We start from the raw sequence: 569,311 nt of genomic DNA, 5'->3' as shown, positions 1-569,311 counted from the left end.
CACACACACACACACACACACACACACACACACACACACACACACTATTCAGCTTGAATTTCCCCTCCATCAATGAAAAAAAAAAACAATCAACTAAGCAATAGCCCTCAATCTCCTTCTCGGAATAAAATGCACACAGGACTCCTCTTCTGCCATCACACAGACCGAGCTGGGCAGTCCTCGTATATCACAGTGCAAGCACAGAACCAACGAGTAGCGCACCCTTCGGAACTTTTGCTTGTATTGTCTGGAAAATGCACTAAAACACCTAATTTAGATAAAATACAGAACAAACAATATTGAATCATTTCGAAGAAAGACATGACATACAGAGTCATACAAGGATTATATATATATATATATATATATATATGTATATATGTATGTGTGTGTGTGTGTGTGTGTGTGTGTGTGTACAGTCATGGTCAGAATTGATATAATATGTTCAAAACTGGCTGTAAAAAATGAAATGAAATTAGGACATTATGAAATAAATGTTTTTCTCCAAAACCTTTTGGCCACAATTATTGGCACCCCCAGAATATTTTACGGGTAAAATATCTCTGAAGTATATTCCCATTAATATTCATTCCTTTTCATATTCATTACTTTATTTAGGACACCAGGGTGACTAGGAACATGACAGTGTCCAGCCATGACTTCTTGATTCACAGGAGTTTAAATATGAAGAAGCACAAAGGCCAAATCCCCTTCATCATCCACAACAATGAGTAAAACCAAAGAATATAGTTCTGATGTGCAGCAAAAGATTGTTGAGCTTCACAAAATAGAAAGTCGATGTAAGAAAATAGCTAAAGAGCTGAAAATGCCCATTTTGACCATCAAGGCAATAATTAAGAAGTTATTATTATAAGAAGTTATAATCAACTAAAGATGTTAGGAATCTGCCAGGAAGAGGATGTGTGTCTATATTATCTTAATGGACGGTGAGGGTGAAAGTTTGAGTGGCCAAACTTTTCAAGGATCACAGATGGAGAATTGCAGAGATTAGTTGAGTCTTGGGGTCAGAAAGCAAAAAGTAAAAAATAAATAAATAAATAAATAAATAAAAACTTACATCACCACATGTTGTTTGGGAGGGTTTCAAGAAAAATCCTCCTCACTCATCCAAGAACAAACTTAGCAAACTTAGTTAGTTAAACAAACTCAGATACATGGCATCGTGGATTCTATCAAATATCAACAGATAAAAAATCAAAACCTGACGGCTTCTGCTAGAAATCGTATAATGGGACGTGGTTGGATCTTCCATCAGGACAACAATCCAAAACATACATCAAAATTAACACAAAAATTAGTTACTGAGCACAAAATGAAGCTTCTGCCATGACCGTCCCAGTATCCTGACCTGATGAGTGGAGTGAACAGAAGAGATGAAGCACAAACATGGATCTGGAGAGAGTCTGTATGGAGGTATGGTCTCTGATCTTAGGTCAGGTGTTCTCCAAACTCATCAGGCATTATAGGAGAAGACTCTGGTATATTGGCAAAAGGAGATTGCAAAAAGCATTTAATAAACAGGTGCCAATAACTGTGGCCAAAGTGTTTTGGAGAAAAACATTTATTTCATAATGTGATTTACCCCCACTTTCAATTCTTTTACGTCAATGAAAGGTATGTATATCTATATAAGTTTGAAATATGTCTTCAAATAGAGCAGAAAGACGCAAATTAATGAAGTAATGAAGTTGATTGTTACATCCATTGCAAAAGAAATGTTGTTATATCAACATTAATATCAGATTATACTGTAAAAGTTACATTCATGAATGTAGGTATATGTTATTTTAGTCAACTATAACCTTAGTTGTTTTTATCATTTAGACAGCATAACTTTTTTAAAAATTAGTTTATGTTGTTCATAAATAAAGAAAAGTCTCTTTACAGACAAAGCCAATAACTTTGTTATTGGCTTTGTCTGTAAAGAGACTTTATTTATTATACAAAGTTATTGGCTTTGTATGTGAGACTTTTCTTTATTTATGAACAACATAAATAATTAAAAAAAAGTTATGCTGTCTAAATGATAAAAACAACTAAGGTTATAGTTGACTAAAATAACGTATAGTATTCACTACATTCATGAATGTAACTTTTACAGAACGATCTGATATTAAGGAACATTTCTTTTGCAATGGATGTAGCAATCAACTACATTATCAATTTACGTCTTTCTGCTTTATTTGAAGACATATTTCAAGACTTAATTTGTTTAATGGCGAACTAAGACATATCACTTTAAGACAATTCAAAGCCATTAACTCAAAAGAACAATTGTTAAAGCATAAATAATGCATATTGACTTACTGGCATCGAATCCATCGCCTGAAGTGATTGTTATGAACTGCGTGCGCGTGCGCAAATGCCTGTTATTTGCGCGTGCGCACATGCTTGGTAACACAAACGTGACGTACAGACGTGACGTACATACGTGACGTGAATACGCGACGTCACCGCGCTACAGTCTGCAGCGAGGGGTATCTCAAGGCGGGAGTGAGAATGGGCTGAGGGGTAGGATTATACGCGATCCTAGGGCGTCATCTATCTGACGCTAAAGGGCGCCTAAAGCGTCAGATATTGAAGCATGGTCGAAATACTTCCCAAGGCGTCAATTAGGTGACGCCTTGGGGGTGAGAATGGGCTGTCCATATATATATACCTTGCTACTTGTGCTAGGATAATTTTGACTATAGTCACATGGCACTTGCACTATTGTTGTTCTAATGTTGATTTTATTCACTTCTATTGCTCTCCTCATTTGTAAGTCAATTTGGATAAAAGCAGCTGCTAAATGATTAAATGTAAATATTAATGTATATAAAATGTATAAACTGTAACACTTTATAATAATGTTCTATTAATTAAAAGTTGGGTACTCGCTTTTTTGTTCAAAATTTAAATAATGAGACAATGCATCATCAATCCTTCTTCCCAAATGTATATGTCTGAGCTGAACTGTTTTCACGAGATGCGTACATTTGTTACTTTATTAACCATTAATAAACATACAACAGTTTATTTTTCTCATTATATATATATATTAACAAATACAACGTTTGGTTTTAATCCTATATTAGTATGTTGAAAATAAATTTGACTAAGGTTACTGTAAGCAATGCTCTATAATGATTTTCATTGTTAGTTCATGTTAACAAACTAATGTTAACAAATGGAACCTTATTTTAAAGTGTTACCATAGAAGACTTATATTTTGTCCTCTAATTTCGTCTTTATTTTTCCTAGCTTTTTCATTCATTGAACTTCCTAGATGACTTTTATACATTCTATAATTTTCTCAAGACATTTGTTAATTATGCTTTACAAGGCAACACTTAAGGAAGGGTCTGCGAGCTATGGAATTAGCTTCAGTCTTAGACCCACATTTCTCCATACTCCATTTACACCAATTATTTCCTTTTTCATCCTTATTAACTCTGATGCTGAATTAATTCTGTAGAAAATCCTGTATAATTTGAAAATATGAGCGTGCGTGCTGATGTGGCTGGACAGTGTTTATAGATTAAAGATTGAAATGTGCTCCATAATGTCCTCTACCACAAAGAGTGTTCAGTATTTCTGCAATACACTCGTTATTTAATCAACATGTATTGCAATTAATTTAATTAAATGAAATCAGGCAGATCTATAAACAACAAATGATGCAAATGCAATTGGAAAGCAAAATCTCTGTTAGATTTGCTGATAATTGTAAATGCAAACAGCACATTGTTGTAGGCTACGTTAAGTGTGTGTTGTTTCTAATAGGCTACGTATATGCGGCAGTTTTACAGTTAAGCAATGTTTCTTTAAATGCATAGTGCCTAAAATAGTCAGCGATCTTAGTTGCTGGAAATAGCGCACGTGGATGTTCTCCATGGGAGTTTCACCCGTTCCACATTAGAGCAGCCCTTTACTATTCCTGTCTTTTGTTCATTTGTCATTCAGCAAACTTTCTAAGCAAGTCCAAGCTTATTCTTTATTTATTCATCTATATAAACCTATTAGTTACAGAAAAATAGTTTTGCTCATTTTTTGTACTTGCTGTAAATTTTAGCAATATTATATACTTTTTCCCCCAATACACTACATGCATGATATTTATAAAATGTTAATCTGAAATATTGAATAATATCCACTGTAAATAGACTATAAGCAGGATAGATGTTTACACACCATTGACATGTATTTAATATGCAACCGGTTTCTGTATTATGCAATGGTCGTAGAAACATGTACAGAAAATACTGTGCAAAACAATTCAAGTAACATAGACATTGTAATGTGAAGTATTAACACCTTTTCTATACATGACTGATAATATCTAACCAGTATCCAACCAAACACATAAGAAAGTTTCCACTTTTAATTAAGCATTAAGCATAAATTTCTTTCACTTTGCTTCAGGGATAGCCTTATGAAATCAGGAGACAGAATTTATCATAGTAAATAACTTGAAAATGAGCGGAAATGTAATTAATATAGTATTCTGTTCTAAGTTCAAATTGCCCAAAGTACACAAAATACTTAACAGCAGTATTTTACTGTATTTTTGTTGAGTCTGTCCTGAAGCAACTTTCAAACTTACTTTTAAACTGTATGTGAGACAGCTTGGATGGGCCCTCACCGGTCTAAGTACTAAAGCGGAAGGACAGGGAGGTGAAACAGAGGGAGGAAACACTAAAAACAGATGCTCCCGAGACTCTAACCCGTCTCCTCTCATCAGTGCATTGAACGATCAGTGCACTTACTCCAGTGCTGCTGTAGGCACCGCACCATCATTTGAAGCCTATATCCTTGAATGAGTGACATCCCTAAATGGATTCAAATTACACTTTAACCTCCATCTCACCCCTGCCTCTGTGTTCATGCACTTCATTCATTTACTGTTCCTGCTTTTATACAAGTGAGCAGCACAGCTTTGACTCGATCTGCCAGTCATAGCATTATATTTAATTTATTATACAAGTTATTTACAGACGTAACACTATTCAGAACATGTATTTTTTGTGTAACTTTACCAAAATACAGTAACCTTTTTATTATACTGTACAACAGTTAGGTTTAGTCTCTAATCTGATTGGTCGAGCATTCCAGGAGTACATGCAGCATGGCTATGCTTTCTATGTAGTGTGTCTTTTTCTTTGTATCACTCGCTTGTCTGTTTGTTCCAGAAGTCTCTGCTTTAAAGGTTCTATATAGAACCTTAAAAGGTTCTAAAGCGCTACATTTTTGGAACTCCTAAAATGGAATACATGTGAATGATCTCAAAATTCAAGATATTAGGTGGTTAAAAAATGTAATTGATCAATATCAGACGAAGAGTGCCATTTCAGTTTTTATCCTCCAAAAATCAGCATGATTAAAATGTGATATTAAGTTACTACAACAGTTTAATAAACAATAATTTAATAATGTATATGAATGTATGATGAATAATAGCCTTTAAATAACCTTTGTGGCAAAAGTGTTCTTTCTTGTCATTATTGAACCTTTTTTTTAGCATAAAATGTCCTTTGGAGTTGAGTAAAGAACCCTATGCTACATATATAGGACCCTTTTTTCTAAGAGTGAGGTTTTTTTAGTGACAGTCAGAGTCTCAATAGGTTGGTGGTGTGAAAAAAAACCCTCCAATGTTTCCAACTGCTTACACAAAAATAAACCAAAAGATGAATAAATGTGTGCAAGTGTACCCATTAATCCTGTAGCTTAAAGTTAACGTGTCAAAAAAGTGGAAAGCCCATTTTGGTGAACAAAAAGCCAGTGTTTGAGCAGACATCAATGCATCATCCATGGGAACTTTTGGCTGTTGGTGCTTGTCTCAGCCAAGCATAACATTTCCACAGCTGCTGTGGCAGCTCAGGATCCAGCTATCATTCTTTCCCCTGTTGAGTTGAGGGAGGCCGTGTTCAGCCACTGGCACACTACAGACCTGCGTTTCACAGGATGGAAGAGGCCAACTTATTAACCCACTTTAGTCCAAGTGTTACATCACTTATTGATGAATCCACCCATGTAATTTAACTAAGCAAAGCTTTCTGTAATGCTGCCAATAAGAGGAAGAAATCCACTGGACTCTTCCCCTCACCCTTTTTATTTGTTTGTAAAAGAGAGAGGTTTCATTCACTCATGTCGTCGTCCAAGTCATACGTTCCAATGAAGCATCCAACATTCCACATGATTTGGTTAATTAAGTGTATAATGGTATTTAAAGTGCATTTGTTCCTTTTGGAATCTTTAGTGTGAACCATAGACTGTAAAAAATATGGACAAAGCGTCTGTGAAGTCACCCATAGACTTTCTGAAGAACAGTTTTGAGGCTGTTTATGGGTGACGCCATATTAGAAAATCTTGAGAAATACAAAATACAAATGTTCAGAAAAGATTCAGAGGTGGTATGATGTGTTGTGTCAGATCATGGCCGAGACCTTAAATTCCACTCTGTGCAGCCCGTTATCAGCTGTCAATCAAAGTTAACCGGCCTCATACGTTTTTTTTATCTAAATACGATCTAAACTAATGAATTAGAAAAAAAATCACCCCCCTCACAGTTGTCAGGCACTCGGAACCTATCGAAAAATACAATAAAAGTCCATGGGACCAGCCTGTAAAAGCATGAATTTATGCTGTGAAAACGGACATTTTAACATGGGATCTATGGATATTTGCTCCCTTTTGGGACCTCCCTCTAGCGGATTTTAGATGTATTGCAGTTTTCCGCACTTCCGGGTAGGCTTCATTTTTCAGATTAGAATGTCGCCGCTTGGTGTGAACACATGAATTGTACTATTTATACCACAAATTGGCATTGTATAATGCATAGGTACGCCATTTTGGGGTCTTATGCAAAATATGGCAACAAACAAATGTCATTAACACAAAATTCTCAGATTTGCATTAAAAACAAAACAAAACATAATAAAATTGTCAAACTTTACAAGCTCATTCCAGTTCCAAGTAAAAGGTGAGAACATTCAGAGTATATATATATATATATATATATATATATATATATATATATATATATATATATATATATATATTGTTAGGCCGATTGTTTTGTACATTTGACTTATTGTCATCGGAAGCTTATAGACAATATAATATTTTCTGTTCACATAAACTAAAATGATCTTATACCTTACACAATAACCACTAAACTATGATTGATGTCCTTGGTAACAGTTTTCCTACTTCTTAAATTTCTAAATCAATATTTTAGCACAACTGTAGATTTTAATTACACCTTAAAATCAGCTTATAATATGCAAAGAAAGTCTAGGTTCCATCTGGGCCTCAATAAGAGTAACGTAAACACTCTAATAGGAAAGACCTCTGTGTTAGACACCTCTTATTATGTACTGTAATAATATTGTATTGAATTGTATTGTAAAGATGTAATATTATGGCAATAAACACTCACCCATCTCCTATTTCTCTACAGCACACAGCATGCCACCACTGTATACCGTTCTAAATCCATCTACAGAAAAGAAATGACGATAACAACGTTTGAAATGGCTTGAGTTTTCCCTGTGGCGAGTTCAAAATGTCACCACAGTCACGCAAACAGTAGAAAGTGTGTGTTTACACCCAGTTAACGGCTGTCGTTGCCTGTATGTCTTTGCATTTGTTTGGAGGGTGCTAGCTCAATGTTATCATGGTTAATGCTGACACCTGCTCTAAGAACAACACAAGCAGGAAAAGTGTGTGTGTGATTTGTGCAGTGGCAGTGTTATGTGAGATGCAGATAGATTGTGCCTCATTCTTTGATAAGGTTCAGTTTTATCTCTGTCTGCCCCATGGATTTCAATAACATCAGAGACGACTCTTTGTGCCCCACTTCCTCAATTTAGATCCTATCACCTTCACTGTAGACGAATATAAACTAGCCTTCCCACTGCGCCATATCTTTATCTCCCCTTTATATGCTTCCTCATTATGTCCTCCAAAATTTCTGTGATTACTAAGAAACCTTTCTTTTAGCATCTTAAGAAAGACAATGAAAGCGTTTTGCCACTGTCTAACAGTAGAAGTCCAGTATTTCAGGTATACTCAGGTATTTCCTCAACAGCTTTGAGGTGTTTTTACAATTGAAGATAATCAATGTTCTGTTTTGAGATAATATGATACAACAGAAGCTGATGATGAAGAAACTGTACTCTAAAAAAGGCTGGGTTGTTTTAACCCAATTTTGGGTAAAATATGGACAAACCCAGCCATTGGGTTACATTTTAAATGATCTTCTTAACCCAATGGCTGGGTTTGTCCATATTCTACCCAAAATTGGGTTAACAACCCAGCATTTGTTTAGAGTGTAATGGTCCAATCCCACAGAGAAGATTGCTATATGACATAAAAAGTATATAGGAGTTTATGATGTTTTGCATTTGGTATTTCAAATATCTACACTCTAAAAAATGCTGGGTTGTTTTAACCCAATTTTGGGTCAAATACAGACAAACCCAAATGTTTATACATTTAACCCAGCTGTGTTTGTCCAGATTTGACCCAAAATTGGGTTAAAACAAAGCCAACATTTTTTAGAGTGTATGGGGACACACATCCTTGCACATTTTTACCATCTTTAAATCTGTACTTGCAGATTTTCCCTTAAAATCAGTGCAGAAAAAGTGTGTGTGTGGCCGTTTCATACTGTGAGCTGCGGCTCTTGGTTTTCACCACCCTCAGGACAGCAGTGAGCACTTATGTAATGGTGACAAATACACAGCACACACATGTGCACACACAAAAAACATGCCCATGTAGATCCACTATGCCACATCCTGCACAAACACACAGATCCAGGATGCTGTGGTGCACACCATTGACAGTAACAGAGCATTGTGCGTACAGCTTTGGCACCCAAACAATGCCGGATTCAGCTGCTTAACACTGCACTCATTCCTCGTCTACAACTCAAAGTACTGAAACAAAGTGTAAACGGAGCCTTGGTGTCTGAAATTCTCTCACTGCTGATCTGAGGCTCCACTTGTTTCTCTTTGGTTGTCTGCAGTGGCATAATCAAGTAGTTCACCATACCATGAAAAGGGCCAGATACTCTCAACTATACGCACAAAGCTCCTCTGTAAGCAAAGACACTTTTGTGGTGCTACTCAGTGGGTCAGTTGGGGCTTGGGTGAGGGTAACAGACTGGTTCTTTGAATTGAGAGAGTGCTTAATTTAGCCACACAATGGCTTTGCTTCACAATGAGCGACTCTGAACTAGTCTGCTTTGACTAAAACTGCTCACTGTCAAGTTGCTCTGCAGTGCCCGAGAGAAGCAAACCCTACTGGGAAAACATCCATTTAAATAAAAGTATAATCCTGTTTTGTGGTCATGTACAATCACAGGAATTACAAGAATGCAGACTATTGGAAAGAGTTTTCCAGAGGAGCTGAAGTAATTAAAGTCCGGCTCAGACTCTAGTGTTATTCTGCACTCATTATGTTTGGGTTTTCTTTGAAGTCGCTTCATAGAGTAATTATGATCCTGCTCGGATATTGTACGGTATGCTGACCAGTACCCTTGGTGCTTGCACTCTTCTCACGTATATTAATTTAGCTTTATTCTCCATAATTAAATCTTTGACTGTGTCTCTTGTGCCTCAATCTGCAAAGCATTACTGAGATTTTCCATCTGGAAAATCTGTTATAAATTATCAATTAGAACAAGCATGATTCTGTTTATTCCTGCTACGAAAGTCATGATGGTGTTTTTTTTGTTCTGGTTCATTATTTGAGCATTTGTGAAATGGCCATAAAATATGGTAGGCGTTATAAAATGTGGCAATGCTTTTCATCCACAGGAACCCTAAGGGGTTTCTGTAAGCTCTCTCCAACAAAATGACTAAAGATCCTGTCTTTATCAATCAGATCTGATTGCAATCATCATTGCATGCCATTGATTATGCTGGCCACTTTGTTTACATCTCTGTTTTTTTGGTTTCTGCTCTTTCATTTAAGGGTGGAGAGATGTTTCTTAGAAAATGACTGGCTTAAAAAGTGATAAACAAATTTAGTGTTCAAGCCAAAAATCCAAAAGAAGTGTGTTTTTAATTGTTATCCACATCATCATCCATCCATGTATCATGAGCAACTGACAAGTAAAAGATACATTATATTTTACATGAACATGATAACATCCTAGCATGTGAGAAACACATAAACACTGGACCAAATGTTGTATTATAATAGCCAATCGGTCTAGAATTTGATCAAGATATGGAAAATGATTTGTCCTTTAAAATGTAATTTGCCATTCTATCAATGCTAGTTTTTAGTATTCTGTTCTAGTAAAATTAATTTCTTTGACCGATTACAAGTTACATCACATCGGCAAAATCTGTCCATATTTATGCATCAAACTCTGAACCTGAAAGACTTTGAAAAGTTAAAATGAAGCCAAGAAACAAGGTAAACAGCTCATTATCTCTTACTCTCCTTCTTTCTCTCTATCCATCTTTGTCTTCAATATTGTAATGATTGAGAAATTGGCTGGAGAAATGAGATGCCCCCTGCTGTCGTCGGTTTCTATTTGAAACGGGTCCACAATTTACATTTTTTTTTTCTTTTTTCTTTCTAAGACTAAAGATGAATTGCAGAAGAGTTTCTCAAAGTTTCTGTGATGGAAAATTAGACTATTAATGGCTCTCACAATATGTTAGGAGAAATGTTTAATGTGTGAAATAACTGACTTTGTTGCATTTTTAGCAAGCAAGTCTTAAATAATAAAAGGACAACACAACAATTAACAGCTTCAAACAAGCCGAGGGGAAAATAGACTGTTATTGGCCTAGTTTTGTCTTTGTATATACTCTACACTGTTATGGGGAAGCTTGTGGACAAAGAGAGGTCGTACAGTATAAAGAGTGTACATGTGAGAATGTTTATGCTGCAGTGCGCTCCGCTGATTTAACAGGTTTTGAATTATGCAAATGTATCCCTGCAGGCTTGCTAGTTTGTTCTGAAACTGAATGTCTAATTGAGCCCCATGACATTTTAGTTTAATGAACTCATATGATCTAAGAGCCTTTATATTTGTTTATGGCCATCATGGCTCAAAACCAGGACTGCAGTTGCATTTTATTAAACTGCAAATGGTAAATAACTTTTCATATTTGAGTCAGAGTCAATCATGATATATTGTGCATTACTTAAATGTGGCTGCTTTTAAATAAATGCATATGAGAATCCATAGAAGCATGAAAACATTGAAACACACGAGGGGCTGTCATAAATGTTCATTGGACTCATCTGTTCTCATGTTCCCATTTACAGTGCATCATTACACCTCTTAAAGGGTTAGTTCACCCAAAAATGAAAATTAAGTCATTAATTACTCACCCCCATGCTGTACCAACCCCGTAAGACCTTCGTTCGTCTTCGGAACACAAATGAAGATATTTTTAATTAAATTTGAGAGCTGTATAACTACCACATTGGCTCCTAAGGGACTGCCTCTTGACGGCCCAAAAAGTCAATGACGAAAATGTTTAAATATCCCAAGTGACTACCGTGGCTCAATTATATGTTTATCAAGCGACGCGAATACTTTTTGTGCGAAAAAACAAACAAAAATAACGAGTTTATTCGACTATTTCTTTTCTTCCTTGTAGGCCAGAACGAGACTTCCTTAGATTTCCACGACGCATGCGCGAGAATTGCGATCTGAAGTAGTGTAACCTGGTGTAAGCAGATCGCAATTCTCGCGTATGCGTCGTGGAAATCTAAGGAAGTCTCGTTCTGGCCTACAAGGAAGAAAAGAAATAGTCGAATAAACTCGTTATTTTTGTTTGTTTTTTCGCACAAAAAGTATTCGCGTCACTTGATAAACATATAGTTGAGTCACGGTAGTCACTTGGGATATTTAAACATTTTCTTCATTGACTTTCTGGCCGTCAAGAGGCAGTCCCTTAGGAGCCAATGTGGTAGTTATACAGCTCTCAAATTTAATCAAAAATATCTTCATTTGTGTTCCGAAGACGAACGAAGGTCTTACGGGGTTGGTACAGCATGGGGGTGAGTAATTAATGACTTAATTTTCATTTTTGGGTGAACTAACCCTTTAACAATATGATCAGATGGAATTAGGGACAACAAAGAAAACATCTATAGTGACTGAAAAATTTGAGTCTTGTAAACTCAGATAATAAAGTGTTGGTAGTCTAAATGAATATGAACTTGATTTATATATTTTCTAGAACCTTTGAATACTTTTGTGGAATTTGTGTGCACTGATGTTCAATTTATGATCTTTGTAAAACAAAGTTGATCTACAGTAACAGTGTTGTTGCTGAAATAAATTTTTAAGTTCATATACAGATACTTATTCACATGCCATTGATGCCTCTTTCAATTTTGGTTTTGTTTATGATTACTGCATAAGTCAAGGTTTCTTTAGAAATGTTACTGGCCTTGAAGTCAGGTTATAAACAATGAATGATGACACATTTGTTGTCCTGCTGAGAACCCCGGTGAGCCCCCTACAGCCTTTCATTTACTACTGTATATATACTGTATATTTACAACATATTTAGACATTATATTTAAAGTCTATTCGCGATAAACAGAATAGTTGAGATGTGCGTGCTGCACAAGTCTTTATTTGATGATGTTCGGTCAGATATAGCCTAACATTTTGTTGACAGATCAGACAATTAATGTAGAGTTATAATAATCAATGTTTTGCCCTGAGCAGAGTGACAAGAACCTTGAACCTTGATGTGATAAAACAAATACCACTCCTTTGCTCTTTGTGTCTCACCCTCTGTGCTTATTTAGTCCTATACCTCAAACAATAATGAATCATATTTCAAAGACCTTTCCTGGCCAGGGGACTTAGAATAGACTGTTTCAGAAATGACTATGGAAAATGATTGTAGACTTTGTAGTCCAGTAAATATTTTTCAGGGTGGATATGTTTTTGAAAATCAAGACACAAGCACAATTCTTGATTATAAAAAAAAGAAAGATATTAAACAGTTCATGAGTTCCTTTGCCCATAATCTTTAAGCTATAAGGTTAAGTTTATTTGGCTTGCTGAGTGTCCACAGTGAAGGGGCTCGAAGAAGCAACTTCAACTCAAGCTTAGATATATACCCCCCAGTGGGACTAGTAATGCTTGGATTATGAAGATGTCCTGAATTATATTGGTGGAGTTGTTGGGGAGGTGGAGGGATGCCAAAACAGCTGATGCTGATGTGAGGGGCTGCTAATCCAGCAGTTAATTGAAAGATTAGATGGGTTTACACTTATTATTGCGGTGCATTCTGTCACATACTATATCCTATGTTGTCATGGTGGAACACTGTAATAAAATTATTGTTGGTTTAACTTTAAAAGTTGGGGTGTCCCCTCTTTCAAGATGGCGGCTCTGTGACTTCTAGTGTATAAGTCTATGGAAAATATCAAACAATTGATTTGGTTAACAGATATTGTAACTGGTTGGACATAGCTATTGTACTTAGGCTAAAACTTGCTTTATGTGAACTTAATTTGACCTTGCCAAAATATTAGTTATTTAGAGATACAAAAAAGAGGGGCCTGTCCCTCTACATGTTCAGTTCATCATGATGACACATTTTTTATATAGCCTCAACACATTTTAGCGTCAGTATTAAATGTAGCCTATCTATTCAGCACTCAGCAGTGCCTGTTTACGGCTGGTTCTCCATTCACCATAAATTACAAGCCAGTTCAAATTGCTTCGTGAACTTGAACGTGTCGTCCGTCTCGAGCCCCCCGCACTTGGCCACTCTCCCATAGCCTCAGCTTGTGTCGCTCCAGATCAGCGGTCGGGACCGAATGTGAGGCTCACTCTCGCGCTTCTGCCAGCGGCGGGTCAGTGCGGACTCGGAGCGAGGGGGGCAGGGACAGGGAAAGGGAGCAGCGGGATTCAATGCAGTTTGCAGCAGTCACTTCCAGCGGGATGGACGCTGAGATATGCAGTGTCTCCGTGTATTAACTGTTAACAGCTACGGGACTTTGTCCTACTTTTGAGAAGAGAAACGGCGGCTCAGATCTGCGTGAACTTCACCAGCTTTAGTTTGGAGGCATTGATAACAGCAATACGCTGTTTCTTCAGAAGCTTCTTTATGGACGGTACTGCTCAAGGGCTCTTCACGTAGTCAACGGTGAGTGACTTGAATCTGTTTTAAAAAGTTTGAGCTCACAGCGTTACAGATGCGTTCTGTCTTGAGGCTACGTTTTGTTTTAACATGCATTGCTTATAACTAATTAACCATACTATGTGTATCTCACTGTAGGATAGTAGCCTAGGCTACTTTTAGTTACTACTGACGACCGTGTTTTTAACTTAACAATTCACTAGATAGGCAAGTATACAAGTAGCCTACTTATTCAGTAGTCGGCAGGCAGGCTAACGTAACTTACTGATTCTTTAACATTAAGTGACATTGCCTAACTATTCACTATCCACTAGTAGCCTAGCATAGCCTTCTTTAAGATTTACTAATTAAGGCTACTTTTTTGTTTTGCGACAAGTGACACTTGCATTATTGTTTTTGTTTGTTTGTTTGTTTTTTTGTAAAAAAAAAAAACGGTATTGAAATTCTATTCTAATCTGTTGTTTAGATATCACCTATTAATTTAAACTAACGTTACTATTTTGTAGCTTGTTCTTATTGCAGATTTAACAACATACTAGCCTTCTTATTTATGAGATACACAGTTTTTAATAATACTTTAGTAGTAACAACTGATGCTAAGAGCATATAAAGCATCTCACTAAAAATGAAGTAAGATTAAAATTTAAAATTCATTATTGACCTTTTCAGTTCTCTTCAAAGTGTAAAATGTTACATTACAGCAGCGTTTGTAGATTTACCCTCATACTGATTTCTAGAATATAAAGTTATTCTCAGTTCATCTTCATTTTTTTTGCTTAAGCATGTTGTTTTTGCTGTTTGTTTGGCTGTGAGAGTGAGTACTTTATCATACAAAGGTCGTAATTATGTTAAATTCAGACAGACACCAATTTATCCCTGCAAAAGTAATTATGGCATCCCAGTGTGTTTTTTAATTACAGCATATGGAGCGTCCCTCCTGGAGACACATTGTCTGAATAGCCCTGAGTTTTGTATTTAACACGATCCCTGTAGTTTATTAGGTTCAGATCTCACCTTTGACTATAGTGTTATATAGGCAACTGTATGATAATTGTACCTTGTTAATTACCCTTAATGTTATCCGAGAATGAATTCAGTGTGTGTTTTTCACAAAACAGTTTGCTTTCAAAGGTTTTAAGGGTCCTTATCTGTAACATTTTCCAATTATTCTCAATAAGATTCTTTTTGATTGTCAGTCATATTCTAGTAAGTATTGTGACATTCACCAACTTTCTAAATTACTTCTGTATGTTAGTTAGTTAGTAGGAGCTTCTCACAGCCAGCTGTTGCTGTTTAAAACAGCCTTTGTTTTATGTGCAGCACTGTATGACAAGAGTAATGGGACATGTTGTGTTAATTGTAAAGCAATTTTTTTATTCTTAGTCAAATTGTAAATCAGTAAAACATTCTATTTTGCAAATCATTGGAACAACTAAGACAAAGACATAAAATACCCAATGATTTAATGTAACGATCCAAAACGCTGAAGTGCCTAAACACACTACAAGAACATCAGTCATATTATCCCTCTTAAAAGAATCAGTCTTAACTCTAAATCAGTCTTAACTCTTTTGCTAACTAAAAACACAAAGTCCCTTAATGTAAGACTCTAGGAACCTACAGTATCTGTGCCCCTGAGATTGATACGATTCTGCTGTAATAAAGACGATTCTTCACATTGTCAACAAAGCCTCTCTCTGGACTTTCAGTCTTATTGTGAAACATATTTATCAATTTATCTTTATTTTTGAGGGCTTTAACCCAAAGTCTATGTGAAACAGGATATGCTGCTTTCATGCAGCATTGGTTGTAGCCATCTTTGTGATTTGGAGGGTCTTTGCTCCACTGGCAATGCCTACATACTGAAACTGTGAATCCTGGGACTTCACATGGTCTGTTCCGTACCCAGCTGCTTTCTGGCATCCCACTGGAAATATTTAGGATAGAAGTGGGTGGGTGAATAAGTTATATTTCACAACCATTACACCCACCCAGTTCCATCCTAAATATTTCACATACATTTGACAACCTGAACCTATCCTGGCAGCTGGAATTAATTTTAGCCCTTGAAGTTAGCTACAGGGGTCAATTTAAACGTTATTTTTGACTAATATAAACTCTTTCGACAGAGAAAGATGGATTGTCAGTATTTGAAAGTTCCAAAATCTCCCTGCCAAAATAGTTTTCTTTCCAAGAGAAAACAGTTTTAAATGCTGGACATTTCTGTAGTTGTATTGCATGTAGGTTTATAATTTAAGGCAGGCAGTTTAATATCAACAGACTGCTTTTATGAGTCAAGCGGAGGGGAATCACTCACATGAGCTGTCAGAGTGTTATAAGTGTGAAGAGGGGTAAGTCAATGTGCTGGAAGACTGGTTACAGCATGAATGTCCAGCTGTTGCTGACTGTGTGGGAATCACTGATCACTGTCAGATGATATACATTACATGTAGATCATAGAACTTTGAACCAACTGCATTCAGCCTCACTGAATTAGTTTTCGTATTAACTCCCAGTATGGTGTTCAATTTGACAAATATAGAGATCTAAAATGAACAAAGCACCTGTTTTAATGAATTTGGCTTCACACAATATCAATGGAGATAGAGTTTGTGATTTCAGGATGGCTTTTGGCAGGCATCTTTCTATAACCTTGCCTGTCGTGTTTGTCTTGATTGGAAGTGCACATCGATTCTCCAACATGCTAGCAGCACCAAATTTATGAGGTTATCTCTAATATGTTCAATGTGGGAAAAATTCAGTGCTGGCTCAGAGAGTACCATAAATCTTTGATTTAGTTGCTCTTACATAGCCATTTATTAAATTCACCAAGACTTTGCTGTCTATGTTTTCAATGAAGAATTGTATTTTTACGTAATTGGAGTCCTGACAGTAGATCAAGTGTTCTTAAGGCTGCCCGCTTGCAGGCTCATTTGCTGAGATCTGCATAAGTGTATGTGTCTATTTATGGGTCTGTGTGTGTGTATGGATTATGGGAGCAGTTGATCTGTATCATGCTGGGGGGGTGGAGCCAACCATTAATATTCCTGAGAGTAAATCAATGCATGCAGCTCTGTTTTCTTGGTGTTGTCTTTCAATTTCTACTAAAATGTCACATGGGTAAAGTTACAAATAGAAACAGTATTATCTGCATTGCTCTGGTCAATAGGCCTCTCTTTGGCTGTTGATTGGATTCCTCATTTTTAATCCATCACCGAGCACTGACCAATTTTAATTTAGGCAGAAACGCTGTTCCTATACAGATTCGTTTACAAAGAATAAATGAATCAAATGCAGTGATTGAATGGGTTGTGGATAATGAGAGCTGTGAGGAGCCATTATTCTACTAAATCCATAGTCAAGATGTCGGTGTAGTGCTGGCCGCTGTGATGTTGAGCACAAAGTTAGCACAATGACAGTCTGTGGTGGTACCCGTGGTGGTCTGTGGAGCAGCATGATGTGATTCCCAGTGATGTGTCCATTATCATGTAGGGTACTTTGGCCATTTGTATGATGAGAGAAGTATGCAAGTTTATGTACAGTTGAACTATCTTGAAGAGGTTGACACCTGAAGCCTCGCACATTCAAGTTACAAATGGTCGCACTCACTCTTACATTAAAAATAAGGTGAATAGGACAAGAAATCCAATGATATAAAGAATAATGTTTTGGCCACCGATATATGGTGCACCAAGGGCTCACTGAACTAGACTAGTGCAGCATCTTGTGCTTTAGCCTGCTTTCCATTAGTCAGGAATCTGCCCCGTCAAAGGGCTCTGCAAATCTGTACACCCCCACACTGAGAGAGAAATATTATGAAAACACTGTCCTTTTTGTACGTCCCCTGATTTATGATCTTTGGCCTTCCAGAGATGTAAAGCATGCAGCACTTTCTCTCCATCTAAGTCTCCAAGCTGATGCGACGCAGGGGTCCTCAGCTCACAACTGTTTTCACTGCACAGTGCGTCCCATAGTGATGTGAGTTATTATAGAAGACAAGCCGCTCTGACTCTCACCTCTTTCTGCTGTGCTGCTGGCTTGTCCAGTGCAACTCCCACTGACTACAAACAAGCAAACTGTGTGGCATGCCAGAGTTTCCTGCTTTACAACCGTTAACCTTGCCTGCATTTTAACCTCTGATCTGTAATTAGGTGTGTAAACATTAGTTCAAGAGCGGAATAGGGTAGAGGAATGCCAAGTTTGCGATTTGTTTTAGCATGGAAGCAAGGCTGAGATTTGTGTTTGGAGGCAAAGAAGCTGTTTAACCATGTATGTCATCACCATTTATACAGACCGACCCTCTAATCCTCTCTTGCATGTGTGTGTGTGGTCAACACCCCTCACAAGACCAATCCAACAGGGAGGGGATGAGGCTAAGTGAACGTAATGGTTCACATTTTAGTTAGCATTCAACAATAATAATATTTGTTGCCATTTTTTTTAGTATAATCCTATGTTGGACATGTTTTTAATTCCTACACTGACATTTGTCATATTTTTGAGTAAAATTTACCAATCCTAAGGTCTTAAAGTGTAATTTAGATGATTTTCAACCTGCTTTGTATTGAAAGTTGATAGTTGGTGAGTGTGGCCTTGGATGGCAACATCCCCACTGCATTATGGGTGTTGAAGTTTTCCTATCTATTAGGCAACAGCCTTTTTTTTTTAGATTGCAAATCAATAATAGAGATGAAGAAATCCTATATTGATGTCGTCTTTGAAGGTTCTTACCAGCTATGTAAGATAATCCTGAAATCAATCTTTAGTGGAATTTGTCACTTGTGTTATTGATGGATGTATCCGAACCTCAGGTTAATAAATTGCAGATAGAATATTGCGTCTCTGTCTTTGGCACAGGATGCTACGTAAACCAGAGGGCTTATGCTCAGTCCAGTCATGCTGAACCATGACGGCAGTCTCTCAGGCATCTCCAAAGAGCCATGTAGGCTTAGATTGCCCCGTTTTGTGAGGGGATTATGTCCACACAGCATAGCAATGCAACTTAAACAGCCCTCATTTTGTGTCCTTAACCACCCCCATCTCACATGGTGGGCAGGCAGACTTATTAGCGTCTGCGATATAGAGACACTTAATCTGCAAAAGCCCTGAGTAACTGTAGCAATGTTGTTGACCTCTCTCAATGGCCGTTTTCCTCTCTGCTGATCCCATGTTGAGAGGCTTCTCAACATGGGATCAGCGTGAAGGTAATGAGATGAGGTTAGAGTGTCAGGAGATGATCCACAATACTGTCTCAGTGCTGTCCATTATGACCACTTCATCCAGACGGGACATGTTGAGCCAGAAGCATCCATAACAAACAAGTATTCAGCTTGGAATGTGTTGACCGATGAAGTAAGCATTTGGCAGGATTGCAGTGTTTAAGAGTATCTAGCAGATCTGATTGTTGAGGTCCCATTAAATTAAGCACATTTCTGACATTCCATTGTCTTGCACTGATGCGTTGTGTGTAAATAGACTTATCTGGGAAGTCCTATATTGGGACGCAATTAAAGTTTGAAACCTTGGTATTGGTATTGGACTACTATATTGGTATTGGACAATTCATTTTCACACAGTAACTTTTAGTTCAGTGTGACATTCTTCGCAGCACACAAAATTAGTTACCAAGCATTGTTTTTGTTCTTACCTTTGCAATAGCAATAATGAGTCCCAAAACCTAGAAACGAGTTAGAAATTTGGAATTGTTGAGTAATTTGTAAAGAACGTCTTGATGAACAAAACATGCAAGAATCATAAACTTGGTCACAGAGCCTATTTTATACAATTATCCAAAAGCCAATGTAAAAATCTTGGTGGGTTTTTGTCGACAGAACCAGGGTGATGGACATTTCTGGATTGGTCACAAAATGATGTCATCCCTGTTGCACTCTATACACTACTCTCCATACTCTTCTGAGGCCCCGTCCACACTACTGTGTTTTTGTTTAAAAACGGAGACCTTTTACTACGTTTGCACCTCCCGTCCAGACTAAAACGGAAAAAACGAAGACCTAAAACAGAGAAGTTTAGAAACGCTGCAGCTCCGTTTCACGTTTTGTATCTCCGGAGGGCGTTTTTGGCCCTGTTTACACGAGAACGCTCGCAGGTGAAAACGTAAAAAATATTTTATTAGATGTGCCTTTCGTTTACACGGCGACGACGGTTTTGGGGGCTTAAAAACGCTAAAAAGTGAAACCACCCTCCAGAGTGGAAATCTTAAAAACGCAGTGTTCTCGTGTAAAGGGTAAAAACACAAAACTCTACTTGACAGTGAAAGTTGTACACAGGCGCGCGGACTTGGTGTTGTTGTGTGGCAGTGCTTCACATCGCCACCTAGCCGCCTGGAGTGCACACTACATTGAATTTCACACACTTTTTGCGTCACCATATGCACGCAGATTTCCCACCCAAAACGCTCGTCTAAACGCAGAATTAAAAGTGATAACGCAACGCCACTTTTGCGTTTTCTCTTCAGAATCGTTTCCGTGTAAACATCGCCTTAGTGAAGACGGAACAAAACAGAGGAGTTTAGAAACGACGATGCAGAGGCTGACGCTCGGCTCTATGATTGGGTGTCATCAGTCATGACGTGTCCTTCCCTGATTCGTCAGCCACCGTTTACACCTGTACGCGCATGCTCAGTGTTGGTGAATGGTCACGTGATCCGCGTTTTCAGTCGTTTTAATGTGGACGGAGATCAATTCTGAATACGCAGATAAAACGCTGGTGTGGACTGAGATTGTATTCGTTTTAAAACGCAGTAGTGTGGACGGGGCCTAAAGCTCTAGTCCTAAAAAGCAGCAAATCCAAGACCTTGTGGTTAATAGGATTCATTTCTCAAAGGTAAAGTTCCTCAACCCATAAAATTAAATGAACTTTAACAGCATCGCCATATAAAGAGTGTGTGTGTGTGTGTGTGTGCAAGTGTGGGAAATTTTGCACTTAGTGTAATTGTGGGAAGTTGAGTTACTGTGAGCTCCATGTGGATGAAGTTTAGTGAATGAGTCTGCCAGATTGCCTGTGGTGCTGTTCCCTCTTTAGCCCCCTCCATCAGCTGATTTTCATCCACCCTCTCTCTCTCTCTCTCTCTCTCTCTCTCTCTCTCTCTCTCTCTCTCTCGTTTTCACATTCCACAATGAAAAGAAAGTAGGGGTGTACCATAAATTGTCTCTATGAATATTGCCGGCATTCGCATATTACCATAAGTGGAGACAGTTGAAAAAAGAAGAGAAATAGTTGTTTTTCCTCTCTCTGTGGTGTGGCGTCCACCCTCTGGCTGTGTCTTCATACCCCTTCATTGGAGTCAGGGAGATGAGGAATGGTCTGTTTGGCTCCTGATGTTTTCGCAGCTCCGCCTGTGAGCTCTGGGGTTCAGTTCAAGCCCCACAGTAATTTTATTACCCCTCTCCTCAACAACACAAACACTAAACCTCTCCTCCCACTCCATAACTCTGATTTATGTCACTACAACCACCTTGTCCAAAACTTCCCTGACATTTCCAGGAGACTTTCTGAATCACAGCATTCATGGCTGAAGTGAGCTGTCATATAAAGCTGTGATGGGGGCAGGCAGCTTTCCACTCATACTCTTTATTTTTCATTCATGGTAAGGTTGATTTATATATTTTTTCCTTGTGTTGTTTGGGCGGTTATATTATTTTTAGGGACAGATCTGATGCTGCTGCTCTGTTAATAGAGGAATCAGTAATGTGTAGTTGTGTAAACAGTCTCACGTTTAGTACTCTAATCCACATGGAAACATAGCAGTTGTAATATATCATTCATTGACCAATAATGATAAAAAGTGGGGTTTCATATTTAAAAAAAAAAAAGTTTTTAAAAAGTCTATCATGTGCTCCAGAGCTACATTTATTTGATCAAAATACAGTAAAAAAACTAAATATTGTGAAATATTGTTGCAACTTTTTTTCATATATTTTAAAATGTAATTTATTCCTGTGATGGAAAGACGGAATTTTTTAATTTTTAATTTTAACTTATTTTTTTGTGGTAACGGTATTTTCAAGAATCGTTCAACAGCATCAATACTTTACTTACTTTCTTTACTTACTTTACTTTCTTTCTTTTTCTTTTTTTCTCCACTTATGGGAAGATTTGTGGCCTGGGTGTAACCTGCTCAAACTGACATGAGCACCCCCATTTAAAGACATGAGGGTCAGGAAATGTATATATTTTTTGGGTGAATTATCCCTTTATATAGCTGTTTTGATGATAATTGTATTTTGCATTCAACCGTTATCAGCATTGATTGAAAAATTATTATCAGAACCTAATGATAGTCAAAGCGATGCATTGGTTGACCTTTGAGTATGACCTCCTCTTCATGCAAGTCCAATGCCTAAAGCCCTGAATGTGTGAACTTTTACCTGTCTGAGGCTCTCTGTGGGGAATTGTAAGAAAGTGAGTCAGGTTTAATTGAGCATCACATCTCTTTGTCATTGAGGCAGCAGCATGGAGAGATGAACAAAACCAGGACAGCACAGCTGGGAGAGCAGCCAGTGAGAATGTGTGTGATGTTTACCAGCCACTACAGGCCACGTTGTGAATTGCTGCCAGAGTAATGCAGAATACTGAAGCTGTGTGTCAGTATTGATTTGAGAGGACTTCGGTTTATTTGGTGGCTCAGCATTTCCCTTCTGAACCAAAGTACAAAAAGAATATAGATCCCAATATCACAGTACAGAGATCAGCTCATTTGCTTGACATTTTAGTCTTATGTAAGGTGTATTTCTGATTCTTTCTGATTTATGTGGTAAATAAGAATGTATCCGTCAAAACATCATATTGTATATTTGTCAGAGCTATGAAAGATTGTTTCCGCCAGAGAATAAAAAAATAAAAAAGGAATTTGCGAGTTTATATTTTACAATTCTGACTTTTTTCCTCAGAATTGACTCTTCGCAGGGAGTTTGATTGGACATAGCGACAGTAACTAAAGGGGGCGGGTCTTTGCGAATGGTCAGTTGTGTTTATATCTTACAATTCGGACTTTTTTCCACGCAATTGTTAGTTTATATCATAATTCTGTGAAAAACAGGGTAATGATGTCAGAATTGCGAGACATAAACTCGTAACTACAAGTAAAAAAGTCAAAATTGTACAAAAATAGGAAAAAAAAAGTCAGATTTGTGAGATATAAATTAGAAGCTTTTGATATAGAAGCTGTCCAGACTCTTTTAATGGTGAAGCCGCTTCTTCTGTTTTTGTGCCACACAGCCAAAGGATTTGAGTCAGTTATGTAACTCCCTCCAGAGCCTCTCCTCCTCACGCATGGCCGTCTGGAACAGAATCTCTAAATAATGATTTTGAGGTTTATTTGTGCTTAATTTGCACAATCCTCTGCTTATGAATGCATCTGCCTTCTTTTCATGTTTGATGAGCTAAATGAGAGTGGAGAGAAGAGGGAGTTGTGGGGTATTTATAGAGTGTCCTGCTGTGGGGCTGGCCGGTCTGTCTCACTGAAGCATTGCGTCCTGTCAGACCCCATCAGATCTCCATATGGACTCGAGCTCACAAACACACAGAGTACTACACAACTACTCACTCCCAATAAGACATTCAGCATTTTTACAAGCAAAAAATGTTGAGCATTATTTTGTTTGGATGTATAATGCACAGTATTGTTGTTGTTTTTCCGAAGAATAAATTCGCGGACGGTCAGGTCAAAACGAGTAAAGGATCTATTTGCATCACTTTTATTTTAAACAAAAAAATATTAGATTTAAAAGATCACTGCAAAAGCATGTGGCAGAATAAACAACACAAGACAAAGAACGCCATACAGACGCCAAAGTTGTCAACACGATCTGCAAAATGACTAAAAACGCTGTATTATGCTGCCAGGCCAGTAGTTGGCGATGTCACTTTGTAAAGAAATGCTATACGCCTGTAAACTAAAAGCATCAGTGCATCTCTACCGAATAAGAAAATGTTTTGATAGGTTTATCTCCACTGTATGTATACAAAACAAATAAAAAAGCTTGGTTTAAATGTCTAATTAAAAGTTAAATCATTTTGAAAAATTCTTGAAAATATTTAATAAATATAAATATTGTTTTCTGCATAGTTCATCCTACTTAAATAAATAAATATGATTTGATATTTAATGCGATATGACATTCACAATATTTACACATTGTATAATTGCACACTTTTATGGCTTGAAACAAAACTCCCCAAGAGCATCAGGTAATAAACATCTCAAAAAATGTAAATGCAAACAAATTATGTTGCCTGAGGTACACACACGCATACAAACACTTCCTTATTTAATACATTAAGCTTCCTTGTGTTGTGAATGTGGATGATTACATGAAACAAAAGCTCTTTATCACTAACTGATCCTTCCATAAATGACACAAGGCACACATGTGTAATCCATCTATCTTGTCTGAGTTAACAAATCCTTATCATGCAACCTTGCACATCCTGACCCGATCCAGTGTCCCAAAAGGGATTAGATAGCAATATATGCTCTTTGGCAAATCTATTTCTTCAGGTCTTCCCTTTCTCACAACATTTAAAGTTTTCAGAAGAGATTTACCTCAGTAAAAGAACAAAGACTTGCTCAAAAGAGTGATATTTTGTTGTGTGCTTCACTTCTGTTGTAATATGCGGTTCAGTCAAGAAGCCCTTACATTCGAGTCTGTGACCATTTCGGATGGCTGCATGTTTATACACATGTCAAATCCTGTGTTTGACAGCAGTAACATAGCAATGTCATCATAGCTTTGATCTCGCACAGCTCCCATCTGTTACAGAGATTATGCTCTGAGGGAGATTGCGCTCTCTCTGAAGTTTCATCAATGGTGCTCCTAAATTATAGTTGAGACGCACAGACTCTCGTGCTCTAATGCTTACTAGAGCAGTCTTTTTTAACCTTTGGCCCTTGTGTGGCTCACTCGCTCAAAACACACACAGAGAACCATGCATGTTTTCCTGCTGCCCTGCTCTGTCAGGGAAACTGTAGGCCTCCCTTAGGGCACTGACTTGGGCTGATGACTTCATTGGCCTTGTTTGTTTTCTGCCCTTGGGGCTGGAGCGGAGAGAGCGCGCGCTCATCCTGACACTCCAGCACAGGAAACAGTCTAGTCCGGGCTGGAAACAGACACTGAAAGAGCCCTTGGAAGCGGCATTCCTCTGCCCTTCCAAACATCTGGTTTTATGTAGGTACTGTAAACGTACTGTCACCCTCTGTGCCACTGCACACTGTGAGTTTAAAAAAAAGGTTCTCAAAAACATAGCAAATAACTAAGGCCCCTTCACACCGCAAACAAAACAAAAAAGGGAAACGAAATGCCTTTAGTGCAAGATAGCTCCACATTTATCTGCAATGTCTGGGTAGATTAGATCAGTGGTTCCCAACTAGAGCCCGACTGATAAAGGATTTTAAAGACCGATACCGATACAAATATTTTTGGGTTTTAAAGTCCGATATCCCGATATATCGGCCGATATTTTATTTATTTATTTTAAACTGGACATGATCGTCACAAATTTTGTCATGCTTTTTTGAGTTAAGTGAACTGATGGGGATGTTCTTTTACTTGTTATTCAAGCAATGTATGTCTTGACCAACTCAACAAGTGTTGCCAACAGGAAACAGTAGAGTGCCCTCTGGTGGACAAACTATACAACTCCAACACTCATGACATGGTTCAAGTGTGTTTCGTCCGTTTTTATTTTATTTTTGATATATTCATTTATCGGCCATTATAACTGCCGACACCGATAGTTTGGAAAATTCCTAACATCGGCCGATAATATCGGTCTGCCGATATATCGGTCTGGCTCTATTCCCAACCCTTTTTTGTCTGAGACCCCCTTTTTTCCAAGAAAATATTTATGATATTTACATTTAATGATATTATCGCTCTTAAGCTTGCAGCAAGGATGACAAAATATGTTGTTTTCAAATAAATAATACCAGATATGTTTATGCACATATAATAGCCTATAATATTAAACATACAATAAAGAAAACATCAGTAGGCCCTATGTAATTTGAAAGCACAAGCGTTTTTATTATTTATTTATCTATTTTTTTCAGAATATATTCAGAGGAATGCATTGTTTTGAATATTCACAGCACATTTTTGGCAATAAACTTCCAAAATCTATTTTAATGAAAGCTAATGCCATGGATTTGATTTTAAGTTGTTTTTTTTTTTTGTTTTTTTGTTTGTTTACCTCAAATATGTTGAGTGTTAATAAAATGCAGTTTGTGTCTGTGTTTTATGGACTGAATGTTTGGATTCCAGTGTGTTTTTTACATTGTCTGCATCACAGTGTGTTGCATCATAGTCCAATGGAAGTCATTTTTCTGGAGTTTGTCCACAGAGACTTGGTTACGCGTTATTGCTTTACAGTTATTTGAAAAAGCTTTTATTTCCCACCCCTTTGAAGTTGTGGGATAAAACCTCTGTAATGTTCTGCAATTGTTTCAGTTTTGGCTGCTGTGTGGTTCCGCTTTAGGAGGATGTGATGCTTATTTGGCTCTTAGAGGTACTTGGATCTAGAATGTGTTATTTAAATGAACACTAAGGTCACTAAGCGAGAGGTCTGACAGACTGCATTTCCAATAAAATGCCCAGTTATAAGACACTTGGCTGTGAAAGCTGCCAAATTGTGGTCACTCCAATCAAATGTCCATTAACACCGTGGACTGCCAGTTGGGCGGTTATGAAGTCTTGGAAGATTCATTGAAGTGAAAGTTGGTTATACAAGGCTATGATTGTTCAGTTTTGGAAGGCAAAGCTAGAATAACAAACCCAGTACTGCACAAAGACCAAACAACCGAGAGCCCAGTTAAATTCATCCGTCCTGTCCTGTCTGTTCTTCCTCTTTGTGCCTAGACAAATCCTTCTCAGATTATCCAGAATTGTGCCGCTCTAATGGAAACCAAGAGTGATCCAGAAAGAGAATATGAATATTATGCTAAAAAGTGTGGCCAATTATGACTTCTGGTTCAGGCGTCACATGTGGCAATATGTATGTATGTAACTCATACCTTCACTCAATGACGATTAAACTTAGCAATTAATCCACCAATTACATGCGTTCGGAACCGATCGATCAACTACGATCCCCGCACATCCTGCGATGTGACTATCCTGGATGCACACATCACGATATTGATGCTAAAACATCTGTCCCCATTTGTTTCTGTGTGACTCAACACATTTTATTCCAGATTTCAGTTCCAGCAAACTATTAAACGGCTGCACAAATATCAAATAAGAGATGTGTATCTGTGATGGGTTTGGGCCTGTTTGCTCACTCCCTCTGATTTTCAGCTAAATGAGTTGAGAGAAAGAAGGAATTTGAGAGTGCTGGATGGGGAGAGTAAGAATGGAGAGGCAAGATGGAATTTGTGAGAAATTTATCCTAGGGTTATCCGACAGGCAGAGAAGCTCCTCTCTTTTGAAGTTTTTTTTAAAGCGTTTTTGAGTCGTTCTGCCTCATCAAGAAGGATGTTGAAGCCTTACTGAGGAATTTCTGGAGTTGCATAGAGAGAAAAATCCTTCTAGACACTTCACAGTTTTTTCTCACAATTGTTGTTTCGACACAACTTTATTCGCTCTCATGTCCATCCTTAAAAGCTGTCAATAGAAACCTACTTCCAATGGAGTTGTTTAGCCCTGTGTCACATAATGGCATGATGCAGCAAGTTATTATTATTATCAATTAAACTTTGAAAGCAGTCTCCCTACAGTTATTGTCTCTCATTCCCAGTTGTGCTCCTTCTGGTGGTCTGAGACTGAACTGCTTTTATTTCAGAATTAGAATCCGTTGGAAGATTTAGAGGTAATAATTAATTATATTAATTATCTGAATAATTATATCTTACTTTGTTTCAGCCAGTGTTATTATATTTAACTAAAACTATAAAACATTTTCGTTATGTGAAATAAAATAAACTGAACTAAAATAAAATATATATTTTTTTAACTTGATGTACTAAAATAGCCAAAACTAAAATTTAAATTAAAATAATAAAAACTATATAGACATAATAAGAAAACTAATAAAAATGACAAAAAAACTAAATTAGTAAAACTTTAACAAATGGAAATGAAAAATGTATTAAATTTTAATTCAAACTATAATTTTATAGCAATGATACTCAAATAGTACTGGCTAAATGCTTTGATTTGTAACTTTTTACTCTATGGTATGATGAATTTTTTATTGTCAACACTTTTTATAATCAATAATATTAATGTTTTCTGTTCTTGTGTCCTGTTGTCTTGTGCGGGTATTTGCCTTTTTGCTGCTTGTGAAAATAAGCACTTCAGAAATGCATAAAACATAATCACTTAGTGTTTTTTTTTCTAGCTGTTACATATTTGATCTGTACCGTCCTTTTACAGTCTCTTAAAACTCCTTCTTCCCTCACAGGGTGAACGCTGAACTGTTTCCCCTCTGGGGTTGTTCTAGCTTGTGTGTTGTCTGCAACCAAATCGAACTGAAAAAGTCATAAACCGACGCAGCAAATCATCTTTTATGCATGTGTGCTTGCACAGTGAACATCGTGGAAACTAGGACAGTCAGCATTACGACAACAAAGCTGCTTTTACTTTCCTGGAAAACAATGCTGACAGAAAATGAAGAGATTTACTGCTTTCACTTATCAAACAGGATATAGGGTTAGAATTGCATTACGAATTACTGCGATATTTTTATTCTAGTTGTTTTGAGACCACAATTAGTCCTGAGTGAGCAGGACCGAGATGAGAAATCTCTCGCTTGGTGTTATGTAAATCTCTCTCTCTCAGGCAGCTGCGTCCTTCATGCTTAAATCGCAGTTGTCTTGTGAGGTGTCTCTGCTGCAGTGATGATGTTGAATATGAAAGGACCGAGAGAGCTATGCTGGTCTCCATGGTCCCAATCCTATATCCAGTCTATAAGGAACTGAAGTATAACAGCAGATGCACAGCAGTGAGAAAACCCGTGTTTAGTGGGCAGGATCCTGACATTGAGAGTCATATTGGAGGTTTGTAAGCGTTTTGAACACGGAAGCGGCGGATGAGCATCACTCACATCAGAGCTGAGCTCTCGTGTCCTTGAGTCGTCTCTGAGATGATTGAAGACGCTCTGTGACTTTGACATCACTGCACTGCTGTTAGACCCATTACATCCGTCTAATGACAGTCATGAAGATTAACAACATTCATCAACTGCAGAGGGGCGTTTGGTTACTGACACACAGCTCTAAAGCTTGCTGCGGTCATAATACAGTTTCAGATAAGAAATGCAGCTGATTCACTAATGAAATGTAACCCCCCCCCCCCCCAAACGACTTTAGAATAGAATAATTAATAAAATAATACAACATACAGTCAAAATTCTTGACAAATTTCATTCTCAATTAGTTGGGCCTTGTGCTCTTATAGTGTAACATTTATAATACTGGCCATTTTTGTTTCTTTAAGTCTTAAAGGAGTAGTTCACTTTTCAAAAACTTTTGCTGATGATTTACTCACCCTGTCATCCAAGATGTCCATGTCATTCTTTGTTCAGTCGAAAAGAAATTCAGTTTTTTGATAAACATTCCAGCATTTTTCTCCTTATTATAATGCACTTCAGTGGGAACCAAACGGTACAAGGTCCAAAAGACAGTTTCAGTGCAAACTGCAAACTGTTCAAAGGGCTTTAAATGATTCCAGACGATGAATAAGGGTCTTATCAAGCGAAACGATCATTTAAAAAATAGTTTACGTTTTATAAGCTCAAATGCTCGCCTTGCTCTGTTCTGTGTGTCAAAATGAACGAATCTTTTCCCAAGTCAATTCGTTCATTTCGTTCGTTGAATGAACCAAGTGACACGAAAAAAGATTCGTTCATTTTGATGTACGAGTTTGAACAGGAGAGTCATGAACGCGCATCACAGAACAGAGCAATGCAACCATTTTTAAGCATTTGTTTCTAAATTTGTTTTAATGAGCGATCATTTCGCTTGACTAAGACCCTTATTCATGGTCTGGAATCGTTTAAAGCCCTTTGAAGCTGCACTGAAACTCTCATTTGGACCTTTACAGATTTGTCAGATGCTTTTATGGAAAAGTGAATCAAACCCATGACTTTGGATCATGAGACTGACACACTGAACCTAACCTGACTGACCTGTGTTGGGATCAGAAGAGGGTTCTTATGAAAGGGCTTTGAGATGAGATCTTGTTCAGAGAATATAGGACGACACAGACCGGGAGCAAAGCAGGTGAATTTTGAGTTCAGGCTCTTTTAAGCCCATGGGAGTATCCTGTCTCTGAACCAAATCACAAGGCTGCAGTCAGAAGGTCAGCAAATGTGGCTCAGTTTTTGTAAAATTAAAACACTAATGCCATTCCAAAGCTCAGAAGCAGGACGAGCTCGACAGTAATCCGATTCTCCATGACTGAAATAAATAACAGCACAAATCCACAGTGCAGTTTTTACTAATACCTGAAACAGGTTCTACTTTTGCACATTTCTTATAGTATCACATATACAATTGCGTTTTTTCTAAAGGTTTCGTGTAAGGTTTTTCTAAAAACCTTAGTAAAAATGCTTGTTTTACATTCTTTTTGAATGAGTGCAAAATGATTCATTATAACGTTGTATAATAAGCACAACAGTGCGGAGCTTGATCAATAAAATGCTACAGTGAAAAACTGTTAACTGAACCTTTCCTTACTATATACAGTAAATAACTGTGATAGATCTAATGGTAAATTTCATGTAATTAAAATACCATTAAATTTACACTTTTGAAAGTGAAAATGAACAACTCATTGTATAATTTACAGTGAAAAAAACGTAAATTGACATTCCCACAATTCCCCACATGACACTTCGTATTTTATGTATTTTTGTTGAAATAACTGATTAGAAAAAGACTAAGCAAACTATGAAGAAACAAGTTATGTCCATTAGGGTTTTATGTGACATTTAATGTTGTTAAATTAATGTTTATTAATTAAAAAATTAATTATTAATTAAAAAAACTAATTGAAGTTTAAAACCGTCAGGTCACATTAATTAAGGCCAGTCTGTGACCCCAGGCCGCTCTGCTCCATGTGTGGGTGCGTCATAACTCCCAGTCATGTATTACAAGTTCAGAGGGAGTCATCAGCGTCTGTGTTGTGGTGCGCGGCTGGCGTTGTATTGTCCTGCTGTGTATCCATACGCATGGTTCTCAGGGATGGGAAAATGATGAGAGACATTGAGCTGCGTTCTCCGTCTGGAAGAAGGGATGATGGGGTCAGAGAGGAGGTGGAGGAGAGAAGTGGATTGATCGAGTCCCTGACGCTTGGTCCTCGCCATCTGTCACCCTGCAGGCTCTCTCTTTTTCTCACTGAGCTCAGAATGGGTCAGATACACATTTACCTCAGCGGGAGCAGGTGCTGAACAGTCAGACGGTGTAAGGTTAATAGTAAATGTCTTTACTGGATAGTTTGCCTACAAATAAAAATTGTCATCATTTACTAAACCTCATAGTGAAACACATTTTTTTTATTAGCATAGAACTTAAAAGTTCCAAAAAGGTCAAATGCCCTTTGTACCATCTGCACTAGCTAGCACTCCTGCTGCTTTTACTATTCGTTAACAGTATTTGCATAAAGCAGGAAGTAGAACACTTAATATTCAGGATGCAGGAAAATGGAGATCTGCAAGAAGAACTAATGCAGAAGGCAAGATTTTCATAGATTATATTTTTATATGTAATTTAATAATGAATTCATTGCCGAATATACTGACAAGCATTTATGAACTGATGTACTGATGAATTTCCACTTTTGGTACATTTTAAAATATTAATTTTAAATGTAATAATAACACACTACAGTTAATATAACAGTACTTTAAAGAACTTCAGTAATTTAGTGGTCAGCACGTAAAATATTTTTACTTAACTGTGCTAAAGGAACAGTCCTTAAACTATACTTTAAGTACACTTAAAAGAGTAGTTTACTTTAAAAAAAAAAAACTTTTGCTGATAATTTACTCACCCCCATGTCATCCAAGATATCCATGTCATTCTTTCTTCGGTCGAAAAGAAATTAAGGTTTTTGATGAAAACATTCCAGGATTTTTCTCCATATAATGGACTTCAATGGGAACCAAACGGTTCAAGGTCCAAAAGACAGTTTCAGTGCAAACTGCAATCTGTTCAAAGGGGCTTTAAACGATTTTAGACGATCAATAAGGGTCTTATCAAGTGATTGATAAGATAAAAAAAGTTTAAGTTTTATAAGCTCAAATGTTCGCCTTGGTCTGTTCTGTGGTGCGCGTTCGTGACTCTCCTGTTCGAACTCATTTATCAAGATGAACAAATCTTTTTTCGTGTCACTTGGTTCATTCAACGAACGAAATGAACGAGTTGACTCTGGAAAAGTTTTGTTCATTTTGATAAACGAGTTTGAACAGGAGAGTCACAAATGCTTATCACAGAACAGAGCAAGGCAACAATTTGAGCTTATAAAACCTAAACTTTGCTGTTATTTTTTTTTAATGAGTGATCGTTTCGCTTGATAAGACCCTTATTCATCGACTGGAATCGTTTAAAGCCCTTTGAACAGTTTGCACTGAAACTGTCTTTTGGACCTTGAACCGTTTGGTTCCCATTGAAATACATTATATGGAGAAATATCCTGGAATGTTTTCATCAAAAACCTTAATTTATTTTTGGACTGAAGAAAGAATGACATGGACATCTTGCATGACATGGGGGTTAGTAAATTATCAGCAAAAGGTTTTTTTAAAAGTGAACTACTCCTTTAAGTGGCCTTTTATTTTATTAATGTATTATCTACAAGTACAGTTTTTTTTTAATATTTGAAGTACACTAAAAGTGCACATTCACTATAATCACTAACACTTTTTCACAAGGGATGAACATCATGACACATTGTGACAGTGGCAGCACAGCTCTGATGAGTCTGACCTCCAGTCAGGCAGATGTTCTGCCGTCTGATCCTCTGTATCTTGTATCAAATGTAATTGAGTTCTTCTGAAAGTAATCAGCGCTTTTATTGTCAAGAACTAGAGCCTGTTTTTTCAGACGGAAATGAAAGCTATATCAGCTTGAATGTTAGTACAGCAACTTGAAACCAAAGAGCTGTGCCAATTAACAGGCTTAGGTTTATCTCAGACGAGCCAGTTGAGGTCATGGCAAAATCAATGGGCCATATTGTATCAGTTTGCAGACAGTGGCTCAGTGATTAATTACTGCACAACATTTTTATGTTTCTGTGTGGCCGATAAGGGAGAGGAGGAGCAAATTAGCTAGGGTAAAACTTATAAGTAATCCATTGTACATAGAAGTGTATTAAATTTTCAGTAGCATGACAGTAGTTTTGAAAAGTCTCATTGTGTTGCACACACAAATAATCATGCAGACTCTCCTGAACTGTCTCTCACAGAAGGGGTTTGCGTTGGTCTTCTTTTTTATAGAAAATATGTAGTTATAGTTTGCTATTCATTAATGGTTTTAAGATAATTATAAAAAGTATAGGTATACACTAAACCGTTCTAAAGTTTGGTGTGTGTTTTTTTTTTCTTCTTCTTTGGACTTTCAAAGAATCCTGAAAAAAATGCATCACTTTTCCCACAGAAATAGGAACTGTTTTCAACATTACTAATAATAAATGATGTTCCTTGAGCAGCAAATCAGCATGTAATGATTTCTGAAGGAATAATGATGCTGAAAATTCAGTTTTGCATCAGAAGAATAAATTACATTTTAAAGTATAAGAAGTTATTTTTAATTCTAATTCTAATTTCACGGTTTAATGCTTTTTGAGGCTGCATTTAATATATAGTTAGAGACATCAGAACGGTAGTGTTTATTTAATTTTTTTTAGTGACATGGAAGTCCACAGTTGTTTTTATGTACTTCTTAGAAGATATTTTCCTCTTTTATAACTTCATTTTGCTACAACCTTTATTAGTAACTTGTAGTAAAAAAGATTTTCCAGAACACTTGTGTTGTGTGTGTGTGTGTGTGTGTGTGTGAGTTATGCTTAACTGTCGTAGACCTCCATTCACCCCCTTTATTTTCCCAGTCGCTCCCCCTTTCTGTGAAGCAGACGGGATCAGGCACGTGTGAACCTCCGTTTCCCCTCTCCTCTCCACGTGTTTGTGTGTGTAGATGTGACCCAATTTAGAAGTGGTAGCACACACTAGATGAGTGATAACCGAAGAGAAGATATAACAACAGACACATTCCTCTTGAATCTCCTCTTCATTCTTCACTGGTTTTATTAAACACAGATTAAATAGTAACTAGCATTCCTGACTGAGTGTATAAGGGTATGGAGAGAGGAAAGTCCCATCAGATTTTGGACACTTTACAAAGGTTACATTAAACTTTGTGTTTCATACATGCACTTCTGAACATGGCAGAGTGGAAACATAAGAATATATACATTCACATATGATACACGCAGACACTGAAACGAATTTATTAATTTACTTCCAAATTCAGGAGAAGTCAAAATGGCTCTTAAGTTTTTAGTTGTTTTTAATGGTTTCTCACACAGAGGTAATGTTGGTTGGTATCCAGTGGGGGGCGGTGTGCTCCTCCAATCGTCTCAGAAATAACATGTGCTGAGTAGATATTTTATTTTGAGGAACTCAAAACTTTCACAGATTTTAATGTACCTGCCAAAATATGATCTCTCCTGGCTCTATGTCCATCGAGACCCATGTGAACCCCCTGATGGGTCAAAGAGAAAGAAAGCCATGATCATGCTTTCATGGTAACATAATAACAGGCTTTTCACCTTTACACCCTGCAACTTATACTCCATAGCAGGTGTGTGCCGTACAGTATGCATACTTGAACTCTTTCGTCTTGACTGTAGAGATGGTAGAGGCTCTCTGGGCATTCTCTACTTTCTTATTGTTTTAAATAGGCATTTGGAACTTTTTTAATAGTAATTGTGAAATTTTCCTCTGCTTCCACTGTTTCTGAATTCCACCTAACCCCAGTATGTGTGCTATCCCTGCAGGTGTGTGTGTGTGTGAGAGGAGGTTGACGCTGCGGTGGGACTCCGGGCATGTGTAAAGTCTCCATCAGTTCTGGATCTCTGCATCTTTTAGGAGCCCCTCTCTGGGCCTCTGTGCAAGGTAAGACATGATGAGTCCCTGTACGTCGTCTCTCTATCCTCCTTGTCAGAACTGGAGAAAAAGACATGACACATGGAATTGATTTCCATCCTTCATTTAGCCTAGGCATTCAGAACAAGCAGGCTTTAATGGACTCTGCCATTAATATCATAACTTTTACTCCTCGCTGTGTTAGTTTTAATTAGGCTCAGTTAATTAAAGACACTAAAAGCTAATGATCTGTGAAGCATGATGAAAATGCAGTCAGGTTTTCTAAAATCAAGGTTGAAGGATCTGAAAAGGGAAAGGAATGCATTGTAAATCTGACCCGCCTTGCTCATGAATATTAATTAGATGACAGTATTCATAATAGGTAGCCCTGCCCACACAGAAATCTCCTTGGAATGGAGTACCTGTCCTCATGTATATCAACTACTACTTGTGTTGATTCGTTTCTTAGATGTTCCTTTTGATTAAATTTGTGGCCATGTTAAAACAAGGGGATAAATGTGTACAATGTAGCCTACAATGTGTTCCCTAGTTTTAAAGTTGTGGCCAAGATTTAAGTAAATTAAAATGGAGGAACAAATTAGTACAATCTGATGAATTTGTCGCCTACAGTTTGTTTCCTCATTTTAAGTAGTAGTTCACTTAAAAAAAAAAAAAAATGTTGCTGATAATTTACTCACCCCCATGTCATCCAAGATGTCCATGTCATTCTTTCTTCAGTCGAAAAGAAATTAAGGTTTTTGATGAAAACATTCCAGGATTTTTCTCCATATAATGTACTTCAATGGGAACCAAACGGTTCAAGGTTCAAAAGACAGTTTCAGTGCAAACTGTTCAAAGGGCTTTAAACGATTCCAGACGATGAATAAGGGTCTTATCGAGCGAAACGATCACTCATTAAAAAAAAACAAAAAAAAACAACAAAGTTTAAGTTTTATAAGCTCAAATCCTCGCCTTGCTCTGTTTTAAGATGCACTTTTGTGACTCTCCTGTTCAAACTTGTTCAAAAGGAACAAATATTTTTTAACCAAATGACTCAAAAAAGATTTGTTCATTTTAAATGAACGAGTTCGAACAGGAGAGTCCCGAACGTGCATCACACAGAACAGAGCAAGGTGAGGATTTGAGCTTATAAAACTTAAACTTTGTTTTTAATTTTTTAAATGAGCGACACATTCTTTGAAAACAATAGCAAGTGTTGTTCGTTAATTCATTAGATATTTAGGAATATATACACTGTAAAAAAATATTGTTGGTTTAACTTAAAAAAATAAGCAACCTAGTTGCCTTAATTTTAAGTTCATTGAAATGGAAAAATTGAGTTAATACAATGAAGGAGATTGATTTAATCACCAGAAACTCAAAATATTATGTTATCAGAACTACATAAATTATCTAAATTGATTTGACTAAATTTAAAATATTGATTACAAATCATGATTTTTTTTACAGTGTAGAAAGTGCATGTAAGGAAGCCTTGTTTGCTGAAATCATGTGACTTTGTCAGTTCGATTCACTGATTTGAAACAAGTGAGTTGTAAAGGTGTCAAAGCTTTGTGTTCGAACAAGCTCTATTGTTTTGTGACGGATGGATCTTGTCGCACAGCTTTTCAGTGTGTCTATAGAAAATTACTGTTGGAATCTTGTCAGGTTGACCCCTGGTTAGGAAACAGCAAATCTGCAGGAAGAAAAAAAATGTGTTTCTGCTTTAAATCTGGTGAAAGCATCTAAGATAAACATTCTAAAAACTTGCAAAAAATATTGTTTGTGAAAATTTTGCAAGCATCAGCAGAGTTTGTACTCAGTTGGAACAAGCATTTCCTCGCTGTCACAGCTGATTATCACATCTGCAGGAGTCAGGACATTGATTAATGGTGGGAATATGTGTCTGGCGGAGGTTTTCACCCCACAGGGAAATTTCAATAAAGGTTCATCCAGCACTTTGAAGTGTATTTTGTAAGAGGGTCAGGTTCTTGATGGATGACCAATGCGGAGTGTGACAGTGGAATGGATAGTGGCCGACCGGAGTCTAGATGAGGAGGGGCTGTAGGGGTCAGAGGGCAGGGAATTATTAGGATGGGATATATTGTTTTTATGAAGGAAAAACTGATTACCGAGGTATTGAACAGAACAAAAATGCCATGTTTTTTTAAAACATGGTAATACCATGTTTTTGTCATGGTATCATGGTAGTGGTGGTTAAAATTAATCAAATCTAATTACCCCTTACTTACTAGACAACATTTTTGGTTCCTTTGCAAGTATTTTACAGGAGCATGCTGTTCTTTTGATTGCAGATTTAGCCCCTTTGGCCTGACTCATCTGGTTAGTTTGCAGTTTGAGCTAGAGCACATGACTGGCGGTTCTTCAAGACTTTGTTTCGTGTGTGTGTGTGTGTGTGGTCTAGCAGCTGCTCTGACCCTGCAGCTCTCAATTCATGCTCACACTCATCTTAGCAGCTGTCTGTTTCCTTCAGGAGATCGACCCCTGCTCCATCTCTTCCTCTCTGTGGTGGAAATGGCATCTGAGGCCTATTTACTGAACAGACTTTTGTAAGGATAATATCCAGAGATGAGGGGTTTTTGATTAGCATTGAGGTGATAGATTCTAACAATAAAAAAATTAAGACATTATTTGTCAGTTATGTCAGTAATATATTTAAATGTGTTTGAAAATACAGTAAAAATAGTAATATTGTGAAATATTACCACAGTTTATAATAACTCATAAACTGTAACTGTTTTCTATTTTACTATATTTTATGTCAGTTATGTCAGTAATATATTTAAATGTGTTTGAAAATACAGTAAAAATAGTAATATTGTGAAATATTACCACAGTTTATAATAACTCATAAACTGTAACTGTTTTCTATTTTACTATATTTCCAAATGTAATTTATTCCTTTGATTGGAAATCTGAATATTCATCAGACATCACTCCAGTCTTCAGTGTCTCATGACCCATCAGAAATCATTATAAATCTAACAAGAAACCTTTAATATCAATGTTGAACACAGTTGCGCTGCTTAATATTTCAGTTTAAACGGTGATATCATGTAAAACACGAATATAAATATTATATAAATAAAATATAAATAAATATAGTTATATATAATTATATATATATATATATTATTTATAAATGAATATAAATAAAATATAAACATTTTCCAGTAATGAGAATTTGCAGAGGAAAGTCCTTCACTGTCTGTCAATATGGTCCATATCTTTAAGTTATTTAACTTAATTTTGGGGTGAAATGTTGTTACATGGACATTGATCTTCTCAGACAGGCTGTTATTTGTGTTTGAGTCTCATCAAACCGTGTCGTTCTAATGGCCCTCTCTTCATGCCAGTGGAACAGAAACGCGAGCATGCTGTGAGTGAATGAGAAGACAGGCTGAGTAAAGCGTCTCTGACACATTGCCTGCTCCCACCTCTCTCCTGCTAAGATTTACTGTGGAAGAGTATAGGCCAGCCCTGAGATTTGTGTGTTCACAGTTTAACAGATGCCACACGTTACCCCTTTTCCTCTGTCCTATTAAACCACAGCAGTGATTGTGTGCCTCTGTGATTTGTAACCTTTTTCTCTTGAATGACACAAATAATTCTTCAGATATTCTACTGCCCTCTGAACCCCCCACCCCTCCTCTCTCTCTCTCTCTCTCTCTCTCTCTCTCTCTCTTTCTCTCTCTCTCTTTCTCTCTTTCTCTCTTTCTCTCTCTTTCCATATAGACTGATGAATCACTTTTGTATGTTATGGGAAATAACTGTCTGTGTGAAACATCTTTCAATGCTTATGTTAGCAATTCTCCCAAAATGACTAGCATTGCAGTATACAGTCTGTAGCTGTTAACTTCTTTTGTAGAAATCTATTATTCTTTCCATTCTCTGTTAAAGTGTGCTGAGGCATGTCTAACCCCGTGGACTCGCATCACTGATCATCAGATCAAAGCTTATGTAAAAATATGCTATAATTTAATTATCTTCGTTGTCCATGTGATCTTTGCTAATTGTGCTGTTATATTTGGTGTTTCCACCTGTGTTCACGTTGTGAGACCACAACCCCCTGTACTATTTTAAAACACTGGTCTTTCGACATTTAACCTCACTTGACCCTTGACGCTCATAAAACACCATTAATAGTGTTTCAGTGCTGGTGTTAGGAACAGGTGTGTTTCAGATATCTCTCTCTTAATTTTTTCTCATTATTTTATTTTTTTAAGCAACTCTAAGGTTGCTCTTTCATAGCTAAGGAGTTCTCAGACTCAGTGATGTGTCATTTACAACTCTGAGTAATTAAAAAGTAATGAAAATAATAAAGATGATAATAATTCTTAAATTCTTTACAAAATAAAAATATATATTTGTATTATTATTAACAACAACAACATTTATTATTTTTGTTATTATTTTTTGATCTTCCAGAAGATACATATTTGAGTTCATGTTGAAATCGCTGAATTTTTACTTGGGGATAAAATAATAATGATGATGATGATAATAATGATGATAATAATATTTTTTTTATAATTATTAATTATAGAGTTGAAATAAAATTAAAATATATATACATTTAAATAATAATTGTATAATGATAGATAGATAACATACTCCAGATATTTTAGACATTATCCAAATACATTTAATAATCTGGAGGTATGGCTGTTCATTAATGGGGGAATTCCAGGAATGGAAACTCTGTGAAAACTAAGAAAATTTTTTGAATTTTTCTTGAAAATTTGAAAATTTGAATTTTTTTAAAATTAAATTAAAATTAGGGGAATTAAACATTATATTAGGTCAGGGTTTCCTGAACTGGGGTTTGCAAAGGACCTGCAAGGGGTTTGATGAAAAGGTAATAATTATTAAAAACATCAAAATTTGAAATTTTAAAATAAAAACAATCAGCACAGAGAGATGAAATATTTTATTTGTTATGCTTCGTGGCCTCTGACCTTTTGTAATGCCACAAAACTAAAAGACTTTCTGTACATATATAACCAATAGGCTGTTTTAGAATGGACCATTCATAAAAATTAAAAATAGTAAGAATAAATAAATAATGAATAATTTACTGCCATTTTGTGAACATTAAGTAATCATGTAATCAAAACTGTAACTAGTCTGATATGAGTATTTTAAAAAACGTAATGTAATCTAATTACATGTAATTTGTGGAATCTGATAACGTAATCCAGATTTCATATAATCAGGAACCATCTCACTGATGGTGTGTACCGTACATGTTATGGAGAGTGTATGGGATGTGTTTGTAATGCTTTGTGATGGAGCTTTGTGATCGGGGGTCCGAGCTCAGGGCTAGGTCTATATACACAATCCCAGATTTGATATACTTCTCTGAACCCATGATGTTCTTATGTAATCTGCCTCCAGCTGCAGGTTAGTCACAGATTAGTGTGCATTGATTCCACACTGCGATCTTTGATCATTTAGATGGTAAAACACATTTTCCCTCAGCTTGAAAGAGTTGATGGTGTCAACATGCTCCTCTCATGCCATCAGAGTCTTAGACCTCATCAGGGATTCAATGGACACCATGCACTGGATCAACATGCACTTTGTAATTTGTTCCGCATTAGGAGGCAATCAGTTAAAATACATTTTTAGGCTGATATTAAAAAAATCTGTAGGATTATGAACATGAAACTGCATTTGAAACCCAGTTTGCTTCCAAAAGTAACACATATTATTTGAAACAAACAAAATACAGTTTAAAAGTTTGGGGTCGGCAAGATTTTTTTTTTTTTTTTTTTTTTTAAAGAAATCTCTTATGCTCACAAAGGCTGCATTTATTTGATGAAAAACTACAGTAAAACAGTATGATTGTTTCAAATTTTGATGTTTTTTTTTTTAATCAAACTTGCCACTTTCATGTGTTGATAATAAAAGGATGCTGGAAGCTAGAATATTTTAAAATGGAAAGAGTTAAAGCTAGGCCTATATTTTAAGTATAAACTTTAAAACATTTCAAGTATAAACATGTTATACCTTTAAGTTTTGCTTTTTAAGTATACTGGTAGTGTACTTGAAGTACTGTATAATATGTAAGTAGTAAACAATAAGTATGATGTTATGTTCACTTAAAGAAAGCTTACAAGTATACTTGCAGTATAAAACTACGAAAGTACTTGTTTACTGAGAGTATAGTGAGTAAGTGTATAAGTCTTAATAGTAAACTAGTAGTAGTTAATAGTAGTGCAGATGTAGTACAAATGAGAAACATAGTTGTGAACTAGTTGTGCACTTAAAGTTTACTACTGTTACACTTAAACGTATACTTTTATATACTAAAAAGTGGGCCAATTTAGTTCCAAGTTTACTACCAGTACATTGATTTTGATATACTTACTACATAAAGTATACTTGAAAATATACTTAAGTACTTAATATGAACTACAGTATACTTATTTTTCATAAGGGTAATTATAAACAAACTTGCTGTGAGTCTTTGACAGTACTCTGGAAATTTGATTGGGTTGTGAAACATGGTTTAAATGTGACAAGTGGGTGGAGTGGTCGGGTTCAAAAACTGATGGAAACTATGGTTTAGAGGCAAAGAATGTTATTACATCATGATCAAAGATTACAAAGAAAGACTTTTTTAGGAGTAAAGTGCACTAACTGATGAATCATGCCCAGTAAATGCATTTAGAAAGGTTCAGGCTGACTTCAGGCTGAAAAACAGCAGTATTATTCCAACTGAAAACAATTAAAATGTCACATTTTCTGAGTGAAGGTACCTGAATCTGCAGAAATCAGTGGAGATCTACTCATTTAGCAATGAAACTGACAGAGCCCCCACCACAACCCCATGTCTGCCACTCAACAGTTGTTTTGTGTTTTTGTCCTTTCTTTTCTCTAGGTCTCTCCTTCTCTTAGTAGAGGGTCAAGTGTTTTGTTGGAGGCTTTGAGGACCTCTCATTTTGTGTCCATCTGCATGTGTGTGTGCATGCTTGATCAAATCAATGTGTGTGTGTGTATGGGGGATGGAAGGGGGATTAGGTTCATGTTCAGTCTTTTGTCCTTCACTATCATTAATTTTCTCTCCCTTTCCTAACCAACTCCATTCCGTTCCAGTTCTTCCCCTCTGAATTGAAAAGAGACAGCGGGACTGGGAAGTTTGGGGGGATTGAGAATTCCCCTTGCCCCCATTCATACTTAATCAAGGCTGTTCATTATCCTGCTAACAATAGCTTTAACCAGTACAGTACTGGAAGAAACAAAGTTTACTCCCTAGTTCATGTCCAGGCTGTTTTGTAAGCAGTGCTGGGTAGATTACTTACAAATTATAGCCAAAACATGATACAAATTTTAGTTCGTAAGAGTAATCTTTAACATTACACATTTCAGCTAATATACTGTAATCGGTCTACTTTTAGATTACGTTAGGATAATCTTGTCCAATGTTGATGTACAAAAAGAATTTCATTCATTGTTATCAATGACGTGAAGTAAATTAAACAATACTTGCAGGGTTTCCAAACTGGTGGTTTGTAAAGGAAATGCAGAGGTTTCGTAAATTAGTGAAAAGTTAATAAAAATGTTCAATTAAAAGGAATAAATAATTAGAAAAAAAAATAAATAAAACGCTTATAAAGCTCTGTGGCCTCTCATCTTATATAATTATTTATTTATTTATTTTTTTTAGAAAGGAATTTGTAAAAGTTAGAAAAGAAGAAAGTTAGAAAAGAAGAATTAGTGAGAGCCAATGAATTATGAATAATTTACTACCTTTTTTATATTAAGTAATTAATTTAAGTTGTAGTCTGATTATGAGAATTGAAAAAACAAAACAAAATTTAATTTTTGGAATCTGATTACATAATCCAGATTACATAGTCACTGTAGGGTGAAAAAACACTACTTTTCAGGAAATGGGGATTTTTTAAAAAATAATTAAACACTGTGTTGTCAAAGTTTATATTGTGGTTTTATCTATGGTCTTGATGTGTCATTATTAACATTTTCACTAAATCAAGCAAAAATGGAGTTACAAGGGTTTTGACCAGCGTATCCCAGTTTTTCCGTCATTAGAACGACCCAACTGAGGCAGGTACATTTTACACAATTTGCAGGTTATAAAGTTTATTGTAGCTATATGGGCACTCCGTTTTCTTCTGTAAATTAGCCAAAATCTCATGTTATGCAAGATGAAGTGCAATGGAGGTCCAATGGAGTTACAAGGTTTAGTTATAAGCTGTTTTTAATACTTTTCATTGGTTAAAGCAAAACCCACCGACAGATGTAAAGGGTGGCCAAAGGAAAATATGGAGATACAAGGTTTCCGCCTGACAAAGACGAAGTAATCCGTTACTTCCAAGTAAGGTCTGTAAGCATTTGTGCATGTGCTGTCGCTCCAGTATGGAGAATACTCAACCAGATTTGCTTTGAGATATGTGTGTGCACTGTAGTTGGGAGTATCAAGTTAAGCCTCCCCAGTGAGTATATGTGGAGTGTAAGTTCATATGATAACTCCCCTGGAGGGCAAGTGTCCATTAATCACTCAGATGCTCATCTGTTCCTAACGCTTCATTAGCTCTCCTTCCTCCCTGCCTCTCTCTGCCTCCTTTTCTCCTTTTCACTTCACTTGAGAGTCCCACACTACTCTGTGTCTGTGTATTTACTGTTCTCTGCACATGCAGGTTTAGGAGTAACACGTCATGCTTCCTTGCTTTTGTTTGGGAATGGCCTGTAAATGAGGGAGTGAAGTGGTAAACGATTTAAAAAGGAAGAACCAGTGAATAGGTTTCATTGAAAGGCAACCCTTCAGATAAATGGCTGATTCTTCAAATACAGCATTTCTGTGTCCCAGGGATTGATTTGCATTAGAATGTTTGTACTTTTTGGTTACATTGAAACAATTTTTTCTACTTTTCAGATGTCTTTTGTATACAGTATATGTACAGAACATACAGTAAAAGTTTGGGGTCGTGCACATTTTTAAAATGCTTTTATAAGAAGTACTTAATGCTCTCCAAGGCTAAAAAAAATGCAGTAAAACCATAATATTGTGAAATAGTATTACAGTTTACTGTTTTCTATTTTAATATATTTAAAAAAGAAAAAAGAAAAGGTAATTTATTCCTGAATGGATTGGAAAACTAAACCATCAAAGTGACAACAAAAACGGACAACCAAGAACTGAAACACACTCACAGGGCTAAAATAAAAACCTAAAATAACCAAGGTAACAAATGAACAGGGAGTAAACAAGCATGATGTTTCCATCATCATCATTTTCATCACATTTGTTGGTTCATAAAAAATTTTAATAAAAGTTCCTAAAAATGTTTAAAAGGCTGCATTGTCTTGTGAAGCATGGTTGACCACTGATGGACATTGTTAATAGACAAATTAAACTAGTAAAAATGTGAAAAGTACATTTATATAAAAGTACACAGAGCCAAATACACTCACCTAAAGGATTATTATGAACACCACACTAATACTGTGTTTGACCCCCTTTCGCCTTCAGAATGGCCATAATTCTACGTGACATTGATTCAACAAGGTGCTGAAAGCATTCTTTAGAAATGTTGGCCCATATTGATAGGATAGCATCTTGCAGTTGATGGAGATTTGTGGGATGCACATCCAGGACACGAAGCTCCCGTTCCACCACATCCCAAAGATGCTCTATTGGGTTGAGATCTGGTGACTGTGGAGGCCATTTTAGTACAGTGAACTCATTGTCATCTTCAAGAAACCAATTTACACCATTACACCACCACCACCACCACCAGCCTGCACAGTGGTAACAAGACATGATGGATCCATGTTCTCATTCTGTTTACGCCAAATTCTGACTCTACCATCTGAATGTCTCAACAGAAATCGAGACTCATCAGACCAGGCAACATTTTTCCAAGTCTTCAGTTGTCCAATTTTGGTGTGCCCTTGCAAATTGTAGCCTCTTTTTCCTATTTGTAGTGGAGATGAGTGGTACCCAGTGGGGTCTTCTGCTGTTGTAGCCCATCCGCCTCAAGGTTGTGTATGTTGTGGCTTCACAAATGCTTTGCTGCATACCTTAGTTATAATGAGAGGTTATTTCAGTCAAAGTTGTTCTTCTATCAGCTTGAATCAGTCGGCCCATTCTCCTCTGACCTCTAGCATCAACAAGGCATTTTCGCTCACAGGACTGCCGCATACTGGAAGTTTTTCCCTTTTCACAGTCACACCGTTCTTTGTAAACCCTAGAAATGGTTGTCCAGGATAATCCCAGTATTTCAGATATATCCTGCATTATGGGGTCAAAATGTCCCCACAAAGATGCTCATAGTATGGTATAGGAGAATATGTAGCTCATATTTGAGAAGAGAAAAACACATTAGTTTTGTTCAAAACAACATGCAATTTGGTGCTGTTGCTAATATGTTTGGTCAAAATGTAAGATAGGATTCAACTTCTGTATAATGATCTGTATAACTGTATAACAAACTACTTGAGTGACACAGTTCACTATTATGATAACAAAAAAAGTTCCTCAAAAACCTTCTTTACCAATGCATTTTAACATGATTCTTCTAAAAAAATATGTAATTAAAATAAACCTCAATGGTTTCAGTCCAGGAAGTGTTCACCTTGAAATATTACTAACAATATGTTATATTAACAATTCTATATACTATATTCTATGAACTAACAAAAGCAAAAAAAGGCATGACTTACGACCTTAATTTTGAGAATTACTAAAATGCTTTTTACCTACTAAGTATGAAGTATCAATCAGACACCAGAAGGCATGCCAGATATTGTGTGCAGCTGTTTTTTTCCAGCAAAGTTTTGGTCATGTTGATAATTTAGAGACGTTAGAAATTGGATTAAAGCTGCTGTTGAGGGTCAGATTTGAAAACAGGATGACAGTCCTTCCATTTTCCACAGAAAATAGTTGACAGAGATGAAGAAAAGGAAAAGGTAGAGGAAAGACGAGGAAAAAGAGAGGGAGTGAGCACGAGGAGGGATTAAATGTGTGTGAGGATGGGGGTAGTGGAGGAGGAAAGGGCCACAGACAAAGTGAGAGAGGGAGGAGGGTTGCAGGAGAAGGGGGCGGTGCTGTGGCGGCAAACAGCAGGGAAAGAGAGGACAGGACAGAGGAGAAGGGGGTTTCTACTAGAGAAAAGAGAGGAAACTTTGGCATGAGGTGGAGGAGCAGAGAGAAAGAAAGATAGAGAAAGAGAAGAAGCAGACTGGGATTGTACCTCCAGGACAGACCGGGGGAAGACGCGAGGAGGCAAGCCATGCAGACCACTATGGGTATGTCAGCAACACGACTGTATTTATTACGCTCTAAAAGCACGAGAGTTCAGATTACCACTGCAGCTCAAGAGCTTTAAAATGATGTGAAATGAATGATTAACTTTCTTAAAGCTGATCACACTGGGGTGAGAAGAAGCTCTTTGAAGTGCTTTCTTCTGAAGAGAGATCTGTGCGAGAACGACTGCATGGCACAAAGTTAATCATAATGTGTTGTTTTGAGGGTAGAGCAAGTTGGCTCTGCTACTCGAAGGGTTTTTTATTGTTCTCTGAGAGCATAATAGAGATCTCAGTTATGTTTCTTTGAAGTATCAGCTGTTTCTCCTGATATACAGTAAGAATAAAGAGCTATAAGATGTGAATGTGGACAACAAAATCTTACATCATTGATACTGGAAGAATTTGAGAAAGTTTATATTGAGATTTATTATTGCAGACTTTGGTATCTTGTCAAATCTGATTTTTTTTATCTTGTTTTTTGAGGTCTTGTTTATCAAGATCTGGATCTCAGTTCCCATGTGAGATTTCTGGGGGCTTTTTCTTGCAGGAGAAACATCTAAGTCTTAAAATATCTAAGGCTTAAACAAAAGTCTCCATTTGCTCTCATTTTAATGTCATTCTTGTCTAGGAGACAAGTGAGATATCTTTTGTGTTTTGTTGTTCTCTAGAGGTATTTATATCTGTTGTAAAAACAGTTCGTTGAGCTGTTTGTGTGTGTGTGAGAGAGAGAGAGAGAGAAAGAGAGAGAGCAGGGCCTTGTGAATTGATTGATTTACACAACTTGGTTAAGCTGTTTTATCTTTGTTTTGTGGACTTTTACGTTGTTGAAAAGCAGTGATTCGGAAGTTCAACCTTAAACATAAAGGTTCTTCATTAGCGTATAAGAACCATCAATGGAACCTTTTCGTTACACAAAAGTGTCTTTAGTGGAAAAAGTGCAAATGGTTCTTTTAAGAACCGTGCACTGAAAGGTTATTTGGGGAACCCAAAATGGTTCTTCAGAAATAATGGAGAAAACTCCCTTTTGGAGTTTTTTGTTTGGTTTATTGTGAATGTGAAGTAAAAAAAGTTGATGTATGAACAACTGGCCTAGATTGGAACGTTCAACATACACACACGCACACACAAACACACACCCACTCCAATCACTCCTTGCCGAGTGCTTATACAAAGCTTCTTCAAACTAGTCAAACACTGCTAAGCTTCTTGCACAGCAAGCAGCCTGATCTATTGACATTTCGTTTTTCGAATGGGCTGAAGTTTAGATTGAAGCGCCCCCAAGTATATTGAGATTCCCGTTCGTGTTTAAAGTGGTTGTGACTCAGCTCGTGGCACATTCTTGCTGCAAAAATCCTGAAATAGAGCGGCCCGTTACTGCGTGTCAGCAGCGTCCAGACTCCACTCCAGATGAGATCACCTGGGGGGTGGAAAGGTGCTTGCGTCAGTGAGTTGGAAAATAATAGATGAGTTAAATCACTCTCATATGTTACAGGGCTCTGAAATACAGCCGTCAGCTCACTGTCTCCATAAGGACAGAATGTGCCCCACTGTCTAGCTGTGCCTCACAGGTTTACGTTCTCCAAAACACCTACCATCTCCTCTCATCTCTTTACTGTTTTCATTTATGAGATGCCTTTATGTGCCAAGTATTTATATAAGGCTGTAGCTTCCTGTAGACGTATATACAAAGGGGGAGCTCATTACCGTCGAGTCAGTCTCAGCTGACTTCACTGAATCGCAACTTTCCATGCCACTCTTTTCCTCTCCGTCTGAGCTCGGCTGGAATCTGTTGGGACAGTGTGTGTATGTCCACATCCTCTTGCGTGTTGCCAAGGTTGTCTTTTTTTTCTGTTTGCGGCTCCTGCGTGGTTCACCATCTCTGCACTTTTGAGATGAATTACATATTCATGCTGGCATAGTTTGTCTGAGGCCACGCTGGTTATGTAAGCGCTGGTGTGGAATTAATTTACTGTTTTGTGCGCTGTGCCACTTTTCCCTCCGACTGCATTGCATATCTGCTCTGGGATTTCAGTTTGATCATGAGACTGATGATTATGGTTTGTCAGAAACACCGCAGGATTATTTATTTGTCTCTTTCTGCTGATGTTTGGTTCAGAAAGCTTTGTGAGAAGGCAGAGAAGCCATTTTGAGGAAATCAATAACCACAGCCAGTAAAGAAATTCTTTTGACTTCAAGAACTCGAGTACGTATCTATTGTCTATTTAAAAACCAAAGAACCCATTATTCCCTCAAGAAACAGAGGCAAAACAAAGCTTTCTATAACTAAATGAATTTTTATTTATTTTCCTTCAATGTAAAAAAAATATCTTTAGAAATGTACGGTAAAGTGGCAGCTGTGGTTGCCAGAAACTCACCATAAAATATACAGTGATAGCATTTCTTGTATTACAGGATGGAATATCGGTGCCTATATATTTTGTTATAACTGAAATGGTAATCAAGTAATGTAATGCTAATTTTAAAATACTTTTTACCTGAAAATGTACTGATAACCATTAGAGTTATCGAAGTTATATGGTAAAAATGACAGTAAAATTTAAAGTACATTTAATGTGATGTTAACCCATTTACAATTTTTTTTTTTTTTGCATGGTGAAGTATTTTACAGTTAGGCTATTTAATATGATTTTTACTGTATAGCATTTTACTGTATTTTCCTATAAAATCATGTAATTTGACAGTGTATCGAATAGCGTCAAAAATACCATATTTTCATCAATTTTTGGACACTGATTTCTCAATCGGGCTGCATTATACAGTATACTGTGATTATACAACTAATCTGGATAAGTATTTGAGATCATTTTTTAATGTTTCAAAACCTTTTAAATTTGAATAAACATTAGCTTACAGTCATTTCTGCTGGGCAGTAGCTAGTCCTTATGTTCTTTTCTATTAAAAAAACTTTCTGTCCTCTTCCCTGTTTATAGCGGAAGGTCTGGATTTCACTCTGATGGATCAGTATCTTCAGACTGTACTCGGTACATATATATTAAAAAAAACTCCATCACTTTATTACCATCCTATCTGTGGCATCTCCTTAAAATGGCCACTCTCAAAGTAATAACAATGAGGTAGAGCCACAGCTCCTCTCCGTTCTGCTGTTATTCCAAGTGTCTGTTTCTGACCACTGGATTGAACTGAATAATCATTAGTGGTTGGAAATTCCTACCGTGGCATAGAGCAGCTGACTCAGAAACAACTGGCTCCTGGATGTTACATGGCCGTTCCCACGCTGGATGCTTTTCTACTGCTTGCAAATGCCCAGAATCGCAATGGGTCAGATTGACCAAGTATTGTTGACCACAGTGTCTCGCGTAGCCAGACTCTCAGCATAAGGCCTGCATTTTGCTGCAAAAACCAGCTTAGAAAAATTTGGCTCAGTAGTGTTAGACGGTACAGAAAAATAGTGCAAAATGTATGTACATCAGAATCTTTTCAAACCCTAAAAAGTACCATAAGTAGGCTACTTATTATCTCACAGCCATAACTCAAAGTAGAATATACAATTTTGCATGTGGTTGTCTAGTTTACCTTCTGCAAACTGCCTCAATTCTGAGAAAAATCTGTCACTAATATGGCAAGTCCAGTGATTTAGTTCTTATTTAAAAACTCTTTAGTTTTTGTATGCATCTCAACTAGGGTTGGATATCGTTTTTTTTGTTCGCTTTCGCTTTCGTTTTTTTTTTTTTTTTTTTTACGATACCGGTGCCAAATTGATACTTTTACCCTAATCACAACCCAGTAACTTGCAGTCATAGCCTGAATTAGTTTGCTTTACTCGTAAAATTGCCTTAGAGTGCCCCATTATGCTATTTTAAACATTCCTAATTTTGTCTTGGAGGTCTCCTACAATGGGTTTACATGCATCCAAGGTCAGAAAACACTTTAATTATTTCATTATATACATTACAGTATCATCTTGTTTCTCACAGTGCCTAAAACGGTTCGATAAAGGATTTTGTTTCTCTAAATCCCTCCTTTTCGAGAGCCTGATTGGTCTCCTCATCCTTTGGAAGTGCATGCAAAGTGGATTTACTTTCACAGCGTCTTTGAAACTGTGCAGACCTTACGTTCACACAAACCTATATTACTGAATTAAATTGAACTGAATTATATATACTATATTTTATACTGTTACTATACTATACCTTAATTTGACAAATTGGACTCAGAACCATAAACAACTGTTTCATAACTTGAAATACTTTCATGTTTACCTCTAAATTGCATATTTTGTGTGAACATAGTGTAATAATGAAGGTGATTTTTTTTAATTTATTTAAAAAAAACAACTTTTTTATAGATTACTGTGATGCTTGCACTCAATCTACTTTATACCAGTCAGACCATGGGAGGTTGTTCCTGCTGGCAGATGCTTTGTAATGGGCTCTAGGGTTGGCGTCTGGGCCTGTGCCAGTGAGTCTAGCACTGCTCACTGGGTAAAACAAAATGTCCACTGTTGATTGGCAGGTAGTGTCAGTCCAGATGGCAGCAGCTCCTGTGTAGTATTGTGCAAATACCGTCGCCTGCTGCATCTCATTCTGGAGTTCGAGGCAGCCGGCTCTTTTCTGAAAGGCTCTCGCTGGATGAGATGCCTCGGACAGTGAGAGGTTGTCTTCGGGAGGTTTGTGAGGCTGTTCGGGGCCCCTGTTCAGGGGGGCCTTTAATAGAGCCCATATGCTTTGAGATGCTAAAGAGCCGACCAGCCCCTTGTCTTCTCAAACTTTGAGTTTCCCTCTCTCACTCATCCTTTTATGGATTCCTTTACTTCACTCAAGCCTTCCCCTCCCTCCGACTTATTTATGCATGTTCAAGAACACTCCACCTGCTCAGGTTTTAATTTGTCTTTCTTTTATGGTCTATCTATCATTCATTGTCCCTCTCTTTCCTCTCTTCTCTGTGAAGTTCTCGCTCTGTTTTTGTTACAAACTCCGGCTCCCTCCCCCTCTCGCCCTCTCTCACCCCAGGCAGTGCACATGTAGGCCTCAAGTGTCATGGCAACAGCCCCAAACAGAGCCAAAAGCCAAAAGCCTGTAACAGCAACAGGTTGGCAGTGAAACAAGCAGGACCAATAACGCTTGTTCTACAGGCAGTGTTTCCCTTCCGCTTTTAATGCGATCCAGCATTTCAACAAAGAAATATACAGTTAATTGAGTTGAGAAGGAGAGCTACAGGGATTTACTGTGAAAAATGAGTAGCTTTACACAGAATTTAACAGCAGCCATGTGGTCTCTGGGAATCGGTGTTGTAGTGCCATTGTAGAAGAGATTTCGATTTTGAGTGAATTCACTAGTGAATAAAATTTCTAATAAGTTTGAAAATCTTAAGGCCTGTTCACACCAGACCAGCTCACTCGAGTCCGAGTTGAGACCGAGACCAAAGACAGTCGAGACCAAGACCAGAGAGGTTAGATAACCTAAGGTTGGGTCTCAAACCAGACTAAAAGATATCTTCAAGAATATGTAAAATATTTGAAGGTAACAATAAAATTGTTCCACCATACTGAAAACAGTAAACCAAATATACCATGGAATCATATACACTGTAATGGTAAAAAGGCCACATAGTGGTGTAGGGAATTTTATAATGATTATTACTTACAATTGTTACAATCAGTAAGTGCTCTTTCACAGAACATTACTGCACACGATTTCTGTGTGGCTCTTATATGCAAACTGAATTATGGATGATAAGGCAGACATTTTCAATACATAGTTGAGCTAGAGACGTCACATCTGACCTGGGTCCTGCTGCATTTGCGTGCCGCGAACATTATAGTCTCAAGTCATGCGCAGTTGCGCACAAGAAAGTCAGCAATCATTGGACGTTTCAATCAAACAACAATTTAAAGAAATATTAACATACAGTAGTAATCATGACATATTTTGAATGGGACTCGAGTGGACTCGGGAATAAGTCCGAGTCCCAACTCCCAATATGTTCGAGGATGAGTCAATTCCGAGTCAAAATGCACACGAGTCCATGTTAAGACCGAGTCCATTAAAATATGGTCTCGAGACCGAGTCTCGACTGCACAACACTGCCGATAACTGCCATGATAACTATATTAGTGTTACAATATTGTTCTGTTTATTAAGCGCGCGCTGCAGTTTTGTTGTCGTCTGCGTGAAATGCTCTTGCTCTTTAAAGGATCAGGATCAGGAAGGATTCTGATTGGCTGTCGGTGTTCTTATCGTTCATCAGCTGGAAAAAATCATTCTGGAGCAGTTATCGTTATAGTTGTGGTGTGGACTATGCTATTTTTTATATTTAGAGCGATTTTTTTTTTTTTTTTTTTTTTTAGAGTTAGAGTTAGAGTTAGAGTTAGAGTTATCGTCGGTTATGTGAACGGGCCTTTAATATGTTGTTTTGTTTCATCATTCAAGTCCCAATAATAAAAGTCATAAATAGATAGATTTACTGTTCCTTCTGTAAAACAAATTTTATGCTTCAGTAGTTTATCAAGATTTTAGTACAAAATTGATGAGAATGAATAACAGAAATTTAAATTCGCATATTGCACGGGACTTGAAGATCGTATTTATATACGTTTTGTGGGGAACATTTTATGTGGCCAAGAGTAAATGGAACAGTTTTCACAAACCGGAGAGCTATCCGACCAGGTGTATTTTTATTTTTATTACCATGAGAACCTGACACATCCAAACAAGTATTGTAAAGACATCATAAAGAAGTTAAGAAGACTCTCGTCTTCCTTATCAATAAATCATACACACACTCCCTGTTCCCATTCTGCTTTGTTTTCTTGACACAAGAGAATTTTACACACATAATTAATGACAACACACTCAGTGCTTTTGTACATGTGCCAGAAAGAATAATCCTTATTCTCAGACCGCAAAGCTGTGAAAGTGTGATCGGTGACTCATTGTCATCCTTCAGTATAATACTCCTGACTGAGAAATAAAGGGATGAAAGAAGATACTAATTCAGTCCGTTAGATCACTTCAGTACACAATCTGAGGAGGATATTTGGGTCCACTGATGGTAATGACTCCCTCTCTCTTGCGCCATTGACTCTATTATTGCAAATGCGTCATTCATGACTAAACTCTGTTCCTCCAGACTTGGGCGCCAGACTGGCCAACAGCGAAATTCAATTTATCAAGTCTTTAGCTAATTTATTTGAGCCCGTCGTCTTGCGCATTAGCTGATAAGGACAGTGGAGGATATATGTAAAAAGTGACTGACATCCACATTCCTGAAGCTGTATCCTATATTGTATATTTCTACTGTGCACTAAACGTTTGTTATTGTGTAGACAAGCATGTACAATTGAGTATTCATTTTAGTTCTGTCATAGTAGATTAAAAGAATACTATCAATCTCACTTTTTTCTATAATTAATCTCGTTCACTTCTTGCTAATATAGCCATGCTCTATATAGGAATTTGAGAATGAGTGAACAAGTCAGCGATTTCGGACAAAGCAACAGAGCCAACAACGAAGGTTGTTTCCTGAGCTGGAGTCAATCCAAACTCGACAGGGCTAAGCAAAGTTGAGGAATCCACTCTTCTAGTGTAGACTCCCTATCACTAGCGAACACAGAGAGCCACTTCATACTGAATTGAATTCTCTTTTGCATCTGAAGGCAATGGCACACTAAGCCGACGTCAGAGAACTAGCGGTGGTGAAAGCAGACTGTGTCGTCACATCACATTGGCTATGTCTGGGCCAAAACTCTGCACCTAAACACCGCAAAGACACACTACTGCATTTTCGTTTAAAAACGGAGACCTTTTGCTACGTTTGCACCTCCCGTCCAGACTAAAACGGAAAAACGAAGACTTAAAAGGGAGAAGTTTAGAAACGCTGCAGCTACTTTTTGCGTTTTGAATCTCCAGAGGGCGTTTCAGTGAAGACGGGACAAAACGGAGGACTTTAGAAACGATGACGCTGAGGCTGACGCTCGGCTCTATGATTGTCATCAGTCATGACGTGTCCTTCACTGATTCGTCAGCCACAAACGGCACACGCATGCCCAGTGTTGGTGAATGGTCTCGTGATCCACGTTTTAAGTCGGTTTAATGTGGACGGAGATCAATTCTAACATGCAGATAAAACGCTGGTGTGGACGGAGATCATATTCGCTTTAATTCTCCGTTTTTAAACGAAAACACAGTAGTGTGGACTGGCCTAAAGGTGACTGCCAGCCAGAGATGTATAGTAACGAAGTAGAACTACTTAAGTACTGTACTTAAGTACTAAAATGCTGTATCTGTACTCTACGAGAGTATTGTTTTTTTCTCATACTTCTACTTTTATTTCAGTAGATATTTTCAATGAAATTAATACTTTTACTTCAATAGTTTTTTTTTAATGTTCTGCTAGTTACTCGTTACAATTATAAAAAATTTACGAATCATTCGTTGCAAGTTGGCTTTCATGCTGCCTAAATCACACGCCAGTTTTATAGGGTAATGGTATTTGACACACACATTGACTAATGCAGGTGTTGTCCTGCAATGAAATTTTTTTTGGCGGCCGCCAAAGCAAATTTGTATCCCGCCAAAGCGCCTTATTTGATTGCTAGTTCAAACTTTTGACTGCTTTCTTTGATAATTACATGACACAATACTTGTACTTTTACTTTTAGTACTTAAGTAGTGAATTTTAAAATAGGCTACTTGCAATACTTAAGTACAAAGAATGTTGAATAATTTAGTACTTCTACTTAAGTGTGGTGCTTAAAGAGCACTTCAACTTCTACTCAAGTCACTTTTTTGATGGATCACTTGTACTTTTACTCAAGTCCGGGTTTCTAGTACTTTATACATCTCTGCTGCCAACTAGCATGAGTGTAAGGAAATAACGGTCTATATCAGCAGGTGTCAGTAGTCTGTTTTCATCATTCAAAGGGACACCAAACCGAGGATTGCAGATTACAGTCCTAAAACATAGCAGGAAGGATTGGTGTGTTTACGGCCCTTGTCACAGTTAAAACACTTAAATGAATAAGAGTATAGGCATGTACTGTGTCTCTAGCCAAAGGATGCCAGAAAAAAACATTAAAGTGTTAGTTTCTTTACAATTTGGAGTACCCTAATCCTAATCCAGAAAACTGTATAAAACAAACACAGTAGTATATGCAAATTGAGATTTAGCATTAGTAAGCACCATACTAGCAGCATAAAGGGCAATGATTATGATTTATAATCTTCTGAATGTAGATCATTCCTATAATCATTAGCACAATTGATAAAAACAAAACACTATATTACCTTTTATATTTTTAGGTCTCATTAGTTGTAATTGTGGCATTCTTTTTTGTGGTAAACTAAAGAGCAGTCTAATTAATTGCGTTGTTTGGCTTTTTGTACTAACTGTAAATTGCTAATTTCCCTCTTCCTAAATAACAAATACTATGTTAATTAAGTTTAATTACTGCTACAATTACTCTCCATGGCATTTATGAATAATTCATGAGCACACACACACCTTGTAATTGCAGCAACCTAATTAGAGCTGTTTTCAAAGTAGGTCCTTCAGATCACTAACAGTATGTTTAGTTTTCTGTTGCGGTCATGTGACCATGATCTTTTTTCGGTGTGTTTGTAAATGTAATCGTGAGTGTTTTTGTATCATTGTGTACGTTATCTGATGGAGGGGACAATACGAGTGCAGCTGGCAGGAAGCAGAGGAGCAGAGCGGCCGTTTGGAGATCTCTCTGGGGGGTTTGGACGTGTGACTGAAACAGGACACTGATTCATATCTAGAAATGATAGAGATGTACATTAGTGCTAGATGATGGGCCGTGTAAAAGGAAAATATTTTTTTTATTTTATTAAAAAAAAGTATATTTTTAGAGCAGAGAAGTTGTCTTTTTTGTCGTCAGACTAGTTTTGTGGGCAAACAGCGAATTATTCATCACATATTCATTTTTATTGCTGACTTTCTGTCAAATTTCAGTCATTGAAATAAAAAATAAATATTGGAAGAAAAAACTTGAAAAATCTTGCCTTGGCAAATAACTAATATAAATGTAAGTTGAAGTTCTAAAATTACTAAAACTAAATAAAAAATTTATAAAAAATATATTCTAAACTAATACAAAGGTAAAACTGAAAGTATAAAGCCATTTAAAAAATAATAAATAATAATTGTAAATTAATAAAATGTAGCAAATGACTTTTGTTTAGATGGTTTCTGGCTCTATCTGCTTATTTTTTTTGTACATCATCAACATAAGCAGACAACAAGAGGGAAACAAGTTTTTTTTTTCTGTTTATTCAAGATAACAGTCTGTCAAACTGCTTGCAGCTCCATGCAAACAATGAGGACACGTTACCGTCCTGTCTTAGCATCCCTGCAGAGACATTGTGCAAGTGACCACGTTTACATGCAACATTATGCAACAAATGCTGTAGATAAGTTGCAATTTACCCTGGGACATTCTGTTAAGGAATAAAAATGAGTGACTCAAAGGAGAGCAGGAAGGAAGAAGAATGATTAAAAGAAACTAAAGGAATGGATAGAGTGACTAATGAGAAAGACTAGAAGGTCATCAGGGCATAGAGATCCCTTAAGAATGTAAATACACACAACTGACCGCTTCAGTCCTCACATGTTCCTGCTTCAAAAGCTTCATAATCGTTAAACACATTATCACAAGTTTCACTGATTACTTTATCATTTTCACTTGAGCACACTGAGACTATGCAGTTCGTGCTTTTCCCTATTTAATGCACAAGGAGTCATTCTTGTGGATTAATTGTCTGCTTTCCATGGGCCACATTTATCCAAGTATGTACTTTTGTCCGCTCTATTTTTGTTGAACAAGCACACTGTGTTAATGAGGATGTGTGGTTACTTGCAGATGAGGTAGTAGATGAGGTCAGCATTTCCTTCGTGCTGTTTCCTGTTTCTGTGGATGTGAGGGTTGTGTGATGTAACGTTTATGAAAACGGTCTTGTTTTGACCTAAAACCTTAAATCAGTTGATTCTATAATGATGTATGCACAGTTAAGGGAAAAAGCTTGCCTTTATCAAAATAAAAGCTTTGTTGTTGGACGCCATAATGTCATGTCTAACTTCTCAATGGAAAGAGGCTTTGATCGGGATCATCACACACATCAAATATCCTGCACTTGAACCAAACAGAGAGACTAAATGTGATTAAGGGTTTAGGGATTTCTGCCCGGAGATTTGGAGCTCTGCTGGGTTCCAGGCTCCTGGCATTCCGTCCCATTCTGCTCCAGACTCCACAGAGAAACTCCGTGATTCCCAGGGGATTCACACCTCGCCGCTAATCCTTTCCGGTGGCGCTATTAAGACTTATCATAACGAGATTTCAGCCACAGCCACCTCGCTGTGGAATTTGATTAGAAACACCTGCAGAAGAGAGATGCACTATTCTCTCACTGTCAAGATCAAAGACTGAGAGTGAGAGAGATGCGATTGTTTTAACCATCAGTTACAGCAGGACAGAACAGCCTGACATATGTCAAATGTGTAATACAGGGACTTTCAAACTGGGAATGCTCTGTGGAAAGCTTTACAACTAATAGGGGAAATATAAAAAAGTGTATTTGTATATAAATAATGCTCAAATAATGCTGTCTGCATGGTGTCTGGTTTAACAAATACCCAGAAAACAAATTTAGGTTCTAGGAACGTTCTGGAAACGTTAGTTTTTGGTTCCCAGAACGTTCCCTTAAAGGTTAAGGGAACGTTCCCGGAACATTCTTCTTGCGTTATAAAAATAGAACCTAAAAATAACCTACATGGAACGTTTATAACGTTCTTGTTTGGTTCCCAAAAAAATAACCTCATGGGACCATTCGGGAACGTTAGGGGAACGTTCTGTGTTTGCTACACAATAAATAATATAATCATTTTTTTAAAATTATTTACAGAATTTCACAGTGTCATGGTACTTTCTAAAATTCCATAATTCTATTGACAGCTATTTTAATGTTTGTAACAGTTACAGTTCCAAATATTTTTTCATATAATATTCTACACATTGTTTTTATCACAGTATACATTTTGTATAGCTGCCTGTGCCTATATATATTTTAGAAAGGGGTTAGATTTGTCATTGAAATATCAAACAAACAGCACTAGTGTACTCTGTAATTAAATTGTTTCACAAAAAAAGATGTTTCAAATGATTAAATATGATATAATAGGGCATTTGTACACAACATGTAAGGGTATTAGGACCTATTCACCTCTAAAGCACAGCAAACCTAAGTGACTACTTTTGTGATCTCAGACTGCGATGAGGAGTGAGATCTGGAGGTCGAGTCTCTCCGGCAGGTTTTGAAGTTTGCAGGGTTGTGCGGGGCCGATCCTAAGGGGATGTTCTCATTATTTTATCACAGTCTGTGGGAGAATGTTCAGGGTTATGATAATTGGGTTAGTTTGCTTGTATGAGGTCGAGTACTGAGGCTCTGTGAGTGGTGTGGAGGCCATGCAGATCATTTTAGGGTAACAGTTGGAATCTGGGAATGAAGTAGGTTGGGTTTAACAAAGGTTGAGGAGGGGGTGGAATTAGTTGAAGCGAGTTCAGAAAGAGTGAAGTGATCCATGATGATCTCAGCACGATTAGACATTGTCTTTTTGTGGTCTTGGACTTTCTCAAGAATCTGATTTGGGCCCAAATCCCCTCACATGTGATATATTTATATGTATGAACAGCTAAAATCACAGACTGAATTCAGAATACATCTGACATTTTCAAATTTAAAAATGGAAATGGATCTGTATCTTGATTTATTATTATTTTATTTGTTTATTTTTGGCAATGTGCCTTTAGTGTGACGAATCAGTTTGCACCTTGTCTTAGATAAACCCTTTTGTAAGTTTTATTAAATGTTGTTGTTATTATTATTTTGTCGTAGTTGATGTTTATTTGCATTTAAGGATGGATTGTTGTGCACTGCAGCAGAGCCACAGAGCAGTCGTCTGGATTGGCATCGGGAACATACTTCATAAGAAGCGCTGAGGCAGAAATACCTGATAGCCACGTTAGTGGAACCATGTGCGTAAGCACTCGCAGAGAACCGCCCTGGAAACTGTTACTCTCAGCGAGTCACGCTATCCTTCTTTCTCCCCTCTCTCAAACTTTCTGTTTCATCTCCTTCACAGCACTGTTTTATCCAAGTATTCTGCTATTAATATCCACATTCTCGGCTGCGACAGAAAGATTCCTTTTGCCATGTCAATATGCACCTGGATTTATTTAGAGGAAACACAGAGGAATAGAACAAAATCTCCCCTCCGACCCAAACTATAATTGACAATAGGTGTTTAATCATCTAGAGCCATGATTATCCCTAAAGGTTTACTCCAATGAGTTCCATGTTACTGTATGTAACCGAGAATCATTTTCATCATCGTCTGAAGAATCATCATCTGTTAGCACATTTTTTCTTCATAACTTAAAGGGATACTCGACTTTTTTTGGAAATAGGCTCATTTTACCACTCCCCCAGAGTTAAACAGTTGGGTTTTACAGTTTTCGAATCAATTCAGCCGATTTTCTGATATTTAGAAGAATATCAGTAACCAGACAGTTTCTGGTCTCATTGACTTCCATAGTATATTTTTTTCCTACTATGGAAGTCAATGAGACCAGAAACGGTCTGATTACTCATATTCTTCTATATATCAGAAAATCGTCTGAATGGATTCAAAAACGGTAAAACCCAACTGTTCAACTCTGGGGGAGTTTTAAAATGAGCCTATTTCCAAAATAAGTGGAGTATCCCTTTAATGACTAAATGGTTGGTTGGGAATTTGATAGCACTACTTGTATTGATGTCTGCCTTGGATTATTTGTATTTGCTTGTATTGTTCCCAATCCCATTAATAAATCACGCTGATTAAGAACATATAAAAGAATTGGGCACACTTGGCTGAATTTATTAAATTTATTATTTACAAATCTAACATTTATATATTATATTTTACTATATTATATTATTAAACTTTTTTTTAGTTCGGTCAAAGAAAAAGCAGCCAACAAGTGACCAGCAAACAAGTAACCTCCTTCAATAATTTAAAAAGCATCCCAGGCTGCACCTCATGAAGCTGGTTGAGTGAATGTCTAAAATGAGGAATATTTGAAACCTAATCTAAGGGTGGTAATTTTTGAAGACGCTCAAATATAAGATACACTAAGGCCGTCCTTAGGGTGGTGCGACGGAATGAGGGGACCCCCCAAAGGACAAACGCACTTCTTCTAACTTACTAGGCCCCTAATTTACTAGGTTGTTTCTAATTACTTGGCCCTGAACAATTCTTGGGACTGCCCTAAGATATCCATACTTCAATTGTGTTGCTGCTACACTGTTTTTGACAGTTTGACTATACTAATGTTCTAAAATGTGAAAAATATTTCACTTGTAGTTAATATAAGAGGTTGATAATGAATTGACCATTAGGTATTCACCCAAAAATTAAATCTTCCTCACAGAGCGAAACTTGTCTATGCCCAAAAAGAACATTGTGACAGATGGGATGTTTGAAACAACAGTAACGCTGTCCTCCTGTGCTGAAGTCTGCTACTTTGACTTCATCAGAATTCAAACCTCAGCTAAAATGGCATGTGGGGGGCTGCATGTGGATGAGTGAGCAGAACTGGGAATGTCTTATGAGAAGTTTGAGTCAGAATGGCGCTGGCTTTCTCATAGCCTGTCTGTCCCTGTGGTAGTAGAGAGGTCATTGGGATGCCAGTACAGTCAGGGCGGTCTGTTCTCTCCTGGCGACTCAGACTGTGTGTTTATCCTACATGTCGCTCTTTGAAGTGCATTGGTAGTGTTTTCTGAAGTGCACTGGGGGTGTGTGTAATTGATTGGACTGGCAGGCTTTTTGCAGATTATTCCACATGGTGAGACTGCTCTTAGCACACAGCAGCAGGCTATATATATACACTCAATGCCCATCCGCAAATTAAACCCTGACACACTGATTCACACACACATAACCAATAACTGCTAATGCTCGCTTATCTCTATTTAATTGACCACCACCATTGCGCTCATTTGTTTTCCCATTATGACGATTATAAAAAAATGTTTTATCACATATTCATTTTTAAATACCGCACATAAAATGAAGATGGATATCTTATCTTAAGATGCAGATCGCTCTATCTTAAGATGAGCACGAGCGTTATACATTGTAACCCAACTTATTTTATATGTGGGGTCAAAAAAAATTGCTAGCATTTTTGATAATGTTGTGATATTTTCATATTGTGTTGTATGAATATCTGAACATGCAATATATCTAAAGCAGGAACATATTGTATTTTTACTTCATGCATTCCTTTTTTATCATTACTTAACAAAAAAAAGCAACATTTTGAACAAAAAGCTGAGAAAATTTTTTTTTAGTTTTTTTTTTTGTCAAAGACTACATCCAGATTGGGTTCTACTAAATGCATCCTTTATTGGTAAATAATGTACAAATGAATACCTTTTGAAAAGGTACCACCCCAATGACAGCTTTTATACCTTTTTTTCTTTTTTTTATACCACTTTTATTTGTGTGGCGACGTCTAAAAATGTTGTTATAAACTTTATTTTACAGGTTACATGACAATCAGCCTGTTTATGCGATGATATTTTTCCTCATCTTCCTGCCTTTTCTCTCTACAGAGTGTGTATCCTGGCCGTGTGTTCGCCATGGCTCTAGTTCAGGCACTGCCTGTGCCCACTGATCACCCAAAGCCCAGCGCTGACATCCAGCAGTGCTGCTCAGTGTCTCACTCCCCCCCCATAGCTGTGGCAGGCACCATGGGTTCTGTCAGCAGCCTGATCTCTGGACGTACCTACCAGGAGCGGCACTGCCGAGCCGCCAGCGACTTTGGAGCCAAGTATCGCAAACCCACACCTGCCATAAGCTGTTTCCGACAGCAAGAGGGCACACTGCGCAGCGCCAGCTCACAGGAGCAGCTTCTCACCAGCCAGCCTCCTTTACCTGCTAAGAACAAATCCTCTGCCCTCATCTCTGCTGGCAATGGCAACTATGGCTATTTGTGTGACGAGACAGTGGGCGACTGGAATGATAACCATGTGACCACGTGCAGCCCATCCAGTGATACTGAAGAGCCTCCTGATAACAGAGGCATGAATGGTAATATTGGTGGTCCTCCACCCAAACTCGTCCCAGTGTCAGGCAGACTGGAAAAGGTGAGTCTGGTGGTGCTTGGGAGGTAAACATAAAAAAATACAACACACATTTTTAAATTAGTGACACAACATCTTTAAAATACACACAAAATAAACACGGTTTTAAAATACCTTGACCGAAGTCCAGATATTACTCAAACGTCTTTCTCAATGTGAAATATTAGCATGATGCCGATGCAAATGCTTCAAAGGATTCTGTGAATTGTAGTGCTGTTGCCTTTTCGTGGCGTCATATTTACAGAGAACAGCTTCCTGTACAATGCACATCATCTATATGCAAAGACTACCTACCAATGAGAAACATTCTCCTCAAGTCATGCTTGCAGAGTTGGTTCCTATCTATCGGCTTGATTATCCGCATTTTCAGAATCTGACTCGGGCTCGAACTGAAAAAACATTTAAACCTTAGGCATTATTAACTGTTTACAATTGCTTAAAGACTTATTGGAAGCTTAAGCTCGCAATTATTGTAAGGTGCGTTACTTTTCTGACACAGATGTCCATTGAAAGTGCATTAATGATAATACAACAATCTTTGAACCATTTCTTTAAATAAAATGCTGTCCATCATATCATTGTCGAGGTCTCATTCATTTGTTGTAGAAGAAATGGAAGAAGGTTTTGCTGATGCTCATTTCACACAGTGGGTAGTACATCTAATTGGCTATTATTTTTAATTGATCGAGCAGAGCCTTTAATCACTGCAATACATCAATATGCCATCACTGTGATGAGTCACTGTCATCATACACATTTAACATCTCATTTACATTCAGATATGTTGGTGGCTTCACTCTTTAGCTATTTATTGTGCTTTCAAAAGTTTGGGGTCAGTAGGTTCATTCATTGATGGGGTCATTCATTTTTGATTATATGTTTAATTATTAAACCAACAACACATTAAATTGATCAAAAGTGACAGTAAAGGCATTTCTAATGTTACAAAAGAATTTAGAAAATATTAATTTATCACTGTTTCCACAAAAACATTAAGCAGCACAATTGTTTTCAACATTGATTATAATAATGTTTCTTGAGAACCAAATCCGCATATTAGAATCATTTCTGAAAGATCATGTGACACCTAAGAAGAGAAAGTTCAGCATTGCTATCACAGGAATAAAATAAAATTGAAATATTTGTATAAGAAAACACTGTTTTACATTAACCATTTACTTTGGATTGCAGAGTATGGAGAAGATACTTATCCGTCCCACTGCCTTTAAGCCTGTCGTGCCCAAAAATCGCAACTCCGTGCAGTACCTGTCTCCACGGTCAGGGGGCAGTCTGTCTGAAAGCCAGGGCAGCCTCAACCTCTTACTTCCTGGCAATGGAGCGGGGTTGGGTTGTCAGGAAAAGCGCAACTCTTACAGTGGGGGACGCAACGCACGGAGTAGCCAGTCCGTCACCATGTCCGACTCAGGCCGCAACTCCCTTTCTAGCCTACCCACTTACAGCAGCACAGGGTACAGCCTGGCACAGAGTGAAGTACCCACTGGGCACATGGAAACCGCACGCTCCGGTGGTGGCCACGGACACTCTAACTCCGACAGCGGTCGGTCATCATCCAGTAAGAGTACAGGGTCTTTAAGTGGGCGTGGCCAGCCCCTCTCAGACAGCGGATCCTGTGGCCGCTCCCCGGCTCCAGGAGAAGGTTACGAAGGCGTCATTCGGGATCTTGAGGAGAAGCTGAGGGAAAGAGACCTGGAGCTGCAGCAACTTAGGGATAACCTGGATGAGAATGAGGCAGCCATCTGTCAGGTGACAATCACTGTTTTCTACCAGTTATTAGTGTCATTTTTACAGGGAATTGTCAGATACAGTGTGTACAACCTAAGTCAAATCATGTGTCTTCTCCATGCAGGTGTATGAGGAGAAACAGAAGCGCTGCGAGCAAGAGTTGGAGGACCTTCGGCAGAGCTGTGCCTCGAAGATGAAGCAGGTGCAGCTGAAGGCACAACGGGCGCAACAGGTTCTACAGTTGCAGGTGTTTCAGCTGCAACAGGAGAAGAAGAAATTACAGGAGGACTTCTCTCAACTGCTTCAAGAACGGGAGGCATTGGAGAAGAGATGTGCCTCTTTTGAGAGGGAGCAGACTCAACTAGGCCCTCGTCTAGAGGAGACAAAGTGGGAGGTGAGACCCTTTTAGCCATGTGGTTCTATCAATGAGTAATTACTAGATTCAACGAAATTGAATGTTTCTGTCTCACAGGTGTGTCAGAAGTCAGGTGAGATTTCTCTGCTGAAGCAGCAGCTGAAGGACTTACAGGCAGATCTTGGTCAGAAGGCCAGCGAGATTGTTGCTTTGAAGGCCCAGTTGAGAGAGGCTCGTTCTGAGCTTCAAGCCAGCCAGACTCGCTCACAGGAAGCCCACGCCACAGCCCGCACTCGCACACTCGAACTCGAGGTTTGCGAGAATGAGTTACAGCGCCGCAAGAGCGAAGCGGAGCTCCTGCGGGAGAAGATGGGCCGTTTGGAGGAAGAGTCCACCCGTCTTAAAGAGGCTCTGGCGGTGCCCACATCCCAAGCTCTACCTTCTAAAGGCCAATGCATGAGCTTGCCCCTGCCCCAAAGCCGTGGGGTGATCACTCACGGGATCAGTCCCGCTTTCCGGGACAACAACAGCGAAGAGCAGATTCTAGCATATGAGAGTGATGAAGCGAAGGTGCAGCGCCAAAGCATGGACATGCTTCACGGTCTCCGTCAGCAGGTGGACCGACTGCGGGCAGAGCTGATGTACGAGAGGAGGCGGAGCGAGGACCAACTGGAGGGCTTTGACGAGGAACGCAGGGTGTGGCAAGAGGAGAAAGACAAGGTGATCCGTTACCAGAAGCAGCTGCAGCAGAACTACATCCAGATGTACCGCAGAAACCGTGACCTGGAGCGTGTGATGAGGGAACTTAGTCTGGAATTGGAGAACAGGGACATGGAGGAGTTTGACATGCGTGGCAATGAGATCCATTTTGAGGAGATCACTGCCACTGAAATCTAACCCACATCTTACTCTACCCCCTCCAAAAAAATACATCTCCACTGTGCTTGTGTGAGGAGCACCAGTCCATCTGCCGTGTCATTTGGCATGCTTCTCTACACTATTTCAGACTTGTGTTCAAGGCAAGTTATTGTTGTGATGTCCACAGAGGCCAATAAAACAGGGAATGTTTGTATTTAGACATCTTTATTATCACTTCCTGCCTCAGAAACCTGTGAGGGACTACAGATGAATGTAAAATGACTGTGAACTGCAGTTAAATGATGCCATTGATGAAGGGAAGGATGTCCTAAGAAAATGGTGCTTTGTTGCTGACAAAACCCTATAGTACAACTAGGGCTGTAATTAAGTTCAAGAAATCGGATTGGAAGTTCACAAAAGACGTGTTTTTTGTTGGAAAAACTACACATTTGAACAGAATACAGAGCTCTCGATGTTTTTTACCCCTCAAAGTTTATTTTACTACTTTGAACTACACGATATTGAAATGAGTAGCAAGATGAGACGTAATGGCCAAAGATGTTTGTAGTGTAGAGAGAACACTAGAATGCGTCCTTTGTGAACTACCTTGGACAGATTGACAAACCCAACTGTAGACCAAGGATTGGCTTATATTCAATCATATTAAGAAAAAAAATATATGAAACGGTCTATTCAATTCTTCACTCGCCTGCTACACTTTAATTTGGAAATTCTTCTTAGCAAATGTTCTTTGCGATTCATTTGATTACATAATTAAAATTGATTGGCACTTGGCAGCCTTTATTACAATCTTTTCATTAGTTCAACTTACACACAATCAGAAAAGACTGTCTCCGCACAGAAATATACTGAAATGGCTATGAGATTGAAGAACTGGAAGAAATACAGCATGTAGGGTAAGGGTTTCATGGAGTTTATCATGTCCTATAATGGAAAGAGCACAATACTCGCCTCGCCCTTTGTACCAGCATTTACACTGATGGGAAAAGATTTGGGATACGTTCTCAGACTGCAGGTAAATGTGGCCCCAAATCCGCACATGACGGTGTGAAGTCGTGATCTTTTATGTGGAATCTTCCATATGTGGTCCTAAATCTGATACAGGACAGGTCAGATGTTTAACAGTACGACCACAGTCTGAACAGTCATATTGGAATTAATGCAGCTTTTACGTCACTCTAGATCGACATTAGTCACAATTCTGAGCTCATGGGAGTCACATACTCGAAGTTATCAAGACCGTTGCTAAAAGTAGCCAGTGAAGAACAAACAGTGATGTGTCAGAGCTCATAAGTATTATATAACAGCTCTATATACAAGCAATATTGCCTGCGCATAAATCCACTGGCTGGCTTCCACGGCAAGTCACACTATGAATAAACGGATTATCACTTACTTTAATATTCTCCATGTTTACTTCCATATGACAGCATGCTGTGTGACAATCGTTTTATCTTTTTTTTTTTGCGCGTATGGTTCAGTTCAGGATCACGATCTGTTCACACGGGAATCTGATATTGGACTCATTTAAAACAACAATGTGAACACCTATCCAAAATCGGATCTGAGCAATAAATCGGAATTGAGCGCTAAGACTTGCAGTGTGACTTGCAGTGTGAACGTAGCCAAGGCACTCATTGAGCATATCATATTAGGCCACTGAAGCTGCAGTTTTGTTGCATTCATTCTTGGTGTTCTAGCTGTGCTGGTGTTGAGTCCTCCTCAGTAACATTGTGTCATTTCTTAGCCATTTACGGCACTATGCAGCAAGAACTGTCACCTCTCATCTCACAGCCCGCTGCTTACACTACATTTGATACTAATTACTGATGTAGAAGTGTTATTTTTATAATTAGATGATATATTAGCAGACATAACTAGCAAATATAGAGGCAAATATATGTTTTCATTTTTTTTTTTTTTTTGAGTTTTGCCTTGCACACTGTAAAGAGTAAATAGCATGTGTGCATGACACCGTAGCATTTCTGTGGCCAGACAGTCTGGCGTCGAGTCACGTTATGGCTTCACACAGGTCAGTGGGTTGGTTTTTCCAACCAATTCTGCGAAGTAATGACATAGTTGATGAATGCATAGATAGATATAATAGATTTACATTCAATCTGAGAAATACTAATCAAATGTTTGTGGTTATTTTGTTAAAGGGATATATACAATATAAACATTGTTTTTACTGAACAGATCCTTTAAAACAAAGTAGATATGAAAAATTAAATATATATGTGATGTATATTTTTATATATAGCACATCAAGCTATTTTGTGGTAACACAGGTAACTTTGTGGGTTTAATAAATTTGAATTGCATATTTCACACACTGTTGATCATTTGCCATCAGCTCTGATAGTATTTCATACAGTAGTTGGTGCTTTTATATTCTCTTGGAGTCTACCGCACATGTATTTATCATGTCCTTCTCTGTTAATAATATACAGCATTATCACATAAGGATTTTTGTGCATGTTGTAGAAGATTGTCAAGAACATTGCCCGACAACGAGGCAATGTTTGGGATACTAACTATTTTTTTTTTTACATCAGGGAAGACCGATAAAAAAAATTGAAATGAGGAACTCTTGACTGCAAAATCACATTTTAGCCATCTCAACCAAAGATAATATGTTACATATTTTCCAGATTCTTTTAAACAGCATATAGTTAATGCATTTACACTTTACTCAGTGCTTCCTTTTTTTTAATATAAAACAATGTGATATACTCTTCATGGTTCTACAGTAAAACAGACACTTTATTTATGCGATAATCAATTTAGTATTTTTTTTCATTCAAGGCCAAATTGTTAATATCAGTATTGGTCAGAAAGGATTACTGTTTGTGATTTAGTCTGGTCTTGTATCACTTCTGCTAATTTTAGAGAATCAAAAATATGAATTTGGCAATTTTTCTTACCTTAGATTATCATCCCTCTTGTTGTCATCATCTCTGTAGCACAGATATGTTATATGAGCGTAAGAAAACTCGTTTCACCCCTGGACATTGTCCTGTGCATCCCTCCCCCTGACATGTCAATAACAGCCCTGATGAAAACATGTAAATATTTCCTCATATTGTAATATTATTTACATATTCAATAATTTTGTTTTTACACACGCAAAAATATCAATTTTGAAGTTGTAACCACTGTGAATAGACCAAAGCAAATTAACGTTTAACCTTTTTTCCCTAGTGTATGTGCTTGTGTGTGTTTCCTTTGTCAATCTGTAGTAGCCTATTTTTAGTTATGTATGTATATTTTCATGTTGTATATTTCTTGTAAAAATGTGTTTTTAATTAAAGTCACCTCATGCCTAAGTATGGTGTTGTTTCAAATTTGGGTTTTACTGACAAGGTGAACAATTTTATTTAAAAAAAAAAAGAAAAGATTTTTTGAAAAACATTCACCATGGCTTTATTAAACATGGTAACTAAACCCTAAACCAACTTTTTTTAGTTAATGATCTTTAAGAATGGGGCTTTATTAGTGCTGATCATTGATTCGAGTAACTTTTTTGAGTTTGGGTATAAAGTATTTTAGATTTTAATTCTACAATATACGTAAAAACGTCTGAGTGCTGCCCTCTTCAATTTGAACGGTGGCTACTTGCAGTTGAATTTTCCTAATGGATGTTTGCGATTCTTCGTGACCGAAGCGGGGAGAGCTGATTATTTTAATATCCTGATTTTCGTTGGAAACTCCATGCTTCTGTTCTGTCATTCTGTGCGTGTTTGCATCATATCCATAAATAAAGGAAAGCAGGACACGATAGTTTTTTCGACTTGAACGGGCACTGCACAGACTGATCGGTGAATAACGTCAACATACCGCGAGAGCGATTAGAGATCCCGTATGCTTTTCCATCGCTCGCATACTTTGATGTCATAAGCTGATCGTTCCGTGCAGCGCGTGTTCAAGTCTAACAAGTTCAAGTTCTCGCGCATGAGTTCTGGAAATTTCTTCGACTCTCGTCTCAAGGGCCCACAAGGAAGTAATGGAATAGTCGAATAAAGTCGTTATGGGTTTTTTTTTCCCCGCACAAAACGTATTCCCGTCTCTTTATAAACTTATAGTTGAGCCACCGTAGGCACATGGAATATTTAAACATTTTCTTTAATGACTTTCTTGGCCGTCAAGTTTCAATCCTTTAGGAGCCTATAGCAGTGATCCACGTCTCAGATTTAATCAAAAATATCTTCATTTGTGTTCCGAAGACAAACGAAGGTCGTTCATTTGATACAGCATGGGTGAGTAGTGACTTCATTTTCATTTTTGGTGAACTAACCCTTTAATTCAATGGTTAGAATTGCGTTTGTAATGTTATTTTAAATATTGTTTTTAACAAGTCAGTTAGCCTAACACGTTACCTGTATGTAATACTTTAAATACTTACCTGTTTATTAGACATTTTTCGTATCCGTCTTTCGTTATTTCAATTCACTTAAATCACCGAAACAATCCATGTGGTTTTTGCTGTTCACACACTGTCATGTCAATACTGTCATGTGAAATAAAATAAAAAGTGTGGCCCACATTTACCTGCAGTTTAAATGTAGCCAAGTAGCTTTAGTAATTTGTGCATTATCAGTAGAGGTCAGAATCAGAGTAAAAAGAGCTTACATGGTGAAAACAGGCAATATTTCACTTTTTTATTTATATTCACACAATGCCTTTTGTATTAAAACGAATTGCAAAAAATGCAGACCAGATGCTTTTTATGTGCTTACAGAGTAAAACGTTCAGTATATAACACTGATCCTACAATCATCAAAACGTTTATATTTCAATTGCACAGTCCATATGTGCAGCATTAAGGCACAAATATAAAAAATGCAAGTGTACACATGAATTGCCAAAAATAGACTTGAACTTGCACAGGATGTAAAATGAGACCGGGGTCTTCATTTGTAATAATCCCCCAGACATTCACTAAACCAAACCAGCAATTTAAAAGAAAAAAAGACCTAATCTCAATCTCAATCCATGCTGCGATCGTGTGTAATCTCTTTCAGGCATGACTGTAGTAGAGACTGTAGCCCGGATGGATAGTGATATGATTTATGATTACCAGCATGTCATGCCAGTGTGCTCAGGCTTAAACCGCAACCAAAAATAGAAACCCACAATATCCCATGTTTATACAGGGTTTCGGATCCTTTAAATGTGAAAGTGTTGTGACTGATTTATTAGAATTCCTGAAAACAGAATAGATCCGAATTAGAAAAGGGACAGGAAATAGGGATAGGAAGGGAAAATGTCAGCATTGTGAATGGCCAATAGCACTCTGTGGAAGCCCATTGTTGAATTTTTTCTCAGGGGTCTGCCTCAAACCCCACTGCACATGATGCCACGATTTCTCGTCCAAACCGAAACCATGCATGCACCTTCTGTTTATACCCAGCAGCATGAAGGCCCCAATATACTTCGAGCAAAATCAAAGACTGGTGGACTGGTGTGACGTAATTTCAAACAAAATCAGGCCGAAAACTAAGTTTGTTTAGATTTTGTTTCTGGATTTTGAAACTGCTTGCCAAAGTGAACTTAGCTTTGGCTGGTAAACGCCTTCCAACTACCATTGGTCCATGGCGATTAAGTAATAGGTAGGTGTGGCTCTGTGGCTCCACCTTCTTTGACATGGAAGTCTGGTCCAGTTCTTCTGTTCACTGACAGTTCGACCGTCAAGTGACTTTATAGTAGAAATTGAAGTTGTAATTCTAACTGAAAGCAACACCTTCCGTGTTTAATACTGTAAAGCAATCTACTGTATAAAGTGCTATAAATAAATTTGACTAAACTGGAGTGCCGAATTGCAGAGCTGAATCAAACGTATTAAGAGGGAAGCGTGCAGCTTATTCATCAAACTTCGCAACATATTTATCTAAAAGCTGTTTCCAGCAGCCGCTACAAAGGGCAATTCTTTTTCCCACCGAGTGAAGAATGAAAAAGACCTTGCCGTGAGTATATCAGGGCCTTTAGCGCAAACTCATTTGGTATCAGGCTGCTTTCAGTCCGTCTCTTGGGTTCTTGGGAACTTTGACGATGAACTCCATGGGGTCTTTGGCCTTGTTACTGAAAGCCCTCCGAATGGCGTCCACCGCGTGCTGATGTGTGACACCTTTGAGGGACTCTCCATCTACTGACATCAGCTCGAATCCAGCCTGCAGAGAGAGAGCGAAAAGTTCAGATGTCCGAGTTGATCATTAATGCAGATGTCTGTTTTTCTGACACATCCCTGAGTATTCCTGGCAGAGTGCAGACAGAACGTCTGAATGGCAGGAAAAAGCAGATGCTGCAGGCACAGGATGCCTCTCATTTCCTTTGTTCTCCTTCGTTAATACCTGTGAATGATCTCATCTGGTCTGCTTCAGATAATGCGCGTACAGTATGTGTGTGTGTCAAAGCCCTGCCAGTGAATGACATCAGCTTATTATACTTCAGAAATGGATGTTTTTCTCTCTGATTGTAACCACTGGCAGACCTGAAGGCTGAAGCACAGATGTTTGGGTCTCACCGGTCAAAAACACACGACATATCCATCAGCTCTTTTCTAAACTCATTCTCTTATCTCTGACACCGCTGGCAGTATAAACAAAGGGAACAGTCAACTTAGAGTGAGCAGGACCAAATTATATACACCATTCTCTAGGTGTCCATAACCCAAAAGTTAAACACTCTCACAGACGCAGGAGTGTGTCTTTGGAATGATGTCTTTCCTGCCAGGAAAAAAGTACAAAGTGCAGCTGAGCTCACAAACGCAAGTTTAGTTCGTAGGCATATTTCCTCAGTCACAATCTCTTACCAGGATGCACCTGTTTACTGAACTCTCTCTACAGCCATCCTTAAAGGTTAGGGTCTGTTTTCATGCTCTCCATCAGTCAGATCAAACACTATTGTCTCCCATTTTCTTCTCTGTGCATTCAAGCAAAAATAAAAATGGAAAACATTTCTTATTTGGGCTAAACTGATAAAGCTTTCAGTTAAGAGTGTACCCAGTGTTTACATATATTCCACAGATTTTCCATTAAAAATTCAATTTGGGATGTCCCACCACAAGGACAGAATATTGTAGTTTGTGTTGAAATAAACGTTGTTCTTAAAGGGATAGTTTGCGCAAAAATAAATAAAGGAATAGTTCATCAAAAAATTCAATTCTCACCCTCATGTTGCTCTAAATCTGTATGACTTTCTTCTGTGAACAATGTATGGATAAAACAAATATCTTAAAATATCTTTTTTTGTGATTCACAGAAGTCGGTTTGGAATGACATGAAGGTGAAAAAATTATGACAGAATTTTTATCATTTTTATTTTCATTCAGAATTTTAATTAAAAAAATCATTGCATTTGGTCTTGCTTTGTTCTAATATGTAATGCGCATTAATGCATCATGTTATAAAAGGATGTAAAATGGGCTGATGCACACTAAAATTAAAGTTACTTACACAAGTATTCTTACAATATAGCACACAATTGTACACAAAGATTATTCCAGTTATGGTAAGTGAACCCAAATGAAGAAGAGAACTACTTAAGAAGCATTATATAGTATTTCAAAACATTACACTTGTTTTTGCCCCTTAATGGCTGTTAAAAGGCCAAAGATTTGTTTAAGCTGACATTCCCCTTCAAATAGCACTTAAATTAAGGAGACCGCAGGGACATCATCAGTCTTTTCTTTATGCCATCTGCCTTTTTGACTAAAAACAAATCACCAAAGCATTCTATGGTTGTAGAGGACAAGCGGAGTCATTTATCAGTGGATAGCAGTGTACTTCACTGTATGTGTGAAGAGAAAGATGATGACTCAGGAAGAAGTAGAAATCAATGAGTCTCATTCACTAAGCATGTAGGCCTATGCATGAATTTGTGCATGAAATCTGTATGTACATAAGCGTAATGTTCAGCTGGCTAATCAGAGGTCTGTAATGTCTGTATTAAAGGAGTTAATTGAGTTTTTAACTTGTTTTGAGAATGGCACTGTCGGCACTGCTCGAGGGTCTTGCTGAGCATGTTTCGAGAAGGCATCTTGAGTGTCATGTTTCCGTGGCGAAAGAAAAATGTGTGCAAAATGCCCTTAATATGGACATGGTTTGCGTGTGTTTTATGTAAATGACTTACCTCGGCACTCGCTCATTTTGAATACTCTGAATTCATCAACATTTGAACGAGGTTAAGAACAAATTTATGAAAAGTTCACGTGTTTTCGTGAGAAGTTCAAATGTGCATATAAATACGAACAGTTTTTATCACAGTACAGTACAATTATTTAGTGAGTGAGAGCCATTGCGTTTAGAAAACCCACAGCTGAATAGAAACAGATTTTCAGATTTAGCTTATAGCTTTTGAAAATGGTAGCTTGGTTAAAGTAATGAAACCGTCTTTTGGCTGTTGATCTTTAAATTCAAATTGGCCATTTTGAATTTTGATGCAAAATACTGTAACATTATGGTGCATGCTCACTTTATTAACTTTTTAAAAGCAATCACTTTATGAGCCAAGCTTAAACCATATGGACAGTACGGACGACAACGTTGTCAAAAGATACCTGTTCACATGGGTCCACGAAAATGCTATGCTGCCAGGCCAGTAGTTGGCGATGTCACTTTGTAAAAAAGCACTACCCGTCTATAGACTGAACTGAACACAGTCACAGTTTAATTGAAAACTGTGTCATGTAAACGGCCCTAGAAGCAGCCTTAACAAGCACGATGCCTCCTAAACTGTAATAACTCTTTGGTCAGAACAGCGGATAACAAACACATGAGACTCAGTCATTTACCGTACACACATGGAACGATAATTTAGGGGACTCACTCCTGCATTTAAATGCGATTGTCAATAATGAAACTTTAGAGTGTGTACATGGCCTTAGTCTTAGCAACCACAGAGCATCACCCTAGCAACAGCACAGAATCCTCTAGCAACCATAGAGTAATGTGATAAACAACAACACTTAGAACATCTTAGCAACCAACAAGCATTATCCTAGCAACACTCTAGCCTAGCCATGCCTTAGAAAATACTGGGAAGGTTGTCAAGCTACCTCACGGTGGCAAGTTTTGCATAGGCAAAATGTTGAAATGTAGTAATTAAACTGTCCTCTGTATTTATAAGCTGAAGAATGACTGCTAAGATGAAGACAACAGCCTATAATCAAGATGAAAAAGTGCTGGACTAATTACACATGAGCTGAATGAGCAGACTCTGTGGAGCCCCAACACATACACAATACCTGACCTCCGCCTGCCATGCGTGTCAACAACGTTTGATAAGAGGAACGTGACTGCAGACGATGTGTGATAGAAACCTGACCTCCATGCCACTGGAGCATACTTGCTCCTGCTCAGATATTTCAGTTATCAGTTAGACAACAGGAACAGGAAGTATGTCAACAGGGCGCTCCACACTTTCCTCTGCAGGCCTGATAATCTGGAGAGCTCATTAAAGATAGTCGCTCAGAAGAGCCTCTCGCGGCTTCAGGGTGTGACAACAAGTGAATTGAGTGGAATGTGAATTAGCCAGTCTTTGGAATGAATGGGAATACCCACTAGTCTTTCACACCAAGCCCAGATGGAGGCCAGAGATGAGTGGATGTTCTTGGCAACTGAAAGGTTTTGAGCCTGACACCAGATCTCCTGAGTGTGGCAACACAAGCCTCTCAGAGCAGGCCAGGGAAGTGCTGTCACCTGATAGACTGTGATCTACAAAGATACGTCTTCCTTTGACAAATACACAAACACACACACACACACACACACATGGGATTCCAGGGTTTTAACCTTGCCTGCGAGGTCACAGAGGTGCCAGTGGTATTGTGCCCTCGCCTACTTTGACCTTTATCCCTTATTCTGCCTCACTTAGTACAGATGCAATGCAACCTGGATGTTGTTTAGTAGGGATGTGGGAAAGCCTAATTCCAAATTCGGTAAGGCACGGAAGATGAATAACGCATTTAGTACCTAAAGGGACATGGTTAGGCTTGATGGGGTAGTCGGTTACATTACAGCACATCAGATTTCACTTATCACATGAAGATGGTAATGAGAGATGACTGACAGGAGGATGTTGGAGGTACAGATCCTGATTGTGTCATTAAGCGAAGCACAAAATACAAGACTGAAGATTGTTTAGAGTAGACCATGCTGTATTCGAGACCAGCTCACTCAAGTCTGAGTCAAGACCAGTGGAAAGAAGAAGGTTGTGTCCAAATCAAGACAGAGTCCATGTGCTCCCGAGTCTGAGTCAAAGATCTTATTTTCATGGTTTTGGTTTTGTAGTGGACTTGGAAACATGTGAACTTGACCCTCTTCTGGTATTGGCGTTAAGTTAGCCTCAACCCTTTCCTTGTCTAAATCTCAAATAAGCTGGTCTCGACTACAACACTGAGGCTATATGAGGTGGAGTTACCTTCAGAACATCACTGGTAGAGGCCGCTCCTCCTGGAAAGATCTTCTCTATCTTCACCATTGGCTGTACCTTTGACTCAATGCCACCTGAGATGCTTATTCCTGCACAAAAAAAAAGAATAGAAATCATCTAGCTATACAAATTAAGAACATTTTTAACTAAACGTTGTATTACCAATCCATCTACATATTAGATGTTCTTGTATTGTTTATACTGTTCACTTTGATGCATGTAAAAAATAACTGATCTTATGATTGTTCCATTAGAGTAACAAATTCTGATTCCAGTTCAAACTAAACAGATGCCTGCCAGCTAAACAACTGTCATTGAGATTAATGGAAATTATAATGTTTAGTTTTCTCCAAAATTATAATATACTGTACTGTCTTAAAAAGGGAGCGCACTGTATGCTTACTGTTTGCAGTGGGCAATTCACTGCCATCTTCTGGCGAGGAGAGAAGAGGAACTGAGGGAGAATCTCTTCTTTAATACTAATTTATGAGTGATTATAAAAACTTCTTTATTTCCACAAAGAATATTTAATTCTGTCTGAGTACACTAAGGCATTGTGTGTCAAGAATGAATCACATGCTTAGCAAATCTACTGTATTAATAGGCTTTAGTCATGTTATTACTCAGAATTAGAGATCTCAACAAACCACTAACCCTAAGTATTTATCACTTATACATAACTCATCCAGCACCGTTTATGTTACCGACATAAATTACATCTAAAATTGGCTTTCTGGGAAGGGATTCATTTTCTAAGTGATCAAACTTATAATTTATGCCTGCTGAATGATAAAAGTGTCATGACTCACATTAAAGGAAGGACTCTCAAACTATCTCTATAGATCAGAATATAACAGAGACTTGAGTGGAAGTTGAGCCAGTAAGAAACCACCTAGCAACCACACAGAACACCATATAAACCGCATAACAATAACAAAACATAACAAAAAACCAAACTTGGCATCCACCAAATCATCAAACATATGCATGGACAAACTGCATTAACATTTTCCAACAAATATTAGTTAATTTGAGAAACATTTCCATACGATGCAGTGCATCCAAGTAACTCACCCAGGGACTGCTTGGTCTTAGAGATGGAAACCTTGGTTAGTTCATACTCCTGCTCTGGTTGGCTTTCTGAGTGCCCATTGACTGGTTCTTTCCAGTCCTGATCTGTGCTGGGCGTAAACACCTGGGTCAATGGTGTCCTGCTTCGGTGACGTGCACTCATTACGGTATATTTGACCTCTTTACCATTCTGAGATTTGTCTGTTTTCGTTCTATGTCCGTTCCTGTAAGGGGATCTCCCTCGCTCTGGGACAGAATCACCCCTGCTGGATAAAGAGTCATGGTGTGATGTCTGGGGAAAACTATTGTCTCTTCTCTGGGGGGAGCGTCCATGGAGTTCTGTGCTGTGAGGGGACTCTGACTGCAGCCATCCGGATCGAGCAGGACTCAAGGAGCGATTACGAAGCGAGTCTGTGATGTAGGTGTCCACCGGTACATCCAAGAGAGGTGTGAAAGCCCGAGGAGGAGGAAGTCGTCCAGTCGGTAATCCAGCCAAACGCAGTCGTTCCATATCTTCAATGAGCTGCCGTTCTCTCTCCAGATCCTGCACTGGCTGAAGGTGGAATCCACCCCTGTAATCTATGAGAAGAAACAAGAGGTAAAAACATTTCCCATACTCTCTTACACAAGTTACAAATACTGTACACTGTAAAAAAAATATTGTTGGTTTAACTTAAAAAAAGTAAGTAACCTGGTTGCCTTAATTTTAAGTTCATTAAACTGGAAAAAGTGAGTTAATACAATGAAGGAGATTAATTTAATCATCAGAAACTCAAAATGATATGTTATCTGAACTAAATAAATTATATAAGTTGATTTGACAAAAGAAAAAATGTTGTGATTACTACACTGTAAAAAATATTGTTGGTTTAACTTAAAAAAGTAAGTAACCTGGGTTGCCTTAAAATTTTTTAGTTGATTGAACTGGAAAAAGTGAGTTAATACAATGAAGGAGATTAATTTAATCATCAGAAACTCAAAATAATAAGTTATCTAACTAAATAATTTATTAACTAAATAAATTATTATAAAGTTGATTTGACAAAAGAAAATATGTTGTGATAACAAATCTTGAAAATATTTTTTTACAGTGTAATGGCATCAGATGGCAAAAGTAAAACCTTGGTATCTGTCAGCCCCAAAACATATTTGGATATTTTATGGTAGCACCACAGACACAGGCAAATTTATAGATATATACATACAATCGGGAATTCAGAATCAAGGAATTCATCACGTTCACACACAAGATCCTCCTCCCACAAACATTGTGTACAAGTGGTTCAGCAGCATTCAAATTCATTTACATCTACTTAAATCAGTGCAGATGTTACAAAACCTCAAATACACCCTTTCCCTTTCATCCAGAAATGTGAGCGACGATCACACATTCATATCCATTGAGTAAGCAGTGGTGTGGCGTTGCGTACATGCACATCTCGCTCAGATTTCAGGGGCCTCTAGCGCAGAGAGGTTTGAATTACTCCTCTGTGGACGGTACAAAGGGGCTGCATTAAGCTTCAGACCTGCGTGGGTGGACGCTTGAAGGTTAAACAATGCAAGGCGCCTTTCTTGCATTTCAGAAACGACTTCCATTCAAAAGTCAGAGGCACATGCAGTCCGACACTGCGCACAATCACAGCCGGTACTGTGCGCTCCTGGGTTAGAGGTCAGGAGGTCATGCAGTGTCAGCAGCAGCAGAAAGAAACAGGCAGGCTATAGAAATAAGACACAACTAATCTTCTTTTGGCATCGATGCATGTTGATGACACAAATGATGCATTCGTGTCCCAAATGGCAGCTTACAATGATCAAAACTTCACATTCATTATCAAAAAAAGTGATAGTAGGTTACAGTAACAAGGGCTGAGAGGGATTGTGTGTGTTTTTGGGTGCGGATTAAATATCAGCAACAGGAAATTTGTAGTATGAGAATGATTTTCAGGATATGAAATGGCTGGTGCAGAGGAGAGTTTGTGTCTTCTGGTTAAGTCATTTCCTATGGGGATCAATCTAAACATGACTCAGCACTGGAAACAGTGAAAACAAGCGTGAGAAGAAAGAATTTGACCTTTTAGTTCACAAAAGCAGGGATGTTACCTGGGATGGGCGTTATTAAATGGCGACGGGGTGTTCCACCATGACGAGGAGATCTCAGGACAGGAGACCTCACTGAAAAAAAACAAGATATATATTATATGATATGTTAATATACAGTAAAACTTTAAATGCTTGACACATATACAGTTGTATATGGAAAACATCAATAATACAGTATAAGTAGGTATCTAAACTTTGACTGCAAGTGTATATGTACTAAAATGTGGCAGCTAAAATGTACAAAGCTAAAGTTTCAAGTGAAAGGTTTTCTTACCAGAGCGGCTTTTTAGTATGTCATAGGCTTCAAGCTCAAATGGCAAAACCATACTGTCAAAACGGCCCTGATCTGTAGGAGGGATGATCATTCTGCACAAAAGAAAGTTATATTAGATGCAAACATTGCTCACAAAGCAAGAGATGTGGTGTAAACACATGTGGCAGGAGTTATGCGAGTGAAGTATTAAATAGGCTGACATGTAACACTCCTCACCTGATCTCCCTCAGCAGCAGAAGCTTCTCAGGCTTGTCCAAGATGGCCAGCAGGGGGCGCACCAGATCCTCAACCACACGCTCAACTAGAAACTAAAGAACAGGTAGAGGAGATGCCCTAGTTACATTGTGAACTATTGGAGTCAAGCGATTTAGATAATGTTTACCAATCACAAGCACTGGGATCAGACAGTCTCACTAAATATGTCTTATTGGGGCTAATTTAGGGCTCACACGCTATCAATAAAATACTACACAGCATTTTTAATGTTGGAGTGACCAAGTGTGGCACTGTTAAGTTAATAGAGCTTGGATGATCTAAATCATAAATGACGAGGCAAATTCCCATTTCATAAGCATGACCAGCAGCCACATTGATTTGCCAGAAACATTTGTAATATGGATAAAGTATCTGTATTAAGTTATAAATGAGACGTTTTCCAACTCAGCAGAATTTTAGCTGACTCACCCTTTTACAGTGTCTCATGACAGCGGCCACCTCATCCTCATTGAGAAGCTTGCGAGCCATGTCCTCCAACATGGCCATGGTCTCCGGGCTGAGGAAGGCGCTGTGCTCCCTCATCCCAGCACGAGTCTCTCTGGGAGAACTCAACAGGTTAATTATAGGTCGACCTCGCTCTTTACCTGAGGACACAAGTGCTAGAGTCAGCCCGCAAGCTCGGACCGCGAGTAAAGGTCTTATTTGCATAATAAAAAATAATTCTGTCTGATCTTATTAGCTGCCTTCATAAACATAACAGTAGTTAAAAAAGCCATTTTATGTAACCAACTGCAAATATTTAAGTGTTACGTTAACACTTGGTTATGGTATAAGGTATGTTAACAAGTGCTATGCTTTGTTACTATGTGCTTTGAATGGGCTATATGCACGCATAAGTTCCGCATTTGACGTAAGGATGCTCGTCCATTTCCAGTTGTGTAGATTAAAGCGGAGGAAAACCGGAGAAAACGGGATTATGGCAGAGTCTTCAATATTTACTGTCCTCCCGTCTTTGAAACAAAACGTACATACGTTTAGATGTAATTTTATATATAGTTATGTTTATTTAATATAATTTTAAAAAGAAGCATAAACACAACGAGGGGTGTCTGTTTTATCTGTTTTTGTGACTAACGTTTCATTAGTATAACCATGGAGTATAAAATTCAATATAAATTCTCGGTATTGCATCGGACTCTATGATCGGCGGAAGTTATCGAGCATCCTTAATCCTTCACCGGAAATAACGCCGTGCATAGAGCCCATTGACAAATCTGAGTGTCTGGAGTTTTCTATGCGTTTCTAAGTCATTCTGTGTGTGTTGTGAAGTAGTCAGACACTGTATAGAGGACAGCAATGCAATCCATCATTAGCTGAGCAAAACCACAGGAGTCAACTCAAGACCAGTCCAAGGAAATTAATGCAGATCCGTGTACAGTAATGCAGCCTCTTTAAAAACGTATTATACTGCTTTCTGGCTTTTCGATTGCAAATATCCATCTCTGCCCTCGGCCTCAGCTATTCCTCGGCTATGGTATCCACAGAACGTGGTCCTCATCAAAGTCTGTTAAACCATATGTGGACTCACCCGGTTCGTTATCTAAATGTTTCGGAGATTTGGATCTTCCTCTGTGTCCGTCCCCTGTGCCGGTGTCCTTCCTGTCTCTAGAAGACGACCTTTCCCTCCTGCGTCCACTCTTAAAGAGCAAGCTGACAAAGGTTTTGGAGCGCTGCAGGGTGCTTCCCTCCTTGTCAACCTTGTCCTTCTGATGTTTCCTTTTCTTCTGCTTGTCCTCTGATTCACATTCAAACAGAAACGTGTAAAAAAAATACTTCTAGGCAAAGTTATGAATTTTTAACCGTATGAAATAAATAAACAAATGGAAAGCACCAAAGTGATAAAATACATGTATTATAGGTTGCAAAATTTGCAACTCAAAGTTCAAAGCAAAGGGAGATATTTGCTTTTAAAGAAATCGTTTTTTAAGGACTACTAGGAACTACACGAGCTTCTTCCATGGTGACATCACCAACCATAAAATTTGCATAAACCCCGCCCCTGCAGTCCATATTGAGAAGAGGAAGAGCAGTTGTAGTCAAGCAGCACAAAATGTAGCATCCGTCTTTTCACATGCAATAGAAAGTCACTGTCTGCATCTCACAACAGTTCCTATACAAGCAATTTATCAATTACTCTGACAGAATATGCTAATTGAAGATAGTTAACTCCACATCAGCAACTAACCATTCAGAGACGTCCTGTTGTATTCTACATGTTAGTCTCTCCATCTTTGTCTGACTCCGGTTCAAACATAAAAGGCAGAACAGTTTCTGACATTTTAGCACTTGTCTGCATGAGGTAATCGGAGCTGCTAACACACACACTCTTGAAGGGTGGAGTATCCCTTTAATAAGTTGTAAGAACAAATTTTTAATTTATTGCCACGTTATATTTTTTCTCGCATGTAATACCGAAATGTGCCATGCAAGTCATGCAAAAAAAGTTAATGGTGCTAAAATAGGCTTTAGTTCTTATTTTCTTATTGAAATACGGCCTGGACATGTTTCAGTGAGAATTTCCCAAGAAGGTCCTGTTATGTGAATTTTACGATTGAATCTATTTGTTAAAGGCCACAAACCCTCCAGTCATTTATCTCAGTGTGAGGTATTAAGCCTGGCAAATAAAACAGGATGACATACACTTTGCTGTGTGGATTTTGAGCGTACATTTCTCATGGCATCAGATTCTTCAGTCTGAACCGTTAATCTTTCACGGGGAGATCCCATGCAGTAATGCTGATGTATTATGCATTCCACCAAGTTCATTTAAATTCAGAGATACAATGGCAGCACACTGCTATATATTTGACAAACAGACGCAGCAGTGTGGCTCTAAAGGTCAATTGCTGGTTTTCGACAATGCGTTTTCTATTCTGAGCAGTGCTTCCACAGCATGGTGTGTGTATCAAATAACCCAAGATCCTCATCACTGATCTGGTTGTGACCTTGGGCCCGGGCTCTACAACTGAGATATAAGTTACATCAGTGACACAAACGGAGGACGGCCTTGTGTGGCTCACCTCATTTTGATTCACAGCCTCTTTTGTTATCTCTTCAAAACAGCCTTACTATACCTGACACAGTGATGTGACTCTGGGATCTGCGGATGGGTTTCCGAGGCTTGCTGAGAGCCATCAGGACTGCTGTTTTAGGGGATTCCAGAGTCTCTTTGTCCCCAGCAGAGAAGGTCCTTGTCCCACTCCGAATCGCGGTGTCTTTCAACAAGACGGTTTCGCCTACTGTTCGGCTGGTTTCTGTGGTTATGACCCTACTAGATCTTGATGTCGTGTCAAACTCCTGTGGGTCAGTCTGCATGGCAGTCTCTATCCGTTCAGAGCTAGGCCTGCGCGAGCGGTCCTCAGTGGAGATACAGACATCCACCATCTCTGAGCCGAATACAGGAGGGAACATGACTTGCGAGAGGCCGCTGAGAGAGCTGACCGGCGTTCCGGAAGAGAGAGAGGAAGTGGATGAGTAGGAGTCTGAACCCTGGGAGGAAGAGGGCTGCCCTCCATTAGACACTAAGAGGGAAAAGAGAGAGACTTTCATGGGATATTTGTAGAGACTGGAACATTACACTTGAGAACATAGATGTACATTACTGTACAACACCAGTCATGCCCATTCAGCACACTCAGATTTTGAAACAGCTTCCATATATCTTCAATGCAAACACAATTATTTGTATCTTTGATAATTGAGTTACACAGTCATTTATGGGGAAAAAGGGCCTGTATTAGCCAGGGAAAACCCAGACAACTTACAGGAAATTTAGATTTGCTCTGAAAGTTAGTCTGGCAAAGAGCTCATTCAAGCCCATTTCCAATCCGTCAAAAACGTTGGGGCGGGCTTTACACGATGACAACTTCGCTGGGACTTTGAAGTAGATTTTGTAGCCTACATTACAAAGATGGATGCCGCCGTCGAACATCGCTCGTTCGAATCAGCTATCGCGTCTTTAAGAGATTTAAACATTTTCTTTTTGTTAAAAACCGAGCAAAGAACAACAAAGAACCGCTCAGCATACCATACGTCATCTCCTTCATCGCTCTGATTGGTTTTAGGTATACCCGCGACGTCTGTTGGTGACGCCCATCTAAAAATGATTTGTCTATGACGCTTTGCCAGACCATAACTCCGTTACAACTGAGAACGGTCTGGTTTTAACCAGGCTAGGCCTGTATAAAAAGCTGTGAAAATCATCAAAATGACCATCTGACATATATAACAATGAACCACTAAGTTTTTCTTTTTCTTTTATCTATCTCACCCTAAACCGAAAAAAGGTAACATACTGTGCATATTCAATTATTTAACATCATTCCACAACAACATAATTTAACATCAATCCACCTAAATACATTGATTTATAACAACAAAACACATTTTATGTGTTAAATCAGGCAGAAAGAGTTCTTTAAGGTAACAATCGCAACCACTTTTTAGATTGCGCTGGGCACCGAATGATTGGTACCCCTTATAATAAAAATACATAAATAAATAAAAGCATAACAAAATAAGCAACAGACACGAAGTCTAAAAGCCTCATAAATATTAAAGAATGTCCTAATGCACTTTTGCATAAGAATGAACACTATATCAATGTCACTAGTGTTAAATATGGAGCAGAATGACATGAGCATCTGTCTGTCCTGCAGCCTAAATACCCCTGAATCACCCTGACGCTACAAACAAGCACAATCCCAGCTGACTTATCCAAATGTGAACATTACGGTCTAATCCGTGGCTATTTTCATACACCGCTCATATTAAATGAAAAACGGAGATGAAAAATCTGGCTTGACGTGGCCGCTTGGTGTTCAGCTTTAATCTGGATCAGTTTAATTAAAAGTACAAATGAGTGGGTCACACAAATCATGCAACCTGTCCTGTAACATACAGTAATTAATTAGATATAAAATAGTAAGGTTTGGGGGGGGAAGTTTACATACATTTATTAAGCCAACTGTACTCCGCCACCATCTCCTTGTAAGCAGGATATCGGCCAGCCTCCTAAGACAGGATATTACACAAGACATAATCACAGTCAGAAAGGGATGTACAACCTTAATTACATGCATACAAGTTCAAATGTCATGTGTTAGATATAATTCATTGTGCAAATTACATGCAAAGTATAAACAGCCTAAAAAAAATACTTAAAACAGCATTTTCCACTAGGAGGATATGACCTCATTTTTGATGCCCAAGGTGTACGCTGACCTCACTATGGGTCACAATAAGTTTGCTCCTCTACAAACATAAACAAACTTGAACGCCATTAAGATGATGGTAGGTGGCAGCCTCATCTGCCTTGTAGCAAAATAAGTCACTGTGTGGACAGAAATCATACAGGAGCTGGATTCACAAAGTTTAAAACTCATCCCTTTTTCCCTTTGTGTTGATCCTTGTCAGACATTTTCACACATCGTCACTTAATTTACCACCAGAAGAGCTCACGCTTACCACCACGAAGTGACATTAATAGCTAACAAAGCAGGCATTTAGCAGCCCTATGTTCTTATAGCGCCGCTGCAGGTTTAATAGAGCCTTGCCATTGGGGCAATGAGAAAAGGCCATAAAACAAGGCTTTTTGCTGATTATAACTTGATCCCTAAGGCCTGGTGAATAATGCACACCTGCTGGCTGTTTTTCACAGGTGGAACCCGAGCTCTGCCTGAGTAAAGCGAGCAACCAGGAATGTGACGGCTAAATGCCAGCTGTCTGCTTTGCTATGCTTTCTCACTCCCAGACGCAATAAGAGGCTGTGTTGTTTAACATGCTGTGGAGGCAATTAATATGCCAAAGCACTTTGGAAATCATTTGTCTTGATGAATCTATTTATACATACAAATTTTTTAAATACATTCAAAACAATGTTTTTGCTCACTATATAATGTGAAATGTTATTACAATTTAAAATAATGGTAACAGCATTTATTCATGTGATGACCAAGGTGAAGTTTCAGCGGTCTTCAGTGTCACATGATCCTTTAGAAATAATTTTACTATGCTGATTTGCTGCTTAAGTAACATTTATTATTAATTATTATTGTTAATGTTGGAAACAGTTGTGCTGCTTAATATATTGTAGAATGTTCAGGATTCATGAAATAATAATATAAAAGTCTTTACTGTCACTTTTTATCAATTCAATGCATTATCAATTAAAGTATTCTAAAAAAATTAAAAAATCTGCCCAAACTTTTGAACGCTAGTAGACACAGAGACACACACATATATATATAAAGAAATATTCTCACCTTGATGGTCAGCATCACGTGAGTGTGACTCTTTAGCACTTCTACTGCATTGCTGTGTGTGATGTCCTCAAAACTCACTCCATTGGCTGCCAGAATCTGATCGCCCATTTTAATTCCGTTTTGCTCAGCCAGGCCACCAGGGTCCAGCCTTATCACAAAATCAAACAAATCAGTCATAACATCTAGGCAACCATTTTCATAAATGCCTGGTCATTATGTCTTACTTTGAGACATAGATGCCCAGACCAAACTCTTTGCCACCACGGATGTTGAAGCCCAGGCAGTAGTCATCTGAGGTTGTGTAAAGGTGCACTATTCTGCGCAGGGCTCCATCTGAACTGGCCTCCGAAGGTGTACGACCACTTTCCTCCACTACCATCCTTCGGTGGATAAGATCTACCCTGGATACATATATATTAAATAAACAAATGTTACTCAATAATCTCAGTCATACAACAAAATAATACACATTCAAAGATTTGGGGTCAGTAAGAATTTCTTTTTTCTTTCAAATTGATCAAAAGTTTATTTGAATGTGACAGAGCCACATTTTGAGGAAATCAACCTACAAATGGTTTACTTATAGTTGTTTCTGGATATTAAGTTAGGATAGAAAAAAAGAAAGTACACTACCACACACACATACACATTCAGGTGGACACATACTTCTGTAATAAAACTTGCTTGCTCTACTTTTAGTTAATGAAATGGCTGAGAAGACCACTGAGGTAACTCTACCACCGCTGTATGCTGAAATAGAAGCTCAAGGAAAAGATAACATGGAAAGACCAAGAGTCACAGGGGTTTCCGCCCCGTTAGTCAAGGCAGGGGGGCGGCGGCCCATCACCACACTCTCCTTATCTTCTCAGTTCAGTCATTCTTTTTAAACCCCATAATTCAGCACAACTTCAACAAATAAATAAGGTACCAGTATTTCAAACAGGCCACCTAAAGAACCTCTAAATATTCAAGGACAAAACACACTCTTCTTTAATGAGTTAGTCAAAGGGACAAAGTTAAGAGTACTTGAAAACCTCTAGGAGGCTTGTGGAAGACAGGTCAAGCTGCTATACAACAAACATATACTTTTCTTGCTGACTACTAAAGGTCACGTTGGTACATCTTATTAATTATTTTTATAGCAATGAAAATAGGAAGATTTTTTTTCTCAGTAAGCATCAAAGGGGGTCCCACAGGATGACTTAAAATTATTGAATACTATTAATTATACATTAACATGTTCTATCTATCTATCTATCTATCTATCTATCTATCTATCTATCTATCTATCTATCTATCTATCTATCTATCTATCTATCTATCTATCTATCTATCTATCTATCTATCTATCTATCTATCTATCTATCTATCTATCTATCTCTCTATATATACTGTGTGTGTGTGTGTGTATATATATATATATATATATGAAGAGTTCAGATGCAAAAGCCTCTAAGTGCCATTTGAAATTTTCTTCTAGAATGATCATTTTTATCAAGCTTGTATATTTAAGTTCAGTGATTTCACTTAAATGGCAATGATAATTACCTATTAATTGTTATTTAAGTGAAACTACTGAACTTAAATATACAAGTTTGATAAAAATCATCATTAAAGAGGAAAATTTCAAATGGCATTTAGAGGCTTTTGCATCTGAACTCTTCATATATATATATATATATATATATATATATATATATATATACATTTATTCATTTAGCTGACGCTTTTATTCAAAGCGGCTTACAATTGCTATATATGTCACACACCTCTGGAGCAACTAGGGGTTAAGTGTCTTACTCGGGGACACATTGGTGTCTCACAGTGGATTTGAACCCGGGTCTCAATGTTAACATACAGAATTAGACTCTGTAATATTCTAGGATCGCATAGCCAATTAATTTTTATTTAATAATTATGGCTAATTAAAATAAAGATACACTATGTAACTTTTTTTGGTAAAAAACTTAACTAAATTTTAATACTGTAAATGAGTCAATAAATCGCCAATACTTCTTTCAAAACATATTTTTGTCAACCCCGTTTTTGCTCCGGCTACTTTAACGGGTGGATGGTGTGGGATTGACACACCGAGTGGGGTTACACTGAGTGAGAAAGGTTGACATTAAATCTCAAACCTCGGGGAATCACCCATTTTTTTTTTTTTTAAATGTTGAACAGAGGAGAGTCTTCTGGAAAAAAGAGAAACTGATAGAGTTCGTAATAAAACGAGAACCAACATTGGCTTGTCTTTTCAGAGATGGAGAACTGAGGGATTTGAGCTGTTGTAAAAGCAACACTTTTAGAATAGAGTTTCTATTACTCAACAGGTGAGTAAGGTCTTTTATTGAACGAAGAAAATGACATATGCATCTAATATGACAAGGGCTTGCCGCCATTACTTTTGTACTTTTGTTTTGTATTTATTTATTTTGGGTTATTAAAGTGTGTGATACTTTATGGGAAGAAGGAGGCCGGGAATTGCCTCCTTCTTCCCATAAAGTATCACACACTTTAATATACATAACAACAAACCGAGTTACAAGCAATAATATCAGAGGAAATATCTTTGTCTTTGAATAAATGTGTTCTACAATGTGAGGCCTTGAAGAAGTAAAAATCAAGTTCAAATGATGACATAATATTTTTAACCACTTACCATGTAGTCTTCTCTTTTGAATAGCGGATACCAGGAACCTTCCCCACGCGTCTTACCACCATGCGGAGACGATTGTTCCCCGTCAGGACTTTAACAGCACTGCTCATGGTGATGCTCTCCAGACTTATGGCATTCACCTCGACCAGCTTATCCCCAACACACAAGCCTGCCAACTCTGCAGTGAGGAATGACGACACAAAAAGATGGATATGAAACTCATCGATAGCTTATACATGTAAACTTTGTTGTCAGATGTTAGAAAAATTTTGGATGGAGATCTCAGCCTTGTGTCATCATGCATTATTCTGCTCTCAGGTGTACCTGCAGTGCTGTCATCCTCCACCTTGCTAACAAAGATCCCAAGGCCGTGTTCAGAGCCTCCCCGCACACTGAAGCCCAGCCTGCCATCCTCACTTTTGTCCACAGTAATTGTGTGAATGTCTTCACAGTCATCCCCACCTACAGTGCATGACATCAAACACAAATAGAAGGAGCAACCTCTGGGAACAAATTCTTAATTTAAAGCACAGGTTCTTTAATTACAAATTCTTAATTCAAAACACAAGTTTTTACTCCTTCGTAAAAAGGTTTTTATTATATAATATAATATAATATAAAGTCTAGAACTACAATAATCATCATGTTTCACAGCGCACACAACGCCTCTGCCTCTTACGATTTCCCTCAAAATGGGTACAGAAGAGATATCAGTCAATAAATGGAAAAAGTAACTAAAAGTAAATTTAAAAGTAATGTGTTACTTTGCTAGAAAAGTAATCTGATTACATACGTAATAGTGTTAGCTCTGTGGCCGATAAAAAATAAATGGCAAATGTTCAAATTGTATTCTAGGCTATATAGCTTTTTCTTTTTTTTAATTTATTCTAAAAATAAATAAATTAATTAAAAAACACTAAAAACTGAAATAAGCCACTTTTAAATATCCAATATTGACTGATACCAATTACCGGTAATAAAAAACCCCCCATAATATTAGCAGATACCCGATATGATACTAGTATGTAACTTTTTAATCCTTAAATGGAATAAATAAACCAGTTCACATGAGAAAGTTGACGATTTCATTTGAATTTGTATGATTTAATTTGTACAAAAACATGATTTTTAGATCAAAACTAAGCCTTCATGGCGAACAAAATCATATAAATGACATCATATGAAAAAATTTGCTACTGAATCGCCAAAACTGAGATTTATGAATTGCCAGTGTGTTGGTTAGCTGCATCATCATATGAAGGTGCAAATGTTTGTTGGAGACTCACCATCGACAGGAGCGTTGATGATGATGACCCTGCCCATAGGCGAGGAAGATCTCACTCCTCTCTGGCGCTGCTGCTTCTTGTGCAGGTAGCGTGGTAGAGTAGAGGTGCCCGAGGGCCCTGGCTGGGCACTGGGATGAGCCCCATTCGTCATGTCTTTGCGTGCCGTGTCAGACGAATGAGCCATGGCAAAGTGCCGACCTCCCCTCTGACCCTCATCCAGGGTCTGAGCTCCTAAAAGGAACACGAGAGGAGCGGGAAAACTAGAGGTCCGGTGGGTCAATCAGGAGAATTACAGTCCGCAGGATTAGTTCCACAAAAGGGCAATCTGCTGCAATCATGCAGGAAGAAACTGCGAGGGATCCAGCATTGTTCACTTTAGATTACAAGCCATATTGAGATGACTGATTTGATCCTGAAGGACTCCAACATAATTATAATCATGTCATAAAGCAGCTGATAAACAAAATGATATTATCCAGGCAGTGGTAACGCAAAGTGTATCCGTATGTGCATTTGTTCTGAAGAGAGCTTCACAAAATCAGAGGATGTATAGTGGTGGCTCAGGTCTTTTTGTTGAGTTGAAAGTCTGCTGGTTAGACTGGGGCATCGGGCTGGAGTCCCTCCTCACGGCCAGTGGAGCTTTGCTTGGCAGGAGTCATTCATCTGGTCCTCTCACCTTTACCTGCCAGTGATCCAAGACGACAGAGAAAGATCTGTGAGAACCCAGCCGGGCAATGAGTAATTTCCCATGGGAGGTAAAGTGATATCAGCAATAATTGCATTCTGGAAAGCTAAGGGTTGCACTGTTTCCACAGCAAGAGATACTGAGCTTATGTGGGACACTAATATGGTAGGACCTGTTTTTTGTTTTGTTTTTAGCCCAAGAATAGGGTGTTGCATTAGCAATTTCTGGTAATTGGTTATATATAGTAATATTATATACAGTATATATATGTATACACTTAATTGATTCATCATGAAAATTAAATTAAATTTGGCTTATTATTATTATATTATTATTTAATGTTTTCTTCATATTTTGTTTTGGAAAATAAAAGACACTTCTATGTGTTTACATCACATAAGTGTCTATCATACATTATTCCAGTCAAAAGTTTAGACCACACACACCTGACTGAATTAATGTTTTTCATCATGATTAAAAAAAACTTGCAATTGAAAGTTTTTTGTACTGAGCCTGTACTAAACAGTGAAAGAAAAGCAGCCAACAAGCATATGGGCATATTTTTGATAAGCATCCCAAGTAACACTTCATAAAGTTGATTGAAAGAATGTGAAAGAGTGTAGGGAAAAAAAGATTCTTATTATCAAGACAATGGTTGGTTGAGTTTAGAAATTCTAATTATTTTTTAGGATTATAAAAAGTATAAAAACACCAATAATAAAGAGTCAGTGGGTGTGTCCAGGTGACCAGTGTGAAATATCTTCCCTCAGAACAGAAGAACGCAGTGTATCTCCCCAAAATGACAGTGCAGACTTTTTGGGTGAGATGTGCTGCTTCTCTCTGGGGGGAACGAAAAGTGTATCAAATTCCTAAATTAATCCATTACCCTTGTAGTAACGATAAAAAAGGATTTATTAATTTTCCTTATAAACTGTATCCAAAATGCGTCACATTGACCCACCTAAACGTTAAGCCAACATGCATTCTGATATTGTCATGTTGTATCTCTTAACAGAAGTGACAGTGTCATCATCAGCACCTAGGACAGCGACAACCAACAGGTTGCTTAAAGCGTGAACGATAGAAGACAACATTCACAGAGATAAAGTGTTGACTTGCTCGAGAGTCAATATCCTAGTCTAAATGATTCTGGGTGAGAATATCTCACAAATGTACAAAGGTCACTCTGTTAAATCCTTAAGCAACATGCAGTCAACAGGTTAGCAGGAAATTATTTGCATTAACAGTAAGATTCATGCGGAATAAAAGTGATTTACTTTACTTATTCTGTTGATAATGTTATGCCTTAATGCAACAAAAACAAAGTTCGATGAAATAAAACGCCGTTACCTGTCTCCATGTTGTGCCGCATGACCTCACCTGAGACAAAGACAATATTAGCCTCCTCTAAGCCCGCCTCTCGGGGCAGGTGATTGGATTATGGAGCAGCTCAGAAGGACACTGCAGTGCACAAACTCATTTGGACCAGTGGTTGACAATCGTCACTCATAGCATTAGAGTATTATATGAACAGTGGTCTTGTGGAACAAGATCCAATTAAGTTTCACGTTGGTCTGCAGTTTAGCGCGCGTTGCCATCAGTCATACACTGAAGCACATTTCAACAAGTTGTATGCTTCTCCTCTTTGTGATTACATTATTTATCTTGATTAAATGTTTGCAATTGACTGTTTGATCTTCTACCAGAGAACTGTTTTTGATCAAATTGTGAATAATTGATCCCCTTCAAGGAAATTGGAGCATCTTTCATGACACTATACTGCCATGTAGTGGTCATTTAACAACATTGCTTTACAGGGAAATTGAAGATTCTGCCATTAACTACTCAAAACTTCACAAAACTACTAAACTTCATCTTCGGAACACAAGTGAAGATATTTTTGATGAAATCTTAGAGTTTTCTGTCCCTCCATTGACAGCTACACAACTACCACATAGACCAATCTAAAAGTTCATTAAGAGAACGTAAAACTAATTCATATAGTAGTTTTTCTGAAGAGACATGAACATTTTATATGATCAAAATATTGATTTTATTCATCATAGCAGCCTATATTCATCATATTAAGTGATTCAGTTTCTTCAGAAAATTTGTTCTAAACCGCTCGATTAATATGGATTAGGCCTAGTTTTAGGATCTCATTATGAACTTTTTGAAGCGTCAAAGTGTTAGTTGTGTAGCTAAGTCAACAAAGGGACAGAAAGATTTTAGATTTCATCAAAAAGATCTTCATTTGTGTTCCGAAGATGTTTGGAACGTCATGAGGGTGAGTAAATAATGACATATTTTTCTTTTATTATTTATTTATTTATTTGGGTGAATAGTCCCTAATTCGTTGCTCTGAATTTGAAAGGGGGTGTATAAAGTATGAATACCAGCAGATTTTATTGCAGAGCAAGCTTAATTCACCACATATCTAGAATTTATTTTCTAGTGGTATCCATTGTGTACATTAAAGTCAAGATTTCTGAATTTTTCACCAAAAATATAACGTTACCCACACAGCTATTTAATCAAAATGCAAACAAGGACAACGTTAGGATAAATTAGGATACGTGTGGTCTAAGGAATAAATCCGTCTTTTCAGGTGGTAAATGTGGCGGAAGTTTGCAAAAGGGCTAAAGTAACACTTTTTTCACAAAGCTAAAAAATCCCCATAAGAGCAACTTTGCTCTGTGTGCAGGTTAGCGCTCCCAATGAATGGCCTATCTCAGGAAATCACGAAGCAGATAACCAATCATAACGCAGCTCCTATCCACGCCCCGTTTTAGAACCATCAGCCAATCATAACGCTGTTCTTATCCACGCCCAAGTATCTTGAGCCAACTGCAGATCTCTCTGGCCCAAACACCGCCTTTTCACACAAAAAACGCACGTTCATCATTTCAACCTTCTCGCGCAGACTTTCAGACGCAGACCGGAAGTGCGGGCAGTGTATACTGTCATTACGCAGAGGAAAGCAGTCAGCACTGAGGTCATCTGCTTCAAGGTGTACCTGAACGTTACCTGTGGTCTTTTAGCAAGGTCTGTGTCACATATTTTATTGAATGACCCTTTGAACAAAAATGCACGTTTGTCTGTGTCGATTTGGTTGTTGTGTCCATGTAAGTGTGAGATTATAGCTAGCTAACGTTATCTTAGCAGGTTGAAGGGGTTATGGGTGCTTAATTACAGTGCTTATTTTTTAACAGCGGGACAGTTCAAAGTTTCAATCAAAATAAATGAGTCTTATGTCATAGGAAAAGTCTTTATTTGAAATTTTCTTGTTCGTTTACATTCCCCCAGCATAGCAGCTAGCATTAGCTACAAAAGCTGTTATCTATGCGGTTTATGTCGCTCGCTTTTCCATGGTAAATAAACGGTGAAATTTTCTATAGTTGTAAAGCAGTTTAGTTATGTCTTTCTCAAATTAAAATCTTTGTAAATTCAACAGCCGGTCTAGTCCTTGCTCTTTTATGCATTTCTAATCTCACATGGTAACTTGTCAGACATTATTGTTTATGGGCGTGCACGACGTTAAGCGTGTTAAGTATCAATAAAACTGTCTGTTAGTAAACAGGGTTCAGTCATAAAATGTCTTAGTTTTACTTTTACCTTGCTTTCATTTTTCACACTAACTTTAATTTTTTTTTTCTTAATTGTGAACATGGCCTTATTCACCCAAATCAGGCTTGACAGCAAATTTTGTTTCTCAGGCTTGAGAGCATATTTTGTTTATCAGTGATTGAGTTTCTCAGATTATCTGTGATCTTCACAGAAGGCGAATAGGATGTCTGGAGATTTGCCACTGAATATCAACATTAAAGAACCACGATGGGACCAGGGCACATTTATGGGTCGGGCTCAGCACTTCTTCATGGTGACGGACCCCAGAAACGTGCTGCTGTCCAGTGAGGTTTTGGAGGATGCCAGAGTTACTGTGGAGGACTACAGGTCAGTAGTCTATGAACTTTTGGGGTGAAATCCTGTCCTTTATGATAATGTACAAACTGTTGCCGTACCAATTATTGGAAATGTTGTATGTGTACTGTATGTATGTATATATATATATATATATATATATATATATATATAGAATTTCCCTTTCTGAACAGAACCATAAAACATTTCAGCTGATTAAAAGTGCTTATCCTACCTCACATCTTTGTGACCAGGGTTGCTATATCTGTGGTTTTACCACTGAATTGGGCTACTTTTAAATTGTTGCTGTGTGTTGATTTTTTTATTTTTTTTATTGCTGAGGTTTTGTTTTTGATTGTATTTGACACAAATATTTGTATTGTAATATTTTACTAATTTTATTATTTATGAATGATAAAACTGCTAGGTAATAATGATGTGAGGGGAATAGCATTTATAAAAATCACTATATATTAGTATATCATAAAAACCATAATGTATTAAAATGACACTGAATATAAAATGCGTTTTAAATACTTTTATTCAGCAAGAACGCATTGAATTGATCAAAAGTGACAGTAAAACATTTATGAAATGTAACAAGATTTCTATTTCAAGTAGCCTAAATGATGGGTTTCTTATTTCCATTTTGTTTTCGTCAAAGAATCCTTAAATATAGTATCACTGTTTTCAAAAAAAATATTAAGCTGCACAATTTTTTTCAACATTGATAATACTAAGAAATGTTTCTTAAGCACCAAATCAGCATATTAGAATGTTTTATGAAGGATCATGTGCCACTAAAGACTGATGCTGAAGATTTGCAGCTTTGTCGTCACAAGAATAAATCCAATTTTAAAATATATAAAATTTTAAGTTACTTTAAATTCTAATCATATTTTATAATATAATACTTTTTACTGTATTTTTGACTAAATAAATGCAGTCTTGGTGAGCATAAGAGATTTCTTTCAAAAACATTATAAATAACTTTTATTTACTAGCTCTGATGCCCTGTTAAGTCTTATTATTGGCTGTTTTCAAACACTCCACCCTCTCCCATTGGTCAGACAAACAGATCCCAGTCCCACCCCAAATGCCATTGGCCATTGTTGCTGGTTGATATGCTCAAACAAAAATAGCAATGTTTTGAAAACGCCACAGAACTTTTCGTAGGAATCAACCTATGATTGGCTTAAACACACTTTACCTTAAATATTGTTTCAGCTCTCTATGCTGTTATCAGTTTAGTCTGTTACATTATTGTTTTGATGTGTTACTGTACATGTCTTGAATAAAATGTCTTTCTGCTGTGCCCTCTTTCACAGGTCGGGAGTTGTGAAGCCTGGGCTAACAGAAGATCAACTATGGAGGGCCAAATACATCTACGACTCTGCTTTCCACCCAGACACAGGAGAGAAAATGCTGATAGTTGGACGCATGTCTGCACAAGTGCCCATGAACATGACCATTACGGGTTGCATGCTCACCTTTTACAGGTAAGAAGAGCACTCACTCTTGATCATTCGTCGTTCTGAACACCATATGGACGGGAAGTGTATTTAGACCTGAAAATGTTATACATTTGTGCTATAAAAGGAAAGGGAGTAAATCTTTCCATGGAATATTTCCTAAATGAGTCATCATGGAAAACACAGCAGTCCTACTGAATGGCTAAGTTTAGTGGTTTAATTCAGGGTTAGAAGGTTGACTGCGTTTTATGGCAGTATTTTGTGCTCTTAAAATGTAGAGAGTAAAAGAATACTTTGAATAAGATTGAAAAAAAAGTGCAAAAAGTATTTTTTCACATAATTACTTGGATCAGTGAGTCATCTGCTAATGAGTCATTTTGAGCAAGATCAACACATGACTCAAATTACAGGCTTATGTGGGAGATTCTTATGACTGCAGCGTTGCCCAAGAAGTCTCATAATAAATGTCTTTTAGTTTTAAAAAAATACACATACACATTACATTTTCATTAAATTCAAGTTTCTCTCTATGTTTTCAGGACAACCCCAGCAGTGGTGTTTTGGCAGTGGGTTAACCAGTCCTTCAACGCCATTGTCAACTACACTAACCGCAGTGGAGACGCGCCACTCACCATGAAGTATGAAGGCTAAGAGCACTACTAGATACACTCTAGCTGCAGGTTTCTATAGTAGGCCTCATGACAACTCACCTTTTGTTGGTGTGATGATGTGTTTCGCCCACAACTTATTGGTATATAAGCCGGGCTTACACGCTATGATTTTTGATGTTGTGAAATCGTTGATGCTCGTATGGTTATGGCTTGCATTGTGTGAGAGAAATTACTAGCCAAATCGAATAAGTTACAAAGCACCTCCCGATTATTTTTAAACGTTTTAAAAATTAGGGGAGTCTAAGCTATTTTGACCAGTGCCCATAGCATGTCCCTTATTGCCAAATCAACCATGTCTCATTGGCTAGATCTATAAATATTATTTATTATAGTCCATGTGGCTGCAACCACAGCTTGCACATACACTGACACACACACACACACACACACACACAAATAAACTCTCTAGTTGTTTTTGTTAAAAGGAATGATTGTGCTTTTCTCTGCTTTTTACTAAATCATTTACACTCGTCTTTTTTTTTCTATCCAAAGTCATAGCAGCAATTTTGAAAGCTCCAGTCTCTGTGTTTAGCGCGAAAGCTCAGGTGATTGGCACCAGCTTGCCGTGCAGTACAGTCATGCTGTCTACGCCTGCCTTTAGTGTCCTGAAAGCTGTTGCATGAGCCATATGACACAAATGTTGGAGTCTATTCCACCTGCAATTCATGAACTTCCCATGGAGCAGAGATGTCTTTATTTATTAGTTTATTTGATCAGGACCATGCATATTCATGAGATTTTTATATGATATTGCACCATGTAAATATGCCAGAATTAGTAAAAAGATACTACTTTTCATCTTCTGTCAATGTTTCATGATCACTACACATGCTGAATACTTGCAGATTTAAGTAGCTTGCTCATTTATTTATGTTTCCATTCTGATCATGTGTTTATTAGCAGTTTATCATCTAATAATATAAATGCCTGTTGCATCCTTTCACCAAGAATCAGTTGTTGGAGTTAGGAGTTACGTAACAAGGCTTATAATGTTTTAAAATTGTTTGTACACATGATTTAGGTGTACAAACAACATGCTACACATGCTTTAGGGATGAAATCACTACTCAACAACATTGCTCTTTCTGAACTATAGTCTTCGTGAAGGAGAAATTCTGATATGTCAGTGTGGCAATTATGAGCTTCATGAGAAATATTTATGTAGTGATCTGCTCAGTAACGCATAACAATACATAATTCTTAAATGCAAATTATTTTTGCCTCTACAGTCAGCTTGGTGCGGCCTACGTCAGTGCGACCACTGGAGCTGTAATAACAGCCCTTGGCCTGAAGTCTCTAACCAAGGTCTGTCCTTTCCTTCAAATTGTCTCAATATTTAGTTTAATACAGAGTGTATTTTTTTTAACAATTCTTTAAATTCTTTAACATTTTTGAAGATATTGGTTTACTTCTCAATATTGTTAGTTTCCATTTATATGTTTGTCGATTACTCTATGCTTACAAGACTGCATTTATTTGATCAAAATTGTAGTAAAAAATTAAAGTGACATATATTATTAGAATTTAAAATGACTTTTCTATTTGAATGTATTTTTTTCTTGTGATGGCATGTGAAAGTCTTTTTTTCTGAATTCTTTGACAAATTCTAAATTTATAATGTTAAATTTAAAAAATATATATATATTTTTTTTTTCTAACATAAATTTATTTACGGTCACTTTATCAATTTAATGTGTCCTTGCTGAGTAAAAGTATGCATTTCTTTAAATTTATACTGTATATATTAATAAATCTTACAGAACCCAAACTTTTGAATGATATATGTGTGTATATATATATTCCCCCCTGTATTCAGACACATAAACAAACCTGTCATACAGCAAAATGTATTTATTTACTGCTTTCTTGGCTTAATTGTTGATCTTGTGTGTCAGTACCTTTTTGAATGACTGTTAAATGCTGGTTTATTATTTGTGGACAATTTTGTGCAATAGTCACTCAATGTCTTATCTCTCTCCAGCACTTGCCTGCTATTATGGGACGTTTTGTTCCATTTGCTGCAGTGGCAGCAGCAAACTGTATCAACATACCCTTCATGAGACAAAGGTGAGTGAAAAAAAAACACTGCTTTCCAGAATTTGAATTACTTAATTTTTTTTTTTTTAATTTATAATTGAAAATGGATCATAGAGCACCACAACACACCTGTAGCCAATCAGCAGTAGGGGGTGTGTCCACTCATGATGGGGAAGGAGAGAAATTTAACAAGAGGGAGATTTTGAAGAAAGACTCTAGAAAGAGAGATGGCTGAAAGACATTACAAAGAGAAGGTCAGAGAAATATCAGAATATATAATAATAATAATATTAGAGGTAATGTTTGAACCGCTTTCCTGTGCTGGAGACACGAGAACAGGAAGGCCTGAAAACAAATGCCAAGGTTATGTTGATTCTGCTCCATACGTGAGGAACATTGGTTTTGCTATGTTTCACAGAACCAAAATATGCTATTGTTGTAATGTTAGCTAGCTATAGGAACAGGGCAGTTTTGAGTGCTATTGGAGTGCTTCTGCCGACTAACAACCAACTCTTGATTGTATGTACTCCTGCGTACTGTGTGACATTTTTGTAGTTCCTTGTTGTTGGTCATCTTTGCTTCGCTCCAGCTATGATACAGAAACATCCACTCTTGCACTGCGTTCATGCATTTTAGGGGCAGAGCACAGAAGGGAAGGGTGTGTTTGTTAATTTGTTTTTCGAAGTGCTTACTGCACTTTAATTGGCTTTAAAAATGTTGGATTGGCCATTGAATGAGTTCTCTTTTCTTAATACTTCTACAGAGAGCTGAAGTGTGGTATTCCTGTTACTGATGCTGAGGGTAAACGAGTCGGAGAATCAACTAAAGCTGCTCAGCAAGCCATAGTGCAGGTGGTGGTGTCTCGTATTGGCATGGCAGTGCCAGCCATGGGTAAGCTTTTGTGTTATTATTATTTTTTAATGTTAATGATAATGGAGTTTCTCTATATTTCTGATGTTTTTTATTGATTAATTTTAATAACCTCTTATTCACATCCAAAAAAAAAAGATAAGGTAAAATATGAACTTAGGAGTGGTCCCCTTGTGTTTAACTTTTTTTGCATTGGTTTTCTCAAACAGCTATTCCTCCAGTTATTATGAATGCCTTAGAGAAGAAAGCTTTCATGAAGGTAAAGAATCACAGACTAATTTCAAGCATTTCTCTGAATCTGTAAGCGAAATGGATGTTTTTAACGTGCATCGCAAAATTTCTGTCCGTTTCTCAGCGGTTCCCGGTTCTCAATGCCCCTGTACAAGTTGGGCTTGTAGGATTCTGGTGAGTTTTTTTTTTTGTGTGTGTGTTTATTTGCTATACACAGCAATCCTGGTATAAAACAATGAATGAATGATTTATTTAAAATATCCATCCCCACAGCCTGGTGTTTGCCACTCCGTTGTGCTGTGCCCTGTTCCCACAGAAAAGGTGAGTGCTTTTAATATAATCTATTTTCCCCTAGTTTGTTGGATGTGCTGAATTGGGATGTCTTTCTGTCTGTGTGAAGTTCTATGAAGGTGAGCAGCCTGGAGCCGGAACTTCAAGAGAGTTTACGACAAAGCAATCCTCACATCACCACTGTTTATTTCAACAAGGGTCTGTAGAGCAGTCTAGGTTGCAGCCCATTCTGATGTCTTCCATTGCACTGGAGGTTAGTGGGCACAACTTGAAAGGTAGATAGAAAGGTAGTTTTTTTTTTTTTGTTGCTGTTTTGAGTTATATATTTTTGTCAATTTTACCCATGCTATTGCACAATCCTTAGTGACTATGTACAATGAAGGGCAGAACTTGCTGCTGGATTTGGTTTAGAAGCTTGAATGTTAACTGCTGCATTGATGTTTTAAACCCCATCACACACATGTTGACTTATTTACCTATACATTCATCACATTGATTTATTCTCGATTATTACCATATCCGTATTGTAAGATTTTTTTTGTTTCGTTAGTGCTTCTTTAGTTAAGTTTTCCAGGTTTGTGGCTCAAAGGTTTATCTCACATGCACGTTCTTACTGAAGACAATTCCAGAAATTGGGTTTTCAACAGGAATATTTCCACATTACATGCTCCATTATGTGCCCATTAAGTGCACTTATGCAGCAAATGCAGTGTGCTTCACTCTCTGTACTGCAAAAGAATCCCTAAGATGTGAGAACATCAACTCGATCTTGAGAACATCAAAATGCTAATTATTAGGTGACTATCTTTGATGTACATCTTTACTTCCTGCAGGCCATACTTCATTATTTTTGTTTAAGCCTTACAGGCCTGTGTGGTTTTAAGTCTCTGAGATATCTGGTTGTGTGGATTGTAGTTTGTGTGTTGAAATAGAAGAATTGTGAAGAGGTCAAAATAATATCTATTATTGTGATTGTAAAAATAATTCCCCCTAATGGGACAGAATGTGTCTGGGCTTAAAGACAGAAGCACTACATCTCTCAGACAGCAAGAGCAATTTATACGAACAGAGTTCACTCATGCTTGATAGAAGAAATATGCTAATTCAGAGAATGAAGAAAGAGTTGCTTCATATGCCCTGCTTTGATCATCTATCATCTCAAACATTAACAGTTATTGGAACAACAATCAGATTTATTTATTGTTGTCATGGGGGAATCTATGAGATGATGTATCAATAATATACATATATATGGTGTCTGTAGTCAGTGTATGATATAACCTTACCTTTTGTAAGTTAACAGCTCCTATAATCTGAGCGAATAAGATCAAACTAGTTTTCCCTGACATATTGTGGTAATGTTACAGTGTGTAGTTTTTGTCTCTTGGTTCTGGTTCCTATTCTTTTTGTGAATGAAGTTACCAAACCTTTACGGTGTTCCTTTGCCATCGGACTCTCTGAACTCTGTGCTTTTTTGGGATGAAAAAGGCTCATTGAAGTGATGTTATTCCCATCATGTCCTCTGAGAGGCAACAGAGATCTGTTTGTTTTTGACTTGAGCACTCCATGTTGGCAAATATTGTTTAGCCTAATATATATGTTGCATAAGTATGCAGTTGGAAAAAAACTAGTGCTGTGGAAAACAGTCAGGAATTAATGCACAATTTCCCTGTTACTATGACTGATAGAGAGAGCTGTCAGATATGTTATGCAAATAAGACTATGTGATTGTGATTTATACAAAAATGTCTAAATTTCCTTGGAATGTCCTGTTACACCAAATCTCACAGAAAACTATAACCCTATGCTGTCAAGATTTATTCTTCCTATAATAATGCAATGTACCAGCAGAAGTTCAGTCGGTCGTGTAATGCACCAACGTTATATTATAATGATTTACAGTGATGCTCAACATAAAAGACACGTTTCCAAACATAAACAAGGGTGTTACGGTCTTTCTCAACAGGCATTAAGGTGTCATCCTCTTTAATCACAAAACTGTTTGTTACTTAGTAAGTTCTTTCAGATGTTTTATGATTGTAAATTGCACTAGACCACTGACAATGTTTATTGGAGATCTCATGAAAAAATGTTTTATTGTGTACAAATGTAATAATTTAGTGAATCTAATGAAACGAAAACCATCATGTTATAACTTTACACACACAATTGTTAATGAACACACAATGGTCATTGTGTTATTTTCTATTGACAGTTATAACATTATGGTTGTCCATCAATATGTGGATAATAATTAAATTAAAAATTAAGATTGTCACACCAAATGCATTTGGCATGTTTCAAAAATGAGACCTTACCAAGGAAAACAATTGTTACTGCACATATTCTTGATGCTTAGAGCACATATTTTTTGATAGGTCTCCCATAGCATGGGAAGTGCAAGCACAATAAATGGTGTGGTGTCATGCATATAAATGTCACTCCAGGAAGACCCACTTTAGCACAATTATTATAGTTAGTATTGGTGCTCGTTGTGTTTTATTTTTCCAGCATTTTATATTGTTTTGTTAATCCTTGTGTGTATTTTATCTGGAACAATGTAATAAAGAAGATATTAAACTGACTGTCTGAGACTATATTTTGTCAGCGCTTGCTATAGAGGTGCCTTGGCTCGTACTTAATCTAAATATTTGGCCTATAACAGTTGATCAGACGTTTTTCTAAACGGTTGGCTTACCCAGATGAAACCCATGTTTAAACAGTAAGCTAAATTTTGTATGAGAGCAGTTTCAAAGTCCCTATTTTTAAATTTCAAGCATAAAAGTAGGTGGGCTGAAAAAAGAACAGTTACATATGTATGGAAGTAAAATAATGTCAAATGTTTTTGAAACAAAAAGTATGTTGAATTACACCAATTGGAAAAAAAATGAATTGCGTTAACCATTCTTGCATTTTAATCCATTGTCTTCTAAGGCTTGCATTTTTCTGGGCTGAAATTAGGCATGGTTGGATATTTAAGCTTTGAATATTTCATTTAATAACATTTCAAACACATTTTCATGATTAAAAATTCAATAATCCATATTCACCTTTCATAAGAGCCACAAAACGCGCTCTATTACGGGACAAACGAGCTAATTAAATATAAGATAAGATGGCAAAACGGTACATAAGCGCAGGATTGCATTGTCTTTGTGTTTTTGTGCATCAATCAGAGTGTCTGGTAGATTAAAACGGTGAGAGATTGTGGCTGGCTCGAGGCTTAAGAGCTGTGAGACGCGCTCCAATGCGGGCAAAGGAGCGAATAAAATATATGATAAGATGAAAAAAGGGTAAATAAGAAATGGATTGCACTTTATGTGCTCTCATCGGAGGGTCAGGGTCTTGAGATCTTGTGGCAGGCACGACGCCATAGGTGACGTGACGCGCGCTCCAAATGGGCAAAAAGAGCGAATCTAGAGCAAATGGTCATAGAGCAATGGGTCTAGAGCCTCCATTTTTGCACTAAGGTCAAAGTCTCACAGCCCTCTATCAGAATCCAGAGTTTTGAGAAGATTGGAGAAACTTAATTTTTCGCCCGAAAATGAAAAAAAACGAAAGGGGTAACACTGTCGTTTTTTTTTCAGGTCGAAATTTTGAGTTTCGATATCTCAGCTCTGGAAGGGTCTAGAGCCTCCATTTTTGCACTCAGGTCAAAGTCTCTTGGCCCTCTATCAGGATCCAGAGTTTTGAGAAGATTGGAGAAACTTAATTTTTCGCCCGAAAATGAAAAAAAACGAAAGGGGTAACACTGTCGTTTTTTTTTTCAGGTCGAAATTTTGATTTTTGATATCTCAGCTCTGGAAGGGTCTAGAGCATCCATTTTTGCACTCAGGTCAAAGTCTCACAGCCCTCTATCATAATCCACAGTTTTGAGAAGATTGGAGAAACTTAATTTTTCGCCCGAAAACGAAAAAAACGAAAGGGGTAACACTGTCGGTTTTTTTTCGGGTCGAAATTTTGAATTTCGATATCTCAGCTCTGGAAGTGTCTAGAGCCTCCATTTTTGCACTCAGGTCAAAGTATCGTGGCCCTCTATCAGAATCCAGAGTTTTGAGAAGATTGGAGAAACTTAATTTTTCGCCCGAAAACTAAAAAAAAACGAAAGGGGTAAGGGCCGGTTCACATATCGCGTCTTTTGCGCGCTCAAGTTCGTTATTTCAAATGTAGGCGCGCGGTATGCGCGCTCATAATGGAAGCGGTGCGGTCGCGGTGCGACGCGCTCCTTTTTTCCATGCGCGTCCGCGCCGCGTCGAGATAAAAACATCTCAACTTTTCAGAATACCGCAAGCGCACCGTACGCACACAATAGGTCATGTGACAAGAACCAACTGAAGCGCAACCGCCCTGGCGCTTTGCAAAATAGAGAATGCGGCGCGCCCAGCGTTTTCTACGCGTTTTTAGGCGCTATATGTGAATCCGGCCTAACACTGTCGTTTTTTTTTCGGGTCAAAATTTTGAATTTTGATATCTCAGCTCTGGAAGGGTCTACAGCCTCCATTTTTGCACTCAGGTCAAAGTCTCTTGGCCCTCTATCAGGATCCAGAGTTTTGAGAAGATTGGAGAAACTTAATTTTTCGCCCGAAAATGAAAAAAAACGAAAGGGGTAACACTGTCGTTTTTTTTTTCAGGTCGAAATTTTGATTTTTGATATCTCAGCTCTGGAAGGGTCTAGAGCATCCATTTTTGCACTCAGGTCAAAGTCTCACAGCCCTCTATCATAATCCACAGTTTTGAGAAGATTGGAGAAACTTAATTTTTCGCCCGAAAACGAAAAAAACGAAAGGGGTAACACTGTCGGTTTTTTTTCGGGTCGAAATTTTGAATTTCGATATCTCAGCTCTGGAAGTGTCTAGAGCCTCCATTTTTGCACTCAGGTCAAAGTATCGTGGCCCTCTATCAGAATCCAGAGTTTTGAGAAGATTGGAGAAACTTAATTTTTCGCCCGAAAACTAAAAAAAAACGTAAGGGGTAACACTGTCGTTTTTTTTTCGGGTCAAAATTTTGAATTTTGATATCTCAGCTCTGGAAGGGTCTACAGCCTCCATTTTTGCACTCAGGTGAAAGTCTCATGGCCCTCTATCAGAATCCAGAGTTTTGAGAAGATTGGAGAAACTTAATTTTTCGCCCGAAAACTAAAAAAAAACGAAAGGGGCAACACTGTCGTTTTTTTTTTCGGGTCGAAATTTTGAATTTTGATATCTCAGCTCTGGAAGGGTCTACAGCCTCCATTTTTGCACTCAGGTCAAAGTCTCACAGCCCTCTATCAGAATCCAGAGTTTTGAGAAGATTGGAGAAACTTAATTTTTCGCCCGAAAACGAAAAAAAACGAAAGGGGTAACACTGTGGTTTTTTTTTTTCAGGTCGAAATTTTGAATTTCGATATCTCAGCTCTGGAAGGGTCTAGAGCCTCCATTTTTGCACTCAGGTCAAAGTCTCGTGGCCCTCTATCAGAATCCAGAGTTTTGAGAAGATTGGAGAAACTTAATTTTTCGCCGATAACGAAAAAAAAACGAAAGGGGTAACACTGTCGTTTTTTTTTTTCGGGTCGAAATTTTGAATTTTGATATCTCAGCTCTGGAAGGGTCTAGAGCCTCCATTTTTGCACTCAGTTGAAAGTCTCATGGCCCTCTATCAGAATCCAGAGTTTTGAGAAGATTGGAGAAACTTAATTTTTTGCCCAAAAATGAAAAAAAAAAAAAGGGGTAACTGTCGTTTTTTTTTTTTCAGGTCGAAATTTTGAATTTTGATATCTCAGCTCTGGAAGGCTCTAGATCATCCATTTTTGCACTCAGGTCAAAGTCTCACAGCCCTCTATCATAATCCAGAGTTTTGAGAAGATTGGAGAAACTTAATTTTTCGCCCGAAAATGAAAAAAAACGTAAGGGGTAACACTGTCGTTTTTTTTTTCGGGTCGAAATTTTGAATTTTGATATCTCAGCTCTGGAAGGGTCTAGAGCCTCCATTTTTGCACTCAGGTCAAAGTCTCACAGCCCTCTATCATAATCCAGAGTTTTGAGAAGATTGGAGAAACTTAATTTTTCGCCCGAAAATGAAAAAAAAACGTAAGGGGTAACACTGTCGTTTTTTTTCGCGTCGAAATTTTGAGTTTCGATATCTCAGCTCTGGAAGGGTCTAGAGCCTCCATTATTGCACTCAGGTCAAAGTCTCACAGCCCTCTATCATAATCCAGAGTTTTGAGAAGATTGGAGAAACTTAATTTTTCGCCCGAAAATGAAAAAAAACGTAAGGGGTAACACTGTCGTTTTTTTTTCGGGTCGAAATTTTGAATTTTGATATTTAAGCTCTGGAAGGGTCTAGAGCCTCCATTTTTGCACTCAGGTCAAAGTCTCACAGCCCTCTATCATAATCCAGAGTTTTGAGAAGATTGGAGAAACTTAATTTTTCGCCCAAAAATGAAAAAAAACGTAAGGGGTAACACTGTCATTTTTTTTTTCGGGTCGAAATTTTGAATTTTGATATCTCAGCTCTGGCAGGGTCTAGAGCCTCCATTTTTGCACTCAGGTCAAAGTCTCACAGCCCTCTATCATAATCCAGAGTTTTGAGAAGATTGGAGAAACTTAATTTTTCGCCCGAAAATGAAAAAAAACGTAAGGGGTAACACTGTCGTTTTTTTTTCGGGTCGAAATTTTGAATTTTGATATCTCAGCTCTGGAAGGGTCTAGAGCCTCCATTTTTGCACTCAGGTCAAAGTCTCACAGCCCTCTATCATAATCCAGAGTTTTGAGAAGATTGGAGAAACTTAATTTTTCGCCCGAAAATGAAAAAAAACGTAAGGGGTAACACTGTCGTTTTTTTTTTTCGGGTCGAAATTTTGAATTTTGATATCTCAGCTCTGGAAGGGTCTAGAGCCTCCATTTTTGCACTCAGGTCAAAGTCTCACAGCCCTCTATCATAATCCAGAGTTTTGAGAAGATTGGAGAAACTTAATTTTTCGCCTGAAAATGAAAAAAAACGTAAGGGGTAACACTGTCGTTTTTTCTTCGGGTCGAAATTTTGAGTTTCGATATCTCAGCTCTGGAAGGGTCTAGAGCCTCCATTTTTGCACTCAGGTCAAAGTCTCACAGCCCTCTATCATAATCCAGAGTTTTGAGAAGATTGGAGAATCTTAATTTTTTGCCCGAAAATGAAAAAAAACGAAAGGGGTAACACTGTCGTTTTTTTTTCAGGTCGAAATTTTGAGTTTCGATATCTCAGCTCTGGAAGGGTCTAGAGCCTCCATTTTTGCACTCAGGTCAAAGTCTCACAGCCCTCTATCATAATCCAGAGTTTTGAGAAGATTGGAGAAACTTAATTTTTCGCCCGAAAATGAAAAAAAACGTAAGGGGTAACACTGTCGTTTTTTTTTTCGGGTCGAAATTTTGAATTTTGATACTTCAGCTCTGGAAGGGTCTAGAGCCTCCATTTTTGCACTCAGGTCAAAGTCTCACAGCCCTCTATCATAATCCAGAGTTTTGAGAAGATTGGAGAAACTTAATTTTTCGCCCGAAAATGAAAAAAAACGTAAGGGGTAACACTGTCGTTTTTTTTTTTCGGGTCGAAATTTTGAATTTTGATATCTCAGCTCTGGAAGGGTCTAGAGCCTCCATTTTTGCACTCAGGTCAAAGTCTCACAGCCCTCTATCATAATCCAGAGTTTTGAGAAGATTGGAGAAACTTAATTTTTCGCCCAAAAATGAAAAAAAACGTAAGGGGTAACACTGTCGTTTTTTTTTTCGGGTCGAAATTTTGAATTTTGATATCTCAGCTCTGGAAGGGTCTAGAGCCTCCATTTTTGCACTCAGGTCAAAGTCTCACAGCCCTCTATCATAATCCAGAGTTTTGAGAAGATTGGAGAAACTTAATTTTTCGCCTGAAAATGAAAAAAAAACGTAAGGGGTAACACTGTCGTTTTTTCTTCGGGTCGAAATTTTGAGTTTCGATATCTCAGCTCTGGAAGGGTCTAGAGCCTCCATTTTTGCACTCAGGTCAAAGTCTCACAGCCCTCTATCATAATCCAGAGTTTTGAGAAGATTGGAGAATCTTAATTTTTTGCCCGAAAATGAAAAAAAACGTAAGGGGTAACACTGTCGTTTTTTTTTCAGGTCGAAATTTTGAGTTTCGATATCTCAGCTCTGGAAGGGTCTAGAGCCTCCATTTTTGCACTCAGGTCAAAGTCTCACAGCCCTCTATCATAATCCAGAGTTTTGAAAAGATTGGAGAAACTTAATTTTTCGCCCGAAAATGAAAAAAAACGTAAGGGGTAACACTGTCGTTTTTTTTTCGGGTCGAAATTTTGAATTTTGATATCTCAGCTCTGGAAGGGTCTAGAGCCTCCATTTTTGCACTCAGGTCAAAGTCTCACAGCCCTCTATCATAATCCAGAGTTTTGAGAAGATTGGAGAAACTTAATTTTTCGCCCGAAAATGAAAAAAAACGTAAGGGGTAACACTGTCGTTTTTTTTTTTCGGGTCGAAATTTTGAATTTTGATATCTCAGCTCTGGAAGGGTCTAGAGCCTCCATTTTTGCACTCAGGTCAAAGTCTCACAGCCCTCTATCATAATCCAGAGTTTTGAGAAGATTGGAGAAACTTAATTTTTCGCCTGAAAATGAAAAAAAAACGTAAGGGGTAACACTGTCGTTTTTTCTTCGGGTCGAAATTTTGAGTTTCGATATCTCAGCTCTGGAAGGGTCTAGAGCCTCCATTTTTGCACTCAGGTCAAAGTCTCACAGCCCTCTATCATAATCCAGAGTTTTGAGAAGATTGGAGAATCTTAATTTTTTGCCCGAAAATGAAAAAAAACGAAAGGGGTAACACTGTCGTTTTTTTTTCAGGTCGAAATTTTGAGTTTCGATATCTCAGCTCTGGAAGGGTCTAGAGCCTCCATTTTTGCACTCAGGTCAAAGTCTCACAGCCCTCTATCATAATCCAGAGTTTTGAGAAGATTGGAGAAACTTAATTTTTCGCCCGAAAATGAAAAAAAACGTAAGGGGTAACACTGTCGTTTTTTTTTCGGGTCGAAATTTTGAATTTTGATATCTCAGCTCTGGAAGGGTCTAGAGCCTCCATTTTTGCACTCAGGTCAAAGTCTCACAGCCCTCTATCATAATCCAGAGTTTTGAGAAGATTGGAGAAACTTAATTTTTCGCCCGAAAATGAAAAAAAACGTAAGGGGTAACACTGTCGTTTTTTTTTTTCGGGTCGAAATTTTGAATTTTGATATCTCAGCTCTGGAAGGGTCTAGAGCCTCCATTTTTGCACTCAGGTCAAAGTCTCACAGCCCTCTATCATAATCCAGAGTTTTGAGAAGATTGGAGAAACTTAATTTTTCGCCCGAAAATGAAAAAAAACGTAAGGGGTAACACTGTCGTTTTTTTTTTTCGGGTCGAAATTTTGAATTTTGATATCTCAGCTCTGGAAGGGTCTAGAGCCTCCATTTTTGCACTCAGGTCAAAGTCTCACAGCCCTCTATCATAATCCAGAGTTTTGAGAAGATTGGAGAAACTTAATTTTTCGACTGAAAATGAAAAAAAACGTAAGGGGTAACACTGTCGTTTTTTCTTCGGGTCGAACTTTTGAGTTTCGATATCTCAGCTCTGGAAGGGTCTAGAGCCTCCATTTTTGCACTCAGGTCAAAGTCTCACAGCCCTCTATCATAATCCAGAGTTTTGAGAAGATTGGAGAATCTTAATTTTTTGCCCGAAAATGAAAAAAAACGAAAGGGGTAACACTGTCGTTTTTTTTTCAGGTCGAAATTTTGAGTTTCGATATCTCAGCTCTGGAAGGGTCTAGAGCCTCCATTTTTGCACTCAGGTCAAAGTCTCACAGCCCTCTATCATAATCCAGAGTTTTGAGAAGATTGGAGAAACTTAATTTTTCGCCCGAAAATGAAAAAAAACGTAAGGGGTAACACTGTCGTTTTTTTTTTCGGGTCGAAATTTTGAATTTTGATATCTCAGCTCTGGAAGGGTCTAGAGCCTCCATTTTTGCACTCAGGTCAAAGTCTCACAGCCCTCTATCATAATCCAGAGTTTTGAGAAGATTGGAGAAACTTAATTTTTCGACTGAAAATGAAAAAAAACGTAAGGGGTAACACTGTCGTTTTTTCTTCGGGTCGAACTTTTGAGTTTCGATATCTCAGCTCTGGAAGGGTCTAGAGCCTCCATTTTTGCACTCAGGTCAAAGTCTCACAGCCCTCTATCATAATCCAGAGTTTTGAGAAGATTGGAGAATCTTAATTTTTTGCCCGAAAATGAAAAAAAACGAAAGGGGTAACACTGTCGTTTTTTTTTCAGGTCGAAATTTTGAGTTTCGATATCTCAGCTCTGGAAGGGTCTAGAGCCTCCATTTTTGCACTCAGGTCAAAGTCTCACAGCCCTCTATCATAATCCAGAGTTTTGAGAAGATTGGAGAAACTTAATTTTTCGCCCGAAAATGAAAAAAAACGTAAGGGGTAACACTGTCGTTTTTTTTTTCGGGTCGAAATTTTGAATTTTGATATCTCAGCTCTGGAAGGGTCTAGAGCCTCCATTTTTGCACTCAGGTCAAAGTCTCACAGCCCTCTATCATAATCCAGAGTTTTGAGAAGATTGGAGAAACTTAATTTTTCGCCCGAAAATGAAAAAAAACGTAAGGGGTAACACTGTCGTTTTTTTTCGCGTCGAAATTTTGAGTTTCGATATCTCAGCTCTGGAAGGGTCTAGAGCCTCCATTATTGCACTCAGGTCAAAGTCTCACAGCCCTCTATCATAATCCAGAGTTTTGAGAAGATTGGAGAAACTTAATTTTTCGCCCGAAAATGAAAAAAAACGTAAGGGGTAACACTGTCGTTTTTTTTTCGGGTCGAAATTTTGAATTTTGATATTTAAGCTCTGGAAGGGTCTAGAGCCTCCATTTTTGCACTCAGGTCAAAGTCTCACAGCCCTCTATCATAATCCAGAGTTTTGAGAAGATTGGAGAAACTTAATTTTTCGCCCAAAAATGAAAAAAAACGTAAGGGGTAACACTGTCGTTTTTTTTTCGGGTCGAAATTTTGAATTTTGATATCTCAGCTCTGGAAGGGTCTAGAGCCTCCATTTTTGCACTCAGGTCAAAGTCTCACAGCCCTCTATCATAATCCAGAGTTTTGAGAAGATTGGAGAAACTTAATTTTTCGCCTGAAAATGAAAAAAAACGTAAGGGGTAACACTGTCGTTTTTTCTTCGGGTCGAAATTTTGAGTTTCGATATCTCAGCTCTGGAAGGGTCTAGAGCCTCCATTTTTGCACTCAGGTCAAAGTCTCACAGCCCTCTATCATAATCCAGAGTTTTGAGAAGATTGGAGAATCTTAATTTTTTGCCCGAAAATGAAAAAAAACGAAAGGGGTAACACTGTCGTTTTTTTTTCAGGTCGAAATTTTGAGTTTCGATATCTCAGCTCTGGAAGGGTCTAGAGCCTCCATTTTTGCACTCAGGTCAAAGTCTCACAGCCCTCTATCATAATCCAGAGTTTTGAGAAGATTGGAGAAACTTAATTTTTCGCCTGAAAATGAAAAAAAACGTAAGGGGTAACACTGTCGTTTTTTCTTCGGGTCGAAATTTTGAGTTTCGATATCTCAGCTCTGGAAGGGTCTAGAGCCTCCATTTTTGCACTCAGGTCAAAGTCTCACAGCCCTCTATCATAATCCAGAGTTTTGAGAAGATTGGAGAATCTTAATTTTTTGCCCGAAAATGAAAAAAAACGAAAGGGGTAACACTGTCGTTTTTTTTTCAGGTCGAAATTTTGAGTTTCGATATCTCAGCTCTGGAAGGGTCTAGAGCCTCCATTTTTGCACTCAGGTCAAAGTCTCACAGCCCTCTATCATAATCCAGAGTTTTGAGAAGATTGGAGAAACTTAATTTTTCGCCCGAAAATGAAAAAAAACGTAAGGGGTAACACTGTCGTTTTTTTTTTCGGGTCGAAATTTTGAATTTTGATACTTCAGCTCTGGAAGGGTCTAGAGCCTCCATTTTTGCACTCAGGTCAAAGTCTCACAGCCCTCTATCATAATCCAGAGTTTTGAGAAGATTGGAGAAACTTAATTTTTCGCCCGAAAATGAAAAAAAACGTAAGGGGTAACACTGTCGTTTTTTTTTTTCGGGTCGAAATTTTGAATTTTGATATCTCAGCTCTGGAAGGGTCTAGAGCCTCCATTTTTGCACTCAGGTCAAAGTCTCACAGCCCTCTATCATAATCCAGAGTTTTGAGAAGATTGGAGAAACTTAATTTTTCGCCCAAAAATGAAAAAAAACGTAAGGGGTAACACTGTCGTTTTTTTTTTCGGGTCGAAATTTTGAATTTTGATATCTCAGCTCTGGAAGGGTCTAGAGCCTCCATTTTTGCACTCAGGTCAAAGTCTCACAGCCCTCTATCATAATCCAGAGTTTTGAGAAGATTGGAGAAACTTAATTTTTCGCCCGAAAATGAAAAAAAACGTAAGGGGTAACACTGTCGTTTTTTTTTTTCGGGTCGAAATTTTGAATTTTGATATCTCAGCTCTGGAAGGGTCTAGAGCCTCCATTTTTGCACTCAGGTCAAAGTCTCACAGCCCTCTATCATAATCCAGAGTTTTGAGAAGATTGGAGAAACTTAATTTTTCGCCCGAAAATGAAAAAAAACGTAAGGGGTAACACTGTCGTTTTTTTTTTTCGGGTCGAAATTTTGAATTTTGATATCTCAGCTCTGGAAGGGTCTAGAGCCTCCATTTTTGCACTCAGGTCAAAGTCTCACAGCCCTCTATCATAATCCAGAGTTTTGAGAAGATTGGAGAAACTTAATTTTTCGCCTGAAAATGAAAAAAAAACGTAAGGGGTAACACTGTCGTTTTTTCTTCGGGTCGAAATTTTGAGTTTCGATATCTCAGCTCTGGAAGGGTCTAGAGCCTCCATTTTTGCACTCAGGTCAAAGTCTCACAGCCCTCTATCATAATCCAGAGTTTTGAGAAGATTGGAGAATCTTAATTTTTTGCCCGAAAATGAAAAAAAACGAAAGGGGTAACACTGTCGTTTTTTTTTCAGGTCGAAATTTTGAGTTTCGATATCTCAGCTCTGGAAGGGTCTAGAGCCTCCATTTTTGCACTCAGGTCAAAGTCTCACAGCCCTCTATCATAATCCAGAGTTTTGAGAAGATTGGAGAAACTTAATTTTTCGCCCGAAAATGAAAAAAACGTAAGGGGTAACACTGTCGTTTTTTTTTCGGGTCGAAATTTTGAATTTTGATATCTCAGCTCTGGAAGGGTCTAGAGCCTCCATTTTTGCACTCAGGTCAAAGTCTCACAGCCCTCTATCATAATCCAGAGTTTTGAGAAGATTGGAGAAACTTAATTTTTCGCCCGAAAATGAAAAAAAACGTAAGGGGTAACACTGTCGTTTTTTTTTTCGGGTCGAAATTTTGAATTTTGATATCTCAGCTCTGGAAGGGTCTAGAGCCTCCATTTTTGCACTCAGGTCAAAGTCTCACAGCCCTCTATCATAATCCAGAGTTTTGAGAAGATTGGAGAATCTTAATTTTTTGCCCGAAAATGAAAAAAAACGAAAGGGGTAACACTGTCGTTTTTTTTTCAGGTCGAAATTTTGAGTTTCGATATCTCAGCTCTGGAAGGGTCTAGAGCCTCCATTTTTGCACTCAGGTCAAAGTCTCACAGCCCTCTATCATAATCCAGAGTTTTGAGAAGATTGGAGAAACTTAATTTTTCGCCCGAAAATGAAAAAAAACGTAAGGGGTAACACTGTCGTTTTTTTTTCGGGTCGAAATTTTGAATTTTGATATCTCAGCTCTGGAAGGGTCTAGAGCCTCCATTTTTGCACTCAGGTCAAAGTCTCACAGCCCTCTATCATAATCCAGAGTTTTGAGAAGATTGGAGAAACTTAATTTTTCGCCCGAAAATGAAAAAAAACGTAAGGGGTAACACTGTCGTTTTTTTTTTTCGGGTCGAAATTTTGAATTTTGATATCTCAGCTCTGGAAGGGTCTAGAGCCTCCATTTTTGCACTCAGGTCAAAGTCTCACAGCCCTCTATCATAATCCAGAGTTTTGAGAAGATTGGAGAAACTTAATTTTTCGCCCGAAAATGAAAAAAAACGTAAGGGGTAACACTGTCGTTTTTTTTTTTCGGGTCGAAATTTTGAATTTTGATATCTCAGCTCTGGAAGGGTCTAGAGCCTCCATTTTTGCACTCAGGTCAAAGTCTCACAGCCCTCTATCATAATCCAGAGTTTTGAGAAGATTGGAGAAACTTAATTTTTCGACTGAAAATGAAAAAAAACGTAAGGGGTAACACTGTCGTTTTTTCTTCGGGTCGAACTTTTGAGTTTCGATATCTCAGCTCTGGAAGGGTCTAGAGCCTCCATTTTTGCACTCAGGTCAAAGTCTCACAGCCCTCTATCATAATCCAGAGTTTTGAGAAGATTGGAGAATCTTAATTTTTTGCCCGAAAATGAAAAAAAACGAAAGGGGTAACACTGTCGTTTTTTTTTCAGGTCGAAATTTTGAGTTTCGATATCTCAGCTCTGGAAGGGTCTAGAGCCTCCATTTTTGCACTCAGGTCAAAGTCTCACAGCCCTCTATCATAATCCAGAGTTTTGAGAAGATTGGAGAAACTTAATTTTTCGCCCGAAAATGAAAAAAAACGTAAGGGGTAACACTGTCGTTTTTTTTTTCGGGTCGAAATTTTGAATTTTGATATCTCAGCTCTGGAAGGGTCTAGAGCCTCCATTTTTGCACTCAGGTCAAAGTCTCACAGCCCTCTATCATAATCCAGAGTTTTGAGAAGATTGGAGAAACTTAATTTTTCGCCCGAAAATGAAAAAAAACGTAAGGGGTAACACTGTCGTTTTTTTTCGCGTCGAAATTTTGAGTTTCGATATCTCAGCTCTGGAAGGGTCTAGAGCCTCCATTATTGCACTCAGGTCAAAGTCTCACAGCCCTCTATCATAATCCAGAGTTTTGAGAAGATTGGAGAAACTTAATTTTTCGCCCGAAAATGAAAAAAAACGTAAGGGGTAACACTGTCGTTTTTTTTTCGGGTCGAAATTTTGAATTTTGATATTTAAGCTCTGGAAGGGTCTAGAGCCTCCATTTTTGCACTCAGGTCAAAGTCTCACAGCCCTCTATCATAATCCAGAGTTTTGAGAAGATTGGAGAAACTTAATTTTTCGCCCAAAAATGAAAAAAAACGTAAGGGGTAACACTGTCGTTTTTTTTTTTTCGGGTCGAAATTTTGAATTTTGATATCTCAGCTCTGGCAGGGTCCAGAGCCTCCATTTTTGCACTCAGGTCAAAGTCTCACAGCCCTCTATCATAATCCAGAGTTTTGAGAAGATTGGAGAAACTTAATTTTTCGCCCGAAAATGAAAAAAAACGTAAGGGGTAACACTGTCGTTTTTTTTTCGGGTCGAAATTTTGAATTTTGATATCTCAGCTCTGGAAGGGTCTAGAGCCTCCATTTTTGCACTCAGGTCAAAGTCTCACAGCCCTCTATCATAATCCAGAGTTTTGAGAAGATTGGAGAAACTTAATTTTTCGCCCGAAAATGAAAAAAAACGTAAGGGGTAACACTGTCGTTTTTTTTTTTCGGGTCGAAATTTTGAATTTTGATATCTCAGCTCTGGAAGGGTCTAGAGCCTCCATTTTTGCACTCAGGTCAAAGTCTCACAGCCCTCTATCATAATCCAGAGTTTTGAGAAGATTGGAGAAACTTAATTTTTCGCCTGAAAATGAAAAAAAACGTAAGGGGTAACACTGTCGTTTTTTCTTCGGGTCGAAATTTTGAGTTTCGATATCTCAGCTCTGGAAGGGTCTAGAGCCTCCATTTTTGCACTCAGGTCAAAGTCTCACAGCCCTCTATCATAATCCAGAGTTTTGAGAAGATTGGAGAATCTTAATTTTTTGCCCGAAAATGAAAAAAAACGAAAGGGGTAACACTGTCGTTTTTTTTTCAGGTCGAAATTTTGAGTTTCGATATCTCAGCTCTGGAAGGGTCTAGAGCCTCCATTTTTGCACTCAGGTCAAAGTCTCACAGCCCTCTATCATAATCCAGAGTTTTGAGAAGATTGGAGAAACTTAATTTTTCGCCTGAAAATGAAAAAAAACGTAAGGGGTAACACTGTCGTTTTTTCTTCGGGTCGAAATTTTGAGTTTCGATATCTCAGCTCTGGAAGGGTCTAGAGCCTCCATTTTTGCACTCAGGTCAAAGTCTCACAGCCCTCTATCATAATCCAGAGTTTTGAGAAGATTGGAGAATCTTAATTTTTTGCCCGAAAATGAAAAAAAACGAAAGGGGTAACACTGTCGTTTTTTTTTCAGGTCGAAATTTTGAGTTTCGATATCTCAGCTCTGGAAGGGTCTAGAGCCTCCATTTTTGCACTCAGGTCAAAGTCTCACAGCCCTCTATCATAATCCAGAGTTTTGAGAAGATTGGAGAAACTTAATTTTTCGCCCGAAAATGAAAAAAAACGTAAGGGGTAACACTGTCGTTTTTTTTTTCGGGTCGAAATTTTGAATTTTGATACTTCAGCTCTGGAAGGGTCTAGAGCCTCCATTTTTGCACTCAGGTCAAAGTCTCACAGCCCTCTATCATAATCCAGAGTTTTGAGAAGATTGGAGAAACTTAATTTTTCGCCCGAAAATGAAAAAAAACGTAAGGGGTAACACTGTCGTTTTTTCTTCGGGTCGAAATTTTGAGTTTCGATATCTCAGCTCTGGAAGGGTCTAGAGCCTCCATTTTTGCACTCAGGTCAAAGTCTCACAGCCCTCTATCATAATCCAGAGTTTTGAGAAGATTGGAGAATCTTAATTTTTCGCCCGAAAATGAAAAAAAACGAAAGGGGTAACACTGTCGTTTTTTTTTTTCAGGTCGAAATTTTGAGTTTCGATATCTCAGCTCTGGAAGGGTCTAGAGCCTCCATTTTTGCACTCAGGTCAAAGTCTCACAGCCCTCTATCATAATCCAGAGTTTTGAGAAGATTGGAGAAACTTAATTTTTCGCCCGAAAATGAAAAAAAACGTAAGGGGTAACACTGTCGTTTTTTTTTCGGGTCGAAATTTTGAATTTTGATATCTCAGCTCTGGAAGGGTCTAGAGCCTCCATTTTTGCACTCAGGTCAAAGTCTCACAGCCCTCTATCATAATCCAGAGTTTTGAGAAGATTGGAGAAACTTAATTTTTCGCCCGAAAATGAAAAAAAACGTAAGGGGTAACACTGTCGTTTTTTTTTTTCGGGTCGAAATTTTGAATTTTGATATCTCAGCTCTGGAAGGGTCTAGAGCCTCCATTTTTGCACTCAGGTCAAAGTCTCACAGCCCTCTATCATAATCCAGAGTTTTGAGAAGATTGGAGAAACTTAATTTTTCGACTGAAAATGAAAAAAAAACGTAAGGGGTAACACTGTCGTTTTTTCTTCGGGTCGAACTTTTGAGTTTCGATATCTCAGCTCTGGAAGGGTCTAGAGCCTCAATTTTTGCACTCAGGTCAAAGTCTCACAGCCCTCTATCATAATCCAGAGTTTTGAGAAGATTGGAGAATCTTAATTTTTTGCCCGAAAATGAAAAAAAACGAAAGGGGTAACACTGTCGTTTTTTTTTCAGGTCGAAATTTTGAGTTTCGATATCTCAGCTCTGGAAGGGTCTAGAGCCTCCATTTTTGCACTCAGGTCAAAGTCTCACAGCCCTCTATCATAATCCAGAGTTTTGAGAAGATTGGAGAAACTTAATTTTTCGCCCGAAAATGAAAAAAAAACGTAAGGGGTAACACTGTCGTTTTTTTTTTCGGGTCGAAATTTTGAATTTTGATATCTCAGCTCTGGAAGGGTCTAGAGCCTCCATTTTTGCACTCAGGTCAAAGTCTCACAGCCCTCTATCATAATCCAGAGTTTTGAGAAGATTGGAGAAACTTAATTTTTCGCCCGAAAATGAAAAAAAACGTAAGGGGTAACACTGTCGTTTTTTTTCGCGTCGAAATTTTGAGTTTCGATATCTCAGCTCTGGAAGGGTCTAGAGCCTCCATTATTGCACTCAGGTCAAAGTCTCACAGCCCTCTATCATAATCCAGAGTTTTGAGAAGATTGGAGAAACTTAATTTTTCGCCCGAAAATGAAAAAAAACGTAAGGGGTAACACTGTCGGTTTTTTTTCGGGTCGAAATTTTGAATTTTGATATTTAAGCTCTGGAAGGGTCTAGAGCCTCCATTTTTGCACTCAGGTCAAAGTCTCACAGCCCTCTATCATAATCCAGAGTTTTGAGAAGATTGGAGAAACTTAATTTTTCGCCCAAAAATGAAAAAAAAACGTAAGGGGTAACACTGTCGTTTTTTTTTTTCGGGTCGAAATTTTGAATTTTGATATCTCAGCTCTGGCAGGGTCTAGAGCCTCCATTTTTGCACTCAGGTCAAAGTCTCACAGCCCTCTATCATAATCCAGAGTTTTGAGAAGATTGGAGAAACTTAATTTTTCGCCCGAAAATGAAAAAAAACGTAAGGGGTAACACTGTCGTTTTTTTTTCGGGTCGAAATTTTGAATTTTGATATCTCAGCTCTGGAAGGGTCTAGAGCCTCCATTTTTGCACTCAGGTCAAAGTCTCACAGCCCTCTATCATAATCCAGAGTTTTGAGAAGATTGGAGAAACTTAATTTTTCGCCCGAAAATGAAAAAAAACGTAAGGGGTAACACTGTCGTTTTTTTTTTTCGGGTCGAAATTTTGAATTTTGATATCTCAGCTCTGGAAGGGTCTAGAGCCTCCATTTTTGCACTCAGGTCAAAGTCTCACAGCCCTCTATCATAATCCAGAGTTTTGAGAAGATTGGAGAAACTTAATTTTTCGCCCGAAAATGAAAAAAAACGTAAGGGGTAACACTGTCGTTTTTTTTTCGGGTCGAAATTTTGAATTTTGATATCTCAGCTCTGGAAGGGTCTAGAGCCTCCATTTTTGCACTCAGGTCAAAGTCTCACAGCCCTCTATCATAATCCAGAGTTTTGAGAAGATTGGAGAAACTTAATTTTTCGCCCGAAAATGAAAAAAAACGTAAGGGGTAACACTGTCGTTTTTTTTTTTCGGGTCGAAATTTTGAATTTTGATATCTCAGCTCTGGAAGGGTCTAGAGCCTCCATTTTTGCACTCAGGTCAAAGTCTCACAGCCCTCTATCATAATCCAGAGTTTTGAGAAGATTGGAGAAACTTAATTTTTCGCCCGAAAATGAAAAAAAACGTAAGGGGTAACACTGTCGTTTTTTTTTTTCGGGTCGAAATTTTGAATTTTGATATCTCAGCTCTGGAAGGGTCTAGAGCCTCCATTTTTGCACTCAGGTCAAAGTCTCACAGCCCTCTATCATAATCCAGAGTTTTGAGAAGATTGGAGAAACTTAATTTTTCGCCTGAAAATGAAAAAAAACGTAAGGGGTAACACTGTCGTTTTTTCTTCGGGTCGAAATTTTGAGTTTCGATATCTCAGCTCTGGAAGGGTCTAGAGCCTCCATTTTTGCACTCAGGTCAAAGTCTCACAGCCCTCTATCATAATCCAGAGTTTTGAGAAGATTGGAGAATCTTAATTTTTTGCCCGAAAATGAAAAAAAACGAAAGGGGTAACACTGTCGTTTTTTTTTCAGGTCGAAATTTTGAGTTTCGATATCTCAGCTCTGGAAGGGTCTAGAGCCTCCATTTTTGCACTCAGGTCAAAGTCTCACAGCCCTCTATCATAATCCAGAGTTTTGAGAAGATTGGAGAAACTTAATTTTTCGCCCGAAAATGAAAAAAAACGTAAGGGGTAACACTGTCGTTTTTTTTTTCGGGTCGAAATTTTGAATTTTGATATCTCAGCTCTGGAAGGGTCTAGAGCCTCCATTTTTGCACTCAGGTCAAAGTCTCACAGCCCTCTATCATAATCCAGAGTTTTGAGAAGATTGGAGAAACTTAATTTTTCGCCCGAAAATGAAAAAAAACGTAAGGGGTAACACTGTCGTTTTTTTTTCAGGTCGAAATTTTGAGTTTCGATATCTCAGCTCTGGAAGGGTCTAGAGCCTCCATTTTTGCACTCAGGTCAAAGTCTCACAGCCCTCTATCATAATCCAGAGTTTTGAGAAGATTGGAGAAACTTAATTTTTCGCCCGAAAATGAAAAAAAACGTAAGGGGTAACACTGTCGTTTTTTTTTCGGGTCGAAATTTTGAATTTTGATATCTCAGCTCTGGAAGGGTCTAGAGCCTCCATTTTTGCACTCAGGTCAAAGTCTCACAGCCCTCTATCATAATCCAGAGTTTTGAGAAGATTGGAGAAACTTAATTTTTCGCCCGAAAATGAAAAAAAACGTAAGGGGTAACACTGTCGTTTTTTTTTTTTCGGGTCGAAATTTTGAATTTTGATATCTCAGCTCTGGAAGGGTCTAGAGCCTCCATTTTTGCACTCAGGTCAAAGTCTCACAGCCCTCTATCATAATCCAGAGTTTTGAGAAGATTGGAGAAACTTAATTTTTCGCCCGAAAATGAAAAAAAACGTAAGGGGTAACACTGTCGTTTTTTTTTTTCGGGTCGAAATTTTGAATTTTGATATCTCAGCTCTGGAAGGGTCTAGAGCCTCCATTTTTGCACTCAGGTCAAAGTCTCACAGCCCTCTATCATAATCCAGAGTTTTGAGAAGATTGGAGAAACTTAATTTTTCGCCCGAAAATGAAAAAAAACGTAAGGGGTAACACTGTCGTTTTTTTTTCGGGTCGAAATTTTGAATTTTGATATCTCAGCTCTGGAAGGGTCTAGAGCCTCCATTTTTGCACTCAGGTCAAAGTCTCACAGCCCTCTATCATAATCCAGAGTTTTGAGAAGATTGGAGAAACTTAATTTTTCGCCCGAAAATGAAAAAAAACGTAAGGGGTAACACTGTCGTTTTTTTTTCGGGTCGAAATTTTGAATTTTGATATCTCAGCTCTGGAAGGGTCTAGAGCCTCCATTTTTGCACTCAGGTCAAAGTCTCACAGCCCTCTATCATAATACAGAGTTTTGAGAAGATTGGAGAAACTTAATTTTTCGCCTGAAAATGAAAAAAAACGTAAGGAGTAACACTGTCGTTTTTTCTTCGGGTCGAAATTTTGAGTTTCGATATCTCAGCTCTGGAAGGGTCTAGAGCCTTCATTTTTGCACTCAGGTCAAAGTCTCACAGCCCTCTATCATAATCCAGAGTTTTGAGAAGATTGGAGAAACTTAATTTTTCGCCCGAAAATGAAAAAAAAACGTAAGGGGTAACACTGTCGTTTTTTTTTTCGGGTCGAAATTTTGAATTTTGATATCTCAGCTCTGGAAGGGTCTAGAGCCTCCATTTTTGCACTCAGGTCAAAGTCTCACAGCCCTCTATCATAATCCAGAGTTTTGAGAAGATTGGAGAAACTTAATTTTTCGCCCGAAAATGAAAAAAAAACGTAAGGGGTAACACTGTCGTTTTTTTTTCGGGTCGAAATTTTGAATTTTGATATCTCAGCTCTGGAAGGGTCTAGAGCCTCCATTTTTGCACTCAGGTCAAAGTCTCACAGCCCTCTATCATAATCCAGAGTTTTGAGAAGATTGGAGAAACTTAATTTTTCGCCCGAAAATGAAAAAAAACGTAAGGGGTAACACTGTCGTTTTTTTTCGCGTCGAAATTTTGAGTTTCGATATCTCAGCTCTGGAAGGGTCTAGAGCCTCCATTATTGCACTCAGGTCAAAGTCTCACAGCCCTCTATCATAATCCAGAGTTTTGAGAAGATTGGAGAAACTTAATTTTTCGCCCGAAAATGAAAAAAAAAACGTAAGGGGTAACACTGTCGTTTTTTTTTTCGGGTCGAAATTTTGAATTTTGATATTTAAGCTCTGGAAGGGTCTAGAGCCTCCATTTTTGCACTCAGGTCAAAGTCTCACAGCCCTCTATCATAATCCAGAGTTTTGAGAAGATTGGAGAAACTTAATTTTTCGCCCGAAAATGAAAAAAAACGTAAGGGGTAACACTGTCGTTTTTTTTTTCGGGTCGAAATTTTGAATTTTGATATCTCAGCTCTGGAAGGGTCTAGAGCCTCCATTTTTGCACTCAGGTCAAAGTCTCACAGCCCTCTATCATAATCCAGAGTTTTGAGAAGATTGGAGAAACTTAATTTTTCGCCCGAAAATGAAAAAAAACGTAAGGGGTAACACTGTCGTTTTTTTTCGCGTCGAAATTTTGAGTTTCGATATCTCAGCTCTGGAAGGGTCTAGAGCCTCCATTATTGCACTCAGGTCAAAGTCTCACAGCCCTCTATCATAATCCAGAGTTTTGAGAAGATTGGAGAAACTTAATTTTTCGCCCGAAAATGAAAAAAAACGTAAGGGGTAACACTGTCGTTTTTTTTTCGGGTCGAAATTTTGAATTTTGATATTTAAGCTCTGGAAGGGTCTAGAGCCTCCATTTTTGCACTCAGGTCAAAGTCTCACAGCCCTCTATCATAATCCAGAGTTTTGAGAAGATTGGAGAAACTTAATTTTTCGCCCAAAAATGAAAAAAAACGTAAGGGGTAACACTGTCGTTTTTTTTTTTTCGGGTCGAAATTTTGAATTTTGATATCTCAGCTCTGGCAGGGTCCAGAGCCTCCATTTTTGCACTCAGGTCAAAGTCTCACAGCCCTCTATCATAATCCAGAGTTTTGAGAAGATTGGAGAAACTTAATTTTTCGCCCGAAAATGAAAAAAAACGTAAGGGGTAACACTGTCGTTTTTTTTTCGGGTCGAAATTTTGAATTTTGATATCTCAGCTCTGGAAGGGTCTAGAGCCTCCATTTTTGCACTCAGGTCAAAGTCTCACAGCCCTCTATCATAATCCAGAGTTTTGAGAAGATTGGAGAAACTTAATTTTTCGCCCGAAAATGAAAAAAAACGTAAGGGGTAACACTGTCGTTTTTTTTTTTCGGGTCGAAATTTTGAATTTTGATATCTCAGCTCTGGAAGGGTCTAGAGCCTCCATTTTTGCACTCAGGTCAAAGTCTCACAGCCCTCTATCATAATCCAGAGTTTTGAGAAGATTGGAGAAACTTAATTTTTCGCCCGAAAATGAAAAAAAACGTAAGGGGTAACACTGTCGTTTTTTTTTTTCGGGTCGAAATTTTGAATTTTGATATCTCAGCTCTGGAAGGGTCTAGAGCCTCCATTTTTGCACTCAGGTCAAAGTCTCACAGCCCTCTATCATAATCCAGAGTTTTGAGAAGATTGGAGAAACTTAATTTTTCGCCCGAAAATGAAAAAAAACGTAAGGGGTAACACTGTCGTTTTTTTTTCGGGTCGAAATTTTGAATTTTGATATCTCAGCTCTGGAAGGGTCTAGAGCCTCCATTTTTGCACTCAGGTCAAAGTCTCACAGCCCTCTATCATAATCCAGAGTTTTGAGAAGATTGGAGAAACTTAATTTTTCGCCCGAAAATGAAAAAAAACGTAAGGGGTAACACTGTCGTTTTTTTTTCGGGTCGAAATTTTGAATTTTGATATCTCAGCTCTGGAAGGGTCTAGAGCCTCCATTTTTGCACTCAGGTCAAAGTCTCACAGCCCTCTATCATAATCCAGAGTTTTGAGAAGATTGGAGAAACTTAATTTTTCGCCTGAAAATGAAAAAAAACGTAAGGAGTAACACTGTCGTTTTTTCTTCGGGTCGAAATTTTGAGTTTCGATATCTCAGCTCTGGAAGGGTCTAGAGCCTTCATTTTTGCACTCAGGTCAAAGTCTCACAGCCCTCTATCATAATCCAGAGTTTTGAGAAGATTGGAGAAACTTAATTTTTCGCCCGAAAATGAAAAAAAAACGTAAGGGGTAACACTGTCGTTTTTTTTTTCGGGTCGAAATTTTGAATTTTGATATCTCAGCTCTGGAAGGGTCTAGAGCCTCCATTTTTGCACTCAGGTCAAAGTCTCACAGCCCTCTATCATAATCCAGAGTTTTGAGAAGATTGGAGAAACTTAATTTTTCGCCCGAAAATGAAAAAAAAACGTAAGGGGTAACACTGTCGTTTTTTTTTCGGGTCGAAATTTTGAATTTTGATATCTCAGCTCTGGAAGGGTCTAGAGCCTCCATTTTTGCACTCAGGTCAAAGTCTCACAGCCCTCTATCATAATCCAGAGTTTTGAGAAGATTGGAGAAACTTAATTTTTCGCCCGAAAATGAAAAAAAACGTAAGGGGTAACACTGTCGTTTTTTTTCGCGTCGAAATTTTGAGTTTCGATATCTCAGCTCTGGAAGGGTCTAGAGCCTCCATTATTGCACTCAGGTCAAAGTCTCACAGCCCTCTATCATAATCCAGAGTTTTGAGAAGATTGGAGAAACTTAATTTTTCGCCCGAAAATGAAAAAAAAAACGTAAGGGGTAACACTGTCGTTTTTTTTTTCGGGTCGAAATTTTGAATTTTGATATTTAAGCTCTGGAAGGGTCTAGAGCCTCCATTTTTGCACTCAGGTCAAAGTCTCACAGCCCTCTATCATAATCCAGAGTTTTGAGAAGATTGGAGAAACTTAATTTTTCGCCCAAAAATGAAAAAAAACGTAAGGGGTAACACTGTCGTTTTTTTTTTCGGGTCGAAATTTTGAATTTTGATATCTCAGCTCTGGAAGGGTCTAGAGCCTCCATTTTTGCACTCAGGTCAAAGTCTCACAGCCCTCTATCATAATCCAGAGTTTTGAGAAGATTGGAGAAACTTAATTTTTCGCCCGAAAATGAAAAAAAACGTAAGGGGTAACACTGTCGTTTTTTTTTTTTCGGGTCGAAATTTTGAATTTTGATATCTCAGCTCTGGAAGGGTCTAGAGCCTCCATTTTTGCACTCAGGTCAAAGTCTCACAGCCCTCTATCATAATCCAGAGTTTTGAGAAGATTGGAGAAACTTAATTTTTCGCCCGAAAATGAAAAAAAACGTAAGGGGTAACACTGTCGTTTTTTTTTTCGGGTCGAAATTTTGAATTTTGATATCTCAGCTCTGGAAGGGTCTAGAGCCTCCATTTTTGCACTCAGGTCAAAGTCTCACAGCCCTCTATCATAATCCAGAGTTTTGAGAAGATTGGAGAAACTTAATTTTTCGCCTGAAAATGAAAAAAAACGTAAGGGGTAACACTGTCGTTTTTTCTTCGGGTCGAAATTTTGAGTTTCGATATCTCAGCTCTGGAAGGGTCTAGAGCCTCCATTTTTGCACTCAGGTCAAAGTCTCACAGCCCTCTATCATAATCCAGAGTTTTGAGAAGATTGGAGAATCTTAATTTTTTGCCCGAAAATGAAAAAAAACGAAAGGGGTAACACTGTCGTTTTTTTTTCAGGTCGAAATTTTGAGTTTCGATATCTCAGCTCTGGAAGGGTCTAGAGCCTCCATTTTTGCACTCAGGTCAAAGTCTCACAGCCCTCTATCATAATCCAGAGTTTTGAGAAGATTGGAGAAACTTAATTTTTCGCCCGAAAATGAAAAAAAACGTAAGGGGTAACACTGTCGTTTTTTTTTTCGGGTCGAAATTTTGAATTTTGATATCTCAGCTCTGGAAGGGTCTAGAGCCTCCATTTTTGCACTCAGGTCAAAGTCTCACAGCCCTCTATCATAATCCAGAGTTTTGAGAAGATTGGAGAATCTTAATTTTTTGCCCGAAAATGAAAAAAAACGAAAGGGGTAACACTGTCGTTTTTTTTTCAGGTCGAAATTTTGAGTTTCGATATCTCAGCTCTGGAAGGGTCTAGAGCCTCCATTTTTGCACTCAGGTCAAAGTCTCACAGCCCTCTATCATAATCCAGAGTTTTGAGAAGATTGGAGAAACTTAATTTTTCGCCCGAAAATGAAAAAAAACGTAAGGGGTAACACTGTCGTTTTTTTTTTCGGGTCGAAATTTTGAATTTTGATATCTCAGCTCTGGAAGGGTCTAGAGCCTCCATTTTTGCACTCAGGTCAAAGTCTCACAGCCCTCTATCATAATCCAGAGTTTTGAGAAGATTGGAGAAACTTAATTTTTCGCCCGAAAATGAAAAAAAACGTAAGGGGTAACACTGTCGTTTTTTTTTCGGGTCGAAATTTTGAATTTTGATATCTCAGCTCTGGAAGGGTCTAGAGCCTCCATTTTTGCACTCAGGTCAAAGTCTCACAGCCCTCTATCATAATCCAGAGTTTTGAGAAGATTGGAGAAACTTAATTTTTCGCCCGAAAATGAAAAAAAACGTAAGGGGTAACACTGTCGTTTTTTTTTTTCGGGTCGAAATTTTGAATTTTGATATCTCAGCTCTGGAAGGGTCTAGAGCCTCCATTTTTGCACTCAGGTCAAAGTCTCACAGCCCTCTATCATAATCCAGAGTTTTGAGAAGATTGGAGAAACTTAATTTTTCGCCTGAAAATGAAAAAAAACGTAAGGGGTAACACTGTCGTTTTTTCTTCGGGTCGAAATTTTGAGTTTCGATATCTCAGCTCTGGAAGGGTCTAGAGCCTCCATTTTTGCACTCAGGTCAAAGTCTCACAGCCCTCTATCATAATCCAGAGTTTTGAGAAGATTGGAGAATCTTAATTTTTTGCCCGAAAATGAAAAAAAACGAAAGGGGTAACACTGTCGTTTTTTTTTCAGGTCGAAATTTTGAGTTTCGATATCTCAGCTCTGGAAGGGTCTAGAGCCTCCATTTTTGCACTCAGGTCAAAGTCTCACAGCCCTCTATCATAATCCAGAGTTTTGAGAAGATTGGAGAAACTTAATTTTTCGCCCGAAAATGAAAAAAAACGTAAGGGGTAACACTGTCGTTTTTTTTTCAGGTCGAAATTTTGAGTTTCGATATCTCAGCTCTGGAAGGGTCTAGAGCCTCCATTTTTGCACTCAGGTCAAAGTCTCACAGCCCTCTATCATAATCCAGAGTTTTGAGAAGATTGGAGAAACTTAATTTTTCGCCCGAAAATGAAAAAAAACGTAAGGGGTAACACTGTCGTTTTTTTTTCGGGTCGAAATTTTGAATTTTGATATCTCAGCTCTGGAAGGGTCTAGAGCCTCCATTTTTGCACTCAGGTCAAAGTCTCACAGCCCTCTATCATAATCCAGAGTTTTGAGAAGATTGGAGAAACTTAATTTTTCGCCCGAAAATGAAAAAAAACGTAAGGGGTAACACTGTCGTTTTTTTTTTTCGGGTCGAAATTTTGAATTTTGATATCTCAGCTCTGGAAGGGTCTAGAGCCTCCATTTTTGCACTCAGGTCAAAGTCTCACAGCCCTCTATCATAATCCAGAGTTTTGAGAAGATTGGAGAAACTTAATTTTTCGCCCGAAAATGAAAAAAAACGTAAGGGGTAACACTGTCGTTTTTTTTTCGGGTCGAAATTTTGAATTTTGATATCTCAGCTCTGGAAGGGTCTAGAGCCTCCATTTTTGCACTCAGGTCAAAGTCTCACAGCCCTCTATCATAATCCAGAGTTTTGAGAAGATTGGAGAAACTTAATTTTTCGCCCGAAAATGAAAAAAAACGTAAGGGGTAACACTGTCGTTTTTTTTTCGGGTCGAAATTTTGAATTTTGATATCTCAGCTCTGGAAGGGTCTAGAGCCTCCATTTTTGCACTCAGGTCAAAGTCTCACAGCCCTCTATCATAATCCAGAGTTTTGAGAAGATTGGAGAAACTTAATTTTTCGCCTGAAAATGAAAAAAAACGTAAGGGGTAACACTGTCGTTTTTTCTTCGGGTCGAAATTTTGAGTTTCGATATCTCAGCTCTGGAAGGGTCTAGAGCCTCCATTTTTGCACTCAGGTCAAAGTCTCACAGCCCTCTATCATAATCCAGAGTTTTGAGAAGATTGGAGAAACTTAATTTTTCGCCCGAAAATGAAAAAAAAACGTAAGGGGTAACACTGTCGTTTTTTTTTCGGGTCGAAATTTTGAATTTTGATATCTCAGCTCTGGAAGGGTCTAGAGCCTCCATTTTTGCACTCAGGTCAAAGTCTCACAGCCCTCTATCATAATCCAGAGTTTTGAGAAGATTGGAGAAACTTAATTTTTCGCCCGAAAATGAAAAAAAAAACGTAAGGGGTAACACTGTCGTTTTTTTTTCGGGTCGAAATTTTGAATTTTGATATCTCAGCTCTGGAAGGGTCTAGAGCCTCCATTTTTGCACTCAGGTCAAAGTCTCACAGCCCTCTATCATAATCCAGAGTTTTGAGAAGATTGGAGAAACTTAATTTTTCGCCCGAAAATGAAAAAAAACGTAAGGGGTAACACTGTCGTTTTTTTTCGCGTCGAAATTTTGAGTTTCGATATCTCAGCTCTGGAAGGGTCTAGAGCCTCCATTATTGCACTCAGGTCAAAGTCTCACAGCCCTCTATCATAATCCAGAGTTTTGAGAAGATTGGAGAAACTTAATTTTTCGCCCGAAAATGAAAAAAAAAACGTAAGGGGTAACACTGTCGTTTTTTTTTCGGGTCGAAATTTTGAATTTTGATATCTAAGCTCTGGAAGGGTCTAGAGCCTCCATTTTTGCACTCAGGTCAAAGTCTCACAGCCCTCTATCATAATCCAGAGTTTTGAGAAGATTGGAGAAACTTAATTTTTCGCCCAAAAATGAAAAAAAACGTAAGGGGTAACACTGTCGTTTTTTTTTTCGGGTCGAAATTTTGAATTTTGATATCTCAGCTCTGGAAGGGTCTAGAGCCTCCATTTTTGCACTCAGGTCAAAGTCTCACAGCCCTCTATCATAATCCAGAGTTTTGAGAAGATTGGAGAAACTTAATTTTTCGCCCGAAAATGAAAAAAAACGTAAGGGGTAACACTGTCGTTTTTTTTTTTCGGGTCGAAATTTTGAATTTTGATATCTCAGCTCTGGAAGGGTCTAGAGCCTCCATTTTTGCACTCAGGTCAAAGTCTCACAGCCCTCTATCATAATCCAGAGTTTTGAGAAGATTGGAGAAACTTAATTTTTCGCCCGAAAATGAAAAAAAACGTAAGGGGTAACACTGTCGTTTTTTTTTTCGGGTCGAAATTTTGAATTTTGATATCTCAGCTCTGGAAGGGTCTAGAGCCTCCATTTTTGCACTCAGGTCAAAGTCTCACAGCCCTCTATCATAATCCAGAGTTTTGAGAAGATTGGAGAAACTTAATTTTTCGCCTGAAAATGAAAAAAAACGTAAGGGGTAACACTGTCGTTTTTTCTTCGGGTCGAAATTTTGAGTTTCGATATCTCAGCTCTGGAAGGGTCTAGAGCCTCCATTTTTGCACTCAGGTCAAAGTCTCACAGCCCTCTATCATAATCCAGAGTTTTGAGAAGATTGGAGAATCTTAATTTTTTGCCCGAAAATGAAAAAAAACGAAAGGGGTAACACTGTCGTTTTTTTTTCAGGTCGAAATTTTGAGTTTCGATATCTCAGCTCTGGAAGGGTCTAGAGCCTCCATTTTTGCACTCAGGTCAAAGTCTCACAGCCCTCTATCATAATCCAGAGTTTTGAGAAGATTGGAGAAACTTAATTTTTCGCCCGAAAATGAAAAAAAACGTAAGGGGTAACACTGTCGTTTTTTTTTCGGGTCGAAATTTTGAATTTTGATATCTCAGCTCTGGAAGGGTCTAGAGCCTCCATTTTTGCACTCAGGTCAAAGTCTCACAGCCCTCTATCATAATCCAGAGTTTTGAGAAGATTGGAGAAACTTAATTTTTCGCCTGAAAATGAAAAAAAACGAAAGGGGTAACACTGTCGTTTTTTTTTTTCGGGTCGAAATTTTGAATTTTGATATCTCAGCTCTGGAAGGGTCTAGAGCCTCCATTTTTGCACTCAGGTCAAAGTCTCACAGCCCTCTATCATAATCCAGAGTTTTGAGAAGATTGGAGAAACTTAATTTTTCGCCTGAAAATGAAAAAAAACGTAAGGGGTAACACTGTCGTTTTTTCTTCGGGTCGAAATTTTGAGTTTCGATATCTCAGCTCTGGAAGGGTCTAGAGCCTCCATTTTTGCACTCAGGTCAAAGTCTCACAGCCCTCTATCATAATCCAGAGTTTTGAGAAGATTGGAGAATCTTAATTTTTTGCCCGAAAATGAAAAAAAACGAAAGGGGTAACACTGTCGTTTTTTTTTCAGGTCGAAATTTTGAGTTTCGATATCTCAGCTCTGGAAGGGTCTAGAGCCTCCATTTTTGCACTCAGGTCAAAGTCTCACAGCCCTCTATCATAATCCAGAGTTTTGAGAAGATTGGAGAAACTTAATTTTTCGCCCGAAAATGAAAAAAAACGTAAGGGGTAACACTGTCGTTTTTTTTTCGGGTCGAAATTTTGAATTTTGATATCTCAGCTCTGGAAGGGTCTAGAGCCTCCATTTTTGCACTCAGGTCAAAGTCTCACAGCCCTCTATCATAATCCAGAGTTTTGAGAAGATTGGAGAAACTTAATTTTTCGCCCGAAAATGAAAAAAAAACGTAAGGGGTAACACTGTCGTTTTTTTTTCGGGTCGAAATTTTGAATTTTGATATCTCAGCTCTGGAAGGGTCTAGAGCCTCCATTTTTGCACTCAGGTCAAAGTCTCACAGCCCTCTATCATAATCCAGAGTTTTGAGAAGATTGGAGAAACTTAATTTTTCGCCCGAAAATGAAAAAAAACGTAAGGGGTAACACTGTCGTTTTTTTTCGCGTCGAAATTTTGAGTTTCGATATCTCAGCTCTGGAAGGGTCTAGAGCCTCCATTATTGCACTCAGGTCAAAGTCTCACAGCCCTCTATCATAATCCAGAGTTTTGAGAAGATTGGAGAAACTTAATTTTTCGCCCGAAAATGAAAAAAAAAACGTAAGGGGTAACACTGTCGTTTTTTTTTTCGGGTCGAAATTTTGAATTTTGATATTTAAGCTCTGGAAGGGTCTAGAGCCTCCATTTTTGCACTCAGGTCAAAGTCTCACAGCCCTCTATCATAATCCAGAGTTTTGAGAAGATTGGAGAAACTTAATTTTTCGCCCAAAAATGAAAAAAAACGTAAGGGGTAACACTGTCGTTTTTTTTTTCGGGTCGAAATTTTGAATTTTGATATCTCAGCTCTGGAAGGGTCTAGAGCCTCCATTTTTGCACTCAGGTCAAAGTCTCACAGCCCTCTATCATAATCCAGAGTTTTGAGAAGATTGGAGAAACTTAATTTTTCGCCCGAAAATGAAAAAAAACGTAAGGGGTAACACTGTCGTTTTTTTTTTTCGGGTCGAAATTTTGAATTTTGATATCTCAGCTCTGGAAGGGTCTAGAGCCTCCATTTTTGCACTCAGGTCAAAGTCTCACAGCCCTCTATCATAATCCAGAGTTTTGAGAAGATTGGAGAAACTTAATTTTTCGCCCGAAAATGAAAAAAAACGTAAGGGGTAACACTGTCGTTTTTTTTTTCGGGTCGAAATTTTGAATTTTGATATCTCAGCTCTGGAAGGGTCTAGAGCCTCCATTTTTGCACTCAGGTCAAAGTCTCACAGCCCTCTATCATAATCCAGAGTTTTGAGAAGATTGGAGAAACTTAATTTTTCGCCTGAAAATGAAAAAAAACGTAAGGGGTAACACTGTCGTTTTTTCTTCGGGTCGAAATTTTGAGTTTCGATATCTCAGCTCTGGAAGGGTCTAGAGCCTCCATTTTTGCACTCAGGTCAAAGTCTCACAGCCCTCTATCATAATCCAGAGTTTTGAGAAGATTGGAGAATCTTAATTTTTTGCCCGAAAATGAAAAAAAACGAAAGGGGTAACACTGTCGTTTTTTTTTCAGGTCGAAATTTTGAGTTTCGATATCTCAGCTCTGGAAGGGTCTAGAGCCTCCATTTTTGCACTCAGGTCAAAGTCTCACAGCCCTCTATCATAATCCAGAGTTTTGAGAAGATTGGAGAAACTTAATTTTTCGCCCGAAAATGAAAAAAAACGTAAGGGGTAACACTGTCGTTTTTTTTTTCGGGTCGAAATTTTGAATTTTGATATCTCAGCTCTGGAAGGGTCTAGAGCCTCCATTTTTGCACTCAGGTCAAAGTCTCACAGCCCTCTATCATAATCCAGAGTTTTGAGAAGATTGGAGAATCTTAATTTTTTGCCCGAAAATGAAAAAAAACGAAAGGGGTAACACTGTCGTTTTTTTTTCAGGTCGAAATTTTGAGTTTCGATATCTCAGCTCTGGAAGGGTCTAGAGCCTCCATTTTTGCACTCAGGTCAAAGTCTCACAGCCCTCTATCATAATCCAGAGTTTTGAGAAGATTGGAGAAACTTAATTTTTCGCCCGAAAATGAAAAAAAACGTAAGGGGTAACACTGTCGTTTTTTTTTTCGGGTCGAAATTTTGAATTTTGATATCTCAGCTCTGGAAGGGTCTAGAGCCTCCATTTTTGCACTCAGGTCAAAGTCTCACAGCCCTCTATCATAATCCAGAGTTTTGAGAAGATTGGAGAAACTTAATTTTTCGCCCGAAAATGAAAAAAAACGTAAGGGGTAACACTGTCGTTTTTTTTTCGGGTCGAAATTTTGAATTTTGATATCTCAGCTCTGGAAGGGTCTAGAGCCTCCATTTTTGCACTCAGGTCAAAGTCTCACAGCCCTCTATCATAATCCAGAGTTTTGAGAAGATTGGAGAAACTTAATTTTTCGCCCGAAAATGAAAAAAAACGTAAGGGGTAACACTGTCGTTTTTTTTTTTCGGGTCGAAATTTTGAATTTTGATATCTCAGCTCTGGAAGGGTCTAGAGCCTCCATTTTTGCACTCAGGTCAAAGTCTCACAGCCCTCTATCATAATCCAGAGTTTTGAGAAGATTGGAGAAACTTAATTTTTCGCCTGAAAATGAAAAAAAACGTAAGGGGTAACACTGTCGTTTTTTCTTCGGGTCGAAATTTTGAGTTTCGATATCTCAGCTCTGGAAGGGTCTAGAGCCTCCATTTTTGCACTCAGGTCAAAGTCTCACAGCCCTCTATCATAATCCAGAGTTTTGAGAAGATTGGAGAATCTTAATTTTTTGCCCGAAAATGAAAAAAAACGAAAGGGGTAACACTGTCGTTTTTTTTTCAGGTCGAAATTTTGAGTTTCGATATCTCAGCTCTGGAAGGGTCTAGAGCCTCCATTTTTGCACTCAGGTCAAAGTCTCACAGCCCTCTATCATAATCCAGAGTTTTGAGAAGATTGGAGAAACTTAATTTTTCGCCCGAAAATGAAAAAAAACGTAAGGGGTAACACTGTCGTTTTTTTTTCAGGTCGAAATTTTGAGTTTCGATATCTCAGCTCTGGAAGGGTCTAGAGCCTCCATTTTTGCACTCAGGTCAAAGTCTCACAGCCCTCTATCATAATCCAGAGTTTTGAGAAGATTGGAGAAACTTAATTTTTCGCCCGAAAATGAAAAAAAACGTAAGGGGTAACACTGTCGTTTTTTTTTCGGGTCGAAATTTTGAATTTTGATATCTCAGCTCTGGAAGGGTCTAGAGCCTCCATTTTTGCACTCAGGTCAAAGTCTCACAGCCCTCTATCATAATCCAGAGTTTTGAGAAGATTGGAGAAACTTAATTTTTCGCCCGAAAATGAAAAAAAACGTAAGGGGTAACACTGTCGTTTTTTTTTTTCGGGTCGAAATTTTGAATTTTGATATCTCAGCTCTGGAAGGGTCTAGAGCCTCCATTTTTGCACTCAGGTCAAAGTCTCACAGCCCTCTATCATAATCCAGAGTTTTGAGAAGATTGGAGAAACTTAATTTTTCGCCCGAAAATGAAAAAAAACGTAAGGGGTAACACTGTCGTTTTTTTTTCGGGTCGAAATTTTGAATTTTGATATCTCAGCTCTGGAAGGGTCTAGAGCCTCCATTTTTGCACTCAGGTCAAAGTCTCACAGCCCTCTATCATAATCCAGAGTTTTGAGAAGATTGGAGAAACTTAATTTTTCGCCCGAAAATGAAAAAAAACGTAAGGGGTAACACTGTCGTTTTTTTTTCGGGTCGAAATTTTGAATTTTGATATCTCAGCTCTGGAAGGGTCTAGAGCCTCCATTTTTGCACTCAGGTCAAAGTCTCACAGCCCTCTATCATAATCCAGAGTTTTGAGAAGATTGGAGAAACTTAATTTTTCGCCTGAAAATGAAAAAAAACGTAAGGGGTAACACTGTCGTTTTTTCTTCGGGTCGAAATTTTGAGTTTCGATATCTCAGCTCTGGAAGGGTCTAGAGCCTCCATTTTTGCACTCAGGTCAAAGTCTCACAGCCCTCTATCATAATCCAGAGTTTTGAGAAGATTGGAGAAACTTAATTTTTCGCCCGAAAATGAAAAAAAAACGTAAGGGGTAACACTGTCGTTTTTTTTTCGGGTCGAAATTTTGAATTTTGATATCTCAGCTCTGGAAGGGTCTAGAGCCTCCATTTTTGCACTCAGGTCAAAGTCTCACAGCCCTCTATCATAATCCAGAGTTTTGAGAAGATTGGAGAAACTTAATTTTTCGCCCGAAAATGAAAAAAAAAACGTAAGGGGTAACACTGTCGTTTTTTTTTCGGGTCGAAATTTTGAATTTTGATATCTCAGCTCTGGAAGGGTCTAGAGCCTCCATTTTTGCACTCAGGTCAAAGTCTCACAGCCCTCTATCATAATCCAGAGTTTTGAGAAGATTGGAGAAACTTAATTTTTCGCCCGAAAATGAAAAAAAACGTAAGGGGTAACACTGTCGTTTTTTTTCGCGTCGAAATTTTGAGTTTCGATATCTCAGCTCTGGAAGGGTCTAGAGCCTCCATTATTGCACTCAGGTCAAAGTCTCACAGCCCTCTATCATAATCCAGAGTTTTGAGAAGATTGGAGAAACTTAATTTTTCGCCCGAAAATGAAAAAAAAAACGTAAGGGGTAACACTGTCGTTTTTTTTTCGGGTCGAAATTTTGAATTTTGATATCTAAGCTCTGGAAGGGTCTAGAGCCTCCATTTTTGCACTCAGGTCAAAGTCTCACAGCCCTCTATCATAATCCAGAGTTTTGAGAAGATTGGAGAAACTTAATTTTTCGCCCAAAAATGAAAAAAAACGTAAGGGGTAACACTGTCGTTTTTTTTTTCGGGTCGAAATTTTGAATTTTGATATCTCAGCTCTGGAAGGGTCTAGAGCCTCCATTTTTGCACTCAGGTCAAAGTCTCACAGCCCTCTATCATAATCCAGAGTTTTGAGAAGATTGGAGAAACTTAATTTTTCGCCCGAAAATGAAAAAAAACGTAAGGGGTAACACTGTCGTTTTTTTTTTTCGGGTCGAAATTTTGAATTTTGATATCTCAGCTCTGGAAGGGTCTAGAGCCTCCATTTTTGCACTCAGGTCAAAGTCTCACAGCCCTCTATCATAATCCAGAGTTTTGAGAAGATTGGAGAAACTTAATTTTTCGCCCGAAAATGAAAAAAAACGTAAGGGGTAACACTGTCGTTTTTTTTTTCGGGTCGAAATTTTGAATTTTGATATCTCAGCTCTGGAAGGGTCTAGAGCCTCCATTTTTGCACTCAGGTCAAAGTCTCACAGCCCTCTATCATAATCCAGAGTTTTGAGAAGATTGGAGAAACTTAATTTTTCGCCTGAAAATGAAAAAAAACGTAAGGGGTAACACTGTCGTTTTTTCTTCGGGTCGAAATTTTGAGTTTCGATATCTCAGCTCTGGAAGGGTCTAGAGCCTCCATTTTTGCACTCAGGTCAAAGTCTCACAGCCCTCTATCATAATCCAGAGTTTTGAGAAGATTGGAGAATCTTAATTTTTTGCCCGAAAATGAAAAAAAACGAAAGGGGTAACACTGTCGTTTTTTTTTCAGGTCGAAATTTTGAGTTTCGATATCTCAGCTCTGGAAGGGTCTAGAGCCTCCATTTTTGCACTCAGGTCAAAGTCTCACAGCCCTCTATCATAATCCAGAGTTTTGAGAAGATTGGAGAAACTTAATTTTTCGCCCGAAAATGAAAAAAAACGTAAGGGGTAACACTGTCGTTTTTTTTTCGGGTCGAAATTTTGAATTTTGATATCTCAGCTCTGGAAGGGTCTAGAGCCTCCATTTTTGCACTCAGGTCAAAGTCTCACAGCCCTCTATCATAATCCAGAGTTTTGAGAAGATTGGAGAAACTTAATTTTTCGCCTGAAAATGAAAAAAAACGAAAGGGGTAACACTGTCGTTTTTTTTTTTCGGGTCGAAATTTTGAATTTTGATATCTCAGCTCTGGAAGGGTCTAGAGCCTCCATTTTTGCACTCAGGTCAAAGTCTCACAGCCCTCTATCATAATCCAGAGTTTTGAGAAGATTGGAGAAACTTAATTTTTCGCCTGAAAATGAAAAAAAACGTAAGGGGTAACACTGTCGTTTTTTCTTCGGGTCGAAATTTTGAGTTTCGATATCTCAGCTCTGGAAGGGTCTAGAGCCTCCATTTTTGCACTCAGGTCAAAGTCTCACAGCCCTCTATCATAATCCAGAGTTTTGAGAAGATTGGAGAATCTTAATTTTTTGCCCGAAAATGAAAAAAAACGAAAGGGGTAACACTGTCGTTTTTTTTTTCAGGTCGAAATTTTGAGTTTCGATATCTCAGCTCTGGAAGGGTCTAGAGCCTCCATTTTTGCACTCAGGTCAAAGTCTCACAGCCCTCTATCATAATCCAGAGTTTTGAGAAGATTGGAGAAACTTAATTTTTCGCCCGAAAATGAAAAAAAACGTAAGGGGTAACACTGTCGTTTTTTTTTCGGGTCGAAATTTTGAATTTTGATATCTCAGCTCTGGAAGGGTCTAGAGCCTCCATTTTTGCACTCAGGTCAAAGTCTCACAGCCCTCTATCATAATCCAGAGTTTTGAGAAGATTGGAGAAACTTAATTTTTCGCCTGAAAATGAAAAAAAACGTAAGGGGTAACACTGTCGTTTTTTCTTCGGGTCGAAATTTTGAGTTTCGATATCTCAGCTCTGGAAGGGTCTAGAGCCTCCATTTTTGCACTCAGGTCAAAGTCTCACAGCCCTCTATCATAATCCAGAGTTTTGAGAAGATTGGAGAAACTTAATTTTTCGCCCGAAAATGAAAAAAAAACGTAAGGGGTAACACTGTCGTTTTTTTTTCGGGTCGAAATTTTGAATTTTGATATCTCAGCTCTGGAAGGGTCTAGAGCCTCCATTTTTGCACTCAGGTCAAAGTCTCACAGCCCTCTATCATAATCCAGAGTTTTGAGAAGATTGGAGAAACTTAATTTTTCGCCCGAAAATGAAAAAAAAACGTAAGGGGTAACACTGTCGTTTTTTTTTCGGGTCGAAATTTTGAATTTTGATATCTCAGCTCTGGAAGGGTCTAGAGCCTCCATTTTTGCACTCAGGTCAAAGTCTCACAGCCCTCTATCATAATCCAGAGTTTTGAGAAGATTGGAGAAACTTAATTTTTCGCCCGAAAATGAAAAAAAACGTAAGGGGTAACACTGTCGTTTTTTTTCGCGTCGAAATTTTGAGTTTCGATATCTCAGCTCTGGAAGGGTCTAGAGCCTCCATTATTGCACTCAGGTCAAAGTCTCACAGCCCTCTATCATAATCCAGAGTTTTGAGAAGATTGGAGAAACTTAATTTTTCGCCCGAAAATGAAAAAAAACGTAAGGGGTAACACTGTCGTTTTTTTTTCGGGTCGAAATTTTGAATTTTGATATTTAAGCTCTGGAAGGGTCTAGAGCCTCCATTTTTGCACTCAGGTCAAAGTCTCACAGCCCTCTATCATAATCCAGAGTTTTGAGAAGATTGGAGAAACTTAATTTTTCGCCCGAAAATGAAAAAAAACGTAAGGGGTAACACTGTCGTTTTTTTTTTTCGGGTCGAAATTTAGAATTTTGATATCTCAGCTCTGGAAGGGTCTAGAGCCTCCATTTTTGCACTCAGGTCAAAGTCTCACAGCCCTCTATCATAATCCAGAGTTTTGAGAAGATTGGAGAAACTTAATTTTTCGCCCGAAAATGAAAAAAAACGTAAGGGGTAACACTGTCGTTTTTTTTTTTCGGGTCGAAATTTTGAATTTTGATATCTCAGCTCTGGAAGGGTCTAGAGCCTCCATTTTTGCACTCAGGTCAAAGTCTCACAGCCCTCTATCATAATCCAGAGTTTTGAGAAGATTGGAGAAACTTAATTTTTCGCCCGAAAATGAAAAAAAACGTAAGGGGTAACACTGTCGTTTTTTTTTCGCGCCGAATTTTTGAGTTTCGATATCTCAGCTCTGGAAGGGTCTAGAGCCTCCATTTTTGCACTAAGGTCAAAGTCTCACAGCCCTCTATCATAATCCAGAGTTTTGAGAAGATTGGAGAAACTTAATTTTTCGCCCGAAAATGAAAAAAAACGTAAGGGGTAACACTGTCGTTTTTTTTTTCGGGTCGAAATTTTGAATTTTGATATCTCAGCTCTGGAAGGGTCTAGATCCTCCATTTTTGCACTCAGGTCAAAGTCTCACAGCCCTCTATCATAATCCAGAGTTTTGAGAAGATTGGAGAAACTTAATTTTTCGCCCGAAAATGAAAAAAAACGTAAGGGGTAACACTGTCGTTTTTTTTTTTCGGGTCGAAATTTTGAATTTTGATATCTCAGCTCTGGAAGGGTCTAGAGCCTCCATTTTTGCACTCAGGTCAAAGTCTCACAGCCCTCTATCATAATCCAGAGTTTTGAGAAGATTGGAGAAACTTAATTTTTCGCCCGAAAATGAAAAAAAACGTAAGGGGTAACACTGTCGTTTTTTTTTTTCGGGTCGAAATTTTGAATTTTGATATCTCAGCTCTGGAAGGGTCTAGAGCCTCCATTTTTGCACTCAGGTCAAAGTCTCACAGCCCTCTATCATAATCCAGAGTTTTGAGAAGATTGGAGAAACTTAATTTTTCGCCTGAAAATGAAAAAAAACGTAAGGGGTAACACTGTCGTTTTTTCTTCGGGTCGAAATTTTGAGTTTCGATATCTCAGCTCTGGAAGGGTCTAGAGCCTCCATTTTTGCACTCAGGTCAAAGTCTCACAGCCCTCTATCATAATCCAGAGTTTTGAGAAGATTGGAGAATCTTAATTTTTTGCCCGAAAATGAAAAAAAAACGAAAGGAGTAACACTGTCGTTTTTTTTTCAGGTCGAAATTTTGAGTTTCGATATCTCAGCTCTGGAAGGGTCTAGAGCCTCCATTTTTGCACTCAGGTCAAAGTCTCACAGCCCTCTATCATAATCCAGAGTTTTGAGAAGATTGGAGAAACTTAATTTTTCGCCCGAAAATGAAAAAAAACGTAAGGGGTAACACTGTCGTTTTTTTTTCGGGTCGAAATTTTGAATTTTGATATCTCAGCTCTGGAAGGGTCTAGAGCCTCCATTTTTGCACTCAGGTCAAAGTCTCACAGCCCTCTATCATAATCCAGAGTTTTGAGAAGATTGGAGAAACTTAATTTTTCGCCCGAAAATGAAAAAAAACGTAAGGGGTAACACTGTCGTTTTTTTTTTCGGGTCGAAATTTTGAATTTTGATATCTCAGCTCTGGAAGGGTCTAGAGCCTCCATTTTTGCACTCAGGTCAAAGTCTCACAGCCCTCTATCATAATCCAGAGTTTTGAGAAGATTGGAGAAACTTAATTTTTCGCCCGAAAATGAAAAAAAACGTAAGGGGTAACACTGTCGTTTTTTTTTTTCGGGTCGAAATTTTGAATTTTGATATCTCAGCTCTGGAAGGGTCTAGAGCCTCCATTTTTGCACTCAGGTCAAAGTCTCACAGCCCTCTATCATAATCCAGAGTTTTGAGAAGATTGGAGAAACTTAATTTTTCGCCTGAAAATGAAAAAAAACGTAAGGGGTAACACTGTCGTTTTTTCTTCGGGTCGAAATTTTGAGTTTCGATATCTCAGCTCTGGAAGGGTCTAGAGCCTCCATTTTTGCACTCAGGTCAAAGTCTCACAGCCCTCTATCATAATCCAGAGTTTTGAGAAGATTGGAGAATCTTAATTTTTTGCCCGAAAATGAAAAAAAACGAAAGGGGTAACACTGTCGTTTTTTTTTCAGGTCGAAATTTTGAGTTTCGATATCTCAGCTCTGGAAGGGTCTAGAGCCTCCATTTTTGCACTCAGGTCAAAGTCTCACAGCCCTCTATCATAATCCAGAGTTTTGAGAAGATTGGAGAAACTTAATTTTTCGCCCGAAAATGAAAAAAAACGTAAGGGGTAACACTGTCGTTTTTTTTTCGGGTCGAAATTTTGAATTTTGATATCTCAGCTCTGGAAGGGTCTAGAGCCTCCATTTTTGCACTCAGGTCAAAGTCTCACAGCCCTCTATCATAATCCAGAGTTTTGAGAAGATTGGAGAAACTTAATTTTTCGCCCGAAAATGAAAAAAAACGTAAGGGGTAACACTGTCGTTTTTTTTCGCGTCGAAATTTTGAGTTTCGATATCTCAGCTCTGGAAGGGTCTAGAGCCTCCATTATTGCACTCAGGTCAAAGTCTCACAGCCCTCTATCATAATCCAGAGTTTTGAGAAGATTGGAGAAACTTAATTTTTCGCCCGAAAATGAAAAAAAACGTAAGGGGTAACACTGTCGTTTTTTTTTCGGGTCGAAATTTTGAATTTTGATATTTAAGCTCTGGAAGGGTCTAGAGCCTCCATTTTTGCACTCAGGTCAAAGTCTCACAGCCCTCTATCATAATCCAGAGTTTTGAGAAGATTGGAGAAACTTAATTTTTCGCCCAAAAATGAAAAAAAACGTAAGGGGTAACACTGTCGTTTTTTTTTTTCGGGTCGAAATTTTGAATTTTGATATCTCAGCTCTGGAAGGGTCTAGAGCCTCCATTTTTGCACTCAGGTCAAAGTCTCACAGCCCTCTATCATAATCCAGAGTTTTGAGAAGATTGGAGAAACTTAATTTTTCGCCCGAAAATGAAAAAAAACGTAAGGGGTAACACTGTCGTTTTTTTTTCGGGTCGAAATTTTGAGTTTCGATATCTCAGCTCTGGAAGGGTCTAGAGCCTCCATTATTGCACTCAGGTCAAAGTCTCACAGCCCTCTGTCATAATCCAGAGTTTTGAGAAGATTGGAGAAACTTAATTTTTCGCCCGAAAATGAAAAAAAACGAAAGGGGTAACACTGTCGTTTTTTTTTTCGGGTCGAAATTTTAAATTTTGATATCTCAGCTCTGGAAGGGTCTAGAGCCTCCATTTTTGCACTCAGGTCAAAGTCTCACAGCCCTCTATCATAATCCAGAGTTTTGAGAAGATTGGAGAAACTTAATTTTTCGCCCGAAAATGAAAAAAAAACGAAAGGGGTAACACTGTAGTTTTTTTTTTTTCGAGTCGAAATTTAGAATTTTGATATCTCAGCTCTGGAAGGGTCTAGAGCCTCCATTTTTGCACTCAGGTCAAAGTCTCACAGCCCTCTATCATAATCCAGAGTTTTGAGAAGATTGGAGAAACTTAATTTTTCGCCCGAAAATGAAAAAAAACGAAAGGGGTAACACTGTCGTTTTTTTTTTTTCGGGTCGAAATTTTGAATTTTGATATCTCAGCTCTGGAAGGGTCTAGAGCCTCCATTTTTGCACTCAGGTCAAAGTCTCACAGCCCTCTATCATAATCCAGAGTTTTGAGAAGATTGGAGAAACTTAATTTTTCGCCCGAAAATGAAAAAAAAACGTAAGGGGTAACACTGTCGTTTTTTTTTCGCGCCGAATTTTTGAGTTTCGATATCTCAGCTCTGGAAGGGTCTAGAGCCTCCATTTTTGCACTCAGGTCAAAGTCTCACAGCCCTCTATCATAATCCAGAGTTTTGAGAAGATTGGAGAAACTTAATTTTTCGCCCGAAAATGAAAAAAAACGTAAGGGGTAACACTGTCGTTTTTTTTTTTCGGGTCGAAATTTTGAATTTTGATATCTCAGCTCTGGAAGGGTCTAGATCCTCCATTTTTGCACTCAGGTCAAAGTCTCACAGCCCTCTATCATAATCCAGAGTTTTGAGAAGATTGGAGAAACTTAATTTTTCGCCCGAAAATGAAAAAAAACGTAAGGGGTAACACTGTCGTTTTTTTTTTTCGGGTCGAAATTTTGAATTTTGATATCTCAGCTCTGGAAGGGTCTAGAGCCTCCATTTTTGCACTCAGGTCAAAGTCTCACAGCCCTCTATCATAATCCAGAGTTTTGAGAAGATTGGAGAAACTTAATTTTTCGCCCGAAAATGAAAAAAAACGTAAGGGGTAACACTGTCGTTTTTTTTTTTCGGGTCGAAATTTTGAATTTTGATATCTCAGCTCTGGAAGGGTCTAGAGCCTCCATTTTTGCACTCAGGTCAAAGTCTCACAGCCCTCTATCATAATCCAGAGTTTTGAGAAGATTGGAGAAACTTAATTTTTCGCCTGAAAATGAAAAAAAACGTAAGGGGTAACACTGTCGTTTTTTCTTCGGGTCGAAATTTTGAGTTTCGATATCTCAGCTCTGGAAGGGTCTAGAGCCTCCATTTTTGCACTCAGGTCAAAGTCTCACAGCCCTCTATCATAATCCAGAGTTTTGAGAAGATTGGAGAATCTTAATTTTTTGCCCGAAAATGAAAAAAAACGAAAGGGGTAACACTGTCGTTTTTTTTTCAGGTCGAAATTTTGAGTTTCGATATCTCAGCTTTGGAAGGGTCTAGATCATCCATTTTTGCACTCAGTTGAAAGTCTCACAGCCCTCTATCAGAATCCAGAGTTTTGAGAAGATTGGAGAAACTTAATTTTTCGCCCGAAAATGAAAAAAACGAAAGGGGTAACACTGTCGGGTTTTTTTTCTGGTCGAAATTTTCATTTTTGATATCTCAGCTCTGGAAGGATCTAGAGCCTCCATTTTTGCACTCAGGTGAAAGTCTCATGGCCCTCTATCAGAATCCAGAGTTTTGAGAAGATTGGAGATACTAAATTTTTCGCCCGAAAACGACAGTGTTACCCCTTTCGTTTTTTTCGTTTTCAGGCAAATTAAGTTTCTCCAATCTTCTCAAAACTCTGGATTCTGATAGAGGGCCACGAGACTTTGACCTAAGTGCAAAAATGGAGGCTCTAGACCCTTCCAGAGCTGAGATATCAAAAATGAAAATTTCGACCCGAAAAAAAAAAATGACAGTGTTAACCCTTTCGTTTTTTTTTTTTTTCGTTTTTGGGCGAAAAATTACGTTTCTCCAATCTTCTCAAAACTCTGGATTCTGATAGAGGGCCATGAGACTTAACCCTGAGTGTAAAAATGGAGGATCTAGCCCCTTCCAGAGCTGAGATATCGAAACTCAAAAATTCGTCCCGAAATAAAAAACGACAGTGGTACCCCTTATGTTTTTTTTGGGGGGGCGAAAAATTAAGTTTCTCCAATCTTCCCAAAACTCTGGATTCTGATAGAGGGCCATGAGACTTAGACCTGAGTGCAAAAATGGAGGCTCTAGCCCCTTTCAGAGCTGAGATATCGAAACTCAAAAATTCGGCCCGAAAAAAAAAAACGACAGTGGTACCCCTTACGTTTGTTTTTTTTTTGGGCGAAAACTTAAGTTTCTCCAATCTTCCCAAAACTCTGGATTCTGATAGAGGGCCATGAGACTTAGACCTGAGTGCAAAAATGGAGGCTCTAACCCCTTCCAGATCTGAGATATCGAAACTCAAAAATTCGGCCCGAAAAAAAAACGACAGTGGTACCCCTTACGTTTTTTTTTGGGGGGGCGAAAAATTCAGTTTCTCCAATCTTCCCAAAACTCTGGATTCTGATAGAGGGCCATGAGACTTAGACCTGAGTGCAAAAATGGAGGCTCTAGCCCCTTCCAGAGCTGAGATATCGAAACTCAAAAATTCGGCCCAAAAAAAAAACGACAGTGGTACCCCTTACGTTTTTTTTTTTTGGGCGAAAAATTAAGTTTCTCCAATCTTCCCAAAACTCTGGATTCTGATAGAGGGCCATGAGACTTGTACCTGAGTGCAAAAATGGAGGCTCTAGCCCCTTCCAGAGCTGAGATATCGAAACTCAAAAATTCGGCCCGAAAAAAAACCCACAGTGGTACCCCTTACGTTTTTTTTTTTGGGCGAAAAATTAAGGTTCTCCAATCTTCCCAAAACTCTGGATTCTGATAGAGGGCCATGAGACTTAGACCTGAGTGCAAAAATGGAGGCTCTAGCCCCTTCCAGAGCTGAGATATCGAAACTCAAAAATTCGGCCCGAAAAAAAAACGACAGTGGTACCCCTTACGTTTTTTTTTGGGGGGGCGAAAAATTCAGTTTCTCCAATCTTCCCAAAACTCTGGATTCTGATAGAGGGCCATGAGACTTAGACCTGAGTGCAAAAATGGAGGCTCTAGCCCCTTCCAGAGCTGAGATATCGAAACTCAAAAATTCGGCCCGAAAAAAAAACGACAGTGGTACCCCTTACGTTTTTTTTTTTTGGGCGAAAAATTAAGTTTCTCCAATCTTCCCAAAACTCTGGATTCTGATAGAGGGCCATGAGACTTGTACCTGAGTGCAAAAATGGAGGCTCTAGCCCCTTCCAGAGCTGAGATATCGAAACTCAAAAATTCGGCCCGAAAAAAAACCCACAGTGGTACCCCTTACGTTTTTTTTTTTGGGCGAAAAATTAAGGTTCTCCAATCTTCCCAAAACTCTGGATTCTGATAGAGGGCCATGAGACTTAGACCTGAGTGCAAAAATGGAGGCTCTAGCCCCTTCCAGAGCTGAGATATCGAAACTCAAAAATTCGGCCCGAAAAAAAAACGACAGTGGTACCCCTTACGTTTTTTTTTGGGGGGGCGAAAAATTCAGTTTCTCCAATCTTCCCAAAACTCTGGATTCTGATAGAGGGCCATGAGACTTAGACCTGAGTGCAAAAATGGAGGCTCTAGCCCCTTCCAGAGCTGAGATATCGAAACTCAAAAATTCGGCCCGAAAAAAAAACGACAGTGGTACCCCTTACGTTTTTTTTTTTTTGGGCGAAAACTTAAGTTTCTCCAATCTTCCCAAAACTCTGGATTCTGATAGAGGGCCATGAGACTTAGACCTGAGTGCAAAAATGGAGGCTCTAGCCCCTTCCAGAGCTGAGATAAAGAAACTCAAAAATTCGGCCCGAAAAAAAAACGACAGTGGTACCCCTTACGTTTTTTTTTTTTTTTTTGGGCGAAAAATTAAGTTTCTCCAATCTTCCCAAAACTCTGGATTCTGATAGAGGGCCATGAGACTTAGACCTGAGTGCAAAAATGGAGGCTCTAGCCCCTTCCAGAGCTGAGATATCGAAACTCAAAAATTCGGCCCGAAAAAAAACCGACAGTGGTACCCCTTACGTTTTTTTTTTTGGGCGAAAAATTAAGTTTCTCCAATCTTCCCAAAACTCTGGATTCTGATAGAGGGCCATGAGACTTAGACCTGAGTGCAAAAATGGAGGCTCTAGCCCCTTCCAGATCTGAGATATCGAAACTCAAAAATTCGGCCCGAAAAAAAAACGACAGTGGTACCCCTTACGTTTTTTTGGGGGGGGCGAAAAATTCAGTTTCTCCAATCTTCCCAAAACTCTGGATTCTGATAGAGGGCCATGAGACTTAGACCTGAGTGCAAAAATGGAGGCTCTAGCCCCTTCCAGAGCTGAGATATCGAAACTCAAAAATTCGGCCCGAAAAAAAAACGACAGTGGTACCCCTTACGTTTTTTTTTTTTGGGCGAAAAATTAAGTTTCTCCAATCTTCCCAAAACTCTGGATTCTGATAGAGGGCCATGAGACTTAGACCTGAGTGCAAAAATGGAGGCTCTAGCCCCTTCCAGAGCTGAGATATCGAAACTCAAAAATTCGGCCCGAAAAAAAAACGACAGTGGTACCCCTTACGTTTTTTTTTTTGGGCGAAAATTAAGTTTCTCCAATCTTCTCAAAACTCTGGATTCTGATAGAGGGCCATGAGACTTAGACCTGAGTGCAAAAATCGAGGCTCTAGCCCCTTCCAGAGCTGAGATATCGAAACTCAAAAATTCGGACCGAAAAAAAAAACCACAGTGGTACCCCTTACGTTTTTTTTTTTTGGGCGAAAAATTAAGTTTCTCCAATCTTCCCAAAACTCTGGATTCTGATAGAGGGCCATGAGACTTAGACCTGAGTGCAAAAATGGAGGCTCTAGCCCCTTCCAGAGCTGAGATATCGAAACTCAAAAATTCGGCCCGAAAAAAAAACGACAGTGGTACCCCTTACGTTTTTTTTTTTGGGCGAAAATTAAGTTTCTCCAATCTTCTCAAAACTCTGGATTCTGATAGAGGGCCATGAGACTTAGACCTGAGTGCAAAAATCGAGGCTCTAGCCCCTTCCAGAGCTGAGATATCGAAACTCAAAAATTCGGACCGAAAAAAAAAACCACAGTGGTACCCCTTACGTTTTTTTTTTTTTGGGCGAAAAATTAAGTTTCTCCAATCTTCCCAAAACTCTGGATTCTGATAGAGGGCCATGAGACTTAGACCTGAGTGCAAAAATGGAGGCTCTAGCCCCTTCCAGAGCTGAGATATCGAAACTCAAAAATTCGGCCCGAAAAAAAAAACGACAGTGGTACCCCTTACGTTTGTTTTTTTTTGGGCGAAAACTTAAGTTTCTCCAATCTTCCCAAAACTCTGGATTCTGATAGAGGGCCATGAGACTTAGACCTGAGTGCAAAAATGGAGGCTCTAGCCCCTTCCAGAGCTGAGATAAAGAAACTCAAAAATTCGGCCCGAAAAAAAAACGACAGTGGTACCCCTTACGTTTTTTTTTGTTTTTTTTTGGGCGAAAAATTAAGTTTCTCCAATCTTCCCAAAACTCTGGATTCTGATAGAGGGCCATGAGACTTAGACCTGAGTGCAAAAATGGAGGCTCTAGCCCCTTTCAGAGCTGAGATATCGAAACTCAAAAATTCGGCCCGAAAAAAAACCGACAGTGGTACCCCTTCCTTTTTTTTTTTGGGCGAAAAATTAAGTTTGTCCAATCTTCCCAAAACTCTGGATTCTGATAGAGGGCCATGAGACTTAGACCTGAGTGCAAAAATGGAGGCTCTAGCCCCTTCCAGATCTGAGATATCGAAACTCAAAAATTCGGCCCGAAAAAAAAAACGACAGTGGTACCCCTTACGTTTTTTTTTGGGGGGGCGAAAAATTCAGTTTCTCCAATCTTCCCAAAACTCTGGATTCTGATAGAGGGCCATGAGACTTAGACCTGAGTGCAAAAATGGAGGCTCTAGCCCCTTCCAGAGCTGAGATATCGAAACTCAAAAATTCGGCCCGAAAAAAAAAACGACAGTGGTACCCCTTATGTTTTTTTTTTTGGAGGGCGAAAAATTAAGTTTCTCCAATCTTCCCAAAACTCTGGATTCTGATAGAGGGCCATGAGACTTAGACCTGAGTGTAAAAATGGAGGATCTAGCCCCTTCCAGAGCTGAGATATCGAAACTCAAAAATTCGGCCCGAAAAAAAAACGACAGCGGTACCCCTTATGTTTTTTTTTTCGGGCGAAAAATTAAGTTTCTCCAATCTTCCCAAAACTCTGGATTCTGATAGAGGGCCATGAGACTTAGACCTGAGTGCAAAAATGGAGGCTCTAGCCCCTTCCAGAGCCGAGATATCGAAACTCAAAAATTCGGCCCGAAGACAAAAAAAGACAGTGGTACCCCTTACGTTTGTTTTTTTTTTTGGGCGAAAAATTAAGTTTCTCCAATCTTCCCAAAACTCTGGATTCTGATAGAGGGCCATGAGACTTAGACCTGAGTGCAAAAATGGAGGCTCTAGCCCGTTCCAGAGCTGAGATATCGACACTCAAAAATTCGGCCCGAAAAAAAAAACGACAGTGGTACCCCTTACGTTTTTTTTTTTGGGCGAAAAATTAAGTTTCTCCAATCTTCCCAAAACTCTGGATTCTGATAGAGGGCCATGAGACTTAGACCTGAGTGCAAAAATGGAGGCTCTAGCCCCTTCCAGAGCTGAGATATCGAAACTCAAAAATTCGGCCCGAAAAAAAAACCACAGTGGTACCCCTTACGTTTTTTTTTTTTGGGCGAAAAATTAAGTTTCTCCAATCTTCCCAAAACTCTGGATTCTGATAGAGGGCCATGAGACTTAGACCTGAGTGCAAAAATGGAGGCTCTAGCCCCTTCCAGAGCTGAGATATCGAAACTCAAAAATTCGGCCCGAAAAAAAACCCACAGTGGTACCCCTTACGTTTGTTTTTTTTTGGGCGAAAACTTAAGTTTCTCCAATCTTCCCAAAACTCTGGATTCTGATAGAGGGCCATGAGACTTAGACCTGAGTGCAAAAATGGAGGCTCTAGCCCCTTCCAGAGCTGAGATATCGAAACTCAAAAATTCGGCCCGAAAAAAAAACGACAGTGGTACCCCTTACGTTTTTTTTTTTTGGGCGAAAAATTAAGTTTCTCCAATCTTCCCAAAACTCTGGATTCTGATAGAGGGCCATGAGACTTAGACCTGAGTGCAAAAATGGAGGCTCTAGCCCCTTCCAGAGCTGAGATATCGAAACTCAAAAATTCGGCCCGAAAAAAAACCCACAGTGGTACCCCTTACGTTTGTTTTTTTTTGGGCGAAAACTTAAGTTTCTCCAATCTTCCCAAAACTCTGGATTCTGATAGAGGGCCATGAGACTTAGACCTGAGTGCAAAAATGGAGGCTCTAGCCCCTTCCAGAGCTGAGATATCGAAACTCAAAAATTCGGCCCGAAAAAAAAACGACAGTGGTACCCCTTACGTTTTTTTTTTTTGGGCGAAAAATTAAGTTTCTCCAATCTTCCCAAAACTCTGGATTCTGATAGAGGGCCATGAGACTTGTACCTGAGTGCAAAAATGGAGGCTCTAGCCCCTTCCAGAGCTGAGATATCGAAACTCAAAAATTCGGCCCGAAAAAAAAAGGACAGTGGTACCCCTTACGTTTTTTTTTTGGGCGAAAAATTAAGGTTCTCCAATCTTCCCAAAACTCTGGATTCTGATAGAGGGCCATGAGACTTAGACCTGAGTGCAAAAATGGAGGCTCTAGCCCCTTCCAGAGCTGAGATATCGAAACTCAAAAATTCGGCCCGAAAAAAAAAACGACAGTGGTACCCCTTGTTTTTTTTTTTGGGGGGCGAAAAATTACGTTTCTCCAATCTTCCCAAAACTCTGGATTCTGATAGAGGGCTATGAGACTTAGACCTGAGTGTAAAAATGGAGGATCTAGCCCCTTCCAGAGCTGAGATATCGAAACTCAAAAATTCGGCCCGAAAAAAAAACGACAGTGGTACCCCTTATGTTTTTTTTTTCGGGCGAAAAATTAAGTTTCTCCAATCTTCCCAAAACTCTGGATTCTGATAGAGGGCCATGAGACTTAGACCTGAGTGCAAAAATGGAGGCTCTAGCCCCTTCCAGAGCTGAGATATCGAAACTCAAAAATTCGGCCCGAAGAAAAAAAAGACAGTGGTACCCCTTACGTTTGTTTTTTTTTTGGGCGAAAAATTAAGTTTCTCCAATCTTCCCAAAACTCTGGATTCTGATAGAGGGCAATGAGACTTAGACCTGAGTGCAAAAATGGAGGCTCTAGCCCCTTCCAGAGCTGAGATATCGACACTCAAAAATTCGGCCCGAAAAAAAAAACGACAGTGGTACCCCTTACGGTTTTTTTTTTGGGCGAAAAATTAAGTTTCTCCAATCTTCCCAAAACTCTGGATTCTGATAGAGGGCCATGAGACTTAGAACTGAGTGCAAAAATGGAGGCTCTAGCCCCTTCCAGAGCTGAGATATCGAAACTCAAAAATTCGGCCCGGAAAAAAAAAACGACAGTGGTACCCCTTACGTTTTTTTTTTTTGGGCAAAAAATTAAGTTTCTCCAATCTTCCCAAAACTCTGGATTCTGATAGAGGGCCATGAGACTTAGACCTGAGTGCAAAAATGGAGGCTCTAGCCCCTTCCAGAGCTGAGATATCAAAACTCAAAAATTCGGCCCGAAGAAAAAAAAGACAGTGGTACCCCTTACGTTTGTTTTTTTTTTGGGCGAAAAATTAAGTTTCTCCAATCTTCCCAAAACTCTGGATTCTGATAGAGGGCCATGAGACTTAGACCTGAGTGCAAAAATGGAGGCTCTAGCCCCTTCCAGAGCTGAGATATCGACACTCAAAAATTCGGCCCGAAAAAAAAACGACAGTGGTACCCCTTACGTTTTTTTTTTGGGCGAAAAATTAAGTTTCTCCAATCTTCCCAAAACTCTGGATTCTGATAGAGGGCCATGAGACTTAGAACTGAGTGCAAAAATGGAGGCTCTAGCCCCTTCCAGAGCTGAGATATCGAAACTCAAAAATTCGGCCCGAAAAAAAAAAACGACAGTGGTACCCCTTACGTTTTTTTTTTTTGGGCGAAAAATTAAGTTTCTCCAATCTTCCCAAAACTCTGGATTCTGATAGAGGGCCATGAGACTTGTACCTGAGTGCAAAAATGGAGGCTCTAGCCCCTTCCAGAGCTGAGATATCGAAACTCAAAAATTCGGCCCGAAAAAAAAACGACAGTGGTACCCCTTACGTTTTTATTTTTTGGGCGAAAAATTAAGGTTCTCCAATCTTCCCAAAACTCTGGATTCTGATAGAGGGCCATGAGACTTAGACCTGAGTGCAAAAATGGAGGCTCTAGCCCCTTCCAGAGCTGAGATATCGAAACTCAAAAATTCGGCCCGAAAAAAAAAACGACGGTGGTACCCCTTATGTTTTTTTTTTGGGGGGGGCGAAAAATTAAGTTTCTCCAATCTTCCCAAAACTCTGGATTCTGATAGAGGGCCATGAGACTTAGACCTGAGTGTAAAAATGGAGGATCTAGCCCCTTCCAGAGCTGAGATATCGAAACTCAAAAATTCGGCCCGAAAAAAAAAAAGACAGTGGTACCCCTTACGTTTGTTTTTTTTTGGGCGAAAAATTAAGTTTCTCCAATCTTCCCAAAACTCTGGATTCTAATAGAGGGCCATGAGACTTAGACCTGAGTGCAAAAATGGAGGCTCTAGCCCCTTCCAGAGCTGAGATATCGACACTCAAAAATTCGGCCCGAAAAAAAAACGACAGTGGTACCCCTTACGTTTTTTTTTTTGGGCGAAAAATTAAGTTTCTCCAATCTTCCCAAAACTCTGGATTCTGATAGAGGGCCATGAGACTTAGAACTGAGTGCAAAAATGGAGGCTCTAGCCCCTTCCAGAGCTGAGATATCGAAACTCAAAAATTCGGCCCGAAAAAAAAAAAGACAGTGGTACCCCTTACGTTTGTTTTTTTTTGGGCGAAAAATTAAGTTTCTCCAATCTTCCCAAAACTCTGGATTCTGATAGAGGGCCATGAGACTTAGACCTGAGTGCAAAAATGGAGGCTCTAGCCCCTTCCAGAGCTGAGATATCGACACTCAAAAATTCGGCCCGAAAAAAAAACGACAGTGGTACCCCTTACGTTTTTTTTTTTGGGCGAAAAATTAAGTTTCTCCAATCTTCCCAAAACTCTGGATTCTGATAGAGGGCCATGAGACTTAGAACTGAGTGCAAAAATGGAGGCTCTAGCCCCTTCCAGAGCTGAGATATCAAAACTCAAAAATTCGGCCCGGAAAAAAAAAACGACAGTGGTACCCCTTACGTTTTTTTTTTTGGGCAAAAAATTAAGTTTCTCCAATCTTCCCAAAACTCTGGATTCTGATAGAGGGCCATGAGACTTAGACCTGAGTGCAAAAATGGAGGCTCTAGCCCCTTCCAGAGCTGAGATATTGAAACTCTAAAATTCGGCCCGAAGACAAAAAAAGACAGTGGTACCCTTTACGTTTTTGTTTTTTTTTGGGCGAAAAATTAAGTTTCTTCAATCTTCCCAAAACTCTGGATTCTGATAGAGGGCCATGAGACTTAGACCTGAGTGCAAAAATGGAGGCTCTAGCCCCTTCCAGATCTGAGATGTCGAAACTCAAAAATTCGGCACGAAAAAAAAAACGACAGTGGTACCCCTTACGTTTTTTTTTGGGGGGGCGAAAAATTAAGTTTCTCCAATCTTCTCAAAACTCTGGATTTTGATAGGGGGCCATGAGACTTAGAACTGAGTGCAAAAATGGAGGCTCTAGCCCCTTCCAGAGCTGAGATAAAGAAACTCAAAAATTCGGCCCGAAAAAAAAACGACAGTGGTACCCCTTACGTTTTTTTTTGTTTTTTTTTGGGCGAAAAATTAAGTTTCTCCAATCTTCCCAAAACTCTGGATTCTGATAGAGGGCCATGAGACTTAGACCTGAGTGCAAAAATGGAGGCTCTAGCCCCTTTCAGAGCTGAGATATCGAAACTCAAAAATTCGGCCCGAAAAAAAACCGACAGTGGTACCCCTTCCTTTTTTTTTTTTGGGCGAAAAATTAAGTTTGTCCAATCTTCCCAAAACTCTGGATTCTGATAGAGGGCCATGAGACTTAGACCTGAGTGCAAAAATGGAGGCTCTAGCCCCTTCCAGATCTGAGATATCGAAACTCAAAAATTCGGCCCGAAAAAAAAAACGACAGTGGTACCCCTTACGTTTTTTTTTGGGGGGGCGAAAAATTCAGTTTCTCCAATCTTCCCAAAACTCTGGATTCTGATAGAGGGCCATGAGACTTAGACCTGAGTGCAAAAATGGAGGCTCTAGCCCCTTCCAGAGCTGAGATATCGAAACTCAAAAATTCGGCCCGAAAAAAAAAACGACAGTGGTACCCCTTATGTTTTTTTTTTTGGAGGGCGAAAAATTAAGTTTCTCCAATCTTCCCAAAACTCTGGATTCTGATAGAGGGCCATGAGACTTAGACCTGAGTGTAAAAATGGAGGATCTAGCCCCTTCCAGAGCTGAGATATCGAAACTCAAAAATTCGGCCCGAAAAAAAAACGACAGCGGTACCCCTTATGTTTTTTTTTTCGGGCGAAAAATTAAGTTTCTCCAATCTTCCCAAAACTCTGGATTCTGATAGAGGGCCATGAGACTTAGACCTGAGTGCAAAAATGGAGGCTCTAGCCCCTTCCAGAGCCGAGATATCGAAACTCAAAAATTCGGCCCGAAGACAAAAAAAGACAGTGGTACCCCTTACGTTTGTTTTTTTTTTTGGGCGAAAAATTAAGTTTCTCCAATCTTCCCAAAACTCTGGATTCTGATAGAGGGCCATGAGACTTAGACCTGAGTGCAAAAATGGAGGCTCTAGCCCGTTCCAGAGCTGAGATATCGACACTCAAAAATTCGGCCCGAAAAAAAAAACGACAGTGGTACCCCTTACGTTTTTTTTTTTGGGCGAAAAATTAAGTTTCTCCAATCTTCCCAAAACTCTGGATTCTGATAGAGGGCCATGAGACTTAGACCTGAGTGCAAAAATGGAGGCTCTAGCCCCTTCCAGAGCTGAGATATCGAAACTCAAAAATTCGGCCCGAAAAAAAAACCACAGTGGTACCCCTTACGTTTTTTTTTTTTGGGCGAAAAATTAAGTTTCTCCAATCTTCCCAAAACTCTGGATTCTGATAGAGGGCCATGAGACTTAGACCTGAGTGCAAAAATGGAGGCTCTAGCCCCTTCCAGAGCTGAGATATCGAAACTCAAAAATTCGGCCCGAAAAAAAACCCACAGTGGTACCCCTTACGTTTGTTTTTTTTTGGGCGAAAACTTAAGTTTCTCCAATCTTCCCAAAACTCTGGATTCTGATAGAGGGCCATGAGACTTAGACCTGAGTGCAAAAATGGAGGCTCTAGCCCCTTCCAGAGCTGAGATATCGAAACTCAAAAATTCGGCCCGAAAAAAAAACGACAGTGGTACCCCTTACGTTTTTTTTTTTTGGGCGAAAAATTAAGTTTCTCCAATCTTCCCAAAACTCTGGATTCTGATAGAGGGCCATGAGACTTGTACCTGAGTGCAAAAATGGAGGCTCTAGCCCCTTCCAGAGCTGAGATATCGAAACTCAAAAATTCGGCCCGAAAAAAAAAGGACAGTGGTACCCCTTACGTTTTTTTTTTGGGCGAAAAATTAAGGTTCTCCAATCTTCCCAAAACTCTGGATTCTGATAGAGGGCCATGAGACTTAGACCTGAGTGCAAAAATGGAGGCTCTAGCCCCTTCCAGAGCTGAGATATCGAAACTCAAAAATTCGGCCCGAAAAAAAAAAACGACAGTGGTACCCCTTGTTTTTTTTTTTGGGGGGCGAAAAATTACGTTTCTCCAATCTTCCCAAAACTCTGGATTCTGATAGAGGGCTATGAGACTTAGACCTGAGTGTAAAAATGGAGGATCTAGCCCCTTCCAGAGCTGAGATATCGAAACTCAAAAATTCGGCCCGAAAAAAAAACGACAGTGGTACCCCTTATGTTTTTTTTTTCGGGCGAAAAATTAAGTTTCTCCAATCTTCCCAAAACTCTGGATTCTGATAGAGGGCCATGAGACTTAGACCTGAGTGCAAAAATGGAGGCTCTAGCCCCTTCCAGAGCTGAGATATCGAAACTCAAAAATTCGGCCCGAAGAAAAAAAAGACAGTGGTACCCCTTACGTTTGTTTTTTTTTTGGGCGAAAAATTAAGTTTCTCCAATCTTCCCAAAACTCTGGATTCTGATAGAGGGCAATGAGACTTAGACCTGAGTGCAAAAATGGAGGCTCTAGCCCCTTCCAGAGCTGAGATATCGACACTCAAAAATTCGGCCCGAAAAAAAAAACGACAGTGGTACCCCTTACGGTTTTTTTTTTGGGCGAAAAATTAAGTTTCTCCAATCTTCCCAAAACTCTGGATTCTGATAGAGGGCCATGAGACTTAGAACTGAGTGCAAAAATGGAGGCTCTAGCCCCTTCCAGAGCTGAGATATCGAAACTCAAAAATTCGGCCCGGAAAAAAAAAACGACAGTGGTACCCCTTACGTTTTTTTTTTTTGGGCAAAAAATTAAGTTTCTCCAATCTTCCCAAAACTCTGGATTCTGATAGAGGGCCATGAGACTTAGACCTGAGTGCAAAAATGGAGGCTCTAGCCCCTTCCAGAGCTGAGATATCAAAACTCAAAAATTCGGCCCGAAGAAAAAAAAGACAGTGGTACCCCTTACGTTTGTTTTTTTTTTGGGCGAAAAATTAAGTTTCTCCAATCTTCCCAAAACTCTGGATTCTGATAGAGGGCCATGAGACTTAGACCTGAGTGCAAAAATGGAGGCTCTAGCCCCTTCCAGAGCTGAGATATCGACACTCAAAAATTCGGCCCGAAAAAAAAACGACAGTGGTACCCCTTACGTTTTTTTTTTGGGCGAAAAATTAAGTTTCTCCAATCTTCCCAAAACTCTGGATTCTGATAGAGGGCCATGAGACTTAGAACTGAGTGCAAAAATGGAGGCTCTAGCCCCTTCCAGAGCTGAGATATCGAAACTCAAAAATTCGGCCCGAAAAAAAAAAACGACAGTGGTACCCCTTACGTTTTTTTTTTTTGGGCGAAAAATTAAGTTTCTCCAATCTTCCCAAAACTCTGGATTCTGATAGAGGGCCATGAGACTTGTACCTGAGTGCAAAAATGGAGGCTCTAGCCCCTTCCAGAGCTGAGATATCGAAACTCAAAAATTCGGCCCGAAAAAAAAACGACAGTGGTACCCCTTACGTTTTTATTTTTTGGGCGAAAAATTAAGGTTCTCCAATCTTCCCAAAACTCTGGATTCTGATAGAGGGCCATGAGACTTAGACCTGAGTGCAAAAATGGAGGCTCTAGCCCCTTCCAGAGCTGAGATATCGAAACTCAAAAATTCGGCCCGAAAAAAAAAACGACGGTGGTACCCCTTATGTTTTTTTTTTGGGGGGGGCGAAAAATTAAGTTTCTCCAATCTTCCCAAAACTCTGGATTCTGATAGAGGGCCATGAGACTTAGACCTGAGTGTAAAAATGGAGGATCTAGCCCCTTCCAGAGCTGAGATATCGAAACTCAAAAATTCGGCCCGAAAAAAAAAAAGACAGTGGTACCCCTTACGTTTGTTTTTTTTTGGGCGAAAAATTAAGTTTCTCCAATCTTCCCAAAACTCTGGATTCTAATAGAGGGCCATGAGACTTAGACCTGAGTGCAAAAATGGAGGCTCTAGCCCCTTCCAGAGCTGAGATATCGACACTCAAAAATTCGGCCCGAAAAAAAAACGACAGTGGTACCCCTTACGTTTTTTTTTTTGGGCGAAAAATTAAGTTTCTCCAATCTTCCCAAAACTCTGGATTCTGATAGAGGGCCATGAGACTTAGAACTGAGTGCAAAAATGGAGGCTCTAGCCCCTTCCAGAGCTGAGATATCGAAACTCAAAAATTCGGCCCGAAAAAAAAAAAGACAGTGGTACCCCTTACGTTTGTTTTTTTTTGGGCGAAAAATTAAGTTTCTCCAATCTTCCCAAAACTCTGGATTCTGATAGAGGGCCATGAGACTTAGACCTGAGTGCAAAAATGGAGGCTCTAGCCCCTTCCAGAGCTGAGATATCGACACTCAAAAATTCGGCCCGAAAAAAAAACGACAGTGGTACCCCTTACGTTTTTTTTTTTGGGCGAAAAATTAAGTTTCTCCAATCTTCCCAAAACTCTGGATTCTGATAGAGGGCCATGAGACTTAGAACTGAGTGCAAAAATGGAGGCTCTAGCCCCTTCCAGAGCTGAGATATCAAAACTCAAAAATTCGGCCCGGAAAAAAAAAACGACAGTGGTACCCCTTACGTTTTTTTTTTTGGGCAAAAAATTAAGTTTCTCCAATCTTCCCAAAACTCTGGATTCTGATAGAGGGCCATGAGACTTAGACCTGAGTGCAAAAATGGAGGCTCTAGCCCCTTCCAGAGCTGAGATATTGAAACTCTAAAATTCGGCCCGAAGACAAAAAAAGACAGTGGTACCCTTTACGTTTTTGTTTTTTTTTGGGCGAAAAATTAAGTTTCTTCAATCTTCCCAAAACTCTGGATTCTGATAGAGGGCCATGAGACTTAGACCTGAGTGCAAAAATGGAGGCTCTAGCCCCTTCCAGATCTGAGATGTCGAAACTCAAAAATTCGGCACGAAAAAAAAAACGACAGTGGTACCCCTTACGTTTTTTTTTGGGGGGGCGAAAAATTAAGTTTCTCCAATCTTCTCAAAACTCTGGATTTTGATAGGGGGCCATGAGACTTAGAACTGAGTGCAAAAATGGAGGCTCTAGCCCCTTTCAGAGCTGAGATATCGAAACTCAAAAATTCGGCCCGAAAAAAAAAACGACAGTGGTACCCCTTACGTTTTTTTTTTGGGGCGAAAAATTAAGTTTCTCCAATCTTCCCAAAACTCTGGATTCTGATAGAGGGCCATGAGACTTAGACCTGAGTGCAAAAATGGAGGCTCTAGCCCCTTCCAGAGCTGAGATATTGAAACTCAAAAATTCGGCACGAAAAAAAAAAACGACAGTGGTACCCCTTACGTTTTGTTTTTTTTTGGGCGAAAAATTAAGTTTCTCCAATCTTCTCAAAACTCTGGATTCTGATAGGGGGCCATGAGACTTAGAACTGAGTGCAAAAATGGAGGCTCTAGTCCCTTTCAGAGCTGAGATATCGAAACTCAAAAATTCGGCCCGAAAAAAAAAATGACAGTGGTACCCCTTACGTTTTTTTTTTTTGGGCGAAAAATTAAGTTTCTCCAATCTTCCCAAAACTCTGGATTCTGATAGAGGGCCATGAGACTTAGACCCGAGTGCAAAAATTGAGGCTCTAGCCCCTTCCAGAGCTGAGATATCGAAACTCAAAAATTCGGCCCGAAAAAAAAACGACAGCGGTACCCCTTATGTTTTTTTTTTCGGGCGAAAAATTAAGTTTCTCCAATCTTCCCAAAACTCTGGATTCTGATAGAGGGCCATGAGACTTAGACCTGAGTGCAAAAATGGAGGCTCTAGCCCCTTCCAGAGCCGAGATATCGAAACTCAAAAATTCGGCCCGAAGACAAAAAAAGACAGTGGTACCCCTTACGTTTGTTTTTTTTTTTGGGCGAAAAATTAAGTTTCTCCAATCTTCCCAAAACTCTGGATTCTGATAGAGGGCCATGAGACTTAGACCTGAGTGCAAAAATGGAGGCTCTAGCCCGTTCCAGAGCTGAGATATCGACACTCAAAAATTCGGCCCGAAAAAAAAAACGACAGTGGTACCCCTTACGTTTTTTTTTTTGGGCGAAAAATTAAGTTTCTCCAATCTTCCCAAAACTCTGGATTCTGATAGAGGGCCATGAGACTTAGACCTGAGTGCAAAAATGGAGGCTCTAGCCCCTTCCAGAGCTGAGATATCGAAACTCAAAAATTCGGCCCGAAAAAAAAACCACAGTGGTACCCCTTACGTTTTTTTTTTTTGGGCGAAAAATTAAGTTTCTCCAATCTTCCCAAAACTCTGGATTCTGATAGAGGGCCATGAGACTTAGACCTGAGTGCAAAAATGGAGGCTCTAGCCCGTTCCAGAGCTGAGATATCGACACTCAAAAATTCGGCCCGAAAAAAAAAACGACAGTGGTACCCCTTACGTTTTTTTTTTTGGGCGAAAAATTAAGTTTCTCCAATCTTCCCAAAACTCTGGATTCTGATAGAGGGCCATGAGACTTAGACCTGAGTGCAAAAATGGAGGCTCTAGCCCCTTCCAGAGCTGAGATATCGAAACTCAAAAATTCGGCCCGAAAAAAAAACCACAGTGGTACCCCTTACGTTTTTTTTTTTTGGGCGAAAAATTAAGTTTCTCCAATCTTCCCAAAACTCTGGATTCTGATAGAGGGCCATGAGACTTAGACCTGAGTGCAAAAATGGAGGCTCTAGCCCCTTCCAGAGCTGAGATATCGAAACTCAAAAATTCGGCCCGAAAAAAAACCCACAGTGGTACCCCTTACGTTTGTTTTTTTTTGGGCGAAAACTTAAGTTTCTCCAATCTTCCCAAAACTCTGGATTCTGATAGAGGGCCATGAGACTTAGACCTGAGTGCAAAAATGGAGGCTCTAGCCCCTTCCAGAGCTGAGATATCGAAACTCAAAAATTCGGCCCGAAAAAAAAACGACAGTGGTACCCCTTACGTTTTTTTTTTTTGGGCGAAAAATTAAGTTTCTCCAATCTTCCCAAAACTCTGGATTCTGATAGAGGGCCATGAGACTTGTACCTGAGTGCAAAAATGGAGGCTCTAGCCCCTTCCAGAGCTGAGATATCGAAACTCAAAAATTCGGCCCGAAAAAAAAAGGACAGTGGTACCCCTTACGTTTTTTTTTTGGGCGAAAAATTAAGGTTCTCCAATCTTCCCAAAACTCTGGATTCTGATAGAGGGCCATGAGACTTAGACCTGAGTGCAAAAATGGAGGCTCTAGCCCCTTCCAGAGCTGAGATATCGAAACTCAAAAATTCGGCCCGAAAAAAAAAACGACAGTGGTACCCCTTGTTTTTTTTTTTGGGGGGCGAAAAATTACGTTTCTCCAATCTTCCCAAAACTCTGGATTCTGATAGAGGGCTATGAGACTTAGACCTGAGTGTAAAAATGGAGGATCTAGCCCCTTCCAGAGCTGAGATATCGAAACTCAAAAATTCGGCCCGAAAAAAAAACGACAGTGGTACCCCTTATGTTTTTTTTTTCGGGCGAAAAATTAAGTTTCTCCAATCTTCCCAAAACTCTGGATTCTGATAGAGGGCCATGAGACTTAGACCTGAGTGCAAAAATGGAGGCTCTAGCCCCTTCCAGAGCTGAGATATCGAAACTCAAAAATTCGGCCCGAAGAAAAAAAAGACAGTGGTACCCCTTACGTTTGTTTTTTTTTTGGGCGAAAAATTAAGTTTCTCCAATCTTCCCAAAACTCTGGATTCTGATAGAGGGCAATGAGACTTAGACCTGAGTGCAAAAATGGAGGCTCTAGCCCCTTCCAGAGCTGAGATATCGACACTCAAAAATTCGGCCCGAAAAAAAAAACGACAGTGGTACCCCTTACGGTTTTTTTTTTGGGCGAAAAATTAAGTTTCTCCAATCTTCCCAAAACTCTGGATTCTGATAGAGGGCCATGAGACTTAGAACTGAGTGCAAAAATGGAGGCTCTAGCCCCTTCCAGAGCTGAGATATCGAAACTCAAAAATTCGGCCCGGAAAAAAAAAACGACAGTGGTACCCCTTACGTTTTTTTTTTTTGGGCAAAAAATTAAGTTTCTCCAATCTTCCCAAAACTCTGGATTCTGATAGAGGGCCATGAGACTTAGACCTGAGTGCAAAAATGGAGGCTCTAGCCCCTTCCAGAGCTGAGATATCAAAACTCAAAAATTCGGCCCGAAGAAAAAAAAGACAGTGGTACCCCTTACGTTTGTTTTTTTTTTGGGCGAAAAATTAAGTTTCTCCAATCTTCCCAAAACTCTGGATTCTGATAGAGGGCCATGAGACTTAGACCTGAGTGCAAAAATGGAGGCTCTAGCCCCTTCCAGAGCTGAGATATCGACACTCAAAAATTCGGCCCGAAAAAAAAACGACAGTGGTACCCCTTACGTTTTTTTTTTGGGCGAAAAATTAAGTTTCTCCAATCTTCCCAAAACTCTGGATTCTGATAGAGGGCCATGAGACTTAGAACTGAGTGCAAAAATGGAGGCTCTAGCCCCTTCCAGAGCTGAGATATCGAAACTCAAAAATTCGGCCCGAAAAAAAAAAACGACAGTGGTACCCCTTACGTTTTTTTTTTTTGGGCGAAAAATTAAGTTTCTCCAATCTTCCCAAAACTCTGGATTCTGATAGAGGGCCATGAGACTTGTACCTGAGTGCAAAAATGGAGGCTCTAGCCCCTTCCAGAGCTGAGATATCGAAACTCAAAAATTCGGCCCGAAAAAAAAACGACAGTGGTACCCCTTACGTTTTTATTTTTTGGGCGAAAAATTAAGGTTCTCCAATCTTCCCAAAACTCTGGATTCTGATAGAGGGCCATGAGACTTAGACCTGAGTGCAAAAATGGAGGCTCTAGCCCCTTCCAGAGCTGAGATATCGAAACTCAAAAATTCGGCCCGAAAAAAAAAACGACGGTGGTACCCCTTATGTTTTTTTTTTGGGGGGGGCGAAAAATTAAGTTTCTCCAATCTTCCCAAAACTCTGGATTCTGATAGAGGGCCATGAGACTTAGACCTGAGTGTAAAAATGGAGGATCTAGCCCCTTCCAGAGCTGAGATATCGAAACTCAAAAATTCGGCCCGAAAAAAAAAAAGACAGTGGTACCCCTTACGTTTGTTTTTTTTTGGGCGAAAAATTAAGTTTCTCCAATCTTCCCAAAACTCTGGATTCTAATAGAGGGCCATGAGACTTAGACCTGAGTGCAAAAATGGAGGCTCTAGCCCCTTCCAGAGCTGAGATATCGACACTCAAAAATTCGGCCCGAAAAAAAAACGACAGTGGTACCCCTTACGTTTTTTTTTTTGGGCGAAAAATTAAGTTTCTCCAATCTTCCCAAAACTCTGGATTCTGATAGAGGGCCATGAGACTTAGAACTGAGTGCAAAAATGGAGGCTCTAGCCCCTTCCAGAGCTGAGATATCGAAACTCAAAAATTCGGCCCGAAAAAAAAAAAGACAGTGGTACCCCTTACGTTTGTTTTTTTTTGGGCGAAAAATTAAGTTTCTCCAATCTTCCCAAAACTCTGGATTCTGATAGAGGGCCATGAGACTTAGACCTGAGTGCAAAAATGGAGGCTCTAGCCCCTTCCAGAGCTGAGATATCGACACTCAAAAATTCGGCCCGAAAAAAAAACGACAGTGGTACCCCTTACGTTTTTTTTTTTGGGCGAAAAATTAAGTTTCTCCAATCTTCCCAAAACTCTGGATTCTGATAGAGGGCCATGAGACTTAGAACTGAGTGCAAAAATGGAGGCTCTAGCCCCTTCCAGAGCTGAGATATCAAAACTCAAAAATTCGGCCCGGAAAAAAAAAACGACAGTGGTACCCCTTACGTTTTTTTTTTTGGGCAAAAAATTAAGTTTCTCCAATCTTCCCAAAACTCTGGATTCTGATAGAGGGCCATGAGACTTAGACCTGAGTGCAAAAATGGAGGCTCTAGCCCCTTCCAGAGCTGAGATATTGAAACTCTAAAATTCGGCCCGAAGACAAAAAAAGACAGTGGTACCCTTTACGTTTTTGTTTTTTTTTGGGCGAAAAATTAAGTTTCTTCAATCTTCCCAAAACTCTGGATTCTGATAGAGGGCCATGAGACTTAGACCTGAGTGCAAAAATGGAGGCTCTAGCCCCTTCCAGATCTGAGATGTCGAAACTCAAAAATTCGGCACGAAAAAAAAAACGACAGTGGTACCCCTTACGTTTTTTTTTGGGGGGGCGAAAAATTAAGTTTCTCCAATCTTCTCAAAACTCTGGATTTTGATAGGGGGCCATGAGACTTAGAACTGAGTGCAAAAATGGAGGCTCTAGCCCCTTCCAGAGCTGAGATAAAGAAACTCAAAAATTCGGCCCGAAAAAAAAACGACAGTGGTACCCCTTACGTTTTTTTTTGTTTTTTTTTGGGCGAAAAATTAAGTTTCTCCAATCTTCCCAAAACTCTGGATTCTGATAGAGGGCCATGAGACTTAGACCTGAGTGCAAAAATGGAGGCTCTAGCCCCTTTCAGAGCTGAGATATCGAAACTCAAAAATTCGGCCCGAAAAAAAACCGACAGTGGTACCCCTTCCTTTTTTTTTTTTGGGCGAAAAATTAAGTTTGTCCAATCTTCCCAAAACTCTGGATTCTGATAGAGGGCCATGAGACTTAGACCTGAGTGCAAAAATGGAGGCTCTAGCCCCTTCCAGATCTGAGATATCGAAACTCAAAAATTCGGCCCGAAAAAAAAAACGACAGTGGTACCCCTTACGTTTTTTTTTGGGGGGGCGAAAAATTCAGTTTCTCCAATCTTCCCAAAACTCTGGATTCTGATAGAGGGCCATGAGACTTAGACCTGAGTGCAAAAATGGAGGCTCTAGCCCCTTCCAGAGCTGAGATATCGAAACTCAAAAATTCGGCCCGAAAAAAAAAACGACAGTGGTACCCCTTATGTTTTTTTTTTTGGAGGGCGAAAAATTAAGTTTCTCCAATCTTCCCAAAACTCTGGATTCTGATAGAGGGCCATGAGACTTAGACCTGAGTGTAAAAATGGAGGATCTAGCCCCTTCCAGAGCTGAGATATCGAAACTCAAAAATTCGGCCCGAAAAAAAAACGACAGCGGTACCCCTTATGTTTTTTTTTTCGGGCGAAAAATTAAGTTTCTCCAATCTTCCCAAAACTCTGGATTCTGATAGAGGGCCATGAGACTTAGACCTGAGTGCAAAAATGGAGGCTCTAGCCCCTTCCAGAGCCGAGATATCGAAACTCAAAAATTCGGCCCGAAGACAAAAAAAGACAGTGGTACCCCTTACGTTTGTTTTTTTTTTTGGGCGAAAAATTAAGTTTCTCCAATCTTCCCAAAACTCTGGATTCTGATAGAGGGCCATGAGACTTAGACCTGAGTGCAAAAATGGAGGCTCTAGCCCGTTCCAGAGCTGAGATATCGACACTCAAAAATTCGGCCCGAAAAAAAAAACGACAGTGGTACCCCTTACGTTTTTTTTTTTGGGCGAAAAATTAAGTTTCTCCAATCTTCCCAAAACTCTGGATTCTGATAGAGGGCCATGAGACTTAGACCTGAGTGCAAAAATGGAGGCTCTAGCCCCTTCCAGAGCTGAGATATCGAAACTCAAAAATTCGGCCCGAAAAAAAAACCACAGTGGTACCCCTTACGTTTTTTTTTTTTGGGCGAAAAATTAAGTTTCTCCAATCTTCCCAAAACTCTGGATTCTGATAGAGGGCCATGAGACTTAGACCTGAGTGCAAAAATGGAGGCTCTAGCCCCTTCCAGAGCTGAGATATCGAAACTCAAAAATTCGGCCCGAAAAAAAACCCACAGTGGTACCCCTTACGTTTGTTTTTTTTTGGGCGAAAACTTAAGTTTCTCCAATCTTCCCAAAACTCTGGATTCTGATAGAGGGCCATGAGACTTAGACCTGAGTGCAAAAATGGAGGCTCTAGCCCCTTCCAGAGCTGAGATATCGAAACTCAAAAATTCGGCCCGAAAAAAAAACGACAGTGGTACCCCTTACGTTTTTTTTTTTTGGGCGAAAAATTAAGTTTCTCCAATCTTCCCAAAACTCTGGATTCTGATAGAGGGCCATGAGACTTGTACCTGAGTGCAAAAATGGAGGCTCTAGCCCCTTCCAGAGCTGAGATATCGAAACTCAAAAATTCGGCCCGAAAAAAAAAGGACAGTGGTACCCCTTACGTTTTTTTTTTGGGCGAAAAATTAAGGTTCTCCAATCTTCCCAAAACTCTGGATTCTGATAGAGGGCCATGAGACTTAGACCTGAGTGCAAAAATGGAGGCTCTAGCCCCTTCCAGAGCTGAGATATCGAAACTCAAAAATTCGGCCCGAAAAAAAAAAACGACAGTGGTACCCCTTGTTTTTTTTTTTGGGGGGCGAAAAATTACGTTTCTCCAATCTTCCCAAAACTCTGGATTCTGATAGAGGGCTATGAGACTTAGACCTGAGTGTAAAAATGGAGGATCTAGCCCCTTCCAGAGCTGAGATATCGAAACTCAAAAATTCGGCCCGAAAAAAAAACGACAGTGGTACCCCTTATGTTTTTTTTTTCGGGCGAAAAATTAAGTTTCTCCAATCTTCCCAAAACTCTGGATTCTGATAGAGGGCCATGAGACTTAGACCTGAGTGCAAAAATGGAGGCTCTAGCCCCTTCCAGAGCTGAGATATCGAAACTCAAAAATTCGGCCCGAAGAAAAAAAAGACAGTGGTACCCCTTACGTTTGTTTTTTTTTTGGGCGAAAAATTAAGTTTCTCCAATCTTCCCAAAACTCTGGATTCTGATAGAGGGCAATGAGACTTAGACCTGAGTGCAAAAATGGAGGCTCTAGCCCCTTCCAGAGCTGAGATATCGACACTCAAAAATTCGGCCCGAAAAAAAAAACGACAGTGGTACCCCTTACGGTTTTTTTTTTGGGCGAAAAATTAAGTTTCTCCAATCTTCCCAAAACTCTGGATTCTGATAGAGGGCCATGAGACTTAGAACTGAGTGCAAAAATGGAGGCTCTAGCCCCTTCCAGAGCTGAGATATCGAAACTCAAAAATTCGGCCCGGAAAAAAAAAACGACAGTGGTACCCCTTACGTTTTTTTTTTTTGGGCAAAAAATTAAGTTTCTCCAATCTTCCCAAAACTCTGGATTCTGATAGAGGGCCATGAGACTTAGACCTGAGTGCAAAAATGGAGGCTCTAGCCCCTTCCAGAGCTGAGATATCAAAACTCAAAAATTCGGCCCGAAGAAAAAAAAGACAGTGGTACCCCTTACGTTTGTTTTTTTTTTGGGCGAAAAATTAAGTTTCTCCAATCTTCCCAAAACTCTGGATTCTGATAGAGGGCCATGAGACTTAGACCTGAGTGCAAAAATGGAGGCTCTAGCCCCTTCCAGAGCTGAGATATCGACACTCAAAAATTCGGCCCGAAAAAAAAACGACAGTGGTACCCCTTACGTTTTTTTTTTGGGCGAAAAATTAAGTTTCTCCAATCTTCCCAAAACTCTGGATTCTGATAGAGGGCCATGAGACTTAGAACTGAGTGCAAAAATGGAGGCTCTAGCCCCTTCCAGAGCTGAGATATCGAAACTCAAAAATTCGGCCCGAAAAAAAAAAACGACAGTGGTACCCCTTACGTTTTTTTTTTTTGGGCGAAAAATTAAGTTTCTCCAATCTTCCCAAAACTCTGGATTCTGATAGAGGGCCATGAGACTTGTACCTGAGTGCAAAAATGGAGGCTCTAGCCCCTTCCAGAGCTGAGATATCGAAACTCAAAAATTCGGCCCGAAAAAAAAACGACAGTGGTACCCCTTACGTTTTTATTTTTTGGGCGAAAAATTAAGGTTCTCCAATCTTCCCAAAACTCTGGATTCTGATAGAGGGCCATGAGACTTAGACCTGAGTGCAAAAATGGAGGCTCTAGCCCCTTCCAGAGCTGAGATATCGAAACTCAAAAATTCGGCCCGAAAAAAAAAACGACGGTGGTACCCCTTATGTTTTTTTTTTGGGGGGGGCGAAAAATTAAGTTTCTCCAATCTTCCCAAAACTCTGGATTCTGATAGAGGGCCATGAGACTTAGACCTGAGTGTAAAAATGGAGGATCTAGCCCCTTCCAGAGCTGAGATATCGAAACTCAAAAATTCGGCCCGAAAAAAAAAAAGACAGTGGTACCCCTTACGTTTGTTTTTTTTTGGGCGAAAAATTAAGTTTCTCCAATCTTCCCAAAACTCTGGATTCTAATAGAGGGCCATGAGACTTAGACCTGAGTGCAAAAATGGAGGCTCTAGCCCCTTCCAGAGCTGAGATATCGACACTCAAAAATTCGGCCCGAAAAAAAAACGACAGTGGTACCCCTTACGTTTTTTTTTTTGGGCGAAAAATTAAGTTTCTCCAATCTTCCCAAAACTCTGGATTCTGATAGAGGGCCATGAGACTTAGAACTGAGTGCAAAAATGGAGGCTCTAGCCCCTTCCAGAGCTGAGATATCGAAACTCAAAAATTCGGCCCGAAAAAAAAAAAGACAGTGGTACCCCTTACGTTTGTTTTTTTTTGGGCGAAAAATTAAGTTTCTCCAATCTTCCCAAAACTCTGGATTCTGATAGAGGGCCATGAGACTTAGACCTGAGTGCAAAAATGGAGGCTCTAGCCCCTTCCAGAGCTGAGATATCGACACTCAAAAATTCGGCCCGAAAAAAAAACGACAGTGGTACCCCTTACGTTTTTTTTTTTGGGCGAAAAATTAAGTTTCTCCAATCTTCCCAAAACTCTGGATTCTGATAGAGGGCCATGAGACTTAGAACTGAGTGCAAAAATGGAGGCTCTAGCCCCTTCCAGAGCTGAGATATCAAAACTCAAAAATTCGGCCCGGAAAAAAAAAACGACAGTGGTACCCCTTACGTTTTTTTTTTGGGCAAAAAATTAAGTTTCTCCAATCTTCCCAAAACTCTGGATTCTGATAGAGGGCCATGAGACTTAGACCTGAGTGCAAAAATGGAGGCTCTAGCCCCTTCCAGAGCTGAGATATTGAAACTCTAAAATTCGGCCCGAAGACAAAAAAAGACAGTGGTACCCTTTACGTTTTTGTTTTTTTTTGGGCGAAAAATTAAGTTTCTTCAATCTTCCCAAAACTCTGGATTCTGATAGAGGGCCATGAGACTTAGACCTGAGTGCAAAAATGGAGGCTCTAGCCCCTTCCAGATCTGAGATGTCGAAACTCAAAAATTCGGCACGAAAAAAAAAACGACAGTGGTACCCCTTACGTTTTTTTTTGGGGGGGCGAAAAATTAAGTTTCTCCAATCTTCTCAAAACTCTGGATTTTGATAGGGGGCCATGAGACTTAGAACTGAGTGCAAAAATGGAGGCTCTAGCCCCTTTCAGAGCTGAGATATCGAAACTCAAAAATTCGGCCCGAAAAAAAAAACGACAGTGGTACCCCTTACGTTTTTTTTTTGGGGCGAAAAATTAAGTTTCTCCAATCTTCCCAAAACTCTGGATTCTGATAGAGGGCCATGAGACTTAGACCTGAGTGCAAAAATGGAGGCTCTAGCCCCTTCCAGAGCTGAGATATTGAAACTCAAAAATTCGGCACGAAAAAAAAAAACGACAGTGGTACCCCTTACGTTTTGTTTTTTTTTGGGCGAAAAATTAAGTTTCTCCAATCTTCTCAAAACTCTGGATTCTGATAGGGGGCCATGAGACTTAGAACTGAGTGCAAAAATGGAGGCTCTAGTCCCTTTCAGAGCTGAGATATCGAAACTCAAAAATTCGGCCCGAAAAAAAAAATGACAGTGGTACCCCTTACGTTTTTTTTTTTTGGGCGAAAAATTAAGTTTCTCCAATCTTCCCAAAACTCTGGATTCTGATAGAGGGCCATGAGACTTAGACCCGAGTGCAAAAATTGAGGCTCTAGCCCCTTCCAGAGCTGAGATATCGAAACTCAAAAATTCGGCCCGAAAAAAAAACGACAGCGGTACCCCTTATGTTTTTTTTTTCGGGCGAAAAATTAAGTTTCTCCAATCTTCCCAAAACTCTGGATTCTGATAGAGGGCCATGAGACTTAGACCTGAGTGCAAAAATGGAGGCTCTAGCCCCTTCCAGAGCCGAGATATCGAAACTCAAAAATTCGGCCCGAAGACAAAAAAAGACAGTGGTACCCCTTACGTTTGTTTTTTTTTTTGGGCGAAAAATTAAGTTTCTCCAATCTTCCCAAAACTCTGGATTCTGATAGAGGGCCATGAGACTTAGACCTGAGTGCAAAAATGGAGGCTCTAGCCCGTTCCAGAGCTGAGATATCGACACTCAAAAATTCGGCCCGAAAAAAAAAACGACAGTGGTACCCCTTACGTTTTTTTTTTTGGGCGAAAAATTAAGTTTCTCCAATCTTCCCAAAACTCTGGATTCTGATAGAGGGCCATGAGACTTAGACCTGAGTGCAAAAATGGAGGCTCTAGCCCCTTCCAGAGCTGAGATATCGAAACTCAAAAATTCGGCCCGAAAAAAAAACCACAGTGGTACCCCTTACGTTTTTTTTTTTTGGGCGAAAAATTAAGTTTCTCCAATCTTCCCAAAACTCTGGATTCTGATAGAGGGCCATGAGACTTAGACCTGAGTGCAAAAATGGAGGCTCTAGCCCCTTCCAGAGCTGAGATATCGAAACTCAAAAATTCGGCCCGAAAAAAAACCCACAGTGGTACCCCTTACGTTTGTTTTTTTTTGGGCGAAAACTTAAGTTTCTCCAATCTTCCCAAAACTCTGGATTCTGATAGAGGGCCATGAGACTTAGACCTGAGTGCAAAAATGGAGGCTCTAGCCCCTTCCAGAGCTGAGATATCGAAACTCAAAAATTCGGCCCGAAAAAAAAACGACAGTGGTACCCCTTACGTTTTTTTTTTTTGGGCGAAAAATTAAGTTTCTCCAATCTTCCCAAAACTCTGGATTCTGATAGAGGGCCATGAGACTTGTACCTGAGTGCAAAAATGGAGGCTCTAGCCCCTTCCAGAGCTGAGATATCGAAACTCAAAAATTCGGCCCGAAAAAAAAAGGACAGTGGTACCCCTTACGTTTTTTTTTTGGGCGAAAAATTAAGGTTCTCCAATCTTCCCAAAACTCTGGATTCTGATAGAGGGCCATGAGACTTAGACCTGAGTGCAAAAATGGAGGCTCTAGCCCCTTCCAGAGCTGAGATATCGAAACTCAAAAATTCGGCCCGAAAAAAAAAAACGACAGTGGTACCCCTTGTTTTTTTTTTTGGGGGGCGAAAAATTACGTTTCTCCAATCTTCCCAAAACTCTGGATTCTGATAGAGGGCTATGAGACTTAGACCTGAGTGTAAAAATGGAGGATCTAGCCCCTTCCAGAGCTGAGATATCGAAACTCAAAAATTCGGCCCGAAAAAAAAACGACAGTGGTACCCCTTATGTTTTTTTTTTCGGGCGAAAAATTAAGTTTCTCCAATCTTCCCAAAACTCTGGATTCTGATAGAGGGCCATGAGACTTAGACCTGAGTGCAAAAATGGAGGCTCTAGCCCCTTCCAGAGCTGAGATATCGAAACTCAAAAATTCGGCCCGAAGAAAAAAAAGACAGTGGTACCCCTTACGTTTGTTTTTTTTTTGGGCGAAAAATTAAGTTTCTCCAATCTTCCCAAAACTCTGGATTCTGATAGAGGGCAATGAGACTTAGACCTGAGTGCAAAAATGGAGGCTCTAGCCCCTTCCAGAGCTGAGATATCGACACTCAAAAATTCGGCCCGAAAAAAAAAACGACAGTGGTACCCCTTACGGTTTTTTTTTTGGGCGAAAAATTAAGTTTCTCCAATCTTCCCAAAACTCTGGATTCTGATAGAGGGCCATGAGACTTAGAACTGAGTGCAAAAATGGAGGCTCTAGCCCCTTCCAGAGCTGAGATATCGAAACTCAAAAATTCGGCCCGGAAAAAAAAAACGACAGTGGTACCCCTTACGTTTTTTTTTTTTGGGCAAAAAATTAAGTTTCTCCAATCTTCCCAAAACTCTGGATTCTGATAGAGGGCCATGAGACTTAGACCTGAGTGCAAAAATGGAGGCTCTAGCCCCTTCCAGAGCTGAGATATCAAAACTCAAAAATTCGGCCCGAAGAAAAAAAAGACAGTGGTACCCCTTACGTTTGTTTTTTTTTTGGGCGAAAAATTAAGTTTCTCCAATCTTCCCAAAACTCTGGATTCTGATAGAGGGCCATGAGACTTAGACCTGAGTGCAAAAATGGAGGCTCTAGCCCCTTCCAGAGCTGAGATATCGACACTCAAAAATTCGGCCCGAAAAAAAAACGACAGTGGTACCCCTTACGTTTTTTTTTTGGGCGAAAAATTAAGTTTCTCCAATCTTCCCAAAACTCTGGATTCTGATAGAGGGCCATGAGACTTAGAACTGAGTGCAAAAATGGAGGCTCTAGCCCCTTCCAGAGCTGAGATATCGAAACTCAAAAATTCGGCCCGAAAAAAAAAAACGACAGTGGTACCCCTTACGTTTTTTTTTTTTGGGCGAAAAATTAAGTTTCTCCAATCTTCCCAAAACTCTGGATTCTGATAGAGGGCCATGAGACTTGTACCTGAGTGCAAAAATGGAGGCTCTAGCCCCTTCCAGAGCTGAGATATCGAAACTCAAAAATTCGGCCCGAAAAAAAAACGACAGTGGTACCCCTTACGTTTTTATTTTTTGGGCGAAAAATTAAGGTTCTCCAATCTTCCCAAAACTCTGGATTCTGATAGAGGGCCATGAGACTTAGACCTGAGTGCAAAAATGGAGGCTCTAGCCCCTTCCAGAGCTGAGATATCGAAACTCAAAAATTCGGCCCGAAAAAAAAAACGACGGTGGTACCCCTTATGTTTTTTTTTTGGGGGGGGCGAAAAATTAAGTTTCTCCAATCTTCCCAAAACTCTGGATTCTGATAGAGGGCCATGAGACTTAGACCTGAGTGTAAAAATGGAGGATCTAGCCCCTTCCAGAGCTGAGATATCGAAACTCAAAAATTCGGCCCGAAAAAAAAAAAGACAGTGGTACCCCTTACGTTTGTTTTTTTTTGGGCGAAAAATTAAGTTTCTCCAATCTTCCCAAAACTCTGGATTCTAATAGAGGGCCATGAGACTTAGACCTGAGTGCAAAAATGGAGGCTCTAGCCCCTTCCAGAGCTGAGATATCGACACTCAAAAATTCGGCCCGAAAAAAAAACGACAGTGGTACCCCTTACGTTTTTTTTTTTGGGCGAAAAATTAAGTTTCTCCAATCTTCCCAAAACTCTGGATTCTGATAGAGGGCCATGAGACTTAGAACTGAGTGCAAAAATGGAGGCTCTAGCCCCTTCCAGAGCTGAGATATCGAAACTCAAAAATTCGGCCCGAAAAAAAAAAAGACAGTGGTACCCCTTACGTTTGTTTTTTTTTGGGCGAAAAATTAAGTTTCTCCAATCTTCCCAAAACTCTGGATTCTGATAGAGGGCCATGAGACTTAGACCTGAGTGCAAAAATGGAGGCTCTAGCCCCTTCCAGAGCTGAGATATCGACACTCAAAAATTCGGCCCGAAAAAAAAACGACAGTGGTACCCCTTACGTTTTTTTTTTTGGGCGAAAAATTAAGTTTCTCCAATCTTCCCAAAACTCTGGATTCTGATAGAGGGCCATGAGACTTAGAACTGAGTGCAAAAATGGAGGCTCTAGCCCCTTCCAGAGCTGAGATATCAAAACTCAAAAATTCGGCCCGGAAAAAAAAAACGACAGTGGTACCCCTTACGTTTTTTTTTTTGGGCAAAAAATTAAGTTTCTCCAATCTTCCCAAAACTCTGGATTCTGATAGAGGGCCATGAGACTTAGACCTGAGTGCAAAAATGGAGGCTCTAGCCCCTTCCAGAGCTGAGATATTGAAACTCTAAAATTCGGCCCGAAGACAAAAAAAGACAGTGGTACCCTTTACGTTTTTGTTTTTTTTTGGGCGAAAAATTAAGTTTCTTCAATCTTCCCAAAACTCTGGATTCTGATAGAGGGCCATGAGACTTAGACCTGAGTGCAAAAATGGAGGCTCTAGCCCCTTCCAGATCTGAGATGTCGAAACTCAAAAATTCGGCACGAAAAAAAAAACGACAGTGGTACCCCTTACGTTTTTTTTTGGGGGGGCGAAAAATTAAGTTTCTCCAATCTTCTCAAAACTCTGGATTTTGATAGGGGGCCATGAGACTTAGAACTGAGTGCAAAAATGGAGGCTCTAGCCCCTTTCAGAGCTGAGATATCGAAACTCAAAAATTCGGCCCGAAAAAAAAAACGACAGTGGTACCCCTTACGTTTTTTTTTTGGGGCGAAAAATTAAGTTTCTCCAATCTTCCCAAAACTCTGGATTCTGATAGAGGGCCATGAGACTTAGACCTGAGTGCAAAAATGGAGGCTCTAGCCCCTTCCAGAGCTGAGATATTGAAACTCAAAAATTCGGCACGAAAAAAAAAAACGACAGTGGTACCCCTTACGTTTTGTTTTTTTTTGGGCGAAAAATTAAGTTTCTCCAATCTTCTCAAAACTCTGGATTCTGATAGGGGGCCATGAGACTTAGAACTGAGTGCAAAAATGGAGGCTCTAGTCCCTTTCAGAGCTGAGATATCGAAACTCAAAAATTCGGCCCGAAAAAAAAATGACAGTGGTACCCCTTACGTTTTTTTTTTTTTGGGCGAAAAATTAAGTTTCTCCAATCTTCCCAAAACTCTGGATTCTGATAGAGGGCCATGAGACTTAGACCCGAGTGCAAAAATTGAGGCTCTAGCCCCTTCCAGAGCTGAGATATCGAAACTCAAAAATTCGGCCCGAAAAAAAAACGACAGTGGTACCCCTTACGTTTTTTTTTTTCGGGCGAAAAATTAAGTTTCTCCAATCTTCCCCAAACTCTGGATTCTGATAGAGGGCCATGAGACTTAGACCTGAGTGCAAAAATGGAGGCTCTAGCCCCTTCCAGAGCTGAGATATCAAAACTCAAAAATTCGGCCCGAAAAAAAACCGACAGTGGTACCCCTTACGTTTTATTTTTTTTTTGGGCGAAAAATTAAGTTTCTCCAATCTTCCCAAAACTCTGGATTCTGATAGAGGGCCATGAGACTTAGACCTGAGTGCAAAAATGGAGGCTCTAGCCCCTTCCAGAGCTGAGATATCGAAACTCAAAAATTCGGCCCGAAAAAAAAACGACAGTGGTACCCCTTACGTTTTTTTTTTTTTTTTTTGGGCGAAAAATTAAGTTTCTCCAATCTTCCCAAAACTCTGGATTCTGATAGAGGGCCATGAGACTTAGACCTGAGTGCAAAAATGGAGGCTCTAGCCCCTTCCAGATCTGAGATGTCGAAACTCAAAAATTCGGCCCGAAAAAAAACGACAGTGGTACCCCTTACGTTTTGTTTTTTTCGGGTGAAAAATTAAGTTTCTTTAATCTTCCCAAAACTCTGGATTCTGATAGAGAGCCATGAGACTTAGACCTGAGTGCAAAAATGGAGGCTCTAGCCCCTTCCAGTGCTGAGATATCGAAACTCTAAAATTCGGCCCGAAAAAAAAAACGACAGTGGTACCCCTTACGTTTTTTTTTTTCGGGCGAAAAATTAAGTTTCTCCAATCTTCTCAAAACTCTGGATTCTGATAGAGAGCCATGAGACTTAGACCTGAGTGCAAAAATGGAGGCTCTAGCCCCTTCCAGTGCTGAGATATCGAAACTGTAAAATTCGGCCCGAAAAAAAAAAACGACAGTGCGTGGTACCCCTTACGTTTAGTTTTTTTTCGGGCGAAAAATTAAGTTTCTCCAATCTTCTCAAAACTCTGGATTCTGATAGAGGGCCATTGGACTTAGACCTGAGTGCAAAACTGGAGGCTCTAGATCCTACCAGAGCTGAGATATTTATAATGGCATAAATGCTACGTGGGATCTCAATATCTCAGCTCTGGAAGGGTCTAGAGCCTCCATTTTTGCACTCAGGTCTAAGTCTCATGGCCCTATCAGAATCCAGAGGTTGAAACTCTGGATAAATATTCAACAGCTTAAATATTCACAGTTTAAATATTCAAACATGTTGAATTTCAGCCCATCAAATGCAAGCCTTAAAAATACAATGGATTAAAATGCAAGCATGGTTAACGCAATGCATTTTTTTTTTCAATTGGTGCTATTCAATATGCTTTTTGTTTCAAAAACATTTGACATTATTTTACTTCCATACATATGCCTATATACTAATCAGGGATTCGAGCTGAATGTCTCAGTAGATGCTTAGGAGTAGTACACAAGATGTGTTGTGGAGAAATATAATGTAAAGTACTGCAAAACAAGCAGTTTCTCATGATGATAAATGGTTTGAACTGCCATTGAAAGATGGGGGTAAGTACAGTTGTTTTAAAATGTTTTTGAAAGAAGCCTTTTGTGCTCACCAAGGCATTTATTTGATCGAAAATATAGGGAAAAAATTAAATATTACAATTTAAAACAACCATTATCTATTTTAATGTACGTTCAAATGAAATTTATTCCTGTGACAGCAAATCTGAATTTTCAGCATCAGTATTCAGTATCACTTGATCATGATTCTAATATGCTGATTTGCTGCTCAAGAAACACTTCCTATCATCAGAGCTGAAAACAATTGTAATGCCTAATATTTTATTTATACTTTTTAATGAGTAGAATTTTTTTTGTAACAATGTATTCACTGACTTTATCAATTTAATGCATCATTGCTGAATAAATGTATGTTCTCTTTTTTAACTAACTGATCCTAAACTTTTGAACAATAGTATAAATAGAGACAAACATATTTTTTTTTCAAGAAATAGAATTCAAACATCAATACTCAAAAGAATGTAAAATACAGACAAACTGAATATTTGGATGTGACATGTTTATTGTTCATTGTGTCCACCCGCAGCTGAACCTCTGGCTGCTCACTGACAAAAAACCAAAGGGTATCTAGGCATGTGTTGGCATCAAATCTGCTCTTTCAACATGGAGTTTGGAGTCAGACTATCATTAAAACACATAACACCAAAAACCATGTGGCATGTGGCAGCAGGCAACCAAAAGGAACGCAGTAAGGTGAAAAACAACAATACCATGGTTCATGACAAACTATTTATAAAGTGCAAAAAAAATATTAATTAACACAATTTTTCAATTGTAAGTACTAGAGCACCAGAATTAAAATGAGGCCACATGCAACTCTGTGACGTTATCACTTAGCTCTTAAAGTATACCAGTCAGTACTAATAATTAAACAACCTGAACTTTTCCCCATTCACAGCATTAGTAGAATTACAGTAAGTGAGATGAGGTGGATTGTAACAAGGGAGAACTCTATTTTGATCAAACTTTAGACAACATTACTCTCAACATTTACTCTTCTACCACAATCTTCTTAGCGGCTTCCAATACAGACTCTAAGCTGACTTTATCTCCAAACTCCTTTTCTCTGTGCTCTAGGAGAACCCCCTGAAAGTGGGAAAAAAACAGATGCATGAGGACAGTCAAGTTGCTAAATCTCTGAATTGGTTTGTGTTGATTTAATGGAATATCTAATATAATATATATTACCTGTTCGCCAGATCCGATGACAAACACCCCTCCCAGGATGAAACCTTCTCCATTCATGTTGCCCTGGTATCCCGACCTCCAGGCCCTTATAAAATTTTGCCAAACTCCCAAGCGAATGAAACCAAGCCCACCCATCTTCCTCTGTTGTGGCCCATAAAATGCTTGCTGTGCACAAATAAGACACCCAGGCAAAACAATGTATGAATGAATAAAGAATTACTGGTAGTTTTGTGCATTATTCAGTAAAGCTTTTCATGCAAGCACATTTGATCTTCCATTTAACATGTTTGATGTGTGCAATATATGTGCGTTGATCAATGTTTATATATGATTAAAAGTGTCAATTAAAGCTGTTCATCATATTAAGTGATTGTGTCTCTTCAGAAGACTTGGATTTAACTCCTTGATTCATATGGATCCTTTTACAAACTTTTTGAAGCAACAAAATTTTGGTTGTGTGGACATTCAGTAGAGGCACAAAAATCTCTCAGGTTACACCAAAAAATTAAATATATGAACCAAAGATGAACAGGAGTCTTAAAGGAGTAGTTCACTTTTGAAAAAACTTTTGCTGATAATTTACTCACCCCCATGTCATCCAAGATGTCAATGTCATTCTTTCTTCAGTCGAAAAGAAATTAAGGTTTTTGATGAAAACATTCCAGCATTTTTCTCCATATAATGGACTTCAATGGGAACCAAACGGTTCAAGGTCCAAAAGACAGTTTCAGCATAAACTGCAAACTGTTCAAAGGGCTTTAAACAATTCCAGACGATGAAAAAGGGTCTTATCAAGCGAAACGATCGCTCATTTAAAAAAAAAAAAAATAACAAAGTTTAAGTTTTATAAGCTCAAATCCTCACCTCCTCTGTTCTGTGATGCGCGTTTGTGACTCTCCTGTTCGAACTCGTTTATCAAAATGAACTAAACTTTTTTCGTGTCATTTGGTTCATTCAACGAACGAAATGAACGAATTGACTCGGAAAAAGATTCATTCATTTTGATGAACGAGTTCGAACAGGAGAGTCACAAACGCGCATCACAGAACAGAGCAAGGCAACAATATTTTTTTAGCAAAAGTTTTTTTAAAAGTGAACTACTTCTTTAATAACAACACAAGTGTAAATGATGGAAGAATTTTCATTTTTGGGTGAACTGTTACCTTAATGTTTACTTACCTTTTCATCCAAGAAAATTTCCCCTGCGAACTGAGGCCTGAAGGCTTGAATCTCCGTACCTACATTCTCCTTCACTACGGCATACAGAGGGACCCCAAGCTTATCCAGCTGGGGCTTCAGAGAGGACAGCTCAGAGGCCTCCTGCAGATACACAATCACATATTCTTGTATTAAATGTATAGACTCAGTGTTTCCCATTAATTTCCCACCATAGTTTAATAATGAACTGAAAACATTTGTAAACTTTATTACGAGGAACCCACTGATCACTTTACCTCTCTGCACAAAAATCATCCAGGTCGCCGGACAGCCATGATCACTGCACCAGATCTCTCCCAGAGAACTTTCGCTTTTAAAGTCTTCTCATCTGAACGGATAAAGGTGGAAAAACATTACAATAAATATAGTGACTGCTTTTCTTATTTATGACAGCAATTGGCCAAAATGTAATTTCACTTCCACTGGATTCAGTTCATTTCTTACCACTGTCAATGGTTTTGAGGTCAGCATTCCCAAGATACTCTACAGTAGCAGGTGCCGGTTTAGTCAGCAGGAAGTCGGTGTTTGCAAATATTAAGCCGGCGATGGCGGCCCCCACAGCTCCAAGACCTAGTGACCACATGCCCATGGCAAGAGTCTCACCCTCCAGGATGGATGACGACACTGTAGTGAAAATATATTCAGTATGGTAGGTTACAAACATTAGCTGAATCCCAATTCAGAGGCTGCATCCTTCGAAGGATGCGCACTTCAAAAGCCATGTCGGACAGAGCGTTGTTAAATGGGACAGTCTAGCCGGCAGAGGATTTTTCTTGTTGCCGAGCAACTGGGACAGCTGGCGTTAATGAGTGGCATTAACGTTTGTGCTTCACAAACTGTCTAAATATGTTCACCATGGTCCATTCCTCTATATAATAAAGAGTATAAACTATATGATCGCATTTTAGTGAGATGTCAACATCTGAACCGATTTAAAGTGATTTGGCAATATCTCTCAAAAAATCCTGTTGTCATTGGCACACAATGAATTCTGGGGTAGGCAAGGCCGTGAAGGATCCATCTTTTCTATCCTTCATTGTACGGGAAAAGGAGGATGCATTTGAAGTTTGAGTCTTCAAATCAGGACAGCCTTCGTCACGCCTGTGACACAATCAGCCTTTGAATGCGGCCTTCGAAGGATGCCGCCTCTGAATTGGTATGCAGTTATTGTTTCAATTACAAAAAGTAATTTGTTGAAGCTATATTATTATATATGAGCGTGAGCACCCCATTTGAAAAGCTTTCATTGCACGCATTGAGTTCTCACATTTTTGTACTAAAGGCAAGCATGTAATTGCTATAATACACCAATATACCAAGACATGCTGGGGCAGGAGCAATACCTTTTGTCTTACTAAAGGAAGACTGGCTGTTCTGGTTTTCCCTCGAGAAGTGCCGGTTTGTCGAAATAGCACGAATGCATATAGTGTTGACAGAAGTGGGAAACACTAATGTCTTGAATGGTGGTCGGCATGTAGAGATGGTCAGTGGGAGATACTTTGAAGGGAGGTTATGCGTTAAGACTATCTTATTAATGGCTAGATGCCAAGGAGATTGGGACACAGACACTCTGTACTTGACATTGTAATTTACACTAAGAGAAATTCTTCCTCTTGGCGACAAATAGGTCAAACACATGGGCCGCAGTCGCACGAGGGCCATTGCAACGTCCAGGTGAGTTTTAGCCAAACTTTCCCAATTGGGTAAGTTCAGTGGAAAGCTCTGGAGAGGAAAGGAAAACAATGCTTTACCTCTCAATGTAGGCTTTTTTAAATATTTAAATAAGCCTCAAAACAAAAATGAGGAACTGTGAGTGTGCACACTTGAGAAATGGAAGTACACTTTGCTATATTTTTCAAAAGAGTTAATAATACAGAAAAAATAGGCTACTTTAAAACAATATACTTAAGTGTGAACTGAATGTAATGACACTCAACTGCATGTTAATTGCAATTAAATGAAAATGTATTATTGGCTATTTAATTCAATTAGTCAACAACACATTAAAATAAGTGTAGGCCTACTTCTTTGAAACACAATAAAATATTATTACAACAATTATTTAAAATGTACTTTAAATGTAAAAGTTTAATTTGACATTATTACAAAGCTCAAGTATTAAGTGTGTTAAGAAACAGTCATGAAATTGTACTCAGTTTACTTTTTATTTTATTAAAACATTATCTGCAAGTAGGCCTAAAGTGTTGTTGTTTTTTTCTTCTGCTGAACACAAAAGAAGATATTTTGAAGAATAATGGGCAACTAAACAGTTGATGGCCCATCCCGTTGACTTCCATAATTTGAAAAAATAAAAATAAAAAATGTTTTTGTTTGGTTACCCATATTCTTCAAAATATCTTCTTTTGTGTTCAGCAGAAGAAATAAATTCATATAGGTTTGGAACAACTTGAGGGTGAGTAAGTGATGACATAATTTTTTATTATTGGGTGAACTATCCCTTTAAGGATTTGAAGTAACGTCACACATTCTCCCCAGTATTATTATGAAGCTGATTTCTGTCATGTAACTTACAGAGAAGGTTCCAAACAAAAGCGACCAAACTCAGCGCTACTGAGTTATATCATTATATTTTACTGTAACATACATTACAATATATTTCATTTAATATACGTATTCATTGTTAGCTTAAGTAACGTTATTAACTACTAGCTGCTAACGTTAATCGGTTTCAAAATCGAATAAGATGCTAACGTTAACGTTAACTGTTACATATGCTAAAGGATATTAACGTAAGGATAACTATTACACAAATGCTGTAAGCAGTGCCGAGCCCGTAAACAGATTATTTTATATTTTGCACTGCTTGCACAGGTGGCTAAAGTCCACCAAGCTAACACTTGCTAGCTTGTTTGCCTAGACAGGGAGTTGTTACGATGCAAGATACAAGCACTGACCATTTAAGAAAATAAACTATCATTAACATTAATATCTGCATCAAAGCTCTGCTTTCAAGGGTTGATATCACAACAAAAAGGAATAATACTCACAGCTTGCAGTTCTACGGTTTTTTCTCAGTTGGCTGTCAAACTACGCGGCCGTTCAGTTGGAGGACTAGCGTAAACCTTACCTAACTAATCTCTTAAAGAGAAAGGCACAATAAATCTCTACTGCGCCTGCGCAGAAGTTTTACCCATCCTTCGTTCATGTAGTTTAATACAATTGTAAAAAAATATATATATATATTAATCATAGTTTTATAGTTTTCATAGTTTTATAGTTTCATTAATCATAGTTTCATAGTTTTCAGGTTTTATTTTGAGTGATTTTCACATACCTCATTGTCATCATATGAGATATTGACACGGTGCCTTGTTAGCATAGTCTATCTCTATTAAAACTAAGGCTTATTAGCACTAGGTTATGAATTTGCAGAGCAATATAAAAATATTTAAAAAATTGGCTGTCTCCAAACCATTCCAAGACATGTGAATGTGGATGATGGCGCAGGCTGTTATGACCTGAAATTATAGAAAAGAAACAAAATTATATTTTCTGAACAAAAGTAATGGTCTTTTGAATTCACTTAGCTACATGGGGTACAGCACAAGGTGTGGAGCACTTCCAGAGCTTGCATGAAGATGGCCCTGAACCTGGTTTTCATCATCCCAAAAGCACCACAATAACCATAGACAGTAAAAGAAAGGCAATAACAGGCTAGATAATACCCATAATGCACTGTGAGGGTCATGCCTGCAGCTGAATCATCTATCCATCCATTTTCCCACCCGCTGGTACAATGTGGCTACAGCATAATATTATACAGGTAACGTTATAGCCTACATTTCTTTTTAAATATCTATAAATATGTTTTAATAATTATGAAATTGTTTAATTAAGGTTTATACAAGCTAGTTTCCATGACCTTTGCCTTTGGGAATCAGAGCCATGTCCAATACAGCCTTTGTTTTTTCTGAGTGTTTTGAGTTTTGGCAAATGAAAACTATAATGTTCCGAATAGATCCTTTTCTCACCTTTATTGCAACCGATAACAGTAAAGTTATCCTTTTGACATATATATATATATATATATATATATATATATATTTGCTCTTCATGAGTTCCGGAGCTCTTTTCCATTACATTACATAGTCAGTTCTGAGTGCGTTTGCTTACAAGTGAACTTGATTATGTAAGACGATACAGTTAAGTTAACAGATCTGGACCAGCTCTGTTTTGGTGGTAATGGTTATTTTTAGGCAAGAGGGGCAGAGGCCAGTTGCTTCTGGCTGGAATGTGCTGAGATGAAAGTTGTCCCAACATCCCACCCTCTCCTGCAGCTGCTGCATTCCAGCAGACCGAGGCAATGTGGGAAACCTCCTTCATTTAATAGTGGTAACCGTAGCTGCAGTAAGTCTAGTGGATTATTATAGTAATGACGATGAAAAATATGACAATTAAGTAGTAACACAGTCTCTGTGGTTTATTGTATTTTTAAATAAAATAACGGGTGTACTTCAGATTTAGTTTGAAGGTCCTAAACTGGCAATGAAATCACAGTGAGTGTCGGGGTGGCGACTGCATGAGTTTATCGATCTATTGTGCTCATAATGAAAGATCATAACTAAGGTACAGGCTCATATCCATCTGGCGCTTAGGTTTCATACCCAGCAGCACCAGCTAGAGTTCACCTAGGTCCACCTCACTGGAGCACTCTCAAGAGTTTCTGTCTTACCCACTAGTATAAGCATGTCTGTCACGGCCCAATCAGAAGTAAGCATCCGTACCCCACCTACTTAACGTATTAGTCTCAGTTAGCCATTGGCTGACGCACTTCACTCCTCCATGCTTATCAAAAGAGTTTACCTTAAAAAAAAGGGGTGGCAGGGCAGGTAGTTGTGTTTATCACTGAACACCAACCAGCAGCAGCCACGTACATTCATAGAGAACAGTGACAACATATAAACAGATGCTTGTCATCTTGACATCAACCTTTCAACCTTTGTATTTCTGCCACAATTACATCACGTTCTTGATACAAAAACTGAAAACAAATCAACATACCGTATTAAAAGTGTTTTATGAATTTTATTTCTTAAGCACTAAAGAAGAACATATTTTGGCTACATTTTACATCAGGTGTCTTAAACTATGTACTTACATGAAGATGTATTGTATACAACATTTCACACATATATGTTCTTATTGTAGCAATGACACTGAACCCTGAACCTACCCCTAAACCTTAACTTAACCCATGTAGTTACCTTGCACCACTCAGTACTTTCGTGGATAAGTACACTATAAGTATATTGAAAGTGCACATACTGTATAATAAAGTGCAACCCAAACACTTTTGCTGCTATTGAGATGGGATATGGGTGTTGTGGTTAGGTTTAAGAGTGGGTTAAGGTGTAACAGTGTAATTATTGAACAGAAATTATTGAAGCTGTAATTAAGTCAATATAAGTCCATTATTATATTGGTACAATGACACTTAATATAAAGTGGGACCTAATATTTTATGTAATAACCTACATAATATGTTTTAGGATTAAAAAAGTATTAATTTCCTTTTCTGCTAAAGCAGAAGCAACCATAACATCACTTCCCGAGGAAACAAAAAAGATACATTTTACCCACACCAACTGGAATCATATTCTGGATAAAGGGATCAAACTAAATGCACCATAATGCCCACAAAGTTTCTCCTCCAAACTCGTCAGAATCAGAAAAAAAAAACGTTTGTAAGCAAAGACAGAGAATTCACTTTGAACAAGCCAGTAACCAACTACCTTGTAAAGGTGCACCAGTCAACAATGCTTTACATAACAGAGGCCTGTATGAGTGAGTGATACAAAAGAAGCCAAATCTGAAGTTTGCCAAAAAGCCCATTAGCATTGCTGGATAAGCCATTGTGGTCGGTCGGATAACCACAAAATAGAGCTTTGTAGTAAAAAAAATCTTCTTAGTCAAAATCCAACAATCCCCAAATGGCTTAATTACAACATGGCATCACATTCAGAAGGACTATGTCTTGTTGAGTAGATGGAAATAACAGAATTAAACCATGTTCATTGAAATAAGAAAAATGTAAACCTTTAATTTCAGAATTAGGCCTACAGTACCTGAATTAGTTTATATTAAACATTCTTTAAAAAAAAAAAAGGTTCCGTATTGGCATCTGGTTCCATGAAGAACCTTTAATATCCATACAAACTTTACATTCCACAAAAGGTTCTTTAGATTTTTTAAATGATATTCACGTTAATAAAAATAGTTCTTTTAAGAAAGGTTATTTGGGGTAACAAAAATGGGTTTTCTTTGCCATCGCTGTGAAAAAACACTTTTGAAACCTTCATTTTTAAGATGACAACAGGAACAGATCTTTAAATCAGCAGAATGGAGAGGTCTATATTTTCCTCCATGTGATATGCAAAAACAGCTGTAGCTGTGGATTTTTGGACATGAAATAATCGGTCATATATGTGGAACTGAACATGCATAAGATGGCTGGTTCAGCCATGAACTTTTAAAATAGCTCATTGCCCCTTGCATCCATTCAATTTCTGTATCTGATCCTGTTTGGTCAAGTTTGTTTTCAGACACGATTGGGCCATTGCTGAACAGCTACCACTCATCTACTCGCAGCTGAAGGATCATAGTTCAACAAATGTGATCTCACATGCTCACCTGTTTGTCCATGTGTAGTTTATCATGACACGAGCAATCAGTGATAGTGTTCAGAAAAGGTCTAAGTAAAAAATAAGTTGTGTTTTTTATAGCAATTAATCATTTTGTAATTTAACAATAAAGATTAAAAATAATTTCATTAGTAAAAAAAAAATGTGAATAATTGCAATGATCTCATTTTCTCTCAGAGTGTATCTCATGTGCCATGTCACAGGTTGAGAGTACAACAATATATTGACTTTTGTCTCATCATCTCACTTCATTGACTTATTTGTTCACTTGAAAATTCTCCCCTAAAAATTTCTCCACTTATAATTTATAATGTTTATGTTAAACAAATCTAAGCATCAATACATTTATTCAGCATCTATGCAATCCACGATCACATTTTAGCCAGTTAAAAGTTATAAGTCAGTCCTGTATGTTCCCTAAAGATTTAGTTGGTCTTTTCTGCTCAAACACAAATATTGTAGATTTAACCCCATGTGTGGGTGACTAAAGAACTGAAAAGTAACTAAGATCACAATCCTGCCCTGTCACTATTGCCTTTGGCAGAAAGGCATACGATTTAGATGAGGGCCCAGTTTTTTGTAAGCATCTAAATCATTCATCACAACCCAGAACAAAAAATGAAGCAGATGAACAAAATATAGAGAAATAATATTCACAATTATTTTGCAATGTTTTGATCCTGTGGATCTGCCTAATTTGACATTTTGACCCTTGATTATGTCCTGGCTTGACCCACATTACTGCAGTAGAATGGGGACTTTTATTTGAGAATGTCGAAACTGACAGAAGAATTAGAAAACAATTATAAAAGGGGGCATATCATGATACATATTAATCCAAACCTAGAAGATGACAAAGACATTACACATTAAGCACTATCTGAGCAGACGGTTCAAAATTTAACAAAGATTGCCAAAACACGTCTTGGAATTGTTATATATTAAACTAAAATGTTTTTAAAAGACTTTTGCAATACATTTATTTCATAACGCCAAAAAAGAAACACTATGTGAAAAGTGCTGTATCATCCAATCACATCTGTAGTAGACTTCACACCTCTTCAGATCTGATAAGCACTCTAGCCCTGACTCGGATTAGAAGAAATGTATGTCGAGGGTCAACACAAAAGTGTCCACTGTGTCCATTGACAAAGTCAGTCGAGTCCTCACACCCCACAAAAAAAAAAAAAACAACTTCCAATGACAGACTCAGAACTGTGCACACAAGGGGTTAACAGAGAGTTTCTGAAAGTTTGAATCTCCTCCCCCCAAATAACACCCCATGGAATGGTCTGCCCCACTCGTTCACATGACACGTGTGTGTATGTTTGTGAGTAAGAGAGTGAGTAAAGCTTGGTGTGTGTTTTCTTTCTGCCATATATAGGGGCAAACTTGCTTCGAGGCGAAGTTGTGTGATATAGTCTGTGATCTATCTTCTTTATGCCCTCGGGACTATAAGGAGCTCTGCATATTTGGCCTGCTTCTGCCACAATTGGAGGACAATTATTGAGCCTAGATTATTTTGTCCTGTTCATTTTGAAGATCTGCTCAGTTGCTGGCAAACATGGAAGAGCTGAATGACGTTCATGATGACGGATCCTTCATGTTCACCTCAGAGTCTGTGGGAGAAGGGCATCCAGGTGATTTTAAATCCTGAACTTTTAAATGAAACTCTCAGAAATGTGCTTTTAAACTATTATATAGTAAAACTATTTTTTACTGTTTATTGATTCAGAAACTATGTACTTGCATGGAGGGAAAAAAAAGACATGCACTATAGACTTATTATTCACCTACCTCCACAAGTCAATGGAGCATATTTTGTAGATAGAAGAAATGGTAAGCTGGTTAAGCAACAGTTCAGTAGGGTTCATTCACACATTTAGTAACAATACTTCCACAGCACCATGTGCTCAGCAGGTATTTCATTGAGTGAAAGTGTAGTAGACAAAAATAGTCAATTAGGGGTCATGACTTTTACAGGGTGGTGTTAAATTGCATCATATCACTAGGAGGCTTTTCTCAGTTACATATTTACTGTGCAATTTATTTAATAATGAACTTACTGATGCAGAATTTGTTTAGTGAGCGCACATGTATACCAACAGATATTCCTTTAGTTATTTTTTTCCATCTCATGTGGGAACTTGCCAGACCTCACATTTCTTATCGACCATATTGAGGTTCTCTCACGTCATGATACAAGGCCAAAGTGCTATAAACAGTTACAAGAGTGAAACATCAAGTTATGTCATATGTCAAGTGTGCTTTCCCAATATTACAAAACCGCTTTACAGAAAACTCTTAATGACTCTAAATACATAATCTCATCTAGACAGATTTTGCAACACTGCAAACTAACCTGTCTGGTTCACTTGGACAAGTTTTGAGTCTTGCTTGCTAAACATCTCCAATCAGCACATATTTCAGCGGATCAATCAATAGACGTGAATGTGCAAGACACAGAAAATTGATTCCATAATGTTCCAGACCTCATAGATTTGACTTGTTTGTCTCGTATTATCACCTGAGTGTTGTTTTTGACAGCGTAGTTTCTGATGTAACTCACCTAAGCGGTTGCCTCAGCTAGCAGCCCAAATATAGACTGAGTGAATGATTCTGAAAGGAGACTACCACTGGTATTGTCCTCCCGCTGCTCAGCTGTGGTTTTGCTTTGTTGGGATTGCTGTGTCCTATAAAGAGTCTTGATTTAGGAAGACATCAAAACTCTTAAACTGAAACTTTCTGGTGTAATAACACTAAACACACACTTGAACCTTAATCTGAGCCATAACATAACTTTGTTTTTGTAATTGTGTGATTTTTTTTTTTAATAGATAAAATCTGTGACCAAATCAGTGACGCAGTTCTTGACGCACACTTGAAGCAGGACCCAGATGCTAAAGTTGCCTGTGGTGAGTGAACTTTTGAAATCCCAAACTAAATAAACATGTAAGGATTTTCTGTATAAACACGAGTGTCAAAATTTTCTTTGAAAGTTCATAGTCCAACAGTTGGTCACTTATCTTGACTCTTGTTTAGTTATAGAGTGACCTGACCATTTCACATACCTTTCTATCCTCAAAGTTTAACGGCATTTAAATGGATAACATCCCCATGTCCAAATTCAAAGCTAGCAATAAATTATACAGTGGCGATTTCCCTTTGTCAAGGGTTGTTTGACTAATTAAAATTGTTTTAATCATCAGAGACTGTTTGTAAGACTGGTATGGTACTTCTCTGCGGTGAGATCACATCTCGTGCCAACGTGGACTACCAGAAAATTGTGCGTGACACCATTAAACACATTGGTTACGACAACTCCGAAAAAGGTCAGAATCATTATTTGGATAATTATTCGTTCTTTAGATCTTTACTAACTCAACCACCAAATGTTATTTTTCCACGCTTTGCTCCTCCCTCTGTTCAGGTTTTGACTATAAAACCTGCAATGTTCTGGTGGCTCTCGAGCAGCAGTCTCCGGATATAGCGCAGGGCGTCCATGTTGACAGACATGAGGAAGATATTGGGGCTGGAGACCAGGTCCGAACACAACGGAAGTGTAAAACATATGTTTGAGCACATCATTTGTGATAAACATCGTCATGTTGCATTTCCGTTGTGTTTTAGGGGCTCATGTTTGGCTATGCCACTGATGAGACGGAGGAGTGCATGCCGCTTACCATTGTCCTCGCTCACAAACTCAACGCCAAAATGGCTGAGCTGCGGCGGGACGGCACCATCCCATGGCTTCGCCCAGACTCAAAAACTCAGGTCAGCAATATGAGAGTGAAATTGAAGGAAAACAACTTGCTTTTTGCACACTTACTATTGCAATTGATATTATTGTGAGCTGCAATGTGCAGGTTCAGACTTCAGAGCCCCTGACTGACATTGACCATGCTATCTTATCAGCCGAGTGTTCATTGAACCAGTACATTGGCCAATAGGTGTGACGGCTGTTGAGCAAGATATTGACCATGAGGCGGCCTCTTTTAACGCTTATAAGAAAATGACCCCCCGCGTGACATCCAGGGCCCCCGAACCTTAATTTTCCCAGTGGGGCAGAGGACACGGCTGTGCACCTGTCAATCTCAGGAGCATGCCAGCAACTGGAAGCTGAAACCTCTGGTCTATTTTAGAGTTCTGCCATTTTCAGACCATACAGCAGGAAATGTCCAAAGTTTGTCACATTCCCTGTGTTGTACATGCCAATTGAAACATGGCCTATATGTTTTCCACAACTCCAGGTCACAGTGCATTACAAGCAGGAGAACGGCGCTGTGATTCCTTTGCGTGTCCACACAGTGGTCATCTCCGTCCAACATGACGACTACATTTCACTGGAGGAGCAGAAGCGTATTCTGAAGGAGAAGGTCATCAAAGCTGTGGTTCCAGCAAAATATCTGGACGACCAGACCGTTTACCACATTCAGCCGAGTGGGCGCTTTGTCATCGGAGGGCCTCAGGTAAGCATGTATTTAACTCTATTCCTGCCATTGACTGAAATTTTAACTCACTTTAACTCTATTCCTGCCATTGACTGAAATTTCCGGCTTTCCGTGTTTTCACTGTTATACGTTAGGGGGCGCTATTAGGGATCTTCTGAAAGAGTACATAATCTCTAGATCAAAATACAGGCGAAGAAGAAGCAGAAACAAACGATAGCATAATAAAATAATGCAACCATCAACTAGAGCCAGACCGATATATCGGCAGACCGATATTATCGGCCGATATTTGGCATTTTCCAAACTATCGGTATCGGCAGTTATAATGGCCGATAAATTAATATTTCAAAAATAAAATAAAAACGGACGAAACACGCTTGAACCATGTTATGAGAGTTGGAGTTTTATAGTTTGTCCACCAGAGGGCACCCTGTTGGCAACAATCATTGAGTTGGTCACGATACATATATTGCTTGAATAGCAATTAGAAGATCATCCCCATCAGTTCTCTTAACTGAAATAAGCATGACAAAATTAGTACAATTTGCAGTATGACATTATCCATTACTAAATTATGGCTCATCATAGACTAGCTAACCACAAAGCTAGCTAATGCCACTATCGTCAGTTTGTTCTGTTGTGACAATAAAAGTTTCTTTTTAAAATGCATTAGCATATTATTTTAGTTAAAATTCATAAATAACAACAAATAACTAATGTTAGGGAAATCTGTTAATGTTGTGTTACGCGTTTCTGAAAATAAATAAATAAATAAAAAAATATCGGATTTTAAAACCCCAAAATATTTGTATCGGTATCGGCCTTCAAATTCCTTTATCGGTCGGGCTCTACCATCAACATTAAACAGCATATGAATCAAAGCTACCTAATGTTACCAAATGAAATGTCAGCCCAGGACAAAGTATAGGAATGAGCAAGCTTTGGGGGTGTTGATGGATTTGATCTACTCCATTTGTTTCGATCATTGTTCTGAATCTGATCCAAATGTAGTCTTTGACAAAAATGCTTGCTTTTTTTTAAACTTAAGTTTTGATTAAAAAAAGAATGCATGAAGCTAGAATATCTTTTTTTGGTTTAAATATTGCATTTTGATATATTGCATGCTTAGATATTCATGCAACAAAATATTCTGAGGGCCATGAAACTTTTGTCAAAATGATGAAAAATACGAGCACTGATTGGCAACTTTTTTCAAAAACGCTGTTGGGGAAATAGTTAAAAAGGATTCGTTCACTTAAAATGAAAATTCAGTGATTACTTATTGACCCTCATGTCGTTCCAAACTTTTGAATTTTGCAACAACAGATCATCATAAAAATAAATCATCATAAAAGTAGTCAATATTGCTTGTGCTCTATCTTCCAAGTCTTCTGAAGCAGTATGATCGATTTGTTTGAGGAGCAGGCCGATTTTAAATCATTATTCATTAAAAATATGCACCTGCTATATGTCAAAGCTGTTGTGTCATTCACACTAAAACGCCAATGGTTCTCACATTTGTTGTAGCCATGTTGTGCCATTTTACATCTAGGCACAAGCGCAGACTAGACACAAGCTTCAATAGAGATGTAGAGCTGTTTCATGATTCTTCACAAAACTCTTTCTCTATAACTGCCAACTGCTTTGGAATGACATGAGGATCAGATATTAATTGGCAGGGTTTTTTATTTTTATTTTTGGCGAACGATTGCATAAACCAAATCATAATCTTTGCTTTTCAGGGAGATGCTGGTGTTACAGGTAGGAAGATTATTGTGGACACATATGGTGGATGGGGGGCTCATGGTGGTGGGGCCTTCTCTGGAAAGGACTACACCAAGGTGGACCGCTCTGCTGCCTATGCTGCACGCTGGGTGGCTAAATCTCTGGTGAAGGCCAAATTGTGCAGTAGAGTGTTGGTTCAGGTGAGATGAAAGTGTAAACATCTTCCAAGTGATCTGGATTAAAACTGGAATGGATAAGCTGGTGTCTGGAGCAGGGTTGTGAATAATTAATGTGTTCTGTAGGTGTCTTATGCCATTGGAGTCGCCCACCCTCTTTCAATCTCCCTCTTCACCTACGGCTCATCGGTAAAACCAGAGAAGGAGTTGCTACGCATTGTCAACAAGAACTTTGACCTCCGACCAGGTGTCATTGTTAGGTAAACAATTAATAAGATAAAATGTTCTTATTATTCTTCCACTTCAGGCAAAGAAACTAACAGTTTTTTTTTTTCAGTTTTAAAAAAACAAGTGGTTAAGTTCAGTACTTTGTATTCAAATTTAGGCAAATGATTAACATTATTTAGTTTAGGATTCAATAAAATAAGACTCAAGAGGGAATAATGGGAAATTCTTAGATATTATTATTAGATATATTCTTAGATTCTGAGCAATAAATTCCATGTAATGTTAAATCCATTAAATATCTAAAACATCCTCTACTTTTAGTCGCTGAGAAAGTGCAAAACGAATTTAAATTTAAAAATCGATATTAATTTAAACATATCAACACTGAACAAAAACATGTGGAAACTGTTCTTGTGAAACCTTAAGCTCTTAAAATAACACTATAATTAGTACACTGTTGAAATACAGTATTGTGAATTATTTACACTTTAGTCATTTATTGTGTTTTAATGTGTTGTTATGGAAAGACCGTAAAAAACGTTTACAATCCTTACTATCTTTATAGTGATATAGAATATCACTATGCACTATGGGCATTTCCCAATTTTTCCTCCAGAGGGAGTACCGCTGCCATCGGGTTTATTAAGTTTCTCTTAAAGGGATAGTTCACACAAAAATAGAAATCGTCATCATTTACTCACCCTCAAATTGTTTTAAATCTGTGAGAATTTCTTTCTTCTGCCAAACACAAAAGAAGATATTTTGAAGAATGTCATTAACCAAACAGGTGATGAGGCCATCCATACTATGGAAGTCAATATGGCCAGTTTGGTTACACATATTCTTCAAAACATCATATTTGTGTTCAGCACACAGGTTTGGAACAACTTCAGGGTGAGGAAATGACAGAATTTTCATTTTTGGGTGAACTATCCCTTTAATTCAAATGATTCAATTGTGCAGTTTTAGTATAATAAGTACTTCTGCACCTAAATTAGGTACAGTTTTGGTTCAAGTAGGATTGAGGTGTCGGCTGTTTGGTGAAAAGCTAAATAACGTAATTTCCACTAACAGGGACCTGAACCTGAAGAGGCCGATCTACCAGAGCACCGCCTGCTATGGTCACTTTGGCCGATCAGATTTTCCCTGGGAGATGGCCAAGACTCTCAAGGTTTAATGAGAGAGGCATGCAAGCCTATACCTTCAGTCATTCAGTCGCTTTTTCCTTCTGTGCTCCTCTCCCTTCTGATTTTGGTTCTCCTCTGGCATACGCTATATATTTTAGATTAGACAAATATACTGTAAATGTCATGAAAATCCAGTCTTTTATTTAGAAGTCTTTTGAGAAAGGATCCCTCACAACATCAACACCCATGACAATCAATCATTCCTTAAAGCTGAATTGTGTCTTTTAGTGTGTGTGTGTTTGTGTGTTAAAAGGCGATTTCCTATCTGAGGTTGGCATATAGAGACAACTTTAAGTTAAATGTAAATACGGTGATCCTCGGTTGAAACAAAGGCACATAAGGGTTTTATTTTTATTTTGCAGCATGCCACTAAACGCTGATATGTGAATGTTTGTTGAATGTCTTGTTGAATGTAGACGGCACTGTTTGAAGTTTTACGCTTTGAGCAAACAGTTTAGATAATACATGGAAGAACACACGTCTATGCAAAAGATAACACAGAAAAGTAACACTTTGTCCCTTTTTAATGGAACAGTCCCACATGGCAAATCTTTCATTTGTATTCTCCCTTATGGTGACCTCTTTTTTCATGTGAAACATGAGAATGTTTGCCTTTTTTTGTTTTTGGCTTGCCATCATCTGTAGTGCTACCGAAACACATGACTCTTTCCGCAGCAACACTCTCAGAAAAAAATTGTGAAAAACAGCTTTTCACTCGGGCAGTACCCTTAAAAGAACATCTTTGTATCACTTTTTTAACCCCTAAAATGTGCATACTAGCACCTTAGAGTAGCAATTTGTACCTTAAGGTACTACTGTGAACTTTTTAGGGGATGACAAGGTACACAAGTTGTGAAATTAAAGGTGCTGCATGTCATTTTTTGGACTGTACTCAAGAAACTAAAATACATTAATATATTTGCAGATATTCAGGAAACATGCTAAGTTTAAATACTTGTTTCTCTGAAAAAGAGTGGTATGTTATTCTACTTTGAAAAAAAGTATGGAATTTCGGAATGTCTGTTTTGGTACTCGTGTTTTCATCGACACATGTTTTCATCATACTGTAGCTACGCCATGAGTTTGACGCAGAAGTATAAACAGAGAATGTCTAATTGAAGAGAATTGGCACTGGCTGGTTACTTCCGGTTTCTGGACTGGCTGCAGTTACACGTCTCTGCCCATGCGGGGGCATAATGAATGGGAGTCTATGGGGTTTCACCCCCAGAAATTAACTTTTATCAGGATGTAATTTTTTGCCAAGTAATTTGAAAGTTGCATTCAAAAGGGAGGGCTAAGATAATACACTCAGCTGAAAATTGCATTTTTAAGTTCACTTATCTTTTCTAAAAATCCGTTCAAAAATGTGATGACGTCACACAATAGCAGAATGCTAGCGTGTTCCGGCCAACAACGGCTTAACCTGTAAGAAATCAAAAGGACATAAGTACTCGTTCATTCGACTTTTGGCCTATAATCTATATTGAACTTGCGGAATCAACAATAAAATCTATGTTAATTTAACGACAAGCAGGTGAAAGAGACACATTTAGCCGTTTAGCCCCACAGACTCCCATTCATTCTGCTCTTGCCCGTGATCACCTCCAGTGGAATTCTAATGGAACTGCAACCAAGATGATACACAATAGGGCTAATAAGAAGTGCCAAGGCTCTCCGTTAGACGGGCTCTGGTATAAATTTGGGTTAAGGCTCAAAGCTTTCCATTGTCAATTACGTGGTTGTGTGTCCTCAATCTGGCAACCTGCATGAGTGTGGACTCAGAGAAGGAAACAACTCTCCAATATTTTGAATTTGGACTACAGTACCTATTTCAACCACTAGCTGTCAATATTACATACTGCACTTTTAACTTAAATTGGAAAATAGCATAAAACATCTGCGAATAAATCACCGTTTCCATCCCACGTGTTCGAGAGAAGAAAATAATCACTCCCTGGAAAAAATGGAAGTTGCTGCAATTGGGGAAAACCACTTTTACAGTACATTTACAATTAAGGCCGTTTAGACAACACCGTTTTCAGCTAAAAATGGAAAACATTTTATGTTTTGGCTGTTCATTTACATGACTACAGTGTTTCGGGGGGTTTTTGTGTGCGCCAAAACATTTGAAAACCGGATTCAACGTGCAAGTTTTTGAAAAAAATACCGTTATCGTCTCTGTGTAATCTACAAAAATGGAAATTTGTGAAAACAGTGACGTCATGCGCATTGTGTTTAGTCTATAGGCGTGTAGTTTATTTATAAAGTGACATCGACAACTACTGGCATAATACAAGCTGGGGGGTTTTATCGTCTTCACGGTTCCTCGTTAACAGGTATTGTTTTGACAATGCTGTTATCTGTCGGAGAAGGAAAAACTATTTCATTTATAGTACATCTTTGTCATGTAAACATAACTTGCGCTTGAGACAAAGTACAATATGCTATCTTCCGTTCGGAAGCGAATGAACACATTTCAGCTTTATATCTCAAATTATTTAAATCATCATTTTTCAGTTTTTACTACATTGTCATTTTCTTTTTCTCTGTCTTTACAGTAGTAAAGTTACAGTAGCATGTTATGAGGAGACATGAAATAGTGGACCATTACAAGCTTTAGGCTTTTTACATCTACAATCCGAGAATCATATTCCTCTCATTATATACTTACAGTCTTAAAAGGGTCTAATTTGTGCGCCTTTTTCTTGCATCATAGGATCGTTCGCTTTTTATGCTTCGTTTTTGACTGCATCATCTCATTATTGTTGAACAATGGCAGGGGGATATTAATATGAGAATTTTGATGTTTACGTGTACAGATCCTGAGCTGGTCTTACATTGATTGTCACCACTGGAGAGTGAGCATGTGTATGTGTGTTTATGTACAAAGCCAGATTATGTTGCACACTTTAGATGTGTGTGGAAGCCACTGTGTAATCTCATTTGTTCAACAGAGGCATTAATCCTTAAAAACACTGTAAACCATCTTATTACAGTTTTCTTTCAGAGTTTTAGCGTCTGAATTTAAGATCTGACATGTAAATAATTGTGAATAATTAAAGTGCAAAATTCTTAAATTTGTCCAGTGTCATATGGATCTCTTTAAACACAATGAATGACTCATTTATTTTTTGGATATGCCAACCAATAATTTCATTATGTTGCACATTTAAGTTTCAAATGCACAGAATGTTTATTAGCCTATATTCACAGTTTTTTTCAACAAGGCACCAAAATTTGAAGCACAACACCTGACAAGTTAAAGAAGAATAACCAAACTCAATGTTAGAGCAAACTCAAAGGCCACGGTGATTACTAACAGGAATTGTGCGACATCGTCTACATAACTTAAAGTTCATTGCTCATTCACAGAAAGGCAATATGAGAGTAATGTTTGATTTTGCTTTATTCCGTACATTTACATTTACAGCACAATCAAATGCATTCTGCCCAAAAACAAAACATTCTCCAATGAGTGAGCCAATCCTTGGTTGAAACAAAGGCACATAAGGGTTTTATTTTTATTTTGCAGCATGCCACTAAACGCTGATATGTGAATGTTTGTTGAATGTCTTGTTGAATGTAGACAGCACTGTTTGAAGTTTTACGAAACAGGTTAGATAATACATGGAAGAACACGCGTCTATGCAAAAGATAACACAGAAAAGTAACACTTTGTCCCTTTTTAATGGAACAGTCCCACATGGCTACTTCAAAAATTCAGTTCATGTCTGTTAAGCTCCGAAAATGTGTTCTGTAGTACGACTTGTGCCATATTCTTAAGTCTTCCGAAACCTTATTATGCAGGAGGAACCAAATGAAATATAAATCATTATTCACAGAAATTCCCTAATTCTGCATCACACAAATCTCATTTGATGGCACTGATGGAATCATGCATCATCATGGCATTTTGAATGTTGATTCAAAGGGGAAGATTAACAGCGAAATAACGTCAAATTCACCTGTCTTGTGTGGCTTCAGAAGACTTGAAATACAACATGAGTCTTATGAGCTACTTGGTTGTCACTACTTTGAATTGTCAGAGCTGCATAATGATTCTTCGAATGTTTCTTTTGACTTCCACAGGGAAAATAACAGTATGAGTATATAGTGAATTTTTATCTTTGGATGAAATATTTAAGCAGTGATATTTTTGAGGTACGTCAGATAATGGTTTAATCGAAATGATGTAGCTAACCCAGTCTCCATTTCAAGAAAATGGAACATGAAGGAAATGATCTAAACAAGTAACTGAAAGGGTAAAACTTTTTCTCATATCTGGTTGATCAACGGAGTCTTTAACACAGAGGGAAAATATGTGACGAGACAGAAATTCCTGAGCGTAAAGAAATAGTAAACTAAAAAAAACATGAAAGACGTTTTCTGGACGGCACTAGTAACATCAGATGTTGAGAAGCATAAACATGGCTCTTGTCCTGACAAATGGAATGACAAAACTCCCTTGATAATGATTAAGCAACCATATTAATTTTTTTAATGCTGGTAGTATGAAAACATTTGACCAATGTAAACCAAGCTTCATCTGTTTCTTTTTCTCTCAAAACAAACAAAAACAATTATGATCTTGCAGTCCTGCTGCACGTCATTTTGTCTGCAAACAGCTCACATGGATCTAGTACATTTGTGAACACATAAACTAGTCCTCCTTCATCCTTAAAGGCCAGCTTCTCAGTCTTTCATTACTAGACGTTTCCTTGTAACAAACCTCGACGATTCCGCAGTGAACCTTATGAACACAGACATCAAGACAAACTACAGGTAGTGCTGTTCTCAAATACATTTGGTCACAATGTACAGCAATACTCATTGCTTCTATGACTTAATTTGATGAGCTTATGCACCTGTTTTGCGAGAGGTTTTTGCTGATCTCGTTCAGCTTAGCTCTTTCTTGCTGTCAGTAGGCTATAAACTTTTACTGCATATGAAGGCAGCTTTCAGATGCTATGTTTGGCTATCGACATACAGGTCTAATAAATATCTGTATTTGGTTTTCAGTATTAAGGCACGCTGGTAAATGACAATCTCCTGAACAAGACGTTTCAGACGGCATATGGTGATTAAGGCAAAAGATATGCAACAGCAGTGATATGCAACAATAAAATATATGATTTAAAGGGATAGTTCACTTCGAAATAAATGTTTGCTTACCTCAAGGCCATCCAAGATGTAGGTGTCTTTGTTTCCGATCTTGTCTGTCAGTCATATAATGCAGGTATGGAGGTCCACGTCAAAGAGCATGCACAGAGAAGTCCAAATTAAACATTATTTAATGACTCGTAAATGTAAGTACACATTGATGGCCTAAGACCCGAAACGAGTTGTTTGTGTGAGAAAACGAACAGTATTACCTCGCGTAATCACATTCACATCCAAGTGATATGAATCAGTTGTACAACGTCCAACTGAATCGAACTGAATCAGTTCACAGTTCCGCCGGAAGTGATCGCTTGCTTGTGCACGTCGCTCATTTCGGAAGTTACCTTTTACTAAACATATTTAGATATACCGAAATCGTCTTCCATTGCGATTTCCCGTATATCTAAATATGTTTAGTGAAAGGTAAAATTTCGTTTTCTCACACAAACCGCTCGTTTCCAGTGATGGCGAGATGAAGCTTCATAAAGCATTGAAGCGTTCCATCCATGTGCCGAAGCTTCGTGGTGCTTCATTTGCTCTATTGTGCCATCAAGTGGACAATAAATGTAAAACGTGCAGTGTGATTATAATGATATGGCTTTGATGTCTGAAGCATTGAATGATTAATCAATGATGTTTGTGATGCTTATACATAAAGTATAAACTTTTATATGGTGTCTGCCTTTATGATACAATGACAGGGTCAAAATGAAAAGTGGAAACAAGGGAGAGCATTGTCATGTGAATGTGCTTGTGTTACATATTTTTTGACTGTGCTGACAGTCAGCATTTTATTCATTTTTATTTAAAAATAGCAACTTCTCCGCAGTGTTCAGGTTCAGGCGGTTTCTTTCTTTTTTTTTTTAGATTATTTCATTCATATTTCAAATAGACCGCAAAACCGTGAACCACTTCCTTAAGCAGTCGTGTGGTACAGCTGGCTCGCGAGGCTTCAAACCTCGCCTCGATACGCGCACAGAAATCATCCCGGATAACTCGACACACGCTTCGAAGCCTCGATACAGGAGGACACATCCCTACTCGTTTCGTGTCTTAGGCCATAAATGTGTACTTACATTTACGAGTCATTCAATCATGTTTAATTTGGACTTCTCTGTGCATGCTCTTTGATGTGGACCCCCATAGCTGCATTATTTGACTGACAGACAACAACGGTTTGACCGAAAAATATCAAAATTGAAAACACTGTGGAAACAAAGACAGCTACATCTAGGATGCCCTTGAGGTAAGCTAAAACATGTCAAAAATTATTTTCAGAGTGAACTATCCCTTTACCCATCTCTGCCTTTGAAAACAACTAAAGGCACAGAAAACGTCAGCATTTTTGGATTCGTTGTCTTGCAATGTCTGAAATTGGCACAATAACTTTTGTTTTGAGGCACCATGTTAAAATGCCTGCAAAAGGCTTCGGTTTAGTTTACTACAGCACTGATGTAGCGTTACTCTGGTTTCATCAATGGATGCAGACATTTTAGCCAACCTACAGTCTGTAGTTCCACAGATACTTAACAATCCCAAAGAGATCTAACGGAAACTCCAACACATCCAGGCAATGAGCTTTATTTTTCCCAGCATGGAAGCTGATGGATTCAAAAGGTCCCCAGAGAGTGAAGAAGTCTCTCAAAAATGTGCAAAATCTGAGCTGGATTCTTTGGCAAAGGTAAGCCGATTGTACGAGAGCCAGGTCCAGTTTCTGTTTCTTTCCCTCTCCTGTTGTAGTGTAGTGTTGTAGAGAGAGAAAGAGAGAGAGAGACACTGAAGCTACAGTATAGAAAGGTTCTCAGGCTGGTGCTGACCACCAAGAGACTCCATTTTGTGGTCTCGGCTTGCAGACTGTAGCGATTGCCCTCGGGCCAGCACCATCATCGTGTCGCTAGATATCCCAGCGAATTCAAAAGCGAATGTCCCGTAGAACAGCATAATGATGACACAGAAGACCCACTCGAAAATGGCCGACGCATGTTGCAGGACAAAACTTTCCTGGACAAAAAACACCCCGCCTGAGGAAAGTCTCATTAAGGAATGATAGTGAACACTGTTAACTCATGCTCAGGCCTGTCTGCATTACGGGAAGAACACGCATGAACTCAATGACTGACAAAGAAAAGGAAAGCAAAACCTAAAAGCTAATTACATTGCAGATTTGCAATGTTTGAATTTTTTTGTGCATTTTAACAAAGTTAAAAACAAAGCTGACTGATTTTTTTCTCCAAAATTTCTATAGATATTTCAATATTATCTTTATTGTAAATTAGTGGAAATGGTAACACTTTACAATAAGGTTTCATTAGTTAACATTAGTAAACTACATTAGTTAACATGAACTAATAATGAACAATACCTCTACAGCATTTATTCATTTTAGCTAATGTTAATCTCAACATTTACTAATGCTCTTTTTAGATCAAAAGATGTATTTGTTAACGATATTTATTGCACAGTGAAGATAGCAATCTATCACATCATTACCATATGGCACAAGCTGATTGGCCTCTGCTGATCCAGCAGCCAATGAGATTTCTAGCTCAAAATTTTCACTGTAAGCTAGTCCTACTATCAGAGTTTCTCTGAAACCCTCCACCTCCCCCAGCTCCACCTGCCTAGATCTGCAGACTGAATTTATGCTTGTTTATGCAGCAACATTTCTAATGTGCTCACAGCAGTGTGTCCATACTTAGCATAGCAAGTCCATACTTGCGCAGCGGTGCACGTCAAGACCAAATACATTAACATTGCCATATTAAATAACATGCTAAAACGATTCTGGATGTCATGATTGAACATTAACAATGCTGGAAAAATATATTGCTCATTGTTAATTCATGTTAGTTAAAGGTGCAGTGTGTGAATTCTAGTGACATCTAGTGGTGATGTTGCGAATTGCAACCAACAAAAGTTACGGTGGCCAACACGAAAATATGTCGTCGTCTGAATAATAAAGTAAATTATGTTTACTTTATTATTCAGTAACACAATATGTTATTGCGAATATTAATGTTGCTTTTTTATCATTGTGTCAGTGTTTTATTCGCTGACTTTAGCTAACTTCCTTGCACGAAGAACAAAATAGTAGTACTGTAGAAAAATGTCGGCACATTTCAATGTAAGTGGTAATAAAAACATAACAGTTCATTAAGTATGGTCTTTGTACACCACTGAAAACAGTTATGTATGACATTGGATTTCTGTCAACAGATCCTACTAAATATTACACAATGCACCTTTAATGGATTAACTCATTTTAACAAATAAATAGTGTTACCATAAAAATCTAATATTGTGACAGTCCTAAATACAAATATATAATTTAAAAACAATATGGATGAGTGATACTGTAAAGGATACTGAGCACCAGGGCTACAAAAGCCATCAGGGTCATAAAGAGGCGCAAATGACCCACATTATATTCTCCCTGAGTCTTTGCCAAGCGGTAGGTCAGCGCAGACTGCAGACACACAAACAGCATACTGGTGGGGAAGGCCACTCCTGCTCCAACATAGTGAAGAACCTTGGCGTTATCCACCTGTGAGAAACACAACGACAGGAAACAACAGTGAGAACTGATTCTCCAATCAAAACTACAGATGTCACATACTGGGGAAGTAGTTTAGTGTGTGTGTGGGAGGGAGAAGGTCCATGGTACCCATTAAGGGAAAAAAAAGTTCTGCATTTTTTTCTTTATTTGAAATGGAAAAACCACAAACAAACTTTTTGGAGAGTATTTTCCTATCTAAAAATAGCCACATCTCTAGGAAATTTCTCTTCATTTTCCCCAGCTGTGGAAAGATCATATTTAGAGAGCCCTAACTGTTCGGTACAAATCCGTTCAGGAACACAAACTCATTGAAAACACATGTCGACATATTTTAAAACATAACCTGTAATCAGTGTAACTCGGTTTTCACATACATAAGTACATTCAACACATTTTTGTACTTGAAACAATGAAGGCTGGATTCAAAATATTTCAGTACAGTAAGTGGATCTGGTCAGTTACAAAATCACATTCCCAAAACGGTCATGCAACACATTTTGGGAAATTCTGTTTATGTCGTATTTCCACTTTTATAGCTGCAAGTTTGCTGTGCTCGCCACACATGACTGTCTGTGGTGTGTTTATGGTCTAAGTGCTCACAATGCCACATCACACACAACTCCTGAGCCAGTTTCTCACTGCCAGCAGAGGGCAGCAGTGAACCCACAACAATCAAACACATTACCCATATGAATACCACACAATTCAAGGTCGAGAATATCAGTCCATAATATCACACTATTATAACACTACAATATTAGTAATGTATAATGTTTTTAAAAGAAGCATCTTATGCTCACTAAGGCTGCATTTATTTGGTAAAAATACTGTGAAAACATTAATATTGAGAAATATCATTAAAATTGAAAATAGCTGTTTTAATATATTTTAAAATGTAATTTATTCCTGTGATTGCAAAACTGATTTTTCAGAATTATTACTCCAGTCTTCTATTATCAGAGCTGAAAACAGTTGTGCCGCTTAATACTTTTGTGTAAACTGTTACAGGATTTACTTATTTAACACAACACAACCTTCAAGGCATGGTGCCAATGATTCATACAGAGTTCGTAACGATACGCTAATGCGTTCGTAAAGTATAACATTTTTACAGTACTGTATTGAAGTCAGTGGGAATTTCATGTTTTGTTGTATTATAGTGCCGACAAGAGGCACAATCCCACAAATTTTTCCCAGTGTCCTCAGAGTGAGCCCATACATGTGTCAAATTTTGGTGAAAATATCTCATTTCGTTTTGAAGTTATAAACATTTTTATGTATAAACACATAAAAAAAATGACCCACACCTGACTTTGTTGGCATTTTCTTGCCACTTACTATTAATATTTTGACATTTGAGCATAGCCAACAACCTAAGTTTTCAAACTTCTGACGGTGGTTTCATTTCGATTGGTCTAATGGTTTCGAAGATATCCGCAAATGTTTTTTAAGCACTAAGTCACAACGCTACACAAACCGTAATATGAAACCTAGCATGTTTGGTATCATTGGACTGGGCAAGGATTCAGGAACTTAATGAGACTCCCATGAAAACCAGTCAACCACACCCAGAAGTAAAAGCATTTGAAGATTTAATTTTACCACTAGGTGGCGCTGGTTCGAAACTTCTCAGGCTCCCCATGGCATTGTACTGATGACCCATACCGAGACGATCATGCGTTCATAAAATAAAATACAGCATTTTGGTACAAAATTCAAGCCTTACGTCTGTTTTCGCAAGGGCTACATGAAATTATTTTGTGCGGTACTCGTTTGACGAATCGACATGAATTCCATAACTTCGGAGCATCAGCCTAGGAGGAATTCGAAAAAGGTTTTAGGTTTTTCAGAGAATTCAAAATGCTGGACAAATTAATGTCCGTTAAAAAAATGACATATAATCGTCTTGAGCCAAGGAATTAGTGGGAATTTTTGTTTGTAGCCTTTATGGCTTAAACATGAGTGAAACTTTGGACAGTTGGTGGCGCTAGAATGATTCAGTTGGAGACTCCAAATTTGCTATGGTGACAGACAAATTTCATAACTTTCCCCATAAGTGGTTCTATGGGCTGCCATATACTCCCAGAGCGGAAGAAAATGCAGAAGAATATATATATATATATATATATATAGAGAGAGAGAGAGAGAGAGAGAGAGAGAGAGAGATACAGGGGTTGGACAATGAAACTGAAACACTGGCCAATGTTGGAGGTTTCACATCTATATGCCTGGCGGCCAATCTTCAGAGTGAAGCACGGGTGGATCAGTGATGGTTTGAGCTCCAATATCATGACAATCCTGATTGTATTTGATGGACACGACACTGCCGAGGACTACCAAACCCTTTTGGAGGATCATGAGCACCTGATGCTCAAACCGTGTATCAGTATGATCATGCACCAACACACACAGCAAGACTTGTGACAGAAGGGTTTGATGAAGATGAAAGTGACGTTGAACATCTCCCATGGTCTGACAGTCACCAAATATGAATATTATTGAGGTGTTTTGGAGGAGCGAGTCCACCAGCATCATATATCAGTTTTTTTGTCCAACCCCTGTAGATAGAAGAAAATACCACACTCTCTAGATCTATTCCTTTCAATTACTTCATTTTATTTATCTTTTTTGACACAAACAAAAGAGAAGTATCAAGTGTTGCAGGAAGAACTTTAGAAACCATAAATCAACTCCAGGCTTTGTCAGCGAACTACTGATTACCTCAGCAAATGATATCCTGTATGTTTCCCTAAGGCGAAGACTTCCCCTTCACTTCTGTCCAAATCCTGAGCTGCAGTCCCTGTGCTTTAGTCGCACTGTCATTAGGACAAGGTTCTCAGCTCTGTAATGCGCAAGGTTTGTTATGGGCATCTCAGGCTTAAGGACAAGGATCAAAGCTGTCAAAAGCTTCCCAGTCATGTGGGAAAAAAGCACAGTGGATGAGACTGTGATCATGTGACCTGTCTATGGAAATACACTTGATGTATTACTCTGCACAGACAATATTCTGGCCACTCATTTCACCTTCAAGTGTACACCTGAGCTGAGTTTACAAAGACGTTAATAACTTCAATAGTCCAAAACCTCCTTTATAAAACACATGTATGATTTGAATGATGATGTATGATGAATTCCTTGATAAGTATGCGATTAATCACGATTAATTGCATACTTATCATGGAATTAAGCATACACAAATCATCTTAAGTATGCACTTAATCATGATTAATCGCATATTATTATGGAAATCATGACAGCCCAAAAATAGCCTACCACACATACATTTTGGCACACATAGCACATTGGGATTTAATTCATAACGAGATATTTGTGGGTGTTCTGTGGATTGGACGTAATGTACTTGTACACATTGTGCTTGGATTTAAGGTGAACTGCGATTTATAAAGAGAGAGTAATTTCGTAAAAAATCGTTCAACATAGGAATTTATTCTGAAACTGAGGTACAATCACATTTAGGATCTAAATGCGTCTTTAAAAATAAAGCCCCTGGACTCTCAACTAACCACGGTAGCAAAAGTATAAGAATTGGTTGCTTTCTAAACTAAAGCCTTGGGCTATCAAATTAGCTATAGAGAGGAGCTTCTCTCACATGGACTTGCTTTAACATGTGGTTGAATGCCTGCCCTACAGAAAAGATCCGTTTCTCTGTCTCTTCATTTATGCAGACGGTGCTTTAAGAACAATAAAAACCTGTTTAAGAGTTTGATAGCATATAATAAACAGTGCTCTCAAAAGTAAATCTTAATCGAATTACACAATATCCGACTAATTAATCAAATTCAAGTCAGGTCTTGCTGTTTTTCAGCATCTCAGGCTACGGTTGTCATATTTTTATAGAAGCTATAATACAACCTTGTACAAAGATTTTATTTTTGGGGTTTACTAATAGGTCTTAACTTGAAAGTTTAAAAAAAAAAAAACATTACTTTTCACATTTTTATTTTGTTGCAGCACCTCTCTTCCCAGTCTGTCAGTAACGCTCTGTTTAGTTTCTGTCTCAATGAAGCCCCTCCTTTCCGAAAAGCGCAATGTGCTCTGATTGGTCGGCTGGACCAGTGTGTTGTGATTGGTCAACCGCTTCAAGCGTGTTTGAGAAATATCACACCCCTTTAGCATAACTGCAAGTTTCATGAGTTTCAACGCAAGGTTTAACGCAAGTCAACCAGGTCTTGTCGCTTTTAACTTTGCAGACCTTTTTCATGCTCAAACAGCAACATTACACTAAAGAAAGTTGAAAATGTGAAAAAGCATTCTCAATCCTCTTTGAGATGCTGTGAGAAGTAGTTCAACTTTGAAATTTGTGGCCTGCTTTGCTTTGTCTAGCTTTTATTCAATAGAAACGTGTCCTTTGTGAAAAGCTTCACTCATTCCGTGTTCTCGGTATGGTTTAGTAAGGAATGTTGCCTGTAGTAGCAGTAATAATAGACTTCACAAAAGCATAGACGCAATACTTTAAACTTGATTTGCTCTGACAACGCCAAAAAAAAAAATTGTGTTGAGGGGCATGATTAAATAAGTGTCTCACTTTTTTTTTTTTTTTAAATCACACTAAATTACTGTGGTAATTTGAGAGGTCTAATAATAGGCAAATGAATCTGAAATAGGTACTGTATTCACCATGCATATGTTTTCCTTCAGGGGCCACATTCTCTTCTATGGGAATGCAGAAGAAAATATCTTTACAGGCTGATAGAAGGAATCTACAGTTTGCTTTGGCAACCTGTAACTGTCAGACCATCAGGACCAGGAGCAAGTGAGAAACTATGCACAGAACACACACAACGACACACACTTAAACAGTCTAACACACATGCTTACAGGAACTATAGTAGTTCTCAGGGACTCTTGCTTAAGCATTATTCAGATGAGATTAGAATTATTAAAAGATGGGTATGTGGTCTGAATTTACACTTGGACACATTTTAAATATATTCAGTGTATCAGTAAGGATAGGACAAAGTCTCAATGTTTTTTCCATATTGCAACATACATCAAACAGTCAAACGGATTATTGTAAAATTTGTTAAAATTTTGATTTTGGTTCTATTGTTTGTAGTTTTGATCTGATTAAATACAAATGTAAGAAAGGGCGATGTTTAAGCAGACTAAAAATTGGTGAAGTCTGGCATATGCCACCAGAGAGTAGTCGGCATAATTTAAAAAAAATGAAATTTGAACATGGATAAATCGTTCATATTATGGACAATGAGATGACTTTCCATTTTATGCCAGCTTAAAGGAGAAGGTCATACCTGACGCTGATACCACAAAGGCCGTTTTGAGAAAATGTCAGAATCTGACTCTTCTTATATTGATTTTATTTCATTTTTCTGATTGATACCCTGCTAAAAAAGCCATCATAAACCAGTCACAATGTTCTCAAGAAAAACTGAGACGCGCTGGTGGAGCTGATCCCCCATAACTCCCGATTCCAATGCTGGGGAACCAGAATTCAAAACAGCCTGTTGCATCAAGCCAGTTTCAGTTCTTACCCTGGTAACTTCAAGATTCGTTTGACCAAACACTGTTTTTTTTTTTCAGTTCAATATGGTGGATTGGTTTTTAGCTGTGTTTATCGCCATAACTGAAGCAAAAATGTGAGGAAAGTAACATACATCTGATGCACTAAAGCCGCTACCCCTGTATATCGTGCACCCAAATTTACAGTGAAAATATTTTAGAGACAAAATTTTGTTGCTAATTATTTATTATATTTATATTATTATAATTCTGTATTCATATAATATATGAATTGACTATTAATATTAAACTATTAAACTTAAATAAAATCTAATATACTGTATATGTAAATCTTTTAAACTGTTTAAGGTTACATTGATATTTTCTTTAAGCTACCTTCTCAAACGTTCTCCAGCAGCGGTGTTTATTACTGCCTTGTAATTGCATTTAAATTGATGACATTTTTCATAACAATCTCTTAATATTCAATAGAGAAGTGAATTGCACCGGCTCTCTTCCAAGAAGTGAAACTGATGCTTTCATGTTCCATGTTTCCTGCATGTGTCACACTTTAAACACAAACTTAGCATCAAACCCTGCGTTGACAGAGAACGTTTATACCGAGTGTTGAGAGCCCATTAAACCTGATCTAAACCAGGTTGGTTTTGTCAACGCTAAACCTACTCTGAAACTAGAAGTTTGTTCAACCAAATTCATGCAACAGGCCTCAGCAATGCTGTATTTTTCAGGAAGGGTAAGGTGCCAAAAGTATTACTTTACCCAGAAAGTTGACAACTGTACCAGGCAGCGCAAATAAGACATTTCGTTTTAGTTGCATGATTCAACAAAAGTCTAAATAAATTGGGGATGTGATGTGGAGAAATAATATACCGCAAATCACAGACGGTCCCGTTTCAAAATGCAACTTAATTTCTCAGAAGATTCCTAAAAACTGTAGCTAGTCATATTTTACCATGCTCATGTCAGAAAAGCATTAGGTTTGGACAAGATTGAAATGAAAAAGTACATTTGTGAGCAACTTTAAGGAGTATAGACTCATCTGAATAGGACTTATTAAGAAATACAAGGCATCTAAGTAGCGCAGCTCTTTCAGCAAGCTCAGACAGGTTTGCAGGAACAGAGCCACACACCTCTACCTATCCAAACAGGACACACTCCAAAAAGCTTTGTTCTTTGTAATCTTTTTTGGTGGGAAACACACCGTTATCATTCCGAAACCAAACTTAAATTCCAAGACCATCAGGACTTTCAAGTTCTATCAAATCTGTGAAACTGAACGAGGACAGTCAGAGTTACATAACGTGACTTCCCTTTTTTCTGATGGTAATAATGAGAGTCTGGCGCTCTTGTCTTGTCATCCTACACCGCAGCCGTGGAAAGCGCCAGAGGGGCAGGCAGGCCTGCTGATGAGGCGCAGATGTGGCGTTCAGGCCACGTGCTCGTTCCTGCCTCTCCTGCCTGTCAGATCATGGTAGCTCTGGACTCTGTACACACAGCACATGGTGCACCGTGACTCACTCACAAACATTTCCAGTAACCTTCCTTCCATTTTACAGAAAACAGGAAGGATGGAGCAATCCCTTTTTCTTTCTAAACGAAAGTGCCTATTTTGGTATTGAATGTTGGGGATGGGAATGGAACTAGCACATCTAAATTTTCAAATGTCAGAATAAAACAGCTATAAAACAAACTACTGAAACGCAGGATTGTTATGCAAATCAAGACAATTCAATCATCTGCACTTAAAATCAGTTTTAAAAAATGGTTCTCCTTATTTTTGTACATTTCCTTGACCTTAATGAGCAGGATTCATTCATTCAAGAAAACGTGCCAACCTCTGAAACAACTGTCCTTTTTAGTCAAAGATTCCAAGTCCTCTTTTCTTTCGACTTCACTGTAAAAAATAATCCTGTAAAAAAAAAACGGTAAACTACTGGCTAGTGTTGTCACGGTACCAAAATTTCAGTATTCGGTACCAATACCAGTTAAAATTCACGGTTCTCGGTACCAATTTCGGTACCAAAGCTTAGTTTAAATTTACATATATTTAAGTGTTTATCACGGTTACAAGTATGGAAACTGTACATTTGTATTATAAACACTTTAGAAAAAGATTAGATAAAATGACCTAAAATAAACAATAGTATACATGAACACATTTTTAAAGTTGTTTGAAAAGTTTTAATCCATTATTTATTTAATGCACAATGAATTAAGTGAACAAACATGAACAATCAGGTGTTTGTAATAAATAACATTTTCAAACATTAATTAATGTTGTAAAAATATATTGTTCACTCAATGTGTTGATAACTAAGTAATGTTGATGAATGGTATCTTTGTAGCATTACCATAAAACATGTTTTATTTGACTTGACTGTCCTTTTATTTAATCTAAAACTGCATTCATATTTGATTTTAAAAAGGCTTTTTAAACCTGCTGAGTTATAAAGGCAAGAATACACCTAGAACTGGCACTAACATTAAATGACAATACTAATACCAGTAGTACTCTGGTGTCGGGTGGATACTACTGTGGTCATGTACTCGTAAAACTACCCCGAAAGCACTTTAGAGGCCGTTCACATGTCGCGCGTGTTTTTTAATTATATTTTTGCGCGTGCTTATTCTTTCCAAAGCGCTTGCTCTCACGCGGCGTCTGTCGTTGCTATGCAACGCCAACGAGTTTTTATTATGAGCGCGCTTGAATCGCGCCTATATTTGAAATTGCGAATTTGCATGTAATCGGCCTCTTATGGCAACGTGACATTAGCCTAATCCAAAATATTTCCATATGTGGCTCGTTCCTCCTTTCGTTTCAACAAGTGGATTCAGAGAGAGAGAGAGCCATATCAGCGTTATGAAGAGGACGTTTCAGACATCGCGTCTAGAACAGAACTGGATTAACCTGGTACTCGGTACCTAGAAAAGCTGGTACCGTAACATTTTTTTTTTTTAGTACCGACTTGGTAACGAAGTACCGAGTTTTTTGACAACACTACTACTGGCAGCTGTGGTTGCCAGCATCATACCGTAACTATACTGTGTGTTACTGTTTTTGTGTTAGAGCATATACAGTAGCTGTTAAATTAAAGTTTTATACTGTAGCTGACAATACAGTATTTTACTGTTAATTTCAAAAACAGTAACACACCTTATTTTTAAAGTTTGATGCTTTGCAACCACAGCTGCCAGTAGTTTACCCCTTTTTTTACAGGATTATTTTTTTACAGTATATGGTTCTATTGGAATACCTTACGATTCAATCAATTTCCGATGGATAAAATCCCAAAGTCCCATACTACACATTTTTCTTGTTAAATATTCCATTCACTTGGAAATATTTCACATTAAGGAAGTAAAATCATTTTCAAATACCACTTCACGACTTTTAGGACTCCATGAAGTCGCTTTACGGGAGCAGTGTTCTTTCCTGTGTTGGCATAATTCCTACTGAAACAAGAAGGAGGGTTTGTCCCTTAAAAACTAAAATGCTTCAGTTACATCACAGCCATGAGCCATGATTTGCAAGAAAGATGCTAGTGTAGTGCAGGAGTCATTATTTTTGTTAAAAAATACATCATAGATGTATGTTTTTTTTAAAAAAAAAGAAAAAGTATACTTTTTTAAATCAAGGATGCTTTAAATTGATCAAAAGTGACAGTAAACATTTATAAATGTTAGAAAATATTTCTATTCCAAATGAATGCTGTTCTTTTGAAGTTTATCAAAGGATTATGGGAAAATGTTTCAGGGTTTCCATAAAAACATTAAGCAGCACGTTAGTTTTCAACATTGATAATGATAAGAAATGTTTCATAAATCACCAAATCAGCATATCAGAATGATTTTTGAAGGATCAAGTGACACTGAAGACTGGAGTAATGATGCTGAAATTTCAGCTTTTTTATCTGCTTAATTTAGTCAACATTAAGGAGCACACTAGCATACAGATGGCACTGAAGACTAAACGCCACAAAACTCTCATTTTGATTAACAATTTCCATAGAATCCAGTTGCAATAGCTTTTATTCCTCTGAAGTCAAGGGAGTTTTATTTGCCAAACAGCATCACTGTAACATTTTAGCTCATCTAAATGAAGGCCCGACTGGAGCACAATGTGGTAGGCGGTGGGCAGGAACATACCGTACACATGTTCCTTACAAAAACATAGGAGAAGGGAGGGACTTCAGAAGCAGACTGTGTGTGTTTTTTGTTTTTTTTACCAACTCCAGACTACAGATGGAGGAAAACATCAGAGCAGAGTGAGGAGGGGCCTGGCAAACGTGACCTAATAGACTGCAGACCTCACATGTGCGCGACCCAAACATGGAACTCTCTGCTCAGTACACAATGCGGCACACAGCACGGGTGGTCCTCGTATCATTATAATGGCTTAAAGCGAGGCATTAAAGTTATCTTCCCTGCTGAAAAGGCTAGGTTGGACCAGCATGAAAGGCGGGTTTAGGCTGGAGATGCTTTTCAGATATCATGACCTTTCTGATAAACCCTAAAATCAAAAAATTAAGTCATCATTTACTCACCCTGGTGTTGTTCTAATGCCGCATGAATGATCCCATGTGACACGTGTCATATATTCCAAGTGTTCTGGGGGTTTGGATAGGGTTTGGTAAAAAACAAACCGAAATGAAATTCTTGACCACGACTGCACAATGTTTTAGTGATGCAGTTCACTACATCTTGCCCAGATAAAAGCACACAAGTTGTGAGAAATCAAGATTAACAAAAATGCATCCCGAAACTATTTTAGTCATCAGTTACACAAACCCATAATACTTTCCTCATCTTTGAAACACAAATGAAGATATTTTTAATCAATTCTGAGAGATGTCCCTCTTCTCTATATATTGTCCACACACCAAATCTTTGATGCATCAAAAAGTTCATAAAAGGAAGTAAAAGTAATCCATATAAATTGAGCTGTTAGGCATGTATGAGCTTCCACAAGAACCAATGAGGTTGTTTTTTTTGCATATCAAGCCAGTTTGAGCTTCCATTTATCGTATTTGATGTGCTCTACTGTATTTATGTGCATTGGTCAATGTTTATATCTAAATAAATGTCCAAATTAAACTTATTTTTTTAAAGTACAAGTGGGTGCAGCCATTTATAACATGAATGTGCGAGGCTTCTGATGTCATTCGCTTACACAGGAAAAAAAAAAAGTCTTCTGGGGTAAGATCGACATGAGGGTGAGTAAATGATTACACAATTTTAATTTTGGGGTAATCAAACTAATCCTTATTCTGTCCTTAGGATGTAACAAACAAAAAATGTTTCCATGGCCAGCTAGCTGACTAAGCTTGAAGAAATGCAAGGGAGTAGCTTTGCTTGATTTTCAAAACATTTCAAATATGCAAGGGGAGCAGAACCAAAATAACTAAGTAAATAACAAAATTGCTGATAAGATGAGTTAAGTTCATAATGCTGCAATGACGGAGGTTCATGCCTCTTTTAATTATTACACCTGCTGTCTATGAAAGTTTATAAGACATTACTACAGACTGCTTCAGTGAGGGATGGACAAACAAGTCTGAACCTGTGCTGTCTCCTGCGCACACACACACACACCTTCTGATGGAGTGCATAGTTAAAATTTGGGTGCTTATGTTATCAATAGAAAGGTTTTCCTCTCCCTCTTTCTCTATGGCAACCAACCCATAAAAACCTGTGATGCCCCCATTGGCCGACCTCCCCACATCGCTAGCAGTCTGGGCACTCAGCCAAACGTCCAAACATATCAACCTGCAAAGACCCTGTCGCCAAGGGCTCACACCGATTCATGAATAAAGGTAAAGGATGTTTGTTTCACAGGGCTCGAAGGAGCATGTGGCTCCACATGAGAGGGTTTATGGAGTCTGTCTTTCATCTAAACACTGTGGAGGTGGATCCGAGGTAGAACGGGAATAAAGTATCACTCAATTCATGGATGAAACAGGTTTTCGTCAAAAACAGTCTAATATATACACATGCACTCAATTGCAAGCAAAGATAAACTCGCAAACATAAACATAAGCAAGCACCAAGGTTTGGACACACACACTGGACTGAATTTATGTTTCTTATGACCTTCAAATATGCTGTCACATGTTTAAACAGACCTTGAAGAAAACTGGGCTGCTGAGGAGCAGTTTGTTACAGACGAGTAAGATAGTACGGTTTATGTAATCTGTACCTGGAAGTTGCCGACCATAATGAGTCCTGCAGCACAGATCCATCCAGTGGAGAGACTTGCTGTATTTAACACACAGTTCTGGTGCTTCTCTATCACATGGGCATAGCGTAGGAACACAATCACCATCACTGAGAGTTGGAAGAGACAGAGTGAGAGAAAAAAATCTGTTATTTTACAAAGAAATACCACCATTAAAATATTGCATTTCCAACAATTGACAAGCAGAAATTTAAAAATGTATTTAAAGACACTGAATATGATTTAAAAAACAAATTACATAAACTCAAATGGCAAAAGCTTAGCAGGCTTTAATAATGTAGTCTTAAAATAAAAAGGAAAAGTCACTAAGATGTTCCTTGTTGCATGTTATACCAATTTATAGCAGTTGTTTTTTTTTTTACAGTTAAGATCTCTTAAGTATGTGTGTTCATATTTATGTTGGCAGACACCAAAGTTCATTCAAGTTCTACACGTACTCCAGTCTCAATAAGTGCCAAATGAGCGTAAAAATGGCCTTAGTGAGTAAAAGGTAACTTCATCAGGTATTTCAGCATTTTATATAGTGTAAATGTAATATAGAAGTAATATTAGTGATGTATGCAATGTAAAATGATCTAAAAAAGAAAAAAAAAACATCTGTTGTGACTTGCCCTCATCTTCAAATTTTCATTCACTGAAAATCTTCAACTGAGGTATGACATCTATGAGGTGAATCTATTTTTTCTCCAGAACTCTAAGTGACACGTCAAATATTAATTTCATAAGCCACCAAAATTAAAACAACAACATAATGATGCATCCTCACATATTTATGACACAGGATGCACTTTCACAGAGAGAATAGTTGGCTCATTTCAAGTGACGCATAAAAACAGCTAAGTAGTCAAGTTATCATAATGACAAAAAAATACAGCAAAGCAATGACAAAAAAATCCATTAGTCTATCTATACTTTAAACCGCTTGTCCTCTTATAGGATGACTGTGATGTTGAAATAGCTAAAACTTATATTTCTTTTTATATAAATTTGTGCTTGAGAGAAGTATCTTATGCTCACAAAGGCTGCATTTAATTGATCAAAAATACAGTAAATATTGTAAAATAATTGTGAGTAATATTGTGAAATATTATTATAAATTAAAATTATGGTTTTATATTTAAATATATATTTTAAAATGGAATTTATTCCTGTGAAGCAAAGCTAAATTTTGAGCAGCCATTACACATGATCCTTCAGAAATCAATTTTAATAGGCAAATCGTGGTGCTCAAGAAACATTTCTTATTATTTTTCAATGGTGAAAACAGTTCTGGTGCTTAATATTTTGTCAAAACTGTTATATAGTGTTTCTTTGATGAACAGGAAGTTTAAAAGAACAGCATTTTTTTGAAATAGCAATCTTTTGTAACATTATAAACTGTCACTTATTATATTACCAATTGAATGTGTCCTTGCTCAATAAAAGTATTAACTTCAACAAAAAATTGTACTTGTCCCCAAACTTAGCGATTATTTGAAGTTCTGAAACGAGTTAATTTGCTCTTTTTATGTTGTTTTATCAGATGTTTGTATAAATACTGTAAGTCTTGATGACATTTTAGTGTGACTTAAAAAAGACAGAAGCAGATAGTCTCTTCACTCATCTTCAAACTAGTCAGACTCACTTTGACAAAACAACCAGTTCAGTGTTGTTTTTTAGCCAAGAAAATCCATTGTTTTTTCTGGAAAGTCTAATGAGGCAGGCAATGTGGAAAGATGAGAAGCAAGCGAGCGAATAAAAGAAGGACTTCATGGTGAGATCTCTAACGTAAATCAAGCTGCAGCAATCTGCTCAACTGTTTTACTGCTGGGTTAATGCTTAATGAAAACAGACTGGGGCAGATGTGGCCTGTTAGAGTGGCAGTGTTGGGGGGAGAGGACAGACAATAAACCACCCCTCCTTTCTCAGCCCAATCCACCCACGAGAATATTCCTGGATGTACTTCTGAGGCAACATTACGGCTATCGTGACACATTTACCTAAAGAAACACTGAAGAAAAGGCCAGCATGGATTTTCAAGTGCTGGTCTTGCTTTCGGACCACTGTAGCCATGTTGCTGACCAGTAGCTGCTGATTCAGGTTAACCAGCATGGTCTTGCTGGTTAAGCTAGATCAAGAGCCCACTGGAGGACCATGCTGTGTTACCATCCATGAAGGTCTTTTCAGCAAGAAACAAATTTGACATCTTTATGTAACTTTTGTGGTAGCAACTAATTTAAGATGTTCTATACAGCATGTTGTGGGAGTAGTTACGAGCGTGGAAAAACAAACGACATGTCTGCAGATGAAGGAAATTAACTCGGTTTAATAAAATCCAGCTGAAACGGCAAATGTGGACCATAATAGCTGTTAACTGCATTAGACTACACTGTCAGTTGCATTCTTCCTTCCCAAGCATCTACTGTTGCAGTTTAGCTCATGAATGGGCCCTCAGTTGATACGGGCACAGGAAACAATGGCACTTCAGCATATGCAGCAATCTGCAATCAGCTAAAAATACCTGCTTACGGCTGACTTTAACTTCTTGTGTTTGGGACAAACCTAGATTCCCTAAACACAGGGCGTAACGAAAGCCCACAAATGGTCACAAAAAGGTCTTTTCAACTGCCTATCTGTGTATATATTTGTGTGTAGGTGTGTTTGTAAGCACGGTTTCCTGGCTCTTGGCCTCAGAATGCAGAAAACAAGACTGGGAACACATGGTGTCCATCGGACATGTGCAATTATTCTTTGTGCTGTGCAACTACCACCACACTTAACAGACAAACAAAGCTATGTTCAACCCCAATCAAACTCTAACGGCAATGTTTACCCTAAAAATGTGAACGAAAAAAAATATATCTTTTTTAGTACATTAGTATTTCGTTTTCATTTACTTAAGCTTTTCAACTATTTTCCCCTACTACACAGGGCTTTAAACGATTCCAGATGATGAATGAGGGTCTTATCAAGCGAAATGATCGCTCATTTAATAAATAAATAACAAAGTTTAAGTTTTATAAGCTCAAATGCTCGCTTTGCTCTGTACTACGATGCACGTTCGTGATTCTCCTGTTCGAACTCGTTCATCAAAATAAAGGAATCTTTTTCCGAGTCAATTCGTTCGTTTCGTTCGTTGAATGAACCAATTGACTCGGAAAAAGATTTGTTCATTTTGATGAACGAGTTCGAACAGGAGAATCACAAACGTCCATCACAGAACAGAGCAAGACAACCATTTGAGCTTATAAAACTTAAACTTTGTTATTTATTTATTAAATGAGCGATCGTTTCGCTTGATAAGACCCTTATTCATCGTCTGGAAACGTTTAAAGCCCTTTGAACAGTATGCAGTTTGTACTGAAACTCTCATTTGGACCTTGAACCGTTTGGTTCCCATTGAAGTCCATTATATGAAGAAAAATGCTGGAATGTTTTCATCAAAAACCATTAATTTCTTTTCGACGGAAGAAAGAATGACATGGACATCTTGGATGACATGGGGGTGAGTAAATTATCAGCAAAAGTTTTTTCAAAAGTGAACTACTTCTTTAACAACAACGATTGTTAATAGTTTTAGTTTACAATAACAATGCTGATTTAAAAGAGACTCGTTCGCCAAGACTCCATGGAAAACCTCTTGATGTGCAGTGAGATGTGAAAAGCACTGCTTGTGAGGACTTTTGTATGAGGACTCACATACAGTATCTCAGTCACGCAATCCCCCTAATTTCTGTGTATTCACAGAGAAGGTTCCAGTTTGTAAGGGGTGAAATGTGGCGGAAATACCGCAGCCCAAACACATTAGCGAGACAACACCTGTGTATTTATGGATCACGGGTTTTCACTTTGGTGTAGCATTCCCTCAAGAGAACAAAAAAATAGGAGATAAAAGTAAACAACTGTCCTGTCACAAGGTCCCCAGGAGCCTAAACTAGCTTCGGTCAGTTCCTGCTGTGAACTCTCTCCACCCTGTTTCCCTTCTGTTACAGCGCTACACTGCTGAGAGAGGTTTCCTCTAGTGCCATGCTGACTTCAAAAAGAGCTCAGATTCGGGAACACTGAGTATTATATAAGCCACGAGAAAACAATGCAGCCCTGGGGAACTGATCGTCACCCTTGAACTTTCCATTTTTTTGGCAGGTGTGCATTGTGTTTTATAAACGTTTTAGAATAAACAACTGCATTAAGGTCCTATTGTCCTGGAACAGTGATGCAACAAATCACGTACTATACGAGGTGGTTTTGTTTGATAGTCGTGTTATGTAAGACGCACTTCCAAAAAAATATTCAAAACGCAACTTTCTTGTATTGTTGGACGAACAACGAAAACGTCCTTGTGCAAACAGGCAGAGACCGAGTTTCCCAGCAGGAGAACACTCTCACTTATAGTTACACAGGGTGGAGGATTGAACACAACAATACAGCCCTTCAGCTCTCAGCATGCACACCGCCACCAGCCCCAGACGCTCAGGTCAGAGGTCACGCTCAACCAATGATTCTTTCTTTTCACAGACCTGCTGTGTAGCTTGCACTCGGCTGTAACCGACAGTATCTGCAAGGAGTACGGCATTGTTCACGATACATCTGAATTTATGTTCGGGGAGCACCACCAGCAAGACTTATGGATACGAGTATGACTCAGCAGTTCTTTTAAAAAACAAGATGTTTTGTAATTCGATACAGCTCAAATATCAAAATGTTAGCTATTAACATTTGTATTTTAAGGGGGGTTTCTGTTCTTGTTTATCTACTTTGAAATAGCCCTCTGGTCATTGTATTTTTTGCTGTGATGTGATTCAAATTCAATTCAGATTATTTCTGAAGATGATTCATCCTCAGCAACTCACTTGGTGTCTGATGACAATGTTTGGTAATGTGCGGTGACTGCATTGACCGTTCAGTTTTATAAATGCTTGAACACATTTCCACCCACCCAGCTTTTTTGAGTTGTGAAATATCAAAATGACACTCAAAGCTTTTCCGGGCAAGTTTAGAGAATGAGCAGTGTATGAGCAGAGTCTGCTTTTAGATGATAATGTCTTCCCCTTAAAAATCTCACATCAGTGAACATAAACACATCCGTATTGTTAAAGATAGTTGGCCTTGTATAGTGCGTCAACCAGTGCCAGTGATATTCCACATACGCAAACGCTAAGCCTGTGGTTTCCTGAGCTGATTGCACCCAGACAGTGAATCATTGTGCTACAGATGGGAATCATTTACTGGGGAGTGAACTACAGATTGATTTGAAATTCCAAAATCAAAATGAAGTTGATGCTAAAAGAGTAATTAAGTGAGCAAATTTTAACTTTCAACTATCCTAGCTTAAAATGCAAAGAAAACAACACAGTAAAGTAACCTATCTGCAGGTTGACTTTCCTGCTCTCTATGTTTGAGCATCCCAACCAGCCCGACACAGACAGTTTTAGGGTGGCGCTTTCTGTTTGCAGATTGTGAGAGTGTTTAAAACTTTTTAAAAATTTTGACACCAAGGGCCCTATTTTAACAATCTGAAATGCAAGTGCAAAGTGCAAGTAACTTTGTGGGCGGGTCTTGGGCAGTGTTGCTATTTTACCGGCGGGATAAATGACTTTTGCGTCCGATTTAAGTTTAAAAGGGGGTTGGTCTAAAATAGATTCATTATTTATAGATGAGGTTTGGGCGTAACGTGAAATAAACCAATCAGAGCGTCATCCAACATACCCTTTAAGAGCAGGTGCACATGTTGCATGGCTGATTGTTACTATTATGGCGGATTTACCAGGCGCGTGCAAGGAGCGTTCACAGCCGAGGAGACCGACGTTCTTGTCAGGGCAGTGAAAGACAGAAGTGACGTTGTATGGGCATGGGAGAAACCCCCACAAATAAGTGTCAGTTAAACATTATGTGTCTTGCCACTTTTGGGCAAACAGGTCTGATCCGTCATTACTACAATTAGCCTGAAAAATTTGGGTAAATGTGTAAGGTAGATTTAGACCTACATTTTTTTACATCTTCATGGACACCACAACAATTTCCCTCATGTGTTAATATGTTGCCTTGTTATAATGTATGATTTGGAAAAATAAAAACTGCTGCATTGATGAGAGAATCAAAGTCTATGCGCGTTGTGTACCCGTTACATAATGGCCAAGCATGCGCACTTAAAATAGCATTATGAACAAAGTGAAACGCGCCACTGACTTTAGACTAGTTTTTTTTCTGGTCAGTTTTTTCTGGAACTGCAAAATAGCACTAGGGGATGTTTGCGCCGAAACACGCCTCCTTTTTGCGCCGACCTACCCAGTGAGCGCAAGTTCATTTCCCAGTTTACCAACGTGTGTTTGTGGAGGGAAATGCCCGAATTGCGCGGGTGCAAAATAGGAATGATACATGCGTCAGTGTATAAAGTCATTTGTGCCGGGTGCAAGATAGGGCCCTAAGGATTTTTCACAGCCATTATTATGATTTTGTACATTAATGTTTAAAAGTTTGGGGTCAGTAAGTTTTTTTTTATTATTAATACTTTAATGCGCAAATTGACAATAAAGACATTAGCAATGTTTCCAAAGATTTCTATTTCAAACAAATGCTGTTCTATTGATCAAAAATGACAGATAAAAATGCACAACGGTTTCCACAAAAATATTAAGCAGCAAAAGTATTTTCCCTGTTTTAACGTTTTTAAAATTTTGAATTTAAAATCTATTTCACACTAAACTTTTGAACAGTAGTGTAAGTGGCAGATGCACATTGTAAACTCACCCATAAAGGATCCAGTGCTGCAGATGAGACTGAAGAAGCAGCTCTCTGGAGGAAGTGTGCCGCATTTACTGCAGATCAGAACATCAGAACAGAGGTTAGATGCCCAGGGTTCTCACCACATGAATGAACACACATACATACATGCTCATTCCCAAGCAAAGGGTCCTGAGGGATGAATTCCCATTGGCAGTTGACTAAAATAGGACACTCTGGCTCTTGGGAGCACACTGGCAGCTGTAGATTATTGGGGAAAAGAGGGATGGAACTAGAAAAGGGCTTGAGGACCCTCGGCTATTCTCCCACAGCTGTCACACTATATGGGAAATGACAAAAGAGAAGCAAAGATAGGGCCTCTCTCCACTGATGAAAGACTGTGCAAGCGCCTCACCATGAAAGGAAATCTTCCTCCTTAATGCATAGGTAATCTTTCCTGAAGACCAGTTCAGCTTTATATAACATGTCACCATGGTATGAAGCTTTCAAAATAAGATGCAGCTGTAAATGTACAGTATGGAGTAAACAAACTTCAATTTAAAGTCAAGCAAAAAGTTCTGAGAATGGCTGGCTAACTGTCCAACATCTCATTGGATTCACTCTCTTAAAGGGATACTTCAAATGTAATAATAATAATCACCCTTAAGCCTTTCTAAACCCGTATGACTTTCTTTCTTCTGTAGGTAGATTGAAGAATCTTCACACTTGACTACTGTCAGGAATTACAAAAGACATGCAGGGAGAAGTCAAAACTGAAAGCTGTGGACACAGTTATTTTTGTGGCTGTCCTTATTGCATATGCATTTGTAGGAGTTTCCCTTTCAGATGCACAATTTATGGGAGGAGAGTATTTAAATGAATCATGCAAGGGGATTTACTAAGGTTTGCACTGGTGAATGTGATTTTACTGTCCCTGTGCAACATGTCGCTGGATAAACTTTTTTTAATTTATCCTGGAACAACATTCAAATAAATCAATCAGATTTGACGGACAATTTAAATACAGTTTATATCAGATTTAGGCTTAGAGCCATGGTTAGGTGCTTCTATATCAGTGTTATTCACCTTTAAGATTCAGTTTAAGATATAACTTATGGGTAGAATTAGGTTTAGGGCTAGGGTTAAGACTACATTTTCAAAATATGTTGATCCAGGAACATGCCTCACTTGACAAAATCACAAAAATCGGTTTGCACTAGTCAATTTACTGGCATTTGCGCCATTATATAAACACCCCAAAAAGCATGTCTTAAAAACTAGACGCAATTTTGGTAGATTGCGTTGGTCATTATGGTAATGATCTGGCTGCGTCTTTCTACTTTCTTTCTTTCCAGAACTTTCCACTCCCATCTGCACTTTTATGGGATTGCGCTCTCATGCTAATTTTCCCTGTTTAGTATATATGGCCCTTAATTTCTGCAAATTCCCTGAAGCAAACTCAGCTACCCTAAACCAATTTTCTGCCAAATGAGCCTCGACTGGATTACATATAGCAATGCTTTCTATAAATACATCACTGAGGTGTTAAGCTCTATAATGATAAGCTAAAAAAGGAGTATGCTGTTCAAAGGTTTTGTTAGTGTGTGTGTGTGGATTTGACCTTTCACCCACTTCAGATACCTTTAGGCTAAGAACCGCAGACTATGCTGGGTAGCAGTCAAAATAAACCCACATGCAAACACAGACACTCACACTGCTGGTAGTGGAAATGCAGATCATAGACACACCCAAAGACATTTCGCATATAACTCAAGTTCTCAAACTCCATAAACCACACAGCTCTGAAGGCAACGGAGACAAACGGTCTATTGAACAGCTCGGGTCAAAGATCCCACAAGTTATTCCAGAATCCACAATATATGCATTGTCAGATTTCCCTTTGATGAGAAAATTCCTAGAAAAGTCAAGTAAATGAGGCTAAACCATCTCAATGTTCTTGACATTTCTGTCAGTATGGTTTTGTTTTTTTCCTCAGTAATTTGGGAAATTCCTTTGTGTGGTGGACAAGTGGCAGTTCTTGAAGAGTTTTTCTCTCGGGAAGAAAAATATCTTTTAAAGAGATAGTTCACCCAAGAATGAAAATTCTGTCACGATTTACTCACCCTCAAGTTGAATTTATTTCTTCTGCTAAACAGAAGAAAGCAGCTGAAGAAGATATTTTGAAGAATGTCAGGAACCAAACAGTTGTGGGGCAGCATTTCCTTCCATAGTATGGAAAACAAATACTATGGAAGTCAATGGTGGCCCACAAGTGTTTGGTTTCAAACACTCTTCAAAATATCTTCCTTTGTGTTCAGCAGAAGAAAGAAATGCATAATGGTTTGGAACAATTTGAGTGTGAGTAAATGGTGACAGAATTTTCATTTTTGGATGAAATATCCCTTTAACTGAAACTGCTTGTTAAAGCTACAGAGTAGGTCACACATACAGTAACAGTGTTTCTAGATTCCCGTTTCTCCCTGACCCCATCTGTCTTAAGATGGAGGAAAATAGAAATGACACACCAGAGAAAAACAAGAGATGTGTGCATAGGAGAGGAAGGGGTTGTTGAATGAAGAATGTGCTGACACAGAGCACTGCGTCAGGTAGGGAGGGAGGCTGAGAAGGGGCACTTTCCAGGAATAAGGAATTATAGGATAGGAATATAGAATTATTAGGGTGCTTTCACACTTGGATCAATTGTCTGGTCCGAACCTGAGTTTGACTGCTCCCCCTGCCCCCACTGGATTGGGTTATCATTATTTGGGTCCGAGCAGCAGCGCGTTTGCATCATCAAAGCAGCATCTGTTTACCCCTGTTGCCTAGTAACAACGATGCAGGAGGAGGCAGCAAAATGTTTAGAGTTGCTCACCTCACATTTTTATTTTTTAACCTTTGGTTTTGTTTTCTATCTGCCATGAATGTTCGGAAGAACACGGGAGTCCACTTGTGTTGAAGACGAGAAGAAATAATACATTCTCACTGCTTGTGTCCATCACGCTGGTCAGGAAAGTGAGTGAGAACACACACAAGCACAGTTTTATCAAATATTACATCATTAATCATGATTGTGTTCGTCAGCAGAGAACTGTACCGGAGTTCACATTAACTGTACCCCAGTCCCCCTTTTTAGGCTAACTCGGGTATGAGAGTTCAGAAAACAGTGTTCACATCCAAATGAACCCACCTGGGTGCGTACCAATAGGGCTAGTGTGAAAGAACCCTATTATTAACTAAAACTAAACCATTCATTCATGTTAACTGAAATAAAATATTAAAACTTGTTTTAAAGCGCCCAATTATGCTATTTTGCAGTGTGTAATATAGCTGTTTATGCTAAAACTAAACTAAAAGTTTTGAAGATCAAAGCCTAGACAAATAAAGTTGTTGTCTCCTCAAAGAAAGAATCAATTCTGAACTGCCGAAGCGAGTCGTCAGCAATTCTAGTCTCACTTCCTGTTCGAACCTATGTCACGGTCGGCTCGCAAGCCGCGACAAAGAAGGAAACAATACGTTGGTTTGTAACAAATTTGCATAATGCCAGGGGCCAGAAAGAAGGAGTTAAGAGAGTCTGAATCTCCGAACAAATCGTTTTCAGACTCTGAAATATGAGATGCAAAGTATATTATGAGAAAATGTATGGTTGTTGACCTATGATGCTTGTAAACTTATTGTAGGAGGCCTACAAAACAAAATGAGGAACCTTTAAAATAGCAAAAAAGGGCACTTGTCTGTACTTTAATGGTGATTTTGTTGTAGAATTCTTGACGTTCTCAACCAAAAAAATAATGTTAATGATTAGTGGGCGTTCCATATATATTGTGTACATTGTAACCCTGAAGAAGTTACATCATTTGGACCCTTTCTACAGCATGACATGTAAATAATCTCCATCATAACCATTTTCTCAATGTTCCACAAATTGTAGTGTTTCCTCCATTTGTAAAACTCAAGCAATTCTGTTTGAACATAAAAAATACAATACAACTTCAAAAGATATAATGCCACTAATCTAAATAAAGGCTAAATCTACATCCCTGTTTCCCACAGTCAGTGTTTTTCTTACTGTTATACTTCATACAGACCTTATGAGAGGAACGTTGTCCAGAGTACAGCATAAGGTTTGTCCCCTCTGCATTGGCAAATCCACCTCACATGACTGGTTATACATCCTGCAAGCAAACAAATGCACAGACCCCCACATATAAATACAAAAACATATACATTATGGAGTTACAGTGTAACCGAGTCCCGACTCGGTTATACTGTAACTCCTATAACTGAGTCCTTAGTGGAAGTCTACTTTAAGATCTTGCTCGCTTGCTACAAATAATAGTCAATCATACTAGACAGACCTGAGTATTAGGAAAGCTGCATCTGTCTGTGAGTTTGACCGAGTTACACAGCGCTGCATTCCTACTGTACACTGGATGATGTGATTACATGAGAGTTACAACTCACTTCCAGTATAAATGTGTTTTGACAGCCGCCATAACTTCGATTCATACTACACCGTGCAAAACTCAAGGCAAACATAATGTGGCTACACTTCATTACTAAAGCAAACACATCCTTCGCTACAGGACTAATGCTCCTCCCACCAGGAGGAAAAAAACTGAAGGACCACTGTTGTTTCCAGACTGTAAAAATGATCCAGGAATGCAAAGCACCTAAAAAGGTTAAAGCGGCCTTTCGGCTGAATTTCATTAATCAGACCGAATTTGATCTTGTTAGCTCAGCTTAATTAGATTTTTTTAGATACATTTTTCATTGATATCCTTAGACAGTTGGTTTTATTCATTAATTCCTTTTATTCACAAGTCATAGTAATGAGTAATCCTCTCTGACTGCTTCTGCTCATGGACCCAGATGCCATTTTTACCATTTTAAATAATTAAGGTACAGTGTAAGCCCAACAGCAGCGCTAACATTTAAGTTACCAAGACACTGCTATACTCAGGTATGCTAATGTTTGACTAAAAGAGTAAAAGCACAAGTTAACCTGCAATTCTTCATTGGCTGACATGTCCCTGAGCCATATTAAGTTAATAAGAAATGATTTGGACACTCGCTCAACATCTCTTATCAAATACATTACTCATTAGTGCAGATGACGCAGAAGAAGTGTATAGACACAAAGCCAGGAGGTCTCTCTCTGATGTGTGCATTTTAAAACGGTGTTAGTTCAGCATTGGATAAATGGTTAATATCCTTAGAGCTCAAATACGCCCCTTTCTTTCAAAAATATTTCAGTAACCAATATATTAATAAACATATAGAAATAAAAATACTTGTGTAAATGCTTACTACATGTTTTTGATCTATTTCATTTTTTCTATTTTAAGTGCATTAATGTACAGTTTAAAATATTTAATCATTAAATTACATATATTGAATTAAATAAAAATATTAAAATACCATATAGCATAATGTAACCTTACAATTAAAAAAACAAACAAATAACTTTTGAAACGTGGACACAATGATATTTAGTTTAAAAAGAAGACTTCTTACCAGTTGTCCACAGGACAGACATGTTGATTATACAAGGCCATGGCATACCTGGAAAAATAGAAATTATGGTACCTTAGCAACATAATATCATCAGCGCAAACCAGATTCAAAATTTTAAAAGGAGAATATAAACTTGCATTTTATTTTATACTTGCCTTGACTTTAAAATAGATTGTGAAAAGTGAATTTTTGATTCTGTATTATTCACCAGTAACACTAATAATGTCTCATTTGTTAACATTAGTTAAAGGGATAGTACCCAAAAATGTTAATTCTGTCATCATTTACTCACCCTCAAGATGTTCAAAACCTGAAGGAATTTCTTTCTTCTGCTGAACACAAAAGAAGATATTCTGAAGAATGTCGGGAACCAAACAGGCCCAGGGTTTCATGTAAAACATACTATAGAAGTCAATGGGGCACCTCAACTCTTTTGCTACTGACATTCTTCAAAATATCTTCTTTTGCGTTCAGCAGAAGAAATTAATTCATACAGGTTTGGAACATCTTGAGGGTGAGTAAATGATGACAGAATTAAAATTTTTGGGTGAACTATCCCTTTAATGCATTTAACTAATATGAATTTACAATGAGAATATATTTTACAGCATTTGCTAACTAATGTTAACAAATGAAACCTTTTTTGAGAATTGTTACTGGTGTAGCTAATGAAAACACCATCTAAACAAAATGGACACAAACAATTCATAATAAAAACTGTGTTCTAAAAGAAACAGTCTTTGAATGCACCAAATGTCCAAATAAAAGCTGACCACAAGAGCAGTGTAAACCACTGATGTTTGAAATTAAGTAAAGAGATGCAGTATGACTCATGAGCCCAGAGCTTTAAGGGCTGAAACATATAAAAGTTACTTTATCATTATAGGTTACAAATATGGACATAAAGAAAGGATTATAAAAAAATATGCTGTGGTCTGCTTCACTACCGCAACAGCCTGTATAAAATGTCATTTTGACGTGACTTTCTTTTAGCATAGAACCAAAAACCGGAGAGCTCTGGAAATTTAGTCAACTCAACCTGTGCATCTTCAGGTTATCCTGGCGTTATGTGTCATTCTTTGCTCACACTTATGCAACAAGGTCAGCACACTCATGGTCCTGTCACACTGACCCTCGTAAGATGTCAATGAACACAGGACCATCAGATAACGGTCAAAGTAAACGTTTGCCAACTGACTTTTACAAAATCTGATGAAAGAGAATTTTCAAGCAAGCAAAATTTGCTTACTATGGAAATTTGTTTCCACCACGGAATAAAAAATAAATAAGGTAAGAGCGTTTTTTTTATTTAATTCACAATTTGGACCGTTTTTACTCAGCAGTTTATATCTTGCAATCACACATTCTGCAAAATAAAATAAAAAATTATTGTGAGTTAGTCTGACTTTTATAACTAGCAATTCTGACTATATTTCTCACAATTGTGAGATATAAACTTGCAACTGCAAGTTCTAAAGTCTGAATTTTGAGATAAAAAAAAGTCAAACTTGCAATTCTGACTTCATTATTCACAATTGTGAAATATAAACTTGATATAAAGCAGTTAAAGGCAAGTTTTAAAGTTCAAATGGCGAGATTTAAACTTGCAATTCTGAGGAAAAAAAGTAAGAATTGTGAAATAAAAGTCGCAATTACCTTTTTTTTATTATTCTATACATGGCGGAAACAAGCTTCCATAATTACAAATGGGCAATGAAAGAAGAAAAGAAGGTTAACACACTCGGCACCTGCCGATGGATACGTCTTTCTCTCATGCAGATCTCACTGTTGACATACACACAAACACATTTGCATTTGTCCAACGTAACTACATCTGACAGCACGCTGGGTCAGATGTGGGCTAAGCAGCAATTAGGTTTGTTTTCATCTCTAGTAAATAGCGTGTGTGTGTGTGTCCACAGCGAGACAGATCACCTGAGTCTTGCACTACACTTAGCACAATGCTGAGAGAAATTACATTTGGTAAACAAGCACTCTGCCATCTGCCCTGGCTGGTGTTGTGAATAATCACGCAGACTGTTACCAGGTCACTTTCAACATCCCAGAGAGGCGCACAAGACATGTTTAGGAGAACACAGAGTAACACAGCCCCCGCTCTGATACTGGAGCCCATCTGTTCACCATAAGATTTGGATTCGCTCTCTGAAGTAACTCGTGACAGGAGTCAATCGTGAATTTTTTGGCTGAACACTTGTTACTGGGCACCAAAAAACTTCAAAGCTTTTAAAGGGATAGTTCAACCAAAAAAGAACATTCTGTCATTATTTACTCATCCTCATGTGGTTTCAAACCCATATGACTTTCTTTCTTCTGTGGAACATAAAATGTTGGTAACTAAACAGTTTTGGTCCCCATTGACTTCCATTGTGAAGACAGAAAGTACGTCTTTGATGACGTCTTTTCATTTTAACTGAATTAAATGATGACAGAATTTCCCTTTAAATAAAGACTTGGCTTAGCTCATGAATATTTGCCATCAAAATGACATTTTAAACAGAAAGAGTTACTATAAATTGTAATAATATTTCACAATCTTGGTAGTCCTTTCACAGTACATTTAATCAAATAAATGCAGCCTTGGTCAACAGAGAGACCCCTTTTAAAAACATTAAAAAAAAAAACTCACAGATCCTAAACTTTTGAACTGTATTGTGTGTAATAATTAAATTTTAATCGTCTTAATAAGATGCAGGATCTGAATAAATGCTGTTTAAGGAAGAGGCGAGGATGAATGCTTCATAATCTTGTTTTAATTAACCTTCTTGAATCGAATTGCTTACATATTAACAAAAAAACCTCCTAAACAGCTGGGAGACTCCACCTGTGTCCATACCCCCTCCATTCCACATCATCCAGTCATTCACAAAGACACCGTTTGCTGTGCAACCACAGCGATGTGAGAAATCAATCCCCAGGAGCTTTAGGTCCAATCAGACCTGACACCAGACCTGATCTGAATGGATTATTAGGCTACATCTCCAACCAGAGAGGCACAATGCTTGTATTGTACCATCGAGGACACAGATGTAGCACTGACTGTTTTAGCTGTTAAAGGCAACCAGCTTTAAAATATAAAGCCTTTGTTATGATAAATATGCTCAGTGTTGTTTGCATAAACAGTACCTTCAACGTTGCAGGGAACAGCACATCACAGCGGGACTATGCAAGCGTGTGCGACGTTACCATAAACAACAGCCTAAAAGTATAGAAATAACGTTCAAATGGAAACTCTGACTTGGAAACTTGCTCTTGCCTAAATGGAAACTTTTTTACAATGCAGCCTGAATAATTTAAACAGCAATTCCACTGGTGTGTAACTGTGGGATACATACTCCTCAAAAACTGCATCCAATGAACTGTTTAACTAACAAAAAAACTCAATTCTATAAGAGAAGAACATGCTGATGTTGTTGTTTTTAGTAACGGTAACAGTTCTTACACAGGTCATAATTAGAGGTTCCATATTCAGCTATGAAAACATGCCATTTCTTGCATAGATACGGGGCATGTTTAGTCCATGTTGTATTGGGAACTTCTCCCAGACCTTCAAAACAGGAGTCATGGGGAGAATAAACCAAACATTCTTTCTCTGGCATAATAGATGAGAAGTCGCTGATGCTGCTCTAAGTTGCTCTCCTCTGTTTTACTCGCTTATGTAACCACCTCTGTCGCTTCAAACTCAAGGCTCTGCAGGAGAGGAAGGGGATCTTGAAGTCCCTGTAGAAACAGGGCGACTGCAAGCTCTCCACAGGAAGGAAGTAGGGGTAACAAGCAATGAGACGCCAGCACAGTGCTGCACCTTCAAACAAATAAAACTGCAGCCCCTCGAGTCTTCCAACAACTTCCATCACACATGAAGCCAAAAACCTTTTTTGTTAAATATTACCTTGAACTACAAGTCTTATCAACGGCAAGCCGGTTCATGCAAAGCTCTCTTCCTGAAGATCCATTTCTGTACCATCACAAAGTTACTAATAATGACCTCAAAGTCTTCAACATTTTTCAGGCAAGTTCAGACGAGTCAGATATGGGCACGCTTGTAGTTTTATAGCCCACTCCCCAAAGAGCAGGTTCGGGAATACTGAGAGTTGCTGCATTTCAGATGTAATTTTATCTTTGCACACATAATAAACCTTTCCATAATAAATTATTTCACATTGAAACTGCATGTTTCAGTAGCAGCTTTGAGGTGCCCCCAACCAACCAAAAAAACCTGACATAACAGACTTTTCTCCTCAGCTGACAAAAAAACTTTTTGCTAACATTCTAATGCTAATTGCTAATGTTCTCATTTGCAATTAGCATTAGCTTTTTGAATACTTTAAAAAAGTTTTTCTTGTTTAAGCGAGCGTTAAGGGAACATTCCATTTAGTCATTTTTCAAAAAATGTTCTCCAACTAAGACATTTTGGGAAAAAAAAACGTTATATGACCGATGTATAAATAATGTTTTTGTGCTAACGTTTTGAGAACATTACTAAAGACCAGATCGAACGTATGATAATGTTACTGGAAGAAAGTTTGTTCATAACTTTAGGAGAACCTTTCCAGAATATTAGCCAAAGTTTTAAGAACGTTAGCTGGATCTTGGTTGGGAGAGAAGGCAACCATTTCAATGCAGGCCAAAACTAAAACTGTGATTTACTTTGCATAAGTACACTTCAACATGTTCTACATGTACTGGCTACATCACACTATTAAAACAATCTGACACATTCACATTTACAACTATACAACTACAGAAATTATTCTTATAGACCATGAAGTTGGAATTTACCAAACAGACACATTGTGTCTATCCCGCTAAGAAAGAACATTGTTGAATTGCTGTGCATCCAGTTAAAAATCAAACTGGTCTGAAAATGATGTAATCTTAAATCAGAACAACCACACAGGTTTTATCCATACCTATTCAAAGCAGGATCGTTTAATTTGATATGAAATAAAATGGACTTACACAACCCATATTCCAGTGATGGTCAGAGCTGGGAGGCTGACAGGTAAGATCATCCACAGAGACATCTCCAGCAAAACGATCCTCTACTGCTCCCCTCAAAATCATCCACTTCTTTCGCCTTCGCCAGCCCGTCTCCCTCGGCTCATCAATGTGCATTTATACTTGTTGCATGACCCCAAACCGGCTTATCTCAAATATCATATCTGTGACAAAAACAACAAAAACCTATTTACGATGACAACAAATAAATAAACAGACTGTAATTTTTACATGATTTTGTTTTGCACAATGCTGTTTGCAAAGCTGTGTATTTTGCATTATTATAAGCACATTGTTTATTGTTTTTTTTACTTTTATAACAAATAAGCATTTGTTTAAGCATTTTTAACTCTCAGTCTATATCTGTGATTCTGTCTGTGCTTTTTTGTGGACCAGAAACAACAGAGCATTTGACAAACATCATGCCTAACTGGTGTGTATTTGAATTAGAACACAGTCAAAGTCGATTTAAAAGCATCTGGAAGAATATCCTTTTGGTAACCTGCAGGCAAAATGGCCGAATGAAGTTGCAGTTTAACGTAAGTGTAATAGTCGTGTGTGTAGTGTAGAGAGTGGACACTGTATCTCACCTTCCCCCCTGTGATAGGGGACAGCAGACGTGTCTCCCACCTTTTGTTAAACCCTCAGACAGAGCGCAGACTGTTCAGAAACGGTAACATCAATCACCAGTAACAGCTACAGGTTTCTCAATACTCCTCAAGCGTCCAATTAACCGCAGCTGTGTAATCTTCCTTGGCTCTCTGTGTTTCTCTGAGCTCTTCCAGCAGAATCCTGGTGCCTCACTCCTCTCGGAATATAAACTCTGCCTCTCTCTCGTGTCCCGCCGTGTGGACTCACTGAACGCTAGCGTCCAGACTCCAGCTGTTCCCGGAGCTCCGCCTCCCACAACACACGCACTGATGCATCCTGATTCACTGAACAAAATGTTTGTAATTTTGATGTTAAAACAACGTACAACAAGCTCTACAGAAAAAAACAAACAAACAATGAGTTGAGTTAGTTTACTGTAGCCTACCGTACATTGAAACAAAAATGTAATTAGTAAAAATCATATAGATATGTTTTTACATTGCTTTAATAATAATTTAAAATAATTTAAGCAATTTTCAACTTTTCCATAAGCTATACAAGATTCAACAGTTTTTGTTTTAGTCAGTTTGATGTATTTTGTTGAAATTACTTAAACATCAAACATTACGTTTATTGTAGGCTACTTAGAAATTTAGCTAAGGTGACGTTAGAAACTTTGTTTTGTTTTGTTTTTTTGTTTTTTTTTACAGTGAACATTTAACATGTTTGTACAGTGAAGTGTTGTTACAGTTATGTTTTTTAGGTCTAAGTAAAAAAGAATGGAATTGGCCTGCTTGCTTGAAAACGTCACCAGAATGTTTGATCGATTTATATCAATCGAATAACGATTTTATTTTTTATATTTTTGTATATGTAGCCTACTGCGAATTTTACGTTAAATATTGTGTAGGTAATATTTAGGCCTACTTAATTAGTTTATCATGTGTGTTAGGCTACCCAGATGGTCTATCGTGTAAACACTTTTAAACATTCTTAATTAGCCTATTTTAATTATGGTTCATAAAAAGTCTAATTTAATAACATTTAAATCAACATGTGGTTTATGTCATTGGTAGGCTATTCGTGTATTTCAGTTTTTGTTTAAGTTCAGATTCATGTAGGTCTATTGTTGTATTTGTTTGATGGAGAAGCCATTGTAGGCATCATGAGATAGGTAGCTTGAAGTGATCATTTGACGTAATGTCCCGAAGTAAAGTTACTGATCATTGTTTTTGTAGTTCTTATCACCTGTGATAGGCTAATACACAACCCAGACTATTTCTGCCATCTTCAAATTTTAACACAAATTCATGTTAATGTTAACTAAAATTCAACTTGTTACACTGATAATAAACTAAAATATAAAAGTGAAAAAAATATTTTTTTAAATTATTTTCATTAGTGGTCACAGACTTTGACCAGTGTCTTTAATAAGATGCTACAACCAGCTATTTTAGTTATTATTTGCTTGTCATCAGAAATTCAAATTCATAGAGTAAATACAAAATAATAAAAATACACAAATAATCTTGCTGAACAGATTATTATAATTGTTTTTTTTGTTGTTGTTTGTTTTTTTAAGATTCTTTGATTATGATAATTATACTTTAACAAAATGTGCTACTTGTATTTAATAAAGAGGTTGTACATGCTAATATGTTCTGCCAGACAAAATGTACTTCATGATTTAAAACGATTATATTAGAGTTTTAGTACATTCTGATATGAATTCCCTTCTGATAAGATGTGTTGTTGTAATGTTCAACGCATTGCTCATCTTGTTTAAGAAGCAATTTTTATCCGACAAGCATCACAGCAGACACTATTATCCTGTTGACTGGGTTGGTCAGATTTTCAGAATAGCTGTTACCAAACGTATTCTGTCTATTTGTCAGACATACTGGGTGTTTACTATCAGAGAGCAAAAAAAATGTATAGTATAGTTTTACAATGCACAATTTGTACTTTATTCTGAGCTACATTTTCACAGAATAACCTATAAAACAAAGCTCATCAATTTGGGCTGTATTTCACAAGATATTGAATACAGTTCCTTTTTCTATATTTCCCATAACAGCCAATCTGAAGACAACACAGTGGACTATGAAAAGTTGTGTAAGTGCTGAAACAGTATCTTTGTCCCCTCCTCCATAATAGCAATCCTTAACAATGTTCACGTTTCTGCGAGTTTCTTCACCGTCAACATGTTTTTTGTTCTTTTGATATTCTGACATAACCGGCTGATGATATTGTGTGTATGATAAAAATAATATTCATGGATAAGAACATGTGGTCAGAAGAATGAGTGATGTATGAGTCATAAAAACAGACTTGTGAATGTAGATATTGATTGTGAAAAGTTTGTCTCGTTCTGAGCATATAAATATTTCTTAAGCCTCACAATGATGCAGATTTAGTTGTATCGGTCATTGTAATCAATTTTAAAATGTGCAAATTCAAGATAAAACAACTCAAAACACATGAGTTGCCTAGCTCAGCATTACTGTGAAATTGAGTATAACAAATATCAACAAGTTTGAAATAGCTCCATCTAGTGGAGAGATATAGGCTACAATATGTTTTCCACATCTGGACGTTTGACAAAAAACACACTCTAATAATGCTAGGTTGTATAAACCAAACAGTTGAGTTAAGTCTTATATTTAAAATTTAAAGCAATAGTTGGGTTTGTCAATATTTAACCCAACTTTGGGTTTAAACAACCCAGCATTTTTTACAGTGCAGAAGGCCAATGCAACACTAAACGCATTTTTATTTGATTAAAATTATTTCAGAAGTGTAGCAAAAGACAGTTTGTTTTCACTCTATGATAAATATTCTGTATTATTTTATGTTGTGATGGAATCATAAAACAAGTAACACATCATAGTGAAGGATTCACGGGTGATACGTGTCTCACTTGCCTGGAAGGTTCCAGAATGCATGTTTTTTTAATAGGGGATGGAGCTAAACTCAGCAGGACACTGGCCCTCCAGGAGCAAGATTGGACACACTTGGTCTTGAGTATTTGGAACCAAGACATTATAAATAAATCAATAAGCTAACTTACGATTTATATTTGAAAAAAACAAAAAACAAACAAATGAATAAATCAACGTTTCGCTATTTTCTAAGCACTGCTGATAGTGATAACTGATATACCGACTGATGTCAGAATGAGGTCAGTGATTCATATTTGATGCAGATGCCCAAAGAGGGAAGCAAAGTGACTCACTTCCTGTTCTCACTGAACTGACTAAAATGATAAAGAAGAGAAGATGGTAGTTACTGGGGGTAGGCCTAGGTCCTGATAAGCCAAGAGCTTCTACTTATCCCTTTTCAAACCGGTTATTATGTGTGTGTATATATATATATATATATAAATATATATATATATATTTTTATTTTATTTTTTCACTTACTGATGGAAATATCATAAGTATTGCTGTCTTTTCCAATTTAGTGTTTTTATTTTGTATTTGTTCGAAATAAAGCATTTGTACCATACCATACCATACCATAAAATAAATATGTGACAACCGCATGCTGATCAACATTCAGCAAACAAATATATCTCTATATTTACAGTCGCACTGTAGTTCCGTACCCCCAGACTCCAAGGCCAGGGTAGACGGGTTCAGTAAATTTAGTTTGAACCTTATAAAGAAGGTTCATCTTGTCAGACACACTATAAAATGCCACAGTCCCAGCCTCATAGTCTACATACACCCCTATCCTGGAGGAACTGGGGACAGATAGAGTGGTGCTTTTGTTGTTGTGTACAAAGGAGTACTCGGATTCAGAGCAGTACAAACTCCAAGACTTGTCATTCCCCCCAAAGCTGCCCGCTTTGTCGTTTCCTTTCCTCTGAATTCCTCTATAAGTCACAGCAATGTCTATTTCTGTGCCACTCCAGTCCACTTCCCAGTAGTAGCGGCCGCCGGCCAGACCTTCCTTACACAGCACCTGCTGCCAGTATTCGAAGCGATCGGGATGCTCTGGGTACGACTTTGGCTCGTTGCTCATCCGCACCACTGTGTTTTTGTCTGACAGGTGCAGGTTCGGGTGGGCTGTTAAAGGATCTGTTGAGGGCTGACAGAAATCTAGGCCGAGAAGAGGTGTTGTTAAATTAACAACCATAAACAAATGTGTTTCTATATAAAACTACTGTTGATTATAAACTTACATTCTAAGAAGTCCTCCCTTTTTGCTGGGTCCACAGTCTGGAGAATTTTAACCTCTTTTACTGCAAATGAAAATCATATATGTATAAAAATAAATCAATATTACATTGATTTGAATTGAATGCATTGATTTCTGAAGGAACATGTGACACTGAAGCCTGGAGTAATGATGCTGAAAATTCAGCTTTGCCATCACTGGAATAAATTACATTTTAAAATATATATATTCAAATTTTAATTGTAATAATATTCCACAATATTAATGTTTTTACTGTATTTTATTATCAGACAATTGCGGCCTTGTGAGCATAAGAGACTTCTTTCAAAAATATTTTTTAAATTCTTACTGACTTTTGAATGGTAGTGTATGCATGTATGTGTATGTGTATGTGTGTGATACATTATGTGCATATATTTGCAATATAAGGGTTTTAAGCACCTGCTGATGAGATTTTGATCATTTCTCCCTTGCTTATGTCTTCTAATTGCACTTTCAGGTTAGAGATGGCTTTCTTTGCATTGTCAAATGTGAGGTGAGGGGCTAATATCACTTTGGACAAGTCTTCATATCCAGAAGGAGCAGAGAGAGACTGCCAGCTCTATAGGGGAGCAGAAATGTTATTTTATCATACTGTATAGGGAACAGTTTAACAAGAACAGTTTAACAGACACTTTTTCAAAAATACCTGTAAGAAGTGGATATGATCATCGGATTGGGACAGCTGCTCCAGGTCATTATGTTTCTTTCTTAGTAATGTAATCTCCTCCTCCAGCCTGGCCAGGTGTCCCTCTGCATGTGTCAGCAGACGGGTTTCCTGGGCTCGGATCATCTCCTTCACTTCTCCATGCCTCCTCTCTAGTGCCCGCAGCAGTTCAGTGAAAATACGCTCGTTTTCATCCAACACACTCTGAGATGAGTGCTGGAATGAGAAAACACCATAGATGAGATAGGGACTGCACATGATTTCATTTACAATACCAGTCAGATAGAGATGGAACATAGATATCCACAATAAAGGCTAGATGTCTTACGGCGGAGTTTTCTATCATCATTACCGGCGGCCATCTTGTCACAGGCAAGCTGATGTAAGATGAGTGATCAACACGAACACAAATACTCTTATCTCGTTGAAATCTTGATGGATTGGTTTCTTACAAATGTTATAAAACTGGCTGAATAATCACTGGATGATTATTTATTTATACACTTATTATTCATAAGTATGCAGTGTCATACACTCTAAAAAATGCTGGGTTGTTTTAACCCAATTTTGGGTCAAATATGGACAAACCCGAAATGTTGGGTTAAAAATATAATGTAAAAATTTAACCCAACGGCTGGGTTAGTCCATATTTGACCCAAAGTTGGGTTAAAACAACCCAGCATTTTTTAGAGTGTAACTACATCTCTGATGTTTATAACAAACCAAACCGTTTGAAAATCGGTAGAAAATTGAGCAAGGTTATTTAAAAAGTACATGCACCATTAAAACACGATGTTATGAGTGAGCGAGCTGCCTGTGACAAGATGGCCGCCAGGTGCAGACGTTGTTGACCTCCATTGGCCAGCAGCGTGGATGAGATATCTAGCCTTTATTGTGGATATCTATGGAGATGGAACAAGAGCAGGGGACATTTTTAAAATTGGAGGTCCTGTTAAATAAGAAAATAGCATTTTGAGCTCATTTAATTGTAACACTTTACAATAATTATAAAAAAAAGTATTCATTATTGATATAATTTATAAAATTTGTGTATATTTAATTAATGTTCATTTATTAAACTAAGATGTTTAATATTTAGGATATGTAGAAATGAACATTAAACTAGGCTACTAGATTTTTATTTTTTAATTTTTTTTAGCCTAGCTACTTCTCTCACTGCAGATGAAAAACATATATGTCTAAATATGTTTTAGGATACACTGCTATTCAAATGGGGTCAGTACATTAAATAATAATAATAATACTTTTATTCAGTAAGGGCCGGTTCACACAAAATGAGTTTTTGTGGAATGGGGAAAAACAGCAAGGTCTCTTATTTTAAAAGCTTTTTTGGAACATGCGTGTCATGCGCGAGCCGGCACTGCAAAAAAGTACAAGAAGTCCGTCTAATGTGTTTAAATAAAAAAAATGGGTTCTGTGTGAACGGCCCCATCAAAGGTGTCAGTAAAGACATTTGTAATGTTACAAAATATTTTTATTACTAATAAATTATGTTCTTCCAAACTTTCTTTCATCAAGATGACATGTATCTCGATTTTGTTAAAAAATATTAAGTAGCTGTTTTGATAACAATAATGATAATGATAATACTTTCTTGAGCATCAAATAAGCAAACTAAAATGATTTCTGAAGGATCATGTGATTCTGTAAACTGGAGTAATGATAGCCTACTGAAAATTCAGCATATTCAAATAAGTTTATTTTTTATTTTTTATGTATTAGCCCTATTATTAATTTTAATTTTACATTTCTATTAAAATAATTAATGATTAGGTTTCCATCGACTCTCAAGCCCCCAGCAGTTTCCTCACTGTTTTGGAAACTCTGACGTAAAGTATTAATTAACTAGAACAAATAGAACTTTATTGTAAAATGTTTGATTTAATATAAAACAAAAATACATGTAATATGGTATGGTATTGTACTGTACATTGCAGTGGGCAAGTCAGCGTAACAGCATTTTAAGAGTAAATAAGTGCCATAATAAAAGATATAAACAGAGGATTCTTTATAATTATTTTCAAAAATTCTTACTTTTATGGATGCCACTGCCTGCCTGAGATCTTGCCATTTCTTCGTCCTTTCCTCAATCTTCTGCTGTGAAGTCATCAGTTTCGCTCCAAGCTGTTTCTGTTGAAAATTTCAAAAAAGCAAATTCGTGAGACACTGGACTGTAAAACGGATAGTTCCCCCAAAAATGAACATTCAGAATTCATATAGGCTTGGAACAAAAAGCATACTATAGCATACCTACTTAAAAGCATACTATGGTTCTTCAATGAGTCATTTTCAAAAAGCTCACCTGCTTTTCTGTCCTTTCAGCTGCTGCTGAAACAATATCATGTTTTTTGTGTTCCTCCATGATACACAAAACGCAAACACATGCTTGATCAGAACGACAGAAAACCTCTAGAAGTTTATCATGTTCAGCGCAGATCTTCTCACGCAGTTGCCCTGTTGCTGGCACCAGTTTGTGCTTCATGAGAGCTGGATACTCATAATGAGCCTGGAGATGCGTCTCACAAAATGAGGTCAAGCACGTCAAACATGACTTCACCGCCTTGTTCTTCTTTGCCAGACAGAAATCGCACAGCACTTCTCTGGAGCTGTTGCGGCTGCTGGAGCTGCTGTATCTTCCATTGCGTCTGGGTTTCTCCAGAGTGCTGTAACGGCTATGGTTCGCTGAACTACTCCGAGACATGTTAAAACTCTCTCGGCATAATCCAAAGACAAGCTTGTGGGGTAAAAAGTAGTTTCAATGAAACCGCACTGACACATTCATTATATATAGAGGAATGTGAACCGTGTGTGACAAACCAGTTTAGCAGGTTAGCTACTGACATGATGTCAGAACAAAGAGAATAGCAAAAATGTGAACGCTGAAACATAAACATTGTAAAATATCTTTTTACAAAGGCCCCATTGTTGACAGTAAACCATGTGTGAAGTGTCTGGTAATTTTCCTCCAGTGGTTAAGTAGGAAAAATCGACGATGGTCTGGTTATCAGAAAAATAATGTGACGACGCGATGCTGTTTGTGTGTGTGTGTGTGTGTGTGTGTGTGTGTGTGTGTGTGTGTGTGTGTGTGTAAAAATAGAGCGTGCTTTCCATAGATTAAAAAACGTGATTTTGAGGGGGAAACATATTGATTGTTATTTGCTAGGTCAGTCTTTGTGGGTTTTGGTTCTTTTGCTGTTGTAAGCTGTAAGGACCTGTGAAATAATAACAAAAAAAAAATATTTAGGGAGGCCTAATATGGAACTGCAATGTGGTCAAGACCTGCCTGGAACTACTTTAGCTGCATTTATTAAATAATAAACTTAAATAATTCCACACCTTAGAACATTCATCAACCAAGAATAAAGCATTCAATAGCCAGGCCTACACATATATTAAAATAAAAGCTACTTTTCCTTATACAAACTTTATAATATTTTAGTAATAAAATTGTCCCTTCAAATCATGTCCACACGCAACAGCTTAAAGTAATTCATTTTTAAATTTGAAATTAAATTGAATGTTTACAGAATTCAAGCATCAAGGTGTAACACAGTTTCCTGTGAGAATCGGTAGTTAAATTCCTCACAAGTAGCCTAAATCATCGTCAATATAATGGACATGAGTTTTGAAATGGCAAACATTTCAGTTAATATTCTTTCATTAAAATTTGTAAGTGAATTTCGAAGTTCAGATAGATGTAGAGATATGTGAAACTATTACGTAGAAAAACAACAGTCGGAAGGTTGGGAATTCAGCTATAGAGTCATCATGCACTGAACTAGTAACTTTTCTGTTGCTATTTATTGAATTTTACTTGGCAAATACACAAGTGTTTCCAGTAACATTGTTGTTTCCAGTAACACATTCATGAGATCATGTGGGGCTTAAATCTATTTGACCACAAAGCACAATAGTGTTTGATAAAGATCTGTTTACACTGTATTGTGCAACTTTCACTTCTCTCTTTTTGTTTCAAGTGCATTGCCAAGAGGATCTAAAAAGCCTGTGTGCTGTTTTCAGGCAAACATTACAGCCCTGTGAAAAAATGATTGACTAACAAAATGGGATGCCTTCTTTAGATTCTTAGTTTAAATAAAAAAGCATCCGTTTATTTGATCCGTTTATTAAATTCAATACATTCACATGTAGCCTATATTGTGTACATGCTCAGATTATTGATTTATAATAGCTCTCCTGAGCCGTATCCAGAACCTCATGTTACTCAAAGGGTCCCTGCTCCACTTCAAGTACGTGTTCTTTTTCAGATGCTTATGAAGACCAAACACTTTCTTAGTCTTCGTCTCTTCCACATCCTCCAGAATGACGATGATGATGTTGGCATTGCGTTCCATCATAAACCGGGACTGAGCTAATTCAAACTCAAAGCGACACCAGGCGCTATCAATGAAGTGTTGAGACACAACCACAATGACTTTACGACTGCCCATTATTCCTTCATCAATAATGTTGGAGGCGATGGACTTCCCTGGTTGAAAGTCCCGCATGTGAAGGCAAAGATGAATAGGTGGAACACCGTTCTCCAGATTCTCCATCAGTTCATTCATGACCCAGACTTCATCATAGCTGGAGAAAATCACAAATGCATCATAGGAACATTCTTGTTGTCCAGGTGATCTGTAGCCTCTCAGTAAAATAAAAAAATACTGAAGATAAAACTGGAACTTATAAGCCAAGCCTGACAACACAACTACTAATGAAACAATCAATACTGATACAACAATTGTGAGTCTTTTCTTTTGCACACAGCTGTCAATGTCAAAGTCCACTGCTCTAAAATCTGAGCTTGGTGACACGGTTTTACAGAAAATATTTTCTGATTGCTTCAAAATGTTCTGATTTTGGATGATCCACAAAATAATATCTGTCTGGGAGCAGGAACAATCGAAGGGGTTGGAGGACAAGTCCAACTCTGAAAGGTTTACAGGGAACTTTTGGAGAACATGAAGTGGGATGCTAGAAATGCTGTTCTTATCGATATAAATTGATGTAAGTTGTTTCAGCTCTGGTTGGGCCAGAAAGTCCAAAACCATCAACTTGTTTTTGCTTAAATATAAATGTCTTAGTTTCTGCGTGCCAGTAAAAGAAGTCCTAGAGATTTCTTCGATGCCACAGTGTGAGAGGTCAAGAACTTCCAAATTTGTAATATTTTGTAAGAAATATCTCAATATATCTCCACTGAAACTGATTCCCGCCATTTTTAGCACAGTCAAATTTTGCAGGTCCTGAAAAATCATGTACTTTGTTACAGTAATACTTGTGTAGGAAATATCCAAATACTTTAAATTTTTTAGACCTTGTAAAAATGTAAAGTAAAAAACAATAACTAGTTTTGTACGGTGGAGGTCCAACACTTCAAGTTTTTCAAGTCCAGAAAATGGATTATTAACCATACTTATCTCTGAGTTTTGACTAAGATTCAAGAATCGAATATTTGGTGCACTTGGAAAAAATTGGTAACAGCAGTCCTTCAAAATCAAAAGGTTTCCACTGAAATCGACATACTGAAGAAGAGAGTCACTGACACCAATACCAATACCAAAAAAGGACATAGGCACAATATTCTTCACCACAAATTTTTCTAAGCTTGGTATGTGTGAAATATCTGGTACAACAGATAATAAAGTGTGACCTAAATACAGTTCCTTAAGACGGTGAAATCGAACATGTTCCATTCTTTTGATATATCCAACTTTCAATGTGATTTTTGTTGCATTGATCATACAATGGAACAAGTTCATTTCAGAATCAGAGAATTCTTTTTGAACAAGATATATTTCATTGAAATTAACTGAACAAAGAGCATCGAGATAATTTGGATCTGACACCTGGATTTTCCATTGCATTCTGTAACTTCCCATGAACAACTTATCCACACTGAGACCAGTAAGAGCGTTTAGACAACTATTTTGTGCATTTAATGAAACAAATGCAGATCGAATATCCAGCTCTCTGAGAAAAACATCTTGGAAAGCTCCTGGTTCAATGTGTAATAATGGATTCCTAGAGAGAATCAAAGTCATGTTTCTGCCAATCTTTCTCAACACAACAGTGTGATCAGTTTTAATGATGGATATGTTATTGGCATGTAGATCAAGTAAACTGAAATCTTTAAAGGAGCTCATGAATGGAGGGAGAGACATGGACTGGATGCCATTTGTTCCAACTCTAAGTTCCCGTAGCTTAGTAAGGTTATTCATTTGAAGCTGTAAGGACGCGAGACCAACATCCACAAGAACTAGCCTCTGGAGATTATGTAAAGAATTCAAGCATCCAGGTCCAAAATATGCAATAGGGTTTCCAGTGAGAATCAATTTAGTCAAATTCTTCACATTGTAGAAAGTATCATTTTCAATGTGCTCGATGTGGCATCTGAAAGCCCAGAAGATTACAAATTAGTGCATTAAACAATAGTTAACGTGTTGAAATTGTAATGCATTAATTAATGATCATTTACCTTGTGAGGTCCAAAACTTGCAAATTGAACAATACAGGAAATACACACTTATGTAAAGAGTTCAAGAAATTGAAACTGAAATCCAGAGACGTCACAGTGAGGGGAATACTGCTGGGAATGTGACTCAGATTTCTCCCAAAACATGAGTATTCCATATTCTTTATTATCTATTAATAAACAAAGGCACAATTATATCATTTTTTAAAACTTACTTTTGGTATTTCTGTTTTTTTTTTCTGTCTGAGAGATCCTAAGGCCTCTTTAATTTGGTATAAGATAGCCTATAGATATATACAGTAGGGGTTCAATCCCTTCCCTTAGAAAATGAGGCTAATTATAAATGACTAATAATATAATATAATATAATGAAAAGAATCTGAGCATCAAATAATTACAAAATAAATTCAGAAGTCCAGCATGTTTATAATACTATAGCATTTGATCAAAATAACAATGCATAAACACTCACGTAAACAAATAGTATTCTCTAAGACCCTAGCCTTAAAGCACATACAGTATATGAACTATATTAACGATAACTATAAACTGTATGTATTGTTCTTACCGTGGTACATTCCTGTCCTTCTCCAGCATTCACAAGAATCAAAATTGAGCTTAGGAAAATCATGAGTTCACGGTATGATAAGATCATTGTGATAGTATGTGTATAGGACGTACCATTTAATTTAAATCGGTGAATACTCTATTGTCGAGGTAGTGCATAATCCCAAGCAACTCTCACTTCTGCCTTTTGTTTCAAAAGGGAAGTTATTCATATTTAAAGTACATTCCCATGATGAATAGAAAGCCATTCAGCAGTATTTTAAAGGATCAATAACTTTACTCTGTGAAAAATGGTTGAAAAACTTAAAAATGCAATAAATCTTCTTAAAATTGTGCAAAAGTTTATTTATTCAAAACATAATATATCCGAAGTAAATGTAAAATTATTGTTTTGTGGCAATAATAGCTCTCCTGAGCCGTATCCAGAACCTCATGTTACTCAAAGGGTCCCTGCTCCACTTCAAGTACGTGTTCTTTTTCAGATGCTTATGAAGACCAAACACTTTCTTAGTCTTCGTCTCTTCCACATCCTCCAGAATGACGATGATGATGTTAGCATTGCGTTCCATCATAAACCGGGACTGAGCTAATTCAAACTCAAAGCGACACCAGGCGCTATCAATGAAGTGTCGAGACACAACCACAATGACTTTACGACTGCCCATTATTCCTTCATCAATAATGTTGGAGGCGATGGACTTCCCTGGTTGAAAGTCCCGCATGTGAAGGCAAAGATGAATAGGTGGAACACCGTTCTCCAGATTCTCCATCAGTTCATTCATGACCCAGACTTCATCATAGCTGGAGAAAATCACAAATGCATCATAGGAACATTCTTGTTGTCCAGGTGATCTGTAGCCTCTCAGTAAAATACAGCAATACTGAAGATAAAACTGGAACCTATAAGCCAAGACTGACAACACAACTACTAATGAAACAATACATACTGATACAACAATTGTGAGTCTTTTCTTTTGCACACAGCTGTCAATGTCAAAGTCCACTGCTCTAAAATCTGAGCTTGGTGACAAGGTTTTACAGAAAATATTTTCTGATTGCTTCAAAATGTTCTGATTTTGGATGATCCACAAAATAAAATCTGTCTGGGAGCAGGAACAATCGATGGGGTTGGAGGACAAATCCAACTCTGAAAGGTTTGCAGGCAACTTTTGGAGAACATGAAGTGGGATGCTAGTAATGCTGTTTTTATCGACGTAAAATGATGTTACTTGTTTCAGGCTTGGGTGGATAAGAAAATCTATAGTCATTAAATTGTTTCCTCTCACATTCAAAAGTCTAAGTCTTTGGAGATTTTTAAAAGAGCTTGGGTGTAACTCTACAATGCGACAGTAAGACATGTCAAGGTGCTCTAGAACCGTAAGATTATTAAATAAAAATCTTGTTACATCACCCTGAAAATGACTTCCTGCCATCTTGAGAACCTTAAGACTGCTTAGCCCATAAAAACAATATATGTTACCAAAAGTGATACTGGAATACGAAACATCAAGATACCTCAAATTCTTCAAGTTAGACAAAAGTGAAAGGTACCCCATACCTACAACCCTTGTATGATGGAAATCTAGAATCTCAAGGGAATCAAGTCCATCAAATGATGAAACAGAAAGACCGATTTGTGGATTTAAACTCAAATTTAGATACCTGATTCGATGAGTGTCCAACAACATTTCTGTACAGCATGATTTTAATGTAATTTGGTTTGAACTCAGATCCAAATACTGAAGCTCAGGCATGTCTACAAACGTTTCAACTTGGGTTGCAAAGTTTTTTGTGAATACTACTTTTTCTAAAGTATGAAGATGAGAAAGTAGTTTACCTGGCACAGTAAATAATTGATTGTCAATGAAGTAAATCTCCTTAATTTTATTAAATTGCACATACGCAATATCACGAATTAGACCACCCTTTACAGCTATAATTGTGGCATTAATCATGCAGCGAAAGATGTCAATATTCCCACTGGGCCTTTCTTTTATGTAATAATATACCTCATGAAAATAAATAGAGCAAAGGCCATCTAAATAGTCTGAATCTGATGGGTAAATCTTTTTGTCATCCCTGTTATTTCCGAACAACAGCTTTTTTACATTAAGACCATATAGAGCTTTTAGACCAACGTTCTGATTAGCGAATGAAACAAATGCAGATCGAATATCCAGCTCTCTGAGATAAACATCTTTGAAAGCTCCTGGTTCAATGTGTAATAATGGATTCCTTGAGAGAATCAAAGTCATGTTTTTGCCAATCTTTCTCAACACAACAGTGTGATCAGTCTTAATGATGGATATGTTATTGGCATGTAGATCAAGTAAACTGAAATCTTTAAAGGAGCTCATGAATGGAGGGAGAGACACGGACTGGATGTCATTTGTTCCAACTCTAAGTTCCCGTAGCTTAGTAAGGTTATTCATTTGAAGCTGTAAGGACGCGAGACCAACATCCACAAGAACTAGCTTCTGTAGATTATGTAAAGAATTCAAGCATCCAGGTCCAAAATATGCAATAGGGTTTCCAGTGAGAATCAATTTAGTCAAATTCTTCACATTGTAGAAAGTATCATTTTCAATGTGCTCGATGTGGCATCTGAAAGTAAATTCAATTCAATATTATAGATAGAACAAGACATTGTACAACAAGACATTTAGATGGTAATAATAACATTGCTTACCTTGACAGATCAAGGACTCGTAGAAAAGACAGAACCGGGAATACAGTCTTCTGTAAGTGTTTCAAAACGTTAAAACTAAAATCCAGAATTTGAACTGATGGAGAAATAGTTGGTGGTATGTAGCTGAGGTTTCTTCCCATGCATGAGTAGTGCAGATTCTCCGTAATCTAAGGTTCATTTTCAAGTAAATGGTTGAGAAAATATTAAAATTTCACAGTAATGCAGAACACAGATTTAAATTTAGATTTAAAAAACTTACTTTAGTGCATGATTGTCCAGCAGCTATGAAAAAAAATATCATGAAAGCACTTACAGTAAAGAAACTCATCTTGAGTGATCTCAACCGCTCATAAAAATTTGAGTCAGTCTGGTTTGAGATCATTAAATATGAGGAACGAATGCCATTGTTTTCAACAATGTGGAAGTATGGGTGAAAGGATGTCATAGAGAAGTACAGTAAGCTTATACGTAGTTTCTTAAATCTTGAATGAAGAAGTACCTTTATGAATAGATGTATTGTTATTGCCTCTGCAATTCATTTAAGTTTAATAAGAACAATTTCATGCATGTATTTGTATAGGCAAAACTAATTCAAAGCACTCTGGATCCTCTGAGCCTAAAAGGCCAGCAATAACAGTAATGCAGTAGAGTAGTTTTGAGATGACAGGTAGCAGGACTTGAGCAGCATGACCAGACAGGTAAGGCCTGATTTTCCTGATGTTATAAAGCTTGAGTTTGCATGACAGGCAGTTGTTGAGATTCTGCAATGTTGAACTGATTGTTGAATACTACCCTAAGATTCTCAACTGAGCTGGCTTTCTTTAGGCCATATGTCCACCAAAGCTTTTTCACTAATCTCTTCTGACAACACAGCTGCTTAAGATTGCTTCGGTTGCCATGACTGCTGCTTTCTTAGTAGACTGATGGCAAACAAAATGTTCTTCCAAGCATTATTTTTTAAATTAATATTGTGGTAGTCCCGGTATGTCATCTGGTACAGACATCGATACTCTGAGACCAGCAATTTTAACTTCTTGCTAAATTTAAGTCATTGTACAAGTAGAATCTAAGGTGACTGGTGTGGAATTTGTCCCGCCACTCCTCAATTGTTGTTGGTTGGTAAAAAGTGGCAGTAATGAGCACCATGTTTTACCCAAAGCTGAATATTTTTCATCTTTCGGTGACAGGAAAATGCCTTTATTAAATACATTACACTCCAATTGTAGCATTAAAAAAAAACTGACCAAAGGAAATAATACTTTGGTAGACACAATATGGAGGCTAGCATACATCACCTCGATGGGAACCAACAACTGGCTGACAATCTGAATGAGTTCAATTGTCGTTTGGACAGAGGCTGTCTCACACCCCATACCCACTCTAACCTTTACTCCACACAACCATCAACCCCTCTTGCTATACCCCCTCTGTCCGCTCATACTACTCAACCTGAACTTATAATATGTGTAAAGTACTGTGTTGGCTATTCAGGAAACAGATGATCATAGAGAGCACCAAGCCCAGACAATGTCTCACCCACCTGTCTTAAAGTCTGTGCTGTTATCCATCACGCAAATCTTCAACAAGCGAAGGTTAACCAGCCACAGGAGGAATGTTGTGCCAGTGTAACCCCTCCACCCAGGTCCAACTCAACCCGCTCCGAGCAGGCCTTGAACCCGGGTCTTCGGCGCTCTAACAAGGAGGCTAAAGACTGCAGCCTCTAGCGTCTGTCACTAGAGCGCCTATTGAGATCAGGGCAGTGAGGTTTACTCACAGCAACCACTAGCTGGCCTCCGTTACACTCACCCCCCTAAACCTCACTCTCATCCGGGTCACGGCACCAATGTCACCCCTCCACCCGGGTTCCACTCCAGCCTCGAACCCGGGTCTCCGGCATGAGAGTGGGGCGCTCTAACAAGGAGGCTAAAGACTTAAAGGGGCTAAAGTAACAAGACAGATTTTTCAGATTTTTAGTGTGCTCTCAAAATAATTAAGATTTAGGGAGATATTTTTATTTGATGTTATGATTGCAATTAGAGATTGTGTGCAAAATCTGTGGAAAACTTTCAAAAAAAGAAGAAACGTAACAAAGGACAAGCTGTGTGGTCAGTATATAGAGGAAATTCAGTTAATCGTACAGTATCATCATACAGTAAACTATGTATTTTTCTGTTAACACTGGGAGTGGAGCTGGAATCTGTTTTACTGTAAGCATTTGAAAAATATGTTTACACTCTATTGTTGTAGTTTTTATTTGTTCCAATAGGGAAGTTTCTGAAGCCCATTGTTTGCAGTATTTACAATGAATTATTACATCTTTGCCAAATATCTTAAATGCATGGCTAAAAAATGAAGCACCAGTTTATTAAATAAAAATACACACAATGATTAGGGTCAAAGCTGTTACTAAAGCTTCTATAAAATGTATAATGACTAGAAATCTGTCAAACTATCGAAGGGGTACATAGGAACTATCTATTTTCTAAACAATATTATTGTTTTGTGGCAATAATAGCTCTCCTGAGCCGTATCCAGAACCTCATGTTACTCAAAGGGTCCCTGCTCCACTTCAAGTACGTGTTCTTTTTCAGATGCTTATGAAGACCAAACACTTTCTTAGTCTTCGTCTCTTCCACATCCTCCAGAATGACGATGATGATGTTGGCATTGCGTTCCATCAGAAACCGGGACTGAGCTAATTCAAACTCAAAGCGACACCAGGCGCTATCAATGAAGTGTCGAGACACAACCACAATGACTTTACGACTGCCCATTATTCCTTCATCAATAATGTTGGAGGCGATGGACTTCCCTGCTTGAAAGTCCCGCATGTGAAGGCAAAGATGAATAGGTGGAACACCGTTCTCCAGATTCTCCATCAGTTCATTCATGACCCAGACTTCATCATAGCTGGAGAAAATCACAAATGCATCATAGGAACATTCTTGTTGTCCAGTTGATCTGTAGCCTCTCAGTAAAATACAGCAATACTGAAGATAAAACTGGAACTTATAAGCCAAGCCTGACAACACAACTACTAATGAAACAATACATACTGATACAACAATTGTGAGTCTTTTCTTTTGCACACAGCTGTCAATGTCAAAGTCCACTGCTCTAAAATCTGAGCTTGGTGACACGGTTTTACAGAAAATATTTTCTGATTGCTTCAAAATGTTCTGATTTTGGATGATCCACAAAATAAAATCTGTCTGGGAGCAGGAACAATCGATGGGGTTGGAGGACAAATCCAACTCTGAAAGGTTTGCAGGCAACTTTTGGAGAACATGAAGTGGGATGCTAGTAATGCTGTTTTTATCAACGTAAAATGATGTTACTTGTTTCAGGCTTGGGTGGATAAGAAAATCTATAGTCATTAAATTGTTTCCTCTCACATTCAAAAGTCTAAGTCTTTGGAGATTTTTAAAAGAGCTTGGGTGTAACTCTACAATGCGACAGTAAGACATGTCAAGGTGCTCTAGAACCGTAAGATTATTAAATAAAAATCTTGTTACATCACCCTGAAAATGACTTCCTGCCATCTTGAGAACCTTAAGACTGCTTAGCCCATGAAAGCAATTTATTTTACCAAAAGTGATACTGGAATAAGAAACATCAAGATACCTCAAATTCTTCAAGTTAGAAAGTGAAAGGTACCCCATACCTACAACCCTTGTATGATGAAAATCTAGAATTTCAAGGGAATCAAGTCCATCAAATGCTCTTAGATCAAGATCAATTTCCACATTTAGACTCAAATTCAAATATCTGATTTGAGGGGTGCCAGATAAAAGTATTGTGCAGCACTGAATAAATGTAATTCGGTTCGCACTTAGATCCATATATTGAAGTTTAGGCATGTCTATAAAGGTTGCAGCAAGAATAAGATTATTGTTGTGTGTAACTACTAGTTTTTCTAATGTATGGAGATGTGAAAGTTTCCCAAGCAAAGAATTTAAGATATTGGAAATCAAGTAAAGCTCCTTGATTTCATGAAAAAATACATACTCCATTTCACCAATTATACCATTCTTCACGACCACATTTGTAGCATTGATCATACAGCGAAAGACAGAATATGGTTCACTGGGCCTTTCATTAATATAATAATAAATTTCCTGGAAAAAGATAGAGCAAAGGCCATCTAAAATATCAACATCTGAGAACTGAAATTTGAAATCTCCCCTGTACTTTCCAAATAACAATTTTTTTACATTAAGACCATATAGAGCTTTTAGACCAACTTTCTGAGTAGCGAATGAAACAAATGCAGATCGAATATCCAGCTCTCTGAGATAAACATCTTTGAAAGCTCCTGGTTCAATGTGTAATAATGGATTCCTAGAGAGAATCAAAGTCATGTTTCTGCCAATCTTTCTCAACACAACAGTGTGATCAGTCTTAATGATGGATATGTTATTGGCATGTAGATCAAGTAAACTGAAATCTTTAAAGGAGCTCATGAATGGAGGGAGAGACACAGACTGGATGTCATTTGTTCCAACTCTAAGTTCCCGTAGCTTAGTAAGGTTATTCATTTGAAGCTGTAAGGACGCGAGACCAACATCCACAAGAACTAGCTTCTGTAGATTATGTAAAGAATTCAAGCATCCAGGTCCAAAATATGCAATAGGGTTTCCAGTGAGAATCAATTTAGTCAAATTCTTCACATTGTAGAAAGTATCATTTTCAATGTGCTCGATGTGGCATCTGAAAGTAAATTCAATTCGATATTATACATAGAACAAGACATTGTACAACAAGACATTTAGATGGTAATAACACTGCTTACCTTGACAGATCAAGGACTCGTAGAAAAGACAAAACCGGGAATACAGTCTTCTGTAAGTGTTTCAAAACATTAAAACTAAAATCCAGAATTTGAACTGATGGAGAAATAGTTGGTGGTATGTAGCTGAGGTTTCTTCCCATGCATGAGTAGTGCAGATTCTCCGTAATCTAAGGTTCATTTTCAAGTAAATGGTGAAGTACATGTTAATATTTCACAACAATAATGCAGAACACAGATTTAAATTTAGATTTAAAAAACTTACTTTAGTGCATGATTCTCCAGCAGCTATGAAAAAAAATATCATGAAAGCACTTACAGTAAAGAAACTCATCTTGAGTGATCTCAACCGCTCATAAAAATTTGAGCCAGTCTGGTTTGAGATCATTAAATATGAGGAACGAATGCCATGGTTTTCAACAATGTGGAACAATGGGTGAACAGGATGTCAGAGAAGTAAGCTCATGCTTAACAATCTTGAATGAAGAAGTACCTTTATGAATAGATGAATTGTAACATAATTAATTGCCTCTAATATTCATGCAAAATGAACAAGGATTATTTTATCTGTCCTCAAAATAGCACTCAAAATAGCGAGAAGAACGCCCGACAGTGCGTGTTCTCGCTCGTGGCAAAAGTTTAACATTGGGGAATTTGGGGCAAAAATACAACATCAAGAGAAGCAGGCATGTGCTTATTCTGGTAAAAAGTAATTTCCGGAATATCCCAAATTAATTAACAAAAATAAAATGTTTTAAAAAAAAAAGTTTGGTAAAGAAAATTACCTCTGAGATACATATATAAACCATCAATTATTAACACTGACAAGCTGTATATTGTTTGATATATCCAGTAACAATTACAAACCATCACCGACATAGAAAACCTGTGACTGACTGCTCAGTTGAAAAACGAATAGCCCTAATCAGAAATTCAGATTCACAATAGCTGTAGAGGAACAGTGTGGATTAGTAAAACTTTAAAAAGGTACACTACATAACTTTTGCCATTCTAGCAGTTAATTAACAAAACTGCACGAGTCGTGGGATAGAAAACCTGTTCATGTATGACGAGTCACGCAGGTACTAGGCTACTCCGCAGAGGTTGTTCTCATCCCACCTGGTCTAAAATAAGAAGAATATAAACACTTATAGGGATAACGTGGATGCACAACATACTCGCTTTTACATTTTCAGCAATAACCTCACCAGTCTCTTAATCTGATCTTATCTTCTTCAAAAAATAAATAACAAAAATAAGTAATTGAAGGTACAATTCCTTAATGAAGATGTTGAGGTTTTAGCTATTTATATTAGATTTATTGTATCCCCTCTAAATATTAAATCATCAATATTGTATCACCCTAGATGACATGATAAATCTCCCTTTAAAAATGTTAAATACACTTAAAGAAGTAGTTCACTTTTGAAAAAAAAAACTTTTGCTGATAATTTACTCACCCCCAAGTCATCCAAGATGTCCACGTCTTTCTTTCTTCAGTCGAAAGGAAATAAGGTTTTTGATGAAAACACTCCAGGATTTTCTCCATATAATGGACTTCAATGGGAACCAAACTGTTCAAGGTCGAAATGAGTTTCAGTGCAGCTTCAAAGGGCTTTAAATGACACCAGACGATGAATAAGGGTCTTATCTTGCAAAACTATCTGAAGTTTTACAAGCACAAATGCTCGCCTTGCTCTGTTCTGTGATGAGCATTCGTGACTCTCCTGTTCAAACTCGTTCATCAAAATGAACAAATCTTTTTGTCATGACTCGAAGGGTCCTAGATAAGACCCTTATTCATCGTCTGGTGTCGTTTAAAGCTGCACTGAAACTCTCACTTGGACCTCTAACCGTATGGCTCCCAATGAAGTCCATTATATGGAGAAAATCCTGGAATGTTTGTCAAAAACCTTCATTTCTTTTCGGCTGAAGAAAGAGAGACGTGGATATCTTGGATGACGTGGGGGTGAGTAAATGATCAGCAAAAGTTTTTTTAAAAGTGAACTACTCCTTCAAGACACTACATACAGTAGACCTTGATGGATGCAAGAAGGTTCTATAAAAAAAAAAACTGTATGAACTTGTTGATAGTCAACAATCTTTATTTATCCATATATGTGAGCCACTCAAAGATGGGGGAATAGACAGATGGGACAAGAATAGACCATTATAGAGGGCAATCAACATATGGATCAATGGCATTGTAACTTTCTTTAACCTCTAATCTATAAGAGGCTTGTTGACAGTAAATTAAAAGACATAAGTAACAGCGTAAACACTCATGTACAGAGAAGCAAAAAAAATAAAATAAAATAAAAATAAATCAAATTAAAACATTGATTAGTATGTAAAGAAACAAAAAGGGAGCGGGAGCCAAAACCTTATTTTTTTTCTATTATAGCTCATACATTTCTACACGGCATGCAATAAGGCACCTAACTAACACAATGAATAAACCTATGCTACGCGATGAAGCAGATTTATTATCCAATGGAAAAGAATGAGAATAGTTCTGATACAATGTTCACTCCCATAAAAACAGTATTCCTTTCATTTCCCTTTCAATTACCCAAACCTTATTAAAAAAATACATCCATTTGTAAAAGATTTTCTCCATACACAGAACTGTAAATAGAAAGCACAAACCAATGGATTAACGTGAGAAAAATGGATCAAACTAAAAAAAAAAAAAAGCAAGCTATATTTTGTATTTGAATAAAGTATACACAATCTATTATTATTATTATTATTATTCATAAAGGTTGATACTCTATACACTGCTGTCCGAGTTTAACAATGGCTGTGAAAATCTTAAATGCGCAGTCAGCCACTGGTAGCAGGGAGAAGCACTAGAGATATTTAGGGGAACACTTAGGCTGTACCAAGTTTGACTTGTATTACAAAATCAGCTATATAATTTAGTTGTCCATTGAAAACTGGCCCCATCAAGAGTTAACCAAAATTCCCAACAGATAAATGTATATATTACCTGATTTTATTGGGTTTACTTGCACAAGATCGAGATCTTGATGAACAAGATCCATTCTTTCTTGATGTATAAGATTAGATTTCTCGCCCCTCACCTTTGTGCATGAGCGAACTTCATGGAGTTATGCTGTTTTAGGTTACAGACTCCGTTGGTTTGCATCGTAAGGGGTTTGATTATTAAATTAATACAGCCTTTATATTTAACAGGACAGCTTGTTCAAAACTAGCGACATCCCCTGAAAGCACCATCCCACTTCACTGACAAGAGATGGATAAGACTAACTGGATCATACATCAAAAAAATGCTCCATTTTCAGAAAATTACAGCACTACTTACCTATACATATCTATATAAAAGAAAATCAACATATATTTACACATGATATCAGTTTCTCAACCCATTAATGATGCAGAGATGGTTAAAAGATACAGACTAGGGGAGTGAATCGTTGCATCTAGACTATTTGCTGAATTGTCTGCCACTCAACCGACTTGACCTAATACTCAATTTCAAGATTGTGCCAGGCTTCGATACGCTTCCAAAACCAGCTTAAAGCACAAGTCAGTGATGATGGAATCTCAATATGTTTTGTCTATGGTTTTAATCAAACACCAAGTTCCAGAATTACATATGAATCTAGTCATGTGCACATTACACAGGGGATTTCAGTGTCAATCATACCAAATTCTAATTTACTCCTCATTAAAAAGTCATAGGACTTGATTTTAGTACAAGTTCCCTTAGAGCAGGCCCACACCGACTTCCTGGATTTTCTTGCATCTTTAGCCAAACCCTTTAACATTACAAGCTGGCCTGAATCATTGGATGAGTGACACCACTTATGGTGGGAAGGGAAACAAGCTTATTGGTCAATGTGAATTCTGTGATGCCTAGACAGAGAGGATGAATGATTGAAACCCTTTCCACACTGAGCGCACCTATATGGTTTCTCACTCTGAAGAATTCTCTGTTTCAAGATGGTAGTGTGGGGGAATCCCTTTCCTGTAGCAATAGCACTGTAAGTCGACTTATCCTCCAAATGAACCCGCTGGTGCCTCGCGAGAGATGAGGGGTGATTGAACCTCTTCCCACATTGCGCACAGGTGTAGGACTTTCCATCAGAATGAGTTCTCTGATGCCTGGACAGTGATGATGAGTGATTGAAGCTCTTCTCACAATGGTTGCAGCTGTATGGCTTTTCACCGACATGCATTCCCCTCTTCATCGACGTATCAAAGGGGAAATCCTTATCGCCCTGGGCATACATTTTGGCCTCCAAGTGGACCTTGTGGTGCCGTGACAATGACGAGGAATGGTTGAAACCCTTGTCGCATTGAGAACACCGGTAGGGCTTTCCACCCTGATGGACCAGCTGATGCTTCTTGAGGTGGCGTTTCCTGACGAAGCTCTTTCGACACTGGGTGCACTTGTAGGGCTTCTCTCCTGAGTGGATTCTCTGATGCTCCCTCAACGTGGCCGCGGCGGCAAAACACTTTCCACACTGGGTGCATCTGTGCGGCTTTTCACCAGCATGAGTCTTCTGGTGCTGTTTAAGGTTGGAAGCCGTGGTAAAGCCTTTCCCGCACTGAAGACATGTAAATGGCTTGTCGTGGGCATGCAGCTCTTGGTGTTTTTTGAGATGACGTCTACGCACAAAGCTTTTTCGGCATTGGGTGCATTTGTAGGGTTTGTCATCTGAATGCATTTTCATGTGCTCCCGGAGAGTGATGGCGGCAGCGAAGCTTTTACCACACTCCGAACATCTGTGTGGCTTTTCGGGAGAGTGCATCATCTGGTGCGGTTTCAAGTTGAATGCATCAATGACTCCTTTACCAACCATCTCAAGACCAGTGGTGTAACTTTTCTCTTTCATGTGAATCCTCATGTGACTTCTTAGGCTGGCTTCAATAGCAAAGCTCTCACCACAGTGGACGCAAATGTAGGGGTGAGTGGCTTTGTGGATTTCAAAGTGTTCGTGCAGATCAGACATACAGTCAAAAATCTCACCACACTCACTGCATTGCAGGCCATGGGCCTCGTGGATGATAATACCATTCTCTGACTCCACCGTAAGCTCCCCTCCATGGTCCGACTCCACCTTTACAATATGTTCTCCACCACCCATCTCTGTCTTTAACAGCACCTCACCGAGCAAATGCTCATTGCCTTTTATTTCTGCACTGCTGAAATACTGATGATGATCGTGGTGTATTTCAGATTTAATATAGTCATGGTCCGTCTCTGTTACCACATCCACGCAGGTCACTGCCCCCAAATCACCATGAATGGCCTCCAGGTCAAGTCTTTTGTCCTCTTGAGTCATAATCTCAGTCTCCGCACCATAATGCAAGTCACCAACTTGAGTGTGGGCTATGACACACTCAGATCCCAACGTATCGAGACCTGGTGTGTCACAGTCAGTCTCTGACTCGGCCATCAGGACGCACTCCAGCCTGACGACTTCCGTCTTCCCGGTTAAGTAAAACTTAGCGTTGCTCTACGAGCACCGCTTTCTTGCAAAGAAACTTGAAGGGTTGCCTGCCGCAGGCTCACTCTGTTCTTGAGTCAGGAGCAGTCCTGCCTGCTGGAAGAAGAAAAATCTTTTAAAATCTGATAATGATCTGCATGATAGAGAAACATTTCTGATGAAAACATTTAGGCTAAATTTCAGCTTTATCTTACTACTTGAGAAACATTAAAAGTAAAAATAAGTTATGGAAAACATACAGAGACTAAAGTAATTTTCTTGAAAGTAATTAGCCTAATCAAGAAACAAATGTATGCTAATGTAACAAAGATACAAACAGCTTCAGGTACATGGGGAATAACCAAGATTAAATGTCTAGCCGTTAACTTGAAAAAGAGATGTCAAGAGACAACAGATTAAAATACATGAATCCAAAACTCAACATCATTCTAATCTAATATATAGTGTTGCATAGATGAATAGAACTTTTAACTGAGCTAACGTTATCATAGTTTGTAAAAAAAAAATGTAAACATTAGCCTAATCTAGAAACAACCATAAAGCTAGTTAGCAGAAATATCAGTAGCTAGAAATTGGCTAAAGTTAGCCTATGGGTAGTTTATATTAGGCTAACTTGACAGGCTAAGTATTCATGAATCAACAGTTCAAGACATTTAATTTTCTCAAATGAGCTGCACTGAATTACAGCTAACTCCTTTAAACATGACTCATATACAAAACAAACTAAACCCCAAGTTCACAATTTTCACATAATGCTGGTTTGTCACTGTTGGCTGGGTTAGCTGGCTAAATAGCTGCTAGGTAGCTTCCTTGAGCATACATTATCAGCTAACTAGCACAATAGCGGTATCATAAAATGAAATAGGACCGAAAAGCTGACAGACTGCCTTAAATTACAGGAATAACTTGTATTTTTAAGTCATACATACAGTTTTTAGTGCCGTACAGCCACGTAGAGACTACAGCTACAAGAAAATACAACGAGTTTAACGGTGGGCATCTTGTCCGCCGGAGGTTGGAACAGCTAACTAGCTGTAAAATGGCCGCCGCGACTAGCTTCCGCCCCTCACGCAGATACAATACGCAACGTGATGAAACGCAAATAAACCAGGTCATAAAAATAGGTTAGTTTGATTGCTCGTTGCGAAGCTCTGCTGTCATAGCTCTAAAAACGCAAGATTTTAATGACATAAGGAAAACCGCTCTCGAGTTAAGGGCTAATCTCAGATGTACGCTATTCGCGAAAGCCCGGGAAGGCGCCCCCCTTCTTACATAACGCGTTTTTGTTTTGTGGCGTCGAATTAAAAACAAATTAAGTATATGTTCAACGTCTTTTGCGGCTATGTGATGTTCTTGAAATCATCCGAGTTAATTGACATGAGCACTGCGTTGCTATAAGCGGTGCTTATCATGCTATAAACCTAGCCCATTTTTAGCTGTGGGAAACAAACATGGCCTGTCGTCCTGCTAAGCTGCCTCGCTAGCGGAACACTAGCTGCCTCCGCCGCCATTGCTACAGACAGAACACCTCCGAACTTCGTGACGTCCACAATTCATCCGTAAAGCTAACCGAGCGCCACTTATCGCAGTGTGCGCAAAAATTGCTCAAACAGCATATGCTACAACGTTAACGTTAATTAAATCACAACATTGTATCAAATATAGCACGCTAGTTAGCCAGCTAAGTTAACTTGCAATGGTATGCAAAACCTTGACGCACAAACATTAAACGGTCATGTATAAACGTATTTTCTTTAAAACATGCCCGACCTCTTTGCCCGGTTAAGGCCTTTTTTGCGAGATGCGCTCCCGGTAGTCGCGGCGTAGTCAACGGCCTGAAGATCTTCGTTTTGTTGCGTCTGTACTGCCTGGTTGCGGTTTGCACTCTGTCACTCTTTCTCTCTCCCTCCCTCCGTCCGTACGTACGTAAGTTGCGGGATGGCGCCGCGGATCATCTGGCGCCAACTATGTTGGAGCGCATGAGCAAAAAAACAAAGCAGTGAAGAAACAAGCGCTCGACCACCCCCTATAGTTATGGCGGATGACTCCTTCGCCTTTCAGGCACGACCTTTTTTTACAGTCTGGTCCCAACCGAATTTTAATAAATAGGTCAACACTTTACAATAAGGTTTAGTTTGTTGTTGCATTAGTATCATGGACTAACAACGAACACTTCTGCCGTTTATGTTCAATAAACAGAATGTTCAAATGTGAATAAAAGCCTAAATTCAATGTGTTCGATCTGTCAGAAAATTTTGACTAAACCGCTCAATTAATATGGATTTAATATTACATTTTTGAAGCGTCAACGCTTTAGTTGAATAATAGCTGTCAGTATTGACAGAAAGCTCTCCGTTTTCATTATAAATATATTAAATTGTGTTCTGAGGATGAACAAAACAAAAGTATTGTGTGTTTGTAACGACATGGTGGTAATGACAGAATGTTCATTTTTGAGGGAACTAACTTAAAATGTCATTTTTGAAATGTCGGTTAGCTCATCTGACAGAAAAAAAAAAAACACTATTCAGTGAGATAAAAACATGGGTAGTACGTCTTGTCATGTGGGAAACACCTATACAGATGTCCTGCCACCAGGGCTAGCATATTGTGGGTCAGGAATAAACACTATTCTAACATTAAAAGGACGAGAGGACATAATATGGCCAAATTGTTCCCACTGTGATCAGAGACCACTAGGGTGCGCCCTTTCCCTTAAAAAAGTAATAAAAAAAACAAGGACCATTGCTTGTTGACAATGTCTGATGGAGAAGGGTTGCACTGCACATTGTATGGCATTTTATTAAAAAGAAAAACACCACACCTTTAAATTAGCTTATTTGTTATCCTTTGTCAACATTTTAAAGAATGTAAAACTCTTGAGTGCAACGAATACGAGACAAACTGGCTAAATGATACAGATTCAGTGTCACTGACCTCATAAATAACAGTGGTTTGTAACCTACATTATGCCTGTACAGTCTTTTATGAACACATGCAGAAAAGGCTTTGGCCTTTGTTCTCTGCTATTGAGGCTGAATGAAACGCGACACAGTCAGCCATCATTCAATACCTGTCATTCAGAAACCCCATCTGTTCAGCTCCTGTCTGAACCTGTAAAGCCTCTCACCTCAGCCTCCAGGTTAAAAGTGCTGAATCAAACTGTATCTGGCTGGAAATTAATCTGAAATAGTCAGGTACACATCCCAATACTTTGTGTCTGTATCATGTATTAACAACACAAAACTATGGCTCTACTTGCATTTGTCATTATGAATGTTGGATAAGCTGCAGGTCGATCATGAATTTTTCATTACCATCAATGGCATTGTAAAGGTAAGCTTTGTTGTAGCACGTCAACTGACAAGACCACAAGTGACATTTTGATAAATTCAAAGTATATTTAAAGTATCGCCATTAAAGTATCGCCATTCAACTGTACTGGAGGTCAAACTGTTCATTTGTAGAGTACAGATGAAAACTTTCAAGCTAATGTGAGGAACTTGGAGATTTATAGATGTAAATGTAAGCTTCAGAGCATTATTGTAAGATTAAAATGAAATGTATTTTTAACAAGCATTGCTTGATTTAGAAATGACATTAAATGAAATAATTGGGGAATGATATTTTCATGGCTTCTGGTACACATACGCTTATTTGTATTGCTGACAGATTTATTCATTTTCACAAGGCTATATCTGTTCCCCTAAATAAAATTTAATTAGGTTTGATTCTTTGACTTGTTTATTTCAAGCCAAACGTGTATCTAACAAGACGCCATTTTTCAAAACTTTATTTCCGTGAAATACCCATTTGTACATCAATAACAGAGGACTGACTTGAGCAGATAGTTGACATGTTCAGGCTTTCTGACTAAACAACAAAAGACCAATGTACAAAACTATGTTAACAAAACAAATCAGTCAAAATGTAACTGAAAATGTTCAAATTAAATATATAAAAAGCACAACCTACATAATTTCCTAGTTTTTGTGTGTGGGGAGGGGGGTATTTACATTTGTAGGACTATATACATTTTTTTACATGATATATAACTATACCCAGATACTGAGTGACATTTTAATCTGTTTAAACATTCATGACAGGTGTAAGCTTGAGCAATGAACTCTGAGGATGCATGCCATTGGAGTGGAGCTTTTCAAGGTTCTGCAGGAAGCCACGATGCTTCAATCCATTAAGAATTGCTGAGTTACTTGAGGTTACACTCATATGTGTCCTGCAAATAATCAAAATAAACAAGGAAAATATTTATTCTGGAATAAAAAAAAAATGTGTTAAAACTTTCTTATATGTACCTACAAATGTAAGTAAATTGAAAGTGTTTAAGTACAGGCAACCATGAAAGGGATAGTTTACACAAAAAATAATATTCTGTCATAATTTACTCACCCTCATGTTGTTCCAAATCGGTATGAGCATCTTTCTTCTGATGAACACAAAAGAAGATATTTTAAAGAATGTTGGTAACCAGACAATTGACGGTAGCCATTAACTTCCATGGTATTGTTTCCTACTATGGAAGTCAATGGCTACCGTCAATTGTTTGGTTACCCATATTTTTCAAAATATCTTCTTTCGAAAGAAAGCAATTAATACATGTTTGGAACAACTTGAGGATGAGTAAATTATGACAGAATATTTAGTTTTGGGTGAACTAACTATTCCTCTAATGACCTTAGACTAACCTTGGAGAGTCAATCCCACTATCTGCTGTGTAACTCTGACTCTCTGCAGGCCCTGTAGGGTCATTCGGGTTTGCACTGATGTTCCCAGTATCCTTAGATGTCTCTCTTGTGTTCTGATGGCAGTCCTTCAATTCTTGGTGACGGATCCAGTTGTTAGATTTGCCAACATCAGCTTCATCTGCGGATTTATGTATGGTCTCAGAATCAGACTCCACTTCACTCGTCTGACAGTAGTCAAAAATGCTGGTTTCCAGGGCTTCAGTATGTTCATCTTCTGCTAAACTGGATTCGTGTAGTCTTTTTCTCAAACACTGGACCTCTTGTCTGGGGCTATCACCTTTCTGAAGTCTCTGGTGATCAGAGGACTGCCACCTGAATTCATGTGGCCTGTGTGTGGTTCTGGTGGGTTTGTGATGAGCATGCTCCTCAATGAAATGGCCATTCCAGCCACCATCCGCACGGACAGACTCATGGTAACGAGCTATACTAGTTTGTGATGGCTCACAGTCAATTATGCATTCCTCATTTAGGCAGACGGAGCTACAACCATCCTCATCCTCCACTGCCTTCTGATAGATGCGATGTTCATCATCTGTATACACCTCACTCTCAGTCTGGCTTGTGTTTCTCTCCAAGGTTTGACCATCTGGCAGCTGATGGTTAGTTATGTTGCCAACTTGCTGGTGTGAGGATAGCAGATCAGGACGGTGATGAGACTCTTCTTTACTGTTAAGTAGATGTAGGGAAAGTCTACGTTGAACTGTCGGTTTAGGCCACAAGAGGGGTACTTCTGTTGTCTCACAATGTGAAGGATTTTCTACAATGTTATATTGGTCAGGAACATTTCTCAAGTGTCCGTCCTGATGTTTAATTTCTTTTAATCTGTCGTTTCTAAACTCTCTGCTTCGGACTTTATTCTCTCTTAGCTTAATTTTGTCCTCTATCCTCAATGTGCTGCTCTCAGGGTAGGCCGAGCTGTAATCTCCACAAAGCTCTTGCATTGGTTGACCATCCAGAGTGGAGTCCACAGTCTGTGCTCTTTCATGGACCTGTTCACAAGGTGCATCCTTCAATGTGTGAGATCTCTCTACGCTGTCAGCTATTGCTTTTGCTCGATGGGGATCCCAGGATTTTGACCTGTGACCTGGTCTTTCCCGCCGTCCGGTGTTTGGAATCTTGGCTTCTCTCCTCCTTTGTTCTTTATGGTTGATGTTTGTTTCCACATCTTTTCCTGGCAATCCCAAAAATGGGTTGTCTATCCGTTTCTTGTAGACACATTTTGGATTCAGAATGGTACTCTCTACATTATTGTCAGGTTCATCTAAAGCTAATTCTGCTCTGAGGTGAGGCGTACTCTGATCATCTGCCTCTAAATCTTCAGCACATTGGAAAGTCTTATTCTTTGCCTTTTGTTTCTCTTTGGATGAAAGTCCTCTTCTCTTGCTACGAGAAGCTCTAGGAGCCGATTTCTTGCCCACGGCCTTCGAGGCATGGTGCCTCTGCTTAGCTAGAAGAGCTTCGGTGGAAATACCCTTGTCCACAGCTTTCTCTGTACCTCTCTCAGCTTTCTCCTCAAGCTTCTTCATAAGAACCGTGTGCTTTACTAAATTGTCCACAGTAAGCTCTGGGTTGATCCGTTTGATGATGGCATGTTCAAGATCCCTGGGGAGGTTGTTTAAGTCATCCTCATCCCTGACAGGCCATTCCTCCGGAGGGAATTGCCCAGAGAATGTGACATACTCCTTCTTTAGTTTGTTGTCCTTCTTCCCTGTATTCCGTCGGAAGATGTTAAGCCCAAATTTGCGGCCAGCTTTCTCCTTGTCCTTGCGGCTTGTGTTGGTGGATTTGCTAATCTCACTGGCCTGGTAGTCTGCTGCAGTAGATGTGGACTGATGCTGAACGGAGGGTTTGTGTTCTTTGGACCACTTGAGGCTTTTCCCAGTGCACTCACTGATGCTGATGGATTGATGTTCTGGGACAGATGGAGGTACAATGGACGGAGGGGTGAAGCAGCTGCAGGACTTACAGTGGGCCATGACAGGCACCTCATTAGAGGTGTCCATGCAGCTCTCGTTGCTCACCAGGTACGTGATGGGAGGTGGTGACGGCAAGTCACCGTCGCCAGCACTCCACCAATTCCTCTCTTTCACCATGTTGTTTGTGATGAAGTATGTTTGAGGGGTGACAACAAAGTAGCCCTCACCAGTGTGATAGATCTTTCTCTCCTTAATAAGCGCTCCCAAAGCATTGTACAGAATGTCTTGAGTGGGAATGGTCATTCCTGAAACAAATATTTGTTGGTGTAAATATAAACATTTCATAATGAAAATAAATAAAAATATGTAATACATATTTGTAATACATACAATACAACAAGGTAGTGTACAGGTAAGTGAATATTGTGTTACCTGGGTGTGCTTTCATCATGTGATTGATCAATGCTTCCTGGTTTACAATCACATGGGTGGAATTCATGTCTGATATGACGGAGCACAATATTTCAGACAGTGGAATAAACTGAGACTGGGAGATTGGTGACATCTGCACAGGGGAGAGATCACCTATAGAAAAAAATATATAAAACATGGTTAGTTTGAGTCACTATCATTTAAAAATATATTTAGTTTTGTTTTTGATATTATAAAATATGGTTTAATGGATATAAAATAAAGAGACTCTGATAGAAATTGTTAATTTAAGGCACAAGTCAGTCTTAAAGTCCGCTTATGAAGACAAAAAAAAAATCATCCCTTAAAGCCATGCAAGTGATGGAAAACAACAAACCCTAAAATCCAAGGAGGAATAAAGTTCAATCAGGAGCGATTTTCATTTAACAGCTTAAAGGGGATGTCCAATCCTATTTCATGCATTCTGACTTATTTACACTGTTAAAGAGTTGGATTCTCATGCTAAACATGGCCAAAGTTTTAAAAAACGCGTTGGACATAATACAGGGTATTTCTGTGCCAAACGCACTCCTTATCAATTTAGTTAATTTATATAGCCGCTCTGAAGTAAACCTTGATGTCATCCTCAGTATATTGTTGTATAATATCTTCTTTTATAATAGTGTCCATGCAGGCACATCCAATATTATTGTTGAATATTAAATTAAACGTTAAAGCCAATGGAAATAATGAAGTAATAATGCATTTTCCACATCCATTCCATTTCGAAACATGTCTGTTTGAACTACAGAAGCAAGAGGTTTCTTCAGTTATCCGTGATCACAGAGAAAGCCAAAGTCTTGATTATTAACTAGGGATAGCTAGATTAATTGTTGAACACCTGCCAGCACTGACTTTCCATTACGTTGTTCATTAATTGACCCAGTAAGATTCACTCTAAAACTCACCAAATTCACACAAACCTGGAAACATTATTGATTAGATTCAGATACAAACAACAGCATATTTTGGAATAATATACTGTATTACGTTGTAAGAATGCATTCAAAACATTTTATATTCAAAATATAAAATATACTTTTTACAATATTACTAGGTTTTATATAAGCAAAAGTAAATAAAAGTAATCCTGAGAGCAACTCCTATTCCTTTTTGGTTTTAGCTTCATTCATCTGCTAGTTCCCATTGAATGTTTGACTCTGTCTGCTTAGCAACTAATCCATTCTTCTTTGTTGTAAGAACACTCGGAGAGTCAGCAGAGTAAGCTGAAACATGCCTTTGCTCATCGCTTTCCACTTTTAACACTGCTTTCCATGGGAAAAACATCCCGTCTAAGGTCTTAAACAGGAAACATCTCATTCTAAGGTCTCTGACCACATGTAGTCTGAGAGGTGTTATGAGAGGAAAACCTGACATGCACTTGATAAATCCATCCTTGTCTTCCTTTATTTTCAGGAAGGTGGTGTAAATGTGGGACCAGCACATCCTTAGATTGTCCTTGGAATTTAAATAATTGTTCATGCTTAGATATTGTTTATAACTGCAGAAACCGTCTTTTTAACAATAAAATCGTTTCATGTGAAAGTGTTCTTCAAATAATCTTTTCAGAGAGAAAGTGGGAATGTTTTGCACAACAATTGAGAGTTCCAGCTCCAATTGAGCTGACATGAATGGACACATGTACCATTAATTCCTCTCTCCAGGGAAATATGCACGCCTCATTGTCTCATGAAGCTGCTCTGACAACTTTTTTTGTCACAGGAATACCTCACCAGATACCATAGCAGCCGTCACACTGCAAATAGAGCCAAGGAAGAAGTAGAAGGGGAGTGGGACAAGTCTCTTAAATAACAAATAACAAATGAATATAAAAAAACAAGCAGTTGACTTTTAAGCATGAATTAATTTGAGGAAACAAGATTTGAAAAATCACATGTGAAAGTCTTGTGCATGTCCTGACTTCTCAAATACCCATTTTGTCTTTATCACATTACCCTACAGCACTTGCCACTCATCACAATTAATAGCAAGCAACTTTCAATAGTGAAAAGACAAACAAGGCCACTTAACCACTTTATCACTTGACTACACAATAATAAACCTTAATTAATAGTACATAAATATTATATTTTTATTTTACAGTCATGTGATTTTAAATATCTATGTAATAATATTATTATTTCTTTAATATAGTGGGTAAATATAATATATAATATCCCCACAAATGGTTTTGATTATCATCTTCAAATGTTAGTCAAATCTATCAATTTTTCAGGATTGAGTTTATAAAGGATCTTTTAGTTGCTATTTTAAGAGAACCGCAGAAGTTTCGAGTTTTGTTTATGTTGTATACAGACAGATGTCAGTGACAATTTGTACGTAGAAATGCTTAGAGTGAGGCTCTAGTATTGTACAGTATTGCAACATAATACAATGAATGAACAAACCAATTAAGCAAGTATTTACAGTAAAGTATATAAGTATATAAAAAAAAAATGTATGTATGTTTGTTTTGTATTTTAATTAATAGTATGTGTGGTATATGTATGTACGTATGTAATAGTATGTAAGGTATAACTGATTTTTAGATATACAAAATAAAAGGAATAAATGTGTGGCTTTTCAACCAAGGCTTTGTCAACGTGGTGGTAGGGTAACCAAAACAGCTTAATTATTGTACGAGTTTCTGTAAAAAAAACCCTGTCCAGCTGTGGGCATCAAACTTCACAGAGGTAATTAACCTTTAAGTGCTCTGTTGATTCAAGTGCACAAATATCCACCACATATAAGGTGCTCTTCAGTGACGAATGAGCTTGTACTAATAAATACAAGATTTATATGTGGTAAGGTTCATTCCTTATCATAGCTGTAACCATTACACACTCTGGACCACCCCGAGTGGCTGGAACAACAAAAACACACAGTGGACAGTGATGCTGTGAAAGAAGGTGGGAAAGAGAAAGTGAATTAAAGGTAACTTGATCATACCAGACATGTTGTTTAACCCCCTATAGAAAACCTTCTGCCTCAGAGGAATGCTGTTCTTCATGGGTGGCTGAGATTACAGGCTTTTCTAGGTGTCGCACATTGGCATGTCGCGATTATTTATTATCGATCATTGTTGTTCGATGCAATTCTTTGAGAAAACTGCAATAATTGTGCAGTTTAAATTACAATCTTATTTTCTCATCCAAATTAGGGAAATGCAAGTGCGTAAAGAAATGCCATCAATAATTTCCCTTGACTTCTTCTTCTGGAACTAAAACATTAATCCCAGTAATTCTTCATGACAGTCACTGGCCCTAATGCTGTGACACACTCAATTAACACAAAAAAAGTAAGGGAGCAGAATCTGCTGTTGTTTCTGGGCTAGTTTCAATCCTTCAGTTCACTATTCACAGAATTTGTATTCTCATGCACGCACACATTCATTTCAGTCTTTGTTTTCTCAGCTCTGCATGTTGTTGATGGACAAATTAAAATGTTTTTGTGCTGTCATTAGTGGCTAAATAGGGTTCCTGGGCACACCTTCTGCTAGGAAGGCTTTACAATGTTTTTCCTGCAGCATGGCACAAGTAAAAAGCCCAATAAATCCAAAGAGGCCCTAAACATTTATCCCAAGTTTAACCACTAACAAACATTCTATGAGAGGCGTGTTAACTATCAAGCATGAGTCTGGTGTAGTTTTTAAATGAAACACCAGTGTTAAATGTTAACCATGTCAAAATTACAAGTGAAAAATGAAGCCTTTCTACTGATCCTCCCACAGAGAGGATCTGGTTCGTTAGACTGATTAAAAGGGCCATTTTACAATGTTGACATGCTTCATGATACTCTGTGGACTTGTGTATTGATTAACAGAAGGAACTGTTTCACGCTGATAACATGCTGATGAAATATCTCCTTGTTTTCTGTCATTTTGAACCAATAGTACGTGGCTTGTTACTTTATTATGCCGTTACAGTGATTGACAGACAAACTCGAAATACAGAGAATACAAGTGACTAAACCAATTTTGACTTTGTAAAGAGTCACAAAAGCCCGAAAAACCTGCTTTCCTGTATCAAGAAAGTAATATTATTTTGTAGCATATTGTATCAGGTCTCACGAAAGGAGGTCATATCAATTGGTAACATATCTCAGGTTTCAAGGCAAAACTATAGGGACTCTTTTGAAGCTCATGCAAATAGGCCATGTTACCTGCCACAGGAAAAGTATGTTCTTAGGCCTTAAAGCAGGAGTAACAAACACCATAGGCCATATCATGAAAAGTGATGTGTTTGGAATAACAACGTCTACACTTCCATTCAAAAGTTTGGGGACAGTGCAGGTTTTTTTTTTTTTTAAGAAATCAAATACTTTTATTCAGCAAGGATTCATTCAATTGATCAAAAGTGACAGTAAAGATAATGCTTTATTTCATATAGGCCTAAATTATGTTTTTAAATTCAAATACATTTTATTCTTCGGAGAATCCAGCGGGGGGGAAAAAAACATTACACGGCACAAGTTTTCAACATAATAATAAGAAATCTTCTTGATCAGCAAATCAACATATTAGAATGATTTCCGTTGGATCATGTGACTGAAGACTGTAGTGCTGAAAATTCAGTTTTGCTTCACAGGAATACATTACATTTTAAAACATATTCAAATAGAAAATAATATTTCACATCACAATAATATTGTGTAATAATATTTCATAATATTACTATTTTAGTGTATTCTTGATCAAATAAATGCTTAAGCAAGCATAAAAGATTTTTTTTCAAAACCATAAACATTTTTTACGGATCTCATCTTTTGAATGGTAGTGTAGCTATATTATAGTACATTATATAAAGCTAAAACAACTGCCAAAAATCATCCTGATGGTCCGTCTATTAAATACCCAACCCTTTCCCTCATCCCTCAAGGAATGTCCAGGATACAGATTCATGGTTTGCTTGAAGAGATGGTAATGTGATTCGTACTAGTTTTACTACTATAGAAGTTAAAGGAGCCACAGTTTACAACATTCTTATACAACTAATCAAGTTCCATGCTGGTAATTTCAACCAGATGAGAATCATTTCCTCTGACCAAGGCTGAGCTACATCAGATTTTAGGTGTGTTAACCATTTGAAGGCCCTTCACATAGTGAAGCCTAATCTAAATGGCAGACAACTTTCATGCCAAAAGCTTTGTTACAATATAGATTTCAGTAAAGTAGGAGCATTGAAATGGGTTAGTCAGGTCAGGTCTACTCAACGGTACACCATTTACATAATTTTTGGAAGGAGGGGACTGGAAATATGAGGGAAGTAAGTACTGTCCCCTAATTGCAAACACATTAGCTGCAATCCTTAAAGGGTAACTAAACCCCTGGTCAGAGCCTGACTCCACCCACTAGCAATATTTGAAAAATGCTGAAAAAATGGGCAGACCCCAGCGGGGCTAGGGGGCGTGCACCTGAGACCCGCCGTGAGTGACAGCTGCTGTCAGACTCTAAAATAGAGCGAGACTGGAGTGACTCAAGTAGCTGCCTTTGCAACAGAGCGGACATTTGAAGTCGAGGACTTTTCTCCCTCACCTTCACCTGAAGTGGATGAGGGTGAATTGTATGTAGACACAGGGCCAAATCCATTCGAGCTGCTGGCTCAAACTGCGGTCTTAACTCCCGCATCGCGACCGGCATCTGATGAGTTATGTCGTCGAGTTGATCTCAATAGCGCACGCTGGCATATATTCATACTGATATTATGCCGCTATATGAAAAAATCCAGCAAAATGCACCGGCTCGTTTGTCGACCCCAGAGGATTAACTTTATCCTAACCATAAATTGTGATTAAAATATCCATGATCACTCGCATCAAGACGCCGCTGCGGTGGAGGAGTCCATTCAGGACGAGCAGTGTTTGGCACTGCGTGTGGAGAAGCCCATGTCCACCTCTATTCCGTTACTATCCTGATCACTGTACTAAACACTGATAAATCTATGCTAACTTGAAGCTATCCTAACTGTACTATGCTACTAGCTACACAAAATAATCTAAATTATCTATATAATGCTATGCTAAATAGATGCAGCAATACTCTATCCTGGTCGTTTTCAAAAATAATCTAAATAACTATATAAATGCTATGCTAACTAGATGCTATTATATGCTATCCTGATCGTTTTCAATACTCATAAATACAACTCCTGACTCGCTACAGTAGTTTTGATGGAACCAGATGCTTTTATACCAGGGGCTGCCAAGGGCGTGGTGAGCTCGCACCAAGGGTGTGACAGAGTGCGTCTGAGAGTTCGCTACGTCAGCAAGTACCCCTACTGCAGGAGCTTTCCGTTTAACCTGAAGAGGGCAGCACTCAGACGTTTTTACACCATATATTTGAAAATCAAAACACTTTATACTCAATTGTCAAAAAATGTACTCGAATCAATGAACAGCATTTATGAAGCTCCATTCTTACAGATCATTAACTAAAAAAAGTTGTTTTGGTGTTTAGTTACCCTTTAACAGTAGAAGAGCAGGATAATCTTTTCATTTGTTTGTAATGGCCTAGATCTCCACCTGGCTGTGAACTACTTAAATATGTCATCCAGCTTAGATTTCATCAAGGATTGACTTAATGGAAAAAGGAAGCTAGAGGTCAGATTGTGAAATATAGGGAGATGCCTTTAAATCAGGACGGATAAGGGAAATCTACTTCAGCTATTCAAGGAGACATGATGAAATATAGTATATAAAATGTAATATTATATTTGATATACTATATATATATATATATATATATATATATATATATATATATATATATATATATATATATATATAATAAAATATGAAATAGGCGTAAAAAAAAAAATTGTTTGTTTCCGGTTTCCGACCGACCCTGTCAATTTATGTGCGACCCAAAAATATTTTATGAGCTTGGGGAAGAAATAATAAAAAATAAATAAATACACAAATAAAAAACTTTGAGGCGAACTATAAATTTACGTTTTTGTACAGCTCCGTCTTTTTATAGCACGCGATGCAAGATGCATCTTGTACTCCAGCAATCTATTAACAAACAAGGCAGATATCGTTCGTCAAACTGAACTATAATACATATTATACAAGTCTTTTTTTTGTAGATTAGGATATTTTTATTCATATTCGCACACATACAAATACATGCATTCATAGGCATGTACACACCACATACTAATACCTCCATCCGCCTAGTTTTATTAAAAATCATCCCAAAAATTCAAATCATGATCCCAATCCCATCTTCTGCTGTCTATCACTTCTTTCGCCATGTATTTGTTCGTTTCTTTCATTATTTTATGCTATCCAAATCACTCTAACCTGCCGCGGTTCGTATGTCTAGAGCCCGTCTAACTTGTCCGCTTTTCCGGGACAAATGGATTTTTGAAGGACAAGTAAAAGAGAATTTTACTCGCCCCAACGGATAAGTAGCCTGATTAGAACATCAATAACAAACAAAAAATAACTAGGGAATCACTAAACCGAGAGAATGATTCTGATTTTATTACATTTATTGCAAGTTGCGATCGATTGTGGATAATAAATGTAGCAGGCAGCAGCTACTGTATTACTGATGGTAAAGTTGCGCTGTTGACGCTCGCGCAGAGAAATCTACACACATGAGCGGAGCACACACACACAGTTAACAACATACTCTGCCTATAAAAAATCTAAATGTGGAGTTTTTATATTTTAACATATGTTAAGCACTAAGCAGCCTCAATTATTTTTCCTGAATACCATCACGATTGAAAAAGTGACATTGATTTCCTACAACAGTTCAATAAACAGTTAAGATTAAGTCACTTACTTTTTATAAGCAATATTGGGTGTTTTTGTTCCATTTCAGCAGCGAAAATAGTTCCAAAGAAAAGTCACAGCAGAACCACGACGCATCTCACAGGAACTCATCCTGTTTTCATTACTGAATGATTCAGCATTTTGAACGAATCGGTTAAGGTCAAAGATTTAATGACCCATTCATAAACATCAACATCTGTCTCATTCTTGAATGAATCAACCGTTTGAACGAATCGTTTGAATTAATGAATCAATAACTCACTCATTTATACGGCCGCCTGCCGCCACCTATTGGCAGTTTAGTGTTATGTTTATAAGTAGCCTAGTATAATTCTTTCCAATATTTCTTATTTGCACATTTAAATCAATTTCATAACATTATTTTATGAAATTGTAATTTTTCAGCGTAAATGATTTAATTTGATCAGCCCTACCTAGGGTAACAGTATGCTTCATCTTTCATTTTAAATTCCTAAATTTGATCAATAAATTCAATTATTTAGAATAATAAGACACTATAGGGCATTTAATAATATTGGTGGAGGGGATGCCCTTAAAGGTGCAGATATTACAATTTGCCTTTTTAAATATCAAAGCTGATTGAACACTGATGAGAATATTGCTTCAGAATAAAAAATAAATACATTTTAAAAATCCGGACAAGCAACTTTTTTACTCAGACAAGTGATTGACAGATTTACTTACTTGTCCGGAGGACAAGCACGTGAAAAGGCTTAAGGGGATAGTTCACTTTGAAATTAATTTTTGATATGTTTTAGCTTACCTCAAGGGCATCCAAGATGTAGGTGTCTTTGTTTCCACAGTAGTTTCAATTTTGATATTTTTAGGTTTGACTATCCCTTTAATGTCGAGCCCTGAATAATTTCCTACCCATCCCTTGCTGCCACTGAAAAAAAAAAAAAAAAAAAAAAAAAAAAAATTCCCTACCGACCCATGACCTCAACTGACAACCAACCGGAACCAAACTTTTTTTTTTTTTAGGCCATATAATATGGATCGCTCATGCACACAGGAAAAAAAACCCACAGACAAGGCCATATATACATGCCAACACACACTCACATGTGTTCAAAGAAAACAGAGAGTTCCCAATCTGAAAATGAAAAGTCTCTTGTGTTTGGACAGGATTTATATGGACAGCATGAATATTCAGATGTGGATAAAGTCACAGGAAGAGAAGAATTTTTCGAATGTTAAATTAGTGTCAGCAGACAGAGGGACAGAGAAGAGCTCTGTGAAGGAAAAGAGTCTTCTGTCAGGGTTGTTTTGTTTTGCTAGGACACATGATTTCAAGGGGTGAAAAAAGGAGAAGTATGGAAGAAATACACATGGCTGCTCGCGGTGGCAGGGTGTTTGGTTATCTTGGAAAACATTCCATTGGTTGCTTTCTTTTAGAAACCAGATCCAGCTCCAACTTTATCTCCCAAAACTTGGCATCTATATGGATCTCTTTTATTCTGACCACATGGATTAGTTCATTTACTTAAACAAACAAGAGGGGAAAAAAAGGCTTTTACATAAATACACATACTTGACATGTTTATACTGGAATGAATCTCTGTCTGTGATGAAACTTAATTAAATATAGTCCAAAACGACAAGAGTTTTCAATAGATCTATAAATCACGGGTTTAAAAAAGTAAATAAATATGTTTATTCTGAGATCTCTGCTTCTGATGATACAACATGTAATTTAATTTCAAAGATCTTAAAATCATAACAGTTTTCAATGTATTTACTTAAAAAACATTGAAATAAATCAATAGCAACCTACATGTTTATTCTCTTCTCTTGTGATGATACTGCATGCAATTTTAATTTAATCTCAAAGGTATTTTCAAAATTATAATAGCTTACTGTATAACAAGTAACAACCCATTCTATTATAATTATTCGATTAACTCAAAAACATTTTCACACATCCTGGAGTCTTTTCTTGTGGTGACACTGAATGCCACTTTTAATTTCATTCCTTTAATTTAAGAGTCTTACAATAGTTTCTTTCTGGCTTTTATAGGTTTTTCCTCAAGTGAAAGAAAGATATGCTTTCATGGGAATAAGAAAGCTTTTGCTGTTTTACAAACACATGTTGGCTGAACTGTGCCTCCTCTGTTTACGGTGCACACCTGGAAGTGTTGTGGTCAGCAATGACATCTTTGAGGAAAGCACTAGGGAGCGATGACCTCTGGTGTCTTGTTAACCAAGAGGTCAACTTTCAATGCCTGAGAACTGCAGGCTGTTGACCTCTGGATAAAAGAGTCCAGCACGATGCCATGTCACGGCTAATGAGCTGAGATCTGAGAGATGTGGTCTGCATTGCATAAACCTCCAACAAATCAGTTTGCTTTGGTAGAGGCACTCCAAAAAACATGTCTAGAACATGTATCACAATTAGGTTTGAAGATATAAATGTGTACCATCAAACAAAGTTAAGTTATTGAACATATCAGTGATTAATTGTGCTCAACCCTACTGAACACCTCATTAGAACTTAGCATAGATGTTATATCCCGCTGAGTAATGACGACATGATCCAAAGCTCCTCAATAATGCAGAGACTTCAGACTTCAGCCATTGTAAGCACCTCAGATTTCAACAGACAGGCGGAAAAGAAGGGCGAGGCATTCCTGAATTTCTTGTTTCTCCAAATGCTTGTCATCATCCTATATCTCAAGTTCGATGCACATTATTTATATGCCTCCAATTTTATATCGCTTTAATTATAAATGATGCATAGAGAATTCTCAGGAGTCAAGGCCACAGGCCGAAGACAGAACACATCCAGTGAAGTCCAGTTTCTGCATGCATTACTAACTATTCAGCTTTTCATTTTTAGAAACCTGCCAATTAACTTGCTTTATCCTTCTTCGACACCTAAATGACAATTGATTCACCAAAAAAGATAGTTGTGTGTCAAAATTTTATTTTCTCACCCATTTGCCGTTTCCAAATTGTATTATCTGCATCCTTATGCCCACTTGTCGCCGTCATATAACATCAGTTCATAGTAACGAGGGGCTGATAAATAAAATAAAAACTATCATGAAAGTGGTCCATATGACTTGTTCACTATATTCCAAGCCATTTAAAGTCATACCTTTGTGTAACAAAACAAATTAACCATTTTGGGTCTAAACCATGTTAGCGTGCAGAATTCAAAAAGCGTGTTACATTATCGTTTTGACTAAAACTATGACAACATGACATTTTTGGATCTGGGCTCCACTTAAATAATAAGAGCATGACATAGGCCTAGGTTTGGAATGACATGAAGTTGAGTAAATGACATGACTTTCGATTCTTCTTAACTAACAAGTCACGAAAATCAATTGGGATTCAGGGAACATACAAAAGACAGCAAGCTCAAAATGTGAGCTGAAAAGGTCAAAGAGTATTACGAGCAAGACGCCAAAAAAAGCAATGCAGGGCAGGCCCCAGTGAACAATCCGTCTTTTCACTTAATGTATACTGATAATCAAGAGGACAGAGAGCGAGGCAGGCTCATTCATCATCCCATCTGCTGAAGGGTAATCACAGCCACTAACCCTTTCCTGCTGACCAAACACAGGACTAGAAAAATACTCAAAGAATTCAAAGTACTGAATGTGTGTGATATTTAAGACCCGATTTACTTCATGTGAAATTGAAGAACGAACTGGTGTGATGATGTCGTTTCAAACAAAATTAGGCCAAAACAAAGTTCATTTGGAGTTTGTTTCTGAGACCAAAACAGCTCGCCAAAGCGGACTTTCTTAGATAGTTCGCCCCGACTGGCATAAACACCTTTGAATTACCATAGGTCCATGGTGATTACTATTATTAGAACTAATAATATTAATAGGTAGGTGTAGGGTTGGGTATCGTTTGAATTTGAACAATTCTGATTCCGATTCCTTGTTTCGATTCCAGTTCCTAAAGATTCTCGATTCCGATTCTTTTAAGAGGCAGGGTCAAAAAAGTTTAGCTAACCTTGCTAACCAACGGTCTTTCTGAAGGAAATACTCCTTTCTGAAAGAAATACTCCTTCTGTCACAAATACCCCTTTTGTCACAAATTTTGCATTTTGCCGAGATTTCGTTATTTTTAGAAAAGTGAAGCCACACTTTGGACCGCCGACGTAAGCTACTCATGTTCGACTCGCGCGGTTATGCCAACACTTCCGGTAGACGCTTCTTTGTTGGGGTTGTTCAGCGGTTTCTTCTTCCGATCGGCGGACTGTGAATATCGAAACTAAGAATCGAAATTTTAACTTTTGAACGATTCCGGGAAAAACGAAAAGTTAGTCCCGGTTCCAATCGATTCTCGATTCCCAACCCTAGGTAGGTGTCCTCTAAGGCTAATTTTTATTGTTTTTTCATGTTTAATGCCGTAAAGCTATTCATTAATGTGACGTGATTTGACAGGCTGAATTGCAGAGCTAAATCGAACATATCCACATCACTATAATCAGACACTTTCTTTACTGTGGTTTTCTCACCGCTGTCTTTGTTGTGCTTATTTTGTTATTGAGTGAAAAGTGTGCAACACATATTACCATATTCATCTAAACACTGTTCCCAGCATAGTTCTAACTTCACTGTGAGAGTAGCCTATATCTGAGCCTTTAAAGTGATGTTTTGTTTAAAAAAGCTCTAGGAGATGTAATTTGCCAAACAATTTTAATTTAATTTTAATCTTATCTACAAAATGACATTTCATTGTCAACACAATGTCCTGGCGCTGTCTCCAGACAACAATAAAAAGACTCCATGGTACCGTCCTCAGAATGAAACAAGGGACATCGGCTCCAGTGGTCAAGCTATAAATCCGGCTGGTGGACAACCACTGGAAAGGACATAACTCAGCACTATGGGCTCTGGTGAATGGCCAATAAATTACAAAGACACTGTTGCTGGGCTTATTTCACCACAATGGACAACCTGACCTGAGGTCTCAACAATTTGTATGCACATGAGAGTGTGCTTCCAATTTCCTAGAGAAAATTAAACTAGTGAAAATAGCTGTGGATTTTAGCTCCCTCTACTCCCGGTCACTTTACTGTGTGGTCCTAGCTCAAAAATGCCCCGGTTACACACTATACTACACAGTTTGTTAACATGCACATTCATTGCTTGTGACAGCAGGAGCAAATGGAGGTTCTAACAATCTGCTTCATGTTTGTAGTGGGCAAACCAGATGCCTCCCAGCAGCAGCGACACCTGAGGCAACAGAAATCCACACTGTCACAAAAGTCTGCCACCTCAACATGTGACCAACGAAAACAATTTCATCCATTATCAAATCACAATAATAACCAACACAACACTGGGCATGAATTTTGTACCCACACCAAATCACAATGACCCTTTTTTTTAGGAAGTTAACTAAAACAGAGCAGTGAAAATTGAGTCAGGGAAGACTCACAGCTCCCCAGAAATCATATTTCCTGTCATCTGGAAATAATGCACTTATGTTGCACGCACACAGTTATGCCTTAAGCATGTTGAGGTCTCATGGGAGATTGTTGGTCAGGTTAGGTTAAGAGGCTACCTTTCTACAGCAAACGGAAATTATGTGGTTTTCTGTTATAGCTGGGGAAAAACAATCTGGGGACCTTTAGAGAGGCGTTGAAGGAAGAGGCATTCATGAGAACAGTGGTATGTTGGTCTCCTATAGAGCATGGGGATCCCTATAGAGATCGGCTGGGAGATGTCCACAATCACAAAAGGTTATATTTTGATTTTCTAATGAAATCTGTCAATGTCAGTAAGGATCTTTGAAATGATAAAAATGAGAAATCAGTTAAAAATATAGCTTAAAACACACATGCCAAGTTCCTAGAAATTCATTATGTTAATGTTTTGGCAAACTTTTATAGCATTTTCTACAAAGCCATTGGGCTCTAAAAAATTAAAAAAGTATAACCATCTTAGTATAGTTTATGTGCATTTTAATGCATTTGACTGAACACAACTTCACTAATAAGTTTTCAAAAATGTGGTTCAAGATTAAACATGTTTTGATTCATGCATAAGTGTTAGGGTTACTCCATTTGACACAAAATGTTCTTAGAAAATAATGTAATGATCTTCACATGAGGGGTCCAACGTTTAATATTAAAAAAAACTAAATTATTATATTTTAAAAAATATATAAATTATTATATTTTTAAAACATAGCTTCACTATTTCTTATTTAATAAATAAAAGTTTAATATTATTTTTTTTATTTATTTGCAAATTTCAGCCCTTTAAGAAAACTTTTTTTCCCCAGAAATTTACAGGATATTTAATTAAAAAAATCAAAACATGTTCATCACAGAAGATGTGTATTAATAATGATGCGTATTAGATTTGGACACAAGAATGAGTCATTGACCATAGGCTATAACTTTCAGGACAGCATTATTGGCAAAACAAAAAAAAAGTGTTAAGAATGCATGTCTGCTTAATCAACATGGCCAAAGGTGTTCTTTTCAAATTTCACCATGTCACTCACATAAACAAATGTTAAACCTAAGCCTTACTCAGATTTTGCTCTCGTGGGACTCATTAACTTCTGTAGTGCCATCATCGGACTGTTATTAGCACTAACGTTACAAATGCACAATGAAACAATGTAACGTTAGACAAAGCTTTACGGATCATTCATGAATGAGTGACCCAGCGATTCCACATCATATAACACCCCTACCAATATCCAAATGTTTTTCACCTACCTACAGCTTGGATAGTGTATCCTTTGGGCGACCTCAGCGCCCTGCGCATCCACGCTTCCCTCAACACCTCCAAGTTATTGGCATTGCCTTGGACGAGCAGCACGTAGTTCTCCAGCCATCCCTGAAAGGAAACTTCCGCCACCGCTTTCACGAGTCTTTTATTCCAGAAGCTTCGCGAATTTTGCGACTTAAAATCCGCAAACACGTCCTGTCCGTTAGTGCTGCACAAGCTGTCCTCGTCCCGGCTGAGAACAACAGCGAGCGACGCGGCTGACAGTTGAACCAAGCGGTGCTGTACAGACATTTCTGCCTTCACACGAATCTCAATCTATATGTAGTTCTGAGAAAGAAACATCTTCATTCGGTTTAATCCAACAACTGTAAACCCACAGTTTGAATGTGTTTAGGACTCAGGACGCCTCCTCTCCGTATGTCTCGCGACTCCGCATGTGTGTGTACTTCGGTGTCCACTACGGCTCCCACGGCAACCGACTCAGGGGAGGCGCGCGACGGCGCACCAATGAAAACGCACCTTTCATGATACGGGCGTGGTCGCGCCTGGACTTCCACTGAAAAGAATCTCCAGGTTGTAAACAAACAGTGCCAGGGAAATGGGTAGTTAGTTGGGTTTTTTTGTTTAGAGATTAAACGTTTTGTAATTAAACCTCAACAGCAAGTAAGTGTGATGATCAAAACAGTATTACTTTTTCTATATTCTTTGAGCACTAAGACAATTTTGCTTCAGTTCTGCATCAAACAAACAAAATAAGTCAGGACATCGACATATTCTAGCAAATATTTCAAGTCTATTACTATAAGCACAAACCTTACATATTTTTGGTCACACAAAAGTTTTGAATCCTTTTACACAGTTATTGGTAAAAACAAAAACATTATTTCCACTGAAACAGGAAGACAGGGCGGGACATATCGAGCTGCCCCTCCCCTTTTTAAAATAGCCAATAGCGTTCACAGCTGAAGTGATGACGTCACTTTGTAGGACAACTCGAAAGCTAGCGGGCCGCATGGGTTCCCTCGATCGAAAAGCTTGGAAAATCGCAAAAAAAATAAAATCTGTGTTTAACAAACAGTTGTGACCCTTACACGTTTTGTCTATCAAGATAATCTTTACAAGTTAATCCAAAATGTATACATTTTGAAGCCTATATAAAGTTTTTAAAAAACACAAGCAGACACAATAAAGTTTAAAAAACCACAAGCAGGTTATAACTGTGTGTTCTATGTCATAGATCAAAACGTGAAAATATTTAGAGGCTTTGTTCACCACAGACCTTATTTCAGGCGATTTAGCAAAAACCCATTCAAAAACCCCATAGACTTTAGAGCGAGGGAACCGGGAGTGCTAAAATGCTAACTCACTTCTGTGTTTTGGCCTACAGAGAGATGTCATCACTTCGGCACCCAATCTCGTCCATAACACTTTAAAATACAGCATTCTATACAGAAGTCAAATCTATGTCCAATAGGTTTTGTGGTCTTCGCGACCTGTGCATGATCCGCTCTGTGCTATCGCCTCAATGGAAAGTATATTTACACATTCTGAATCGTTCCATATCCCTTATTTAGTGGACTATGTTCCATTCACCATGCAGAAAATAGTCATTTTTAGCATTTATTTTAACAGAAGCTTCAGCATCAATTTATAGTGTAGGGGGCAGGACCTTCAGATTCTAGACCATTTGATTTGACAGAAAATCTGATGAGAAGCTGAAGTGCAGGGTGATGTCATCAAAATCATTGATCCATATTTGCGGATGTGAGAGAATGCAAGTTTTGATCTTTTAAATGCGAATGTTTGAAAGTTTGAAAGCTCTGCCAGAGAAAACACACTTTTCTGCAACTGGAATAGTTGTATGAGATATAGCTCTTGAAACAACTTTCTCCAGTCTCCCCTATATCAGTAATGTGGTGAGAGTAAAAATCATCAATACTGTGACTAAAATAAACTAAAAACAATTTAGACCGTTATTTTGAAACCTGTTTTGAAAAAAAATCTAATTCAAAAAAATAATTTGCCATCCGAAATCCTGTGCAGCTTTGGCTCATGCAAGGTACGGTTGACAAGAGTAGCCTAAGTTAGATGACTGAAATCAAACCTAAAGGTCTGGCATATGACAGACAGATCAAAAGATGTCTGAAATGTATGTATAACCATAGGGCGAAGGTCTGGCAGTGGAACAGGATATTGTGTTTCCTCAGTGTATGTAAAGAATACATTCCCTCTTCCCACCATAAATCATGTTAAAGGTAGACGTGCATGACAGCACACTCTTTGGAAGATTGCCATACAACGCATTTAAGACCCCTTCCAGTCCCCATGTTCAATGAATAAGACCTTGTGTCTTTATACATCTGTGTTTTAAAAATGAGTCAAAGCATCTGTTCTGACCACAACCACATCAGGACTGGTCATGTTCTTTGCATATATCCAGTTTCTCCAAAGTCAATTTGATTCAAAGCTTAAATGGATTCAACAGGATTTAACCAACATGCTCTTTTTGGAGATAACGTGATATATTTAGGCCTAATCATGCATTAGCGCTTTTTTTTTTTGTGTGTGTGGATATTTAATACACTCCAGTTACCCAAGAATATCCAGTTTTCAAATCCTTTATTTTTATCTTAATCTAGAGCAAAGTTAGGACATTTACAAATTGCAAAAATAAAGTTCCCAGAGCCATATTTTGTTCACTTGCCTTCGACAGTGACTTTTTTCCTTTGCAGACTGAAACACGACTCCTTCATTACTCTTTCATTATGAGTGCGCACATGTACCCTCCTGCAATAAACTGGATCAAAGACGCGTTTCACTGCTTCCTGTTAAAACTTTATGGTGTGAGCTGATGTAAAGGCAGTTAAGAATGCCATTAGACATTAGAGAAAAATCAATGTGGTTCAGAGTGCTGCATCAAAATTAGGTTTTGACTGAACACCTTATTTTGTTTTATGGAAAGGTAGACAGCAGTCTACAGGATTTAAGCCATTTCAAAGTATGGATGTAGGTTCATTTAGAAATAAAATATGACAGTGGCAGTCAGTTTTAACGCATTCCCATCCTTTGGCATCATATAGGTGACGCCATATGACATTTCGTCGAAATACTACGCACATGGCACCCTTTAGTGTCAATATAACACGTACTTTTATGGATAGGTTTAGGTCTGGGGTAGGGTCGGCGTCTCATATTGAGGCTAAAGGATGCCACCTATATGACACCTGGGTTCGAGTGTTGTATTGATAAAGGGTGCCATGTGCTTAGTATTTGGACAAAATGTCATATGGCGTCACATGACGCCAAAGTATGAGAACGGGCTGGTCAGTTTATGTAACAGGCAAAACATTTAAAAATGGTGGTATATCTGGTGAAAAAATAAATCAATACGTTAAGTCTATTGTGATTTTATCACAACATTTAGGGCAAGATAAATACAGCTCAACAGCACAGACAGCAGTCCAGAGCTACTCAAAATTCTTCACAACTGTGCGGGGCTGTTATTCAAACATGTGTCTGAACACGGTGATGTTCACAGTAGAGTGAGAGTTTAAACCCAAGCGCTAGACTAGAGTAATTGTAGGGTGTACAGCGAGACGGGAACACACACACGCTCCACTGCAGGTGCACTTGATGGTGTCTGTTATTATGGCTTCACAGTGTATTGGATGTTTGAAGTGATACAAAAGACATGTTTTGTGCCATAAGTTAGACTTGTCATCTGTGCCATGTCATCTGCCACCTCAGGTCATTGTTGACCGGCATTTGCTTTAAGGTTTTTAAATCACTGCCACAATCAATCTTCCAAATGCCTTGTAAAAATACACATCAAACGTAGCCTGTATTAGAGGATCCTTAGGCGAATGCCGGCATGTTAAAGAACTCCCGCTGATTCCAGTGACCCTGCACCAGGCCGACTACATCCAAGCAGGAACTGCCTCCCTCGGACATCCTGTTAGTGTTCGTGCTTTTCACATCAATGAGGGAGATATCCGGGTCAGTGCAGTGTATAGGATTACAAAAAGAGGCAGACGTCTTATTCAAACATCATGAGAAAGCTCCAGACTCATTTTTATGTGGATAGACAAAACTTCAATTAATTTTAAGCTGCTAAATTGCTTAATCATCCACTACTGTTCATAAGTTTAGAGTCTTATGTAGTGAGGATGTGTTAAATCGATCAAAAGGGACAGTAAAAACAGTATTATCTTATATGTATTTCAAATAAATGCTGTTCTTTTAAACTTTCTATTAATAATCAAAGAGCGCAGTTTACACAAAAGTATTGCGCATCAATATTTTTCAACATTGATAATACTAAATGTTGAGCATCAAATCAAATCAGCATATTAAAATGATTTTTTAAAGGATTATGTGACACTCACTGTAAAAAAAAATATATATTCAAGATTTGTTATCACAACATTTTTTCTTTTGTCAAATCAACTTAAATTATTTATTTAGTTCAGATAACTTATATTAAATCTCCTTCATTGTATTAACTTACTTTTTCCAGTTCAATCAACTTAAAATTTTAAGGCAACCAGGTTACTTAATTTTTTAAGTTAAACCAACATTTTTTTTACAGTGCTGAAGACTGGAGTACTGATGCATTTTACTGAATTTACTGTATTTTTGAATTTACTGAATTTATTTTTTTAAATCTAACTTCTGAACAAGTGTGGTGATTATTCATTATTGTTCATGTTGGGGTGTATGTTGTACAAGATGGCTTCCTTTAGACTGTTTAGACTGAGAAATGCTCATTGGCGCTCAGAATCAGTCTAGTGACTATAGCAGCAAAGGAACTGTGTTTTCCTGTGTTTGTTTCCATTGTTGCTTGGTGTATAGACTGAAACACGCATGCCGGAAGAGTTACTCTAAATAACACAGCTGTGGTTGGTTCCCTACAGTGTGTTTATGCAATCCATTCAGCTAAATCACCTTACCATATTAATGCATCAGACCATAATGATAAATATAAAACATACTTAAAATAATAAAACTAAGTACTATTTACTAATGCAGTAACCTGCATAAAGCCATATAGAGAGCAGGGGTGTGGTGTTCCCACTGGGAGATGCCAAAGAGCCAGTCAAACACAGCCGCACAGGTTTCTCACACTGTAACCCAGTAATCCCTTGCATTGGAGCCAGGAAAAAGGATAATTTCCTCAACAACTGCTCCACTTTGCTTGTCCCTGGGGTTGTCCAGCTGACTAAGAACTGCATATAAGTGCCTCTCAAACACTGCAGAGCCTAGCAGTTGATAAAAATGCCACTGGCACAGATGCCCATCAGTGGTTTCTCTCATGTGTCACAGACTTAAAGCATCATTAGTGGGTGGTTTTCTTGATTTTGACTGTTATGTGAAGGAATGATGAGAAGCAGACTCTATAGCTTACTAGCGTAGCGGTATTCAAGGTGTGAAAATAGTGGTGCCACGTCAGAAATATATAAAAAAAAGATCTCATATTGTGACTGTCCGTCTCTGCATTTTGTCTTTTGGAATGCACTGATGATGTGTGAGGTATGGAAATACATATGTTGACAGGCAGGACATCCTATTATTGCAATCGGACCTGAGACTTCCACAGAAGATATATGTACATGTTTAGAAGAGAAGACTACTTCTATTATGGATTGCTATCAGGATGTGAAGTGAGTTTCAATGAGAATAACAAAAAATTGCGGTAACACTTCCTTTTACAGTCCTGTTACATACTATTATTGTAGTAGTTACAATTACTGGGTAATAACTAGGTACTAACCCTGAACCTACCCCTAACCCATGTACTTACCTTATATTAACCAGTACTTACTAGGTAAGTACATTGTAAGTACTGAACTGTAAAAGGAAGCGGTACCAAAATTGCATACCCTACATTTAAGTCAAGTTTGCATTACTTGTATTTAAACATATCTCATAAGGTTTTATTTTAATGCAGAAGTTAAATTTGGTGCTGCATTTATTTGACCATACACAAATATTTTCATGGAAACTGACCTGAAAAGAGATATTTTTTTATGGATGCTTTGGTAAAAAGAAATTTCAAAAGAACAGCATTTATTTAATATAATTTGATGCATCCTTGCTGAGTAAAAATACTAATTTCTTGCTGACCCGCACAGTATTGTACATGTCAGCAAACACTACTCATGTACTTTCTTCTTTCATAATTTCTGAGGCCACAAAGTTGATTCTATTTCCAAGAAGTCAAGCAAATAACAACAACAACAGAGAAGCACGACATGTTATGAAAAGCTATCACGAAGTCTCCAGAGGCCGCATTCCATTGTCATGATAATTACACCTTTGCACAAGTGACTTGTTGAAGGCGGTGAGACAGCAGGAGCAATGAAAAGAGTGATATAGTGTGAGGAGGAGGAGGAGGAGCAGCAGCGGAGGGGCTTGGACAAAGTGTGGGGTCTTCTGAAACAAAGCTATGTGCGAAAACAGGGGGAGGGGATGGCGAATGTCAGGGCAGACACGCACAACTCAGACACAGATGAGGGGATAATGGGTCTGACCCCAGACAAAGGGGAAACATTAGCCTCTCTAAGCCACCCAGGAACGACAGACATCAGGAGCCTTCCAGAAACAAAAGGAGAAATGCTGAAACATTGAACGATCAACACCTTTGGTGATTGTTTAAATACTGCTGGACAACATTTGCTGTAAAAAAAAGTAGGTTTGTCATGAAATAAGGAAAACGAGACGGCCTGGCTATTTAGAGTTGATTGTTAGATGAGGGGAAGAGTTGTAACACAATCTCCCTTCTAATGCTGCTATAACAGATGCAACCAAACTCTCCACCCTGAAAAGAAAAGAAAAAAAAAACAGAGCAGCTTGAATTCAAATAAGCCGATTGTTCATGGGTTCGGTGTGAGAGTGTTGCCCAGCCCTCTGAAGCAAAGAGAAGCTGATTGTCCCATGGCTCTCTAGTGAATGAGTGTTAGCTACCCAGACTGCAAGGGGAAGGTGGGGGCACAAAGGCCCTCTGTCTTACCTGCAGCGACTCTGATTTCACAACACCACCCGCTCCCGCTGCTGCAGCTGGCCTGCCGAGTGACATTGGGACATAAACAGTGTCTTCTCTATATTGCAGTGCAAAACGGAGATCATAAGGATGATGGAAGCTAAACCTCTGTGACTGGTGCGCATTTTCTAATACATTGGTCTCTAACTCGATTCTTAGAGGCCTATGGCCCTGAGGAGTTTAGTTCCAACTCACCTTCATTTATAACCGTCGAGTATGCACAACATAAGCCCTGAAAGGGGAGTACGCCACTTCCGACGCATAAGTTGTGATTTATAAAAAAAAAACTTGACGGGAAAATGTGCGCACCTGCATGCAAACTTTGACCCATGCATCAAAACATTCTGGAGACGGAGCAGTTTGGCGACACCGATGGTGAGCTGAAGGACTGACAGTATATGAAGGAAAAGTCATGTTCACAATAAGTTTAAATTAATAAAAGAATGATTTAAATGATGCTTTAGGGTACATCTGATATGCACATTGAGATTAGAGTTAAGCACTTAAATGATGAAATCGTTACAGAGAAGTTACATTTTTTATATTATAATAAATAGAAATATTTGTAGTGAATGCGATGCTTTTGGACACTTTTCCTGTGGCATGCTGTGTTTTAATGTTTTAACCACAGCAAGGATTGCTTAGCGCATGATTATAGCAGAACTTATGGTAAATTTCTTCGAGCAAATAATGCTTAAAAATGGACAATTAGGCCTATCTATCTGTTTCCATTAAAAATATAAAGAAATAAAAAAATACTATTGATTTTTTGGCTTTCGGGCGCACAAACAATTTTAGTAAGGATCTTACGCAGTTTTATAAATTACGCCCTGTTTGGAAGTTTCTATTGATCCTGAAGAACTTGATGAAATCAGGAGTGTTTAATTAGTGTTGGAGGAGCTAAAGGGCTGAGGAGCCTACGTTCCTGGAGGCCTGTGGCCTAATCCACAATAATAGCCTTCATTTTCATTTGAAAACATATTTTTCTCTGCATTTTGGCCTTCAAGCGTTTTTACATTTGGCTCTGCACTCTGGAATAGCCTTCTTGATAATGTTCGGGGCTCAGACACACTCTCCAAGTTTAAATCAAGATTAAAGATGCATCTCTTTAGCCTATAGCATTCATATAATGCATCGCCTAACCTTATACAGTTATATCAGATCAAACGCACATGATTATCCTTGATAAGTGTTATGAACAGCAGCTAGGCTAATTATTTGCTTCTCCGTTTTATCTTGGGATGCCCATCCTGAGGTAACTAGAGAGTATGTCAGCTCAAGTTGGGATCCAGCCTCTTACGAAGACTTCAGATGAGACGGTGACACCTGAGACGATGCCAACCCCACCAAAGACTTCAGATGACGCAAACTTGGAATCAACATGCACCAATGCTATATTTTCTAAATGTCATAATCATTTGTTAACAAACAAGTATTCATTACTTCAATGAGCTCATTGTATTTGGTATGTCAGGTGGATGGCCGGGTGCATACGTGTCGTTTACCTGGGGAAGAGATGGCAGAAGGATGCATGCGAAGAAAGCAGGAGGCAGTGTTATGCTCTGGCACATACCACCGACTTAAATATTGTTTAGCATAAATTACCTGCAAACAGCAAACCTCATCTCCTTTCAATTTGCTGTTGTTCATTATCCTTTTTGCTGCCCTCAACAGCTCTGGAGCACCTATGACAATTATGTGATTTCACTGTAGGTTGATACAAGCAATTCACCTTTTTCAGAGACAAACATCCTACAGTCAACAACACAATTTACAAAACAATAAAGTATAATTTTAGATTTCCCTCATAAAAAGAGCACGCACGATTCCTCCAGTCCAGATCAAACAATGTTGCCATCTACTGGGATAAAACAGCACTGCAAAGTTCCCAAAACCCATGTAACAGAGAAACCCAAAATTCAACAGAGTGAAATGTTAAAATGAAGCACTTTATTTATTTTCATTTACTGGGACAACCATAAAGTACATCCAGAATAGAAAAATAATGTGCACTTGGTTGCTTTGGGCTCATTTCCACTCAGCAGAAACCACCCACTGTAATCATTCTGCTCTTTAGTGGGCCGACAACAGGAAAAACATAAAAAAACTAAAGAATTCACTGCCTTCCAAACAATCCCAGATAAACACACTACTGGAAAAACACAGTATCCAACTCGCACTATTCTGACACGTTACAATCACTCGGATATAAAGTACCCAGGACTCAGAATGGACAGGACCTCAGTCAGCGCATCTTTAACAGGGTAACTGCCTTGGTTTTGTTTGCAATAACAAAGAACATGGCCCCATTCACATAAAGCTACCCTGGTAGGATTACACAGAGATCATAGAATGAAGCATCAAGATTAAATCAAATAAAACAAATAAGTCTGAAAGAATATTATTCAGGAATTAAACTGATATGCATGCGCAGATGAGACCAAAACAAACAAAAGATATATTTAACAAAACATATCACCGTTTGTCATGGGAAGAATGAAAAGGAATCAAAAAGCAGCTCCTTGTGGATCCTAATAAAATCCTAATTTCAGTTTGATTTAAACATAAATAACACTTTTATTGCTAAATAAACTCTGCTAATAATTCACGTACTGGCACAAGTTATGCATTATTTCAACAAGGAAATATGCTGATAAAGCAAAACATGTTAAAATCACTAGCAACTGTTGAAAAAGGCCAAAAATCATAAGTAGATTAACAAGTAGCCAAAAAACGTATACATAATTCAAACACATTATTTCAACATGAGCTTGTGAAATGTAATCATTCGATTCTGAACAAATTAACTTGTCAAAGAAGTATTTTTAAATACAGAATTCTGAGGAAAAGGAGAGTTGTCATTAAAACTTTGTACACAGAAACCTACATAAAAAAATTAAATTAACTTCACTATTGTGTTAGTTTTAAGCTTATTTACATATTCGAAGGGAGACGGAGATCATATGTGGATGAGCTGGAGAGGAAAGTTCACTCATCTGAGCCATTAGCTTGAGTTTTTTGGTCACAGTCTTCTGAAGGGTCACCCTGCATCAAAAAAACAAAATACTTTTCCATTATTTATTTAAAAATACAGAACCATTTCAAAAGTGCTTCTTCTCTCGATTCACTACATTTCCCATGGTAAATAAAGGTTCATACGTTTGATAAAACCCCCTGAATCTCCTTCATGATGGTGTCGAGGCTGGACACTGTGCTGTGGAGCTGCTGTTTAAAGCTGCCTTTCTGCTGGTCTGATGATCTCAGGTTGTTCTCGGTCTCTCTGAGGTTGTTCTTCACTTCGTCCAGCTCCCTCTGAAGGCTGCGGTTAGCCGCTTCTAGCTCTGAGGTGTGCTTTGAAACCTCCTCTACAAAACAAAAAGTTTCAATTAACACATTTAATAGTATTGTGGTTACAAAAATGTATTGTTTATCAGTTTATGGAATTAAATTATAGCTGATAAAATTCCACCAAATGTTCTTTTGTAAATAAAAAAAAAAAATTGTTGCAGTCGTATCTCCAAAAACAATACTTTTCAAATAACAGTGTTGTCAATTTACATTGAGGCTATATACATACATATACACTTGTTATGAGGTTTTACCGACAGTTTGAGGGTCCAGTGGAGTTATGACATTTAATCACAAATTCTCTTAGTACTTCATTGGTTAAATAACTGAAAAACCCACAGACTTATGTAAAAGGTGACCAATGTAATGATTTATGAAAAAAATTTAAATGGTGAAATATGGATACAAGGTTTCCGCCCGACAGCAACGAAAAAGTAATTTCAGAGGGAAAAAGAAAACCTATTAAAAATGGTAAAAAAGGTAGAAATAAATAAATAAATAAACAATAAAAGTAAAAAAAAAGTCCTTATTGTTGAGCTCTGCTCAATTGTAAAAGCACAATTTGAGTTGTTTTGATATTGACTAAGGATCAGCGACCCAAATCATAACAATCAGACATCCTTTTTCAAACACACAATGAAAACGAGACTGTGAGATTGTTACCCATTTTAGTGTCCTGCTGCATGAGCTTCTGCTCAATTTCCTCTCGTGTTTTCTCACTCTTCTCCAGCTTCTGCATCATGCTCCCCACGTCCACCATGGCTCCCTTGTAGTCGATCAGGCTACCTGACCCACCACTCTCCTCCGATTCCCGCTTGACCTTCTGACCGGGCAGCAAGATTTGGTTACCTGTGTGTGGACACAGAGGGTTTCAGTCTAAAGTAGCCTCATGGATATGTGCTCTAGTGTTACAAATAAACTTGTCTCTTCAAGCCTCTTTGCAAACCTAAAAGGTTGTCTATTTGAGCATCAGAGGTCAATGTGGGGCTAGGCTCATCCTTGGGCCTGTCCGTCAGCTTGCGATAATGGCAGGACTCTTTAACCAATGGTTTGTTCAACAATTTCTTCACCTGAAAAAGAATACAAACAAGATACGTAGTATCAGATTAGTCTGGTGAGAAATATTCAATACATCTTGCAAATACGAAATTGAAGGCAACACATTGTGTCCTGATCAGGCAGGATGCAGCTAAAGGATCAAGTGACAGACAATCATCATTGCTTACATTATATCTTATTCTCTTACTAATATAATAGTTAAACTGAATAAATAAGACAATAATAATACTTATAATATGATAACACTTTACAAGGTTTCATTTGTTAACATTATTTAAATTGAATTAACATGTCCAATACTTCTAAAGAATTATTAATCTCAGCTAAAGTCAAAATTCACTAACAGATTTTTGAAACAAAAATTCATATTTTACATTAATGCACTCTTTGTGGACTAATATGAACCTGAACATTTTAAAGTAAAATGAACAAATACTATAAAGTTAAGTAAAAATGTGTTGCTCACTGTTAGTTCCAAGTTAATGCATTAATTAAAGTTAACAAACGAGACCTTAAGTGTTACCAATATGATCAATATAACACTTATTTTTATTATTAATAAAATATGAAAAACAACATTAATAATAAATAATAATATATTTCTTGTATTACATTATTATTATTATTATTATTATTACGTAATATACATTTTAGATTAAATAAACAAAATAACAATAAGTGTTATTAATAAGATTAGTATTACTTAATATTAAAAATTAAAATAATATATTGGTTTAATTATGTAGCAATGGTACATTTATTAAATATGAAATTAATAATAATAACAATGACAAAAATAATAATTGTAGCAAAAATAATATAGTGGTGCTAATAATAAAAGCAATTAATATCAGATTCATATATATTTATAATGGGTAATAATAATATTAAATATGTATGTATATTTTAAATATGTAATATTAAATATGTATGTATGTATGTATGCATGTACGTATATATATATATATATATATATATATATATTCAGAATATAATATTTACTATTATTATTATTGCTGTTAATACAAGCAATTTAGATAAGATACTGAATCAGAAAAAAAAAAATCTATTTTTTTTTTTTTGGAATGAAAACATTCATATCCACTCAATATTTCTCTTCATTTTCCCCAGGGGAATGAATGAGCAAGTTGGGCAGATTTTAAGAAATATGTAAGCATTTTAATGGAATAACTGTTAAGTTAATAACTAGAACTTAAAGTTCCAAACATGAACTTTACAAACTTTCCAAAGTTCCTCCTCAAGCCTAAATGTGAAATTCTGCACCTGAGCTCTGGAGAGATGCAAGCCCAGTGTGTACATGATCTCCTCCAGGTCCTTCTCCTGCAGGTAGCCGCAGTGACTCTGGTCGAAGTACACAAAGGCCATCAGCAGATCCTTGTTAAACGTCACCATCTGCTTTTTCTTCTCATCCTACAGACAGAATGAAATATTGAAGCATACCACTCCTCTCACTATTAGAAATATTTTGTGCTGTAAAAGGAGATCTGTTGTTCACTCACTTTATCTTTGGATGATCGCTCTTTGGATTTTCGGTCATCCCGACGATCGTCTCTTCTGTCCCTGCCATTAGAGTCTTCGTCATCTTTATCTGAGGAGCACAAAGGATTAGTTTAGCATATGAATATTTTCACTTTGATTTTGCTTAATGTTAAAACCGACCAATGCAATTCACGATCAAAAGTGTGTTTGAAGATCCAGGTGCATTTGCTTCTGAAACAGTGTGACCTTTACCATCGTCATCATAGTCATCTGCTTCTTCTGCCTCCAAGGGGTCATATTCATCAGCGTTGTTGTTGCTGCTGCCATCTTCATTATCATCATCATCTTTGGATTCTTCTCTCTTAATACCTCTCTCTTTCTCCTCATCCTTTACCAGGGAGACACAAATTGAGGGGCTTAATGTTGTATACAAAAAAAAAATGCATGAAAATGAAACAAATCACAACACCAAAGCATTTAAGGGACATCTGAATGAATCCCAGACTCAATCCAAACAGGGTCCCCACACTGGCAAATCTGTGGGAATTTTTTCCATGTCTTTTACAGTTGTTCATGATGCTCAAAAAAAATCTAGGTGTTGAAAGAACTTTTGTAGCCAAGTGTAAGTGGCTCAATCACTCAATCACTCAAGCAATCACTCAATCACTGATCAATATCCACTACAGACATTTTTATTACTTCTTGAGATCTTAATAAATTTGCACAATTCATGGTCGAAAGCATGGTCATTGGAACCCACCTTCCTCTTCTCATCCTCCTCTCTCATTCTCTTTGTGACCGGCTCTCCATTTTCTTCATCCTTCTCCTTCTTTACATCCCTCCGTTCTGCCTCTTTTTTACCTTTCTCTTTTTTATCTTTCCTCTCATCCTTGCTAGGAAGAGAAGCAAATGCTTTGTAGATCCTATAGCCGAAGTCTCGTTGAAGCATCTCGTTGAACAATTCAGCAAACAAAGACACCTGAAACAGATGCCAATTATTTATTTTTTAGTATCATTGACATTCTATTATAATTTTTTTTAAATTTTGAATTATATTTTTATATTTTACATTTCCACTGTTTTAATTAATATTTTAATAATTTTGTGTTTTTTTTATTTTATTTTATTATTCAGTTTTATTTATTTTTTTGTACAAGTTAAACTAAACGGCAATGAGAAAATCTGCCTTGGGAACTGTTTATTTTATTTACAATACAATATTTTTAGTTTTAGTGTAGTTTTAATTGTGGAGGAATATTTTCTGAAGGTTACGTGCCTCCTTTTCACTGATTTACAAAAGAATAGCTAAAAGCAGAATATTCCTAAAACAAGTGAAATGTCCTAAAACCTGTTTGTAGTTTATAAGTAATAATTCTTTTAAACCATTAATATGCAGCAACTATCGAGTCAAGTCAAGTCAAATATATTTATATAGCGCTTTTCACAATACAGATTGTATCAAAGCTGCTTCACAGTATCAATCAAAACAACTTAACAGTGTTTGTTTATTACTGGAAAAAAGACATCCAAGTTCGGTAGAGCTGATCAATAACTGAGCAAGCCAAAGGCAACAGTGGCAAGTAACTACGCAGTGATCCTCACCTCAAAGGAGTGCTCTTTGTTATCCTCCAGTCTGTAGTCCAGCAGCACACTTAAGGACATGATGCTGCAGTCAAATTTGCCATTCTTGGCAGCCCAGTTGGGATGGACGATAATGGTGGGCTCATCTGGCAGAACATAACGTCTCTCCCTGCGCTGACGTTCCTGCTCCTCCTGTCGCTTTCGCTCCTCTTCCTGAAAATCATTTTTTTTCATTGTGATTGATTTAGACAGGCTCTCAATAAGAGCAGGATCCTCTGGTCTTCTCTCACCTCTCGGTCATCCTCCACTCTGCAGGACTCATCCTCCTCCACGACAGGAGGTTCAGGTTTCTCCGGCTCCTTGGACTCCTCCACCTGCTCCTCCACCTTCAGCTGTTTAGTGAGGCGAGCGATCAGCTGTGACTTCAGCCCTTTAGAGCTCAGTGTACGGCTCTCCAACTCCTTACGCAAGTCATTGACCTGTAAGCATAATCAAATTTTCTAAGTTTATATTAAATACACTAGCATTCAAAGTTGAGGTCGCGAAGATGTTTTGAATGTTTTCTTTTGTACTCACCAAGGCTGCATTTATTTGATCAAAAATGGTAATATTTAGAAATTGAATTACAATTTTAAATAAATGTTTTAAATATTCATTTAAGACAATTTCAAATTTAAGTTATTCATTTAATGGCAAAATTGACTTTTCAGCATCTTCAATGTCACATGATCCTTCAAGAAATCATACAAATATGCAGATTTGCTGCTCAAGAAAATTCTTACTATTATCAATGCTGTGTTATTATAATCCATTTTTTTTTGGCGGAAACCATGCTACTTTTTTTAGGATCCTTTGATGAATATAAAGTTTTAAATATCTTCACTGTCACTTTTGACTAATTTAATGCATCCTTGTTCGCAAATAAAGTACTAATTTATAAAATGTTTTTTAAAAAAGGTACTGTATATTTATAGCGGTGTATATTTTTGTCCAATAAAATGCTCAACCATAAAATGTCCACGACGATTACTTTTGCGGGACTGTGACTAAACGAAAAACGATTCGTTATTTCATAAAAAGCCTTTCTGCCAAAATTTAGAAAGAATGTTTAATGGTGTCTGTCTATAAGGGACATAAAGACCCCATAAATGGAATATAGAGAATATAAATGTACAAGATGACAAGACGATAAAAAGTCGTGTCGGTAGCAGATAAACTGCTTGTGGAAAAATCTCACCTTCATGGATTTAGGATCAAGCTTCGTCCAGTGAGTTGGCGTAGTGACTTCTTTTGAATCATCTTCATCCTTATCCTCCTCCTCCTATCCACGTTATGTGAAAAAGAGAGGGAGAGAAAAGACAACAGTGTGTTAACACACCACTCTTGGACAAAGGAGTTTTCTGAAACAAAGGTTGATCCGTGCAAGAAGCAAGGTCACAACTGTCTCTCATTGTCTCCTGCTACTGAGCTCTTGATTGGGTAAAAAAAAAATTTCCACTGCTAGGAAGCTCTATAGCTTTCAGAAACAGATCCATATCCCACTCATCAGCCAATCAATGCCAGTTCTGTGGAATACAAAAAGATAATCAATGACAGTGGGTTCGAGAGATGGACATGGGACAGATGCACTCAGAGGTCTCCAAACCCTGTCTACGTTAAGTGCTGTTTTTTTTTTTTGGCCCATATGTACTCTGTTTAGCTTGTTTTCTTAAACACCTAACCAGAACTGTCCTCGGGTAAACAATCTCCCTGGAAAAATCACATCCACAAAGGGTCTAGACACAGTCCAATCAGAGAAAAGTGTAAATAAAATTAAAAGAGAGACAGACAAGAGACAGAACTCAGTCGCATTTCGAACAGGAAACAAAACAATCTAAAAAACACACAAACATCATAAACACAACTGGCTCTCCAGATTCCAGCATTCATTTCTCAATTGTTCTCATTGATTAATGTATCAAATTTCAGATCAGATTTGTTGTAAGAAATTTAGAGTCACGCCAATCAGGCCATCCATCGTGCAATCGGCAGAGCTGGAAGCTGTTTCACCAGTTGATGCAGGTGTCATAAAGTAGAATCTAAGCTCTTCCGCTGTGTGTGAGACTGCGTGACAGAGGGAGAGCAGGAGGAAATGGGGTGGAGGGTCAGGGATGAGACAGGGATGAGAGGAAGGGATGGTAAAAGTGGGATCTGTATGATGCCTGTGATACTTGTCTGTTTCTTTCTGTGTTTTCTGAGTGTTTTGTTTGTCTATTCCTGTGCCTGTGAGAAGCGGAAATGAGAAGAGAGGGATTAGCGTTCAGTGCCTGTTCTCCATCAGCCTCCTTCCGTTCAGCCAAGAGTTTCTCTGCCAGCTGCTCCTTGAGTCCACGGGACAGCCCCTCCCACTCTGAGCGGGTAGGAAGACAATGCCAAACATCCGGGAGAAATAAAACCACTGTCTCCACATGTGCGGGGACTGTCCGCCCTTTGTGAGTCTCCTCAGGGCGGTGATAGCGTATCTCTGCAAAACGATACCTGTCGCAAAGGAAGAAGCGCGTTGGAAAGAAACATTCTGTGAGACATTACCCATTTTCCCCCAACACACACACACACACACACACACACAGAGAAAGCTGCGATCCCCTTGACCCCCCGAATGAGACGCATATGAAAATACAGTCCGCGGAACTCCACGGGGGGTTTTTTCTCAAGATGAACGGCAGCCACGCGTCAGGGAGGTCGACAGACAACATCGACAGCTAAACAGAAACTACAATGACCCCTCCTCCCTTGCGGCAGGCCCCTCCCATCGGCACCCGTGAATCTGAACCGGTTGCTCGTGAAAGATAGCTTATGAACCCCCGGGGGTGTGAGAGAAGGACAGATTCAGACACAGTGAAAGCAAGTTAAATATGTAAGATATTTAACACAAGGCAAAGGTCAAAGAGAACAGAAAGTAACGATGGCGGCGACGACTCCTCTGGCTCTGCTCTCGGAGCAAAAGAATCAATGCATTCACCACATGTATAGATATAGAGGCAGGACTGCCACACACATTAGCATAAACATTGCAAAACAAAAATTTGAGAAATCAAAAAAAAAAAAATTATGAACACAAAAAGCATCAAACATGTCAGGAGATACACTGCTGTATCAAAACCATGCAGCGTGTCACAGATTTTTGGATGTTGTCTGCTGGGCCTTATTTTAATATTAAAGATGCACACATGGAGATGCGTCGGCACAAATCGAGAAAGGAGCTGTACTTACCACTGGGTACATAAACTCAGATCAATGCCTGTCAGAGCCTTACAACAACGAATGGCTGTCTTTATAAGGACAGAGGCATCGTTTTCCGGGTCGGCCCCGTCCAAAGAGGGAGACCAATGACCCCCGATGGCCATGGCCTCATCCTTGCCCCGCATCCCCACCAGGAACTGAAAATAGAGGAGTTCAAATGGGTTACGCAAAGCTGGGAAGATGCTGAGCACTTTTGAAGGAGGCGCTTGTGGCGGACACAGGGAGAGACAACATCAGAATCGCTTATTCCACACAGCAAAAGCATTCAGCAATGGAATAGGACACAGACATCACAGTCAGCTCCCCAACACCAAACACAGGAATGGACAAACATATTTCAGCGTCCAGGGGAACGAGAAAACTACTTTCAGTGTACATGAAATTTAATAGATTGCAATAGCAAGATTCTGTAAGTAAAAATCCCATTTAACATTTGATATTTAGGAAACATTGAGCTAACATGAGCTCAGAGGTCAGTAAATGATGAAAATCTGGGGTCAGTAAGAATTTTATTTTTTTTGTGTTTATTTTATTCAGCAAGGTTGCCAAGTAAAGACATTTATGTTACAAAAGATTTATATTTCAAATAAATGCTGCTCATTTGAACCCTAAAAAATGTATCATGGTTTCCAAAATATTACAGCACAACTGTTTTCAATATTGATAAGAAATGTTTCTTGAACAGCAAATCAGTACAATAGAATGATCAGTATAGGAGAACAGACACATTACAACCCACGGCTTCATCTTGAGCAATACTTGTGCTCCCCCAATTCAATCGCAGACCTCCCCTTTCTACCACAGTCAATCAAAAAACTGGACTTCTATCATAACATTACATTAGGAACAACTCTGGCAGCCTGGTGGAAAACCATTAAAAATCAAATCACCCCCAGCACCATGTAGGTATAAACCCTGACTTTCGTCTTCACAATGAACCGATTTAGTTCCCCAAATGGAAACAAAATGGCATGACCCACCTTCACCACATATTTGAAAATGATAAATTTATGCCTATGGGATCGGGAGAGCCCATTTTCTCCACTACCAACAGCTTAATTTTTTTTATTCAAAATAAAATAACTTTAACTAACACCCTACGCTCACTAACTGGTAAGAAGAGTAGTAGCTTCTGGCACTCTTGGTCACCGTTCTTCATCAACACCACACAAAAAGTGAACTAAATAAACTGTACAGTTAACATTCATAACCTATTATGATCAATAGATATTTGATTATCGGTTTTTGCAAGAGGCTAGATGATGATTTCTGGTACTTCACTAAGACTTCAAGTGATTAACTGACATAATTTGCAGTATTAGAAAAGCTAGTCCCCAGCACTGCAATGATGTCCATCCCTGTGAAATACTACAGTGCAAAAAATAATTGACAATAAATAGCAAATAAGTAAGCGATAACATACATGCAAGCTGATTACACAAACCTAGTTTGTTTGTTGCGGTTATTAATGTAATACCTTGATGAGGCGGGCAGGGTGCTGGAAGGCATCTCTCAGCTCTGCTGGATCTTCTGCCAGAGCACAGGACTTATGATACAGCTCATCTAGACTAGGGTTGGCCAACAGCATCACCTATAACATCAATATTAATCATGACTGTCAAAAACACTGAATCAAAACCTGGAAAAAAGTGTTCCATTATTAAATAAAAGATGCCTTACTTTTGCGCTGTAGGTGTGATTGGCATCAGGTGGGTCAAGCACGGCCGTGTTCTTCACAAGAGAGTCCACCTCTTTATGCATGATGTGAAAGTTACAGTAGTTTCCAAAGTTGAAAGGTCGAGATAACGGGAAGGCATCCACCCAGGTAAACACAGCATCAAAAAAGTCACTAGGGATGTAGAGGCTCTGATACCTCCGCCGTAGCTCCATCACATCACAGTTGAAACTGCAGAGAACAGAAACAGGCAGTCTTATACCAGACAAACCATAAACATAAGTGGTGTGCCGTTGATTGCTGTTGAACGGCACTCATGCACTTTGGCCGAAACAACTTGAAATATATAATTTTTCTAAAACTTTTCATTAACTTCGGTTGGCTTCACAACAAAGGAATTGCAATTGGCAGCTAGATTTTTTTATTGATCATTTATTTGTAATAACTAACGAACAAAATGATTTTTGTCAAACAGCCTGGTAAATAGCTAATATTTGGTACAAAAAAATGACCTTTCCATATATTTTTGACATGTTGTTGAATTCTTGCCAGGACCTGTAGGGAAACAATTAAATTCTCCCATGTCTGAGCTGAAATCGAGTGAACAAAACAAAACAAAAAAACTACCTAGTTTGCGAATCAAGATATCAGTCAAGAAACTTCCTCTAAAACAATTAACTTACCCATCAAGAGAGAATTTGGAGAACTGCACAGTATATCTTGGGACGACTTTTCGTGGCCGTCTTGGAGAACGTTCTCTGCGAGGAGAGCGGTCTCTCGAACGTTTCCTTGTGGGTGAACGTTCTCTTGATCTTCTTCGCTCTCTATCTCTTTCCCGACTACACAAACAGAGGGAAAATAAAGTAGAGCAAATCAGAAAAAGCTATTCTAATCTCAGTAGGGACGTAACAGTGAGAACATTTTTACATTAGTAAATTGACAACACAAGTATTATAGTAGTGGTCCTGGGTACGATTTGTATGCACTTCATTTAGCGGAGAACATCTCAACTGTTATAGACTAATATGACAGAACTGCACTGTATGGAGCAGAGCTGAATCTTCCAGTTTATAATTGTAGCGTCCGTTGTCTAACTGAACTATAAAAAATATAAACGACAGGGGTGGCGGTGCCGTGGTTGGCAAGTAATGTAACAGACTACTGTAGCCAGCCTAACTTTCAGAGTCAGATGTATGTTTGAGGTCTGACCTGCGGTCGTCCTTCCTCAGGATGAGTTCTGGTCGTTCATTGCGGCTGGGGAAGCGGGGTGAGGGGTCCACACGCCTCATTTGTTGTGGCTGTGGCATCATCCGCACTGGGGGCTGCAGCAAACCCCCTGAGAACACGGAGTCTACAAACAGGAAAAACAGAGAAATGGGAGATCAGATTTGACTCTGTAAAAGCATGACTCCGCAAAAAGGTCAAGGGGGTTGATGTACCTTTAGGTGGTGGCTGGGGAAGCAGTGGCTGAGGTGGGTTCTGCAGCAGTGGGGCCAGAGAGGCAGCTGAGAGCTGGGCCTGCAGAAGAGACGGAGGAGGTCCCTGGGCCGGGACGTTGAACGTGGTGGGCGGGGGTAGAGACTGCATCATGGTGGGACCTGGTTTCATCATGTTCGGCGGCTGGCTCTGAGAGGAAGAGACGGAGCAAAAGAGATGGGTTTGCTAATATTTATAACCTTTATAGTGCAGAAAAATCATTTTAATGAATTAATGCTTGACTAGGGCTGGGCGATACAGTTAAATTTATATCTCTATTTTCCAACTTCATGATATTTTGACCTAAAAATCTTGTATTTAGACTGAAATGTGTATAATTTAAGGTAGTAGATTTCAACCAAACTGACCAACCAAATTGTTTTTGTGGAAATGAATTACACTTACTTATTTACTAAGATTAAATAAGTCGACTAGCTCTAGTTAAGACAACAAATCGACATCAATAAAAACAAACACAAACATATTACTGTATATGAATTCATCAAAAAACATCAAAATGTTCATGACAGCTTTAAACTCAGGCCTATTATACAAGCCTTAAAAAAAAATAACATTAATCCATCTCCAATACAAAGTTTAGATAACCTGTTTTAAAGGATGACAGGAAAAGGAGCCTAAATGAGTGAGAAGCACTAAATCCAGTAAAAAGAAAATAAATGGTTAGAAATAGCTGGAGACTGAGGAAGTAGAAGCACTGCTATTACCATTTAACACTTTTGGCCCCTGTTAAAAGAAAAAAAAAAAGTTTCTTTCAAGAGAAAACGCAAGGCAAGCATTCTGGGCATTTCAAAAGAGTCTCAAAATTATTGTTAGTTACATAAAACAAAACAGACAGGAATCTGCGCTTTAATGTCATGCACCAGCTCAGTGTGACGTTTGTGTCCAGGTGTAGAGATATCAAAAGTACAGGTGATTCATGATCATGTTTAAAAATAAATGAATAATACTAGTAGTAACAATACCAGACTTTTGTTTTTTTAACAGTGTTTGTTTGATAAATATTTGCATGCCATTATTTTAATTAAATGGATTAACATTTAAATATATTTTGTTTTGTAATTAGCTTAATTAGGGTAAGTAGTGCTGATCATTATAAAAGGCAAAATTTCACTGTCTGGTATTTGTACAACTGATATTTTGGTATGAAATTTAACGAAAATATGTAAAATAAAAAAAATAAAGATATTTAATAATTAGTTTGGGTAATTGAAAAAAATTACACAAAAAGCAGCATCTACTACAGCATCCCCCAAGGTATACAAAATGTAACTTTTTAATTACAAATCCAACAGTTTGACAATAGCTGTGAGCTGTAATACAGGGACGGGTGAAAAAGCAGCAATAGGGACTCATCTTGGGCGGAAGAAAAGAAACCCAAGGACAAGTGACTAAAGCCTGTTTGTGAAACAGGAGAGTGGAGGAGCGGATCAAGCAGAAGATAGAGGGGGAGGAGGACAGAATGGGGATTTGGGGCACAGGGTTCAAGTGGCGTGGGTTACATTTTGTCTTGAATCCACCGCAGAATGCATGTCAGAGTAGCGTGGCATTCCTGCATCAGAGTAAAAGCTGGACAGCTGTGGGGAAACCTGAGGTAAGGGCTGAGGCGGCTGGTGCTACATGGAGATTGAGAACACAGGAATCAACAGCAGCATCATGACATCATGACTGTGGACGCAGAACCATATCAGATTGTATCTGCCAGGGATCCATTCGGACCACGTGGGTTTGCTTACCGTTTGGTTGTGCAGCTGAGGTAAAGTTTGAATGCGCTGGGCATTCCATTTGAAAGGCATGTTGGGATTGTAGACCGCTTCCACCAGAACACGATCACCGACTTGGGGTGTTTTCCCCTTAACAGCACTACAAAAACACACACAGAAATTAGTTACACACCTAACACTTAGGCTGCGTTTACACTGGCACAAAAGATCAGATTTTTTACTGACATCTGAGACAGATAGGAATTTGTTGCACATGTGTAAACACAAAAATCCACAAGAGATCCATTTTTTGTTTTGTTTTAAATCTGATACAAATCCGATATCTGGGCTACGTCTCAACGCGAAAATATCCAACACATTTGGCCAGAAAGATAGATTTTTAATGTAATTTAATGAAGCAGACATCGTTTTTGCACTGCTTTTCTTTATTAAGATGGAAACTTATATATATATATATATATATATATAAACATCCAAGAGAAACCAGTTCTTATCCTCTGGCAACTGAAAGCTACATTATATTTCTCAGCAACGAAGTGATAACTTTGCTGTTTTTGTATAAACTCACAGCTTCACCATTGCATTTAGACCCTACAGACACAAGTAATTATCTCTCTTGTTAATTCATTCGATTTCATTCAAATAAATCTTACCAGACTACTTTATTTTACTCCATAATTCTAGATCTAACGAACCGTAGATTAAAAAATAACAAACGAATATCTTCCAATTTAGTAATTTGGTACCACCTGTCGTGAATTGTTAATAAATTATATTGGCTATATAAAAGCACGGACATTCAAAACATAAGGGTCAACCATGTCGCATAGCTAAGTGAACACCAGCAGACTCATTTTGGGCGGTGATTAATGTAGACACAGATATCGGATAACAGTCATGTCTAAAGTGAATGTAAACAAGCAAGACAAAAAAAAAATGTGGATATGGTCAAAAGATCAGATCTGTGGATTAAGACTTGCAGTGTAAACAAATTCACAACTCAAACATGCACATTTACTATAAAGCACCTGATCTGAAAGAAGACATCCTCATCGACAAAGCCGAAAGTGTCATGTAGCTTGCTGACGACCCCGGTGAAAACACGCTGTTTTTGGGGTTGGGTCTGCTGCTGGTGGCTGGAGCGGGGGGTCGGGTAGGACACGGTTATCTGCGCCGTCTGCTGTTGGTTTGACAGGCTCAGACTGGTGGGCAAGGCAACAGGGGGCTGCAAAATACACATACCACCACTGTTAGAACATCTATCTGCAGTCTATATTAGGGGATCTCTTGCTTTGTTTTACACATTTAAAAATGGAGAGATGGGCATTTCCAGAAAGATTCAAATGTGATGCAAACGCACAAGTTGGAAACAAGGTGTACCTGTGATAGTAGGGCTTGTTGGGGCTGTGGAAGCTGTCAGAGATAAAGGAAAAACCAACAGAACAGATTACACATTAACCATAAACCACAAATTAAGTGGAATGAATACGTCAATGAGTACATTTTGGATTGAATACATTTTCTACATGTTAACTATAAACTCAAAAAACTTTTCCATTCAAAAGTATAAAGTCGGTATCGATTTTTTGGTAGCACTTTATTTTACAGTGCGTGCACTAAGGTAAACACATGGATAAAGTTTAGGTTTAGGGGTAGGTTACCCAGTTATTACATTTACTATAATAAGCAAGTACATATTATGTACACAAGGGAAAAGGACTGTAAAATAAAGTGCTACCGATTTTTTTATGTTTTTGTAAGACGTCCACCAATGCTGGATTTATTTGATCAAGAATACATTAAAAACTGTAATATTGTGAAATAGCCTAGTCTTACAACTGTTTTCTATACATTTCAAAATGCAATTTATTCTTGTGAAAGTAAAGCTGAATTTTGAGCATTATTACTCCAGTCAAAAAAAAAAAAAGCATTTATTTGAAATTTGAAAATAAATCGACTGACCCCGTCAGCTTTTTAAAAACCACAATTAAATGAAGGCAGTAACAGATCAGAAAAAAATGATCAGGAAATTACATGGTATTTGGATTCACAATCAGAACAGACTACATCTACCAAGAGTGAGACCGGAAGTGAGTCCTGAGAACTAAATAATGCAGACAGGCATTGCAGCACTCTTTCCATTAAATGCTCTGCTGACTGCAGTCCTTTTAGCTCTTCTGTCATGGTATATAGAAATAACACATCTGACAGGAGCTTGACAGAGCAAATGGAATTTACCAGTACAGAAATCCACTGGGAATCAAATCAATGACCTTCTGATATCACAACGAACAATACTGACAATCTTCATGATAAAACTAGGGCATCAACTAGCTTTAGAAAAGGTAAAAGGGGATGTGTAGATGAGAGTGAGCTAGGGATGCACCTATATGAACATTTTGGCCATTACCGATAATTCTTTATATTTTGAAAGCTGATAATTGATTGTTCGATAAATCTAAATCTTTAGATAATTCTTGAGAGCCTGATTACAAAAACAAAAGTCTCACCATTAAAATACACAATTACAATGTTTTCATTATAATTTTATGTAGCCTAAGTGATTCCAATCATGTTTCAAGCAATTCAAAACCATCATGTTGAACAGTGCGCAAGTGTCTCAGCTGAAGGAAATAATCCATTATTTATCGGCTTTAATTTCTTATCGAGCCGATAGAGATTACATTAAAAAGGAACATATATATCGGCCGATAGTGTACATCTGTAGAGTGAGTGCGTGTACCTGATGTGGGACGTTGTAAAGGGTTTGAGGTGGAGGTTGTGGCGGGGGGCCTTGAGGTGGCTGCTGCTGCTGCTGCTGCTGTTGTTGCTGCTGCTGCTGATACTGCTGCAGAGCTGAATTGATCTGCGACTAAAATAAAACACACCAGTGACTCAAGACTGCAGGCTGGGGGAAGGGCTCAAGCGCTGCAACACTGAGCATGCTAGAAATGCAGATAAGTACAATTCAGAATGAAGGAGGAAGCACTTTATACACTGCAATGAATGGAAATAAGATCAGGTTGGGTTTAGGTGCCACTGTGTGGTTTTATGTGCACAGAATATACCGTATAATTAGTAATTACAACTATTTTTTGGAAAAGAAGTACTACAGCAGTTATAATTCCACAGTAAAATATTTCAGTATTGTTGCTTTAAACAGTAGTATGCTTCTCTGTTGCCACATTTTGTGTATAATTAAGTCTTAAATCTTGGCAATACAATTTAAAAAAGTATTCAAAACGTTGTGTTAAACGCTGCTGTATTTGCTTCCAGTTTATTCGTCAAATACTACCATTTCTGGAAAATTATAATAACATCTATTGTCTGAAATTTTGGCAATACAATTAGAAAATTATTCAAAACATTACATTACTAGCAGCTGTAATTGCTTACTACAATAAATGTTTCAAACAATAGTATCCCACACTTTTTACATTTAGCAACAAAAAAAATTTAATTCTCAAAAAAAAAAATGTGTCAAAACCTGTTAAAAGTCAGTATAATTGCTTCTAATTCATTCATCACGCTGGAAATGAAAGGTCGAGCATGTTCCATTGAGGAATACAGTATCATGCAGTGTGCTGCACATTCTGCCGATTGTTATCTTGTGTAAATCCAGGACAATTTGCATACTGTTCACAGAGTAAACATACTACATATTGCAGAAATACTAAGTCTAGAATGTTATTATGCTATTCCAAACTTAGCCAAAGGCTTTATTGTGTAATTTGTCCAGTGGTGGATCTCACCTGCTGTAATGCAGCGGCAGCGGCTGCGGCGGCCTGTTGCTGGAGTGCTGCGGTCTGCTGCGACAGCTGATAGTTGGCAGCTGACTGTGAGTTGAGGGAGGCTGCAGCTAAAGACTGCTGAGTGTACATCGGAGACGCTCCCAGGAGGGACGGCTGCTGTACTCCTAAAGCTATGGGAGAAACATGTGAGATTGTGACTGCTATAATCGACAACATTCAAACAAGCACAAGCAAACTTTGACCTGTCAATGTAAACCAAACGAAAACATCTTGAGCTTTGACCTTCACAATTAGAGAGCTAGAGAAAACTCTCTTTATTCAGTTTAGACTAACAATTAAGGCATTTTTTGTTCAATGTTAAGTAGTACCAATAATGTAAATCAAAATACGTGTTTATGCAAGCATTTATGATGACTTACAATGTAAACTGTTCAGGTCCAGGGACTGTCCGGAGTGGCCTGGTTGTGATACCGCAGTTGCGGCAAACTGGGCCGCCCATGGAGGGTTCTTCTGCCCCCCGAACTGGGCCATGGAGACCTGCTCGTGTTTTCTGCTGGACCAGATGGTGAATTATTTCCTGAGGGGGGACGTTATTCAAACTTAATAAAATTGCAAGCTCAAAACATTACAAGCATAAAACTAGATGGACAGGAACTAAAGATTGTTGTTTCAGGGGCTGCCTGCCACATACAGATTACCACATACATGGATATCAAAGACATACAAAATCAATGGTTGTTGATCTTTGTAACTTCAAGCGCTCCTATTGCCCAAGACAAGAATCGAAGGGCCCTCATGTTTAGACTATATGCTATTTTATATTGTACCATTGCTGCAAAGATGCTTGTTTTTAACCTTTCTGAAACAGAAACTGGGGCTGTCCATAGGTTAAAATAAAGCTTATGAGCATTCTTATGATTTCTCTTTTAAGTAGTTAACATGTTTAGTTTATTATTAAGAAATCTAAATTATATGCAACAAAAATAGCTGCAAAGAAGATCTGAATAATTTACTGACAACTTTGTTTGCAAGATTTTAATTTAATTTAAATAACTTCAAGTAATCTTGAGAGCCAGAGACTGCTGTCTAGTTAGGGAGTTTACTAGATTTTGAAACACTGCTAATCCCATCTGTCAGCTCCTGAACAGCAAAGGACTGTTTGCAACCTCTTCCTACTTCAAACCCCTGTCTAAGTCCAGATCCAGCAGTGAATAAGACACACTATTAGCCAATCTTTTATCTGCACTAGCTTAGCACACCAACGTATTCTCAATGCAAGCTAAGGAGCTAACGGAGCAATATAACAACACTGACAATTTAAAACCCCGTATTATCACCGTCAACCCCTATGAAGTGAGTCAACTCAAACTAAGCAGCGGTCTCGGTGGTAGTAAGTCACAACTGTGCTGACTCCAGTGTTTTGTTTTTCAGCAGTGCTATCTGATTCGGGCCCTTGCATGAGCACACTGTCTAGTTTTCTGTCCGTCCACTTTCTAGTATCATTTAAACCTCAAAAGTGTATAGAGTCTACGCAGCATAACACAGTGCATGACAAAGCATTAATAATATCACAAAACTTCAGTCGATATATACGCATGCAAGCTAGCTGTTATTGTTGCTGCTTACCCGTCGTCCTCTCAGTCTCACCGGTTGAGACCTGGTTGAGACGTCTGGATGTAGCGCATGCGCAGATAGTTTGAAGTACATCAGCGCATTACTGATCCAGGGTCGGATGACAATAGACAAGAAAAACCTGACAGTGGCGCACACTGGCGTGAAATCAAATAATGGGCCTACATAACGCACACAAATAAAAAATAACTCATAATACAAAATAATACATAACAATAATACTAAAGGTTCAGTTGTATGGCTAGCATATAACAGAATCATTATTATTATTGGATCGTTTTACTTTAAATCATGTTTTCTCCACTCAAAATGCATGAGTCATTTATTATATGAAATACAAAAGAATTAGTTATCCGCGTTTTAGACAAGTTGGAGCTGTCTGTTTTATTTTTAATTGAAATTTTGAAAACATTTACTTTGTATTTCCAAACCATGTAGACGTAGTAAACAAGCAAGTCTGTGTTTCCTTCAAATGTCACCCGAAAGGTTAATTTTTAGCTTTTAAGTTTCCATTATATTAATCATTTAAATTCCAAGTGACTTGAGACTTGAACACGGCGGAAAGATTTGTTTAACATCAAATAATGCACAGAAAAAATGATCCAAAACTGAAAATTGATGTCCACTAATAGCAAATATGCATTGAAGAATTTGTTACAAAATTCCATCATCTACAGGTGTAAGAACCTATGGTAAGAACCTGCTTTTCGTCATGGAATAAAACAATTTAAAAGATAATTGCGACTTTTCCCCCCTCCGAATTATGGGACATATGGGCCTACTCGCAATTGGGAGAAAAAACTTAGGCCTAACTTTTTTTTTTATCAGCAGCAGAATCAAACTTCCAAAGCGCTTTACTTAAGGGGGAATCTCCTCAACCACCACCAATGTGCAGCATACACCTGGATGAAGCGACAGCAGCCATAGTGCCCCAGAACCCCCACCAAACAAGCTTATTGGTGGAGAGGAGACAAGAGTTATGAAGACAATGAACAGGAGGCCAAAATGGACAGAGGCCATAGGATGCCGGGGTTACAACCCTACTCTGTTGTACTCCACAGAGAGTCAGGACCTCAGTTTAACGTTTCATCCGTAGGACAGTGCTCATTCACAGTACAGTGTCCCCGTCACTACACTGGGGTGTTAGGACCCACAGACCACAAGGTGAGCATCCCCTTCTGGCCTCACTAACACCTCTTCCAGCAGCAACCTAGTTTTCCCAGGAGGTCTCCCATCCAGGTACTGACCAGGCTCAACCATGCTTGGCTTCATTGGGCTACCAGTCTTCTTGGGCTACAGGGTTATATGGCTGCTGGCATGGTATTAGATATTCAAATCTCTCATTCAGGAGAAATTAGTGAAACACAAATTTTTCACAAATGGCTTGACATTTTTATTCTGAAGTGCAGAATAAAAATGGAGTCTTATAGAACAAAATGCAGAAAATTACAAACAAGCTAAAAATTTGTTTCAAACCTAAGAAGAAAAGTTGTAAGTGGTATGACAAACATCTACACCAAGACAATCACTAATTTAAACACAACTTTATTTCAGTATAGGTCCAACCGAACTGCTGGATGGCAGTAGATGAATACAATCTTCCACAACTGATCTCATTCTGAAAGACTCTTAGAGCTGTGGTAGATCTAATATTGAAAGTGGTCAATGGAGGTTTAAGAATGTATCAGGATCACAGCAGTGAATTCATACCAAAAAAACTCCCACTTATTTAATGCGGTCACCAGACGTCTAGGTGAAATTTCAACATGCAATAATGATTTGAAATTAAAAAGAATTACAAGCGTCTTCATTTGAACCTTTTCTCTCAGACAAGTAACAAACCTGTTTAAAGATCTAAAAGAGCAACAGTCAGAGCACATGACGGTAATATGGAAAGTGCAGAGCTTAGTTTCTTGTACTTGCAACCACAATATTGCACTATTAGTGGAAACAGAACAACTTACGACTTTAGGCTTGGTTAAATATTACAGTATATTCTAGTTTCTGAACCTTAAATATTCAGCATGTTTATGGAGAGTCTGAATCCCACTATGATTATAACACATTGATAGCAATTGAAATATGTTGACAGCAGAGCCGGACAGGTCTCACGCTATGAGTCTTGCAGTTTCTTCTCCAGTTCTGTAAAAACCTTTGTGTTGATCTCATCCACTTCATCCTCCACCTTGTTAAATACAAAGATATACATAGTCATGTGAATAGTGAAAGTAATGATCACTGTAGGTAAAATATGCAAATAATGTTCACATGAATTACTTTAAAGAGGCCACGTAATGCCGTTTTTTCAAATTAAGTCTTGGTTTTGTTTTTGGGGTCTAACAGAATTGGGTTTCATGCTTGAACATTCAAAAGACTAATTCTATTTCAAATATTTTACATTATTGCAACACTTCCGTTCCCAGTGTGTCACTAACAATCTGTTAAAGGTGAAAAGGTGCGCACTGAAATAGGAAAAATCTCCCTTTAGAGTGGACTTTGTAGCTTTGGGCTTTGTAACTTTACAGACCTTTTTCATGCTCAAACAGCAGCATTACACGCTAAAGAAACATAATAGGCCACCTTTAATGGATTTATATCTCTCACCTGTTCTACCAGGTCTACCTCGGGTACATAAAACTGCAACATGTTCTGGATGCCATTTTTTAGGGTAACTGTGGAGCTGGGACAGCCAGTACAGGAGCCAATCAGCTTCAACTTCACAGTGCCATCCTCAAAGCCTTTGAATATGACATCTCCACCATCCTCCTGAACCGTGGGTCTTAAGGAAAGCAGACACGTTGAGTTTGTTTACCACCAAAATGACTTTGAAGCTGTTATATTAAAGGGATACTCCACTTTTTTTTGGAAATAGGCTCATTTTACAACTCCCTCAGAGTTAAACAGTTGGGTTTTACCGTTTTCAAATCCATTCAGTCGATTTTCTGATATTTACAAGAATATCAGTAACCAGACAGTTTCTGGTCTCATTGACTTCCATAGTAGGAAAAAATATATACTATGGAAGTCAATGAGACCAGAAACTGTCTGGTTACTGATATTCTTCTAAATATCAGAAAATCGGCTGAATGGATACGAAAACGGTAAAACTCAACTGTTTAACTCTGGGGGATTGTAAAATGAGCCTATTTCCAAAAAAAGTGGAGTATCCCTTTATGTTACAATTCTTGCATAGTGTGCCTTTAATGCATCCTTCCTGAATAAAAAGTATATATATATATATATATATATATATATATATATATATATATATATATATATATTTTATAATTGACTTTACTTCAAACTTTTGAAAGGTAGTGTATATGGAATGAGAACAATGAAACATACCTGATCCTTGTGTCTAACAGCTCTTTGATCATTGAGACAATTTCATCATCATCCTCTGTAATACCTGAAGAATAAAGACACATTAAAATAATCAGACCAGTTCAAATACAGTACATAATGCACCATCATTTATTTAGTTAATTAATTTATTTATTTAGTGAAATGTTTGGCTCACTGCTCTCAGCATGTGTTGCTCCCATTGTGATGGACTTTCCACTCTCAAAGAACTTAGTGATGACCTCAGTCGCATGTCGTTTAATGTCTGTCCATTCAACATCATCATCTGTCTTTAATAAGTAACAATATATTTATCAATTTAAATGCAGTACTTCGGAACACGCGCTATCAATCAAAACAGAATGTCTAATCGCTGAACGCTACCTTAGTCAGTGTGATAAAATCTGGGCCATAAAAGACACTTTTTATGCCTTCAATTTGGAAAAGATCCCTGTTGGATGATTACAACAGACATATTTAATACACAGCAAGGCTACACACGCCTTTTGATGGATGCAAGAGCAACTGAATAGCTCTAACTGACAGATAATCAATGCAGAAGAATTAATGATACATTCAAATCACTATTTGCAAAAGGACACTATGACTTGAAAGAAGACAATAAAGTGGAAACCATGTTTACCTGGCTAAAGGGGAACTCTCAGCTGAGTTTGATGTTGGGAAATCGTGAGTCCCTGTCCCCAAAACAGGCTTACCGGGAAGAAACTTTAGACTTCTGGGATTTGGTGTGTCTTGAGTTGAAATTGAAATCATTCGTACTAAAGGAAAAAAACAACAACAACAAAAAAAAAAACACTAGTAAGTCCTCAGATGGATCACAGGACTGTAAAATCTAAATTCAGCAGCATTAACGTTACATACAAACTTTAAATCATCAAAGTGATCTGAAAGAGGATATTTGGTAAAAGTAAAATGCTTCACCTGAAAATGCTTTGCATTTATACTGTTGTGACTGTATTCTGTGGGAAGCCCACATTGAATACCACTTATTTTGGTAATTTACAGGCAATCTAAAAGAGAATATAAGTGAATACAGATTTGCCACGCACTCTATACATATTCTCTATACACGCCAAATACTTCCATAATCAATAAAATAATAGTGAATAAATGAAACATAATACATTGAGGATCAAATGAATACAAAGAATTTCATTCAAACAATACACATTATTTAAATGTATTTTTATGATAGTGGAAGTCAACCAAGGTAACGTTAATCATTTGACTGTTAGTGCTGCTTTGTGGAAATTACGGTAAACATTGTCGCCTAGAACTATCGTCATTGGACAGTATATTATGTACATCTTGGTTTTTAAATACTGTGAAAGATACAGTATGCCATTTCCAACCTTAATCGATTTGTCCGTCTAAGTTGTAATAGACTCCATCTTATAGACGCCGCCATTTCGATTGTTTTGAAATTTAGGACCCCGATGCAGACAATAGCGCTCCTGTTCAAAATACTTTGTGTATATTTAATGCATGTTTTGTGTGATTTTAAACATATAAAAATTGCTCATTAAAAAAAGTTGCGCAAAGAGTATGAAATCAGAGTAAATGACGGCAACAAAAAAAAAGCAATTGAAGTGCATAGACGTTGAAGTGCACCTGGCATGCCAGGCGCAAGTGGTCTAATGCTCGATTCATTTCTTAAAGGGATAGTTCTCCCAAAAATGTTTTTTTTTTTAATCGTAATTTACATAGTCACCTATTCTAAATCTATGGCTTTTAGTTACTCTTGGTGGTATTTATTTTTTTATGACCAATGCATGCAGAATGCAGGACGTTGACCATTGATTGCATGTAATCCCAACAAATTTTAGTTGGCATGAACTCTTCCCTATCTGAGTGAACAGTCTCTTGAATGAGGAAAAGAAAAAAGTTAGGCGAGATTTTGTCCATCAGGAACCTATGGTCAGGAATTGATTATATATATATATATATATATATATATATATATATATATATATTGTTACACTCTAACCAACAAAGTCAATATGCAGTCAGAATTGCAATATATACAAAGTGGAGAATGGTCAGGAATTGATATGGTAGTGATTTGCTATTGCTGTGATCGATTTGTTATTTGTTATGCTGTTATTTGTATTTATTGTGTTTTATTTATTTGAATTGTACAGCACTTTGGTCAACCTTGTTGTTTTTTAAATGTGCTATAGAAATAAAGCTTGATTGATTGATCTCATGTGTGATGAGGTGATGACAGGTTGTCGGCATTCCATACATAGACAGTAGTCACGCCTCCTCAAAAAAAAAAAAAAAAAAAAAGTAGTCACGCCTCCTCGTGCCAGTAAATACGTCATCAGTAAATATTTCACTCAAGAGGGAGGGGAAGATATTTCAAACAAAGAGAGCACATGAGGGCCCTTGTCTTAAAAAAAACCATAAAAAATAAGAACTGTCAATAGACATTTCTAAATTCCATCGCACCAACGTTTTTTTTCGCATTTAATCTCCAAATTAGTCTAGAAACAACATGAAGACAGTCGCCTATATTTTAAATGATTATCCAAGTCAAGTCTCAAGTCTTTGGGTCCAAGAATTTTATGTTCTATTTTGTTCTATGTTAAATGTTCTATTTTATAGCAATTGTTTTTACACCTAGTTATTATATTTAATTAACAATAATAATTAATTATTTGATTTCTACTTTATCTTTTTTCCACAAAATGTGTAAATTAAATTGCTTGGATTAATTGATTCATTTTCAATTTAAGTGAAACGAAGATTATCACAACTTGGCCTAATGTGTGACTGACAGCCCTAAAATGCTTCACGCCACGCGCAATATAATAGGTAACGCTTGTGTGTTTGCCGCAGCACACAATGATAGGGCATTAATTAATTAAGATTAGCAAAAATAAATTGTGTTTCATGCTGACATGTGGGGTAGTAAAGAGAGACGTACCGGTAATCTGAAATGCCATACCAAAATGACTTTTCACGACTCGCTGAGTCTCTGCATGTCTTAAGTCCAAGTCAAGTCTCCAGTCATTTTTTTGTTGTTGTTGTTGCGAATTTCTGTTACTCGAGTCGAAGTCGCAGACGCGAGTTTCAATCTCTGTGTTTTTAGAGGCTACTCTTGTATGCTCTTTTTCCAGATCTACAAAAGGCCAAATCAAGACACCGATGAGGCTTTTAGCAGCAAGATTTATCTGAACTACAGGAATATCAGGCAGTGTATGTTGTATGTTGCACAGATCGATTGCATTCAAAGAGAGTGAATTTGCCTAATGCTAGAAAATTAAGAGGGAGCATTGTCGTGACTTGGTGGTATCTACAGTAGATGTTTTGATTCGATTAAAGTTGGAACTTGGACTGAAAAGTTTGAGAACCACGGCTCTAGTCTAAACTAACATGCAGCCAGGAGAACTATGAGTAAGAGCATAAGTAAACACTGCAAAACTGAGTTGACTCAACCCAAGTTGTCTTATGGCTGTTATATCTTCTTGTCTTAAAGCAGGTGATTACCATTAAGGAGTGGCTGAATGTCTCAAAGCTTTTTTTTTTCCTTCTTTTTCTCTCCATGTAAGAATGTAGTTTATCTGGTAGAGGAGATAGTAGACTGTAAAGGCAAGAGAAAAAGTGAAAGATGTTAAAGGACGTGTTTAGCTTTTCAAGACCTCCGTGGAAGTATTACTTCTGAGATTATCAGCACTTTACTTTCATCTTGAAGCAACTTTCTCCAAGAAACATGGCTGTTTGGGTTATTTTACCCATTGTTCTGTGTGCTGTCTCATTCATCGGGTGCTGGACAGTGTGAGTTAACCAAATTATTTGCTGTTCCTCTCAATTTAAATAACCTATTACAAATACATGCTGCTTCTCAAGGTCAGCTACAACTCTAAAGTTTGTTTCAGGTTAAGATGTTTTTATAAGAGGATATTACCATTAGACAGATAGACTAGTTTCAATCGTAATTTGATGTTTTAATCATAATTTATAATATCTACACAATGGTGCTGACGTGTAAAGATGGTTGCATAACCATCTTCACAGCATAACATCAACGAGAGGCAAGTAATTTCAGTGCTGATGTCATAAGCATTATGACACATTACATTTTAAACTCAGTAACCGAACATGAGTCAAGATCAGAAAAACTCAAAGACAAGTAAATGCTGGTCTTTCTACTCTTTCTAATCTAATCAGGGGAGTCTGATCTGAGACATTTTCACATTGCTAGATGTTCATAATTTCTCGTGTAACTGAATGCTTTATCAACAGGCTTATTGGTTACTAAAGGTTGCTTATTATTAAACAACCCTTATGCATATTTACCAGTGTTGGGTGTAATTAATTACTTAGTAATCTGATTTCTGTAATTTAATTTATTTTCCCTTGAAAAAGTTAAGTAAGGGATTACTCTTATTTTTCTGTTATTTAATCACTGTTACTTTTGATGTACACTGTATCGGATAGAACAATTGTATACAACAATAGTGGTTTTAACATCAAAATTGAATGTTAAAATGTATGTTTTTAATGTAACCTTCTCCTTTTACATACTTTGGTCAGCTCAAGAATAATGAATGCAATTTTATATTAATTACTTGAATTAGCAATAGAGCAGTTTCATGCCTGTCCTTTTATTGGTCAATGGTTGATATGGGATTTAGAAAGTAATAAGTAATCCAATACTTTTTTAGAGATACAGTAATCTAAGAAGGTAATTCATTATTTTTTTTAGAGTAATTCACCCAACACTGATCTTTACTAGTACAATATTAAATACTGAACAGAATTAATAGGCTACAGAAAAAAACAAAAAATGCTATCCCATAGCAAAATATTTGAACTTTTTTCCTTCTGATTTTAGGATTAGTATTTTCTCCTAACATAAAATGACATTTGTTTTAAAGGGCTCTCTTGTCTTTTTCTACAGATATGGACTTGCATTACGTTTCAACCACGTCTGCTCACTTACTAACTGGTAAAGTGATGATTTCAACCTGCATTATTTAACGTTTCCTTCATTTATGCTTCATGAAAACATTGTTGGGTTTCTTAACAGGGAATACAGAAACTCATGTCAAACAAATGAAACGGGGAACTGCTGCACCCTGGATAATATTCCCACCATAAGGTTTGTAAAACACATTGACCTTTGAAACACATGCTATTTTCCACTTCATAATACAAAGGAATGACAGGCATTTTCTGCTTATTTTGCAGCTCAAGTGGAGCGAATTTTCCGGAAAATTCTCTATTCACAGCAACAATCAATGCTGGTTCATTTTTGTGTAGGTGTATTTCAGACAATAGGCCTAGCTCACATCTTTGTATGGGGTGTGCACTACATAATTCCCATAATTAAATTTGTGCATCAGTTTATTTGTGAAATATTTTAATATAGATATATAATAAATATTGAGTAGGCATGTCCAAACATTGACTGTTAGTTTAATAAAGTGCACAGAATGTCCATAAGACTCTTTGTCACTAACAGTGAATTGAATTATGATTTCACAATTCTGTGTAATATATCCTCTCTTTTCCCCCACAGTTCTGATTTTCTGTATTTTCCATCATGCACACATCCTGGACAGGAACAATGTTTATTCTCTTCTCAGTAAGATTGCTATGATTTTAGGCTGTGTGGTGTCTATGGGTGCTTTCGTGGCTGGAAACTGCAATGTAAGTACAGATGAACACCCTTCACTAATTTCTCTTCTTGCTCATGTAAAGCTAATAAACGATTCAGTGTCATCGATGTGATGAATCAATTCTCAAGTGACGAGAGCCTTAATATGAGAATCTAACAATGCTTACTTTTAACAAACACACAACAGTCAAGCTCCTCAACCATGTATTTTACAAAAGCATTTATGTCAAGTTGATCATAGGTGGAGTCACAAAGCAAACTCTTCTCAGGCTTGGTAGACTGTTTCCTGTAGGCGTACTCTGTGTAAATATAATAAACATGCATGATGTTATGCACATTACACATTAAATAACTAGTTTCCACTTCATGTTAATTAGGGTACATCAGGGATAAAGACAAACTCTTAAGAAAAATGTGCTTTTCACTACTGCCATAGTACGATGGCAGAAAAAAAAATATGTTTGTATTGAACATTGATGGAGCAACAGATTTTGTGTATATATGTATATGTGTGTTTGTGTGTGTATATGTATATATGTATATGTGTGTGTGTGTGTGTGTGTATATATATATATATATATATATATATATATATTTAAATACAGAAACAAAAATAGTTTATTTTAATAAAGATTCTGAAAGCATTGAAGAAAATCCAATGATTATTTAATATAGATTGTCAGTATTAATGTACAATAAGTTATATTTCATTATATGACATGATTAATATTATATTTTTAAATATGATGGTTTCATTATAAATATGGTGATAATCTCTAAGGTGGACACCCAACTTAATATATGATATTTACCATCTGAATCTAACCATGACATGTCAACAAAGGAAATATCAGCCAGCAGTTTATTATCATGATAATGTGTCAGTTCATGTCATGAACTGACACATTATCTCCTTTAGTGAAACAGCCAGATAGATGATGTGTCCTGTGTTTTTCTTACAGCCAACCGAGCTGACGTTGCTCCATTACCTGGGTGCTGCCCTGAGCTTTGTGTTTCTGTGTCTGTACATGACCATCTTGACCTTCCTCACTGGTAAATGTGTGATGACGGGGTGTGAACGGGTTCTCTACCCACTACGCAGCATCTCCACAACTCTCCAGATTTCTGCCACCATCCTCTGTATCCTTGTATGCTTAAAATGTTTTGATGGTAATGCTATTTTTTTTTTTATAAAATATAGTTCAGTGTTTCTATGCATACAAAAAGCCTAATGTAAGCAAGTATGAAATGCAGGTGAAAATGAAGACCTATAGACCATTTGGGAGAAGATGTCAGAGATGTCACGCTCATTGTGGTGGCAGAAAAACTGTAATTGTCTGCTCCACCCTCAAAATACGTCACTGCTGTTTGCAAAGTGTCTAGGCTATTTGGACACTGAAGAAAAGCTTTGAATGTATGAATGGCATTGCATTATGTAACTAAATAGCAAATCAAGGGATGTGTGTTTTATATAAATAAAGCCTAGACACACATCCAAGAAAACATTTCATAAAAATAGGTTTAATGGGATTCACATTATAAATGAATAGACATAGGCCTACAGTTCAAAATGAAGATAAAAATGTATTTGAATACTTTCTGGTTGTCAAGCATCGTAAATGTGATGAACTACATCTGGCAGCTGACTTCATCCACTTGGTGTACATTTACACCAAGTGCAAATAGCTCGCCTTGTTGGTAGAAGCTATTTACACTAACTCCACTGGGCTTGACAAAAGGACAAAAAAAAAAAAAAAAAAACGGCTGTAATTTGACAGCCATGGGAGTAAGTCACGTAGAAGATCCTTTTGACGCGAGTTCGATTCCATCGTTTATCCCATCGCATATCGGATTGGAAAGGCCTTTATTTTCAATAAATATGAAGAAAATATGTGAAAAGTGGAATATAACAGTTGTTAAATAATAAAGTGTTTATAGGGTAGGGTTAGGGTAAGTGTAGGGAGTACTTTATTGTCCTAATAATTTAGTACTCATTTACACTCAATATGTTATTATTGCATACTGTACTAAAATACTGAGGTGCAAATAATATCGAACTACTATTTACACTTGTTCCAAATAAAATACTGCTATTTTTCCATAGTGTAAATAAGGATCTATCCATATTTTCACTTAGCACAAATCACCTTTTTTTAATGCTTTGGAAAAAAATCTTATATACTTATATTTGTATCTTATAAAATTATATATACAATAAGGTAATTAACAACCAATGAGCAATAAATAAGTTGAGTCTTAACATTAATTAAACTATTTATTGTTAGTTTGTCAGCTCAGGTCCTTTAAATAATATTAACCTTTTTGAAAAGTGTTACCAAAGTCTGTTAAGATCACCAAGGGTGCATTTATTTGATTAAAAATACAGTAAAAAAAAAGCAATATCATTACAATTAAAGATTACCGTTTTCTAATTTAATATGTAATTTATTCCTGTGATCAAAGCTGAATTTTCAGCGTCATTACTCCAATCCTTCTAATATGTGAATTTGATATTCCAGAAACCTTTCTTATTCGGGATTCTCTGATGAAAAACCTTCTGGGGCAACCGTAGATGTTAAAAATTTGATCAAATATTACCGTTTTTTTCTCCATGACTTCTCTGCTCTTATCAGACGGCATCTTCTTCATCCAGGAGGATTACTACTATAAGCACATCTCTGCTGTGTTTGAATGGCTGCTGTCTGTCAATCTGCAGCTCTATGAACTCAGCTACTCCGCAGAGTTCTTCTTTTTCTCCTCATCGATGCTTTCAGTGCTTTTGACAAAGAAAGAAGAGGAGAAATGTCTCATTTTGTCTTAATGTCGAAAGAATCCTTCAGAAGATCGATAGTTTTCTTCATTTTTCAATCATGGATTCATAATAGATGTTGTAACCTCATTCAGGAGACATTTGAAGACCTTTTTTTGTTTTTTGACGTGGCAATTTATGAGGTTGCAAGCACTGGATTTACTTCGGAGCAGGATACTCTCAGGATTTTCTCAGAGTGGAGCAACGGGCACTTTGAGCGTCTCAGTTGTTTTAGCACTTTTACTTCAAAATACTATGGCATTCGACTGAGAAAAGCTCCTTACAAATACAATATTTGATCTCATATCTAGATTTCCGGTGAGCAAGAGTAACTTTGGTTGGTGTATTCAGCTTAAATGATTGTTCAGTGTTTACCTCACACTTTTAATCTAATCACTTCCCCGGAAATGTGGAATCAGCTGCTGGCAGGAAATGTGTATTTGTCAGAACTGAAAATGGAAAGGTATAAATAGAAAAAGATAAGAATAACCTAGTCAGGTTTATCTCAAATGGAATTATTTTGCATTATTGCTTATAGTGTCAAAAGTTCAATTTAGAGACTAGGGTGAATTCAAGTAAACAGAGAACATTATAGATGGATACGTGGTTAAATTTACCTGAAATTACTCAAAATATTTATTGAAAAGGTAATTTTATAGAAGACAAGATCATTGTCAAGTTTGATTCCAGATAATTTTTTAACAAAGAATTTCGATTAAAAAAACGCTATTTCCTCTGATAAAACAAGCAACAAAGGGCTAATTACCTCTGTATGGTAGTTTGTAGATATTTATAGATGTATATTCCAAGCTTTTCAGTGTTGAGATGCAGTTATGACAAGCTTAAAAACAGACTTTACGGGTTAAAGCCACATTCACACTAAGAATGATAACTAAAATGATACGGATATATAGTTCCCAAAATCGTTTTAAATACTAACAGAGTCTAAAAAACGGCACAGAAACAGTTCCATTAGTTACGGTAATTACGACACCCAACAGAGCGATATCTTCCACTTGTGTGGACGCTATTACAGTTATGGTTCTTCTTGGTGTGAATGAGCCTTGAGTTTGAATGCAACAACTTACATGAATCAATTTTACTTAACTATACTGGCATTGATGGTTCCATAAAGAACCTTTAACATCCATGGACACTTTACATTGCACAAATGGTTCTTTATTGTGGAAAAATTTTGTTTAGCTTAATAATAATGTTTATCTTTACACTAAGAAAACTTCTCACTGAAAGGTTTGTTGGGGAACCTCCGTTTGAAACCTTTATTTTTTTTTTTATAGGTGTATGCTGAAAAGGGCAGATGAGTTTAATGATGAGTAGCTCACTATAACCTAAAGATGTAACTCCTTTTGCCAAATGTCACCGGATGTTTGACAGGAATACAAATGGTTTGACAACATAATGGCCAGGGTATTAAACATGCAATGGTATAAAAAGTTGTGTGGTGTACAGCAATGCAATGGAAGCACAAGTCGTTCCACACCTGCTCTCTGTATTTCTGACACACCTCATCGTGTTTAACTAAGAAAACCATTCTTGCATGTTGTAATTCAACTGGCCAGGTGAAGATTATATCGCAGTTTTTCTATAAAAATTTAATTAGACTGGTGAGGTTTACTGGGGCAATCATCTAAAAACTAGTTACTATTGACATTTTCATCATTGAACTAATATATATATATATACATTTATATTTACAACCATGAACCATCCCAACCATGAATACTTTAAATTGTTCTGAGAACCAAATAATCTGACATGCCTATATTTAGTCTACTTTGTAGCAACTATACGATCTGAACTACTATATGATTGAGAATTAGATTTAGGGAGGAGAGTTATAGGAACCTCACATTCACAGTCAGACTGAAGGAGTGACTTTGAGGTTATGTACTGATGCACATTAAGAAAGACACTGATGCAGTTTAGGACTTTGGACCTTTGTGTTGAACAAAGAACAAGCATATTTGCACTTCCGATTCCATCATGCTGAAGTCATTGGGTATTTGTTTAAATGCCTAAATAAGGTTTGTAGTTAACACAAGCCAACACCGTCTCATGAAAGTGCGTATCTATACCATGATTGTCATTTCTCGTGGCATTTATACGCCAAGAATGGTTTTTGCGTGCATATGCTTTGCACTGAAAACCCCTTGGGTAGGTTTAGGGGGAAGGGGGGTGGGGAGTTCGTACTTTTTTGTACGCCAAAAAGTGCAAGCGAAAAACGCGTACCATATACACGCAAAAACTATTTTTTGCGTATAAATGGCACGAAAACTTACGAACTTTTATGAGATCGGCCTCCACAAGCTCAAGATATACTCACATTTTATTTTACGAAATAAAATACAATGCCCCACTTGCAAGATTTTACTTGTTTTGGATAAGGTGGTTGCTAACAAGTGGCTAAATGGGACAACAGAGAAACTAATTCACTTTCAATACATTCTTGTGAACTATTTAAACTAAAACTTTCCAACTTGTAGAATTCAAATAAAGATTGAAAGCCGTCAGAAGATGTGGTGCTGTTGCAGTTGTCTTGTGACCGTGGTGTAGTAAATACTACCTTTAGCTTTTTACTATACTCCTGACTATATTTAGGCTTCAAAAAGAAAATAAATGGTGTTCATTTTTTAAGATTATCTTGAAGAGAAAAACTTGTAAGAATCATGAACTTATGTTGAGCTTATTTTCTGCAACAATTCAAAAGGAAACCAGCTTGTAGGTACTTTCTTGGTTGGCCTACAAAAATACATCTCTGCATCCAAAATGTACTTTGTAACTAGTCACGAAGTAATTTCAAATTCAATTGTAGTACCTAATCAGACAGTATGTGATTTTGGATGCAGCCAGCATATTCGTTTATCATGAGTGGTGCCTCATCAAGTGCCTGTTCAAAAGATTAGTTTGTGCTAATGACATCAATTAACTAAAAGGAAATGAGCAAACCTTTTGTATTTAGTTGTTAACGTTTTGTTTTTGTGACATCTGATAAAAGAGTCAAGAGAATGAAGAAATGGAAAAGGATTCGATTGTTAATGCAAAGCACGTAACCTTTACTTTGAAAGAAGGTAATATACATCCTGGAATTACAGATAATAAAGATACATTATGAGCAAAATAAATTCACAATGGATATCCTCTCTTCTTTCACTGATCCAAAGAGTGGGGCAAACTAGAAAATGTCTACAGCGTCAATGAGGGAAAAGGTGGAAGCAAACTTAAAAAAGCATGTATGTCCAGGCATTCACTGAATACACTGTAAAAAAGAAAAGGAAAAACAGCAAGCAGTAGTCCACATTGCTAAGAACCTCAAAAAAACAACTGATAGAAAAGAAAGGAGCTTGATTTTCATGGTGTTCCTCTCACTACATAGTTCAACTGCAACGCATATATCATAAATAGATGGAGGGGAGAAACAAGCAAGATGCCACAATTCCAGCATAGCTGAAACAATAAATGACCACTCCTCCAAATTTCAAACTTGGAGCATGACCAAAAGTTATCCTTTACAAACCTTTAAGATAGTCAGTCTGCAGGCGCCTCTGCAATCACTTCTCATGCCAAACACCTCTCTAACCAAAGCATGTTAAAACAGTTTGGGCCCTTAAAACATCCGTGTGGATTAAGTTGTGTTTTTTTTTTTTTGTTCATTCATGACGTGACGCGTGAGAACGAAAGGTTAAAGCAAAGAATGGTATGTCTCTTATCTAAGCCTTAGAACCTCTTCAGCTAGGTAAGTCTCGATTAGTCCTTTAAACTCTCTCAAATCACTAAAAAATGATATCAGTAACATCTAGCTTAACTGCTATAGTTTTTCTCTCAGGTCTAAACAAGCAGACGTCCCCTAATCCACACGATAATGGTGCTGATCATTTCAGGCTGGAGAGCACTACATTTACATATTTGATTTGTTTTCTTTTCTTAAAAAGGAAGGGCACTACAGTAGTTGACTCAAACTCAAAAGTATTAATGTGATGCAAATTTGAAATTTTATAAACCTACAATGAGTTGAAATTAGTTTTCTTCAAACTGAGTACATGTTCTTTGTTGTAGAGCCACTTTTGCTAGAGGTGTCGTCGTGTGACTGGTATCCGATGAGGGTTTTGCTTGGGATACTCAAACGCTCTTTGTATTGTTGCCTAAAGGGGAAGAACAACAGATATCACAATGAATAAATGAGTCACAGAGAAATCTGTTAGATATCAGCATATTTACATCAAACATCTGCTAAACACATTCCGGTGGAATTAACATTAACTTCCAGGCAAAAACTGAGGGTTATTTATTTTATTCAGCAAGGACACATTTCATAGATCAAACATGACAATTAATACATTTATAACGTTACAACATAAAATTCTATTCTAAAATTATATTGCTACTCACATTCGCCAAAAATGCAAAAAATAAATAAATAGATCTGCATATTTAGAATGATTTCTGATGGATCATGTGACACTGAGGTGGATTAATAATGCTGAAAATTCAGCTTCGCCATCACAAAAATAAAAAACATTTGAACAAATATTAAAATAAAATAAAAATTCTTTTAAATTATAATTTCACAATACTAGTTTCACTGTATTTTTGATCAAATAAATGCACCTTTGGAAAATGCGTTCAAAGGGCTGTGGAATGCGACTAAACTGTTGCATTTTGAATTTTTTCAAGCCTATTTATCAGCTTGGCTTAAAACACAACGCAGGCGAATGCGTGTACGTGCTGACATTTGGATCACACGAGTGACACGACCACTAAACTGCGCAGTGAGATCCAGCGAGAAGCACTCGAGTTTATATCTGATGCCAAATGAGAGTTCAACAACAAAACTGGGGAAACATTGTGCCACAACGATCTAGTTAAAATTCTTTCCAATCCACATCAGTCCCCAACATTTAGCATGGATTTGTAATGTAATTATGAGTATTAAAATTATAAATGGAGTAATGGAATATACTTACCCTTCAGTATTTTTGTTAAGCTACAGCAGTTTTGTGCATTTGTATTTATACTAAATGTATTTAGGCTACTGTTTTTCATAAACAAAAACAGTAGAAATAAGTCATTTTTTACCATGGTAGTGTGAGGTGCTATTCTTCTTTTATCTGTGGTTATATTGATCTACAAATGCATGATGCTATAGAAGAGTCTTAGCTTAGTCAGAATATTTAAAATTCTCCCTAAAACAAATTTGTTTGTTAAAAGTTTACAGATGTTACTGTTTTTGTTAATGAAAACAAATGTACATCCGCATCCCAACTCAAGCTACTGCATTTCCCAAGAGACAAAGCATGTAATATTATTCATTATTAATTAGCAACGCACCCTATCGTCATGATAGCGTCCCTGTTTTGGCAGTTGCCTGTCCAGATGGCTATTTTATCCCCCTTTGGCCTGACATTGACCACAGCTCCACACACGTCTTCACTAGCCTCATCAAAGGACTCTCCGATTAAACATAACAGCTGCAAAACACATGCACAGTATGAAGTTATGCAAATCACACCGAACCATCCACAAAACCACGAAAAAAAAAAGAAGAAAAATCTTACCGTTTCCATCCAGTAGCGGTCAAGGTCATTGTGTCGTTGCTGTTTGCTGAGGGTCATTAACCACCTTCCTCCGAGTTTATTCCTGTCATCCTCCCACATGGGTTTAATACCATCCTGAGACATACACAATCTGGACATCAGTGTTTTCTCATTTTTGCCAAGCGCTAACATTCATCCCAGATAATTAAATCTGCAGTCACATGGTCAGAGTGATGCCCACAGAAACTCAGAAATGCACCTGCTTTGCAATGAAATGTTTAGTTAATAATAAGCCACACATTTCAGTTGGACCATTTACACACTTCCTCATCTTACCTTAAATAAGCAGTAGTCACAGCCAAAACCAAGCTTACTGGGCTGCTGTATGTGATTGTATAATCTGAGGAGTGAACAGAAATCAAATCCATCATGATGGAAAAGGGCAGTAGTGTCACAAATACACGATAAAAGAAAAACACTTACGCCCAGAAATCTTCCACTGTGTCAAACTTGGAGATGAGACGCAGATTTTCTGTCCAACTTTTGCTCTTGTCATTTTTGAAATACCAGAGAGCCCATCTGCAGGGAGGCAAATAAGGACAGTGAGCAGGAGAGTCTCCGTGTGTCACTCATTTAATATTCATGTAGAAGCCCTCAAAGAGCTGCTTCTGCCAAGAGACGACTCTAACTGTCCCGTTAACCAATGGAAAACCATGGAGGCCACTAGGCAAAAATGTATTCAATTAAAATTTAATTGAATGAAAAAATGTTACAGCTTATAGTATCATTATTAAATATAAATTGATCATGTTACTCTGAACAGATGGCCAGATGTCCTTCTGCTGCTGAAGCTCGAGAAGATCTTTAGATCATCTCAAATCATGCTGGAGAACATGATCATCAGATATCACACAAACAGTTGCTTTCATTAAAGCCAATTCTTACACATTGTTAAATTCGTGGGACTTTTTCAAATGAAACTTTTCAATCAAATTGTTCTACTAATAACTACTGATAATATTTCATTCGTAATAGAAAAAAGTAATTAAAGTGTATGTGTTAAATGTGTTTGTGAAAACATTTTCACAGTGGACTCAAGACTTTTAAACCCCATTGTATACACCGTTTAGGTCATTATATTATTTGAAATACACAAAGAATTTTATTCAGCAAGAACACATTAAATTGATCAAAAGTGACCATACATTTTATGTTACAAAGGATTTCTATTTCAAATAAATGCGGTTCTTGTGATCCTTCTATTTATCAAATTCCACTAAGCATCACAACTTTTGTCAACAATGATGAGCAATGTTTCTTGGACACCAAATCGTTATATTAGAATTATTTCGGAAGGATCATGTGACACTGAAGACTGGAGAAATCAGTTTCGCTTTCACAAGAATAAATTACTGTTTTTATTAGATTAAAATAGAAAACACTTTAAATCATAATATTTTTTACTGCAGACATGGTGAGCATAAACATTTTTAAAAAAAAATAGTCAATGGGAGCAAAAGTGAATTTTCACCTTTGACAATGTTTCATTCCAACCAGCTGCATAAAAGCAAAAGGACAGAGCTCCACTAAACACACTAAGTCATTATAAAAGGCTGCTATCATTCTAGACAGAGGATGCACCCTGTCACTGATGCTACAGAGTTATCTGTTGCAGCCCTGACCTGTGGTGAACTTTAGTCTATCTATAACAGACTAGGGAAAAAAAAAAAGAATTAATTCTAAAAATGACTGTCATTGAACAACATTACATCTTGCAATTGCATTACAAACTGAAATGTGAAAGTTGTACTTGAGTGAGATCTAAACATCCCAGGAATAAGCCACGGGCAGTGAAAGGGCAGAAAGGGCTGGAATGACACAGCTCAACATGTAAGCTCAGCACTTCCTGCAGCATGCTGGCGGACTGCCACCTCATCGCTCATATGACTTTTGAGCTCAGATTGACACCAAACACTACTGCTACAGAAGTGTTTGGTGAACGAAACTGTCACATTTTCAAAATATGTCAATGTTAGGCAAATAGTACTTTATTTTCAGTTTTTGAAAGAAGTCTCTTATGCTCAAAACAGTAATACATAAAACATTGCTACAATTTAAAATAACTGTTTTCTATTGTATAATATTTTAAATGTAATTTATTCTCGTGAAGATCACTCACATGATCCTTCAGATATCACTCTAATATACTGAATTTGGTGCTCACTGCTCAAGAAACATTTCTATTTGTTATCAATATTGAAAACAGTTGTGCGGTTTAAAATTTGCGTGGAAGCCCTGATCATTCTTTTTCAGGATTATTTGATACATAGAAAGTTCAAAAGAACAACATTTATTATATTACAAAAAAATTTATATTTTAAATAAATGTCTTCACAGCCACTTTTCATAAATTTAATGCATACAAATTTGCAGTCACACTTAAGATTAGAGTCTAATTCTCACTATAAGCTTTTCCCTCACACTCCCATTTTATTATTTATTAATAGTTAGTAAGGTATGTATTGGGTGTAAAGGATATAGAATATGGTCATGCAGAATATATGTGCTTTATACGTAACAAATAAAAGGCCAATATCCTAGTGATATGCATGCTAATAAGCAGCTATAATAGTGAGAATTGGGCCCTGCACTAAAGTGTTACCAAATAAAAGTTTCTTTGAAAAAAAATATAGATATTTTACTGCCCAAAAAAAAAACATAAACGGTAGTTTGTGGCTAGTTTTAGATGATCAACATTGGCTAAAAAAAAGCAAACTAGTTTAAGAGATTTTGAATAAATGTTGTCTAAATAAGAATTCAAATCAGTTCATTTCAGGATTCATTTGCTCTATTCACTTTAATCCCAACTGCACTAGGACTGATTTATGTTATCCGCTTGGTGTGGCATATGCTACACAGGTGATGTATATAGAACCTCAGATATAAACACACAAAGAAATGAATGACATTTACCTGTTTTGCAAAGGGTGTTTGATGTACTGTTCAGAACTTGTCACAGGACTAGTCACAGGAGCCGTAGGACTTTCAGCACGGACTTCTTCATTTTCAGTTCCTCGCTACATAAATGCAAAATGACAATGAATTTCCTTGACTTTCTTCAGTCACTAGAATTTGTATTCTACAAGAAGTGATTTCAATCTGATTAAATGTTTTAGAGCAGAGAAATTTCCATGACTATTTCCATTTTAAAATTCCTAGATATACCCAGGTTTTTCCCATGATGGTAGGGAAAGTGATTACAGGAAAGTTCAGGGTCATTCCACGCATAGATAGAGAAATACTGACAATCCCCTCATTGCACAAGTCATGATCCTCAACCTGAAACAGACCTACTGCACATTCTGTGCATCTGTCAGCCTGTCTTCGCTGCTAAAGAAGCTCCTTGACAATCTTAGATCTTTCTTTGGGTGAATTAGCAAAAAATGCTAAATGAAAACAGATGTTTCGATTGCAATCTATTGGCTCAATATTTGAAACCCCAAGATGACATTACCTGGGGCTGGTTGGATATAGCACTAAGACTAGTCTTATAAGTTAGTCATCAACTATTTCTCTTTTAACTTTTAAATCCGTTACATAAAAACGTAGATTGGTCTAATTTGATACCAAAAAATAAGACTGATAGGTCACTGATTGATCATGATACCTATGTTTGTGCAACTGGCCCCCTGTGATCAAACTTGCCAGATATTCGGGCTTGTTACCAAGACAACTAACGTAAGCTAGATTACAGCATGCACTTAGTGTAGTGCAGATCACACACTATTGAGTCAGTAAGTGTAATTTCCAGTTCAATTTGGAGTCATACACCCTCTACTGTCCGCTAAGGTACACGCTTCTCTAAACGCATGCTAACTTATTTCAGCGTTCAATGACTGGTGCTATTTACTTAATAATCAGACTACACGTAAATTCTTTAGTGCACATTGAAACGTCACATTATGTTGATATGGTGAATTATAAAACGTATTAAGCAGCCACGACTGAAAAAGCTAGCCGAACACAGTTAGCCACGGCACGAACACACGTGTCCAGATGTCTGGAGATATGATCTCTTCACGTGGAGACGAGAGAAAACCGAACACCATCCGCCCTCAAAGCGTTATGGTATCATTACGCCGCTCTGAAATGACCCGGTAACGGGTGTGAGGACTGGGGAATTGTCGTTGTCCGGACCCTCCCTGTCTCTAAAGTCACCAGCAGCATTGCCGCCCCGAAACCATACTGAACCCCAAAACGACACCTTCAGCTTTTAACACTACTGCTCACTGTTTAAACATGTCCCGCAGACAACAAAATAGACACCGGTTTACCATTGTTGGTCGCGGAGAAGCCCTAAAATGAAAAAAGCCCGCTCCCTCTTACCGGCTCCGAAGTCGCCATCTTGCCTGTAAAAATTCTTCTGACCGTTGGACGCTGCTGCGTCACGCACGCGCTCGAGAATCTACGGAAACTGGTAGGGCTCAAACGCACTGCATACGGGAAACTGAAACGCTATTTTTATTTGTATTTATTTATTTATTTATTCATTTTAACATGGGTTTTTATACATAGAATCAAAACAAAAAAGATGAATCATAAAATATTAAGATTTATTGTGAAAATGCCATACAAGTAAAGATTAGGCCTACTTCAAAAGTAAAATAGTAACATATTAAATTACATATTCTAAAAACAAAGAAAAGGAAAGAAAGATGATGCACCTCTGAAATAATTAAAAACACATCCTATGTGATACCATAAAGAATCGCATATGCTCCAGGCAGGGTAAGATTTGTGAAGGTGTAGGCCTACGTAAGTTTGCAAGCGTAAATTAAATTCATGCTAACGCAAAATAAATAGGATCTTTATTCCTCTGACTTCCATTTTTCTGCGTTTTTGGCATCACACTTTTGTATATATATATTGTCTGTATAAGCCAAGCATATATATATTTTTTAAGTAGCCTATATCACTGATTAGTACAAAACTGAACATGCTTTTAGTTTAAAAGAAGTATACTAACAGCCCATTTGAAAGCTACTTTTTGTATGGAAATTCATCCAATATTCACAAAATTGGGTTAGTATTGGAAGTTTGATTCTTGAGTTCTTTTGTCCAGATACATCTCAATGGAACTTTTGGACATTAACCTGCATAACATAAACTTGCCAAAACTTCATCAAAGGATGCACTCTAAAGTCAATCATATTCTGCCCATAGAGGGCACTAAAACTGTGTTGATGTTATCCTTGCACTGGTGCAAGTGTGCAAGAGCTGTGCAACTGTACAAGTACAACTGAATACGTGAAACAATTAGGTCAAACAATTTTCCTGTCAGGATAAAGTTTTTTTTTAAAAAAACCTCATCTGAGCTATATGGCAATTTAATTTACATTTTCAGTGTATCATAACATTATAAAATATTAGGGAATTTTTATTTGTCAGATTAGAGCCCAAGACCAAAAAAAAAAAAATCTAACAATCTGTCTAATCTGACAAATAAAGTCATTAATATTTTAAATAGATTTTCTAAATATCTGAGATTCAAGATATTTCATATTTGGTACAAGTGAAAATACACAATATACATTTTTCTTTAAATAGAAAAGTAAAATAAATGCTTGAACTTGCTAATTTCTCTTTATAGAAAGATTGTATATTCTTATACACTGGAAAAAAATAGTTGCTGCCTTAAATTTTTAAGTACAATCAACTTGGTTGTTTAAGTCATTTCAACTTAACTTACATTAAACTGACTTAAAATATGTGTTGAATCTTGTATAACTTATAAAAAAGTTGAAAATTGCTAAACTTATTTTTAAGAGTTATAGCAATTTAAAACATGTTGTCGTATGTGTTTGGGTAGTGCAAAACTGCTTTTTTTTTTTTAAATAGTTTTTAAAGGCCACTTCTTATAGACTTGTGCATTAATTATAAGGATTTAAAAATCATTTAAAAATGTGCAAATAGAAAAGCCTGACGCTTCACATGTACTGTACAACTACTGTGCATTTTATTTTCTAAAAAGAAAAATCTCAAAAGCTGGTGTTTTCTTTCCTTGACAAACCATTTCAAGTCACATGAACAAATCTTCAAGTCATAATTTGTTCGTTTGTTTTGAAAGTATAAGAGGTTTAAAATGTCCACATTGTACAACAGTCCATATGAAGGCTTACATTCATACTTGAAGTTGAAGTGTGTAATTTTTGTCGATGCTAAAATAAGTTTAATGTGCAACAAATAAGTAAATAAGCAAATGCTAGGCTGAATTCTCTAAAAAAAAATGAAATATCCGAATCTTTGTGCTTTATGAAAATATTAGTCTGCAGTTTGAGCACCTCAACCAGTCAAACACAACAACTTTGGATCAACCAAACTATCAGGGAGATTGTTTGGAAACCGGTTTGAAAACAGTGATTATTTATGCATTTCTGTTTGGTGCTAGTGGGGCATAAATTACACACTTCAGCAACATACACAGAAGAGAATTGTCAAACTGATAATATACATTTTAAGGGGAACCACTTTTCCATTTCACAAAATATAAACAAAAATTTTAGAGAATTGAATTGGAAGACAATGCGAGAGTACTAGAAGCTTATGTCCAAAGATACACACAAAGACCTGAGAAAAGGGGAAAAATACAACAAAGGAGAACGAAAACATGCAAAAGACATCTAATGTGAATATATTAACTTCAAAAGGAATGTAACAAAATGAATTGACTAAAGTTTTACGATAGACTGTTGAGGGCCATGTTCAATCATCTGAACTCAAGAAAGATCCCATGAGTCAAACCTAAAAAAATGTCAGATAAATCAAACGTGAACAGCAACATGAAAACCAATGGAAATCAAATGCTTGGAAAACAAAAGCTCAGAAATATGCATAAAATCAGTGAGCTTTGAATCGGATTGCATTGGTAATTCCCTTAGGCTAATTGATGTTCATAGAACTGACATTTCAAAGTCAGTCAATTACCATCAGGGGACTTTGAGGTCATGGTATCATTTGTGCCACATAAAGTCAAGAAGAAAAACACTCAATAACATAGCATTATCTAATGATGTTCAAACAGAGTAAAACATTCAGCATCCCCTAAAATGAAAGATCTAACTAGTGCAGCACCTACATGTGATTTGTCAATGCCAGGGGACTCTGGTACTATGAATAAGCACCACTGAACGAGCACTAAAAGCCTTTCCCTGAGCTACAAACCCAGGCTTTTTTTCTTACACATGATGGTTTTACACAAAAACAACAGTTTAACTGTTCAGCAAAAATAGATTTAATTGAAGAGACAGTAGCGTGAACGTACAAATGCCACTCTGTGACTTCAAGTTCCCCAAAACTTTGGGATATTGTTGAGCTTTAATATCTTTGTTGCAGCTAGAGTACTATTTAAAACAGGTTTTCAGAGATAAAATGTAAAATTTCGCACAACCTATATGAAAAGATGTTGTTTCAAGTGCTGAAGTAAGAACAGCATTTTGGGTGTACAATGGTTTTGAACACTGACATACACTCTTTAGCACCTTGAAAAAGGAATTAAAATGCATTTTTTTTAGCCGTATGTTCACTTTAAAACTTGTAAGAGTAATGTAAACCTTTTGATTACAGGAGTAGTTCACTTTAAAAAAAAACTTTTGCTGATAATTTACTCACTCCCATGTCATCCAAGATGTCCATGTCTTTCTTTCTTCGGTTGAAAAGAAATTAAGGTTTTTGTTGAAAACATTCCAGGATTTTCTCCATATAATGGACTTCAATGGGAACCAAACGGTTCAAGGTCCAAAAGACAGTTTCAGTGCAAACTGCAAACTGTTCAAAGGGCTTTAAACGATTTCAGACGATGAATAAGGGTCTTATCAAGCGAAACGATAGCTCATTTAAAACAAAAAACAAAGTTTTATAAGCTCAAATGGTCGCCTTGCTCTGTTCTGTGATGAACGTTTGTGACTCTCCTGTTCATACTCGATTATTAAAATGAACAAATCTTTTTCCGAGTCAATTCGTTCATTAAATCAACCAAATGACACGAAAAAAGATTTATTCATTTTGATGAATGAGTTTGAACAGGAGAGTCACGAACGTGCATCACAGAACAGAGCAAGGCGACCATTTGAGCTTATAAAACTTAAAATTTGTTATTTATTCTTAAATGAGCGATCATTTAACTTGATAAGACCCCCATTCATCGTCTTGAATCGTTTAAAGCCCTTTGAACAGTTTGCAGTTTGCACTGAAACTGTCTTTTGGACCTTGAACCGTTTGATTCCCATTGAAGTCCATTATATGGAGAAAAATCCTGGAATGTTTTCATCAAAAACCTTAATGTATTTACGACTGAAGAAAGAATGACATGAACATCTTGGATGACATGGGAGTGAGTAAATTATCAGCAAAAGTTTTTTAAAAGTGAACTACTCCTTTAAGCCAGTATCTTGACTAGGCCTCTGGATACATAAGCAATTACGAAGTCATTCCTTTTAAAGTTGATCTTCTTATTCAAAGCAGCTAAATAAAACTGAACAAACTTGTACAAAAATGCACAGACACTGATCGACCCCACCCTCCGCACCAAAAAAAGTGAAAATAAAAATGCACCATGTAGCAATAAAAATATATGAAATGACATCTCAGGAGGTGTCATGGGATCACTTTAAAAGCACCAGTGAAAACATACAGTAAATTTGTTTGAATATAATTTAACACGCTTGAATTGTATAAAATGATTAAGTTGTTTTCAAGTCATGTTTCAACCTCTTTGGGAGTTACAAAAAAAATTGGGACTAAATAATACAAACTTTCACACAAGTGCCAGAAATGACCAATTAGACACGTTAGACACCAAAATGCAGCATAAAACCTTCCATGATTATTGCTTAAATATGCAAAGTTTTCTAATCATGATTGAGTCGACACCAAACACATGCCGACTGTAGATACTAGAACGATGGATAAACTAAATGTGCATATTGGAAACTTCAAATGTCAAGTTGGTCTGAAGATACAAAGTGCTTTTTAAAGGATGCCAAAACAATGTACATGTACCTTCAAAACCAACACGAATAACCCTAAAAATCGAACGGAAAGTTCCTGTAATAACCCATGTGGGGTTCACATTGGTCATTTAACCTTACTGTTACAATGGCACCATAAAATAGCAACTAGCAAGTGTCGGCCCAAAAGAGCACCCAAGGCTGAGACATGAAAATAGAATTCACATTTCACAATGTCAATTCGGAGTGTTTACTACACACGTCATTTAAAAGGATGACAAACTCCTATTGCAGTAAACAGGCTTGGACCAGAAATTAAATTACAAAATAGTTTTTGAAAATGATCAGAATAAATAATCACATTTACTATGCACTAATTTCATCTATATGTATAAAACCAGTTTTATAACATCTGTTCTGAGCACCATCTCTTTACAATAAAAAAAAAAAAAAATCAACACAGACATACACACCAAAACTCACAGTTAAAAACCCACAAACGGTAGTCGTAAAAGCTGAGATGAAGAGCACGAATTAAAAAAAGGGCGTACGTAAAAACGGGCGTGAAAAGATGACAGCTAGCTGAGGTAAGGCATTAGCTAGACAAGCGGAGAATGTCACGTCCAGCGGTTGTAAGGCCCGGTGACGTGCGTGAGGGAGTAGGGTGATGACATGACGACGCCGTCACGAGAAACGGTTAGCGATTGACGGGTAGGGACCTGAAGCTTGCGTCTCTCTTCCGCGTAAGTCTCGTTTTCGCTCTCCGTGTCCGAATCCATCGCCTTTGAGCTATCGTTGAGTCCCAGGCGCTCGGCCTCCTCTTTCTCCCTGGCCTTCTCGGCCATTTTAGCCTCCCACTGTTGCAGCCCGTGACCCGGGGCGTTCAGGCTCTTGTGCTGGTAGAAGACCAGGGAGATGCGGGTGGGATGAGTGCGGTCGGGACGCAGGATGGGAGTGGTAGCGTGCAGCTCCCGTCGAGCGCATTCGATCAGGATGGAGCCGTGGGAAGGAGCGACCGCGACCCCGCCGATATTCCTGTCGAGGAAATTGTGTTCGCTGTCAGACCACACCTCCTCTGCTTCTGGGGTCAGGGGTTGTGCCGAAACGGGCGTGCAGGTCAAGCGGCTGTGGAGACCCTCGGCCATCGGCGGGGAGAGCGGGGTGGGAGCCGCCCCGCCCTGGAAGCACCGCATCTCCTCAGGCTCCGATTTGAACGAGGGTGAGCGTTTCGGATTCATTCTTACAGGGTCGTTCGGATACGGGTTTCTGCGCGGTTCGGTCATCTGCCCGAGGGCCTCGTGTCCGTGTCTGAGAGGAGGAGGACCATTGCCGTGGTCCGTTCTTCCGGAGGGATCATGCTGAGGGAACTTCGGGTGCGTGGACATGCCGTGGGTGTACGGGACTGTAGAGTGGAAGTCTGGGAATTGGCTTCCTATGTCTGGAACCCCAGACAATCGCATGGTGGAACATAAATTACGAGTATCCTTTTCTGAGCATGGTGAATGCTCGACAGAGGTGTGTTTGAATGCTGTGGACAGAAACAAATAACAATAATGAGAATTTAATATAGAAACAATAAGTAATAACAAGAGCTCGTCTACTTTTGAATCCTAAATAAAACCACCGGAAGTTTTACCTTTCACTAAACATATTTAGATATATCGAAATAGTCTTCCAATGTGATTTCATGTATATCTAAATATGTTTAGATCTTCACAGTGAAAGGTAAAACTTCCCAAATCTCTGTGTAAACAATGAGTGACGTACACACTAAGCGATCACTTCCGGACCGAAGCGCCCGTGCCTTCAGATCAGTCGGACGTGGCTGTGGTTACAAACGGTAAAAACGATATAAATACTGTTCGTTTTCTCACACAAACCGCTCGTTTCGTGTCTTATGACATTTGCGAGTCATTAAATCATGTTTAATTTGGACTTCTCTGTGCATGCTCTTTGAGGTGGACCCCCTAAACCTGCATTATATGACTGACAGACAAGAACGGTTTGACCGAAAAATATCAAAATTGAAAATACTGTGGAAACAAAGACAGCTACATCTTGGATGCCCTTGAGGTAAGCTAAAACTATCCCTTTAACTACTTTTAGGAATAAAAAGAAACCCATTTCATTTTTTTGTTATTTTCATTTTGAAATTGAATAAAGATTACATTTGAATAATGAATTGAATAATTAAATACAAATTAATTTTACTAAAGAATTATTAGTGTTTTTAAAGATTAACTTTAAGTGTTTATAGTTGTTTATTAATATTTTGAATTCGTTTTTATTTTTATATTTTTCATTTTCATATTAGTTCAAGGTTTATTTATTGTATTGCTGGTTTTATCTATATATTATTTTTATTCATTTTTTTTGTTATTTTCGTTTTGAAATTGAATAAAGATTACATTTAAATAATGAATTGAATAATTAAATACAAATTAATTTTACTAAAGAATTATTAGTGTTTTTAAAGATTAACTTTAAGTGTTTATAGTTGTTTATTAATATTTTGAATTCGTTTTTATTTTTATATTTTTCATTTTCATATTAGTTCAAGGTTTATTAATTGTATTGCTGGTTTTATCTATATATTATTTTTATTCATTTTCAGTCAAGTTTTATTTATTATAAAGTGATCATTCCTAAAACAATCCTACACAACTAAGTGATTTTTCAAGGAACAGACTGACTCACACCATGCTCTAGTGCGGTAGTTCCCCACCCTGGCCCTGGAGCACCCCATCACTGCACATTTTTGACGTCTCTCTTATTTGACACACCCATTTCACTCCTTAGAGCCATTACTAATGTGTTTGGTTAGGGAGACATCTAAAATATGCAGCGCTAGAAGGCATAGGTGGAGGGTGAACCAATTCCAGGATAAAGATAAGAAGTTGCGCTTCCCCTTTAAAAACATACATTTCCATGCAATAGTTTCAATTTATGTGCTGTTGTATAACCTACACAGCCCTGCATAAATGCTCCTGATAAATTTATCATCAAAGCATCTACAAACCACTGTTAATTTTAACACAAAAGCTAGCATACTGTATGCAGGATTTGGCAAAATGTTTATTTTATTGCATTTTTACCCCAAAACGTGCAAAAAGCCTTGCCTTTACAATCACTAAAAAGCTGTCATCTTCATCGCAACCTCACAAAGTTCTGTGATAGTAATAAATGAAGCTCTCTGCACAATGAATCTCTTATTTACATAATGTCTACACTTTGTGATTTTGAGAGGATTTGCTAGCGTGCAGAACTCAGAATCCACACACTACTCTAATGGCTGGAGTTTGGGACAGGAGCGCAGCACAGTTCGCAAATATAGTTAGGCAATATGCTATAATTAAAACCTAACAGAAAAAAAATGATCCTAGACCATCAGTTATGGGCAGCTTTATTCCTCTAACAGCAATCAGATGCAGCAGCAGGAAGTGGTTTGAGTGAGAAAATTCCACACTAGTCTCAAGTCCATAGCCAGAGCCAGGGAAAGGCGAAGACTTGCTTAGATTACACAGGCATTATATTACAACTGGGGGAACTCCAGGACCAGGGGGAACCAAACATAAGTGGGCGCTTTTCAAACATAAGGTTGTATCCTAATGAGGCTGTGTCCTTCCTGGACCATTCAGAATCCTCCTCAGCATTGAATGCTAGAATGAGATGCTCTAATAAGACCTCATGGCTACGTCACATGTTCCCACGCCCAAGCATCCTTCAAATTGAGATGGCCTTCAGTGGTGCTTGATGACGTGGCAGCCTAAATATGCAGCTTTACTCGGACACTGAGAAGCACCCATAGAAACAGATCCTGGTGCCTGCCCAGCACTGCACATTTTGAACGTTTCATTTATTGGACACACCCAGTTCATGTCATGGAGTACTCAACAAATCAGCTGATGATTTATTTCAGCTGGGTTCATTTAAGGATTCAAAACATGCATGCAGTGCTGGAGAGGCTTCAAGAACTGATTAAAGGAATAGTTCACTTTTAAAAAAAAACCTTTTGCTGATAATTTACTCACCTCCATGTCATCCAAGATATCCATGTCATTCTTTCTTCAGTCGTAAAGAAATTAAGGTTTTTGATGGAAACATTCCAGGATTTTTCTCCATATAATGCACTTCAATGGGAACCAAACAGTTCAAGGTCCAAAAGACAGTTAGTGCAAACTGTTGAAAGGGCTTTAAGCGATTTTTTAGACGATGAATAAGGGTCTTATCAAGCGAAACGTTCGCTCATTTAAAAAAAAAAAAAATTAAGTTTTATAAGCTCAAATGGTCGCCTTGCTCTGTTCTGTGATGCGCGTTCGTGACTCTCCTGTTCGAACTCGTTCATCAAAATGAACAAATCTTTTCCTGAGTCAACTCGTTCATGACACGAAAAAAGATTTGTTCATTTTGAGCGAGTTCGAACGGCTTTCATCGTCTGGAATAGTTCAAAGCCCTTTGAACAGTTTGCAGTTTGCAATGAAACTCTTTTGGACCTTAAACCGTTTGGTTCCCATTGAAGTCCATTATATGGAGAAAAATCCTGTAATGTTTTCATCAAAAACCTTAATGTCTTTTCAACTGAAGAAAGAAAGACATGGACATCTTGGATGACATGGGGGTGAGTAAATTATCAGCAGAAGTTTTTTTTAAAAGTGAACTACTCCTTTAAGGCCCCGTTTACACGAAGGGAAAACGCAGATATTTTCATGCGGTTTGGCCTCTCATTTACACAAAAACCCTGTTTTTATGACAGAAAACGATTATTTCTAAAAACTCAGGATTCTGATTGGCTTTATCCTTCTCCCAACACTGCCGCCCATAGGTTTCGCATAGTTATGATAGAGCTCGACGGTGTATTTATGCTGGTGTTATCGCGATTTTATTATTGAAAACGGAGAGGGGGAAAATATTAGTTTCTCTAAATACCCAGCTCTGTGTAAACGTGGCCTAAAACCCCCTGTATGCGTTAAGAACATAGTAAGGTGGCGGTAATGTGCGAAATCGATGTGAATCGCCAAAGAAAAAAAGGAAGAATAAGAACATGGCAAGGCTCCAAAGAAAGAAGACTGAACTGGAAATACCTTTAAGAGGCTCGTTCTTAACTTTCACAGGGGTGACCTGCTTACTATCCAGGCCGCTCAGTTTCTCAGCATGGGCTCTTTTGGCCTCCAGCCTCCTCTTGCGCGCTGACTTGACGGGCTCAGCCAACAGCCGCACTTCTCTTGGGAAAGCAGAGAGGACCTGCAGTGCCCCAGTCTTTATCTTGGCCCACTGACCCTCAACATGGCCAAACTCATCCGTGTCAGAGATCTTATAGAGCGGCAGGACATGCAGCTGCTCGTCCTCTGGAATGTTCCTAACTGCACGGTTATCCTCCTTGGTTAAAGTGCATACCTGCAGTTCACAGGAAGCAAATGCAAATGAGAGTTTTTACCATACATTTAAATCTGAATAGTGTCTTTAGAAAAAAGAAAGGTTCCCACTTTATATTAAGTGGCTTTAAGTACTATGTAATTACATTGAAATGAATAATTTGATAAAATTGACTTATTGTGTACATACATGTTTCTACATTGTACTTAGATTTTAAAATTCCAGTTTGTAATATTACATTTGTAATTACACAGTTGATACACCTTAACCTACCCTTAAACCAACCCATACCACCACACCTGTCCCTAACCTTACCCATATCACACCTCAATAGCAGCAACAGTGTTTTACAATACAACAGGGACACAGTAATACATTGTACTTATTGTTCAATGGAAGTACCTAGTACTTAAAGCCACTTAATATAAAGTGGGACCAAAGAAAGTATTAAGTTGACATTGTGACAGTAGAGGTGAGCCTCACCACAGTGCTTCCATTGGTCATGTTATGTGTGTCTCTGTGGGCATGAGCACAGAAGTCCACACAAGCAGTCACACCAGAGAACGGTCGACCTTCCCTCCTGCCCAGCCGACAGTTGTTCCCCAGCTGATCCTGCTCCACCTGATGGATTACAGATCATTCGAATTCTTTTCTTACAAATGTACGCAGAGCTCAGTTTGCTTTTTCTAGGATGCTATCCAACTTATTTCAAACATAAGAGCAGGTGCAGCCATTTGTAACTTGAATGTGTGAGGTTTCTGGTGTCATTCGCATCCAGTTATTTTTGCTGTACAGCGTAACCGTCCGTTACAATGCGTTATATTGCAAACTTATGATCGTTTTCATATTATTTTAATTTATTATCATAATCGTGAACACTGATTTGTGGTCCAAATAGTTTTACAGCACTTTGTTATTCTTCTAGTTATTTATAATGAATCAGAAGTCTCACACATTCCTGTAAAATAGCTTAATTCTGCATTGCAAAATGAGGTCTCGAAATCACAACATTATCAAAAGTGACATAATCAACTTAAACGATTAACATGTTTTGCTGTTGAGCCCTGCTTAAGAGCAGCTTTAACTTTGTCGTGACAGAGTTCATACCTGGTTGTAAAAGGCCTGAGGAGCAAGTCTCTTGTAGACAGGTGCCAAATCTGATGCCAGATTGTGCAAGTTTTTCTCCAACTTCTCCTCCTAACCACAAAATCAAACAAAGGCTGATTTAAATTACCATAAAGCTGAATAATACACAACTGTTCAAAATGTCTATTATGTTCACCAAGGTTGCATTTACTTGATCCGAAAAATTAAGTTAAAACAGCCATATTGTGAAATATCATTACAATATGCAATTACTGTTTACTATTTTAATATATCTTAAAAAGCAATTTATTCCTGTGACGCCAATGCTGAATTTTCAGTCTCACACTAGTCTTCATTGTCACATGCTCCTTCTGTCAGGGTTATTTGGTCATGTTTATTCTTAGTTTTCATATCTCACCTTCCTGCCTCAGTTAGTTTCTTTACTCAGTTTCAGGTGTGTCATTGTGTACCGGTGTTTGTGTCATTATCCTCTCTCTATTTTAGTTCAGTTTGTGGCAGTTGTCAGGTTTCATTTATGTTGGTATCAGATGTATGTCTGCATGTGAGTTGTGTTGCACTGTTGCCCTGTGTTTTATTAAAGATTGTTACTCTTCATTTTCTTCGTCGATCGTTTGTCTCACCACACAACCCGGTTACATTAGACCCAACCCAAAGTGAAAGTAAGCGGATTATAGCTTGTGATTATTTCATCCTCTTCAGTCTGTGTTTTGTTACAGTTTTGTTTGTTGTTTTTTTTCTCATGGAATTCCCTGCCGTCAAGCTGCTCTGCTTTGATTAGGGAGATCGCTCCCTCGAGGAACATGGAAGAATTCCTGGATCTGGAACCTTAGACAACCTTCCGGATGACTGCCTCTGCACGTTTCTATGTGTGGGAAACATCTCGCAGTTTTCCAGGGAATCGATTATGTGGAGTGGGTGCTGGCTTCCTGTGGATCAACCTTCACTGCTGAGGATCTATCTAACCCCACTCCAGCCCAGACCCAATGCCCAGCCAGAACCCTACGGTCAGAATTAAGCAGTTTTTGAGCCCACCGCAGACTTCAAGCCCTTCACATGCCATGGAGGATGTGTGAGCCTGACCTGGTGTGCGTGGTGGCTGCGTCATCCATCACAGAAGCCCCTTTGAGAGCCGGTTCGGAGCCGGTGCCTGCGTGCGAACCAGTGCTTTGTGTTTCGACAGCCAAAGAACCGGTTCTCGGCCAGGAAAACTGGTTCCAAAGCGGCACCAACTCTTTGCTGGACTAGAACCGTTCTTTTACCACGTCATGCCCGGCTGGGCCGGGTTTAGATGTGTTCTAAACATCTTTTCTGACCATAATAAAGGATCGCAAATGCAAGAGAAACATTTGCAAAAACACGATGGAGTCCGCCTTTGTAATTGTTATGCTTGAAGTTAACGCAAGCGTTTCTATTAGGGCTGTGCAAAAATTAATTGTGAATTAATCGCATCCAAAATAAAAGTCTGTGTTTACATAATATATTTGTGTGTGCTGTATATAATTATTTTGTATATATAAATACCTATGCATGCATGTATATATTTAAGAATTATTTGCGCTTAAATTCTGTATTTATATATAAATACATAATCTATATTATATAAATATAAATACTTTTTATATGAATAACACATTTTCTTAAATATATACATGCATGTGTGTGTATTTATATGAAGAGTTCAGATGCAAAAGCCTCTAAATGCCATTTGAAATTTTCTTCTTTAATGATGATTTTTATCAAACTTGTATATTTAAGTTCAGTAATTTCACTTAAATGGCAATGATAATTACCTATTAATTGTTATTTAAGTGAAATTACTGAACTTAAATATACAAGTTTGATAAAAATCATCATTAAAGAAGAAAATTTCAAATGGCATTTAGAGGCTTTTGCATCTGAATTCTTCATATATACAAAATAATTATATATACAGCACACACAAATATATTATGTAAACACAGACTTTTATTTTGGATGTGATTAATCGCAATTAATTTTTGCACAGCCCTAGTTTCTATTTTTGTCATTTTTTTTATTGAAGACATTAAGCAAAGAAGAAAACAGTCACAATATAGTACAAATAAACGGAAAGAAAAAAAGACATAAGACAGGGCAACATAACTTATCAGAAAAGATTACATATCAAACGAAAAGATTAAAAGACTTACATATTTCAATTGTTTTTAAAAGCCTTCTTGGTACACGAGTTAGAGATAATCCCAAAGTAATGTTGAACTTGCAAGCGTTTCTAGCAAAGACGTATGGCGACGTACACAGTGACGTAACGATGTTGTTCCCTGGGTGCTCTAGTCAGTGGAAAAACAAATAAGTTCTGAAGCGGTTCGCAAGTTGAACCAACTCCGAACCAACTTTGAACCAGCACCAGTTCCGAACCAGTTCTTTTTTTTGGTGGAAAAGGGGTAAGAGGGAGCTTTTGGGAATCGAAAGGGCAAGGAGGAGAGCCCCCCCCCCCCCCCCCCCCGACCTAATTAGCTACGCCCTCAGCCACTCCTGCTACCCACTCGTATGCCCTGTGTATCATGAAAGATTGTACTCTTCATCGATCGTTTGTCTCACCACATAAACTGGTTACACCTTCAGAAACGCTATTTGCTGCTTAAGAAACATTTCTTATTATCATCAATGTTGAAAACCATTGTGCTGATTAATAACTGTGTAGAAATTATGAAACACTTTTTTTTAAATAGAAAGTTCAAAATAAGATCATTTATTTGAAATGGAAACTTGTAACATTTTAAAAGGTCTTGCACTTTTTTGGTCAATTTAATGCATCCTTGGTCTAAGAGTGCGTTATTGAGAGGTTATTTCACTAAGAATGAATTTTACATTACATAAAATGTCATGCAGCAAATGCTCTGTGCATTGATTTTCAATCTTGCAGGATGTTTCTAAAACCTTGGTTGCAAAGATACAGTGTCACTTCACCACGGCAAATAATATTGAATGACGTGGCACTATTTTAATGCACATTTCGCATTTGGTTAAACTAAATTAAAAAAAACACAAAAGTCATTCAACTGATCTTTGGATTCGCCCCTTGATTTAAGTGTGAGTGTGAGTCTGAGTGATTTACTATTAACTTAAGCTTTTTTACTTAGTGATTGCAACTGATTGCAACTGCTTCATGTAAGTCAGGTGTGCTCACACAGGATATTCTCATGAGAGTTGCACATCTCATTAAAGTTACTATGGCTTGTTGGCAGGATTTTGAAAACAAGCATAATGATCCAGAACGAAGCCTTTCTTCGCACATATCCAGTGTGCTAATGTTGAAAATCAATGAACTGAGAATATATCTCCAATGAGTCTCACTAATATCTATAAGTATATCGCTAATGCTCACCTCCTCAGGATAGTCCCCCAGCAGTCTGAACTTCCGGGGCGTTTTGCTGCGTGCAAACTTGCAGCCGTTGAAGTACATACTCCAGGAGCAACCAAACGAGAAAGACGCACCGCAGGTCTCCGGGTCCAGACCCTGACACGCACAGGTACGACTAACAGGAGAGATAAAGAACATGAGGTAAGTTATAGTGCAATGGTATACTATATTAGAGAACTGGCTGGTGATGCTGTTATTCAACAGAAAATGACACATTATTTCAAGATATTAAATTACAAAGTCTTGATTTTGTTTTTGGGGTCTACTATAGGTTTTCATGTTCGAATGTTCAAAAAACAGATTATTTTTCACATTTTACATTGTTGCGACACCTCTCTTCCCAGTCAGTCAGTAACACTCTGTTTAGTTTCTGTCCCCTCCTTCCAAAAAGTGAAATGTGCTCTGATTGGTTGACTGGACCAGCATGTTGTGATTGGTCAATCGCTTTGGGAGTGTTTTGGAAATGTCACACCCCATCCCATAATCACTACTAACTCAACCAGTTCCCAGAGGAAAACTCAAAATTGCAATCGGTGCGTTTCAGGGAGTTCAGAAACAGTGCTTAGTGATATAGAATAACTTCTTATGGAGTGGACTTTGTGCTTTGTAACTTGTATTCTCAAACCGCATGAAAAACACAATAAAGAATGTTGAAAATGTAAAAAATTCTTTAGCGTTTATGACATACACCTATACTAGCCAGTTCTTTTTAGCAGGGAACGTGCAGTTACAAAATGATGATGTGAAGGAGTTGGTGTGAAGGCTTCAAGAAAAATACTCATGCACCACAAGCACTTCATCAAGAGCCACCTCCAAATGTTCTTTTGTATTTGTGTGAGGGAGTGTGTACGTGATTTATTCCCACACACTCTGTCCGTATGTTACTTGTGACTCACTCCTCATTGAGGGCACAGCGGCGGCTAGTGGGCGAGCCATATTTGCAGAGAGTCTGTGTGAGCTCCTGGTACAGGCTGTCAGCCACACTGCGTTGGATCCCCTCCCAGGCCAGGATGAGAATGACTACCACTGCATTCTGACAGCAGTGACCAGCACGCTGCCGCACAAGACACAACAACTTCTCTTCCTCACTTCCTCTGCGGATGATCTGGAGAATTGAAAACAGGTGCAGACAGTATATGAAGGAACAGACATTTCAACAAGCTCTTCTTCGTATATCATATAGGTCACTCACCCACTTAGCGATTGGGCAACCCTGTGAGCTCCTCCCCTCTTTACCAGTATACACCACAACCTCCACGCGGACTGCGTTGCCTTTCTCGCCATATCTGTGATGAGAACAGTGCATTGAGTTCTGTGTATGTTAAGCACTATAACACAGGGGTTTTCAAACTTTTGATTGCAAAGGACCCCCAAATATGATGAAATGCAAAAAGGAAGAGCAATCAGTATGCAGATAGTAAGATGGGTTGTATTATTTGTAATATTTAGGGTTAGGGGTCTGACAAACTCTAACAAGAAAGTTGGAGAAATATCAAAATAGTGTTATACTTTTGGATGCACGGATGATGGGAAATAGTATTGCCACAACATCAGACTGCAATAATTATAGCAGTTTAGTAGTAACCACTCAACCTCTGTGGTGAGAAAGAATTACTATATGGGCCCCTTGAACCCAGTTATGGGCTTCCTGTTTCAACTTTTAGAGAGCATGAAAGTGTGTTTCCACTAAAATGCATCTGTGGTTGCAGTCTAACTACATGTATACTTGTGTATTTGTCAGTGTCAAACAGATTACACAACAGGTTTACACATTCAGTATGATTTGGTTGCCCTGTGCTAGAGTTATAGTTTTTAATAATGCAAACACATTAGCTACATTTACATGCAACCTTATAAGCATTACTTAACTTTACTAATAGATCAATAAGAAAAGTCTGGTTATAAAAAATTTTCTTTGTAAAAGAAAACTGTTTTATAGAACCCTAAAACCGTATACTGGACAAATAAGATTTATTCAAGGTTTATTTTTAATAAATACTTCCCTTGATCTGAGCGGTACAAGATTTGGCTACTTTTCCTAAGTTTGCCTCCTAAACACACACATTTTTTTTTGACTCAATTCTACAATGTTAAGTGGGTGAAAAAAAACAACAACTCCTTAATCTTGTATTTGGGTCAAAAATGGGCACCCATAGAAATGAATGGGAAAAACTGTAGTTAGAGCATTCTAAAATAAGCCAAAATAAGACACCAGGTGACCGCAAAGTTACTTTATCTTTAGGTTTTAGCTCTAAGAACTTATTGGAATGATATTTTAATGTAGTTAAAAAATTAAAAAAAAAAAAAAAACATAAAAATAAGCATAATTTACATAGAAAATATGGTACTTTTTGAAGTAAATAAAAAAAATAAAATAAAAAAACACCATAAATGGATAGACAAAACTTTATCGAAGACAGTGATATAAAAATTTATAATAAATAAAAATTAGGATCACACCTGAGTCCTCTGTGCCCACATTTGTCCACAATTACAGAATTAAGGGCTATAAAGTGAATTGAGGGTTATAGAACGTAACCTATCTGTAAAAACTACACTAATACTTAATAATAATTCATATTAAATAATATAGTTTTAAAATATAAAAAAAATTTTTTTTAAATAAATATTAAGCAATAAATGTTTCTGCACATATTACAAATTACACATATTTCCCAAAATTTCAAAATACGGTTTGTCATAATAGACTATGTAGAAAAAAAATCATAAGAAAGATGGGATATTTGACACACCCAAGATAAAAGGTAACCATGTTACAATTATACATTTAAAATAAATAAATAAATGTATGTAACTATAAAATAATGCATCCAAATGAATGAAAAGTTTTATATGTTTTTGTGTTGGAGCCAGTAAAAAAAACATTGTCGCATGTAAACACTGCAGTTGAGATCCACTTTACCTGTTCTCCATCATTTCTCTCACTGCTGCTACATTCGGGCCAGACCCAAGGTGAGTGTAGTATGGACCCTCCTCTTTCTCAATTATTTGTTCTGTAGAAGGAAATTTGTTTCCATAGATAAATTGAAAGCACTTCAAGCAAACTTGCATTTTAAGTTATAATAAACACAGTCACAGACTTACCCACGCAGTCACAGGGGGGCAGCTCTGTGGACTGTTTAGAGGGGGTGTTGAGGAGATTCTTGGTTGGTGTGTCCAAAAACCTCATTGGAGACTCCAAAAAGTTGTTGAGCGTGTGCTTGGTGGGAGTCTGCTCTCCAGCGTACGCATCGTCACCATTCTCCAAATGTACACTGGGTGCGGACAACACCGTAACACCTCCAGACTTCTCCACTTTGTAAAATCCGTTTTGATTTGTGTGCAAGTGCTGATGACAATTTAAGCCGTTTGCTTTACGGTACATGATCCCTGGGCTTTGCGGCAATTCTTGACAGGGTTCACTGGCCATGGTTTGCTGAGGTTGTTGTTTAGCACCATGACTTAGCACATCGTAGTTTTTCGATTCCTGAGAAATAATTCGTTGTTCACATTCATGCCTCGGCCACTGGCTAGCACCGAGATGGTCGTTTGTATGACTGTGAAAGAGTCCGTTCGGTGGCAGTAAAGAATGACTTTGGCCCCCATGCTCGTATTTAAAGTTAAAACCATTCTGCTTACCAGAACCTACAAGGTCCAACTGCTCTTTTTTCAGAGAATTGTTGTAGTATAAGAGTTGCCTGTTCTCGTGACGAGCCTCGGCAATGTATTTTTTCAGGTCAATCTGAGCTTGTGGAAGAAACGGACTCCTCTTGTGCTGTAACCTCATCTTTTGTTGCGATATGGCTTTCTGAATCGCAGCCTTGAGTGGGGTCTTCTTGTTGGGTGTCCTCTTGGCCAGTGGAATCCTACAATGATTGCCCTCCATCTCTGCAGCTTTCTTCTTCGACATCCTGGGTTTTGCTGGTGTCATTTTCGGTTTCTTTTGCTTTTTCAAGTGCTGCCCCAAATAATTATGATTGTATTTCATCGTCTGAGTAGGCATCCCTTTCGGGGGACTGTTTTCCGAGACTTGCATCTGCCTCGATTCGATCATGAACGCGAGCTGCACCAATTGAGCCGCAACTTCCTCCTCGTCCCTCTTTCTCGAGATGGGAGTCGCTTCTCCATGCTTGTACTTCTTAAAAGTGCCTTCTAACCTGTCAGCTTTACAAAGTGCTTGGCCGTTTCTTCGGTTTTCCGTGGTATATGATAGCTTTTCACATTCTGAGCTGGCCACCAGAAGATCCTTCAAGGAAAGTTTTCTGGGGGTAGAGGCACAGCGCTGACTTTGACTTTGGGTGAAGTTGTCCGGCAAGTTCAGAGGGCTGCGGATGACAGAAGTCTGGTGCAACGATGAACTGATTACCGAGACCTTGTTAGAGAAAACGTCTGAAACCGGTTTAGCCTCTCGTAGAGGTACGTGGTTGCTTGAAGCGGAGTATGTAGATGTTTCTCGCTGAGTGTTTTGACTCAGGTTTTCTGTTTCAAAGGGCACTGTTTGTGGGGTAGCTGCCAGTTGGGTCAAGGCCTCAATAGCTATAGCCTGATCAACGCTAATATTCCTATGCTGGACCAGAGACTGGACACTGGGTAAAGATAGTGCAATGTTATCATTCTGAGGGGGTTCTTCAGGACTTAGTCCTCGATTTATCTGACACTGATATGGTTCTTCTTTCGGCTCAGTTTTTAAACGCATGGCTGAGGCCTGAGGTCCGAAAAGCCTCTTCTCTAGACTTTTCCTATCTGTACTGGAGAAGCAGACCACAGCTGCTAGTGTAGATAGAGCATCCTCGTAGCACTCGCTAGATTCTAAGTGCTTTGAGTGCTGGTCATCAATCTCAACCCATTGCTCCTCCAGTTTGATCTTCTTCAGAGCAACATTCTGTTCTTGAACGGCCTCTGGTTCGTGACTTTTCTTATACGTAGATCTATGGAATGCGGCATGTGGCTCGGTAGGATCCACATGTCTCTCAGTGTTTGGTTTCATGTGTTCAGCACCATTATGAGAGGTTAGAGAAATGGTGTGAGGGAGAAGTACATCAGTGGTCCTGGGATCCTTTCCAGGAGGTTCTGGTAACAAGCCGTGCCCGAGAGGCGTGGGAACATCAGGTGGAACATTGTGTGTTAAGGATATGTAATGCGCCTCTTCCTTTGGTGTCGGACAGGTCTCTTCCATCTGCTCTGAGCTTGTGCCATTTATTGAGTTTGCCTCTGACTCAACCTGCAGTGGAAAAATATAGAGATGCTTCAGCATGTTTTGGCTATGGTGTGAAGCAGTACATACAGCAATTGGTCATTGCAACTTATGACAGCTGGCGCCACAGTGGATCATCACTCAGAACTTGGGGTGATTAAGAAGTGCATTAAAAAAATTCAAAAACAAAAGTTATTTATTATATTACAATAAAAGAAATGCAAAATGTCCACTGAAACACTAAAAGTACACAAAAGTCATTGCTGTCTTAAACTTAATACATTCTTGAGGTAATCGAAAGCCAGATTTACTCACTAGTCTATAGTTTATATAAGCAAATGAACATTCTATTACTATCAACACTGTCCCATCATTGCTAATATACATTTCTCCAATATTCACACTATGCAGATCAATTCACATTTTATGAGGAATGTATATACGAATCAGGGGGCATCATTAACTTCATTACTATTTTTATGATTTTATTGTTATTTTTTAAGTTACAGTATGTAATGTTTAAATTTAAATTACTAATTTTATTAACAAAAGTGTGCAAAAAAACATGTTCCAAACCATGGCTTTACTTTACCCAAATATGCTGATAAAACTATAATAATGATTCATATTTTAAACCTGATATGTCATATTCGTCCAAACAGAAAAGTAGTATGAAAGCAAAAAAACCCCACAAATGTACATGTTTTTTTTTAAATCTCTGCCAGTAAGCCGTATATATATATATATATATATATATATATGTGTGTGTGTGTGTGTATATATATATATTTATATATGTGTGTGTGTGCGTGTGTGTGTATATATATATATATATATATATATATATATATATGTGCCCTTTATATATAAATGTATTTGTTGACAGCGGTTTATGTTCATAATTGTGTTTTGGTTCATCACAACATCCATGGAATGGATGTACATTTACACATTTTTATCCAATTAAGTTAAGCAACTTATTCCATTCAAGATATACATTTTACCAGTTCATGCATTCCATGGGAATCTAACCCACAATCTAGCTATTGACAGCAATAATTTAAATATACCACAATGTGAACATTATTGGAAGCACTCATTATAGCAATCATTATAAAAGAGGCAATGAAGAGAGAGAAAAAACAGCACGTGTGAGAGTCTTCACGGCACGCCTGCCTTACTGTAACGCAAGTACCTCTCATAAAAAATTTTACTACCCGCATAAAGCAGTGTGCATAAGATGATTAAATACTCGCAGGAGTCAGTCAGTCACTTTGTGTGGCACTGTGGTTTTCATCTTTTTGTATTTAGGCAAGATAAATTTGTCTCTCAGTGCAGTGTGTAAATAATTTCAGCAGCAACAACAATGTAGTATTCAGGAAAACTCCTTCACATATCATTAACACTTATGCCAGGAGAGGGCTGATGCAATAGAGGGGTCGAAACAACAGTGAGGCAATAACTTGGCAGCCGCTGCAACTGTTATTACTAGGGGGAATAGGAAGAGAATGGTAATCGGCTCCTCTGATGTTCCCACCTAGTACTGAAACAAAAGCGATCGGCATCAAACGCTGAGTAAACTACTTTCAATAACAAAGTAGTTTGGATGGGGACTTAACAGGAGGCCTATCTGAATGTTTAGATCTTTTGCTTCCTGGAATGCACAAGCCCACATTTGTGTTTTTATCAGCAACCTGCTCATGCCTGCTGATCATCTGAGGTTTAATTCAGTAGACAATAAGCAACACTTTAAAAGCACAAAGAAAATGAAACTGTACAGAGTACAGACATAAAGGCTGCAAATTAGAAGTCGTTTGTTTGTGCAAATTCTGGGTAAACTTGCAAAGTTAAACGACAGGAAAGACAGCACTGATAGACCTGAGCTCTTTAGCTTGCAGTTAAAACCAGACTTTTGTAGATAGATAATAAAGACAGATAATAGATAGAGACTGTAACAGCAACAAAAGAGTTTAGCCCATTATTCCATCTTATTTAACATTAAAATCAGTAGGCCAGTTAATTACAGGTCAAATTAAATACTGTGATCTTTTTTTTCCATGGTGACTGGACAATGCAATACGAGTGGACAATGTAATAAAAGTGAAAATGGGCCATAGGGAGCTATCTGTATCTGTAATAACCTTGGCGAAATGTAATATTGCTTGATTAAAGCAGTAAGCCACTTGAGGCTGTGCGTCACAGTGATGTGTAAAGAGGTTAAACATGGTAAAATCACTGTAACACTGCTTTAGGTGGCTTATTGCAATAGCAATAAAATAAAAGACAGCAATGTTCAATGAACAGTTAAAATTATATTTAAAATATACTCTTATTCAAAAAGACAACATGCAGTGAAATCTGTTTCATAAATGCATGTTATATCGATCTTGTTAAGATCAAAATAAAGTGTCAAGTGTCAATAAAGACAAAAACATGCAGTCCGAGTAAATTTATCAGCAATTTACAATGAAAAGCACTTTAAGACACGGCTCATCCATCCAATCAGAATTTAAAATGGAACTATTTGTTTAATAATGATTATAATAAATAAAGTACATTTTTAAGGTTACCTGACAAAACTTTTTTTTACAGTGCACAGTAAGTGTATTCAATCGTTTATTAAATTAAGTTTTATTAATAAATGTAGCAATTTAAGTCAAAGTAATGTTGGTTAAATCCATTTAAAATCCACAGAATATTCAGCAGAAAATGTGAAGAAAAAAAGGCTTGATTATAAGCAGACCTACAACAAGCAACTGCTCAAATTACAGTATCACGGTAACAGCGAACAAAACTTGTATATAAAAAAAGCAAACCAATCTCTAAAACAACTGTACATTACAACATCCTGAAACAGTGCAAAATGTGCTTTTTATTTAAAACATCATTAGTCATTTGGAGGGTTTGCTCATTCTCAGCACGTCAAACGTTAGTCTCCCACAGCAGAGCCTCTGCGGCTTTGTTCTTGATTTGTTGTGTCTGAAGCCTTGAAAACTCAAAAAAGTCACACTTGACTTTGTCCCCTTTTCATTATAGTAACAGCTCCCCCAGACACACACACACACCCCTAGCAACAGCACACGTACTGCCAAAATCCCAAGAAGCCTCCCTTAGGAAGCGTTACCAGGGAAAGTTAGCGCAGAAGGGGAGTTTCCAATAACCCAAACAGAGCGTAACCTGACATCCCGCATCTCACCCAAGAGCATCCACACCACAAGCTCATTCAAAGACACAAAACGAGAGAATAGCACGGAGGGTAGAAACATCACACACCGCAAAATAACATCGTTTATCACGTCTTTATCATTAAGCAGGTACCCAGAAAAGGTAACCATCATCCCGAAAGCCCGAACGTGCATCTTTACGCCAAGTTGCTCAGTTGCGAACCCCCTCTGAACACATCAAAGGCCAGTAGTTTTGCTCAAACCGCTTTGAGTGCAATCTTTCACAGCGCCGAGCTCTCGCTGTTTCGCGATTTCTAAAAACGTATGCTTCCTTCCTGAAGCGCGTGTGTAGTTTCTCTGAAGTTATGAGGTTTCTTCATTCATACGCTGCTGCTTTCCTGTTTCAGAACTTCGGAGAAAAAAGAAAAAAAAAACTCACGGCGCAGGTGAACGCACACTCGTGGCTGCGCCTTAAGCCAAGATAAACTCTTAAGACACTGATTTCAGATGCTGCATCAAAAGAACTGGAGGGCATAAAATGCCCTGTGCCTAAAAACTTAAGGAAAGGAAAGCAAAACATAGAGGTCTATTAGCTAAGAAACCTCGTTTTTTTACCCCATGTTTGGAAATGTCCTTGCACCCTAGCTGAAATAAGAACCAAAGCATGAGCTGAGCCACATTACTGATGCAGCAATAACAACAAGAGCATAAACACACACATATACGAGAGCACAAAGCGCCCAGCGCACACACTCTCCTCTCCTCGGAGCATCTGTTTGAGACAATAGCCATTAAAAGCCAGTCTGGGGTTGTACCTTCTCATTCCTCAGAGGCAGACCCTCAATTTTGGGCAGCATAATCCTAAAAGGTAGCCATCTTGCCTCCCTCAGCTTCAGAAGAATGAGTGGCCGTAGTGGCAGATGCAGCGTGAGCAGCACAGGTTTGCATGATCAGTGCCGGGGACAGAAACCCGACGCATGCCTCTCGCAGACGCAGACAGCAGCCCGTCAGCCCGTCAGCCAATCGCGTAGGGACTCTAGCGGCTTGTAAATGTATCAGCCTTGCCTAGACCCTCCTAAACAAAGGATCCCCTATGTGGTTTCTTACTCTACAAGTAAGCACGAGGGAGAGCGTTAAGCTGTGGTTCGGTCACTCACGACACCGGACTGGAGTTCAAAGCCAGTGGAGGAGGGAGGAAAAGGGGTCTTTGCAAGTAAACAGACTATTTTTAGAAGCACATAAAACTTCCCAAAGAACATGACAGGAGGCATTTTGATCTTCTTATATTACTGGGGCATTATGTGAATTAACTAAATATGATTTATTTCGAAATATTATATAATTTTGAAATGGATTAATAATCATTAAAAAAAATATTGAATATAAATAATACAATATCTAATTAAAACGGTTATAAAAACACATTTTTATATTTATTTTAATTGTAGGTTTTCTTTCTAACAATCTTATTACTCACTATTTATAGAAGGCATTTTGATTTCTCTCTTTATCTCTCTCTCTCTATATATATTTATACATATATTAGGGCTGTCAAACGATTAATCGCGATTAATCGCATCCAAAATAAAAGTTTTGTTTATATAATATACAGTATGTGGGTGCACTGTGTATAATTATTTTATATATATTTATAAGTACACACACATGCTTGTATATATTTAAGAAATATTTTCATGTACATACTGTATATAGATTTATATATAATTTATATTATAAATATTTTATATATAAATAAATTTTTTTCTTAAATATACATGGATGTGTGTGTATTTATAAATATATGCAAAATAATTATACACAGTGCACCCACATATATTATGTAAACACATTTATTTTGGATGCAATTAATCGCGATTAATCGTTTAACAGCTCGTTATATGCATATATATATATATATATATATATATATATATATATATGCATATATATATATATATATTTATAATGCATATAAAATAATTTAAATAATGGTAAATATGATAAATAATCTAAAAATAGTTCTGTATATTCTGTATATTTTTATATTAATTTATTTATAATTAGTCTAAAGTTATTCCATTGACAATCAGTGCTTTACACATCACATTTATGCCTTAAATAAAATGTAAAAAATCTGACATAACCTGTTACATTTATGAGGCATTTAACTCTATTCTAGCAATTAAAATAAATCTAAAATAAAAAAAATATATATTCTAAAAAAAGATGCATAAAATAGCTTAGCCCAACATGGATAACATGTTAAAAATAACTCGAGGAACAAAGCTAAAGTACGTATGACTAAGCGTGGTGCCAAACAGCTGTTTTTGTAGATGACGTCACGGCTACGCTCGTCACGCGCTCCTGCTTCTGTGAGGAGGATGTCAGACGCTTTAGGGCAAGCAGTGGCGCTCTCTCTCTCTCCAGAGTGGATGTGACAGCGCAGCCGCAGACCCTCCACCGCTGCACTGCAGCTGTCACACCATGTACTGTTCAGCCCAGTCTGCAGGCTGACGAGGTCAGATCAGGACAAGCCAACGAAAGAGCTACTTTTAGCATGTTGTTAGCTTTTAGCAATTGAAAACAAGCACCAGGGAGCTGGCTAATACAAATGCAACTGTGTTATTATACATCTTAGACATGTAACTATTTATGCATGTGTGTACATACATTAGGTTTTATAATTACTTCTACATATGTGTGTGTGCGCTAAATTAATCATTGTAAACAGTGCATTGTTTTACTGAAAAAGACAGTAGGCTATCAGGTGTCTGTCTTGTTGAGTCAATATAAATGACTGTTTGTAGCAACTGAAGGTGGAAAGACAGGTTATATTTTGAATTAATGGCAGTTGAATGTTAAACTGGTTTGTTTGGATTACTTAGTTTCTATGAATGAATTTTTTTTTTTTACAATTAATAGCAACAAATCTACATTGATAAATACACTTTTCTACATGAGTATACTGTTTATTTTATTTCATTTGTTATTAATCAGTATATTTCCTCATTTTTGAGAGTGAATCTAGCCCATGTGTGTCTAAACTAAGACATTTCAACTAATCCTCGCTCTAGATGAAACTTTACTCCAAAGCGTAACCTGGATAATAGACTGACCGTCTCTGTGAGCATGTGTCTAAAGCAGCCATCCATAATAAGTCTGCCCGCTGTGCCCTGTGATGGCTGAGTATTGTTGCAGTGCTTTGTCAAATAACAAGTGAGGTGGCTGATGGAAATCGTGCAGTGAGTCAGCTGCCTTGAGACAGTTTTCTTCACGCTCGCATCAACGGACAATGGAGTTGTGGTACTCTCATTGACAATGGACAAAAAGGCTGAATCTGGTTAATATTCTGATGACTGCTGAAAGCTAGATAATAGTACAAGTGACAGTGCATTTTACATGTAAAATCGGTAGTCTTCTTGTGACTAAATACAAATATTAATCCTAGCATGTTTCATCATGCCCTACCCGTTGACAAATCATTTGCCTTACAAAAAAATCTGAGTTTGTTATATTTTCTTAAAGGGATAGTCCACCCAAAAAATTTAAATTTCATTTTTACTTTCTTGTCATTCCAAACCTGTACAGCAATCACAGCTGTCTCTATCCACTTTCATTGGATGGAAAAGAGCAACTTGGACATTCTGTTAAATTTCTCCTTTTGTGTTATATGAAAGAAACTCATGTTTAGAACAACATGAGCGTAAGTAAATTATGACAGAACTTGCTTTTTTGGCTTAACAACACGTCCCGGAAGTCCCTCCTTCTTGGTCTTCCCTAACGTGTACATGATTGCCAATTGCAGAAACTTGTCCATATGGTGAGCTTTTAAAAGCTGCCCTGCCCTCATTAGTCACAAACAGCCCATCTATAAAGTGCTGGCAAACAACCCCTACGCCACTGCAATGTTTTTCATCTTTTGGAGAAAAAGCTGGATAAGCCTCGAACCTTTAAAAAATTTAAAATAAGAAGAAAATAATAATAGTTCTGAAATAAAATGATTTGTTTCTGATTTAAAACATTTTTCAAATACTGACTGGTAATGATTAAAATCACTAATGACACTTGTTTTAAGGTCATGTAAAATCCTGAAATCAAAATCAAATAAAACTTCTCTATTTGTTTTCTAAAATGATGGCATGATGGTAATGACAGCAGCACTGAGAACATAAAAAACAACAACAGCAACACACACATACTGTACACTTTTAGAAAAAAGGGTTCTATATATGAAGCATAGGGTTCTTTACTCAACTCCCGAGAACCTTTTATGCTAAAAAAGGTTCTATAATGACAAGAATGAACCCTTTTGGCACAAAGGTTCTTTATAGGCTATTATTCATTCATATATTACATTATTCTGCAATATTTTGTAGTTGTAATTAAATTATTGTTTATTAAACTGTTGTAGTAACTTAAAATCACATTTTAGTCATGCTGATTTTTGGAGGAGAAAAACTGAAATGGCATTCTTTGAGATAACATGATATAAATATACATTTTCTAACCCCAAAATCTGGAATTTTGTGATCATTCACATGCATTCATAAATACATTTTAAGTTCTTGATGTTTGTCAATATGAAATATTTAAACCGAAAAGGACAAACCAAATGATAATGAATGAACCCAAAAGGTTCCATATAGAACCTTTTTCCTGGTTACAAAGAGGGTTCTTAATCTTATTATTGAACCTTAAAAAGGGTTCTGTATAGAACCTTTTAGGGGTTCCAAAGCGCTCATAGAACCTTTTTAAGGTTCTATATAGAACTTTTCTTCTAAGAGTGTGTCTATCTATCTATCGTCTGTCTGTCTGTCTATCTATCTACACACATACAATTTAAATTTTTAAATAAAATGTAATAGTAGATAAAATTAACTTAAAATATAAAATTAACTTTCCTCTTAAAAAATACTAGTATTTTTTATTTAAAAGCATTTTTTTAATTCAAGCTCTTAATATAGGGAGCAGAAAGTTTCCCCGAATCAAAGAATCACCAATATATGGTGATTATAATGGTGGAAATATTCTCTCTTTCAGGAAAGCATGACTCCATGCTTGGATATATCCCTAAAGTCATACACATTAAATTAACCCTAGACTACGGGAAAGCCAGGCTGTGCACGAGGCGAGAATCCTAATCCCCTCTAAAAGGCACCAAGAAGCAATAAAACAATGTATTTATTGAGCGAATACAATCCTTCATTCAATGATCACTGGAGCAGGCTAATATGCACTGTTTATTATGCAGTGAGAGAAAGCCTTGGAAAGTGTGTTCTCTTAATAAATTCACACAATGGTAAAAATAAAAGCTCATTTCTAGCCATCAAAGTAAACTTGCTGCTAATGCTGCCCGCATACGTCCTATGCAATCAGTTTTATAAATGTAATGCAAAGTGTAATGCACAAGAGACGTAACACATCTCATCACATCTCATTCAGAGCGGATAGTTTTGTTCCCCAAGATTTCCTCAGTCAGGAGGGAAGTGTGTCTGAACAGAGGAAGAGTAACTGGTGGTACGCTCCGCGCTCAGATAACAAGGGAAAAAACAGAGGGAGAGCCGACAAAGTCCAGCAAGGACAATTTAACAGATGGAAATACAAATATAACACAAGGATAGTTACCTGATCACCATCATTGTGCTTGTGTCATGACTTTATTTTAAGCTATGATGATTCATATCACTAACTAAAACCTGTCCAGCTCTTAGGGAAGGATTAGCCTGAGTGAATAGTCTAAGAACACCTGGGACTTCTCAAAAGAAACTGCATGATTCAATCCATTTGCTCGCTCAGAGGGCTGACATTGAAATTTAAATCACTATTCAACTGTAAAGTTGTGAGGACTGTGGAGACATTTTCCAGTACTACAACACTCCTCCATGGCAACTAATATGGTAGTGTAAAACAGTAAGACTTCCCATTTTCAGTATTGACAGACATCTTAGGTTTGCTTGGATGTGATAAGATATATTGAGATGAGACATGCTGATTGCTTTATCGTTTGGACTTGAACAAGTTTACTAAAATCTGTTTATATATAGCGTTCGTTATATATATACTTAACGATACCAAAGATGGCTCCTGCCTGTATACACGAAGTGGACTTTCTTTATAAAGTATCTTCTTATTTTTTAATCGCTGCTGCTCCGATTAATATATTTGGAATGTTTCTGTAACTTATTATTTTTTTGTTTTGTTATTTTTTTATTGTTTGTTCTACTTGAAAATCAATAAAAAAGCATTTTTGAAAAAAAGTATCTTCTTATTTAACGGTTTGTACACTTACAAAGTTCACAATGCTTCGGTTTGCATGTAAAATAGCAATTTTTATTTTTCATTACTCTATTCCCACTCTATTCTAAGCCAAAAAGTTTCTAGAGATACAACTCTTTATATTCATTTATTATAAAAAAAAAAACATCTCAGAGAACGGTTGACTAGGTACCAATGTTTTTTTTAGACCTAAGGTTCATTTTGTGTCGGAGTTCTCCTCAAACAACATAAGATGAAACATAAAACCCTAATGTAGCCTACATAACTGATAAGAAAAACTAAGAACATAGTTATTACAATGATAAAAAGGAAAGGTTAACCAATTAACAGTTTTTTTTACAGCATTATTTTTACAGACTTTTAACATTAAAATTACAATATTTTTTTACAGTCTATATCTCACAACATGGCTTTATATATTATGAATTATCATATTTTAAACTATGAGTGGACCTCTGATAGTGTTTTACTTGTCCGTGCATGTCTGGGATATTACTGTGATTGTCAACAATTGATCCTAAATCCTCCAAATTTCCAGAGTAATCTTTCCAGATACAACATGAACCAGATGCTCAGTGAAAACATCAGAGGCCAAATGGGCAGATGCTCTTAAACTTGGCATTAGATGTCAAGGTGATAAGCTGATATCACGGCAACCATATCAGCTCAGTTCTTTGGCTAATCAAGTAGTACCTGGCAAGAGCTCTAAAAAAGCAATGAAAGACTTGATCACCATGGAAAAACAAAACAAGACACACTAATGTGTGTGAATAATAACAGGGCTAATTAGCAAACATTATATACAGGCTATCAACTCTCATTCTTGCACCCAATACACCAACAAGAGAACCATTGATTAAGGCACAACTTGGTCATTAATAAGAAACCATGATCTTTAATATCATAAAAAAAATTAATGTCATTTCCCATTTACAAACTTACTGCTAGAAAGATAACTGATTAGCCTATGCTAATCACATATGCTACCCAAGTTCTTAGCCTACACAATAACATCCTCCTCACATAAAATCCCATTTTTTCTTTAAAAACTAGCTTAAAAATGTAAACAGACGTGGTCTATAAAGTTTAACCCACAATATTTACTAGCATTGGTCTTTAGTGATGTTTCTTGAGCAGTGTACTAGACTCAGAGCAAAAATCTGGTTTATACATTTTGTTAACTTGACTCACATGGATAGCCTGGATCGATTCAGCCCACTGAGAACGGTCCAGTCATTTTCCTTTGTGAGATCTGGCCAACTCAAGGTCAAGGTCAACTGTAAATGGTCATTTGGGATTAAAAATTTTACTTGCCCAATTTTCACTGGGCAATGACCATCAAAAAACCCACATCGGACAACTTTTGTCCACATTATGGCCAATATATTCTATATTTTAGATTCTGTCACTTCACAAACCTAAAACAATGTCATTAAATGAAGTCATTGACTCCAAGTTCTAATCAGAGAGCGAAAATGTATGATATTCGGAGATTGAAGTGATACATGCATTGCATGCTTAACATGAGATGGATACTCACAGGTAATGCTTCTACAAAATGTCCAAGTTTGAAGTTTGTTTCCTGGTCAACATTTCTGTGCACATAACTGCCACAGACAGCTGGGATCATGGATATTGATTACCCTATGTGCCGTTCACCCTAATGGATTTGCTATAAGGTGGATGAGTGCTATCATTTATCGCTTGTAGCACACAGCCAAAGCAACCAGTTGGCAGAATCTACTGATAGTTTTAAAAGTCATAATTATTTTTCCTTCACAATACAGCCAAGAAAAAGAAACCTCTTAAAATAGAACGATTAGGTCTCAAAAAAGGAGGAAGACAAATTTGGTCAATTCTAAAAGTGACATGTCATGTTATGATGTGGGTCGGGGGTCAGTTATAATAATTGTTATCCTTCCCAATGTCTGGAGGATTTAACAAGCCAACAAAAATACAGGGAGAATTTATAGTTGCATGGATGTCAAAGTAATTTATTCTCCACATAGCCAATTGAATCTGGACATTATAGCACACGGAATTAGTTAAAAACATCCGGTGTTCAATGCAAATCATCTGTGAACTGTGAAACTTGCAATATAAAACATTTGTTGTAAGCCACAGCTTTAAAACAAATGGAGAACCTGAGGTTACCATCACGGTAAGCATGCTCAATCCAAATAAACACTTCCTGGAGAAGAGAAAGTCACCATGGTTTTCTGAGAAACTAGGTAGAGTTTTCCCATTCAGGGTGGTAATATATATATATTGTTTACCGGTAACACAAAGCAGAACCCAGGGGAGGATGGGCTGCTGTATCTACCTTTGAGACTGGAGACAAATCCTCCAGCTACAGAAAACACTGTGATTTAAGGCTACGCCTACATTAATAATCCAGATACCATTTGAAAACAGCTTTTTCGTTTCAAAGCGCTTTCTATCAAAAGTTTCTCATCCAAACTGAAACGTTTTTGCGCATGCTCACTGAGATGATACAGACAAAACAAGACATGATAAAATTTATCATGCAATTCTTCTGGCAGGATTATTTTATTGAGCAAAATATCCCACTGATGCGTCCAGGTTGCACTCACAAATCCATTATATGTTTGGTCTAAAATGCAACTGCTCTCAGTGTTGGCTGTAACTAATTACTAAGTAATTAGTTACTGTAATTTAATCATTTTTCTCTTGAAAATGTAAAGTAAGGGATTACTCTTCATTTATCTGTAATGTAATTAGTTACTTCTGATGTAATTGAGGTAAATACTGTGTATAGATCAATCCGATCTCACAGTGATTCATATGCATTTTATGAGGTGTCTAAATTGTACGACCGCACTCGTACAAATTATTGTAAAATCTGTATGAAAAAAGTGTGAAATGTCATGATATCAGGTTTAACATCAAAATGTATTGTCTGATGTTAAAAAGTCTGTTTTTATAATGTAACCTTCTCCACCTTTTCAGTTTAAGGATAATTCATGCAATTTTATAGGATTTATTTGAAAGAATTAAAACAGATTCATGTCTATCCTTGTATTATTCAGCTGGTTGAGATTGATATGGGATTTTGAAAGTAATTAGTAATTAAAAGTAATTAAATACCTTTTAAAGAGAGTAATTATTACAGTAACTATTGAAGAGGTTATTAGTAACTAGTAATTAAGTACTTTTTTACAGTAACTTACCCATCACTGCTCTCATGTTTTTAGTGTGCAAAGTAACATATATTGCCAACTGTGTGTAAGTGAATAATGTATCCGCATGAATAAATGTATCCACTTTGGACAGCATTTAAAAAAAGATTTCTTTTAAAAAAAAAAGAAAATTCATTGTCATTGTCTCAGTTTCAAAACAGAGAAAAACGCATTAGTGTGGACACGGGTCAGCGTTTAGTAATACCTGAACTCCTGAAGCCACTGTAAGCGTTACCTCAGCATCCTGCCTGGCTTCAGGGGGCTGTCAGAACTGATTAAAAGCAGACCTAACTGAACCAACAGCCCTCTTACCCTTCGTTTTCCTTCTTCCTCGTCTGTGCCAAGCCGAGCAGCCCCCTTTGCCATTCACAAGGACGTACGGCAGTAGCTCCATCTCTAAGGCGTGCCAAAAAATCATGAAACATTTTCAACTGATAACTCATGGGGTGTCGTTGTAGTTGGAAGTGTCACAGCTGGCTGGCAGATGTGCACACCCAGCAGAATTAGTTTTAGTATGAACATGTCTTATAATTAGGAATGGAACAAACATGATCACAAAGGCCTGCTGATGTTAAAAAGAACAGACATGAAGTTACTGAGATTTAATTTAAATCACAAACCCTGCATAGTTCAACCCTCAGCAAAAGCTACAGTATGAACTACGTATGAAAAGTAAACAAAACACACATCACTTATAATTGTTATGACTATTCTACAGTGATGAAGGAGACATGTTGCGGCACAGGCTGTGAGACGTGGTATGTGATCGCTTCTAGCCCAGAGGTCATTTTGTTCAATGGCACTAATTTAAGAAAGACACAGCAAAAACACAGACGATTACATAAAAGTGACTCCTGATGGATTGCATATCACCCAGCATGTTGATTTATTCAAGTAAATATTATAAACTTCTTGTTTAGAAGTCAGAGCACATGTAAGTCTTACCCCTACCCACTATCAGGATTATCTCATCCAGTTTGGCAGCAACAGTGTTTTGTTAACTTTTGACTTGACAGTAGGTGTGAACACAGGCTGATCCTGATCTTCTTGTCTGGAAAGCCTCTTTTACACCCAAACAGACCGGATTTAAACTGTCCAAGAGGTAAGGTAATACAATACAGAACGAACATTAAAATGAACTGTTTTGAAATATTTTTGGAGTCCAAAAAGAAGACCGATATAAAAAAAAAAATGATGAAACATTATACTTTATTGGCGATAATTCTAGTTCAATTTAATTAAATAAGCATTTCAGCTGAATCCTTATGGTATATGCTACAAGCTTGGGATCGGAATGGGGAAGATATTTTAATTTTTTTTTTTGAAAAAAAGTCTCTTGGTTTTGCTCACCGAGGATACATTATTTAATAAAAAATATAGTAAAACTGTAATATTGTGAAATATTGTTCAAATATCTGTTTTCCTCTTAATGTAATTTATTCCTGTGATGGCAAAGCTGAATTTTCAGCATCATTACTCCAGTCTTCAGTCACATGATCCTTCAGAAATCATTCAAATATGGTGCTCAACAAAGTTCTAAAGAACTTCTTATTTGTTTCATTATAAATGCCTTTACAGTCACTTTTGATCAATTTAATGCATCCTTGCTGATTAAAGTATTATTCAGAAAAATGTATTAACAACAAAAAAATTCACTGACCCCACTACTTATGATTGGTAATGTATATGTAACTAGAAAACTCATTGTTTATCTTACATCAAAAAGAGGGTGAATTATATCACTGAAGTGAATACCGGTATTTCATAAGCTTCAACATTTCCTCTTGCACTTATTATCACTTTACCTATCATGCGACACCCATGGGACAGATGGATACACAAACAACAACTGCTTATGTAGTTAATTACATAATTACAGATGGCCTTTCCCATCAACCATTTAAAGATAAAGACCCACAATCCCACGCGAAATAGATACTCAGTCCACAAACCACCCGCTTGCATTCAGACACTAATGACAAGCTAACTAAAAGTCTGACTACATAACTATGGCAGATGTGACCCTGGCTGAACGCTGGCCTAAATTTTAGGGAAATGACTGATATGTTTACAGACCTCAATCTGGTGTAATCCGTCATCATTCCTGTCCCTGACAGACGACTACTAACAGACAGACATTAGAGAACAGACCCAAACACTCACAACTGACAGCAACGATTAAGTGAAAACAATTGTGTGACTTATTAACAAGTTCAAACATTTCAGATGGAACAAAACTAGCAACTATATGCACACGAATGCTAAAATGTTGTGATTAGTTACACATCATTTCGCATTTGGCAGACACTGTTATCAAAATTGACTTATACTGCAACCGATCCCTGGGAACCGAACCCATGAATTTAGCGTTGTTAGCTCCATGCTCTAACTTGCAGGAAACGCTGACAAAAATTACAAAAACTTGGGAAGTTATATATTTTTACAGGTCCTTATTGGCAAATTTGACCAAGGGTCTTTATAAAGTTCGATAATTAGCGCTAAATGATACACAGCAAACCAATTCAATAGCCACTAGAAAGTTAATTTAATTGGGAAAACCTTTATGTTTTAGCCAAAGACTATAAAAAAGAAGTGATGCCGCCAATGCCCCAAGATTTAACTAACATCTTGCACTATTTATATTGTTCGGAGCCCGAGTCTGTAGTAGTGAGCGTGCCCGTACTCCTGCAGAATCAATCACAAGCACACGTCTAAATCTACTTTACTCGGAGAAGCTGTCAATCACAGATGTCAATCTTGATGTCACACCCATTTTAAAGCATCAAAGAACCAACTAAAACCAAACTTATTTAAAAAGTGAACACTTGAACTTACACCAGAGCGATAAAAACTGCCTAAAAAAAACATTGGAAGTGTAATTTGATTGTTTAGTTTGGCTCACATCTCATTTGTTTACATGGAGAGGGTGGGTTTTATGACCTATACTGCATCCAGCCACATGGGGGCGATCAAAATGCTTTGGCTTCACTTTTCAGGATGTGAGCAGCACTGTTGTTATGCATTAACATGTGTTGCTAGCATGAATTAGTATATTGCTAACATGTTTTAGCAAATTGCAAACAAGTTTTAACACATGCTGGCATGAATTAGCATGTTACCAGAATGTTTCTTATTGGCTTTGTCAAGCCAGCATAACTAAATGAACAGCTAGACTCAAAAAAGACAGGAATTCAGTCTTAATCAGCACAATGACACAGTGAAAACAATTATCATTGCCTAAATCAAAAATGCACAAGACATGCATCCAAACAGGCAAACTACTGAATTGTCTGTGGGACTTGTCAAACACACCAATAAGGGTAGGACATGCAGTAACATGGAGACTTAGCATATGTAGAGTGCCATTCATTCTCTCACACACAAATATGCACACACATAGACACTTAGGCCACGTGCAATGTTCACAGTGAATCATGTGATGATGAGTTTTGCCTAAAACAGTACTCATCTATTTCTTTCATATTTTCTCGAGTCACTGCAGTCAGAAGACAGTGATGATGATAAGTGTATGATCCAAATCTGTTACAAAGTCTTTATTTAAACCTCTCCAGCCTAATATTGTCATTAAAGACCCCATGAAATAAAAAATTCAGTTTTTTTGTTTTTTAGTATGAATATTCTAGCCTTAAAGGAGTTCCAAGATGTCCACGTCTTTCTTTCTTTCTTTAGTCGAAAAAGAAATTAAGGTTTTTGATGAAAACACTCGGAACCAAACGGTTCAAGGTCCAAATGAGAGTTTCAGTGCAGCTTCAAAGGGCTTTAAACGACACCAGACGATGAATAAGAGTCTTATCTAGCAAAATGATCGGACATTTCGAAAATAAATAAAAAAGTTGAAGTTTTATAAGCACAAATGCTTGCTTTGCCCTGTTCTGTGATGGGCGTTCATGACTCTCCTGTTCATCAAAATGAACAAATCTTTTTTCAAGTCATGACTCGAAGGGTCCTAGATAAGACCCTTATTCTTCATCTGGTGTTGTTTAAAGCCCTTTAAAGCAGCACTGAAACTCTCATTTGGACCTTGAACCATTTGGTTCCCAATGAAGTCCCTTACATGGAGAAAATCCTGGAATGTTTTCATCAAAAACCTTAATTTCTTTTCAACTGAAGAAAGAAAGACATGGACATCTTGGATGACATGGGGGTGAGTAAATTATCAGCAAATGTTTTTTTAGAAGTGAACTTTAATGACAAAACTTGCATATAGATACAAGATGTCAAAAACTTAGTTTCTCACTCCCAGCAATACAAGTGCTGAATCTGAAATCGCTCCCCATAGGGCTTTATTTGAGGGGACAGCCATTTGGAGTGGTGTCTAGTGGACGTTACCGAGTGCACTCTTTCTATTCCAAATTGCACCACAATAACGAGTGTACAGCAGATGTGCATGCTGAATTAATCCGAATTAATCCGCTCACTCGTTTTCATTCACTCCTTCAAGTGAACTGTCTTAGTAGACTAACGTAGGGAATAGTGATTGTGGCGATTTCAGATTCAGCCAAGGTCTTACTAGGCATGCTAGAAACTTCTAGGCAGGTGTGCTGAGGCAAGTTAGAGCTAAACTCTGCATGACAGTGGCCCTCCAGGACCGAGCCCTGGGCAAGAGAGACACATCAAAAAGTTGAAGAGTCAGGTGCCTTACCTCTCTCGTACAGATCACGAGGGGCTTTTTCCTCAGCTCAAAACACTTCCGGAGCTTACAGATCTGATGCCCCGTTTTTCTGTTCAGGCAATTCCTGCATTCCCCACAGTTCATCTTGCGCAGACAAGGCATGCAAACGCAGCAGCGGCTTCTCTTCTTCCTCTCCCTCCTCTCTTGAACTCGAAGTAAACGCCGCTGAATATCCTCAACTTGGAGAGGGTTTCCTACCGCCCTGTGCTCAAAAACCGACTCTGACTCGCTGTCAAACGAGGACTGGGTGCTTTCTGTGCTACTGGAGAGCAATGCCGTCACCTGAGGCCTATGGCCCATTTCACAAAGAGTGCTGTTGTAAATGGTTGTGCTCAGCGAGAGGAGAGAAAGCGCTCCCTCTTTCTTCATCGACATTTCTGCATCGTCAATTTCATCTTTGGTGTCTACATCTGCAGTGCTTTGCAGCTCACTTTTTTCCTTCTGGGGAGCATTTGCAATGTTTTCAAGTGCTTGTGATTCATTGGAGGATTGACTCACTTGGGAGGCCACAGTCTCACCTGCTTCTGTAGAGTTTTCTGGAGTGGTTTCAAAAGAGCTGTCGGAAAAGTCCATGTGTGGAACCTCCTCAACCTGACCTAAAACATGCTTATCTGACTGTGAAGGGGAGGGAGTCGTTGGGCCTGAGGTATTATTGTTGTAGGCAAAGTCCACGTTATTGACGGGGTCGTGCCTCAGAGGGTCATGCTGCTCAACAAATGCTGTGTTTGGCTGCTCATTAGAAGCAAGGCAGCTTTCATTTTGTACAGTTTCTGTGTTTGCTTTTATCTTCTCCTCCTCTGCCTTGTCAGTGTCGTGAACAACAGTCTCTATGTGCTCCTCCGCAGTTTCCTCCGAGCTTATATTAATGATCTGTCCCTCTCCAGTGGGAATAACAGCACCCTTTTGTTGTCCATCACCAGTAGGATCATGAACTTCTGACCCTTTAGTATCGGTATCCTGTTCCCTGATCTCCTGATCTCCCTTTCTTCTTGTAACCACCCTCCTGAAGGACTCAACTTCCTGTAGGACGCTCGAGACACTATTCCTTGGAGTCTTTCCTTTTCCATTAGGTTTTGACAACAAGCCATTTTGTCTCAAAGAACCACGAGTGTGCCTGGGTCCTTTACCACTATGAACATTCTTGACTGTCCTCTTGCTGGGCTTGCTGTCAACAGTCCTCTGGGCCCCTTTTAGTGCTTGTTTTTTGTCTATGGCCTTCTTGATGTTACCACTGGCTTTGAGCGAGTTGACCGTTTGCCTCCTGGTCGTGGAAGCTTTCACCTTTCTAACATTTCGCTTTTTGGATGCACAAGATGACTTCTTGGGTGCTTTGGGAATATGAGGCATAGCTGAAGTACGTGAGGGTGAGGGAGGAGGAGTTCAGGATAGCCGGCATGGAAAAGAGTATGAAGATGACTCTGGACAACAGTACTTTTTAGATATTTTAGGTTATGTTCCTAGTTTCAAATAAGATCACACAGACATTTTTCCACTGTTGGCATATGGATGTATGGCTACCTGTGGAAAGGACAATTCATAATTGAATTATGTAGCATTTAGCTTCTGATTACATAAAATCATGAGATCAAATGTGGCTTTTAGTGCATATTTAGGGGCTTTGAAGCCAAATGTACAGTCTTTCTCTTCTGGAAAATTGAAAAAAAAAATAATATTGATGGGTGTGTTGGAATCAGCTACCTAGTTCAGTAATTAGGGCACTGATGATCAGAGAACATTTATCTTTAACAAAGTTGTTCCCTTAACAGACATTGCATCACATTTTTGAAGTGAGAAATATAAATTGCACGAACCAACTCAGTTATTCGACATAAACGTTTGACAGCAGTAAACATACATAATTTAGCAAACATTTATAATATTTTAAGGCTGAAATGTGGTGACATTTTACAACGAGAGTATGTTAGCATGTCGCTGGAAACGGAGTCATCAGTCTCAATATCAAGTGACACATTCTTCACTATGCAGATTTTTGTCCAATCAAATGCTCTCTAGAATGAGAATGCTCTTCCCCCTTAAAGCACCTGCACAGACTAGCAAGTAAGAAATCACTAATTATGGCTGTGTGATGTAAAATACAGAAAGACCTATGCCTAATTGAAAAAGGATGATTTCATCAATTTGTTTCACGTAAATACACAATGTGCTGGTCAAGTCATTAAAATAGGTTCTTTAACTTCAAGATAATCAAGTGTATCATTGAAAGATACAGTAAATCTAACAGATATCATTATGTCTGAAGTATGATATATTTTGATGACTGTGTGTGCAGTTGCAAAGTATATGCTATTTTACTTTGCTATATTATATACTGTAGCTCACAAAGACCGTATCGATTGAATTGCTAATAAGATTAATTCTGATGCTTAGCGAAAAGTCCCATAATATTACATGGTTATTAAACAGGACCATAGTGTCACAACAGCTTTTTGACATGGAATGTTTCTTTTGACATATTCCATTATAGTAACTTAAATAGTTTCGATTAGTACCATAATATGGTAATCATTAAGTACCACGGTACTTTTTTTAATCTAATTTAAATGTCCATTGTTTTCAACTCTTTGTTTTCATGTGTCAACTCGAAATCTCCCTCAAGGGAATCAAGTTTCAATACCTGCCATGAGTTAAATGGGAGCATAAATTAGGCAAGTGTGGTGTTTATATCCACAAAGTAGATCTAAAGAAAGACACAAGTTTACACACTGGCTGTGTTTAAAACCTAGTGAACTCCCTACCTACACTTCATTTTTGTGCGTCAGTCACAGACGAGTCACGCGCCTACGATTCCCCAAAATGCTGTCTAAGTAGGGAACTAACTAGGTTTTGAGATAGCCGTTGTGGCTGACTAATCGCTTTTAACGTTCTCACACGCTTATCTCTAACAACAGTTTGTTTCGTTATCTATAAACTGCCCAACAAACTTTAAATCTGATAGGAATCAAATAATAAAACAAGGGGGCTTTAATCCGTAGGCTGCTGCATTGTTATTAACACTTTGAAGGGAGTTGAAATACTTTACATACCGGAGAGACAGATGCACTGTCTGAAGGGCTAACGTTAATAATATTCCCCGCCTGTACGACACGACCGATCCTTCCGCATTTCTCTTCGATGGATCTTCCCTAGGCACAAGTGAATAACGTCTTCACAATATAACTGTGAACTGTGACACTGACATGCTGCCACAGAGACTAAAGCACCCGATAAAAGGCAAATCCCTCTTATGCCAATCCATTCACGGCACGGCAGCCCTCAGCCAGACTCGACCTGCACTCCAGTCAACTTCAGGATATTTAATGGACGTCGGCGTGAGGTGGCGGGAAAACCCGGACTGGATTTCTGTTCTCAATATAGACAATCTGTGCAGCAGTCAAATCTATACATAGACATACGGTATATATGTATTTATAATAAAAAATAAAAATAAACTCTCTGCGCTTTAAGCTAACTGCTAAATGCGTGTACCACGTTTCGAGATGACGTCAGTTTCACTATGACATCGTCACTTCTTGACGCAACAACAATCAAACGATCTGTGACTCATGAGCTACATTTATATGTAACTTTATTATCATAATTGTATTACTATTGTTCTTGTTGTTGTTGTTGTTGTTTAATTATATTATTATTACACAATTTCCACATGATTCATGACAATTTCCACATACATGATTCATTCCACATTCATGATTATTAATATATTTTTAAATAATATTCTCATTAAGGCACAACATTGTCTAGTGCATTTATATACAGACAAAAATATTTATGTAAATCCATAATAATAATGATAGTAGTCGTAGTTAGTTGTTTTTTTAATAAGTAGTTTATTTTATAAGTAAGTTTATTATATTATTCCATTACACAATGTTCATTTTCAGACAAAAATTAATTTACATAGAAAAGTTAATTCCTTTTTATTTAACAATGAAAAACTCACAATACGCAGTATTGCCAAAAAAAAAAAAACTAAAAAAAACAAATAGATACAATATTGTATCATAATAAATCTGTTAAATGAATGTAATGAAGAATCATTTGCAATGTAAACACAAAATAAATAGAATAGTGCGTTGGTGCTGTGCGTTGACACCATAGGTTGACAAGCAGTTACGTGTTAATTCTGCGACAGGAAATGAATCAGTGAAGGACATGAAATGGACGAAACTGCAGAGAAAAACGTGGAAAAGAAAATGTATAATCGTGACTTGATTTATGTTTTATGTAAGTACATAGTCTATATTCGTAGAATAGACGCATGGATCTAACGTTGAGCGAATAGTTTTGTTGTCGTAAGAGTGTTCACCCTGTGTTTGTAACTAACAGGAAGAGCTGTCAGCTTCAGTTTCACACAGCTCCATATACAGTTGTGCAACCGATGACCTTGATTTTAGGTCGGATTTCGTTTTTCTGTGTACAAGTATTCAGGTCATAGCTGCTGAAGACGTTTTTATTTGTGAATCGGTGCAAAACATCGTTGTAAATTACGTGGGAAGTGAAATCTGTGTAATATTATAGCTGGCTCGTGGAATAAGCAACAGTAACCAAGGTAACAATATGCTAAAACATCGTTATTGTGTATTTTAATATATTTCGAGTTGCTTCCCGTTACGCAATATTATAATATGTAGCCAAAGTTATCAAAACAAGCTAGCCAGAGAACGAGGCACTAAAAGAAGGTAGCTAAAAGGACCATGCAATCGTCATCGGAATTTGTACAGTCATTTACCATGGTATTTTTTTTCTTTTCATTTTTATTATATATATATTTTTGTTGACATACATGTATTATTCACATTCAGTACCATGTCCAGGTTTAACAGATAGCCAGCATTAGGCTTTAGTTCAATTGGGATATTTAAGGAGCTTAATAAACGTACCTTAGATCAAAACATTACTGGTGTGAATCTTGAGACAAAACAATAGCAGTGACATATATTTTAGATGGGTCAGTGCAAATTGCTTTCAGTTAAGAGCCAGAATAAATGGTTTGTTTTGATTGTCTTTATATATAAGTATTTATATAATAGCCAATAACAATACATTTTCATTTTAAAATGCTCGAACGGTTCTTATTAAGCCAGAATAAAATTCTTTGTATGGTTTGCTTCTCAGCCCAACCTGTAACTCATTCACTTATCCTGATGGCACCTGTACTTGATTTGGTTTGTCTTTCTAGTTTAGATTTAGAGAACTGAATCTGTTAACATTTCACTGAACCAGGTACTCATAAAGTAATACATTTACAACCCTGTCCAACTGTTTATGACTGATAAGACTTTCCTGTGCGCTTAGTCCAGCCTGTGGCACAGATCAGCTGAGACATAATATCAATGCACATGTTTGTTTACCTCATTCCAGAGTGTGCTGAAGACATGAACATACTGCAGACCTGATAGCAGCCATCATGACGACAGAGGCTGTGATCACAGCTCCTGTGCAGAAAGACTACCACTACTGGTTGCGCTCTTTCACAGCTGGAGGTGACGTTTCAATCACAAAATATTGATGTACTAAAGAATGCACAATCAGCTTCTCTTGCATATCTTGAGCTATGGGAGTATGCATGCATAATAGTATTGGAGTTCAGTTACTTGTATAGGCCATAAATGTGTGTTTTTCCACCCTTATTTTATTTTAAATAAATTGTGTAATTGCTTTTGCATTAATTTCTCAAGTCTTTTAAAACCCTTTAACGTGACAAATTTTCTTGAAGCATCCCCTTAGATTTTAAGTTAATAAAATGTTTATGATTGTTTGGTCCTAGGCACTTAAGTGTGTTTAACTATGTATGAACATTTAAATTGATTATTGACTTATATTTTGAAAACACCTGCTTGTAATTTCAGCTGTAATTCATTTCTGTAATTTCATCTATAATTGCACTGTTAACCCTTCACCAGACCAACAAACTTGTCCCTAACTTTACGCAATAGCAGCAAAAGTGTTTTGCAATACAATATGATAGTACCTATCATGTACCTATCAAGCAAAGTGTTTTGCAATACAACATGAACACAATAAGTACATTGTGCCTAACTATATTTTCAATATGAGTACATGCATACATAAAGATCCCTAATTTAAAGGGGCAGCTACAACACCGTTATCAAACAAAAACTGAAAACTTTTTATGCGTTTTTTTGTTCATTTACACAACAATGGCGTTTTGGGGACCTGAAAATGCAAACTTTTGAAAATGGGGTTCAAAGTGCAAGTCTTTAAAAAAAGGTACTTGTGTTTCATTTACAAAAACGCAACTTGGAAGTTAATGGCGCATGGGTTCCCTCGATCGAAAAGCTATGCATTTTCCCCATAGACTTTTGGAAAATCGCAAAAAATAAGATCTGCGTTCAACAAAGAGTTTTGACATTTACACGTTTAGTCTATCAAGATCTTTTCAAGTTATTTCAAAATGTATACATTTTGAAGCCTATATAAAGTTTTAAAAAACACAAGCAGGTTATAATTGGTGTGTTTTATGTCATAGATCACAACGTGAAAATATTTAGAGGCTTTGTTAACCACAGACCTTATTTGAAGCGATTTCGCAAAAACGATTAAAAAAAAAACTCATAAACTTTAGAGCGAGGGAACCGGGAGTGCTAAAATGCTAACTCACTTCCACGTTTTGGCCTACAAAGTGACGTGATAACTTCGGCACTCTATTATGCGTTCAGCCTATAGGCGTGTAGTGTTTCTTTACAAAGTGACATCGCCAACTACTGGCCTGTTAGCATAATACAGCATTTGTAATAATTTTCACATATCCAAGTGAATGGGAATCATTTTGATAAGATTGTCGTCTGTATGCAAAAAACACAAAAACCTTTCAGTTTTTACCATTGTAGTGTAAACGTACCCTCAATTGTGAACGATTGTTTATTTATGGATTAAACTAACTGATATTTTTGTGTTCACAAAGGTGTTGCAGGGTGCTGTGCCAAGTCCACCATAGCGCCTCTCGACAGAGTGAAAATATTACTGCAAGCTCAAAATCCGCATTACAAACACCTTGGTAAATTAATCCCAAAATATTATTGATGAATAGATATTATTGAAACTTGGAATACAAATGCATTAGAATACCATTGGTTGAACAATGTAATGTTATCTTGTGTGTTTTTTCCAGGAGTGTTTGCCACACTTAAGGCTGTGCCAAAAAAAGAGGGTTTTCTTGGACTTTACAAAGGAAATGGAGCTATGATGATCAGGATTTTCCCATATGGAGCCATCCAGTTTATGGCTTTTGATCACTACAAAAAGGTTTCTTTTGTCTCATAGTCATCATTTAGTAATGCCAACCAGTTTTGGGGAATAACAAACTAAACATAGCGACATTTACTAACTCAACAGTATTTTTAGTAGGGTGACCGTTTTTCAGTTGTTCAAAATATTGTAGTTTTTCCAGTACTCATTTTGCGAGTTGTCACATTGTATAACACAAAACTAGTGTAAAAATAGTAAATAATCAAACACAATCTCCTAAACTGTCCTCTCAAGTGAAGCACTAGTCTGCTTTATTTAGTAGATTCAGTTGATTCAGATGATTCATTTAAACGAACCATTTAAAAAAAAAAAAAGCATTCACTGATTTGATTTAGAAGTTGAGGTAGTTTGTGTGGGATGTTTTGTTTTGGTATCAAATTTTTTTTTATTGGTTGTATCCATTGCAAATGTATCTGTACATTTCTTTTATTTTTTTTCACTGTAAACGCATCTATACAAATGGTTAGCATGGATCAGTTGCATCATCTGATGGTTATATAGTTTAAATTAAAACCTTGAAAAGCTTCATTGTAGTTAACTACATTTTGTCAGTAGTTATCTTTTTTATTATTCATATTGTAAGTAGCTTGTAGCTTGGAAAACTGCAGTTTCAAATGAGCTTACATTGATGTTAACAGAACAATGATTTGTACTAATGCTGAATGCACGCTCTGTTTAATGCTTTTAAAAAGCTGTTTCGGATGTACTTTCAGTTCCTTAACACACAACTTGGAATATCTGGGCACATTCATCGGCTTATGGCGGGATCTTTGGCAGGTTTGTGATTCTTTTTCTTTTCTTGTTACTCCATGATGAGTGCTCTTGTCTTTATCTCCATTGTATTCCTTCTGCAGGGATGACCGCAGTTATTTGCACTTATCCGCTCGATGTCATCCGAGCACGCTTAGCATTTCAAGTCACAGGAGAGCATCGCTACACTGGCATACGAAACGCCTTTCAGACTATTTACCTTAAGGTGTGAAGGGTGGAAAGGGGTTTAAATGAGAACCCATCTGTGCTTCCCTTTTGTGTGACAGTGTTTTATCTTTAAAGGAGGGAGGAATCTCTGGTTTCTACTGGGGTCTGACCCCCACAATCATTGGCATGGCTCCATATGCAGGTTATTGTCTTGATTCATTTACGTGGAATGCACAGTACAATAGGCAAAATTGAGCCCACTTCCTCATGTCACGGTTTTCTTTATATTCCAGGATTTTCCTTTTTTACTTTCGGTACATTGAAGACTCTGGGACTGACTCACTTCCCAGAGCTCTTAGGCAAGCCAACTCTTGACAACCCTGATGTTCTAGTGCTGAAGACTCACGTCAATCTCTTGTGTGGTGGAGTCGCTGGAGCAATTGCTCAAACTATATCGTATGTTCATTCTTTTAAATCCCTGGATTTTTAGTTATTATTTCAAGTTGTCCACTTTTGAAAAAAACTTGCTGATAATTTACTCACCCCCATGTCATCCAAGATGTCCATGTCTTTCTTTCTTCAGTCGAAAAGAAATTAAGGTTTTTGATGAAAGCATTCCAGGATTTTCTCCATATAATGGACTTCAATGGGAACCAAACGGTTCAAGGTCCAAATGAGAGTTTCAGTGCAAACTGTTCAAAGGGCTTTAAAGGATTCAAGGTGATTAATAAGGGTCACCGTCTTATCAAGCAAAACGATCGCTCATTTAATAAATAAATAAAAAAGTTTAAGTTTTATAAGCACAAATGGTCACCTTTTCCTGTTCTGTGATGAGCGTTCGTGACTCTCCTGTTCAAACGCGTTTATCAAAATGAACCAATCTTTTTTTGAGTCATGACTCGAAGGGTCCTTGATAAGACCCTTATTCATTGTCTTGAATCGTTTAAAGCCCTTTGAACAGTTTGCATTTTGCACTGAAAGTGTCTTTTGGACCTTGAACCGTTTGGTTCCCAGTAAAGTGCATTATATGGAGAAAAAGCCTGGAATGTTTTCATTAAAAACCTTAATTTTTTTTTCGACTGAAGAAAGAAAGACATGGACATCTTGGATGACATTGGGGTGAGTAAATTATTAACAAAAGTTTTTTTAAATGTGAACTCCTTTAAGTTAAAGACCAACAAAATTGTGCAACATATACACATTTGTGTTACTGTACATTTTGTGTTGAACATTCTGGCTTAATATTTATGTGCAGATATCCACTAGATGTTGCCCGGAGGAGAATGCAGTTGGGTACATCACTGCCTGATTTTGATAAATGTCGGTAAGTATTTTAGGTTTTTGTTGCCTTAATGACTTGCAGTGAGGTATTAATTTATTAATAGAGATGCATCAATAGTCAAATTTTTCTCATATTTACTTTTTTATAATTTGATAATTTACCTGCGATAAAAATTCTGTACTTCTATACAAAAGTCTATAATTAAAATCCTAAAAGTGAATTTAGACATCACAACATTGTGGAGTACAGTGTGTGCATGTGTATATATATATATACATATAATAATAATAAAAATAATAATTTAAATTAAATTTTCTATTTTTTAATTTATTTTAAAATGTAATTTAGTCCTGTGATCACAAAGCTAAATTTTTAGCAGCCACTACTCTATACTTCAGTGTCTATACACACACAACAAACACACGCGTATTCACAAACACACACACAATATATTTATAAATACATATATATATATATATATATATATATATATGTGTGTGTGTGTGTATATATATATATATACATATAAATGATATATTTGTATATATATATTATTTTTTTTGTGTGTGTGTCACTAATACATAATGTTTTACGGTGTAGCATTAGATCTCCACAGTTTGGACTCAGTTCTCACCAGCATATATCTGTCATCACTAATATGTTTTTGCTTAATTCTTTTGAGCAGCAGTCTCACACAAACTCTGAAGTACGTGTACACCCAGTATGGCATTAAGAGAGGACTGTACCGTGGCCTGTCCCTCAACTACATCCGCTGTATACCGTCACAAGCCGTTGCCTTCACCACTTATGAGTTCATGAAGCAAGTTTTTCATCTAAACTAGAAAAAGCAGTGACTTGAAGACTTGAACCCCTAAAGAAACACGTTGAAACGACCCCTGGCAACATGACAGCACCCTTGCCTGCCATTCCAGTCAACAGTCAAGTGAAACTCCAGTTCTTACAAAACACCCACACAAACGGCAAACCTGTGGCTTCGCACACCCCAGCAACAGTCACTATGGATACAGAGACAAAAGCTTGCTTTTCCATTTTGTGTGGATCAGGAACATGTCCCCTAACAACCGACACTGGAAATACCATAGACTTCCGTCTGAAACTTGCCTGTATGAAGCCATCCTATCTCATATTGAACAATATGACTTAGCTTATCACTCATATACATTAGGCAAAACACAAATTCACAGAAGATTTGACCTATTGAATGGACAGTTTCAATAGGCATATCACAGTGCTTTTAACTATGACTGATGATGACATAATTTTTTTATGTCAGAAACCTAAATATGAAAGTTGATTTTTCTTCGCTAAATTTGATTTATATGTAGCTTTTTATTTCAGTCACCTCAAGTCTTATTGGCTGATATTTGTCTCTTTTAGTGATCAATATGACTTACCTCTACATTTCAGTAATATAGCGAATGGGAGACCGTGTGTGTAATGTTGTCTATGCAGTATTCAGTCATGTGCGCATGCCGTCGTTACTGTGGCTCAAACTATATCTGATCGATGCCTTACAGTGCAGTTAAATTCACAATTCACTCCTTTTTGGAAAAGCGCAATCAAGTGAAAATGTGTGTGGTGATAAACATCACAGCTGAAATGTATTTGAATCTGTTAAATTATTGTTCTGATTTGTGATGGGGGGAAAAATGGATCCCTTAAATAAAGTAATGACTTTGCCTTTCTATATGCACAGAAGTTTTATCAAATAATTATTTCTTTAATCGGTTATGAATCTATATTTACTACTATTATACAGTAAATATATCCACTATATACTATTATTATGTTTGTATGTTTGAAAATATATATATATATATATACACACACACACACACACACATATATAAAATGCCTGTTTTTAGTTTTTAAAGGGAACTGAGCACCCTCAAACTTGCATCAATTTCCTTCCTGTTTGTTGCCATGTGGTGGCGGTGTTTCAGAAATTCGAGTCCTAAAGGCTCTTTGAATTTGTGCTGCTTTTTGGGTTCATGTGCATTGATTGTTTTGCTGCATGTGTTTCCAAAGATAAGGAGGAACTCTTATGAATGTACATATGAGTGCATTCAACCAAGAATGATGTTATCGTTTTATGACAGGTCGAATACATGTATGAGTAGCGAAGGCATGATTCAATTGTCACATTCAGGTTTATCTTCACCAAGTGTCTTTCTTTTTTGATTCTTGAGAACTAAGCCTTAATTTCATCTTCTGCTTTGGATAAATCACCTTTATTTATTTGTTTGCGTCATTACAATGTATTATATTTGTATAATGAATGGATGTCAGATTGAAACGGTATGCATTGAACAAAATTAACATTTAAAGAAATAAATACATTTTTATTATTTTACGTGAAAATAAAAGCTTTTCGTCTTGTGCTGGAGTTTCATCCCTTTCCAAACTTGACATCGAGTGAGATTCCTATCGTTCTCTAATTTATGCCTAGACATGCATTTACTATGGCATGGTATACCTCCCATATAGCATTCGATTTGCATTTCCTCTTTTATTTGTAAGGTACTGTTGTTTGATAGCTTGTCTTATTTGACTGGAAAATATGTCATAAACAAAACACTGCTTATAGCAGATATGTTATCGTCCAAGTAAAAAAAGAAGAGTCCACTGTAATTTTTTCCCCTTCAGTTGGCTGTTTTGGAAAAAAATATTATTCGAGAGCCTTTAAAGCACTTTTTAATTATTCACTTTACACTATGCTTTATACTATATTTAAAAGTTTGAGGTCAGTAAAATAAAAATAAAAAATAATAATTAATAATAATAAAATAAATACTTTATTTAATAAAATCCTGAAAAAAAACTCATAAAAAATATAAAGCAGCACAACTGTTTTTAAAATTGATAATAATAAATGATTATCGAGGAAATCAGCATTAGAATGATTTCTGAAGGATCATGTGGTGATGATGCTGCTGACGGGAATAATACATTTTAAAATATATTAAAGTAGAATGCAGTTATTTAAATTTATATAATATTTTACAATATTTCTGTTTTTACTGTATTCTCTGATTAAATAAATGTATTAATTTTAGCACAAGAGACTTCTTTTAACAACATTAAAAAACATCATACAAACCCCAAACGTTTGAACGATAGGCTAATGTTAATTAAATACACACACACACACACACACACACACACACACACACACACACACACACACACATATATATATATATATATATATATATATATATATATAAACTGTTTTTATTGGTAGATTGTTTACTTTTTTTAAAAAAGAAAGAAAGAACTTTATTTCGCAAAACTCCACATTTTGGATGTTTTTTTCAGCAGTGTCAACTGGTAAACCGCAGGACAAAAAAGAGAGAGTCAAATTCAAAGATAAGCCTTTAACACCTAGCCTTTAAGATAAACGAGAACTAAAATATCTGATAAGCTTGCCATATAGGACTTTATGTCTAGACGATTTAGAATAGGCTAACTAATAAAGTGCATGATGTAGTTCACTCATACTTCTTAGTTGGTTGAATACTACCGCAAATCTAACCATGATCACGATCTACATATTTCCGTGTGTGATGAGTGCGATGTCGGTGGCTGGCTAGTGTGAGTCAGTTAAAGAGAGAACGGGAGAGAGAGAGAGAGAGAGGGGGGGGGGGGGGGGGGGGGGGTTTGGAGGAGAGAGAAGAGGAAATGCAGTTTATGTGCGACTCTTGAAAAGTGCATTCGAGTTACTTGCAGAGCTCATCTGCAGCTTGACAATGCCCAACTACACAGTGACTGTCGCCACTGGCACTCAGTGGTTTGCTGGAACAGATGACTACATATACCTGACCCTGGTGGGATCTGAGGGATGCAGTGAGAGAACCCTCCTGGATAAACCCCTCTATAATGACTTTGAGAGAGGCGCGGTAAGAAACTAATGTATTACCTGCTATAAATATGCGATAATAGTACAATGTTGCATGTAATTAAATTAATTATTACATGCAACTACCCTTACGAAAATTAACCATGATTTTACAACAAATAAAAACAGTTTGCTAAATTGCTACACTAACCATAGCTTGACCACCATGGTATTTGTAGTAAACCTGTGGGTACAGAAATGGTAATCCATCTGCCTAAGAAACATAGTTACTACACTTTTACTATAATAAAACCATGGTTAATTTTATCCTAGCCATATATTAAATGTAAAATTATTACGCTGTAACAAGAAAAGTATTAATTACATATACTATAGGGTTAGATTAGGTGTTGGTTAGGGTTAGTTGCATTTAATGATGCATCATTTATGGTAACTACATGTAACATATTTAACAATAACAATGTAAAATAAAGTGTTACCAAATATAGTGTAGCCCTATATGCAAAGATTATGTATATATATTAGACATTTGAGATCCTTTTAAAGAGTTTGTTCCATTGTATCTGAATTATATTTAATGTATTGTGCAATTAAAAAATTACATGGCAGAAATGAATAGCATTTCTCTTTGTGAATTAAATGTGCAAACCGTATTCTTTCACGGCTGTTGATTAATTTAATTCAAAGCATATACAGTATAGACCACAAGTATTCTGATTAATAAGCGCTTGGAAAAAGGGTGGATCAAAAATGGAAATTGCTATTTTAGATCAAATTTTGGGAATGTTTTGTCTTATGGCTTCATGACTAATCAAAAACCATCAAAACCTCTTCATAACAACACAACATCTTTATTGTCACAGTTAAAGTTCACAATTGCATGTGTCATTTGAAAACTTATATGTACTGTAAGACTGTCTTTTAAAACTATGCATGTCTTTTTTGAGCAACTGTTTTTAAATAACATCTTACATATGGTGTAATTCAAGGTGGACTCATATGACATCAGTGTCGGAGAGGACCTGGGTGAACTTGAGCTTTTGAAAATCGAAAAGAAGAAATACTGGGTGCACGATGACTGGTACTGCAAATATGTCACGGTGAAGACACCCTATGGAGATTACGTTGAGTTTCCCTGCTTTCGCTGGTTAGTTGATGACAAGGAGGTGGTCCTCCGAGATGGCAAGGGTAGGTTCTGATTGTCTGTGCACATTTTTTTCCTGTAACAGAGCGCTAAACTTTACCATAATATAATGCTTCAATGTTTTCTGTGCTTCAGCTCGATTGCCACAGCATGACAAGACCGGATTGGCGAAACAACACAGGCACAAAGAACTAGAACAGAGACAGAAGACATACAGGTTTGGTGCAACTTTTAGAAAGAGGTTAACAACTATATTAGTTCTGGTCCCCAGGAGAAATGCTCTTTCCTCATAAATGCACATGTGGTTAAGTCTACTATTTCAACAGACCATTCGTTTTCCTCTTCTAACAGCACTTGCCTCATATTCATTGGCTTTATTCAGTCACAGAACTTTCATGCACTGCATTTTGTTTCAGAGTTGGAGGGGAAATCAAAACATTAAACAATGACTGAAAACGTGTTAGTTGGAGTGATCAGTGGGATTTATTCTTATTTATTCTAATAAATTATGGTCAGAACAGTGTATTCAGAACAACTAGATGATACAGTCAGGAATTCAAATTATTCAAAATAATATTTGTGAGATATATATATATATATATATATATATATATATATATATATACACACTCTCAGGAAAAAAGGTGGGGCTGTACCTTTTCAAAAGGTATGCTTTTGTATCTAAAGGGTGCATATTGGTACCTTAATGGTACTTATTAGCACCTAAATGTCCTTATTAGCACCCAAATGTCAGTTTTAGCTACTAAAATGTCCATATTAGCACCTAAAATGTACATATTAGCAAATAAATGTCCATATTAGCACCTAAATGTACATGTCGACACCTAAAATGTACATATTAGCACCCAAAATGTACATATTAGAACCTAAATGTACATATTAGCACCTAAAATGTACATATTAGAACCTAAATGTACATATTAGCACCTAAAAAGTACATATTAGCAAATAAATGTCCATATTAGCATAGGTTTTTCTTTGGGGAACAGAAAATGTATCTTCTGGCATCAATTAAAAAAAAAAAAAACCTGTTGTAACCCTTTATTTTTAAGAGTGTACCATCATAATTCCAGGGTTGTTCTTACACGTAACCTATTTAAAGGGGTCCTATTATGTTGTTCATCTTTAGTTAGAGTGTAATATTGCTGTTTGAGCATAAAAAATATATGCAAGGTTACAACGCTCTAAGTCCACACCAAAGGGAGATATTTTATTAAACAGAATCCCATTTTCAAGAACTACAACTCGATAAAGTCATAAGGTTACTCATTTAAATAATTCCCACCCACGAAATATGCAAAAAAGGGGGACGACGAGGCATTAGAGAAGACTGTTGTGGCTATGTCAAAAAAATCTAAGAGACGCTGATTTTTTTTAGCCTGACAAACTCAGAATTGTTTAAATTTATTTTAAACACTGTTCCTGAACATTAATATCTTCGCTGCACATTTTATGGAGAACAGCTTGTTTGCTAACTCGCTTTTGTGAGACGGTTGACCGCTCCTTAGGAAAACTACCATGGTTTAGTGATCGATTACTGTTTGCATTATCTTAGTTTTCCGACAAATAGCACAATTAAATGGTATATAACATCGTATCTATAATGTATACGAAAATCACATAAAAAAATACCACTCTGAAACATCCTGAGAAGTCCGTTCTTGCAAAGTCTGTATGAAAATCTCAGGGTCTGAATCGGGCTGGAATTGGTTTGAAATTGATTCATATTTAATATTAATATCATCATTAATATTTATATTAGAACAGAACTTGCAGTTATGGAGAGGTCAGCTAACCAATCACAGCACACTTCGTATTTCGTAAGGAGGGGCTTTTTCAAAATCAGTGTGTTTGAGCCAGACTGGGGAGAGAGGTGCTGTAATAATGCAAAATATGTTTCAAAAATGTGTTCAAGCATGAAAACATGAAAGCAAAAAACAGTATGTGAACGTTTCTGTGACAGTACAAAGTGTTTGAATATTTAATGAAGCAAGCACTGTTCAGTTTGTTGCTAAACAACTGGGTGGCATTTTCTAACACTGTATGATTTCACAGACACATTTATTCACCCTCGCGTCGATCCCAACCTGTAAGACCTTTTTCTTCTGTGGAACACAAAAGAGTAGGCCTAAATATTTAGTTTTGATATATTCGATATTTTAAAGAATGACATGACAGAAGTTTTATTTGGGTAGACTATCCCTTTAAAAGGAGAGGAAATAGGGTTGAGTGTGAATGTGAAGAGCACTAATTATAGGAACAGAAATTTGTCTAGTAACTCACAAGACTGAATCTGGTACGTCTGCCAGGATACCATCATTACCACATATTTGACCACACCACCCAGGAAATCCAAAATGATTTATTTCATAATATTGACAATAAATGATTTGGTGCTGATGTAAAAGAATTTGACATTTTAAAACATGATGTTGTTCTTCATGTTGAAGATGGAAGGAGTGGCATCCCGGCTTCCCCATGAGTATAGATGCCAAAGCACATAGTGAGCTTCCACGAGACATTCAGTTTGACAGCGAGAAAGGAGTGGACTTTGTGCTCAACTACAGCAAAGCGTAAGATTCATTTCGTTTTCTGGTCTGTTCAGGCAGATCACTGTTATTTACATAAAGGAAACATCTGTTTGTATTTATGCACATTTGCATGTTTCTTTTTGTGTTTTGCATGTATCTCTAACAAGGTCTGAATACACATATGCATTGTTTTTGTGGTGTTATACATTTGCACAGGCCTCGCTGAACTAGCTACTATAAAAGTGTGACTGTTGCAAGGGGGAAATTGCAGATTCAATAGATTGTGTTGTTGATATAAATAGTTTTGAGAAGTGTCTCTCTCAGTCAGAAGCATGTAGCCTACGTGCTTATCACCCATATGCATACAAAAGTTTAAAAGTTTTCTTCATGCATCAAGATCAGGTGCAGGAGTTGAAGCTGGTTCAGTGTGTGGGTGTGAGAAACTGCCTTGGTAATGTTTGTGAAAATGAACTGCACTTAATTGTACTGAATGTGCAGCGAAGTGTCATTTAAAAATAAAAAAAGACTTTCAGATAAAATAATATCAATTAAATAAAGAGAGTATTTAGAGAAAGTACATTTTTATGACGACATTTCTTAAAGCAATAGTTATAATAATTTGCTCACCCCCATGTCATCCAGGATCCATGTCATTTTTTCTTCAGTCGAAAAGAAATTAAGGTTTTTGATGAAAACACTCCAGGATTTTCTCCATATAATGGACTTCAATGGGAACCAAACGGTTCAAGGTCCAAAAGACAGTTTCAATGCAAACTGCAAACTGTTCAAAGGGCTTTAAACGATTTCAGACGATGAATAAGGGTCTTAACAAGTGAAACGATCGCTCATTTAAAAAAAAGTTAATGTTTTATAAGCTCAAATGCTCGCCTTGCTCTGTTCTGTGATGCGCGTTCGTGACTCTCATATTTTAACTCGTTCATCAAAATTAACGAATCTTTTCCCGAGTCAACTCGTTCATTTCGTTCGTTGAATGAGGAGAGTCACGAACGAGCATCACAGAACAGATCAAGGCGACCATTTGAGCTTATAAAACTTAAACTTTGTTTTTTTTAAGCCATCATTTCGCTTGATAAGACCCTTATTCATCATCTGAAATCGTTTAAAGCCCTTTGAACAGTTTGCACTGAAACTGTCTTTTGGACCTTGAACCGTTTGGTTCCCATTGAAGTCCATTATATGGAGAAAAATCCTGGAATGTTTTCATCAAAAACCTTAATTTCTTTTCGACTGAAGAAAGAATGACATCTTGGATGACAGGGGGGTGAGTAAATTATCAGCAAAAGTTTTTTTTAAAGTGAACTACTCCTTTAAAGGGATAGTTCTCCCAAAAATGAAAATTCTGTCATCATCTGTCATCATACTCAACCTGAAGTTGTTCCAAAACCTGTATGAATTTCTTTCTTCTACTGAACACAAAGGAAGATATTCTGGGTAACCAAACAGTTTATGGACCCCATGGACTTCCATAGTATACAGAATTAAAATAAATAAATAAAAAATACTATGGAAGTCAATGGGGCCCATCAACTGTTTGATTACCAACATTCTTCAAAATATCTTCTTTTTTTGTTGTTGTTTAGCAGAACTAAGAAATTCATAAAGGTTTCGAACATCTGAAGGGTGAGTCAATTTTCTTTTTTGGGAGAAAAACGTAGCCATAAAAATTGACGTTCTCTAAATACTCTCAAGTGGACTTTTATTTCATTGATATATTTTATCTGAAAGTCTAGTGTTTTTTTTTATTACACTTTACTGCACATTCAGTACAATTAAGTGAACTTTGTTTTCACAAACGTTACCAAGGCAGATTCTAACAGCCACTGAGCCACATACTGAACACGTTCACATATACATAACATTAAAGTATATTTTTTGTTTAACATAAATACTTAGTCAGTGTGCATTTGGAACTATATTTCAAAGACAATAGAAGTGTGAAATTACATATAAAGATGGTTCAACAACTGTGTACTCACAGTTGTGTTCTCTTTTAAAAGTATGCTAAAGTGTACTTGTTTTTTTCACAAGGGTAGACTATCCAAAATCTTGAAATTGGCCTAATATTAATTTACTCAACTAGCTCAAAATTTCTCAAAATAATATCACCAAATACTGTACCAGTTATTCTATTGCATCATTTCTATTGCAATGTATCATTGCCCATGCGCAATGTGTTTTTATATTTGGCTGTGTTCTATTCCATAGGATCGAGAATCTTTACGTAAACCAGTTCATGCACATGTTCCAGTCCTCATGGGGAGATTTTGCAGACTTTGAGCGTATATTCATGAGAATTAAGAACACAATATCAGGTTTGGACAGTCAGTTTTAAACATTTATTTAATGATCTGTTGAACATTTGCACATGACACACAATTATTCAGCTCACAAACACGTTCATCTCTTATCATGCATGAATCACCTATTGGGAATTTGCAGCACTGCTGTTTGTTTAATCATTAATAACTGTTAAATACCTAGAGTACATTATTTAGTTTTTGTGTTAGGTTTAATAGTCTTTATAATATATACCAAATCGTTCTGAGCGTCAATTTTAAAGCACACAGCCGCTTCAAATTTTCATTTTTGAGATACAAATGTGTATAATTTAGGGAAGGTAAAAGTATCTTCAGGTATACATTAACCACCACAAACACTTTTTATTTGCACAGAGTATGTGATGCAGCATTGGAAGGAAGATTTCATGTTTGGATACCAGTACTTAAATGGCTGTAATCCAGTGGTCATCAGGAAATGCACAGAAATTCCCGCCAAGTTTCCAGTCACACATAAGATTGTGGAGAACAGTCTGGAGAGAGGTCTGACGCTGGAAGAAGAGCTCAAGGTACGCAACACACATGAGCCATTCACAGGTTGTGTCGGTTCAACATGGAACAACCAACGTAATAGTGTATGGTTTTAGTACAAGTTCGTGTCTTGCTTTTCAGGAAGGAAACATCTTTATTGCTGACTATGAGTTATTAGATGGTGTTACTGCCAATGCTACGGACCCATGCACTCTTCAGTACTTGGCTGCACCCATCTGTCTGCTGTATAAGAACATTCAGAACAAAATCATGCCGATTGCCATCCAGGTATCTACACTTAAACACAAGCACAGATGCTGGAAACACACCAAACAGTTTTCACAGCACAATGCATGATAAGATCATTTCAGCTTCTGCATTTCTTTTCTTTTTTCTTTTTGCTACCGTTTGAAATTACACAAACTGTTCAGTTGGTAGATGTTTTCTGAAAAGATTTGATTTAAAAGAGGACGAATACAAGCCATTTAACATACAGGTGACAAATGTTTTATTGAAAAACAGCTATAAAAAACTCTCTCTATTTCACTTTTTCTCTCAAAGAATGAAAACTGTTTTATTGATGAAAAACACAATGAACACACTAAAGCCTAGTTCGACTAAAATGCATGTTTTAGCTTTTTTAACACAAAGCAACTTGCACTGACATGTCAGAGCCAAAGTTTTGTCTCAAGATGCACAATGCATGTTCATAAAAGCTACTTAAATAGCCTAAACTGAACTAAGGCCTAATCCTGACTTAATCTAAATGCTGTCCGTGAAACCAGGCCTATATGTGATATACTCTTCATTGATAAAATGGCTTTTATTAGTAGGTATACATTGCTTTTTACAAAAAATACATAGCAATAATAAGAAATACATGTTTGTGGGGGGAGGAAATGGGCGGGTTGTTGTCACACCCCGTTTTTAGACTGTCTTCAGCAGTTTTAAGGATAAAATACTCAACAATGGTCTTAACTGATGAATTTGCCAATGTTTTTTCTTAAAGGGATAGTTCACTTTAAAAAAATTTTTGGTATGTTTTAGCTTGCCTCAAGGGCATCCAAGTCTTTATGTCTTTGTTTCTGCAGTAGTTTCAATTTTGATATTTTTAGGTCAAACCGTTCTTGTCTGTCAGTCATATAATGCAGGTCTATGGTCACCACCTCAAAGAAAATGCACAGAGAAGTCCAAATTAAACATGATTTAATGACTCGTAAATATAAATACAAATTGATGGCCTAAGAGACGAAACGAGTGGTTTGCGTGAGAAAACGAACAGTATTTATTTCGTTTTTATCGAAATATTGTAAAAACGATATAAATACTGTTCATTTTCTCACACAAACCGCTCGTTTCGTGTCTTTCACATCAACGTCTACTTATGTTTACGAGGCATTAAATCATGTTTAATTTGGACTTCTCTGTGCATGCTCTTTGATGTGGTGACCATTATATGACTGACAGACAAGAACGGTTTGACCTAAAAATATCAAAATTGAAAATACTGCGGAAACAAAGACACCTACATCTTGGATGCCCTTGAGGTAAGCTAAAATATATCAAAAATTAATTTCAAAGTGAACTATCCCTTTAAAGCATCTTAAAAACACATAGACATATAAACAACATTTAAAACTTGATTTTCACCACAGGAGTCTTTATAAAATGATTATTTCCTGTGATGTCAAAGCAGAAAATCTGAATTTTTAGCATCATTATAGGTTTTTAGTGTCACATAATCCTTCAGTAATGATTGAAATACGCTGATTTGGTGCTGAAGAAACATTTCTAATTATTATCAATGTCGAAAACGGTTTTGCTGCGTAACATTTTGTGGTGGGAACCTTGATACTTCTTTCAAAAAGAATTACAGGAAGTTTGTGGGTGATGGGTGGGGGATGGGGGATGAGAATATGGTAATTGTAACTGTCAAGCACCAAAATCACATTCAAATAGACCACATGGTGTAGGCCAGGGTTCCTCGAATCCGTCTCTAGGGGACCACTGTCATGCAGAGTTTAGCTCCAACTCTAATCAAAGAAACCTGAACAAGCTAATCAAGGTAATTACAGCTAGGTGAGTTTGAGCTAAACTCTGCAGGGCAGTGGCACTCTATGGCTGGATTTGAGGAACCCTGGTATATGCGCTATCTGATTTTTCATAGCTTTGTTCAAGGTAAAAAGGGAAGGACGTCATGCAAGTCATCGGCCTATATTGATTTTACTTGTCATATGTTAAGTGAATGGAATTTGAGAAATAGTGAAGTCTCAAACACACACCCTTGCACAATTTGAAAACCATGACTTATGCGATTGTCTATAAAATGACTTTTGAAAATGAGCTCTTGTTCATTTGGATAGCTGGATCAGACACCAGGAGAGGATAATCCAATCTTCCTTCCAACTGATGATGAGTATGACTGGTTGTTGGCCAAGATCTGGGTGAGATCCTCAGACTTCCACATACACCAGACAGTCACACATCTTCTCAGGACACATCTGATATCTGAGGTCTTTGGCATAGCCATGTTCAGACAACTGCCGGCAGTTCATCCCGTTTTTAAGGTAATTCCATGTTCTCTGGATGGTTTGAATGTTTATGCATGGTTGATGATCCATTCTAAAGGCATCTTCTGCTCTTCCAGTTGCTGTTACCTCACATCCGTTTTACAATTGCCATTAACACCAAGGCTCGTGAGCAGCTAATCTGTGAGTGTGGACTTTTTGACAAGGTTAGTTTCTCTTTTTCTCCACAGTTCACTTCCACCATAAGCAAACTCTGTCTAGAATGTTCCCTAGATTTACTAACAGCGTCTTTTTGCATTGCCTGTCAGGATTTACTAGACACACCGTGAAGAATTTTACGAATTTAGTTATTTTTGTGGCTGACCTTATTGCATATGCATTTGTAGTTTCCCTTTCAGGCACAAAATTTCTTGGAAGAGATTATTCAGTTGAATCAGGCATTTTGGTTTAGTTACTAAGGTCTGCGCTAGTCAATTTACTGTTTTTTGCAACATTATTTAATGCCTTTAACCAGACGCTAATTTGCGCTGCTCTTCATGTAGAAGAGTTTTGTGACCTAGATGCTGGTAGGTCACATAACAATGACAACATGACGAATGTTATACGTCTGATTTAGTAGGAATACGTACTTTGTGAGTATGTGATTTCGGAGAAAGCCTGTGTTGATGAACTAATTGGTTTGGTTGATTCAATAACTAACTCATAAAGACAGTCATTTGTTTTGTTCTTGAAAGAATCAGTATGTTTAAACAAATCAGCTGAGTAAATGATTCATTGATTCACTCATAAAGGCTACTGGTATAATTAACATGCAGATTGTCGCTTCACTCCCATTCATAAATCCTCTCATGGAAGAAGTAGGTATTCTGGGTACTTTTTGCCTACACGTTTATGAGTTCTGTGAATTCGGACATACCGTACTTCTTTTGTCACATACTGTTTTTAGCCTACTATTAAGTATGGAAGTATGCGATTTCGGAGGTAACCTTACAGTCTGAATACGCATAATACTCTTAAAGGAGCTGTATGCAAGACATTTATTTCAATTAATCACAATTTTTCCCTGATATGTCACTAGACATAAAGAAATCATGTTCATTTCAAATACGTATATCACTGACAACACTAGTCCGGCCAGGATATTGTCATTTAAAAAGTGAAGTTGCAGCCTTCAACTGATGTTGATGTTGTCATGTTGTGTTTTGTTCTGTTGCGTCACCCTCCACCGATCTACCAATCACGGAGTCAGTAGTGTTGTGGCATTCGGGTTGCCAGCTCTTCTCTAATTACCATAGCTGCAGATACAAACGTCTCGGAATCAGATAAAAAAAAAAAAGTCTAATGTTGCGAAACCAAAAAAACCTTGATATGAATCTGAAATACTTCGTGACAAAGTCAGAAATAAATAATTAACAGAAAAACAAATCACTTTGTAGGACTCGTCACATGCCATTTGAAGCTTCTTGTAGCAGCCTACGTTCCTGCTGGATCCTGCAGCTTATCTCAAGTCAAGATACACCGCTCTACAGTAATTTGAGTTACAGTAAAGTGATTGCAGTACCAGTTTTGGCCACAATCTTGCATACGGCTACTTTAAAGGGTCCTAAATGAGGGTTTTCGCAGTGATGCCATAGAAGAACCATTCTGTTCTCCAAAAAAAAAAAAAAAAAAAACATTACAGCGATCAGTTCTTGAAAGAACCATATTTTTTCTTAATGTGATGAACATTTTATTAATCTTAAGATATTTTTCAGTTCTCTATCTCTGTGTGTGTATTACAGGCTAATGGGACAGGTGGAGGTGGCCACGTAGAACTGGTCCAGAGGTCCATGAAAACCTTCACATACAAGTCCTTGTGTTTCCCAGAGGCCATAAAAGAACGAGGCATGGACAGCCAGGAGGAACTGCCTTACTACTTCTACAGAGATGATGGCTGCAAGGTCTGGGAGGCTGTGACAAGGTACGTTACATGGCTGATAAAAAGAAGAATAAACATTCAGTTGTAAAAAGGAATGAAAAATATTTGATAAAAACTTGTTTTTTGTTTAGTAATTTGATATTGATTTGCTCTCTTTCTAGTTTTGCGACTGATGTAGTGAACATCTACTATGACAAAGATGAGACAGTTCAGGGTGATGAAGAGATCCAGGCATTTGTGAAAGATGTTTGCAGTTTTGGAATGCAAGATTTTGACAAATGTGGTAAATATCTTCTTAAAACAAAATAAAAAAAATTGCATGATGCAAAGGGAGTACACTTGAGTGTACTCTTTATAACTACTTTATAAAGAGTACTTATTATAAGACAAGTGTACACTCTTTAAGTACACTTAAAGGAGTAGTTCACTTAAAAAAAAAAAAAAAAACTTTTGCTGATAATTGACTCACCCCCATGTCATCCAAGATGTCCATGTCTTTCTTTCTTCAGTCGAAAAGAAATTAAGGTTTTTCATGAAAACACTCCAGGATTTTCTCCATATTATGGACTTCAATGGGAACCAAACGGTTCAAGGTCCAAATGAGAGTTTCAGTGCAGCTTCAAAGGGCTTTAAACGAAACCAGGCGATGAATAAGTCATGACTCGAAAAAAGATTTGTTCATTTTGATGAACGAGTTTGAACAGGAGAGTCACGAACTCTCCTCACAGAACAGAGAAAGGCGAGCATTTGTGCTTATAAAACCTACAATTTTTTATTCATTTTTTAAATGGCCGATCGTTTCGCTAGAAAGAATGACATGGATATCTTGGATGACATGGGGGTGAGTAAATAATCAGCAAAAGTTTTTTAAAAAATGATTTACTCCTTTAAGTGGCCTTTATTTCATTTACATTATATTATTTCCGCATACTGTTTTTAAAAAATAAATAAATTTGAAGCCCACAAGTACACATTTAATAGATTTAACACTTTCCCAAGGGTGAGTGTGTTCTTTATATACTGTATGATAATGTGTGATAAGAAAGTCTGATTCTAAAGGGTTAGTTCACTCACAAATGAAAATGCTGTTATTACAGCGCGCTCGCCTCCGCATCCCTTAAACACCATAAACTACACTCATTAATAAATAAAAATTAATACAAATATTATTTTTTTTCTCTGGTTTTGAAAACTCTTCGTGATCGTCTTAAAATGCTCCCAAGATCGACGTGTTTTTCACTCCTGTAACGTTACTGTTTTACTGTCAATACTACTAATCACCTGATTGTGAAAGCCATAACACAGCGAGGGAGAACAACTAAGTTACATGAAACAGTCCAACTACATATTTTACACCACAAGGGAAGGGAAAGTCAGCACTCATGGTGTCTAAGGCGCTATGGCTAGCTTTTAGCTTTCTGCAGCTTCTCTTTCAAGGTAGTGACGAAACTCACTCTGTAGCACTGTTTGTTTATGAATAATGAAACAGAATATATGTGTTTAACTTTCAAGTTCCTCTTTCATTTCACTGTTCAGCAGGTGAACTGAACCACATCTTTTAGTTGGCAAATATTTAACTTAACTAGTTATAGGGCTACTGACCTTCAATTTCTGGCCTGTAAATGTGTCTGACCTCTGAATGAACCCTATATTGATGACAAGTTGTCATTGTTTGCAGAGTTTCCCAAGAGTTTACAAACCAAAGAGCAGCTAGCGGAGTATCTAACTATCGTCATATTCACTGCTTCTGCACAACATGCCGCAGTTAACTTCGGCCAGGTGACATTACACACTATGATATTTCTGGCATATTTTGTTGTAAAGTGAAATGAACAACAAAACTAATATCCATGTTCTGACTCTTTACTCCAGTTTGACTGGTGTTCATGGATTCCGAATTCTCCCCCAACCATGCGAAAACCTCCTCCTACAAAGAAGGGCGAGGTGGATATGAAGTACATCGTGGAGAGTCTGCCTGATCGAGGACGCTCCTGTTGGCATCTGGGCGCTGTGTGGGCCCTCAGTCAGTTTCAAGAAAATGAGGTATGAAATAAGTGCATATCTACATGAATACACACAAGCTCAGATGTGAACAATGACACATTCTGAAATGTATGATTTTTGCAGCTGTTTCTAGGTATGTATCCAGATGAACACTTCATCGAGAAACCTGTGAAAGAGGCGATGGTGAAATTCCGCAAGAAACTTGGAGAATTGACCAAAGCCGTCAAGAGCCGAAATGAGGGGAAGAAGCTGCCTTACTACTATCTGTCTCCAGACAGAATCCCAAACAGTGTGGCTGTGTGATTCACCAGTCACACGAAACCATGCAGACGTGTCATGCTAGTGGTAAAAAGTGTTTTATCAGAGTGTTTTATGGGATTTTTTTTAAAGAAACATTTATATATATATATATCAAGTTCGCTATGTGTAAGTTTCGTAATAATAAGAAAATATGCAATAACAATGTAGTAGCCAGAATTGATTTTATCTTAATGTCAGCCATTTGTTATGTTTTTATTTACGGTTTATTTTACCCATATGCATATTTTAGCATCATTTTCTTCATTCTTGATCATTACAGGGGGAACTTCTTGAGTTTAAAACAGCTTGTTTATTTGAAAGTTGTGTGTAACAGATTAAGGTAACACTTTATTTTAGTGTCATTGTTATAGGTTACATGTAGTTACTTTTGTAATAACTATAAATTATGCATAATTACATGCATTTAACCCCAAACGATGTATATGTACGTTACTTCATATTACTCAGTACTTAAATGTATAAATAGTGTAACAAGGACACATTAAAATAGAGTGTAACGCATATGAATATCTTTTTTTATTTCAAGATTGATTGTTTACTTTTAAAGTCATAAATGTCTACTCGTTAATAATGTTTTGGATTAAACATGATACATTGAGAGACACAAGTTTTGATGAGTGGAAGAAATTGTCTTCTGCGAATAAATGGGCAGCTTGTTTTACAATATAGTTTTGTCATGTTGTCACTGGTTATGTCAAGTTATATCTGGTCACTATTAATTTCCTTTTTTAGTTTTTTCTAAAGTTGTTTACCTTTGGTTACTGAGAAGAGAAAAAATCCCACTTTGATTTATATTTTCTTTTAATTTTTCCATTTGCGTTTGCACATTTTACATTTTACCTCCAGAGCCATCCCTACACCATTTAAGCATTTAGCAATAGCAGGAGGTTATTGCAGAATTTATTGGTTCTGTATTTTGCACATTAAAGATAGAATTCAGCACTGGGTTTGTACTTGTAAATAAATAGTCTACATAAGCAGGCTTATCCTGTCCAGTAGCATCACATCTCCGAATTTTAACAAAGTCCTTTTGTTAAAAAACAAACAAACATTCAGATCCCCCCCCCCCCCACACACACACACATTTATATATATAACCCTTTTCACAATACATAGTTTCAAAGCAGCTTTACAGAAAATGTGCCTTCATACAACAGTGTTATCAGAGGTGACTTTGTCCAAGTACAAAAGTACAAGTTCAAGTAGGCAAGTACAAATCATTCAGTCAGCTATCAATGTATTAATTTAAGGCAGAAACAATGAGCTCAATGTTATTAAGTTGTAAACATAACGATTACAATATTTAGAAATGTTTCTTTGGTGAATGTTGATTCAGAGTTTGTGTCATCTGTAGCTAGTCCTTGCAGTCATCTCTTCACAGGCATGACCCAAGAGTGGTCAGGACAGGGAGTGACCAAAAAGGGGAAGTTCTTAGTGATGGGAACAAGTCTTGTACAACATCTGCTCAACCTTCTAGTTTTTACGAGGGAGTAAGACTTATAGATAATCCACAGGATTGGATGTTCCCTAGTAAAAAAAATAATTCTCAAGATGTGTTTTGCAACATAAATAGTCAAACAGCTAACAAATCACCTCCTGCAGGGTTTACATTCACATTTAAGATTTTATTGATTCAGAATCAGCCTTTTCTCAGATTTTTTATTTATTTATTTATTTATTTACATTTTATGGTTTACAAGACTTATCCACATAGTATATTTTATGCTTCTATTTTTGCCAAAAGATTACATTCACCCATTCACGATAAGCCGTTTAATAATTGCATATTTTCCTGTTTTCAGGAAGTGCTGCATTGAGATCAGTTTAAGTTCGCTTCGTTTGTGAAACGCTATCTATGGTGAATTCATTCGCTTCAGAAGCTGTTCTCAGATCAGAGGGATTTTAGCGTGGGTGCCGCGCGCCTCTGTCAGGTGACTAGAATCAGCTGATTCTCTGCAGACGGAACATGGCGGACCTCTCAAAACACTGAACTGATGATGGGACAAATGACAGCGCTAAGCTGCTCTTGACTTCTCTCACTGCTGGATTTGTGAGAATTTAAGGTGAAGGAAAACACTACAGAAGATATTTTACCACAGTACATATATAAGGTAAATCAGTGAATGAAATGAAATCAGCAGAGATTCAGACTATAACGTTAAGTTGCTAGCACAGCAGCTAGCCTTGCATGACAGCAGTTAGAGCAATCACATATAAATGCATTAAAAAACAGCAAAATAACAGATAATTAAGGATACAAAGTGCATTCCGATGTATGTTCTCATATTTCTAACCGTTTAAGGTTTGAAGAAGTAACTTACGAGATAATCGCTTCTGCATATGCTGTTTTTTGATTGACACAGTTATAACGTTTTAACTTCTGAAAGTTCCCTCAGAATTGTAATTTGAGAGATAGGTATGGTTTTTACTTTACACTGTAACGTTATATAATTTGTTAGGTAAGTATAAAAATGTCTAACGTTAGCTTTAAATTAATAAGCGTTCATCAACCCCTTGTAAAAAAGAAGTACACTTTATCATATCCTAAAAGAGTAGTCTAAGTTACTTATTATGGAAATAATGCACTTGAAAAGAATACTTAGGAATAAACCTAATTGCATGCAATTTACAAATAAATAAAAACGTGTTTTACATTTAGTCTAATGACCTTAATGTGCTTTTTGGCCTGCTGGAGTAACGATTAAGTAGCCACATCTTTATTTTTACTTTCATAGGTATTTCTATTGTATTTGAAATATGGTTAAGGTGTACTGCCGAATTTAATGACTAGCATTTATGTTAAACTAATATAATCTTTCATTTAACTTTTCCTGAAACTTTTTTTTATGTATTTTAAATGTATTTACAATTACACGTTTGAAATGTAGAACATTCAAAATCTATGTAATGTCAATTAACACAGTAAAATGAATTATAATCTAGTATTTTACATAAGCTTTAATAAGTTAGTTAACACAAAGAAAAAAGAATTATACTTCTTTAATGCACAACAAAACCATTATTAAAATGAGAAAAAAAATACTTTCAAATAAAACGTTTAATGTGACATTATTTTAAAAACAGTTGGAAGACACGGTCATGAAAGTGTACACTCTTTCAGACCATTTAATAGTTTCATTAATATATTATCTGCAAGTTTGTTTTTTAGTAATATTCTTTTAAGATTTATAGTCCACCATCATAATGTGCACTCCTTATTCACAAGGGACAGTGATGAGTCCTATATAAGTCATAATGTCCATTGCATCAGAGATATATTCAAGTAAAACTTATTTTATACAGATTCAACCAGCATGTCTAGTTTTATGGAAAATGGCCCCAGTAATCACAATGGGGAGGCTGAGCAGGTGTGGGAAAGACCCTGGACAGTGGAAGAGATGCAGAAATCCGGTACAAACTGGTCTCTGGCTGCAGATTCAGGGGTATGGAGTGGAATGCATTCATATTTCATATTCATATTGTTTATGCTTGATGCCACTTTCTACAGATGGTTTAGAGTGAATGTTTCTTTGTATCTCTGCAGTTATTTCTTTTTCTGCAAGACTTCTCTCAAAGGATGCTGTCAAAGACGCATGAGATTGAGAAGCAGTTGGATGGTCTTATCCGGGACACTAAAGCCACCGACAGCCGCCTACATACAGTGTTTAATGACTTCCTCATGCTGTCCAACACACAGTTCATTGAAAATGTATGTACATTTTTTTCATGATTTTAGCTAAATGAGAATTCACTTTGTATGTGGATGCAAAGCAAATTAGTTCAAGTTTCACAAACTGAAATATCACACTTGTCCTGAGAAAATACGTGGGAGAGTTTGTCAGCTTATGATATTCATACACTTCCAACATTCCTCCCTTGAGACTCAAAATGGCCCAACTGTGAATTCTTTAGTCAGCATTTTGCTTAGCTCATGTCAGTGAGATTGTTAAATTTGATTAAGAACAATAAGAGATTAAGCACACACAAACCCTGTTTTTTTATCTGCTTTTTTTTTTTTTACTCAGAGGGTTTATGATGAAGAGGTGGAAGACCCTGGACCAAAGCCAGAAACCATGGAGAGACCGCCTGAACAGGTACTGTTTGGGGATGTTTCTCTGGCTATTTCAGCTGTGGATCATTGATATTATGTATTATTTTGAAAACTTCTGACAATGGTTTCAAGCATTCCTACCATTTCATACACATGTAAAGGAGAAGACAAGGGAACAGAAGGAAGCAGAACTTATTCCCAAAGTCCAAGAAGCCGTCAACTATGGCCTGAAAGTCCTGGAATCTGCTTTCGAACAGCTCGACATTAAAGCGGGAAACTCGGACTCTGAGGATGAGGAGGCTCTGGAAAAAGTAGAGCCCATTTTGGAAGCAAAGGTGAAGTGTTTCCTTAGAGCCCTTAGTGGTGTTTGGATTAATGATGTACAGATTAGTGAACTTCAGTCTTCACCAGTCTTAAAGTTGGCATGAAACAGAAGTTGCAATAGTCTTTTGTTCCCTATTGTGACGTACTGCATAGCTGAGTGAAACAGTTTTTCAAACAAGTAAAACACTTCCGATTTATCTGGAATTGATTGGATAGTTGTGGTTTGCTATTGCTGTGATGTCATGTGAGTGACATGTTGTCCCGCCCTTGCGCAAATCAACGTGTCATCAGAGAAGAGATGTCATGGGAGGGGAAGTTCGTTTTATTATAGATTCCAAGGGTACATGAATAACAAAAAATAGTGATGTGCACTGATAAATAATTTATAATAAATAATGCAGTATTCCAAATCCATACATAAATGTAATGGTCACTTTTGATTTCATGGTGATTTTAAGGTTTTGAGCCTAAATGTGTTTTATTGGTAGGACCTGTATGTGGACAGGCCTTTGCCATACTTGATTGGATCCCAAGCCTTTATGGATCAGGAGGATGTTGGCCTGGGAGATCTATCCAGTGATGGTGACATTTCCTATTCATAATCTTTAGTAGTAATATTATTGTTGTTGTAGGTTGCTTTTAACTTCTTTTGTTTGCTGTGTTTTGTTTTAGAAATGTCTGTCGGTAGTGACAGAGACAGCGTCATTGAGAGTGATATTGAAGAAGGTGATGAGGTAAGAGAGAATAATATATAAAGTTCACAATACATTTACATGAATTGCAACATTAGCATTTAATGAACATTTAAAGACATTTTTTAACATTTTATTTATTGAATAAATATTCTATTTTCAAAAACATCATAACCAACATTTTTGACAACATTACATAAATAAATAAATATGTATATTTATATGTAATCCTCAATTTGGATTCTATTCCAAAAGGACTCAGATGAATATTCTGACCAGGATGAGGACGTCCATGGCAACTTTAAGAAAGTAAGACTTGAAACATTATTTTCTATTATTCTGATGGTTTATCCAGGTAAGGGATTTACATATATAAAAATATATATGTATAAAAATATATATATAAAAAATAAAAATATAAAAGTATATATATATATATAAATAAAAATATAAAAAATGATTTCATTTAAATGTGAAAGGTATATATAAATCTTAAATCTAACATCGACCAGGACATTTCTAAATAGCAAATTCTCTAAAAGTTTTCTATAACTCAAGATTTAGATTTAACATTTACATATTTTTTTTAATTCAGTATTTGTGTTTATTATTAATGCTTATAACTTTAAATTGTCCCATTTATTAAAATGAAAAAATGACATTTGATAACAGCACTAATTCTGTAAATCATCCCATAGAAACCATCCGTTGCTAGTTATGATGATGCTGATGAAGAGAATGAAGATGAAGATTCTGACATATTTGGAGGGTCTGATAAGGATGAAGATGAACTCAGAAAGGTGCACCTCAGACATGCCAAGCAAATGAGTAAAAATGTGCAAACTTAACTAGAACTTCAATTTCCTGTGTCCCATGTCTTTCAGGACCCTGCTCTACCATCCTTTGCTGATGAACTAGCAGCCAGAATCAAGGGAGAGACTCCACATAAGCCAGAAGCAGATCGCGCATGTAAGGTCACTTAGAACATATAGATTTGACTGTTTTATTATTTACCACATTTCCATCTTTCCATTCAGTTTGTTTTCTTTCTCAAGTTTGTGTGTGCATGTACTTGTCTGTTCTCAAGCATTATCATCAGGCCCATCTATCACCCAGAAGAAGAGTAAAACTAAGAAAGAGCCAAAACCTCAGGGTATGACCTCATACCATGTTTATCAGATCATTCTGCTGTATTTTGCACTCTGTAGACTACCGTTTAAAAATCTGGGGTCTGTAGCATATTTCTCAATGCTTACCAAAGCTGATTTATTTGATTAAAAATACAGTAATATTGGGAAATATTTTAACATCTAAAATGCAACTTTTTTCTTGTCAAGGCAAAAATGTCATGCATCCTTAATGATCTTAATGACCCCAAACTTTTGTGCGGTAGTGTACAATATGTACACTTATGAATCTTCAAATTATATTTGTATCGTTTTGTATTCAAAACAACTACACCGTTACTTTTTTTTTGAAGTTTCTGGCATAATTTACCATAGTTTCATAGAATCCATAGAATTCTCTAGGATATATCTAGTAAAATAATGCCTTAGATTGTATGCATATGTAATTACAGTGGAAGATGATCAGGATGAGATGTTCAAACCTCCAAAAATGGAAGATGAGGAATATTCTCCATTCGGTGGGAAGGGAGGTCTCTTTAGTGGAGGCAAAGGCCTGTTTGATGATGACGATGAGGTTGGTTAGATCAATATCAATGTAGTCAACATACAAAATCATACAAATGCAAATAGAAGACATGGTTGCAATCTTTGAAAGTAATTTCATATGCTTTGTTCCTTAGGGAGATCTGTTTTCTGATGCACCCAAAAACGAGCCGGTGGAAAAGGAAAAGACAGTGACCCAGGCAACAGGTGAGACTTACTGATTGTTACTCCTTTGGACTCTTTTGCTGTCTTTTATGCAAAGTCAAATGCTGGATAGTCCTACTTGATCTCTTAGACTTATGACCATATAGTATTTTTTTGTTTGTCTGATGACATTTAAAGAAACAGAATAGTTGGCATGAAATAAAAATTCATTTTGTTTTCTAAATGCATGTTATTGAGATCAATTAGTCCATGCATGTTTTATTTCCTTAAAAATAACTGTTTTGACTTTGTCATTTTTAATTAAAATATTAAAAATATAAAAATAACTCGATCTCTTTGTGAAATGCCAGACCTTTCTGGTGACGCATGCCAAAACTATTTTTGCATAATGATCCATTGTTCCTGCCAACTGATTTCCTGCTTTCACTCTGCAATCTCTTTCTTCTCACAAAAAAAAAAAAGAAATAAAAAAGTAAATTAATTTCTATTTATTTATGTATTTTGTTAATAGTCATTTAACAAGCTTTGTGTAAGGATGTTGTTTTCCTATAATGACTGGCTGACTGTGTTATCTTTTTCTCACGGCCTCTCTTGTGTACCTTCTGAAACCCACTGTGTTGACAACTCATTTACCCAATAGTAATCTTATCTTTTTCATTTGCTTTTACAGAGCCCCTTAAAACTAAGAAAATCCCCACTGGAGCTGTCTCCATCTTTCCTGGTAAGCATTAACTGCATTCAGTTTGCATACTCGCACATTTGCATAAAAGTTAGCTGTTGCTACTAATCAATGAGTACGATATTTTCATGCCCCTCTCACCCGCAGAAAACAAGCTGTTTGGCTCACCAAACGATTCGGAGTCACTAGAGAGCAAACACAGTCCAGTGAAGCCCAAAGTGCAGGCAGCTTCAAAACGTGCCTCAGTTGGGGGTGGGCTCTTTGATGATGAAGATAATGGTGGTGATGACGATGATGATGATGACTTCTTCAGTGGAAAGATCCATAACAAATCCACCGCTGGTAAACCTCTCACATTTGCCCTGAAGTATGAAAAATTACTCTTGTTTTGGGGGAATAAATGTGTATCTTTGATTTTTTATCACTAGAGAAGAAAATACCAAAGAAAACAGTAGACCTGTTTGGGGAAGCTGATGAGGAGAATGATGATGAAGACGGGGCTATATACACTGAGAAAGCCAGTGTAGCTCCTCCCCTGCAGGAAAAAAGAATCGAAGGGGAGGAAGAGACCCGTCCTCCAGAGAAAAAGGTCTGCTTGTTAATCATCGTTATCATTTTATTATGGTTGTTGTTACTGCTTCTATACTGATTGTCTTGCTTGCAGCCCCCTGCTGGAGCCATTTCAATGTTCGGGCCCGGCACTAAAAATATACTGGAGGGTCTGAAGAAACGCCGGCCTTCCACCAGTGAAGAGTCCACCAAATCTGAAGAGGTAGAAAACTCTTTCTCTCTTAGGGTGTGTTCACACTTGTAGTTTGGTTCTTTTTGGTATGGACCAAAAAAGAAATGGATACATTGAGTCTTGGTTTGTTTTGCATTAACACTGCCTTTTTTAACACCAGACCTAAAGATATATATAAAAACGTCTATTTTACTACGTAACTTACCGAACAACCAACACAATGCACGTATTGGATTTGTGTACATGAACTCACAGAGCTGAGAAAATGTGTAAAGCAGTCAAAACAGTGGAAGGAAGTTCTCTGTTACACACAAACCAATATCTGCCCCAAGGAGGAAGCGTTTCCAAACCTACCACTTGTGAACACTCCCTTACTCTCATGTTGTATTAGTGTCTGCTGTGTTAAAAGTTTTTTGTTTTTTTTTACATTTAACAATTATTGTTTTGTTATTTTTCAGAGTGGACCTCCACCTGAAGCAGTCAAATCTTCACCTATTCTGGGAGCATCGGAGAAAGCACTTAGCAAGAGTCTGTTCTCAGACGAAGAAGACTCACAAGTACATCACTTTTCTAAAGTCATCATACATTTGTCTATTTGCAGTTTTCTGATGTATTACAATTAGTGCTGGGTTACTTTTTTAGCAATTATTTCACTATTGTTCTAAAATAGCGCAACTATGTGAATATTGCAGTAATTTTGTATTACTTTATTGATATAGGATTTTAGTAAATCTAAGATCCTGGTATAGAGCATTTTATAGACTTCCGGCTCCATAAGACAGCACTACTGCAATACGTTTCACCACAGATCAGATATGGACCACAGTAGATGAGTAGATGTGTGTCTCTTCAGCAAGCCAGAACTGCCACAAATAAAAACTGAAAGTTCACATTCATCAAAAGTAATGAGACTAAATGATCTTTCTCTCTGCCATCTTTGATTTCGATTTTTTTGATGTTGATTTTCGTTGATGTGAACTGATGTTAAATTTGCATATTACATGTCGGGAATTGAAGATCAGATTTATATTTGTCTAATTGTAAATGGAACAATTTTAGCAAATCTGATAGCTTTCTGATCGGTAAAATGCATGAAGTGGGAAACGCGGAAAAACGCGGGAATAAAAACTTTAGATTAATTAGCTGCGCTGTATTTGGTAGCCTTTACCGCCTAAATGAGTTATAAATAAACAAAAACTAGTAGGCTATTTGGAATATATTACATTTTGACCTAATTGTTTTGCACTGAAATGACACACTTGAGTCTGTCGGCTCTGACAGAGTTGCGCAATATTATATGTGCCTCTGCGCAATATTATAGCTAGCCTATGATTTCCGAACATAGTACTATGTCAACTAGTGATATCAGCACAAGAACTGTTGAGGAATATGCAACATAATTTAAACAATTGTTTTTTGTCATATGTTATACTAATTGACAGACACTATCAATTCATCCACTCTGTGCATGTCCTCGCACGGAGCGAGGCTGAACATAGGAGCTCACAGCAAAAAAAAACGAGCCAAAATGTATGGACAAATAAATCGACTAGTCGACAGGGAGATTAACGCCCTAGAAAGCTGTGTAGGAAATGTTTTCGCTCTTGTGTAAAATTTAATTAATTGAATGATTGGATTTTCATCGAGCGAGGGTAAAAGTGATGAGTTCAAATCAGTGATGATTTAATTGAATCAATGTGTTTAATAACAATTATGAATAAAATTGGTGACAGATGATGTTTTAGTGTACTAATGTGAGATAAACATCCAGATTTATACCTTTTAAAAATATTTGTTTTCGTTTTATCACCTAACCTTAATTACAAACTGACTCCTGATACTTGTCACTGATGTATTTGCTGTTGTTTTTTTTTTTATTAAAAGATATTCCCAAGTGAGACTACAAGTAAATCAAAGCCTACCACTCAGAACAAGCCCAGTAAAGCTCCACTCTCATTATTTGATGATGAAGAAGAGGAGGTGATGTTAAGCATGTTTGTTTAGTTTAAATATCTATATATATTTTACTGGTTTTCAACAAGTCTGTTTTGATCTTTTAGGACCTTTTTTCATCGACACCAAAGTCCAAGTCAATTCAGGTCAAAAAAACATCTCTACCAACCAAGAAACCTCTATCCAGTTCCCTCTTCAGCGACGATGAGGTATTTGTGAGTTTTAACACACTAGTAAAACAATTACAAAAGAGTCCTTTTGTTCATTCGGTTTTATCTTGTCAGTTTTTCTTATGATGCATGCAGATATCACATGACACATTACAATATTTGCTTTGTTTTTAAATTTGCAAGGCAAAATTTTCACAATATTTGTCTATATCAGGATCATTGGATGAGCTCTAAGCCCAGCAAAGAAAGCTCAGAAGTGAAGCCCAGCGGAATGAAGTCAAGCGTTAGCGCCCCCTCCAGGCTACCCAGTGTCAAAGCACCACAAAAAGATGGCCTGTTTGGTGGTGGTGATGATGATGATGATCTGTTTGCAGCCACTAATGAGTCGAGGTTTGTAGTGAACATGCTAAAGTAGTAAGAGAAATACTAAATCATTATGCTGTATAGTTTATTTTTTGTTCTCACAGCATCAAGTCATCTCAGAGAATCTCTCTCCTGTTCGAGGATGAAGATGATGACGAGGACAAAGAACCTCTTTTTGGCTTCAAAACACCTGCAAATAAAACTCCTTCTGAACCGAAGGTAAGTTGGCTTAAGTGTCCAAATACTTTTGGACCTCCCGTTTATACTTTTTTTTGGAAAGAACTTAAAAGGCTGAATTTAAGGCTGCATTTATTTGATCAAAAATCCTGTAAAAACAGTAATATTGTAAAATATTTGTACAGTTTAAAATAACTTTTATGTTTCAGTTTCACTTTATTGTCTACTTGTGGAGGAAATTTGTTTTCACAGTCTGTACAAAGGAAAAACACAAACTATTCATAGTATGCACATATGGACAATACACAATACACACGTATCTGCACATAACGCAGAAGTGACATCGTTACCATGTCTGTTTATGTTAAGTTTAACGCCCTTATAGCACAAAACCTATAGGTACAAAACCTTTTCCGAAGCGTACCTTTTTGTAGGGCAGCTGAGCTGTCTGTATATACGGCCAGATGGGAGACGCGTGAAGCTTGAGTTGAGAACTTGAGAGGATGGCTGGGATTTTGTACTACTACGTGCAGTTGAGGTATTAATGGGGGCTGTCAGGTTGGGAGTGGGAGGACCTATTATTTTGAAGGAGGTGTTGGTGACTTTTAAGAAGCTTATTTTTATTGGTGAGGGAGAACATGGTGAAGTAGCAGGCAGCACAGTACAAGAGGATGGGTTCAATGATGCTTCGGTACAAGAGAAGCAGTAAGTGTGGATTGACTGAGAGTGTCCTAAGTTTACAGATGACAAAAAGTCTGTGGATGTTTGTGATGTGGTGATCAAAACTCAGTTTATTATCCATAGTGAGACCAAGATACCTGAAGCTGTCAACAATTTCTACTGGTTCACATTCACTGTTTATAGAAATGGGGCAGTGAGGGGTGTAAAGTTTACGAAGGGTGTCCAGGATGAGTTCTTTTCTCTTGGTGACGTTGAGGATGAGGTGACTGTCCTTACACTATTGTGTAAAGTGTGTAATGGATTGGTGATATTCTAAAACTGATTTTATATAAGAGAAAAGGGCGAGTATGGCTGTGTCATCAGAGTACTTAAAGTATTTTGTCATGGGAGAAGGGCTAATGCAGTTGTCAGTGTATAAAGTGTAGAGAAAGGGGCTCAGGACGCAGCCCCAGTGTTGACAGTAATGATGGTAGATGTAGTGCTTCCCACCCTTATTTAAATATATTTTGTTTAATATTTAATATTAATATATATGAAACATTTAATATTATTATCAATATTGAAAACAGTTGTGCTGCTTAAAGGTACAATATGCAGGATTTTTAGAGGAAAATATCAAAAAACCACTAGGCAAATGTTATATTTTGTTTAGTTGTAGCAGTCCCACCGATTGTCCCCGCGAAACCTGCCCGAATCCTTCACATAAAAATTAGTCTACAGGCTTTCATAGACAACCAAGGTCATTAGGGAAGGTCACGCAAATAATAAATGAAAATTCTTACATGTAGGCTAGCCCCTTTAGTATTTTTTGGTCAGGATTTTGATGAATTGAAGTTTCAAAAGAAGCAAATTATTTAAAATTAAAATCTTTTATAACATTATAAATGTCTGTCACTCAGTTTAATGCATCCTTGCTGAATAAAAAGATCGATTTCCTTCCAAATAAAATATTTTATTTGCCTTGTCATTGGTTAGTAGCTGAGAATTGCTCTGTGTTCCAGGCTTCTGGTGTGCCCTCTCTGTTCGAATCTACGGAGGAGGAAATTGTGCCCAATATAGCTAAAGACAAGATAGCAGAGAAGTCGTCGTCTGTGGAGAAGAAGCCTGTGGAATCTATTCTGTCCTCTGACGACAGCACTGAGGTTAAGAAGAAGCCGGTTGGAGCAGTAAGCCTTTTTGGTGGGATCGATGTATTAGGAGACAAGCAAGATGCAAGTAAAGTGAGTAAAATGTTTGCAAAGTAATTCAGTTCTTTTTTTATGTAAATATATTATATACAATTAACAAAATAAAAATGAATAGCATAAAATAATAAATTTGCTTCCAAAAAAGGGTCACAAAACTGAAGATTGTCTCTTCCACAGAAACAGACTAAGAATCAAGAGGATATTGCTGATGGTGACGAGCTGCAAAAGGAGGGTCCACCGCCCATGGAGAGTAAGGGGACCAAGCCCAAGAAAACAGCACTGAGTCTTTTTGATGATTATGACGATGATGATGAAGATATGAACACTGATGAAATAGTTCCTGCCCCTAAAATACACAAATCAACAGAAAAGAATGCACTAAAGGTTTGTGTTTTAGATTCAGCACTGTGAGGAGTGAATTTGAATGGAGCTTTATATAGCTTATTTAATGTTATTGAATTCATTTTGCTTGTGATCTCAGGATCATGGGTCCCACATGAAGAGCACAGGTGTGTTCCAAGACGAGGAACTCCTTTTCAGTCATACGCAACAGAGAGACAATGATCCTGATGTAGATCTCTTTGCCACATCTCCTAAACCTGCTGTAAGCTTTTAGACTTTCCATACACTTTGCCACTTTATGGTGAGATGTTGGTTTCTTACTGATGGAGGTATTTTCATTTTACAGGTGTCATCTCAGAGCTCTGTGAAACCAGCTGACCCCTTACTGTTTGGGGATGAGGATGAGGATGACCTCTTCGGTTCCACAAAGCCTAAAGCTCCACCGGTACTGTTTTTTTCATAACTGGTACATTAAAGTTGCTCCTAGTGTGGCACTCAAATTTGTTAATTTATTTTTATTTTTTTAAATTTTTATGTACTATATTTTAGTTTGATAATGTTTTTATTGAATATTTTGTATTTTAAGGGGATTTTATGGTACTAAATTATATTAATGCAGTTGTTCTAATCCATTTATTACCTGTTAACCACTTTGAGCATAGACCTGAAACTTAATCTGTCATAAATCTTGAACACTTTGGAGCACAAACTTAATTTCTGTTTTTTTTTTAAAGTAGATACTTGTCAGATTATTGCTGAACTTAAAAAAGTTATAGAAGTTTAAGTTTATTATTGTTATTGAAAAATGCACAGAAATACTATTTAAAATGTGTACATTAAATTTTTGTACTGTATGTTCTAAAACATGTTTTACTTTAAAAATGCAAGAAAAATCAAAGAAATACATCTAAACAAGTTGTTAAATATTTGAGGTTTATATCACAAAAAAACGAGTGTTGGTATACCAAACTTTCTAATAGATGAAATTTGTTTCGCATTTATTTCCAATGCGGCCATTTTTAATGAGTGTGACTATATTTTTAAGCACCATTTTTTATGTGTGTTTTTTACCATTCCAATGAAGGAAAGAAAAAAAAAATTATTCAGTCATAAATGACAGAAAAGCAAGAGAGGGTTAATACGTTTTTCTTTTTTTTTATGTAAATAATAATACTTCATAAATGCTTCTACAATATTATCCACATACAGAAAGTACCAGAGAAGCCCAGCAAGTCTAAAACGAATGAAATGGACAAATCAACACTGACATCAAGCAAGGTATGGAGGGAAATAAATCTGCTTTGATGTTTGTTTTTTTTATGCAAAAACCATTCTGTTTATAGGTAGCGAATAGAAATGTAATATATTATATAAATCTTTTTTGACGCATTTACCTTTTTTTAAATAATGAGTTATATATTATTATATTTAGAATTAATTAAGTCTTGAGTAATAGAATACTTTTTATTTTATTTTATAAATTTACCATTTTATTTTATACATTTACCACATAAAAAACATATTTTGGAAGACCTCCAGAACCTATAAAAGTGTGTTTTGTTTTTTATTGGTTGACATAAATGTAATTGATATTATTTAATTGCACAGGACCCTACAAGCCCACTAAAATCTAAAAAAACTTCCTCAAGGATTGGAGAACTTCAAGTAACTTTTTTTGAAAATAAAATCTCTATACTTTTTATGCTCCATTTCTCTCATTGTTAAAACAGTGTTTTCTGTATTTCTATATTCTGTATCTTTTACTTGACATCCCGGCATGAACTTTCTTAGAAGTCTAAGAAAAGCAAAAACCTTGCTTTTCATTGGGCTGTTTCACAACTCACCTATGCCTTTATCTGTTTAAAATGTATATTTCTGCACACATATATTTTTGCCTGTTAACATTTTCACTTATTCTGGTATACCAGAACATTTGTAGCTTTGCCATAACATTGTTTCACTCAATGCCAATGCTGTACATCATTACTCCACCAATAGAAAAACTAGATTCAGCGCTCTGTCAATGTGCTGTTAACAGTATTTGCAAGGCAGCAGTAAATTGATACTTTCCTTGTTACAACATTGATGACATCGTCCTGCATTCTGAATTGTATTTCTTTCTTGCAACAATTTAAAGCCATGTTGACTTATTTACACAGACCTAAAATGTGAATTTTTTAACACTATTCTGTTGCTGCCTTGCAAGCACTTCTATGTGCTTCAGGAAATGCAAATGCAGTGTACTTCTAAAATAGTAAAGACCAGTTCCTCTCTGATCTTGGCATATGAGCAAAGGGCATTGTGTGTATTTATTAGTTTTGTCACAGATTAAAAAAAAAAAACCATGCCTTGTTTTTCTTTCAGGCTAGCTTAGCTGTCAACCCTGCCAGCCTTCTGCCAGGCGCGGTGCCACGGATTCCAGGAGCTGTCAGCGTAATCCCTGGCCTGGCACCCGCTTCCCTCCCTGCAGCTGCCAGACCGCTGCCAGCTACCGATACTATCCCTGATCAGACCTCCAGTGAGGGGGGTGTGAGCTTTGACTCGCCTGCTCAGGTCAGCACGCTACAGAATGCTAACAAGGTGGGTCAGACTGCAGTATGTATATTTTACACTTTGATAGGTGGCATGAAAAATTGGTTGTGTGTGTAGGGTTGCACAATTGGCACAGTTGACTCGATACCACAATTTTGCCGTCTTTTACGATATCAGAATGTAATATCATGGTATCTATACTAAATTGATGCAATGGGGACAAATAATGATATATCTCTAGTTTTCACAGGCCACATTCGTTATATTCACATTCATAGGTTTTTGCCTATTTAATATGACTAAAAATAATAAAAGTTATTATGGTTTTATTGTAATTGTTTTTAAAAATAAAAATATTAACTAAATAATAAATAGATTGTACTGTCAAATATTTTTTTAATTTTATTTTGTATAATTTATTTATAATAAAATTATTTTACTATAAAATTACAATGCTGATATTTGTGTTAATTTTTCAAGCAGTAACCCATTGAGCTTTGAATTTTGACGGGTTGCTGGCAAATAGAAATATGCGCTGCCGGTTTCAGAGTGAAGCTCGGTACTGTGTGTTCCGTAATTCACTCTGAAACCGATTGCATATAAATCGCAGTTTTAATGATTTGACAATTGCTCTAAGCCAAATAGCGATATCGATTTTATTTCATTTTTGTGCAGTCCCAGTTGTGTGCCATTGTGATGGATGAAAACTGCTGTTTTTGCTAGTGTCCATTCAGTGGATTTTTTTCTACTGCAGGGTCGGGCTAAAGGCGCAGTGCGACGGCGGCCTCAGACGAGGGCAGCGAGACAACTTTCAGCACAGCACTTTGAGGAAGCTGTCGGGGAGAGCACCTCTTCACAAGCTAATGAACCAGTCATGGCTGCTTCACTCCCTACCTTTAACCCCGTTTCGGTGCGACCCACAGCGCTCACTTTACCCGTCAGCACCCCCGCTGCAGCCAAGAGCCCAGACGAAGCAGTCAGGCCAAAGAGATTTCTCGAGACTGCAGACGATCTGTTTGAATCAGATGATCTCTTTGCCACAAAGCCTGTTCCCTCCTCTAAACACAAAGAAAAGACCCCAGAGGAGGTCCAAAAGAAAGCCCCTAAGACGGATGCCATCATAACCTCGAAGAAAGACCAGGCCTCGTCTATTTTTGACAGCCATGAGGACGATCTTTTTGCCACAGTGAAACCGAAGCCTGTCCAGAAAGCCAAACACATGTCCTTCCTAGATGATGATGATGATGATATTTTTGGAGCAGGAAAGGGTAAAATTACAGATAGTAAAAACTCCAAGACAGAGGCCAGTCCTGCAAAACCAGACATTTTCCAGGTAAATATCACACAGTCTTTCATTTAGTTTGGTATTATAAATCAGTTGCGGTAGTTGGGAGTGGTATGACTGATTTTTGCTTCTCTATTGACCTTAAATGTTTACAGGATGAAGTGAAAGAACCCCTCAAGAGCCAGAAGAAGCCTAAGGAAGTGTCTTTGGATGCAAGTTTGTTTGATGACAATGTTGATATTTTTGCTGACTTGACTGGCGCCACAAAGCCAAAGGAGAAGAAAGCAAAGAAGAAAGTGGAGGCAAAATCTATATTCGATGATGACATGGGTTAGTTATCTCTGCAAAACACTCTTCACTGTGATTCTTACCAGGGGCCTTGTGTATAAATCTTTGCATAGATTTTATCCTATAAGTTTTCAGATTTGTAAAACCGTACATCTCAGCATCCCAGAACCTGAGAAAAATTACCCAGTCAGCGAGCATTTCACCCACCCAAAATATTCATATATGGAGCTTACAATGCCTAATTTTACTATGCATAACCTTATCTGCATATAATTTCCATATGCATATTCCCATCAATTTGATAGTACTGTGTTTAACTGTACAAGACTTTAGGACAATATGAGATTGCATGAGATGACGGACTGTATTTTTTTTTTTTGTCATAATACGTGGCAAAAATGTATTTAGTCATCTTGTTTTAGTATAAAAATATTTCAGTATCCATAAAAAAAAGAGAAAATGGTCTACTTTTCAGAGAAACTTTACATTTTTTTCTCATTTATTCCAGTTTGCAAAGTATTTTTATTTGTTTTAAATGAAGTGTATTCAGTTTTGTCCCATGAAGTAATAATATTTTAGGATGTTCATTTTTATTGTAAACTGAACAGATACTTATTTTTGCACTAACATTCAGAAAAATGAAATGTGAAAATCTTACCATTTCCCTCAAATTCTATCCATGAAATATAATTGTATTTTTCATAATGTTGGGAAGACCACGGAAAGGGTTGGTCTGCCTTTAATTTGAGTTATTAACTCCATTAATGGGAGTTTAATAATTAATAATTCTGTTTATTTTATTCACACCAGTGAATAAGTCTGGAGTGAGTGAATGGTGCGCACATATTTATGCCAATATTATTTTTATTATGATATATGTGTGGAAAATTGTCTACACAAAATTCTCCATGCCTATACACTGGCTGTCAAAAGTTTGGAATAAATATGGCTTTTTAATGTCTCTAAAGTCTCTTATGTTCACCAAGGCTACATTTATTTGATGAAAAATAAAGTAAAAATATTAATATTGTGAAATATTACTCTTACTTGTTTCACAAGCTATTGACCGCCAGTGAATCATGATTTCATTCATCTGACCCAATGTAATTTTAGTTTTATGAACATAAAAATGCTCAACTTAAAGACACACTGATTACCGGTATCTGCTTCCTGTTCTCCTCTCACAGATGATATCTTCTCGACTGGGACTACAAAACCAACGGTAAAGCCGTCCTCTAAGTCTAAGAAGAGCCAGCCCGCCCAGGATCCCGTCTCAACTGTGGAAACGGGCCACGATATATTCGATGATCCCTTGAATGCGTTTGGGGGAAACTAAGTCTCCTTCATGACAGCTGTTTGTTTAACTCTGTAGCGAAGTTCATGGCCTAAATGAAGGTAGATGTAATCTAACACTGTTGTTAATAATGTAAACTCTAATAGGTAACTTTTACAAAAAAAATATACAGGAAAAAAGAAGATTGTAAGTGTTTTTACCTCTAATGCCATCTGTGAAGTAATCTGATTGGTAAATGATGTAGCGGTCATCAATTGGCATTGACATCTGCAACGGTTAATGTGTCTTTTATTAGCACTTTAAACATGAGAATCGTCTGGTGAGGTGTAAAAGACATTCCTATGATATTGTCAACTATATGGTTAAATTTTCAAATGTGGTGCCATAACTCCAAGCCTATGCGCCAACATAAGTGCTTTTGTGGTTGATGTTTTTATAACTTGAGCTAAAGTTTTCTTGTGTTGCATGTGAAATGATTTTTGGAAACTAAAGAAAATATATTTTATGAAACGTACACTTGAGTGTGAGTGCTGGAATTCAAACACATTTGTAGAGAACCAAACACTTTTTTCTTAATTTAAAATCTTTAAAGATTCTAATGTTATACATTGAAAATGGACCCAGAGTCACAAATTGTTGTTTGACGCTGCCAGGGTGACCAGGGTAACATCCGGGAGATGGAAAGGGGAGTCTCGAGAATGGTCCCGCCCACTCTGCGTTACCATTGGATGGGTGACTCTCTTTTTTCTACAACGGCTAATGTCATTCGTTCTCCTCATTGTCAATCAAGAACATCACAATAGGCTGCCTCCTTTTCAGTTTTTTTTTGTATTATTTAATGGGGCCTTTGAGCCTCATAACATCGGAACAAAAGCAATTGTTCATTTCTCGAAAAAGATAAGGAATCTTTTTGACGTTAAGAAACGGCAAAGGTGGAGGAGGAATTGGTAGCTAAGCATCAACGGCATCCCCGAGTAGTTAGCTGGGCTGACTGTGCTGCTTTGCTAAAACCAGCTAGCCACTAAAACAGAATTAAAGCACCTTTTATTGAAAGTTTCTGTCGGATATCAGTTCAAAGACTGGAGACTCGATATCGTTTACCTTTAGAGGTAACTACCTAGCTTTTGGCGTGTGTTGTGGCTGGGACTCTGATCCAGCTGTCCTTCCCTACAGATCTCTGCTGATGATGATGCTGTCAAGGTAAGATGGCAATTAGATGTACGAAGCGACTATCTGAAGTAAAAAAACCGAGCTACTCGACTGGACATTTGGATAACTTGCTTCATTTATTAGTCGACTCATGACGAAAATACTTAGGAAAAATACAATTTGTAGCTTTAAAGGCACTTTTGTGTTGTTTAGAGTAATTATACATTCATAACAACCATTGTTCAACAGAAGTAAATAGGCATAAATTGCTTGTTCAGTATTCAGTGCTATAGATGGATCGGCATATATACAAATATATATGTGTGTTTATATAAGAAGTCTCATGCACATTAAGGCTGCATTTATTTGATAAATAAATAAATACAGAGAAACAGTAATATTGTGAAATATTATTACAATTTAAAATGCTGTTTTTTTTAATGTACTTTAAGATATAATTTATTTCTGTGATGCAAAGCTGAATTTTCAGCATCATTACTCCAGTCTTCAATGTCATTTGATCCTTTAGAAATCGTTCTAATATGCTGATTTATTAGCAATGTTGGAAACAGTTGTTCTTAATATTTTTTAGAACCTGTAAAACTTTTTTCAAGATACTTTGATGAATAAAAAGTAAAAACAACAACAACAACAACAACAACAAAAAAACAGCATTTATTGAAAGTAAAAACATTTTGTAACTATATAAAGTACCATTCAAAAGTTTGGGCTTAGCAATTTTTTCTTCTTTTTTTGAAAGGAATTAACACTTTTATTCAGCAAAGATGTGTTAAATTTTTTAATAAATGCTGTTTTAACTTTTTATCAAATATAATAATAATTGAGTAAAAACTGATGAAAATTCAGCTTTATATCATGGAAATAAATTCTATTTTAAAGTATATTAAAATAGAAAAACATTATTTTAAATTGTAGTAATTTAATTTCACTACATTAGGTTTTTTTCTGTATTTTTGATCAAATAAATGCAGGCTTGATAAGCATAATAGACATATTTCAAAAACATTAAAAACTCCAAACTTTTGACCAGTACTATATGTGTGTATGTATGTAGGTATACACACCAGAACACCAAGTTATGTTCTTTGTATACTAATATAGATATTGTGATTCTCCACAGCCCTAAGCTCCATGCATGATGTGTTCCTGCTGTGTCAGAAGCAGCCTCTCCGCCTTCACTCCTCCACTTTGGGCTGGGTTCATTATTGTCTCATCCTGAGCCCTGTCCTTTGCAGTAATGACTGACAAGAGAAACCCACCGTTTTTCAATGATGACAATGTAGGCGTAGTGCACTACAAGCTGCCCTTCAGCGAGACCATGGAGCTGTTCATTGAGACTTTGACAGGGACTTGCTTTCAGCTACGTGTCTCTCCATTTGAACAGGTCGTCTCCGTCAAGGCCAAGATTCAAAGACTGGAAGGTACGTGTCTTCTCTTGATTCATTACACGGCACGATGATTTGATGTAGACACTTGATTGGACACCTCATGACGTTAGCATGTTTTCTATACTTGGTGCTTTAATGTGACCTACTATACTGTTTCAAACTGCAATTTTATTACTCCTAAATAATTAGTACCATATACAGTACATGCTGATTTATGAGCTCATTTTTAAAGAAATAATTCGCCTAAAAATCGTTTTCTCCATAATATGGATGTCAATGGGGTCCATACATTTTTTGGTTACTTTTTTTTTTTTTTTTTTTTCAGAAGAAGAAACAAATTCATACGGGTTTGGAACAAATTGAGGGTAGTTAAATGACAAAATATATATTTTTGGGTGAACTATCCCTGTAATGAGGGATTGTGTAAAATATTTCAGCTTTGAAAAAAGAAAATGTATTGGTGACGCTACATGACCTTTCATCACTCGATCCTTCGGAAATCATTCTAATATACTGATTTGATGCTCAAGAAACATTTATTATTATTATCAATGTTGAAGACAGTTGTGCTGCTTAATTATCTGTGGAAAAAGTGACACTTTTTTAGGATTCTTTCATGAATTGAAAGTGCAAAAGAATAGTATTTGAAACAGATTTTTTTATAACATTATAAATGTTTTTACTGTTACTTTTGATCAATTTAATGCATGCTTGCTGCAAGTATTAATAAAAAAAAATCTTATTGACCCCCTAAACTTTTGAGTGATATAGTCTTGGTTTGACCAGCAATTAAAAAAGGTGTGTTCATTTCATATTTTTGTAGGTTTTCTAATTCTAATGACTTCAAAAGTTTCGGTTATTCTATTACAATATAACCACACACTCCATTTTTCTGAATCTTTATCCATCACAATCCTCATCTATGTTAAGTTAAAGGGAAAAATGTATGCATTGTAATAAGAAATGCACCTTAGCCTGTGCTGATTGGATAATGATTTAGAACAACTAGACAATAAATAGTAGTTTTGAAGACAGGATTTATACAAGTAGTCCTGGTCTGATTTTTTTTTTCATTCTGATTTAGAGCTTCAGAAGAAATTGAGTCGTTTTTCTAACAACTGGCACACTCCGTAATTGCATTTGTGATCCGCCCAGGCAGTTACAGATGAAACATGTCAACAGTTTAATTTTAAAAAAATGCTGCCATTGTTATTACTCAGTAACTAAAGTTGCTGCTTCTATAAAGCATTGCGTGGCATGGTTGAAAACAGCTTTGTGAGAACAGGAAATGTTAGCATTCCTTGAATAAAGAGCTTTTATTTGTTTTGGGGGCACAGCTAGACTTGTGCGTGAGCTTAAAATTTAGGACTGAGAGTGCTTAATTTATTTCAGTTATCTCACCTTGTTGACTTGTAATTTTGAAATCAATGAGACAGAAAAACATTAGTTGAATACCCAGATTGGACATTGCCATAGACCACTGCTTTGTATATACATAAGTGGCTATTTAAACCAGTCTTAAGTTGAGATGGAGATGGGTTTGATATGTTAGACAACACTCATTTCACCAGGTCTGCTCTCCCCTGCAAGAGATAGCTTTATTAAAGATGAGTTTATCAGCCCTGTAGATTACAGGTGAGGAATGGCCTAGTTTTAGTTCTGCTATTTGCTTCTTTTATGGCTAATTTTGGATTCACTCTGCTTTGCATCTGGAGCAAAAATGACTGCCCTGTGTCTCCTTCCAGGGATCAGCTCTATAGAAGCTTGTTTCCATCACAAATATTTTATTAAAAATCTTTATATCTCACAATTGTGACCTTTTTTTTCTCAGAATTGCGAAATATCTTGTAATTTGGACTTTATAAATTGCAATTACGAATTTTATCTCGTAATTCTGAATTTTTAACTCGTAATTGCGAATTTATATCTTGCAGTTCTGATTTTTTTTTTTCTCTCTCAGAAGTGCAAATTTGTATCTCAATTCAGATTATTTTATTTATTTATTGCACAATTTTTTCTAACTTTTGTCTCAGAATTGACTAAATATGTATCTTGCAATTCTGACTAAATCACAATTGCGAGTTTATATTGCAATTCTCAGAAAAAGGGTGAGAATTGTGAAATAAAAACTCCCAATTGTGAGAAAAAAAGTCAGAATTGTGAAAAAATAATAGTCCCAATTTACCTTTACCGGAAACAAGCGTCCATAAGTCCAGTTTCGAAAAGAAGTATCTGTGACGGGTTTGTTGAGGAAATCCAGATTTTAATATGAAGTGTTTTTTCAAACTTCTGATTAAGATTAGACACATGGAGGTTGTGTATAGTTTAAAAAGCATGACTAGGCATGTCTCTAAACAGTGGGCAGGCCGCACACACACACTAACCACTCTGACAGTCACAGTCCTGTCTAGAAAACTACCCCTTCTGGCAATGGATACCAGTTTTGTGTTGCATGGGTGCGTTCTGGTGTCTTATTGCACTTTACTCTCGATGGACACATCTATTCACTTAATCACAGGCCAGTGCAAAAGTCTGAAAAATTGTAAGTGGTACATGAAGCTTATCTTCATGTCCAGGTGCAACATTTGCGTTCACGGTCATAGGAATGAAAGGCAATAATGACCTTGAAAAAAGCTTGTTGTAAAGCAATTTAAGGTGTTTAAGGTGCTGTCTTGTGTTTTTTATTTCCTGAGCACTGTGATATTTGCTGGAGGTGACATGATTGTTGGTTATTTTGTGTACACAGGGGGGCAGATCTGAGTCGTATTTGTTCTGCTGCTGTCTGAGTCACCCTGCCCCATTGCTTTTGCATAATTATTTTGGATTGATTCATTTGTTCCAGTATACACACTTAAATGTTCCTTGGTTAATTTGGTCAGATGTGTGATGACTCAAACCTCTGGTTAGAAAACAATTGAACTAAATAGTTATATCAACATTTCCATAAGATTCCCCATAATTAATAAACATTTTTTTTTAAGCAAAATAACATTTAGTCATTCCACACAATTATATTAATAATCACAATTGGTTAAATGTCCTCGGAAGCATACTTCTCATTTTGTCTGATCCTTAAAACATACAGCACTGTTCAAACGTTTGGGGTCAGTAAGCCTTTTTTTTTAGAGAGAGAGAGATATTTTTATTTAAATTAATAAAAGTTATTTTTGAACTTTCTGAAAGATCATGTGACATCGAAGACTGGAGTAATAGCTGTTGAAAAATCAGCTTTGACATAACAGGAATAAATTACTTTTTAATATATATAATAATAGAAAGTTTTTACTGTATTTTTGATCAATTAAATGCAGCCTTGGTGAGTATGAGACTTCTTTCAGAAACATAAAATAAATCTTACTGACCCCAAACGTTTGAACGTTTGTTTACATTGTGTGAATCTCAAAGGGAAAAGATGACCCTGTACTGAAAGGTAATATATCCTAATGTTCTTCTAAATTTCTCTTTCCAATTGGAAAGGAATCGAAGGGATGGAAGCTGTCAAGCTCTAAAAAGGACAAAAAGCAACATAAAGTGCAGAAATAGTGGTTTCATACTATATGCCCACTATTATACTCCTATGATACCTTAACAAAAAGCCTCTGTATCGAATTGAAAGGACATCTTTTAGTTATCCTTCAAATCTCAGCCTGTCTAAAAAAGAAAAGAAAAAAATGTTTGTGTGAAGTCAAGGGTGGGAAATGTCTGAATGCCACCGGACATTGATTTATACTACACATAAGATTTCAATGGCCATATTTTATTTTCTGTGCCTTATCTGTACTCCATTTCCCTCAAATGATTGCAGTTCAGAGACACATTCCTTTTGGTCAACCATTAACTGCGTCATGTTCCCCTCGTGCTCCTGTTCTTTTTTTGACCTTTTTTGTTTGTTCTTTTGTCAGATGTTAGATGCCGTAATTGCTTGTTGAATGTTTATTATAGTTTGCTTTGTAAAAAGCTGTCTATACATACTTCTCTTACGACATCTGTTTGGTCTCAGGCATCCCGGTCTCTCAGCAGCATTTGATTTGGAATGGTATGGAGCTTGAAGATGAATACTGCTTACATGATTACAGGTGAGTTATCCAGCTTTACAAAACAGGATCCAAGATGTTATATTACGATAAGTAAGCTCAACTACCGCATGTTCCACTGAATCTGGCAAAGTGCATTTTGAAAAGTGAATTTGTATCTGTGAAATTAAAGCATTTTGATCCAGGCAGCAAAAAGGTATCATAAAAGTAGTCCATATGACTCATGCTCTATATTCGACGTCTTCTGAAGCCATACGATAACTTTGTGTGAGGAAGATAGTGATGTTTAAGTTTTAAACCTCTCCGCCATGGCTCTCGTATCTTATCCTTTTTATGTTCCATAAAAGAAATCAAACCATATGAAAGGGTTTGGAAAAACATGAAGGTGAGTAAATAATGACAGTATTTGCATTTTTGGGTGAGCTATTCCTTTAAATGCAGCCACTTCTCTCAAGAGCACACTGGCTCAGTCTGGAGGTCACAGATGGTTGATTTGTCAAGAATTCTTCTCAGTTAATTTTCCACATGGAGGCTTTCTGGAAAGATATTGTGTGACTGGATGGCACTCATTGTGCTTCAAATGTTAAGTGAAGCAAATATTTATAAAGGCAGAGCCGTAGCGGTTTTGGTTTGTTATGCTACTGGATGCTCTGAGTTTTCCTATGCTTGTGTTTTCAGCATCACAGAGGGCTGCACTCTGAAGCTGGTGCTCGCCATGAGGGGAGGGCCTGTAAACACCAGACGAGGTGCGTTCCCACCACCGACTGCGATTTTCACTGTTGAAAGTGTGTTAACCCTGTCGTTCTGAACCCCAGGTTAATGTAATCCTGATTCCTGGTTTTCACACTTTTTATAGTAATTTACCCTGGGTTAGTTACTCATCATGAGTGATTTCACACTTGTGCTTTCGAAAACCCCAGATTTGCATATATTTGAGTTTAATAACATTGAACTCTGTGAAAATATCATAAATCTGCTCTGGTTCACTCAAATCTATAAAGCTGTATGTATCATATTTGAATCATTGCTTTCTAAGGCTTCTGCATCATTAACATGATCAATACCTTCCTCAGAAAACTCTGTACCCCCTGGTGGGTTATTTATGACCTTTAGGAAGTAGAAGGACTTTTAAGAGTTGCAATGTAACGGGAGTAGTTTCAGATAATTTTTTCCGTATTGTGACGTACATCCGAGTCCGAGAAATGAAAAAAAAAAATGTTGAGCGGTACTTGGTTCTGTTCATCAGTTGTTGATTGGATGACGACAGATGATGATGTGAATGCAAACTTCCAGTCGATTTTCAGAAAGCAGTGGGGTTTAAACTGACTAAATGAGAGAGAAGTGTGTAGTTTTTCATTAGATTAAAAAAAAAAATAATCAAACACATGCTTCGATGAATTGTTCACATATGATCATTATCTTAAAAAATAGTTATTTCCAATGGATTTTTTAAAATTTAATTCCAACATAATATAATTTCCAAAATGTCTACCTTCCTGTTACAATATTCTTTATTTATATTCCATATATATAAATACTATATTTATTTATATAGTGTATATATAGTAGCCATATATATATATATATATATATATATATATATATATATCCTTTGTTGGCACTGAAACTGTACCACAAAGAAAAAGAAAAAAACTTTCCTTTATAAACAAAAAAGTTGCTTCAAAGATGCATTGAAACATATTTTTTCACAAAAAAGATAATAAAAACCTGATAAATAAATTATGGTAAAAATACTATTTAATATGTTTAATCTAATAAAATGTTTTTGTATACACACACACACACACACACACACACACATATATAGTTTGATTTGATTTTTCAGTTTTCTAATCTTCTATTCTCTTTTCTGTTTTTTCTTTTAACTATTTTTTTTGGATGTCAGGATTTAAAGAGTACACAAATACTACAAATATATTACAGTCTATTCAACACTCAAGTTAATGTGTTTGCAATCGCTATTCAGAACTGTTTTCCTAAGATGCTAAAATAAAAAGTACTAACTCAAATCACATGAGTATTTATTGAGATAACCACTGAAATAGTTTATGATTGGCTTTGGAAAGTCTTGACTAGTGCTACTGCAACAGTTCTGTGAAAGCTGGGTTTGTTGCAACTTTCTAATCCCTCCTATGTGCCACTATGCAATGGTTTTAAGGTCAAAAACAAAAGCTGCTCATTACCATTCCAGGAGGTGTGCAGGCACAGAGTTAGTTAACAATCGGATATTGATTAGTATGACCTGCATCCTGTTTCTTCTCGTTACCTGCAGTGACAGTGACAGATGACTCGGCGAGGGATATCGCTGACTGCCTTGATGCAGGGAGAGAGGAGATGTGGGAAAAGTCTCTGCCTAATAAACAGGTCACCTTCCTGGTGTACCGTGAGGGAGATCAGCTCAATTTCTTCCGAGTGGTGGATAGGGGAGATGGAACGCTCACACCTGTGTCTGAACCATTGAGGTCAGTTCAAAAGAAGAGAAGTTACTTACCAAGAGGAACAAACTGCACCCTGGTTCCCTTTTTTTAGATGAAAGCAGATGTTTCAGAACTACAGTTTTCCTGTGTCATACTAATGTGTTTACTAATGAAGACATGCGTCAGCATTTACTGGCAAACTTCACAATCGGTTAAGTCTGCATAATTAGAATCACCAAATGGACTTCCAAAAATATTTTCTCAAATTAATAATTTAAAGTGCCCCTTTTTCAAATATTACCCTTCATGCAGTGTGTAATATAGCTGTTTGTGAATGTAAAAGGTCTGCAAAGTTTTGAAGAATAAAGTGCAAAACAAATAAAGTTATTTGAATCAATTTAGTAATTCCAGTCTCACTTTCTGTTACAAAATTAACAAGTGCCGAGGAAGCCTCCGCAGCTGAAATTCCAATATAATTAAAGGAGTTCCATATCATAGACCAATCATATCAGACTGGGCCATCTGACCAATCAGAGTAGAGTAAGCTCACGGAAAGAAGGGGTTTAGAGACACAGAACCAGACTCTTTGAGAAATAAGGTCATGTACAATGTATATAATAAGAAAATGCCTTTGCAATGTAAACCTATTGTAGAAGACATAGAAGAAACAAAATAATGAACCTTTAAAATAGCATAATAGGAGTTCTTTAACTGTAATCTTTAGCAAATCTCAAATCTAAGAGTTCCTCCTTGTATGTGGTTGTTTCAGCGGTGCATCGGTACACAATGTGTACACGGAGGAGGAGGAAGAATTAGAGAGTGCATCTTCAGAACAGCAGACTCTGGAGAACTCCATCACAATGAGCAAGATGAAGCTGCTCAAGGCCAAGATGGAGAATATGAACCTTAACAAAAAGGTAACAAAATAGGCGGACTAGAAGTGCTATTCATCTTTCTTTTTTCCTCCTCCACATATTCTAGCAATATCTTTTTTCTCCTCAAGTGCATGAACCTTCTTACAGTCAAACACATCTGATTAGATTTGTCAGTGGAGCAGTATGGAAGTGCGTGCAGTTCTCCAGCTGGCTTGAGGGAGTGCCGCCCATCCGCTGTGTCTGATTAACTGGTGCAGTTAGAACCACAAGCTCAGCAGATTGGCATATGAAGTTAATTGTTCACACTCAAGTATGCATAGTTGTCAGTAGACATGTCTTGGTCGCAGATATTTGTCTAGGAAACCTTTGCTGTTATTGCTTACACTTGTAGTTTGCATTTTTATGTACTGCATGCATTGCACCTGTCAACAGTAATGTTTTAATGTATTATGATGAGGTGTAACATGAAGCTCTGTTTAATTGGTTACAATTACAAGCAATATCGCAACTTGACACTTTGGTTTGGATTCAACTAATGTGCTACATTTGATTTTACAATATGACTAAATGTGTGTACAAACATAATTCAGATCTAACCATTTTAACAATAATTTATCAATATTTTATAAATAAACTAATATTAATTGTAATCATTTTATTTGTTTAATTTATTGTAAAATGAATGTTAATTAACATGATTTTGTACAGTTTTGAGTCTTTTGTAAAGCTATTTAAATGATATGAAGAGTTCAGATGCAAAAGCCTCTAAATGCCATTTGAAATTTTCTTCTTTAATGATAATTTTTATCAAACTTGTATATTTAAGTTCAGTAATTTCACTTAAATGGCAATGATAATTACCTATTAATTGTTATTTAAGTGAAATTACTGAACTTAAATATACAAGTTTGATAAAAATCATCATTAAAGAAGAAAATATGAACTATTGATGAACTATTTTTAGGGGCGCTCAATATATTTGTACCATTTTGGTTATCAGTCAATATTCCAGTTTTTATTATGGGTATTGTATATTTAAATGTGCATGCTCATGCCACTACATTGAAATTACCTTTGCTATCATAACACTAATAATTTATTAACACTCTCAAATGTAATCTTTAGCAAATCTCAAAAATGAACATGCATTTTCAAACTACATTATAATGTTGTGCTGCATTTATTTAGACAAAAGTATAAATACTATACATTTAATATTTGCCACTGTTTTTTGACCAGAACTAATACTTTATTATAGGCTTATCTGAAATTTTAATGATGCATTGTGAATTTGCTCATTAAATTGCTTGGAATTGTTTTTTTTTAAATGTGATATATTTTTACAGTGGCTCATTTCGCTATAGAAGATTTTGGTCATATCTTAAAGATACACTGTGTGATTTTTACCCCCAGCTAGCGGTGAAAAGGTATATCATCCATGGAATATTAGTTTCTGTTCCTCTCAATTCTGATAACTTCTACGGTGGCCAATGTAGGCCAAGATTAACATGGCTTCCAGTTCGACCTCGTCCATGAGCGTTAACTCAAACGTAAACGCGAAAGCCGAAGCTTGAATTAACGGGTATGTCCCTCTTTGGCTAATGTATTTTCAAGGTGGAGGGGCAACATGGCGACCGACATTAGAACCCCTTACCCGTATGTATTTTCAATAGCATATTATACACTCACAAGAATATTTTATTACTTGAAAGTAAAGTAAATATACATTAATGAGCACATTTATTTTTGAAAGAACTAAGTGTTTTTAGCTAAGAATAAACTAAAAGAGTTACACAGTGTAGCTTTAATGTAATGCATATCAGATCTTCTCTGCTTATGTCCCTTCTTTTGCATATGTGTGTGATTAGTTTTCTTGTGTCTTTCTCAGCCCAAGAAGACTGCTAAATTAAAAGTCAGACCTCCAGTGGGTCCGCGGCCCTGCAGCGGTTCGTTTGGCTCTGCCCGACACCACCGAATGTTTCGTGTCCTTCCTCAGATAGGCCACTACTCGTCAACGCATCTACCTCCGATCGGAAATCAGCAGCAACCTGCAGTTTCATCCCCTGCTGCTGGCACATCCCGCCAACCATTCGCATCCCTCTCAAGTCCCACTTCCTCAAGCCGTGCTCATCCTTCCTCTGCAGCTTCAGGCATGTTTATGCTTCAGGCTGAGGAACCATGGGATAATCCAGTGCCCAGGAAGATCAGACTCCCTCCAAAAGTGTCCAGACTGGAGATGAGAGGGCCTAAAGTCATGCGAGACTGTGTGTACCCACCTGTATCTCTTCTGTCCAGCCCTGGAGTTCAGGATGAGGTGGATCTCCACAGTGACAGACTAACGGTATCCGAGAACTCTGCTGTAATGGAGCCGCCCAAAGCTGTTCCCTTCAATCTTCCTGAGCCCCTGAGTCTGGACATATCCTCTCAGTGCGAGCAAGGTCTGAACTCTATAACTCTGCCGGAACCCAACACCGCAACTCCTCTTCTTTCCCAAGCCATCAACTCAAACTGGAGGCTGGCACCCCAACCTGACCTACACTTCGCCGGTGACCCCCTCGCTCCTCCTCACATACCGCAGCACTTTGAGTTTACGGGTTCCACCATGCAGCCCAGTCCAACCCATGCTCTCCTCAGAACCAGCAACAGCCCGTCGCTTCAGGTCGGCTCCCCCTCACGGACCACATCTGTATGTGGGCTCAAAGTCGACAAACGCTCAGAGGTGATTTCCAAAAGCGAGGCCAGAGATATTACAAAGATGGCCAATAAAGCAACTAAAGAGCCATTGGGCACGGTGAGCAACGCAGAGCTTCTGGCCTCCTTGGCGAGCAGTGGAGGTCAAGAGGCCTTGGCTGGACCGTATTCTCTGGGCAGGTTATGCGCTAAAGCCACCCCCCTACCAACCAACATCCATCTGTTGCAGGAAGACCTGCTGAGGAGGATCTCGCCCCTACAGAGAACAGCTGGCTACACGGTGAGTTTGCACCCTTGACTTCGGCTTCTGCTTTTACAGATCCCCCTTTTTGTTCTGCTGATGTTGATGTTGTAATATCAAATAAAATTTGATATTAGTATCGTATAAGGTTTTGTCAGATCATATTGTTAGATAAATCGATATCGTGTTAATATTGTTTGTCCTCGTTAAATAATCGTAATTACAATATTGACCAAAATAAGTGAGAGTATGGTTTTTGTCATAATCTAACAGCCCCATTAAGAGGCTTAATTGGTTACAAGCAATTTTGCAACGTGACTCATTTATTAACTGATGTGCTATATTTTATAATTAAGAATTCTGAGCGTTTTAGTAATTTATTCATATATTATTTTATTTAAATTATTTATATTTTAATTTTGTTTGATTCATTTTATGGTAAAATTAATTTTTATTTTAATTTGCTTTAACTCAAAAATGACATGCGAATGCTGTCATGCAAATTAGTACTACTAGTAGAGCGCGTATCCTGTCACGAAAGACGCTTGCTGCACATTGTACACCATGCAAGACAGATTACAAGTGTGAATCATTAGTTTTGACATTTCAGCTAATGAGAATAGCGCTGCAACAATCTCACAAACGCTTTATCACACATAATCTTGTCGTTGCAGCCGTCAAGCTCATCAAGCGGCCTCTCCAGTTCAATAAAGAGATTAGGTGAGTGGGTTGACTTAAACAGTGCGCTGTTCATGTGAAACGAACCATTCAGAACTCCATCTTACATTGCTGTAACTTTTTGTTGTTGAGAGTAATGCATTCGTGGCAAGCTTTGGACATTTGTTACACTTTTTCCACTCTTCACTGCTTCATTTTTACACCTGTCTTTGTCAGGCTTGTAAAACCCATTTGTAAATCCACAGTCCACTGATTTATTATCATGCTTCATATGTCACGTGCTTGGGAAACTTCTGAGTTCACATAGCTGCTTCCGTCCTCTTTCAGTACGAGTGTTCAATTCATTCTACTGTTCATTCAGATTGATTTTACAGGATACATTAAATAGAAGAAAAGTGACAGTAAAGACATTTATAATATGTGTGTGTATATATATATATGCTCAGATGAATTCATCAACCGATATGCTGATTTTCTGATCAAGAAGCATTTCTTATTATTCTCAATCTTGAAAAAAGTTTTATATATATATATATATATATATATATATACATTGTAAATTCTTTACTGTCACTTTTCAAGATGCTTCTTGAGCAGAAAGAATGGAATGTCAGAATGGGAAAGAAAGGTGATTTTCAGCGTGGTATGGTTGTTGGTGCCAGGCGGGCCGGTCTGAGTGTTTCACAATCTGCTCAGTAACTGGGATCTTCACGCACAACCGTTTCTAGGGTTTACTAAGAATGCGGCAGTCCTGTGGGCGAAAATGCCTTGTTGATGCTACAGGTCAGAAGATAATGGGCCGACTGATTAAAGCTGATAGAAGAGCAACTTTGACTGAAATAACCACTCGTTACAACCGAGGTATGCAGCAAAGCATTTGTGAAGCCACAACATACACAACCTTGAGGCGGATGGGCTACAACAGCAGAACACCCCACCGGGTACAACTCATCTCCACTACAAATAGGAAAAAGAGGCTAAAATTTGCAAGAGCTCACCACAATTGGACAGTTGAAGACTGGAAAAATGTTGCCTGGTCTGATGAGTCTCGATTTCTGTTGAGACATTCAGATGGTAGAGTCAGAATTTGGCGTAAACAGAATGAGGAGATTGATTCATCATGCCTTGTTACCACTGTGCAGGCTGGTGGTGGTGGTGTAATGGTGTGAGGGATGTTCTCTTGGCACATTTTAGGCCCCTTAGTGCCAATTGGGCCACGTCCATCCATTTATGGCCACCATGTACCCATCCTCTGATGGTTACTTCCAGCAGGATAATGCACCATGTCACAAAACTCGAATAATTACAAATTGGCTCCTTGAACATGACAATGAGTTCACTGTACTAAAATGGCCCCCACAGTCACCAGATCTCAACCCAATAGAGCATCTTTGGGATGTGGTGGAATGGGAGATTCGTGCTCTGGATGCGCATCCAACAAATCTACATCAACTGCAAGATGCTGTCCTATCAATACGGGCCAACATTTCTAAAGACTGCTTTCAGCACCTTGTTGGAATCAATGCCACGTAGAAATTACGGCAATTCTGAAGGCGAAAGGGGGTCAAACACAGTATTAGTGTGGTGTTCCTAATAATCTTTTAGGTGAGTGTATATATATAATATATATATATCAGTATCAGTCTCTTTAATCATCATTTCCTGGAGGTCAGGAGCCTCCTGTGAGGCTGATTCAGCCCAGAAATGGACTGTCAGGCTTTTAAATATTTACCATCATAAAGAGCAGAGCATAACAGCTGACTGAAACCAAGAAACAGGAAATGAACACCACAACTCGGTCACATAGATACAAATTCACATGATCACATGTTTACAAAAGCATGCATGCAGAATTACTCGCAAAATAGATGCACATCTTCACTCAGACGTTTGATGCTTAGAGAGACTTCCTGCGTGATTGTGCATTTTGGTTTTGCAACAGGTGGGGCTTATACATTTGGGAAATGTTCCCTGACATTTTACCGCCAGTGTTTCAGAGCATCTGACTGTTCTGTCACATCTCAGATTGTCACTGGCTCGAAAATGCAACAGTGATGGCAAATAACAGAATAGATAGACCAGCAAGTACATGACTGGAAATCCAATCTCATGCTCCAGTGCTTGGTACGATTTTGTCACAATGTGTGTCTGTCTGTAGATTCTTATAGTTGTGACTTGTGTAGAAATAAACAGAGAGGTTTTGAAGGTACATTGCTAGTTTTTCCCCTTTGAATCCATATTTTATAGGCATTGAAATGGTCTCTCTTGTTCAATTCCTGTCATTGTATGTGGAAATGTTGTTTTAGGCACTTCAACACATCACTTGCCCCCGGTGAAGGCTCTCACTGGAACAAAGAAAAAGAGTTCGAAGCACTGCTTCCTGTGTGGGAAGAAGACTGGTTTAGCCACCAGCTATGAATGCAGGTACAGTGCATTCTCTCTACGTATCCCTCAGTATGAGTATCCCTTTTTATTTCTTTTCAAGAGGGTAGTTAATGTGTTTCTGCAATCTAAACCGGAGGTATGCACTTCGTTTGGAGCGTTTGCACTTGAAATAACAAGACCGAGCTATTTCTGTTCAGAGGTGACAGTAGTTCGCATAAATGTCATACATTCAGTATTGCTGATAACACATTCTGTGACTTCAGTTTCTCTATGTTGACCTAAAGCTTTGAATGAGGCAAAGTGATGCATCTTAGCAAAGGACTAATTGTGCTTGTTATTCAGTCCTGCGCCGTATAGAATCAATCCAGCTAAACTGAATAAAAATTAAAAAGGCTTTCTTTTCAACCAGACTGATTTGTTTGTTCATAGCAGGGCCATAATCACCATAAACACTAAAAGGAACACATCCCCCAATATTTAGTTTGGTGGTAGGCCTCTATGAGTTTATGGTTTAGTCTTAAATTATTACATTTTAGACTGACTTCTTACTTGTCCTGCTGTACAGGATATAGAAATACATATATATGCACTTAAATTGTTACAAAATAAGCTGTTTATTTGAATTTTCTTGTCATCAAATAATCCTGAAACATTTTTTCCGCAGTTTCCACAGATATATGACAGCAACTGTTTATTATTAACACTGATAATAATATGTTTCGATCATAATCAGGGCTCGACATTATGCCTTGTTATGTGCTTGTCCTTGAGGGGGAAAAATGTATTTTTTTCTGTGGTGTAAATGTAATTTATTCTGAATCTGAAGCAATATTCTCATAAATGTTCTATTAGTTCTTACTTAAATCAGCGTAGTTGTTATATTCGCCCCCTTTGATTGAAATTGATTTCCAGGGCATTTTTTTTGTAATTTAAGTGTTATTATAATGCTCCGCTTTCATGTTACATTTTTTTATTTGATCAATAAATCAATTATAATAATAATAAGACACTATAGGGCGGTTACCAATTCATTCATTTATTTATATTTATACTATTTATTGTAATCTAGATTACATATAGACAGCACTGAACTATCTATATATATATATACACACACACATAGAGTACATATACATATATATATATACATGGTCTTCTAAAATAAAGATGCATGATCTTTGTGTGGGATGTTTAGAAACAATTCCATTTGGTCCCTCTATGAGATTTGTTCTGTGTAGATTTCTAACAGCTTTAGTTCCATTCTGAAAATCAATGAACATCCGGGATGGGCCATTTATTCATCTCTGAGGAGGAAATAACCGAAGTGCATTTTCTCTCACATCTTAGAAAAAGCATTGGTTGGAATGGTGTCTGAATATTGCAGTTCTCATAAAGATATGTTTCTTTTTGTCTAAGGTGTGGCAACATCTTCTGCTCCATGCACCGCTACTCAGAGACCCACGACTGCACCTACGACTACAAAAGCGCAGGTCGGCGCTTTCTACAGGAGACCAACCCCATCATAAGTGCACCAAAGCTGCCCAAAATATAAAGGCACTGCCCGGGTGAGAGAAAAAGAGACATGATAACCATCAACTATTAAAAGAGTGAAAATCCTTGATCACCAATCTGTGCTTTTATCACCACGTTTTCTTAAAAATATAGTAGTTTAATAAACATTAAAGGGAAAAACAGTGCTCACTTATTAGCCGTTGCCTTGGAAAAAAACACCTATGTTTGCTGTCTGTAAATTACTTCATACGTCACAAAAATCATCTAAACCCTGCATGTAAATAGTTTTTAAAAAACATTTCTACAAACTTTTAAAAATAATGAGACACAAAAAATACAAAATACACAACTATGTATATCTATTTGCATATGTTTTCCTGTGTTTCTTTTTTTTAAATAGAACCAACAATCACTTTTCATGACAAGTCTTGCAGAGATGCACTTTAGTAATGAAAATGTCTCTTGTGGAGATTAGGTTCTGTATTGGGGTTGGAGGGGTGTTGCTTGAACTATGTGCCGTTTGTTTTTTGTAAGTTTCCTACTAGAACTTTCTTATATTTCTGACACATTACTCCTCTGTCCAGTAGCACTCTACCGAACACTGCTTATCATGGAAAATGCCAAGCACTGCATACTCGTGTTATAAAAAGACTGTTTAACCTCTTTGAATATGAAATATATATAGGCCCAATAAGCCGTACACACTACACTATGCAGTTTGACCATGTAGCATTCTAAACCAACTGTGTAAGGGCTTGGCATGATAAGATTCGAACAATTGATTGGTTGCCATGATGACGATCCTTTTTGAACCTTAGTATAAGAAAGCTGCTCAGAAGGCAGATGTTGTTATTTGCATTTTTCTGTAATTGTCAGTTGATGAGCCTAATAAAATATCCTTGTGTTTCCTTCTTTACTGTATTGAGTTCTGCTGTGTTTTTATCTACTGTATCTTTCACGCCTTAACGGTGCATTGAGGTGTTTGTTTTTGTTGCATTTGCTTCATAACCGCACTGTTGTTTGGGATTCCATGTACTAGAATGAGTATATTACAATTATAGTAGTACTATATTATATTATGGTACTATTACTTTGACTTACAGTATGAACCCATTTAGATGAGTACAGTTTCTTGAGTAGCTAAACCACTTCTGAACTACTTAAAGCTGTCCTGTTATTATTTTTTACATTTTCAATTTTTAGAGTGTAAAGTGGCTGTTTGAGCATGAAAAAGATCTGTAAAGTTACAAAGCATAAAGTCCACTCTAAAAGGAGTTATTCTCTATGTTAGTGCGCACTGTTTCTGAACTGTTTCTGAAATGCCTCGATTGTAGTCTTGAGTTTTCATGTGGAATGTACACGCCACAGTATGCCTAATTTAGATAATTCACGCCCAAAGGCCTGATTGAGTTGCGATTAGGGGTGTGACATTTCTGAAACCCTTGAAGCAGTTGACCATTCACAACACACTGGTCCTGCTGACCAATCAGAGCACATTGTGATTTCAGAAGGAGGGGCTTCATAAAGACAGGAACTAGAGCGTTACTGACAGACTGGAAGGAGAGGTGCTGCACCAATATAAAATATGTGAAAATAATGTGTTTTTTAACATTAAAGTAAGAAAACCTATTCTAGTAGAGCCCAAAAAGAAACTTTAGTCTTTGGAAAAGGGCATATTTTTTTTTAATAATCTAAAATTTTAGCAATAACCTCAACTTTGAGTCCTAAACTAAAAAAGATTCATTTGTGCATCAAACAGATGGTGTTAGAATGGTTCATGCAGTTCTTCAGCTGAATTATGCGACACTAAATAAAAGGAAACAGGCGTTGCTCAAAGCAAAATGTGAAAGCTGTGGAATTTGTGCAGGAGCTTTTAGTTGCACATATTTATTATATAATTCTGTGCAATTTTAGAAGAAATCACCTCCTTAAAGCACAGTATCACACCACCATAGAAGAAAACAGATCTCATTTCCAAATGATCTTCTTGTGCTTCTCTTAGTCCAGTAGCCCTTTAAGGAAAATGCATCTTTTAAAACAAGAATATCAAGAGGAACTTGTTTTACTGGTTGAGTTTTACACACTACATGACACATCCACACACAAGCACAAACGTTTTACTGCGTGTCATTAATTCTAGAGGCCAAATTGTTCCACTTTATTTATCACTCTCAGAAAAAAAGGTACAAAAGCTGTCACTGGGGCGGTAGACTTTTGTACCTAAAGGGTGCATATTGGTTTTGAAAAGGTACCGCCCCAGTGACAGCTTTTTTCTGAGAGTGATGCATGTACAAATAACAAGTATTACAAAACAACGAATCAAAGAAAGCATGTTTAGACCATGCTCTGATCACAAAACGTGTAAACCCTTTTAAAGCATGACAGATTTTAGCCGTTCTCTCCTCTATCATGACACATAGATCACCTGTTTCTCCAGATGAGGCGAGGAGGAGCAGGGCACAGCACACCCATCCCTCTTTAGTCAAGACTATTATAGTCGTTAACCGCTATGATAATGACGAAAAAAGGAGCATCTTTGAATCCTGTTCATAAAAAAACTAACAAACAATGTGAACTCACACCCTCACAGTGCACCATTAATAATTAAATCACGGAAACATCCTCAGACAATGAGAGGACTGAGAAAGACAAAGGAATCATCATCACCTGCTCTAGCACACACACAGAAAAAGTTCAATTTCTTATATTTGAACATAAATATAAGGGTAATTAATGAACCCACATCACCGGATCAGCTGTGTATAATTCATTAGCACGCGCATGCCCTCTCCGGTATTTTTTTTTTCTTTTCTCAGCTCTATTTTTCCACCCCGAACGCGGAAGTCGGTGTACGTGACGCACGCTATCAGATGGGGACTATGAAATAATAACAAAAACATCGCTTTATACAGTCGGGGAAAGACAAGGTAAGGAAATATTTGAGCGAATCACGTAAACCTGCATTAGAGTGTAAACACTGCACCGCTGTCACTGTATCACCACACACGGTCGTCCTTTTATACGCCGATAAATAATTTGTATCTTTATGTGGGGATTTGCTTATCAAGTTAGGAAATATTGGCTGTCTTAAATATATATTTTACATATATCAATCTCATATATTTTACATATATCAATGAATTTTTCTTTCAGCACTGCGGAAGGCATACATGAAGACTTATTGTATTAGCTCGAGTCCCTTCGTTATTCCAGTGCTTGAATACAGTGCTGAACAGGTTCTCTATTGTAATGCGTGTGGTCTCTGCATCGACAGTGTTAATAATGAACAGACCAAGAAAATGCAAAAGTATTAGTTTTAGCGAGGATGTTGCACTTCGTAGAAATGAAGCTGTCCTGAAAATGAGGTAGAAAAATAACCGTGCATGGTGTCTGGTCTGCATGCAGCTGTCATCCTTCATATCGCTCCATCAGCGGAACTGTAAATGCTTTATTGGACGACTGAACTATTGCCAGTGAACCAAAGAGAAGACTGAGATGTAATCTCAGACTCCGGACAGGGAAAACTAGCGCCTTGTTTGCATTTGGTCTGTTGTAGTATGCATAATTATGAATATTGATCGAAGGACTCGTTTTCGAGGCAGTTCTTTTGAACAGTTCAAAGAATCAGTTCAAAATGATTCTATTTCGTCATCACGCGACCCCTTTAACACTCAGAGTGGTAAGCAGGCATCTATTTTTTATTACTAGTCGATTTTTTTCATATTGCAAATTTCATATTGATTATGTCTTTTGCAAACATGATTCAGCTTTTAATTAATTCACATAATTTGCATTTAACAATAATGAAATTGCGCTTAAATCACTGGTGAAACAGCTTTGTATGTTTTTTACTTAAAATAGACATAAAACTTTCTAGTATGTTTCATTACCTACAGTAATTTAGCCAGACAGACGTAAGAAAGAGACGGTTTTCGGTTCAATTAGACTGAGGCTCCATTCGAAATCGCATAGGCTACTTCCTACAGTACTAGTTGGCGAAAAACAGTATGGCTGCATCCGAAATCTAAACCTATACTCTCTTGAGTAGGTAGCCTACTTATTTTGAATTGCTAATTACTTCATGGTTGCTAATAAATATTTTCTATAGGCCATATACAGTAGTAGGCCTATGAATGTGTGTAATAATGTAATCCGGACATACTAAATTCGCCATGTTGTCATTGTCATGTGACCTGCAGCGTCAGTTGCATCGCTTCAATTGCATTCACAAATCCTATGCACACTTGAGAATCTCGGCAGAAGAAATTGGTCCGGGTCCTTTTTGCCTACTCATTTATGAGTACTGTTAATTCGGACATAGCCTACCTCTTTTGTCATACGTTTTTTCGCCTATTAGGGAAGTATGCGATTTCGGATGCAGCCTCAGTGACAAAATAAGTATGGCCGAGACGAGTTCACAGTACTAATCGGAATAAATTAGCAAAAATTGGGCTAAAAGTACCCGGTCCTGGATGACCTACTACAGTGGTCATCCTACTATTCTTAAGTCTGCATACAATGGACACTTTACTAGCCCGTGAGGCCATTGGAGAGGATGCAAAACAACTGACGCTGTTGATCACATAATGAAAGTGTAGTAAGTGCAGGTTAAATTCATACTACACACACTCATAGGCTATAGAACATAGCCTACTGTTTTAGCGGTCGTAAAGTAATTATTTTAAATAAGTAGGCTACCTACTCAAGTATATGATTTGGGACGCAGCCCGTGAGTTTTTCACAAGAGAACCACTCATGGACTGAATCAGTTCGATTCATGAAAAAAATGTTGAAACCTTTTTGAGAACCGATTCAATTGATTGTTTAAAAAGATTCGACTCCAAAGAACGATTCATTCCAATCGGATGCCGCTGCTGCTACCCAGTGTGCCCAGTGCGCTTGGATTGCTCGGCTCAATGCAGTATGGATTATTACAGCGGTACATAAGTGCGTACTGTAAACATTTTGTTTCGCTTTTGCTAGCATCAGTAGCCTATCTTACGCATTAGTAGGTTTGAAGGGTGGCTCAGTCAGTGAGTGTGGTGTCATTCAGGGACATTTATGCGCGGCTAGACTTTCTCATTCGCAGAATGCTTGAACTGCCAGTTTCGTTGAGATGTTGACAGCAACGGTAAGCTCATATTTTTGTCTCTATATGTTTGTAAAACACTTAATAGGAGAGACCGGGGCGAGTTGTTGTCATTTTGTTTACTCTCAGAATGTTTGTTTTGAAAGTCAATTTCTGTGTAGACACGTTAGCTCAAAGTTTTGACAAGTAACAAAGCTGCCAAGTAATACAATTAGCCTATTGAACACGTTGTTGGGACATGTTGTCACACTTGGCACACTATAACCTGCTAATTATAGACTTTTCGCTAAATTAACACTAAAATAATTATAGCATGAAACACAAAACGATTCTTGAAACAGCAAACGTAAATAATACAACATTTAAAATGCATGTTACATCTTGCCCCAATAAAATGTCATTCCAGACTTATCAAAAAACAAAAAACAAAACAAAAAAAAAAACAATCTTAAATAAGCACATATACTTATATAAATATATAGAACTAGGTCTGGTCTAAACTCTTTGATTGAAATAATAGTTTCTATACTCTTAATTATAAATTACAGTAATAATATGTGCAGCCATTACATATTAGCATGTGGTAGTTATGAAATGCAGACATTTTTTAAAAAAAACTGTATTTGTAGGCTACCATTATTCTTGTCACAGCTTGCTGAACAGCCTGACTTTTTTATACACCTTCTTATCACTTTGAAGGCATCACTGTTCTCTTAACAGACAGTATGTCACGATATAAAACAATAGATGGCTTTGTACTTGTCAATTTTCTACCTCTCCAAGTTTGCAATTTCTCATCCTGTTTGCTTGATTTTTGAAGTTGCGTGAGGTTTCAAAAACTTCATATGGAGGGGTGTGCTTCAGGATTTGTGGAGTTGGCTCCCTTACAGTGAATTTTGTAGGGAAGGAAGCCATTTCACCAATGTTGTTCATCAAGCATTATCTTTGTGCGTGTGAACTGTATCAAGATTTGGCAGTGACTTCCATGTTGTGAAATGTCATGTGTTTATGGTTTGTGCCCTTATTTCTGGTTGCGGTGTGAAGAAGCTGTAAATTAATATGTTAAAGGGGTCATATCATGGTACATGCACTTTTTCAAGTTGATTGTACTGAAATGTGTGTTGGCAGTGCCTGTAAACAACCATCATACAATGATAAAAATTTAATCCAGTGATTTTTGTTTTCATCTCCTTAAATGTTTGCGTGACGTCACACCCACATGGCGCCCCTCCCACGATTGTTGATTTACAGCAGCGTTTCAACACAGACCCGCCCTGAGCGAGCTGTCATCATAATCCCACGTTTATAATTATAATGAACAACAACGCGTTATGGTTATTGTGTTAGTATGCGAGTATGCAATACATCATTAGTTCATCACATTAAGTAACTCTAACGTTACCCTTCCAGTAAGTTGCATACAAAGAAAGATCAAAGTGACATTATGTTAACCAACCATTCAGAAATGTCCTGTTCGAGCCTTAATTGTCGAATTTCTTTGTGGCCGTCATCTTGTTCAGGGTCTGATACGGTTGCACAGATGTGTCCTCAGAGACTCCCGCTGCCATTCTCTCTCCAAAATTTATCCTCAACTGTTGTCAAGGCAATACTCCACGTGATTTACCATAACGCCCGCAGAACAGAGAGACGGAGTGAGCAAGCTCATTATAATTTAAAGGCATATGCACTGAAACGGCGTGCTGAAAACAGAGCTGTTTTTGACCAGGTAAAATGAGTGTTTTCTTACAATAATGAGAATTTTTAATTAAAGTATATTACAAACTTTTAATTTAGACCCTAAAGAATCAAATTAACTTGTATGAAAATGGCATTATACGACCCCTTTGGGAAAGAACTTGTTTATTTTATATTGTACGATATTAAAGTACCCCTACAATAGATTAGCATGCTTCAACGGTCACTTTTTCTCAAAAAACACATTTTCTCTTAATATACATTGCACATGACCTCATTTCTCAAAGATGTTTAAAAACGGTTTGTTCGACGATTCAGTCTCTCTAAACCTGCCTACTCTGCTCTGATTGGTTAGATTGCCCAGTTTGTTCCTATTGGTCCACCACTTAACCACTTTTGGTGGTTATTGGTGTCAGAAATAAAACTCGCATCTTAATTTCAGCTCTGGGTGCTTTCTCAGCTTTTATACAGTGATACTAAAGGAATGATGGTGTAATTTTTTTCAGTATCAATTCTAGTGTGAGGCTGTGAGCCTAGCCTGGATGCCAGCCCGAAACCCACCCACAACATTTTTTGGTCGGGAAGTTTGGTCTGGACTCGATCCATTGCAATCCATAATTATGATCAGTTCAGAAATGGTCGTGCCAATCAAATTGCCAGGACGTGCTTTATACGATGATGGACAGATGATCTGCAGTTACGTAATCATAACGTTATCAAAGAGCGCTTGGGTTAAGTTAAACGGGTTTCCCTCAAAAATGACTGCAGCTGGAGAATTGAGATGTAGGCCTATATTCTGCTATCTCGTCTGTTGTAAAAGAAATTGACAGCGCATTCATTTTAAAAGACGAACAGAGAACTTCAAATCTAAAAAGATTTGTCGATCGGAAACATGTGTTTGCCGTCCTTCCTACGTGATTCGGCAAAAGTTTAATTTATCAGCTGGCTCCGTTGGTCGCTAAGAAGATGGGATGCAATGAAAACCCTGTGGTCGTTGTTGTTTCTCATGCACTCATGGAGGACCAAGTAAAAGAATTAACACTCAGTGTGCGTGGAGTTGAGTTCTGTTGACGACTATGCTATGCTACTATTTAGCTGTCTTGCTGCGTTGCTCTGATTGGTTGTAGGTGCATCCAATTGAGTGCAGATGGTTTTTTTTCCTGGTTTGGATAAGACGCGCCTCATAATCAAAGCCCTATGGAGCAGTATCAGACTCAGATTCTGACTAGAATATGTATGTAAGTAATAAGTATGACGAAGTCAGGCTGTTTTGTAGTGCTTGCAAAGTGTTGAAGTTTACACTAACGTGTATTGCACTGCTGTCTGCAATTTAAACAGATATAGCCAAATGTGGACTAACACAATTGCTACAGCATAGGCCATTAACACTATGGGATTTAATTATTGGACCACTTACGACGTTATATCTTGGAATGTGTTTCTGACCGAAAAATAGAGGCTGCTGTAGCTAGTTACAGTAGAAAGTAATTAGATTCTTGAAATTGGTTCGACCTCAGGAAACCATTTAATTACAAAAACACATTTGTCTAAATTACTTCTACATTGGAAAATTCGAATAGAGTGAATGCCGGTAAAACGGGCCACCTTTGTTTTGACAGTCTGTGTATTCATGTGCATGCTTTTAAAACTTTTCACATCCGCCTTTGTGCTCAAATGACAGAGCTCCAGCATTAGCCAAGAAAGACACTTAATGGTTTATTCTAAGACTGTAGGAAATCCATTATAAAATCTAATCTAATTTAATACTAATAGATGCCAAAATAATTTCTTTTTTAGAATTCCACTTATTTGTCCTCTCTGGGGAATTCAGTTTTTCTCCAAGTAATTAGTGGAGTTTGCTACGGGAAACATCAGTAACATATTGCTCATACAGTATACATTTTTAAGATGGTCAAGAACCATGTATCCACAATGACTTGTCATGATCTTCAAATGGATGTGCTGTGAGGTGGGGTTTTAAAACAGCATCATACACTTGTGATCTCAATAATATAGCCAAGACGCGCCACCAGTCAGTGGTGCTATTTAGAGATTTACCTTGTTTGACTAATCTGTACACATGCTGCCAGGATTTGCTGTCTCATGACACTTCTCCCTCAGCTTCATGGCCTGGGTTTGGAATTGCATACTAACATACTACTTACATTATCTGCAGTATATAAAATAAATACACTGCTCATTTTCTGTGTGCAATGTGCATGAAAGTATGTTCAGTACTGCGTCCCACAGTTCTCAAACTGTCTAAAGCTTGTACAAAATCAATTAAAATGCAAAATATCTGTATTTCACTTGGATTGTGAGTGTGACAGTTAAACTTATACCCAAAAGTAGACTGGGAGAAACCATGTTTTCTTAGGAACCCCTTTGTACTTTTCATTCATTTATTCATTATTCACTACATCCACAATCGCAAAATCCCAGCAACAGAAGCATGTAAGTCTTATTCTTTAAGGAGGCAGAAGGGATTAATCCGAGATGCCTCATTCAGATCAACAGCATGCTGTTGTGGTTGTTAAAAGAAGAAAAAAATGCAGTCAGATGGTTGGTCAGATGCAGTTTCTCTAACATTTATTTTGCCTGAACTTAGTTAAATATTAACAAACTCTCTTTCCAACAAGGGCAAAAGGACTGTTATTACAGAATAGCAAGTGGCATTGCTCAGGCATCACTGCAGAATTTAGAGGATTAATACAGTCAGATACTATACAATTTTAAACAACGTCGGCTAGGTGACCGAAAAAAAAGAAAGTTCTTTCAGATGCAATGCAAGTTGTGTTACATTGTAGTGAACAATTACAAGACACGCACACCTTTTCTTCTGAATGAAGTGCATTGATAAATGGCGCACAATAACACAAGAAATGTGTATTAGGAATATTGATTTCATAAAGACCACATGAAAACAAATGGTAACAGTTTAAACTTTAAAAAAAGGATGTTTGGGCGGGATATATTGAAGGGGCTTGTACATTTAGTTTTTCTTTAAAGGTGCAAAACTACGCCCCCTCTGGCGACAATCAAAACTGCAACCAGAGGTGTGCACGCTCATGGATCACACACACACACACACACACACACACACACACACACACACACACACACACACACACACACACACACACGCACGTTTGCACAAACTGTTCAATAACCAAAGGAGCATCAGCCGCACACATCTTTTTGTCATCATGAGGTAATAAATTTATAAATCTGCAAGTCATTTAAAATATAAGAAAGGAAAACATTTGAGTAAATTACACACTTGTGTGTGTGTGTGAGGGGGAAACGGGGGTGGTAGAAAATTTCGGGGTTTTTTTCCATCTATCTCCATGTTGAACTGTTTTATGTGTTTACTGTATCCACTTATGATTGTATCATTATGGAAACACGTTCATGAAACGTGTTTACCCAAACACGTAGGGATAGGGATAGTACCAAAACTGAAACCCAAAAATAAAAGTGCTGTCATCCTTTACTCACCCTCAAATTGTTCCAAATCTGCTTAAATTTGATTTAGATTTGATTTGATTTTGATTTTTTGAAGAAGAAATTTTGAAGAATGTCGGTAACCAAACAGTTGATAAACTCCATTGACTTCCATATGGAAAACATATACTATGGAAGTAAATGGGGTCCATCAACTGTTCTTTAAAATATCTTCTTTTGTGTTCAGCAGAAGAAGGAAATTCATACAGGTTTGAATGGAACAACTTGAGGGTGAGTAAATGATGACAGAATTTTCATTTTTTGGTATATTTTTTGGGAATAAAAGACACAAATCGTTTGATAGATTTGTTGAAAATGTCACCTCATAGGTCCTTTACTTGTAAAGTTTAGACCACAGACAATTGAAAGAGATGACTTTTGAACCAAACTAAAGTCATATCAGGATTCGGACATATTTAAAGCTGATGTAAAGCACAAATGTCATAGTGGCATTTCAGACTACATTGGAGGCTGCAGATTTGAGAGAATGGAGAAACATGAAGCAGACAAACATTGCCGCAGTACTTCTTCGCCTGTAAGACATTGTGTGTGAGAGAGAATTTGGGAGCCGCTCTGCTTCATTTTAAATTCAGACTTGCTGAACAAATTAATGATCACCTTGTTATTAGGACCTTGATACTGCATTATACATTTTCTTCCACAACAGCACCGCTATCCACCTTTCCATTTTTTTCTAATGTAAGAGCAGGTGTGAGTTTCATTAGGAACTTAATTTATTTAAATTAGATTATTTTAGCTGTATAAAAACTGTCTGTTATTCTGCTTGATGTTGCAAACTAGTATTTATTATCACATTACTTTACAACACCAAACGAGTTTTAATAGAGATGGAGTGTACAGCTCTTTGGGCCACTCAAAGAAAAAACAATTATAATCCACTTATGAAATGATGAATTGCAGTGCTGTTCAATCATCATCACTTGTGTGTGCTTATGATGATAGCCCATTCCTGATTAGTATGTACACCACCAAGCAGTAAGTGTGTATAAGGTTGTTTATTTCACAGTTGGGAGCAATTTTATTTGTCATATTTCATATGTATAAAAAGAGAGACGAGTCAAGTCACCTTTATTTATATATAGCCTAGCGCTTTATATAAAAAAGTTTGTTTCAAAGCAGCTTTACAGTGATGCATTTCGGCCGTTGTTCAGCTGAAGTCAGTTCAGTTCATTTCATCTATATAGCAGGTAGCCTATGTAAATCCATGTCATCATCCATGCTCTAGACTTGGATTCTGGTTGGATTCAGATTGTCTTTCCTTGTATTCTTAGGTATTTCCCAAGGGAATCTACCCAGCTTCTCCACAGTGTTTCCATTGTTCATGTTAAAACGTCTTGAGGTCGTGACTTGTTTTTTTATTATGTTCCTTGAGGTTCACTTATTTTGTTAATAAAGTTTCTTGTACAAAACAAATCCAAATATAGTCTATATGCATGCTGAAAAATGATTATTTTTTAATTTTTATCCTAACCCTTTGGAATGGCTCCTTTAAAGTGTCCTTAATGCTTACTTAAAGCGTAGCTTTTTTTGGATATTACCTCATGTAGTGTGTATAGCTGCCTGTAATGAGTTGTCTGTAATTTCAGATTTATTTCCTGCTCGAACTTACCACTTCAGTTCTCACACGCTTTACGAGCAGCGGCTTCATGTGGGCTGAGAAACAGTCTCTCTGACAGCAAGCGTATATAGCTAAATTAGTTGTATTTCACTGCTTACTGTGCTTCAACAATTTAAAATCATTTTTTTAAACCGCAAAACTTAACGTATGCAAACGATAAGCTTTTGTGATTGTTGTGGCACAGCAACGTTACATAAGCATAACCATGATAAAACAAAATCTCTAGAACAGCTTTTACTTTTCTGATAACTCCTTTTTGTGTTTCACAGGAAGCAAAATACAACCACTTAGTATTTCAACTTGGTTTAAAGTAGTAATTAACCACATTACTGCTTGCAGCACATGCTGTGTTTTTATTTTGTTATTGTTCTGCAAATGGCATTTTCCTCTTATTGTGGCAGTAACCTTAAGTTTTATTAAGAGAGGGAGCAGGAAATTCAAGAAAAGATATTTCGTTCCAGTGTAGGATGAAAAATCAATGATACTGATTTTTGCACTTTCGTCTCAGTGCTCAGTGCCCTCCCCGCTGTCCATGCGAGTGTTGGAGACCGAATGACTGTGGACCTGTGAATTGATTCAGCGGTGCCTTGTATTGGGCAATTTTGTAGAATCACACATTACTTTATTGCCTTTCTTTTTATAACAGAAAGATGGACATTCTCGTTCTCCTGCAGTTGTGAAAATGTCTAGTAACCAGAATTTTATTTAACATTGTAAAATGTTTTTTAACAGACCTTAGAGTAGGCCTACTACTATAGCCTAATTCTTGAAAAATGAAAAACTCCGGGTGCAGATTTCATGTTGGCCTGGTCCAAGCACAATGCTTAAAGGAGTAGTTCACTTTTAAAAAAACTTTTGCTGATAATTTACTCACCCCCATGTCATCCAAATATATTCATGTCAGTCGAAAAGAAATTAAGGTTTTTGATGAAAACATTCCAGCATTTTTCTCCATATAATGGACTTCAATGGGAACCAAACGGTTCAAGGTCCAAAAGACAGTTTCAGTGCAAACTGTTCAAAGGGCTTTAAACGATTCCAGACGATGAAACAAGCGAAACGATCGCTCATTTAAAAAAAATAACAAAGTTTAAGTTTTATAAGATCAAACAGTGACACGAAAAAAGATTAGTTCATTTTTGAATTCGAACAGGAGAGTCACAGAACAGAGCAAGGCGACCACTGAGCTTATAAAACTTAAACTTTGTTATTTATTTTTTAAATGAGCGCTCGTTTCGCTTGATAAGACCATTATTCATCGTCTGAAATCATTTAAAGCCCTTTGAACAGTTTGCAGTTTGTACTGAAACTGTCTTTTGGACTTTCAACCGTTTGGTTCCCATTGAAGTCCATTATATGGAGAAAAATCCTGGAATGTTTTCATCAAAAACCTTAATTTCTTTTCGACTGAAGAAAGACATGGATATCTTGGATGACATGGGGGTGAGTAAAGTGAACTACTCCTTTAACAGATCAGTAGTTTATAAACATTTAAATATAAAAAAAAAAAATACTATGTAAGATGTACTTCAGTCAAAAGTTTGGTGTCAGAAAGATTTGTTTTAAATAAATGAATACTTTTGTTATGCAAGGATGGATTATTATAATATGTTAACTATATCTTATATAAGGCACACATCAAACACCTCATATTCTGTACAAATGGTACTATGGCGCAAACATGGTTTCATATACTAAGTTGCTTGACTAGATACTGCCAGAAGGTTACAAGGAAACCTTTGCATGACCCAATTTAAATTCACGCATTATGCGTTGATTTTTGCATCCAATGTTTATGCGTTCAGAAACAAGAACACGTTCTGTGCACCTCATTTTGCACACTAACCATCCATTGACATTTTGATAGAAGAATTTTGAAGATATTTGGTATATATATCCAGTGACACTGATATATCCCTAGCAATAATTTCGATGTCCCCGTCCCCACCAATTTCAAAATCAAACCTGGGCGCTATTTGAATTTTATTCAATTACAATCAGCAAAATCACATAATAAGATAGTTACACCATCTGTGCTCTGTTTTATGCAAAATTGCAATTTTTCACTACCTCTGTGCTTTTTAGGGACTCTTTTTGATGTTTTGATGCAGTCTGCAGTTTCACCTCCCTCGCTACATTTTCAAGGCGTTTCATCTCCTCTTGCATAAGATGAAGTCATCCGCCATCCAGTTTCCTTCTGTGCTCTGCTCTGAATCTGTATTGAATATGGAGAGACGCTTTGACAGAAACTACAACTAATGCTGAAAATCTGGGAAAGTCTGCTGTCTCCATAAAATTTGCAGGATTTGTCTTCAAAGTGTGAGGGAGGTTTACTTTCTTAGAATGCTCTTCCTCTTTGAGCCTGCAGAGAGCCTGTGAGCCTGTGAATGTGTGTGTTCAAAACTGCATGTACCCTGAGGTCATGTGTTCCTTAGTCTCACAAGCCCAAACTTTCACTATCAGCATGAAATCCAGTTCTTGTTTTTCAGCAAGTACCGCCTAAAAAAGGTCTGATTGACACAAAAACCACCAATCAAAGTTAGTTTTAAAGTGTTTGTTTGTCTGAAACAGCTTTACTTTACAGTTGAATTCAGGATTAGGAAATAATAATAATATTGTATGACATTCTGACGTTTTGCAAATATTTCCTTTCCACCGCAGATGCATTACAGAAACCCATGTTTATCTATTATAAACTGAGCTAACATTCAAATGTGATAGTGATGATGACTTTAACTTATTCAGACGACTTTACTGTAGATGTGACTGCATTGAGGAAGGAGGTGGTCAATGGCGTGACACTTCGCTCCATAAATTACAGCGTTCCAAAAGCACAACGTGTTTACGCACAAACATTATGATAATTTATTCTTGGGCTTGAATGTGAAATGAAGGAATGAAAGTACTGCTGTGCAGCACAGAGTGTGTGAGGATCAGCAGGCTTTCATCAGTACACATCAAGTCCGGTTTATCCCGCTCTAATCTCTTAACAGTCTGTGAGGATGTTCCAGCACTGGCGGAGTTTGTGTCCCGTTCTGATCTTGAGGTCATGTAATATAGCACACTGATTGGGTTTAAGCCAGTAAGCCACTTATTAAGCTTTGAATAATTTTCTGATATCATCACTCCGGTCACATATGACACAACCTGACGTTATCCATTTGGTTAAAATCTATCGGATGCTAGATAATAAGGCGTGTGATTGTGTGACCTGTTCAGAGAAAACAGATAAATCCTGTTGTCGCTTGCTACTGGAAACAGAACATTTAAAAAATGCAACTAAGGTGCTTTATAAAGTGCAAGAGATTAGAGATTATTTTTACACGACAATGATGGACTAAAATGGATATCAACGCTGCCAACACGATTCCCCTTCACACAGATCTGCGAAAATGACTAAAAAAGCTGTATTTATGCATGCCAGGCCAGTAGATGGCGACGTCACTTTGTCAAGAAAAACCCCTATCCATGTGCATGATGTCACTATTTTCACAAATTCATGTTTTTGTTGTATAAATGGAGACGTTTTATAAAACTTGCATATTCAGGTCCCCAAAATGCAGTTGTCGGTGAAAATTCAAGGAAAGATATTGAACTTATTCATTACCTCTGTGCTTTTTAGGGACTCTTTTTGATGTTTTGATGCAGTCTACTGTTTCACCTTCCTCACTAAATTTTCTAAATGTTTCATCTCCTCTTGCAAAAGATGAAGTCATCCGCCATGCAGTTTATTCCTGTGCTCTGATCTGAATCTGTGTGGAATATGGTGTTTTTTTAAGCAATTTTTAAGTTTTTAAGCAATTTAGGATATTTACACGTCAACGGTGTACTAAAAACAGACAACAACACTATCTACACGATCTCTGTTTGCAAAGATCCAACGCATTCTCATCCAACGCACATGGCACCCTTTAACGTCTAATGAGACGCTTCGGTTATGGTTAAGTTTAGGTATGGTGTAGGGTTAGGGTTAGACCACTAGGGGGCGCCTTCTGCCCAAATATATCTGCGTCTCATTTGACGTTAAAGGGTGCCATGTGCGTTGGATATTTACGCTTTTGCAAAAGCGTCGTATATGGCGCTTTGGGATGAGAACGGGATCAAAGATCTGCGAAAATTACTAAAAAGGCTGTATTATGGCGATGTCACTGTGTCAAGAAACACCCCACGAACAGGTAATACGCTATGCATGCACGAACATGCAACACACATGCGCATGACATCACTGTTTTCACAAATTCACGTTTTTGTTGTTTACACAGAGAAGGTAAAGGCATCGTTTTCAAAAATTGGCAGTTTGAAACCCGTTTTCTAAAGCTTGCTTTTTCAGGCCCCCAAAACACAGTTGTCGTGTCAAAAAATGGCCAAAAATGTTTCGTTTTCAGTTGAGATCGGTCGTGTAACAATACAAAAAAACACCTAAACAAGCAGACCAAGGTCTTCAGAGTTACTAAAAATTATAGGTGGACGAGTTTGATAAGGGTCTGAACTAAACTCTGCAGGACAGTGGCCCTCCAGGGCTGGTTTTGAGGAACCCTGCCCTACACCTAATCTATATGTCCCCACAAGGTAAAACATGTCTGATATTACTAGCCTTGTTGGGACATTTGATCCCCATAACATAAGGGCAGGTGTTCTCAACTCTGGACCACAAGATTGACATTCCTGCAGAGTTTAGAACCAATCCTAATCAAACACGCCTAATCAAGATCTTTAGGATTAGGAAGTTAAAAGCAGGTCAGTTTAATCAAGGTTAGAGCTAAACCGCAAGAAAGTGGACCTCCAGGGCCAGAGTTGAGACAACCACACACACGCTGACCACTGAAGTAAATAACATTGATTAGACCATTACTGTGGCACCTGTCAAGGGGTGGGGTAAATTAGGCAGCAAGTGAACTGTCAGTTCTTGAATTTAATGTGATGGAAGCAGGACAAATTGGCAAGCCAAAAGATCTGAGTGACTTTGACAAGGGACAAATAGTGTTGGCTGGACAACTGGGTCAGAGCATCTCCAAATAAGCTTGTCTTGTGTGTTGTTCCTGGTATGTAGTGGTTAGTATTTACCAAAATTGGTGGAAGGAAGGACAACTGGTGACGCAAGGTCAAAGGTGCCAAAGGCTCATTGATGCACGTGTGGAGTGAAGGCTAGGGTGTCTGATCCGATCACACAAAAGAGCTACTGTAGTTCACTTTGCTGAAAGATTTAATACTGCCCATGATAGAAAGGTGTCAGAACGTGCAGTGAATCACAGTTTGCTGTGTATGGGGCCGGGAGTGGAACTGGACCATGGAGCAATCGAAGAAGGTTGCCTGTCTGATGAATCACGTAGTAAATATAGTATATAAAAAAATTACAGATTTGTAAATCAATATTTGTTTTTCCTTTATCTGATATATCCACGCTATGTAAGATTGCCAGATCGCGTTTCTGTAGTCCGAATAAGACATAAGAAAACTACAAATTTGAGGCTAAATTATTTGCGACAGCGGTAACGGACAATTACGCTTCCAACCTGTAGGGCGACCGCAGAGGAAAAGTTACTTGGTGTTGCTTTAAATTTAGAGTATTTTACAGCTTGACAAGCTTTCCCAACAATCAGTTTCTGTATGTAAACACAGATCATACAAGCAGAAGTTTAGCTGTTTTCAGTCTGGAGGAATGACCATTGGGAACGTCTAACTGTGTCACCTTTACAGTTGCACGGATGAATAAATCTGGGTTAGAGTCTTGGCACTCAGTGTGATCTCGCGCACTAGAGACCACTGCAGAAAAAAATTCTAGAGAGGGGAAACACACAGGCTCAGGCCCATATCTTAGATGGATCCAATGCTGTATCGATCTCATATATTTCCAGCGCCAGCTGCTCATTGATGGATAGTCCTTTCTGGAAGCTGGGTAATTTACCAGCCTGATCAGTTCAGTGCACCGAGCAGCTACTCTCTCTTATTGTCGTAGATTTAAGGCCTCACAACAAGAAACATAACTATGGCAGTAACCATGTTTGTGCCCACACCAAGGGACGATCATTTTCTTTATTCTATAATTCATTCATATACTTATAAATCCCTCTAAAAATCAAAAGAAATCAAAATCAAAAAAGCAACCAAATATGGCATTGTTACTGATGCACATCTATGTACAAGCAGTTTTGATTGGTTTATTTAAAAAAATTGTCAGTCTCACAAGATTTGAACTGCAAACGACAACAAGAAATATTACTCTGACACTCATCCTCATAATCTCATGTTCAGATCCGGATCCCCCCCTTAAAGTGTGGTCACTTTTAACGTTTGGTGAATTTCCATGTGTGTTTCAATAGGAATCCACACAATTTGCAGTGGTTTCAAGTTGGTAAAAAGTATTTGGTGCTTATTTTGAAAGTTGTGCTTCAGACATCACTATTCTATTGACGATAGACCATGGATTTGCCCATGAAATTACAATGTGTCCGCACTTTAAAGAGCACCTATAATAGCATTTGAAATGTTCCTATTTTTGTTTCGGGAGTTCCCATAAACAGTTTAACATGCACGCAATGATAAAAAACACTTTATTTGTCTTATAATACACATTTATTTTTACCCGATTTGCTCAACGACTCCCAAATGATTCGTTCGACGATTCATTTTCCCAAACACCTCCTTTGAGTGACGCGAATCTGCGGCGATTGGTCAAATGACCCAGTCAGTTGTTATTGGTAAACCGTAGGCATCACCATTAATGGATTATAGCTTGTCAAGTGTTGAAAATTGTATACAGTATATGAACAAATGTGTCAGAAAAAGTGCACTTTCCACACTTGTCCCTTACTTCAAGAGCGAGCTTTCCCGGCGAAACTCACATTGCGGCGGCTTTTGAGGGGCACTGCTTATTATATAGAGCGAAAATACGGAAAATTAAGCTTGTGAAACATTGTTAGCCTTGCCTTTTTAGCGGCAATGGGGTTTAAATAACTTTTGGCTAAGTCGTTTAGGAGGTAATTGCCATTTTTTTAGTGAATATCTGGGGAATGTCAAAAACAGAACTAACTTTACCCTCTTAGAAGCTGCGCGGAGTGTACACAACACGCACAACACAATATAACTATATTGTGCATGCTACAGAAAACATAACAGCAAACATTATTATTAATACTTACAGATTGTAATTCGGAGGAGGACGAACCTGAGCCCTCCTTCGGGAACAACCGGCTTGCGAATCCACATTTGAATTCGTCATTAAAATGATGAGAACACAAGGTTCGGGCTGTACTGTTGTGGTATCGTTGCAAATATGTCTCTAACCACTGATTCTTCACATGCTCGTCCCTGGGCAATGAAAACAAGTTGCTGAACTGTCTTTGCAATCACAGCGTCTTCTCGACATGATGCTATTCAGCTGAAGTATTTGAATGTGTTCTAGAGACTTCAAGTTTACACTTCCGTCTGCGCGCGCAGTTGTTGGGAGCGGCCAATGAGCTAATGTTTCGTATCTACGTCACTACGCAACAGCTAATGACTCATTTCAAAAACAATTCATTTCATAGACTCAGAGTCGACTCTCACTTTTGAACGACAATAACTTTATATACGGTGCACTTTCAGATATAAATCTTTGCAGGATGTTTTCATTTCCTTAGAGCTATATTCCACACTACATGAACAGTCATTTTCAAAAATCCATGATAGGGGCTCTTTAAAGTTGGCATGAAACAGAAGTTTTCTTCACTTAATCTATATCCAAGTGAAATGGCTTCTCGAATGAGAACCTGTAGGGAAGGACTTAATTTTGTCCATCGGAAATTGATTGGATTGTTGGAATGATTGTCCCATCCTCGCGCCAGTAAACACATCATCAGAGAAGAGAAGATATGTTGTTGCAAAAGAGAGGGGAACTTATTTTGAGGATTAGGGCACATGAATAAATAGTTTATATGAAATAGTTCAATATTCCATAAAAGTTTTAGATTTCATGGTGACTTCAAGACTGAAGTCCCTGCTTTGCATCCTGTGAACGCTGGATGTTGTGAAGCAAACGGTACACTTTATCAAATGCAGCCAGCAGGGATCCATTGCTGTTCCTCTCAGCCCTTTTCCCCCTCATGATCTTGACCTTGATGACTGGAGTCTGATTTGAGCTGAGAAAAATATTCAGATCTATTTGTTATTCTCTTTGTGGTTTGTATGTCTGATTTACCTCTGTAATCGAATCCAACGCAATTTTTTTTCACTATGTACTGTCTAAGACAAGCTGCAAAACCATATTATTTATTATTTTATCTTTATCAAGAATTTATCACAGTTTTGCTCTCTGAAACTCCACAAAAATAATGAGTATGCTCTGAGCCATTGATGCCAGAGAGAGACATATTTCCCTACTTAAAGTCCAGATGCTAACCATGACAACTAGGTTTGAATGTTGTTGTTTTTTTCTTTTTTTTACAAAATCTCATTTGTGTTTGTGCAAAACTCTCTAGCTGTGTATCAATTTGCATACAAAAAGCACTTCAAATCCCAGATGATACACTTAATTAACCGCAAAAAAATGTTGGACGCTTCAAACACTCAACTGTTGCAGCTTACTTTACTGAGCGGAAGGGACTCAATGCTGGATGACAAAATAACCTTCTAAAATTCATACACTTGACAGAATTCAAATAAGTATGTAGTGTATAGTAGGGCATTTTGGGACACAACTTCTCTTTTGCTATTTTGAAGCTGAACGGTTCTGAGAGGTTTTTCGTCAATTGCTATGAAGTTAATAGAACATTGCTAGGTGGTGGCTTAATGGCCCACTCCAAATCTCTATAATATTCTGTTCTCTAGAGAGCTCTGGTTGCTCTTTCATTGTTAGGTGCCATTCACCAGAACAAGTTTTTATGGTTAAAACGTGAGATGTTGACTACAGGTCTAGAGCTTCTTTTAACTCAAGCGCTGCATGTTTTAGAACACAGTTTCATGCATGAGACACTGCAAAAGACATGAACGCAATGGTCAAACACATCCATCATAAAAGAACACTGGAAAAGTGTTGTGTGAAGGTGCGGTCAGTTCAAGTTAGGTGACTTTGTGAATTTGTATCACATGAAGACATGACCAATAAATGTTTGATAGGTCATGGCGTGACCTTTTAGCTAAATTAAAGGGTTAGTTCACCCAAAAATGAAAATTAAGTCATTAATTACTCACCCCCATGCTGTACCAACCCCGTAAGACCTTCGTTCGTCTTCGGAACACAAATGAAGATATTTTTGATTAAATTTGAGAGCTGTATAACTACCACATTGGCTCCTAAGGGACTGCCTCTTGACGGCCCAGAAAGTCAATGAAGAAAATGTTTAAATATCCCAAGTGACTACCGTGGCTCAACTATATGTTTATCAAGCGACGCGAATACTTTTTGTGCGAAAAAAGAAACAAAAATAACGAGTTTATTCGACTATTTCTTTTCTTCCTTGTAGGCCAGAACGAGACTTCCTTAGATTTCCACGACGCATGCGCGAGAATTGCGATCTGCTTACACCAGGTTACACTACTTCAGATCGCAATTCTCGCGCATGCGTCGTGGAAATCTAAGGAAGTCTCATTGTGACTTAATTTTCATTTTTGGGTGAACTAACCCTTTAACTCCAATTGGAATTCACATGAGGGCATCATGCAGATTATGTTTATGCTCAAGATGGTTATGTAAATTTGCTGCGTTCGTTGACTATCAGAAAACTGCTTCGTTTGATAGTGACTTTGCAGTACATCTTTATGACATTGACATTGGACCATTTTTGCATGTGAAGTATGGCTGCAGGTTTGCAGGGTTTACATTTTTTATTTGTTTCTAATTGGAATTGATTGTTACATATAATTTATGTTTTTAAATAGGCTCCACATAGTGTGACGTTATATCTCATGTATCACTTATCTTCTGTAGCACAAACACTAAGATGAGTTACACGCCGACGATAAATGCTTATGTTTATGGGTTTGTTCAAACCCGAGCAATAAACATAATAATACTTGCTTTTTGCTCAATACACACACGGCATGGGAAGTTCTACCCTGATCGACTGTGCTGAAGTTTCTGGTACCGTGCATGCGTAAAAATAGACATATTCACTTTGCACCGCTCATTTAGATCCTGAATTGGGAGAGACCTCATGCATTAGTCATCCTTTCACAGGATTCAAGACTGTGATTTATTATTATTATTATTAAATCAGATTTCAGGAAAACCTCAAAGGGTTTAGTTAGTTGACCAGTTGCTTTTCAGTAAAACAAAAGCGATGAGATGATGTTTTTTTTTGCGTCTTTTCTTCCATTGACGCACAAGATTTGCCTTAAGCTGTTTAACATGGTTACCCAACATCAAAACTCCATGTTTACCTACAGAAATGACACCATGGCCCAGGATATTATAGATCCATCATCATGTCACACATCTCATGTGCTTGGCAGTAATCCATATCCTCCTGCCTTTGTTTTAGAGAGCTGAAAATGATTCTCGCTCGGCCTATTGATCCGACGGCACATGAGTGATTGCAGTCACGTGCCCCCTGCTTTAATGCGGTGTGATTAGTACAGGCTGTTGATCAGTCATGTGGAGCAGTTTCTGCTCAGATAACTGTCCTGCTGTGAGCCCTAGATCCATATGAACTGACCAGCTGTTCTGTGAGCAGCTTATGAATTAATGACACTTTTGATGCCAAAGAGGGAGGATTGTATTCGCTCCTCCCCCATGTGTTGACCACTATAACAAGATCATAATATGCATGCACTGATAATTACACAACCAAATGTGAAAAGGACTTCAATTTCTTGTCTATGTAGGATCCTAAAAGCTAGGACTAGTTTCCACTTTCCAAGAGTGTCTTGTACTCCAGTGGAAGCAAGAACATCTCATCCTTTGCGGATGTCACGTGATCAATATATCAATATGTGTGTGTGTGTGTTTAAAATGTTTTTTGAAAGAAGTCTCTTCTTACCTTCTAAGGCTGCTTTTTTTGATGAATGATTTTGATGAAAAATACAGTTAAAACAATATTTGTGAAATATTAAAAATATTTTTTTTCTTTTTTATGTATTTTCCAATGTAATATATTCTTGTGATGGCAAAGCTGTTTTTTTTTCCAACAGTTTTGATCCCTTGGGATCCTTCTGAAATTATTGAATATGCTGATTTTAGTGCTTAAAGGGGTCATGAACTGGCTTTTTAAATGTTTTCTGAGGTCAACTTATGACGTTCGCTTGGTTTTTGCATTCAAAAACACTGAAACAAGAGATATTCAGTACCATCATGTACTATTTGTCATGCTGCATGCATTAGTCTTTTAAGTAAACCAGCAGACAGGGCTTAACTGTACGTCTTCATTGTTCAGTGCCAAACTGGTGGATTTGGTCTAATGCCAGTGGTGGTCACTGTGGAAATATAGATGCAAAGTCTTACCCACACATCACAACCGTTGGCATGGTCACAAAATAGGGAGAAACTGAATTGCCGTCATGGTTGCAGCAGATGGTGGTAGAAGTTGAACTGCCTTTATAAGCAGATTTAGCAGTATGGCATGAGGTCTTTGTTCTCCTTCAAGGAATGCGTTTTATTATGGAGAATACTGGAGCTGATTTGTAATTGGTGAATCAGCTTTTAACTGCTGCTTCTCATTTCCTTGCTCCCTGCATGAGACTTGATGTTTTTGTAGTTCAATTAATATGCTGCAGTGTTTCTGACTGCTTAACGGGATTTTTCACCAAGTGGGAAGTTTTCCAATTCTACATCCTTGTTGGACTTGGAAAGAAATTCCCAGCAACCAATCACATTTCAGTGTTTGGATTAGACTCCAACAAGATTTTTATCAACCCATTATTTCATTCCATTTGCTATTACACACAAAAATCGATAGCCTTTTCTTGATCTGGCAAGATCATATGATTTGGCAACATCAGGCTTTATTTATGCATTTGTTTTTTTTTTTTATACAGTCCACCGTAGTATATCGTAAAAGTTTTGTTTACAACATATAGTTCTTAGTTAATATAGTGAACACTTTTGATGATAATTGTTGGATTTGCCATTGTAATGCCATCAAATTTATGAGATTTATAAGAAAAATTGAAATAGTGTATTTAAATTAGGCCATTGTGAATGGTTTATTCACAAAAGTCAGCATTATTACCCGGCTCTGTTAAAGGGATGCTCCACTTTTTTTGGAAATAGGCTCATTTTACAACTCCCCCAGAGTTAAACGGTTGAGTTTTACCGTTTTCGAATCCATTCAGCCGATTTTCTGACATTTAGAGGACTATCAGTAACCAGACAGTTTCAGGTCTCATTGACTTCCATAGTAGGAAAAAATATATGCTATGGTAGTCAATGAGACCAGAAAATGTCTGGTTACTGATATTCTTCTAAATATCAGAAAATTGGCTGAATGGATTCGAAAACGGTAAAACTGTTTAACTCTGAGGGAGTTGTAAAATGAGCCTATTTCCAAAAAAAAGTGGAGTATCCCTTTAACATTGCACTATTACTGTCCCCAGAACATGGTTATAAGTGTAAGCTCACAGATTTTCAACCCGTTTTGTATTGTTACAATATCGGTAGTATATGTAAATAATAAACAGTTTATACTTTATCTACCTGGGGGGGAGAAATTCCTGACAGCTTTTGACAGCTCCAGGGCTTTCGTTTAAACTACAGATTGTACTTTTGCAATTGTGTATCCCCGCCCACTAACAGACGGATAAACAGAGAGTTATTAACAGAAAAGTTCATCAATGAAAATTGCATCAAACTTTGTCTACTCGATTAAAACCGCATTATGGTAAAAAATACTATGCAAAAGCCTCTTTCTTCAGGGGACTGAGCAGACGGTGCTCCACGTTCCTTTTCTTCCTAATTAACTGATGGAACGCTTCAAATCAAGCAGCTTTACCCATAAAGTTACACATGGAAAACAGTGTCAGTGTCTCGTTTCATCAGAAGTGCAACTTCATTTTCTACTTTTGTAAGCAAATCTCCAGTGTGTTCATTCATGTTTTAACTCACGGATGTCTGACCGCGACTGACTGAACAGGCCTAATAAATCAGAAAAGATTTTTTTCGGAGCCTCCACGCACACCTACCTATGACGTAATCGCCATCGACCGATTGTAATTCTAATAGCTGGAGCAAACATCAAACTTCGTTTCGGCCTGATTTTGTTTGAAATCAGTTTGTTCATCAATTTCGATTGAAGTGTATCGGGGGATTTATGCCTCTAACGACAATACAAGAGATATTTGTGTGCATTTTCTGTTCCTCATAACAGTAGGAATTCATAAAATGATGATTAAATGTTTGGATTATTTACTTCTTATTTCTTTTTTTCCTCTGTGTCAGATTTGGATTAGTGGTTCTTTCCATCATGCCGGTGCTGGTGGACAGACTTCAGCTTCAGAGAGTGTGAGCTCCACGGAACTGCGGGGATGAACATGCCATTGCACCAAATCTCTGTCATCCCTCGTGATGTCACTTCCTCCCGGGTGTCCAGCAGCGGGAAGGGAAAGGAAAAGGACAAACAGGTTTGTCTTCCAACTGATAGACATAGAAAAACAGGCGGCACTATAATCTGTGACCCTTAAACTCTCATCCTCGTTGCGGCTGAAAGACAGTATCCTGTTTTTACAGTTCGGAACATTTAGTTTGTCCGCCCCAAACTCGACATGGAAAAGAATGGCATTTAGAGACAAACCTTGTACGCACACATATTCCTCTGTCTGGGCCGTAAATGCTTGTTTGTTCCTCAGTCGTTCTGTGAACTCAACTTCAACTACTGTTTAAATTGTGCTTTCGTGGAACAGCCCAAATTTTGCAAATTACTGACACAGATGATAATAAGGGAAGTAGGCAAAGTAGAGGAAGTGGCACATACACAAGAGTGGGTGCTTGTGGGGGGGGGGGGGGGCTGGTTTCCAGTAAGAGATAGGAATTGCAGATAGGAATTGTATGTGCTGTTAGTGAGGAGAACTATAAAACAAAGTGTGATTGACATCATGGTTCCTGCTGGCTTTGTGTTGATTGCTAAAGAGGTCATTTTTTCATTTTTTTAGGATTTGTTTCATGTTTGGCAAAGGTTTCTGCACCAAACAAGTCATAATTTAGTTCAAATTAGCATTTTATGCTTCTCTTAAACTTATAAATTACTTGGAATGATATTTTTTTTTTGCGCTTACTTAACATGAGGTCCCAAGTGACTCAAGTGAATGAATCATCATTACCAGTTTGCATTATTTCATTACTATTCTTTGTTATCTTTAATTTCGGATTACTGATAAGTAATTATGGCAGATAACCAATAAATGGCCGAAATCAAATTTCTATATGATTCTTTCAAAATAAATACAAAAAAAAAAAAATTCTACAAATGAATTTAGGCATCACAGCATAATAATGTACAGTATTAAAAAATGGATATTCATTTTAAGATTTGCGAAAGATTGTATTTAGCAGTGTTTTTTATTTATAAGAGTTTCTATTTTGTAATCATCTCACTCTTATCATTTAGGCAGTATTTATTTGGCATTCTTGCAGTATAAACAGTAATATTGTGAAATAACAGTTTTATCCCTGTTTTATTTAATGACTAATTTTATTCCTTTGACGGCAAAGCTGAATCTTCAGCACCATTACTCTTGTAACTATTGTATCATAATAAATGCATTTGCCTTCTTTACTTTTTTTAAACATTATAGATTATCATAAATGATAGTGGAGTATATGGAACTCGTATATCTCCTTTAACAAGATATATTTTCTTTATAAAACGAATATTTCGGAATGGATATGATGGCTTCATGCCAGTGAGAGACTTTTGGAATCATTGGATCGATTCTGTGTCAAATGTGGGGAAGCTGATCTCAGCAGTATAATGAGAGGTAAACTGGTCGATAAAGTGAAGCCTGGACTAGTGTGATGTTGTGCAGCCATGTGGCTCATGACATTAACGTATCCGAAAGATATTTGGCACTAAGATTTTATCTGAGAACTGAAGACTTATCTTACTGAGAAGTCTGAGTCAAAAACACTTGGACCCAAAGGAATCTTAATATTTACCCTCATCATTTTTCAGCTTGTGCAGCAGCTCTTTAGCAGTGCTCTCTCGCCCTCAGAGCAAGGCTGGATGCCGGTGACACTAATGAGTGTTGTTTCATTGGTGGACCATCAGCTGTTTGTTTGTCAGAGCCAGGCAGGAAACAGGAGACAGGCTGTTTTTATTCTTATTCTTTTCTTTGGCTAAATGGCCTCAAGTGACTAAGGTAGCAGGAAGTCTGTTGCATTCGAAATGCCATGTCAATCATCATTCCCAGTCTATACTTTTTAAGAATAACTTCAGCAAAGGGGTCTATATGTGTAAATTTATAGCGTTTGGCAGTTGAGTCTGACCTAGAGGCATTTTGATTATTTTTGTAATAGAGTTGCAGTCCTGTGTACTCTGTCCAGGTGTGGGGTGTTGCTGGTGGTGGGGGGTCTGTCAGTTTGGTTTGTTGCCGTTTCATTCTGGGTGGCAAAATGCCACCCAGATATTATTTATATATATATATATATATATATAAAATATTATTATGGATTTCTTTCATGGTTTCTTTTATAATGGATCTGTAGACTAAAGAAAAGATGCAACAACAGACATTTAGGCAGATGTTGTAGTGTATGAGTGAATATCATGAAGAACATGTCCAGGTCAAATCATTTGTAATAAATATTATTTGTAATATTTATAATTATATATAATACACACACACACACATATATATATATATATATATATATATACTATTATTCTATTTATTAATAAGAATTAGCTTTTTTATATTTTCAGGTTTCATTTTAGTTTTAGTCGTTTTGTTGTGCTTTTTACATTTTTATTAGTTTTGTTATAAATTAATGAATTAATTTATTTTTAATTAGATTTAATTTATTTTTATGTCAATTTTTGTACTTTTAGTAGAATTTAAAAAAAATAGTTAAAGTTTTAGTTAACAATAACACACACAAACACACACACATATACACATTACAACAAATAATGCCATTATAGATCATTACCTTACAATTATATATACATATTGGGGTAGAAATGTTCTTCATGAAAATAATGTCACCATGCAAAACCGGTTTCATTTTCTTTATGCAAAATGTACTTTCCATTTAAAACGTACTTTCTTATTTCTTTCTTTTGATTTTTGAGCTGAAATGATGTTCCCGACGACAGGCTTTGTGAGACTCGCCCTATATCAGTCCTGACACTCAGTGTAGTTTATGAGGCTCTTTTGATTGATGCTGATTGGTCAGATGCAGAGAGACGGGTGATGGGCCATTAAAATTATTCACCAAGACATGCTAATCAAACCCCACATGAATTTAATGACCATAATCTTTCAAAGCTCCATCAGTGGATTATGCTGCGTTTAGTATGACCCTTTTATGCACAAACACGAAGTGTTTTTCAGCAGGTTTGAGGAGATTTTTCGTACACTTTGTTGCCTAATATAAATGATTATGTTTCCCTTCTTTCATTAATAATTTCCTAGAATTGAGCTTCACACTAAATCTCTTGGAGTCTGGACAATTCTTTGCTCTTAACACCTAGAGTTTGTCTTTCACACAGACTGAAGAGTTGGCACCAGCCACAGTATGGTTTACCTCTCGCTCAGAATACAGATCAGCTGGGAGGAGTATCGCCATTAGGAAAAGAAAGCACAGCCCATCTGCCTGTTGCAGACAACTCCTCCTCTGTGTGTCAGTGGAAAGAAACCCTCATTCCCTCTGCTTTAGATTCAGCGCCAGCTGCCATTGCGGATGCAGTGCTGTTGAATGATCTGAAATGAACAAATGTCAGAAATATCAGGTACATAAACTGTTATTTCTTTGTTTTGTTTTGCTGGTACAATCTGTTCAACCTCACATCGATGTCATGTTGGTCCTTTGAATAAAATCGTGTCTAAGGCAGTCACTGACTGGTAAAATCTACCACCATCTTTCTTAAATGGATGTCAGGAGGCATTAGTGTATCTCAATGCCTGAAATACACCATCACCAGGCAGGCACAGATGGAATCTGCAGGCTTGGGTCCTCGTTTTTTGCCACTTTTATCGAGAGGGAGCCCGACACAAACTTTGATTACCCACACTTAAAAGCAAATAGTTCACCCTAATTTTTTTTTTCTTCATAATTTACTCACCCTCATAGTCATAGCATTCCAAACCTGTATGACTTTCTTCTACAGAAGACAAAACAAGATATTTTGAAGAACTGTTTTTGGAGTTATTGGAGACCCCATTGATTTATATTGTGTACAAACAATTGATATTAGTATCTCTATTTGTATTCAACAGAGAAAGATAGTCATACAGGTTTGTAATAATATGAGGGTAAGTAATGACTTTTTAACATTTTGGACTAGATATTTGTTTACCGCCACGTCATGTCTAAGCATGTGCACTAAACATTAGGCCATGCCGCAGAATTGTATTTATTATTTATTTGATGAAGGTACACTACTATTCAAAAGTTTGGTCGGCTTAATGTTTTTTGAAAGACGTCTCTAATACTAACCAAGGCTGCGTTTATTTGATTAAAAATACAGTAAAATCAGTAATATTGTGAAGTTTTATCAACATTTTTAAATTAGTAATTTTTCAAATTAGTAATCTGTCACATTATCCTTTAGAAATCATTCTAATATGGTAAATTGCTGCTCAATAAACATTTCTTATTATCACATTTTAAAACTTAATATTTTTGTGGAAACCGTTTTTTACCGAAACAACATTTTTTTTTTCTTCATGATTTTTTAATGAATAGAAAGTAAAAAAAAAAACAAAAAAAACAGTTTTTATTTGAAAGAGAAATCTTGTGCGGCATTATAAATGTCTTTACTGTCACTTTTCATCAGTTAAAAGCATCCTTGCTAAATAAAAGCATTAATTATTTTTTTTGTAATTACCACCACAAACTTTTGAACTGCAGAGTACACTCATAGAAATGTTTTTTTATGAACGTCGTGTACCATGGTAATACCATAGTATTGTTTGAATCACCTCAGAGTCTAATATAAATACCATCATATGTGAAAATGATTCAGTTGTATAGCTTATATCAAAGTATGACATTACCATCGCACACAATCACTGTGTCATGCAGGAAAGGAATGTGAAAATCACACTGAAAGCATGGAACTGTTCTGAGGTTTACATTTACATTTACTCATTTAGCTGACGCTTTTATCCAAAGTGACTTACAATTGCTATATATGTCAGAGGTCGCACGCCTCTGGAGCAACTAGGGGTAAAGTGTCTTGCTCAGGGACACATTGGTGTCTCACAGTGGATTCGAACCTGGGTCTCTCACACCAAAGGCATGTGTCTCATCCACTGCGCCGATAGGTTTGTGATCAAACACTAACCTCTGGACACAACAACTTTTTGGCAGCTGTGTGCTACACAGCATGACACTTTCACGAGCAGCTGCTGTGCACAGTATCTCTCAAATAATGCTGGGAGAATGAGCCTTGTGCGCACTGACAGACGTGAACAGAAGGAGACTGCCAATTTGGCATTAATGCAAACAACTGTATTAATCTGTGAAAAAATGCAAATTTGCCTGTTTTGTAAGTCTCAGTATTTTGAAAAAGCATTTTGTTACCCGGAGGACAGGGAAACTGGCCAAACATTAACATGGCCATATTGTCCAAATCTGTCGTCCATAGAATGCTGTGGTTTGGAGGGTGTTTTGGACGTTAATAATATGCTAATAAAGATAAGAGCCTCACAGCTCTGTAAATTAACATGAAGCCACCAGGATGCTTCGAGGGCAACGACAGGATTCTGAGGGAACGACAGGATTTTAATGCCAGCGCTATCATTGTAGGACGCTTTTAAGCTTCGTCAACTCTCTAATCTCCTCGAGAGAGCCCAAGGTGCCATGTGATTGCTAGAGCAACTTGTTTGTGTCAGTGTTTGACATTTGCTGTGATATCAGCATAACTCAGAATGTGGTGTTTAGAGCTGCTTCAGAGTAAACTGTCAAATCTGGAATTTCTTTTGAATCAAGCGTACTGCACGCTTCACTGGAATGCTTATTTTCCAACATCCAAAGTCTGAAAAAAGCAAACTTAATGAGATAACTTTAAGACGGACGCTGTAAAAAATATATTTTTCGAAGTAGTAAATAAAGACTATTGGAGTAAATTGTAAAACAGAGTACTATTTCAGTCTTTCCACTTCAAAAAATTTAGTTTAATTAAATGTTACTTGCCATTTCTTTATAAAATTTGCTAGCAAATTTTTCGTTTCTACCAATTTTATTTGTCTGTGTATGCAGGCTCCCTGACCCCCTGTGCAGGATCCTTCTGGGAAAGAGGATCACATTCCCATTTAAAGGACTGTTAACCACTTAACTGTCACCGTCCCACGGGTGGGACGTTTGCCACTATATTTTTAAAACAATAATATCTTAGTAAATACCTTAAATAATATTGACAAACTATATATCATTTGAAAGCTTACAATCTCTAGTTTCCATATTTGGTGACTGATTTTCAAAATATATTACAGAGGAGCCATAATTTATCAATATAAAACAAGAATATTTTCATACTCATAAGGCGTGTTCAGACCTTTATTTTAAAATAGCAGTAAACATGAAAAATCATGAAAAAATGGTAGATACCTCAGTTTGTTTTAATGCCAAAAGTTCAAAAGATAGAATCCATTCAATTATTTTGGAAAAAAAAAGGTCTGAAAAGTTTGAAATATCAAGAAAAAAATAATAAATTCACCATTTGTGACGTGGCAGCTAGCTATGACTTACATGCGTGTTCTTTGTATGTGTTTCTTAGAGGTTCAATTCATATCAAAATCTGCCAAACTTCCCATGCTACTTCTGAATATCTGGATCTCTACTTCAGAAATTGTATGAAAATTGTGAAAATAATGGTTCATATCACTCAAAACAGGAATGGAAATGCAGGCGCCCTTATATGGGCAGTAATGGAGTCTGATTGTGCCCTGGTGAAAAAGTTTGGTACTGCGCTCAAACAAAATCTTACTGAAAGCTCATTTTTTGAGATATCAACCTAAAATTTGAAACACAACTTGTTCAGATTTTTGGCTTTGATCTTTCTGCCATTTTAGAGTAGCCCAGGTTTTGAAAATATATATTTTATGTCAAATATGAATAATTAATATTTTTACATTGTACATTTCCATAAACTCAAACTTCTATAACTTTTTTTCTGTTTCACTTTCTTAATTTATTTCACTTCTACAAAAATCTGCCAAATGTCTTCTTTAAAACAAGACCAATCATATGTCTATATTCCAAAGCATTCTTGAATTACAACCATTTAAGTTCAAAATGTGCATTTTCATGTCTATTCAAAAAAGGGGGGGTGACAGTTAACAGGTTAAAGCAAAACTTAACCCAAAAAGTGAAAATTGTTGTCAATTATTCACCCTTGTGTTGTTCCAAACCCCTAATACTTTTACTAAGGAAGATATTTTTAATGAAACCTGTAAGTCCACACAATCAAAAATGTGGCGCTTCAAAAAGAGATTGGAAAATCTCATATTAATTGAGCAGTTTATTCTTTTGAAGAGAGATCACTTGACATGATGAACATATTTAATTTATTGAAACATTGACCACCGCACATATAGAGCTCATCACACAGAAGCTCAGCCGTACTTGCTTGACTTGCAAGAGCAAACCCCTCATTGGTTCTCGTGCATGATGAAATGAATGAAATGCAAATGCAAGAAAAACATTCTGCCTTTACAGACAGGAAACTATTGGAAATTTGCATTCTGTAAAACGAAGACTCTTTCACGCGTCATTAATGAGCTCTACCCACAATGCTATGGCTGTGATTGAAAAAGCTTTTATTTTTGACCATTTACATTTACTTAGGATGGGAAAAGAGGATGAAACCGAAACATCCATTGGTTTACCACACTTCCCCACACCGCTGTACCATTCCATCCTCCACTTGATTCGATTTGAGAGCTTAAGATTATTTTAATCTAAGATGACCCACTTCTCATTTGGCAGCAACAGATTGCGAGCTCCTTTTCGTCATTTTGACAACGCTCTCATGATCGTGTCTGCGAGCAACTGACATCTGAACGCACACTGCTGGAGGGCTCAGTCTTGGCTTAGGGGAAGCCTCTGGCCCTCATATTTTACATCGTTCAGAACATTCCCCCACTTTCAGCACAGCCTCCGGGGGAAACTGCGACACTGTGTTGCCTTAGATAAAACAGGTGGAGGTTGTGCTTTCAGAATATTTTTTTTTTTACCCAGGGAGCATTCGAACTGTGCAAACTACCGCGGGAGGATGAAAGCACATTTGGTGGGCTAATTATATTCAGTGATTTTAGATGATGGCATGTTTGTTGTTTAGAAAATTAAAGGGACACTCCACCCATTTGCATTAAGATTTCCATTGTTAGAAATCCAGTCATACTATTGAATGGCCGTGCAATAGTCTCTCATTTTCCCCTGAGACGAGAGAAATACGCTATTTACCTTTTTCACTTCCTCCGCACACATCGTCATTTTACGGCATTTTAGGAGGAAGTGTAAAAAGGGCGGATTTCTGTAAAGACTACAAGCACAAGTTCCCAGCCTTTCATACCCGCCCATATGGGGTTGGACCTAATGCGCTAACAGACCTATCGCAGATCTTTTGAAAATATTTTTGGAAATATGGACGAAGGCACTGAATACGCTGACGGATGCATTATGGATAGGGTTGGGTAGCGAAACGCGGTGCCAATAGGGAACAGGTTCGGACGTAAACGGTAATTACCAGACCGAATAAGAACGAAAATTTCGACGCCTGAGTCTCTGTGTCATGAAAGTCTCTACTATATGGTTTGGAGCACAGTCTGATCTGTCTCGCATGCACACTCTCGCTCACTCGCTCTAGATTCCGGGAGATTCCAACTAATTTGCGGGCATCAGGGAGCCATTATCAATATGCAGGAGACTCCCGGAACGTCTGATAGCAAGAGGATTAATGAAGATGCCGAAGACAAAACGCTCCAAGGTTTGGTTGCATTTCACGTGTAAAATTACGCGTCAGAGTAAGTGTGCCGATTGTCTGAAGCGTCATATAGAATCACGCCAATCCATTGACTGATGGCGTGGGTGCCGCCTTGACGCTCTTACGTCGTCATATTATGTCATTTTCTGCCTTTTATCGGCCAAGAAGGACCCAAATTAGAAATTTATAATATTATTCTGCTACATATATGTCTCCACCGGTGGAATTACCCTTTAAACTAGCCTTCATGGAACTAAACATGATCTAAGTGCACAATTAGGCTCTGTTCCAAAGCCTAGTGCTACAGTAGCATGAAATAGCATGAAGAGACATTGGGTAAATTGTAAATTTTTCATTAGATTAAACCATGGGGTGCCCAATCCTTTTTCCGGGAGATCTATTTTTGCACCCCTGGATTCAACTATTTTAATCAATAAATAGTGACTGTACCGTTAACATTTTGGGGTCGGAACAACTTTTTAAATGTTTTTGAAAGAATCTATACAGTTAGAAAAATACAGTTAAACAGTAATATTGTGAAATATAATTAAAATAACAGTTTTCCACTTGACCATGTTTAATTTATTCCTGTTATGGCAAAGCTGAATTTTCAGCATCATTACTCCAGTATTCAGTGTCACATGGTCCTCCAGAAATCATTATAATATGCTGAAAGAAATTTCAGTTAATTTATTTGTATGGCGGTTTTCTCAATAGACATTTTTTCAAAGCAGCTTTACAGAAAATGAGTGGGGAGTTGGCATCATCTAAGGTCCTCAAGAAACATTTTGGGCTGCTTAATATTTTTGTGGAAACTTATACACCTTTTTTCAGAATTCAATGAATAGAAAGCATTTATTTGAAATAGAAATCTCGTTTGACATAATAAATACTATCACTTTTGATCAATTTAATGCATCCTTGCTGATGACAGTAATCATTTCTTTAAAAAAAAGACTGAGCACAAACTTTTGAATGGTGGTGTGAATTCAACATTTCTCTTGCTTCATCTGCCATCTTGAATTTTTACTTTGTTCTTGTTTTTTCACTGTTTTGTAAAATAAAATTCCTTACTGATATGTCTGTGTTCTGAATATTGTCATACTCTTTTTAGTTGGCGATTTGCTCATCCTTGGGGACAATTGGGACAAAAAAAAAAATCAAACCCTGTAATTATTTTGCAGTATTAGTACATAACATTCCCTCATGTTCCCAATATAATCACTTGAGATTTCTGATGTTGAAAAACATAATTAACTTGTAGTGAAGTAAATTCTCTTGGCTCCAGGCCGCAGTGAATTATTACAACAAAATGACTTTTAATATAGGTTGTTAAAGATTTATTACAGAAGTTGTAGTTTTACCTTTCATTGATTTGGTGATTGTCTTGCAACTCTGAAAGTGAGAATTTTGTGAAATGGTGCAAACTATTTTTCATCATGTCTGATATGCTAAAGAAGGACTGCCAGGACTGCCAGTCATGCCAAATTCAAACTATTCATTTGGTCAGGCCCGATTGGGCTTGGTGACATCACTGAGGCCGTCAGACAGCAGGGGTTTCTGAAATAAACCACATGTGTGCATTGTACCCTGTAGTTTGCCCAGGCATCCTAAAGAAATGAAGTGTGAAAATACGAATGTTGTTGTCAGCATGACTTGTCTGTGTTGTCCATCATTCTGATGGTGAGTTGCTGCATTGCTGGTGTTTCTCACTTTTACTCTTTTTCCTCGCTTATTTTCGTGGTGATGCGGCAGTTAAAGATGTGGGCTGAGATGCTAATACCCCCTAATTAACCCCAAAGCATCCTTTTCTCTGTCTCCTGCTTTTAACTCGTGTCCAGTGAGAAGTAGCATTTGCTCCTGATATAAAAGAATTTTAAAATTATGCTACTTCAAAGTCTAAATTTAAAATAAATTGCTAAAAGATTGAAACTATCATATATGAATGTCTTTGCTTTCAGATTTGTATGTAGTCTTAAATCTTTAATTATATTAAAATATATAATTAAAACTTCTTAATAATGTTATTAACAAAACATGAAAAATACTATTTCAATGACAAGTGAATTTAGGCATTTTAATAGTTTTTATGCCCACTATGAAAATTAATTTAAATTTTTAGATTTTCTAAAGATGAACTTGTACGTGAGTGTTAGAAGAGATCACAGGTAATGTTAATGTAAAATAATTTAGCATATGTAATTATTAATATTAATTATAAAATAGAAATAGAACCGAACTACATATAAAAATTATATATATATATATATATATATATATATATATATATATCATATCATATATGCATGTGTTGTTTAAATTATATGATTATTCTATTTTTATTATCATTACAATATATATATATATATATATATATATATATATATATATATAAATAATTATAATAATAATTATTTATTTAATTTAAATATTTAATTATTTAATCAGTGAATGATACGAAAACGCTATATATCATGCATCCCTAACTTTATTGCCAAGTGAACTGATTAAAAACCTGTGTGTTTACTCCTGAAAGTTGCATAAAGTCTGTCAATCAGATTTCAATGAGCTTTTTGCAGTCTTTGTGCTTGCTTTCTCAGGCTGAGACTAGTTCGGTCCTGGCCTATCTGATGTCAGGATTCTGAGATAAGACGGCCAGTCCAGTCCAATCTCTCATGAGGAAACACATGCAGCCCAGGCAACCCTTCAGCTCTGGCTCTAAAAAAGCTGCATTTTCCTACCCTGGCTAAGCAAGCACAGTTTCACGGGCATCTCCGAGTGGCGCCTAATTAACAGTGACACGTTGATTGCCGTTTTTTTAGACTCCCACGACCCAGCTGATTTGCTCACTCGGAACTCAATTGCTGTGTTTCTGAATGCCGTTTAAGAGGGACTCTGCCAAGACAGGGGAAGAAGGAGACGCTTTTAGACGCCCCCTGCCTCTCTGCCATCTTCAAACACTTGCCTCTGAGAGAGTGTGCCTCGGAGGTCCATCATTTCCCCAGCGTATAACTATGATTATTCGATCTAAATGAGAAGATTAGGGTCGTTTTAAGAGCCTTGCATACTTAAATGTTGCAGTGTCAACTGTTCACAGATACAGATAGACCTCCTACTGAACAGTTATATAACTTCACGGCAGAACATACCTATTTTATTCTTCAACTTTTAATCTGACTTCCATAAAAATAATACTTCGATAATGACTTCTTTCCCATTCTCTCCATTAAGCTTGACCTCACCCCCTGAAGAACGGTTATTTGTCCGTAGCTGCTTGTTTATCAGCATCACAACATATTAGACATGACTGAACATAGTTTCTCTGCACTGTCTGTTTTCTCAAGAAACAGTTTATTCTGTAATTGAATTGAATTTGTTAGTTTGAAACTTGTAAAATCAGACTTCCAATTGTCTAATCAAGTCCCTTATGGTGAAAGGCTCCACAATGGTGGCTGTTTATGCCTTCCGCATGTGATGCTGGGTTAGAAAACTATAAATGGCAGTCAAAATTTGATCTTTGTTTGTGTTTGTGCCTCAGGATATTTTCAGTCTGATTGTAGGTTTGCTACAGGTCCAGGACTTTTAAGCAAAAAGACTTATCATAATTCTCTGCAAATACATTACCAGACAGAATTTTGGGAAAGAAAAGAATTTTTAAGAAATCAAAGTGAAATTATAGTTCACTTTGAAATTAATTTTTGGTATGTTTAGCTTACCTCAAGGGCATCCAAGATGTAGGTGTCTTTTCTCCCGCAGTAGTTTTAATTTTGATATTTTTTTTAGATCAAACCGTTCTTGTCTGTCAGTCATATAATGGAGGTCTATGGTCACCACCTCAAAGAGCATGCACAGAGAAGTCCAAATTAAACATGATTTAATGACTCATAAATGTAAGTACACATTGATGCAAAAGACACGAAACAAGCAGTTTGTGTGAGAAAACGAACAGTATTTATATCGTTTTTACCTCTTGTTATCACAGCCACGTCCAAGTGATCTGAGGGCGCAGGCGGCTGTGGTAACAAGAGGTAAAAACGATATAAATACCGTCCCCCAACATTATTGCACCCTGTGTTCATTACTGCTCCTCTGAACCAGTTTGGATACTCACTGCTTTTCCCCTTAGAAAGAAACCGGCATAGAAATGAAGGGTTTGTGTGTCTGGTAAATTGGGTGAACCGGGCTGTGATGCACATGCTGCAAGATCTCCACATGAGAAATGACAGCAATCTGGATGTTACAGTCCACTCTGCACATAAATGCAGTAATGAACAAAGCTGCTGCCAGGCCTGAGAAGTATGAATGTTTCAAAATATCATTTTAGAAATGGAAATATATCAATTTAGGAGCAAGAATTATGCATTGCGGTGGAGGACTGAATTACCATGGCAACCACTTCCATATGGAGATTTATCTGTCTCATAAATTCAGAGATGACCACATAAATTCTTTAGAAAATGGTTCACCAGAATAATAAAATGTCTTTTTCTCTCTCACATTATCCAGAAAAATCTGAAATGTTATTGAAAAGAAAGTGTTGTACTTGCCTATGCAAGCTTACTTAAGCATTGCACTGGTGTTTGGGTGGATGCCAACATGTTGCATGGTTGCTATGGTGTTCTTTGCGGTTGCTAGGCGGTTGCTTATTAAAAGAGCCTTCTGGTCTCTTAATATGGTGGGTTCTCTTCTTCAATGTAAATCTATTGGATTTTTTTCAGCAGTTTAATCGGTTTTGTTAACCAGATGAATTAGAAAAATAATATCACACATCCCCTCACACATGTACATAGAATAAGTGGTGCAGGAGGAGCTATTCACCGAAAGTCTGAGTTTGGAGCTTGATAAGCTCGAGCTATAATAAAAACCATAAGATGTAACTATCTGAGATTTTTGTCAGTGTTATTTTCAACTCAGGCTCATGGGAAAAACATGCCTATGGTGATTATTACATTGTTTTATGCATGTTTCGCAACCGAAATGTCCAGCGCATTTAGTTTTATGCAAGACAGATGAACGTAAAGTTTTTGTAAATATCATGGGGTTTGGGTTGGGAAATTGGGTTGGCTCTCATTTGAAAATATGTACCACCCACTAAACCATTCCCATAACCTAACCATTAGTGTTATCAAAAGCAAATGTGATGAACAAGAGCAAGATATAAAGTGCAATGCTGTACCAGGTTGGATACCAAACAAGTTAACAACATCTAAAAGCCATATGGAGATGTCAAAATGTTTCGTTTATAAAACGGACACTGGTAAAAGTGTTTTGAGGTCAAATCATATTGTGCAAGGATATTCCCATAAAATCATTATTAGCTGGAAAGAGAATAAAAGTGGTTGCTGTTTTAGTGCCTCTATGGTTTATTTAAGCTGGAAAATGTAGTGAATTTGATGCATTATAGAATTTTTGCAAAAATGTACAGCAGGTTGAGGCATGTTTTCCAATGTCGGTTATTTTACTATAATTTATACTTTATAATATGTATTAAGGGTTTGAATTAGCTTTTGTTTTTTATATTTTCAGTTTTCAATTCTAGTTATTTTGTTGTTTTTGTCATTTTTATTAGTTTTTATTTTAGCATATTTTTTTTATTTCAGTTTTGAGTAATTTTTACATTTAAACTTAAACAGATTTCAGTTAGTTATTAATTTTCAAGTTTTTAATTATAATTTTTTTAATTCTTGTTTTTCATCTAATGATTACATTTTATTTCATCTTAATTTCCGCTACAGGAAAACCATAAATTTGATTAGTCAGAAAATATACAGCACACTGAACAGGCTGAAAGCTCTAGGGACGAGTCGGAGTTGCACTTTAAAATATTGGTTTTAAAATAAACGCTTACAATAACAGTATGTTGAGTTTGTCTTGCGAGCATAATTATCTTCAGGTTCTTGTTGGAACTATTAGGCTTGAGACTCTGAGCTCTCTTACTTTCTCATTTCCATTCTGAATATGCTGACAGATTCTTCTAAAAGGATTTCTGTTAACGTCATAATGCAAAAGTGCAGCACAGTCTGAAAGCTCTGATAAGCAGTGTGGAACAAATGAAACTGAGGCTGACTAAAAAAGAGCTTTCAGAAAGATGTTAGAGCCAGTGCATGAAGTAGAATGTATTAGACCCAAGCTCATACCCAAAGTACAGCTCATACCTCACAGAATAGTGTCCTGGAAAAACTTTCATGCTTCATTTTTTTCAATCTCCAATGCATTTTGAAGGAAAACATGTAACTGGGCAGCAGCTAGCACAGTGTCCTGGGCATCACTGTGGCGTTTTAGGACAGAAGACTCATTGTTAGGTTAAGTGCATGATGATGACATGACCAATTAGTTTAGTGGAAGGCCCTTGAGAATATGCCTGAAAAACATTGAACTTTGAGACTGTATGAATGAGAAAGCTGAGAAGAACTGATACCACTGCCTGTTTATCTTTTCTTTAATACCATTCTAAACTGCGTACGTGAGTTGTTTGCCAAACCTGACATGCACCAGGAGGAGACGCATTCCTGAATAATGAGTTATGAAAGAAAGACATGTTTTCTAGTCTGTTGTCTGACTGCCTACAATTCTCTGTGTCTGCACCAATCTCTATTCAACCAAGACCAAGACAATGGAAGTCCTTCACAGCTTGCTCGAACAAGATTAGCAAAATGACTAACCACGCAGAGGATGCCAGTTCATGTCATTAGGAAAAAAATATCACAATCTGCTCTAGCTTTAGATCGAGATTGTTTAAAAATCGAATAGGAATGCCGAATTATAAGTTCTGTTGATTCAGAGAGGAAAATACAGAGAAGTGTACAGATATGGATGGGTTGCAACAAGGTGTAGTACTAGTCTTCTCTAAGGCTATGGCATTGGACAGGGGGTAAAAGTAAAACAAAGTTACAGTAGCCCTAAATGCGACTTTAACTGAGGAGGACCCCTGAAAAAATGACCTTTACAAGGGGTCCAGAAAACCTACCTGTAGCGACTAGCGATGACCCTGCTCTCAGGCCCGGTAACCTCTAAACTGACTTCTTGACATAATGGTATGGTCTCAATCCAACTGTCTGTGAGCGGTGATGCATTTCGATTGCCATTCAAAGGGCTGCAAACGCTTATTGATGCGTCTTTTATTTCTCAATACATTTTTTCTCACTGTGTGACTACTTTGTACTTTCAAGGCAAAGTATTTGTAATGATCTATAATGAATTTGCTTCCAAAAACTGGTTGAAAAGCGTTTCAATATTCAGAGCAATGTTCAATACATTACACAAAAGGCAGTTGCAGTGAAGCGCACAACTGAAGGAGTAGATAACAAAAAACTTTGAAATGAAAAGTCTTTGATTAATCCAAAAAGGGAACATGCAGGAGTAATCTAAAAAAAAAAAAAAAAAAAAAAAAAAAAAACTCTCAACCAAACATTGATGATACCGAACAAAGGAAGAGAATAAAACTCAGGGCTTAAATACACGGGGAACCTAATCAAGGTGAATGCAAACAGGTGTGTGGAAAAGGTTTGTAAAATGGGGGAATGCGACATTTCCATCAATTGGTCCTAAAATGACAGTGGCTCTGAGCCATCAGGTCTTCCTTGTTATTGAGGTGGCATCAGTCACGTGCCTCAGAGACAACAGCACAGACCAGACAGACCAGGAGAGCTGTATCATAATGACTGTGAGGCGTAAACATGTCATTGAAAGTAGGGCTGTATTCAACCAAAAAAATCCTTAGTCGACCAAAGTCGAGTCCTGCACAACGATTAGTCGACTAAAAAAAAAAGGGATTTTTTGATTAAACATTTTTTAAACAATTGTCATTGACCATTTATAAAACAACAACGAAAAAACATCACAAATAAATAAAACTATAATAATAATACAATTCTTTGAAAATTAAATGATTTTTTAACTGCAAAAAGTGAAGTGCTCTGTCCTAGGTCTATATAACAGTCACAATCGCGCACCTGACCACACCACACGCTGCAAAAAATATAACTGCTATCTGCCACATGAAAAATCCCAACAAAAGCTCTCGTTTATACAGGCTTTATATTCTTCTTTACTTTCAAAGCTATGGGTTAACTTTAGTCCTGACGATTAAGGCGTTTTAAACAACACACAAAAAACCCAAATAACTTAAAAACAATCCTAATAATAGGCTGTAGGACCGCGTATAGGTTTATTTTCGTTTTGTTGCATTATTTAGGCTATTTTCAAATGCGTCAAGTGTACAAATAAATACAAAAACATTAAGAAAACACTATTGAGTCAGCATGATATAGCCGTTAAAAGGCTGCTCGCGTCTTTTGCGCGCTCAAGTTCGATTTCAAATGTAGGCGCACGACTTGCGCGCTCATAATGGAGCAACGCGATCGCCTCCCTCCACAGTCTTGTCGTCTTTGTTTTAAAATGCAGCCAGACAAAAGATTTAGATTTCCTGGACATTTTGTCGACTAAAGCCAAAACAAGCAGCGTTCTAACTGAATGAATACAGCATCCCTTACCGAGCGCGAGCAGCAGCGCAGCCGGCCACAGGTACGGTTCCCGAGTGTATTATGTGTGTGCGCTAAACTGTGGCGCAGTTACAAAAATAGCCTAAATTAAAGCATTTTAAAGTTGGGGACAAAACATAGGCTAATTATATTTAGAATACAGTAATAAATAACTGCTTATAAATGAATAAATATCAAGGAGTAAATCATTGAAAAATTCTTTCTATTGGTAAAAAAATAAAATAAAAATGCAACTGGTCGACCAATAAGAATGTCAGTCGACCAAGACGGCATCGACCGATTAGTCGACTAAACGACTAAAGTTGACAGCCCTAATTGAAAGAGTGTGTGCATGTGTTAGAATGGATTGTCCATGGGGGCCACGATGAACCTCCTGCTGCGAAGGAGAACAATTTGTGTTGTGTTGTCACATGCAAGAATCTCAGCTCAGCCTTTATGGCTAATCAGCCACGTGCACAGATAGACCTCAAGTGGCGCTCAAGCACCTGTCCTTCTGTGACTAGATACGTGATACTAGATCACTATTTTTTTATGACTTAAGTGCCCTATTCTAAGTCATGATGGCATTTTTTTTTTTAATTTGACCCCTGGCATAAATTCTCAATTACATGTGTGCCCAAAAACGACATGAAGATCTAACTGTGCGAGACCGCATGAGCCCTCTTTCCCTCCCCCTCGACATCCCTCATTACAGCCACCGCAGCATTCACTGGTGAAAGCCATGTGTCTAACCATAGTGTTTACCCTAAGCTTCGCATTGTTTGTCTCTGCTGTCAAATTAACTATTAAAATGAACTATTAGCTATAAAAAACTTTTAAAATATCTACATTGAGGCAGTCTAAATAGGCAATGGCCATTCATTAAGCTTAAAGGAGTAGTTCACTTTTGAAAAAACTTTTGCTGATAATTTACTCATCCCCATGTCATCCAAGATGTCCATGTCTTTCTTTCTTCAGTCGAAACGAAATTAAGGTTTTTGATGAAAACATTCCAGGATTTTTCTCCATGTAATGGACTTCAATGGGAACCAAACGGTTCAAGGTCCAAAAGACACTTTCAGTGCAAACTGCAAACTGTTCAAAGGGATTTAAACGATTCCAGACGATGAATAAGGGTCTTATCAAGCGAAATGATCACTCATTTAATAAATAAATAACAAAGTTTAAGTTTTATAATCTCAAATGCACGCCTTGCTCTGTTCTGTGACGCACGTTCGTAACTCTCCTGTTCGAACTCGTTCATGAAAATGAATTAATCTTTTTACGAGTCATTTGGTTCATTTAACGAACGAAACAAACGAATTGACTCTGAAAAATATTCGTTAATTTTGATGAACGAGTTCAAACAGGAGAGTCACGAACGTGTGTCAGGAGAGTAAATAAACGTATTTATTTATTAAATGAGTGATCGCTTAGCTTGATAAGACCCTTATTCATTGTCTGGAATCGTTTAAAGCCCTTTGAACAGTTTGCACTGAAACTCTCATTTGGACCTTGAACCGTTTGGTTCCCATTGAAGTCCATTATATGGAGAAAATCCTGGAATGTTTTCATCAAAAATCTTCATTTCTTTTCGACCGAAGAAAGAATGACATGGACATCTTGGATGACATGGGGGTGAGTAAATTATCAGCAAAAGTTTTTTCAAAAGTGAACTACTCCTTTAAGAACAAAAAGAAAATCTGACATTGGTGTAAAATAATGTCATGCTGGGTAGAAAATGGCACCAAATAAAAAAAGATTCTGCAAAATTCAAGATATGAAGTTTTGAGATTTTGTCTATTGTAATATAATCAATAAGCTAATTTTAATATTTAGATTTTATCAATTTACCACATATTATTTTAATAAGTTCAATAAACAATTTGTCGATATTCATTACACTTTTAAACAGAGTAATGTAAATTTTGACAGTTTTTGTTCTAATTCATCATCATCATCATCATCATCATCATGATCATCTTCTAATTCACGATTAAAAATAGTTCCAAGCAAAGCAGAACAGTTGTGTCTCCTTGCAACACAGATGAATCAGCCGGTTTGAACGAATCAGTGAATGATTCTTTGAAACACTTATTATGCCTTGCCACCACCTACTACCGTTTCATATGCAACATTTTACGTGGACGGCAAAGTAATAATTTCATTGTACAGTGAAACATGCTTTCTGCCTGTGCATATGACCATAAACTCTTTTAACTTGAACATATACCACTATTATATACAGAACAGTATCATTTCATTTAAAACACTGATTGCATAACATTATTCTTCCGACTGTGTTTCATCTGAATAATTGTAGTAATACAAATAGTAATTTTCTGTCAGTAATGCACAACATTGATTTTGCTAAAGTACCAATTAGAGCATAATGCTTGCAAAATACATTTATTTATTTAAATAAATGAATATGAAAGTAATTTAAATGTTTTTTACATTATAGTAATTATGAGAGGGTGCCCTTTTTCCTCACTTGAGCACCTGCCCCCAAAAATGTGTCACTTTCATCATCTGCACCAGTCTGTCTTTGTCTGCACTACACTACCCAGAATCCTCCTTGTCTCCACACTTCACTTACCAGCCTGTTCATCGTTATCTTCATCAGTGTCACCTGTCTTCACCTTGTTATGTTTGATTAATGCATTTAGTTTGCTTCTGTTCAGCCTGTCCTTGTCGGTCATCCTCAATGTATATTTGTCTATGTTACCTGGTTTTGTGTGTGATGGCCTACCTTCTGCCCGTCATCCTGTACCTGTGTTTGGAATCTAGTGAATGTTTTGAATTGAAGCCATTTGACTCCGTCTCCTTCTTCAGTCAGCACCACACCCGTGACAGTATGTGCTTGGCCCTGTGGCTAATGTTAAGTCATTGGCTGTTGTTTTATAAGAGAAAAACATCTCTGGAGTTGTGTCGCATTAAAATAAGGAAACCATCTTCCTGGAGGGAAGTAATCCTTTCAGTAATCAGATGTGAGAACCGTAAGTCCCCAAGCTCATATCTGCAGGCTAAGCACGCGCACACATCTTTCCTCGTGTCTAATTGGTTTCAGTTGGGTTCAATGAGAAAATTCATAACTTTAAAAGTTTTGTAGAAGCTCAATCTGTTTAGACAGACGCTCTGATGAAAGGGAACTACACTTGGGGTTGGTAGTTTCAGGATCAGGGCCAGCAGGGGGCACTGAATCAGAGTTTTAGTGAATCCCCTATTACCGTAATTAGTCTCCTAATCGGCATTGCACTTTATATTCCTCTTAAAGACAACAAACAGTTGCCACCAACATGCATTACATGATGACTAATATCACTCTTAGATTTGGAGGGTCGCTCATCTGGAACAGTTTGTACTTCAACATGATATTCAATTGTTAGAGGTGAAAATATCTCTCAATCTTTCAATACATTGAAGGTAGCAGCACCCTAAACATATGTAAAGATTTGGACCAGTAAGTAAGCACCCAGTAACCGCCAAGAACATGACGTAAAAATGCTATATTTGGAAATAATGAATCATTCTAGAATGTTTGGGGTGATTGTTTTTATTTTATTTAACAATTCAAAAAATCTGAAAAAGGACTTCTTTCTCCGAAAACTTTTTTTTGAGAATGAATAATATAATTTGTATTGTTAATATTATTAAACGATATTATGACAATAATATTACAATAATACTACTTGACTTAAAAATAAAAATCATTTAATAAAACTGAAAAAAATAATAATTTATTGTACAACTGCAAAATTGCAATACTAATGTTTATGTCTTAATCTTTCTCATTTTCAAACATTAAACCTGCAGTGCATTTATTTTTTTGCAGACAAACCACCAAAATAAAAGCTCAATAGTTTAGAGATAACCCTGCTTGCGGTACTCTCTGAAACCTTCCAAATGTGTTTATTGATCAAGCGAATCAAGTCGCTCTGAGACGAAACACTGAGCTGCACTTGCGTAAATCGACACATTGCACCTGCTAATATTATAACTGGCTCATATTAATATTCACCATTGTAGAAGAAAACACCAACTCTAAACAATATTCATTAACACTACTTCTCTTAAGTTGAATCATCTGGGTCATGTGTTTAGGCGGGATGCACCTGCACTGTGCTGAGGTCAGTCGTTTGCTGCGCTCCAATGGGAGTTGAAGGGTGAGGACAGCTGCTCGAGTTATGCAAACTATTACAGCATCACACATTCTGCAGTCTCATGTCAGGTGGCCATGATCAGTAGATGAATCAGTAGATTCATATCCTGAGAAGTTTGTCATTCACTGAAATGTTTTTTTTTTTTGTTGTTGTTGTTGATGTGAGATTTGTATATACCAACATTTAGTGTTCCTCAGCAGTGTTATTTTAACATGCTTGGTCTTAATTCAAATGTATGCGCTGCAGATGATGTGTTTGAGAAATAGTAAATGAGAGTGTAGGAGAGAGATGACATTTTCATTACCACGCCAATTTATGGAGGCTTGGGCCTGTACAAATCCAGGTCTCTCTCTCTCTCTCTCTCTTGGTTTTCTCTCTTCTGCAAGAGTTTATTCTAATTAGAATTTTTCCTTGATAATTCCACAGATTGCACTGCAATCAGTTACATTTACGTCATTGGGTTAGTTAGCGTCGTTGTACCAATCATTGGTAGCTTATGACACCTCTGTTAAGTTAACTCATTATTTCCATTAATTGTCGCAAATGAGGCGTCTGACCTTTTTTCAATAATTTTTGCTCATTTTTTATTCACCAGATACTTTAGGTGTTTCACTAATGTGTGCAAACGAAAGAGGAATGGTGTAATAGGTTCCCTTTGTAAAGAGCATTTCATGCACAACAAATGTCTTGTGCTTGATACATTTCAAAATTATACTTGTGTGAGAGATACATTACTGGTTAAAAGTATTTGTTAAGAGTTTCTATTTCATACATTAAAACATCTTTTAATAAAGGTTTGTGGATAAATGCAATTCTTGAATTTTTATTATTGTTATTATTATTATTTTCACCCTAAGGATGTGTGTCCACCAAAGCGGTTTTAGCCAGCTGAAAACGCTAGACGCTCTGCTGAAGACGCCGTGCTTTGGGCGCTTAAGAGCGTATTGGCTGCGCAGCATTTTTTTCCGTTGAAACATTTCGTTGCTATGATACAGAATATCCACAGCAGTTTGAATGTTGACAGTTGGTCGGTGTGGTATTAGTCCCGCCCCTCCTCCACTGTGATTGGACGGCTGGGTAAAAAGTGACAGTGATGAGCGCTGCGTTTTATCCAAAGTTGAACATTTTTTTAACTCCCAGCGACCAGTAAAAACGCCGGGCGCTCGGCGCTTCAGCATGAAAAAAACGCTCAGCGCCTCGGTACGCTCATGGCGTTTAAAAAACGCGGCGCTCCCGTTGAAAACAATTGAAAACATACGCCAGGCGCATGGAAAAATGCTTTGGTGGACACACGGCTTAACTGGATAGCCGTTTTTTTTGGTTTTTTTGTTTAGTTTCGTTTAATTTTTGACCCGATAGTAAAAGAAAATCAGCTGAGCTGGAATCTAGACAAAGGGTGAAGCCTTTATTCATTTATATAGCACATTTCACACACTATGGCAATTCAAAGTGCTTTACACAGAAAGGAATTAAAATATTCACCAAAATAAAAGCTAGGAAAATAAAACGGTTATAAAAGGAATTAAAAGCAAAACACCGTTGTATCATATTTTTCACAACTCCAAGTTTTTCCTCAGATTTCCCCATGGTGATTGATTAGACACTCTCTACATAATTCCCATACTTCCATTTGTGTTATTTCATAGTTTCATAGTCGAGCAGAAAAATGTGATAAATAGTGTACTGTAAGTAAACTCAGTGGGATTGAAGTGACTGGTAGAATTAGTAATGGCAGAGACAGATGGAGGCAGCGGTATTGGCGTGTGGGATGCTGGCATTCTTTAGCAGTGTGTGGAGAAGACATCTGCATGATATGTGCTGTCAGCCATTTCATCGAGGTTCACGGTTACACAAAGGATGATTAGGCTTGAAATGACTTCTATTGAGTGACACAAAGTGAACTTCTGAAATGAGAAGGCGAAGTCCCTTTATACCTTTTGAGTTTATTCACATCAATGTGTTCATGTTTCAGCTGCATTAGATTTTTTATGCTTTCTTGATTAAAAGCGTATCCAACACCATTTATCTTATGCTTGGGACTATCAATAAGAAATGAATGCTTTTAAATTCTTGCTTGTTTATATTAACATTATATCCGCATCAAGTCACATCAAAGGCAAGTTTTTATCGCATTTAATGAGTGCTCATTAAAAAACTCACTATGTGTTGCAAGTCATTTCAGATTCGTTTTGATGTGCCTAAAGTGGTGTTGGGTTAATGGTTTGCTCTCGAAGTCTGAATCATTTACCCCAATTTGTGGATCTGTTGTACTGTATACATAGGTGGGCATCATCCCACTGACAAGATAATCAGCCAATCACAGTGATGTAGAGCAGTGTTTCCCAACCCTGTTCCTGGCGGCACATCAACGCTGCGCATATTCTTTGTCTCCCTTATCAAACACACCTGATTCAACTCATCAGCTCATAATCAGATGGGTTAATGAGCTGATGAGTTGAATCAGGTGTGTTTTAGATCAGGGAGACAAAGAATATGCGCAGTGTTGGTGTGCCGCCAGGAACAGGGTTGGGAAACACTGATGTAGAGGCACTGCCTCAGGTCATGTGACTTGTAACCTATATTTTGCTGCTTTTATGAACTCAGTGGCCCTGTCCCAAATGGCACACTCTGGACTTGTGAACTTCCTCAGAGAGTCCACACTTCGGTGCCGTCATGTAGTGCACACCTATAGGGCGCATTGGGAGGTATTTTTGGGACAGACTCGATCGTCACGGCGGAAACAGAAAGAAGGTCTGTTTGTTGTTGTTGGAGAGGAGCTGCGGGTCGATATGCTGCCGATTGTTGTTGTTTTTACTATTGTATTAAAAAAATTACTGTCTTTAGCATCGAAAACAGGATTTATTTTATTTTTACTTTATTTTTATTTTATTTATTTACTTATGTCCATGTGAACTACACAGCCTGCTTTTATAGTTCTATAATTGCCACCTGGGCATTTAATAGATGCCATGGTTATGTACAGTAAATGATAAATACAGTTGTACATAATAATACATAATGTTCAATTTTAACACAAAATGAAATTTAGTTTAAGAAAAATGTACAGGTTTCAATATTCATACTACAGTACGTTTATATGACTCAGTAAGGCCATGACATTCGGTTCTATTTAAGTATAATTCGATCGTATTATTTAATGCGCTATTATTATGTTTGAGATATCAACCACTGGTCGATAGCTTTAAGTAGCAACTGGTAAAATGTACACCTATGTCATAAAAACCATAATGATACTTAAATATTCTGTTCTCAGCCATGTTTACAGTCCGTGACCGAAATCCTATCAGTTTTCTGATTGGTATTTCACAAGGATTCCTGGGTAGTTAAAGTGCGTTGAGCCTGCATCTATGCGGGCTTCGCGGAAGACCACTTTAAGGGTACAAAGGGGGCGCTGCTGAGCAAACTTTAGAGCGATAAAATGCTAAATGGGACGGACTCGGAGACTCGGCCACCACGCGAAATTTAAGTCCATGAGACCGAAAGTCTGCATGAAGTGTGCCATTTGGGACAGGGCCAGTGAGAACACAGTACACCAATTCCTTCTCAAACTTTATTCACAGGTGGAAATATAATTTTTTTTTCATTTATAAGTTATTTTCTCATTCTAATGTTTTTGAGAATTCCCAAGCTCTTGCCTTTTTTTTTTATAGAAAACACCTTATTTGATGATTTACAAACATTGCACATTTTATTGTGGTTCTTACCATAAAAAAACAGTAATATAGGAACTGAAAGTCACTGATTTAGTTTTTACAGTAAATGACTGTTTGGTTGATGGGAAGTGAGTCTAGCTATTTCCACACTAGAGAGACACTGTTCGATACTCTCTCATTTTCATTTGTGTGGCCTTGAAATGATGAGCAATTCCGTCATATTTAATCAATCAAAGCAGTTCCTCGCCGAATCTCCCATGTGAGTCTCATGACGGATCTTTATTAATGAGCCAATCTGGATCCTAAAACGCAGCCCGCAGACTGTACTGAAGCACACACAGTCCCTAGCCAGCTTTCTAGCACTGTCATTGTAGCGAAGTTAAAATAAGGTAAAATGTAAGTAATGATTTGAGTTCTACACTGTAGGGGCAGATGGCATTGGTTTCATCCAGGCAACCTCAGAGTTTCTTGTCTGTGCTAATGGAAGTTGTTTCACTTTCATTCAGCCTGAATCATTGAGAGACAAGCTTGCACAACTACAGTGCGTGCTATTTCACTTCCTGTTGGAATGTTAGCCTTGCTAGCCCTCGAAAACATTACTGGCAGGACTCAGTTACAACATTTCAGACACAACATCATATCACTTTTAAAGGACAACATGTACAGAACATTTTGATCCGTAATCTTGCCTTAATGTCATCAAAATTAATGTGAATCAAATCTGTGGCTCAAAACTTTAGCATGTCAAGGCTAGTTAGGCTAAAAAGGACTTTCAGCTGACTTATGCTTTAAAATTAACTCTAAGTATGCCAAAAATATTAGCTCTTAGTCTTGTCCATCTTGAACTACCAAAAGTTGACCTTTTAGCGATTCATCACTAAGTGCTAATTAGCATAAACCAGCCTGGGCACACATGGAAATTCACACTGATGTGAGCCATGGTTTTTCTCTTTTAAGAAAATGTATCTTAAACCTTTTATGGGAATTTAAAGTCGGAATGAAACGAAAGTTGCGACTTATATACTTGTAATTTTAGGTGGGAATTAATTGGATCATTGTGGTTTCCTATTGCTGTGTCCCGCCCCTGTGACAGTAAACGCATCATCAGAGGAGTGAAGAGATGCTAGTGGAGGGGAACTTATTTTGATTAAATGTTAAGGGTACATGAATTAAAAAGTAAAATTAATGATTTGCACACTCACAGATAAATCATGCATTATAATTACTGCAGTATTATAAACCATTTTGATTTAATTGTGAATTTAAGGATTCAAAATCTTTAATCAGTTTTTATTCAATTTATAAAGATTAGGTGTATTTTGTTAACCTTCTCTGTTTTTGATGTCATTTTTAGTTTTGCCTTTCCCCCCAAAAAATGAAACATACTGAAAATTACTGAGAATGAGTCATTTGACATTGAGGAAAGATTCAGGCTCTACAGTAATCGACTGCATGAATAACCTCTTGACCCCTTAGCTTGCATTTGTGGACGTCCTTCAGTTTGCCCCCTGTGCGGATTGGCTGCATTCAGCCCGGGCTAGTGAAGATGTCCATCTGTGTGGGTTCAGCGTATAGACACAATCTGCCAACCACTAGACCAGCGAACATCAAGACCAGTGCCACAATCCTCAGCGGAATAAGCCATGTAATGCCTTAAGTCTTATTACAAAAAGCTTTGTCATACAGTTTCAGTCGGCATTACTGCAGGAATCCTCATCATCTGTAAGGAATGGTGGGGAATTCCATCCCGAGCCCAAACGCAGTTTCCTGAACGCTTTCATTACTCTGTCCTGGCTGCTCTCAAAGATCGCAGTATTCAGTCTGTGAACCCAGTCTACAAGCCATTCCCATCAGCAGGACTTTGAAAACGTTCATTCTTTCCACCATAAAGGCTTTGGGATAAACACAGCCTACCCTGGGAATGGAGATGGAACAGCTTTTTAAACTTTGTTTATGCTCATCTCACTGAAGTAGTATCTAATCTCCTTTAATTACACTTATAGGCTGCCAAGGTTAGACATGCAGACAGAACTTCCAAAGGCCCTTATCGATTACACTTTAAATGAGGGAAATTTCATGCAGTCAGACCAGTCTGTGACTTAACCGAAATCAGCAGGTAAAGGCACTTCAGAGGTGTTATCCGTTCTTTGTGATTTCACCTCAAAGATGCCTATTGGCTCTGTTTTAGGACCTTGTGAGCTGTCTTGATTTCTGACTTTATTGTAGGCTGTCCTAAAGGAAATGTAATCTTGTAAGTAAGGGTTTTAGAAAATTCTAACTGTGCCTTGTCCAAATTGATTTCCTCATGTGACGCGCACAGGAAAATTGATGCATTATATTTAAAAATAACGATATTTAAAGGTGCATTATGCAACATTTCATGTTAAAAATAGCCGTTTTCTAACCAATACATGCTTAAACAATCGCCTGATGGGCTGAATGAGCCCTTCTCTGATCACTGCGATTGCCTCTATAATCCTGTACAGTAAAATAAATAAGAGACTGGGCGTGACGTCATGCGCGTTCACGGCACGCTCGCCTGGCTATGTCTGGCAGGTTTGTGTATTCGCCGCGATTCTCCGTATCAGTGAAGACAACTCGAACAACAAAACTTTAGTCAACTTTCCACAAAAGTAGAAGATGGATTCAAAGAGACTGACTTGTAGTTCATTCCAAACCCCAACGCAAACTCCACGTAAGACAAAGAAAATAAAACTTGCGTCTAGTGCCAGGCGTCGGAATAAGACGAGAGTCAACATCGTGAAGCTTTCAACAAAAGGAGAGATCTCTCTAGGGCTCAAACGGGTCCTATACAAAGTAATAACTTATATTGTTCATGAACGTGTTTCCATAATGATACAATCATAAGTGGATACAATAAGCACATAAAACAGTTCAACATGGAGATGGAAACAAAAACCGAAGTTTTCTACCATGCCCGTTTCCCCCTCACACACACATAAGTGTGTAATTTACTCAAATGCCTTTCCTTACTTGCAGATTTATAACTTTATTACCTCATTATGACTGTAACAAAAGATTTGTGCGCCTGATGCTCCTTTGGCTATTGAACAGCTCGTGCAAACGTGGGTGTGTGATCCATGAGCGCGCACATCTCTGGTTGCAGTTTCGCTTGTCGCCAGAGGGGGCGTAGTTCTGCAAAAACTCAGAGACTTGCGTTTTGCACCTTTAAACACGTATACAAATAAAAGATTTTCTATAATTAATTTTATTTTTACACAGTGTTCTGTGTAGTGTCTTTCACAATACATTCTGGGATTGATTTGTGAAGGGTGGATGCAAAATAAGTTATCTTAGAAGGAAGGGTTTCGAGCAGAACCGTAATGCCTCACCTTTTGTTAATTATTTCTCAGAAATCTAACCTCAGCTAAACCCTGTATCATGCATGGACCTTTATATAGATTTTATAATAGGTAAACTTCAGAAATGCATTGATTAACAAAAAACTAGTTTGACATGTTTTCAGCTCCTGTTATTGATAATCTCTGTAATAATCTTTATAGTGTGTTAAGCTTTTTCATGTTATAAGTGGCAACAAGAATGCATTTACTGAATGTTGAATGTTAGTGTTAATGTGAGATAGAAAAGAAAACAAACATGATTGTTCACTTTCCTGTGTTGACTGGAACCTCTTCCCTATTTGGTACGATTGAAAAAAAAACTTGTTTCACATCACTTCCCACCAGCTTCACTTTAATATGCAGTGTAAAATCAAGCTTTTTGGATGGAAATGAGCTTTTAAGAGACTTCATACTTGATGAATGCCTCAAAGCCTCTAAATATTTTCATGTTTTGATCTATGACATAAAACACACCAGATATAACCTGCTTGTGTTTTTTAAACTTTATTGTGTCTGCTTGTGTTTTTTAAAATCTTTATATAGGCGTCTAAATGATCTTGATAGACTAAACGTGTAAGGGTCACAACTCTTTGTTGAACACAGATCTTATTTTCCGCGATTTTCCAAAAGTCTGTGGGAAAAATGCATAGCTTTTCGATCGAGGGAACCCATGTACTGCCAGCTTCCGAGTTGTCCTACTGTGAAGTCAACACTTCGGCACTCTATTATATGTTTAGTATAGTGTTTCTGTAAAAAGTGACATTGCCAACTACTAGGGGTGCACGATTCAGAAAATGTCACGATTCGATTCGATACCGATTTTTTGTCTCGAGATTCGATTCAAAATCGATTTTCGATTCAAAAACGATTCTCGATTCAAAAAACGATTCGCAGGTCTACATAAATGTAGTTTACTTTTTCCTATGTGATTGATTGCAGTAGACATAATTTAAAAGAAAAGTTTGATATTACTTTATATGTCTTCATACAAAAATAAAAAACTTTTGCAACTAAAAAGTGCGAAGTGCCAAGCTTTGGCCAGCTTTTAAATACATTTAATTCAAGTTTAAAATAAAACTGGTAACACTTTACAATAAGGTTCATTATTTAACATTAGTTAATGTATTTACTAACATGCACTAACCATGAGCAATACATTTGTTACTGCATTTGTTCATCTTTGTTAATGTTAGTTCATGAAAATACAGCTGTTCATTGTTTGTTTATGTTAGTTCAGGGTGCATTAACTAATGTTAACAAGATTTTAATCAAGTATTAGTAAATGTTGAAAATAACATTAACAAAGATTAACAAATGCTGTATATGTGCTATTCATTATTAGTTCATATTAACTAATTTAGTTAACTAATGTTAACTAACGAACCTTATTGTAAAGTGTTACCATAAAACTTAAATAAAAAGCTTTTACATTTAGCTTTAAAGTGCTATAGTCAGATCAAACAAACAATTATGCTAAATGTGGTTTAAGGAGTAGGCCTACTTCAGCTACCAGGTTGACTGTTGAAATGTGAACTCGACTGGGCACATTGAACTTCCTAAAAATATATACTAATTTCATAGAACCCTTGCGAAAATATTTTAAATAGATTTAAAAAAAGCCACCGCTACTGGTAACATGGTTAGATTGATTTGTTTACATCCAGTGAAGTCGTTCATAGGCGCGTAATTTGCGGGTATCTCCAGTTAACTAGCAGAGCATTCATTTAGTTCGCTATTAAATAAGAGACCTGTTGTTTTTGAAATCAAGCTGAGCGCTCGTGTCCGCTGCAATCAGTGTCATGGATACAGTGTTCTCTGTGGCTCACGCAGTCTTCTCTCGGACGCGCGCTTCAATCTATCGCCGTTGTGGAGACTCCGGTGAAATCACAAAATAAAATGCACACAAACGTGATGAACATATTCGGTTTTGATGAGAGAGAGAAAAAACTATACGATTGCGGTTTAGAACCCGTCACCTCTGACACGCTTGGCAAAAGATCTACAGAACTCAAACAGATCTGCGGATCGATGCATTTATTTACGGGTTGAGCAGAGTGGCTGCACAGTTTGACCAGCGGGCGGCAAGAACTTGCAATGACTATTTATCAGACCGGCCCTCGCAGCCTCGAAACCATAGAAACACTACCGGACCACCGGTAAAAGTCCCGACTTACCCGATTGCCACTCCGCCCCTGCACGCCATTAAAAAATATAGCCTATGAATCGATTTTTGGAATTCTATGAATCGATTCTGAATCGGTAAAGATTGAATCGCGATTCAAATGTGAATCGATTTTTTTGCACACCCCTACCAACTACTGGCCTGGAAGCATAATATAATGTATTTAATCGTTTTCGCGGATCCGTGTGAACGGGGATTCTTTTGACAAAGTTGTCTATACGCGAGAACGCGAAGGTAAAACTTTTCCAATTTTAGTACATCGTTGTTGCCTAAATGCATGCTAAAGGCCTGTACACACCGGGACGAATATCAGCGCGCGTTATTCGCCAGCGTTTTTCAACGCCCAAACGATTTTCGCTGACGATGAGCCGAGTGAACATGCAAATTCATTCCCTAACATTAGATGGTGCCAATTTGCTCTCCAATACCACTCCATATCAGTTTTCTTTTATCAAGATGTTTGTAGTCCCTGTTGCATTTGTCATATAGTTCTTTATGTTCTAACACTAACGAGAACAGCAGCTCTACATTCATCTTGCCTTGCTTCTTCCTTGTCTTATTTCGTCCTGGCTGTGTAGACGGCGATGCTACTTGGCGTATATCTTCTTCGCCGGTGCATATGTGTGCTCGGCAAGACCGCTTTGTGTTTGAGCGCTCATTGGTCGGAAAGTTTTTGACGCAGCATGTCAAACTAAAAAAACGAACCTGAGGCGTTTTTAAAAAATAAAATTACACTACGCGTGGCGTTTTACGCGTCTGTGTGCACACTCACATTTGCGCCCTTTGTTTAATCACAAGGCGTTAAACGCGAAATTCGTCCCGGTGTGAACAGGCCTTAAGTTTTAATTTCCTGGTTGAAGTGAGTAATCTCTTATGTTGAGGCTTTTGATGAGAATGGATTGATGGGAATTGAGTGACTGGCATAGATCAATATCCTTGGCTCGTAGTAAACCACTCATCACTGGTGTAAGTGACCTGCTTCACATGTGCTTTCCGCTCTGTCCTGGCCTGCAAAAATAACATCCCTAGAGCAGAGCTTATGTTTTTAAAGGGGTCATTTAAAACATTATATTTACTGAACGGTAATACTTTCCCTTTGCGAGTTACTTAAATATTCAAATCCACACACGCTCCCTTCGCATACTCCCAGCCTTACTTTTTCAACATGAGAGCTGAGATTAAAATGCAGATTTCAAAGCTGCTGGTGTAAGAAGTCCATCCAGCTCTTCCAGTCAAACTTAAATGAATCTTGTTGATGGTATACACAACCTCATCTTCTGTCTCCCTCTCAGTTTCTGTGTGAATTGGCACAACCCCTGGACCCTGTGAGAGGGTTTGACTTTCTTTTTGAATATGAGCTGAAAGGACTATTACATAGCAATTTCATGCCCCAGGGGTTATCTGATATCCTCTTCACTACATTTAGCTCAAAGTGTCTCAGTCTCCTCACCTACCCCTGATTCACTCAATGCCTCATTTCACTCTCTCTTTGCCACCACCCTTTATTTTTCAACAGTCTACTGAATGACTTGTCTCAGTGCTTTTAGCACCGTCCTCTTGTGTGTGTGCGTGTGTGACCAATAGCTGAGCACAGAGTCCGAAATGTACTCTTTTGTACCTGCTGATTTAATAGAAATCAGCAGGTAAAGAAACTTCAGAGATGTTATCTATTGTCTGTGATTTCACCTTAAGGATGCCCCAATAATTTGCTGTTCTCAACAATATTGGCTCTGAGATAGAAACTGGATCTGTTTCGATTTCTGTCTTTATTGTAGGCAGTCCTAACGGAAATGTAATCTTAAACGTTTTGGAACATTCAACCTTATAGATCACTCAAATTGCATTCTTCATGTGAAGTGCACACGAAACTTCACGCTCAATTGATGTTAGCATGTTTCTAAGCTAACAACATGATGCTCTGGTTGATTAGCCTAAAAATTCAATAAACACAAATATTGGTTAAATAGTAGTTCAAAAGGGATTACATTTAAAAATAATGATATTTAAAATGTATAAAAACAATGTCACATTGGTTTACATTTCACATTATGTACCGGTATATTGTTTTGCCACTCACTAGAAAAATAATATTTCTAATTGGAATATGGTTTAGAAAATAATACCACACCAACTGAGAAACTTTTCAGGCTTTATTAATGTTAATGTTAATGTTTCTTACTGACCATGAAACAGCATTTTACATTTTTAAAAGTATTTACCATTATAAATAATACTATTTATTCGATCTTTTTTTTAAACTCGCTACTGGAAAAATAATATTTTTATAAGCATATTATTTAGAGATTAATACCACACCAATTGAGGACTTTTTCGGGTTTCATATATTTCTAACTGACAATGAAACGGCGTTTTAATATAGTTATTATAATAAATGACATTGATGCTCATGTACTTTTTTTCTGCAAATGTATATTTTAATATAAATTTAAGTTAGAAAATTATACCACACCAACTGAGAGACTTAAAATTTATAAAAGCTTTGAAAGTGCATTATATTAAATAAAAATATATATTTTATTTCCCGTGGCAATGGATTATTTATCAGTTTCCTCCTTGTGATAAACAGTGCAGTCGTTATATCACTCTCACGAACCACGTCTCGGTGAAACTGCACCTGTCACAAAAGCATTGCGAGAGATTTTGTGATTCTGTTAGTCATATTTCAATTTTGGGGGATTTATGCAAGGAATATTTCACTTATTTGTCACCACTTGGAGCTCAGGAGCAAAAAAAAAACATACTGCAGAGATTATCTTATTGATAATCTTGCTTGAAATATATACTTTCAGTGGTCATTGTGATGATAAAAACTTATTTAATTTATTTTTAGCACTTTAAATTGCATTTCTAGTCATCATAGGAGGTCTCATTTACTTTGAAATCTTTGATTACGGGTTGTCACATTATGCAAATTTTGCATAGCACTGTATGAAACCTGCATGAAAAACAAAAGATGAAGTTTTTTATTTTGTGACTCATCTGAATGCAATTATTTTCATTAAACCCCTCACAGCACTGCCGACACAGTGAACGCTTTCCTTTCAATCACTACAAAAATCTCAATAGCTGTAGTCAAGTACTTGAGCAGTATTTACCAACCTCACAGCGCACAAAGAAAACACTGATGTTTTTCATTCAGGTGCTTTAATGAGTAATCTTCACTGTATTGACAGAGCAAAGTCCATAAGCGACTTAAAAAGCGAGGTTTCTAAGAGCGCGAGCCATTTAGCAGGGCAAGCGAATGAAAGTGAAAGGTACAGGACGCCTTAAGTTGATTATCCAGCTTATGAAGGGCTTGCACTTAAATAGTAGACCTCAGGTGAACGCACGAGACCCAGCCGAGAGCAGCAGCTCCCTTACGCACTTTCTCACCCTGAACCATGAGGGATTTTAAGCAGGACTTTTTTATTAGTACAGTGCGTACAGCTCTTTGTATAGTATGTCCTTTGTACCTGCTTTACTGGAAAGTGCTTAGTCATTATCAGTCCAGGGCGGCAGTTACCACAATTTCCTTATTTTAGTCATGTATTTCCTCCTATAAATGAAGGTTAACTCTGGATTTCCAGAGGATAACTCTGGATTTTTCACTTCATGAAAGTTGTATACGGACATAACTTAACAAACCCCTTGCGAAATCTGTAAGATATAAAATGTATATGTAAGAGATGATACAAATTTAGTTTGTCAATTTATTTAGTACTGCCCAGAGCAAGTTGCATGGCAAGTATATTTCAATACTAAACGCCTGTGAAGAGACGACTCAACGCCGGCCATATGTTATGCCCTATAAATTATTACACGATTAACTAAATGTATTTTTCCATGTACATTTCTGTAATGCACTTTATGTAAAGCTGCTTTGAAACAATATGTATTGTGAAAAGCACTATACAAATAAATTTGAATCGAATTGAATATATTTTACAAGACAAATATAATAAACATTTTGTCAAAACAGTTTGTCTTGTTGAATATATATTTATGTAGATATCTATAATGTTAAAAAGTCATCAGTGCTAAAAACAAACAAAAAACAATGCACTTTTATGACACTTCTTATTTTTATTTAGTTATAATAATTTATTTTATTTCATTTGATTATTTTTATTTAGCTTCATCAGTGCTTTAATAAAACTCAAAATTAATTTTGAACCACCCTTCTTATTATATATTATGGTGCTTTTTATTATTATTTTATTAGTTATTTTAGAATTATATTAATTTTTACTTTTATTAATTCTTACTTTTATTTATTTTATCATCAGTGCTAAATAAAATAGAAAAAAAAATGAAGAATATTCAAAATTTGATTTTTATCTTCAACAGTGCTAAATAAATAAATGCATTTTTTATTAAGCCTTTTTATTTGAAATATAATACAGATTTTTAATTACAGTGAAATCAATTCCTTATGTAAGAAACTTGTTTTTCTGGTACAGGCTCCTCAGCTTCCACTGAATTATTTCTCTAACACTTTCGATTCATGCAGTTTGTACTCCCTGACGTGGCGCCCTCATGACCCCAACCTCTCTACGGTCCGTCTTTGACTCTGTTTTTCCCTGTCTATCTCTCTGGTGCTTTGTTGTAAAGCGAGCCCTTATAATCAGTGTTTCTGGCTAAATTAGAATAATTGCTGTGGCTGAGCGTCTGAGCTTCTTGACCTTTCTTTCGGTCACCTGCAGTGTTAACTACATTACAGCCGATGAAGTGAATCCACTGAAGGATGAGAGAGGAAGGCATGCAGGGTGAACATTAACCAAGCAAAGGGACAAATGACAGTTTGGAGGGGGAGGGACTGTGTGTTTGGAGGATGGGGGTGGGGGTGGGGATTTGAAACCCAAACAGCCAAAGAGCACGCTCGGCTCCGCCCCCTCATGAATAATGCACGATGCTTCGGGTTGTCCCTGCTGATAGGAGTCAGCTGGAGGAAGTGGCTGGTTGCTGGGTTTACCGGCTGAGAGAGCAAGTCCTTGCTTGTATTGTCTGTTTGTGTGTGTGTGCGCACATTTGCCTCTGTCTACTCCAAAGAAGGAACTTGGATGTAGGACAGCTGGATCTTCATTGCATCTTGTTCCGCAACACACCCGTGTTTATCAGCTTCACCTCTCCAACAGGATTTACACAGGGGACATGTAACCTCTCCAGCAAGGCTTTGTCTGTCTGTGTGTGTGTGTGTGTAAAGGAGGTAACCACCTCCTTGTAAAGGATTCACCAATGCATTCCTGTTGGAAAATGAAGATTCAGGTACAAATGCTGCAATGTTTTGGTGTTGTCTTTCCTCTGTTTGTCAGCGTCCTGTGGCCGAGGCTGTGTGTGTTTGTGTGTGTCATTGTGCTCATGTGAAAGGCGAGCTGTGCGATCGCTGTCTCCATGGTTGCTATTGAGAGGCCTGTTGTTGTGTTATGGAGATGAGGCAGCTTCTGTTCACTAGTGCCAGTTTCAGCATCAGCTGTGAGCAGAATGCTGTTTTTTCTTAAGTAAACAGTGCCGACATTTATTGTGCATTTTCTATTTCCTGGTTGTGACAACCCTTTCCGCTCTCTACTTCTCGCTGTAAATGTGTGCTCAGGTGAGGGCTTTTACAGTATATTTGATAGCAAGACTGCACTACTGTTGAATTTGTTTTGTTCTTTTGAATCTCATGTTATTCTGACCAACCAGATGGCTTGAGCTTATGTTTAGCTACACATATAGAGCACTTCCTTTATTTTCAACTCAATATAGGAACCGTAATTGCATGTTTTTTGGGGGGTTGCAGACATGCAAACAAACTCTGTAATCAATCATAAAGTGTCTGGAAAGATTCATTTGTTTCTTATGCGGATTATTGGATGGTTTTGGCACTTATGGACTTACTAACCAGGCACATACAGTATTATACTGAACCTTAAGTGGTGACTAAACGCTTTGGCAATTTTTTTTTAATCTCAATATTATTTAAATATTTTATTTCAACATTACTATAAGACTAAAAGGCCCTAACAATTATTAACATGACACAGGCTGAATTGGAAAATGAACACATTTAAGGTTCATGCACGGATGCACCAATATTAATATTCCTGCAGAAACTGATAAGCTGATCATTGATTTCATGTTATGGCTGATAAATGACTGATATTAAAATCCTGTATGACTTTTATATAGCTTTCTTCTGTGGAGCATAAAAGATGATATTTTAATGAATGTTGATAGCTATGGTTTCAGTTCCCATTGGCCTCCATTGTTTGGACAAAAAATACAATAGGAGTCAGTGGGAACTAAAACGATAAATGGTTAAATATTGACAGTATGAGTTAATATATATCTTCAGATAACTAACTGAGTTATCTTGCATTCCTTGTTTAAATTTGGTAGCCAAAAACGTGTCAATCAAAACACACTGGTTGTGTCCTAAAGCTTAGGCACCACATCAGACAACAGCTTCGCAGGCAGCAAATTTTGCGCACAGGTATCTCTGATTTCGGACAGACTTCTGAGGCAGTGTTACGGTTTAATGCTCTTTGACAAAATAGAGAGAGCTTTGTAAATAACAAAGTGAATATTTAAAGACTAAAATAGGAAATAAACTCTATGTATTACACCAATAGTGGAAAATTTTGGTCATAAACACACAAATTGACCATCAAATGCAACATTTTTTTTTTTTTTACTTAACTGTTACAGAAAGGAACGCACAGGATTGTGGGATAGCAAAGTTAGCGTGAGGACTTTGCTGTCTAGGCTGCCTTCATATATTGATCAGATGAAGGTATCTCATGAAACGGGAAGTGAAGCTAACATTGGATTTGAACTTCTGTATATTTAACAACCTGTCATGCTATCTGTACATTATGGCATTTGGCTTCTACAAAGTGACTAAGATGAATTTGCACCAGAATTCTGTTGAGTTTGATTGGACATCAACACTGAAAGATATGGGACAAGTTTTCTCCTTTCTTTTGACGAACACAGTTCGGTAATTTGAACTGTCTCTCAGCCATTATGTGTCATTAAAATCTCAATGATGGTCTGATACAGTAGATATTATAACACTGGCTAAATCCATCATTACACTTAGTACTTTAATTTGAGTTGATCTGACTGAAACAACCCAGCCATAGAGACACACGTGTCTGTGACAGTGCACGAGCAAATCGCATCATTGACGGACGCACAAAATCGTAGGCTTTGTGTGAAATCCTCTTGTTGGAGGGGGCAGACTGAGATTAGCGATCACATGCGCCCCCCCCCCCCCCCCAAACCAGCTTAAAACCTGTGGGATAGAGGAAGTCATGAGCGAAGTGTGCCTATGTCAACAAAAAACAATTATCTGGCCATCTTCGCTCCAGACCAGAGAGTCAGACACGGGCAGATACACATTTTCATTTGGGATGACTCAGTGATTTAAGGGAGATGAAAAGCCTGAGGGTTCTGCTGTACACTACAGATTATCCCTATTACTGCCATGCGGTTTCTCTTCTACCACTCTGCCATCTGATTCACAGGAGCCCTACGTAGTGCTCACTTCTCCCTACACGCTGAGAAGATAGATCTGTAGAAGATCACTTCACTTAGCAAAATCTGTTCGATTGGGATGACCTGCTACATCATCAAATTTCAACATTAAGACAGTACTTGAGTTGTGCAGGGGCTCAAAAGGAGAATTTGATGACATTAGCGCTCTCTCTCCTCTCTTTTACTTATATATATGACCTCTGATGGTTAGGGCTGAAGCCTATCCCAGTATCTTAGGCCAAAGGTAGGGGAAAGCAACCTGGACACAGGACCAGTCCATCATAGCCATCATTAATAGATGCATGTTATTTTATATATATATAAATATATATATTAGTATTGTGGTTTAAATTGCAAAGATTGCTCACGCAAAGATATCGTATGACTTGGAATATAGCGCACAATTTAAATGGCCTATGTACACTATACTTCTCAAAAGTTTAGGGTCGGTAAAATGTTTTAATAGTTTTGAAAGGTCTCTTATGTTCACCAAGGCTGCATTTATATGATCTAAAATACAGTAAAACTGTAATATTGTGAAATATTAATACAATTTAAAATGGCTATTTTGAATTATTAAATAGCAAAGCTTAATTATTAGCATCATTACCTCAGTCTTCAGTGTCGGATGACCCATCAGAAATCATTCTAATATGCTAATTTGCTGCTCATGAAACTATCATTATTATTATCAATGTTAAAACATAATGTCTTGCTGCTTTAAACCATTATTTTCAGGATTTTATTATGAATAGTAAGTTCAAAAAAGCAGCATTTAGAAAAAAAATAGTAACAATATTAATGTTGTTATTGTCAATTTTGATTCATTTAATGCATCCAGGCTAAATATAAATACTATTTTTTTTTTAAAAACATGTAGTGTACTGTACATCAATATGTAGTCTAAAATATAAATCATTATATAATCCTCCATCATCCCTATGCATTTAGTAATAAATTACTGTACTGTTTAATCTGAAAATATGTGACTTGAGGGAAATAATGACTTACATTTTGCTCATTCAAAGCTGTTTTGTCACTTGGATTGATAGCTCAATTTGTATGATCTATTTTTGTTGTTTTTGTAATTTTTGGAGCTTGACAGATGCGTTAACAGAACTTGCAAAAAAGCTCTTTGTGATCAGTAGGAATAATTTACAGGTTTTAGAACAACATGAGCGTGAGTGAATAATGACAGCATTTTATTTTTTGTGCGAATATCCCGTTAAGTTTAGCAAATGCACAATGTCATTTATGCATTCAAACCTCATTATCATATATATTTGCATATTAACTTGCTTATATATCTCTGATTATGTTTGCTGCATTTCCAGTGTCATTGTGTTGTAGATAATTATGTACTACATCATGTGGTTTGAGAGACTGAAGCAGATTGTTTATCATCTATGAATGACCTCACATTTGCATTTAGACATGAGGGAACCGCCCAGTGACACTGGGGAACACAGAGGTCCTAGTGTCAGAAAACTAATTAGTCTTGACTAGCTTGAGTTAATTAGGAGTGGATTTTATTCCAACATCAGAAAATAATAAATAATCTGAACGTGAACAACCAAAATACAGTTTTAGTTTCGTTTTTACATAGGAATGTAGTTTCTCTTTGAGATTCGAACAATAACAGGAGTAGGCTGTTATATTTGGACTTTCAATATTACTTATACTCACTTGTGTTCTCTTACCTTCACTTTCATTTCACTTCTCATTCTTCTGGAGGTTTAATGTTCAGAATTCTTATTTCTTGTATACTAATGTAATATTACTAATACGATACGACTGTGGGAGGCAAATAAGGCTGTGGTCACAGCCCACTAGTAGTTCGGTTCATTTGATCCGGACCATAAAATGTTTTGTTTGGCGTTCAAAACTGCATTTTTAATACCAAACCTAAAGGCATAGGGATAAATTCACAACCTTAGCTTTTATGACATATTGCTTGACCCGGAGCTTACCGAACATGCAAAACAACACTGTGTGGTGGGATAAATGCTCTCGCTGTATATGCATAACCTACTTTTATGGTATTTTGACCTGCTGAGAACTCGTGAAGAGCTTATAAAATGTTTAAAGGGGTCAAAACCGAGGCAGGATCACACAAACGAAGATCTTCTGTGAGGAGAAGAGGTTCTGATACCTGATGGGCAAATATGATTAGAAAAAAACATTTCGTTTTGTAGCGTCTCATCTTCCTGTTTTTGGTTCGTTTACATCCGCGTTGCGTTCAGATTTCATTTGAACCGCACCAGAGTTTGTTTGGAAGCGGACAAAGACCCAATTTTTCACATTGAACCAAACATTGCAAAGCAAACATTTAGACATTTGCAGTTAGGAGTAGAAAATTTTCAGTTTAACTTTTTACTCTGTTTTGATGATGTACATTGTAATTCAAAGCATGCATATCGTAAAATAAAGAATAATGATGTTCAACTAAAAGAGGAAATACTTGTTGTGGTTAAAAACGCACACACACACACACGCATATTGTAATTTTATAAAAAAAAATTATCAGTTTTTAACCACAACAAGTATTTTCTCTTTTAGTTGAACTTTGTCTTCCATGTCAAACTCACTGCTAAATATAAACCAGTTATAAATACCACTGGTTAATCCAGATGTATTCAAATAATCTACAGCTTAATGCTTTAAGTGTACTTCTTCATTCCTCACTCTGGTGTAAATGTAGTTTGTGGTTGTGTATGGTTAAGTGAAACAGATGTGTGGATGTTAACCCTGTTCCCCATTTCATTTGCTGAGAAATGACCGTTTCCTGTGATTCAGTAGAGATAGCGCTCCGGTGCTCGGCCTTCTGTCAGCTGAGCTGATTCTAACGGTTCTTTTCGGATCATGTGATCTCGGGTTCATGGGCCTCAGAGGGCTGGCGTTTGTTTGACATGTCAGATGGGTAATCTGCTGATCTCATCTGAAAAGTGACCCATAATTGTTGTCATTGCCCAGTATATGAATCCTTCTCTGTCTGTGTGCTGATTATTTGATATGGAAATTTGAGCTTCCATTGTGTAAAAATTAAGCTCAAACAGGAAAATACTTCCAAGCGTATTTCCTGTAAGATAGGGTTACATTCCCAGTGTCTCTTGGCATGAAAATCGTTTCCTGCAATCACATTATCCACTATAATACATTTTAATGTTATTTAGGTTGTAAATGAATCCTATTTTATGCTGACGTGTCATTTTAGAAATCATAGATGGAAAGCAGATTGTACTGTAGTGTGTAATGTGTGTGTGATTCAAAGCTTTTGATTAGTTTAAAGTATATGTTTGAATGGGGTGTGATGCACGGCTGAATTGCAAATCTAATCACTTGTTTATGTCAAGTTAAATACTGCATGAAATATTTAATGCAGAAGTGGATGATCCCAGCATGCTTTGCGCGTGACACGACAGGATTTGAAAGTTTCTTGTTAAGGCTGGTTTGACTCTCACTACTGCTATTTGTGAAACCGCTGTGATCTGCAAAATAAACAGAAAAAAAACTTTGTTTCAGTTCGAGTCTGCACTGCATAATCTGAACTAAATCTAGATTTAAAAAATAGAAAAAAAAGACAAACGTTGATGTCTTGAGAGAGGCTGAGCAGAAAGTTTGAAGGTTTTCAGTTTGAAGTTTAATATATCGGAAAGTTGTTGCTAGAATATTTTACCATTATTTTTGCATGAATAAGCACATTGCTTGAATGGTGGCATTATTTAACACATTTTTTAATCAACACATTGCTAAGATGTTTTAACATGTGGCTAGCACGTTGCTAGCATGAATTAGCTCATTGCTAGCATGTTTTAGCATGTTTCTAGCATGAAATTCAGCCATAGCTAATAATTATATAGCATCTATGATAGTTATGGCCCTGCTGTGATGTAAACCGAAGGCTATTGAAGCCTATAACTTCAACTTCCTGTTTCAGTGTGATTTACGTCAACACAGGACAGAAAATTGTATCAAACTATTTCATGGTCTTTAATGCTGTTTTGCTCTCTGTCCCTCTGGACTCATTGTTGGCATCATAATCAGAACATCTATTTTTCCTGTATCTGTTTACTGTGTATGGCTTAATTTAGTTGTGGTGGAGGATGTTGCTGCCTTGCAGGAAGCATTAACATGAAATATGACGTGCGAGTCGCTTGATTATTGTCTCCTGAAAGGAAATATCTATAACTAAATGTGAAAGCCGAAATTTCATCAGCCCGATATTCAGGCTGCATTTCACCCTTCCTTCAGATCGTGATGTTTGTTCTGTTGATTTAATTCTACTGCTTCCTTTTCACTGTCTTCATCTTATTTTGCTTTCTCTCGCTCTCTAATTAATTATCTCTCATGAATTATCATGTTTCTAGCATGATTTAGCATGAAAAATGCTAATGTTGCATCACTGATTAGTCATCGACTCTCTCCGTTTACACACAGCGGTAATAACTCTCTTAATAATAAGTAAAGAATAATTTACAATGTGCTGTTGAGTTATTAGAAAATAATGCACACCTTAAGTGGTAATATGGCCACGACGCAAAACGGACTGTGCATTATTTTCGAATAATTCAACAGACAGAAGTCAATTGTTCTAATACTATGGTTACATCTTAAAACTTTGTTCAGAAGTTCTAGTTCAAGACATTTGTCAGGTTTTGTCCTTAAAATGCTATTGTGTGCAGGGATTATTTTTTATACGTCTCATCTCATTCCTCCGGTGTTAATTTCAAAACGTCATTTTAGAGCTAGTTACAGAGGCTTAAGCCAATGATAGCAGACGAATGGAGTCATTAATGAGAGAGAGAGAGAGAGAGAGAGGTTAAGCATAGTTTGTCTGTCTCTCAACCGTGTTTGGCCGCAGTGTATCTACTTATAGCTTAACTGTAAGTTCATCTGCTCCAAGAACAGCACCGGTCTTACCTCACTAGTCAGAAATGTCATGTAGCTTTTAAGATCCTGAACTATTTTACTGAAAATATCGCCAGAGCAACACGTTTCTGTGCGAGCGTGTGTCCGTACTTGAGTGGGAGAAAGAGAGAAGCCTATTTGCTTTCCGTACATATTAAAGCTTAATTTTGTGGCAAAAATATGGAAATAATTTGTCATTTTATTTCTTATTGTTTGCTATATTTATTTGCTTAGTTAGTCAGTGTCATTGGGGGTTTAGGTCCTTTTGTTGTTAGTCTGTAAGGACCTTTTGAAATAATTGAAATCATTTGGTGAAGTGATATGGAACTGTAATGCGGTCAAAACCTGCCTTATACTATACTATGCAATGTCTTGGGAATTGACCAGGGTTGAATTCTTCATTATCATTTAATGCACTTGCAGTTTCTCAAATTATCACACTTGGTTGTACCCAAACGATATCTGAGGTGCGACATTTGTTTTAGAAGAGATCTATTGTTACTTTTCAAAGGGTCCACTATCCTAGCAACTCCCTAACAACGTCATTACAATGGTCTGGCAACCAACTAGCAACGTATTGTCTAAGTTTTGCACAGGCAAGAGTCACTTCAAACAATGCAATCTTTTTTTACTATGATGCTATCCTGTCAGTCTATCTCCTTTTGCACCAGATGACTTAAAATTAGAAGATTCAAGTAATTCGAAAGTTATTAACTGGTCTAAATTTAGTTTATTGCATGTTGTATTATCTTTAATACTTCCACAACCCAACTGTTTGGTTTTACAAAGTGTACAATCATTTATATTGGGCATGTATAGTCACTTCCAGGGGATTTTTTTTCCCCCCACAAGTCTTGCTTAATTTGTGACGCAGGTATGCTGTTTATTTTTGCTCCTTAATCTCCATAGCTGAACCATGATCACATCCTTTTACCGTAATGCTTTAAGGAACCATGAGTCTCTTGTTTTGGTAATGAGAAACCGGTTCTGGGAACGTCCTAAGAATCTGATTGTGCCATTAAGGGCATTCAAACATTAACTGGTAGGAAGTGAAGAATAGAGATATGAAAATAGAAAGACTGTGATGGTGGTGGTGATGTTGTAGCAGTGCTGTCTCATTTGCGGTCCTCTTCCCCCTGACTGTCGTTGTTGCGTTGAGCTGTCTGAGGCAATGAGACATGGAGATGGGGAATCTCTGAGATGGAGGAAGAGAGCAGTCAGCTGAGGAAGTGTAGATGGCCATCTGTCACTGCAGGTCTCCACTCACTCAGCACTGATAACAACCTCTGCTCACCCAGTAGGATAATTCAATCTTCTCCATGAGCCATGTCATGGCCATCACTCTGTCCTCGGAGACCAGAAACTCTCAACAAAGCTTTACCAATGTGTGACTGTGCAAATCATGATGTCATATTGCTGAGGTATTGATGTGAACTCCACAACTAAGACTTTAAAAAAAAATTAACCTGGCAAGTGATAAAAGATAGCTTTCCAAAACTTCTGTTGACATTCTTGCTTTATAGTTTAGACTTATATGGCCTTATTCAGAGTAGCCCCGTCCTGCTTTTCATAACTGCAAGGCCATCACCATGACTTAAACTGAAGGGACAGTTTTTGTTTGTGTGTGTGGGTAGTTTTAATTTTGGGGTTGGGGTTATGTCATAAATGTAATGTTCTTTTTATTTAAAGGGATTAAAGAAATAAAGGATTTAACACTTTGGCAGATGGTAGTAATACAATCTGTTGTAAAATAATTAGGGCTGTCAAATGAATAATCATGATTAATCACATCCAAAATAAAAGTTATAATACAAATTATATATAAATCTATATATAGTATATACATGAAAATATTTCTTAAATATATACAAGCGCGCGTGTGTGTGTGTGTGTGTGTATATATATATATATATATATATATATATATATATATATATATATATATATATATATATATATATATAAAATAATTATAGTGCACCCACATATATTATGTAAACACAAACTTTTATTTTGGATGTGATTAATCACAATTAATCATTTGCCAGCCATAAAAATAATGCATTTGCAACTATTTTCAAATAATATTTCTATTTTAAAGAATGCACATTCACTCTTAATCGTATGCCTAACATATCTCTGTTTGTTTCTTGTCTCTCACATTCAACGGCGAATTACATTTCACAAATAGCATAAATTATAAACAGTAGAAAATTTTGAAATTTGGCAAAACTGAAATAGTTCACATCATTGAATATTGCTTGCAATTCTCTCTTAAAACACACAGTATTAAAAAAAACGTATATTTTACCCTGCTCTCTGTTACTGTTAAATCTGATGCATCGGATTGGAATTCACACTTGTCTTCTGTAAACAGTAAAACCCGCCTCCTTTGATTTGATTGGTCATCTCACTATTTTGACATTGATGAGAGCTATTAGATTGCTAAAGCAGGTCATCCTATGTGAGACACATAGGCAGCATATCTGGGATTGTTCCATAAGGGGTTTGATGTCATGACTGCTTTGTTTCCAGGCGGACCGTAAAAGAGTGCAACACACACTTTTCCCGGAAATCCTGGAGAAATCAACCAAACAGATGACGACTCCGTTGATGATGTCAGAGGCTGACACTACCCTAAAGTTGATGTCTATGGTAGTTACAGCACTGCATAACTGTGATTGAAAAAACTTCTGATTGGCTGTGTAAAATAAAGCAGATTTGTGTTTACATATTGCTTGCAACTTTCGGGGTGTGTTTCCCGTACAGCGACATAACTCATCGCTGAACATGCATAGTTGAAGAAATCGACTAGCTTGTCACGACTGTTTCCCGAAACCTTACTGTCACAAATTTGACGCTCAACCACATTGGTTAATGATGCCATGCATATGGTGGATTAACAACTTAATTTAAAGAATCCGTTTTAGATGAATCATGCTAGATTTTCTTTCATTTGAGGACTAATTTGCTTTATTTCCATATTCAATCATTCAATTATCATACTAGAGCACGTACGCACATGCCCGCTCTTCAAAAACAGGCCTTTAAATATCTTGACAAACTAAAAGACGTAAATGACATTTTTATACAGTATATTAGAAATAAAATAAATAGATTTCAGTGAATGTCAGCTTGCTTATTTGTCTCAAGATAACGATTTATTAAGTCCACTTGTCAAGCAAACAAGAAACTCTGCTTCTAACTACAGATCGAGAGCTGTCGTTCAAAACACACAACTTGGCGATGCTGTTTGCGAATGTCCGTTGGAACGATGGTTTCGGGAAACACCGACTCGTTGTACCATGCTGATAACGACGGAACTGGCAACCATAGTTGGCTATGATGCTTTCGGGAAACGCACCCCTGGTTAGGACACGATGATAGTCATGTATATCAGAGTCAGGTAAATTTCCCAAACAATTATATTCAGGACTGTTATTAGCAGTGTAACCTCAGACAGTGCTCCCACTAAACGCCCACAGACAGTTCAAGGACTGTTTGATGCACACACACTACACTCAAACTGCAAGAGTATCCTGAAATCACCCGTTGCAATAGATCTGAGGTTTTCAACATTTTTGATGGCAATGGTAATATCATGATATGCTTTTGAGGACTCCCTTACCTAAAATATAATGCCACCTACTGTATGTATTTTCATAGAAAGCAGTATGAGAAAAATCTTAATGTAAAAGTGTTATTATCCTTCATTCATTATCCTAAATGAATTGAATATAATGAATTATACTAAAATCAAAAACAAATTTAAATAGAATGCCTATGTTTCAAATAAAAAATAAAATATTTATTAGTAATATCAAAAAATAAGTTGCACTCGCATAGTCGCAAATGGAAAAAAAGATCTGTTGCTACTTCCATTTCTTCACAACTTTTGTTTAAAGACAAGCGTTTTAAACCTCCGTCTTATTTTTGTAGCTTTTTTGTGTTTCTTATTCTGTTTCAATGAAGTGAGTACTCTGGATTAGCTCAAGTTTCCAAGGTTCTTGCCGTTTGAGTCTGAAAAGCATATTTAAGACTTGAGTTTGAGACATCTATTAGAAAATGAACAAGATGTTGTTTGAAGCTAGTCCCAAACTAAAATGCATTATGTCAGTGCAAGTTTAGCTTACAGCTAAAACAGCACATCTTAAAGGAACACTCCGACTTTTTGGGACTTTAGCCTATTCACCTTACCCCCCAGAGTTAGATAAGTCCATACATACCTTTTTCATCTCCGTGCGTGCTATAAGTCTGTTTGACGCACCCACCGCTAGCCTAGCTTAGCACAAAGACTGGATGTGAATGGTTGCAGCTTTCATACTGATCCAAATGAGTGACAAAATAACGCAAACGTTTTCCTATTTACATGTTGTGGTTTGTATAGTCACAGAGTGTCATGGCCATATGAGACACAGACATCTTTTGACCGTATAAATACTATATTTTCTGAAGGGGAAGCACTGCTACTTGGGCAGAGTGATAACAATCACCTGAGACGCACCGTGACGAGGAGCAGAGAGTTCGCTTCGCTCAGCGTTGGAATAAAGAGTCAGCAATTACTAACGTTAGATAGAAAAGCATAGTTTATCATGGGTGTTTGCTTTATTGTATGAGCTGTGACAATAAACAGGGGAGACCAGGTAATACAGTACCATGTTTCATTGATTTCCAACCAAAAACGCACCCAGATTTATAAATATCACGTGAATAAATAATTATTATTACAGGAATCAATATATTTTAAATGCAATTTATTAGCTGAACCAAATGTATTCAACAGTAAATACATTTGCCTATATAATATACAGTATTGCATTACTATAGGATAGAATAAGTGGAAAGTAATAGCACAAATTGTTTTTGCACAATGAACTCACAGCCTATCGTACCCTTTTGCACGCTCAAGTTCGTTATTTCCATGGTTATTTCAAATTTAGGCTACAAGTTCAACGCGGTAAACGCGCTCGTTTTTTTCCCCCAAGCGCGTCCGCACCGCATCAAGATAAAAACATATTCATACCCTAATCATATAATAGTGTCACTAACGTTACATTAGATCTGGCTAAAGGCACTGTTACAGTAGCTAGGTCATCTAAAAACATAACGGAACATTACCTCAGCCGCAGGTGATCCACTTGTCCTGTCTGTGCTATCGATGGGATGGCCGTATCCTTCAGCACATTATGGTCCGTGTGGCAAATTCCATTTTTTCAAAATAGTCGTCCTCATTGAAATGTACCGAGCAAACGTAATGTCCCTTGATAATCTTAGGTGTGTTTGGATAAATATCCAGAGTAAGTTAGCCATTTCTTCATCCAGTCAGCGTTTTTAGTTGGAATTCTGTGAAACATGGTATTACCTCCCCTGTTTACAGTCGCAGCTATTAACAATAGAGCGAAAACCCATGACTGTAAACTACGCTTTTACTATTTATAAATTGCTGACTCTATTACCCAAACACCGAGCGAACTCTCCGCTCCTCACCACGGCGTGTCTCCGGTGATGCGGTTATTACGCCGTCAAAGTAGCAGTGCTTCGCCTTCAGAGAATAGTTCCCAGGTTTTATACGGTTAAAAGATGTCTGTGTCTCATTTGACTTTGTTATTTGTACATTATGTGACTATACAAATCACAACATGTAAATAGGAAAACGTTTGCGTTATTTTGCCACTCATTTGGATCAGTATGAAAGCTGCAACCAGTCACATCGAGTCTTTGTGCTAAGCTAGGCTAGCGGTGGGTGCGTCAAACAGACTTATAGCACGCACGGAGATGAAAAAGGTATGTATGGACTTATCTAACTCTGGGGGGTAAGGTGAATAGGCTAAAGTCCCAAAAAGTCGGAGTGTTCCTTTAAAATATGTCAGTGCCATTGTTTTGTCTTAAGACGCACACCAGTATTGCTTTTTTCTATGGCACATTTAGAAAATCTACTTAAACGTCCGAATTGAACTAAGGCCTAATCCTGGCTTAATATAAGCCCTATCTGTGCAACCAGGCCTACATGTTGGTCAGACGGTCTCTTCCAGTCTAAGTGGGTGGTTGTGAAGCGACTTATAAGAAGCTTTTTCCCCAATATGACAGATGGAGTATTGCAGTAAACACTGGCAACATTTTTACCCATGGTTATATCTAGCAGTTCCTCCCGTTTCTATGGATCATATATGCCACAAGACTGAGACTAAATGGGGCAGGATGCCTAACTTTACCTAATTCAGTGTAGTCTGAGGCCAGGAAGATGCCTCACATGCTGATAGGAGCAGACAGAAGCCACAGAGACGGCTGCCATGTTCACTGTACCCTGCAGTCTTCTTTTAAAAGCTTGACTGTGTTATCAGAGGCTTACGTTAACATGCGCTCACTGAGATGGTGGAGGGGTGCATTATTTGAGCACACTGAGTGATTTGTATATACCTCAAACTTCACCATGCTGTTTTCTCCTCTAATCGTCCCTGACAAATTACATTCAAGCACCAGGCATGCATTTGTCATCTCATTATATTGTCTGTGCACTCATGGCAACCTTGGAGTCTGGCTCATTATTCTGGATCTGCCCACACACTTGATGAAGCCTGTGCAGATCCATAACAACAATGTATTAGCACTTGATTTCTGCTGTTGCTGTTTACACAGACACACACCTGGAACGCTTGTAAACATCCAGCCTCATATCTGCATTGTATGATTTTCTTGTTAGTTTTATAATAGTTTTTTTTTTTTTAATCATGTCCTGTTGTGTATGGGGAAACGGCAAAAGTGCAAATCAGTACAAATCGATTAACCCAAACAGAACGGACAGTGCAGAGCGTGATGTGAGCACCTCGAGCATGTGTATTCTTGTGTGGCTCAATGGATTGAGCTGCTCGGAACAATCTGAACACCGCTGTGCAAACCAGTGCTGTGTGACCCATTTCACGACCTCTGTTATGAAAGCCTATGAGAACCTCAAATGACTTGACTTGTTGTTGAAAACACATCAAGCGTGTTGATGAGGAAAACAGTTAAATTTACACTACCGTTCTTGCTTTTGGGACCTGTAAAAAGATAGATAGATAGATGGATGGATGGATGGATGGATGGATGGATAGATAGATAGATAGATAGATAGATAGATAGATAGATAGATAGATAGATAGATAGATAGATAGATAGATAGATAGATAGATAGATAGATAGATAGATAGATAGATAGATAGATAGATAGATAGATAGATAGATAGATAGATAGATAGATAGATAGATAGATAGATAGATAGATAGATAGCTGGGATACATTCAATGGGGTAAAAAGTAACTGAAAAGCACAATTTAAAAGCATTTTAATTATTTTATTATACAATTTTTTTAATATTTCAAAAGATTTCCATTTCAAATGCTGTTCTTTTGAACAATCCATTGATCAAAGAAAAATTATTCTGGTTTCCACCAATAAATTAAGCCGCTACTGTTTTCAACATTGATAATATGAAATGTTTCTTGAGCATATTATAATGATTTCTAAAAGATCATGAAACACTAGAAACTAAAAATTCAGCTTTGCCATCAAAGGGATAAATTATTATTGTTATTTTATTTTTTACAATTATTACTGTTTTTCTGTATTTTCAAATGAAATAACTGCAGCCTTGAGCATGAGAAACTTTTTTAAAAACATAATGGAATGGTGTACTGTATGTAGTTCTATTTTTTATTTATTTATTTTTGCTATTTAGTATGTACCATGTTTATAGGTCACATGAAGCATCCTGTCAAATATGGGTTTCTTTGAAACAATTAATATTAGCAATTGCACTCTTATTTATAAAGTGAGGTATTAGTAATCAGTGCTGGTTTTAGTACATGATCTACATGAGAAGTCGTGTTTCTGGTAGTCAGAGCAGCTGGAAATGAAGCGTCCTCTTATGTGTAACTGTAGGGCTCTTGACTCTCTCCAGTGTTCTGTCTCACGTCAACAACTGATGCTGATTCATCTCAGCATTTCTTATTTCCACCGTTTTTGAAAAATATCCTGATTGCGCTTCTATAATAAAACTGAATGTGGATGCTATTGAGCTCCAAACTGACAGAAAAAGTACCACAAAAGCATCCTAAAAGTGGTCCATCTGATTCGTGTGCTTTAATCAATGTTTTCTGAAGCCAATCAGCATTGTTTAATCAACCAGATTGAAATTGAATTTATACATTTCAAGCTCTCAAATCATTAGATGTTCATCAGGTTTGATGTCAGTGACAACATAGTTCTCAACCTTTACTTATATTCCTTTAAAAATCTTCACATCCAGTAATTTTCTAATAAAATATCTCTTGTGTATGATGCATAAAATCCTATACCCTTTATAAGTAAATTTAAAATGCAAAACATTTAAAAAAAAAATTAAAAACCTAGTTACACATAATCAATGTTTAGTTTGAAATACAAGTTCACAAAAGAGGGAAAACACGAAACATAAAAATAAACGTTGCAATCAATATTAGACAATATTTTTCATTAAAATAAAATTTAAAATAGATGATGAAAAATGAAATTTCTGTGTGGTTTTTGACTTTTGGTCATGTGAGAAATGTTGTGTAGAAAAGATTAAGTGTTTTGATGTCTAGAATGCCTGATATTCTATTTAATAGCAGAAAGACCGTAACCAGTAGGGATTTAGCACTCCTCTGCCATCTCCATGGTAACAGCACAGGGCTGGAGACATGAGTAAAAAGCACAGGAATGATTAAAGATAAGAGCATGTCCTTCTGTTGCTGCACATGCTCACACACACATATTGGGTCCTCCTCACCATTAGAGTTCAGTTCAGAGGAAAAACAATGAGCTCTCACACTCGCTAATCATGGCACATTGTGCCAAAGGGCTCTTTGTTGCAGAGCTTTTCTCTCCCAAGCACTGATATTAGCACCATTTCTGTCTCATAATTCACACGCGACTGGAAACGCTAAACGAGCATGTGCATGTTTTCTTTTGCTCCAAATGTAATCTTGCTGGTTGTTTGGAAATGGGTTTTTGTGTGTGTGTGTGCTATAAATGATGCGAGACTAAAAGAAGATTTTGTTTGGTTGACTCCCATGAGCCCTCTCAAGAACATGACTGAATCATAAGAAATTATATTTGGTATATAGGCCTGTACACTACCCTATAAAAGTTTGCGGAAATGTTATATTCCAGATGCATTCAATTGGTTTAAAAGTGACATTAATACATTTGACTTCATATTCATCAAAGTACTATAGGAAATTGGATTAGAACAAGATCAAAAATGTTAATATGATATTGATTCTTTGTAAGTGATTTTCTGTGTAGGCCTGCATTCAGTCAGCCTGGCTGTATGAGCCCCTTCTTTTAGACACTCTTACAATCTAGAGCTTAGTCTATTTTTAACTTGATGATTTGAAACAAGAAAAGAGTAAACATGCCAAAGACTGAACACAATGACAATCGGTACATGAATAGACATCATTAGTTGTCATGAAAGAGGAAAGGTTGGGTTTGCTCAGGGGTTCTCTGTTGTTGTTCTTCGAGTCTAACGACAATTTAGCCACGCAACAAGGAATGTCAGTAGAAATACAAAGGCCTATTTAAAAACCTGAGCCCAAATTATGTGTTTGTTTGTTTTTTTGTTTTTTAAATCACAAGCTTAGAAAATCACACACAATGTGCATTTTAAAGCAATGAGTTTTGGTTCGGCGATTCGGTACTCTTTTAGAAGATGTGTAATAGCGCCCCCTAGGTATAACAGTGAAAACATAGAAAGCCGGAAAATTTTGTCAATGGCCGGAAGGTGCCATCTCATAAATTATGGAAAAATTCCGTCAGTGGCGGGAAAAGAGTTAACCAAAACCGAATTGATTACTATTCATTGACGAGGCTGTTTCGAACTGTTGCAGATGAACAACATCTTCTCTTTAAGTGTCCCTAAATGCTGAACGATCAGCCATTTAATCAGTCTATCACTATTACAAGCCTTTCTCTTCCCTTCGTAAAGCACGTAAAGATGCAGTAAACTGAGCACGACAACGCGCTTGTAGCCAATCAGCAGTAGGGGGCGTGTCCTCTCATGATGGGGGAGGAGAGAAAGTGAGCAAGAGTTAGATGTGAAGGAAAAACTGTAGAATGAAAGATGCCTGAGGCTGAAAGACATTGCAAAAGAGGAAAGGTCAGAGGAATATCACTGGGAAAAGTAGTTTTGATCAAGCAAGAGCTTTAGGATCCATGCTAATATTAGCGCTGGAGGGACCAGGCCTGATAACGGATGCTGAGGTTATGTAGTTTTGCTCCATATGTGAGTAACGTTGCTTTTGCTGTTTAACAGAATCAAGATATGCTAGTTGTAATGCTAGCTATAGTAACAGGACAGTTTTGAGTGCTAATGGCGACTAACAACCAACTCTTGCTTGAATGTGTACTGTATGTTAATTTTTGTTCTCGTTATTCATTTGTCATCATATATATATATATATATATATATATATATATATTCGCAAAGCAATATTTTTCTTTGCTTCAGCTTTGATAAAGAGACATTCCCTCTTGCATTACGTGTTTTGTGCATTTTGGGGGCGGAGCAAAGAAGAGAATCGTGTGTTTGTTTGGGTTGATTTCAAATATCAACAGTGTTTCTCCGAAATCGCTTACTGCAACTTTAATATGCACCATTTCATTATATTGCAGTTGAACAAATCAGTTTCTCAGAGAACAGCTGTGGTAATATAGCAACCCTCTCATAAGTGACCTATAAATAATATGACACTGCAGGAAAAATACATCTCTTCTCAATGCTTAAGGGTGGAATTAACCAGCTGAGAAATATTTGAGCATAAAGACCATTAATTAATGCAGTCATATAGTTAAATCACACAAAATGTATTTCCTTTTTTTGTGATGGAGTATTTAATCCTTTTAAAGATTCTTAAATTTGCAGTGTTATTAAAAAAACGTTTTAGCAGTCAGTTCCAGGAGACGTTGTACTTGCTTATAGTTTCTTCTGCAATAAATTCTAAGCACTAATTCTTAAACTTTTTCTTTCTTCCACAGAATGAGAAAACGCTTGGTCATTCTGCAAGCAGGTCCAGCAACATTTCAAAGGTATGAAAATCCATTTCCTTCTCTTCTTCAACTGAGACTGAGCGAGTGGCTTAGCTTTCTAGGGGGTCTGCACCTGCTATCTACAAATACTTTTTTCATTTTCCTCAAACTTTGTTCTTTTAAAATTTCTAAGCATTTCAAACAGAAATATATGTATTTGCCTGATGCAAAGGAGATAGCAAGGACATTTTGTCTGACCTAGAAGCAAGAAAAAAAAGTGCAGCAGACAATAACAAAATCTCAAGAGCTCATTTTATGCTTATGTAGTCTCTTTCGCTGTGGTTATTTTTTCAGGTCAAGGAAGCTTTGTACTTTATTATCCAATCTTGAATTCACGTTTTCACCTGTTTATCTGTCTGATATTATCCAATCTTGAATTCACGTTTTCACCTGTTTATCTGTCTGATATTTAATGAATGCCATGTGTCGTAGGCTTTCTATGCAACTATGCAAATGAGACCTGAATGCTAGTTTTGTCATAAATATAGACCATTTCACAAGATGTAAACAACACTGGTCCAGAAGCACTTCCTGTTTCAGTTTGTAACTGTTTTCTTTATTTCACATGTAAAGAAAACATCTTAAAGATGTTTGTTTAACTTTTTGATTCAGTTTTAAATGTTGATTGTATTTTATCCCAGCTTTTATGTAGTGTTAAAAAACTGAAACAGGAAGTGCTTCTGGACCAGTGTTGTTTACATCTTTTGAAATGGTCTATAGGCTACCGTACCATGCAGTGAATACTATACTCAATAGGCTATGCGTTGGCTGAACCACATTTGTGTGCTTATAATGTTTAAAATGTATTTAAATGAAATCGAAAAGAAGCAGAGTGGTGTTTTATAACATATTTTGTTTTATTGTAGCCTAAAATGTACATACAGAGATAACCAGATACCACATACAGATAATATCCATTAGCAGAATTACTGGACTCGCGTCCTCAGGAGTCATTCTTCGGAGTCGGACTTTGCGTAGGCTACATGGTATTGAAAAATGCCTAACAAGCCATAACTCCCACTTGCTCTGCAAGATTCTCCTCAAATGTTTGCACTATTATATGACAGTTAGTTGATCTGAAATGGAAGACTGTTTACTGTAATGCACTACAATGGCTTTTGCACCCATGTTGAGAATATAGCGCGTACTTGCATTGTCACATTTTAGAAAGCGTCAGTAGCTAGAAGTGTCCCTGCACTTATACTCGTGTATAGTGTTTCCACTCTAATGAAAAAACAATGCCACTTTTGGTCTTCTTTCTTAGATTAAATTAAAATTTGCCTGTGTTACATGTTCTTGCATTGCATAATGATCTGCATTAAGACATTTTAAAATACATTGAGTGTAATCCAGCTTATATTGCTAGCATTCATGTATTTTTTTTTTTTTTTGATCTAGTATATTTTTTTGATTTTAATATAAAATAACTTTGGAGTTAGATTCCAACTAAAAACGCAAACAGATTTGCTCTCACCATATTCAAATAAACCCTACCCCACATTGGTATTGATTTGACTATTTAAAAATAGGAGTTCATGTTGGAATCATATCCGTCAGGCATTTTCACTCTAACGTGGTTCTCTTCCTCTTAGTGGAGATTTACTGCACTTCTGCGTAACATTGAGCCTCTTAACAGATAAACCCTTCACATGAACTACTAGATGTCAGGGTCACCTGTTCTGAAAAACACTCTACTGGTGTAGCTCAAGACATTCAGCTTCTGAGGACTTTGGGTTCACGCTCAAGCCTTGAGCGCTTATGGACTGTTTTCACATTTAGTTTGAATTCATGGTTCAAACTTACAACGCTGATATTCTCACAGCAAAGTTCTTGTTCATTCTTCGCTTAGGAGGAAAACGATGTTTGAAATACCTTTTCAGCAGAATATCAGTTAGCAAACATGCCAACGCCACCCACACTGCTTGGACCAGCGTGTAGATGAAAATGTGATATTCTTTTTCCTCGGAATAACAAAAAAGGCACAACAAAAATGACAGTGGTGAGAAAACATTAGTTAATTAGCGATGTGGACAGATTTGCGCCAGCCACATCAGTCAAGTCATGTCATGTTTACAGTATTTTTATACCACTGCATGCTAAATATTGTTTTAAAGTAAGTATCTTTGTACTATTATACATGAAAAATAGTGTCAGTGTGTATTTTAATTATAATTAAACCTTCAATTAATACTTTAAAGCAGCTCTCCACAGTCCAGTGTGTTCATGTTCCCTTGGGTCTGAACTGAGCCAGGCTGAACAGAAGAAATGAACCGGTGAAGATTTCCACGTCAAAGAAGACAGAGCCTCAGAGCCACATCTACCTATTACATAATCGCCATTAGGGATGGGCAACGATTAATCGCGATTAATCGCATCCAAAATAAAAGTTTGTGTTTACATAATATATGTGTGTGTAGTGTGTATAATTATTTTGTATATATAAATACCCACACATGCGTGTATATATTTAAGAAAAATGCGTTAATAATATATCAAATATTTATATATAATAATAATTCTGAATAAATATATATATAAAATATATACATGCACATATTTCTATTTCTACATGCATGTGTGGGTATTTTATATATACAAATTAATTATACACACTACACAAACATATATTTTGTAAACACAAACTTTTATTTTGGATGCGATTAATCGCGATTAATCGTTGCCAATTTCTAATCGCCATGGATCAAGAGCAGTTTGAAGGGGTTTACCAGCGTGAGCGAACTTTTCCGGAAATTTAGCTTTGGCAAGCTGTTTCAAACTTCCAAAAAACAAACTTTGTTTTGGCCTGATTTTGTTCAAAATGACGCCCCACCGGTTAGTTCTTTGATTTCGCTTCAAGTATATCTCTTTATTTTGCACATTGTAAATATGGAAGACACCAGAATACCAACTACCTTTGGCCACCTTTTGAATGAACCATTTTCGAGTTTAGACTGACTCCGTACAGTGAACTCCCTAAATGTTTGTTCTCATAATTGTGCTTTTAGGAGTTCATTTACTTTTAAAGCCTCACTGTAGCATATTTTTTAATTGACTGTTTTGCACCAAGGAGCATCAGGATGATCTGCGTTCATCCCCAACGGAAAGAAACGTTTCATCATTCCAGAGCTCATTTGTTTCCGACAGGATTAATAACATAAGAGGTCCCATTACAGTTGTTATCATTTCAGTGTCCGACACGCACTCATGCTGCATGACAAGGTTTTGACTGCAGAGAAACCCAAAGGGTCCTAATAGGGGTCCATGGGGTGTTCCTGTCAGCTCTGTCATTTCAGCCGCACATTAAGCTATCAAACAAAACAACACACTCAACTGATCCATGTCAATGTTGTTATTATCCAAAATCTTCCTGATTGGGGTGATCTCCCCAGCCTTAAAGGGATAATTCATCCAAAATATGAAATACCTTTTTTATTATTCATGTTGTTCCAATCCCATATGACTGACAAAGATGATATATTTTTTAAATGCATTTTTTGCCAGTCAATGGGGTTCAATCATGTTATGTAGGCACTACAGTGAAGATATCTTTTGTGTTTTACAATGAATAAATGATAATGTTTTTTCCAATGTTAATGTCCAATGTTCCAATGACACTGTAAAAAAACATATGTTTATAAATGCTTTAAAACGTATACATATATTTGCTTTAAAATTTGCTACTGTAAGTTAAGCAATTTTCATTTTTTTAAATAAGTTACACAATATTCAACTTTAATGTAATTTAAGTTGAAATAACAAACATCCAAGGTCATTGTACTTATTTGAATTTCAGGCAGCAACTTTTTTTTTGAGCTAGCAACACTAGCTCAAACAATGGTGTGGTTTTGGGGCAGGAACTTATATGTCTCTGACATATAGCAGACAGGAGGACTGTCGAGGTAAAATATACTGAGTTTAAGTACATTTTTAAAGGAGGGTTGAACATCTGTTGTGAATCCCTCTACCTCCTCACATCCATCAAGTGTCACATGTGACTGACAGACCATTTTTATGCCAGCGTCTGCGTTCATTTCCATAATCATTCTGTAGACATACGCCTCAAATTGTACAACAATTATACAAACAATTAGCTGCAGAGTTGTTCCCGTCTGGGTTGAACAGTCTGGAAACAAAACCTTGCTTATTTAAAGGCATTTGTATTTAGTGCAGATTTCTGTACGCAACTTCTTCCTAATTTCCATTCGACTGCTTTTTAGGTTCAATCCAAAAGATCACCAGAAACTCAAATCCACCTCATTATGAAACATTCTCACTAACGTGAGTCACACTGGGTTTTTTCTCTTTTATGCAATAAGGCTATCAACGAAAAACCTACAATGTGCAATCATTTATTTCCTCATTCACATTAACAGTCCTTGAACTGACCTTTATTGCCAGAGTTACTGAACAGAGTTATCAAGTTTATAATGTAATCTTCTGAATCACAAGTTAATTCACTACATTTTATACCAGTAGTTTTCAGGAGGCCTTTATCCAGATCCTCTGGAACAACTGGAAAACTAATTGGATTTTCGAATACATTTACATTTATTCATTTAGCTGACACTTTTATCCAAAGCGACTTACAATCGCTTTATATGTCAGAGGTCGCGCGCCTCTGGAGCAACTATAGGGGTTAAGTGTCTCGCTCAGGGACGCATTGGTGTCTCACAGTCAGTGTTGGTTAAGTTACTTGGAAATAGTAATTAGTTACTGATTACTGATTACTTCTCCAAGAAAGTAATCCAATTACTTTACTGATTACTTATTTTCAAAAGTAATTAGTTACTTTACTAGTTACTTTACTAAGTTACTTTTCAAAAACATAATGCACGACCTGAATACGCTAAAGCATAGACCTTTCAGCCTAATTCTATTCTTTCTGCATGTTCCATCATCTAAAATGTAATCAAATGAAACATTCTCTTTTTTTAAACTTGTTTTATTTGTTTCAATATTTTAACTTTATGCACATTGCATCAAGCAAAAATTTAATTAAATGCAACAGTCTCCGACTAGAAGAAAATTGTTGAACATTTAACATTTAGATATTTTCTGCACATTCCACCATTTTAATGAAAAAGACAGCCCTTCTTCTGTTAATATAAATTTCTACATATTCCAGCATATAAAATAAATATATTTTGTAAAATCCTTCATTTGAATAGATGTAAAAATAAAATAAAATCATGAAAGTCGCTCCTGACTATATTACAGTGTATTAACACTTACGTCTTTTAACAGTAAATTGCAGAGAGGAGTAAAAATTAGTTGATTAAAACAGAAAATGCTGTTGCATGCCATATTTTGGCTTCAAGTTTTTTTTTGTTTTTTTTTTTCTTGGAGTTAAACAGTCAGCATGTAGCCGCAGCGGTCATGTCAGATGGGGGAGTTTCACATTCCTGTACCGGCTTGCTGCTTTACGTGTGAGACTGTTTCGTGACATGCTTGCTCAGATTTGAGGTAGAATTTTGACATTCTCCAACGGGGGTCCTGTTTCCAGATCAGGATGCTCTCTGCCAGGGCCGGCTCTAGGTTATTTGGTGCCCAAGGCGAGAGTGCCCCCCCCCCCCCCCATATATATATATATATATATATATATATATATATATATATAGAAATCCGGCATAAATCTGAAAATTTTTACACAGAAATGAAGGCCTAGCACTAGAGCATAAATGCAGTGTATCATAAAAAATAATATTTCATATGCAAGCTAATGGTGTAGTTGAGGAATTGTGTGGTAAATGGATAAAAATGTATATCTCCAAAAACACAGCATTAATGAATAGATGAGAAGTAAACAAAAAAATATAATATTTGTATGATTAAAAATGTATATTTTTTGTACAATTACTCAATAAATTGTTGGGGTCATATATACCCCGAAGCCCAGAAGTGTAAACAGGAAACGAAGACCAATTGAAGGTATAATGCCGACGAACTAGCAGGGGCGAAAATTTCATCAAAATGTTGGGGGGGACAATAAACATAACAATTCTCAAGAGCAAATTTTGAGGGGGACACCAATAATACAGGCAAAAAAATACAGAGGAAAGCCTTACTACTATTATTAGTGTAGCATGGAGACCATTTCATTATACTTCTTTAAATTTCTTTCTGGTTTAAGCCAGCAGCGAATCTATTTACATAACGTTACTCTCCTCACGCAGCGCTTTCATTTCATTTATTGACTCATTCTTTAACTATATTAAATGATATAAACCAACTAAATCACAGTGAAAGTGTTACAATCTAAATGCACAGCGCACCCGGACTTTCTCATCAGTGTATGGCCAGCAAAATTGTAATGTTTAATGACATGAAGATAATGTCTGTTCTAAGTTATTATTGTACTGTACAATTAAATACAATCGTTCCTGTACAATCGTAATGTCTGCAGTCTGAAAACTTTACCTCAGAGCATCCGTTTACTGAATGAATTGATAATCTCACCTGAAAAAAATCCAATAACACCAGCAATTGTCATTCAACTGATTTCTGTAAATGAATGCAAAACTAAATGCATATTGCAGCATAGGGCGAAGTCAGGATCCGTCAGCACCGATTTGAGACAAAAATAATTTAAATTGTATATGTAAATGGCGCTCTGTGGCGCAGCAGGGTTTTGAACACGGTCCTGAGCCGTTGCTGGGCGCCGCGGACAGACGCCGAACGGCGCCGCCGGTGTGTGTACACTCATAGAGAATAATGTGTTCGAATTTTAAAGACGTGGCGCTGCGCGACGCGACGCTTCTCGTCCGGTGTGCGACCCCCTTTACTGGAGTTCCACAACTAGCTGCTACTCAAAAACTATGTTTTTCTCTCCCCCCCACCGGAATGTGTGTGTCTGAGGTAAAAGGGACGGAGGCGGTGGACCAACGCACTGTGAGGCAAGGGAGGGGGGTCTCAAAATGTTTAGAACGCTTTTTTCGTTATTGCCCCGTTTGCATTTGTGTTATTTTATTTCTTAATTATTTTAAGAATATATCATTACATTATTTACAATACACATATTTTAATGGTTTTTTTAGGGGGGACAACCCTCAGATAGGGGGGGTCCTGACCCCCCCGACCCCCCCGCGATTTCCGCCTATGCGAACTAGTGCTGATGAAAGCCGATGTCGCCTCTCGTCGGGGTAAAAAGCTGCACTTGAACCATGACTGAAAGAGAACGGGCGACTGTCAGCTATAATGTGCGTTCTGCGTTTGCGTGTAATGAGCCAACTTTCTATTTCTGCAGATATATTAGTCTATATTCACCATTCAAAAAGGAAAACCGACGCTGCCGCCGCAGATAACGTTACACATAACGTAAACAAAGCAGCGCATGCTTACCGTTTTGAATATACGCGGGCATCCCCTTGTCAACATGTCGAATCGGGCGAAACAAAGCCGACGAGGACTATTTTGAGCCGACGGCACGGAACCGCGTGGAACACACCGAGGAAACGCTAGTTACGCATGTAACTGTGGTTCTGTGAATTCTGGATGACCGCCAGAGGCAGTGTAAACACTATGGATTATCGCAGCGCCAGCTAAGATAGATCGAGAGAATATACCAACAAAGTCACGTGACGTGACGTATGCTGAGCCCTGGAGGTAAAGCTACAGTAAGCTCAGCACTCTACCTCGGTACGCCTTTCTCGCGCATTCCGAGTGACTGAGAACTCTGGCGGTCATCCAGAATTCACAGAACCACAGTTACATGCGTAACTAGCGTTCTGTTTCATTCTTACTGACCGCCAGAGGCAGTGTAAACACTATGGATGACACATACCAACATAGTCATGAGGAATGCCACCCACCTGATGAATCAAGGCTGCTCCAGAAGAACCGCAGAACTAACGGCATGATGAGCAGCGATGTTGACCTTATAGAACCGGGCAAACGTGCATGGAGTAGCCCAGGTAGCGGCAGTGCAGATGTCCACCAGGGAAACTCCTCTAAAAACAGCCCATGAAGATGAAATGGCCCTAGTGGAATGACAAGTTAGTTTCCAGGGCAGTGGTCTCCCTGCTGCCTTGTAAGCCAGCGTAATGGTCTCTACTATCCAGTTCGACAATCTCTGCTTCGACACTGGAGCACCTTTCTTCACACCACCATAGCAGACAAATAACTGGTCTGACTGTCTAAGTTGAACAGTAGCGTTCACATAACACTTCAATGCCCGAACAGGACACAAAAGTTGGGCACTTGAGTCAGACCCAGAAGAAGTCTGAAAGGAGGCCAGTTCAATGTGCTGATTTATGAACTGAGGAAGAAGGACCTTCGGAAGAAAAGAAGGATTGGGTCGCAGAACCACCCCGGAGTCATCCGGTAACCAACGCAAGCACGGTACACTAACAGACAATGCGTGCAACTCACTGACTCGTTTCGCAGTAGCAATAGCTAACAAAAAAGAAGTCTTCAAGGACAACCATTTAATGTCAATGCTTTGCAAGGGCTCAAATTGGGGTGAACACAGGAATGCAAGCACGAGTGACAAATCCCACACCGGAAAATGAGGATTCCGAGCAGGGTTCAGACGGCGTGCACCCTTCAGAAAACTGCAGACAAGACTGTGAGAGCCAAGAGAAGAGCCACCAACTGGAACATGATATGCAGAAATTGCAGCAACGTACACTTTCAACGTGGAAGCTGCTTTTCCTTGCTCCAGTAAATGTTGAAGAAAACTTAAGATACTTGGAATATCGCAAGTTGCAGGAACGAGCCCCCGTTCCTCACACCATGCAGAAAAAAGCTTCCAACGGGAAGCATAAATCTGTCGGGTGGAAGAAGCTCTAGCATTAGAGATGGTGTGAATAACAGCAGGGTCACAATGCTCCAGGGAAGAAGCTAACCCAATGGCCAGACCCAAAGCTGCAGCTGAGTCGGGTCCGGGTGCCAGACACTGGCCTCCAGCTGAGAGAGGAGGTCCTTCCTGGGGGGGAGCTTCCATGGATTGCCTTTCAGAAGTCTCAGCAATAAAGGAAACCACGGCCTGGCTGGCCAACGCGGTGCCACGAGCAACACTCTGTGCTTGTACAAGGAGATCCTGTGCAACGTCTCCCATAACAGAGGGATAGGTGGAAACGCATAGAGCAGGCAGTTCGGCCATTCGTGAGACAGCGCATCCTGGCCCAGGGGGCTGGACATTTCTGTCCTTGCGAACCATAAGCGACAGTGGGTGGTCATCTCTGAAGCAAAAAGATCCACTTCTGCTCTTCCAAATCGTAGCCAGATCTCCTGCACTACCTCTGGATGGAGCCTCCATTCTCCTGGATGTATTTGATCCCTGGAAAGAGCATCTGCTATCTGATTGCATGCTCCTGGAATATGAGCTGCCCTCAGTGAAGCGAGTCGAGGCTGACACCATGTCAGAATCTCGTGAGTCAGTAGTAGAGACCTGAGGGATCTCGTGCCGCCCTGGTGGTTCAGGTGGAACACTGTAGAGGTATTGTCCGATCGAACAAGAACATGGCGGCCTGTCAGAACCGGCATGAAGTACCTCAGAGCCAGGAACACCGCCCTTAGTTCCAACAGGTTGATATGTTCCGTGGCCTGGATAGGAGTCCAGCGCCCGCAAATACCCCTCCGATTCCAGGTTGCCCCCCATCCTGTGAGGGAAGCGTCTGTTGTGACCAACTCCCGACGAGAGGGAACAACCCCCAGGGGCACTCCTGCCCTTAGGAACTCTAACTGTCTCCAACGCCTCAACGCACATATGCAACGGTGAGAAATCATCACCAGTCGATGTCGATGTCTGGTGGGATCTAGCCGTAAACTGTTGTTCCATAACTGGAGTGGTCTGAGGTGGAGTAAACCCAGTGGGATCACCACTGTAGCCGCTGTTAACATCCCTAAAAGTCGTAGGATCACCTCGTACTGCAGAGACACACCCGGGCGAAAGCGAGCCAAAAGTTGCAGAATGTTCATCACACGTTCCTGAGACAGGGAGGCAGACATTAGACAGGAATTCAGGGTCATTCCTATGAATGTAGTGGTTTGTGATGGAATCAGACGGCTCTTCTTCTCGTTCACAGAAAAACCCAGCTTCTGCACATGTCTCAGAAGAACTCTGGAATCTTGCACAGCCTGCTGCTCTGTGGGGGCACAGAGAAGCCAGTCGTCCAAGTAAGGGAGGATATGTAGTCCTCTTATCCAAAGAGGGGACAGAGCTGCACTCACACACCTTGTGAAGACGCGAGGAGCAAGGGAAAGGCCGAAGGGTAGCACCTTGAACTGATAAGCTTGATTTTTGAAACTGAAACGCAGAAATTTTCTGTGATGCACAGCAATTGGGATGTGAAAGTATGCATCCTTCAGGTCGACACTTACAAACCAATCGTCTGCCGTCACAGACCGGAGAACATCGGCTGTGCGCAGCATTCGAAAGGGTAGGACCTTCAGGTACAAATTCAGAAGCCTCAAATCGAGAATCGGGCGGAAACCACCGTCCTTCTTTGGAACAAGAAAATAAGTTGAATAGAACCCGTCTCCCTGAACGAGGGGATGAACTTTCTCTATGGCTCCCTTCTCTAGCAGAGAACAAATTTCTAGAGAGAGAGTCTCTGCGCGAACCGCGTCTCTGACAATCGTAGGAACAATTCTTGAAAATCTGGGAGGCCGGCGTCGAAATTGTAGAGTATATCCTCTGCTCAGAGTTGCCAACACCCAGGGGTCTGTTGTGTTGGATCTCCAGTACTCCAGTTGATCTACAGAAAAACGATCGACCGCCGGCCTGACTGTCTCAGGCTTTATGAGTACGATTTTTTGTGGTCGCGGGGGGGCGCTGACGGGGTCCTCCCGGGAACTGACGATGAGGTGGGCGGAAAACTCTCGCATCTTCAGGAACACGAGGTCTTTGTGGGGGCTGTGTCTGAGGTGTAGCGTGCCGACGGAAACGTTGCTCTGATGTGGCATAGTGATGTCGGGTCTGAGCTGCTGGCATCCTAAAGGTAGGGTTGCGCTGCACCTGTGTCAGTTGACGAGTGGCTTCAGACAGCTTTACCCTCTTTTCCAATAGTTCCGGAACATTCGGACCAAAGAGATGACCGGGAACAAATGGAAGATCTCTCAAGGTTTTCTTACAGTCCTCCGGCAGTCGTGCTTGGGCAAGCCACACTTGGCGGCGGGCTGCCAGAAGCGTTCCTGTAAGACTACCCAGCTCGCGGGTCACATGGCCTGTTGCCAACAGAGCAGTTTGCAGGAATTGTGAAATGGATGGATCCACATTAGCAGGTTCCAGCGTACTGGTGGCAGCAAGAAGTAACTGGCAGATAGTGTTTTCTGCTCGAGTAATGTAGGCAACAGATTCATATGCCTTTTTGAGCAAGGAATCCGTACGGCCACATTGTGCACTGGGACATCGCACATTCCCTCTTAAAGCCTCATCAGGAGACACCACCAACGCTGCCACAGGCTGCTCTATTTCCGGAGCACGACCCACCCCGATAGAATCAGCTTCAGCCATAGATGCTAGAGTTCGAGCAATCTTAGAGCGTCGTTTCGGCGGGCCAGAGCCAGTGAGAGCATTCGAGAATTCAGCCACAAAATCTTTACATGGCGGCATGGCAAACGAAGTTGCAGCGGAGGTCTGTCTGAAAAACACATTTGTTTGGGTAGATTGGACAGGTGACTCATCAAGTCCTAGACGAGCAGCTGCCATTCGAAGCACAGCCAAAGTATCATCGGAGGAGGACTGGGCTTTCCCAGACGATTGAACTGATCCCCCACTAGAACCCTCCGTAGCTGTGTAACCGGTGAAAACAGCCTGAGGTGATGGTTGCGCAGCAACATCCATAGTATCCCCATGATCATGAAAAAAGGAATCTGAAGCACTCGTAGAAAGCACATCAAACTCTGAACGGTGAGAAAAACAAGGGGAATCAAGAGACTCTCCACCAGCTCCTAAATTCTGAACATTCTCATCTTCCTGTGTCATGCTCACAGGTGTAGTAGATGTGGCAGGCTGAAGCGAGTGTAGCAGGCGTTTCAACTCTGCCATTTCTGAAGAAAGCATCGACACCGTCACAGAAAGAGAACCTTTCTCAGCATGTTCATCACTTCGCGATTCGGCCTTCTTTTTAGCTGGAAGAGGAGCACCAGCCGCCGCCGACGCCCTGCGCTTTCGAGTGCGCGTGGAGGCTACATCCAACTGTCCAAGTTTCACCGTTGAATTAGGGTCTAATTCGGCAAGACGGAGCCGTCGTTCCGACATAGGCAAAAGACTGCAGTGCACGCATGGGTCCGTGAGAGCCTCTCGCAGATGTTGAATCCCCAAACACGACGGGCAGATGTCATGACCGTCGTCAGGAAGAAGATTATTAGGGCACAGCTTACAAGTCAGTGGAAAACCAGTGGCGATCGAGCCGTGAGCCATAGTTAGCTACTCGCTAATAACACCCTCGGATAGCACCGTAAGGTTAAGTTAAGCGGGATGAAAAATGATAAAAATAAAATAAAACGATTACCCCTGGAGAACCAACAGGTAATACCAACAATATCAGGAGATAAAAAATCTAATGGCCGGCGGATTGAACCGAGGGACAAGTGAGAGAAAAAAATACTCTAATAGAGTCACGGGAGATCGTTAACTCATAGGCGCGGGAAAAACACAAGCCACCGGATAGCACCGAGAGGCACAGAGTGTGTCACCGACGAAGCAATATAAAACTCACCAGTATTCAATCCTAGAATGACGAAGACACGCGCTGTCACAGCTTGTGAGGACGAATCTCGCTGCTCTAGTAAGCTGCACTTGACAGCGCGAATCACTCAATCAATACGACCTATCTCAAACAAGCGAGAAAGCGAAAGAGGTAGAGTGCTGAGCTTACTGTAGCTTTACCTCCAGGGCTCAGCATACGTCACGTCACGTGACTTTGTTGGTATATTCTCTCGATCTATCTTAGCTGGCGCTGCGATAATCCATAGTGTTTACACTGCCTCTGGCGGTCAGTAAGAATGAAACAGAACTAAAGCGCTAAAATCTGCTGTCAGATGTTTTCGCGCCACTCCCGGTTGCTGAGCAACGCGCGTGAGTTTGACAGCTGCTTTGTCAGAGTGACTCGTTTTTTAGGATTTTTTAATCTTGTAAAAGAAATGTACAAAAACAAGCAGTGTGTGGACAATGCACAGTAAAAGTGTACAGCGTGTGTGCAGCTTTCATCATACGATACAAACATTTAATTAACTTTTTTTTTCAATTCTGCAATTTGCGCCCCGTCCAGCATGGCGCCCCAGGCGGCCGCCTGTGTCGCCTGTCGGCAAAGCCGGCCCTGCTCTCTGCATAGTACGCAAGTCTATCTTGCTCTCCTCGTCTTGAGCGCGATACGAAGTTTGGACTTTGGAACACAGTCTCGCATGTGCGCTCGCTCTAGATTCCGGGAGATTTGAACTAATTTGCGGTATAACTAGTCAATCACAAATGTGGCTCAACGGTTAGATTTATAGATAAACTCATCTTTCAGGCATTTGACCGACGGGATTGACACTTCAGCGCGAGAAATCGGGGGCGTGTGTCGTGTGAGCGTGTCTGAGAGTTGGCAGCTCGACTGCTCTCTCCCGCGCTCTAGTCGTCTCTCACTGATGTCGCGGCGCTCATACATCATTTTTATTCACGCACGACTCATGTCACGAGACAGTCTGACTAAACAAAATCACGGTTAACTAACGCAGTAACGCAGGCTGTTTACGGGGAAGTAACGGTAATCTAATTACTGTCTTTTCAATTGTAATCCCTTACTTTACTCGTTACTAGAAAAAAGTAATTGGATTACTGTAACGCGTTACTTCTAACGCGTTACTGCCCATCAGTGCTCACAGTGGATTCGAACCTGGGTCTTTCACACCAAAGGCATGTGTCTTATCCACTGCGCCATCACCACAAAATTGTGAACAAAGGGGGGCATATAGGTTGAGAATCACTGTTTTACATCATGTCTCTTTCAAAAGACTGATACTGACTTGTATATACTATAGGTGGATAATGGGAAACAGTAGGTGCTCAGTATATGTAATATATTAGTGAGGGATTTAGTGATATCTTACGGCTAAGGGCCAGCCCAGGAGACCATGAAAATGGGCTGAAATCAATTTTGTACATTGACATTTTCACATTTGGCAGATAGAATTTAGCAGGACATTTTGTGGTTTTGTTTGTCATTAAACTATTCAGTTTGTGTATTAACCTTAGTTGTCTGGCCCTTTGCACACTTGTGCTTCTGTTGTCGGCTGAGGGAAGATTTTGGAGCGTGTAATCTTGGCCCAAGTTGCTAGGTCACTGTGCTCTGTGTGTGTGATGAATGGAGCCATGGAGAGAGGACAACTCCCAGAATAACACTCGTCACTGGGAGCTATTTAACCCTCCAGAGGCGGATGGCACACACTGACTTTACACTGGCTTTGTGGAGAGAGAAAGAGATCAGAAGGTCTTATGAAGGCTTGCTGAGGATTTTTGATTCATGGGCTCTTGTTATGTATCCCATTCTTTCTCCTGTCTTTTCTCTGATAACAGAATTAAAGGCACAAAGATTTGCTTTGACGTTTGGGTGTCTCAGGTGACGGTCCTTTCAGGAAGCTTTAAATGCTATTTATGTGTTTAGTTTTTTTATTCTTTTTATTTCAAAATACACTAGTGTTAAAGTTTTGGCTCTGTAAGAGTTTGTAAATGTTTTTATGAGAAGTCTCTTATGCTCGTTTATTTGATTAAATAGTAAAAACAGTAGTATTGTGAAATATTATTACTATATATGCGTGCTTTCTATTTGAATTATAAAATGTAATTTATTCCTATTATGGGAAAGCTGAATTTTCAACATCATTACTCCAGTGTCACATGGTCCTTCAGAAATCATTGTAATGTTATTTTTTACTGCTCAAGAAATATTTCTTACTATTATCAATATTGAAAACAGCTGTGCTGTTATTTTTGTGGAAACTATGATTTTTTTTTTTTTTTTGTATTCTTTGATAAATGCAAAGTTTAGTATTAAAATATTTTATAACAATGTTTTAACTGTCACTTTTGGTCAATTTAATGCATTGTTGCCAAATAAAACTATTAATTACTTTACAATGAAAAATTCCCCAAACCTTTGAATGGTAGTATGTTTTTCCTTATTTCAGCTGAATGTGCACAAAGTATTTTACAAATTCAAAGTAAGCCAATCGTAGGATGATTCCTATGAAAAGGTTTGTTTGACATTGTTTGTTTTGCTTGACATTGTTTGTTTTGAGCATCCTAACTAGTCCATCACACATTGGCGCTCTAATATGAGTCTGCTGGAAGTTATTGTAGAACACCGATGAAAATTGCTCTCAGCATCTGAAGACTAGAACACATTATACCAATAATGTTCTCTCTAAACTGCATCTGTGCACTTCTGATGTTTTTCCTGTGCTAACCAGAAAAAAACAACAAATGTCTCAAAAATATGTGAGAAAAAAGCTGGAGATTTCTTGAAATGCTGCCCATTAAGTTGAGCTCTAACATGAGTGACAGCGACTTTTGGCGATACTGTGTGTGCATGTCTAAACTCAACTCAAAGTTGAGTGCAATTTTATGCAAATCAGCAGAACTTGAAGGGGCGGTCGGCTACCAATGGGAGTGAAGTCAGTGGAGATTATGTGATTCATCTCCCGTGGATGCAGTAAAACTGAGAAATGAATGTTACTGTGATTTCACTGTTCAGTTTGTTAACTGAAGCAGGGAAAACCATATCAGAAATTCAGTTTTCTCAATGCTTAATTCATGCATTGATGATAATCATTCATCCTGTTAATTGATGCATTTTGCTCTGCTGCAGTTTATATACAAACACTTTCCCTGCATCTTGATATTTTGAGGAAGACAAAAACTTGTCAAAATAGAATGACATGGCAAAACATTACATTCAAAATATTTAAATCTTATGGCATCCAACATCAGGAATGCCTGCCATCGACCTGCCAGCTTCCAGTGATAAAATTGCTGTCAGTGTGAGCTGGGCATTAAAACACGCTGTCAACATCTTAACTAAAAACTAAAACTAAAAAGTGATGGGCCTCGTTTATAAAATTTCTGTTCTGGTTTCAGTAGCACATCTCGCAGGTCTGAGCTAATGTCAGATCGATGTTCGCAATAGAGAATAAATGATTTTCCATTATCTCTGAATATGAATAACTCCCATAGTGTGACAAGCTGTTGGCCTCCACAAACAAGTATTTTTTTTTTTAAAAATGTTCACAAATGTACTCACCGTTTGATTGAATCTATACTTTAAAATGTGCTTGAGGCAAATTCCATATCTAGCATTTTTGCTCATGTGTCTGTCGACAGGTGCAAGACTGTGCATCTCATCTCTTTTCAATTTTCAGCAGTTGCTATGTGGTTTTGTCAAGGGTTTGTGTTTTTTTTTTTTTTTTTGGGGGGGGGGGGTTCTCACACATGACTATGTGTGTATATCACATCTCACAAGGAGTCTTCTCTTCACAAACACACACTCTGTCAAGCTTATCTTAAGTCTGCATGGAGCTGGACTTACTCAGTTAATCACATTCACACTGTCGTCGCAACGTGACTGTGCAACATAGACAAACACATTTGCCACTTTCCACTATTCTTAAGAACACCTCCAATGCATTTTCATTACTAGATATACTAAGTAAATGTGCATACTGTACATAACAATGTTTTTTTAAATACCAAAAACACAGTTTAACAGTTATGCGTGTGTGCATGTGTGTAAAAATGTGGCTCCAAAAAAGTAACATTTATTTTTTTGCTGTTTATTTTTAATTTGTAAATCTTTTCAATTGTCTTTTCAAATGTAATATTTAATATTTAGATTTTTAAATATGGCTTTAAAACGTGCATGCGTTTTAAACGCATTAGCAAGCCGCTTTAAACGTTACTGGTGAACTACAGTATATGTTACGAGTGAAGCCCTTAATTTAATGCATCTCTTACTGGATATTTAGGACCAATTGAATTATGCAGTTCACTTTGTGTCCTCTGTGATTTTTCAGATGCACTCGTAATATCAAACTACTGAATATTGATATAAACAATATTTATTCGATAGCTGTACTTTATTTAAAAAAAATATATATTGATGTATCATACAAAGACAATTACTGCCCAACCCAGGCTTTATTGTGTACCTCATTTGTGAAAAGTACCATTTTAATGTTTGAAAATGTTCTCATCTTCAGTTCCTGAGTTACAGAAAGGGTGTGTATGTTTGTGAATATGAACCGTATGAAATCTTCGTTAAGTTTTAAATGTAAAGCGCTGTTTCCTCAGGCATACTTCCACATTTGTTGTTTCTGATCACAAATATTATTTCCTAGTTTTTTTAAAGATTATTCCTCAAAGATGTGTATTTGTGTGACTGTGTGTGTGTCAGCTTGTGTGTTAGTGTAGAGGGCATTTCCGGACACTCTATCCTGTATTGATCCCTCCCCTGTCAGGCTCAGGGCTATAAATTTTCTATTCGTTACAGATAGAATCAATATGTAATTAGTCTGTGACATAAATGATGGAATCAAGCATCGTGCATGCGATCCATGCTGCTTTGATTCCAACAGCCAGGTGATATTAGTTTGTTTGTGTGTAAGGGAGAAATTTTCTAAAGCTATTTATCTTTAATGTAAACTTTTTTTCCCCCACTTTTTTTTCAAATGTTCCATTTACGTAGATAATGTTCAATGCTTAAAAATTAACTTACATCAATGATGTCATTTTTCTTCGATCTGAATCATGATTCATTGGTCTTATCTTGCATATATTTACCATACACATCATCCAAAGGGTTTTTTTTTTTTTAATAATTCTTTCACACTTACCAAGGCTGCATTTATTTGATTAAAAATACAGTAAAAACGGCAATATTGTAAAAAAAAAAAATGATTACAATTTAAAATAACTGTTTTCTATTTGAATATATTTTCAAATGTTTCATTATCAGCATCATTACTCCAGTCTTCAGTGTCACATGATCCTTCAGAAATTATTCTGATATGCTGATTTGGTGCTGAAGAAACTTTTCTTGTCACAGTTGAAAACCCTTAATATTTAGTGGAAACCATGATGCAAGTCTTTTATAAATGGAAAGTAGCCTACAAAAGATTTGTATTTGAAAAATATTTGAAATGGAATTTTATCTTTAATTAGTTTTATGAATTAAATTAATTTGAATTATTTTTTTTTTATTAATTTAAGTTAAAATTATATTTAATTTAATTTTATGAATTAAATTATTTTGTTTTTTTTAAATATTTAAATTAAAATTATGTTTAATTTAATTTTATGAATTAAATTAATTTCTTTCAAAGAAGAAACTTTAGCATCATTTTAAAAGATATGCTTTGTTGTGACAATGGCAAAGTGACTGTGATGCATTTCATTTATGCCGAACCAAAGACAAAAAGCTAACTTCACTTTGGATTTTCATCAGGAAGTGTTGATTTAGTTTAAGTTTCTAATTTGCTGCTATGGTCTCTGTTTTGCATACAGGCAGGAAGCCCGACCTCTGTGAACGCTCCCTACAGCTTCCCCAGGACTTCAGTGACGCCCTCGAACCAGGATATATGCAGGTAGGTTTGCCCTCCCTCAATCCTGCAGTCTGATCATGAGAGAAGATCTAGAGAAAGCCTGAACTGTCAGAGCATCAGTGGGCAAACATTGCCATCCATCTTGATTCTGCTATTTTGTTTTCTAACCTTCCTCCCGGTTCCTCCCGCCTGTCTTTTTGTAATCTTTCTCCATTTGTTCTCTAATGCATGTTGCATGTATCTTTATGTCCGTTTTCTCTCTTCCCATCTCTGTTTCTGCACCTCTCTTTCGGTCCCATCCCTCTCCTCTCCTCTCGAATGCAGTTCTAATGACCTCGCTCAGGACCTGGGCTCACAGAAGCCCTTACAGGCCACTTTAGTGCTTTTGAACTCTAATGGTAAAAGCTCAGCATCTCAGTGTGTCACCATGACCACGCTCTGCCTGGACTCTCCCACCAAACCCAAAAATAGGACCTTGTTTGGCACAGAATGGCTCTCTCTACTCAAGCCATCAGTCAACTTGAAACCAGAAGGAGGCAGTCTCAAGTTCTCAAAGTCTCTGAATGACGTGGGACAAAAGATGGACAGCCTATGCAGCGGCCTTCACTTCATAGACCGCACTTGTTCGGACGGGGAGCTGGGAGTGGAGAACGAACAACTCAAGGAAGACGGCCACATCAAAGCCCTCAATGGTCAAGCCAACTCTCCCCCTCTGTTTGCTTCTCAGCCTCCATCCTTCCTCAACAACTACAAATACATCCCCAACCCAAGGCCTGAGAACTGCCTGGCTCCTCCTGCTCCTCCACATTCAGACCTTCAAAGAAGCTCCAAATTCCTGCGCCTCATCTTTCCGCTCACCCACTCTCTCACCGCCGGAAGTCTCCTGGCGTCTGAGATGGAAAACTACGCTTCAAGGCTCCACATCGCCAAGTCATCCAGCGCCATGCTGGACGCCGGTGAGTCTTGCTGTATGGAGGAGATGGGAGACGACGAAGTGTTCGAGGACAATTCTTCTCGGTGGAAGCTCAAGACGGAGGGGTTTGAGGCTCCTCTTTGCGCTCTCGAGGAGGACAGCGACTTGGATCAATCGTCCTCTCCGTTGTCGGAAAAAAACGGGCCGTTGTCGCCCTACTCCCTGTCGGGGGACTGCTGCAGGTTGGTGGGGCTTACTCACTCCCGCCCAGCTCCTCTTACCCATGGGCTTCACCTCTAGGGTGATCCATCCTCGTAGTCCCTCTACAGCCCTCATCTGGATATTTATTTCCTACCAGTCCCTGTTTATCCTTCCTGTTAGAGCTTGAGTGCTGTGATGGTTTTGCTAATGGCAATCGATGATAAGGCTCGTGCATGGGTGGAGTTGTGAGTGTTAAAGATCCTCGGTGTGGAAGAGGAAGTGTCTTGCCTGCTGTGCGGGATACATATTGTATCACAGCACTGGCTTGGATAATCTAAGCAGATTTCCTCTGAGAGATCCAATCGATACTTATGGTATTTTGAATTTATTATATATTTTACGGTATTATTGATGAAGTTTAGGTAGAATGGAGAATGCAGTTTTGGTTGCGGCTCTCTGGCTTTGGTATTTGAGGTGAAATAACTGTGATTTTTCTCAGTATTCATCTACAGGGCCTCATGGATGCCTCAGGAAACAATTAGCTCGCAACTTGTGAGGGAAATGGCTTTGCCGAAGACTAACTCAAACAAAAAATACCTGAGAAGTCCAAGTACTTATGAATGTGACTTGGTTTTCACAAATACATTTTGACATCTCAGATTTGAGAGTGAACTCCTCTGTGGCTTATATAGAAAAATAATGTGGCTGTGTCCAAAATTGGTAGGTACTGAATACATTCCATTCACAACTCCTCTACTGTGGCTTCATGGGATAGTAAAGTGTTTATCAGATGCGTATCTCGTCTGAAGTAGTATATCATCCTGGCACTTTTCACAGACTGTTTAATAAATACTGTGAATTCAGAGTTATTACATGCTATTTTTTACCTATTTAACAGTAGGGAAGTATGAATGTTTGGATTCAGCCTATCATTGTTTGGAAAGTGGCTACATCCTGCAAGTTTTTTAAAAAGATGGTCTTATGTAAATTAAAGCTATTTGCATGCACTTTACTAGACGTCTGATGTTATGCCAATTGTGTACATCTTAAGGGTGAGGTGAGGTTTCTTCCCACATGTATTACCACTCTCACGCGGTGCTGTGAAAACACATGTGCTCTTAAAATAGCTGACATTTAGAGATCAGCCAGCAAGACTTATTGGTTTAAACCAGAGCTGACATACCCAGGCTTGGAGATCTGCCACAAAGTATGCTCAGGTGTCTTGAGGTGTGATCCAAGGACACATTTTAGGTAGAAGGATTATCCCACCCACGTGCATTTGTTTATTTTAGCAGCATCTGATTTTTTTTGTCTGAGGGATCTAGTCATGGAATAATATAGGAATTCTATTCACATCTGCTCTTTGTTTATTTATATATATATACATACATACATGCATACATACATTTAATGAAGTCATGTGACATTTTTCATGTATTAAAATGATTTAGTGAAAATATACAGTATGTTGAAAAGGGATTGATAATAATTCATACAATTTTTTCATATGTTAATTTAGTGAAAAATACATGGATAATGTGAAAAAAAGAATTACTTATGAAACATGTCAGCCATGTCATTGCAAATACATATCATGTACCATACATATCAAATATCATAAAAACGATTAAAACGGATATAGAAATAATAATATAGGATCATATCTGCCAGTGTTTCTACTTTAATACAGTGCTATAGAGTGAAATGTTTGTCTAATGAAATAATTTCACAATTCCAGAACATCAGGTCAATGAACTCATGGGCCAAACCTTGTGAAAAGGACGGATTGAATATCTTAAATGTGGTAATAGGATTGATTCTTTCTGTTCTAATTTAATCTAATCTAGCTCTACGTGGTGGTTTTAATACAATCTGATTAAAATAGGAAGTGAGAGAGGGAAATTAATCTATCCTTAATTGTCAAAAAGAAAAAAAATACGAGCAATCATAAACAAAAGGAGCACATTAAAGCGATGTGCCTTCAGCCCTTGTGGAAGTTATTACACAGTGTGCTCAGATGGGCTATAAAGTCACATAAAAGATGATGGAGATGTGACAGGCTTCGTTTTTCTCCTTGTCTGGGCTGTTTACTAATCTTGTAGAGTCTTGACTGGATCAGGCATGTCTGAAAATAGTTATTATCCTGGTCATTCAGTCTGAAAAGCCTCCTCTGGACGCTGACACGGAAGCAATCTTCCCTCTCATTTGTGCCCGCGGCAGCTAGTTAACATTTAGAGGGCCAGTATCGCGAAGGATGTGATTGTTACATCCATTACAGTGGCTAAACCGTGTGCTGCTGTGCCCATAATGTCATTTATTGTATGTTGCTCTGTCAGTAAGTATAAACATCAGAGATTGCATTTATGGTTGTCTATATATAGTTTTTCCTCGTTCCTTTGGAAAGTACCGCTGCTTGAAATGCTTGGAATGTTTTATGAAATTAGCCAACTCTGTAGACTTTATTTTGCACATTTAGCAGACCTTTTAAGTGACTTACAGAATTGAAAGTGTGCATTTTATCACGTGTCCTGGGAAGCAAACCCATGACGCTGACATTTGTACTTTGAGATCTGCTAACACAGAAATGTAGTTCCCCCCTTGTGTTTGTTTCAAATCTACCAGCAATTGGAAACAATTTGAACAATTTACAAAATATGAGTAAATCTTCTCAAAATATAATTATTTCATTTCCACAATTTAGTTTCTGTCTCATTACATCTCAGTTGCAGCTATCATAAAGTCTTAGTGGTGTTAATTCAGGCAAAAGGAAAAAAAAATGTATTTAATATATATATATATATATATATATAATATTGTGTATTTTTTTTCATCTGTCCATTTATCTATCAATGTTTTCTCAAATTGTATTGTTTTTTTATAATATAATATTATTAATATTATAGTTAATGCAGGTAAAATTAGTCTTTACTTTTAATTTTCCTATCAGTATTTTTTTAATTGTATTTTTTTTTAAATTGATTCATAGTGTTAATTCTGGTCAAATTAATATTTAATTTTATTTACTCTTATTTATTTTATTTTTTTAACTTATTGATCATCTGTCTATTTATCTATCCATGTATTCTCCAAAAAAAATTTTATTATTTGTATTATTAATTTTACCCTTTATATTAGTATTATATATGGAATTGGCCATTAAAACATAAGTTGATTTCTATTTTAAACTGATGTCATGTGAAGAGCACCAGTGAGATGTGAACTCATCAGTGATTCCCTTTGAACTGCCGCTTGCGTCGGCGGAACAATGGCGCTGACATCCCTGAAATATGAATCTTGACATTTGGCAGACAATTGTTTACATGTTGCTTCCCGGATGACCTCTAAGCTTATTAAACATTGGCTGAGTCAGAAATTAAATTCATATGCATAAATGCCCATGAGTGAAAGAAAAAGCACAGCAGCCCATAGGGAAGAAAAAGACTAATCCAATCTCAATACGTCTCATTTGTTTCTCAGCAATGAGATTACATGGAGAATAAATTTAGCCTTCGGCTTAGATCTTGCTCTCCCTCTGGACACTCTCCAGTCTCCACAAATCCATCCTTCCTTCCACTAACAAACAGCCTTTGCTTTTCCTTTTCCCCCCTCTTATGTGATTTAAAGTTTAACGGTTGTGCGCTTCTATAGGTTCTGTTGATGTATTTGTTGAGAGTGACTTTCCACAAATCCTTTTGTCGATTTATGTGTACAGTGTGTCACTGACAAGGTAAATAAAACACCGAAACAGAGTCATTCATTCCCAGCCACTGACCTCTGTTTTAGTGTTCTGTTTATCCTGCAACAGCTTTGGACCTAGTGTCCACTACATAGTCAGTCACTTTAAAAAGTGTTTCTTCTTTTTTTTTGAGAACAGAGTTGCTTTGCAGTAGTTTTAGGAGTATGACCGAGTGTCTCTCTCTCTCTCTCTCTCTCTCTCTCTCTCTCTCTGTAAATAAACTGTAGGATTTGTCACTGTGAGGGGGATGATGAGAGTCCACTGATAACCCCCTGTCACTGCACTGGGAGTTTGAGGTTTGTCCATCAGGGCTGCCTGCAGCAGTGGATCAAGAGCTCAGACACACGCTGCTGCGAGCTCTGCAAGTATGACTTCATCATGGAGACCAAGCTCAAGCCCCTCCGCAAGGTAATCTCACAGACATATATATAGATGCTTGATGCTTTGAATCACCTGTTTAAAAAAAAAAACGAACAGAGAGAAAAAAAGAGAATGTGACAGAGCTTGTGATAAAGTATCAACATTGGCTTGGCTTTTTGAATGGAAGACTGGGGGAATTGAAATGATGGTGTTTTTATCACTCAACAATTTTTTTTTATTTAACTGGTTACATCTCCTAGTAGTGAATGTTTTATGAACAGTAAAATAATCTCTCTCTCTTTAGGCAGAATATCAGTTATAAATTAAAGCTGCAAGCAGCATTTAGCGGTGTTCAAGCAGTTAAGGCCTTTAAGCACAAAAGCATCAAAAGACATTACGTTTTATGTAGTAAGCATGATTTACCATGATATACCACATTTCAGTGTGATATTACATGAATAACCATGTTCCAATACTATTTACCATGTTATAGAATGATTTATCGTGATGTACCATATTCCAATATGAACCTAAATGAACCTGTTGTAGCCAGCCAAATGCAAACACCTGCAAATACTTTCGTGCTTGAACACCTAATGACAATGAGACCTTTTTGACGATTATAGTGCCACCTATGATCCAGTCCTCACGAAAGAATGTTAACTATGTTAGGACACATATGCTCATCAATTTTTGACTTTTTCTTTGGGGTTTATTGGCTTTTGGCTGTATTTTGCCAGGGACCACATTCTAAATGACCCTGTTGTAGCCAACCAAATGCAAAATTTAAAAGTTTCGTGCTTGAACACCTAAAAATTGCAGCGTTTGACCATATCAGTGTTTCCAGTTAGTCAAAACAATGGCATAAAACATGTACAGATGACACCATAGATTTCCATGCGTAACAGGTGCAGGCAACACAATGAATGCAGTTTTGTTTTTAACTGCTAGAGAGTTACCTTTTAATGTTTGTTAACATTAGTTAATTAAAAATACTTCATAACTGTTCATTTTTTAGTTCTGATGGATGGATGGACTATATTGAAGAATTCAGTTGAATTCCTATGGTGAAAATGATTGGAACAAAAATAATTTGGAAACTGCCATCACTGTGTCACTCTATGAATGATGATGTTGCTGCTCTTCAACCATAAATAGCCTAATTTTGGTGCTTTATGGAATAACTGTTCATTCTGGGTATTAAAAATGTTATCTTTGATCACATTGTTGCATAAAAACAGTAACACCACTCAAAGCCATGTATAATGAAGTAGAGAGGCTGTGAGTGACTTTAATTTTGACCACAGGTTACAAAACCTATTAGGTTTAGGGGAACTGGGTTGCAACATTTGACACAATTAAAACACTACATGTACTGGAAGGTAATCAAGCAACAAGAGTTTAACTAATGTACTTTAATGGTACTCTGCTTCATGTTATTTTGTATGCAGATACAATAGCTGATCAGTGTAGACGATAAACAACCTGTCCTTTGAGATGATTAAAAACAAGTTGGTCCATAAAGCCTGCAGGAGGTTTTTATAATTAATTGTTATAATTAATTCTTTTTGAGTGGCATGAACTTGATGAAAGTCCAGTGTTCAGTGTCCACCGCTTCCTCTTTTAATTAAATTTCTGATGCTGTCTCTCAAATTGGGCTTAAAATAGGACATCTGTAGGACAGCTTTTATGTCGCCATAGAGATTGTGCTTAAGCAGACGAAAGAGAGAGAGAGAGAGAGAGAGAGAGAGAGAGAGAGAGAGATTCCCAGGTGTCTTCAAGAATCTCTTGATGAACTGAGACGCAAACACAGCTGACCATTAACCAGCACACTTTATTGGTCGAATTTATCACTGACTGTCAATTGACATTTGAATAGATTATGAATGTGATTATGTTGGCAGGTGTTATTGTTGACAAATGAACACAGCATGTCAAGATCAGCATCCTTCCAGAAGAAATCTCAACTAGAAATAAACGTGAATGATCACGTTCACAACCATAGACACACTGTGGGATAAACATCCCCCAAGTATTCAGATTATTGTGGCAACGGTTGATTGTTAAAAAAGTACTTTTGGTCCAACTTATTCCTCAGTACTTGGTTAAATCATTGCTCATGTTCCATTTAGTTGTACCTGGGTCTGGTGCATCAGGTGCAGTGTTGTTGTTTTTTTCAGAACCTATTATTGGCTCTCAATGTGATACATTTTTAAAAACTGAAATAGCTTAGTTTTAACATAGTCAAAATAAGAAATGTTGAACATTCCATTCTTTCTCTGTTTGAAAAATTCCAAGCTATGTCAACATTGTAAACATGCTGTCTGCTCTTTTAATAGAGTCTCCTGTTTTATAACATCATTTTATGAAATGTTTTATGGCGGTGCAAACAAAAACTGACATGCTTATGTAACCATACAAAAACTGGCAAGCTTATATAATCATTTGCCATTGACTATAACATGGCCAAAAGTGTGTGCACAGCAAAGCATCACTTCCATATGTGCTGGAAAGCATTTCATTTCAAAATCATAGATGTTACAAGGGAGTTTGTCCTTCCTTTGCCTCTGTAATAGTTTCCAGGTTTCTGGACAGTTTTTCCACTAGATTTTGAAATAGGTTTGTGGGTGTTTACTCCCTTTCAGTTGCAAGAGCGTCAGGAAGGGTCACAGTCGACTCTGTTCAGGTCTGGGTTTGTCAGGTTTTTTCAAACCAGTAAATCGTTTCGTTGACAGTTACTGAGATGTTTGGTACTTCCCATTCTGCTGAAAATGTTTGTCTAAAGACTGAATGGTGATATGCTTGAGTTGATGCATCTGTCAGCTGTATGTGTTGCTAAAATAGCCACATTAACATTAATTAGGAATATTTTTTTTTCACCCTCATGTCTTTCTTTCTTCTGACATAGATGCATAGATTGATAGATTTCTGTCATAGATTTTTTTTTTTTTTGCCATTACAATGGAAGTTAGAGATCACCAAAATGGTTTGGTTACCAACATTCTTCAAAATATCTGCACAGGAGAAAGAAAGTTGAGTTTGCAAACAATGTCAGCGAGAGTAGATTTTTTTGGTGGGGTTGAACTATCACTTTAAACGGGCTTTTAACCGTGTAATTTGAGCAAAATATTAAAGTGATCACTAGAATTTCACAGAGATCTCCAAACTCCAACACACGTTTTCAGGTTATCAGCAGAGAGAATGCGTGCACATGGTTGCCAGGTTGGGAAGATAAAGCACTGGACAGAAAATGTATCCACTTAAGAGTAAAGATGTGTTTGGGGGATTTAAACACTTGGTATCTGTTAAAAATACAAGATATCACAAATGTCAAATCAAATTGAAAACAGGATAAATAACCAGTGGGGCAAATATCGCACACAATTATGCTTAATTGAGAGAAAGCAGAAATTGAGATCACTATTAAAGTATGATTTATCATGCAGCCCTAACTGTGTAGTATATTTGGCGTTTTAATTGGATTGCATGTGTATTACAGTTAAAATAAACACAAATGAATTGATTATTCTTTGTTAATATAATTCTATTCTGGTAAATGTGGAAATTTGAAATGGATTCTGGCTCTTAGCTTGACATAGAGACATTCACTGAATGGCTAAAATGGAGTCCTGAGATCACTCTCTCTAACACATGAAATATATACAGGAACTCTGAAGAATATAGACTATTATATTGAACAATCAAAGATTAAATGTGTTTTTAATATCTCTGTCTGCAGTGGGAGAAGCTTCAGATGACCGCCAGCGAGAGGAGGAAGATCATGTGCTCGGTCACTTTTCACGTCATCGCCATCACATGTGTCGTCTGGTCGCTCTACGTCCTCATTGACCGCACGGCAGAGGAGATCAAACTAGGTTAGCCACACCCACCATTCACCAGCCAATTAAACACTACTCTACCTCTCACTTCCTCATCCAGCACCGTCTGCCTGCTTCCCCCCTCCGTACCATACAGCTGTCCTTGCGTTCCCCCCGGATTGTTCTGTTGCTTACGGAACAATCACATTCCTCTGACTGACAGCTATTGTTGTATTCAGTGATGCATATCTTGATGTATTCATTACCTATATGCAGATGGTTTATCCGTTCTTTGAGATACGGGTAACTTAATATGGGTGTCTCGTTTTAATTACGTGTGAGCTGGTGCGCTCAGTCTCATTCTCAGATGGCACATTAACAGCTTGGGCACGATTCTTTTATTGATCATTCAATACATATTAGGGGCTGTTTACACGACACAGCCTTCAACTAAAAAGAGAGAACTTTTATGCGTTTTGGCCATTCATTTCATTTACACGACAATAGCGTTTTGGGAGCCTGAAAACTCAAACTTTTCAAAACGGGTTTCAAAGTGCAACTTTTTGAAAATGATACCGTTATTATCTCTGTGTAAACTACAAAAACGTGAATTTGTGAAAACGGTGGTTGCATTCGCATGCGTGTTACGTTCAGCCTATAGGCTTGTAGTGTTTCTTTACAAAGTGACGTCGCCAACTACTGGCCTGTCAGCATAACACAGCGCTTTTAATCGCTTTCACGTATCCGTGTGAATGAGGATAGTTTTGATAACGTTGTCGTCTGTATGTAGGGTTGGGTATCGTTTGAATTTGAACGATTCTGATTCCGATTCCTTGTTTCGATTCCGGTTCCTAACGATTCTCGATTTCGATTCTTTTAAGAGGCAGGGTCAAAAAAGTTTAGCTAACCTTGCTAACTAACAGTCTTTCTGAAGGAAATACTCCTTCTGTCACAAATACTTGTCACAAATTTAGCATTTTGCCGAGATTTTTTTAATTTTTAGAAAAGTGAAGCCACACTTTGGACCGTAAGCTACTCATGTTCGACTCGCGCGGTTATGCCAACACTTCCGGTAGACGCTTCTTCGTTGGTGTTGTTCAGCGGTTTCTTCTTTCGCTCGGCGGACTGTGAATATCAAAACTAGGAATTGAAATTTTAACTTTTGAACTTTTCCGGGAAAAACGAAAAGTTAGTCCCGGTTCCAATCGATACTCGATTCTCGATACCCAACCCTATCTGTATGCAAAAAATGCAAAGGAAAAACTTTTCTGTTTTTAGTACTTTGTCATGTAAGGGTACCCTCAGACACACAACTGGAAAACTCTAATCTAATTGGCTGATTTTAGGAAACTTCCGATCTATACTTCCCCACAATAAAGTATTCTAAGAGAAATACGTTAAATACATATAAATATGCAGTTGGTGAACAATACATGGATAATGTACACTTAACTATCCAATTAGACCACAGAAAAGTTACAAATAATGGTAAACAATTTAAAGCACAACTTTTTTTCAAGTTTAAGTGCTAAACATACCATGTTCTTTGTAGTTAAAGTGTACTTGTTTAACAACTGAAAAACAAGTTGTTCACTTTGAAATTAATTTTTGATGTTTTAGCTTACCTCAAGGCCATCCAAGATGTAGGTGTCTTTGTTTCCGCTGTATTTTCAATTTTGACATTTTTAGGCGAACCATTCGTGTCTGTCAGTCATATAATGGAGGTATATGGGGTCCACCTCAAAGAGCATGCACAGAGACGTCCAAATTAAACTTGATTTAATGACTCGTAAATGTAAGTACACATTAATGGCCTAAGACACGAAACGAGCAGTTTGTGTGATAAAACAAACAATATTTATATCGTTTTTACCTCTTGCAACCATAGCCACGTCCAAGTGAACTGAGGCCACAGACGCTGGTCGTGGTTACATGAGGTAATCGTTTAAAGCCCTTGCACTGAAACTGTCTTTTGGACCTTGAACCGTTTGGTTCCCATTGCAGTCCATAATAAAAAAATCCTGGAATGTTTTCATCAAAAACCTTAATTTCTTTTCGGCTGAAGAAAGAAAGACCTGGATATCTTGGATGACATGGGGGTGAGTAAATTATCAGCAAAAGTTTTTTTTTTTTAAAAGTGAACTACTTCTTTAGTCTACATGGGAGACTAGTACACTAATAATAGAGTAGATTTACTCCCAGGTCATCCCTCAAACTCCACTGAATCGATACCATTAGAGAGCTGTGGAGCGCAAGGACCGGATGTCTCCGGAAAATATATGCCGGCAATGGTTTTTATTTCCATATTGGATTTGAGCTGGGATGCAAGTGTGTGATTGACTAAAACACGCCAATCCTTTTACCGCACTATCCTCGACCCGTACGCTGATGGGTGTCTGACAGCAGGCACTTTACTGATTTGCTCCCTAACATTAAGAGCCCATTCACACGCGCCTCATTGTACAAGAACTGTAGCTTCGAGGGAGATCTTTGATCACGGTTACCATGGTTACGCCATTGACTTTTCTTCATCATGCATGGTAAGGCTTGAGCAGAGTCAATAGGCAGTGCATGCACACACCTGAATGTTTCCCCATGTCATTCCTCATCTTTTCCCATTCGTAACCAGCAGTTATCTTAAGATATGATTCTCATCCGCCTGCACCCCTGACCCTCCACCCCCTATCAGTGGCTTCACCTTTTGCCAATAGTGAAATAGTAACAAACTCTTTTTAACCATGCAGCGGGGAGAATACCAGGTAAACGCTTTTACATTTACCATTCTTTCCTCCTAACTCTTTCCTCCAACTGTAATTATTTCTTTCAAGGTTCCTCTCTCCCTCCCCCAGCTACACCAGCCATCTCTAGCATGAATGCTGGCAATAATGCTTCCCAGCGAGAACACGCTCCGAACGAATATGCTGGACAAAGACAATTTCAGGCTTGATGGCCACTTATCACAGCCTGACCTCTTTTATTTTTTTTCCTTAAATCTATTTTCTGGATATATTCAGGCACAAAGAAATTAAAGAGAAAGCAATTGTGCATGGCTGTGGAGGTAATGCGTGGAACAAAGAGGCGAGCGCTGCATTTGAATGGACCGTGGCGTGTTTTTAATCGAATTCGAAACTGACATAAATCTGCATCGATCTGCTCTCCTCTGATATTGCTCAGGCAAATGTGTAGTTGTCAGTGTAATGAATGAGATGGACCAATCAAACCGGTCCTTTGTATATAATCAGCTATATTGTAATACACAAGATATTGATTTTGAAAAGGCCACTTCTATCAGTAGAAATGCAAGCAGGTTGGCAAAAATGCCAAAAACTGTCCCGTAAGTGCGGCACTAACCTAGTTTTTTCCCCCTTTGCCTTTTGATAATCACGTCAGGTGGACTAAAGCTGCACCCCGGCCTGACTTACGGAGCCTCCGAAAGCAGTACAGTATTTCTTGTCCAAAAGCCTCGTGCTTGAACAGACCGTAGCATTTAGAGATGTACTGTAGTAGCACATGGCAATTCCCTCACTTGATCTTTCCTGACATTTCCAAACGCTTCTTTCTAGAGAGGAAAGCACCTGTAAACAACTCAAAGGTTGGCGGAATTTATTTCCACTAAAGGTGGACTGAGAAACACCTGAAATGTCTTTGCTCCTGGTCTCACTTTCTCAGACATTTCTAATGATTTTGGTAAAATGGTCAAGGGTGAAAATGCTGTATTTGCATTCTGAATCTTATAGCCCTGTGTCCATTTCTGGCTCTTTAGAAGCTTGGGTGGGATATCAGGACTCCAGCCGCTTGTCTTTGCATCCCTGCTCCTGTGTTTGCCCCAGTGTTGTGCTTGATGCATATTTTAGATCTTGTAATCCAGAATCAGTTCATATGCACATAGTTTGTACAATATTGCTGTAGGAGAATGTATTAATGCAATCTTGCGTTCGGATTGGTGCATATGGGTCAATGACATTTTTTTGGTTTTGTTTTTATCCAGGACAGGTCTTTTTATTTATTCAGAATTACATTAAAAATGCAATTCATACACACAACTACCTGAATAAACCTCTATGATGGGGATTTTAAAAAATAATAATTTTTTTTTCATTTTTCATAGGAAAGAAAAAAGTTTCAACAAAACTGGTTATTAATATTTAAAAAACCTTTGACAACCAAATCAAAGTCATTTGATGTGACACAACAAAATTCACGTGGTTTAACATGCAGAAAAAAATATATAAAGCAGGAAATTATATTTTGGAGCAATGTCAAGTTCAGCAAGTCCCTTAAAATATCTGGTATGATTTTTTTATGACAAGGCATATAAAAAAATATGGTGTGACATAATGACATAAAAATGAAAGATATTTATGAATTATTCATAATATTTGTAAATATATACTTTAATATTTATTGAAATCATTAGAAAAATAAGGTTTAAGATGTAAACATCCAAATATATTCTATAGATAGATAGATAGACTAAAAATAAAATGTCATTAAATGTGTTCCTGAATTTGTTTTTGTATTACTTTTTTCTGCATTTATTTTGAACTTATTTATTTTTATGTGTTCATTTTTATTTATCTATAGTATTATATACATTTTTACTTGACAGATACACCAAATGTCTTTTTACTTATTAAAACATTGTAAGTTGCTTTTTAAAATCCCATGAAATCAACATGACAAGCACATAAAGTGCACATTTCCAAAAACTGAAATCAAAAATTCAAATTTCTTCATCACGGTCGTTCGTATTTGTCACTGACCCTTATGTTTGATCCTTGTAATGTAAACAGATATCAGAATGGAAAATAAGCATTGAAATGTGTGTGACATACTTTGATTTCTCCCTTTCGTTTATCGCACAGGACTATTGCAATGGCCTTTTTGGACCAAGCTGGTGGTGGTGGCCATAGGCTTCACTGGCGGACTGGTGTTCATGTACGTGCAATGCAAGGTCTACATCCAGTTGTGGAAGAGACTCAAGGCCTACAACAGAGTAATATATGTGCAGAACCGCCCAGAGACCTGTAAAAAGAGTGTTTTTGAGAAGCCCTCTGTCCTGGAGCCCAACTTGGAGAATAAAGAGGCGCTCGGGCCGGCGCATTCGGACACAAACTCTTCCCAGTACACAGAGACAGAGGACTACAGTATGGAGATCCTGCACGTGTGATCGCTCTTGCCCCACATATACCCTCCCCAACCCCCCCTTAGAGGACCGGCTGGGGGCGTCGCATGCTCCGGGACACGTGGATGCCACACAGCACTGGGCAAGAGGACTGAGACTGGACTTGTTTTGTCGTTTAGATGTTATTTTCTCTTCGTTCGTTTGTCCGATCTGTTCCTGTAAGTTGTTGGCTAACCATAACGAATCGGTGTGCTCTAGATCTCGGATCATTCCAACCACTGCCATTGTACTGCTGTCGTACAAGAGTTGAAATCCACGTGTGGACGTGTCTCCGTCTGGTTCTGATGGAGTCGACGCATATAAGCACTTTTTATTTCCCCGTCCTAAAGACCCCTGTTTTAATAATATATTCAGTTACTTTCTACCTGGATAAGACATTAAAACAAACTTGAAGTTTTGTGGGCGACACATCTCACATTTTATAGGTGCATTTGTATCTCCACAGACCCGCTCGGATGGAACAAAAAAAAAAAAAAGGAGCAATGAGGGAACATTTATGTATTGTTATGTATCTTCTTTAGAAAACTATTTCATCTTTATGAATTTAGTCATTGTGAAATTTACACGACATTATCAGCTGATAAGGAAATGATCTGGTTCGTTTGATTACGGTTTTTATCCGATCAAGGGCTAGATTTACTAAAGTGCGACGCTACGGTTCTTAGCTTGTGCAAAAATGATACCATACTGTGACTAGTCACTGTCTGTGCTGCTGTTTTTTGCATTTGCTGAAGACTTGAGTGCATCAGTGAAAGACTTTAGTAAATCAGGCCTTAATGCAGTGTATGTCGCGAATGTAAAGAATTCAAATCTCTCCCTGAGGGAAATGAACTCAATTGTAGCATCTTGAATCATGAAAGAGATTCACCTTCATTGGGAATTTGACCGGCGGGAAACTTGGAAGGTAATTAAATAATAAAGTTTTCCGATTCATCTCATTTCTCTTTTCTTTCACGAAATGGATCATCAAATATCTGCCCGCTTCTGGCATTTCTGCACCTCTTCGGAGTTTATTTTTAACTTGAATAACAGAAATGGTGTTTTAGCAATGATGACATGAACTACTTAGCAGGACTGTTAAAACGTTCTGCTTGTTTTGGTTTGAAAAACAATCATAGCAAATTTCCCATAGGTGTTTTTTTCAGGTTCTATATTTATTCTGAATATTGTATAGCTTTTCAATGGCTTTAAATGTTGGAAAATAGCCATGTTAGTTTTGGCCGTCATTCTAACATAATGCTTTTTTTAGCGACCTGAACACACGACTTTGATTGACGTCCTTGGCAGTGATCACGTACATGGGCGGCGCTTCTTATAAACTCTATTGGGAATGAATAATTTCATGATCTGATAGGTTCACAAGGTATAGGATACGTCTGCCATCTAGAGCTACTGCACAGACAATGCACATTTTCTTTTTTTTTCTGACTGGCTCTGTGCCGTTCGACCAATAAAATATGTTCACAGTGCTAACTGCATAGCTTTTGTATTCCTTATCAAGTCTATCTTTTAGTGAAGCTCATCTTCTTAAGTTGGGTCTGTCTGTGTGCGACCAAGCATAATGTGCACTACAACAATGAATTAATGCAACCCTGTTAGCTCCATATGTGCAAATATATAGAATAAAACTACTGTCGTTGGGCTCGGCACTTCAATGGTTTGCCAGGCCTCCTCGTGTAAATCCTTAATTAAATCCCCATAGCTGAGAGATATTTGACATTTTCTCAAGATTCAGTGGAAAACTAGTTTTGTTTCTTTGATAGCATATTTGTAAAACAATGGGAGCTGGCTCCTTTTACTAGCTAGTGGTGGAAACACCTTAATAGATGCACATTTTTCCAAAATCTCTTTTTAGCACTGCTTCATATTTTGATGGACGTGTTTTAAAGCGCAGTCATTATTCGTTTTGTTTCAAAGTGTTCAGTGCATCAAACTTGCAGTGCATTACTACTGAATTGGCTTGAACATGAAAAACATGACTGTTTCTTGCATCTCCTTGTAAGTTTTCTCTAGTAGTAAATAGTTTCTCTAAGCATTTTTGAGGATTAAAAAAAAAAAAACAACCAAATAAAGGAAATGTAGAATTTTTCACCAGCCTTGTGTTGTATAAGATGTTTGTTTTTTGTTTTATTTTTTAAATGACTGTAATAACAGTGATTAAAGGTCTGAAAACTGCCTGGATATGTTGAAAATTATTTCCCATCGGAAAATTCAATGAAAATCTCATTTATATGTGTCGTCAAGGCCTTTTATAAGCACTGTGTCAACTAGATAACATCGGTGGATTTGATCAATTTCACTTTGTGACTTTCTCAGTGGATAAATACTGGTTTTGTGAAACTGGAAAGGCTGTAATTTACATGTATAGTTTTGTATTTTATGTATGTTTCTCTTTTTTTCTCCTCAGTATTACCACCTTTATCCGGATGATTTTAGTTCCTTCGCTGAGATATGAGTGACTACATTTGTGCTGTGTTTTTAAGGGAGACTGAGTGGAGCAATAAAAGAAATCTTAAATTAGCCAATGTCGAACTAATCGGTTTATTTGTCACTGACTCGTGAGTTTTGTTTTCTCTGCTGTTAGAAGTTCTTATGTAATTTTGTAATTACATTGACATACTAATTTAAGTTAATTGTCATAACAGTGCAAAGTCCTTTTTTTTTTTTACCAGCAATTTAATATGAAGCATTGAATTATCATTCACTATGCATGAGTCATATACAGAAAGAAAGAGTGGATATAAGCCCAGGGGTCATAAGGTTCAATCAGCTTACATATAAAATCCTGTTAGCTCCATGCTTTTGTCTTTAGCGCCCCCTTTGGCAGGACACAGAATACTGTGAATTTAAGTTACATAAGACATTCTCAAATAAAGTTTGGTGTGAAATGTATATATAAACATAATGTGCCTTACCGTAAAACTTCCAAATGGTCCTTCAAAATTCACGTGAAGAAAATAAAATTCATTTCATAAAACCGCCACTGAAAACTGACATTTTTCTCTTCTACATTTTCCCTTCTAGCGTTGATCTAATAGCGTCTTAATAATATTCACTTAAAATAATTATGCCTATATCTGAATTGCATATCATTTACACCTATTTATATTACACATTTTTAACAAACTAACATTTAAACAGGACTAAATCAGCACTAAGTACTGTTATCATATGAACAGGATGCTCAATGCTTTGAGTCAATTTTTTTGTCAAATCTGCCTCTTCTACATTCGCATAAATAATGCAAAGCTGCACTATAACAAATAAGTTAAAGGTCATTTATTATTTTGCTCTATGTTGAGCATTAAGAATCACCTTTCAAATGAAGGTTTACAAAAACACAGTTACACAGTGATAAATCTGGCAGTCATCGGGGACCAAGAACTCATGCAGACAATTAGTACTTTTCAAACATAATTTATTTATTTATTTATTTATTTATTTTTAACACCACAGTCCATATGGAATCAAATGGTTTAGTTGGTGTCAAAAGAGACAACCAAATTCCAAATGAAATCCATCTGTTGTGTGGATTAATGTTAAAATAGCCTACTCGGATGTAGATTTGGATGTCATATTTAAATTAGTGAGGTTATCATTTGCTGCTCAAAATTGTGTGGCACTTTATTATGATTTTATATAATATGTGGCCTTCTAACCTTTAAAACTTCAATGTGCAATGTTTTGTAGAACCAATATAATTGGTAATTTACAAGTAGAGTAATAATTGCATTTCATCAAAAACAATTAATTAAATAAATAAATAAAAAGAAAAAGAAAGGCCACCTACCCTATCATGTTATCAGGGATAAAATACCACATAGAATCTTCAGTTTTTCTTCAATTTTATGTTTATTTATCAAGATTTTTACAATGCGTCTTGGATAAAAAAAAAAAAAAATCTCTCTAAAGCCAACTATTACATTTTTTTTTTTTTTTTTTGGAAATGTGAGGTGAAAAAAATCAGGTGCCATCTACTAATAAAAAAAATATTGATGAAATAACCCAAGTACTTTTACTTGGAATATTCTAAATCTCATTCATTCTACGTGTGGTATTAACAAATCATTTCACATTTAGATAAATTGAGAGCCGTCTTGTTTAGCCTACTTTTTTATTAACCAGAGAAATTTTATAGTAGGCTATACAGTTGCATACAGAATGTACATATTAATGATCCGTCTTCTTTACTTCCGTTCTCCACTCATTACATAACACAAAATAGTAGTCCTAATTCACGCATGAATACAACAAAATACAATAGCATTTTAGCGCTTTCAGGTATTGTGTGTCATTTTATTAATAACTAGATGAAGCAATATCGTGTAAAACATCTCAACATAATACAAACTAGCTGAAAGTAGCGCCCCCCCATCCATGTTTTTTTTTTTTAAGTTTTATGAGAGATGCTTTAGCACCCCCAATAGGCCAGTGAATGCATTGCTCCTGCTCGTGCTCGTGAGTCATCATCAAGCTCTTCAATCCGACTTGAAAGTGAAGTGAAATGACACTCAAACTCTTTGGAAACACAAAGAAACTCCTATTATTCTAGCAGAGTAAATGGCAACATGTTCTCTATTTAAAATAGCTAATATATTAAGCTAAATAGCAATGTTTATAGCTTCAAGAATCAGATTTGTAACTCAAGTTTAACAATCATTTCCATGTAAACGAAGCACACTTTCGTTTTTTACCTTCACTGAAATGAAAGCCAGAAAGCTGTGCTATCAAGCACTGACTAATAAAGTGAAATACAAAAATAGGTAAGTTAATTAAAATAAAGCTGAAACAAAGTATACATATTAGATTTTATAAAATTACATTTTATTTATTTAAACTTATTTGAAGTTTTATTACATTTTTAACTCAAACAAAATTGTCTTAACAATTAACATAAGGGAAGATGCAATGTGCATTTACTTTTAAAATGTGTAGCCTAAATAAGATGTGGTGACTGATAATGATGCAACATTTGCTAATTTAGCTGTAAAACGATTCGGCCGTCCCACTACTGAGGTTTTACCCCATCCACCCTAACTTAGTTAAGTATTACAGAACTAGAATTACTAAAACTGAAATAAAAATAAATCTCATTATTACTTTTAATACCGTTTTGCTTGTGTTATCAAAACGTAATGTTCAGTATTCTCAATGATTTTATTCTACTGAATAATAATAATAACAACAACAAATGTTTAAGGGTAATTTTGTTCAAATGTCAAACAAGCAATGCGCAATAATATAAATGATACAGTACAAGGCACATCTGCTCTTGGCTGTTGACATTTACCGTCAGGCACCGATGAGACAGCCTGGGGTCCTTTGAGCAGGAGGCTTTCGGCACGGGTGTGTTACATTACAGTCTCCTTCATTTCGCCCTCCAACTGGCCAGACCCTCCACATTGGCTCAGCGCTGGGAATAACTTCAGCAGGCGTACTTGAATAACTCCACTCCACTCATTTAGACAGGTAAGTCAGTGTGAGAAGCATGAATCATATATTACGCACATATCAGCTGCGGAGTTGTTAATTTGCCTGCTTTCTACTTTGTGCTAGCGCATTAGCTCGCATTAGCCGAATCACTCGGAGCTCGGACTACCGGCCTGTTCTAATGTCACGCCGTCAGAGAGACTCAGCCACAGCCTGAGGTCTGCAATAGCGTGACAAGAGCTCGAGTCAGCAGCTTTACAGCCTCATCTACAGTGTAGCTTTAATTGACCAGTGTTGTGTGAGCTGAGCTTCCGCAGACTGCCATGAGTGCAGCCTCACAGTCAGTGCTAGAGAGCCTGTCTCAAACAGATCTTTTTTGGTGATATTTTGTCACTGTATTGCTTTAAATTTAATCATAGGTCGTGCTGTAAGTTAACTGTGTCTGGTTTTGTCCAAAAGTGTTACGTTTGACCACCATGCGTGTTTCCTGCGGCTAACGTTAGTTCAAACCGGGAAGGAGGTCCGCAAATAGCCTTGCCCTTACTTTGCCCTTTATAATAAAGCAGTTCTCAAACCCCAGCTAAATTTATTATTAATCGATGAGATTTCTGCACGTACATTTCCCCCCTAGGCTTTCCGTTTTTACGTTAGAAAGACTAGTATGGATTTGTTTCAATCCTGGAAGGATATTTCATATGTGATTTACTACTTCCTGGACAGAAAGACATAGAAACGCCTGTCGTTTCTACAGGACAAGACATTACTGCCACATTACCTGTATGATAAAGGTCACAGTGATTAATTATTTTATGACATTGGTAATCGTGTTAATAGCTCTATTTGGAAATCATTTTAGTCTATTTCCTAATACTAATGGTCTCAGCATTATTTGCAGGTGTACTGCTATTCCTCCAACATTCTGGTTAGATGTTTTTCCCCATGCTGATAAAGTGGGAGTGTTAAAGCCAGGGAGACCGGATTGGCCAGTCAGATTAAATGGAATATTGTATATTTATTATAAATTATATATCCATGCACACCACACCATTATTAATTTTAAAGTAGTGTGACATCTCTTCTCTGATGATGTGTTTAACTGGCGAGAGAGCTGGATAATCTGGTAAATTTTTTTTTGAGAAATATTCACTCTGATATAAGTCTCAAAAGGGAAGAAAAAACTAATGCAACATCCATTTCATTCCAATTCAAATATGGCTTTGTAGGAACATAATTGGTCGAAAGAAATCTGTTTAATTTGATTCTGTTGCATAGAACTGAATGCAAAATATATTGATATTTAATAGTAATTTATTAAATGCAACACATTTATTTAATTAAATGCTTTTTAAAAGTTCTAAAAAAATTGTTTTTCATCCAAGTGCATCCAGAAGTTTCACTTTCGGCCCAGAATTCTCATTTCGGTGCATCCTTGCTTATTTGTAATGTGAGCACAGCTTTACAGGGGTAGAAACTTACAGATTCATGTAATCAATGTCTCCATAATTTTTCATTCTGACTTCTGTTTTAAAAATAATAATAATAATAATAATTTATTATACATCTATACTGCATTGTGAGTAGTCTCTTAATTGGTGTTGCATGATGAAACGAATTGATCTCTTTGCATATATTCAACCATTTTAATCAGTGGTGTCCAAACCTGCTCCTGAAATGCTACTGTCCTGAATTTATCTCCTCCTTGCCTCAACACGAGTCACGACTGCCTGAAAGATTACAGTATGCTTAGTTAGTAAGACTTTGATTATCTGGTTCAGGTGTGTTTAATTGAGTTTGGAGCTAAACTGTGCAGGACAGTGGCCTTCCAGGAGCAATATTGGACCCCCCTGATTTAGACACAGCCTTTATATGCACAGTTTCTGTGTTCCTCATACACAGCCAACAGAAAACAAGCATTTGAACAGTTTATGCAGTCCTTATACCAAAGATTAAATCCTAGGCTTTTTTTTTTTTTAAGGTGCCTCCACCCCTCACCTCCATTCACATACTCGCTTCTCATGCTGACTTGCACACATGTTCCACACATGTAGGTCAGTGTTTGTGAGTCACTTCCCGACGCAGTGACTCGGTTAGGTGTGGCCTGCTGTCAGTTCAGATTAGCTTGAGCAGAGCAGCTGCATTCAGGCTGGGGCATTTATCAAACCGACATGACACTGTCTCACTACGATTAACCATGGAAAGCTAGAGATACTGTAGACCACCCAAAACGTCCTAAAACTATTGACTGGTTACCATTTAAAGGTGTTGATCTGTGTTCTGAACAGGTGTATTAATGTTGTGATGTTCTCCTGACCCACTAATTATTCCTACATGTTTGTTTTTGTAGATAAAATGGCTGTTCCCCCAACATATGCTGATCTTGGCAAGTCTGCCAAAGATATCTTCAACAAAGGATATGGTAACGTTTTTAAAACCCCACTGCTTCATGTGAAATGACCATTAGTTTTCTCTTTTTCTCCGTAATCATTTCCTTTGGTTTATTTTCTGAAAGGTTTCGGTATGGTGAAGCTCGATGTCAAGACAAAATCAAACAGTGGAGTGGTGAGACTTTTATTTTCATTAAATATGTAACCACTACTTTTGTCACTTCCTGGGTGTTTAAGTCCATATACATGTAGCCTATTCCTTATGTCGGCACTTAACGCATTTAACACAAACCCACTATGAATGATTGGATAAAACCAAACGCCTGCGCCCCGAGTATGAGCTGAAATATTTCTCTTTCCTGTCTCTATAGGAATTTAAGACCTCTGGTTCCTCCAACACTGACACCAGCAAAGTGGTGGGGAGCCTGGAAACCAAATACAAGAGGTCTGAGTATGGTCTGACCTTCACAGAGAAGTGGAATACTGACAACACCCTGGGCACAGAGATCACCATTGAAGACCAGGTCTGAATGCAGGTTTATTCATTGAATGGTCACCAATCATAGTGTATTTCTTTTAGTGTGGATAATAATTTTTTTTTTTGTTTGTCACTTTTTCCAGATTGCAAAGGGACTGAAGCTGACCTTTGACACAACCTTCTCACCAAACACAGGGTATATAATAATTCCTTTTCTGGCTCGAAAGCTTCAGATTTGGATGGAAACACTGATTTCTCTGTGCACGCGTGTAGTTCAGTTTGTGGGAGTTGCTATATTGTCTCTCACGGTGGAATGTAACTCAATACTGTATTGAGCAATTCAAGTGCCGCCACGTGACTGACAAAGTTGTTTTTGTTGTGCTTTGATGCATCAAGGTTCAAGAATCAAGGTTACTTTCACACAAGCTGGACATGGCAGCACTCATGTTCTGAGAAGTGTAAATGTTTCAGGAGAGAGGCACCTGTCTGCTGTCATTAGGGTCTGTGCTCTCAGATGACGGTCGTGCTGACATGGCCTTTGCTGATGTATAGGCTCATGTAGCTCACGATAGGGACTTTGCATCGTGTAGCAGAGGAGTGAAGAGCAGTTGATTTATTCACTGTTATATATTGTTCAAAAGCTTGAGGTTGGTCATTTATTTTTATAACAGTTGTAAACATCACTGGAAATACAAGGGTTCTGATCAGGTAAGAGCTTTAGGATCCATGTTAATATTAGAACAGCTTTCTGGTAGACCTAAGCTGGAAGGCCTGAAAACCGATGCCAAGGTTGTGTGTTTCTTCTCCATTCATGTGTAATATTTGCTGTTTCACAGAACCAAGATTTGTTGTAATGTTAGCTTTAGTAACAGGACCGTTTTGAGTGCTGTTTGTCTGGAGCTGCTGGGGTGGAGCGTTTGTTTGGGTAGATTTCAGATATCAAGTGTTTCTCAGAAATTGCTTACTGCACCTTTAGTCTTGTTTTTTTTTTTTTTTGTGGAAACCATGATTTTTTTTTTTTTCAGGATGCTTTCATTAATATAAAGTTCAAAAGAATAGTTCTTTGTTGTAGAAATATTTTGTAACTAATTGTCTTTACTGTCATTGTTTAGATCAATTTAATGCGTCCTTGCTGAATAAGTGTTAATTTCAAATTTTGAATGGTAGTGTATTTCACCAGCACTGCTGTTTGCTGTTTTATTGTGCAGGCAATGCAAAATGGGCTTTTTTTGCTAGCTTCAGCTCAGTATAAGCTGTGACTTGCGCTTTAAGTTGTTTATAAATGGTGCTGTGAATGAAATCGTATGACCAAGGCATGACTTTGTCCTTCACCTCTGTATCTGAATCTGGATTTGGATTGTCTTGAAATCAGATGTTTTTTTTGTTTTTTGTTTTTTTTGGATCATGATAGAAGCAAATTATTATTTTACATTTTTGGCCTAAATAGATGATGCAGTCCAAAATAGATATTATAATAAAATATCACATGGCATTTTTTTAAAGATCACGTAAACACACTTTTCAAGCTAAATATTCACAAAAGTTTGATGGGTTTAAAAAAAAAAAAAAAAAACCAGTTAATATGCAAAATTAAGACAAAGTGTTCTCTTTCTGGTTGTTAAGTAACTCTTTCTGGTTGTCCAATGTTAGTGGATCATATTCATATAAAATGTGATAAACTAAACTGACTTAATACATCCATTAAAATCACCTGGCCATCAGCTGGGTAAAAAAAATGGCTTAGAAAATTCTGAAAATGTCTTATTAACTAAAACAAACAATGTTTTCATTAATTTAAATTAAACTGAAAGAAAATAAGGCAGCTTTGGCAGCTAACTGACTTAAAATAAGTACTAAGATTACTAAAAGTTAAAGCTTTAAAGTTATATTTTTATCCAAATACTTTCCAAGAGAACTGCATGCTTATTTCATGTTAAGTTATTTATTACACAAATGTATCACTTTGAAGGGAGGGAACATTACCAATCTAAACAGTTTATATTTCTGCAGATCAGGATTTTGGGTTATGGCTACTCAAAAGGCAAATAATCCATATGTTTAAAAACATCTCGTAAACAAATGTAATTCCACTAAAGAGGATGCTAAATTGTTTCTTTATGAACAGAAAGAAGAGTGGAAAAGTCAAGACCGCATACAAGCGCGAGTACGTCAACCTGGGCTGTGATGTTGACTTCGACTTTGCCGGCCCGACCATTCACGGCGCTGCAGTGGTGGGCTATGAGGGATGGCTCGCTGGTTACCAGATGTCCTTCGACACTGCCAAGTCCAAGATGACCCAGAACAACTTTGCTGTAGGCTACAAAACAGGAGACTTCCAGCTGCACACTAATGTGTAAGTCTTGAAGCGTCACTACATCATTCTAAGTGCATGTGACTTGGACCTGGTTTATTTTAGTGGAGGCAAGTGTTGATATTATGAGAAATTATGTACACAGAGCTGGCTTAATACACGTCAGGAATTATGCTATGTTTTCCCTGGAATGATGCATTGTGTTTCGATAAATATGCCAGGCTATTGACAACCTGGACATATGAAAGGATTTTTAAAAAAAAAATGTATGTATAATTATGAAATATTAAGTCATGGGAACTTCTACAGTTAAGAGACACATTTTTTTCTCTAAAATATTTTGTGTCTAGTAATTATTCTTTGTGAGTGCAATCTCTATAAAATCTGAATGGCAAGAGAAACTTTTTGTAGAGTTAATGTGCATTTATAAATGATTCATTTATTGCAATTTAAATGTGCAATGTGTAACCTTGGTTTAAGCTATAATAATTTTGTCTATCCCTCCAGTAATGATGGCGCAGAGTTTGGTGGCTCCATCTACCAGAAAGTGAGTGATAAACTGGAGACAGCGGTGAATCTGGCCTGGACAGCAGGAAACAACAGCACTCGCTTCGGCATCGCTGCCAAGTATCAGCTGGACAAAGACTCCTCCATCTGTGTGAGTAAACTCGTATTGCTTTTGCAGAAATCACAAGTTAGGGCACCTGTTCTAGATTTCTTAGGGGCCGTTTACACTCTGCCATTATCAACTTAAAATTAAAACTTTAAACGTTTTTGCATGTTCAATCACCCGACAACAGCGTTTTGGGGGCCTGAAAACCCAAATATGTGTTCAGTCTAGGCATGTTGTTTCTTTACAAAGTCACATCGCCAACTACTGGCCTGACAGCAGAATGCAGCATTTTAAGTCGTATTTCGCGGATCCGTGTGCACCGGGATCGTTTTGACAACTTTGTCGTCTCTGTAAAAAATGCAAAGGAAAAACGTATCCATTTTTAGTACATCGTTGTTGTGTAAATATTGTGTGAATATTATTAATATTCACTGTACTTTATGCCATTAAAATATATTTTGTATCATGACGGACACAATGTATCCCACTCAATTATTGATCAATAGTCCTCATTCACAGCCAAAGATGTGTGCTGTTCGACCATTATAAAGTTTAATGCTGCTGTGATTAAAAAAAAAAAAAAAAGCCGCAGAGCCACCTCTGATTTCCATTGGCCATCAGAGCACACATATTTTAGTACAGCTTTTATATCGATTCTTTGCACAGAATTTGGCATCGACCCATTGCCAAAGATCTGTGCCCGTCTGCTGTTGAGGATCAGATGGCAACTCTGTGAACCGAAGTACAATTCATGAGGCGCTACTAAACTAAAAGTACAGCTTTTGGTTAAAGGAGTAGTTCACTTTTAAAAACTTTTGCTGATAATTGACTCACCCCCATGTCATCCAAGATGTCCACGCCTTTCTTTCTGCAGTCGAAAAGAAATTAAGGTTTTTGATGAAAACATTCCAGGATTTTCTGGAATTTTCAATGGGAACCAAACGGTTCAAGGTCCAAACGAGAGTTTCAGTGCAGCTTCAGAGGGCTTTAAACGACACCAGACGATGAATAAAGGTCTTATCTCGATCGGTCATTTAAAAAATTAATTAAAAATTAAAAGTTTTATATACACAAATGCTTGCCTTGCTCTGTTCTGTGATGAGTGTTCGTGACTCTCCTGTTCAAACTCAAAATGAACAAATCTTTTTTCGAGTCATGACTCGAAGGGTCCTAGATAAGACCCTTATTCATCGTCTGGTGTCGTTTAAAGCCTTTTGAAGCTGCACTGAAGCTCTCATTTGGACCTTGAACCGTTTGGTTCCCAATGGAGAAAATCCTGGAATGTTTTCATCAAAAACCATAATTTCTTTTTGACTGAAGAAAGAAAGACATGGACATCTTGGATGACATGGGGGTGAGTAAATTATCAGCCAAAGTTTTTTAAAAGTGAACTACTCCTTTAAGAGACTGGAACTCGGGCTCCTCGTGATTGTGTTTGTTACATTTGTGTGTGTGTTTGAATGTTGCATTTGGCTCTGCATGTTCACACAATGTCTTCAGAAATGAGTCAATGTTTTCTCATTTCTACAGGCTAAAGTGAATAACACCAGCCTTGTCGGTGTTGGTTATACTCAGACTCTGAGACCAGGTACAGTCTTGCATTTCCTCTTAACACATGAGAATTTCTGTTAAAGGCATTGTTTGTTTGTTTGTTTTATTCCTCACAATAGTTTATTGTTGGTATCTGTTCACCACAAAATATGCTTGACTTCAGCTTTGGAGACTGATAAAACAAATTGTTTTGGAAATATTTGAAACATGAAACACCCTTTTAATAATTTCGTTTTTATGTAGTTAGGATGCTGTAAAACAGGGTTCTGTTCCTGTTCAAACTTACTTGCCTGTGATTAAAGGATTACTCCACTTTTTTTGGAATTAGAACTCATTTTTCCACTTCCCCAGAGTTAAACAGTTGAGTTTTACCATTTTCGAATGTATTCAGCCGATTTTCTGATATTTAGAAGAATATCAGTAAACCAGACAGTTTCTGGTCTTATTGACTTCCATAGTATATATTTTTTCCTACTATTAAAGTCAATGTGACCAGAAACTGTCTGGTTACTGAAATGCTTCTAAATATAAAAAATCGGCTGAATGGATTCGAAAACGTAAGATGAGCCTATTTCCCAAAAAAAGTGGAGTATCCCTTTAACTCTGAAGACTGATTGGCTTGTCCAGGTGTGTTCGATTAGGGCTGGAACTAAACTCTGCAGATCAGGAACCCTGCTGTAAAAGAACCAGTGATTAAATCTGTGGTGGTTTTCAGGCATCAAGTTGACCCTGTCGGCCCTGGTTGATGGAAAGAGCATCAATTCCGGTGGCCACAAGCTGGGCTTGGGCCTGGAGCTGGAGGCCTAAACCTGCTCCTGCTTAACATCAGGGACAAGGGAATATCAGAGAAATCTGGCCTTAAATCTAACTCCAACAGCAACCAGCAGGGGGATCCAGGATGGGATGTGTGCAAAGGCTCATCAAAAGCAGTCATGTCATGTCATGGTGTTTCTTTTTTGTCCCCTTCTGGTCCAAATGCCCTTGTTTGTATCTGTTTGTAGTTGTTCTCTTATAGACATTCAGCTACAAATCAAGTTCCTCATCTGTCTCCAGCACTGCCGCAGTAATTCAAAACTCTCTGGGACGGAGGGCGTCTGTGGCATCCTGTTGTTCTTTTCTCAGTTAGACGGTGGTGGGTTTGTGACAAAACTGTCCCTGATTTCATCATTTGTATTGTATCTGATATTCCTTGGTCGTCTGAATGCGATTCATGCAACTACTTAACTCTATATTAAAGGTTATACCTGATATTATTTAAATACTGTTATACCGTTTTCTTCTTTCCATGCACGCAAGGACGAGCTTGAGCAGTTTACTTTTCCTTCGGCAGCCAACCAGAGTAACCGTTGTACGTGAAGTCTGCCCTTGAACTGAGCAGTTTTTGGGTAGGCTAGTGGGGAGATGAACGCTGGTGCTCCAGAGCTGGCATGGCTGGCCTTTTAGTTTTCATTTGCAGCACAGATGACTCCCGCAGCTCACCGTGAAGCTGTGGAACAGGTGGTTTGAGTTCAGTACCTTTTGCTCCCGGTGTTGCATTATGACCCTGGTTCCCTGAGGCCAAGCTTTCTCAATACCTCGGAGGTCCTAATGTGTATGTTTGAACTTTCCAATAAACTATTTAAACTCGTTTATGATACAGTTCTTGATTACAAAGCATATGTGTTTTCACTTATAAACTCTAGCTCAAAAATGTGTTGGCAACCCAAACATGGGTCAAACAGGATTGTGGACACAGAGGAAAAATGGTACTAAATGTTCACAACCGATTTGGAAGCAAATTTAAAGGGCTTGTTCGCTTTTGAAAGGTAGAATAAAAGCTTTTCGGATCTTTTGCAGTTCAGTCAAAAATGTTTGGGCAGAAATTAATGTCACTTGGTAAAAACATGGTACACTGCTTGTTTTCTCACATCTGATATACTCCACCCATTTGTATTGACCTATTGAACATAACTGGATTAAAATGGATGTTTTAGTTTCCTGTGTAATTAGGCGAACAAGGACAGGGTTAGTGCTTAAACAACCCAGACTTCATTGTTTGTGGGTTTATGGTTACGGGAAATGCTATTTTGAATGAAAAAACCTAATTTTACGTAATCTACATAAATGTCTGTTTTAGTCTACAATGCATGGTAATAGTCATTTATATTATTTTGTAGGTTTACTTTAATACGTTAAAAAAAAAAATACTGTCTTTGGTCACTGTTCAAATTTTTGGGGTCAACTTTTTCTTTTTTTTTTTTTTAAAGTGTTATGCTCACCAAGGCTGCATTTATTTGATTAATATATATATATATATTGTAAAGTTGTGTTGGTTTAAAATTCGTTTTCTTTTTTGATTTTTGAAATGTATCAGATTTACAAAATTTTTGTGGAAACTGATACATTTTTATCAGAATTATTTTATGAACAGAAAGTTCAAAAGAACATTGTTTGAAATGGAAATCTTTTGTAACAAATGACCATCCCTTTTGATCAATTTAATACGTCCTTACTGACCCCTAACTTTTGAACAGTGTTTATGTGGGACTTTGGAACATGAAGCAAAATCACTCGAGGCTCTGCTCTTTAGACCTAATGTCACACTCCTAGTTTTCAGCACTGAGACGGGCTTTGGTAATCTGGATGTCATTTTATAGCCCTTCAGATTAAGATGATATACTTCAGCCTCAAAGTAGAGACATCTTAAAATATCAAGCAGTCTAGGGTTTTTCTGGGTAAGTCTTAAGTGAGTTTTTAGGTAAATGCATATACTAATTAAATGCCCTATGATCCTTTATAGATGAATAGCTGCTATGTTGACTAAAGAGAATATGTAAGTGCTGGTTGGCAAGTGTTGGAACCAAGGATAAGAAGTGGAGCATCAGACACCACATTAAAATCAGTAGGCCATAGTTCCTCTACAGGAAAACCGTTTGAATTAATACACTAGGAAACACTGATATGCTGGAATATTTATTAAGTTAATATATAGCCCTATTTTAATACATTACATACATATGGCTGATCAGATGTAGCAAAATAAAATCTTATACATTCCTCAAGATTCACACATTCATGTACACGTAGATCACAGAGTACGCATGCATCTGCGTCGGAAATGTCAGAAAGCGGTTTCTAAATTTCATGCTAAACTGAGATCATCTCTCACGTCACGCGGGTGTGAGTAATTTATATTGCATTCATCAAGGAAGCTTAATTAAACAGTTTTCTCGTTCTCATGGCATTTTTTCTTAAGGGTAGCTGTTATTCTACACTACATTAGTGGGTTTAGTTGTTTCCTCTGGACCTTTGGTGTCCACGCTGTCCTTCTTGCTGCTCTCTTTGACCTGCTCTGTCTTCTCCAGAGCTTTATCTCTTGTTTTGGTAGGCTTCACTTCATGTTCACTGTCTGATTCTTTGTGTTTTGAGACAGTTTCTTCACTTTTAACATCCTTGCTAGTTCCACTGCCGTTGGTCATCACACTATCCTCTTCTTCAGCTTTCTCAAACGTCTTGTTTTCTTTAGTATCCTTTTGCTCAGGCTTTGCATCAGATTTTGTTTCCTTGGCTTTGGGGGATTGATTGCTCAGTGTTTCATCAACCTGTTTCTCTGTGACTTTAACTTCCCCTTCGCTTGTCACACTTTCCACACTGCTGTCGCTTTTGCTGTCCTCTTGTATCTGTGACTTTTCAGGTTGTGATTTTTCTTCCGTAACTTTTTTCGAAACGTCCTCTTGTGTCACTTCTATTTCTTTAGGCTTAGCAAGTTCAACCTTTTCAGTTTTGACGGTGTCTACACTGCCGCTTTTGCTGTCCTCTTGTATCTGGGACTTTTCAGGTTGTGATTTTCCTTCCGTAGCTTTTTTCGAAACGTCCTCTTGTGTCACTTCTGTTTCTTTAGGCTTAGCAAGTTCAACCTTTTCAGTTTTGACGGTGTCTACACTGTCGCTTTTGCTGTCCTCTTTTATCTGTGACTTTTCAGTTTTTGATTTTTCTTCCGTAACTTTTTTCGAAACGTCCTCTTGTGTCTTTACTGTTTCTTTAGGCTTAGCAAGTTCAACCTCTTCAGATTTGACGGTGTCTACACTGTCGCTTTTGTTGTCCTCCTGTAACTTTGAGTTTTCAGGTTGTGATTTTTCTTCCGCAACTTCTTTGGAAATGTCCTTTTTTGTCTTTTCTGTTCCTTTAGGCTTAGCAAGTTCCTGTTCGTTTGACTTTTCAGGTTGTGATTTTTCTTCCGTAGCTTTTTTCGAAACATCCTCTTGTGTCTTTTCTGTTTCTTTAGGCTTAGTAAGTTCAACCTCTTCTGTTTTGACGGTGTCTACACTGTCGCTTTTGTTGTCCTCCTGTTCCTTTGACTTTTCAGGTTGTGATTTTTCTTCCGTAACTTTTTTCGAAACGTCCTCTTGTGTCTTTACTGTTTCTTTAGGCTTAGCAAGTTCAACCTCTTCAGATTTGACGGTGTCTACACTGTCGCTTTTGTTGTCCTCCTGTAACTTTGAGTTTTCAGGTTGTGATTTTTCTTCCGCAACTTCTTTGGAAATGTCCTTTTTTGTCTTTTCTGTTTCTTTAGGCTTAGCAAGTTCCTGTATCTGTGACTTTTCAGGTTGTGATTTTTCTTCTGTAGCTTTTTTCGAAACATCCTCTTGTGTCTTTTCTGTTTCTTTAGGCTTAGTAAGTTCAACCTCTTCTGTTTTGACGGTGTCTACGCTGTCGCTTTTGTTGTCCTCCTGTTCCTTTGACTTTTCAGGTTGTGATTTTTCTTCTGCAGCTTTGGAAAGGTTTTCTTGTGTCTTTTCTGTTTCTTTAGGCTTAGCAAGTTCAACCTCTTTAGTTTTGACGGTGTCTACACTGTCGCTTTTGCTGTCCTCCTGTATCTGTGACTTTTCAGGTTGTGATTTTTCTTTGGAAATGTCCTTTTTTGTCTTTTCGGTTTCTTTAGGCTTAGCAAGTTCCTGTTCCTTTGACTTTTCAGGTTGTGATTTTTCTTCTGCAGCTTTGGAAAGGTTTTCTTGTGCCTTTTCTGTTTCTTTATGCTTGATACTTTCACCTTTTTTTGTTTTCACATTGTCTACCAGTTCAACAACTTTGCTATCTTTAACAAACTCCTCAGGTTTTTGTTCCTTTTCCTCTGTCTTTGATTGAGCCTCTTGCTTCTTCTCCACAGGTTTCTCTGTTAGTTTGTTGTTATCCTCTTGGTCTTTTCCCAAAGGCTCAGACTGTACAGCATTAGAAATATCTTTTGTGTCCTCTCCAGTAGTCTGTTTTCCACTCTCAGCAGGTTCAGCAGCTGCTGGTTTAGGAGAATCTTCCTCTACAGGTTGAACTGGAGTTGTTTCTTTCTCTTTCTCTGGTGAGATTTTAGCATCTTTGTGTGGATCATCTTCAGTTCTTGGAGAAGTTACCTCCACAGTTTGTCCACTGGGCTTAGCGTTTACTTCAGTTGTTGCTTCAGGACTTTGTGGCTCCTGAGATGGTTTGTCTTTTGATCCAGTTTCTGATTTCTCTTGAATTTGTTGCTTTTCTAACATATCTGGTTTGGGGACATCTTTCTCTGTCTCTTTAGCTGGTTTATCTGTCTTTTTCACACATTCTTCTTTAGGTCCATCAGCTTTTCCATTCAACAGGTCTTTCTGCTCTGTGTGTTTTGTGTCAGTTTCCTCATATTTATCTTGTTCATCAATGGCCTTTTCTTTAGAGTCTTGAGTTGGTTCAGAGTCGGCATCTTTTTGTACCTCAGAATCAACTGGAGTAATTTTAACTGGTTCATCCTCTTTTTCTGTCTCTATCTCAGGACTGTGCTCATCACCATTCTCCACAGCTGGTTCTTCAATATCTTCAGCTTCTTGAGGAGTTTCATTTTTCTCACTGCTCTCCTCATCTGGTTTGTCACCCTCTCTCCCCTCCCCACTCTTCTCAGAGCCAGAGTCCGATATCTCCACATCTTCTCTGGTTGTCTCTGTAATAATCTCTTCAACAAATTTGTACTGAGGCTCTGCTTTTCGAGTTGCTCCCCCCTGCCTTTTGACACAAGGGAGAGTATAGATGGGTGACTGTCTGTAAATGTATGGTACTGAAATATGTGCATCTGAGATTGTAGAGTACCTTGACTCTTCACCCTCCAAAAGTTTCCTGATAAAAAAAGAAAACAAAACAATTTTGAATAATATTCAGATTCATTATGCTAGTGACAAGCCATGTATTTTACATCTAAGCATTAAGAAACTATAAATCGGAAATGCTTTTGACAGCATTCATTACAGTGCCGTCAAAGACCCTGATTTCACCAAGTACAGCATGTTCCTATATCAACGTCTTTGTCGATTCTGGAACAGCATTCCAATAACCAATCAGATTTGAGTGACGTGTTTAGAGTTTATGTCAAGGCTACGATTACATTTTCAGACAGGAATGTTGTTCCAGGATCAACAAAATAAGTTGACCCAGGAACGCATCAAACACTGCAAAATCTGGACGTGCAGTGCCGTCACAGCCAAATTATAATATTACTATTATATGGCAGTGATGGCATTGCAATGAATATTATATATATATATATATATATATATATAAAATAAAAATTATGATAACTGTTGCAGAGTTCTGTATTTCTCACAAGGGCTCATGAAGTAAAACCTCAGCCAGGTCACTTCTCAGTATCTCCTCTGTCATGGGATCACTGACATGGATGTGGAGACGCTTGGCATGTCAACCCTGACGCCCTGCCAGTAAGTATTGGACATTTCTAGTAATACTATAATTTGGTTCTGATGGCAATATAATGAATCTTGTCAAAAATGTGTCCTATTTATTGTTTCTTAATGCAGAGGCTAACTCTCACAAGCATTAACAGACACGGAAGCCGCCAACAAAATCATGAAATGACACCTATTTCTGTTGAAACTTAAACTCACTGTAATCAAACAACAGATTAATTGAAAACTGGAATAAAAAACACTTAATAATGATTTTTTTTTTTACATACAAATTAGCATTCCTGTTTAATAAACATTTCAGTTAAGTAGAACATATCTCGCTTTGTTCACTCACTAATTCTGTATGTCACATAATAAATGTGCTGCAAGAAGGCTTCTGCAATGACACACAATATCAAGACTAAACCTTCAAGGTACAAATAAAAAATAATAATTTGCACTGTAAAGGGATTGAAAAGAAATACATTTTAATTGGATAAACATTTGTAACACTACGGACAGAATCAGGAATGGAAAGCGGCTAAAAATACATGAGGTTTAATAAAAACAATTTTCAGACCTGTTATGAAGACTTTGTTGGTCCTGAAAGTTTGCTATGAGGTCACTGTACTGTAAAATCAAAATAATGTAATCAAAGAAGTACCTGTAGGAATAAATTTCAGTATCCAGTGCCACTTTGACATTGAGAAGGTCCTGGTACTCCCTCACATGACTGCTCATGTCATATTTAGCATTTTTCAGCTCATATTCCAACTCTCTGATTGTGTCCTGGACCATGGACAAAAGAAGAAACACAATGAAAGTGCATTAGAGAGAAAAAAAGCCACATGACTTGGTACTGAATTTTATGTAGATTATGTAGAATAGGAATAGGTGTATAGTGCTCAGTGTTGGGGTAGCACATTACAAGTAGCAGAAGTTACGTAATAAGTTTACTTTTTCAAATAACTAGTAAAGTAACATTAATTTTAAATTTAAAACAATATGTCTGAGTTCTTTTTCAAATAAGTAATGCAAGTTGTTAGTGTTGTCCAAACCATGATGGTTATTGTATTTACTCATTTCACTTGCACAAAAACACTTTCAGTACTATTCCTCAGTATGAATAAAAACAGTTAAATGCAAACTCAGAATATTACGCAAAGGTGAGAACAAGTAACGGAAATGTAACGTAACGTTTCTTTCCATAAAAAGTAAATTAGTAATGCGATTACCTTCTTTTTTAGGGAGTAACACAATATTAAAAGTAACTTTCCCCAACACTGATAGTGCTCAACTTACTGTTTCTTGATTTAAACAGAATTGCTCTTATTTCCGATTTCCGTACTCTAAATGATTCAAATAGTCTAGGCTAAACAGTGCATCCCATTATATTTCCATACCTGGAAGCGATGGATTTCAGCATTGTGCCGTTGCTCGAGATCATACAGCTGCCTCTCCAGAGCTTCCCTCACACCTTTCACAGAGTCCAGCTCGCTGTTCTTGGACTGCAGCTGTCTCCGGTGTTCATTAATCTCTGCTTTAGTGGCCATGAGAGCTTCTCTGTTGACCTCAGCAGCTTTGGTCAGTTTGGCGAGCTGTGCTCGAAAGCGTTCCTCAGCATATTGGATGTCAGAGTCGGTGTGACCTTCAAGTTGCATCCTGATGTCCCTCAGAGCTGCAGTGACATCACTTCTACTAAAATCCCTTATTTCTGCTGTCACAAGACCCTCTTGGACTTGGGCCATCATTTCTGCTACCTCGCTTTCGTGGTTTTTCTTCAAGAGTCCGATCTCCTCTTCGAGAGCTTTGGCTTTTCTGTCCATGTCTTGCTTGGTTAGGTATGCATCATTAATGCATTTCTTCAGTACTGAAATGCTTTCTTCAGCATCAACTCGACCACGAGTCTCTCTTTCATGCTTCTCTCTCAAAGTGTCAAACTCGTCCTCCAGATTCTGACGGTTTATCTCAATCTGATGCTTCTGAAGGCCAATCTCATGAACTTGCTGCCTCAGACCGTTAAGTTCTGATTCATACTCTTTGGACAGAGAGGAAGATGATTTTGCTCTGAGTCGAATGGCTTCAATTTCTCTCTCTAGCGCTCTGTTTTGATTTTCCAGGTGATGAACCTTCTCGATGAATCCCGCGAAGCGGTCATTGAGCCCCTGCAGTAATTCTTTCTCACTAATTTTCCTCAGATTGATTCCACTTGCATATTTGTTTGAAAAATCTAAGCTATCGGCCGGTTTTGCGGCGAATTCGGTAAGGGTTTCATTACCTCTCAGTGGTGCTGTGGACCCAAGGCTAAAGGCAGACCTTGACATGAGTTTCGATGAAGGACGCGGCGTTTGGGACCGGTACTCTTCCCGTGTCCGGCCAGGTGAATGAAGAAAACGTTCCATTGTGAGGCTGGTGCGTTTTCCTTCGCAGTAGTGAAAATGCTCCCCCTTTTATACTGCAATAGATGCTAGGTTAGCGGAATACAGCTGTCCATAGTACAGGTTAAATGCTCCGAATCAGCTGTTCAGCTCAGCATCCTGCGCATTCACTCACTCACTCACTCCTCCACTGATCTCCAGGGAACTGATGTGACGTCACACGAACTCCACTCGTCCGCAGATTCACAACTCATATTATTTCTAACATTTCTTTTAAGTTACCGAAGCTGGAATAGATATACAATATGCTGAAAAATGTAGCATACAGTCTTATTGTCATATTTCAAATCAGAAATTCTGGAAAAAGAGGTCTATTATTTTTTTATCTGAGAAAAATATAGCCTATCGACAGTTAAACTAAATTGCCTACGAGGATAACAGGCTCATTAGGCCATATACATTGATAAATGATTCAGATACACGCTAAAGAAAAAAAAAAATGCTCGCGAATTGAGTATTTTAATCGTTAGGCTATAAAATTCCTGTAATTACTCAATATTTATCATATGATAGCCTACAGTAAAATGATGTAATTATTGTTTGTTGTTGATTAACCTCTACTAGCAAATGTTTGCTCCACTTAGTAGCCGTTTCCCTTATTGAAATGATGAAGGCATTAGCCTACATAAAAATGTCATAATCATTCTTTTAGGACTTTTTATTTTTCACTTATATTTCATTCATTTATTTTTTAAATCACAATATAAATGTAGGGGCTGATCTGTAAGTCAACCCTGTTACTGCCTATACTGAAATATCAGCATTAAATTCTAATAATATAATTTAGACTAATAATATAATTTAATATAAAAACATTCATATTAGGCTTAGAAAAAAGGGTTATATATATGTAGCATAGGGTTCTTTACTCAACTGCAAAGGACCTTTTATGCAGAAAAAAAAAGATGATAATGACAAGAAAGAACCCTTTTGGCACAAAGGTTCTTTATTATTCAGTCATACAGTATACATTATTCTGCAACATTTTGTAGTTGTAATTAAATTATTGTTCATTAAACTGTTGTAGTAACTTAATATCACATTTTAATCATGCTGATTTTTGGAGGATAAAAACTGAAATGGCACTCTTCGTCTGATGTTGATTAATTACATTTTTTAACCCCCATGTCTTAAATTTTGTGATCATTCACATGCATTGCATTTTAGGGGTTCCAAATACATAGCACTTTAGGTTCTATATAGAACCCTTTTCTCTAAGAGTGTACTCAAATTCCTATTCAGCACACATTATTTTCAGCAGAACTGTGACAACTTTATTATATGTTGGTGCTATTTAACATTTCCTCTTATTATAAGATTTGCATGTATTGTACTGCAGTAACAGCATCCTTCAAGCTATAAGTACATGTTTGTGCAGCAGAAAAGCACAAGTCAGCTCTCCACTTTCAGTCATGCTGAGCGGTCACTGTGAGCTGGACTGAGTCCAACAGCGCAGCTTCCAATAATAAACACATCCGTCTGCCTTATCATCTGAATACATGCGACTTTCACTTTTAACACTTTATTTTTATTGCCTGATATCACTAGTGTTTGTTTCTATTTAGCATATTTGTAATTGTGGTGTGTCACCCATTTGCATTACAGCAGCATAAACTGTAATAGAAACAGACAGGAGGCCATGCTCAATGATGGAAGAAAACATCCTGATAACAATAGTGACCCTTTCTTTCCTATACGGACAATTAAGGGAAATATTCAATAGGTTTGGACTTTAAAGTAAGCACCTTAAAATGATTTGTTTGTTTGTTTATTTTAAAAATGTGGATAAAGCAACATTCCTGCTAGCCTATTGAAGAAAATATGACTGTGGTGAAAACAAGCAATTCAGCAATCAATCTAAATGTCTGCAGATTTTACATAAAGATTTGAAAGGTTTTATGGGGACTTTCCATAAACATAATGATAGCTCATTGCATTATTGAAGCCTATGTTCTCTCTCAAAAATCTTTGTTCTCCGTTCTAAAGGAAGCAAAGAACATTCGGATCTCGTATGTGTCCCGTCTGTCACGCTGAAGGACTTTTCTCAGTCGGTTTTTGCAACTGGTCCATTCGGTGGACACTCGTCCCAGCCTCATGCCCTGTTTGTATTGCTCGACCGCGGCTCTCTCTGAGCCCAGCCTGTATAGTTGGAAATCCCCATACATGCGATGCCAGGCTTGACGGTCAGCTGGCTTTAGGTCGGGAAGGGCAAACAGCTCAGAGAACTTCTGCTCTGCTTTAGCCGTCTGCTTTAGTTCTGCATACCTCTGTGCCAACTCCAGCTGTGGGTATATGTGACCTGGGTTTAAACTGGCACCCTTCTCTAAATGGTGAACACAAAGGCCCAGCAACTCCGGATTGTGTATGTCGTCAATCTGCATGGCTTTCCAGCGGTAATTGTTAGCGATCTCGAGATGTAAGCGTGATGAGTCTGGCGCTTTCTTCAGCATTTTAATCAACACCTCCAGGGCCGTGTCATAACGCTGCTCTTTCTTCATGAACTTTGCAACATGCAAAACAACACTGAGGTTATCCGGAGCCATTTTGATGGCCTGAGTCATGTACTGCCATGCCTCTGCATTCTTTTCATTCTTGTAGCACTTCAACCCCAGATACACGTGAATCATTGCATGGTTCGGGTCCAGACTCAGAGCTTTCTTTAACTGGAGCACAGCTGGAGACTCTTCAAAACACACACGCTTGTGCTGGCCAATCTTCAGTCCCTCCAGACGGAACAGAGAAAAGGCAAAGCCCGTGTTCCATTCCTTGTCATCCGGCTCTTTCTGTAGAGCTTCAAGGAAACTCTCCTGCGCCCTGGCGTAGGACTTTCTCGAAAACTTCAGAAGCGACCAGGCTTTCTCACTCTGAACTTCTCTGTGAAGCTCTGTTGGAGATGAGGTGGGGAAAGCCTTAAGGATTTCATTTACTTTCTCCACGTACTTCTCAGCCTCAGTTGCGTTGCCGATGAGACTGTGCACCCAGGCCAGGTTTCCATACATCACTATCACATTCCTGTCATCGGCCGGATGTTCATCCTTTGCTAGTTGCAGGTTCTTAAGCGCCTCGTCGTTCAAACCTTGCAAATGTTTAATGAAGGCCAGAAAATTGAAATCTCTTTGTTTCAGGTTTCCTACATACTCGCCTTTTACCGAAAGTTTTTCACGAACTTTCACTTCGAGAAAGTTAAGATCAGCATCCTCCTTTAGCAAGCCCCATGTAAAGTGGCAGGACAACAGTTTAAGATCGTCCTCAGACATTTCAATATTGTTTAAAACACAAAATAGATGCAAATGTTTACACTCTTTCAGTTTTCGTTTCCTTCGAATCCTTACTGTGTTTACAGTAGCCAAGCCAGTATCTGACTGACCACTTGTTTACAACTGGATCTAGAAAAACAAAAGTAAATGATCAGTCAAATATAATTTACATCTTAAATAATAATTTAAATTAAATCTTAGTTAAGTTTTTTTTTTTTAGATCAAAAGTAATCACTGATAGAATTGCAGTTTTTTTCCCCTCAAAAATAAATAAATAGCAAAGTGGCTTCTATTATTAATGTAAAGCAGCTTATTTTACTTATTTATAGCTACACAAAATGACAGATACAAAATCTTACCTTCTTCCAATCTGTGAGCTCTTCTGGTGTTCATCGAAACAACTTTCTGGGTTTTATATGGTATCGTTAGGTTAGCCCACCAATCATTCCAATCCAATAACAAGCTAAGTTTCACTTTCCACATTTTGCTCTGATTAACGATAAACGAAACTTTATCGAAGGGTATGAGTCCGACGTCAACAACACGTTAAACTGTAACACTACTTTCTTTATTCATGCTAACGAACAATTCTTGAGTAGGTAGCACTAAGGGAAATGTAAAATTGCTATAGAAAGAAATGTTTAACATGTAGGCTATAGGCAGCCTATCATTATATCAGATATATAGCCGATTTAATGATGTATTTAATGTGGATTACTTCAGTTGTAACTTTAAAGATAGCAGGCTACAGTACAAAAATAATTACGTTGCACACAAGTAAATAAGTAACCTGGAGATGTTTTTCTCAAAAGTGAACTAACTTGAAAAGGAAGAGTAATGGCGCCATCTTGTGGACAAACCTACTGACGCTACTAGGCTTAGCAAAACATGCTAGCTTTATAAATATATTAATCATTTTAATGGTTACAGCCTACGTGCCATAGTTTTCAAGAACACCAGACAATTTGGTTGACAATGTGATTATTTATTTAGTGAAAAGTGTATTTAAAATAACAATGGCCTGCAAATGTAGCTCCAACCCTGATAGAACACACCTGAATCAGCAGCACTAGATAATTACAGACAGTTGTGTTGAGTAGAGATGGAGCTGAAGTAGAAGGTAGATCTCCAGGAACAGGATTGTCTTTCTATAGACTATTTATTTTTTGTTAAACAATCTGGGTTATCTTTTGATGGCCAGTGTCAGGCCATCTCCAACAGTGAGCATACTGAGATCAATCCGCTCATCTTTGTATAACTTCTTGTTGAGTTTGTCTATGGTCTGCGAAGAAAGGTCATTTTCAGCTGGGTTGATGACCTTACCACCCCAGAGAACCTGGAGAGCAGAAAAACACCAGTTTACTCACAACCAAAGAGCAAAGGTAGGACAATATTTGCTTTATTTATCTTAATATTTTTAGGACTCCTTATAAATGAATCTGTAAAATATAGCATGCAGTATGTATTTACGTATGGGCTCGTTTCAATACTATAATAACGTGTACTACTTACATTATCGATAGCTACAATGCCACCCTTTCTAACAAGCTGGAGTGACTTTTCATAGTACGTGTCATAATTCTTCTTGTCAGCGTCAATGAACACAAAGTCATATGTCCCAGCTTCGCCAGCACTTAGGAGTTCATCTGTAAAGACACAAGGATGTTTTTTTTAAATATATATCTCCACTTGAAATAATTACAATAATAATGATAATATTGTATTTCATCTTTACCCAAGGTGTCAACTGCAGGTTTAATATGGATATCTATTTTATCCTCCACTCCAGCCTAAAACAAAGAGAGTTTGTAGTTATTTGTTCTAATTTTACTTTGTTAATTTATAGAGAATAACAAAACATCCCTCAGTCCATTATCTGTTATCTTTGCTTTTTCCAGACATACAAGTTTGCTTTATGATTGGGTGTTATTTTATGACATTTTTATAAAACTATAGAATAAAAAGATAAAAGTGTAGATAAAGCACTTGCTTGGCTTTGTGCAGATATCAGCACTTAGATGTCCAATCACATCGGTCTCAATCAGCAATCAGGGTAAAGTCTGATGGACATTTCTGCATCTCTGCCTTCAATCGTTACTGGTCAGCTGGACTTTATACTGATGACTGTGTTCTTGCATTGGCAGGCAGTAATCAGTATTGAAATTGATATGTGTAGGTGTATGTGTATGAGGAGCAAATTCACTGATACGGTTGTCTAAAGCAGTTCTAATACAAATTACTTCAGCTTTATAGCCTGCATTAAAAGGTACTATTATGGGCTTGGGCTGTGTATCCCAAAAGCATTGTGAGATAAGTTGATCGTAGAGAACATTGGTGGTAATGGTCTCCACAATCTACTTGCCTTACAATGCTTTTGGGAAATGCAGCCTTGAATAGTTTTGCAAACTTGGTGGATTGTGTTTTGCTTTGGTTTACCTCTATAAAAAATGGCTTGGCTATTTTCACATATTCCTCATTAATTTCGCAGGCCACCACGCGTCCATTCTCAGGAACTACCAGAGCCAAGTTTAAGGCGTTGTATCCTGTGTACATCCCTAAGACAGATGCAAAATGTGTGTTTTATAGGTAAGCAGTAAGTTTTTCATTAATTATATTACTTGTACTACTCACCAATCTCAATAGTTTTATTGGATTTTATTAGTTTGGCAAGATTAGCCATAAGCTGAGCCTGTTCAGATGCCACCATCATCAGGTACCAGGGGTCACTCATAGTTCTCTTAAAACAGAAATACACAGATGAAAAAAATGCAGACTTTTTTTCTTCTACTGACCTCTAGTGTTAGTGTGTGATACTACACATGAAGACTCAGACAGTATTAGAGATTAAAAGTCACATGAAATTTAAATGTTACCCAAATTTTAGATTTTTGACAAAAGGACATTTATTATATATAAATATCGACACGGCTGTTCCCCAGCCATGATGACCGCGTCCATATTCTTCTCTTTCGCTTCCTCCTCTTTTTTTAGTGCACTTTAACACAATTATTGTTTACCATTAGCGCATGCTGCTAATGACGTTTTATTCTTCTATACTAACTTGTATCATAGCCTACGATTCAATAAGTGTCATCATCGTGCATGGTACATAAATCGTGCATTGTAGTGGAGATTTCTTTAAGACTGCAAGGGAAGCTCAGCTTCCCCTATAATGTCAAACAAATAATGGTCAAATGTGTACTATTGTGTTAACATTTTAATGAGTAAAAATGCGTTAGAACAGTTCTTTCTAGTTCGTTCAGATTAAGCAACAAATAACAGGTCGGCTGACTTGATCTCCTTCTCATGCAGCGCCTCCTGTAGCCCGTCACAGTGCATGCGTTTTCCTATGGCATTTCCCCGTTGAAGCTCGGCGTCCTTTGACTTCAATGGGGCTGCTTTGAACAGTTTTTTTCAGTGCTGTTAAACTAGACGGTCATTGGATAAATGCTGCGATTATGTCCCGCCCACGGACGCCGGGCGTCTCTGGGTTTAATAGGGAAGTGGGCTGGCCTGGCGTCCGGGCGTCCGCGTGATGATTGGAGGATTGCATCTCCTTTTGATTGACAGCGATTTCACCCAATAAAAAAATCGCTGACGTGGAAGCTAGTTTAAAGACTTCGTGCTCAGTCTCGTCGCGAATTTTGTGTGTATTTTACTCGAAAGACGAACTACTGTAACATATTTCTTAGTATTTGCAATTTTCATCAGATATTTCACAGTTCAACCTAATTCCCACATTTCTTCCGTCGATGTCAGGTGTCTTGTTGTTACATGTGCGGGCGTGGTGTTTGAATCACGGCACATCTGTCTAGTTTGGTTTCACTTTTGTGTTGGGATTCGGACATGCATTCTCCGCGTGTTTGTTTTCGGTTGTGAGTGCACAGGATGACCTTATGGTCGTACTCATGCGTAACGTTAGCGTTCTGTCTTGTCGTGTTCGCTCTGTTCAGTGTGTTGTGTATTGTGTGGCACATGGCTTGTGTTTACATCGGCCGCGTGCTTTCATGTCATGTTTTGTCTTGTGCTATGTAGCTTGTGTTTTACACTAGCTGTGTGCTTTCATGTTGTCATGTTCTGTGTGAACACGTGTCTTATGAGTGTTCTCATCGTTCTTCAGGTCTCATTTTGTGTGAGCACAATTGCTTTTTAATTTGTTTTATTGGTCATGTGTTTTTGTCATGTTTGGTATGAGCACATGGCTTGTGCTTGTCATGTGTTTGTTGTGCCATATGTGCTTTCCTGTCATTGTGACTCCCATCTTGTTTCCTGATTATTAGTTATTTTGCCCCACCTGTCCTCCCTCGTTACCTGCCTTTTTTGCTCCCAATTTATTCCCCTTGTTTGTTTTTTGTTTGTTTTTATCAATAAAATAAAGCCCATCAACTCTGCATCGAATCCTCGCTCTTTTCACCATCCCCACACCTGACAGTCGAGTTTAAAAAAAAAAGAAGAAGAAAAAAGAGCTTCCCCTCTTTGAAAGACCAGCAGCCGCCACATGTTGTACCCCATTTTACTATATTCATGTTGTACAGTTTGTAATGATCTTTTAGGATTGAAAATCGCACAGACTGTATAGCAGGCATTAGGCACTGAGCATCAGAATGGGGAAGAAAGGTGATTTAAGGGACTTTGAACATAGCATGGTTGTTGGTGCCAGATGGGCTGGTTCTGAGTATTGCAGATACTGCTGATCTATTGGGATTTTCATGAAAATCCCAGTAAAAAGATGAAGGAATAAAATATTAAGTGAGTGGCAGTTCTGTGAGCGAAAATGCTTTGTTGATGTCAGAGGTCATAGGAGAATGGCCAGACTGGTTTGTGCTGATAGAAAGTTACAACCGAGGTCTTCAGAAGAGCAAAACACGTTGAACCTTGAAAATGAAAATTCTGTTTTTATTTACTCAAACCTCTATGAATTTCTTTCTTCTGCTGAACACAAAGGAAGATATTTTAAAGAATGTCGGTAACCAAAAAGTTGATGTACCCCATAGTATTTTTCTTCTTCTATGGAAGTCAATGTTGTCCATCCACTCTCTGGTTACTGACATTCTTTAAAATATCTTCCTTTGTGTTCAGCAAAAGAAAGAAATTCATACAGGTTTGAAACAACATGAGGGTGAGTAAATGATGTCAGAACTTTCATTTTGAAGTGAACCATTCCTTTAAGTTTTTATTTGATTTCACATGATGAATTTGCTTATTTTGTGGCACGTGCTTTTCTACCCACCAGTCGTAGTTTGGTCAGCACAGGGTGTTCTCTCAGAGAGTTATTCACCACGTACTGCAGCAGAGGATTATCTCCTTTGTGACTCTTGCTGATTAGAGTAGACTGGCACAGTCCTACACATAAAGTGATCTAACATTAGTTAAATAGAATTAACCGTTGCTGGGGAAATGAATGCACATCATTCCAGGATAGGAAAGCCAACAGTGTTGTGAAACAGCATTTGTAGAGTTAGTTTATTAGGTTGGCATTTACCTGCTACAAAATTTCAGCTTATTAAAATGCTCATTACCATAACACAGACTAGGTGGCCTATAAAAGGATGTCTTTATACAATTTCTAAGCACCCAAATTAACTTTAATCAATGAGAAGCAGTGTTACCTTCAGGCCAAAGCCCTTCAAAATGTCAAGTAACAGCATTTATCAAGCAAAATATTTCAATGCATTGTCAAATTTCCCATGCGAGCCTAAATAGTCTTAATGCAAGCGGATATAAACATACCTGTTAATGCCAAGAGGAGGATAACAGTACAAAGCATCTTAATGTCAGGTGCCAGACTTAATCAACAGAAACAAAAGAGAAAAATGAAATTGTGACTTGTGCAAGTGAGGCACAAATGTAGACTAGCTGAGGTGGAAAGTCCATGTTTTGTTTGTTTCGCCTTCTCCGATAAATAAGATACTTCTGTTTGCATGGTATTGATTTGATCAAAGTTTTACTCAGAAATTTTGTTCAATGGCTATTGGGTATAGAATGGAAATAACCTGAATAGAAAGCTTGATGGAATCTAGGAAATTGGGGAGTGTGACATATCATTTGCAAGAGCTGTGATTTTGAGACATTTCAAGAGGCTTTCAGGCTGGTTTAAATTAATTTCCAATGTCATCACAGATTGAATGGTGAAATGACACAAGAAATCTCTATATTTGCCAAGAAGCCATTCATTATCATGAATTAATGATTTGTCGTAAATTTAATGAATTTCATCACAGTGGACACTCCAGCATGAGGCTTTACCACACATTTTATGATGCCGGTGGTGTTAAAAGTAATTTCATTACAATTTGTCATGCGCAGTTGCGCACTAGAAAATCACCAATCACTGGGCGTGTCAATCAATTTAAAGAAATATTTTATTAACATACATTAATAATCATGAAAAA

The 569,311-nt window shown here is 37.7% G+C and overlaps 26 protein-coding genes across 44 annotated transcripts; 10 read left to right on the top strand and 16 right to left on the bottom strand.

Moving 5' to 3' along the window:
• The first annotated feature begins 13,824 nt into the window (after positions 1-13,824).
• lzts2a (leucine zipper, putative tumor suppressor 2a) lies at positions 13,825-69,037 on the top strand. Of its 2 annotated transcripts, XM_039671958.2 has the most exons (6): positions 13,825-14,153; positions 35,162-35,279; positions 62,201-62,734; positions 63,923-64,495; positions 64,599-64,868; positions 64,947-69,037. In XM_039671958.2, the coding sequence occupies exons 3-6, from the start codon at positions 62,228-62,230 to the stop codon at positions 65,724-65,726; spliced, it is 2,130 nt and encodes a 709-aa protein (XP_039527892.2). In that variant the 5' UTR covers positions 13,825-14,153; positions 35,162-35,279; positions 62,201-62,227; the 3' UTR covers positions 65,727-69,037. The 2 variants fall into 2 exon arrangements, with proteins under 2 accessions (XP_039527892.2, XP_039527890.2); XM_039671956.2 differs by lacking the exons at positions 13,825-14,153; positions 35,162-35,279 and adding an exon at positions 46,352-46,547.
• A 1,357-nt stretch (positions 69,038-70,394) lies between these two features.
• On the bottom strand, positions 70,395-90,724 carry pdzd7a (PDZ domain containing 7a). The gene is made up of 15 exons (XM_039671789.2): positions 90,066-90,724; positions 89,104-89,241; positions 88,783-88,957; positions 86,348-86,524; positions 86,124-86,271; positions 84,813-84,873; positions 82,935-83,381; positions 81,389-81,595; positions 80,269-80,444; positions 79,801-79,892; positions 79,585-79,676; positions 79,311-79,382; positions 77,214-77,789; positions 76,128-76,228; positions 70,395-71,878 (listed from the first exon to the last, which is right to left on the bottom strand). Exons 1-15 carry the CDS (start codon positions 90,247-90,249, stop codon positions 71,714-71,716), a joined length of 2,811 nt encoding a protein of 936 aa, XP_039527723.2. The 5' UTR covers positions 90,250-90,724; the 3' UTR covers positions 70,395-71,713.
• A 2,933-nt stretch (positions 90,725-93,657) lies between these two features.
• Positions 93,658-100,594, top strand: sfxn3 (sideroflexin 3). Its single transcript, XM_039672238.2, has 11 exons — positions 93,658-93,795; positions 94,529-94,704; positions 96,000-96,170; positions 96,683-96,781; positions 98,044-98,119; positions 98,796-98,881; positions 99,615-99,742; positions 99,931-99,980; positions 100,077-100,126; positions 100,226-100,273; positions 100,353-100,594. The coding sequence occupies exons 2-11, from the start codon at positions 94,541-94,543 to the stop codon at positions 100,447-100,449; spliced, it is 969 nt and encodes a 322-aa protein (XP_039528172.1). The 5' UTR covers positions 93,658-93,795; positions 94,529-94,540; the 3' UTR covers positions 100,450-100,594.
• Positions 100,595-174,975: 74,381 nt separating this feature from the next.
• On the bottom strand, positions 174,976-180,023 carry selenou1a (selenoprotein U 1a). Of its 2 annotated transcripts, XM_039650555.2 has the most exons (7): positions 179,908-179,994; positions 178,243-178,621; positions 177,344-177,523; positions 177,136-177,227; positions 176,861-177,001; positions 175,682-175,846; positions 174,976-175,579 (listed from the first exon to the last, which is right to left on the bottom strand). In XM_039650555.2, exons 2-7 carry the CDS (start codon positions 178,559-178,561, stop codon positions 175,484-175,486), a joined length of 993 nt encoding a protein of 330 aa, XP_039506489.2. In that variant the 5' UTR covers positions 178,562-178,621; positions 179,908-179,994; the 3' UTR covers positions 174,976-175,483. The 2 variants fall into 2 exon arrangements, with proteins under 2 accessions (XP_039506489.2, XP_039506492.2); XM_039650558.2 differs by lacking the exon at positions 178,243-178,621 and having other exon boundaries at positions 179,908-180,023.
• Positions 180,024-185,061: 5,038 nt separating this feature from the next.
• On the top strand, positions 185,062-194,409 carry mat1a (methionine adenosyltransferase 1A). Its single transcript, XM_039650389.2, has 9 exons — positions 185,062-185,201; positions 186,399-186,476; positions 186,771-186,893; positions 186,992-187,104; positions 187,192-187,335; positions 187,812-188,030; positions 189,755-189,937; positions 190,040-190,173; positions 191,216-194,409. Exons 1-9 carry the CDS (start codon positions 185,126-185,128, stop codon positions 191,316-191,318), a joined length of 1,173 nt encoding a protein of 390 aa, XP_039506323.1. The 5' UTR covers positions 185,062-185,125; the 3' UTR covers positions 191,319-194,409.
• On the bottom strand, positions 193,495-229,889 carry LOC120462050 (transmembrane protein 150A). Its single transcript, XM_089116860.1, has 8 exons — positions 229,601-229,889; positions 228,972-229,174; positions 223,995-224,042; positions 222,566-222,652; positions 218,508-218,575; positions 211,743-211,870; positions 199,855-200,032; positions 193,495-198,509 (listed from the first exon to the last, which is right to left on the bottom strand). The coding sequence occupies exons 2-8, from the start codon at positions 229,034-229,036 to the stop codon at positions 198,271-198,273; spliced, it is 813 nt and encodes a 270-aa protein (XP_088972986.1). The 5' UTR covers positions 229,037-229,174; positions 229,601-229,889; the 3' UTR covers positions 193,495-198,270.
• A 3,154-nt stretch (positions 229,890-233,043) lies between these two features.
• On the bottom strand, positions 233,044-237,461 carry ftr14l (finTRIM family, member 14-like). The gene is made up of 6 exons (XM_039672496.2): positions 236,813-237,461; positions 236,545-236,640; positions 234,472-234,705; positions 234,225-234,384; positions 233,788-233,847; positions 233,044-233,704 (listed from the first exon to the last, which is right to left on the bottom strand). Exons 1-6 carry the CDS (start codon positions 237,209-237,211, stop codon positions 233,184-233,186), a joined length of 1,470 nt encoding a protein of 489 aa, XP_039528430.2. The 5' UTR covers positions 237,212-237,461; the 3' UTR covers positions 233,044-233,183.
• Positions 237,462-238,333: 872 nt separating this feature from the next.
• On the bottom strand, positions 238,334-241,740 carry tlr4bb (toll-like receptor 4b, duplicate b). The gene is made up of 3 exons (XM_039672492.2): positions 241,551-241,740; positions 240,986-241,152; positions 238,334-240,900 (listed from the first exon to the last, which is right to left on the bottom strand). The coding sequence occupies exons 1-3, from the start codon at positions 241,635-241,637 to the stop codon at positions 238,683-238,685; spliced, it is 2,472 nt and encodes an 823-aa protein (XP_039528426.2). The 5' UTR covers positions 241,638-241,740; the 3' UTR covers positions 238,334-238,682.
• A 149-nt stretch (positions 241,741-241,889) lies between these two features.
• LOC120479740 (toll-like receptor 4) lies at positions 241,890-244,684 on the bottom strand. Its single transcript, XM_039672493.2, has 3 exons — positions 244,498-244,684; positions 244,239-244,405; positions 241,890-244,153 (listed from the first exon to the last, which is right to left on the bottom strand). The coding sequence occupies exons 1-3, from the start codon at positions 244,681-244,683 to the stop codon at positions 241,933-241,935; spliced, it is 2,574 nt and encodes an 857-aa protein (XP_039528427.2). The 5' UTR covers position 244,684; the 3' UTR covers positions 241,890-241,932.
• A 1,915-nt stretch (positions 244,685-246,599) lies between these two features.
• On the bottom strand, positions 246,600-249,480 carry tlr4ba (toll-like receptor 4b, duplicate a). The gene is made up of 3 exons (XM_039672494.2): positions 249,293-249,480; positions 249,031-249,197; positions 246,600-248,948 (listed from the first exon to the last, which is right to left on the bottom strand). Exons 1-3 carry the CDS (start codon positions 249,413-249,415, stop codon positions 246,731-246,733), a joined length of 2,508 nt encoding a protein of 835 aa, XP_039528428.2. The 5' UTR covers positions 249,416-249,480; the 3' UTR covers positions 246,600-246,730.
• Positions 249,481-251,111: 1,631 nt separating this feature from the next.
• LOC120479543 (uncharacterized) lies at positions 251,112-256,471 on the bottom strand. 3 transcript variants are annotated; one of them, XM_039672145.2, is made up of 2 exons: positions 256,278-256,471; positions 251,112-254,600 (listed from the first exon to the last, which is right to left on the bottom strand). In XM_039672145.2, the coding sequence occupies exon 2, from the start codon at positions 254,454-254,456 to the stop codon at positions 252,882-252,884; it is 1,575 nt and encodes a 524-aa protein (XP_039528079.1). In that variant the 5' UTR covers positions 254,457-254,600; positions 256,278-256,471; the 3' UTR covers positions 251,112-252,881. The 3 variants fall into 3 exon arrangements, with proteins under 3 accessions (XP_039528079.1, XP_039528080.1, XP_039528081.1); XM_039672146.2 differs by having other exon boundaries at positions 251,112-254,603; positions 256,278-256,463; XM_039672147.2 differs by lacking the exon at positions 256,278-256,471 and adding an exon at positions 255,437-255,994 and having other exon boundaries at positions 251,112-254,603.
• A 1,813-nt stretch (positions 256,472-258,284) lies between these two features.
• stox1 (storkhead box 1) lies at positions 258,285-276,650 on the bottom strand. The gene is made up of 4 exons (XM_039672567.2): positions 276,161-276,650; positions 261,622-261,774; positions 259,214-261,494; positions 258,285-258,744 (listed from the first exon to the last, which is right to left on the bottom strand). Exons 1-4 carry the CDS (start codon positions 276,462-276,464, stop codon positions 258,597-258,599), a joined length of 2,886 nt encoding a protein of 961 aa, XP_039528501.2. The 5' UTR covers positions 276,465-276,650; the 3' UTR covers positions 258,285-258,596.
• Positions 276,651-285,140: 8,490 nt separating this feature from the next.
• Positions 285,141-304,378, bottom strand: ccar1 (cell division cycle and apoptosis regulator 1). Of its 2 annotated transcripts, XM_039672058.2 has the most exons (26): positions 304,254-304,378; positions 303,047-303,204; positions 302,628-302,797; positions 301,619-301,747; positions 300,256-300,288; positions 299,904-300,100; positions 298,888-299,014; positions 298,654-298,767; positions 297,097-297,283; positions 296,867-297,008; positions 296,341-296,496; positions 295,663-295,888; positions 295,460-295,573; positions 293,953-294,119; positions 293,007-293,217; positions 291,938-292,021; positions 290,991-291,179; positions 290,722-290,913; positions 289,880-290,098; positions 289,372-289,507; positions 289,140-289,228; positions 288,904-289,050; positions 287,507-287,630; positions 287,224-287,409; positions 286,372-286,577; positions 285,141-286,257 (listed from the first exon to the last, which is right to left on the bottom strand). In XM_039672058.2, exons 2-26 carry the CDS (start codon positions 303,156-303,158, stop codon positions 286,201-286,203), a joined length of 3,714 nt encoding a protein of 1,237 aa, XP_039527992.2. In that variant the 5' UTR covers positions 303,159-303,204; positions 304,254-304,378; the 3' UTR covers positions 285,141-286,200. The 2 variants fall into 2 exon arrangements, with proteins under 2 accessions (XP_039527992.2, XP_039527993.2); XM_039672059.2 differs by lacking the exon at positions 298,654-298,767.
• A 1,847-nt stretch (positions 304,379-306,225) lies between these two features.
• Positions 306,226-309,137, bottom strand: LOC120479901 (NFU1 iron-sulfur cluster scaffold homolog, mitochondrial). 2 transcript variants are annotated; one of them, XM_039672749.2, is made up of 8 exons: positions 308,978-309,137; positions 308,547-308,635; positions 308,248-308,383; positions 307,989-308,055; positions 307,783-307,894; positions 307,608-307,671; positions 306,864-307,038; positions 306,226-306,444 (listed from the first exon to the last, which is right to left on the bottom strand). In XM_039672749.2, the coding sequence occupies exons 1-8, from the start codon at positions 309,031-309,033 to the stop codon at positions 306,373-306,375; spliced, it is 771 nt and encodes a 256-aa protein (XP_039528683.2). In that variant the 5' UTR covers positions 309,034-309,137; the 3' UTR covers positions 306,226-306,372. The 2 variants fall into 2 exon arrangements, with proteins under 2 accessions (XP_039528683.2, XP_088972985.1); XM_089116859.1 differs by lacking the exon at positions 308,547-308,635 and having other exon boundaries at positions 308,978-309,047.
• Positions 309,138-310,511: 1,374 nt separating this feature from the next.
• On the top strand, positions 310,512-319,565 carry LOC120479304 (transmembrane protein 150A). Its single transcript, XM_039671607.2, has 8 exons — positions 310,512-311,024; positions 311,180-311,405; positions 312,532-312,579; positions 312,661-312,732; positions 312,822-312,889; positions 313,153-313,283; positions 314,214-314,391; positions 315,885-319,565. The coding sequence occupies exons 2-8, from the start codon at positions 311,341-311,343 to the stop codon at positions 316,070-316,072; spliced, it is 750 nt and encodes a 249-aa protein (XP_039527541.1). The 5' UTR covers positions 310,512-311,024; positions 311,180-311,340; the 3' UTR covers positions 316,073-319,565.
• Positions 319,566-319,708: 143 nt separating this feature from the next.
• On the bottom strand, positions 319,709-326,117 carry eif4e1c (eukaryotic translation initiation factor 4E family member 1c). Of its 3 annotated transcripts, none has more exons than XM_039671610.2 (7): positions 325,999-326,115; positions 324,586-324,689; positions 322,096-322,191; positions 321,949-322,012; positions 321,634-321,747; positions 321,407-321,546; positions 319,709-320,220 (listed from the first exon to the last, which is right to left on the bottom strand). In XM_039671610.2, exons 1-7 carry the CDS (start codon positions 326,014-326,016, stop codon positions 320,106-320,108), a joined length of 651 nt encoding a protein of 216 aa, XP_039527544.1. In that variant the 5' UTR covers positions 326,017-326,115; the 3' UTR covers positions 319,709-320,105. The 3 variants fall into 3 exon arrangements, with proteins under 3 accessions (XP_039527544.1, XP_088972984.1, XP_039527542.2); XM_089116858.1 differs by lacking the exon at positions 325,999-326,115 and adding an exon at positions 325,947-325,985; XM_039671608.2 differs by having other exon boundaries at positions 321,407-321,747; positions 325,999-326,117.
• A 3,788-nt stretch (positions 326,118-329,905) lies between these two features.
• tet1 (tet methylcytosine dioxygenase 1) lies at positions 329,906-366,469 on the bottom strand. 2 transcript variants are annotated; one of them, XM_039671606.2, is made up of 11 exons: positions 366,069-366,469; positions 362,995-364,542; positions 343,603-345,718; positions 343,421-343,511; positions 341,690-341,783; positions 341,394-341,602; positions 340,462-340,612; positions 337,098-337,187; positions 336,474-336,611; positions 335,699-336,011; positions 329,906-332,145 (listed from the first exon to the last, which is right to left on the bottom strand). In XM_039671606.2, the coding sequence occupies exons 2-11, from the start codon at positions 364,369-364,371 to the stop codon at positions 331,235-331,237; spliced, it is 5,490 nt and encodes a 1,829-aa protein (XP_039527540.2). In that variant the 5' UTR covers positions 364,372-364,542; positions 366,069-366,469; the 3' UTR covers positions 329,906-331,234. The 2 variants fall into 2 exon arrangements, with proteins under 2 accessions (XP_039527540.2, XP_088972983.1); XM_089116857.1 differs by having other exon boundaries at positions 362,995-364,538.
• A 661-nt stretch (positions 366,470-367,130) lies between these two features.
• Positions 367,131-373,506, top strand: slc25a16 (solute carrier family 25 member 16). Of its 2 annotated transcripts, none has more exons than XM_039672502.2 (10): positions 367,131-367,269; positions 368,407-368,528; positions 369,971-370,063; positions 370,178-370,311; positions 371,028-371,091; positions 371,169-371,290; positions 371,368-371,434; positions 371,526-371,688; positions 372,488-372,556; positions 373,200-373,506. In XM_039672502.2, exons 2-10 carry the CDS (start codon positions 368,453-368,455, stop codon positions 373,354-373,356), a joined length of 945 nt encoding a protein of 314 aa, XP_039528436.1. In that variant the 5' UTR covers positions 367,131-367,269; positions 368,407-368,452; the 3' UTR covers positions 373,357-373,506. The 2 variants fall into 2 exon arrangements, with proteins under 2 accessions (XP_039528436.1, XP_039528437.1); XM_039672503.2 differs by lacking the exon at positions 367,131-367,269 and adding an exon at positions 367,460-367,594.
• A 2,707-nt stretch (positions 373,507-376,213) lies between these two features.
• On the top strand, positions 376,214-390,355 carry alox5a (arachidonate 5-lipoxygenase a). The gene is made up of 14 exons (XM_039672541.2): positions 376,214-376,434; positions 377,384-377,582; positions 377,674-377,755; positions 380,010-380,132; positions 382,317-382,423; positions 382,784-382,956; positions 383,060-383,206; positions 385,282-385,485; positions 385,566-385,652; positions 387,228-387,406; positions 387,526-387,647; positions 389,043-389,143; positions 389,237-389,407; positions 389,492-390,355. The coding sequence occupies exons 1-14, from the start codon at positions 376,285-376,287 to the stop codon at positions 389,669-389,671; spliced, it is 2,025 nt and encodes a 674-aa protein (XP_039528475.2). The 5' UTR covers positions 376,214-376,284; the 3' UTR covers positions 389,672-390,355.
• A 1,260-nt stretch (positions 390,356-391,615) lies between these two features.
• washc2c (WASH complex subunit 2C) lies at positions 391,616-408,798 on the top strand. Of its 6 annotated transcripts, none has more exons than XM_039671691.2 (32): positions 391,616-391,752; positions 393,003-393,132; positions 393,234-393,398; positions 393,715-393,783; positions 393,902-394,075; positions 394,553-394,646; positions 394,737-394,798; positions 395,012-395,065; positions 395,455-395,556; positions 395,641-395,725; positions 395,844-395,909; positions 396,336-396,457; positions 396,564-396,633; positions 397,262-397,312; positions 397,418-397,612; positions 397,699-397,859; positions 397,935-398,042; positions 398,471-398,569; positions 399,897-399,992; positions 400,073-400,174; positions 400,350-400,525; positions 400,603-400,717; positions 402,358-402,576; positions 402,721-402,927; positions 403,025-403,147; positions 403,232-403,330; positions 404,095-404,163; positions 404,494-404,550; positions 405,250-405,465; positions 406,172-406,750; positions 406,858-407,032; positions 408,178-408,798. In XM_039671691.2, the coding sequence occupies exons 2-32, from the start codon at positions 393,004-393,006 to the stop codon at positions 408,324-408,326; spliced, it is 4,188 nt and encodes a 1,395-aa protein (XP_039527625.2). In that variant the 5' UTR covers positions 391,616-391,752; position 393,003; the 3' UTR covers positions 408,327-408,798. The 6 variants fall into 6 exon arrangements, with proteins under 6 accessions (XP_039527625.2, XP_039527623.2, XP_088972981.1 ...); XM_039671689.2 differs by having other exon boundaries at positions 391,630-391,752; positions 392,993-393,132; XM_039671690.2 differs by having other exon boundaries at positions 391,658-391,800.
• Positions 408,799-409,080: 282 nt separating this feature from the next.
• On the top strand, positions 409,081-425,896 carry zfand4 (zinc finger, AN1-type domain 4). Of its 2 annotated transcripts, none has more exons than XM_039671695.2 (10): positions 409,081-409,484; positions 410,575-410,875; positions 414,843-414,918; positions 415,555-415,622; positions 417,170-417,359; positions 418,084-418,231; positions 420,078-421,160; positions 421,796-421,841; positions 424,106-424,223; positions 425,601-425,896. In XM_039671695.2, the coding sequence occupies exons 2-10, from the start codon at positions 410,692-410,694 to the stop codon at positions 425,734-425,736; spliced, it is 2,049 nt and encodes a 682-aa protein (XP_039527629.2). In that variant the 5' UTR covers positions 409,081-409,484; positions 410,575-410,691; the 3' UTR covers positions 425,737-425,896. The 2 variants fall into 2 exon arrangements, with proteins under 2 accessions (XP_039527629.2, XP_088972982.1); XM_089116856.1 differs by having other exon boundaries at positions 409,104-409,231.
• Positions 425,897-428,474: 2,578 nt separating this feature from the next.
• marchf8 (membrane-associated ring finger (C3HC4) 8) lies at positions 428,475-540,303 on the top strand. Of its 2 annotated transcripts, XM_089116853.1 has the most exons (10): positions 428,475-428,623; positions 450,972-451,153; positions 496,501-496,620; positions 505,001-505,051; positions 523,533-523,612; positions 523,895-524,725; positions 528,648-528,828; positions 532,520-532,655; positions 535,343-535,357; positions 537,464-540,303. In XM_089116853.1, the coding sequence occupies exons 2-10, from the start codon at positions 451,058-451,060 to the stop codon at positions 537,766-537,768; spliced, it is 1,815 nt and encodes a 604-aa protein (XP_088972979.1). In that variant the 5' UTR covers positions 428,475-428,623; positions 450,972-451,057; the 3' UTR covers positions 537,769-540,303. The 2 variants fall into 2 exon arrangements, with proteins under 2 accessions (XP_088972979.1, XP_088972978.1); XM_089116852.1 differs by lacking the exons at positions 496,501-496,620; positions 523,895-524,725; positions 535,343-535,357 and having other exon boundaries at positions 428,477-428,623.
• A 2,754-nt stretch (positions 540,304-543,057) lies between these two features.
• vdac2 (voltage-dependent anion channel 2) lies at positions 543,058-552,177 on the top strand. Its single transcript, XM_039672330.2, has 9 exons — positions 543,058-543,252; positions 545,558-545,629; positions 545,723-545,772; positions 545,969-546,121; positions 546,219-546,271; positions 548,201-548,428; positions 548,894-549,044; positions 550,530-550,587; positions 551,266-552,177. The coding sequence occupies exons 2-9, from the start codon at positions 545,563-545,565 to the stop codon at positions 551,355-551,357; spliced, it is 852 nt and encodes a 283-aa protein (XP_039528264.2). The 5' UTR covers positions 543,058-543,252; positions 545,558-545,562; the 3' UTR covers positions 551,358-552,177.
• Positions 552,178-553,483: 1,306 nt separating this feature from the next.
• LOC120479664 (uncharacterized) lies at positions 553,484-560,445 on the bottom strand. Of its 2 annotated transcripts, XM_039672354.2 has the most exons (4): positions 558,628-560,445; positions 557,889-558,013; positions 556,635-556,661; positions 553,484-556,550 (listed from the first exon to the last, which is right to left on the bottom strand). In XM_039672354.2, the coding sequence occupies exons 1-4, from the start codon at positions 559,624-559,626 to the stop codon at positions 553,799-553,801; spliced, it is 3,903 nt and encodes a 1,300-aa protein (XP_039528288.2). In that variant the 5' UTR covers positions 559,627-560,445; the 3' UTR covers positions 553,484-553,798. The 2 variants fall into 2 exon arrangements, with proteins under 2 accessions (XP_039528288.2, XP_039528287.2); XM_039672353.2 differs by having other exon boundaries at positions 553,484-556,661.
• A 159-nt stretch (positions 560,446-560,604) lies between these two features.
• ifit8 (interferon-induced protein with tetratricopeptide repeats 8) lies at positions 560,605-563,464 on the bottom strand. Its single transcript, XM_039672356.2, has 2 exons — positions 563,279-563,464; positions 560,605-563,048 (listed from the first exon to the last, which is right to left on the bottom strand). Exon 2 carries the CDS (start codon positions 562,917-562,919, stop codon positions 561,621-561,623), a length of 1,299 nt encoding a protein of 432 aa, XP_039528290.2. The 5' UTR covers positions 562,920-563,048; positions 563,279-563,464; the 3' UTR covers positions 560,605-561,620.
• Positions 563,465-563,883: 419 nt separating this feature from the next.
• comtd1a (catechol-O-methyltransferase domain containing 1a) lies at positions 563,884-568,793 on the bottom strand. Its single transcript, XM_039671613.2, has 7 exons — positions 568,650-568,793; positions 568,150-568,262; positions 565,551-565,656; positions 565,356-565,474; positions 564,655-564,709; positions 564,432-564,565; positions 563,884-564,255 (listed from the first exon to the last, which is right to left on the bottom strand). Exons 1-7 carry the CDS (start codon positions 568,684-568,686, stop codon positions 564,103-564,105), a joined length of 717 nt encoding a protein of 238 aa, XP_039527547.2. The 5' UTR covers positions 568,687-568,793; the 3' UTR covers positions 563,884-564,102.
• Positions 568,794-569,311: the final 518 nt, after the last annotated feature.

The sequence above is a fragment of the Pimephales promelas genome, chromosome 11, assembly GCF_988280905.1.
Source record: "Pimephales promelas chromosome 11, fPimPro1.hap1.1, whole genome shotgun sequence".
In the NCBI taxonomy this organism is placed as follows: Eukaryota; Metazoa; Chordata; class Actinopteri; order Cypriniformes; family Leuciscidae; genus Pimephales; species Pimephales promelas.
This window is presented reverse-complemented; position numbering and strand designations above follow the sequence as displayed.

Coding starts and splice junctions, on each gene's coding strand:
- pdzd7a (XM_039671789.2), bottom strand. CDS start 90,249: ATGGCTCATTCGTCTGACACGGCACGCAAAGACATGACGAATGGGGCT. Junction 89,242..90,065: donor CATCAACGCTCCTGTCGATG/GTGAGTCTCCAA, acceptor CATGCACTGTAG/GTGGGGATGACTGTGAAGAC. Junction 80,445..81,388: donor ACATTTAGATAACGAACCGG/GTGAGTCCACAT, acceptor TTGTGTCCTCAG/GTAAAGAGCGAGGTCGACCT.
- zfand4 (XM_039671695.2), top strand. CDS start 410,692: ATGACTGACAAGAGAAACCCACCGTTTTTCAATGATGACAATGTAGGC. Junction 418,232..420,077: donor ATATGAACCTTAACAAAAAG/GTAACAAAATAG, acceptor TGTCTTTCTCAG/CCCAAGAAGACTGCTAAATT. Junction 421,842..424,105: donor CAGTTCAATAAAGAGATTAG/GTGAGTGGGTTG, acceptor ATGTTGTTTTAG/GCACTTCAACACATCACTTG.
- eif4e1c (XM_039671608.2), bottom strand. Junction 322,013..322,095: donor ACAGTGGAAGATTTCTGGGC/GTAAGTGTTTTT, acceptor TTCACTCCTCAG/ATTATACAATCACATACAGC. Junction 321,748..321,948: donor GTGACTACTGCTTATTTAAG/GTAAGATGAGGA, acceptor TGTATGTCTCAG/GATGGTATTAAACCCATGTG.
- ccar1 (XM_039672058.2), bottom strand. CDS start 303,158: ATGGCCCAGTTCGGGGGGCAGAAGAACCCTCCATGGGCGGCCCAGTTT. Junction 297,284..298,653: donor CGGTGGATTCAAGACAAAAT/GTAACCCACGCC, acceptor TCTTCCTCTCAG/AGCCAGCCGCCGAACATGAT. Junction 293,218..293,952: donor CTGAGTTTATGTACCCAGTG/GTAAGTACAGCT, acceptor CCTTTGCGACAG/GTATCGTTTTGCAGAGATAC.
- slc25a16 (XM_039672502.2), top strand. CDS start 368,453: ATGACGACAGAGGCTGTGATCACAGCTCCTGTGCAGAAAGACTACCAC. Junction 371,092..371,168: donor TATGGCGGGATCTTTGGCAG/GTTTGTGATTCT, acceptor TTCCTTCTGCAG/GGATGACCGCAGTTATTTGC. Junction 372,557..373,199: donor CCTGATTTTGATAAATGTCG/GTAAGTATTTTA, acceptor TCTTTTGAGCAG/CAGTCTCACACAAACTCTGA.
- alox5a (XM_039672541.2), top strand. CDS start 376,285: ATGCCCAACTACACAGTGACTGTCGCCACTGGCACTCAGTGGTTTGCT. Junction 377,583..377,673: donor GGTCCTCCGAGATGGCAAGG/GTAGGTTCTGAT, acceptor TCTGTGCTTCAG/CTCGATTGCCACAGCATGAC. Junction 380,133..382,316: donor GTGCTCAACTACAGCAAAGC/GTAAGATTCATT, acceptor TCTATTCCATAG/GATCGAGAATCTTTACGTAA.
- tlr4ba (XM_039672494.2), bottom strand. CDS start 249,415: ATGATCTCAAACCAGACTGGCTCAAATTTTTATGAGCGGTTGAGATCA. Junction 249,198..249,292: donor CTGGAGAATCATGCACTAAA/GTAAGTTTTTTA, acceptor AATGAACCTTAG/ATTACGGAGAATCTGCACTA. Junction 248,949..249,030: donor CGAGTCCTTGATCTGTCAAG/GTAAGCAGTGTT, acceptor ATTTACTTTCAG/ATGCCACATCGAGCACATTG.
- tet1 (XM_039671606.2), bottom strand. CDS start 364,371: ATGCCTCATATTCCCAAAGCACCCAAGAAGTCATCTTGTGCATCCAAA. Junction 343,512..343,602: donor GCCCCCCTGTGACTGCGTGG/GTAAGTCTGTGA, acceptor TTCCTTCTACAG/AACAAATAATTGAGAAAGAG. Junction 337,188..340,461: donor TGGGGGACTATCCTGAGGAG/GTGAGCATTAGC, acceptor TTTTGTGGTTAG/GAGGAGAAGTTGGAGAAAAA.
- marchf8 (XM_089116853.1), top strand. CDS start 451,058: ATGAACATGCCATTGCACCAAATCTCTGTCATCCCTCGTGATGTCACT. Junction 496,621..505,000: donor CCCTAAAGTTGATGTCTATG/GTAGTTACAGCA, acceptor TTTCTTCCACAG/AATGAGAAAACGCTTGGTCA. Junction 523,613..523,894: donor TCGAACCAGGATATATGCAG/GTAGGTTTGCCC, acceptor TCTCGAATGCAG/TTCTAATGACCTCGCTCAGG.
- stox1 (XM_039672567.2), bottom strand. CDS start 276,464: ATGTCTGTACAGCACCGCTTGGTTCAACTGTCAGCCGCGTCGCTCGCT. Junction 261,495..261,621: donor CATGATGAAAGCACACCCAG/GTAACACAATAT, acceptor TATTTGTTTCAG/GAATGACCATTCCCACTCAA. Junction 258,745..259,213: donor AGTGGGATTGACTCTCCAAG/GTTAGTCTAAGG, acceptor GATTATTTGCAG/GACACATATGAGTGTAACCT.
- tlr4bb (XM_039672492.2), bottom strand. CDS start 241,637: ATGATCTTATCATACCGTGAACTCATGATTTTCCTAAGCTCAATTTTG. Junction 241,153..241,550: donor AAGGACAGGAATGTACCACG/GTAAGAACAATA, acceptor GTTTATTAATAG/ATAATAAAGAATATGGAATA. Junction 240,901..240,985: donor CAAGTTTTGGACCTCACAAG/GTAAATGATCAT, acceptor CTGGGCTTTCAG/ATGCCACATCGAGCACATTG.
- LOC120479543 (XM_039672145.2), bottom strand. CDS start 254,456: ATGGCCGAGTCAGAGACTGACTGTGACACACCAGGTCTCGATACGTTG.
- washc2c (XM_039671691.2), top strand. CDS start 393,004: ATGTCTAGTTTTATGGAAAATGGCCCCAGTAATCACAATGGGGAGGCT. Junction 405,466..406,171: donor CGCTACAGAATGCTAACAAG/GTGGGTCAGACT, acceptor TTTCTACTGCAG/GGTCGGGCTAAAGGCGCAGT. Junction 407,033..408,177: donor TATATTCGATGATGACATGG/GTTAGTTATCTC, acceptor CTCCTCTCACAG/ATGATATCTTCTCGACTGGG.
- mat1a (XM_039650389.2), top strand. CDS start 185,126: ATGGAAGAGCTGAATGACGTTCATGATGACGGATCCTTCATGTTCACC. Junction 185,202..186,398: donor TGTGGGAGAAGGGCATCCAG/GTGATTTTAAAT, acceptor TTTTTTTAATAG/ATAAAATCTGTGACCAAATC. Junction 190,174..191,215: donor CGACCAGGTGTCATTGTTAG/GTAAACAATTAA, acceptor TTCCACTAACAG/GGACCTGAACCTGAAGAGGC.
- LOC120462050 (XM_089116860.1), bottom strand. CDS start 229,036: ATGTCTCTGTGGATGATCTTACCTGTCAGCCTCCCAGCTCTGACCATC. Junction 224,043..228,971: donor ATCACTGGAATATGGGTTGT/GTAAGTCCATTT, acceptor CTATTTTTCCAG/GTATGCCATGGCCTTGTATA. Junction 200,033..211,742: donor TTATGGTCGGCAACTTCCAG/GTACAGATTACA, acceptor TGTTTCTCACAG/GTGGATAACGCCAAGGTTCT.
- ftr14l (XM_039672496.2), bottom strand. CDS start 237,211: ATGTCTCGGAGTAGTTCAGCGAACCATAGCCGTTACAGCACTCTGGAG. Junction 234,706..236,544: donor AGGCAGTGGCATCCATAAAA/GTAAGAATTTTT, acceptor TTCTCATTCCAG/CACTCATCTCAGAGTGTGTT. Junction 233,705..233,787: donor AAGGGAGGACTTCTTAGAAT/GTAAGTTTATAA, acceptor TTCTCGGCCTAG/ATTTCTGTCAGCCCTCAACA.
- vdac2 (XM_039672330.2), top strand. CDS start 545,563: ATGGCTGTTCCCCCAACATATGCTGATCTTGGCAAGTCTGCCAAAGAT. Junction 546,122..546,218: donor AGATCACCATTGAAGACCAG/GTCTGAATGCAG, acceptor CACTTTTTCCAG/ATTGCAAAGGGACTGAAGCT. Junction 548,429..548,893: donor TTCCAGCTGCACACTAATGT/GTAAGTCTTGAA, acceptor CTATCCCTCCAG/TAATGATGGCGCAGAGTTTG.
- lzts2a (XM_039671958.2), top strand. CDS start 62,228: ATGGCTCTAGTTCAGGCACTGCCTGTGCCCACTGATCACCCAAAGCCC. Junction 62,735..63,922: donor TGTCAGGCAGACTGGAAAAG/GTGAGTCTGGTG, acceptor TTTGGATTGCAG/AGTATGGAGAAGATACTTAT. Junction 64,869..64,946: donor TAGAGGAGACAAAGTGGGAG/GTGAGACCCTTT, acceptor TCTGTCTCACAG/GTGTGTCAGAAGTCAGGTGA.
- LOC120479901 (XM_039672749.2), bottom strand. CDS start 309,033: ATGGCGGCGTCTATAAGATGGAGTCTATTACAACTTAGACGGACAAAT. Junction 307,895..307,988: donor ATTTTATCACACTGACTAAG/GTAGCGTTCAGC, acceptor TACTTATTAAAG/ACAGATGATGATGTTGAATG. Junction 306,445..306,863: donor AGGTAGACCTGGTAGAACAG/GTGAGAGATATA, acceptor GTATTTAACAAG/GTGGAGGATGAAGTGGATGA.
- sfxn3 (XM_039672238.2), top strand. CDS start 94,541: ATGTCTGGAGATTTGCCACTGAATATCAACATTAAAGAACCACGATGG. Junction 98,120..98,795: donor GCCTGAAGTCTCTAACCAAG/GTCTGTCCTTTC, acceptor ATCTCTCTCCAG/CACTTGCCTGCTATTATGGG. Junction 99,981..100,076: donor AGAAGAAAGCTTTCATGAAG/GTAAAGAATCAC, acceptor TCCGTTTCTCAG/CGGTTCCCGGTTCTCAATGC.
- LOC120479664 (XM_039672353.2), bottom strand. CDS start 559,626: ATGGAACGTTTTCTTCATTCACCTGGCCGGACACGGGAAGAGTACCGG. Junction 558,014..558,627: donor CTGAAATCCATCGCTTCCAG/GTATGGAAATAT, acceptor TCCATGGTCCAG/GACACAATCAGAGAGTTGGA. Junction 556,662..557,888: donor ACTGAAATTTATTCCTACAG/GTACTTCTTTGA, acceptor TTTTTTTATCAG/GAAACTTTTGGAGGGTGAAG.
- LOC120479740 (XM_039672493.2), bottom strand. CDS start 244,683: ATGACATCCTTTCACCCATACTTCCACATTGTTGAAAACAATGGCATT. Junction 244,406..244,497: donor CTGGACAATCATGCACTAAA/GTAAGTTTTTTA, acceptor AATGAACCTTAG/ATTACGGAGAATCTGCACTA. Junction 244,154..244,238: donor CGAGTCCTTGATCTGTCAAG/GTAAGCAATGTT, acceptor ATTTACTTTCAG/ATGCCACATCGAGCACATTG.
- LOC120479304 (XM_039671607.2), top strand. CDS start 311,341: ATGGCTGTTTGGGTTATTTTACCCATTGTTCTGTGTGCTGTCTCATTC. Junction 312,580..312,660: donor GTCTGCTCACTTACTAACTG/GTAAAGTGATGA, acceptor GTTTCTTAACAG/GGAATACAGAAACTCATGTC. Junction 313,284..314,213: donor TCGTGGCTGGAAACTGCAAT/GTAAGTACAGAT, acceptor TTTTTCTTACAG/CCAACCGAGCTGACGTTGCT.
- ifit8 (XM_039672356.2), bottom strand. CDS start 562,919: ATGTCTGAGGACGATCTTAAACTGTTGTCCTGCCACTTTACATGGGGC.
- comtd1a (XM_039671613.2), bottom strand. CDS start 568,686: ATGCTTTGTACTGTTATCCTCCTCTTGGCATTAACAG. Junction 564,710..565,355: donor CCAAGCCATTTTTTATAGAG/GTAAACCAAAGC, acceptor TCTTTGTTTTAG/GCTGGAGTGGAGGATAAAAT. Junction 564,256..564,431: donor GCATTGTAGCTATCGATAAT/GTAAGTAGTACA, acceptor TCTGCTCTCCAG/GTTCTCTGGGGTGGTAAGGT.